We start from the raw sequence: 576,716 nt of genomic DNA, 5'->3' as shown, positions 1-576,716 counted from the left end.
AATAGGAGGTTGTTGTCCTTATGCCCGCTTTTATTACAGTAGTGTACGTTAATTTTTCATCGGGTTCCATGAATAAGTTTGGGTACTTTTCACATAGGGTGCGAAGTTTTCCTTCCTGTGAATGTAATAAATGGCTGGTTCGGATATCAAGTGTATTGACAGATTGAGCAATTTGCTGTAGAATTTTGACTTTAACAGAGTTTTTTATCAACATATAATGGTTTGCGGTGTAAATAACTGCGTCTAATGATATTAAACTATCATTACCGAGAATGCCATGAAAAGATTTCAATTGAGGCAAAATGTAAAATTTAAGGTTGATTTTAGTTCCGAAAAGGTTAAGCTGAATCTGCATAAAAAATATTTTCATTGGGCAATTGATTTAGTACTAAAGATGGTTGAATATAATTCTTGTTCGAACTGGTATCTATGAGAAATTTTAAAATATTGCCCTCTTTTGTCCTACATTCAAAGTAGGGTAAAGAGGAATGCGTTAGTTTAAAAAATGGATGTCAGAAAATGCCATTTCCTCTGCGTTAGAGTACTCTTGCGCATACTCTTCAAGAGATTGTTGTTCCTGTTCCTGAGCATTCCTTTCAAAATAATGTTCATTAACATATTGCTGTTCTTCAGCAATTTCTGTGCTATCAATTTGGTTTATTCCCTGTAATTTTGGTTGTGGTTGATGAAATTGATTCGAAATTGGAGCCTGCCTTCTAATTGGTTGTCTCGTATCCTGTGGTCTATTTGTGTAATTAATTGCTCTAGTCTGTAAGGACCTGTCCACGTCCATCGGAATTGGTGGTTTCGACTGAAAAGGTCTTGGTGGTAGAGCCGAATATTGTTGTTGGGTTGGCGTAATGTATTGCGGCCTAAACGATTGCTTTTGTGGTGGGTTAAAATTATATTGCCTTTGTGGTGGCAAGGGAAATTGTTGGTTCCCAGATCTATAATTTGATTGGAATTGAGGTTTTCTGTAGTCTTGTGGAAAGTAAGCTAACTGTGGATAAAATTTTTGTTGGGGGTTTTTCGAATTTCTCCTAGGTGGAGGTGGTGGTACCATTTCATTAGAACTATGTGCTTGATTTGTCAGAAAATTTTGATTTTCCATCTTGAGGCATAGATGAAGCGCTTGTGGAAGATGACTTGGTTCGCCAACTCCCAATAACCGAGAAAGATCACCTTTCAGTCTTCTGACAAACGTGTCTAACCCCTTGTCGCGATACGTTTTTGTCAGGAGCTGAATAGCATTCATACAGCTTATTTTGATAAGGATAAACGTAAGGTGTGAATAGACCTCTTGATATAATTGTTGTACCGTGTTGCTTCCTTGGATAGGAGTAGCCATTTGGTACTATAATGTTCCTAAATCCCTTTTATCGGCATAGTGGGTTGTTAAGCATGCCGAGAGGGCTTCCCAATTTAGAGGGGTATTATACGACTCCAACGCGGTGGCCGCGTTTCCTATAATCTTGTTACGCACCACGTTCAGGATTCCGAAATATTTAGGAATATTGTAAATATGCGTTCGACACTTTTTTTCCATGATGTAAACTATTTGGGGTCGCCTGAAAACTACCTAAGACATCTGACAACATCTGGAACCTTATCCAGATCACCTAGATTTGCTCGGTGGATATCATCGATGCCCTGATCTACGAAAATGTTTGCCCTTGGATTTATTAATGTTGGTACAACAGACGCACATTCTGCAATGCAGAGCTTGCGGACCGCCTGACTCATAGCAATTTCCATCTCTAGATTTAAAGCTTGTGCTTGTGGATTATGGCTTGGGTTGAGAGGCTGGTTGTTGTTGAGGACTGGAGGACGTATCAAGTTATTTGGATTCATGATGTTTAAAGAAACCAAAAAAACTTTTTAATAATTCAATCAGATGCAAAAAAAAAAATTATCAAATTTAAAAGAAAGTTTTTATTAGCACAGAATTTTCCTACTGGGTATTTCTAGAATTTTACTCTCACTTTTCTTAAGTTTATCAATCTTAACTCACAATAACATATAACTAAATAATAATATCTAACTAATATTTTACAACGATAAACTCACAAAACTAAACATAAACTTCATTGCTGTTAACTTTTGTGGCCGTTCTGCAGTTGAGGGTACTGTTGCTGATGTTAAATTCCTCTACCGCTTTTACGTTTGCGTGCACTGTTGTGGTTGTAGATGAAATTCAGCTACCGCTTTGTAGAAAATTTTGAAGTCTGCTGCCGCTTTTACAATTGTTGGCACTGTGCCGTTGTAGAAAATTTTAAGTCTGCTGCTGTTTAAAGCTGTTGACGTTGTGTTGCAGAAAATTTTAAGTTTGCTGCCACTGACTTTATAATTTATTTAAAATGTCTTATTTTATTACTGCTTCGTTATTACGATTTTCCGTTGGTTTTATTAATTTCGTTTAGAATGTCTTATTTTACTGCCACTTCGTTATTACGATTTCCTATAGGTTTAATCATTATCACTGTTAAATTTTTAGCATTTTTTCTTAAAGTCTTACCGGTAGGTGCTAACGCTTCTCCCCTTTTTTACTTACTGGAGACTCAGGGAGCCTTTCACACTGCGGAAAATGTTTTCCGATCCGCACAATAAGACATACGCGTAGACAATATTTTATTTGAATCACTGTTCCCGCAAGTTCCTTTTTTTCTTATTACGTTGGGCGCCAGTTAAATAAAACCATACTTAGTTATTTTTTCATAATAATTTTATTAGGTTAGGTTAGGTTGACCTGGCAGGCTGAAAGCTATCACATAGACCTATTGATCCTTAGTGTTACCAGATGGAGCTAGACCATTATGTTTATTTCTAGTAGACATCTTGTAATACGTCTGCGTCTTTTGCGAATCTAAGTAAACTTTGGAGCTCTATCCCCGAGAGGTTTTCTAACTTCTCATATTGTAAAGCTCCTAAACATTTTAATCTGGTTCTAGCTAAAGCAAGACAGGAACACAGAAGGTGTTCTAGCGTTTTCCTCGCTTCTAGTTCATTTCAAAATCTGCAGTTATCGTTGTTTGTGATTCCTATCTTGTATGCGTGCGCCGCTAGCAAATTGTGGCCTGTCAGCATACCTGCCTTTCTGCCTTCTTTTCTAGACAGAGGTAGTACGAATCGGACGTATTTATCTGCACTCTGTGTACGCATGATTTTCGGGGTTCTGCAAGATTATTCCACCTCCTATCTATCCGTATTTTCATGTCCGTAGCGATGTCTTTGTATACCGTATTTAAAGGTTTCAGTATGTCGTTTTCTTGTTCGAATTGTCTGTAAACAGCGCTTTTGGCAATCTCATCTACAATTTCGTTTCCTGCAATGCTCTTATGTCCGGGTACCCAATAGATATGCAACCGTCTGCCTGCGGCTAATCTCCCTATGGCTTCCCTGCTTTTTAGAACATTTTTAGATTAAATTTCATATGAGTTTATTGCCTTTATCGCAGCTTGGCTGTCAACGTATATATTTATTTTGGAGTTGATTGATGTCTTTGCGATTGCCATTTCTATAGCCTTTCCTACCGGAAATACTTCTGATTGAAAGATACTACAGTGGTTAGGAAACTTAAATGGCTGCCTGATGCCTAGCTCTCCGCAATATATCCCTGCCCCTACTCCGTCTACCATTTTCGAGCTATCGGTAAATATATTAAGAGTATTTGGGTTAGGTTTCATTCCTTTTTTCCACCCCTCTTCTTCTATTGTTGTTCGAAATTTCTTCTCCCAATTGCATTTCGGAGTCATATAGTCCGTTTGGACCCTATAACTAATGCCTATTGAGCTATGTCCGAATGTTTTACAGGTAAATTCCACTGCCGCGCTGAATCTTACGGCGGATTTAGCTGCTAGGCATTCCGCCGCAATATCAATCGGTGACAAGTTGAGTATTTTTTCAAGCGCTGCCGTTGCAGTAGTTCTAAATGCACCTGTTGTGCAAAGTGGATCAAGACGTTGAACACTTTCCTTAGGCTTTTTATATGTCGGTTTTCTTAGCGCAGCCCACCACACCAGAGCGCCGTATAGTAATATTGGCTCTACTATAGCTGAGTAGCCCTAATAGATTATAGCAGGATATAGACCCCATGCAACTCCCAGCATTTTTTTACATGCGTATAGTGCGTTGCTGGCCTTTTTTCCTCTCTAATATATTGTACTTCCATGATAGTTTACTATCCAAAATTAGTCCAAGGTACTTTGTGTGGTTTTTAAGAGTTAGTTCCACGTCGTTTAGCTTCGGGTGTTGCCAATAGGGGATCTTGTACCTTCTAGTAAAAAGTATCATATCCGTTTTATCGGCATTTATCCCTAGGCCTGCCTGTGTGACCCATTGGTGCACTGCTGCGAGTGTATTATTCATTATGTCACGGTGTTTAGGTATTTGCCTGTCTCTATTATGGCTATGTCATCTGCATATGCCACTAGTTTCGACGCCGTACCTTCAAATTTCTTTAGTAACTCATTAGCAGCGAGTAGCCAGAGTCTTATTAGTCTACAACCTAACAGGTTCTTTATCAATGGATAAACAGCGGGTTCTGTATTCATTGTATTTAAGCCGCTTAAAATGGCTTCTCTCGACACATTGTTGAGTGCACCACTAATATCTAGAAATACTTCTAAAGCATATTCCTTGTACTCTAGCGTTTTCTCTATAAATAACGCTAGTGAGTGTAACGCAGTCACTGTGAACCTGCCTTTAGTATATGCGTGTTGTGCCTTAGACATGCAGTCTGACATCATATTTTCTCTGATGCGTGCTTCAAGGATTTTCTCAAGCGTTTTCAGAAGAAATGAGGTCAAACTAATGGGCGTATAGTCCTTTGAGAGTATCGGGGTATTTCCCACCCGCTTTCGGTATAAATACAATTCTTTCTTCTCTCCAGATAACAGGTATATATTTAAGCCTCAGACATCTTGTGTAGTTAAATAAAAACTATACTTTATTATTTTTTTATAATAATTTTATTTTAAATGCAGATGCAACTGCTTTTAGTGAGTGGTACTTTACGACTAACTTTAGAAGTGAACTTTAAAAATATTTTAAAAGAAATTATTTAAAGAATTGAACATGTCGCTGCAACGTGATCAGCAGCTTGCCGTTAGCTGGAGGTGCGGACATGGCGTAAACAAAATACTGAGCTTATGGTGCGGAAACTATTTATTTCGCTTGAAATTTTTGTGTCGTTGACTTATATGCGCATACGAACATAAAATCACATATTTGTATTTGCATATGTCATCTCCTGTGTGCCTGAATCATTTCTCTAAGAGGATTATTAATTTGATATGCTTGGAGAATATAAATAAAGCCTAATACACATATATATGTATGTATGTCCTATGGTGATATACATATGCATATAAACATGCACTCGAGCTTGACTTGTTTACAGTAGCACAGAAAACAAACTATGTGACATATCACGCTGAAATTTGTCATGTGAGCTTATAACAGTCCTACCAAAAAACAAAAAATGTATTTTTGCCATATGTCATCCGCGGACCGTTTTATTGATAACGTCTCGTTCATATTTGAGCAGAAGGTAGTAAATATTATTGTACAATCATTCTATTGGCAACTACCTATGTACAGAACGTTATGAAAGTGAAGCAAAATATATCCCACGCTTTTAACTCTAATTTGAATTATTCTTTTTGTATCTTAATTTTTGTTATAATTCTGTTCTGAGGTAGTTGACTATGACTGATCGTTCGATTTGCTATTACTTCATTATAGGTCTCTTTGTCATTAAAATTTATTTTCTACTTTTGAGTTCGATTAGCAATAAAAGCGTGTTTTTTAGTTTTTTAAACTATATTTTATTTTCTACTTTTAGTTCGATTAGCAAAAAAGCGTGTTTTTTAGTTTTTTTTTTAAACTATTTTTTATTATGAATGAAAATTATTGTTATCATTGCAGTCAGTGAATTAATGATTCGATATATTCGTGTTATATTTAATTCCTTTCTTATCGACTGTGAGTCTAAAGCTATGCAGTTATCGGCCGTGATAAAGAAGTAATCGGGATGAAGAACTTGTTTCGTGGAGACAGCCTGAGAAACGGCTACCCCACTCCTGAAACGGAGAGGTAACAACAAAATATGCTCACATAATCAATATGTTACATACTTTTCCCCATATAGATCATTGATTGAAGGTCGACCCTTGTTTTTCTGAATGAAAATTATTGTTTTCATTTAGTCAGTGATTTATAGTCCGATTTAATTGTGTTATATTTAATTTCTTCTTTACCGACTATATGTCCAAAGAAAGGCCAGCATTGGCCTTGACACAGAATAGATACTCTCAGCACAGAAAAAGGAGACCGTGGATTATATTGACACAATCAAAACGAGATGTAAAGTTCCAGTTTGGTTTTTTTAGTTCATATTTGTTGTGAATTGTACTTTAATCGATAAAATTTTATAAATGAAATTATGGTCATGATAAATTCCTTCTTTACTTGCCAAAATTTGGTTCCGTAAAATGATTTTAAAAGTTATGTTTTGATTATTTTATTGTAATTAACAAAATTACATCTCATATGAAAATTAATTCATCTTACATATATGAACATTGAATAGAGTAAATTTGTGTGTATGAGACTTGTAGTATCTACGCATGTTTAAAGACTATACAAAGTGAGAATGCAACTACCCTGAAAGCGTTTTAGCCTTCTATTCGTACTGCAGTGCCGCGTGCCCGAGCAAGTTCGAATTCGAAAGAGTAAGTCGTAGACTCCCGAAATCAGTAAGAGTAACTCGGAGAGTGCAGGCATACGCAGACCGCGCGTTAGCTCTGTCTTTCTTACTCTTCTACAGAAGATTTACTATTTACGCTTGTGTTTACCAAACGACCAAGAGTGCATTTTTCGATTTTTACAATGTCTGATTTGATTGTTTGCGGAATGAAATTTCGAAAGGAGTTAGTGCTCAAAAATCGTCGGTTGACTTTAAAGACCTTACTGATATGATCGGAATATCAGAAGGATCTGTGAAAACCATTTTGAAAGACCATTTGGGCCTACGAAAAGTCAAATCTCGTTTGGTACCGAAAACTCACAATTTCTTGGAAAAAAGTCGTCGCGTTGATGTGTGTGAAACAATGCTTTCAGACTATCAGGACAAGCTCAAATGCATCATTACGGGAGATGAGACTTGGATTTATGCTTACGACCCTGAAACAACCGACCAAGCAAGCGAATATCGTGCTAAAGACGAGGCCAGACCGAAAAGAGCACGTCAAAGTCGTTCAAAATAAAGGTCATGATGACAGTTTTTTTCGATTTTCGTGGTGTGGTGCTCTATGAATTCCTTCCACCTGGCCAAACTGTTAATAAGGAACATTATTTGAGCGTTATGCGTCGTTTACATGAAGCAATTCGTCTAAAAAGACCAGAATTATGGGCCAACAACTCTTGGTATTTGCATCACGATAATGCACCATCTCACACTGCACTCATTCTTTGTGACCATTTCGCCAAAAATTCCACGCATATCCCAAAACTCAAGAGACCACTCCGGGGAACGCGTTTCGAGTCGATTGAGGAGATAAAAGCTGAATCGCAGAAGGTGCTGATGGCTATACCGGAAATGGACTATTTGGCATGTTTCGGGGATTGGAAAAATCGTTGGAATAAGTGTATTTCATCGGGAGGCGATTATTTTGAAGGGGATGAAATTGATTTACAAGAATAAATAAAGATTTTTCATTTTACAACCAAATTCACCCTACTTTTTGCCCACAGTAGTAAAAAAAGAAAATAATCCCGGCAATCCTAATAAGGATAATGGAAAACTTTTATCAAATTATTGCATTGTCATCGGTCCTTGATAGGTGTGCAAAATTCCAAGTCGATCAGACTTTTAGAAGACAGTGAAAATTAAGCTCCAAGATTCCGTTACATACATACATACATACAACCCGAGCTAATAAAAGTGTGTTAAAAATAGTCCCATCCCAAGCAGTAGAGCACAGAAAAGACACAATACGTGAACTAATGATTGCATTTGGAATTCCCAAATTTGTTGTAATTGACAATAGGCGATCATTAAACTTCACCTCAATTCCATCGCTAGGATCAAATGCATATCGAAGTACATATATGCTACCCCGCCTAACACTAGCATTAAAAACGGACAAGTGGAGAGATTTCACTCTACTCTTGAAAGACATAAACTCAAAATGTAGAATTACTCACAAGGAAACAAGTAAAGGCCCTTGATCACCACAATAATAACTGGAAAAAAATGAAAGATTACTCTTTAGAATAAAAAGCGTACTTGGTTCACCAACCCCCATAACAGAAAGAAAAAGCACAAAAACACAAAAACAAAAGAAAAAAATATTTAATTATACCAAAACGAAATCATCAACTGACTTTCTTCACATTCATTTACATTCGCATCTATCGAATTAAATAAATTTCATGAAATTAAACTAAACTTAATTCTATTAAATTAATTTAATTTGAAGATAACTAAAATTCAATTAATACAAATAAATTTAATCTGAAAATAATTAGTGTAATCCTTAGCTAATAGAAAAAAATCGAGTAAAATGCCATAGGCTTTTGGTTTTTAGATAATAGGGAAAATCGTAATAAGTGCCAAAGGCCAACAATAAAAATTTAAAAATTAGTTAAATAACTATAGGTCTATATTTACAACTTTTTTACATTATCTTTACCTCCAGAAGCTCAAATCATATAACCTTATAACCTTGAAGGACGGGACAGCAAAAATACACGAAGGAACAAAAAACTTTAAAATACAATCGCACAAAATATCCAAATCAACCATCCACTACATCCTTTCCTCAACCACGAGACAATCCAAATTCGCACACTCTTTCAAAACTTTTCATTAGATTTTATAGGCTCAGCATGGAAATGAATTGCTGGGAACCCAGTCCACTATGACTTAGAAATAATTAATAAAAATATTGGAAATTTATTAGAAAATAACGATAGACAAGTAATATTTAACAAATAATTTTAAAATTAGGTCTTAAATTCAATATAAATTAAAATTGATTAATGAAGAGCCGATTAATATTGAATACACCTTAACCCATATATATACATCGCAACATATCGCAACATCAAGGCGCACACCACAAATAGAAGGAGGAGCTCGGCCAAACACCCAAAAAGTGTGTACGTGCCAATTATACATATATATATATATATATATATATATATATATTTGTTCCACAAATGGAGGAACCTACAGTTTCAAGGCGACTCCGAACGGCAGATACATCCTGGGCCATATAGCGTTTGCCTTTTGAACCACCTATTTTTTTTCGAATGGTAACACAAATGACATGTCAAATGTGTTCATAATTTAATTAAAGGTTTGACATTTACGAAATGGAACGCTATACGCTTGAACAAAATTGGGAAATATGGAAAACCTATTTCCAATCCTAATCACGTCAAATCTAACTTCGATCACAAGAAATCAACCGGTTTAATGCTTCTTGACGTTGAGAAAGCTTTTGATTCGATATGGCATGATGGTCTTATTTACAAATTATTAAATTTAAAATTTCCGTTACCACTAGTAAAAATCATAAATTGCTTTTTAAAAAATCGTTACTTTTACGTGCCTCTGAATGACGAATACTCTGACATGATTGAATTACCCGCTGGAGCTCCCCAGGGATCGGTACTTGGTCCTTTACTGTACATTATTTATTGCTCTGATTTTCCCAAATTAGCCACCTGTTCATATGCCATGTACGCAGACGACATTGGCATATTTTATTCGAATGCGTTTGGTAACCAAATCGTAACCAAACTTCAAGATGCACTACAAAACATGGCAGAATACTTGTGTACTTGGAAAATAAAATTAAACATTGGTAAGACGCTAGCTATCTTTTTCACTAGAAAAAGAAGTCATTGCTTTATACCAAGTACAGGTTTGAAATTAGGTAGTTATGATATCCCGTGGGCCAATGATAAAAAAGTATCTTTTTGCGATCATGTAAAGTACATACAGGAGAAAGTAAATTTGGCGATTAAAATGTTATATCCCCTAATAAATAGACGCTCAGGCTTAAGTGATGAAAATAAGCTAATAATTTATAAGTCTATATTTCAGCCAATAATATTATATGCCTGTCCAGCCTGGAGTAATATCGCAAAGTCACATGTTAAGAAACTGCAAATCTGCCAAAATAAGGTACTCAAAATGATGCTACGACTCCCATGGCATTTCTCCACCAGAAAGCTTCATGATGAATCAAAAACTAAGATTTTGTCAGATCAAATACAAAATTTGACTAAAAGATTCAAAATTCGTTCCAGTTTTTCGGACAATCTACTAAGAACTGAACTTTCTTAATGTTCAATTAGGCCCTGGTACTTAAATGCGTACAGATTAACCCTAGCTTGTAAGATGTATAGCGAAGGTTTTTCATAGTAGTTTTTTCCTTCGAAAAAAAGAAAAAATCGTTTAAAAAACCAAACCTGTGATAAATAGACAAATATAATGATGTAGAATTAAGATTTATATCATATTCTGTAAATTGTGCGATAACATAAATATTGTAACGTTTTCTACTTAATAAACTCTTATCTAAACTATTTCCAAAGTGGTGAGTCTTCTTCTTCTTCCGCGGTTACAGTAAATGGCGAGCGTTACCGTGACATGCCCAACGAGTTTTTGTTTCCAAAAATTGAAGAGGATGACATAAACGACATTTGGTTTCAACAAGACGGTGCAACTTGTCACACTGCCAAAGTTACACTTAAAGTTTTGGCTACCGTTTTTGGATTCCGATATCAATTGGCCGCCTCGGAGCTGTGATTTAAGCCCGTTGGACTATTTTTTGTGGGGAGCCGTTAAGGACAACTGCTATGCGAACCATCCAGAGACGATTGATGCTTTTAAACACGAAATCGAAAATGCCATTCAAGAAATTGGAGCCCAAACAATAGAAAATGTGCTTAAAAATTGGGTTGATCGAATGGCATACTGTAAAGCCAGTCGTGGCAGTCATTTGAACGATATTATTTTTCATTCATAAATGGCAATGTTCAATCTTCAAAATAAAAAAAAAGTTTGAAAAAATATTGATTAGTTATTTTTTTATAGCCGATTCAAAAGCAAATTTTACGTGGCCCACCCTATATTTCTTATGAGAAGCTTTTTCATGGCAGAAATACACTCGGAGGCTTCCATTGTCTGCCGAGGGGCGACCGCTATTAGAAAAGTGTTTTTCTTCATTTTGACCTTTCACCGATATTCGAACCTACGTTCTCTCTGAATTCCGAATGGTAATCACGCACAAGCCCATTCGGCTACGGCGGCCGCATACGAGTACAGCTTAACATACATTGGGGAAAATCGAATATTGTTAATCTATACTATAAAGGTGCATGCCTGTACGTTGTCCGAGCATCACTACGAAAACACAACACCAAATGAAGTAAAAATTTTTATACATTCATATTTTCACCCACTGAAGATTATAGGCATGTCTTTATGATGGAACACGCCCCCAGGCCGCGCCACCACTCTCATTCGTCACTAATAATCGAATATTTGCTTAAATTTAATCAAAAAAATCTTAGTTTTTCCTATTTCCCACTATTTATAGCACACTCTAGACTTCATAATCCGCATAAGCTGTTCAACTATGACCCAAATGCAAAGTTCAAAAACGGTTTGAGATAGAAAATTAATAAAAATAATTTTGCTTTATAGTTTTCTGATTGGTTGTTTTGATTTTATTCAACGAGGCATAGCAACGGATGCCGGGTATTGTTATATTCTGGTTATTAATAAAAAAATATTTTCTTTGAAATTATTGTTTGTAATTCTTTCGTATACATATCCTAAATCCCTCAAAACTACTAATACGCGAGCGGGGCCGCGGGTTAAATCCTAGTTTTTTCTATTTCCCACTACTTATAGCACATTCTAGACTTCATAATCCGCATAAGCTGTTCAACTATGACCCAAATGCAAAGTTCAAAAACGGTTTGAGATAGAAAATTAATAAAAATAATTTTGCTTGATATTTTTCTGATTGGTTGTTTTGATTTTATTCAACGAGGCATAGCAACGGATGCCGGGTATTGTAATATTATGGCTATTAATAAAAAATTATTTTCTATGAAATTATTTTTTGTAATTCTTTTAAATACATATCCTAAATCCTTCAAAATCTAGAAATAAGCACAATTGAAAAAATTCTTGGAACAGAAGAAATATCTTGCAATGATATTGAAGAAGAATTAGAATTTACCGCTATTAGAATAGTCTCAAATGGCACGTCTATAATTTATATTTTCAGCTCACCTACCACTAATAAAGCAACTTGTGAAAAGAGTAAAAAAGGAATTAATTAAAAATTATATTAGAAAAATTAATAAAATTGATTATGAACAAATACTCAAATGTAAAATGAACATTTCTGAACTAAAAAATGAATGTAGAGGATATAATAAAAAAACAATTTGTAATGAAAAAGATTTTATAGAAATAAATAATACACAATAACAGGTGAATGGATTGCGCTATTGAGAGAGGATTAACGATTTTTTATGGCCGGAATCGGATGGTATTGATCTGGACAACGTTTATTTTCAACAAGACGGTGCTACGTGCCAAACAAGCAATGAAACAACCGATCTTTTACGGGAAAAGTTTCCGAACCGTGTAATCTCTCGAAGAGGTGATCACAATTGGCCACCGAGATCTTGTGATTTAACACCTTGTGACTTTTTTCTTTGAGGCCACGTGAAAGAGAAGGTCTACGCCAACAGCCCAGGGTCGATTCAAGATCTCAAAGAAGGAATTCGTGAGGCTATCGGAAATATAAGGCAGCCACTTCGCAATTCGGTTATGGAAAATTTCATGAAAAGGATATTGTCCTGTAGTCCAGGTCGTGGTGGTCATTTGCTGATGTTATTTTCCAGTATTAACGGCATACCTTCCTCTTTATAATGACATCCGATTATTTAAATAAAAAAATAGCATTTTTTTTTAATTTCAAACCCTCTTATTAGAAAACCTTAAAGTTATATTAGTAATCTTGACCTCATTAAGGATTACATCCCGGAATACTATTTTTAAACGATTATAATGGTTTAATCGAAATAGATGGGAAATCATTAGATCTGAATGGAACGTTCATAATCCTACCACAACTCCACGATCGAAGTGCAAAACAAAAATTTCAACACTACATTTCTTCCAGCTGTTTTACAACAACTAAACCTGAAGACACCATTGCAAGATATATCATCATTGCAGATGATAAAGGGCCTCCAAATATGTACTGGATTTGAAGAAGCTGGAGACGATCAACAAATTCAATGCAGATGGTTTAACCTCAACAACAGCACTCATAATATCCATAATAATACCTATCATACTACTCGTCCTCAAAATCTCTGAAATAAGGAGGCCGAGGGATTTTCAAGTGAATTGCAGTAAGCCAACGCCCTTGGTACTCCAGAACCTACGGAGATGCGAACAGGGTCGTCCGCACTTGGAGGGAGGAGCTATCCAAAATATGATGCTAAGCCAAAACTCCACACCGGCAACCCAAAAGTCGTAGCTAACGTAATACTTCACACAACCTGACCAAAATATGACGGCAACCTAAAACTTCACACGCACACCCAAAAAGTCATTGAGGAAATATCAGAGCAGCGATTTGCGTTCCCGTGGGAAGCGCCTACTCAGCAAAATACCGGTCACGTTGCAAGCACACTTGCTCAGCTTTTAGACTTAGTATTCGAATTAAACTAATCCGCATAAAAACTACATTCGGAGGCATTATATTAATTTGTGCTTTCACAATTTAACACGTGGTACTTCGTCTTTTTTAGTTTGTTTAGTTTATGTAGCAGTTTTCCACACAGAGAGAGAAAACTCGTTCCGATACAGGTAACGCATTTATTCTGAGTGCCGATTTTCATAAGTGGTACTACCTTAAATACTGTTTTTCTAAGTGCATAAGCTCTATGTAAATGAAGTACTTTTAGTATAAAAGTGTAGCATCGTCTCACGTGGTTTTGTATGTGCCTATCACCCTCAGTGCCTATGTACAGGGCCTCATATGGTATTCTATATTCCTTTACCTCCAAGGACTTTACCCACATTGGTGCTGCATATAGCAGAGTGGATGTGATGACGCTACATAGTTAGTAGCCTACCTCAGGTATTTAAGCTGACGGGAGGATTTAAATTCATGTGTGCCTATGCTGAATAAGGCTATCTCTGGTTCTGGTATTTATGCGGACCGCTTCCGTTTTCTCAGCTGCAGTGGATAAATCAACGCTATCCAGCCAGTTTGTAAAGGTTGCAATAGCAGTGTTTGCTTTTGATTCAATATCGCTCACCAGTTTGACTACAATCACCAGAGCTATGTTATCCGCGAAGTCAATGATGTGAAGCTGTACATCTGGGGGGAATGGGAGGCAAAACACTTCATCGTACATAATATTTAACATTTATATTATTCCATAGCGTGGGTCCTGATCTCCTCCTGATACTCCTTTATTCTATCTCCTGTGTCATATTCCAAAACATGATTGCTCAGATAGTTTCTGACCACATTGTAAATGTAGCCTGGGACAGCTAGCTTTCTAAGTGCGGTAGGAATTTGTCCCCAGTTGCTGAGTTAAAGACATTTTGCACATCCAAGGTAACGAGTGCATAGTATTGCTTATCGCCGCCTCTCCAACGCTTGCCTGCCATCGCGTCTGTAGCAATCTTGACTACCTTTTGTATTGTCGCTGTAGTAAACCTTCATTTGCGGAAACTACACTAGTACGGGATTAGACCCGCCTCTCATTTTGTGTTCGGTTGTATTCTATTATAAATAAGCCGTTCCAAAAGTTTGCCCATCTTTTCAAGGACCCTGGTATATCCGGTGGCTTCCCTGGCTTAGGTAGCAGTACAAGTCTTTGTCTCTTCCAGAGATTTGGGAACACACTTTGCTCAAAATACAATTGCATCACCCTAGCAAATAGTTTTTGATGTTCTAAGATGGCTGTTTTAGTGCTTTGTTCGGAATACCATCCCGGACTTAAGCTTTGCGATCTCCAATCAGTTTTGCTGCTTGCACAACTTCTTTAGCTGTTATATCTTCGATGTCATTTCTAGATGCTTTCATGTATGAATTGTTGCCTGTTTTGCGGTGAGGAAATAGGGTCCGAACTAATTTATTTAGCAAGTGTGGGTACTATACTTGCGGAGTCTTAGCAATTTTTGACATCACTACTTTGTATGTGTTACCCCATATATTTTTATCTGCCTCGTCGCAGATAAATGAGCCCATTTTACTTCGCCGGATCTCCTTTTTTGACTGCTTTCTAAGATTTTCCAGCCTGATTCTTAAAATTTTCCAGCCTCATTTCGTGCTCCGCAGTATTCCTAAGCCTTTGGCAGATCCTTTTCTCTCTGAAAGGACTTAGCTCCTCGATGGTATCATTCTACTCCGTGCTTGTTGCAGCGATTTACTAGAAGAAATAAAATTTTTTCTCGTTTTCCTAATGGTGTTTAGATTAACGAAACCAACGCAAGACTGAGTCTTGTCGAGGCCTTATGCTCCCGAGTGGAGTGAACAAGGAAAAAAAATGTATATAACTAGCGGTTGATAATTGCTGTGCGTATAGCGCTACCCACCATTTCACTCATCTTGCCTCGTTAGAGTGATATCATTGATGGACTCTTTATTATCCCTATGAAAGGTCGCTGTTTTTCCATCGTTTGGCTGCGACCAAATCAAGCGGAGCGAAACCTTCCAATAAAGCAGCGTCTCTGGCGCTCGTTATCCTACTACTGGATTCTACTGCCCACGCATTAAAGTCGCCGGCTATGGTGACCGGGTGACGGCCACTCGCAGTCTCTACAATATGGCCGAGGAACTCTGCAAATATAACAACTTTTGATGAGAGCCCAAACGAAGCCCTTCCTCGCATTTACTGGATCCTCTTTCTGAAACGGGTGGGTACCCCATGCTCATATTGCTGTTTCTTGGATTCATATCTGTCATTCAATCATTGCGCGAAGAAATCTTGGAGGGCTCTGAGATAATTGCTACGTCAACTTTCATGTCGAACAACGCCTGCCTTAGTAGTGGCAGTGGTTTATGATTAATTTTATTACCTTCATATTTCATATTTTCACCCTTCGCCCTTCGTTTTCAGTTGGAATAATATTTCACCTGTTTGAGTCCTCTTAATTTTTGTAACCATATGGATAAGGCTTGGCTCCGATTTGATTACACGCCTAATATCTGTATAAGGCCCCTCGCGTTTTTAAGCAATAATGAAGGCATCTGGTCTGATCCTAAGTCGCTGCTTTTTACCCCCTTGTCGTGCGACGCGTAACTCGACGTACTTCCACCCACCCTTCATTCTCATTGGATATGGATTTATTTGCTTTTGGCTGCCTATCATTGGTTCCTTGCTTGCAAGCGCCGTCCAAATATGACGCTTTCACACTAAGGGAAATACTACTCGTTTGCTTTCCTATTGATTGCCCGGAATTTTTAGTAGTGGAATTTCCGCTTCGTTGAGCCCTCAATCTCTTCAGATTAACTTTAGCGTTTTCTATCAAGCCCTTCCCTTACTTTTTTATCCAATGCGGATCATCGATTGATTCACATGTGTCTGCAGCACCATCATTTGTGCAAGCTCTTCTATCTTGAAACCCAGTATGCTAGGAGCGGCACCATTAGCAGAGACGAACGCTTTGCTCAACTGGAGAATTGCTAGCCATTTTCTGTTAATTATTGAACATCCAGGATGGTTGAAGCGTTCGCGAACTCCATGCTGTCAGTAGCAGATTTGACAACGCGTGGTGAAGTTATGCGTTCGGGTGACATCGGTTTCTTGGAGCAACGCGTAAACGGACTCACATTCTCCATTGCTCTCACATGCAAGGACACAAGCACGAAGGTGATTCACCTCAGCGGTTAGCTGTATAAGAGCAGAGGAGACATTAACCGTTTGATGTTTTCGTAATTCCTTTACTTCTGCACACAGTTCAATTGTTTGCGAAATCAACAACTGCTTATCCTCTTTGAGAGAGTTAATTGAAGCCATACGAGACTCTGCTAAATTAGCAAGACGGGAAAAGACGGACACTAAGCCTTCTACCAAATTAATAATTCATTAATATCTGAAGAAGTTATACTCAAAAACGAATTCCATCTGACCACCGATACATCAAACTAAGCCTAGCTGCTGTTTTAGAACAATCAGGTAAACCTATTACGTTCGATATCCTTATGAAAGAGAAGAGGACTATGCTGCAAATGGAAAAGAAATTATTGCGATAATTTGTACATTGAAAAATCTAAAGAGTTATCTCTACGGTTTTGCCAAAGGAATAATTCACACCGACAACCAACCCCTTACACTTGCTGTAAGCAATAAAAACCATAATGCAAAAATGAAAAAGTGGAAATGCATTTTAGAGGAATATATTATGAAGTCTACTATAAACCTGATAAAACTAACGTCATGGTAGACGCTCTTTCAAGACCACCTCAATCTGAAGTAAATGCCATCACAAACAAAACTTAACCAAAAGATATAATACTAAGAAAGCATCAACGAGCCCATATAAATAGCCACGAAAATAAAACTCCAATTGTAAAAAAATACTTTCCCCAGCATATACTCCATAATAGACAAAAAAGTCAAACAGTGCTCAACTGGGGAATCGTCCATATATACATTTGCTCCACAGAGAAAAGCTTTATTCTCACTTCTGTCGGCAAATATTCCAAATATGCACAAGTAAAAATAGTCCCATTCCAAGCAGTAGAGCACAGAAAAGACACAATACGTGAACTAATCATTGCATTTGGAATTCCCACATTTGTTGTAATTGACAATGGGCAATCATTGAACTTCACCTCAATTCCATCGCTAGGATCAAATGCATATCGAAGTATATGCTACCCCGCCTAACACTAGCATTAAAAACAGGCAAGTGGAGAGATTTCACTCTACTCTGTCTGAAATTATGAGATGTTTAAAATCCGACAGCAACAGTTTGACTTTCGAGGAACAACAACTCGACAAGTCATGCAAACACTAAGAAAAACCCCTGAGACATAAACTCAAAATGTAGAATTACTCACAAGGAAACAAGTAAAGGCCCTTGATTACCACAACAATAACTGGAAAAAAATGAAAGATTACTCTTTAGAATAAAAAGCGTACTTGGTTCACCAACCCCCATAACAGAAAGAAAAAGCACAAAAACCAAAATGAAAGCATCAACTGACTTTCTTCACATTCATTTACATTCGCATCTATCGAATTAAATAAATTTCATGAAATTAAACTAAACTTAATTCTATTAAATTGATTTAATTTGAATACAACTAAAATTCAATCAATACAAATAAATTTAATCTGAAAATAATTAGTGTAATCCTTAGCTAATAGAAAAAAATCGAGTAAAATGCCATAGGCTTTTGGTTTTTAGATAATAGGGAAAATCGTAATAAGTGCCAAAGGCCAACAATACAAATTTAAAAATTAGTTAAATAACTATAGGTTTATATTTACAACTTTTTACATTATCTTTACCTCCATTGCTTACGCAGAAGCTTAAATCATATATCCTTATAACCTTGAAGGACGGGACAGCAAAAATACACGAAGAAACAAAAAACTTTAAAATATAATCGCACAAAATATCCAAATCAACCATCCACTACATATTTTCCTCAACCACGAGACATTCCAAATTGGCACACTCTTTCAAAACTTTTCATTAGATTTCATAGGCTCAGCATGGAAATGAATTGCTGGGAACCCAGTCCACTATGACTTAGAAATAATTAATAAAAATATTGGAAATTTATTAGAAAACTAGCATTACCCAGTGGGCTTCGCACCACCATACATAAAATGTTTTTTTATATCGCAAGAAATTTTTCATATTAAGTTTTCTTTATAGAACTCGTAAAATGTTTAAACAGTTGAATTAGTTGATTTTTTTCATTCAACATACTTTCTAAAGATGTCACAATAGCCTTTTCTGTACTTTTTTAAAATTTGATTGTGGTGGGCACCTACATATATACAGGTAAGGTGAAAGAGCCGATAAAAACTTGTAATTAAACTTCGATTCTTTAATTTCCATTTTAATTTTTTACGCTAAATAAATTATGCTAAAATAAATAAAGTTAAAAATGATTTTCCAGTTCCTCCTGGAGCATTCAATTTTTTATTATATTTGCGTCCAAAATGACTTGCAATTCGATAAAAAATTGATGCGAAAGTTGATTGCATCGCAAAATAAAATTGTTTTCTTGAGGGCGAATCATTAATCGATACAAATAAAAATTCATCGCACTGATGGTTTTCGTTGATTTTTGACCTGCGATGCAAAAATTAATTAGCGTATGAAAATTATTTAAAAATCATATTTAAACAAAAATAAAATGTGTATGTACCAGTTGTTGGATTTATCATTTATTTGTTGATATGATAGCCATCGTCCCCTCTCCAAAACAAAATGGGGTATTGCAATGCATCATAACAGCGAAGGAGTTCTGAAATACGCTGTAATTGCTCATTTCTACGATACAAAACAATATCTCGTGTCCGAAACTGTTCACCAACCACAACAATGGCTACTTCATCAATCGTTGGTACATTGAATCGTCTGGCGTGCTCCCAATTTGTGTTTTATCGGCTTTTATTATGATTTTGTGGCCATCGGTGGGTATCAGATCGAGTGCCACTTTGAACAATTTCACCAATTCATTGTGTTGATGGAACATTGTTTGCAATTCATTCACGATTGATCTTCTCGTATTCGTCGAAATTGCACAGCGCTGATCTAATTCACGATTCTCATCACCAATAAAATATATTTGCAAAAATTGATGGTCACCATCTGAGAATGGTAGCAAAGACCCAGCTCTATGGTATATTTGACCTTGAATCCGTAAAGTTTTAGAAATATATGTAGATAACGGATCTGAATTTTTAAAAACATTTTAACTGGTTGTAGTACATAAGAATGCAATCTCTTAACCTGAAGGCGAGTTCCCAATTGGTCTATATCTGGAGTCCTTAGTTACCCAGCGAAAAGAAAAGTCCTCTTTCATTAGCATTTATCAACAACTTACAATGGATACTTATGTGGTTCAAACACATCCTAGGGTTATCCAGGTCCACGTTTTGGTCTATATCTCGAGACCCTAGTTACGGAGGGGATTAAAAATACTCTATGCTATAGCAATCATCAACAGCTCCCATTTGCTACCCATATTGTACGAACACATCCTTAAGTTATCGGGGTCCACATTTTGGCCGATATCTCGAGACCCTAGTCACGGAGCGGCATCAAAAATACTCTATACTATAGAATCATCAGCAGCTTCCATTTGCTATCCATATTGTACAAACACATCCTAGGGTTACCCGGGTTCACGTTTTGGCCCATTTCTCGAGACCCTGGTATCCGATTCTTAAAGTTTCAAAACACAAACCATCTACTGAATAGTCCAAACAAAGCCTAAAAATTTGGTTTGGATAGGTGAGCCCGTTCTTGAGTTATAAGATTGCCAAGGAAATGTAACTTCTTTTTATATATAGATAATAACGATAGACAAGTAATATTTAACAAATAATTTTAAATTTTTTTTTTTTTTTCAAACTCCATTTATTCCATACAATCTGTCATAACAATAACAATAAGTACTATTTTTACCTACAATTTACGGCGGCCGCCGTAGCCGAATGGGTTGGTGCGTGATTACCATTCCGAATTCACAGAGAGGTCGTTGGTTCGAATCTCGGTGAAAGCAAAATTAATAAAAACATTTTTCTAATAGCGGTCGCCCCTCGGCAGGCAATGGCAAACCTCCGAGTGTATTTCTGCCATGAAAAAGATCCTCATAAAAATATCTGCCGTTCGAAGTCGGCTTGAAACTGTAGGTCCCTCCGTTTGTGGAACAACATCAAGACGCACACCACAAATAGGAGGAGGAGCTCGGCCAAACACCTAACAGAAGTGTACGCGCCAATTATTTATTTTTATTATTAAATAATAATAGCTTAGAGTAAGAATTCCCAGTGGAATTCGTTACTTAATAATGAACAACATATAACATATACATATATTATACAAGTTTACATTTTTTGCATTTACGTATATTACGGTTTAAATCTTTGCATTAAATCGTTAGGCTGACATTTTTTTAATCTTGAGGAGTAGCTTACCTTGGAAAGGTTATTTGCTCGATTATTCGGATGAGTGGCAAGTCGGTTGTTGTATCTCTGGCTGAGGTTGTTTATTTCTTCGAAAACTGTCGTAACTTTTAGGTCACGGTGCAATATCTCGTTTCGTACAAACCATGGCGCATTGGCACACATGCGGAGCACCTTTGACTGAAATCTTTGCATGATTTCTAGATTTGATTTTGCTGCTGAGCCCCATAATTGAACGCCATACGTCCATATCGGTTTCAGAATAGCTTTGTAGATAAGCACCTTATTGTCTAGTGTAAGTGCTGAATTGTAGCCGATTAACCAGTGTAGTGATCGCAATTTCAGTCCAAGTTGCTTTCGCTTTAAAAATATATGCGATCGCCAAGTAAGACGTCGGTCTAATGGAATACCTAAATATTTGGCATTATCTGTTTGTGGTATTGGAACGCTGTTAAGAGATACGGCAGGACATGAGCCATTTCGAAGAGTGAATGTTATCTGCGTCGATTTGCTTTCGTTAGCTTTTATGCGCCATTTTTTCATCCAGCCGCTAACACTGCTAAGGTTTTCTTGTAGGTAATCAGAAGCAATTGAGGGAAGGGTACTCCTGGCCATGACGACAGTATCATCTGCATACGTGGATGTATATGTGTTCTTTGATAGTGGAAGATCTGCCGTGAACAAAGTGTACAAGACGGGGCCTAGAACACTTCCTTGTGGTACACCTGCTCTGATTACGTGAAGGTTAGTGGTTTCGTTGTTTACTTTAACAAGAAAATGTCTATTTTGCAAATATGATTTTATGAGCATATAACAGTTTTGCGGTAAGCCCTGCTTAAGCTTGTATAGCAGGCCTTCATGCCAGACTTTATCGAAGGCTTGCGTTATATCTAAAAATGCCGCTGTACAGAATTGCCGCCTCTCAAGTGCTTATCTAGCGAAATCATACACACAATTAACTTGCTCTATGGTGGAGTGATACTTACGAAAACCAAATTGGTGGGCTGGAATGAGATTTCTTTGCGCAATTATTGGATTTATCCTTTTTAAAAGCAGCTTTTCGAAGAGCTTGGAGACAACAGGCAATAGACTTATTGGCCTGTAATTGGATACCACGCTCGGGGTCTTCCCTGGCTTTTGTATAAGGATGATTTCAGCAACTTTCCATTGAGTTGGGAAATACTCTTGTTTTATCATCGCGTTAAATATAATGGTGAGGAATTTGTATCCACATTTGGGCAGTTCTTTTAAAACCTTACTAGTTATTAGATCGTAACCTGGCGCCATTTTGGTTTTGAGAGTTTTGGTTGCTGCGTATCTAACTTCTTTCCAGGTAAATCGTACAGTCGGAAAATCCATTTGAAACGGAGCTGAGAGAAATTCGTTAACTTCTGAGTCTGCCTCCGCACTTTGACTCGGAAATGGTTGGAAAACATTTGATAGATGTTTGGCACACTCTATTGCTTTTTGTTTATCAGTTTTTGCCCAATCTCCATTACACGTTTTTATTGCTGCGTTGTGAGGCGTTGGTTGTGAGATCTTTTTCGGTGCCTTCCAGAGTGAGTAGTCAGCAGCTTCCGTAGGTGACAAGTTGGATAAGTATTCATGCAGTTCTGAGTTTTTTGCGTCTCTTATAGTGTTTTTTAATTGTTTTGTCAGCTTATTTAGTTTTTTTTTGTCGTTCCTGTTTCTGGTGCTTTGCCATATGCGCCGAAGCTTGCGTTTTTCTGATATTAAAATTTTTACGTGATCGTTAATGTGCGCTTCAGCGTGAGTGTGCTTAATTTCCGGCATAGCGGTCCACGCAGCTCTTTGAATGCAGTTGTTGAAAATCTCAACGGCCGTGCCCAGATCAGAGTTGGATTTTAGTGGAATATTTAGGCACAGTGTATCCTCGACTACTTCTTTCAAGTATTCCCAGTTTGTCATTTTATTGTGTAGCTTTGGTGTCATTTCCTTTTTTTGAAAACAAGAGTTTATTGTTAACAGCAAAGGTGAGTGGTCTGATGAGAGATCTAGACATGTGTCTATGGAGACCTGATTTTTAGATACACCTTTGCATATGCAAAAATCTATAAGATCCGGTGTTTTATTTGGGTCACCAGGCCAGTAAGTAAAATTAAGTCTTAAATTCAATATAAATTAAAATTGATTAATGAAGAGCCGATTAATATTGAATACACCTTAACCCATATCTATATATATAAAAATTCAGCCGTTTTTCGCGTTGTGATGAACTTTACGGAGAATGGCTCAACCAATTTTAACCAAACTTTGCCACATTGAAGAGACACATGTGGAGAAGGTTTGTAACTATGTTTGGTTAAAATCTCCTTTACTTCTTCGTCAACACACAGTATACACGAGGCAGCGTTCTTTTTACGCGTGTGGTTGTTATTGTAAACGGTTGCATGGAGCGTACATTTTACTCACATATGTACAAGTTAACGCAGCAGTATTTATGCCTAAATTTTCATTCCATTACATACATTTCAATGGAATGCAAACATACATACATATACATATATTCATACAGCAGTGGCTGCACGCCTGAACGCCTGCATTCGCATAGAATAGAAACATACAAATTAGCAGGCACAGCTGTAGCTGACCGCCTGCAATACTTAATCGTAACACAATGCTGCTGTGACTACCTCAACACTTTGCTTAAATACTTCTTCTTTACACCCACACTTCGGGATAACCGAAGCAAAACCATTAGCTCAACGAACCTGAACAAGTCGTCGCTAAAAAAGTACTTAAGCAAGGCCGTTTTCTTAGAAGATTACCAAAGGTTATCAGTAATAGTGCATAGTGAAAGTAAGTGTTAAAACTAACAAGAAAGTGTTTTATTTGGTAAAGTGTTCAAATGAAGCAGTTTCCAGGCATCAACCAAAGAGATATAAAAAGTGCGTCAGAAATATTTAAGAGAAGAGATTGTTTTCACATTTTCTAACGATATTTTCACGAAAAATTTACAAAATATATATTACTTTTGCTGATCATTTCCCATTTCTGTTCTGTGTAATTTTCATTTCAACGCGTGCTCACAGTTCAATTATATTTTTAAAAGATGGCGCTAACAGTATGTTAATTTGTATTCCAGTTTAAAAACAAGAAAAGTAGAAATCAAGAGCTCAGAGTGACATAAAGAAGACCACTTTGATTCGGTAAAAGAAATGCCAAGAGGTAGAAGACATGCTAACATCGGACGTAATACACGTCACAATAGATAGTGCAAAATCACAGACAAAATGAAAGTGAGGAAAATCATGCTGATAGATTAAGTCAACAAAGAGATCGTACTAGATCACGTCCTCAAAAAAATGCGTCAGAAATATTTAAGAGAAGAGATTGTTTTCACATTTTCCAACGATATTGTCACGAAAAAATTTACAAAATATATATTAATTTTGCAAATGATTGATAACAAGTGAAACAGTGAATAAATGGTGTGAAAAATACGCACAACAGAAATCGGCAAAAATAATTAATATTTTAGAAGTTTTTACTTAAGATATTTAAGAAAAGAGATTGTTTTCACACTTTCCGTAGATATTTTAAAGAAAAATTTCAAAAATATATATTACTTTTGCTGATCATTTCCCATTTCTGTTCTGTGTAATATTCATTTCAACGCGTGCTCACAGTTCAACTATATTTTTAAAAGATGGCGCTAACAGTATGTTAATTTGTATTCCAGTTTAAAAACAAGAAAAGTAGAAATCAAGAGCTCAGAGTGACATAAAGAAGACCACTTTGATTCGGTAAAAGAAATGCCAAGAGGTAGAAGACATGCTAACATCGGACGTAATACACGTCACAATAGATAGTGCAAAATCACAGACAATATGAAAGTGAGGAAAATCATGCTGATAGATTAAGTCAACAAAGAGATCGTACTAGATCACGTTCTCAAAATCGGCCAATATATTTCAATTCTGTAAATTTGAATTGTGCAGCATTTCAATATAATCCACAACTTGATTATTCATCTCACAAATACGTTGTCATTGGAAGTATGGATAAAATTTGCGGATTTTGTCAAGCATTGAAATTCAAAACTGAAACACCAGGCATGTGTTGCGCTGCAGGAAAAGTTCGTTTACCAGACATACAATATCCGCCCGAACCATTAGCTACATTATTATCGGGGACATCACCCGATTCCAAACATTTTCTTGAAAAAATTTCCACATATAATTCATATTTTCAAATGATATCTTTTGGTGCTGGAAAAATTATAACCGATAACTTCATGCCAACGTTCAAGGTAATACATAAACTTCAACGTTCAACAACATTCGCTGACACATCTAATGAATCATTAGATTTTATGGACACAAATTATGGCTTTTTTTCAGATTCAAGGACAAGCATATAACTTAATAGGTTCATTACTACCACTACCCGATCAAGAGTCAAAATTTGTGCAAATTTATTTCATTAATGACAACGATGATGATCTTGAAGCACGGTGTGCATTTTCCAGAAATACAAACAGAGTCATTATGAGAGAGTTACAAGATTTATTACGCACACACAATGTTTTGGTGCAAAGTTTTAAAACAACAATCGAAAGATTGTCATCTGATAATCATAAAATTAAAATTGATGCAAATAAAACGCCTGCCGGCGAACATCGTGGAAGATACAATCAACCAACTTCAAGCAACGAGGTTGCAATTGTTATATCTGGAGATGAATTTCAACCAAGAGATATTGTTTTGCAAAGAAGAAATGATACACTGCAACGTGTTAATGAAACGCATCGAAAATATGATGCATTACAATATCCTCTTATGTTCTGTCGTGGTGAAGATGGTTATTCGATTGATATAAAACAAATAAATCCAGCAAATGGTCAAGAATCAAATAGAACTGTAAGCGCAATGAATTATTATGCATACAGAATCATGATAAGAGAAATCAAGAGAATCACATTTTAAAATGTCGTAAATTATTTCATCAGTATATTGTTGACATGTATGCATAGAAACATAACGATTAAATTACATTAGATTCAACCAAAGATAATTACGCTGTGACGAATACATATATTTACGAGATGCAATTAACAACGATACCAACGTTAATAACATTGGTCAAATGGTAATATTACCTTCATCGTATACAGGCAGTCCAGGGCATATGCATGAACACGCCCAAGGGCCTCCAAATATGTACTGAATTTGAAGAAGCTGGAGACGATCAACAAAATCAATGCAGATGGTTTAACCTCAACAACAGTACTCATAATATCCATAATAATACCTATCATACTACTCGTCCTCAAAATCTCTGAAATAAGGAGGCCGAGGGATTTTCAAGTGAATTGCAGTAAGCCAAACCCCTTGGTACTCCAGAACCTACGGATATGCGAACAGGGTCGTCCGCACTTGGAGGGAGGAGGTATCCAAAATATGATGCTAAGCCAAAACTCCACACCGGCAACCCAAAAGTCGTAGCTAACGTAATACTTCACACAACCTGACCAAAATATGACGGCAACCTAAGACTTCACACTCACACCCAACAAGTCATTGAGGAAATATCAGAGCAGCGATTTGCGTTCCCGTGGGAAGCGCCTACTCAGCAAAATACCGGTCACGTTGCAAGCACACGTGCTCAGCTTTTAGACTTAGTATTCGAATTAAACTAATCCGCATAAAAACTACATTCGGAGGCATTATATTAATTTGTGCTTTCACAATTTAACACGTGGTACTTCGTTTTTTTTTAGTTTGTTTAGTTTATGTAGCAGTTTTCCACACAGAGAGAGAAAACTCGTTCCGATACAGGTAACGCATTTATTCTGAGTGCCGATTTTCATAAGTGGTATTACCTTAAATACTGGTTTTCTAAGTACATAAGCTCTGTGTAAATTAAGTACTTTTAGTATAAAAGTGTAGCATCGTCTCACGTGGTTTTGTATGTGCCTTTCGGTCTCAGGGCCTCATATGGTATTCTATATTCCTTTACCTCCAAGGATTTTACCCACATTGGTACTGCATATAGCAGAGTGGATGTGATGACGCTACATAGTTAGTAGCCTACCTCAGGTATTTAAGCTGACGGGAGGATTTAAATTCATGTGTGCCTATGCTGAAGAAGGCTATCTCTGGTTCTGGTATTTATGCGGACCGCTTCCGTTTTCTCAGCTGCAGTGGATAAATCAACGCTATCCAGCCAGTTTGTAAAGGTTGCAATAGCAGTGTTTGCTTTTGATTCAATATCGCTCACCAGTTTGACTACAATCACCAGAGCTATGTTATCCGCGAAGTCAATGATGTGAAGCTGTACATCTGGGGGGAATGGGAGGCAAAACACTTCATCGTACATAATATTTAACATTTATATTATTCCATAGCGTGGGTCCTGATCTCCTCCTGATACTCCTTTATTCTATCTTCTGTGTCATATTCCAAATCATGATTGCTCAGATAGTTTCTGACCACATTGTAAATGTAGCCTGGGACAGCTAGCTTTTTGGTTGGTTGGTTGGTTAGAGTGGTGATTCATCCAGAATCCAACTAGCGCTTCCGCACCATTTTGTTGCCACATCCTCGTTACCAAATTGTTTAACAGTTATTTGCAGCAGGACTATATCCAGTCTGTGCGGTTTAGGAACCTTATTAGGTTGTTGAGTCTAAGCCAGACAGTTGTTCGAGACTCTCGAACAGCGGTTTGCCCAGGGTTTACATTCTGTCCTTCCATAGGGCAGGGCATTCACAGAGGAAATGGAAGATTGTTTCTTTTTTCTCCGGTTGTTTACAACTATGACAGTATATGTTGTGAGGGATGCCCATTTTGGCGGCTTGTTCTCCGATAGACCAGAAGCCAGTTATGACTGCCGTAAGTCTACAGGTGTCCCGTCGTTTCATGTTTATTAATGTCGACGATTGCTTAGGGTTGTAGGTGGGCTATAACGTTCTGCTGATTTTGCATTTCGTCTGGTCTCTCCATCTACAATCTGCAATTCGAAGGTATTTTAGGGAAATTGCATTCTGGACCGCACCTAGTGGAGTGAATACTGGTACTGCAAGAGTGCTATTCATGGCAGATCCCCCTCTTGCCAGTTCATCAGCTTTTTCGTTACCTTCTATGTTCCGGTGTCCCGGGACCCAAATTAAGGTTACTCTATGGTTTTCACTCAAGTTGGTGAGGCTATTCCTACTTTGCTCCACCACTTTAGAGGTTGTTATAGTTGTTGTTGTTGTTGTAGCAGTATCTTCGCCCTGTCAGTGTAGTGTAATTACCGGTCGTCTTCGTCTAGCTCATCTAACGGTAGGCCCAGGAAACTGGCAGTTTCGACGGGTTGGGTCCAGAGGGAGAGAGGTGCTAGATGAGTGGGTTTGATGGGGCATGTGAAGAGGTGGTTAGTGTCGTGCGGGGTACCTTCACATGCGGGACATATGTTTAGTATGTCGGGGTCGATTCTGGATAGGTAGGAGTTTAACCTGCTACAATATCCAGAACGTAATTGTGCCAAGATTACGCGGGACTCTCGAGGAAGCTGGAGCTCTTCGTCTGCGATAGGTGGTGGTTGGACTCCGATAACGGCATTCGGGGGTCGGGAGCTTAGAAAGGTGGTAAGGGTCTCCCGATGAATGTCGTTAATTGCCTGTCTGTATACTGTCTGATCCTGGAGTGGTCTGTCCGTTTTGTCCTGGATCTCGTCCACGTAATTGAGGAGGTGTCTCCTGATGTGCCTGGGAGGTGGCTCAGGCTCGAGCAGGTGTCTGCATGGGTGAGGCCTACGGTGACACCCAAGCAGAAACTGCTTGCCGAGCATTTTGTTATGCTCCTTAACCGGGAGCATGTGCGCCTCGTCGTGCAAGTGTTGGATAGGGGACATCAGGAGACATCCTGTCGCGGTCCTGATGGCAGTATTCTGGCAGGTCTGAAGCTTCGTCCACTGCGTATCACTGGTTCCAGGCGACCAGACAGGCGCGGCATAGTTCAGAACCGGTCGGCCTATTGCTTTGAAAGTCGACAGCAACATTTCTTTGTCTTTGCCCCAAGTGCTGCCGGCAAGCGACTTGAGGACCTTGTTGCGATTCTGTACTCTCGTTGCAATAGCGGTTGTGTGCGCCGAGAAGGAGAGCAAGCTGTCAAAGGTGACTCCCAAAATTCTGGGGTTGTTTATCGTCGGTATTGGGGTGTCGTCGACGTGTACCTGAAGTGGCAGCTTGACCTCCTTTGTCCAGGTGGTAAAAAGGGTCGCCGTGGATTTAGTGGGAGAAAGTTTTAAGTTTCTCGCAGTGAAGAAGCGAGAAAGGCGGGCGAGGTAGTCGTTTACTTTTGAGCATAGGCCATCAATGTCATTGCCCGACGCCATTATCGTGCAGTCGTCGGCATATGAGACCAGTGAGACTCCCTCTGGTGGCTGGGGGAGTTTCGAAATATAGAAATTGAAAAGCAAGGGTGAAAGGACACCACCCTGCGGTACTCCTTGCTTTATTTTTCTCTGTTTTGAGGTTTGGTCTCGAAATACTACCGACGAGTGACGACCACTCAGGTAGTTCGCGGTCCACCTCTTCAGCCCTGGCGGGAGTGTCGACTGTAAAATGTCATCTAGTAGCGTGGCGTGGCTGACTGTGTCGAAAGCCTTTTGTAGGTCCAACGCTACTAGGACAGTCCTCTCGCAGGGGCGGTTTTGGTTTAGTCCGCGGTTTACCTGGGTGTTTATGACGGTGAGTGCCGTGGTGGTACTGTGCACTCTACGGAAACCATGCTGGTGTGGGGCTGGAGTCAGGTGTTGTGTGAGGAGTGGGAGTAGAAGGGCTTCAAGTGTCTTTACTACTGGGGAAAGGAGAGTTATCGGACGATAAGACTCCCCTTGGTTGGCGGGTTTCCCAGGCTTCAGCAGTGGGACCACTCTCCCTAATTTCCACTTATCATGAATGATGAGAGTGGCCATGGACAGGTTGAAGACCTTTGTGAGATATTCTACTCCCAATGGACCCAGCTTTTTCAGCATCAGCATGTTTAGTCCATCGGGGCCAATGGCTTTTGATGGTTTCATGTGTTTGATGGCCCCCTGAATCTCGGCGCTGGTGAAAGTAAGCGGTGCACTGTTGTAGGGCAGTTTGTGCAGCCGTCTGGTGGCACAACGTTTGGATCTGTCGACCGGAGGATGCAATGTAAATTGCCGGCTAAAATAGCTCGCGCATCTCTTCGGGTCCGACGAAGTACGACCGTTGAAGGTGATATCCACCTTGTCGTTGTGCTTCGTCGGGTTCGACAGGGACCTTCAGGTGGACCAGAGCTTGTTCACACCAGAGGTGAAATTGCAGGACTTCAGATACTCTACCCATTTGGCGCGCTTTTGTCGGGTGGCCAGTTGCCGGATCTCCAAATTGAGATCCTTTATACGAGGATCCCCGGGATCGGCCTGGCGTAGGCGGTCACGCTCGTTTGCCATAACGGCTGCTTCGGCTGGGAAATTGGGACGTAATTCCCGGATCCGTCCAGCAGGAATGAAGCGAGCCGCGGCGGCTGTAATCGCCTTGCGAAATGCGCGTTCGCCTGCGCGCACATCGGTGGGAGTGGGTAGGGCTGCGAAGATGTTCTCAGTAAATTCCGCGAATCTGGTCCAATCAGCTTTGTTGAAGTTGATGTATGACCGGTGATCCGCGGAAACAAAATCGGCGGGTCTCTCGATTGAGATGATAATGGGCAAGTGGTCTGATGCAAGCGATAGCATAGGTCGCCAGGTTATGCTATTTATCAGTCCAGCGCTAGCAATTGTTATATCAGGCGAGCTGCTACAATTGCCCACTACCCTAGTGGGGGCGTCGTCGTTTACAGTGCTGAACGTCGAATCGTCTATCTGCTCTGCCAATAGCTGTCCCCTACGATCATTTGGCAGGCTTGAATGCCAAAGATCGTGATGCGCGTTAAAGTCACCTACTACCAATCGGTTTTCTCCCCTGATGAGCGCACCAATATCGGGGAGATATCCTGCCGGGCAGCAGGTGACAGGGGGTATGTAAATGTTGTAAATTTCGAGCTCGGCATCGCCTGATCGGACAGCTATACCTTGACGTTCTAAGGTGCTGTCCCTGCGGTCGATGCCTTCATCAATAAGACGATACTGCACTGAATGGTGTACTATGAACCCTAGGCCACCACCGTTGTCTCGCTCGCGGTCCTTTCGGTGCACATTGTAGCCGTCCCTGGTAATCAGGGGGGGGGGCTAGCGTGCAGTTTTGTCTCCTGGACCGCAGCTATCTTGATTCCGAACCGACTCATGAAGTCGACTATCTCGTCAATCTTGCTCGTGAGTCCGTTGCAGTTCAGTTGCAGAAGCTTAAAGCTTCGCGGGAGTGTCGTCGTAATTCGGGGGGTGAGGGATGCGTGATGTTGTCTGCGTTGGTCCTGCTGTGCGTTCCGCAAAATGGGGAGTGGCCTGATGTTGTCAGATGGCCGCGCCACGGGGGGCGGTTGCGGGTGCAGAGCTCTGCAGCAGGGGGCAACGTAGTCGCGTGTCCACTCACGGGTGGTGTGCAGGCCGGAGCACCTCCGAAAGTGACACCAGCCACTGCAAGAATTGCATTGGACAGTTGTCAGGTTCCGAGGTACTACGGTCTGGCACACGGAGCAGACTGTGCGGGGGACCAAGAGCTGCTGGTTTGTCCCCGCACTGGGGTAGGAGCAGGAGGGTTGTGGGTTGGAGAGGGAGTCGTGTTGCTCTTGGGGGCTCCTGACCGTTGAGGTGTTGTTAGTGGCGGCAGTGTGATGTGCCGGCACTGAGGGCAGTGTAGCCGTGGAGGCGGTGACCGCCTGTGAGCGGGAGCAACACGTGGCCACATACCTTGTGCACCACTCCCTGTGACTCTTAAGGCCTGAGCAGGTCTTAAGATGGCACCACCCGTTGTACTGGTTACACCTAACCGAGGTGGAGTTCGGGTGGAGCCGTTTGTGGCAAATGCAGCAGTAGAATACTTCAGGTCCGGGGTTGGGTTCGACGCCAGCCCGGAAGAGAAGTATTGGGAGCAAACTGGCTGCAATGAGTTGCTCCTGTGACGATAGATTTAGGGTGAAATACGGTACACTAGACAGGGCTAGTATACTGGGGCGGCAGCCCTTGGTCGGGAATAAAAACCCGAATCATTCCGGTAACGTAGAACCGGCTGCCATGGGAATGAGGTTATTATAGTCTCGTCCAGCGCCTGGATTGCGGCTTGGCTATCCGAAAGAATAGCGATATTGTCCTTAAAAGAGAAATCTGCGATTAGTAACCTACAGGCTTCCCCAATTTCTAATACTTCCGCTTGGAAGACACTGCTGGTATTAGGGAGACGCACAGATTTCTCAATTCCAAGTCTATGAGAATATATACCAGCTCCAACACCACAGTCCATTTTACTGCCATTTGTATAGACTATGGTATCGAAGTTGTTTAGAGAGAATCCCTTATTCCAATCTTTTCTAGATGGAAAGAGTGTGGCAAAATTCCTATTGAACGTTACCATCGGGACGATGTAGTCAGCCCTCACCGAGGTTAACTGAGTTTGTCGCAATAATAGACTAGCGTGACCATAAGTTTTTTCTTTCCAGCGACCCGCTTCATTTAACCTAAATGCACTCATGGTTGCCGTCTTCTTTATATGTAGGTCTATTGGAATAACGTGTGTCAGAGCATTGAGAGCCTCTCTAGGACATGATCTGATTGCACCGACCGTTATTGCACAGGCTGATCTTTGTATTCTGCCGAGTAATTTGGTATTGTACTCTCTCCCTAGAGCTTTCCACCAAACTACCGAACCATACGATAGAATGGGTCGTATAACCGCCTTATACAGCCATAATGTATGCCTCGGTTGAAGACCCCATCTTCTTCCAAGCATACGTTTGCAGGCATATAAAGCAATTTCTGCTTTCCTTACCCGTTCTTCGACGTTTAACTTCCAGCTAAGTTTGGAGTCCAGAATTACTCCTAAGTACTTTGCACTGGTTGATAGTGACAGAGTTTGTCCGTTGATATTTGGTAGGGTGAAAGTTGGTACCTTGTATCTGGTGGTAAAAAGCATAAGTTCTGTTTTACGCGGGTTTAAACTCAGCCCACATCCTGTGGCCCAAGAGTTAAGCTCGCCTAACGCCCTTTGGATGATCCCACTGATCGTATTTGGACACAGTCCTGACACCATTACCACCACATCATCAGCGTACGCCACCACTTTTACCCCACCTCCGTCAAGTTTTATTAAGATTTTGCTAATCACACATAGCCAAAGAAGTGGAGATAATACTCCCCCTTGTGGAGTGCCCCCGTGGACCTTCTTGATTATGTTGATATTACCCATATAAGCTTTGATGATCCTGGTTTCTAGCATGGAGATGACCCAGTTACTGATGCAGCTGTCCACCTCCAGGTCTATCAACGCCCGTTGGATCGCATCTGTGCTAACATTGTTAAAGGCGCCTTCGATATCCAAAAACGTCGCCATGGTATAATGTTTGCTCTCTAGAGAGCCCTCTATTGTTCCGATTACCTCGTGAAGCGCTGTCTCCGTAGATTTGCCTTTAAGGTATGCATGTTGTGCAGTTGATATACCAGAGCTCTCCAAAGAGCTTCTGAGGTGCGTATCCAAAAGTCTTTCAAAAGTTTTTAACAGGAAAGACGAAAGACTGATTGGCCTGAAATCCTTCGCTGATTCATGTCCTCTTCTACCTACTTTTGGTATGAAGACGACCTTGACTAGTTTCCAGCTATCTGGAATATGGCCTAAGTTTAAACACGCTTTAAAAATTTCCTCTAGCCATGGTAGGATACAGTCCAAGGTTTCCTGTAACATCTTTGGAATGATCCCATCTGGCCCCGGAGATTTAAAGGGTGAGAAAGATTTGATTGCCCATGCAACTGTTTCTTTCGTAATAATTTCATTTGCAAGATGCTGTGGATTATATTGGCTCCGCCTAATGTTTCCCCTCTCACTTTTGTAAGCGCTGCATCCCGGAAAATGCGTGTTTAGCAGAAGCTCTAGCGATTCTTCTGCTGTAGCAGTCCAAGTTCCATCAGGTTTCTTGACCCAAGAAGCTATTGAGTGGTCTTTGGAAAGAACACGGCTGAGCCTAGCAGAATCCCTGGTGGATTCGATTGACGAACAAAATTCCCTCCAGCTCTCTTTTTTGGCGGCCCTGATTGCCTTCTTGTACTGTCTCCGACTTTCTCTGTACAATTCCCAATTTCCCGTCGAGTAGCTGAGATTAAACGTTGATCTAGATTTTTCCCTTAGTTTTAAGAGCTCACTGCTCCACCAAGCATTGTGAGTTTGTTTGCTAAATTTTATGGGGCAGAACGTTTTGTAGGCCCTACTAAATGCCTTTTCCAGTGTTATGACCCTACTCTCAAGGTTTTCCGTGAGAGTGATTTGAGGGATAGGAGTCTGTCCTATCCTCTTGTTTACTACATTTTTGAACCTCTTCCAGTTGGTTCGTAAAGGATTTCGATACGGTAGGGGTGAATCTACCTTGAGATCCAAATCGTACAGGATCCAACTATGATCAGAAAAGGATCTTTTATTGGATACCCTCCAATTATCTACCCTTACTGAGCTATTTTCAGACAGTAGAGTAACATCAATCACTTCCTCCCATCCTCTGAAGTACTCCGTACTAGGAAAGGTGAAAGTGGGAGTGTTACCCCTGTTACATACCGATAAGTTAGTATTAATAATAAAATTATATAAAGACTCACCTCGGTCGTTTGTCTCGGAGCTTCCCCACAACGCATGCCCCGCGTTGGCATCGCATCCGAGCAGCAGGTTCTTGTTTCTGGCTTCACGCACAAGCCGACGAGCCTCCTCGGGTGGTGCTGGCCGATCATGTGCCATGTAGATGGAAGCCAATATGATGCCGACACCGTCAGCGGCTTCTACCTCCACAGCCGTCACATCCTGTGAACAATATGATGGGATTAAAAATATGTTCAAATGTTTCTTAGCTACAATACAAGATCTGGGGTTACCTTCAGTCCGTTTGTAGAAAAGGTTGTGGTTGTTCCCAGTAAACCCCTTCGCCTCGGTGCTCCGCACCCAGGGCTCCTGGATTAAAGCGATGTCGACGTCCGCCTCCGCCAGGAGAACGGTTAGGTTGTCCGTTGCAGTCCGCGAGTGCTGCAGGTTTATTTGGACAACCTTGAGACCCATGCTACTGGTCGCTTTACAATTTGATGGCGTCGCCAAGCTGCACTCCCGGGTGCTGCTCATTAGCGCCATCGTTTTTGGTAGATGCGGCGTCGTCAAGTTGCATGCCTGTGAGCAACTCGTTGGCGCCGTCAACCTCGTCCTGTTCATCGTCCTGATTTGCAGATCGGAATATCTTCAGTTGCGTTTTCCTGACGCCGAACCGAAGTTTATTGTCCACTTTTCCCAGTGGCTCGATGCTCTCCTCCGATATTTGGAGAAGGAAGGACACACTGTTCTTTTGCGGAGCCTCCGCTTTGATGATGCTCCAGTCATCCATCGGAACAGTGCGGTTGTGTGCCTGCAGGTATGGAATAAGTTGCTTAGCTTCGAATTCCATGTTCGGAATCCAGATGCGAGCCCTCGGCCGTCGAGGGATTTCGCTGGCCGGGATTAGTTTGAGCCTCAAACCTTCCCAGTCGCTCTGGATTTTGCCCACAACTCTTTGCAGGAAGTTAAGGGAGACTTGATCATCGCACTTGATCACCCTGTATCCGCGGACCACCTCCATTGAATCAAATCCTGGCACATGACCCTCCGGGTTTGCCATGACGTGATCGACGACAATGCGGGACAGCCGTGCCTCGATTTCGGACCACTTATCCGATGCAGGTTTACCACGGTTAGTTATTTCGTCAACCAACGCTATTTGCAGGTGATCCCGTGCCACCTCATTAAATGAGCGTTTGGTTGGTTTTGGTATTGAAGCTGTGTGAACCGACACTTTGTGCTTCTTCGTTGGTTTGTCGCTTTCGTCCTGCGAAAGATTGCGTTTCACGGCTTCTTCCTTCTGGGTGGCCTGGTACTCATCGACCACCTTTTGGCACCTTGCCTTATCGGCCGCGTCCTTTGGATGAGTTTTCCCTTCAGCCTCATTTTTTTCTTATTCTTCCGAGAATAGTCAGAGACCTCTGGTAAAGCTTATACCTGGACGGGCCTTTTTTAGCGTTTTGGCGCTTTTGCTCCTTGGCATCAGCGGATGTATATGGTTGATTTAGGGTTGATGGCGTGCTGTGGCCCACAGCTTTGCCATCAACCGTCTCTTGCCTGGAGGCCAAGAGTTCGTCCTCTGAGGAAGTACCCAACTTCTTCAGTTCGTTAGAGTCGGTCCGTGTTGTCCGTTTGTCCATCTGTTGTGTCAATGGGTGCGTCCGTATATCCGTTCGTTTTAGGTTTGTGTCCGTCCGTTTGTCCGTCTTCTTTGTAGCGTTATCCGAAATTTTTGTTTGTTTTTGTTGTTTGTTCATACTGTTTCGTACGGTCACCTGCCCTTCCAGAAGGCTGCACATGTCGCCATGTGCGGTTACCAATGAGGATTTAGGGGAAATAAACGGTCCGCCATGGCAGCGCCCCATACCATGGTAAGGTCACCGTTACAACCTGAGGCGGCCTGGTGTCAAGAGGGCTCCGTTAAAAGACAGCCTAGTTTTTTCCCCTGGCTGCCAAACCCACCCAATAGGCACGGGTCGCGTCACACCTTGGGTTGAGGGAGTTTTTTTTAACGAAGTTTACGTCTTCGACCTGTGTGGTTCGTGGGAGACCTACTCTCCTACCTTCCATATCATATCTGGGAGGCGTTTCCCTATCCACCAATTGGGGACGCGCCCTATAGGGATAACAGGTTCCCCAAGGGCTAGCTTTTTAAGTACGGTAAGAATTTGTCCCCAGTCTGCTGAGTTAAAGACATTTTGCACATCGAAGATAACGAGTGCATAGTGTTGCTTATCGCCGCCTCTCCAACGCTTGCCTGCCATCGCGTCTGTAGCAATCTTGGCTACCTTTTGTATTGTCGCTGTAGTAAACCTTCATTTGCGGAAACTACACTAGACCCGCCTCGCATTTTTTGTTCGGTTGTATTCTATTATAAATAAGCCGTTCCAAAAGTTTGCCCATCTTTTTAAGGACCCTGGTATATCCGGTGGCTTCCCTGGCTTAGGTAGCAGTACAAGCCTCTGTCTCTTCCAGAGATTTGGGAACACTCACTTTGCTCAAAATACAATTGCATCACCCTAGCAAATAGTTTTTGATGTTCTAAGATGGCTGTTTTAGTGCTATGTTCGGAATACCATCCCGGACTTAAGCTTTGCGATCTCCAATCATTTTTGCTGCTTGCACAACTTCTTTAGCTGTTATATCTTCGATGTCATTTCTAGATGCTTTCATGTATGAATTGTTGCCTGTTTTGCGGTGAGGAAATAGGGTCCGAACTAATTTATTTAGCAAGTGTGGGTACTATACTTGCGGAGTCTTAGCAATTTTTGACATCACTACTTTGTATGTGTTACCCCATATATTTTTATCTGCCTCGTCGCAGATAAATGAGCCCATTTTACTTCGCCGGATCTCCTTTTTTGACTGCTTTCTAAGATTTTCCAGCCTGATTCTTAAAATTTTCCAGCCTCATTTCGTGCTCCGCAGTATTCCTAAGCCTTTGGCAGATCCTTTTCTCTCTGAAAGGACTTAGCTCCTCGATGGTATCATTCTACTCCGTGCTTGTTGCAGCGATTTACTAGAAGAAATAAAATTTTTTCTCGTTTTCCTAATGGTGTTTAGATTAACGAAACCAACGCAAGACTGAGTCTTGTCGAGGCCTTATGCTCCCGAGTGGAGTGAACAAGGAAAAAAAATGTATATAACTAGCGGTTGATAATTGCTGTGCGTATAGCGCTACCCTCCATTTCACTCATCTTGCCTCGTTAGAGTGATATCATTGATGGACTCTTTATTATCCCTATGAAAGGTCGCTGTTTTTCCATCGTTTGGCTGCGACCAAATCAAGCGGAGCGAAACCTTCCAATAAAGCAGCGTCTCTGGCGCTCGTTATCCTACTACTGGATTCTACTGCCCACGCATTAAAGTCGCCGGCTATGGTGACCGGGTGACGGCCACTCGCAGTCTCTACAATATGGCCGAGGAACTCTGCAAATATAACAACTTTTGATGAGAGCCCAAACGAAGCCCTTCCTCGCATTTACTGGATCCTCTTTCTGAAACGGGTGGGTACCCCATGCTCATATTGCTGTTTCTTGGATTCATATCTGTCATTCAATCATTGCGCGAAGAAATCTTGGAGGGCTCTGAGATAATTGCTACGTCAACTTTCATGTCGAACAACGCCTGCCTTAGTAGTGACAGTGGTTTATGATTAATTTTATTACCTTCATATTTCATATTTTCACCCTTCGCCCTTCGTTTTCAGTTGGAATAATATTTCACCTGTTTGAGTCCTCTTAATTTTTGTAACCATATGGATAAGGCTTGGCTCCGATTTGATTACACGCCTAATATCTGTATAAGGCCCCTCGCGTTTTTAAGCAATAATGGAGGCATCTGGTCTGATCCTAAGTCGCTGCTTTTTACCCCCTTGTCGTGCGACGCGTAACTCGACGTACTTCCACCCACCCTTCATTCTCATTGGATATGGATTTATTTGCTTTTGGCTGCCTATCATTGGTTCCTTGCTTGCAAGCGCCGTCCAAATATGACGCTTTCACACTAAGGGAAATACTACTCGTTTGCTTTCCTATTGATTGCCCGGAATTTTTAGTAGTGGAATTTCCGCTTCGTTGAGCCCTCAATCTCTTCAGATTAACTTTAGCGTTTTCTATCAAGCCCTTCCCTTACTTTTTTATCCAATGCGGATCATCGATTGATTCACATGTGTCTGCAGCACCATCATTTGTGCAAGCTCTTCTATCTTGAAACCCAGTATGCTAGGAGCGGCACCATTAGCAGAGACGAACGCTTTGCTCAACTGGAGAATTGCTAGCCATTTTCTGTTAATTATTGAACATCCAGGATGGTTGAAGCGTTCGCGAACTCCATGCTGTTAGTAGCAGATTTGACAACGCGTGGTGAAGTTATGCGTTCGGGTGACATCGGTTTCTTGGAGCAACGCGTAAACGGACTCACATTCTCCATTGCTCTCACATGCAAGGACACAAGCACGAAGGTGATTCACCTCAGCGGTTAGCTGTATAAGAGCAGAGGAGACATTAACCGTTTGATGTTTTCGTAATTCCTTTACTTCTGCACACAGTTCAATTGTTTGCGAAATCAACAACTGCTTATCCTCTTTGAGAGAGTTAATTGAAGCCATACGAGACTCTGCTAAATTAGCAAGACGGGAAAAGACGGACACTAAGCCTTCTACCAAATTAATAATTCATTAATATCTGAAGAAGTTATACTCAAAAACGAATTCCATCTGACCACCGATACATCAAACTAAGCCTAGCTGCTGTTTTAGAACAATCAGGTAAACCTATTACGTTCGATATCCTTATGAAAGAGAAGAGGACTATGCTGCAAATGGAAAAGAAATTATTGCGATAATTTGTACATTGAAAAATCTAAAGAGTTATCTCTACGGTTTTGCCAAAGGAATAATTCACACCGACAACCAACCCCTTACACTTACTGTAAGCAATAAAAACCATAATGCAAAAATTAAAAAGTGGAAATGCATTTTAGAGGAATATATTATGAAGTCTACTATAAACCTGGTAAAACTAACGTCATGGTAGACGCTCTTTCAAGACCACCTCAATCTGAAGTAAGTGCCATCACAAACAAAACTTAACCAAAAGTTACAGGGTGGCTGATGAATTTTGCTACATTAAGAAACTCAAATAACTTTTTTTTTAGTGTATGGAATTCATTTATTTTTTTTTCAAGTTGAAGGTCATTAAATTTTATTAAATGTAGCTTAACTAGTTTTAAAAATAATTGAATTTAAATGCCCCCCATGCTCGTTGACACAAGTGCGGCATCTTAGTAAAAAGTTGTTCATTGCTGCTTTGAGAGTTGCGACAGGAATAGCCGCAATTGTTGCCCGAATGGATTGTTTTAGTTCATCCAAATTTGTTGGCTTTGTTTTATAAACTTCTTGTTTACATAAACCCCACAAGAAAAAGTCAGGTGCAGTAAGGTCAGGCGACCTGGGGGGCCAACGGAATTCGGAGTTTCTTGAAATCAGTTTATTGGGAAATTTTCGTCGCAACTCTGTCATAACAGTCTGGGCTATGTGAGACGTTGCCCCATCTTGTTGAAACCACACAGAGTTGAAAGGAATTCTCTTTCGGCGTAGTTCTGGATAGAAAAATTCTTTCAGCATTTTCAAATAACGGTCTCCAGTAACCGTAACGGTGTGACCATTTTCTTCAAAAAAATAAGGCCCGACAATACAGCGTGAAGAAACCGCACACCACACTGTCACGCGAAGAGGATGCAATTCCGTCTCGTGGAGTATCTGTGGGTTAGAAGTACTCCATATTCGGCAATTTTGTTTGTTCACATTGCCGTTTAAATCGAAATGGGCCTCATCAGACATGAAAAGGCAGTTTAACATGTTTTGGTCTTCTTCCACCATTTGCAGGATCTTCTGGCAAAATTCCAAGCGAATCGGCAAGTCTGCTGCATTCAGTTTGTTAACCATTTGAATTTTGTAGGGAAATAAGTCTAAATCTTTGTGCATTATTGTTTGCAAAGACTGTCGGCTGACACCAAGTTGAGCAGATAAGCTTTCTGTTGAAACCCTTATTCACCAGTCTCATTATGGTCCATCTGCTCGGGGGATCGCCGCCAAACATCCGCCTGTACTCTCTCTGTACCAAAACTACGGACTCCAGTGCGTGATAGCGGCGGACTATCCAAATTCTTGTTTGCGTGTCCCAGTTATCCATTTTAATAAATTTTAAAGATCAATCTGCAAATTAAAACAAAAATGGAACAGATAACTTAAAAAGAAAAAAAATTTATGCAATTTTTTTTTGGTAGCGGCTTTCATCAGCCACCCTGTATAATACTAAGAAAGCATCAACGAGCCCATATAAATAGCCACGAAAATAAAACTCCAATTGTAAAAAAATACTTTCCCCAGCATATACTCCAAAATAGACAAAAAAGTCAAACAGTGCTCAACTGGGGAATCGTCCATATATACATTTGCTCCACAGAGAAAAGCTTTATTCTCACTTCTGTCGGCAAATATTCCAAATATGCACAAGTAAAAATAGTCCCATCCCAAGCAGTAGAGCACAGAAAAGACACAATACGTGAACTAATCATTGCATTTGGAATTCCCACATTTGTTGTAATTGACAATGGGCAATCATTGAACTTCACCTCAATTCCATCGCTAGGATCAAATGCATATCGAAGTATATGCTACCCCGCCTAACACTAGCATTAAAAACAGGCAAGTGGAGAGATTTCACTCTACTCTGTCTGAAATTATGAGATGTTTAAAATCCGACAGCAACAGTTTGACTTTCGAGGAACAACAACTCGACAAGTCATGCAAACACTAAGAAAAACCCCTGAGACATAAACTCAAAATGTAGAATTACTCACAAGGAAACAAGTAAAGGCCCTTGATTACCACAACAATAACTGGAAAAAAATGAAAGATTACTCTTTAGAATAAAAAGCGTACTTGGTTCACCAACCCCCATAACAGAAAGAAAAAGCACAAAAACACAAAAACAAAAGAAAAAAATATTTAATTATACCAAAATGAAAGCATCAACTGACTTTCTTCACATTCATTTACATTCGCATCTATCGAATTAAATAAATTTCATGAAATTAAACTAAACTTAATTCTATTAAATTGATTTAATTTGAATACAACTAAAATTCAATCAATACAAATAAATTTAATCTGAAAATAATTAGTGTAATCCTTAGCTAATAGAAAAAAATCGAGTAAAATGCCATAGGCTTTTGGTTTTTAGATAATAGGGAAAATCGTAATAAGTGCCAAAGGCCAACAATAAAAATTTAAAAATTAGTTAAATAACTATAGGTCTATATTTACAACTTTTTTACATTATCTTTACCTCCATTGCTTACGCAGAAGCTCAAATCATATATCCTTATAACCTTGAAGGACGGGACAGCAAAAATACACGAAGAAACAAAAAACTTTAAAATACAATCGCACAAAATATCCAAATTAACCATCCACTACATCCTTTCCTCAACCACGAGACAATCCAAATTCGCACACTCTTTCAAAACTTTTCATTAGATTTCATAGGCTCAGCATGGAAATGAATTGCTGGGAACCCAGTCCACTATGACTTAGAAATAATTAATAAAAATATTGGAAATTTATTAGAAAATAACGATAGACAAGTAATATTTAACAAATAATTTTAAAATTAAGCCTTAAATTCAATATAAATTAAAATTGATTAATGAAGAGCCGATTAATATTGAATACACCTTAACCCATATGTATATATATAAAAATTCAGCGGTTTTTCGCGTTGTGATGAACTTTACGGAGAATGGCTCAACCAATTTTAACCAAACTTTGCCACATTGAAGAGACACATGTGGAGAAGGTTTGTAACTATGTTTGGTTAGAATCTCCTTTACTTCTTCGTCAACACACAGTATACACGAGGCAGCGTTCTTTTTACGCGTGTGGTTTTTATTGTAAACGGTTGCATGGAGCGTACATTTTACTCACATATGTACAAGTTAACGCAGCAGTATTTATGCCTAAATTTTCATTCCATTACATACATTTCAAGGGAATGCAAACATACATACATATACATATATTCATACAGCAGTGGCTGAACGCCTGCATTCGCATACAATAGAAACATACAAATTAGCAGGCACAGCTGTAGCTGACCGCCTGCAATACTTAATCGTAACACAATGCTGCTGTGACTAACTTAAAACTTTGCTTAAATACTTCTTCTCTACACCCACACTTCGGGATAACCGAAGCAAAACCATTAGCTCAACGAACCTGAACAGGTCGTCGCTGAAATAGTACTTAAGCAAGGCCGTTTTTTTTGGTAAAGTGTTCAAATGAAGCAGTTTCCAGGCATCAACCAAAGAGATAAAAAAATGCGTCAGAAATATTTAAGAGAGGAGATTGTTTTCACATTTTCCAACGATATTTTCACGAAAAATTTACAAAATATGTATTAATTTTGCAAATGATTGATAACAAATGAAACAGTGAATAAATGGTGTGAAAAATACGCACAACAGAAATCGGCAAAAATAATTAATATTTTAGAAGTTTTTACTTAAGATATTTAAGAAAAGAGATTGTTTTCACACTTTCCGTAGATATTTTAAAGAAAAATTTCAAAAATATATATTACTTTTGCTGATCTTTTCCCATTTCTGTTCTGTGTAATTTTCATTTCAACGCGTGCTCACAGTTCAATTATATTTTTAAAAGATGGCGCTAACAGTATGTTAATTTGTATTCCAGTTTAAAAACAAGAAAAGTAGAAATCAAGAGCTCAGAGTGACATAAAGAAGACCACTTTGATTCGGTAAAAGAAATGCCAAGAGGTAGAAGACATGCTAACATCGGACGTAATACACGTCACAATAGATAGTGCAAAATCACAGACAAAATGAAAGTGAGGAAAATCATGCTGATAGATTAAGTCAACAAGGAGATCGTACTAGGTCACGTTCTCAAAATCGGCCAATATATTTCAATTCTGTAAATTTGAATTGTGCAGCATTTCAATATAATCCACAACTTGAATATTCATCTCACAAATACGTTGTCATTGGAAGTATGGATAAAATTTACGGATTTTGTCAAGCATTGAAATTCAAAACTGAAACACCAGGCATGTGTTGCGCTGCAGGAAAAGTTCGTTTACCAGACATACAATATCCGCCCGAACCATTAGCTACATTATTATCGGGGACATCACCCGATTCCAAACATTTTCTTGAAAAAATTTCCACATATAATTCATGTTTTCAAATGACATCTTTTGGTGCTGGAAAAATTATAACCGATAACTTCATGCCAACGTTCAAGTTAATACATAAACTTCAACGTTCTACAACATTCGCTGACACATGTAATGAATCATTAGATTTTATGGACACAAATTATGGCTTTTTTCAGATTCAAGGGCAAGCATATCACTTAATAGGTTCATTACTACCACTACCCGATCAAGAGTCAAAATTTTTGCAAATTTATTTCATTAATGACAACGATGATGAACTTGAAGCACGGTGTGCATTTTCCAGAAATATAAACAGAGTCATTATGAGAGAGTTACAAGATTTATTACGCACACACAATGTTTTGGTGCAAAGTTTTAAAACAACAATCGAAAGATTGTCATCTGATAATCATAAAATTAAAATTGATGCAAATAAAACGCCTGCCGGCGAACATCGTGGAAGATACAATCAACCAACTTCAAGCAACGAGGTTGCAATTGTTATATATGGAGATGAATTTCAACCAAGAGATATTGTTTTGCAAAGAAGAAATGATACACTGCAACGTGTTAATGAAACGCATCGAAAATATGATGCATTACAATATCCTCTTATGTTCTGTCGTGGTGAAGATGGTTATTCGATTGATATAAAACAAATAAATCCAGCAAATGGTCAAGAATCAAATAAAACTGTAAGCGCAATGAATTATTATGCATACAGAATCATGATAAGAGAAATCAAGAGAATCACATTTTAAAATGTCGTAATTTATTTCATCAGTATATTGTTGACATGTATGCATAGAAACATAATGATTGAATTACATTTACGAGATGCAATTAACAATGATACCAACGATAATAACATTGGTCAAATGGTAATATTACCTTCATCGTATACAGGCAGTCCAAGGCATATGCATGAATACGCCCAAGATGCAATGTGTTATGTCAGAAATTATGGTCGACCCGACTTATTCATAACTTTCACATGCAATCCGAAATGGGATGATATTAAGAATCATTTATATACTGGGCAATCAGCTACTGATAGGCATGACATTACTGCAAGAGTGTTTAGACGAAAGCTACAGTCTCTAATGGATTTCATTGTAAAACATAAAGTTTACGTAGATGTACAATGTTTCATGTATTCTGTGGAATGGCAAAAGAAGAGGCTTGCCTCATGCGCATATTTTGATTTGGTTAAAACAAAAACTAACCACAGATAAAATTGATCATATTATATGTGCTGAAATTCCAGATATAAATGAAGATCCAGAATTGCATGCTACTGTAACCAAAAACATGATTCATGGACCGTGTGGTACGTTAAATCAAAATTCTCCATGTATGGTTGATGGTAAATGTTCAAAAAACTACCCAAGTCAATTAATTGCTGAAACAATGACTGGAAATGATGGATATTCATTGTACCGTAGAAGATCACCAGAAGATAATGGAAAAACAGTCACTGTGAAAATAAATAATCAAGATGTGGAGATCGATAACCGTTGGATAGTTCCGTATTCCAAATTATTATCGAAAACATTTAACGCACATATAAATGTTGAATATTGTAACTCCGTAAAATCCATCAAATACGTATGAAAATATATCAATAAAGGAAGTGACATGGCAGTATTTGGAGTTGTAAATCGAAATCATGAAATTACTATAGTACTAAATTATAGTAACAACGAAGCAGTTTGGAGAATATGATCATTTCCTATTCATGATCGCCATCCAGCTGTTATTCATTTGTCAGTCCATTTAGAAAATGAACAAAGTGTTTATTTCACTGAAAATACTGCTCAACAAATGTCCGAACGACCACCAGCAACAACACTAACTGCATTTTTCAACTTATGTGAAACAGATTCATTGCAAGAATATTGCTTAATTCAAATGTTCCTAAATATTATACTTGGAATGCATCATCAAGGTCCTGGGTACGAAGGCAACGAGGAATACCTGTAGATGGATATCCAGGTGTTCATTTGGGTGATGCAATCGGACGACTTTACACTGTGCATCCAAGTAAAGTGGAATGTTTCTATTTACGTTTACTCTTAGTTGATATTAAAGGCCCAAGATCATTCGAAAGTTTGAAACGAGTTAATGGTCATCTTTGTTGTACTTATCAGCAAGCATGCAAAGAATTGAATTTGCTTGAAAATGATAATCAGTGGGATGCAACTCTTATGGAACCATGTGCAACAAGTTCTCCACACCAAATAAGAACACTATTTCCCATCATTATTGCTACATGTTTCCCAGCAAGCCCAAAAGAATTGTGGAGTACTTACCAAGAATACATGACAGAAGATATCCTACATCAAGTACGTCGCATTACTGCAAATCCAAATTTGAATTATACAGATGAATTATAAAATGAGGCATTAATTAAAATCGAAGACTTTTGCCTGATGATTGCAAATAAAACTCTGAGTTAGTTAGGTATGATCGCACCAAATCGTCCGATGCATGATGCATACAATGCAGAATTAAGACGGGAAAAAGAATATGATCGAAATGATCTGAACACATTTGTAACAACCAACCTACCAACATTAAACACAGAAAAAAGCAGGCATATGACACAATTATAGACAATGTTGCAAATGAAAGAGGAGGAATATTCTTCTTAGATGCTCCAGGTGGGACTGGAAAAACGTTTTTGTTGTCGTTAATTTTGGCCACCATTCGATCACAGAATAATTTTGCATTGGCTTTGGCATCATCTGGAATAGCGGCAACTTTATTGGACGGCGGTCGCACTGCACATTCTGCATTAAAGTTACCATTAAATATGCAAGTAAATGAAGAACCAACTGGCCACATTTCTAAAAATTCTGGAATGGGAAAGGTTTTACAAACATGTAAAATTATTGTATGTGATGAATGTACGATGGCTCATATAAAATCACTGGAAGCCTTAAATAGAACACTGAAAGATTTTCGAAATAACACAAACATATTTGGTGGTGCACTAATTCTATTGGCCGGTGATTTTCGACAAACTTTGCCTGTTATTCCCAAATCAACAGCAGCTGATGAATTGAGAGCGTGCCTTAAATCTTCTAATCTGTGGAGATATGTTCAAAAACTCACATTAACTACTAATGTTCATGTGCAGTTACAGAATGATCCAACAGCTGCTGAATTTTCCGAACATTTGTTGCAAATTGGAAATGGACGAAAGCCAATTGATAAGAATACAGGCATGATCACACTTCCAACTAATTTTTGTACCGTAACAGAATCAAGAGTACAATTAGTGCAAAATGTATTCCCAAATATTGCACAAAACTATTGAAATCAAGATTGGCTAAGCGAGAGAGCTATATTAGCTGCCAAAAATGTCGATATCAATGAAATCAGTGCCAGTATTTTGACTCAAATTCCAGGTGAAGTTGTCACCTATAAATCAATTGATTCAATCACTAATCCCGACGATGTAGTGAATTATCCAATTGAATTTTTGAATTCACTTAATTTGCCTGGCTTGCCACCACATCGTTTGCAATTGAAAGTCGGCGCAGTGATCATTACGTTGCGAAATATCAATCAGCCGAAACTATGCAATGGGACAAGATTAGCAGTGAAACGGACAATGAACAATGTAATTGAAGCAACAATTTTGAAAGGCAAATTTAAAGGTGAAGATGTTTTGATTCCGCGAATTCCAATGATTTCAACAGATTTGCCTTTTGATTTTAAGCGACTTCAATTTCCCATTCACCTTGCTTTTGCTATTACAATCAGTAAGTCTCAAGGTCAAACACTTCAATTATGTGGAATTGACCTAACTTATCCATGCTTAGGACATGGGCAACTGTATGTAGGATGTTCTCGAGTAGGGAAACCATCGTTACTTTACATTTATACACCGCATGAAAATAAAACCAAACATTTTGTGTATCAGAAAGCTTTAGAATAAGTTGTTAGTTTACAATCATTAGAGTAAGTCACTAAACCAAATAAAACATTGTTATTAGAATAAGTCACAAAATAATGGCCGAGCATGAATTAAATGATGAAACAAGAAAAAAACAAAGAACACTTTTCATTTATATTTTTCTTTCACCCAGCGAGGCGGGTGAGAGTCCGCTAGTTATTATATATGAAGGAAAAAATTTATAGTAATATTTACCACATACCTTATAAAATATGTTGTATACTAATATATGTATATAAACATGCATACACACATATACTTTGGTGCAATTTTCATAGTCTAATATATGTACATATGTAGAGAATAGGACGATGATAGGAAAAGTAGGAAATGAAAGCGAGTGTTTCGAGTATAATGTGTCTTGAAAAAGTCAAATCGATTATGGTGCCTCTTAGTGTTGTTGACTTATTAACGTCTGATGCGCAAGCGAAATTGAACATATCTTTCATGAATTTGATAAATGTTTCGTATTTTTTTTGTGTAAATGTAACTTGATCAATTCCATTGCGATTCCATTTACCTCCTTCTGTGTGTCCATACAAAATATCTATCAAACAAATAAAATTAAAATTTTCTTTTGAAAAATGCAACCATTCCATTAGTATTTTCTTATGACGTTGTCACGTTTACAGACAACCTCTTTTTTTAATTATTGGTATCGTACAAGTTAGTTGTTTTCCCAACAAACTTGGTCGCACTTTAAATTTGATATTTTTAAGTAAAAGCGTAAATTTTTCTATACACCTGTACCTCGCTTTACACGGTAGATACGTTCCTGACAAAACCGTGTAAAGCGAAAAAAAAATGTTTATATGGAAAACCCGTGTAAAACGAAAAAGAGTATAAATACGATTTTTAAGACATTTATTTAACTTAAAACATATCTTTATACAGTTAACAAGATATAAGAGAACCATTTAAGTCATTAAAACCATAGAAATAAGTAAAACAAAAAATGCATTCCATTTAAAAAATATATGTACTTTATTATAAATAAAACATCTCTATTGTTAACCAAACTTATTCACTATCACTTTCAACCATAAGTTTCCTCTTTCGAAGTTGTATAATTTCCGACTCATCACTGGATAAAATAATCTCATTGGATTTTTCTTCTGCATTAACTGAGTTGGTTGTAGTCAAAGTTTGCTGAGAATTATGTTTTGGAAAAAATTCTGAAATAAGCTTTTGTTGCTTATTTTTATTTGTCATATCTTTATAGACTTCTTCATATTGTTTTAACAGATCGTTAACACCTCGTTGAAATTTAAGACCACGATCTAAATTAACGTCTCCTCCTTGAAAATGGTTTCCTAGTTTTCTTCCTAAAACAAGTCCCTCGTGAACAAATTTTGCTGTGAATACGTTGGGTTCATTGTTTTCAATGTCAGATTCAAAGTCATATTCATCACTATTTTCCTTGCAACTTATAACCATTTCAATTAAGTCGTCTGCATTTAGTTCCTGATCTTGCATTAATTCTTCAATATCTGCTTTAGTTATATCGTCAAAGCCTTCTCCACCCAATTCTTGGCCCAACTCAATTATTCGCGAATACTCTTCCTCCAAAGCCACACTGCTATTCTCACCATTAAATAAATCAGGCCATAAAGATTTCCAACAGGCATGCAGCGTTGATTTTTTAATCTCTCTCCAAAATTTCTATTTTAGTTTCTAAAGAAATAATTTTTCTCTTCATCATGGTAAATTCCCTCTTTGTTTAGTTTTTCTTAAAATATTATGACAGAATACCATGTAGTATTGCCAGATCTATATACATTATCAAAGTATTATGACAGAATAGCATATAGTATTGCCAGATTTAAAACAATGTACAAATAAATTAAATTAAAGTAAATAATAAAATTTTTTTTCGATTTTGAAAACCGTGTAAAAGCGAAAACGTGTAAAACGAGTACCGTGTAAAGCGAGGTACAGGTGTACTTAAGTGTGCTGTACCTATTATTAAAACAGATATGCATCATGTATCACTAGACTTTAAACTTGAATTTTATGATTATGCTAAAACAAAAAATTTTAATTCTAATTTTTCGTTTCGATTTAAGTTATGCGATTTTTTGAAACTGAACAATCTTTTGCTGAACATTAACTGGGATTCCTGGTTTCAACATATTGACGTTTCTAAGAGTTTCGAGATTTTTAGAACCACAGTGGTTGACGTTTGTAAAAGTGTAATTCCTCCTGTAACAAAAAACAATATAAAGCCGCAATGCTGCGTTGATTAAACTTCGAAATAAGAGAAAAAAGTTCTCCGTAAGTTCAAAAAATGTAAAAATTCAAATTTCTTTGCTCCGTATAAAGAGTATGATAAGAAATTCGTCTGTTTGGACAAATTTGGACAGAAACTACGTTCTTAGATTCGAAGAGTCCAAAAGCGTTTTGGAATTTTGTAAATTCGAAGAAATCTGTTTCCAATATTCCGTCCGCTCTTTTTTTCGATGCCAAAGTTTCTAATACTCCACCCAATGCCGCTAATCTCTTCGCTGAGTTATTTACGTCCAATTTTGCATCGGCCTCTGACAGTAAGGAAAACGTTTTCTTCGATATACAACCCCTATTGACTTCGGCAAGCTAGTATTGTCCACTGAAGATGTCTTTAAAGGCATTACTCGACTTAAACTTTCTCCAAACACTGAAGTTGATGGTTTGTCTGCGGTGTTATTCAATCAGTGTGATTCTTTACTATACCCTCTGTTGTTAATCTTTAACAAATCACTAACATCGGGTACTTTTATTGATGTCTGGAAATTGACTTTTATTTCACCCATTTTCAAGAGTGGTAATAAAAATGATATTAATAACTAAAGGCCCATTTCAAAGCTTTTCGCCACTACAAAGCTTTTTGTATGATCATCCAGGACAAATTGATTTTTGCTGTCAAGAACATGGTGCGTCCGGATGATTGTAACGCTGCCTTCCAACCAGGACACCAGATTGACACCGTTTATACCGACTTCTCTAAGGCCTTTGAGCGGGTTTCCCATATAATACTAATCAAAAAATTTTCCTGCATTGGCTTCCACTTGGCCTTCTTAAGTTGGATCTCATCTTACTTACAGAATCGCCATTGTTTGGTCGTCGTCGACAACGTTAGGTCTCTTCCTTTCGTTTGCTTGCTCTAGGGTTTCGCAAGGTAGTATTCTGGACCCGCTTCTTTTTGTTCTGTTTATCAATGATATTCACTCTTGCTTCTCGTCAGCAAGATTCCTGGTTCATGCAGACGACGAGATTTATTGACGATTACTAGGTCCCTCGACTCTGAATTGATGCAAATTGATTTAGATAATTTCAGCAACTGGTGTATCAAAAATCGTCTATCGCTCAACATAAACAAGTGCTTCCAAATTACCTTTTCCATTACTGACTCCTCTTATTACATTTCGAGAACACCCCTGTCACGTGCAAGTAAAATTAAAGACTTGGATGTAATATTTGATTCGAAGCTTACTTTTACTTGTCATATAAATTTAATTATTGTCAAATCTTACCATGCTTGTTTTTGTTAGGCATCATAGCACCGATTTCTCCGACCCTTATACGCTGAAGCTTTTGTATGCGACATTTGTCCGTTCCAAACTGGAGTATGCATCTTTCATTTGGTCTCCGTATTATTCGTGCCATGCTGCTAAAATTGAACGAATCTAGAAAGTATTCTTACATTTCGCGTTGGGTAATTTACGCTTTTCGGATCCTATCCCTACATATGAAGCGCGATGCTTATTGGTCAACTTAAAATCATTGCAAGTCAGGAGAATAGTCCTATCTTTATCTGTCATTTTCGACTTAATCCGTGGGGTTGTTGACTGTCCGATCCTTCTTGAGAGGATTTTCTTTAATAGTCCGGCCAGAGCTCTGCGAAGGTCGGAGTTCTTCTATGTTGGTCTTTTAAAATCCCTTTATGCCCAGAATGCTCCTACTTCGAGAACCTTACTTGAGTTTAATAAAATCTCTAAATTTGTTGAGATAGTTTTTTCATTTTCAAAAAGTCACCTATTAAAATCTTTGAATATTTAATATATTATAAATAGTTTAATTGTACTTTCTTTTTTTATTCCTCACTAACCTTAAAATATGTCCACTAAGCCTATAAGAATCTATTATATTCATTGGTTTAATAAATAAATTTGAAGAAGCTCCTTGTAAATTAAAACCATTGCTTAAACCAACCATTAAAACAGTTTTTTCAGGAATATTAAAATTGTAATTTAAGCATATCCTATAATTCTAACAAATTATTAATTAAACAAAAAGGAACTTTACGATTAATTTTAAAAATTGTCAAGTAATGGTTGCAAATAAAACAAAAGAAACGTTAAACCTAAAATATATGATGTATTGCCGAACAATATTACTCAAAATAAGAAAAACTTATAAAGGGTGATTTTTTAAGAGATATAGGAAAGTTTTTCAAAAAAACAGACGTAAAATTCAGAAAAATTCATGAAATTTTTATTTAAGTCGATAGTACAGTCCATATAATTTAATGTTTGAAGATTATTCGCCGCAAATGTTGACCGCGACTGCGCCTCAAATGGTCCATCCGCTTAGTCCAATTTAGATATACTCTTTCCAAAGTTTCGGCCGGTATCTCACATATAAATGCTTTATTGTTGTCTTTCCAATGCGTTAATTGAAGCAGGCTTGTCTGAATAGACATGAGTTTTAACATAGCCCCACAAAAAATAATCTAAAGGCGTTATATCGCACGATTTGGGTGGCCAATTGACAAGTCCCGAACGTGAAATAAAATGTTCACCGAACTCGCCTCTCAACAAGTCCATTGTTACGCGTGCTGTGTGGCATGTGGCACCATCTTACTGAAACCACATGTCATGCAAGTCAAGCTCATGCATTTTGGGCAAAAAAAAGTTGGATATCATTCCAAGGTAGCCCTCACCATTCACAGTTACGTTACGATTCGCAGCATCTTTGAAGAACCACGGTCCAATGATACCTCCAGCCCATAAACCGAACCAAACTGTGACCTTTTCTGGATACATTGGTAGCTCTTGCAATTCTTCTGGCTGATCTTCACTCCAAAATCGACAATTCTGCTTATTTACGTTCCCATTGATCCAAAAATGATCTTCGTCGCTGAACACAATTTTTCGACAAAAAAGTGGATCTTCGGCCAACTTATCAAAAGCCCATTTACCAAAAATTCTGCGTTGCGGTAGGTCGTTCGGCTTCAATTCTTGCACCAGCTGTATTTTGAAAGGCTTCACACCTACATCCTTTCGCAAAATTTTCCACGTTGTTGACTAACAGAGGCCCAATTGCTGCGAACAGCGACGATGTGATAGTTGATGGTCATCATTAGCACTGGCCGATACAGCTGCGATATTTTCTTCAGTTCGCACTATACGTAAGCGTGTTGGTGGTGTGATGTCCAATAATGTAAATTTGGTTCTAAATTTAGTCACAATAGCTCGAATAGCTCGATTAAACTGACCATAAAATGGAAGAAGCGTGCGATAAACTTTCTTAACAGAACACGCATTTATATAATAAAATTCAATGATTTGCAAGCGTTGTTCGTTTGTAAGACGATTCATGGTTAAATTATAGACCAAACTGAAGATGTTTGACAGTGAAACAAAACACGAAACGTGCGTCAGCCGCTTAAACCAACTGTTTAAAAAGATAATAGCTGAAAAATCTCCCTATATATGATCGGATTTACACACGGAGACATCTGAAAGGGAGACAATGGAAATTCTCTTTTCATGTCTCATTCGCGATCAAACGGGCAAAATTGTTTTCGGCAACATTTTGATAATTACTACTTTAGCAACGTTCGTCAACAGTTTCTTAAATATATCAATGAAGAATGCAAACTGGTTAAATAATAAATAATTTGTTGTTTTTTTTAATTTAAATATATTTATAAATTGTTGTACTTGAATAATAAAAATTAAATTAAAAATACTTCATACTTGTATATAAATAATTAACTTTTAAGTGACTTTTAACTTGAGAAATGCGGGTAAAAATTAGAATTCAACATAAACATGTCCCATAACTATTTTAAAATATACCTAATTACAAGCAAAAATAATCGTGCCTTTCCCAAAGAGCGTTCGGATATTTGTCATCGTTGTTATCTTCCGTTTGATTGAAAACCAACACATAACTCAGAACTTTCTGACACAAAAGAAGAAAACAAATGAAGCAACTGTCAAAAATTGCTTTAAGATTGGAAATACGAATAAGAAGAGCAAAGCGTGTCACCAGTACAGGAGGCAAATTCCCTTAACTCTTCCGCGGCCGTCCTTCACCACCGAACAAAATGTTTCCCTTCCAAATGTTTCCCTGTGTAAATGGACACTATCACAGCAACAGAACTTAAATTAGATAATTTGTTTGTAAAAACAGATAAACCAGGAGGAACATATTGAAATACTGTTAAAACAAAATAAAAAAGTTCATTTAATCAGTTTAAGCTCAGATTTGATGATTGTATTGGTTATCGCTACTATAATTATTATTTTAATTTGTATTAATAAATATAAAAGAAAATTATGTCCACCTGAACTGCAATCACCGACACAAAATACTGCAAAAGCAATGACAGAGCCTTTTCTGCAACTAAGAAATACCAGAGAACGTTAATGTATAAAGAAGTCTCAATGACAGGAAAGTATTCATTTTCGAGGGGTACTCGTCTCGCGAAGACTTTTTCACCACAGACACATTTTTCAACAAAAATTAACAGTAAGGGGCTGAATTATGTAAATTTAGCAGCAGTCGGTAAGAATTTGTTGGTGATTAGAAGCAAAGAATCTTAGGTAGCTTTTTAACATGACCTATATATTTGAATTCTCCAAATCAACCAAAATTATATACATATGTATGTTCACTTTTCTTTATATATATATATATACAGGGTTGCCCATATTCGACGGACCCGACGGATTTCGATGACTCTTTGGGCCCATTCCAATCGACGAGGCTTGTCCGCAAGCAACAATCTTTGCGTTAATTGAATCGTATACGGGAATAAATGCAAATCAATGCGGATAATTCGTTGTAAAGTGGTCCGAGCAATGCCCAACTGCTGAGAACGGTGATTTTGGGATGTCCTCCGCGACGCCTTGGTCGGTTTTGATTTGGCCTCTTTGGATTAGAAAAGTATCACCAGTCGAAAACCTTTCGTACAAACGTTTAATGGTGTTCTTAGAAGGCAAACTTTTCACATTATTTAATTTTTTATACGCACGTTGAATTTTCACAATTGACTTCTTTTGTTGAATGGAAATTTCAACAATTTGGGAGCGCTCGCGTGGCGTGTACTGTTCCATGGTAAAAATCTGCTTGGCCTGACGCTTCCAACGCGGTATGTCATTAAGCGATCTGACGTCTCTGTCAACAGATACAGGGTTGCCAGATGGGTCCGCCGAATATTGGCAATCCTGTATATAGATCCTGTATATAAAGGGTGATTTTTTAAGATATATAGGAAAATTTTTCAAAAAAACACACGTAAAATTCAGAAAAATTCATGAAATTTTTATTTAAATCGATAGTATAGTCCATATCATTTAATGTTTGAAGATTATTTTATGCAAATGTTGACCGTGACTGCGCTTCAATTGGTCCATCCGCTTAGTCCAACTTTGGCATACTCTTTCCAATGTTTCGGCCGGTATCTCACATATAAATACTTTAATATTGTCTTCCAATGCGTTAATTGAAGCAGGCTTGTAGAATAGACATGAGCTTTAACATAGCCCCACAAAAAATAATCTAAAAGCGTTGTATCGCACGATCTGGGTGGCCAATTGACAAGTCCCGAACGTGAAATAAAATGTTCACCGAACTCGCCTCTCAACAAGTCCATTGTTACGCGTGCTGTGTGGCATGTGGCACCATCTTACTGAAACCACATGTCATGCAAGTCAAGCTCATGCATTTTGGGCAAAAAAAAGTTGGATATCATTTCACGGTAGCGCTCACCATTCATAGTTACGTTACGATTCGCAGCATCTTTGAAGAAGTACGGTCCAATGATACCTCCAACCCATAAACCGCACCAAACTGTTACCGTTTCTGGATACATTGGTAGCTCTTGCGATTCTTCTGGCTGACCTACACTTCAAAATCGACAATTCTGCTTATTTACGTACCCATTGATCCAAAAATGAGTTTTGTCGCTGAACACAATTTTTCGATAAAAAAGTGGATCTTAAACTTTCTTAACAGAACACGGATTTTTATAATAAAATTCAGGGATTTGCAAGCGTTTTTCGTTTGTAAGACGATTCATGGTTAAATTATAGACCAAACTGAAGATGTTTGACAGTGAAACAAAACACGAAATGTGCGTCAGCTATTTAAACCAACTGTTTAAAGAGATAATAGCTAAAAAATCACCCGTTATATATATATATATATATATATCAATCAGTATAGGGAGGTCTCATCCGAGGCTTTTTTAAAGTTTTCATTGGGGGCGATTTTTAAGTGGCGGGTCCCAAACCCAACGCACAACCAGCTATCCTGGAATGTTTCGCCTTCTCACTTTAGCTCACTCCCGAACGGGTGTTCGGAAGCTACCCAGAGGATACGTGGGCTAATCCCGGCCGTTGTGAGCTGCTTGAACCATATGCAGAAGAATCGTCCTGGCCACTCCCAAGTGAATGGCGATCAGTAACTTTCCCCACTTGCGTGGACTTCTACACATGGAACCATCCTCCATAATCGCTCAGGCACAATTTTTTATAAGAGCGTACAATTGCTGGCGTATGCCGATGATATTGACATCATCGGCCTTAACAACCGCGCTGTTAGTTCTGCCTTCTCCAAACTGGATAAAGAGGCAAAGCGAATGGGTCTGGTGGTGAACGAGGACAAAACGAAGTACCTCCTGTCTTCAAACAAACAGTCGGCGCACTCGCGTATCGGCACCCACGTCACTGTCGACAGTTATAATTTTGAGGTTGTAAAAGACTTCGTCTATTTAGGAACCAGCATTAACACCGATAACAATGTCAGCCTTGAAATCCAACGTAGAATCTCTCTTGCCAACAAGTGCTACTTTGGACTAAGTAGGCAATTGAGTAGTAAAGTCCTCTCTCGACGAACAAAACTAACACTCTACAAGACTCTCATCATGCCCGTCCTAACGTATGGCGCAGAAGCTTGGACGATGACAACATCCGATGAAGCGACGCTTGGAGTGTTCGAGAGAAAGATTCTGCGTAAGATTTTTGGACCTTTGCACGTTGGCAACGGCGAATATCGCAGACGATGGAACGATGAGCTGTATGAGCTTTACGACGACATAGACATAGCGCAGCGAATAAAGATCCAGCGGCTACGTTGGCTGGGTCATGTCGTCCGAATGGATACAAACGCTCCGGCTTTGAAAGTATTCGATGCGGTACCAGCTGGTGGTAGCAGAGGAAGAGGGCGGCCTCCTCTGCGTTGGAAAGATCAGGTGGAGAAGGACTTGGCTTCACTTGGTGTGTCCAACTGGCGCCGGTTAGCACGAGAAAGAAACGACTGGCGCGCTTTGTTAAACTCGGCCAAAATCGCGTAAGCGGTTATAGCGCCAATTAAGAAGAAGATATATATATCAATTTATATTTATTTAAAGTGAAACTGATAGTTTGAGGGCTGACGGTGTTCTGATCGCAGTTGAATAACGCGGACACACTACTCGAGAGCTCTATAGAATTTTAGATTTAATTTTTATAGATAACTAGCGGACCCTCTGCCTGCTTCGCTACGCATATCAGAATTAGAAATGAATAATTAACACTCGACTTAAATTCACGCTATGTGTATTTATTCTTTTTTACAATATAAAATGAATGTTAATTTTAAACTTAAACTAACACAAAGCCTTTTCGTAAACTACATTTTTTGTTTTGCTCTGAGTTGTGGTATAAATAAACAGAACTGATGGCTTTCCTACGCGTGAACATGATACATATAATTGTCCGTGGGAGAAGCATGGATATTCTAAGTCAATTCCGCATAATTCCAGCGATTGTCCTTCTGCTTTGTTTATTGTCATTGCAAATGCAAGACGTATTGGAAATTGCAATCTTTTGAAGTCAAAAGCTAAATCTGGTGGAATCAGCAGAATACGCGGAATCAATACGTCTTCACCTTTGAATTTTCCTTTTAAAATTGTTGCTTTAATAAGATTATTCATGACCTTTTTGACTGCTTATCTTGTTCCGTTACACAATCGTGGCTGATTTAAATTTCTAAGCAAAATAATTGGTGCACCAACTTTCAATTGTAAGCGATGAGCCGGCAGTCCAGGTAAGTCCAAGGAATTTAAAAATTCTGTTGGATAATTTACAGCGTCATCTTGATTTATAACTGTATCAATTGATTTAAATGTTACAATCTCACCAGGCACATCATTTAAAATATTCGCATTCAATTGAACAACATCCTTATTTTTCACAGCCAGTATTGCTCTTTCAGCTAACCAATTGTGATTTTGATAATTTTGCGCAATATTTGGAAAAACACTTGAAACTAATTGTTGTTTTGTGTGTGCGAAATTACAAAAATTATCTGGCAAAGTGATTAAGCCAGTAGCAGCATCAATAGGAATTTGTCCATTTCCTATCTTCAGAAGTAAATAAACTCGCAGATTTGTTTTCAAAGTCAAAGTTTTTACGTGCCTCCATAAATGGGATGTCTTTAAACATGCTTTTAATTCATCTGCTGCTGTTGAACGGGGAATTACTCGCAAAGTTCGACGAAAATCACCAGGCAATAATATTAAAGCGCCACCAAATATTTCTTGATTATTACGTAAACCTTTCAAAGTTCTATCAATGCTTCCACTGATTTTTTATGTGCCATTGTACATTCATCCCACACAATTAATTTGCATTGTTGCAAAACTCTTCCCATTCCAGAATTTTTTGAAATGTTACATGTTGGATTTTCATTACTTTGCATATTGAATGATAATTTAAGTGCGGAATGCGCTGTACGGCCACCATCTAATAATGTAGCAGCTATTCCAGACGATGCAAGCACTAATGCTATATTGTTTGGTGATCTTACAGTCGCTAATAACAACGAAATCAAAAACGTTTTACCGGCGCATCTAAAAAAACATTCCTCCACTTTTGTTTTGTATAGCTTGCATCATAGTGTCATATGCATGTTTTTGTTCTATATTCAATTTCGGCAGATTCAAATTTATAAATGTGTTAAGATCATTTATATCGTATTGTTGTTCACGTTGTATATCTTGATTAAATACGTCATGCATTGCTCGATTAGGAGGTGGTAAACCTAATAATATTTATTTGCAACTGCTAAGCACATATCTTCAATATGAGATGGAAAACATGTTGCACAATAATTGAAAATAATGTCCGTATTTGATGCGGAGTACCTGTTGCGGATGCATCTGCAAGTGTTGCATCCCAATGATTATCATCTTCAAGTACATGCAATTCTTCACATGCTCGCCGGTAAGTTTGACAGAGGCGCCCATTAACTCTTTTCAAATTCAAAAAAGACGTTGGTCCACGAACATTAATTAATAAAAGACCCAAATAAAAACATTCAGCCTCGCTAGGATGCACTGTATAAAGTCGTCCAACGGCGTCACTTTCAAAAACACCAGGATAACCATCAACAGGTTTTCCTCTTTTACGTCTTTCCCATGTGTAATATGTTGGTACTTGTGAATTAAGCAGTGTTTTAGCAAATTGATCTCTTTCACATAATTTAAAAAAATAAATTAATGTGGTTGATGGCGGTCGCTCTACAATTGTCTGAGCATTATCAACAGTAAAATACACACGCTGTCCATTTTCCATATGAACTGCTTAATGAATAACAGCTGGACTACGGTCATGAATGGAGAAAAACAAAATTCGCCAAACTGCCTCGTTACTACTAATGTACCTGCCCATTTGGTATTGAGTTATTTCATCATTTCGGTTCTCTGCAACTCCAAAAACAGCCATGTCACTACCTTTGTTAATATACTTGCAGCAATCCCTGAGAGCGCTATTTTAGTTATACCTGCTTTTAGGCATTTATCTCGTAAACGTACGTTTGCCCATATGAAATTGTCTACCTAAATGCATAAAAAAAGTTTTAGCATAACTTTTTCGAGTATATATACATACAGGAGGATTTATTTTTTACATTTTGCTCGTCGGCTTTCGCGTTTTCTTTTCTTGGTTTTAGACTTTCACGACAAAAAAATTACGCAAACCCTTGAACAAAGTTATACTAATAGAAACCTGATCTTAATAATCGAGCTACCATCAAATTAACACATTTTATTTTTTAAAAGAACATTTATGGCGACTGTCGACCCATATTGATGGATTTCAAAAAATGTATGGATTCAACCGCTGAATAATTTCGTATATTTTAAATCCATCTAAACTTTTACATTTGCGCATTTATATATATGTATTTAACATTTAATTTAAGTAAACGTTTCAATATTCGTCAAAAACTTTGAACTTCGAAAAATACAGGCTTATGGTTATTAATGGAATCAAATATATTTAACGAATTTTTATTTTATCTAAATCATTAAACGTTCAAATGAAGCTCAAAATATTTTTCCAGTTTAAAAAAAAGCAATGTGCTTTGATGCCGTGTCACGCATGCATAAAAAGGAAAGAAAAGAGAGGACAACTATTGCGTTACGAATAATACAGTCGCATACGTCACTCGACATCAAAACTATGTTATTCATATCTGTGTATATTCTATTCAGTTGCGTGTATTCTCATTCCGTATACGTAATGTCCGTATACGGGAAACACGCAAATATTGTATTTTTCACGCTTACACAACGCACGCATACTTTTACCGATTTCTTTAAAACTTAACATAAACCATCTATGGACCAATACCAATGATCTGTGAAAGTTTGATTGAAATTGGTGAATGCGTTTAGGCGTGAATCGGCGACTAACGAACACAAAAAAACGTCTCCATTTTTATATATAAGATAAGCTAAGAATTAACCTTGCCATGAGTCTTGCCCCTTTTGCATCATGTTGCTCTGACGCAACACTTTGCGCCACAGCAGCAATATTCGCCAGTTTTTGGTTTGTCAGTTCTCTTTCTATCCTCGACAGAACAAATTTCTTGAAATTTGTTCGCCAACCCTTGACTTGTCGACTCATTCGGACGATTATTTCCACTAAACAAATCACGAATTCCGCGGTATGTTGTTGATTAGATCGACCTTTTTTATAATAAGTCTCAATAATTTGAATGCGCTGTTCTATCGTGTAAAATTGTACATCTGTATACTTGACAAATGTCAAAGATGACTGTCGCCAAAGGTATCGTGGATACTCTTTTATTAAAATATTGTATTTTTAATAAATCATTATCCATTGGAGTTTTTATAGGTGCTTGGAAAATGGTATCTATAACTCTTATTTTTGAGAGTGGTAGTAAAAATAATACAAGCAACCATAGAACAAATTCTAAACTATCTACTATTTCCGAACTGTTTCAATGCATCGTTAAAGCCAAACTGTATTTCTCGGTTAAGAATTTAATTTTCCCAAACCAATAATATTTTATGCAACAATCTCCAATTTGACAATTTTTACTGAATATTGTACATCGGCTTTTCTAGAGGATCCCAGATAGACTATGTCTATATAGACTTTTCGAAAGTTTTGAAAGTTCCAAATAAAATTTTAATTGCAAAACTCGAGTGCATAGGCCTCCATCCCATTTTCCTAAATTGGTTTAAGTCATATTTGTGTTCCGGGCGGTGCGTTGTTACTGTAGAGTATTCTTCGTCTTATACTTTGTTGCCCCCTCGGGCGTTCCTCAAGGACGTATTCTCGGGCCCATGCTCTTTCTTTTGTTCATAAACGACATTAGTACTTATTTCTCTTTACTTTTCAAATTCATACGAAATTCGATAACCTGCACTCTTGGTGCCTGAAACTGCGCCCATAGAACGTAAAAGTATAGAGAAGTCTTAATGACAGGAAGGTATGGAATTTCGAGGGGTACTCGTCTCGCGAAGACTGATCACCACAGACACATTTTTCACCAAAACTTAACAGTAAGAGGCTGAATTATGTAAATTTAGCAGCAGTCGATAAGAATTTGTTGGTGATTAGAAGCAAAGAATGTTAGGTAGCTTTTTAATATGACCTATAGGTCATTGGTATAGGCTATAGGATATACAGGTATCCCTTGTATAACGCGGTCTTATACAACGCGGTTTCGATATAACGCGATTTGGAAAAATTAGGTTTCAGTACAACGCGAAATTTAGGCATATATAATATAACGCGAAGGGGAAAATACATAATTATCAAATCTGGTAACACTAATTTGCGTACCACATATTTATAATATGTAATGTATTTTTAATGTAAACCGGGAATTACCCTTTTTTGCCTTAGATAGATAGAATAGATATTAATCTAGCACCTTATTACGAAATTGAAAAGGAGCTTAAAAAACCACCCACCAAAAACTGATAACAGATTTTGCAATTATAAAACCAGTAGAAGAACCACAAGGTCCCACAACTAGTTTCTTATCCAATAGCGAAAACTATGTTGAAGAAAATGAAGCTATTGCTCCCTCAAAACGCCCACGTGCAAAGATCTTTGAAGACAGTGAAACAGATTAATTACCATATGAAGTTTGAAGAATAACAATAAATTTTTAATAAACCTTTAATTTGTTTTAGTTTGTTTTTAAATTTTTTGTTTTGTGTTTTTAATTGTATAAGAAAGTCTGAACTTTAGTATTGAGTTGAAATATATGTGCATCTGTTATTTTGTATGTATTTTATTTAAAAAAAAACCTATTGGAACATAACCCCCAAATTTATATGAAAACTATGTTTTAGATAACGCGGAATTACATAACGCGCAATTCTTCTGGAACGTAACTATCGCGTTATACGAGGGATACCTGTACATAGGTATTTGATTTTTTTCCAAATCATCCAAAATTATAACATATGTCTGTCTGTCTGGTGTCTGTAAAACTTTGTTGAATTCCCTTCAACTGAATCAAAATCCTCTATAGAAAACGCTTCATTACCAGGCACACAGGAAGATGGCATATGCAAATGTAAATTTGTGAATTTATATACATATGCGCATATGTATATGCTGTGTGTATGTATGCTCACCAGCCACAGCTCAAAATAAAACAGTAAAACTTCTCAAGAAATCCAGCGCGCATTTATAAGCGCAGCGCACCTTCATAGGCACAGCATTGTATGTACAGTAACCTTGAAATGTTTACAGGCACCTTCAAATGCTCTGATTTCAGAGTAAGTTTCTAACTTTGCAGATATATGCATATGTTTTGTGCACTTTTTATCAATTCAAGAACTACATACGTAAAGTAATCTACTAATTAACTATTTGCCTACTATCAGTTAACATAAAATAATTGTTTCCAAATTTTCTCTTAGTATTAAAATGTTCGAATCAGACCTTTTTTTTAAGCTACTTGTTTTCTTCTGCAACTTACTGTATGCTCATGCGCGCACTTGACATACAGCAGCTGCGGCTGTCGAGCATTTTTACATATATACATATATTGATGCATACATATGTACGAAGCCGCGGGCACTCGACTTCACAAAAATTCAAGATTTATCAAATATTGGCAAATAATTCTACGCGAAATATTCCAATATTGACTATTTTCGAATTGTCGAGAAACTTGGCATATGGGCGGCTCGTTTTATGAATGAAAGTACTTGCTTTTAGAACTATGAGCTCGAATTTATCAATGAATTTTTTGATGATGAGTTTTTGTTGTACAGTACAATAGTTGAAACTGTTCGGCGCCGCCGCGACTATTCAGCGCTATGGCAACTAGAATGATGGCCGCTCAGTTAACATAAAATAATTGTTTCCAAATTTTCTCTTAGTATTAAAATGTTCGAATCAGCCCCCTTTTTTAAGCTACTTGTTTTCTTCTGCAACTTACTGTATGCTCATGCGCGCACTTGACACACAGCAGCTGCGGCTGTCGAGCATTTTTACATATATACATATATTGATGCATACATATGTACGAAGCCGCGGGCACTCGACTTCACAAAAATTCAAGATTTATCAAATATTGGCAAATAATTCTACGCGAAATATTCCAATATTGACTATTTTCGAATTGTCGAGAAACTTGGCATATGGGCGGCTCGTTTTATGAATGAAAGTACTTGCTTTTAGAACTATGAGCTCGAATTTAACAATGAATTTTTTGATGATGAGTTTGCCAAAGGAACAAAAAATGCATATTCAAATGTATGTACATAAATATGATAAGGCAATGCGTCGTGAGATAGGTCATTGTTGCTGCAGTGCGTTTGTTTTTTTTTTTTTTATCCGAAGGGGGAATCTTACATAGATACCGTCAATATAGATGGCATGCACGATTCATACTGATCGCTAAGGGTGCACCTCATTCGGGATCACGCACAGTCAGTATTACTACTAAACTGGACTTGCGAAACAGTACACCTACGTATTAAACCCTAACTCCGACTTCTGTAGCTTTAGTTTGCCCTGCGGTACCGCCGTTTAAGCATTGCATCGCAGGGCCAAGCTAGCCATTATGGCTCTTCACATATATCTCTCTCGCCGTCTACCCTTCATTATTTCTTTGTCTTCTTTCTTCACTGCGTTCCCATTCCTTTTTTCGCAGTTCCTGTAACGCATTTGCGGACCATTCTCTCATCTTGGCCCACACCAACTTCGACCGCAGCATGTGATCTTCTCTCGGGCAGGAGAAGAACACATGTTCCACGTTCTCACTACCGTTGCCGCAGAACGAGCGAGTCTTTGGAGATACTCTCTATAGCATCCATGCCCCGTCAGGAACTGTGTGAGGTAGTAATCTGTGTCACCATGTCCTCTCTCAACCCAAGCCTGTACGCTTCTGATAAGTTTATGCGTCCATCTCCCTTTTGTCGCTAGATCCCAGCGATTTTGCTAATTATGCTCCCCAGTTTTTCTTCTTTACGCTCTTCCACCGTTAATCGCCTGTTTAGGCTTTTGGCTTTGTCGTACACTCTACCCAGTTCAGAGGCCATTATATCTGGTGGCATGATACCCGATATGACACATACTGTTTCAAACGACACTGTCCTGAAAACACAGGCAACTCTAAGGGAAATAAGTCTAAAAACTATTTCCGCCTTCTTCGCGTATGTTTTCTGATTCAGGGCTTTACCCCATATGGGTGCTGCATACATGAGTGTAGACTGGGTAACTTTAGCCAGGAGCGCTCTTCTACTCTGAGTGGGACCACCTATGTTGGCCATGATTCTTGACAGTGCCGCCGTCACCATGGCTGCCTTTCCGCATGCTTTTTTAATGTGCTCCTTGAAGCTTAGTCGAGCATCGATCATTACACCCAAATATCGTAGTGCCGCTTGTGTTGTGACGTTAAACCCATCAATGTTTAGTGTGGTCGTTTCTAACTTTTTTCTACTCGTAATGAGAACTGCTTTTCTTTTTTGCCCTGCTAGCTGTAGTTTAACCGCCGTTAGCAATTGTTTGACCTTCGTTGTGGCCTCGCTGCAGATACTCTGAATCTGAGGGATTGTTTTGGCGACTTGGTTAACGCAATGTCGTCTGCGTACCCTATTATTTGCACTTCCCTCGGCATTGGGAGTTGCAGTTCCCCATCATATAGTACATTCCATAGGATCGGGCCCAGCACAGATCCCTGCGGTACTCCGCCCGTCACTGCATATCTCTTAGGGCCTTCATCTGTATTGTACAGAAGTACTCTTTCCGACAGGTAACTGTTTATAACCCGTACTAAGTATGCTGGGGGTTTTTTTTTTTCTCAAGAGCCTTTATAATATGTGGCCAGTATGCCGAGTTGAAGGCGTTCTTGACATCCAGAGTGACAACTGCACAGTATTCTTTATCACCATGCATCCACCTGTCAGCCTCAATAGCCTTGCTTGCAATGTTTGTCACCCTCCTGACGGCGTCGATGGTTGAACGACCTTTTCGAAAACCAAACTGATGTTCGGATAGTTCAGCCGGCACTTTCTCCAGATGCTGTTCCAGGCGCGTGCAGATTAGTTTCTCCAAGATTTTACCCATAGTATCTATCATGCAGAGTGGCCGATAAGAACTTGGGTCACCCGCTGGCTTATTTGGTTTCTGAAGTAGGACTAGTTGTTGCTTCTTCCATACTTTCGGAAACATGCCTTCATTTATACACTTGGTCAGGTCCTGGAGCCTTAGCATTGCCGAAACTTTTCGTCGCCAAAATCACCTCTGCTTCACTGATTGTGACACTGCTTTCTGGTGCGTGGGACTGTGTCTGGCTTGGTTGCATGTCTTGCTTTGAAAAGAGTGTACGTACAACTTTTTCTAAAAGAATGGGGCAAGTTGGTGCCTGTCCTCTGCCTCCTTTGACCTTGGCCATAACGAGTTTGTATCCATCACCCCACGGGTTTTCGTCCACATTCTGGCACAGTTCTTTAAAGCGAAAAGTCCACCTTAATCGCAAGGTGGTCACTGCCTGTAAAAATCACACACTTGCCAGCTTGCTGATCGTACTAGCGCCCTACTGGCGTAAGTGATGTCTATTATTGATGCACGACCATTTACTTCAAAGGTGTTTTTTCCCCCAGTGTTTAGCAGAACCGCATCAAGCAATGAGAATGCCTTGATCAAGGCATCTCCCGTTTTTTTGGTGTATCTGCTACCCCATTCCAAGGCCCACGCATTGAAATCACCCGCAATCACGTTTGGTGTGGTACCACGAGCGTTTTGCACAAGTTCATACAGTAGGTTTTCGAACTCTGCTAGTGTCAGTTTCGGTGGCGCGTAGCAACTGTAGAAATATATGCCACATATTTTTGCTCGGGTATAGTAATCACTGTGGGTGTGCGGTTTGTCCTGCAGGGTATTTCCTCCACAGGCCCAAATAGCAGCTTTACTTTTCCTGTCCGAGACCCACGTTCCGGCGTTTAGCTTTTTATGCTGGTCGCTGACTAGCACAACATCCACCTTATTTTCGTATACCCTTTGTTTTAAGAGCTCTTGTGCAACCTCGCAATGGTTTAGATTGATCTGCTCAATCCTCATTTTTTGGTTTTAATATACGCCGCTTGATACAGGGGACATTTTCTGCTTCCAATCTGATGGCTTATATCTTCTCTTCCATTCCTTTTACAAGCTCCACAGAAGGGCTTTTTTCGCATACTTTCGCTTGGTGACCCTTTTCTCCACATTTGAGACAGTTCTGGCTTCTGTCGTCTTCGTTTGTACACGCCCTCGCTAGGTGTCCATACTCCAGGCATCTGTAGCACCTCCTCAAGTCAGGCTTTTCTCTTATTCGGCATACCGCCCAGCCGATTTTGAGTTTTTGCTTCTCAAGCAGTCACCTTGCGTCCAGTGCTGGTAGGCTTATCACCGCTGTTTGCGTGCCTGCATACGCCGCTCTAACGCTTTTTATTGCGTCTTCACTAAATAGGTTAAGCTCGTTAACTTGCGTTCGTATTGCCTCACCTATGCCCTCTTGGGTTGTGATTTCATCCCAATCACGGATCTCCACTAACATCTCGTGGGTGAGGACCTTGATTTGCGCCTGGTCACCTAGCACCTTTGCCAATCTTCTTCTGGTATACTCCTTTATTGGCCATCTGCTCTCTTTTCAATCGGCGTTTTCGCCGAGTTCTTGCAGGGCATCATCTTTTTTAACCACCCTGAGAATGTCACTGTACGTCATTGTTCCAGCACGCGCAATGACAATCGCATCCGGCCTCGGGGGTGGTTTATTTGTCACTCTCTTCTTGGCTGGTTTGCGCTTGACACTCAGTTGCTGCCGTGCGTGTGCACATACCGTCCCCTTAGTATAACAATAGCCTATGTGCTCATAGGCTATTATTTTTTTATTGAATTTTTGGATTCTCCATTGTCGATTTTATATGTGGTCAAAATTTTGTCAAATTCTAGTTCCACAAAGTGGGTCAAAACGTTAATCAAAAAAATATAGTATAAATATGTATTAAATTATTTTCCTCAAAAATCATGTAAACGCATATACGCTATTTTTACATAAACTAAATTTTCTGTTTATGCAATAGAATAGTAATGTACACTCACATACTCTATTTTAACTTTTAGGAAAAAAATCAATTTTGTCATGACACAAACACCTAAAATGACGTATAATGATATACGTTGTTGTTCAACAAATATTTTCAATTTGTTCATTTGTATGAATCTATATTATATATATATTATATTCTCAGAACAATTAACATGTGTTTTAAAATTACAAAAAACAAAAGTAGCCTATGCAATGCTTACGTTGATTTATCATGCATGTAAATGCAATAGAAATAATTTGTGCAATTTAGGATTTCAGTTCGTTGTTGAAATTTCCTCGTTCATAATCATTTAGTCGTTCATTCGTTCCCAATCATTCATTTAATCATGGATTTGTCAAGCTCTGATGAGTATCTGCTATCTTAAATTGCAGGAAAGAATATTTAGGTATATTAATTGTCAACAGAATTTGCGACGGAATCAACAGGAGCCCTATGTGTGAAACTTGCTCCAAACTCTGTTGGATTATCTGTGGAACCAGTGGATTCAAATATATCGGAAAATGACGAAGAGGATGGAGAAGAGTTTTCAGCAGAATCGTCAGATTATTATATTCCAGAAACGGATGAAGAGGAGGATAATCTCGAGGGGAAAATTTAAAAATCTTCGGTAAAGCAATATGAAGTGCTCTGCGAAATCGCGGAAGAAAGCATTGATGAAAATGTAGAATTGACAGTAACACGAAAAAGAAAGGTGGGATATCTGTATTAGCCAAAAAAGAATCAAAGATAATTTGTTGACATGAGGGGTAAACACGGAATGCAAAGAAAAGTAGACGCGGAGATAGCAACTCTTATTAAAGAGCACATAGAGTAATTTCCAGCAGTAGAAAGCCACTATACTCGAGCAAAGTCCCAACGCCTTTATCTGAGCTCAGACCTAACAGATTAATTGCCACATTATTGCTTCATATGAATCGTTCATTGCATTTTAATTCAATAACGATTAAATATCTTCAAAGGGAACACACACAAATGGAAGCAGATTCCATGCATTCGGCTATAGAATGAGCTAAGAGAAATATTTGTGTATATTCACCAGAAGAATGGCCAACTATACTTAGACTGGCAAGACGAAAAAATCCGTACGCTGTAGAAAGGCTTAACTACAGTGATTATTGATCTCAAAACGGCGTTCTCAATATTGAACCATAACTTGAAGAAAAATGTCAACAATGAATCGGTAAATTGGCTTAAAATTAAGGTTCTCCAAGTAATAAAAAGTGAAAAGAGACAGTTGTTATACAAGGAACAGTGGAACGAAGACTTCAAAGTGATTGATATAGATAGCTCGAGAATGAAAAAGAAAGGAGTCACAAGTTTTACATTAACTCAGAAATATAAAAACGAACTACCAATTTCTGACACAAAATTGAAGGATCTCAAAGATTTATGCAAAAAAAATGTAATTCCTCCCGGATCACAGACATTTTTTTGAATTTACAAGGAGGGAATAATCGCGATTGTTTAGATGAACCAGACAGATTCGAAGAAGAGGACGAAGACGACAATAAATAAAGACCATGCTAATAATTTACGATCTTACTGTAATTAAAACATAATTTTATAGTAATAAAAATTCAAATTAAATTTACTTATTATTCTGGTGTATTTCTTGAATAAAATAGTGTATACCATACAAAATAAAATAGCGTATCAGAAACTTAATAGAAAACATTAAAAAATAAAATAGCCTATCTGATGTATTTGTAGTTTACACCTCTTTTTTGGTCACTAAAAGGATGATTATAATAATAAAAATTGGTCTGTTAACAAAATAGACCCATTTTTATACTGTCTTAAAAAAAAACGTCGAAAATAATAAATATTTACAGACATAACGAGATTTGAGTGAGAGCTACTTTCGACAAAAAGTTTGAAATTCATTTTCTCAAAACATCAAAAAATTTATAGGCTATTTTAATACTAAGGGGACGATACATTTGTAACACTATAAGAATTGAAGATGCAATTGAACTTTTGCACAAATATAACTATAATAATATATGTATATATATTAGAGGTCTGCATGAGTCCACTCACAGCATACGTAAAATTGAATGTATTCGAATGAATTCAGCTGATTGATTACGAAGCACACAATGAATTGAATGTGTATGAGTGACACACCACACTGTGTCTCATAACTAACGGCATTCAACGAAATGAGCGAGAATAAATAAGTGCGTAAAACGGAATGAAAACTTTGGCGAAGCTGAAGACATTCGCATGTATTCGAGTTGTGGCATAGATTTTGTGTGTATTCATTTCTTTAGCATCGCCCAAACGAAACACACGCAAAATGAACGGAGACAACGGAGCGAAAGCCGACACGGTATGTATTGTATTGTTGTTGTAGTTTAGTTTTTGTTTTGTTTTTACAAGTGTGTTATTTATGTGTATGCTATCTGTATTATGGTTAATAAATTGTTTTCTTTGTGATTAGACTAATAACTGTGAACTTGTGACCTGTCCATAAATGTTTCCTATGTGTTTTTTCAGATTTAATTCAGTTTTTTTTTGAAATATACATGTAGGTTTTAAAAGAAAATGATTCAGATGAAGTAAAGGAGAAACTTCAAAGTGGCATGTATACGATAATTGAAAAGAGAGGACGAAGCGAAGTTTGGCAGTTTTTTTCTAAGATAAAAAAGGAAAATGGAGAGGAGTTGGTGGACGTAGTAGCCTGTAAGATGTGTTTTACAGTTTTGAAATTTACAGGTAGTACGTCTAATTTAGTAAAACACAAGTGCTATGTAGTCAACAGCAGCAAGGCGCAGAAAACTTCGACAACTGTTGAAGTGAATTCAGAAGTGAAGCAGGAGGGCGTAGTTGTCGTAACCGAATGGGTGGTTAAGAATTGTCGTCCGTTAAAAATTATTGACGATTCGGGGCTTAAAAACTTCGCGTCGTTCCTAATTAAGGTTGGGGCAACTTTTGGACCCAACGTCGATGTAGAAAAATTGCTACCACATCCAACTACAGTGTCCCGGAACATAGGAACTCTTTACGAGTCACACTTTGGCCCAATTAAAAACGAAATACAAAAATATAAGGCGTTTGGATATGCTATCACTAGCGATATATGGACGGATAATTTTTTAAGAGCTTCGTATTTATCGTGTACTATCCACTATATAATGGATGGAGTTTTGGTGGATCGTTTAATGGCTATGAAGTCAATGAAGGAGGCGTCCTGCACAGGTATATTAAGTTAATCTACGAGTTTATAAAATAAATTCAATTAAGTTTTTTTTTATAACTAGGCTCAAATATTCGGACCAAAATAATGGAAACTTTGCAGAACTTCGGATGCGATCTCGAAGGGGACAAGCCTATTATTGTAACAGATCGAGGGTCAAACATGATAAAGGCTTTTCGTGATTTGGATAAAATTCACTGCGTGAACCATCTGCTGAACAACGCTGTGGAAAAAGCTATCGATGCTGTTCCTGACATGAGCTTCATTGTGTCCACTTGCACCAAGTTGGTGAAGTATTTCAAAAAATCAGGAATGAATTCCTCGTTGGGATTTTCCCTAAAAAGTTTTTGCCCCACTCGCTGGAATACAGTTTTCTACCTTTTAAAATCAGTAGAAATTAATTGGATCGAACTTGTAACAGTTCTAGAGGATAAAAACCAATTAGATAGAATAGAAGGCATAAATTTTAATCATTTAGGTGCAATAGTTAAGGTATTGGAACCTTTTGAAAATGTTTCGAAAAAACTGGAAGCAACTAAACGTCCAACCATACATCTAATTATTCCAAATATAAATAAGTTAAAGAAAAGTTGCCAGATCAATAACACTGACATTGAAATTATTCAGTTACTCAAATCCGCATTAAATAGCCAAATCTCAACAACAATAATACCAAACTTAACCAAATTTCATAACATAGCTCTGTACCTTTTCCCACCAACAAACAAATTGCTACAATTTTCAACTGCAGAAAAAGAGGATGTAGTCAATGATTGCAAAAATATAATGCAACATTTCTGCATAGAAAATGTTTGTAGCCCAACTCAAGCACCAATAGATAACGATGAGTTTGCTGACTTCATAGAAGTTCAAGTCGATTCAAATTACGACCAAATAGATCAAGAAATAGCATCATATTCCAATATAAGTGTTCCATATACTGTAGATTTTGATCCATTAGCTTGGTGGAATATGCACCAAAAATTTTTTCCGCTCCTTTATAAAACCAGTTGCAAAATATTCTGTATTCCAGCGAGCAGCGCGGCTTCTGAGAGGACATTTTCAGACGCAAGAAATCTCATTACCGAAAAACGATGTCTTATTGCAACTAATGCAGAAAACATTAACAAAATAAAGTTTTTGCACTCAAATATGTAAACTAAATACATGTATAAATATAGGCTTACAAACATAAATTTAATACATATATAAATATAGGCTTACATATGTAATACATATGTACATATTATTATACTATAATTAGATATAGGAAAAATAAATATAAGTATATATATATAAGTATGTAAAATACATTGACTTGCGTTTTTCTTTTATTTTTTTTTTTTTCTGTACGCTTTGTGTTCTACGCATTAATAAAAAATCTGTCTTGCATTCGAATACATTCAAAACCAACCCTCTAATTTTTACGCGTTCTCACTCATTCAATTCATTGCTTTTCGTTTGAGTTGAATGAGACATTGTACGACGCTAGCGTACTTACTCACTCAAATAAATTGCGCGTCGCATTCGAATTCACTCAACTCAATTTGCGCATTGTTCATTCGAACGTCGATTTTCTGCCATTCATGCAGATGTTTAATATATATTGTATGTACATACATATATTGATATACATATACATATATTCATCAATATACCAATATGCTCTTTGAATTCTTGTCTAAAATTAATTTCGACTCGAAAAATTTGTAAAAATTTTCATCAAATTTACTAAAACGCACACAACAACATGTGAGGTCGTTTTACAATGTATTTTGTTTAAATTTTTCTTTTAAAATTTCATACAGAAACCAAAAACTGTGCAGAGCCAATGTACAGAGAACGTTAAATATAGAGAATTCTCACGAGCTACGAATAGTGTGAGTTGTCAAAAATGAAGTGAAACCGCGAACACTATTTCACCTCGCTTAACTCGACAGCGGGGAAGTTCTTAACAGGGCTGATTACAGTGAATTATGTACAAGTACATTGGCTCTGCTCAGTTTTTGGTTTCTGTATGAAATCAAATTGACGAATGCCGACGGCATTTTGCAAGGCATTTGCTTGTGCATTTCTATGTTCGCTTGATAAACGAAAATTTATTCAATTTATATTTTCAAACAAATATAACCAAATAAAAAGACAACATTTAAAATCAAAATAACTTTAATGTTTGTTGTTTTAATTTTAAAAGACAAATTTAAACAAAATACATTATAAAACGACCTCACATTTTGTTGTGTGCGTTTTAGTGTAAATTTGATGAAAATGTTTACTAATTTTTCGAGTCGAATTTAATTTTAGACAAGAATTCAAAGAGCATATTGGTATATTGATGAATATATATGTATGTATATCAATATATGTTTATATACATATATTTTGTTAGTTATATTTGTGCAAAAGTTCAATTGCATCTTCAATTCTTATAGTGTTACAAATGTATCTGCACACCCACTGCAGCAACAATGACCTATCTCTCGACGCATTGCCTTATCATATTTATGTATGTACATTTGAATATGCATTTTTGTTCCTTTGCCAAACAAAATTTTTTTAAATTTACATATGTATATTACAGGGAATAATTCATATATGTATGCATTTTATAGATAGTACAAAACTTTGAAATTTAAAATAAATAAAAGAAAACTTCAAAGAAACGTATTTGCATACATATATGGGACAACTAAGTTCTATTGCATCTTTAATAAATATAGTGTTGCACGCATATGTATGCACTGAAGCAACATGACCTACCTCACGAGCATCATGCAATAATTAGGGTGTAAATCTTCGAATGATCGAATTCCTGCAAATGCTAAAACAACTTCTTCTGCATATGCATCGACGCATGTGCATGTGCGTATGTATATGCACACTTGATCCCTAACTATATCTATATATCAATCAATCGATCAAATCAAAAAATTCTGTATACAAAACGCTTCATTACACTTTCATTACCAGGCACACAGGAAGATGGCATATGCAAATATAAATATGTGAATTGAATTCAAGCAAAACAATGCTTATTAATATACACACATGCATGTACATACAACCACACACACAGGGCACTCACTTTATTCCTCAAAATGCGTATGTCGTTCAAAGCTAAAATTCTATGCCTAGCGACTACAAGAACAAAATGCAGTCTTAGGCGCAGGCGTAGCGGCCATCATTCTAGTTGACATAGCGCTGAATAGTCGCGGCGGCGCCGAACAGTTTCAACCATTGTACTGTGCAACAAAAACTCATCATCAAAAAATTCTTTGATAAATTCGAGCTCATAGTTCTAAGAGCAAGTACTTTCATTCATAAAACGAGCCGCCCATATGCCAATTTTCTCGACAATTCGAAAATAGTCAATATTGGAATATTTCGCGTAGAATTATTTGCCAATATTTGATAAATCTTCAATTTTTGTCAAGTCGAGTGCCCGCGGCTTCGTACATATGTATGCATCAATATATGTACGTAAACATGTGTATATGTACAATGCTGTGCCTATGAATATGCGCTGCGCCATGAGTGCGCGCTGGATTTCTTGCGAAGTTTTACCGTTTTATCTTGAGCTGTGGCTGGTGAGCACACATACACACAGCATATACATATGCGCAAATGTATATAAATTCACAAATTTACATTTGCATATGCCATCTTCCTGTGCGCCTAGTAATGAAGCGTTTTCTATAGAGGATTTTGATTCAACAAAGTTTTACAGACACCAGACAGACAGGCATTACATATTTATATAATTTTGGATGATTTGGAAAAATTCAAATATATAGGTCATATTAAAAAGCTACCTAACATTCTTTGCTTCTAATCACCAACAAATTCTTATCGACTGCTGTTAAATTTACATAACTCAGCCCCTCACTGTTAATTTTTGTTGAAAAATGTGTCTATGGTGAAATTGTCTTCGCGAGACGAGTACCCCTCGAAATTCCATACGTTCCTGTCATTGAGACTTCTCTATACATTAACGTTCTCTGCAATGTACTTGTACATAATTCGCTGTAATCAGCTGTGTTAAGCAGTTCCCCGCTGTCGAGTTGAGCGATGTGAAAAAGTGTTCGCGGTTTCACTTCATTTTTGACAATTCCACTATTCGTAGCTCGTGAGAATTCTCTTTCATTAACATTCTCTGGAAATACTACATAAAATCTTTTATATCAATTGACTTATGAATAGAAGAGTTAACTTAGGGTAAGCCAACACCACTCAAGTCACCCGTGATACGACCACCCACCATTAGTCACTTCTTGTAGTGCATGTGGGCACTATAAGAATTTAACATTTGTAGTCAATCTTTGATTCTAATCAAATAAAAGCGGATGCTGTCACCTATATAGACCCCGACTCAAAAAAATAAAACTCGCGTTATTAAATACATATTTTTACAAAACGCGAATGTTTTCTAACCAATTGTGGCAATACCCTGGGAATGAGATACTATACAAAAACATGAATTCGCCTTAGCGCGACAGATGGTGATACAAATCTAGAAATTACGTTAGTTAAGCCCATGTATATATCCAGAGGTGCATGCGCATAAGGTATATAGTATTAAGTTAACGAATAGTGAAGCGACTAAATGCTATAAATACAGCAAGGCAGTGTGTTGGCATTAATATGTGAATTTTATTTAACAATCCAGTTATCAAACTCAAAGGAATTATTGTGAGACGTTTTCATTAGGATAAAAACGTAACCAATTCGTAACAATTGGTGTGAAAAGAGCGATTGTTGAAAAATGTCCCATAAAACAATATGTTAAAAATAAAAATGACAAAACTGAGTGAACTAAAGATTCAACTCCTGGGAACAAAGAAGAGTTTCAATCACAGATAAGCAAAGATATGGAGGCAAAGGACGCCGGTGTACACGAATATGTGTTCCAGCTGGAAACTGAGGAGTCATCGACCAACAGTTCGAATACAAAGTGTTAAAACTGCGGTAAGACGTGACATATTGCATGCAATTACAGTATGCCACGCAGCCAACCGAGAGCGATCTCAGGTGGAAGAAAGCGAAAAGCTGAAACTGCCAATGACGCTCTCGATACACAGCAGCCGTTTAACTAAAATGAACTACCTCTAAGGGCCTAGAACTGGTTCCCAAATCTAAATGCTCCACAATCTCCGTCAGCGAAATTGGACGGAAAAGCAACAACTTGGGAAGAGGAACTGTAAATGGTCGAGTGCTTACTCTGAGCACAGCTGCAATGAACTCGATCATTCGGTCACACTCGGTAAACGATGATGTGGAGCCATTGGTTGGCTATAAACTTCAGACAACCACAGGAGAGAGAGCTGCGATTTCCGGAAGAGTAGTTTGCAAGATTTGTGTTTTTTTTAGTAGAGGAAGAACCAGATAAACAATACAAATAATAAAACTCAAATCAAAAATAACGCAAACAACAACAACAAAAAGGCCAGTAAAAGCTAGCCCGCTGGATAGTAACGGACAGCAGACAAGCCATTCGGACGTCCTCAAAAGCATCCGTTTGGCAGTGCTGTCCACGAACTATCCAGCGGAGACACTAGGGCAGGTAGACTTAACTGTGCTTCAGGAGGCCATAATGGATGAGGTATTCAAAGAATGGACTCATCCGCTGACCGTTTGTGGGGTTAATTTAAGGCTGGGTCTACTACTGGTAGATTGCAAAAATGAAAAGACCCCGGAGTGGTTAGCAGACGTGGCAGCCAAGCTCGCGGCATGGAAAGGTAGGCAGCTTGACACCAAATAGGGAATGATGCCCTGCACAATATTACGGTGTACTTTCAGAGCGGCGAAGACAGGCCTGCGGAATATGCAGTAGGGCTACTGAAAGCTCAGAACGGCGATTTGAAAACCGAAGCGTGGCGCATTCTGAGCAGCAGCGTAAAAGGGGCAGCGCCCAGGCTTAACCTAAACATTGACGAGACTCGTACGTAACCGCAAAAAAGATGGGCTACCGGCTGAATTACCATTTCAGCTGTGACACCATAAAATCATGGAAACAAAAGACTGTCAGGGATAAGGAAGCAAAGCCGAAACAAATGCTTACCGACGAGGGTAGCGACCCGTTAGTCAAAACGATCCCTTCGTCTACTATACCAACTATGGTAGAAGTCCCTCCTTATGGGAAACCCAGGCAAGTCACTTGGACAACAAAATCTACGTAAGTTACTGAACTAGTCCAATCTAGGCCAGTTACTGGGAAGGCCTACATCCCCACCACACAAAAAATCCTGGACGGGTTGGTCCTAGGTAAGCTTGAGCTGGACAAAAAGGGCGAGAGCGAGCTGAGGCGCTCAGACGAGGAAGAGCCAGAGCGGCAACAGCCGTCTTGGCACGACGGTCTGCCTCAGGAGATCTGGGCATAGTACTGGCTCAAGAGCCATGGGCATACAGAGGCCAGGTTAGGGGTCTTAGCAACAGCAACAATATGGTAATTTGGAATCTCTCGGAAGAGAGACCTAGAGCATGCGTGGTGTTAAATATAACCATTAATTATTTTTCCATTAAAACGTTTTTGAGCCGGGATCTGGTTACGATCCAGGCACAATTGCTGGTGGACGGGTCCCGCAAAGACACTGACATCAGCATATCTTGCGATGGATAACAGCACCGTTTCCCCAGATGAGGTGCGGAGTCTGGTAAGCTACTGTAATAGAAGAAAGCTACCACTCCTGTTAAGATGTGACGAAAATGCACACAACGAGATATAGGAGAGCACCGACTGCAACAGAAGAGGTGAGTCTCTACTTGAATTTATTATCAGCAATGATTTATATATACCAAATGTTGGGTGTGCAGGTAGACAATAGGTGTCGGGTTGGAAAGTTTTTTTCGAGCATTTAGTAAGGAAATTAAGAAAGCGAAGAGGGGTGGACTTAGAAAATTCTGCGAGTAAATCACCTCAATGGCTAAGGAGAGTATACAGCAAATTAACTATTAAAAAGACAGGTGGCAAATATACATGCAATGAATATACACTAGTTGGTGATAATGTGAGCCAGTTTGTACTAAAAGCAATGAAGATTAGTGATAATGAAATCATATCAAACATAACACCGTATAACACCTCTCCATCAAAACCAACACGCGTACAGAGCAGAAAGATCTACGGATACTGCGCTGTATCAGCTATGTACGGAGATACAAAGTGGCTTTGACTGTGAGGAAACCATTTTCTGTGCCTTTCCCGATATCGATGGAACTTTCGACAATACCTCTCACTTAGGGGTATGTCGCACACGTGTAGGGACCCATCTGCAGATGGATAGAGTCCCTGCTATAGACAAGGATAGCTGAAACCGCAACGGCGGACAGTACTATCCAGCTTTAAAGAGGTAAGGGTTGTCCGCAGTCTTATCACCCCTCCTGTGGAGCCTGGTGATCCCCTCCCGCTATCAGGGATGACGCTGTAATTAAATCGAGAGGCAGGTTCGAGCACACCTTTTGCGATATACTGTTATGATATAGACTCGTCCAAAACAGCCTCATCCCTTTAACCAGGAAACGAGCCTTACCAGGAATGAAAGATATTGATTTGGTTAGCGAAGTTAAATACCTTGGCCTTGTCCTGGATGCCAAGATTAACTGGAAAAGCAAGAAAGCAAAGGCGTTGAAATTTACGGACCCAGAATCAAACACTCTGTGCCGATGGGCAGTCTTCCCAGCATCATCCAAGCAGAGATGTATGTTATGTGCAGAGATAAACTTAGACAGAAATGTCAAGAACGAGCGAATTGCCATTCTGAGTGACAGTCAGGCGGCACTCATGGCCCTATCGTCCTGTGAGATCAAATCCTCGCTGGTCCTTGAGTATATCGAGAACCTTAATCTACTAGGAACGCTCAATTGCATCCGGCTTATTTGGGTCCCAGGACACAGGGTTTTAACCTGGAACGAAATAGCGCACGCATTGGTGAGAAGCTGCGGCCTCGCCATTAAAAGCAGCCCAGCTTTTCCTTGGTATGGAACAACCCACCAGCAAAGAGAAGCATAGGAGTGAAAAGCTAAGGAGGTTTGCTGGCATCAAACTTTGGGATTTCGCCAGGCGAAATCCTTACTGGAAAGGTACAACGAAAGAGGTTTAAAAAACTAATAACCCTCCCCAGGGATAAACTGAGAGTGCTCACAGGCATTCTCACAGGCCCCTGCAGACTGCGAAGTCATCTGCACATGATCTCGATTTTGTTTACGGATTCTTGTTTGTTCTGCGACCAATCTCAGGAGACTTCAATTCCTCTTCTCCTAGAATGCAGAGCTATAGCGCGAAGAAGGTTGACACATCTTGACCGATTGTAGCCAGAGGAAGGGCACATACACATACGCTCAATCCAACCCCAGCTCTACCCTGAGTTTAATAAGGGAACTGGGTTTCGATGAGGTACTGTGATGAGTAGAGAGCACAAAATACCATGAGGTCTAAGTACAAACCTCTTATGAAATCGATTCTAATCTAGCCAAGCTCCTCCTCCTATTTGTGACAAGCGACTTGAGGATCTTCCACAAATGGAGGGACTCCATGAATCTTTAACATATGAGGAGCTTTTTCATGACAGAAATACACTCGGAGGTTTACCATTGCCTGCCGAGGGGCGACCGATATAGAAAAAAACTCTTCTTCATTTCATGCACGAAGATTCAAACCTACGCACTCGGAATGGTAGTGAATCCCCAATATAAAAATATTCAAAATAAATAATATGTTCCAAAACGTCAACAGGATTGCAATACATAACTTTAGAAAGTATCAGTATTTTACTCATGCAATATATACATACGGTATTCCTACAGTATTGATGCGTTACTTTTACATGGCATACATACGTTTAGAAAATGCCATACTTATATACTCTTGCTCAGTGTCTGGGCGAAAACAAATCGACACGGCACCTGCTCACTGCGTCGCACAGCGCTTTCTGAGAAACAAACTCAAAAATTTTGTTATCCCAAACATAGACGTATTTGGAATTGTTGGAATGCTTCAAAAATAAAACTGTTTTCTATGAATTTGCAGTATTGTGCGTCATTTTGTGTATACGAACAAAGACATCGTTGTTCACCTCTACAACTCGTCGCCATTTCTCTTTTTTGTCCTACTTTATACTTCACTTTTGTCAAAGCTCGCAAAAATTATTCGCACAATATAGTTGAGCGAAAATGGGGTGCAAGTACGCAAAATGCAAGTTTTATTAATTACTCTGTAATGCAGTGTTTCATGTGCTATTATTGGTTTAACATATCTAAACTATATTTCAGTGTAACATTACACTTTGGAAGCCAGCCAGACTTAAATTAAAAAAAGAACTTTCCCTCTTTCAGCGTATTACTCTTATTGTTTTTTACTAATTTATATAAAATAAAAGCATCATTAATCGCAAACTTTCAATCAGTATTTATATTTGGGCTGTAAAATTTAGATTTTATGGATATACATAAGTTGAATTAAAAACTGTTTTAATTATACAGATAAAATATATATTATTGTTGTTGTTGTAGCAGCTTACATAATCCTGTCATTTAACGGTAGGTCCGGGAAACTTGCTGTTTCGATAAGTTGGGTCCAGAAGGGTGTAAGATGAGTGGGTTTCATGCGGCATGTGAAATGGTGGTTAGTGTCGTGTGTCGTGCGGGCTGCCTCTAGGAGCTGGAAATATGTTTACAATTCAATTCTGGATAGGTAGGAGTTTAACCTGCTACAGAATCTAGAACGTAATTGTGCCAAGGTTAAGCGGGTACCTCAAAGTATCTGAAGCTCTTTTCTGCTATGGGTGGTGGTTGGACTCCGATTACGGCATTGTGGGATCGGGAGTTTAAGAAGATGGTAAGCGTCTGCCGATCAATGTAGTTAAAATTCTGTATAAACACTGGCCGGTCCAGTAGTTGTCGATCTGTGTTGCCCTGGACCTCGTCGACGTAATTGAAGAGGTGTCTTCTGACGTGCCTGGGAGACGGCTCTGGTTCAAGCAGGAGTCTACGTGGGTGAAACCTGAGGCAGCACTCTAGCAGAAAGTGTTTGCTAAGCAGATTGTTGTGCTCCTTCACAAAAAGCATCTGTGCCTCGTTATGTACATAGGTATTGTAGTGGGGGCATCAGGAGGCTTCCCGTCGCTTTCCGAATAGCAGTGTTTTCAGGCGACCAGGCAGGTACAGTAATGTTGAAAACCGACCGGCTTATTGCCTTAAATGTCGATAGCAACATTTCTTTGTCTTTGCCCAAGTGCTGCCGGCAAGCGATTTGAGGACCTTGTTGCGATTTTGAACTTTTCTGGAAATAACGGTTGTATGCGCTGAGAAAGAGAAAAAACTTTCGAAGGTAACTCCCAAGATTTTGGGGTTGTTATTAGTCACAATTTGAGTGTCGTCCAGGTGCTGAAGAAAGTCGCCGTGGACTTCGTGGGGGAAAATTGTAGGTTCCTCGCAGTGAAGAAGCGATAAAGGCAGGCGAGGTAGTCGTTTACCTTGGTGCACAGACCATCAGTGTCATTGCCCGACGCCATTATCATGCAGTCGTTGGCGTAGGAGACCAGGGAGACTCCCTCTAATGGCTGTGGGAGTTTCGAGATATAGAAGTAAAAAAGCAAGATATAGTATTTAAAATATCATCTAGTAGCGTGGCATGGCTGACTGTGTCGAAAGCCGATGGAGCTGAAGCCGCAGTCGCTTCGCTTCCAACGTTTAGGCGGAACAGGTTCCAAATCTTTAACTTAACTTTTGGAAACCAGATCGGTACTTTCGTTGAAGTCAAACGAAAATGAGTGTTCTGCATCTATTTCAGCAATGTCTGATGTTGTCCTCAAAAAAATGTAAGTGTTAACACAATGGAGTGTCATATTATCATAGGTACATTTACTTACTTTATGTGTGCAACAGCTCTTTTGAAAAAGGACAGAATGTCAAGGTACACCCAGTCCTTCCTGAACGAAGCAGCACTTCCACTTGGCTTGTGTTGCAACTCCAACTCAATCGCAAAGCGGTCACATAAGGATTTCCATAGTTTGCGGCAGTCAGCCTCTTCAAATGGGAAATGTGTATACGTAAGTGGTTATATATTCAGTCATAGTACCTAGGTGCATTATGGTTTTTGATACTTCCCAGATTCTTCAACAACAGCGGACACATCGTGCCAAGCCTTGTCTGTTTTGTTCTAAATTATCTCTCTAATCTACCTAAAATTCCGAAAAGAAACACAACCAAATCGAAGTACATGAACAAAACGGGTGTTCAATTCCTAATGTCTCTTAAGTTTACAACTGCTGAGACCAACTACCACCAATTTTTTTTTCGTCTGTTTGGGTATAATGAAGCTCCATTGCAGCTAGAAGACATTGAAATCATCCTTTCGATAAACTTTGATAAGAAAACAAAAAATATTTAGTATTAACGTATATAGAACATATTAAAATTCAAAATTTAAATACCAAAGGTTAACATTCTGTCCTTCCATAGGGCAGACATTCGCAGAGGAAATGGAAGTTCGAGACGCGACAAACGACGTCTTTGCTCGTGCACACAAAAAGAATTCGACACGAAGTACATACAAGCGAATGCGTCGATTTGTCTTTGCCTAAGCACTGAGCGAGCGTACGGTAAACGTATATACATTTGTATGTACGCACTAATGTATCACATTTGATACTATGGCAAAATTTTGATTTGCCTATTTTTGGATTTTGTAGGATTTTTATATGAAATATTTTATTCTAACCACCGCATCTTCGTATATAAATATGTATGCATATCCAAATGTATGTAATGAATGGCGACAGTCGTAGCAAATGGTGATTGTTTTAGCTGCTGTGTATCAAGTGCGCGCAGAATCATACACTAATGATGTAAACAAAAGTTACCGTTAGCTTAAAACAAGTTAACGTTTTCGAAATTTCGTACTATGGACAATTTAAAATACATTTCTTTTTGTTCTCATATAGAGGATAAATACTAATTAAGATATATCTTTCCGTATGGGATTATCCAATTAACAAAAAATGTACGAAATAAGTAATATAGCCTTGACGTTAGAAATTTGCTTCGAAACCAGATTGCTGCTTTTTTTTTGCTGCAGTGTATCTATGTTTACATATACATTTTTCTGTGTGCCCGGCGCACAACTTGCTCGGTTGCGTCGTACAGTGTCTTCTTCGAGGGCGCAAATAAAATATTTTATTGTCCGAAATATAGACGTATTTGCATTGTTGCATTACTCGGCACGATGATTTGCATATCTTTATGTATTGAGTAAGTAATATTATATTACCACGGAGTTGAGAACAAACACGATTTCAAATTCGAATTAAATACAACATTACTTCGTCCATCGAACTTTTTCAAAAGCCCAGGACCAGTACTTTCGCAAAAGCACTAGGGTGAAAAAGTCTAATAATTAAATCCTATGTTCTCTACACTCGCCAGTAAACCAGTTAGTTGTAGATAGAACACATTTACCAATTATCAGTCTCTTAATACGAAGTTCTTCTGGTTCTTACTCGTATTTAAATACATTTCATAATTTTCACCATTTAGCATTTTAGTCCTTATAAATAGATATGTATTCATGTATATGTATGTATGTCTATACGTGCATACGAAATATCATCATTCTTATGGGAACGTAGAAAAACAAACGCACATACAATATTTCCCTATCCCTATTCCATACATATATATGTACGTACATAAGTATAAGTCGGCATACATATCTATGTACCGGCACGCATTCGCCACAGCAAAAATATCACCATTTGCAAAATTCGAAATATTTCTATACTGCGAAGTTAGCATTTTATATATGTACGTACATATGTATATGTGTGGGATCTATATAAATGCATATATTTTAATAAATAATGTGTCAACGACAGAGAGGAGTTAGTTGAAAAGAGACTGCGTAAGCGTACGGGCGTGTACGGACGGTGTTCGATAGCTGCGTCACGATATTCATTATTCAATTCCATATTCATGTTTATTAAATATTCTTTTGTTTACTTCAAATATATAACCACTCGGTGTACTGTTCATTACACCTCAGAAGTGGGATTTTATCTCAAAAACCTACAAAAGTAACAACGAAAGCGAAAACCGAATTCTAGGAAACGCTGTATCAACGAAGTCGGCGTTAAAAATCTACAAAAGTAACAACGAAAAACGAATTCAAGGAAACGCTGTGTCAACGAAGTCGGCGTTAAAAATCTACAAAAGTAACAACGAAAAACGAATTCAAGGAAACGCTGTGTCAACGAAGTCGGCGTTAAAAATCTACAAAAGTAACAACGAAAACGAGAAACGAATTCAAGGAAACGCTGTATCAACGAAGTCGGCGGTAAAAAGCTACAAAAGTAACAACGAAATCGAGAAACGAATTCAAGGGAACGCTGGATCAACGAAGTCGGCGTTAAAAAGCTACAAAAGTAACAACGAAATCGAGAAAGGAATTCAAGGAAACGCTGTATCAACAAAGTCGGTGTTAAAAAGTACTCGAGCATCTAAGTGAGGCAGAGAAACGGTTCACTGGCTACGAAGGAGGTAGTTGCTAAGGTTTGAGCAACAGCGCAGCAGCAGTGGAGGGGAAAAAGCAAGCAAAGAAAGAAGTTGCAAAGGGATACGCAGCAAAGTGACGGCGAAGCAAAGAACAGTCGCGAAGCATTTTTTGAATCGGACGGTTGGTTGGAGGAAGGAAAAGGAAAAAGCACGAATAATCAAGACAGTGATGAATAAAGTGAAATTGAGCTCTTTAAAAGTTGTGCAATTGAATAAATTGCTACAAAATCAAAACATTAGTGTCGTGGGGAATAGAGCGGCTAAATTAGCAAAGCTGGCTGAGATATATCCAGGTGATGAGATAGATGTGGACGAAGTTGAAGACGACGGTGAACATACAGGTGCTCGTCGTGAGATGGACGAATTACGCGGGATGATCTTGCAACTGACAAAGACGGTGAGCGATTTGGTAGCCTCACGTGAAAGGCCAGGTGCAAGTGCAAGTTCAGCACAAGAAACTGTACGTATTTCGTCAACGCCATCAAATGAAAGTGATTTCGGAAACGCAACACGAGCAACAGGAGTAGCTGTCCACAATCGAACAAGTAATTTGCGGGAAATTTATGCGTTGATGCCAGAATATGATCCATTGAAGAACAACGTAAGTAGCGAAGTTTTTGTCGAGAAAGTAGTACAGTTGCGCAGGGCATACGAATTGTCCGAGCAAGAGACATTGGTAGCAGCACAATCGAAATTGAAAGGTGTGGCAAAGGAATGGTTAGATTCGCAAACAGTTTTCCAGTCATGGTCAGATTTTGTGCAAGCGTTCCAGCTTGATTTTCCAGCTTCAGTTACGTCAGCGCAAATGCACCGCAATATGGCCCAACGGAAACGTCAACCCAAAGAGTCATTTGAAGAATACTACTACATCATGTTGAGTATTGGTAGACGGGGACGGATGGATGAAGAATCTATCAACTCATATATTATCGCAGGCTTAAATGATCCATCATTAACGCGCACGTTATTAGCGCTCAAGTTGCCAACGTGTAATGATTTATTGCGCTCATTGAAAGACATGGCTGATGCTCCAGGACCATCAAAGGCGAGCATGATGTACGAGAAAGGTAACAACGATAAAAATTCCGGATCAACGAATGAGAGAAAACTCAAATGTTACAACTGCAATCAATACGGGCACATTGCGTCAAAATGTCAGCAACCACAACGAAAGCAGAAGTGTACGAGGTGCAACAAGGTAGGGCACGATGCACAAGCATGCCACAATGGAAAACCGAATGTTGCGAAGTTAGTGGACGACTCCAAACGTGTCATCAGTACAGCAAGTAGAGATGTTACATGGAATGGCAAGCAGCTTAGAAGTTTACTAGACACAGGAAGTGACGTATCGTTAGTAGCAGCATCAAAGGTTCCAAATGACGTGCCAAGATTTCCGGCTACGAAACGACTTCAGGGATTTGGTGGAGCAGTTATAACAAGCAACGAGTTCGTCGAAGCAGAGTTAGTCATCGATGGAATCACGATATTAACCCCTTGTTATATCGTCGCAGATAAGTTTATGACACATGATATCGTAATTGGTTGGGATGTATTGTGCAAAGAAAGTTTCAGGCTAATCATCGAGTCGGGCGTCATGAAGGTTTATCAACAACGAGATCTGTCTTTTAACGTAAACGGAGATATGAGCGGGGTAGATCTTCAAGAGGTCAGATGTGTGTTGCAGAGATACGAGAGTTGTTTTACTGAAGATTTGTCCAATTTGGGACGATGCAAGACGACAGAAATGGAAATCATCATTAATACCGACCAACCAGTGATTGGAAGACAGTATCAGGTACCGCTATACCAACGTCCAACGTTATCCAAAATCGTGAATGAGTTACTTGAACGTGGCATTATCAGGCCGAGCTCGTCAGTGCATGCAGCACCGGTGATTCTAGTTAAGAAGTCCAATGGAGAGGATAGAATGTGTGTCGACTACAGGGCACTCAACGCTGTAACGGCGAAAAAGCATTTTCCGATGCCGATCGTCGAAGAACAATTATCCAAGCTAGTTGGAAGCACCGTCTTCACAACGTTAGACATGACGGCAGGATATTACCAGATTCCATTGACGGAAGGAAGTAAACATTATACGGCATTTCTAACACCAGATGGCTTATTTGAACATAACGTAATGCCGTTCGGTCTACGAAACGCACCAATGGTCTTTCAAGAAATGGTAACGAAATTGATAAGAGGTCTAAAGCATCGAAACCGAATTGTTAGCTATGTAGATGAAGTCATCATCGCAACGAAGAGTGTAGCACAAAACATCGAAGTATTAGTTGAATTTCTCCAAGCCGTAAAAGAATCAGGGCTCACATTGAGACCATCAAAGTGTAATTTTATGGCTACCAGAATCCAATTCTTGGGACACATCGTAAGCGAAGAAGGTATCCAACCAGGTGAAGAGAAAACCAAATGCATTAAAGAATTTCCTCAACCACGTACAACGACCGAAGTTAGACAATTTCTGGGTTTGACTGGATATTTCCGGAAATTCGTCGAAGGGTACAGCATCATAGCGAAGCCATTAGCAAGTTTGCTGAAAGTAAATGCAAAATACCAGTGGTCCAAAGAGCAAGAGGAATCGTTCACGAAGCTTAAAGACATCTTAATAACCCAGCCTGTTTTAGTTGTGTTTGACCCTATGAAAAACCACGAGGTGCACACTGACGCAAGCGCCATTGGAGTATCAGGAATCTTGTTACAGTCCGATAACAAAAATTGGAAGCCGGTCCAATACTATAGTCGCCAGTGTAGCGCAGCCGAGTCACAATATCCAAGTCATGAGTTGGAGGTCCTCGCGATTGTGGAATCGTTGGAAAGATTCAGGGTGTATCTTCTCGGCACAACCTTCGTGGTGCGGACTGATTGTAATGCTGTAGTGACGACCAAAAAGGTTACACCATTAAGGCCACGAATAGCCAGGTGGTGGCTACGTCTGCAGGAGTTCGACTTCTCGTGTGAGCATCGACCAGGTGCTAAAATGCAGCATGTCGATACGCTAAGTAGATTGCCAGTAGAAGGACCATCATGTCCATCAACAGTCGCGGATAAGGTATTATCCATCAGTAAAACGATGGGACCGGAGGATTGGTTATCCACCATACAACTACAAGATAAAAAAATACGACGAATATGCACACTTATCAAAGGCGAAGAGGAGACAGACGAAGATGAGCTAAAGCAGCTGAAAGAAGATTATGTCATGCGAAATTCACGGTTATTCCGAAAGGTGGAGGAGCATTACAAACTCGTTGTCCCACAGTCAGTGCGATGGCGGGTAGTGAAAGCAAGTCATGACGATGCAGGACATTTTGCACTGGAGAAAACATTAGACCGTCTTAGAAAGCACTTCTGGTTCCCACGAATGCGACGTTACGTGAAATCATATATTGCGGCGTGCGAAGAATGTTGTTTGAATAAGGTCAAGGGAGGTAAGAGGGAGAGTGAACTTCATGTTGCCGATGTACTACCGATACCATTCAGACGTTTGCACATCGACCATGTGGGACCATTTCCCAGGAGTAAATCGGGAAACGTCTACGTGTTGGTTATTGTCTGCGGATTCAGCAAATATGTGCTGCTCAAAGCTGTCAGAAATACTAAGAGCGAGCCAGTAATCAAAGCAATGGAAGAAGTAATGGCTAATTTCGGGCAACCACTGCGTGTTACATCGGATCGTGGTACAGCCTTCACGTCGAAGCTGTTCGAGAGCTTTCTCAACCAAAAGGGCATGCAGCATGTCAAAACAGCTATCAGAACTCCAAGAGCCAATGGGCAGGTTGAGCGCGCGAATAAAACTCTATTGAACGCTCTAAGATGTACAGTGGAAAATAACAAGGTATGGGATGAGTCATTGATGGCCATCCAATGGAGCATAAATTCGCAGAAGAATGAGGTAACGAAATACAGCCCAAACGAACTTGTGTTCTACTTCGACCCAAGGGATGTTAGTCACAACCGAATGATCCAAGCTATGCATGATGAAGTTGTCCATGTGTCAGACATTGAGGAGAAACGCGACATAGCAGCGTCCAATATTATGGCCGAACGTAATATATTAAATGGAAAGAGAGATACGACAAACGACATCAGAAACCGCACAAGTACGAAGTTGGCGACTTGGTGGTAATCGACAATGTGTTTACAGCGACGGGTGAATCCCACAAACTCGATCCTATGTTCAAGGGTCCATACCAGGTGACGAAGGTATTAAACTACGACCGCTATATAGTGGAAGATTTACCGGATACGATGGTCACTCAGCGCCGATATTGCAACGTGCTGTCCGCCGATAATCTCAAACCATGGTGCGCTAATAGTCCAGAATTAGACATCCATGATGACGAAGAAGACTCGTCCTGGAACGACGAGGAGTCAGGAGAGGCCGAGCTGTCAACGACAGAGAGGAGTTAGTTGAAAAGAGACTGCGTAAGCGTACGGGCGTGTACGGACGGTGTTCGATAGCTGCGTCACGATATTCATTATTCAATTCCATATTCATGTTTATTAAATATTCTTTTGTTTACTTCAAATATATAACCACTCGGTGTACTGTTCATTACAAATGTAATAACATAATTTAAAGTAACGTTTGTACTTTTTATGCAGATTTTTGGGTAAAATAAATATCAAAAGGATACAATTTGAATGAAAAATAAAAAGTGAATGTACGAATATGACGGCCCTAAGATTTGAACCTGGTGGCAAGCATTTAGGGATCTTAGAAAAGCAATCATTGAGTAAGTACTAACTCAATGAAGCAATCAAAAACGACCTCACGCATCAAATCTACAGATCGAACTCACACATCAACGACCTCTAATAATACGTTCACATATAAGTAGATGATCTACTTTTTCGTGCTTAACTCCCAATCCGTAATTAAAAAGCAAGTTTTCTCTCCCAAAATCTGAGTCCTGTGTTTTCTGTGTAATAGATCATTATTTTTACGCATGTAAACAAAAACGTCAAAGTAAAAACTAAATAAAATGGATGCCGGCAAAGAAAACAGGTTTATAGACACAATTCTAATAAAATGTTTGTTAGGTATTAACTACGCATTCATATAACAGAAAAAGAAGCGTGTGTCCATAGACGTGTGTCCTCTTATTACTTATTATATAATTTAATATCGAATTTCGAATGCGTATTGCTGTCATACTTTTTTGAAACCTCAGTAATCGTCGTTTAGGGATTTCCACCAACTGTTTATTATTAGCAGCTAATTGCACAATTAAATTAGCTATTCTCTAGCCATATTGAACGGGCAGATTAATTTTGTGGATTTACTGGTAAGTAAAGCATATGTGAAAGTACTTTCAAATATATACTGCATTTGCACCACAGCATGCCATATTTTTCAATTCCCTGCTCATTCCACATGATACCGAATTTTTTCATACTTGTGTGGCAAGGGGGTTCCAGTACTGGCATACTGTACTGCTATACCTACTCAATGCTTGATGGTACTGTACTGTATTCTAAAATATATTGTATCCAAAAATTTCTCAATGTAAAGCTGATTCATTCATAAAACGAACCCATTTCCATCATGCAGCCATCATTTGGAGAAGCGTGAATTTTTGTCATGGCGAGTGCCCGCCGCTCTGTACATATTGCTTAGTATTACCATAAATTCTGTCATTATTTTTACAAGTTCCGTGCAAAAGTTCCGTTATTTTTGCTTTTGTCCGTATGCATTACACCTCTTCTATTCGTCATTTCCCCACTCGATATCTCCATGCTCGACTAACTTGACGAAAAATTTGCATGCGAAAGCAACAACAAAGTTATCGAGTGAGATTCGCCGCTACCGGATATGGCTGCAGCTCATTATACGCACTGCCTTATCAACACATTTTATTTAATGAAGCTTCCTTCCCTGGTTGCCAGCATATGTTGCTTCATCTATTCGCCACTTGCTAACTCTTGGCGAAAAGAAGAGGCCCATTGTCTAATCATAAATTATAATACGACAATTATTATAATTATATACTCAGTTTCAGGGCAAATCTAGCGTGTTAACATCGGAGTCGGAGCTAAGGAAAATCGCATTGCAGTAATTGCATTATTTAAGTGTGGTAAAAGTGCAAGTGAGATTTACGAACTGCTGAAAAAAACTTAACATTTCGAGAATGTTTGTTTACCCCAGACGTCGGAAATGAGAGACAGATAAAGAAGTGGCCTTCCTCGCATGATCCGAACCACTGCAGCCATAAGAGCCGTTCGAGAAAGAATTCACAGAAACCCCCTTAGAAAGCAGAAAATCATGCCCAGGGATATGAATGTATCGACCAGACCCAAGTCACAACTAATTAGATGGTCAAAAGATGACCAATTGACCACGCGCTTGAAAAAAATTAGACTTGACAGATGTAAACAGCTTCACGCGGTCAACAGACATGAAAATATTACTTTCACAGATGAAAAAATTTCCATTCTTGAAGAAGTTTTGAATAATCAAAACGACAAAATCTAAGCTAAAACTTCTAAAGATGAAAGAAATGTTGTTTCAAGGGTTCAGCGTGGCCACCATCCAGTCTCCGTAATGGTTTGGTAGGGAGTGTATTCTAAAGGCGTTGCATCTATTAATTTCTGCGAAAAAGGGGTTAAACTAGGGCAAACGTCTACCATAAGGATGTCTTAGAAGGCGTGATGAAGCAGTTGAGCAGTACCTCTTCACTGGAGAGCGTTGGATCTTCCAGAAAGAAGCCGCTCCTACCCCTAAGACAAAAACCAACCAGAAGTGGCTAAAAACAACATTTTCGGGTTCATAGTCGCGGAGGCTTGGCCGTGTTGAAGCCCAGATCTGAATCTATTGGACTACAGTTTGTGGTCAGAATTAGAGAACATGGAATGTCGAAGACCTCACAAAATTTTGGAAAGTGTGAAACAATCTTTGGTTCGGGCAGATACTTCAAACTGTGCATGCTGCAGTAGCTGAGTCACTTAATCGTTTGAAGGTGTTTTTTTCAGGTTGACGCCCGTGAAGAGGAAACTCTCATGAGTACTGCTATACCAGCATACCAGTATGCACGACTTGTACCTTCACAGCTACACCTACTTATTAAATATATATCCACTATCTACCACTCTACCTGCGGAACTGTCCAAAAGGGAATTACCTTATGGGGCTGCTAGTTATTTCGTCTACGAACCACCGCGCGTCTTAGATCATTGTGGATATATTTTGCATGCGCGCAGATTTGCGTCCAGTTATCACCCGATTTTAGCATAAAATCCGCGAAATTTTCTCCGCATCTCTGCATTTCTTTCACCAAAATGTCTACGGGGACTTCTCCTGCTACAACGCAGGAAGCATCGTCCGAAATTGTACGGAAGCCGCAGATATTCCGGAAAGCGCTTAGCCGATAGACAGCTATCAGTTTTTTTTATGTAGCTATTTATGTTCAATGCATCAGCCCTGATAGGTGCAGCATATAAAAGAACCGAGTGGGCTACCCTCAAATCAATAGTATTATTATGCTTTGGCTAGGTCCGCCATTGTTTGGCAGTATTCGCGACAGACAGGACTGCACACTCGATGTCTTCTTTACAGCATATTCCAGGTGCGTTTTGAAGTTTAGACGACTGTCAATCATCACTGCTAGTATTTAATAGCGGGTTTTGAACTAATAGTTACGGTCCCAACATTCACATTTATAGTTTCTACTATCTTTCTGGTGCTTTCTGGAGGTAGTCCTACTCGGTCTTAGGCTCAGCTAATTCCAATTTCATATACCTTAGCCAAGTATTGATCCTGCTTACTGGTTCGCTAGCGATCCTCTCAATTGCTGGATTTGCTTTGCTACCATTACCACCGCGATGCCATTCACGAATCCAATGACTATAGTTCTAGGGTTCATATCCAGTCTTAGAACCCCGTCATACATTAAGTTGCATAGCAGTGGGCCTAGAATTGATCCTTGAGGAACCCTTCCGTTCACGATATATCTATCACTTCTGAACCTCAGTTTAGGGTCCGCGACTAGACGGCCCTAATTTTGCGAGGGTTTCTAGTATACGCTGCCAGCTAGCTGTGTTAAGGGGGAAGTCTACTGTGACAAGGGAAAAAACAGGCTTATTTTCCGGATTTTATTTCTAACAAAATATTGCTCGTACATAAAATCTATTTAAACTCTTATCTTTATTATATATTTAAGTTTTTGAAAAAAAAAATTTTAAGTCAAAATATTCAAAATGGCCGCTGTGGCACTTCTGCAAGCGCAGGTCCGCTTTTCTTAGGTGCCTAAACGGTGTACATGAAATCTTACGTTTCGGTGATCTAAAACAAAAAAACAAAATATTGTTATCATATACATAGTATTGACTCTCGTCTGACGTAGGATTATGTCGATAAAAAATTTTGGCGTTGAAAAAAAAATTCTTGAAATTTTTTTCTTTTTTTTTGCCTAAAATTGATGTTACTATTGTTTATAACAATTTAACAAATAACGATATCAAAAAAATCCTATGTCAGACGAGAGACACTATTACAGAGAATATATAATTAAATTTTTAAGCTGATTCATTTATCAGAACTCGAGATATCGTGTACACCGTATACAAAAACTTAGTTTCGAGAAAAATGCGTTTAAAGTTTCAGTATAGCAGGTACGCGCTTTGGAGCGCTTCGGGAAAAGGTCGAAATTTCAACGAAGAAAAATTTAGCCAGCTGTAACACATATTGTACCTTATTTAAGATGGTTCAAAGTATTTTTTAAGCTAATAAAAAAAATCGATTTTTTGAAAAATTCACAGTAGACTTCCCCCTTAAACGCGTTTCTAACGTCTAGAGTTACCATAGCGCAGTATTCCATCTCCCGCCGCGCCATCTCTTGCCTTCAATGGCTTCTGTTGCTAAATTTACCACGCAGTTGATAGTATCAACAGTTAAGCGGGATTTCCTGAAGCCAAACTGGTATGTGGATAGAATACCTTTCTCTTCAGTGAAAGATGACAACCTGTCGCAAATAATTCTCTCCAGAATTTTCCCCATTTTGTCCAGTAGACATAGACGGCAAGACTCGGGTTCGTCAGGCGTTTTGTTGCCCTTGGGTAAAAGCTCAAGTGTTTGCTTCCTCCCCCTCTTTGGGAAAGTTCCTTCGTTAAAGCAGGTTTAAAATACTGCTAGAAATACGTCTGGACGTTTGGAAATCGCTAATTTCAGGGCTTTATTTGATAAACCATCTAGACCTGGAACTTTCTTAGACTTTATTTTATTACGCCCCGCTTTCAGTTCTTGTTCGGTGACACGACGGATGTCAACTGCTTCGTGTGGTATGCAGGATGATAATATGTTTTCAGATCTTTGGGAGAAGAGAGTAGTAACATATTTACGGAACCTTACTGAGCAAGAAATTTGGGGTGTGTGTACACTTTTCGCTTTGGATAATACCACCCGGTAGGCGGTGCCCAGGGGTTGAAGCTTTTTGAAACTCTCTTGCTTGCTAGTTTTAATGGATTTTTTAGCGCTCACCTGGCTGAGATTTTGAACATTTTCAACAAAATCGGACGTCTCTCTACTGCGCTGCATCTTGCGTCTAGCGCGGAGGCATTGAGATCTTAGTGATTTGATATTTTTGTTCCACTAGTAGCAAGGATATATGTGTTGGTGCATTACTTGCCTAGGCATGGAGGCATCACAAGCTTCTATTAGTCCTTCTACTACGAGTTTCTTACTATTCTCGGCAGAACCAGCAGGGGGCTGAAGTTGCTCAATCATATATTTTATTACTTCGCTATCAAGCTTCTCGTCCTTCTACTTTGGACCTGTCAGCTTGGGTGCAATTTTAAGCCTCATTTGATATTATGTCCATTATGATAGCTTGATTATCACTGTGGGTGTAGCCCTCACTCACCCTCCATTTGATCTTTTGAACAAGGAAATCATTTGCCAGGCTAATACAGGGTGAACAATATGAAGTGTTACCTATTAAAAACACCATAACTTTTTTGTGTGAAGTTAGTTTTTATTGATTTCAACGACAAAATTGTTCAAAAATGATTACAATTTTAACATATATTCACTTTAGCTCGATATGACCACCTTTAGCTTTGACTATAGCCTTCAAACGGCCAAAAAATGAGTTGCATGCTGCACGAATGTGATCTTGTGGTATTTTGGCCATACTGGCATATTTTTTAGTCCTCACCTTGCTCTCCAAAATGGACCAGATGGAGTAGTCCATCGGATTTGCGTCTGGCGAATTCGAAAGCCATTGTGTGGACGAAATGAAGTATGGAACATGACTTTAACCATTCTTGGTTCACACGAGCTTTATGAGACGGTGCCGAGTCCTGTTGGAACGTCCATGGTCTACGACCGAAATGTTTGCGTGTCCACGGCTCTAAAGCAGCTTCTAAAACATTTTCCCGATAATAAGTCGCATTCACTTTGACACCAGGCTCGATAAAAACGATTGGAGAGCGTCCATAAGCTGCTACTGCGGCCCAAACCATTACTTGCGATGGGAAATTGCTTCGAGTGGCCATACGTAGGCTCAAATTCTCGTATGGGCGTTCGGTCAAGTTATCACGATCGTTTTGAGTGTTTTTGAACTGCCCATTTGGGACATTTTTTTCATCAGAAAACACAATGTTAGGAAATTCGCTACGTTCGTGCAAGCGCAACAACTCATTTGCTCTTTCGCACCGAACGTTTTTTTGCTGGGGTGAAGATCGTGTGCTTTTTGGAACTTGTAAGCCTTGAGCTTGAGCTCATTTTTCAATATGCGTCGAATGCTGTCTTGCGATATTTTCAGTTCTTTGGCCATTTTTCTTCCACTTCGACGTGGATTTCGTTCAAGTCGAACCTTCATTTTCCAAACCTTTTCCGGCATTGTTGCGGTTTTTTTGGTCCACCTCCATAGCGTTTTGCAATGCTACCAGTATCATTGTAGCATTTTATAGTACGATACACAAACATTTTATTCACTTTGAGGTGACTGAGCTCACGAACAATGGCTGGTTGTGATTTTCCAGCCAAATATAACGCAATCACACTATTACGTTTGAGTTCCATCACAGACAAAAAAATTCAACAAAACTGAGACGCAAATGCTTTTGATGGCTTATAAACAATATATTGAACTGTCATTAGAACAATTTTGACATTGATGTCATGAGCTCTTTTACAGATGCAAGCAGTGTGAAGTTGGTAACACTTCATATCGTTCACCCTGTATCTATGACTGACGCCATTTCCATCTTATGGTAGGTGAAAGTTTACCCGCTATTGAGAACAGTAATGTGGAGTGGAGCAGATGCTTCAAGAAGGATTTATCCTTCTTTATATGTGCGTCGGCTGCTCCAGGCGTTGAAATCATCTGCACACCTGAAGGACTGACTTATAATGGCAATATCTGCTTTAATTTCTTTAACTCTTTGTGATAATATGTCTTAGGCGGCCTCACAGTGGTTAAGATTTATCGGAACAATTCTTATTTGCTTTTATTTGTTAGAGCTCTCCTGAATGCAGGGCACCTTTTTTTTTTTTGTTTCTCCTTATTCACTCCACTCGGCTGCATAGGGCCTCGACAAGACTCAGTCTTGCGTTGGTTTCATTAATCTATTTGCTTTCTGACAGGGTAGGTGATTAGCCTGCGCTAGAAGTACTAAGTAATGGGAATGCCCACCTGTCGGTGCTTAGGAAAAACGCTTTCTTACTGTTTGATGCGCCATCTGTGTGTCAAATTTTTCTGTCATGAGGATCGCACAGATGGTTGAGGACTTCGCTAAATTTGGTGTGTCTGCGCTATTACCGCGATTGCCCGCTTCCTCTTGCTGGCGCCACTGATGCAATGTGTAACTGAGTCTTTTTCTTTATTTTTTTGCTTGCTTTAGCAGCCACAATGCAAGCAATGCGCTGACTTTTTGTGCGGGAGTAAGGATTGGAAAGATAAGGTTGTTGGGGTTGAGGAATTTTTTATTTTTTTTATAGAAACTAGGAAAGTAGGTAAGTTTGGAAAAGTGCGAGGGCTGTGCTTTACGTGGGATTCGAACCAACAACCTCTGGAATGGCAGACTAGTGCACTTACTCTAGACTACCGAGGCCGCTATAGCAGAGCACCTATAGCTTCCGGTAATATTGTTGATGTTCTCCCTTCTGTAGGTCTCGCAGAGCACCCAACACCGCATTCCTGCACTGCTTAGATCTATTGAATGCGCTAGCACAGTTGCGCAACATTTGGCCGTATTCTAGACATCTATAGCATTTTTGTAACGAAACACGTTCTCGTAAGCGACAGACGACCCATCCAATTTTGACTTGGTCAATCTCCATTAGCTTTTTAGCTTTCAGAGCTGGCAGGCTAATGGTGGTCGTTTGAGTGTCCGCATAACGGACTTAACTTGTAACAGAACTTATAGCAGAACTAAGTATTTATATATGCACCCATATACAAATAATATGTACGTAAGTATGTCTTCTAAGTGCGCAACAGTCGCAGCAAATGGCCACTGTTTTAGCTTATATGTGTTATGTGCGCGCAGAAGCATACACTAAGATGAAAAAAACGCCTTTAGACGCATTTGGTATTGTTGGAAAGCTCAAACAGAAAAATTGTTAATTTTTATCTCAGTCTTAGTTTCATCGAAAATATAAAAGCTGCGAAAAAACAACGGTTTCAGCACACTCTAGTCCACACATATTTAGCAAAATCTTTCTATTTCCCTATTTTTGTCCACTTTTATATGGAATCGTGTGTCGTTACTCCTTTTTTCACTCTGTATACGAGCAAAGCCATCTTTATAACTCGACGCGATGATTCGCCTTACCGCATACTTCTTATTTTATCATTTATTTATTACTCTGTAATGCAGTGTTTAATGTGGTATTATTGGTTTAACATATCTTAACTATATTTCAGTGTAACTTTACATTTTGGATGCCAGCCAGACTTAAATTTAAAAAAAAATTGCCCATTTCAGTGTTAAACTATTATTATTTGTTACTAATTTATATAAAATAAAAGTATCATTAATTTCAGAAATAAATAATTTTATATATATGAATTATAATATATATCTTTGCTTTAGAATTTAAATGTTTTGGATATAATATACATAAATTGAATCAAGAACCTGTTTTAAGTATATCCCTTTACTCTTGCCCCTTAAGTTTATAGCTACTGAGAACAACTAACAAATATTTATTTTTCGCCGCCGTCACAGAAAGTTTTGCGGAGTAGAAATGAAAGTGGAGAAGTATGTTTTTTACTTTGAAGTTTAATATCGTTTTTTGATTGTTTTTTAGCAAGAAATTAATTCAAATGAAATTATGTTATTGGTCCATAACATGGTCGCCATATTGCTGTACTATAATTATTGAGTGTGGCGAACACACCTTAAATATTTATTTAAAATCAACATTAATGCTATTTTTGCATGTGATCAGATATAATGTTTGTACTGGTTTTTGCGAATGGTAACATAATACCTATGTGAGTGGAGTGAATTGAGACAATTGTCCCTTTTATTCCAAAGGTTTGATAAAACGTAAACAATACTAGTACTTGTATTAGTGTTTGCGTTACTTTCTTTGGCACTTGGTTTTTCCTCTGTCGTTCGTGGAAATCTTACCACGTCATTATTTTCTATAATTTGTTCCGAAATGTAATTCAGTAATGGTAGAGTTTGGACGTTTTGTATGAAGACTACTTCTGGGATAGCAAATAGGTTGCTTTCATAGCGCAACGTCCTACCTTTTATACCCTCCTCTTGTTTTGCATAAACAAAGTTTATGGGCAACAACAACTTATTTTGAATTTGCCGGCTTCAAAACAGTTTGAGTAGAGTCGACAGGCAGCAACAGTTTCACCGTATCCGACAACTGAAACAATCGCTGATTGGGTTAGCGACCTTGCAAGGGTCTCATGCCGTCCGTTTTGCCTTCATCGCAGCGTAGCAGCCTGCCGCCTTCGTCCACCATGCGTTTGGGAATTCAGATATTGTCTAATCGTTCTTCGAATCCAAATACGTTACGCCGACCGCTCTACAGTAGCGAAACGGAAGTCAACCGCCAACAATTATCACAGCAGGATATGTCAACATCCTGCCTAAAATGTGAACAGAATCTTAGGTTAGTTACCTGTAAAGAGTTCAAAACAATTAATATCTACAACAGATGAACATTTGTGAAAGTCAACCGTCTATGCTTCAGTTGCCTTCAACGAGGGCATAATTTACTGAAATGCTGCTCGAAAAGTGTATGTGGGCTCGATGAATGCAGTCGTATGCACAATCAGCTATTCCATCAGGCAGTTAATACGTCAAACTTTGAACCGCCTTCAGTTCAGTCTGTTGCAACGTTATCTGTACAGAACAATAGTGAACGTTTATTAAATTGTGGCACTCATAAGCTGAGTACCTGCTTATTTAAGATATTGCCAGTCATTCTTGTCGGATCTCGCACACGTAGTATTCAAGTTTATGCCATGTTAGATGAAGGTTCGTCATAATTTTGCACGAGGAATGATGGGTTGGATAACATCATTTAAGCATCTCTAAGAAAACGGCAAGCGTTAGTATTAATCAACCCATTCCTGTTGACACTCCGTTGGGTTGGGTAATTTATGGGCCAACTCTAGCAAAAATCAGTCCTATACCACATTCATATACGAAAGTCATATACGACACATAATTTACATCAATTGCTGGATGAGTATTTTAGAATAGAAGAGAAATTCTGTTACTAACCACAAAAAACATATGTCAACGATGTCAGATGGGTTTATTATGGCGAGAAGATCACATCAATCTACCGCAGAGCTACGCAATTGCCAAACGTAGACCAATTAACGTCGAAAATAAAATGTTAAAAGATGAATCTCACACAATAAGTTATAAAGCACAAATTAATAAATACAGTGTGCGCCATCTTTTGTGTCGGTATGTAAACGCTGAATAACTTTGTCATTTCCTAACCGATCGACTTCAACATTCATGTTTTCGATACGTCAATTCAGTACAATTTCAACCATTGATCGCTTTACACCGAAACTACCGAGCTCGACGCTATAAAACCCGAAATGCTTAACAAGGTGATGATAAACGCGGAAAAAAGTTCGCAGTTTGTGATTGCTAATAAAGGTGGCCACTTAATTGATATTGTATTCAAAAAATAGTTTAAATAAATTGTAAATAACCGAACCAAATAAAAATACCTCACTTATACAAATCAGTTGTTTTTTTTCATACTGACATAAAAGATGGGGCACCCTGTACAAATTATTATCCGCCAAAGAAGCTCAGCAACAAGGTCCAACCACATCTTACTTGCCTCATTTTGGTGTTCTAACCGCACATAAGCCACAAAAACTTGGTATTGCATTCGACCCATCTGCTATAGTCTCAAACATTTCCTTAAACTCTTTGCTATTCAAGAGACCATTGATGACTGTAATGTTTAAGTTCCGCCAACGAGGGATTGCTGTCGCAGGTGATACACTGCTGGTCTTAGGTTAGACGCATGTTTAGTTGCATACAACTTTGCTTCATATTTATTTATTAAAAGACGATAGAAAAGAAGTTGATATGCAAAAACATTTCTTATTTAATGATACTTTAAACATAATATTCAAATGATTATACATATTTAACAAAATTGTGTTTTTCAAACATTTTCTTAAAGCTACTCAAAATAAGGCGAATTTTTCTTGGTCATTAGAATAGACGCACTTTGGCTTTTTAATGTTTATAAGAAAAGTATTTGGATTTCAACTTAAATTACTATTTGATTTATTTGAAAAAAAAAAAAAATAATTTCAGTAATGAGTACTGCCTCATTTGTTAGTAATAACTTCATAAATCCGGTCCTTTATAGAATGATACAAGGAATCTATGTAGTTCAAGGAAATCTCGCTCCAAGCACGTTTAATATCTGCAGTTAATGTTTTCTTATCTTCGTATTGTTTTCCTCCTTCGTATACCTTCCGTGTTAGCCAGCCCCAAACATTTTCAATTACGTTAAGATCTGGAGAATATGGTGGCCAGGTCATGATCTTAACGTTTTGACTCGAAATAAAAGATTTTACTACTCGAGAGTTATGAATAGGAGCATTGTCTTGTTGAAAAATCCAAGGAATTGGTCCAAAGAGATCTTTTAATTTTGGAAATACGGACTCCAACAATGTTTTGAAGCGATCGCCGTTCATCTTTTGATCGATAACAATCAAGTCAATCGTTCCATAAAACGTGATAGCACCCCACACCATTATTCCCCCTTCTCGGCTATGGTGGCGACTTAAATATAGCTCATCTTTCCGCAAATCGTGATAATAATATTGAAATCCATCAGGGTCATCTAAATTAAATCGTTTTTCATCAGTAAATACAACTGAACGCCAATCATTTAGTCTTGTATTGTATTCATGTATGTATTCTTTCGCGAATTGAAGCCGGTTTTCTTTGCGTATTGCATTCAAAGGGGGTTTTATCTTGATTTTTAGACGCTGCAGATGTTCTGCATTTCTGATCGTACGCTGAACAGTTGATAAGCTTGCTTTTACTCCGGCCAATTCCTTGATCTTAGCAGCAGATGTAGTCGAATTCGAAGCAATTCTAACAATTTGGCGTACTGCTTGTTTTGATAGTGCCTTTTTCCCCTTTGAAGTTATTTCCATATGCCTCTGGATCCTTCAAATATCTGTCAACAGTTCTGGAGCTGCGATTTATTTGTTTGGCAATGTTCCGATTGGGCAGTCCTTGCAAGTGAAGAAAGTCTACTTCTTGACGTTCCAATAAGCTCATAGCGGCAGCTTTTCCCATTTTTTTTCTTCAAATGTAGCTCGAATACACTTTATTTCTTTATTTTTGATATTTTTTCTATACGAAAATTTACACTTGTCCACGTAATACGAAGAAATTTAAGCTGCGTCTAATTCAATGACCAACCGAAAACACGTGTGATTGCCATAGAAATTTCTATAATCTCCGAATGTACAGTTTTTTTTTTTCGCAAATCAACCAGCTGTCAGCATTTTTTTTGTCGAACAAGATTCGCACTTTGATAAGAAAAGCATTTTGGACAATTAGAACAAGCATGATAATAAATAATTGATTTTGTTTAAAAAAAACGATGGTGCGTCTAACCTAAGACCAGCAGTATATGGAAGAAATGTTGTCACAAGGTGCTGACATACACTCGCCATGATTTCTGTGGAGGGATGGAAATCCATTAAAAGAGATTGAAGTGTATGCGATGACATTGATATTTGGTGCCGCATGCTCTCCATGTTGTCGTTGTTATGGACTACTTCAGTAAGTGGCCAGAAGTGTGGGCTCTACCAAACCAAGAGGCCAAAACCATTGCTGCGGTTTTTGTGACTCGGTTTAGAGTAACTATTGAGTTGCACTCAGCCCAAGGAAGGAACTTCGAATTGTAGGAAATTAGGAAAACACGTACAATACCCTTGCACCCCCAACCAAATAGAATAGTCGAAAGATTCAACCGCACTCTGGAGGAGCACTTGCGAAAGGTAGTACGAAAGTTCCAAAGAAGTTGGGACAAACACATCCAAATGTTCCTGTCCCTCATCTGGACATGAAACTACTGGCCAATCGCCTGCTAGGTCCATTTTTGGAAGCGACTTAAGGCTTACGGGTAATTTATCGATCGGATTAGGTGTCGCTCTTGAAATGAACGTAAGCAGTCATTGCGAAACACTGCAGGATGACATGGAAGAATTAACCATCATGTGAGACAGAATACCCAGCTAGAAAGTAACAAGATGAAGGACAGATTTGACCGTGCGAAGTTCACAGCACGGACTTAGCGAAGAAAGTTTGGTACTTCTCCTTCTACTTTGATACTTCTTTATAAATAAAGGGATTTCTCCAAAACTACAACGGTCCTGAGAAGGTCCATATAAGGTGATTAAAAGATTGAATGATGTGGTATATCGTAAACAGCAATGCCAAGTTGGACAGGGAAAATCCAAGTAGTAAATCTGGAAATATTGTTAATATTTAAATCGAAAGGATTGGTGTCTAATCAGACTTAAACGGAGGGCAGTGTTACAATCGCGAAGTTTCGCGAACCGACTGGCAACAATAGCATGAATCAGCCTTGATGGAGACAGCAGATAGTGAGGCATTTCACACTTTCTGGGACTACCGCTATATGAGTTAGACGAAGACGGCAGGTGACTACAAAGCTACTGCTACAACAGAACTCACCAGAAGATACGAGCTGCCAGATCTAGAAATTACGATAGTTATTCAGCACATGTATATAAGCCGAAGTGCATGCGCATGGGGGATGTAGCATGTTATACTTTTAAGCAAATAATTGATATAGAGTGATTCAGTCTTAAGCTGAACGGGTACACTTAGAAGTAAAGTGTTTGAAATAAAGTAAAGCAAGTGTTGGTTGGTTGGTTATTCATCCAGAATCCAACAAGCGCTTCCGCACCATTTTGTTGCCACATCCTCGTTACCATCTCTTTGACACTATGTTTAAGAACCTTATTAGGTTGTTGACGTCTATGCCAGACAGTTGTTCGAGACTCTCGAACAGCGGTGTGCCCAGGATTTACATTCTGTCCTTCCATAGGGCAGGGCATTCACAGAGGAAATGGAGGATTGTTTCCTTTTTATCCGGTTGTTTGCAACTGTGACAGTATGTGTTGCGGGGGATGCCCATTTTGGCTGCTTGTTCTTCGATAGACCAAAAGCCAGTTATGACTGCCGTTATTCTCCAGGCGTCTAGTCGTTTCATGTTTATCAATGTCGACGATTGCTTGAGGTTGTAGATCCAATCGTCCCAATGGAAGAGTCAAGCAGAGCCAAGAGTCGATAGCAGAAAATCGCCGAACACACAAAACATTTATCCTATTTATGCCTCTCACAAATAAACTAAAGGTGCTATTATGCTAAAACCGTTAACATATCTTTGAGACGAGTATACCAACATAAAAAGAAATAACAATCGAAAGTCGAATGTACTTAGCCCACGAAATTTGAAAATTTGCTTTATTGTTTGAACACACCCGTACAGCAGAGAACGTTAAATATAGAGAAGTCTTAATGACAGGAAAGTGTTCATTTTCGAGGGGTACTCGTCTCGCGAAGACAATTTCACCACAGACACATTTTTCAACAAAAATTAACAGTAAGGGGCTGAATTATGTAAATTTAGCAGCAGTCGATAAGAATTTGTTGGTGATTAGAAGCAAAGAATGCTAGGTAGCTTTTTAATATGACCTATATATTTGAATTTCTCCAAATCATCCAAATTATGTACATATGTTATGTCTGTCTGTCTGGTGTCTGTAAAACTTTGTTGAATTCCCTTCAACTGAATCAAAATCCTCTATAGCAAACGCTGCATTACCAGGCGCACAGGAAGATGGCATATGCAAATGTAAATTTGTGAATTTATATACATTTGCGCATATGTATATGCTGTGTGTATGTGTGCTCACCAGCCACAGCTCAAGATAAAACGGTAAAACTTCGCAAGAAATCCAGCGCGCACTCATGGCGCAGCGCATATTCATAGGCACAGCATTGTACATATACACATATTTACGTACATATATTGATGCATACATATGTACGAAGCCGCGGGCACTCGACTTGACAAAAATTGAAGATTTATCAAATATTGGCAAATAATTCTACGCGAAGTATTCCAATATTGACTATTTTCGAATTGTCGAGAAAATTGGCATATGGGCGGCTCGTTTTATGAATGAAAGTTCTTGCTCTTAGAACTATGAGCTCGAATTTATCAATGAATTTTTTGAAGATGAGTTTTTGTTGCACAGTACAATAGTTGAAACTGTTCGGCGCCGTCGCGACTGTTCAGCGCTATGGCAACTAGAATGATGGCCGCTACGCCTGCGTCTATGACTGCATTTTGTTCTTGTAGTCGCGAGGCATAGAATTTTAGCTTTGAACGACATACGCATTTTGAGGAATAAAGCGAATGTCCTGTGTGTGCGGTTGTATGTACATGCATATGTGTGTTGTTTTGCTTGAATTCAATATTTATATTTGCATATGCCATATTCCTGTGTGCCTGGTAATGAAGCGTTTTGTATACAGAATTTTTTGATTTGTTTGAAGGGATATGGGCACCAAGTGTACATACGCACATACAAATATGTACATGAGTATTCAAAAGAAATTTGTTTTAGCATTTGTGAGGCAGGAATTTGATCATTAGGTTATTTACATGAAATATAAGGCGATGCTCGTGAGATAGGTCATGTTGCTTCAGTGCACACATATGCGTGCAACATATACATATTTAATAAAGATGCAATTGAATTTAGTTGTCCCATATATGCAAATACGTTTCTTTGAAGTTTTCCTTTATTTATTTTAAAGTTTTATACTATCTAGAAAATGCATACATACAAATGTATGTATATTATTATTCCCTGTAATAAAATGTAAATTGAAAAAGATTTGGTTTGCCAAAGGGACAAATAAATGCATGTTCAAATGTAAATACATATGTCGATATACCAAAACACTTGTATGCTATGAATTAATTTCGACTCAAAAAATTAGTAAAAATTTTCATCAAATTTGTTTAGTTTTAAATTTACTAAAACGCACATACCAAAATGTGAGAGGTCGTTTTATAATGTATTTTTTTAAATTAAATCAAAATATTAAAGTTACTTTGATTTGATTTGGCGCATATAATAAATTCAATCATTTTTTCTTCATCACCTTTGTTTGAAAATACAAATTGAATAAATTTTCGTTTACCAAGGGAACATAAAAATGCACAAGCAAATGCCTTGCAAAATGCCGTCGGCATTCGTCAATTTGATTTCATACAGAAACCAAAAATTGAGCAGAGCCAATGTACTTGTACATAATTCACTGTAATCAGCCCTGTTAAGAACTTCCCCGCTGTCGAGTTAAGCGAGGTGAAATAGTGTTCGCGGTTTCACTTCATTTTTGACAATTCACACTATTCGTAGCTCGTGAGAATTCTCTATATTTAACGTTCTCTGCGTACAGCATCACCAACCATGAGGCATATCATTAAAGCAACAAAAAACGTTTCTATTAAAAATGTATAAAATTGTGATTTGAAAAAATATTTTTTTAAAGATAGTCGGAAAGTCAGAGCATTTGTGTGCTTAACGAGTACCTTAAGCAAATTCAGTAGTTCGTGCAAAGTAAGCTCTAGGAAGAGCGAGGCTTTAAATTGAATGATATAATTAAATAAAGTCTGTTGTATACATATGTTAAGTAGAACTCTAACGAAAGTGTGCTCCAACTCAGGGCTCCGATTATGCGCTCTTGAATACACTTTTAGAGTAAACAAATTAGTTGAGGACATGCATATATATATAATATTATATATGGCTATAACTTCCTGAAACCATTATATTTCTTTTTGCTGGTTCTCCGATAAGACATTGAGAACTACTATTTCACTCAAGAAATGAAGAGACATTCAGTTATTGTCGCTATATATAGTATGTGCAAATGGCATCGATTTAGAAATATATAATTTTCTTATGTCGGCCGTTCGTTCATTCACAAGGTTCGCCGAGATTAGAAAGCATCAAGCAGTGAAACAGCATCTGTTGCAAATCGTAAAATCAATGAGGGCCCTTACGAGAGAGCTTACATAATGTTTCTGAAGGTCTTATCCGTCGAGTGGTCCGTAAAGATCCCCTGTATAAATCCTACGTTATGCGCAGAAGACATTTTATGTCGGAGCAAACACCGACAGCGCCCGAGATATATAAAGTTCCTTCTATTGTCATGCATACGAAGTATCCAGCCGCCTTTATTTAGGTTTTGTGAGATGCGATGTGGGATCGTGACAAACGATTGGAGGGCTGAAAATTCCCATGACCACGTAACACCGTTCCATTTGTGGAAGAGTATCAAGACGCTCGCCACAAATAGGAGGAGGAGCACGGGCACACACCCAAAAAGGATGTACGCGCCAATTATACATATCCATATATATATACACATATATATCGCACCCTAAATACAAAAGGGTCACAACTCAAAATTTTTCACACTCGAGCTTGACTTGTTTACAGTAGCACAGAAAACAAACTATGTGACATATCACGCTGAAATTTGCCATGTAAGCTTATAACAGTCCTACCAAAAAACAAAAAATTTATTTTTGCCATATGTCATCCGCGGGCCGTTTTATTGATAACGTCTCGTTCATATTTGAGCAGAAGGAACATTTTGAGTTGTGACCCTTTTGTATTTAGGGTGCGATATATATAATACATATATCTATATATATATATATAATATATAAAAATGAATGCCATTTTTCGTTGAGACTTTATAACTCAAGAACGGGCTCACCTATCCAAACCAAATTTTTAGGCTTTGTTTGGACTATTCAGTAGATGGTTTGTGTTTTGAAATTTTAAGAATCGGATACAAGGGTCTCGATAAATAGGCCAAAACGTGAACCCGGGTAACCCTAGGATGTGTTTGTACAATATGGGTAGCAAATGGAAGCTGTTGATGATTTCTATAGTATAGAGTATTTTTCATACCGTTCCGTGACTAGGGTCTCGAGATATAATCCAAAACGTAGACCCGGGTAACCCTAGGATGTGTTTGTACAATATGGGTAGCAAATGGAAGCTGCTGATGATTCTAAAGTATAGAGTATTTTTGATGCCGCTCCGTGACTAGGGTCTCGAGATATCGGCCAAAATGTGGACCCCGATAACTTAAGGATGTATTCGTACAATATGGGTAGCAAATTGGAGCTGTTGATGATTGCTATAGTATAGAGTATTTAGGGTCTCAAGATATAGACCAAAACGTGGACCTGGATAACCCTAGGATGTGTTTGAACCACATGAGAATCCATTGTAAGTTGTTGATAAATGCTAATGAAAAGAGGACTTTTCTTTTGCTGGGTAACTAAGGACTCCAGATATAGACCAATTGGGAACTCGCCTTCAGGTTAAGAGATTGCATTCTTATGTACTACAACCAGTTAAAATGGTATATTCAATCACATAACAATATATTCTTTTTACCTGTAGGCGAGTTCCCAATTGCAAAATCAGAAACAGAGAATCGGCCGTTGGAATGTATCAAACCACTTTTTTATTGTACTTACCTTTCTATATTACTTCCACTCATTTCGATGTAAGAATAAGCACAAAGTATTTTTATTTGAGAATGGCACATTTTGTTCGTGCTTACATTTTGTGTGAAGAGATATGTGAACGTAGACAAAAATGTTAATCAGCATGTTAAAAACAAATCAAAACAAACCTCATTACTTATTTCCTTCATGGTAAACGTTTCAAAAATTTCACCACACATATGTTACATTTTTTTTTTTATTTAACTCGTACCTAACAAGTTTTATTTAACTCGTAAACACACCAAAAACCCATTTGTTTGGTCAGATTCATCCCACTTAGCCAGCGGATTATACGTTTTCCTATTAACATACATACATCAATAATAGTTTAATCATTTACTAAACAATTTGTTACCTACTTAGCTACGCTCTTTCGCTCTCAAAATTTATGAACTTTCCTCTTAACTAGCATACTTATTATTCCCACCTACAAACTTACTTGCATTATATTTATATCAACATGTAGGTATGTATGTAGCAGGCAGATCGACAAACAAAGTAGGCTTTGAAAAGACATCGAACTATATTACGGTGCATTTATTTTGCATAGAGAAATACATGAATATTTTGTATAGATAGGTATATAGAGCTTTGACTCTTAGCATTAAGAAAATTCAAATTAGGAGAATATATGACATTGGAGTGTAAACATCGCTGGAGCGTTTTCTTCAGTAGTGTCCGAAATTACCGCGGTGCAAAATTATTAGTTATTATAGTGTTTTTTTTTTTTAATAATTATTGAAGTTTGTGTGAATTTGTGAAAAGAAGAAATATAGCGCAAAGCGAATTTCCGAGCAAACAACGGTAAGTTTTGAACTGTTGAAGTGAATTACACGAATGCATGTGTTTCCTTATTTGAAAAAACATATGGTGTACCACTATTAATGTAGGCATTTTTTTAAATTGAATGTATTCTTTTTTAATTGAAAGAAAAATGCCACGACCCACACGAGGAAATATAGGTCGACGAACGCGTCATGTAAATGCTACGGCATTACAAAGGCGATCACAGACTCCAGATGAACGAGCACAAGCTAATGCATCGCAGCGTGAACGTAATGCACGAAATAGATCTGTTGCACCTGAAATTATGCGTGCTGCTTTTAATTACAACAGTCAGATTAATTACAGTATGTACGGATATATTGGAATAATGGACGCAATATGTCCACATTGTGATGCGGCTGAATTTCCAGGTGAAACGCCCGGCATGTGTTGTGCTAATGGCAAAGTGAGATTGCCACCATTAGAAACTCCACCCGAACCATTGTCTTCATTAATTTTTGGGACTTCTGAAAATTCGAAGCACTTTTTGAGTCATATTCAACAATACAATTCGGCATTTCAAATGACTTCTTTTGGTACTGCTAACATTATTAGAGATAATTTTATGCCGACGTTTAAGGTATATACTTAAACAGGATTGTCCCAATCAATCTGAATCATAAAAGTATTCTATAGTTTTAAAAATTATTATGCAAGATATACCTAAAATTGCATACATGTTGCAGATTCAGGGCCAAATTTATCATCAAGCTGGTTCGTTATTGCCATACCCCGACGCTGATTATCAATTTTTGCAAATTTATTTTATTGGTGATGAAAATCGTGAATTGGATCAACGTTGTGCAATTGCTTTGAATACAAGGCGAGAAATTATTTGTGAGCTATAAAGGTTTTTCCATCAACATAACGCATTAGTTCAATTGTTCAAAATTGCTCTCGATCGTATGCCATCTGATAATCACAAAATCGTAATAAGGGCTGATAGAACACCTTTTGGAGAGCATGAAAGGCGATTCAATGCACCGACAATTGATTAGGTTGCAATTGTAATTCGTGGTGATCAGTTTCAATCGCGTGATATTATACTTCATCGCAGAAATGAGCAATTGCAACGTGTTTCGGAACTTCATCGTAGTTACGACGCATTACAATACCCAATATTGCATTGGAAAGGTGACGATGGCTACCATATCAATATACCAATGATTGATCCACGAACAGGTAAATAATATTTTCAGTGTGTTGACATTTCATCATTTGTAGAAATTTCTTAAGTCACAAGTTAGTGCCATGAATTTTTATTCTTATCGATTGATGGTTCGTCCACAAGAACAAAATTATATCTTGTCTATCTCTCGTAAACTATATCATCAGTACATCGTTGATATGTATGCCAAAATAGAAACAGAACGTCTTAATTTTATTCGTTTCAACCAAGCAAAATTAAGATCTGAACAATATATTCATTTGCTAGATGCGATAGCGAATGATGCTAATATTAATGACATCGGATGTTTAACTATATTGCCATCTTCGTATATTGGTAGCCCACGGAATATGAACGAATATGCACAAGACGCAATGTGTTATGTACGAAAATACGGTCGACCGGATCTGTTCATTACATTTACATGTAATCCGCAGTGGGATGACATCAAAAACAATTTATTTGCACGACAGTCGGCAACCGATCGTCATGACATTACTGCGCGTGTTTTTCGGCAAAAATGTAAAGCACTTATTGATTTAATTGTGAAATTATAAGTATTTGGGGAGGTGCGTTGTCATATGTACTCCATCGAATGGCAGAAAAGGGGATTGCCGCACGCACATATACTAATTTGGCTGGTACATAAAATAACTCCGGATCAAATCGATAGCCTTATATCAGCTGAAATTCCTAACCACACTGCTGATCCTGAGTTATTTCAAGTTGTCGTTAAAAACATGATACATGGACCGTGCGGTGAACTAAATGTGAATTCACCATGTATGATTGATGAAAAGTTTTCGAAACGATACCCAAGGCAATTTACTTTAGACACAATAACGGGCAATGACGGATATCCGTTGTATCGACGTAGATCACCTAATGATAATGGCAAAACGGCAATCATTAGAATGCATAACCAGAAAGTTGAAGTTGATAATCGTTGGGTGATTCCTATTGTCCATTATTATCGAAAATATTCAAGGCTCATATAAATGTGGAATATTGTAATTCTGTCAAATCCATTAAATATATTTGCAAGTATGTAAATAAAAAGAGCGATATCGCTATTTTCGGTGATAATAGAAATGATGAAATTACTCAGTATCAAATGAGTCGCTATATTAGTAGCAATGAAGCTGTCTGGAGGATTATGTCGTTTCCAATGCACGAAAGACATCCTGCGGTTGTTCACTTGGCTGTGCATCTTGAGAATGGCCAACGTGTTTATTTTAATGTAGCAAATTTGTTGGAAAGAACAGCGCAACCCCCAGCAACTACGTTAACAGGTTTTTTCAAATTATGCAAAACTGATACATTTGCGATAACTTTGTTATATTCTGAAGTGCCTCAGTATTACACATGGAATGTGTCTTCGAAAAAATTTCAAAGACGTTAACAAGGAACAGCAGTTCATGGACATCCTGGAATTTTCCAAACAGATGCGATTGGCAGAATATATACAGTACATCCAAACAATGTTGAGTGTTTTTATTTGAGATTGTTATTAGTTAACGTGAATGGCCCAAAATCATTTCAAGAATTGAGAACAGTCAACGGTCATTTGTGTGAAAATACCGTGAAGCATGCCAACTTTTGCATTTGTTGGAGGATGATGCACATTGGGATTCAACACTTCATGATGCATCTATTTCGGCTCATCCTCAACAAATACGAATGCTGTTATATTATCAACATGTATGCCATCAAATCCACTTGAATTATGAAACAAATATAAACATAATATTGCAGAAGATATTTTAATTCGTATGCGTCATCATGCAAGAAATCCTGATTTGTTGATAACTTTGGAAATGTACAACGAAGCTTTGATAATAATTGAAGATATGTGTCTGCGGATTGTAAATAAAACATAAGTACAATTGGGTATGACCGCACCAAATCGTGGCATGCATGATCTGTTTGATCGTGAATTGCAACGTGAGCAGGAATTCAATTCTAATGATTTGCGTTTATTTGTACAATCGAATATAACCAAAATGAATATTCAGCAAAAACATGTATATGACATAATCATGCAAGCCATTTCCAATAATGCAGGTGGGTTATATTTCTTGGATGCACCTGGTGGTACAGGCAAAACGTTCGTTATATCACTGATTTTAGCCACTATTCGATCGGAATAGAAAATTGCATTGGCACTTTCATATTCGGGAATTGCTGCTACATTATAAGAAGGTGGTCGTACAGCACACTCTGCATTAAAATTGACATTGAATGTACAGGTGATTGAAACTCCAACTTGCAATATTTCAAGAAATTCTGCTATGGCAAAAGTTCTGCGATTAACGTCAATTATTTTATGGGATGAGTGTACAATGGCGAATAAAAAATTACTAGAAGCATTTAATCGAACAATGCAAGATTTACGTGGTAACCAACAGCTTTTTGGTGGTGCTTTGATATTACTGTCAGGGGATTTTCGACAAACATTGCCTGTCATTCCTCGGTCAACTCCTGCTGATGAAATAAATGCCTGTTTGAAGTCATCAGTTCTTTGGAGATATGTACAAAAATTGCCACTGAACATTAATATGCGTATTCACCTACAAAATGATCCAGCTGCCCATGAGTTTTCAAAACAATTGTTACAAATTGGTGATGGCAAAATACAAATTGACAGAACCAACGGATTGATTACTGTACCGAACAATTTTTGTACAATTATGAAATCGATAGATGAATTGATTGAATGTGTTTTCCAAATATTTTTCAGAATTACAGAAATCATGATTGGTTGAGAGAACGCGCCATTTTAGCACCGAAGAACATTCATATCAATACCATTAATTTTCAAATTCAAGCAAAACTACCAGGTGTAGTCACGACATATAAATCAATTGACAGTGCTATGAATCAAGATGAGGCAATGAATTATCCAACTGAATTTTTAAATTCATTAGAATCGGGTGGTATGCCACCGCATTGCTTGAATCTGAAAGTGGGTTGTTTGATTATATTATTGCGAAATATTAATCCACCAAAACTGTGTAATGGCACCAGATTGGCAGTGAAAAATGTATTGTCAAATTTGATTGAAGAAATCAAAAGGAGAAGTTTGTTTAATACCGCGTATCCCTATGATTCCAACTGATATGTCATTTGAATTCAAACGATTACAATATCCTGTGCGTTTATCATTTGCGATGTCCATCAACAAAGCTCAAGGGCAAACACTTAACGTTTGTGGTGTGAATTTGGAGGAATCATGTTTTTCACATGGCCAACTTTATGTTGCCTGTTCCAGAGTCGGTACCCCCAGCCGTTTGTTTATTTATGCTCAAAATGGAAAAACAAAAAATATTGTTTATCCAAATGATTTGGATTAAGTTTTAAAATAGCTAGCAAATAATTAAATATATTTTTTTTTTATAAATGAAAATTATTTTATTTTATTTTTTTTTTTATTTTATAACGATATTTATTTTTGGCCGCCATATTGGATCCGCTATTTGGAATTCTTGAAATATGACTCCAGAATCGCAATCAGCGACCCCAAAAACCTTTTTAAAACAGGTTTCAAAAAAATCGAAATAATTTTTTTATTTTTGACCGCCATATTGGATCCGCCATTTTGAATTTAAAAAATCTGACTTCAGATTCGTAATCAGCGACCCCAAAAACCCCTTAGAAATACATTTTAAACAAATCGAAATAAATTAATATTTTCGGCCGCCATATTGGATCCGCCATTTTGAATTTTGGAAATCTGCTTCCGAAATCGTAATCTGCGACCCTAAGAACATAAAGAATCAGTATTACTTTTTTTTCATTGCTCCTGGTTTTCTTAGGAGCACACAAGATTTTAAATAAACTCTAATTTTTAGTCACCTTAGACGCCATAATTTGGACGCCATATTGAATTTCTCAATGGGCCAGACGGCTTTCAATAGTGGACATTCAGACGATCATTTTGAGACCTTGGACTTCAAAATCGGTCCCATAGAATTTTGGACCGGCTAGTGTACCGGTTGACATGGAACGTCCCATATATATACATAACACGGAATTTATGCCGCCTAACTCCCCAGATATAATTTACTGGATTACTACGTCAGGGGCGCAGTTGACCGTGCAACCAATAAGCATCCTCATAACAGCATAACACCTCCTCTTAAGGCTGCAATTCACATAATACCGTTATTTGATTCGGGCATGCAATGGTTTCCGGACCCGGTTCGGGGAGGTTATTGGAGTTAATTGAAATTTCATTGAGTGATTTTATAGATATTTTTGTATTATATAATTAATTTTGTGTAAAAAAAATCGTGAAGTTTCATTAAATTTTTTGGAAATGAAGGTAATTTATTTTACTTTCAAGTTGTCCTGATATACTGTGCACACCCTGTATACGCTGAACTAAGAAACTAAAAGGTGGTAAAGGAATTTATAAAGTTCCAAGACTGTAATTTGTTTTCAAAAACTTTCAGTATTTTAGTTCAATTTCAGACAAAAACCTGATAATTTCAAAATTGTACTCTACATAAGCGTTTGACTAACATCCAATTTAATTAATTTCATTATAAAACAAGAGCCCTAAATAAAACAAGAGTACTTTTCAAAACAAATAACCGTGCTGTGGACTCTATGTAGGAAATAAACCATTTGGATTTAGCTGTGCATATACATATTTCTTGTAACTTGTAACTTTTCCGTCGCTTCATGCTGAGATTGTTTTTAAGATTTTGGAGATCCATTGGGGAAAGATATAAAAAATTATGCAATAAAATATTTTGATTACATTTCTAGTTATTTCCCGAAATGAGTTTAATTTAAAACGTCGAAAAATAGTTTATAAATTAAGGGTTAACAACAAGAGTTCTACAATATGTTATCAACATATATTACCATATATTTTAGGTATGTATGAAGTATTTTCTAATATTGTAGATATTTTTTGTATGTACATATTTTACACTGCTGGATTCATTCACTTCCATTTTTTTCAAGAGTGGTGTTCGAAGATCGAAGGACGGTTGCAGATAGACATTACTCACTTTGCACTGGTGGTAATCTTTCTTCTTTGACTACCACTTCCGAAGGCCTCTCTTGAAATGAGTTAAACTGTGACAGAACTTGTACTAATGTTGCCAATGAACTATCCGGAATGTTTGACAAATCTGTAAATAAAATATAGAAAGTAAAAGTATAGGCCAATATACGTATAAGGAAACGTTTAAAGCATGCGCGGCAAATAAGTATACAATATTAGCAGCAAATCTGTACTCTGTCGAGACGAGCCAAGGTGCTCAAGTTCGATAACAACACATATTTCTTCAAATCAGACTATTCATGATTGGGCAATAAAAATTTAATATTATTTCTTTATTTATTATTTTTGTTATTTATTTATTATTAATAATCATTATTTTTATTTATATATTATTAGTATTAACTACTATTAATATATTACTATTATTTTTATTATTCCCTTATTCCTTGCTCATTCAATGATGATTATTTTAAATTTATACTTATTAGATATGCATCATGCATCGGATACATAAAATCTTAACTGATAGAGTCTTATAGTTTCACGTTATTTAAATACAAAAGGCCGACATCTTTAAAACACCATTAGCGCTATTAACTCATAAAATGTTATGAGCAACTGTAACAATCAATGATTGTACGTATGTATGAATGCATCGTCGGGTGCCGAAGTTAACACACTGAAAAGATATATTTATTGGTTTTGGCACCACAGTGACGCTTAAAATTAATTCTGATGTTAAGCTTACACAACCTATTTATCTCGATTCCTGCTGGTCGCACTGTTAGTTCCAATTCTCATCGTTCGCCTGCTGCTGCCAATGCTGATATTTGCAGTGCTGCTGGTGCACAAAGCTTTGTTGCTAAGCTAAGGCTCTCCGTTCTCCTGCTGCCGTTAATTCCACTTACGCTGTTGTCGCTAGTGCAGTGCTGGTATTAGTGCATTGGCTTGTGACAATAACAATTCACATTTTTATCCTGCTTCGCTCTCTAATCTTACTACTACTACTCCGTTAATATTCGCCCTTATCGCGAGTTATATTTTCACCCGAAAAATTTCACTTTTTTTGGTCGCCTTATCGGCATAGTATTTTTCATGTTCCAAAAATATTTCGCCTTATTAGCAGCTCTTTATTCGGGCGAAATGAACGAGCGGGAAACAGAAATTTATTCACTTTTGTTTTGCAGGCGAACACGAAAGAATTCAAATGTAAGTATTTTTTTCTTTTAAGCAATAGACATTTTTTAAATAAATATACTCTTATTTTTAGCAGTAAATCAATAAATAAATCGCAATCTGAGAGGCTGTTGGATGAAATGCTGCAAAACCCAGATATTGCAAGAGGGTTTGTGAAAGAAAATCGCCAGAAGGTGGCCGAATTCTGGAAGCAGCTTACTTTGGCGTTAAATAGCGTAGGCCCGCCTGTTAAGACTGAGTTTGAGTGGAAAAAGGTAAAAAGTTATGTTTATAAAGCCTGATTATTTTCACAAGCTATCTATTGACTAGGTATGGACTAACCAAAAACGCTACGTATACAAGAAGGCTTCACACAACAAAATGTATGAAAGAGGAACAGGAGGCGGACCCAATAGAACACAGACTTTTTCGAGTGCAGAAAGGGCAATATACCAACTGCTAGATATTAAAGAATCTGTTGATGGCATTGAAACTTCCCAATGTTATGGTTTGCCTGCAAAAAAAAAGGGTCAATCCTAATACGGAAGACTTGTCAGAAATTGTTGTTTTGGATGAAGAAGTTCCTGGTAGTAGCGCGTGGGTTAGTGAACCTCCTGTTCCTCAGCATGAAAGCGAATATTCACCAAAGAGCTGCAAGCAGCCAAACAGTGCAACGAAGCCCAAAAAGCAAACAAGTAGTGAATTGGTCATAAAAGAGCTGGAAACACAACAAGAACTATGCACTAAAGTAGGCGAAACTTTGGAAGAGATAAAGACGCACAATAAGGAAATGCAATGCGGTACAAAAAAATATATATCTTACATTAGAACGTTTATCCGATCAAAATGAAAAAAAAACTAAATGAAATGGAAAGACATAATTTAGAATTGGAAAAGTTGCGTAAAATAAAAATCGAAAACCTAATTGCAACTAATCGAAGGACGTTAGAATTAAAGGAACTAAAAATAGAAATTTTGCGAAATCGCCAATCTAAAGACTAAAAATAATTTAAGTAAGACTGATTTTAATTATTTTAAAAATACAGTGGCGAACTAAAATATTGGCACAGCTAATTTTTCATATCTGCCAAAATATTTAATGTAATAAAAGTGTTTGCAATATCTGTACGGATGCGCTGACCTTCTGCCAGATAGTTACTGTTGACTTCGACAATTTGTTGATTATCTGCCATGGAAATCATTGAATTCTTCATTAACAGATGGGTTAGAAAAATGTAGATCACTTTTGTAATGAATGCAAATATTACTTTACAAATGCATAGTACAACTCTCTAGCGCTTAACAGACACCTCCATCGGTTTTTTAGAACACCATTTGTTCTTTCGATTATATTTCGACAACGTGTGTGTACTTCAATAAATTTGGCCTGAGCTGAATTGTTTTCTGGTGTTCTATATGGAGTAAGTAGCCACGGCTCTAGCGGGTACCCAGCGTCTCCTGAAAAGTTAGAAATTATATATGCTCTTCGTTGGTTTTAATCTGTTACCTAGTAACCAAACTATGTTGTGGGTTTGCAAATCTTCAGATTACTATCGCATACCTGAAAAGCCATTTATGTATACATATTTATTTCTTACTTTAACTTTAATTACGAATATAGTACTTACGAGCATAACGTTCAAACTGCATTTGCCTTTTCTGTTGTAAAATTGATGAATGTTTTTTGAAGGGGATATTATGTTAATGTGTGTTCCGTCAACACATCCTATAACTCCTGGCATTGCGTATTTTGTAAAAAACTCGTGTGCTATTTGGCGTTGTTCAACTAAAGTGGGCCAACTTATCCATTGTGGACAAAGTAGTAGCTCGAAAATACTCAGCACTTCTGTCAGTACTTCACTGAAAGAAGATTGAGCTAGGCCCACTTCATGGTCCTTCCCAACGCCTTTTTGATGTCCTCCTTCTGCAAAAAATCGCAAACATGCCCTCAATAGCTAGAATTCCGAATTTCTGCTTCAATGGTGGCAAGGAGTTAGTAAGGACATCTAGCAAGTACTTAAATGCCGGCTTGTTTAGCCTGTAATATTGCCGAAACCTAAAAAATAAGAAATTAAGTTAGTATTGCAAATTCCCATTAGCATTTTTTGTTATCTCACATTGAATCACTTAGCTCCAAAGGGTTGGAATTGTCCCTTAATCGCCTCCTGAGCACTTTCACGTTCAAATTTTCTTCACGCTCGCTCAATAATAACCTAAGCGCAATACTATACATATTTCTAGAAAATTTTGAGGTATATTTTTACTTTATTTTAAGGAAATATACGCTTGCTTACGAAATTAGCACAATAGAAAGTAAATAATTTGTTCGCAATCAATTCACAATAGAGTATATCAGCTGATTCGAAGTGATTCCGATAGGCGAAAAAATTTCGCCCGAACAAAAACATTTCGGGCGAAATGTTTTCCGGGCAAACTTCCCGATAAGGGCGATTACTACTTTTCGTATGCCGCGCGAGGCATACACACTACACACGTGGAGAGTCTTAAGTCTAAAAACTAAATCTAAAGCTATCACGTCTTTGAGTTCACAACTGGACTATGACATTTTTTTTATTGCGGAAACGTGACTAAAAGCTGATTTTTTTGTTGCGGGGTTATTTGATACCAGACTCTCTGTCGTCTTCCGTAAAGACAGGGATGCTACTAAAACTTCTTTGTTTTGTTCCTTTATTAATTACACCTGTCTTATGACACTAAATAATTTTTTTTTCCACTTGGATTTCATAATATTAATCATTATGAATGTTACATTTTGGTTTAGTAATTGTGCGAGTTTGTAATGTATGTATAAGAACATAATTTTAAATTTTTCTAGTTATCATCTGAATTGGTGTTGGTGGTCGTTTGAGCCACCTGGAGTTTGCGCTTTCTGTTGATGGGAGTTGTATGATTCGTTAAACTGATAATATGATTTGTGCTGCGTTTACGGAGGATTTCTGCATTGTATTGATATTAAGGTTTCGAGTGCCTGCCAAATAGCCAATGTAGTTGTCGGAATCTGGTTTGTACCTCATTTCTTTTCAACATGATATCTTACCTTTATGTCTATCAGGATTTGTGATTTGTTTATCGTCAGATTCGTATGTATTCCCTTTCTTGTTAGAGTAAACTACATAAATTGTTTTGTCACTATTGATTTGTATACCAAGCATTAAACCATTTTCAAGATTAGTCCAAAATGTGCTATAACTTGTTTGGTTTTATAAGCTGCTAATAGAATGGTATCTTCTGCGAAAGTTGCTATCATGTTGGAACTTGCAGGCATGGATATATCAACACATGCTCTAGTACACTGCCTTGAAATACCCCGGCTTCCATGAGTTGAATATTAGAGTATTTGTCTCCATATTTTACGTCAAAGTATCTGTTTGCTATATAGCTTGCCAGTATCAGATAGTAGTTCATTGGAAAATACTGTTTAAGTTTAAATAATAGTCCCTTGTGCTACACGTCGTCAAAAGCTTTCACTAAATAAAGATACACAGCAACTCAGGTATTCCTTTAATCAATTTTTGATAGTATTTTATTTGTTACTCTATGTACCTGTTTTATTGTTACAGCCTAATAACCTTTTTGGATGTTTGGCCGAGCTCCTCCACCTATTTGTGGCGTGCGTCTTGATGTTGTTTTACAAATGGAAGGACCTACAGTTTTAAGCCGACTCCGAACGGCGTATATTTTTTTATGAGGAACTTTTCATGGCGGAAATACACTCGGAGGTTTGCCATTGTCTGCCGAGGAGCGACCGGTTTTAGAAAAAACTTTTTCTTAATTTTGATGTTTGACGAATATTCGAACCAACTTACACCGAATTCCGAATGGTAGTCAAGCACCAACCCATTCCGCTACGGCGGTCGAATGTTGTTGTTACTCATTTCAATTATAGGTGTTGAAGTTATTATTGCATACACTATACTGTCATTTAAGTATATTATTACATTTCTATACATACACATATTCTGTTTCTTTTTTTACTCTTTAAGGGGTAACACCACTGTACACGCGTAAAATAAACACGATTTTTAAAGAATGTTTTTGTATAGAAGGAAAGGGAAAACAATCACTCTGATTTGGGAAGTTATTACTTATATACTAAAATACAAAACTACAAAGTTTTATCGAAAAATTTTACAAAATGGCGGCATTGGAGATATTTTTGTAATGTGGTTTCTCTTGAAGGAGCTCCGCGGCACGCAGCACAGAGGGTGCAAATTTTAATCTGGAACAAAGAAACATTTTTTTTCTTAATCTAGATAAGAATAGCTAGAGAAACACGTAGGGGATTTAAAAAATATTTATTTTTGTGGAATTCAAGCATTTGAAGGAAAAAACTCTATTTTGGACTAAAAAAACCGAACTTAAATAATTATAACAATCGTTTAAATTAATCTATCAAAAATCCCCTACGCTCTTCTCTTAAGAAGGTAAGAAGTGAAAAAACTGATTAAAAATATTTAAAATTGTTTGAGTTATGCTGCGTGCCAATTTCAGAAAACGTGTTTTGAGAAAAACGCGTTTAAAGTTTGGAAATTTGGAGAAGTCTTTAGGTAGCAGTCACTAACGCTTGGTTAAAAGCTTAAAATATTTATGAAATAAACTTCGGTAACGTATAAAACTTTTTGTTCTGTATTTTAAAAGGTTCAAAGAATTTTTTAAGCTTATAAAAAAAAAATCAATTTTTTGAAATTTCTACAGTGGTGTTACCCCTTAAGGGGACTTTAATGTTAAGGCTTTGTGCCATAATTTTACGAAAATAGTCCCAATTCGTATAATTTTTGTAAAATTTATGGGTGAAGACTCTCTGTAGTTGAAGTAGTAGCAGAAAACTTGGAATCTGCCGGAGCTCTACTTGCGAAATTATTCATGTGTACTCCAGGTAGCGCTACTTCTGGTGCGCTACTACTACTTTCTTAGCTGCTACTTGGGCAGTGTACGTTTTTGTTTTGTGTAGATGCATTTTGTACGCGGTTTTGCGATGTTAGACTGAAAATACAATATTACCGACAAATTAGGCACATCCATCTACTGCAGGTTGCAGGTATGGTTGAATGCAACTTAAAATTATATTTTTTATAGTTCCTGAGCCCTCTAACTTTTTATGTTTAAAAAAATCCATAAATATCTGATATCTATTGATATATTGGCTATTTTTTACGCGATTTATTATTGTAGGCATAATTGGCGAGTAAGAGAAAATATAAGAGACTGTAGTAGTAGTTTTGATTGTTGATGCTGATGTTTTAACTGTCGTGTTTGTTGTTGCGCTGGTATGAGCTACCACGTAAGTGGTGGGATGAGAAATGTTGATCAAATCAGTTGGAGTTCGAGATTGTTCAATCCACGAAAGAGGAGTTGTGGGTATAGAATTGACGGCGATTGCGAGATGAGGTGGTACAGCTGATAACTTATTGTGTGTTTCTCTTGCCGAAAGTGCAACATTAGAGCCGCAGTTGGCACTTGTTAGTTGCATTTGTGCTGGTGAGCGATACTTATCTTCGGGAGGAGAGCGCTCCACAGCCATTTATGCGTTCACATTTTTTTTTTTTGTGTTTTTTATTTATATTTGGAAAACAAAGTTTGAACTCACAGATAGGACAAGTTGTGTTTAGTTGCAGTGTAAACGCGCTTATATTCCTGAGTGTTTTTAGATATTGTACGATTTGTAGAATCACTATGAAATTTGCACAAAGTAAGAACTAATAAAAGCGCTCCGTTCAATCGAATTGCTTCTTTATTGGGTATGGGAATAAGTTCTCGTTCTTTCTTAGCCAAAGTTACGAATTATTTAAACAATTATATAATACATGTGATGTATGTGCCATTGGAAGCTAGAATTTTACTCCATCTTTCAGGCAGCACACAGATTCCTCTGACGAAAAATTCGAGTTCTTTTGACTTGATCCATTCATTGAGCCAGTTTGCGATGCTCTAGTAAGAATTGAACCGCTCTCCAATAAGGGCTAACTGCATTGATCGGAACAGATGGTCATCCGAAGGTGTAATATCTGGGAAATATGGCGGGTAGGGCAAGATTTCCTAATTCAGATTCTGGACCGATTTAGCAACGTGTGGCCTGGCGTTGTCATGCAGCAAAATCAGTTTGTCATGTCTGCCGTCCCAAACCGGCCGCTTTTCTTTGAGAGCTCGATTCAAACGCATTAGCTGCAGTCGGTAACGATCGCTAGTGATGGTTTCAGATGGTTTAAGGAGCTCATAATAGATGACACCCTTCTGATCCCATCAGATGCACAACATATCCTTTGAAACATGAATATTTTTTATCGTTGTCGATGAATTTGGTTCACCTGGCAGGCTCCAACATTTTCGACGCATAAGGTTATCAGCGATGGAGAAAACCTTTTCTTTTCTGTCGTTCAAGAAGCATTACACACGGGTTACGTCACATGAAACGCCAACCACAAAGGTTACGTCACATGAAACGCCAACCACAATTCCAATCAAATGGGAAACATAAGGAAAGAAATTCGAAACGAAAAATAAGAAAATAAGTTATTTAACAACATGAAAATAAGTTATTTAAGTAACCAAAAATAAATTGTAGTCAGTCGATAATTACAGTTCAATAAAGTAACTTCCAAAAGAAAACGAATTAAAACTGTTTTTTTTTTATTATCGATCGACTCGCAAGAGCAAAGACTGCGTTATTGACGCAGTCGGTAAACTTCAAAACCGAAGATTTTAAATAAATAAAAAATATATATAATATATATACATCCTAAAGACTAATTTTAAATAACATAAACAAAAAAAAAAACAAAAAAAAAACAAAAACCCGAAGTGAAATACCATTTTAAGAAAATTTGCTTTCCTCATACCCAAAATGCAAAAACAAAAACAGAACTCGAGACCATACCATATTCTCAAAGAGAACGATTTAAGTGAACAAGTAATAAATATAAATCACACATCAAATATCGTCCCCTTTCTGTGTTAACCCCGTAACTAATTTTTTTTTTAATTGAGATCTTTAGTGAAAACACTCCTTAGCACTCCTGTTACGTAAAACAAAACATATTTACAATTTTCATAATGATTATAGAATTTTTTTTTAGAGCGTTTCGATTTTTCTCGTATCTATATGTTCGAATAGTATCGTATCAAATAAGTTATAACTTTTCATAGAAGTTAAGTAACTCTAAACATTTTTATCGATTTACTGAAAATTATGATTTTGTAGATTCGAGGTTAACACAGAAAGGGGACGATATGCAACAAGCAACAAACACACAACCTACAATTGCATTAAGCATACCATCTAGCGAGCTAATAAAGGAAGCCGCCAGAATTAGAGAATGCATATAATCAACAAAATTCAAAGAGAAGCCCTCAAAAGCATTCGAACATTAGAGAACAACCTTACATAGGACCAAGTAAAAGAAGAACTCATCAAAAATTTCGGAATCAAAGATACTTACTATAAACTACATGAGAAAGCACTATATTTAAGAAATTTCAATAATGTTAGTGATTATTTTAACCAACTAAAAATATATTAGATGGTTTAAACACAAAATTTGAATTTGATATACAAAAACCAACTGAATTCTCACCAAAAGGAAACGAAAGTGCAATTCTTAGTATATTTTTAAATGGTATAGATTAGGCCGGGTCGATTTGTGGGGAGGCAAAAAAATCGCCCATTGCTCTGTGAAAATCATATTCTAGGGATCAAAATAAGAAACTTTGCCGAAAGAACCATACCTCTAAAGCGAGTTCTGATGTCCCCCAATTTGGGTCGAACCATTTCAACAATTAAGGTATCACTGGAATGCACCGCAACCCTTTTAAACAATGAAGGTATCACTGTGACACAATTGCAGATCGTAAAATTGCTTGTGTTGTTTTTTTTAAGCAACCACAAGACACAGCAGGTAGAATTGAAATTACCATTTCATTCTTATTACCTCGTCTCGTAGACCATATATAACGCAACAGTTTTTTTGAATGCATTAAGTCGTTGTGAAGAACTCAAAGTGTGAAGTGCTAATTTCAAATAAAAAAATATTTCAAAAAAAATAATAAGTGAAGTGACCATTCCAAATCAAAAAGTTTACAATGAATCCACCATTCTCTACACCGCAAGATGAAGCAACTACATCAATAACTATCGAAAACCCAATGAGTCTTATACCCAAGCATGATGTTACTGTTTTTGGTGTGTCTACTGATTTAACTGATCTTAATTTACCAACCCATCTGGATATCTTGAGATATTATTTTTACTTAAGCGAACGTGCTAAAACAGAACAAAAAAAGTTTTCCCATAAATCATTCACTATTCACGTACAAGATAAGTTGATTGGAATTTGGGAAAAACTTGGTATGGAAATAATGCTGAAAAAACGTGTATTTAATAAATTGTTTGACAAGTATCAAGAGCAAATCAAGAGAAGAAACAACACCCAACAATATACAGTAGGGTGGTCCAAAAAAAATTTGTATGCTGCCGCCCCCCAAAATAGTAAAGAATGAAAAATAAAAAGACCCGTATTTTTTTTTTTTTTAATCAGACCATATTTAATGGTGCCGCCGGGGCTTTGAAATATCCCATGTATTTTGCATGGGAAAAAAATACTTTTTCGTAGATTTCATGTAAAAACCTGGAAAATGAATATATTTTAACCGGATAACTCAGTTTCTCTTCATAATTGGTCAGGGAATAACAACCAATTATGAAATAATTAATTTTTTTTGTATTAACTATTTTTTATAGAACCTCAAAAAGCCCCCATAAAACGAAAATCTAAGAAAAAATCGAAAAACAATATTTTATATTACTTTTATGATATTTTTTTGTGAGATTGGTTGTTATTCCCTGACCAATTATGAAGAGAAACTGAGGTATCCGGTTAAAATATATTCATTTTCCAGGTTTTTACATGAAATCTACGAAAAAGTATTTTTTTCCCATGCAAAATACATGGGATATTTCAAAGCCCCGGCGGCACCATTAAATATGGTCTGATTAAAAAAAAAAAAAATACGGGTCTTTTTATTTTTCATTCTTTACCATTATGGGGGGCGGCAGCATAAAAATTTTAATATAAATTTTTTCCCATGCATTTTTGGACCACCCTAATATACAGAGTATTTAAAATCTCTAGAAACAATTTTTTACATTGGAATATGTAAATGCGATTTGAAGGCAGCTCCATGTGTATGCGGCTGGGTTCCCGAACGACTCAAAGAGTTCATGCACTATCAACATAATCAGAGAAGACTAACAATGGATGCATTTGTGATGGAAACTGAAGAGCAAGGAGCAACGTCTATGTCATCAATGCCAATATACCAAGATCCCGATGATTCAACATACGCACCGCCACCGGTTCAAGAAGATATGGATAGAAGCACAAGTTCACAATACACAGAGAGATACGATTGTTTTAACTATGCCTTGGTATGTCACAGATTTGGTGTGCCTGATAGAGTAGCATCAGCATTGGGAACCGCTCTTTTGCAAGATTTTAAAATTAAAGATAAGTTCGCAGAGAAAAAGAGAAATGCAGACAAGAAGTGCTTCGCAAACGGTTAGATGATACCAATTTGTTAGCGTTTTCATTCGATGGCAGAAAAGATAATACTTTAACGATAGATACAATTGATGAGAAGTATCATACTAGGATGGTAAAAGAACCTCATCTTGTTATTTTGAAAGAACCCAATTCTGAATTGATTGGTTACGTAAGACTGGAACATGAAACCGCTGAATACAAAACAACCAAATTAAATGGTTTTTTCAACGATAAAAATATATCACTGGATGCATTAATGGAATATGCACTGACGGTGAGCCAACAAACACTGGCCCACACGGTGGAATTATACGACGATTCGAATTGCTGTTAAAAAGACCATTGCATTGGTTCGTTTGCCTTCTACACTTCAACGAACTTCCGTTTCGGCATTTGTTTGAAGCTTTGGATAAATCAACCAGCACTGGACCAAGATCGGCAACCGGAAAACTGAGCCGTCAAATCGAAACTTGTGAAACTCTTCCGGTAAGTTATTGCTATCACTCATTTATTATAATTGTCAACCATTTTTAATTATTTTATTATTATATATTTTCAGGTGGTGGACGGCTTCCAGAAAATTTAATTGCAACATATGTCCCCTGCTCCAGAAAAAATTGAATTTCCCACCGATTCGAAGTACTTATAAGACATGGCCCATGCAATTTCTAGCGGCGGGGTTCCGGTGTATCTGGCTACTCCTACTCAAAAGTTCGACCCAAATTGGAGAACATCACAATTCGTTTTAGAGGTATAGTTCCTTCGGCAAAGTTTCTTATTTTGATCAGAGCAAGGAGCGATTTTTAAATCGACCCGCCCTAGTATAGATCCTTCATTATCAAGGATTATACATATAGGGTTTTCCAAACAGAGGTGTTATTTTGATATTAAAAAAAATGCTGTTTTTTAATATAAATGATTGGATGTTTATTTCATTATAAAGAGGAAGATATGCCATTAATAGTGGAAAATAACGTCAGACAAATGACTACCACGGCCACGCATACAGAACAATATCATTCTCATGAAATTTTCCATAACTGAATTGCAGAGTCGCTGCCCAATGTCCTCGATAGCCTCACGAATTCCATTTTTGAGGTCTTGAATCGACCCTGGGCTTTTGGCGTAGACCTTCTCTTTCACGTGGCCCCAAAGAAAAAAGTCACAAGGTGTTAAATCGCAAGATTTCAGTGGCAAATCGTGATCACCTCATCGAGAGATAACACGGTCCGGAAACTTTTCCCGTAAAAGATCAATGGTTTCGTGGTACGTAGCGCCGTCTTGTTGAAAACAAACGTTGTCCAGACCAATATCATGCAATTCCGGCCATTAAAATTGTTAATCATCTCTCGATAGCGCAATATATTCACCTGTAACGCCTATTATTGGAAAACCCCATAGTAGGAACATAAAAACCCTTAGTTGTGTGTTCTCTCGCCACGACTCTGGGTTGCCGTACTTAACGGTCTGCTGGAGGAGCTGGAGGGGAGGGGCTGTAAGGTGATTGTCTACGCGGATGACGTGGCACTTATTGTCAGAGGCAAGTTTCTAGATACTCTGATGGAACAGGGTTATTTGAATCTAGTTATAAATTGAACCGCAAATTGCGGCCTATCGATAAATCCTCTGAAGACGGAGCTCGTCTTATTTACGAGGAAATACAAAATACCAAGAGTGTTTCTCCCCTCAATATCGGGCGCTCCGTTGGTGCTCTCTGACAAGGTGAAGTACCTGGGACTCATCCTTGACAGAGGTCTTACATGGAAGCCAAACATTGAGGAGAGAATCAGAAAGACAACAGTCGCCCTGTATGGTTGCAGGGGCGCTATCGGCAAAAGATGGAGCCTAAAGTCACTTTTTGGCTTTATAACACGATTATAAAACCAATCTTGCTATACGGAGTCCTTGTCTGGTGGAACTCGCTAGAAAGGATGGTATCAGTTAAGAAGCTGGAGAGAGTACAAAGGTCTGCCCTCAATGGAATCGTGGGGCTCTCCGTACCACTCCTACTCTAGCGCTTAACGCTATGCTGAATGTGGGGCCCGTGGACATTGTAGGAAAAACTACCGCTGCACGCGCCGCAATCAGATTAAGGTGTTCGGGCCATAGGCTAGACTTAAGTTACGGACACTGTAGCATTCTTAAAAACTTTGAGTTCATTCCTATGGTGCTGGACCACTGTACACCCACGCTAGGTCCGAGCGGACCTTTTTCTACTCACATTCCCTCAAGGGATGAGTGGGTGGGGTGCAACATTCGGCGGCAAGGCATGGCAAACATGTTCACGGATGGCTCGAAGTTGGACGGAAGGGTTAGTGGGGGAGTATTCTGTAAGGAGCCTCCCATCAAACCTAAATTTAGGCTCCCGGACCACTGTAGTGTTTTCCAAGCGGAGGTATCCGCAATTAAGGAAGCGGTGGACTGGTTGCTTACTTCGGTAATTACCGTTAAGGAAGTAAATATCTACTCCGATAGCCAATCGGCAATTAGGGCTTTGGGCTCGCTGTTTGTGCGTTCGAGATTGGTCGGGGAATGTCTGGCTTCTCTCTCGATTGCATCCGAATACTTCATCATCAGGCTCATTTGGGTTCCCGGGCACAGCGGCATAGAGGGAAACTGCTGGGCTGATGAGCTGGCTAGACAGGGAACTTTGGAGACGGTTTCGTCGCGAAATGAGAGAATTGGGTTCCCCTGAGAACCTGTGGTCTGCTCCTGGAAAGATGGGCCTCGAGTCAACTCAGCGAGCGCTGGGCTAGTGCGCAAACGTGCAAGGTCGCGAGATCCTTCTGCCCACGGTTAGATCGGGGACGCTCAAGGGAACTCCTAAGGCTAACAAAGCCCCAGCTCTCAAATTTGGTGGGCATCCTTACCGGACATTGTCCGTTAGGTGTTCACGCCGTAAGACTTGGGATTGCCTCAAGTCCGTTCTGCAGAAACTGTCTGGAGAACGAGGTGGAATCATCTCAACACCTTCTTCTCAGCTGCCCTGCTCTCGTCTGGCAAAGACTTAGAAATCTGGGCTCTCACTTTTTCGCTACGCCTGCGGATATAGCCGGTGTAGATATCATAAATTTGGTGAAGTTCATTAGTAGCCGTCGTAAAAATGTATGGTCATCATCGTTTCCCAAGGCTCCTTATTCCTTCCCATCTCCTTCCTCCTCTCCCATGTATGGCACCACAACGAACAAATTCCCTAACATTTGTCCAAGTGAGCCCTTTAGCTAGGGCAGCCATTTAACCTAACCTAACATGCTCACACACTTCAACAAAACATTTTACAATGAGAAAAATGGTAAAAGGAACAACTCTTTTAATCTCAATCACGATCAACACAACCCATATCTTCAGTATAAAAACCCACATTCAGGCTCTTCCCAAAGCACGAACGATGGAACAAACCCTAGAAATAACCAAAATTATAACCAGTATAAAGACAGGGTACAACTAATAAAAACACATCAAAATTACTACCAACAATATCGTAGGGAAAATTCTACACAATCCAAACAAAGTTTTAATAGTCGGTCAAGACAAACCAATCGCTATGAAGATACACCCCAACCAATGGACGTAGACCATATTCAAACACAACTGGACTTGAATGAAAACGATGAGACTAATAACAATATCTACACGGAGGAAAATTTTCAATTGCCAAGCTATCAACCAGTTTACCGGTAGTCGAACTGACGATAGTAGATGAAAAAGTAAAATGTCTAATAGACACAGGGTCGACAACGTCACTGATCGATGAAAACAAACTACCAAAATATAAAAGACTGAATTTGAAGACACCCATACATTTTAAAACACTTAACGGACTAACCGAGATATCAAAAGAAATTATAACTGAACTACCATTGGAATTCAAAGAAAGAAACTTAATGAGCTGGAAAGTTACGAAACTTTGAAACAAACCTTTTGATGCTATAATAGGACATAATATCCTTAAATCAATGGGAGCAGTAATTAATTTTACAAATGAAGTCGTAGAAATTCAAAACACAAAAATTGAATTAATTAAGGCTTGCCTTTATGATATAAATCAAATCTGTGAAAATGTTGATCATCAACCAAATGATGAGATAATGAAAAAAAATAATGAAATGAATAAAGACGAAATATTTCAACTCGAAAAAATTATATACAAAAATACCGACCTATTCTTTAAAGGCGATAAACTTACGCACACACACGAAATTTAGCATGAAATTATTACAACAATTTGTAAACCAGTTTACGCGAAAATATATAGATATCCGCAAGTACACGGAGCAGAAATAAAGACGCAAGTCGTTCCCACCACAGTCGGTTCTACGTTACTGGAACGACCCGGATTTATATCCGGCCAAGGACTGTCACTTCAGCAGCATTCCCCATATATATGGGGAATGTTTATGCGGTTACAACAGCAACAACAACAACGCAAATAAACGAAATGTTAAAGCAGGGAATAATCAAGGAAAGCAATTCACCCTTCAATTCACCATTATGGATTTAACAAAGAAAATGGACAAGTCTGGGGAATAGAATTCGCGGATAGTAATCGATTATAAAAAGCTAAGCGAGATAACCGGGAATGATAAATTTTCAATGCCAAACATTGAAGGAATCCTCGAAAAACTCGGAAGAGCCCAATATTTCACAACGCTTGACCTCGGTAAAAGCTTCCATCAAATTCTTATTAAAGAAGAATTTAGAATAAAAACTGCATTCTCAACACCTCTAGGCCTTTATGAGTTTGTAAGAATGCCGTTTGGTTTGAAAAATGCACCGGCAACCTTCCAAAGACTCATAAACTCAGTAGTCAGGGACTATATAAACAAAATATGCGTAGTATATCTTAAAGACATTTTAATTTTTGACACAAATATCCAGGAGCATACAGAGAATGTACAGAAAATATTCAAATAACTAAAGGAGCATGATTTGAAAATACAAATAGATAAATGTAAATTTTTTGCTAAGACAACAGAATTTTTGGGCCTTAACCTGACGCAGGACGGTATTAAACCAAAAATGGAAAAAATCGTATAACAGGAAATTAATCAAAGATTATGCCAACATCGCTCATGGTATGACAAAATATTTGAGGAAAGAAGCAAAAACTTCTGACCTTAAGATATGTAGACGTTAATAAAAAATTTAAAATTGCTACAAATGCAAGCGACTTTGCATTGGCGCCATCTTAATACAGGAAGAACATTCGATAAGTTACGCCAGTAGAACATCTAATGATCACGAGAGGAAATATTCTACAACCGAACGGAAGTTATTTGCTATCGTTTGGGCTGTTAACCATTTTCGACCTTACATTTATGGTAAGCCATTTGATCTTGTAACAGATCACCAACTATTAGTGCCTCCAATGTAAACAGGACGGAAAAGACATAAACCCTAGACTACAGCGATGGATTTTAAAGTTGGGAGAATACAATATAAATGTAAAGAATGCAAAAGGAAAAGAAAACAACGCTCCAGACTTCTTAAGAAGAATCAACACAGATACGTTCGAAATAAACACTGGAGAACAAATTGATAACATGAGTACCTGTGCAACCATTCACTCCCAAGAAGAAGAACAGAATGATCCTTTTCCAATCTTTTATACAACAGTTAACAGATTTCATACACAACTAATACTGACGAAAGAAAAAACAAGGGAAATCGACATAATCAACAACAAACGAAAAAATTTACATAATCCCCGATGACATACAAAGTAATTTTATGACAGATATATTTAGACGTTTTTTGCAACACTCACCGAATATCAATACCATCTAGTCCAACAAAAACGAATAGAACTGTTTGACACACAATTGAAATTTTATAAATGCACATATCAAGACATGGCGAATGAAGAAACCCTAAAATACATAGCTAAGTTTCATAAAAATGAAACAGGGCATGCAGGTATAAATGAAAATTATACCAACTTAAAAATCATTATATATTTCAAAAACCTAAAAACAGCAATCCAAAAATTTGTTAATAATTGCAATGTTTGTAATAAAGCAAAATACGACAGAAACCCATTAAGACTAAAACCAATCTTACAGAAACGCCAAACGACATTAATCAGATCGTAGACGGCGACACATTCACCAATAGCAAACACCACTTCTTGACATTTATTGACAGATTTTCGAAACATGCGATCACACTACCATTAACGGATAGAAACAGTGTAACCCTAGTAGAAAACATCAGGATCTTCTTGTCCATAAAAGGTCAAAAGCCACAACTTTTAATATTAGACCATGAATTTAATTGCGTCAATATAAAAGAATTTCTCAAACAGGAAGAAATAGACGTCCATTTTACTAAGCTAAATAGCCATACAAGCAATTCGGATATCGAAAGATTTCACAGTTTAATCGGAGAAAAAATACGTGTTTTAGAAGCTGAAAACTCAGCTTAGAAGCTTAAAAACTACAGAACGGTATAACAAATCAATACACTCAACCATTAATGCTAGACCAATTTACGTAGTAGAACCACGAAAGTTCACGAAAAATGATAATCAAAAGAGGTGATCACAGCCGCCGCGGCTCGCTTCATACCCGCTGGACGGATCCGGGACATACGTCCCAATTTCCCAGCCGAAGCAGCTGTTCTTGCGAATGAGCGTGATCGCCTACGCCAGGCCGATCCCGGGGATCCTCGAATAAAGGATCTCAATTCGGAGACCCGCCAACTGGTAACCCGACATAAGCGCGCCAAATGGGTAGAGTATCTGAAGTCCTGCAACTTCACCTCTGGTGTGAACAAGCTCTGGTCCACCTGAAGGTCCCTGTCGAACCCGACGAAGCACAACGACAAGGTGGATATCACCTTCAACGGTCGTACTTTGTCGGATCAGAAGAGATGCGCGAGCTACTTTAGCCGGCCATTTATACTGCATCCTCCGGTCGGCAGATCCAAACGTTGTGCCACCAGACGGTTGCACAAACTGACATACAACAGGGCACCGCTTGCTTTCTCCAGCGACGAGGTTCAGGGGGCCATCAAACATATGAAACCATCTAAAGCCATTGGCCCTGACGGACGAAACATGCTGATGCTGAAAAAGCTGGGAGTAGAATTTCGCACAAAGGTCTTCAACCTGTCTATGGCCACTCTCATCATTCATGATAAGTGGAAATTAGGGAGAGTGGTCCCACTACTGAAGCCAGGGAAACCCGCCAACCAAGGGGAGTCCTATCGTCCGATAACTCTCCTTTCCCCAGTAGTGAAGACGCTTGAAGCCCTTCTACTCCCACTCCTTACAGAACGTCTGACTCCAGCCTCACACCAGCATGGTTTACGAAGAGTGCACAACACCACCACGGCACGCACCGTCATAAACACCCAGGTAAACCGCGGACTAAACCAAAACCGCCCCTGCGAGAGGACTGTCCTAGTAGCGTTGGATTTACAAAAGTCTTTCGATACAGTCAGCCACGCCACGCTACTAGATGACATTTTACAGTCGACACTCCAGCCAGGGCTGATGAGGTGGACCGCGAACTACCTGAGTGGTCGTCCCTCGTCGGTGATATTTCGAGACCAAAGGTCAAAACAGAGAAAAATAAAGCAGGAAGTACCGCAGGGTGGTGTCCTTTCACCCTTGCTTTTTAATTTCCACATTTTGAAACTCCCACAGCCACCAGAGGGAGTCTAATGGCGTCGGGCAATGACATTGATGGCCTATGCACAAAAGTAAACGACTACCTCGCCCGCCTTTCTCGCTTCTTCACTGCGAGAAACCTAAAACTTTCTCCCACTAAATCCACGGCGACCCTTTTTACCACCTGGACAAAGGAGGTCAAGCTGCAACTTCAGGTGCACCTCGATGATACCCCAATACCGACGGTAAACAACCCCAGAATATTGGGAGTCACCTTTGACAGCTTGCTCTGCTTCTCAGCGCACACAACCGCTAAGAAATGTTGCTGTCGACTTCCAGAGCAATAGGCCAACCGGTTCTTAATTATGCTGCGCCTGTCTGGTCGCCTGGAACCAGTGATACGCAGTGATAAGCTCCAGACCTGCCAAAATATTGCAATTAGGACCGCGAGAGGATGTCTCCTGATGTCCCCAATACGAGGCTCACACGCTTCCTGTGAAGAAGCATAACAAACTGCTCAGCAAGCAGTTTCTGCTAGGGTGTCACCGTAGGCCTCACCCATGCAGACACCTGCTTGAGCCTGAGCCACCTCCCAGGCACATCAGGAGGCACTTCCTCAACTACGTGGAAGAGATCCTGGACAAAACAGACAGACCACTCCAGGATCAGACAGTGTACAGACAGGCCATAAACGACATTCATCGGGAGACGCTTACCACCTTCTTAAGCTCCCGCCCCCGAATGCTGTTATCGGAGTCCAACCACCACCTATTGCAGACGAAGAGCTACAGCTTTCCCGAGAGTCCCGCGTAACCTTGGCACAATTACGTTCTGGATACTGTAGCAGGTTAAACTCCTACTTGTCCAGAATCGACCCCGACATACTAAACATATGTCCGGCATGTGAAGGCACCCCGCACAACCCTAACCACCTTTTCACATGCCCCATCAAACCCACTCATCTAACACCTCTCTCCCTCTGGACCCAACCCGTCGAAACAGCTAGTTTCCTGGGCCTACCGTTAGATGGACTAGACGAATACGACCGGTGATTACACTACACTGACAGGGCGAAGATACTGCTACAACAACAACAACAACATCAAAAGAGTATTTCAAATCAAGAAGAAGATTACGTAAAAAATTACAAAGCACTAAAACACAAAAACGTTCCCACGACAGTCGGTTCTACGTTACTGGAACGACCCGGATTTATATCCGAATCTAACAAATATACACCCAATAAACATTAAACGACCAACAAAATTTGCAAGTGCATTGCAATAATAATTATGCTGATAATGGCGTTACATACAACTAATAGTACACTGACGATACAACAAATAACCGGCAACGAAGGATTCACGCAAATAAAATTAGATGACGTCAATATATTACACATCATCGACCGAAAAGAAATAGACACTATTTTGACATCTATAGAGGACCTTATTTTTGACACCAAATTAATAGAATATACCTTCTGCTCAAATATGAACGAGACGTTATCAATAAAACGGTCCAGGAACTTTAAACAATATTTCAAAGTAAACAACATAAATTTCAAAATTTTAAAACAAATAAAAAATATCGAGAAAATAGAAGAACTAGAATACCACAAAAAATCAACACAACTTATAACTTACTAACATTTATTGCAATTCTGACAACAATAAAAACTTTAGCATGTACTTTTATTCACTTACCATATAAAAAAGAATAAAATATTTCCATTAAATATAGCTCTGAAAACTCAGAGAGTTCAAAGAAGGGAAGGGTTAGGTCACATAAAACGCCAACCACAATTCCAATCAATTGGGAAACATAAGGAAAGAAATTCGAGACGAAAAATATTGCAAGAAGTGTTGGAAAGAAATAAACAAATAAGAATAGCAATAGCAGCAATTCTTATTAGCACAATTGCAAAATATTGAAATAAGTTTAAGAAAGAAAAAAGCAGTCGCATTCGTGACACAGCTGTGATCGGTGTGTTTTTTTCAGTGCTCTGGTTCATTTAGCAAAAAAGAAAAGGCGTCATGAAATTAAAAGATACAATAGATAGTGACATTTTTTTTCGCAGAATTCGGTGTATAGCGCTGTAATAGTTCTGTCTGTGAAAACCACGTGTTTTTTTCTATTAATTCCTGGAATTTCTACCTGAAAGGTGAACGTTTAGAGTTTTCTTACCGCAAAAGTGCCTGCGGTAAGCCGCAAAAAAGGTGATGCGATGGCATCCTCAACGCCTTCGGCCTCGTGCTCAGCAGAGGATTTTGAGGAATTTTGCGCTAGCAATCTCCAAAAACCTGCTAGCGAAAAAGTGGATACAAATCTGCGAAAGACTAAAAATAAAGGTCAAAGCGAGATCTTTAAGAAAAAATGAGTGAAACATATCCTTGATCCGATCAAGCCACATGCTTCGGTTGAAAAGAGTGGATTTCAGTCAGATGGAAATGAAAGTGAGGAGATGATGAAGTTTGAGTTTGTAAAATCTTCGAAAGACTCCGTAAAAATGCAAAACTATGGAATGCTGAAACTGGTACAGTTGAAAAAAATGCAACTGCCAAAAAAATCCAGAATACAAATAAATCTGAAGTTGTGAAACGTTGTGGTGTGAAGAGGTTTAAGGAAAATACTCCTGTAAAATATATTGAAAATAATTAAAAAAAACACTATTACAAATACGATTTTACTTACGTGGGTAAAAGGATTCGCCTACATTTCCACCTCAAAGCCAAATTCGTTGGAAACAACGCAGGTAAATACACATTAACAAAATAAATTTGGAAAAGAATAAAATTTTCCGGAATTAAAAACACTCAATTCACATCGGGACAGCTGTCTGCATACAGCAGCTGATCCCGTCTAACAAACATAGAGCAGTGCTGCCATCGCCACTAGGTGGCGCTGCAAAGCAAACTGATGCCGACATTAACCCAAGCGTGGCTCAAAACAAAAAAAAATTACTAAAATTGCGAATCTAAAATTTTCTTACAAAACAAGATCTCTGAACTTGAAGCAATATGTATGCAACTTAAGCAAGAAATGCTTCAAGTTAAAGCTGAGCTAAGCTAAAAGATGAAAATCTAAATTTAAAAGGTTCACTAAGTACAGGGACATTGAAAGATAAAATTGTCGCTAATTATGAAACTGATGAGGAAGAACTTAACCGAGAAACCGACTGGATTCTAAAAAAAACAAGAAGGCCAGCTAAAAAGAGAAAAGCTGATGAATCGTTGGAAGACGCTGACCAAACAACTCCTACAGCAAAACCAACAACAGCATTGGTGATGCAAAAATCAATTGCTAAGCGTCCGCCCCCTATAATGGTAACAAATGTAAATGATTACCAAAAACTATATTCTTATATAAAAGATAACTCGGAAAATGAATTTAATATTAAATTACTAAATAATGATGTGCACAAAATAAACATGTTTGATGTAAATGACTACAGAGTAGTAACCAAAATATTATCCGATAAAAATATATCCTGGTACACATATGAAAATAAGCAATCCAGAGATATTAAAGTTGTACAATAATAAAAAAATTGCACCACTCAAATCAACTAAGCAGTTTACTAATATAAAAGATTTAGAAGCGCAAGGTTTTAAGCCAAAAAGTGCCATTATCAAACTAGGTGGAAAACCAAAAAGCCACTAGATATGTTTCTTGTCAGCTTTGAACCGGCCGATAAAATAGAAGATATATTCAAGATAAATAGAATAGATAAATAGAATAGAATAATACTGTAGTTAATGTAGAACCAGTTAAAAGTTCGACATTAATACCACAATGTAAAAACTGCCAATCGTATGGACATACTAAAAATTATTGTGGAAAACCACCAAAATGCGTAAAATGTGGAGAAAAGCACCTTACAGTTTATTGTACAAAACTGTCAACTGAAAAACCAAAATGTAGCAACTGTGGAGAAGCGCACCCCGCAAATTATAGGGGATGTGCAGTTGCCAAGGAACTGCAAAAGCTCAGAAATAAGTCTCGCAATATTTTAAATACCAAATCGAATGAAAAAGAACCTGAAAATAAAAATTTAGAAACAAAAGCACAACAGACATATGCTACTATAGTTCGATCTGATAATGCACCGCAGCCAACCGAAAACTTTGATACTAGTCAAATCTTACCAAATATTTTGTCAAAGCTATTAAATATGGAAGAAGCTATTACAAATATTGATGAACGATTAAAACAACAAGAATATAATAACGGAAGGAGTATCCAAAAGAAGAAGTAAACATATTGAATACCTTCAAAGTAATGCTATGGAACGCAAACGGTCTTTCTAAACATGAACATGAGTTACAAATTGTTTTAGACGAAAACAACATAGATGTCTGCTTAATAGCAGAAACACATTTCACAAAACAGTCGTTTATAAAATTTAAAGGTTACAAATTGTATCACACAATATACCCATCAAATTCAGCAAGAGGAGGTAGTGCCATAATCATCAAAGAAACGTTAAAGTACAGTGTAGTGGAGCGCCCGGGGGTTTCGACCTCGGATCTCTTAGGGACTGAATGAATTGCCATGTAACCATCAGGATTTTCTTTTGTATGCTCTAAATTGTAACTTCAACCAATATTATATTGTGCAATTAATTTTTTCATTGTTTAAACAAAAAAATATGAAAAATTAATATATTGGAGCATAATATTTAGTTGGAAATAATTTTTTTCAGTTCTACGTTAAATTTTACTTAAATAGATAAAGACAAACATCTTCCCAACGTTATATATTATTGGTTATATTATGGCTGGAAGTGGGATAAAAGAAGTTCTTTCTACCATTTATGCAGAAAATACGATTGATCACATAACGTCAGGACGTGCCTATGCTAGAGCAGTACGTGCTCATACCTTATTGCAGCAGGCTTTATCACAATTAATTTTTGAAGATCTTAAGGAGAATAATGCGAATTTTTTAAATGATTTTTGAAATGTTCAATTACAATGAAATTACAGAAAATCAAGGATGTCAAATGCTGAGTAGAATTTTTGAAGATAAGTTAGTTGAGCTTGAAAATAAAGATAAAACATCAAAACTATGGATTACGTATTTTCGAATGGTAACAATATTGAAAGACTTCATTGCTGCCGACCTTAAGGGGGATTGGAATTTACATCTACATAGTATTGAGCTGATGATTCCACTATTCGACGCATCAGGACATTTTCCCTATGCGAAGGCTGCACAAATTTATCTGCAAGATATGAAGGAATTACAGTGTAAAATGGATCCAGCAGAGTTCGAAAAATATACAACAGGATATTTCACATCTAGGCGATCAGATATTTTTTTTTCTGGTATTGCAAGTGATCAGACTTTAATGAAAGGAATGAGCGTCGAAGGGGGTCCTTTTAAACGAGGTGCCACTGAAAGTGTAGTTTATAAATGGATCAGAGGAGTTATTTATAGAAAAGATATTATTGAAAGCATAGAAAATTTTTGTGACCTATCTTTCAATAAAAGTCATCAACACAGTGATTCTACAGATGCTAGAATTGAAAGGGATGGTATCGATGTAAAAAGATTGGTAGACTTTTTCAAAGAACACAGTCCTTTTCCTGATACAGATGCAATTATGTCAATTGCCACTGGAATTACCGGTGATAAAAGTATAAATTGTTACAATGCTTTTGAAGAAGGTTTAAAAGTTATGAAGAAAATCGAAGGGAAAAATGTACGCGAATTGAAGTTATTAAGGAAAGATAAAATAAATAATCTATTGGTTAAAAATAATAAAATAAAAATTCATGACAATGTTATTCCCGTTGATCCATTGTTGCTGTTTCAACGTATTTGTGTGTTGAAAAAAACAGATTATGAACTAAAAACTTATATGAATTATGAACTGGCACCATATCCACTTGCTCTGTTTGAAGATGGCCAACTGCGAAAAACAAAAAAATCAACTTTCTAAGAATTATTCCCAGAAATTCAGATTAATTTGAAAAGCTTAGAAAATGTTCATTATGTTATTGATGGAGGCATGTTGTTATATCATTGCAAATGGCAATTAAATGAAACATTCAAAATGATATGCGAACATTACGTAAGCTTTTTGAGGAATAATTATAATAACGCATACGTGGTATTTGATGGATATATGAAGGACGGTATTAAATCTGCTGAAAGGAATCGTCGCGCACTAAAAAATATAAGTACAGATATTGAATTTGATGAAAATATGACTTTAAAATCGCTCAAGATAAATTTCTAATGAATAAAAAACATAAATCTCGCCTAATCGAAATGGTAAGAATAAAATTAGCTGATAACAATATTTTTACATGCCAAGCGGAAAGCGATGCAGATAAAATAAATGTTGATACAGCAATTAGTTTAGAATCTCAAAATATTGTTGTAATTTCTGAAGACATTGACGTCTTGGTTGTGTTAACGTCATTGGCGCCTACTGATCGTGAAATATATTTTTTAAAACCATCCCGAGGCAAAGTTAACCAACAAATATTTTCATTGAAAAGTTTAGAAAAATCTCTACCAGCATCTAAAGAACATGTTCTATTTTTACATGCTTTCACGGGCTGTGATACTACTTCTGCGTTTTACAATAAAGGAAAAATTAAGTTTATCAACAATTTTGAGAAGCGGAATGATTTACATGACTCAGCAGCAGTATTTAAAAATGTACATGAAGATGCAAATAATATATTTCAAGCTGGTATTACATGTATTTTGGGACTGTATGGTGCTTCGGCAAAAATTACAGATTTGAATACATTCAGGTTCAATTCTTTCATCAAAGCAACTGCCAAAGACACAAGTGTTCTTTTATCTTCGTTGCCTCCCACATCTGATGCAGCATTTGAACACTTTAAACGGGTTTACCTACAAATCCAGATGTGGTTAGGGAATGATTTAATCATCGAAAATTGGGGATGGAACTATTCCAATAATACCTATCATCCAATATCTACGAATCAATTACCTGCTCCGGAAAATTTATTAAAAATGTTATTTTGCAATTGCAAAAAAGGATGTGGAGCTGCATGCGGATGCCGAAAAAGTGGATTATACTGCAGTGTAGCATGCCTACAGTGCAACGACGACAGCTGTCTAAATGTAGCGCCTATGATTAACATCAGTGAAATTGAACGTGATATTTGAAAAAATGTAAATTTTTCAATAGACAAATTTTTTTGTTAATTAATTTTTTTCTTTTAAATAGTCATAATTTTTTTGTTTTTAATAATTACTTCGATTTTACCTTTATGCTATAATAACAGAAAACAATTTTTTATTTTTTTTGTATGCTAATTATTTAAATAAACAAATAGTTTACATAATATTTTTCTTTAACATTTAGTTATCCATAATCTATTTATTTTTTCAGTTGCTTCCACTTCTGTTACAAAAAAAATAAATTCTACAACGTTATTTGCATTATAGCACATAAGTTATTGCAATCATAAATTTTTGCTATTTAAAAATCAAATGCACAACTTTTAAATAGGTAGAGATTATTATTTATGTTATTCACAACACATTTTCGCAAAGATAATTTAATTTCATCTAGTCTCTAAGACATCCTAGGTTTTAAGGTTTTTAACGCTCCAGACGCTCCACTAGTGAAGAACCAAAATATCAAACGGAAAAAATTCAGGCAACACTAATTAAAATTTATACAAAGAAGTACAGCATAACGCTAGCAAGTCTACATAGTCCACCAAAACATGCACTTAAAAAAGAAGATTATTTTGTATTCTTCAAACATGTTGTTGTTGTTGTTGTAGCAGCATAAACATTCCCCATACTTACATACGGGGAATGCTGCTGGAGTGACAGTCCTTGGCCGGATATAAATCCGGGCCGTTTCGGTAACGTAGAGCCCACTGTCGTGGAAACGATTCTTGAAACATGTTGGAGATCGCTTTATTATAGGTGGCGACTTCAACGCAAAGCACGCGCATTGGGGATCTAGATTGACAGCAACGAAAGGAAAGGAGTTACTATGTGCAATAAACCAGTATAATTGCGAAACTTTTTCATCAGGGAGTCCAACTTACTGGCCCTCAGATCAAAACAAAGTTCCAGACTTAATAGACTTTTTCATAGTAAAAAATATCAGTTGCAACCATCTACAAGTAGAAGAAAGCGATTCACTTTAAGCGAATACTTAATATCAAAAATAAACAAACCAACACTCGTGAATCATAAAACCGGCTGGCAAAGTTTCAAGTTAATTCTAAAGGAAAATATAAATCTGAATGCTTCCATAAAATCGAGAAAGAAATTAAACGAAGAAATCGAAAAATATATCAAAATTATCCAACAAGCGGCCTGGCAATACACACCAGAAATAAAAAGAAGACTTAAAGGAAATAGTTATCCGAGGGAGATTTTAATGCTAATAAAAAATAAACGTAGATTGAGAAGAAAATGGCAACAAACCAGAGCACCACAAGACAAAGCCAAACTCAATAAACTCTCTACACAACTAAAAGAAGAAATAAAACAACTTAAAAATTACTCCATTAGAGATGCTCTAGAAAATTTAACGAGCGATAAGCGTACGGACTATTAACTTTGGAAGGCAACTAAAACCTTGAAAAGGCCTAATTTGCATTCCCCACCAATAAAAAATTATGATGGCAGCTGGGCCAAATATAACGAACAAAAAGCTGTGAGATTTGCCGAATACCTTCAAAACATTTTTCATCCTAACGAAGGAGATGAGTTAGAAAATATACCTCATCCTATTCGACAAAAAATCGATAAAATCCCCTTGACTTCCTTTAAAGAGGTAAAGGACACTATTAAAAATAAAATATATAGCAAAAAAGCTCCCGGTTATGACCTTATAACAGGGAAATACAGGGTGGCTGATGAAAGCCGCTACCAAAAAAAAATTGAATAACTTTTTTTCTTTTTAAGTTATCTGTTCCATTTTTGTTTTAATTTGCAGATTGATCTTTAAAATTTATTAAAATGGATAACTGGGACACGCAAACAAGAATTTGGATAGTCCGCCGCTATCACGCACTGGAGTCCGTAGTTTTGGTACAGAGAGAGTACAGGCGGATGTTTGGCGGCGATCCCCCGAGCAGATGGACCATAATGAGACTGGTGAATAAGGGTTTCAACAGAAAGCTTATCTGCTCAACTTGGTGTCAGCCGACAGTCTTTGCAAACAATAATGCACAAAGATTTAGACTTATTTCCCTACAAAATTCAAATGGTTAACAAACTGAATGCAGCAGACTTGCCGATTCGCTTGGAATTTTGCCAGAAGATCCTGCAAATGGTGGAAGAAGACCAAAACATGTTAAACTGCCTTTTCATGTCTGATGAGGCCCATTTCGATTTAAACGGCAATGTGAACAAACAAAATTGTCGAATATGGAGTACTTCAACCCACAGATACTCCACGAGACGGAATTGCATCCTCTTCGCGTGACAGTGTGGTGTGCGGTTTCTTCACGCTGTATTGTCGGGCCTTATTTTTTTGAAGAAAATGGTCACACCGTTACGGTTACTGGAGACCGTTATTTGAAAATGCTGAAAGAATTTTTCTATCCAGAACTACGCCGAAAGAGAATTCCTTTCAACTCTGTGTGGTTTCAACAAGATGGGGCAACGTCTCACATAGCCCAGACTGTTATGACAGAGTTGCGACGAAAATTTCCCAATAAACTGATTTCAAGAAACTCCGAATTTCGTTGGCCCCCCAGGTCGCCTGACCTTACTGCACCTGACTTTTTCTTGTGGGGTTTATGTAAACAAGAAGTTTATAAAACAAAGCCAACAAATTTGGATGAACTAAAACAATCCATTCGGGCAACAATTGCGGCTATTCCTGTCGCAACTCTCAAAGCAGCAATGAACAACTTTTTACTAAGATGCCGCACTTGTATCAACGAGCATGGGGGGCATTTAAATTCAATTATTTTTAAAACTAGTTAAGCTATATTACATTTAATAAAATTTAATGACCTTCAACTTGAAAAAAAAAAATAAATGAATTCCATACACTAAAAAAAAAGTTATTTGAGTTTCTTAATGTAGCAAAATTCATCAGCCACCCTGTATTAAAAGAATTACCCAATAATGCTATTGTCAAATTGACACATTTGATTAATGCTGCATTTCGTTTAGAATACGTACCGCAACAATGGAAAATAGCGGAAGTTATTATGCTTCCAAAACCAGGAAAGCCCCCACACGATGTGTCATCATACCGACCAATATCGTTGTTACCAATTTTATCTAAGCTTTTTGAAAAAATCTTGCTAAAAAGATTAAAACCATTGTTAGATGCAAAATGCTTTGTACCAAACCATCAATTTGGTTTTCGAAATGAGCACTCAACGATTGATCAAGTGCACCGCATTACTCATGTAATTGAAAAATCACTGGAAGAAAAACAAATCTGTTCTGCGGTATTCCTGGATGTATCCCAAGCTTTTGATAAAGTATGGCATGAGGGACTAATCCATAAACTTCAAGCAGTTCTACCAATCCAGTACTCAAACATTTTAAAATCCTACTTAACGAGCAGATACTTTAGAATAAAGCAAGCAGATGTCTATTCAAAACTGAAAGATATTAATGCAGGTGTCCCACAAGGCAGTGTACTCGGGCCAGTTTTGTATCTCTTGTATACTAACGATATACCCACATGCAGCAATACAACAACTGCAACATTTGCCGATGATACTGCAGTATTAGCAACTGATGAAAAACACTTAGAAGCGATTCAGAAGTTACAAGCATCAGTAAATGCGATTCAAAATTGGACCAAAAAATGGCGTGTCGAGTTAAACGAAACCAAGTCTGTGCATGTTGACTTCACTAATAGAAATATAAATTATAAACCAATATTTATCAATAATACGGCAATACCGCATGCAAATACGGCAAAATATCTAGGAATGACCTTAGATGCTAAGCTGAGATGGAAAGCACATGTCAAGAAAAAACACGATGAGTTAATTCTTAAATACAAGAAAATGTATTGGCTGTTAGGCCGACATTCTAAACTCTCTATTTATAACAAAATACTTTTATACAACCAAATACTGAAACCAGTGTGGTCATATGGCATACAGCTCTGGGGCTGCACCAGTGAAAGCAACAAAAACATCATTCAACGATTCCGAAATAAAGTATCGACATCGTTAGAGCGCCGTGGTACATTCGTAATTGCAATCTACATAAGGATCTTAATATAGACACCATTACAGATATCATAAAAAAATTCGAAAATAAACATAAAGAGAGACCTTCAGCAGCACATCAATGATGAAGCAGCCAAACTACTTGTAACTGATGACCTCACGAGAAGATTAGAAAGGACGAAACCGCATGATCTCTTTTCATAAAATTTTGTCTTTACTTGAGATTTTTCAATTTAATTAAATATATAATATGTAAAATGAATTGCTTATTAGTTTTGTTAACTAGATTGCAATAGTAATAAAATTAAAAAAAAATAAATAAAATAAAAAAATCTGATAGCTCCGTTTACTATCCATCCAATTTTATAGGCAAACCTTTTGTTTTGGTAGACACCTCAGAGTGTGACCTATTCAAAAATATTAAAATTAGAAATGGCATGAGTCTATATCAGCACATCTGTCACTTAAAAATACAGGATATCGATTTCATTGAAGAAGTTGGTGTCACCTTATATAAGGTGTTCTTCTTCAATCCCAGATCAGCAAACAATTTCGTCACCAATAATGGCATTCTAAAACTGAAACTAAAGCCTTTCATTCCCAGAACGGCGTTTGAAACATATGGCGTAATTCGGGGAGTTGCGCTTTACCTTTCAAATGAAGAAATCGTGAAATATTTAAAGTCTTCTAGCAAGGTAAACTTCGTACAACGTTTTCTTAAACGTGATCCGGAGGATTCAAGCAAATTTCTCCCAACCTTCTCAGTTAAGCTGGGATTTTTTGGCAACAGCCTACCTAAGGATGTCAAGCTTGAATTTACAAATTTTCAAGTAGAACATTACTTTCCATCTGTTAGACAATGCTACAACTGTGGAAGATTAGAACACACACAAAAAGGCTGTAAAAGTAGTAAACGCTGCTTGTTTTGTGGTAGTACAGAAGTTTGTATACCGCCCTGCAAAATAAGTCAATGCATTCTATGCAAAGCTAAGGACCATAAATATTCTGATAGAGAGAAGTGTCCAGTATGGAAGAAGGAAAATGAAATTAATAAACTGAAAACCGTAAAAAAGTTAACTCGTAAAGAAGTGCTCAATACTTTCTTTCCGAAAAGCAACAACCGCTTCGATGAGTTAGATGTTGAGGATACGGATTTCCCGGTACTGGTTGAGAACGACAACATGATCGACTCTAATGAAGTCATAAATCGTTCCTTGACCAAAAAGAAATATAGCTCAGTTGTCAAGAAGGGTGCAATTCCCAAACAGTCTTCTGTCAAGCCTGATAAGTTCTTGAACAAAAATACCAAGCCTCGTGTGGTTCCAGTGTTTGAAAGACAAGACTATCAAATTAATTCCCAGCTAGAAAAGGTATTATGGGAGCTAGTGAAGATAGCTAAAGGTACTTGTGTCAGACTTAATGATACTGAGACCCTTGCCCAGGTCACCAAACGGGGCAGTATGAGATTAAGTGCGGTTCGGCATAAGTAAATTCATTAGATGAAATGTCTGCAATATAATTGTCAATCCTTGAAGACAAATATAGACAATATTGATCATTATATTAATAATAATCGTGTAGATGTGGTTTGTCTTAGTAAAATATTTGAGTATGATGGAAATAAATGAAGGAAATTTATCAATTTTAATATGATTAAAAAAAACAGACCAGATGGCTATGGGGGTGTAGCCATAGCCCTGAAAAAACAAATTCAATTCAAAAGCTTAACGTTCTCTTCTAATCTTGACATAATTGTTGCAAAGACGGTTAATTTAAACACAAACTTTGTAATTTGTGCGGTCTACTTCCCTCCAAAAGGTTGTTTCAGTTTCTAAACGGTTTTAGCAATGTGTTAATTTGTGGGGATTTCAATGGCAGATCGACTGTGTGGGGTGACAGTATAAATTCACCCAGAGGTAAGAAATTGGTTGAACTTGTAAATTCATCCGATCTCTGGTGTCTGAACAATACTTGTTTTACTTTTAAAAGAGATCTAAACAGGGCCGATGGGTCGGTTTTGGATCTAACCTTCACAAATGCTCCTACCAGCTGTACTTGGAATCTTCTGCCTTTTCAGCTTGATGGTAGCAGAGCTGAATTGTAATTCAAATTCGAGAGCGGCGAGGAATTTTGTAAAATGCCTTAGAGGAGTAAATGGATATTCTGCAGATTCTAAGTGAAACTCAGACAATAATGATGTGTACCTTAAGCATTTGAAATCACAGATACCACCCAACTCTGCTGCCTGGCAGGAATTACCCAATACAACTCCTGTATCCAGGCTTGTCTTTCAGTATGATGAGGTGGTCACGGTGCTTAATGCCAAATTCGGTTGTTGTAAATGACGGCTTACCCCAAGGTAGCTGTTTATCGCCTATGCTTTTTAATGTCTGTACGGCTAAGTTACACGATATTCAGGATAACACTGTGGAACAAATTCAGGTTAGCAAAAATTAGGTCCATTCTGAGAGTGGCGGGTGAAAATAGAGGCGAAATTAGAAGACCCGTATCGCACCGTTTTTTTATGTTAGTTCGAATTTTTTTTTAATCGGCCTTCGAAGTTCGAAATCGGAGCAAAATTGTTTATATGGTTTTTTGGCTATAACTCGTCGACTAATTGATATTTTTTCAATCTGTAAAAGCCAAATTATTGCTAGAGACCTGTGCAACAATTACAATTTTTGAAAAAATTGATTTCGAAAATTTTTGTGGTACTTATGAAACAATATACTGAAAATCGGCATTTGACTGCAAACTTGCATAACATAGAGATTTTGATTTGGCTGAGGCCAATCTCCATAGTAAAGTTCGAGAGTTTAATCTTGTGGCAAATACGTTAAATCTGTCCTTCAACCTTGAGAAATGCAACCTGATGTATGTTGCACAGGGAAACCGTAAAACTCTGAACAATAATTTTGACAGTGTGATGATTAAATAGACAAAAAGTATTAAGTTCCTTGGTCGTGTCATAAGCTCATCACTGACCCTAGGAACGCATTATGATCAGATAATCAAGGACTCGGCATTCAATTTAAATTTCTTCAAGATATTGACTTCTGACAGGGCTGGGTTACACTCTCAGACTGCTATGAAGTTCTATAGAAGCTTTATAAGATCAAAAATTGAGTATTGTAAGACCACCACCGGTCATGCAAATAAGACTGTGATCAGAAAGATTACTATCTTTCAAAATTGCTTCCTTAGGAGAAGTTTAGGGGTTCCTCCGGCTACACCAGTTCCCTTGCTGTATGCTGTTGCCTATGAGTTACCATCCACTGAAAGATCTCTTTGGCTTACTGCCAAAAAAATCTTGAAATTAAAACAAACAAACTCTAGCATTTACAAAATGATTGAAAACTCTGCAGAGATTAAATCCAGTTATAACTTTGTTTTCAAAAAATTTGAAGAGATTTTTGTGAATACCAATGTAAACTTAATGACTGTAAACTGTGAAAACTTGGTGGTGATAAATGACTCCTTGTCTAGAGCTAAAAGTAAATTTTCTAATCATGAAATCAAAGCTATTTTTGCTGAAAAAATCGATGAACTCAAGCGTGATGGTGTCGATCTTCTGGCAACTGATGCGTCTGTTGAGCTTTATGCCGTTGGGTGTGGCATTTTTAATATTACAAACAACACGGAGCATTTGTTTAAAATAGAAATGCGAACCTCCTCCACTTTTGGTGAGTTGTGGGCCTTGCTTAAGGCTTTAGATATTGCGAAAGAATGTAAAGTGAGTAAGATCTGTATTTTAGTGATAGTCTGAGTTCATGTCTCCTGCTCAAGAAAGCAAGCTCCAACAACTGCTGTGTTACTCTTTTTAAACAAAAGGTAAATGAATACGGTTTTGACAGTGTTCGGGTGATTTCGTCGCCTGGACATGTTGGTATTCCAATAAATGAAAGAGCCGATGCTATTGCAAAGAAAGCTGTCTGCTACGGCTCAATATTGAGCGCAGAAAAAACTTTTTAAGAGGCACTCAGATTTATAAGAAATTTAATATTCAGGGATTGGTATGACGGCTTTCGTTCATTCTCAGAAATAAAACCAAACCTTTTGCCAAACTGCATGATTGCTTGCCGACAAAACCTTGGTTGCATAAAGCTTCCTTTGATGTCAAAATTATCAAAATGGTAAATAGAATACTAGTAGAATGTACTTATGACAGAGTATATTTGCACAAAATAGGGGCCAATAACACTGATCTTTGTATGTGCGGTGAAGTTAACTCTTACGTTCACAGAATCTTTAACTGTCCACTCCTTGATCAGATCAGAACAAATTACAGCTTTTTTGATTCATACACGGACCTCGATTCCATATTTAAAAACAATGAAGTCTTCAAGTCTTTTATTTCATTTCTTAGTGCTGCCAACCTTTCCTTTTAAATAATGTCACTCTCAAAACTTTGTTGCACCAGAGCACTTAGTTTTGCATACCGAAAATAGGTATTTTTCAATACCAAACGTTGAACACCCTGGTTTTTGTGGATGTAAAATCTCGCCAAACACATCTTAAATTCCAAAAAAAAAAAGAAAGAAAAAGAAAAAAATAAGAATGACAATAACAGGAATTCTCATTTGTACAAGTGCAACGTTTGCAATTTTACTAACATAGAAAATAAGTAAGATAATAAGAGTTCAATAAAGTAACTTCTAAAATAAAACGAATTAAATCTGGGTTTTTTTGGTAGCCACCATTTTTCCAGAATCCTATTTCACGAAATCCTTTTTCCCCGACAACCCGACAGATGTTTTCCCCGAATCTAATTTTCCGACATTTTTTTTTGGCGAAAGTACAAGTCCCGACAGTTAAAAAATAATTATCAATAGTACAAGGAATTTTATTGATATGTATATGTAAATCGTAGTATCAAAATGGAGTTCATCATAAAGCAATATTGTGTGCCAATAACGGTAGATATGAGGAAACCGTGACAGCATTTTTGTATTCTTCATATTGTAAAACAATGGACCGCAGGCGATTTTGGACTTCTATCCATTTTTTTGGTGCCGCTTTGATTCGAAATGTCAAATTACAAGTTTATAAACAAAACTGAAGATTTGTTATATTGTTACTATGACCACAATAAAGAATGATATGATATAAAAATGTCTAAACAAAGAAAAAAACATTTGTCGGGAAAAAAGTTGTCGGGAAATTAGATTCGGGAAAAATATCTGTCGGGATACAGATTGACGGGACACGAGTTGTCGGGAATCGCATTTTTTATTATCGATCGGCTCGCAAGACGTTATTCACGTCACCAAACGTCTCTCGATATCCCTCTCCTTCAATTGATGTGCCACCCAGTTACCTGCTTTCTGGACCATTCCCATCGCGTGCAAACACTCACGTCGAAATCGCCACTTTGGAAGCGTCGAAACCGGCCTTTACATGTTGTATTTGATGGAGAGTTATTACCGTAAGTATTGATCAATATACGACATGTTTCAGGTGCACTTTTCTTTATATATATATATATATACAGGGTTGCCCATATTCGACGGACCCGACGGATTTCGATGACTCTTTGAACCCATTCCAATCGACGAGGCTTGTCCGCAAGCAACAATCTTTGCTTCAATTGAATCGTATACGGGAATAAATGCAAATCAATGCGGATAATTCGTTGTAAAGTGGTCCGAGCAATGCCCAACTGCTGAGAACGGTGATTTTGGGACGTCCTCCGCGACGCCTTGGTCGGTTTTGATTTGGCCTCTTTGGATTAGAAAAACATCACCAGTCGAAAACCTTTCGTACAAACGTTTAATGGTGTTCTTAGAAGGCGCACTTTTCACATTATTTAATTTTTTATACGCACGTTGAATTTTCACAATTGACTTCTTTTGTTGAATGGAAATTTCAACAATTTGGGAGCGCTCGCGTGGCGTGTACTGTTCCATGGTAAAAATCTGCTTGGCCTGACGCTTCCAACGCGGTATGTCATTAAGCGATCTGGCGTCTCTGTCAACAGATACAGGGTTGCCAGATGGGTCCGCCGAATATTGGCAACCCTGTATATATATATATATATATATATATAAAGGGTGATTTTTTAAGATATATAGGAAAATTTTTCAAAAAAAACACACGTAAAATTCAGAAAAATTCATGAAATTTTTATTTAAATCGATAGTATAGTCCATATCATTTAATGTTTGAAGATTATTTTATGCAAATGTTGACCGCGACTGCGTTTCAATTGGTCCATCCGCTTAGTCCAACTTTGGCATACTCTTTCCAATGTTTCGGCCGGTATCTCACATATAAATGCTTTAATATTGTCTTCCAATGCGTTAATTGAAGCAGGCTTGTAGAATAGACATGAGCTTTAACATAGCCCCACAAAAAATAATCTAAAGGCGTTGTATCGCACGATCTGGGTGGCCAATTGACAAGTCCCGAACGTGAAATAAAATGTTCACCGAACCCGCCTCTCAACAAGTCCATTGTTACGCATGCTGTGTGGCATGTGGCACCGTCTTGCGGAAACCACATGTCATGCAAGTCAAGCTCTTGCATTTTGGGCAAAAAACGTTGGATATCATTTCACGGTAGCGCTCACCATTCATAGTTACGTTACGATTCGCAGCATCTTTGAAGAAGTACGGTCCAATGATACCTCCAACCCATAAACCGCACCAAACTGTGACCGTTTCTGGATACATTGGTAGCTCTTGCGATTCTTCTGGCTGACCTACACTTCAAAATCGACAATTCTGCTTATTTACGTACCCATTGATCCAAAAATGAGTTTTGTCGCTGAACACAATTTTTCGATAAAAAAGTGGATCTTAAACTTTCTTAACAGAACACGCATTTTTATAATAAAATTCAGTGATTTGCAAGCGTTTTTCGTTTGTAAGACGATTCATGGTTAAATTATAGACCAAACTGAAGATGTTTGACAGTGAAACAAAACACGAAATGCTACCAATGCTAAACCAACTGTTTAAAAAGATAATAGCTAAAAAATCACCCGTTATATATATATATATATATCAATTTATATTTATTTAAAGTGAAACTGATAGTTTGAGGGCTGACGGTGTTCTGATCGCAGTTGAATAACGCGGACACACTACTCGAGAGCTCTATAGAATTTTAGATTTAATTTTTATAGATAACTAGCGGACCCTCTGCCTGCTTCGCTACGCATATCAGAATTAGAAATGAATAATTAACACTCGATTTAAATTCACTCTATGTGTATTTATTCTTTTTTACAATATAAAATGAATGTTAATTTTAAACTTAAACTAACACAAAGCCTTTTCGTAAACTACATTTTTTGTTTTGCTCTGAGTTGTGGGATAAATAAACAGAACTGATGGCTTTCCTACGCGTGAACATGATACATATAATTGTCCGTGGGAGAAGCATGGATATTCTAAGTCAATTCCGCATAATTCCAGCGATTGTCCTTGTGCTTTGTTTATTGTCATTGCAAATGCAAGACGTATTGGAAATTGCAATCTTTTGAAGTCAAAAGCTAAATCTGGTGGAATCAGCGGAATACGCGGAATCAATACGTCTTCACCTTTGAATTTTCCTTTTAAAATTGTTGCTTTAATAAGATTATTCATGACCTTTTTGACTGCTTATCTTGTTCCGTTACACAATCGTGGCTGATTTAAATTTCTAAGCAAAATAATTGGTGCACCAACTTTCAATTGTAAGCGATGAGCCGGCAGTCCAGGTAAGTCCAAGGAATTTAAAAATTCTGTTGGATAATTTACAGCGTCATCTTGATTTATAATTGTATCAATTGATTTAAATGTTACAATCTCACTAGGCACATCATTTAAAATATTCGCATTCAATTGACCAACATCCTTATTTTTCGCAGCCAGTATTGCTCTTTCAGCTAACCAATTGTGATTTTGATAATTTTGCGCAATATTTGGAAAAACACTTGAAACTAATTGTTGTTTTGTGTGTGCGAAATTACAAAAATTATCTGGCAAAGTGATTAAGCCAGTAGTAGCATCAATAGGAATTTGTCCATTTCCTATCTTCAGAAGTTCTCTTAATAATTCGTCAGTCGATGCATAATTTTGCAAATAAACTCGCAGATTTGTTTTCAAAGTCAAAGTTTTTACGTGCCTCCATAAATGGGATGTCTTTAAACATGCTTTTAATTCATCTGCTGGTGTTGAACGGGGAATTACTCGAAAAGTTTGACGAAAATCACCAGGCAATAATATTAAACCGCGACCAAATATTTCTTGATTATTACGTAAACCTTTCAAAGTTCTATCCAATGCTTCCACTGATTTTTTATGTGCCATTGTACATTCATCCCACACAATTAATTTGCATTGTTGCAAAACTCTTCCCATTCCAGAATTTTTTGAAATGTTACATGTTGGATTTTCATTACTTTGCATATTGAATGGTAATTTAAGTGCGGAATGCGCTGTACGGCCACCATCTAATAATGTAGCAGCTATTCCAGACGATGCAAGCGCTAATGCTATATTGTTTGGTGATCTTACAGTCGCTAATAACAACGAGATCAAAAACGTTTTACCGGCGCATCTAAAAAAACATTCCTCCACTTTTGTTTTGTATAGCTTGCATCATAGTGTCATATGCATGTTTTTGTTCTATATTCAATTTCGGCAGATTCAAATTTATAAATGTGTTAAGATCATTTATATCGTATTGTTGTTCACGTTGTATATCTTCATTAACTACGTCATGCATTGCTCGATTAGGAGGTGGTAAACCTAATTGTGACAATAATTTATTTGCAACTGCTAAGCACATATCTTCAATATGAGATGGAAAACATGTTGCAACAATAATTGAAAATAATGTCCGTATTTGATGCGGTGTACCTGTTGCGGATGCATCTGCAAGTGTTGCATCCCAATGATTATCATCTTCAAGTACATGCAATTCTTCACATACTCGCCGGTAAGTTTGACAGAGGCGCCCATTAACTCTTTTCAAATTCAAAAAAGACGTTGATCCACGAACATTAATTAATAAAAGACCCAAATAAAAACATTCAGCCTCGCTAGGATGCACTGTAAAAAGTCGTGGTACGGCGTCACTTTCAAAAACACCAGGATAACCATCAACAGGTTTTCCCCTTTTACGTCTTTCCCATGAGTAATATGTTGGTACTTGTGAATTAAACAGTGTTTTAGCAAATTGATCTCTTTCACATAATTTAACAAAAGAAGTTAATGTGGTTGATGGCGGTCGCTCTACAATTGTCTGAGCATTATCAACAGTAAAATACACACGCTGTCCATTTTCCAAATGAACTGCTAAATGAATAACAGCATCATCATTTCATCATTTCGGTTCTCTGCAACTCCAAAAACAGCCATGTCACTACCTTTGTTAATATACTTGCAGCAATCCCTGAGAGCGCTATTTTAGTTATACCTGCTTTTAGGTATTTATCTCGTAAACGTACGTTTGCCCATATGAAATTGTCTACTTAAATGCATAAAAAAAGTTTTAGCATAACTTTTTCGACTATATATACATACAGGAGGATTTATTTTTTACATTTTGCTCGTCGGCTTTCGCGCTTTCTTTTGTTGGTTTTAGACTTTCACCACAAAAAAATTACGCAAACCCTTGAACAAAGTTATACTAATAGAAACCTGATCTTAATAGTCGAGGTACCATCAAATTAACACATTTTATTTTTTAAAAGAACATTTATGGCGACTGTCGACCCATATTGATGGATTTCAAAAAATGTATGGATTCAACCGCTGAATAATTTCATATATTTTAAATCCATCTAAACTTTTACATTTGCGCATTCATATATATGTATTTAACATTTAATTTAAGTAAACGTTTCAATATTTGTCAAAAACTTTGAACTTCGAAAAATACAGGCTTATGGTTATTAATGGAATCAAATATATTTAACGAATTTTTATTTTATCTAAATCATTAAACGTTCAAATGAAGCTCAAAATATTTTTCCAGTTTAAAAAAAAGCAATGTGCTTTGATGCCGTGTCACGCATGCATAAAAAGGAAAGAAAAGAGAGGACAACTATTGCGTTACGAATAATACAGTCGCATACGTCACTCGACATCAAAACAATGTTATTCATATCTGTGTATATTCTATTCAGTTGCGTGTATTCTCATTCCGTATACGTAATGTCCGTATAAGGGAAACACGCAAATATTGTATTTTTCACACTTACACAACGCACGCATACTTTTACCGATTTCTTTAAAACTTCACATAAACCACCTATGGACCAATACCAATGATCTGTGAAAGTTTGATTGAAATTGGTGCATGCGTTTAGGCGTGAAAACGAAGATGGCATAGATGTGAATTTATATACATATGCGCATATGTATATGCTGAGTGTATGTATGCTCGCCAGCCACAGCTCAAAATAAAACGGTAAAACTTCTCAAGAAATCCAGCGCGCATTCATAAGCGCAGCGCACCTTCATAGGCACAGCATTGTATGTACAGTAACCTTGAAATGTTTACAGGCACCTTCAAATGCTCTGATTTCAGAGTGAGTTTCTAACTTTGCAGATATATGCATATGTTTTGTGCACTTTTTATCAATTCAAGAACTACATACGTAAAGTAATCTACTAATTAACTATTTGCCTACTATCAGTTAACATAAAATAATTGTTTCCAAATTTTCTCTTAGTATTAAAATGTTCGAATCAGCCCCCTTTTTTAAGCTACTTGTTTTCTTCTACAACTTACTGTATGCTCATGCGCGCACTTGACACACAGCAGCTGCGGCTGTCGAGCATTTTTACATATATACATATATTGATGCATACATATGTACGAAGCCGCGGGCACTCGACTTCACAAAAATTCAAGATTTATCAAATATTGGCAAATAATTCTACGCGAAATATTCCAATATTGACTATTTTCGAATTGTCGAGAAACTTGGCATATGGGCGGCTCGTTTTATGAATGAAAGTACTTGCTTTTAGAACTATGAGCTCGAATTTATCAATGAATTTTTTGATGATGAGTTTTTGTTGTACAGTACAATAGTTGAAACTGTTCGGCGCCGCCGCGACTATTCAGCGCTATGGCAACTAGAATGATGGCCGCTACGCCTGCGTCTATGACTGCATTTTGTTCTTGTAGTCGCTAGGCATAGAATTTTAGCTTTGGACGACATACGCATTTTGAGGAATAAAGTGAGTGCCCTGTGTGTGCGGTTGTATGCACATGCATATGTGTATATTAATAAGCATTGTTTTGCTTGAATTCAATTCACATATTTATATTTGCATATGCCCTCTTCCTGTGTGCCTGGTAATGAAGCGTTTTGTATACAGAATTTTTTGATTTGATCAATTGAACGTACATAGGGATCAAGTGTGCATATACGCACATGCAAATACGTCGATGCATATGCAGAAGAAATTGTTTTAGCATTTGCAGGAATTCGATCATTCGAATATTTACTCCCTAATTATTGCATGAAATATGATTGTCATTGATTGTCCTTACATTTTGAAACATATTAAATTTTGCTCTTTAATATCGCTCTTTTACAAAATTGCTAACTGTCGAATATATTCCGTGGTGCAGTGACGAAGGCAAACGAACAAGCCCAATAAAAGTAATATATACAATATATATTGTAATACTAGCAAACCCGGCCCGCTTCGCTGGGCACACTAAAATAGAATAGATATGGTTTAGAACAGAAAAGATATGGTTTTCATATTATTTATTTCTTTATTCTTTATTCAATCGCTTTGGCATAAACAATATTTTATGTTTTTCTATTTGTTTTTGAGTAAGTACATATATAATGTTGTTGGCTTCCCAACACGTGAACAGCCAACGTATAGTTGACCATGGGTGAATACTGGTTCTTCTAAATTCATCCCGCATATTTCTAAAGTTTGCCCTTGTGATTTATTGACAGTTATTGCAAATGCTAAACGAATGGGCAGTTGCGAACGCTTGAATTCAAATGGCAATTCAGGGGGAATCATTGGAATTCTTGGTATTAGAACGTCTTCATTCTTGAATTTGCCAATTTGCCGGTTGGATAGTTAACTACTCGATCTTGGGCGATAATTGTGTCAACAGACCGGTATACAACAGTATCACCAGGTATTTTACCCAAGATATCTGCATTTATCTCGTTCACATCTTTATTCGTACCAGCTAATGTAGCTCGTTAACTTAGCCAATTGTGATTCTTGTAATTTTGTGTTATGTCGGGAAAATCCTTTTGCACCAAATCGGTCTTTGATTCTGCTATTTGACAAAAATTATCTGAAAATTTAAATAAGCCATTATTATCAATAGGAATTCGTCCATTGCCAATTTGTAACAATTGCTTTGAAAAAACTTCAGCACTTTAATCATTTTGGAGTTGAACGCGAACATTTGTGTTTAGTGTTAATTGCGTCACATATCGCCACAAATTAGATGCTTTCAAGCACGCATTCAATTCATCAGCTGGGGTTGATCGCGGAATAACGGGTAACGTTTGTCTAAAATCAGCAGTTAATAAAATCAGTGCATTTCCAAATAAACGTTGATTTTCACGCAAGTCTTTCAATGTACGATTAAGTGCCTCCAACGATTTTTTCTGCGGCATTGTACACTCATCCCAAATGATGATTTTACATTGTTGGAGTACCCTTGCCATTCCACTTCTTTTGGAAATATTGCATGTTGGTTCTTCATTAACTTGTAAGTTTAATGGTAATTTGAGCGCGGAGTGTGCGGTACGTCCTCCTTCTAATAATGTAGCTGCAATACCCGATGAAGCAATGGCTAATGCAATAAATCCGTCGTATTGTTGTTCTCGTTCCAACTCTTTATTGAAAATGTCGTGAATATTTCGATTTGGTGCAATCATACTAAATTGTGTCAACGCTTTATTAGCAATTGACAAACACAGATCCTCTACCAAGATTAGCACTTCATTGTACATATTTGATGTTCCGGGTTCATTTGAACATTCGGATTTCACATTAAATTCTCAAATTTCGTAAGAAATTATTCACTGTTCCAAAATCCACTCCAAAAATTCAGAAAGAAATATTGACACATTGTAACTCACACTGTCAATTTGACAGTTCAGTTCCGCCCAAGCGTTTAAAAAGTAAACGACATTATGGCTGGCTCAAAAGAACGCTGTACGCGTTACCGGTGTTCCGAATTACGACGGGTCCACGTTTTGGCATATATTTCGAGACCTTAGTAATCAATAGGTATGAAAATTACCCCGTATTAAAGCACTTATCAACAGCTTTCATTTGATACTCATATTGTACATACACAACCAAAGGTTACCCGGGTCCACGTTTTGACCTATATCTCGAGACCCCAGTCACGGAGCGGCATGAAAAATACTCTGTACTAAAGCATTCACCAACAGCTTCCATTTGATACCCATATTGTACATACACATTGAAAGGTTACCCGGGTCCACGTTTTGACCTATATCTCGAGACCCTATCCACCAATAGGTATCCAAACTATACGGAAACAATCTTCAATACCTACTTAACAATGTGTGTAAGTTTGGTTTAATTCGGTGCAAAGACACGGCCGGTTAGGGAACACACACAAAAAGTTGACTTTATTTTATATATAAGATAACAAAAACTCCATCACTCATGTGATCAAAAATCAATTGTAAATGTATCAAAAGTCAAAGTCTAAAAGCAGTTAATGCCATCAGCAAACTTAAATGGAGTCCAAAGAACCGCTTGATATGTTTCTTTTGACATTTGATCCATCTGATAATGTAAAACAAATTTATGAAATAAAAACTCTTCTTAATTAAATTCCTCAGTCAAAAATATGTCAATACTTTGTTGATACAAAAAAAATTCTATGGAAAACACTCAAAATGTGCAAATATTCGACCTCTTCTTTTTGATTGGCGCGATAACCGCTTACGCGACTTTGGCCGAGTTTATAGAAGCGCACCAGTCGTTTCTTTCTCGTGCTAACCGGCGCCAGTTGAAAACACCAAGTGGAAGCCACTCCATCTCTACTTGATCTTTCCAACGCAAAGGAGGCCTTCCTCTTCCTCTGCTACCACCAGTTGGTACCGGAAAGTCACCCTGTCTGAAACCTCGTTTGGTATCAAACGACTCGGCACTGCTGGTATTGAGCAACGTCATCTTGCATAGCAGTTCAAGTTTTGTGGGGATACCAAATTCAGACATCGCGGTATATAGGTAACTTATTTTCGTACTGTCGAATGCAGCTTTAAAGTCGACGAAAAGATGGTGCGTCGATTCTCCTTTCATGGGTCTTTTCTATTACTTAGCTGATTCTGAATATCTAGTCGATTGTGGACTTTCCAGGTCTAAAGCCACACTCATAAGGTCCAATCAGTTGGTCGATGGCCTTTCACACAATACGCTCGCCTGAACCGTATAGGCGATATTTAGAAGACTAATCCCGCGATAACTGGCACAGATTGCAGGATCATACTTCTTATGGATTGGGCAGAGCACACTTAAATTACAATCGGCAGGCATGTTTTAATCCGACCACATTTTGCATAGAAACTGATGCACGCACTGTCCAGGTCCTCGCCGCCATGTCGGCGCCCGCGGCTTTGTTGTTCTTTGGCCGCGTTATCGCTATTCTTACCTCTCATTGGTCGGGTAGCGGAACGATAGTTCCGTCGTCAACGATTCGGGTGTCGGGATCTTCACATTCCTTATAACATGCGCAACTGTCACTATTTACGCTATAGTACGCTCTGGATATCAGTAACCAGATCGCTGTCTTTGTTTATACAGAAAAACGCCCCCGTCGTGAAACCTTCTGTAAGCCACCAAAATTGCTGGTAAAATTTTCGAGCTTTGTGTCTATTGCCCGGCATCTCAAGCTCCTCGCACTCATGTATTTCGGCCTCTCGTTTTTTCCTTCTGATAATACATATTGCTGATAATACATAACTGCTACAACGACAACAACATGCGCCTTCCCCATTAAGGGTCCGGACATTCCAGGTGCATGCCCTCACATCATAGCCCTTAGTTCGTTTGTAGGGGTCATCATCGGTATAGGAAGTTCTCTTCCGAGGCTATGAAAACGAAACATTAACAAAAGAATTTAACAAACCTAATAGTACCACATCACATCAAGTAAGGACTCTTTAACTGAACTTAAAACAATGGTGAAACAATTGATAACACAAATGGCCACCATGATAAAGATTGTAACCATACTGGTATCGAAGATAGGTGGACTCAAAAAGTAAAATAAAAATTGCTATTTGGAACGCAATCGGGCTTAAGCGCCACAAACAAGAAGTCAAGACTTTTATTATGGATAAAGTAATTGAGATTATGCTAATATCAGAGACTCTTGAAACTCATAAAATTTTGCAAACACAATATACTCAATTAAAACATACACTACACAAATCACCCAGTAAACAAGGTTCACGGAGGAACTGCAATAATCACCAAAAAATAAATTAAATTCTACGAACTTGATGGTTAAAGAATCAACATACAAGCAACGACAGTTTCCATGAAAAGCTCAAATGGACCAATAACAATATCAGCAGTATACTGTCCGCCAAAATTTAATAATACAACAGATCAATATCCGGACTACTTAAACGTGCTAGGAAGTCGATATATCGCTGGAGGTGACTACAATGCCAAAAATTCTATTTGGGGATTAAGTTAGCAACTTCGAAAGGCTGAATATTACTAGACGCTATAAGAGAAAATAATAGATATTTCATAAGCACCGGAGAGTTGACTTACTGGCCTACAGATATAAAGAAAACAGATTTAATTAATTTATGCATTGTTAAAAATATTACCCAAACTCATCTGACCATTAAATCATGTTTCAAGCCATCGTCGGATCATTCCACACTTCAAATGACAATTCCATGTACTCCGCACGAACAAACTTTTACAGGACTATATAACAATAAAACAGACTGAAAATATTTTTGACAAAGCACATATTTGGAAGCACAATTGTCAAAAAATATTCCATTAAAAACGGAAGGCGAAATTGACTCAGCAATAGCTTTTTTCAGCGATTCCATCATCAAAGCCCTCACCCTTTCGACACCAACTATAAAAGTTCTATTCCATTATATTATATATAAAACAAAAAATCTATTCCATTATACATAAAACAAAAAATACAACAAAAAAGGAAACTCCATAAAAAATGGCCAACTACTAAACATCCCGAAGATAAGCCAAGCTGAACAAATTAACAACTGAATTAAAAGCATTTTTAAAATAACACCAATTAAAAAAGCTTGGGAAATACATACATAACTTGGAAGCCAGGGCGGCTAGCAATTATTCTCTATGGAGAGCAACTAAAAACTTAGTCAAAGCAGTTCCACATAAACCTCCCATCATAACACAACATGGAACTTGGGCAAAGACCAATAAAGAAAAGACAAACACAATAGCTGAACACTTTAAAACAAAATTCCTCAAATAACGGCAATCCCCAAAACAGCTAAACATGCATCAGCTCCATACTCCGCTTTACGGTGTATTTGGTGACCATCCAATCACCATGTGAAAATCACCGTACGACGTAGATTTCTTGTTATTCCTAAACCCCTGTGTTATGCGACACCGTGCTGATTGGACGGTTTGCAGCCGGGGGGTGTACCAGGGCCGGGCCTTCTACGCAGCAAAACCACAGTTCGCAGCCTCCAATCCGCAGTATGCGAACAAAGTTGGAGAAGAAATAGCCATCAAGAGACAGCGTTCTGCGGATAGAGAGGCCTCAGTGCCAAGGAAAAAGCAGAAGCACAAGCACGAGATGGCTAAACCGAAAAACGGAGACAATGAAAGACCTACAACGTCGAAAACAGCGGCAGCGGCCAGTAAAATTTCCAGAAACACCTTATAGGGGCACTCACTGACCATAGTGACTATATAGTTGGGGCGAATGTCGCAGAAACGGTGGAAGGTAGTGGAAATGAATCTACTGGAAACCCTATTTACGAAAATGGACGCAGAGCAAAACGCACCCATGCAAGCATTTGCGTTCCCTCAATATGGGAAGGGGAGAAGGGTGAGCTGGAGGAAGTATCCAACCGCGCGAAGGTACTGAAGCCAGATGCACAAGGTCCTTCAGATAAATCACCACAAGACAAAGAACGCCTCAGCCGAGCTCCTGCTCAACATAGAGGAAGTCGGCTACGATATGGCTTTAGTCCAGGAACCATGGATAGCATCGGGCAACATAGTCTCCGATCTAAAGTCACAGGTCACACGTTGCATTTGAGAAAGAGGTTGAATTGTTTGCAACTACCCTCGTTAAATCCTATAAAAGATCCTGCTCCAAAACTCGTAATATTCGCAAGGTGAAGCCTCCTTGGTGGAACAATGAATTAGGAGCAAACGGGCGTAGAGCAAGAATTCTATAGGTTAGCTAAAGTTGCTGACAATGAGTTCTGTTGGAAGGAGTATAAGAATCTACTAAAAGTATACAAGAATGAAATACGTAGAGCCAATAGAGAATTCTGGAAAGACTTCTGTAGTAATATGGAGGACACTAATCAAGCTAGACGTAGAAAACTACTATCCAAGAATCCGCCTATGTAAAGAAGAATACGAAAAGTTAACTGGAGTTTGGCACAGTTGTGAGGATTCTCTAGAAGACCTAGTTAACACACATTTTCCAAGTTATGCGAACACTACACATGTAGAACCTAGAAGAGATATTGTCCACGACATCCAGACGAACGTAATACCGACTACTAAGATAGAATGGGCTATACAAAGTTTCGACCCATATAAATCGCCAGGACTGGATGGAATCTTCCCAGCCATGCTCCAAAAGGTAAGCCATCTTGTAGTACTATGGTTAAGAACGATATTTAGGGGATGCTTGAGGTTCGGCTATGTTCCTGCATTGTGGAGAGAAACGGGAGTTGTGTTTATTCCAAAAGCAGGAAAAATCAACCCTCTTTACTCAAAGGAATACAGGCCCATTAGTCTGACTTAATTTCTCCTGAAAACGGTAGAGAAGATTCTAGACGCATACATTAGAGACACAGTAGAGCCAAATCGCAGCATGTTTACACTAAAGGCAGATCTACTGAAACTGCACTTCACTCACTTGCTGTACTAAACATAGAAAAGGCGTTAGAATATAAGGAGTATGCTCTAGGAGTATTTGTGGATATATCACGTGCCTTTAACAACGGGACGAAAGATGCTATTTTAAATGGTATAGAGTCACTTAATGTTGAACCCGCGGTTTATCCATGGATAAAGCAGCTACTAGCTGGCATAAGTGCCGAGTGGAACGATATGAAAGAGGAGTTGAGGTTGCACAGACTACATGACTCCGTACTTTAATAGGGAGAGAATGTTTCGTACTACAATTGAAGAGGAGGGATGGCATAAAGGCTAAGACTTTTCACATTGACAATGACGGCTTTAAAATTGTATACGGAGTGAGAGCGGGCATTTACTGTTCAAAACTAGGGATTATACAGCCAATCAAGCTGCAGGATCAGAGCAGTATTTTCCAAGCGGAAGTTTTTGCAGAGGAGAAAGCCGCGGAGCTAGCCTGCTCAAGAATAAGAAAGAACTCAATAATTAATATATATATATGTGGACAGTCAAGCAGCTTATTATATTGTATTAAGTCCAAAAATGTTCAACGGAACAGTGAGGCCATATAAAGTAGGTACCTAGTCAAGTAAGGTACCTGGTCACAAAGGCATCGTAGGAAACGCAATAGTGGAAGAGATAGCTAAAAGTGCTATCCACCTACCTTTTGAACAAGAGAAGAACATACAAAAACCGCTAAATATAATTTACAACGAAATGGACGACTACATGAAAAGGCGAGTGGAAGCTAGGTGCACTAATCTGACCACATGCCAAACAGCAAAAGTTATGTGTAGAACTAACGACAAAAAATTTACTGAATTCGCACTTACGCTCTCGTGAAAAGACTGCAGAACTATCCTAGGTATGCTGACAGATTATAATCTATTGGCGGCATATGCGAACCAGATAGGAATTGCTAACACAAGCAAATGCAGGAAATGCAGAGAGGATGTTGAGGAAATTTTAGAACACCTTCTGTGAGTTTGTCCGACATTATTAAAAACGCGCTTAAAATGCCTGGGAACTCCACTGTTTGAGGGTCTGGAGGACGTCTCAAAAGCGGATCTCCCAACTCTGCTTAGATTCGCTAAAAGCGTTGGCATCCTGCATGATGTTTACTTTCAATATTTATAGAGGTCGGTCTCCATCTGGTATCGCTAGGGACCAAAAGGTCTATGCGTGGCTTAATACCAACCAGGCTCACCTAAGCCATCAATTTGAATTTAGATGACAGCATTCAACTGTGCAACAAGTCCAAAGAGTTATAAAGAAAATATTAGATGATATGGATAATAAAAGGTTCAGCGTAGCTGTTTACCTCGATATTGCAAAAGCTTCTGACATTTGATTATAAAGTTTGAAGACGAATACTCAAGCATGATACAAATGACAGCAGTTGTACTTCAAGGTAGTATCCTGGGACCTCTATTGTTCCTGATATTCACAGCAGATATACCGATCCCCACAACAAAAAATTACATAATAACCAAATTCACGGATGACACGGTCTTAATGGCATCAGGTAAAATAGAAAAAAAGCTACTGAAAATCTTCAACAAACAATAAATTACAACAAAGATAAAACGGCACAAGTAATATAGGTATACAAATAGAAAGCCTAATAAACATAAACTAGCAATAAAAACATTGAAATAAAAATCCTTCCTAGTGCAAAGTATCTTTGTATAATTATAGATGAAGAATTAAATAGGAAACGCCATATAAAAAAAAAAGAAATTAAATCAAAATTAAGTTCTGACAACTATACTGGCTGTTAGCTAGATATCCTAAATTTAGCCTTCACAACAAAGTAGTGATATATAAATCAATAATCTCACTCATTTGGAAATATGGCATAGAAATCTGAGGCACAGCAAAAAAAAAATATCAAAATAATTCAAAGGACCCAATCTAAAATACTTCGAACAATAAGAAAAGCAGGCTGGTATATACCAAACGACGTGATCTACAGCGACCTCAATATCGACATAATAGATGACACAATTAGAAAATACAGCATAAAGCATATACAACGAGTAATAAATCATGAGTTTCACTAGACAGGGCTAGTAGACTCGTGTAACACTGGCACAACTACGTTCTGGATACTGTAGCAGGTTAAACTCCTACATATCCAGAATCGACCCTGACATACCAAACATATGTCCGGCATGTGAAGGTACCCCGCACGACACTAACCACCTCTTCACATGCCCCCTTAAACCGACTCATCTAACCCCCCTCTCCCTCTGGACACAACCTGTCGAAACAGCATGTTTCCTGGGCCTACCCCTAGATGAGCTAGACGAAGACGAACGATGATATGCCTACACTGACAGGGCTACCTATGCTGTTAACAACAACAACAACAGTAACAAATCATTAAAGTGAACAAAAGCGCAAACTACCACAATCAGAGAAAGTAGGCCTGCCCTATTCACCATTTCCCTACTCGCTATCTCTATGCTCGATTAACTTGACCAAAAGTTTGCATGCGAAAGCAACAACGAAGTTATCGACTAATGTATCTCGATGGCTATAGCTCATTAGACTGGTATACAGTACTGCCTTACCAACACATGTAATTTAAGGCAGCTCTCTTCCCGCGTTGCTGACATATGTTCATTTGTACCAGTTGACTCGTCTATTCGCCACTTGCTAACTCTTGGCGAAAAGAGAGCTAATATAAAAAATAATTAATTTTAACACTTTAGAAAATAATATAATCTAGCATAAACTGAACGCCATCTGAAGCAAAATTGAATGTTTATCTAATATTGATAATAAATAATTACTTATTGTTTAAATTTAACAGATTGTAAATTAAAATTAAATTTAAAAAAAATATTTCAAGTGGTATGGTAGCTGACGTCGAATTAGTTACGATAATTTTTAATATTTTACAAAACAGTTGAGAAACTCCACGTCAGCTAAATTTTGTTTTCAAATATTGTACTTAATAATAATCCATCCTACCGCTTTGCGCGGTTAACTTATGTCGACTGTATTTTTATTTGTACTTCCTAATAATTTAATTTAATGGTATTAACAGAAAAATCAAAATATCGGTTCCCAAAGTCCATCTATTGCAAGCACTCCCCGTGCGTCACCCCGATGGACGGAGATGATTTCTGGGAGGGTAAAGCGAAATAGACATTTTAACCAAATCTTTAGAAGTCTTAACATAGCAATGAAAGCTTTAATAATGGTGTTTTAAAAAATTAATAAAATTTAGACAAAAAATTATAATTTTTTCCCACATTTTTCTTCTGTAAGTAAATTTTATCCAAAATTTTCAAGATTGAGTAAATCCCACAATTAATAAGCTAATAAATTCGAATGTTTTGCTTCACTTATCGCTTATCAGGTAGAAGATTTTCGCTTAGAATTTCACACTTTGAGGCTTATCGATGAATTTTTGTTATATATACTATATATTTTACTTATCAGTACTCAGTTGAGTGACTTTCACTTATCAAATTGGTATATTTTACTTATCAGTACTCAGTTCAGTGACTTTCACTTATCAAATTGGTTAAACATGTAACTTTGCACCACTTTGATAATTTGTTAAATGCTCATAAGAAGTAGTTGGTCAATAGGACACAGCTGCCAATTTTTCTGATAAACTTTATCAGACGTTGAGAAATTACTTTTTAGGCGATCTACAGATTATATTCTTTAATTAATCTTAATCTTTGCAAAATTCGAAGTAGTGTAAGTGAGTGAGTCGGACATTATAACCACAATCATGATATAAACGAATGGACCCTGTTATAGAGTTAATAATACCTTTAAATGTTATGCTTTCAAGTTTGCACGAAAACACAGCTTACCGCATGCTTCAAAATACTTTTGGCCATAATCATAACACGTTTTTTCAGAAGTTTTGAAATTGTTTACTTTTTCGCTCAAAACTCCATGATGATGTAGAGAAATTAAATTAAATATTGAGATAGTCCTCAAGTCTCAACCCGGGTAAAATTTACCAGCGATGCCCATAGACATTTTAGCTTTACAATCGTAGAGTTGTAATGCCATGCGATGCAATGCTTGGTATGTGTGGGCCTTGACAGCATGAAGGCAGAAATTTATTCTATATATGTAGTTAGACATAAGGTGGCTACGACATCCTGATAGGTATGGGCTTGAGTAGGTAATTTGGGTTGATTAGAGGAGAAATCTCGTTTTAAGCACACTGTTTTAGAAAATCACTACGCAACTGCCGCATATATAGTTTAAAGCATTTACCTCACACACGTAGAGAGAGATATGTTGTTGAAATAGATATCTAAAAGATTTGTTTATAATGCAGAAAGTAAAATGTTTTCAACAATCTAATAATGTACCTAATGGTCTCGAAAATGTTATTTCCGTCTAGGAAATTGTTACCTACATTGCATATTATTTCCACTATTGGTCAACAAATGGGGCACTATTTTGTGTATATTTTGGTGTTGCTGGGCATGTTGTTCCTGGCTATTACTACTGCATGTTGTTGATGAATTGGCAGTTGCTTGATTTGAGTATTGAGCCATTTGAATAGGCTGGGGTGGTTGGGTTTGTTGTTGCTGCATAGATAGTTGTGAAAGAACTTGCTGCTGAACCGGTTGAGTTTGATTGATTCCTATTGCATATGTGGATTGTAGACTCGTAATAGGTTTTATGCCATGCAGCTGAGGCAAAAAGTTCCCCGATCCCAAACTGGAAAATGCATGTTGTGAAGTTGTAGGTTGAACATACAATACCTGATGTTGAGTTTCTCCAGCTAAAATATATGTAATTAAACAAAATCAGTAAATGGTTAATTTAGAATAACTAAATGTAATATTTGTATATTGATGTAAGGTAGAAGCACCGTTTAATGAATGTAAAATGTTATGTAATCTAAGTATTGTATAAAAGAAATGTTAAAAAGTGTGATGTCACAGCTTTGAAAAAAAAATAATAGCGGCGGTTCTACCTACAACATTCTTTAAATCACTAAATGCTTACATTGGCGCAATGTCTTTTGGAATTTTTCGTACTCAACATAGTGCTTAAGGCGTAGTTCATCTTCTTCAATCAATTGGCGTTGTCTTAGTAAAAGAAGCCGCTGATGTTGATTCGTTCTAAGCCGCAAATTTCCCAGCTGATTCACCAATGAATCTAGGTTGTGCTTAATATCCTATAGTTAAAAACCAGACCAATTCAGGCCGACCCGATAATATGAAATGACCTAACAGTTCTTACAGATTGTATTACAGTAGGTAGCAAGTGCGGATGAGTTGCAGCTAGGGAAACTGGCTCCTCAGTTGAGATGGGCATTAGTACCGAAGCATCTAAAATATGAAATAAAAATATTTGTGTACACGATATATTTATAAAAATAAGAGGCATGCATATTCTTCATTTTACAAAGTAAAAAAAAATATGCAGGCTTTCGCATCCAGCTTTGTTGTAGCCTTTGCAACACGAGTATGATTATAGTTTCTCTCCCTCACTTCATTTGCAATTGCTTCTTTTTTAATTACAATTATAATGATACGCAAAATTCAAACTTAAAGTTCCGTTATAATAAAAAATAGTTTAAAAAAGCTAAAAAGCACGCTTTTATTGCTAATCGAACTAAAAAGTAGAAAAGAAAATTTTAATGACAAAGGGACCTATAATGAAGTAATAGCAAATCGAACGATCAGTCATAGTCAACTACCTAAGAACAGAATTATAACAAAAATTAAGATACAAATAGAGTAATTCAAATTAGAGTTAAAAGCGTGGGATGCTTGATATAGTAAATATTACAATCATTCTTTTGCCAACTACCTATGTACAGAGGGTTATGAAAGTGAAGCGAAATGCATCCCACGCTTTTAACTCGAATTTGAATTATTCTATTTGTATCTTAATTTTTGTTATAATTCTGTTCTGAGGTAGTTGACTATGACTGATCGTTCGACTTGCTATTACTTCATTATAGGTCCCTTTGTCATTAAAATTTTGTTTTCTACTTTTTAGTTCGATTAGCAATAAAAGCGTGTTTTTTACTTTTTTTAAACTGTTTTTTATTTTCTACTTTTTAGTTCGATTAGCAAAAAAGCGTGTTTTTTAGTTTCGTTAAACTATTTTTTTTATTATGAATGAAAATTATTGTTATCATTGCAGTCAGTGAATAAATGATTCGATATATTCGTGTTATATTTAATTCCTTTCTTATCGACTGTGAGTCTAAAGCTATGCAGTTATCGGCCGTGATAAAGAAGTAATTGGGATGAAGAACTTATTTCGTGGAGGGAGCCTGAGAAACTGATTTACAAGAATAAATAGAAATTTTTCATTTTACAACCAAATTCACCTTACTTTTTGCCCACAGTAAAAAAAAGAAAATATTAATCCTGGCAATCCTAATAAGGATAATGGAAAACTTTTATCAAATTATTGCACTGTCATCGGTCCTTGATAGGTGTGCAAAATTTCAAGTCGATCAGATTTTAGAAGCTTTTAAGCTCAAAGATTCCGTTACATACATACATACATACATACAGCCCGACCTAATAAAAGTGTGTTAAAAAAAGATTTAAATGCTCCAGATCCGTTGACGACATCCCCTACGAGGCCCCAAAAAGCAAATACCTCTCCAAACAAGATCAAAAGATCAATGATTTGTTTATGACAAAGTCGAACTTATCCTTGGGTGAAACTGAAGCAGTTTTAAGGAAAAGTGCTGTTAATCCATCCAAAAACACGATTCGAGGACGTTTACGTGCAGAGGACCTCAAATTCCAGAGCATATTGAAAAATCTGCTGCTTCCCGATCACACATTAAAAAAATAATTGTATGGGTTAAACCAAATTTAGAATGGAATTGGGCAAATGTAATATTCACAGATGAAGCACGGGCGAATAGTTGCAAACGACAACTGGATTGATTGATTTAGATCTGATTACCTCCACAATTTGCGTAGAAATTAGCACAAGGTAAAACTCGAAGATGTGAAGCCATTATAGCTAATGATGGTGACTATAGATTTTATTGAATATTCTGCGTATAATAAATATGATAAGCCCATCCAATGCAGTTTGTTAGAATCGAATTGGTCAAATAGTTTCTATGTTATGACGATTACGCTTCTATAAGACAGGCTGTACACTGGTACTTTTTAACCCTCTATCCAGCAGACTACAAATAATCGTGAAAAAATCATGTACAATTCATATAACGTTAATTTGGTACGCTAAAAACCAATTTGACTATTTTAACTATTTTACATTACCTGTGTTTGTTCTCTCGCCAGATTACAGAAAAGGTAGACCGTCTACAGACGGTCTTTCTGGATTAAGCGTAGAAATTAAAGCAAAGTAATTTCAAATTCAGGAGGAGGAAGTTTTTATTGTTAATTTCACCGTATAATGCTAGGTAACATCTAAAATTGAATGTGGATGATTATTTCACTGTGATGAAGAAACATACCTGTTTTGAATTTTTGAAGAAATTTCTGCAATGTTTGGTCACTTTTTCACAAACGAAACGATGAAATTTTTCAACTGTAATTTTTTCGACTGATTTCAACGACGACCATTACTAAACTGACGATAAACATCAAAATGAAACAAATGAACACTATAAATGATTTGAAATTCCGTCAAAGCCGTTTCAAGGCAGCCATGCCGGCTCACACGAAAAAGAAAATTCCATATAAAACCAAGGAGGGTTTTATTATGACCGCCTGTAGACGGTCTTACTGGATAGAGGGTTAAGTTACAATTTCAAGAAGATACAACATGGTTCTTTTTCAACTGATTTCCAAATCTACATATGAAATGTTATTGAATTTTCGAAAAAAGTTTTGAAAATCACCTGAAAAATTGCTAAATGGCAGTCCCGAAGTAAAAACCGAATGTAAGTTGTTCCAAAATTTAATTTGCTATTTCTTTTTCTTCTTCCCGAACCAGTGAAACAAATTAAATGCTTTTATTTAAACGCACATGAAAGTAAATTTTCAAAACCCATACGGAAATTGAAAACGATTAAATATGACTGATACATTAAGTGATTAAATGTGTATCTGTCCTTTTTCTAGAAATGTTTACGTAGTATCTCTACAAAGTATCTCCTTTAAGAGACGAATTGTAGTTGTTTCGTTTTCAAGACAGATACTTTATGCCTTCGTTATATTGAAAATCGATGGAAAATAATAAAGTTATAACTTTCTGTACCTGTAACTTTAAAAATACAAAAGTACATTATATTTGTATACAATATAATAAAAAAAATACTAAGCGAAGTGATGGAGAAAAACTATAAGTATACTCCGGTCTTATGAGCTACAACAAAGAAGACCTGTATATTTTTCCGGTGGCATTGTTTTATTTATCTACGTTAAGAGTAAAAGTGTCAGGTATGAGCAAAATTGATCTACAAATACCAAGTTTAGAAATATCTCGACACATCACCCTTTGGCATATGTACCCTAATTAAAACGACTCATTTATTGTTACAGCAAACGGAGATCCGAAAAAATGGGGACGTTTCTTTAGCCCAATTTAAGTGGATAAATGTATGTAAACCAGAAGACATGAAAGATATGTGCTGCGCGATACCTAGCACATACTTACATTCATTTTAAAGCTTTCTTAATCCTAAGCGAAGAAGTAGTATCAGGATTTGTCACTCTATTTAGCGAAAGCGCAGAAGTAATTTTAATAAAACATTAAGCAAACAATATTCAACCAAAAATTATGACTTCTTATTATTGTACTTTTTTACTACTAATAAATAAAATAAAATAAAAATACTTTGCGAAAAATTAAATATTATTGCCAGAGCAGGAGAATTAAGAAAAATCAACCGCGGTAGACGAATAATCCGTCACCAAGACAATACGAGCTGTCACGTATCGGCACATACAAAAGAGCACTCAAAAGATCGAAATGATGATAATGATTTTTTTGTATCCAGTTCGTTTACATCTGGGTAGTTCTATTAGTTCAAGCGAATGTAGGAGGGGGAAAAATTCTTTAGCGATTTTCATTGATAGAAGGAAAGGGAATAGAAAAAAAATTGTTGATTTATATTCAGAATGTGGTTGAATTTTTCTTGCTGTTATAAAATGAAATACGCAACATTTTCGTAATATTACCGTATAATGAGGGGACCTTTTTTTCGAAAATAGAAAACATTATAATAATATTATACGTTCACATATAAGTAGATTATCTACTTTCTCATGTTTAACTCCCAATCCGTAATTAAAGAGCGTTTATACCCATACAAAAATTGTTATCCCGCAATCTGAGATTGTTAAATAATCCTAGATTATTATCATACTTTTTTACATATAACTCTATGTGTTCTGTGTAATAGATGATTATTTTTACTGATGTGAATAAAAATAAAAACTAAATAAAATGGATGCCGACAAAGAAAACAGGTTTGCAGACATAATTCTAATACAATTGTTGTTAGGTATTATAAATTACACTGTGTGACAAAAAAAAAAAAAAAATTAAATATACTTTTATGGAGACCTAGTACAACTGGTGGGTATAGAAAAACTAAAAAAAATGGTATTCGAGAAATTTCCAATACACCCCCAAAATCTCATTTTATGGCCATAAAACCGTTTTTCAGTAGGTTGAATCATTCCTAACTTCGCCAATTTCCATCCGATATCGAATTTTTTTTTAAGTTCGAAAGTACAAACACAAGCCTTTTTGACAGTGTGTTGACAATTTTCTGAAATGACAACTGACGAGACTGTAGACGGAAGTATTTGGAATTTTTTTGTTTTTTCTCTATTTTTTCAACTTTGACATAATTTTTACGATATTATCCGATATTGAGGATTTTTTTTAGTACACTACTGTTTAATTTTGCGTCGAATGAGCTATATTTGACTGTAATTGAATAAAAATTAATGGAATTGTGTGAGTTTAAAGATTTTATTTTTTTTTTACTAATTTGGTATGTAAGTATAACTTACGCTAAATGGGAATAAGGGCGCGTTTCGAAGCATGAAAATGATAACAAGTGTCATTATAAACACATAATATTTATTGGAGTATTGTGCAGTGCAGCACTGTACGGTATGGTACGGTGCGGTACGGTGCAGTACACAACGGAACTGGTTCCACACTTAATAATGCATTGGAAACGGCCCTTTGGAGTTAAGTATGGGACGGTACATTATCGTCTGAAATCGGAAATTGGCGAAGTTAGGAGTGATTGTTCACATCAACCTACTGAAAAACGGTTTTATGGCCATAAAATGAGATTTTGGGGGTGTATTGGAAATTTCTCCTATACCATGTTTCTTAGTTTTACTATACCTACAAATTGTACTATGTCTCCATAAAAGTATAATATCACTGTCGCACAGTGTTAGGCATTCATATAACAGAAAAAAGCGTGTGCCCATAAACGCTTTGTCTTCTTATTACTTATTATACAATAATAATATGTAATATCGAATTTCGCATGCGTACTGCTGCCATAATCTTTTGAAACCTCAGTAAACGCGGTTTACGGATTTCCTCCAACTGTTTATTACTAGCAAATATTGCGCAATTAAATTAATTATTCCTTCTTCTTGTCTTTTCTTCATATTTATAATTAAACAAACCAAAAACTCCAAAATATTCTACCAAAGCAATTCCTATACAGAAAAGCCTTTCAAAGTATTGACAGCTGATTGTCAATTTTGCAGGTAATCAGTCATTTGTGAACGGGTAGAATAATTTTGTGGATTTATTGCTAATTACTGCATATGTGAACGTACTTTAAACTAAAGCAGTGAACTTCGTAGGGTTAAACTCAGTCTCAAAAGCGTATTTTCTTTGTTCGCAAACATATTAACAATCATGCAACTAGTAATATATATGATCTTAATGTGACCGCTGATCTAAACAAACTTATAAAAATTCACGGGCATACTCGCAACACACCAAAATTTCATCAAAATCGGTTCACCGACTTCGGACCATTCATTCAAGTCGAGAAAAAAAAATATATCCACCAACGAAATACACATATGTGAAATTCTATCTTTCTCTCTAAAAATTTTCATTTTCGCCACCTCTTTTGGGATAACGTACGTTTGCAATAAAAAAATAAATAAATTTTGTTCGACGAGAAGAATGTTAAAGTACAAACATTTTCTAAACTTCTTAGTTACTACAGTACTTAATCGCCCACTTACCAGAATATGTAGAAGACTGTGACGCCTGAGATGTAATATGCTGTAGTGCACCTTGCTGCACAGTATTTTGAGGTTGTTGCTGCTGGGGACTTGAAGCCGCTTGCGCTTGGTTATGAATTGACTGTTGACATTGAATCTTTTTTTGAATTTGTTGCTGATTTTGAATTTGCGGGTTATTCTGAATTATCTGCTGGCTCTGAGCTTGCCCCTGGTTCTGAATATGTTGAATGTTTTGAATATGCTGCTGATCTTGAGCTTGTGTCTTTTGAAGTTGTTGTGGATTACTAACTTGATGCACTTGCGCTATACTTTGAACTTGTTGAGTTTGAGCCTGAGAATTTAACCCTGGCAGCTGAACTGTTGTATGTTGACAATTTGATACTTGAGATAGCTGAGATGGATGCGTTTGGATCTGAGCATGACTCTGAATTGCCATTTGCTGAGAAATTTGTTGTTTTTGCAAAATTATAGGTGATTGTTTTTGAGGTATGGATTGGTTAGCCAGCAACGGCTGCTGCTGTTGCTGAAGAGGTGTTTTCAGCTGTTGTAATATTTGAAAGTTTTGGTGTAGTGGGTTGAAGCTAGGAGGAATATGTAGCGGTGGTTGCAATGTTGGTGTAGGTGTTTGCTTCTGGAGAAGTAACTGCTGCAAGTATTGTTGATGTTGTAATATCTGATTAGGAATCTGTTGGTGCATATAAGGTTGCGTAGGCTGAATAAGCTGTAATTGCGTAAGATTGTGTTGTTGGAGTGATTGAGGATATAGAAGCTGTTGCCCCGAATTGGCGCTATTTACGCAACTATTAACTGCACTACTGATAGCAACATATTGTCCTGGGGTATGAGTAGCTTCGGTTGGTGTATTTACGAGACTAACTATATTTTGACCGACAGGTTGTTGAGCAATTGCTTGTAAATCGATACGTAGTTTTTGCGATTCTACACAAATTGGAGGAGTCGTTGGAACATCGGTAGTATTTCCACTGCTACCTCCGCCTCCACCCTTTTGTTCTTGTACTCTACTAACACTGAATCGCGATATTTTTCTCGCATTACGCTGGTCCTCTGGAAATTTATTAGTTGCATTTTGGGCTGAAATAACACCTCTTGCCTAACGCAGAACGCGAATTAAAAAATAATATGTTGTTGCGTCAGGAATTGACTTAAATACCTTTGAAAAATAAACACACAACCAAATGCCTTTGATTCAAATGTATTAGTCTCGGCGTAAAACCTGAGTATGCGTTTATGTAATCGTTAGGCTATATTCGCCGTTTTTAAGTGTTATTTATCACTTTTCAAATTTGGACAACTCAATAGTCCGTAATATTTATCAAAGGTATAAAATTGTTTGTTTATACGAACATTTGTAGAAGAATACGGTTATAAAAACAATGCACATAATAAAGTCTACCTCGTCCGCCAAATCGACATTTCGTAAAGCGGCTAATTTTTTCTCCAGATCAGCTAGTGAATTTTTTGTAAGGCCCCCAGTTTGGCGATGACCTGCAGCGCACTCAGGTTGCCCGGTACCGGCGCTTACACTGGATGTACTTCCACCTAAGCCGCCAACTAATTAACAGAACTGTAGAAAATAAAAAATGCTTTAGACATGTCCAATTTTACCTTCCGGGTGTATGTCAATAGGGGTGTGGGCTGAAGTGCACGAAGCAGCATCACTGCTGGTGCGTACATGGGCACCAGGAACTTGGTACGATGATTCAACTCCTTCAATTACATTTGTAGTAAGATGCTGAAACTCGGAGCCTCCACTTGTGTCAAGAGATGTACGACGCGAGTTGTAAACAGAAGAGCCACGAGCTGAATTTAAAATGCCTGTTGGTGTACTTTGACCAAAGGATTGTGCAGATGTTGTTTGCGATGGTTTGCTAACCTGTATATAAATGAGATGATTCCGAACGTTTTAGTCATACTTATTTAGTCGGCACTTTTATAACTCGAGTATGAAAATAACTTATGTGCAAAAACGAATAAAACATTTTGTTTCAACAATGAAATTGTAAATTAAATGATGCGACGTCAGCCAATAATTTTTACTCGAAACCTATAATTAGAAAATTAACTTTCTTACATTTTCAATTCCCTTTAATTTTGCATTTATTGTAAAACCTTCAAGGAGTACAAATTAATATATTGAAGCATAAAACTTAAATAGAAGCAGTAAAAAGTAATAAAATGGATTACTTAGGCACAGAAATGGAAAAATGAAAACAATAACATAAATGGTTATTCAGAACTCCAACACTTTTTACTACCTCTTCTTGATGTTGTTGCTGTGAAGGCGCTGGTGATGATATCGCTGTGATAGGTGGTTGTGCCATTGGCTGCAAATTGTTTTGTTCATTAGCGTTATTAAGTGAGGCTACAACAGACGTAGCAAAAGCATGAGCATGTGTAATATTTTCTAACTCTATTTTTAACTGTTCCAAAGTGTTACTGGTTGCATTATTTGCCGCAGGGGCTGATAATATTATCGTCTGAGTGTTGGAATTTGTGATTTGTAATGGTGCTGCCGTCGTTATTATTGCGGTATTCGCACCATTCGACAAAATATTATTATTATCCTCACACGATACCGCGCTATCACAAGAATCGGGAAGCGTGCCTACATTATATCGCTGGGCTTCTGTGGGAGGTCCTGAAGCTCTTGTTCTCAGTTCAACCTCTCCTTCAGCATTAAAGGCATTTTGATGAACTTGTGTCATTGTAGTTACTTCCAATATGCCATCTCCACATGATGAGATTACTGGATTGACAAGGAATCGCGATATTTTTCGTGTCACAGGCGCAGCGATTGTCGACCCCATCTTATCGTTTTTATCTTCAACGTCATCATCATTCTCTCCTATGTTTTTAGTCTTATCTGGTGCTTGTGAAGCTGTATTGTCTATCTCCGCGCAATGTTCAGCATTAGGTGATATTTCAGAATGTTTGTCATCTCCAAACGTTTCTAATTGAGAGATATCCGCTAATTCAACATTATCTTGAGCCTTGTGAAATGCGATTTCAGCTACAGCTTGAGGTAGAGAGCCCACCACTTCATTACAAATTTCTTGGTCATAAACATCATTAGGTGGATTTTCCATTGCAAAAGCCGATGTAGACGATGTAATTGTATTGTCGGGTGTGCAATCAGACGATAGGGATGTGTATTCAGATGCAGTGCTAGTCTTTCGAGAAGCTGATCCAGATCCAATGACATTCTCACTGCTATTGTTAGGTGTTTCTGATGTTGTAGTTGTTGTAGATGAGGACATTGAAGTTGCCGTTGCAGCAGCAGTTGAGGAGATATAAGGATTACCGTCTCCTATTATTATCTCAGCAGGATGTGTTAAGCCTTGAGATGGTTGTTGACCGATATCGTTTTCCCCGCTTGTTGAATTAAAAAGAGATGGTGGTTGAGTAGGAGTTGGTTGCACACAGATATTTTTTATAACAGAGCCGACGCCGAGGCTTGAGGAAAGTGGCTCGGCAGCCAGCAAGGTAACCTCAAACATTTTAGACAAGTCACTCGAAGTTTCATCGCGCTAAAATTATGTTATTTTAGTTATTTAGTTGAAAAACAATAGAAGTTTATGTGCTTGAACCAATCAGGACAGTTCACAAATAATAAAATAATAAATTATGAATTATAGTTACGGTTTCAGTTTATGTACAAATTCACTACATATTCATGTAAAATTAAAAGCATATAAAACAATTATAACTTGTTCTCTTCTAGACAAACTACTTTATCATAAAATATATATATCTAAAATTTTAGCCAAAGAATAGTGAAATATTTTGCAAATTTATACATTTTTATACAAACATCTTTCAAAAATAATATACTTGATTTTAAAATAAAATATTCCTGCACCGCATTACACCTAAGTTCGTAAGAAATCAATGTTTAAGAGTTATATTTTTTGAATACACCAAAAAACTACGATCAGAAATTAAAATTAGTAAAATAAAATTTTATATTGTTATTACCAATCTCAAAATAAATAAATAAATAAACAAACGGAAAAGTCAAAAAAAAACAAAAAAAAATTATTAATTATTTTGGTGAGAAGGACATCACAAAAAAGGTTGAGAAACCATTTATATTGAAGTGGTATACAGGTCGACGAGTAATCCTAAACTTGGGCTAGACTGTCACCGATCTTTCTAGGAGATGGTTAAACAGAAAATACTCATCCTTGCTGAGCTTAGGAAATAGAAACTGTAAGACAGATAAACTTGCAAAACAAGGACTGATGAAGCAGATTTTTCGTTAGAAAAGAACCCATCTTCAGGCAAACGTGAACATTATTGATCACAAGTATGGACACTCCGAAAAGCAAGGGTATACGAGATGGCATATCTAGCGTTGGAATTTGAACTATTCCATTTGCTTTGACTTTGCTGTAACTGCGAGAATTTTCAAGGTCAATAGCGAAACGAAAGTAAAAACACGGAACTGGGCTGTCGAGTAACACGACTGATGGTGTGCTGTCAAGATCTACACAGCCCGTATGCAAATGTCAACTCAAATATTCAAAGACGATTCATTAGACGAATAATAAAATCGTAGTTGGCACTAGGTTATTTACAGCATAACTACGAGATCTGTTAAAATATAAGGTGAATTTTCAAATTTCGCGGGCTATGTACATTCGACTTTCGATTATTATTTTTTTTTATGTTGGTACGTTTGTCTCGAAGATATGTTCCCGGTTTTAGCAATATAGCACGTTTGGTTTGTTTGTGAGAGGCATAAATAAGACAAGTGTTTTGCATGTTCGGCGATTTTCTGGACCGATATGGCTCTCCTGGATTCTTCCATTGGGATGATTGGCTTTGGTTTCGATATCATAACTATATACCCATGATTCGTCACCAGTTATGACCCGTTTAAGCAAATCTGGATCATCGTTCACGACATTCCAATTTCGGAGCGATGCTCATGCGATTTTGTTTTTGGTCAAAATTTAGCAGTTTTGGAACGAACTTCGCTGCTACACGCTTCATGCCCAAAATTTTCAAAAGATTGCATGGCATGCGCCAACCGATATGCCGACATCCTCAGCAACTTCTTTAATTGTGATTTGACGATTCTCCATACTTAATTCTTAACTTTCTCAACATTTTCATTGGTTGTTGATGTGCCATTTTTTCGATAGCAGAAAATCGCCGAACACGCAAAACACGCAAAACACTTGTCTTATTTATGCCTTTCACAAACCAACTAAACATGCCTTGTGAAACATGAAAATTCACCTTATTTTTTTAACAGACCTCGTATATTCAGTCTGTGCGGTTCAGGAACCATATTAGGTTGTTGACATCTAAGCCAGACAGTTGTTCGAGATTCTCGAACAGCGGTTTGCCCAGGGTTACAATTATGTCCTTCCATAGGGCAGGGCATTCACAGAGGAAATGGAAGATTGTTTCCTTTTTCTCCGGTTGTTTGCAACTGTGATAGTATGTGTTGCGGGGGATGCCCATTTTGGCTGCTTGTTCTTCGATAGACCAAAAGGCAGTTATGACTGCCGTTAGTCTCCATGCGTCCCGTCGTTTCATGTTTATCAATGTCGACGATAGCTTGAGGTTGTAGGTCCAATCGTCCCAATGATAGAGACAAGGAGAGCCACGAGACGATAGCAGAAAGTCGCCGAACACACAATGTTGACGATTGCTTAAGGTTATAGGGCCATAACGTTCTTCTAATTTTGCACGTAGTCTGGTCTCTTCATCTACAATCCGCGATTCGGAGGTATTGTAGGGAAATTGTATTCTTGACTGCACCAAATGGTGAGGCATTCTCTTTAATAAAAAAAAAAGTTCATCGAAAAATATTCATTTATTAATAAAAAAAATTCAAATGCTAGATATAGTATATCTGAAGACTTGTAAGCTTGTATTTTTTGAAGATAATGGAAGAATGAGGAAAAGGAAGAACCGATGTATCCAATAATCTGCAACTATCTCACACTGTGAGGAAACCAGGTCTCGGTATTTGAAGCACCTTGTTTATTCTTACTTACTGGACTAACACTGATAGAAAAGAGTTTCTGAATGGCTTAAGGAAGACTAAAAACTTAGCTACGGTATCCCAATAAATACAAATTTTGGCACATAAGATATCCATCCATCGCCAAAACCATTCCTGCTAAGCATGTAGCAAATTTACTAATGGTATTCATAAAACTCATATCTCAAAAGTTACATAATCTAACCGTTTTGATTTTTTTTGTTAAATTGAATTGTAATACAGAAACTTTTATACCTACTATTTTAAAATGTATTCTTATAGATTATTTTTATTTTAATTACTTCAGGAATCACATGTACGAATTAATTTGCGAATTATTATACTTTAAAAGCCACAGCTAATAACGGTTGGACGAGTATGACTTGTCAAGTCGCTAGATTATGCAATGTGGAAGTCAACATTCCAGACAGAAGGTCCGATAGTTGCAAGGATATAAAGTTAAAATATTTTCTAATTTGTAGATTTTTTTGCTTTAAGTGAAAAGAAGGTTAGCACAGCGGAGTCCCGATAATTCGAAATCGCAAAGGACCAGTAATATTTTAAAAATATGAGGTTTACGAGCAAGATTTCCATTTTCCAAATAAGAGAATTACGAGATACATATAGAGAATTTTTTAATTATTTACTACGCGAAAGTGCTTGAATTATACACTATCTATTGTAGAATTAAAATAAATGTTGAAGGAGGAAATTCCAATTCTTTGGCCATTTCGCTCCATTCTCAACAGCAGATATTATGGTTCTTTGTTTTTCTTTTTTGAACACCAAATGCTATTAAATTCGCATGTTAACCATGTCAAAAGGTAGTCCATTTTACCATTTTTCATGTTTTCAATAACAATATTTCGTCTAAATTAAGACAATACTTCGTTTCGTATTACCTCAAAACCATTCGCTGAGCGCTGGTGGTCTAAAAAGTTTTTAACAAAGCTTGACAGCTCGAATGTTACTAATTGGGAGGCTAACCAAAGGGTGCTGGGTAAAATCGCTTGGTTTTTATTAAAGCAGACTGCCAGGAAGAGTTCAGAGATGAGTACATATAGTTCAGAAGTATTTATCAACTATTGCGATGTTTATACGATATTCCAGTAATAGTCCGGGAGCCAGGGTCATTTTAACCTCATAATTTCATGCCGACTGATTTTAATACTGAAGGCAGACGCCATCCAATAGATGACGAAACCAACCGTCAGCTGGTCCAGTAGCGGTGGGTACGTGCGTGGGATGCTGCGAAACGTGTCGAAAATTTTTTTTAACAACTCATTAAATACCGGCTGAAATTTTTTTTGTGTATTGTTTACATTTAGTACAATAGAATAAAAAAGAATAGTCAGCTGCGCCGTAGAGGGGGGAAAATACGTCAGCTGACCAGGCGAACTTGTTAAATAAATTAAAACGTAAAACTATATTATGCAGATTGAAATTTGTTTACATAATTTTGGACACATATGAAAATATAATAATGATGGTCAGCTGCGTTTATAGCGGTGGAAAGACCGAGGCATTGAAAATTCCGCGCGCCGCCGAGATGTGTGAACGCAATGATACATTCTTGCTTCGGCTGACGGTCTTCCCACCGCTATAAACGCAGCTGACCATCATTATGCACAATTGTGCAACAATTGTGCTGTCAAGCCCCCTTTGACGTAGCAGCCAAAGCTACTCTCACAATTTTGCTTCCAATGGTCAAATTTTGTAATCTATCATTACTGAGCTTTTATATAATATATTTCAGCAATTGAAGTACATACATATGTACTGCTGTCCGGGAGATAGTCACACTACTGTAAGTACAGCACGCCGTCGAGGCGTTAGCATTGTGCTTTAATAAGAAACGATCATATTTTTTTTCTACTATGAAAACTTCTTGGGCAACGTTGCAGATACAACGGTAAGAACTAAAACAAAAATGCAGAAGAAACACATTTTAAATTGTGTTTGAAGTATGGGCTGAAGATGTACAGCAAAGCATAATATTTTAGTTTTATTGGTTGGGTAATTACTTATGAGTTCAATTATTTCCTCAAAGCAGTAGAATAAAATTAAATCTTTTGGATATTACAATTTAAAAATATCTAAAGATTATTATTTTTTTCACTCTTTATATGCGCATTAATGCAATTTAAATTATATACTTACAAATAGACTTATGAACAATAAGATTTTTTACAATGTTTCATATTGCGTTATTTTAATTGTAGTATAATATATTGTTACCGAATCACTAGGCAGTATGAAAAAATTGGCAATCAATTTAGAGCTAAAGTTTTGGTTTTCTTTGGAAAAAATCGACTAAAAAAACTGTGGGTTATTAACATTGAAACAGCCTATAAATACAAATCTAACCATAATAAAATCCAATCGCTTTATATTTTAATACTGTATTTATACTTTTTAATTGTTTTAGATATGTTTAATTAGAAAATTTTCCGTTGTGATCCTTAAGTTTCAATTTTTGTTTTGAAACTGAGTATCCATTATTAAGCCTTCATTCTTTGGTTTCTTTCGTGAATAAGACTTTCTTTCTAATTACACTTGGTTTTTTTTGTATATAAACACTATAGAACTAGAACACTTACTGATCTATGCCTTTGATGAGTTCTGAATGCGGGGCGCTGACGGGTTAATGACGCATGACGGACCTATTTAGTTGCCGTTTGCAAAGAGAAAATATGTATTTATATTTTACCAGATGCTAATAATATGAAAACGAATACATAAGCCTTCAAAAAAAGAAAAAAAAAACTCTCAATTAAAGAGAATTAATAGTAGTAGTAATGGTTCAGAGTTTCATGTATATTTTCTCTACAGCATAGGTCCTGAATATAATGATGTATTAAAATCGCAAATTTTTTTTTATATAAAAAAGAAATGCACAAAACCATTGTACATATTAAATGCCAAATCTACCGATTTCATTTTATAAATATATATTTTATTATACTTTCATGATGCGATTATTAGGAAATAAATACGTAATATTGTTAACGCACTTACAGAAAAGAATTTCTCTTTATAAAATGTCAAATGCGATGCGAAGTTGTAATATTTATACTTTAAAAGGTAGCTTTATTAACTATTTATATGAGGAGGAACGAAGCGAAGGGGTATTAAGTCAACAAAAAAAATAATAAGGCATTTCTGCCAGAAAATTTAAACGCATGGTATTGCTTATGATATTTTTGTTACATATTATTTAAAATAAATTTCATTTATACCAGTTACTAGAATGAGTTTTCAGATTTAGTTGTTGTTGCTAAAAATCTTCAGTTAAACGTAATCGACTTAATCTTGCCATAAACTCTGTGTATCGACAAGATCCACGTCAAGACTAATAAGAGATGATCTCCACATGAAAGCCTTCACTCAATTGACCATCTTTTGACCACGCGCTTGAAGAAAATTAGCCCCGACAGATGCAAGCAGCTTTTTCACAGATTAGAAAATGTTCACTATTGAAGAAGTTTTTAAAAAGCAAAACGACGAGATCTATGCTAAAACTTCTTCTTCCAAGGATTCAGCGTGACCACCATACAGCCTCCGTAATGGTTGGGTGGGGTCTTGTAAGAGCGTTACCTCTCTTCATTTCTGCGAAAAAGGATCGGGGCAAAAGTGTACAAGGAGAATGTCTTAGAAAGCGTGGGGAAGCAGATGAGCAGTACTCTCTTCAATGGAGAGCGTTGGATCTTCCAGCAACATTCCGCTCCAACCCATAAGCCAAAAACCACCCAAAAGTGGCTAAAAATAATATTCCTGGGTTCATAGCCGCAGAAGATTGGCCGTCTTGAAGCCCAGATCTGAATCCATTGGACTACAGTTTGTGGTCAGAATTAGAGAACATGGCCTGTCGAAGACCTCACAGAAATTTGGAGAGCCTCAAACAATTTTTGGTTCGAGCAGAGACGTTAATATCCGTGGAAACAGGTAGCTGAATGACTTAATCGTTTGAAGGCTTATGTAAAAGCGAATGGGGACTATTTCGAATGAAAATTTAATTTTTTTTAGTATGTACATGATTAAATATGACTAACTTCATTAAAAAAGTATAATATTTTCATTTCTATAAGGGACTTAACTTCAAACAAAACTTAGGGTAGGACTAAGTACAATCGGTAAAAAAAAACGCATCCCGTGTGGATCGTTCATTTGAATAATCTTTCTAGCAAAAACCGACTTGCGACTAAACAAATTCTTTAGCGGAAGTAGTAAAAAAGTAATCATGACGAATGTTGAGACACTTGTAATGTGAATAAGTTAATCTCTTCTTTTCTCTTCTCCCACCACCTATTATATCGAGAATTTATTGTCTAAGCTAAACCTAACTTCATCTGTATTTGTATTACATCTATACACCTGGAATAAATACACCATACACATTTTATACTTGCAGTATTATTTTGCATCTCACCTACAAAAAAAATAATCAAAACTTACATGATTTGCTTTGCATATCGATGGCTTAATATAGAAAAGGCGTATCTACACTTTTCGTTACTTTTCAGGAGAGGGAAAAAACTGAATAAAACCTTAATAACTTAAGATGCAAAAAACATTTCTATTGCAATTTTTATTCAAAACAGGTAACAAATTCAATTCTGGTATAATTTTGTTATTATTTTTAATTTCTTTGAAGTTATTTGAGATAGGGCTTTTTGTTATTATTTTTCTTGGAAAAAAATTTAAGTTAGGGCTTTTTGTTGTAAGTTAAAATTCGGACAAACTATTATAATAATTCATGTTTGAAGTAAAATAAATAAATAATTAAAACTAAAATACATATTTCAAGGCAGATGTTATTATACTGAAAACAAATAAGGTTTTATAAGGTAAATTATCTTAAAAATGGTGGCAATCTGCTGGAAGAAATTTTTTTAGATCTTGCAAATGGTCCCACTTTTTTTAGATATGGCTATTTTCTCTTTATAAAGACAATCGGGAGACACATTTTTTTTTGATAAAGTTCTTTTTTTGATATACCCAAATATTCCACGCCTTCCATTCTTTTTTTTTTTTATTTACATTTTGCTTCCATTCGGATTTGTTAGCAGTATTTTTCCTTTTTGGAACACCATCTGAATCAGAATTTTCTTTATATATATATATATACATATGTATGTACATATATACGAAAGCTAACAAAGGAATGTTTCTACTTCTAAGTTTTTTTAAGATTTCTTTTTTTTTTTGTTGAGTATGGTTTAATGGCAGAAGTTATTAAATATTGGGCAAGCAGTAACTATGTGTAGATGCAAACAAGCTTGATATTTCCAGGAATATATATTATGTAGGTATATGTATATACTAGGATCGCCCGTACATCGAAATTTCGACGTTAGTCGACGTTAAATAAATACGAAGAGCAAAATTTAGTCATACCTTTTTCGGTATTTATAGTCATAGAAAAAAGTTGAAACATATACAAATGGATCGATTATGTTAAAACTTTTAACATGATATATGTGAATAGATGTAGTAAAATTAAATGTGAAAAATATCCTATTTTCCCTGTATTAAGCGATCCTACATTTGTGTATTTCAAATATGATAATTTTTTTTATTCATGAATTGGAAACATTTAATTTCATGTATTACGGAAAACAAAATTTATTTTTTTTGAAAAACCATTATAAAAAACAATCATTAATTAGTCCATGACCATCATAATTTCTGAATCTAATTTATAATAGTATTGATTCACAATATAGAAGTTTCCAGTTGTTTCATCAATTTTTATATCATGATTCATTAGCATTAATACAACAACTTCCATATTTATTCCTTGATCGTATACACATAAATAAGCTCCTTTCATATCCTTGAGATCAGCATCTATTCTACCAAACGATCCCAATAACTTATGTATGAGTTCCACGTCATCGCCAATTCCCATAATACCCCTTTCTTGATCTTCTTTGTTGGTTACTATCAAAAAATAATTTAAAATATTTTTCAAATGATGCAAATTCACTTATTAATAGGGGAGGGGGCCCAGTTGTGACGCGGGTTTTGAAAAAAATTAAAATTTTTTCCTCAGTTCCGCAAATTGAAAAATGAAGAAGTTTAACATTTAACTATTAACCAAACGCAACTTTTCTCCAAAGAAAGTATGTTTATTTGAGTTACTCAAAAAATTTTGGAACAAATTTTTTCAGGATAACTTTTTTTAGGATAAAAAAAATGTGGCCCAGTTGTGACGCACCTCAAGAAATTTACTGGAAATGAGAAAATATGAAAGGAATGTCACACCAATTGTTGTGATTTAATGATTTATTTATTTTGAAGGCTTTCAATGGTAAAAATAATGAAAAATACAAAAGAAAATGTCCTTCAATGGCCATAAATGACAACGATTTTTATTCATCATCGTCATCTAAATATTCCTAGTCGTCGTCCACGTCACTTTCGCAGTGTTTGCAAGTGAAATAACTTGCCTGCATGTTGGCGCACTTCAAATGAACTGGACGCTTGCATACGTTGCAATTGATCGAGTTGGCAGTTTTTTTTTTTTTAAACAACAACAAAAATGTAGGAATTCGGCAGTTCTATATGATCGTAGTGCAAAAAAAAGGTGCGTCATAACTGGGCCACCCGCTGAGTCACAACCGGGTCACGATGCTATTTTGTGTATGACAAGCAAGTTTTTTATAGACACCACATAATCACATAAATCCATATAGAATCACAAAATATACGGCAAATACAATATTTTGATGCATTACACTCGCCTTTTCACTGTTAATTTCACAAAATTTTGGTACTTTGAAAAAAATTTTCAACACGATGTTTGGTGCGTGTATACACAATGCGACTACTAACGTTGGTGTCTGCACAAAAACTGCTGAACGTCAAACGAACATGATTGGCAGGGCTCAAACTGTCATTTTCATACCGCATGTCAAAAATATTTAGCTGCGTCACAACTGGGCCCCCTCCCCTATACCAATTTCATTAACTGTTTGTCCTTGTGGCAACTTTTTTATTTTATCAATATATGTTTCACGCAAAACATCAAGAAATCCTGTTAAACAACAAATTATTTTAAATTATATAAAAATATTTTAACTCCTAAACTATTTTTATATTACCAATTTTTGATTCAGTCTCCTCTATTTTTTTCCTTTTCATTTAGTTCAGCTTATCTATTTTAATACATTGTGCTAACCGTCTCCACATATGCTATCCATTGCTATATGTTTCAACATGAATATAAATACTAAAAAAAGGTACGAAAAAATGTTGCTCTCCGTATTAATATATAGATATATATATATATATGTTAATGGAGTAAAGACGCGGTTATATAGCCTCAACCTCACCTACACGTCGGTGCATCCTGTCGATAGCGAATGAGGCTCTGACGGCCGAGCATGGGCGGTATAACCCTACACCTTAGTTCGAAGAACTAGAGCGACCCGTGGTCTGGGGAATAGAAAACTATCCGGGGCTGTAGGAAAAATCTGCGTAGGAGACATTGGGCCGACAACCCACTCGTTGATACAAATTGTCCCGAAAGCAGAACAAAAACCGAAAAAAGAAGAAAGATTGGAAACTTGGCTCTTGGAACATCAGAACTATGCTACAAACTGGGAAAATGAATGAGAATGCAGAATTACGCTGGAGGGACGGTGGAGAAATAAAAAAAATATCACACCCTATATTAGAGCGGTAGTCAAAGGAAAGCATGAAGAAACGGCAAAGGATAGGGAAAAAGATTAAGAAAACAGTGTTCCGTTTCAAACCCACTAACGAGATCATATAAAAGTTAAGAGTAAAGGGGCTATTTACTAATATAGCTTACGCCACAACTGAAGATGCAGATGAGGAAATTAAAGATATTTTTTCTGCAAACATTTTTAAAAGTAAACAAATATGACACTGTTATCATATTAGAAGACTTTAATGCAAAAATAGGGTCTGAAATATTTATAAACAACATAGCTGGTAAGCACCCACTCCATGAAACAACATCAGAAAATGGGATACGACTTTGTAATTTTGCCAGTAATTGTCCCAACTCGGACCCCGGAGACTTCGTACGTCTGTTATACTGCTTTTCCTTCTGTTGCATATGAGGATATGATCAATTTGATTCGTTGCGTGACTTTCACGAATCCTCCAGGTACCCTTGTGTATGTCTTTGTGTGGGAAAGCGGTACTAACAATAAATGTGCTACATCAACATCTTTGTGTGGGAAAGCGGTACTGACAATAAATGTGCTACATCAACATGTGATATAAAATAAAAAAATTCTCGACTCAGCGAGTTGAGAGCCCTAAAACAAGTTCAGTGATTAGCGAGGTGGTCTGAGATCACCTCCTCGTTACCCTCGTAGACGCAAGATCCCATAGTGGTAGGGAGGTGCTGGCCAACTGGGGTGCTATTGAGGGACAACTGTCAGAAATGATCCTCGAATACCACATGGAAAACCAAGGACAGGTACCTCTTTTCGATTCGCGAGACATCTGCCGTGGCTGAAGGGTGATTAAGTGTGCCGATGAGTTCTCCAGGGGTTTTCTGGAGAAGTGCGTTGCTGGGGTCAGCAATGCCTGGGAGGGGCTCTCACTTAAGCTCATCCCAGCTTCGGAGATCCCAAGAAAACTCAGAGCCCGCATTTGGCTACCGAAGGTCAAGCTGGAGGGTCCGAAGATCCTCCACTGCGTCAAGCTTCAAAGCCCTGAGTTTCCCATGGACAACTGGTCTATGATCACGTTGGAGAAACGTCAGAAAAACAGCTCAACCGAACCGCTGCTTATTTCTGAAGAGTCCCTGAAAGTACTCGAGGAAAAGAAGCACAAACTGCTGCGATAGACGCGGTTTCCGAAGCCAAGAGTTCTATGAAATCTTCAGAGCTCGGCCACAAAACAGGCTCAGGTGAACATCCTTTAACAAAGAAATGTTAAGGGTAACTAACCTTCGCCACTCTAGTTTAGCCACCGATAACCTCTGTGTCATCCTCAGGGAAGAAGACATAGATATCTGCCTGATCCAAGAACCCAAGGTTCGGCATTCTAAGATCATGGGCCTCCGAAGCAGACACTATGAAATTTTTTATGTCCAGTCAGAAGGTAAGCCTAGGGCTTGTATCCTCGTTAGGAATACTATTAATGCCTTTCTGAATTCTCATTTCAGCTCACCAGATGTGACAGTAGTCCGTGTAGAAGCATCTAGTGGCCGCTGGTACCTTTTTGGTTTCTGCGTACATGGCCCACGAAAATGCAGTACCTCCTGAGGAAGTGGGGCGTTTGGTGGGCTCGCGTTCATTTCCTCATCGGCTACGACACCAATACGAGACGCACGATTTGGGGAAGCAGCGACATAAATGATCGAGGTGAACCTCTTTTTGATTTCATTATAAGCCGTAAACTCCTTATTTGGAACAAGGGCAACACAGAAGAAGAAATCTACTTGGCGTGTATCGCTCTTAATCACGTCCCGCCAACTGGAAGAAAACAAGGGTTGTTTTCATACTCAAGGCAGGGAGGAGGGGCTATGACTTGCCCAAGGACTTTAGCCCTATAAGTCTTACCTCATTTATCATAAAAGGTGTTTCAAAGATTGACTGATTATCATTTTCGAGAGCGAACGTTACTTTCGAAGGAACGTGATTTTAACAGCCCCCGAGTATTGCCTATCAAAGTGATAAAACCAATCTCAAAAAATTTCTAAATTGCGATATAGACGCTCACACGCTGAGTATACATCAGCTTATTCGACATTATACTTAAGTGAAAGTGCAAACAAATAATAATTTTAATTATAAACAAAGACAGAAACACCTTGAGATGCCTGTGGGGCATTCTCCACCGCAAGAGCGACAAAATTCGTCAAAACTCGTGCCAAAAACAAATTTTTGCGAACTTCGCGATAACGCAGGGAACACTTGGGTACATACAACATAACTTTTAACTCGTGCAACAACACCAAACGCACTCTCACCAAGCGAGCCCACATCATGGAGTGAACAAAGCAAACCCCCAACAAGCACGACCTCCCAAACAACAGCAAATACAGCTATAACCAATCTAGAGTCATTTTACTCAGCTACAACAACTACATCAGTGGTATTCACATTAGCGCCGATAATGACAACAAAGAGGAACACCCTGCAAACAGCAAACACAGCTATCCGAGTAATCCAACAGCAGAAAACAGAACCAACGAAGGAAATTACACAAGTAAAGCAGTCCAAACTACATAAAAGCGGCACCGCAACTCTCCAAGTAAGCAAAATCATGAAACACATAGCAAAAAAAATATAAAAGCAAAGAAACAACAACAAACCAAAGTAAGCTAAGTTCATATTGGCTCAGCCAGCAAACATCGTCAAACATGTTCGTATTACTCTCAGACGACGAACCAGACAATGACAAAACCGATAACAGTGGAACAAAAAATCCAGCCGCTGTAGAAAACTTAGGCCCCATAGTTAAAAAACGCAAGCCTCTCCCGATTTACATAAAAACGTAGAACGCATTGATAAGTTAATGCAGGCACTTAATACCATTCCAGATTGCATATATGAACTTAAAGCTTTCCATAACAATGAAGTTAAACTACAGCAACTCCATTCACACAATTATACTGGAATCATTAAATTACACAGGCCGACAAAATTTAACCAACATTCAGACCCAGAAACCAGACTATATATTTCCGAAGGTTTATGATGCACTGAATCCAAATCTGGCCTCAGAATTGCTCTATTAGTTTGAGTTTTCGAGATATCCTAACCTAAAAGTGCAAAAAACCCCATTTTTGCCCATATTTGAGGTTATGTAGCCTTGCAGATGTTTTCTTTCACCAAAATTAAAGGATGGCATCTTTAAATACAATCCTTCTTTTTTCAAATGGCGTTTTGTTTGCTCAAATATCATTTTTTTTCGCAGAGATATCGCATTTTGAAATTTTCATGTTTCGAAATTTTCCTACACCTGAAAATCGATTAAGATAACATAGACATGATATAGTCGATTACTAATTTTCTTGGGTTTGAGGGCCTGAAATATATGGATTAATAGTATGTAAATTTGGAGTTTGTGGGTAAGCCTGCTTGCGGCATGATAGGGGTGGTTTCTAGGGGTTAGGGCTGTGTGTGACTCGGTACCCAAAGGTTAGATAGTGTAGGGATGTGGTGAGTCAGCACACTTATGGTGTGAGACAAAATTTTAAGAAAAATAAGACTCAATTCAAGAAAATTAGTAATCGACTATATCATGTCTATGTTATCTTAATCGATTTTCAGGTGTAGGAAAATTTCGAAACATGAAAATTTCAAAATGCGATATCTCTGCGAAAAAAAATGATATTTGAGCAAACAAAACGCCATTTGAAAAAAGAAGGATTGTATTTAAAGATGCCATCCTTTAATTTTGGTGAAAGAAAACATCTGCAAGACTACATAACCTCAAATATGGGCAAAAATGGGGTTTTTTGCACTTTTAGGTTAGGATATCTCGAAAACTCAAACTAATAAATTAATTTTAGTTATCAATCCGAATTTTGCATGGACAGAGAAGCAGATATTAGTTTAAATTATTTCGGATACTTTTCCTTGTAGACTAGTGTTATTAAAGGAAAAAAACCCAGATTGCATATATGAACTTAAAGCTTTGAATAACAATGAAGTTAAACTACAGCCACTCGATTCATACAATTATACTGGAATCATTAAATTATTAAAGGAGAAAAAACCCAGTATTATACTTTTAAACTAAAGGAAGAGGATTCAAAGTATTCCTTAGGGGAATGCATTATTCGGCTGATAAAGACGAAATTAAGCAGGAACTACTGGAATTCAGCCATGAAATAACAAACATTCAAAATATTTTGCAAAAAGGCACCAAGAAAACACTGCTATTGTTATTATTGGAGATGAAGCAAGGTGCAAACAATAGAGATATTTATTCAATAAATAATCTACTACTCTACAAAATAAGTTTTGAACCACCTCATCAAAAGAAAAACATTCCACAATGCACAAATTGTCAAAAATACGGACACATTAAAAACTTTTACACAAAAACGCCAGTTTGTGTAAAATCCGCGGTTAATCACAAAACTATAGTGTGTTGTAGAAAACACACAACGAGCTACAGAGGATGTGCGGTGTACATAGCACTCAAAATAAAACAATACCCTGAGCAACCTAACAAAGAATTTAATACTGGTAAACAGCAAAACTCTTTAAATCGGAAAATAGATTCACAATATGTCAAACCGTCAATGATATATGCCCAAGTTATTTCTAACAATCCGCAAACAGTGTGACAAATTCTGAAGCAACTTCAAATGAAAAGAATTAAAGGAAATGATGAAGCAGGTCTTTACACAAATGTCAAATATAATGAATATTATAACATTGCTCGTTAACCAAATAGATGGACAGCACAAGTAAACTGAAAACAGAGGCTTGGAATGCAAAGGGCTCGGGCCAATACATGAAAGAACTGAAAGTGTTTATAAACAATAATTCAATAGATGTATTGCTAATTTGTGAAACACACTTCAGTAACAAAAGCTTTGCAAGAATATCTAATTATAAAATATTTGTCACAAGCCACTCTGACAACAAAGCTCATGGTGGCACAGCGATAATAATTAGGCAAGACATTAAATCAAAATCAAAAACCGCTTACGTAAATGCTGGCAAATTACAAGGCTGCCACTTGACAAAAGCAAGCTGAACTTAACATACAAAGGAAATCAAACAAGTGCTATTTGGCCATAAAAATATGAAACTTAAAAGACGTATCGAAAATTTGGACCCGGAACAACGACAAACTATTCACTATGGAAAGTTACAAACAAAATCGGAAGTAAAATTTTACACAAACCATCAGAAAATTTGATGGTAGCTGGACTATAACACTTCAAAAGAACTTTCACCAACAATACGCCTAATGTAAACCTTTCCCCGACTCACGCAAAAAAAATCCATGCAAACCAAAAAATGTTACATTAGAAGAAATAAAACAATGCATATGTAAGAAAACTGATCCTAAGAAGTCGCCAGGATACGACCTAATAACCGGAAATAGTTTAAGATAACTCCCAGAAAAGGGGCGTATCTATATAAGGAAATTGTTCAATCAAAACTTGAACTTGAAATATTTCCCAAAAGTATGGAAAATTGCTCAAATTATTGCAATACCAAAACCATGCAAAGATCCTCGAACGTGTGAAGCAGTATATCTCGACGTAAAAAGCTTTTGACACAGTATGGCACGAGGACTTCTACAAAAACTCTTAGCTTATTTACCAACAGACTACTACAAATTAATGAAAAGTTATATAACTGGAAGACAATCTTATGTAAAATTCGAAGATAAGTATTCTGATATACTAACAATGCAAGCAGGTGTACCGCAAGGTATTGGGCCGCTTCTTTACCTTCTTTATACAGCTGATATGCCTACACCGGCAACTAAGAACTCTCTAATAGCAACATTTGCAGAAAACACTGTCTTGCTAGCATCAGACAAAGATCCAAGAACGGCTGCTTATAAACTTGAGGAATTACTTGACAACACCATTCACCACCACGACACAAAGGCAATATACTTGGGTATGATTATAGACAATAAACTTAACTGAAAGTTACACATTGGACAAAAACAACGCGAAATCAAGACTAGGTTTAAACAACTTCATTGGCTTTTGGGAAAAAATTCGACGCTCTCACTTGAATATAAGATACTAATATACAAAGTAATTATAACACCAATATGGAAATATGGCTCAGAGCTTTGAGGAACTGCTAGCAGTACAAATATAAAAATTATACAACAAACGCAAAATAAGACACTTCGTATAATAACAAAAGCAGGATGGTATATACCAAATGATAATATCCATCGAGTAAAGTAAAAACAGTTCATGAAGAAATACGCAACAACAGCTTAAGACACACAAATCGATTACTAGAACATTCCAACAGGGAAATTCGGCAACTTCCATTAAAAGAGGAACTCGAGACGAGAAGACTCAAGTGCAAACGACCAACTGATCTGCAGATTTAAATGGTGTTGCACTTTTATAAATAAGAATGAATATATACGTAAATAAGGAGTTAATTTTTTTTAAGCCAATGTATGTAGATGTCTTTCCATCTAAGGAGGAATAGAATAACGGATTATCACTAAACCACTTCAACACTACAGTCTATACAGATGGTTCTAAAATGGATTGTAGTGTTGGAACTGGTATATACTCTCATAGACTTAAAATTGAAAAATCTGTGCGTCTCCACAATGGCTGCAGTGTCTTCCAGGCGGAAGTACTGGCAATTGGGGAAGCTTGTAGTCTACTAATGTTGTTGTTGTAGCAGCATAAACATTCCCCATACTTACATACGGGAAATGCTGCTGGAGTGACAGTCCTTGGCCGGATATAAATCCAGGTCGTTTCGGTAACGTAGAACCGACTGTCGTGGACACATGTAGTCTACTAATCGCAGATCCCTCTTTTAAGGGCAATATCGTTATTCTTTCGGATAGCCAAGCTGCAATCCAGGCACTGGATTCAGCTACTACAAACTCTATGGTGGTGGAACAAAGTAGGAATAGCCTTACCACCTTGAGTGTAAGCCATAAAGTTTCTTTAATCTGGCTGCCGGGACAAAGGAATATTGAAAGTAACGAAAAGCAAATGAACTGGCAAGAAAGGGATCTGCCATGAATAGCGCTCTTGCAGAATCGGTATTCACACCATTAGGTGCCGTCAAGAGTACAATTTCCCTAAAATACCTTCGAATCGCAGATTGTAGATGGAGAGACCAGACTACATGCAAAATCAGCAGAACGTTATGGCCCACCTACAACCTCAAACAATGTCAATATTGTTAAACATGAAACGACGGGATGCCTGGAGACTAACGGCAGTCATAACTGGCTTTTGGTCTGTCGGAGAACAAGCAGCCAAAAAGGGCATCCCTCACAACACATACTGTCACCAGTTGTAAACAACCAGAGAAAAAGGAGACAATCTTCCACTTCCCCTGCCCTATGGAGGGACAGGACAGAATGTTAACCCTGGGCCGACCGCTGTTCGAGAATCTCGAACAACTGTCTGGCTTAGACGTCAACAACCTAATAAGGTTCTTAAACCGCACAGACTGGATATAGTCATGCCGTAAATAACTGGTAAACAAGTTGGTAACGAGGATGTGGCAACAAAATTGTGCGGAAGCGCTAGTTGGATTCTGGAAGAATCACCACAAAAACCAACCAACCAACCATGTAGTGGTATTGGCTTCTAACTACTATTGAAACCCAAAAACAAAGAAAAATTTTAAATATTTCCAGTTGAAATAGAAACAATAACAAAGGGTTAAAAAAATATCTGAGAGCATACCGAATCCAAATTATCTCCAGTGCAAGATGCTTACCTGCAAGGGAACTCCAAGGAATCAACCTTACACGAGGTAGTAGGGACTTTGAAAATATCTCTAGAAGGCAAACTATTCACTTTGGCGGCCTTCATAGATATAGAAGGTGATTTTAATAACATCAGGGCGGAGGCAATGGTCACTGCGTTAGATAGACAAGAGGTGGAAAGACCTATCTGTCTCTGGATCTTGTCCTTGCTTGGCTGCGGGGAAGTTAAAGAGGTGACAAGAGGGGCTAAAGTGACTACCACCCCTACTTTGACTAGTTGCTATTGACGAAGTTCTGATAATGCTTAATAAGGGTTTGGTTATGGTAGTACTAGTATGGTGGCCGCCGTAGCCGAATGGGTTGGTGCGTGACTACCATTCGCAATTCACAGAGAGAACGTTGGTTCGAATCTCGGTGAAACACCAAAATTAAGAAGAATCTTTTTCTAATAGCGGTGGCCCTTCGGCAGGCAATGGCAAACCTCCGAGTGTATTTCTGCCATGAAAAAGCTCCTCATAAAAATATCTGCCCTTCGGAGTCGACTTGAAACTGCAGGTCCCTCCATTTGTGGAACAAAATCAAGACGCACGCCACAAATAGGAAGAGGAGTTCGGCCAAACACCCAAAACAGGTGTAGGCGCCAATTATATACAATATATATATATGGTAGTAGCATACGCCGATGACTTGCTCCTAATGGTATCGGGACCGTTTTCCTCAGTCATATCTAAGATTTTGGGATTTTGGCTATACTCAGTCGCACACAATGTTCTCCCGCTTTCATCGCAAGTTAGGTATCTTGGAGTGATGCTTGACTCCAAGCTCCATTGGAAGCTACACATTGAAAATCGGGTAAAGAAGGCCAGTATAGCCTTCTACTCCTGCAAATCTATGTTCGGTAAAAAATGGGGACTCAAGCCACAGGTCGTGCTCGGGATGTAAACTGGGGAGGGTGCAAAGGAGTGCATGCATTGGCATCACCGGAGCATGTAAACCTCGCCCCAGTTCTGCCCTGAATGTCGTTTTGCACTTACTTCCCATTGACTTTTCCGTCATTTCCATTGCAGCTTAAAGTGCAATCAGGTTAAATTGCCTCCGGAGGCAATCTCTCAAGGGACATGGTAGCACTTTCGGGCAGATAACACCGCATTTCTCTGAACTTCGAACAGATCTCTATATCCGCAAACTAAAGTTTGAGGGTCGTGCCAGGGCAATCTTTCGAAAAAGGCAGGATTGGATCGAGGGGAAAATCTGCACCAAAGCTTGCACCTGTTTTCACTGATGGTTCTAAGAATCGGGTTCGGGAATCGGAGCAGGGGTTTTCTTTAAATACGCCAATTTATCTATCTCCTTTAAGCTGCCGAATACTGCTAGTAGTTTTCAAGCAGAAGTCTTTGCGATCCTGCAGGCATGCAAAATGCTTAGGGAACGCGGTAGCGAGGGAGATATTAAGATTTTCTACGATAGTCAAGCCGCGATCAAGACTGGCGCAGAACGAAATTAGTAAATTCCTGGAGGGAATCAAATCTTTTGAGTGTGCAGGTAACATTTCTCTAATCTGGGTTGGGGGTTGGCGAAATGAAATTGCTGATGAGCGTGCCAGGAAGGGGACTGAATTGGCCTCAGAGACCTCCTACCTAGTCATCGACATCCCCGTGACATTTTTTGACGGGGAACTGCACTAATTATTTTTCAGGAAAACGCGGAAAGGATGGAGCTCAATTTCTTCATGCGCTATTTCGAAAACGCCTTGGTCCCAATACGAAATGCGAAGGAATCAGAAAGTCCTTTGGACTCCTCACCATTCAAATTCCAAACGGTCGCTGGACGATCGGCACACACGCGGAAAAGCTAAGGTTACCATTTAACCCCCATTGCAGAAGCTGTGGAGAACTTTCAGAGAAGAAGACTGTTGAGCACTTTCTCTGTAAATGTCCGGACTTGGCAGCTCGACGATTAAGGTCACTGGATGCTGCTTTTTTCGACAGCCTGGGGCAGAGCGCCAACTTAAGTCCAATCAATCTTCCCATTATGTTAACAGATCTGGCTGGCTGTAGATATCTGTATGTAGCACCAACTCATTCGGCTACGGCGCACAGTGATTTAAACAATAGACAAGAATCAAAAAATTAAAAGCAATATTTTAGAAAAACTAAAATGGAAATAAAATCTTCATTAAATTTCTCAAATAAAATCCCCTTAAGTTTATTTTTATTTTTTGTTTCCTTATCAGTAAAATTATGATAAAGTCTACCTAAATAAAATCCTATTTTGTTTTTTTTAGATTTGATCAACATTTATTATTGTATGGTAGTTCGTTCTGAACGTTTCGATTTTTTATAGTTTGACTCGTTTATTATGGCAAATATTCAGCAAGGTATGTAAATATTTTAATATATGTTTGGTATTTTTCTTAATTTTTTTTGTAAAGTAGTCATTATTTTTAGAAAACTCTATTTTTGGTAAAAGGTCCCAAAAGGTGCCTTTCCAAATTTGTTGTTATTTGATATTTTAAACTGTTCTGTTTTTAAAGGTATATGTCTTTTTTTGCGCAAAGTAGTACTTTATTCCGAATTTTTATTTTTTAGGTACTTTGTCAAATATAAAAAATTAAGATTTGGTGGATACATGGATTGCATTGCCCAAAACACAAAGGAAAAATAAGTTAGTTGAAAAGGTTCTAAACCTAATGAGCCTTCAGACTGTCACGAAAGCAACTAAGCGGGAATTTGAAAAATCTGTTGGCATTTTTTGTGGAAAAATAAATATTAAATGGCAAAAAAATGTTCGCAGAAAAGAACAGTTTTTAGCCAAAGAAAGCAAATGGCTGAACTCTGAAATATATATGACCTCATCACTAAAAACTATTTTAAGAAAACCAGCTCTTCCACTTCTCGTGGAAGACCTTATGTAGCTTTTGGGGAGTCAAGTAAGAAGACTAAAAAGAGGCGAATTGAAGAACTGGTCTCAAAATACACCTTGGGGGAGCTTTCTTTTGCGGTAAAAGAATTATTTAAAAAAAGTAATAGTCAGGTTGAGTTTAAGAAATTCAAAAAACATTCATTGACTTTACAGGAAACTTTAGCGCTTTATCTTCAGTTAGATCTTTCTCAGAAAAAATATAACTTACTTAGATCATTAAACATTTTGATTTACCAATAGGGCGGCAACTGGCAGAAGACGCACTTGAAGCTGGGCATAAGGAGGTACGAAATAGTCGTCTTTATCATACACGAAAAAATTCTAGAATAAACACTAATAAAGATATTATGACATATTTACTAGTAACATCAGACCCCTTTATATCTTCTCTGAGAAAGACTACCACTTCGCATTCTTTTAATTTCTCGGATATTAAAACCTATATTTTAGAGGAAAATGTAAATCAATTTGATTTAGAAAATATTTCAGATAGTGACTAACTAAATAATTTTCTTTTTCTTCCTTTCCTATGTTAAGTATATTTTTTTGTACTACTGAAAAATATATTTTTTTTATTATTTAAAGTTTATTATATAAAGTTGGTGAATGCGTTAAAAATATTCCTAGCTAATTAAAGAGGAAACATAATTTTGATTTATTGAAATGTATAGCAAAAATTATTGTTTTAAATAAATTAATATTATTAAAAGTTCAATGTTTAATATTCTAAAATTTTTCGTTTATACTTCCTGCCTCCTAACTTAGCCCAGAACTTTTTTTCATGCTACAGTTGTAACTCTATACATGAGCTACACAACTGCTTTTATTAAATTCAAATCGGTAAAGTAATACAGGAGTAGTGATTTTTGTTCGATTAGCCCATATACCTGAATCACTGTGCGGCGGCCGCCAAACAAAACCAATATTATGGAAAATTCTCAGGAACAACAACCTCCAGATGATATTTTAGACGCGATAAGCTGCATGAAAAATCACAAATCACCGGAAGAGGACAAAATTACAGCTGAACTTTTAAAAAATGAAAGCAGCATATTTAACGAAAGAATACAACACTTAACATTCACTTAAACAATCAATGGAAAATGCTATGAGCACTACATTCATCTTCATATGCTTTTCATTGACTTCGAACAAGCTTTTGACACCGTCAACCGATCAACCGAATGCCAATGCCACCGATCTTCAAGAATGCAAAATCCCAGAAAAACTTATCAGGCTAATAACACTGGATCACAAGTTTCAACTTTTTTTCTGCACCAGAGACGCCGTTATGAAATTCCTATGTAGAATCACCGTCTAATTCCGAAAATCAAAGTTATTTTTTATTCTATGGTAACGTTTTTGAGATATTTACGAATTACCGTTATTTCAAAAAAAAAAAAAATTCGGCCCACTTAATCATATATGTATATCTCGAAAACGAATTGAGGGATTCCAAAACCGTTTAAAGCTTTTAAAAGGTAATAAAATTTGCTATAAACTGTGTGTAAAACACTTTTTGCTAGGCCCTGCAGATTCAAAGATAACGAACTATCATAACGGATTTTTAAAATTTTTTTTGTAAAAATATAAAAAAATTTGTACTTTGAGAGAAAGGATCTTTAAAACTTTTTATTTTTTCGTATATTTTTTGTTTTCACTCTAAGCTCTGTTTTCTTACAAAAAAAATAAACTTTGATTCAACAAAATCGATGAACTAATACAAAAGTTACAAATATTCAAGTAAATATATCCATTTAATACTTAAGTACCCTACTGGTAATATGTGTTAGTATTCGCATGTCAGTTAGTCACAGGTAGATTTTGGAAGGGTTATTAGATACAAAAAATTGTTAGTGTCGTTATCTCAAACACAGATACATTTCAAGCAAGTTCATATGTTTAAGGCAGGTAGTGTTTTCTATGCATAACTAGGGAACCTTTTTGTATAGGTAGGCTTGCATTTTTAGCTGATTTATACTTACATAGGTATAAATAATAGTACATGTGCCTCGTTCCTTCATAATTTCTGCAAGGATGCGACGTGTGTTTTCAAATCCTTTGAAATTTGCATACCATAAGTGTTATGGAATTGAGCCTAGAAACAATGAAAAACCATGGCCACCGAATACTGTGTGTACCACATGTCGAGTCAAATTGATATTTTCGGAAATCGGAACCAAAAGGTACATCGTAAAAATTAGGAGTTTTCTCTCTTTTAATGCATATCTGACTAATTTCTTAAACTATCTATTTAGGCGACATATGAAATTTATTACACCAATGAAGGGGAGGGAACCAACTTGCCATTCAACGGACTGCTATATTTGTACTACAAAAGTATTTGGGGTTGGAAAGTCAAGAAAAGTAACCTATGGGAGCGTATCTACAGTGTCATTACCAGAACTAAATTCAACGGAAGCGACTTTGCCAGAATCAAATTTAACTTTAGTTCCGGCTCCAGTTTCATTGTCAACAGCAGTATCTGATTACGCGGCATCATGTTGTACTGGATTGCAAACGGAAAACGAAAGAAACCCTTTGTCACAAACACAACTCAATGATTGGATAAAGGATTTGGAATTGTCAAAAGAAAAGGCCGAACTACACGCCTCTCGTATGCAACAATTTAAATTTGTTTCATCCGATGTTAAAGTAACATATTATAGGACTCGTCACGAACAATTCTGCCAGTACTATACGAAGAAGGACAGTGTTAGTTATTGCAAAAACATTGCTGGTCTATTTAAACAGTTTGGTGAACCATATGATTCAAAAGAGTGGCGATTGTTCATAGACGGCAATAAATTAAGTTTAAAGGCCGTATTATTGCATATTGGCAACCAAAAGCCATCTATCCCGATCGCGCATGCAGTAAATACGAAGGAAACATATGAGACAATGCAAAAATTGCTTAAATTAATTAAATACGAAGAACATGATTGGAAAATATGTGCCGATCTAAAAGTCGTTGGAATGCTATGTGGTCTACAATCTGGATACACAAAATACAGTTGCTTTCTATGCAAATGGGATAGCCGAGCACGTCAAGACCACTACATCATAAAGGATTGGCCAGAACGAATCGCTTTTCAAGTTGTTGTGGATAACATAAAATACTCACCACTTATAAAGAAGGAAAAAATAGTTCTACCTCCGCTCCACATCAAGCTCGGCCTTATCAAAAACTTTGTCAAGGCTTTGGACAAAGAAAACGAAGCTTTTCATTATTTGAAAACAATCTTTCCACAGATTTCAGAAGCAAAAATAAAGGAAGGGATTTTTGTGGGGCCGCAAATAAGGAAAATAATGGCTAATACCCATTTCAAAGAACTATTGTCACCAGTGGAGGCAGCGGCGTGGGACTCTTTTGAAAAGGTCGTTACTTCTTTTTTAGGCAAACACAAAAGTCCTAACTTCGAGCTGATAGTGAACGATTTAATCAAAAACTATGTGGAAATGGGTAAATAAAAAACACATATAAGACCGTTTTCTCAGTTAACTTTAAAACTAAACAAAAAATTTTAAAGCAAAATTTTAAATTTATATGAGAATATATAGCCCTTAATCTGAATTTATTGCCCTGCTTCGAACAAACAAGAACGACCAAAATTTGTTCTGAATTGGAAGATTAATCCAGCCTAAGAAAATTATATGCTAATGTGTCACTTATGTATTTATCTAATTCCCTTTTTAATTTTCTTTCAGGAGTAAATATGTCTTTAAAAATTCATTTTCTGCACTCCCATTTAAATTTTTTCCCGCAAAATCTTGGCGACGAAAGTGACAAGCATGGCGAAAGGTTTCACCAGCAAATGAAAATGATTGAAAGTCGGTATCAAGGATTCTGGGATGTCGCTATGATGGGTTTCTCATAAGAGAAACCTATCCTTATATAAATAAACGTCAAAACAAGACACATAACTTTTTCAATTATAAAATAAGATCATAGAGTTAAGACAGAATCATATGTACATATGCTATTATTTGTAGGGTACTTAAGTTTTACTATATGGATATATTTACTTGAATATTTGTAACTTTTGTATTAGTTCATCGATTTTGTTGAATCAAAGTTTATTTTTTTTGTAATAAAACAGAGCTTAGAGTGAAAACAAAAAATATACGAAAAATTAAAAAGTTGTAAAGATCCTTTCTCTCAAAGTACAATTTTTTTTATATTTTTACAAAAAAAATTTAAAAAATCCGTTATGATAGTTCGTTATCTTTGAATCTGCAGGGCCTAGCAAAAAGTGTTTTACACACAGTTTATAGCAAATTTTATTACCTTTTAAAAGCTTTAAACGGTTTTGGAATCCCTCAATTCGTTTTCGAGATATATATGATTAAGTGGGCCAAATTTTTTTTTTTTTTTTGAAATAAGGTAATTCGTAAATATCTCAAAAACGTTACCATAGAATAAAAAATAACTTTGATTTTCGGAATTAGACGGTGATTCTACATAGGAATTTCATAACGGCGTCTCTGGTGCATTTTGGCTGTAAACCAGTGTAATGATCACCCTACGAAACACTGAATCCAAAATCATGATACGGAATAATAAATCTGAAGCCTTTCACATACAGAGTGGTGTAAGACAAGCGGACACACTTTCATCAATTACATGCACACGCCGATAATATTATAATCAGTAAAACCAAGAGTGCACTAGTATCAACCTTCTTCTTAAAGCAGCGACGGCAAAAATTGGACTAAAGATTAATAACGAAAAAAAATCAGGTCAGTCCATAAGTTCGGGCGTTTTTTAAAGGTGGTTTTAAAATTAATAAAAAATATGTTTAAAGTATAAATATTAAAAAATTATATATGTTCCTTCATTTTTACAATGTCTTCCCAACGTTTAGGCAAATTTTAATTCCCTGCTCAAAAAAATAGTTTGTCCTTGGAGCCAAAATACGCTTCGATATCCTTTTTATAGCTTCTTTTGAGGAGTAGTTCTTGTTACTCATGTGCGATTGAAGTCCACGGAAAAGGTGATAATCAGAAGGTGCAATATCCAGAGACTATGGTGGATGCGGCATTAGCTCCCATCCGAGCTCGTTCAGCTTGCCTAATGTTTGCCTTGCGGCATGAGGTCTTGCGTTGTCGTGGTGAAATAAAACTTTGCGTCTATTCACTAAAGCGGGTCGATTTTTGTTAAGTGCCTCATTCAGGTTTGATAGCTGATGGGAATAGTAATCAGCAGTTATCATCTTGTTTGGTTCCAGAAGTTCATAATAAACAAACAGACAGCAGAATATTCTTGAGGTGAAGGCCTTCTCTAGGGGTTGGTTCTGGTGTTTCATTTTTATCTAACTATTGGCGTTTGCGAACAGGATTATTGTAAAGGACCAATTTTTCATCACCAGTAACGATACGGTTCAAAAAACTTTCATTTTCAAGCCGTTGCAGCAGCTGAGAACACACATTCACTCTCTGCTGAAGGTTAGCGACGGAAAGTCTAGGCGGAACCCATTTTCCTAGTTTTGAAACCTTTCCTAACTGAACCAGGTGCCAGTGAACTGTTCCATGCGATGAATTTAACCTCTGAGCTATCATATCCACTGTCAAATTTGGGGGTTAAAGACTTCAGGACGGCCAGAGCGCGGGGCATCCTTTAACAACAAGTGCTTCTATCCGCGATAAAAAACACTTGTTGAATGCACAATATATCAAAGAAAATATAAATAGTTCCGTTATATTCCGTGAGTTATTTTTTGTATGCAAAAATTATGGGTAAAATACGCACGAACTTATGGACTGATCTGATACATTCTGCTCTCCAGATTGAAGAACAAACAATAGCTGTTAGCAAAAGAGATTGATATTGGTAAACACGACTTTGAAGTAGTAAGCACGTTCACTTATCTAGGCTGCAAACTGACGATAAATAATTCGATGAATCTTACCATAGAGGAACGAATTCAAGCAGCTAATAGAACATATGCATCACTTACTAAACTTTTTAAATCAAGACACCTTAACAGACCCTGCAAGCTGACACTATATAAAACTGTAATTCGACCGTTGCTGTGCTATGGAGCTGGAACATGGACATTGAGTGAAAAACATAAAAAAACTGCAAACATTTGAAAGGAAAGTTCTCAGAAAAATATTTGGTTACACAAGACGAATAGCGCATACGATGGAATGACGAACTGGGCGATCTTATGAATGGCGAAAATGTAGTACGTTATATCAAAGCCCAACCCAAAGGGAAATTCTGGAAGTGAACGCATACACAAATAAAGCAAAAGGAAGACCAAGATCGAGGTGGATAGACGAAGTGAAAGAAGACTTGTAAAAGCTTAATCTAAAGAACTCGAAGGAAATGGACGGATAGAGCAGCATGGAGCTGTACTGTTCAGCAGGCCAAAGCTCACAAGAAGCTGTAGCGCCAAACGGTAATGATGATATATATGTATGTAATCGACAGGGCCATTCCCTTACCTTTAAATTCAATAATTACTTGGAATAAACGGTCCTTAAGTAGCGAACTTCACGCTGGCAGGCTGCAGCTCTTTCAATAAAAAAAAAATGTTGTTAATATTAAATTCATCCTACTTTTCCTCCTCAAAAAAAAAAAAAAAATTATGTTGCAACATTACGAAAACTAACATTACGAACACAAATAAAAACGAAACCAAAAACAAAAATAATAAAAAGGGGCAGTGGTAAAAAGCCGGGAAAACACCATTTCGCGGGGCTCTTAGAGCCGGAAGTGTCGCTCTTTGAGGAACTCGCCCGAGAGGATGATAAACCATCCACCAGCCATGGGGTTTACCCCGAACCAGCCCTAGATGCTGGGAGATGGATTGAACACTTACCACAGATCTAGCATGAAAGATGGTAAAGCGAGGAGATCCTCGAAGAGCAATAATTGCTGCGGGCGCGTTCTACCGCCGAACATCGTCGCCGTTGCTGCCTAGCATAAGATCGAATACCTGTCGGGGTAGTGACCGATCAGAAGTGTCCCAGCAGCGAGATCGGGAGCACTCTCGAGCAAGCAGGAGCCACAAATCTCTCAGGCACTCGCAGTCCGGGTAATCATCCGATTCTAACAGGGGGAAAGATAGGCGAAGGAGGGACAGACAGAGAGAAGGGCAACAGAGAGAAGGGCAGATCCTCCTACAAGCACCCTAAGGAGGCAGCGAGCTCATACACATCCTGTTTCAGTGTGGCCCGGGAAGCGACAGGGTATTCCTCTCCCGGCATTATATCCCGGAGGATAATAACGGACAGCAAACAAACTATTCTCAAAAGGGCTCTTATTTTCTCCAAGAGTTAGAAAATGGCGAATAGATGAAGCAACTCGTACAAATGAACATATGTCGACAACGCGGGAAGAGAGCTGCCTTAAATTACAAGTGTTGGTAAGGCAGTGCGGTATACCAGTCTAATGAGCTATAGCCATACTCGCTAACGGCGAATCTTACTTGATAACTTTGTTGTTGCTTTCGCATGTAAATTTTTCGTCAAGTTAGTCGAGCATAGAGATAGCGAACGGGGAAAAGGCGAATAGAAGAGGTCTAAAGGCATGCGTTTGGCAGTGCTGCCCAAGAATTATCCTGCGGAGATTTTAAGGCAAGAAGACCTTACAGTACTTCAAGAAGCCATAATGGAGGAGGTCTTCAAAGGATTGGCTGACCCGTTGGCATTTTCGGGGCTTATTTTAGGCCGGGTCTTCTACTTGTGGACTGCTGAAAGGTCAGAACGGCGGCCTAAAAACAGAAGTGTGGCGCATTCTGAACAGCGGTATTGAAAATATTGGACTCAGGCTTTATTTAGGCATAGATAAAGACTCGCACGAAACCGTAAGAAGAATGGGCTTAATGGTGAATTACACGTGCAGCTCAAACACAATGAGAACATGGAGGCAGAAGGCTGCCGGGGACAAGGAAGTCCAGCCTGAAGCTATGATTATAGTCGAGAACAGTGACCCGTTAGCCGAAACGGTCCCTGCGCCTACCATGCTTACCATAGAAATCCCTCCTGGTAGGAACCCAGGCAAGTCACTGGGCTAAGAAATTCCAGGTAAGCTACTGACCAGCCCCTCCCAGACAAAATACTGGGACGACACAGATTAACTACACGGTGCTACAAAATAAAAAAATTGGAAGAACTCTTAAGGGGGTATTCTAGTCTAGAAATTTGAAAAAATCGAATTTTTTTTTTTCAAAATTTGATAGTTTAACTATTCAAAAATATCTCCCTAAAAGGATTTTTCAAAATTCGAATTATTTTCGAAGCTACAACTATTTTAGTGACGCGACAGCTTGACTGGTTTGAGCGGACGCCGAACTTCAAAAGTGTTTTTCTCGAAACTACTTCGTTCGATACGGTCGGCACGATATCTCAAGTTCTAATCAACCGATTTGCTTGAAATTTGTCATGAATATTCCTTAAATATATCTCTATCGTATGAAGCTCGAAAAACTGGAAATTTCAATTTTTTAATATTTGTAAAGAATTCGAGAAAGCTTAAAAATAAGAGAAAAATCGACTTGAATTTTTTGAGTAGCCACCATTTTATGGAAAAAAAATTTTTTTCCCGTTTTTTCTAGTTCATACGATAATGACATTCATACTAATTAAGGATTTGTATTTTTTTTTTTTTTTCAGATGACCACAAGGGTAGAAATCGTGACGACGGGGACACTGCCTTTTTTCCCCCCCTTCCACTTCAAGGACGCATAACTCCATGAAAATTCATTTTTTTTTTTTTTAATTTATTTTGTGTGCTCCTAATATATGAAAAAATAAATGATAAAAACATGTATCTTAAAAATATCAATAGCTTTTTTTTTATTCATCGTCAAAAAATGCTCGAAATTCGGGCCTCTAGACTAGAATACCCCCTTAAAGTGATATAGTGCACGTTTTAGGTCAAGACCAGTACAACACAAAACTGTGGTTAGAAAATTCAAAGCACCACGATTTTTTATTTCAATATGGTCTTGGGAACGGGAGTGTATGTGCGTTATGAATGTATATAATTCTAAGATTGAACGATTGGCGTTCAAAAGAAATTTTCAATAAAAAACTCTGAATTGTGCAATTTCTCAACGTTGTTATAGGTTAGGTTAGGTTAGCCTGGTTGGCAATAAGCCACGCATAGACCTTTTGGTCCCTAGCGATACCAGATGGAGACCGACCTCTATGAATACCTAAAGTAGACATCATGTCAGCGCTTTTGGCGAATCTAAGTAGGGCTGGGAGCTCCGCTTTTGAGACGTCTTCCAGACCCTCAAACAGTGGGCTCCCAGGCATCTTAGTTGGGTTTTTGATAATGCCGGACAAACGCACAGAAGGTGTTCTACAGTTTCCTTAACAACCTCTCTGCATTTGTCCGTGCTAGCAATCCCTATCTTGTACGCATGTGCAGCCAACAGATTATAACCTGTTAGCATGCTTATAATAGTTCTGCATTCCTTTCGCGAGAGTGTAAGTACGAATTGAGTCAGTTTTTTGTCATTAGTTCTACACATGATTGCTGTTTTGCATGTGGTCAGGTTAGTCCATCTAGCTTCCACTTGCCTTTCATGTGGTCGTCCATTTCGTTGTATATTGTGTTTAGCGGTTTTGGTATGTCATTCTCTTGCTCAAAGGTAGTCTAACAGCACTTTTTGCTATCTCATCTATTTTCTTCCCCATAATGCCTTTGTGACCAGGTACCCAGTAGATATGCAGCCTACTGCTTCCGGCTAGCCTTTCTATGGCCTCCCTGCTCCGTCGAACATGTTTGGACTTAATACAATATGAGCTTATTGCTGCTTGACTATCCACGAATATATTAATTGTTGAGTTCTTTCTTGTTGTTTTCAATGTGATGCAATTTTTTGGCCACTATTCTCAAACGGGCACCACAAATATATACTTATTTTTACACTCCAACAAAATGTGCTCGAAAGAAGCTATTTTTCATCTTCATGCATTGAAAACTGTAAAAGTTACGATTTTTTCTTTTAAAGCTTTTTTCCACATTTTTAAAAATCCAGCTGAACCGAGACTGCGAGAGAATACCGCATGACCGATAGTGCTTTACTGCACATTGTGACTAATTTTGAAAGACAGCAAGTTTACATAACTATGAATACATCTAACATACCAAAACTCATTATAAAACAAGCTTACCTAATACAAACTGACCAACCGATGCTTGAATGATCAAGACCTATTACAACTTAGCATAAGTGCATCTAACCTAACCTTACCCGACCTTATTTAAAAGAAGCTAATATACACACAGGGTAAGTCAGTACATTTTTTTTTTTTTTTTTTTTTTTTTTTTGACGTTATAATCTTCTACGGTCCCTGTTCAACTCGAGAATGTTCTGTTTTTATTTTATTTCTACAAAAACGTTCTTCACTTAGAAAATTTCTTATCAATTTTGATGAAATCATAAAAATAGATCCGCAATGGAAACAGGTATGAGTAAATATATTATAGTTAATTATACACGTATTTCCAGAATAATAACGGAGAACCGCATTTGCAAATATGAAAGTAGTGAACAAAACTTTCAGTTTACTGATTCGGAATGCTATAAGACTTTCTACTAATAAATAAACCTTTCATTACGAGCTATGAATTTTTAAGTGTCGGAAAACACCCAAAATCGGTTTTTTTTAAGGTAAATAAAAAATTTGAAGGTGTTAAAAATTTTTTGAACACGGTTCCGCGTCGTTCTCGGCTAGATCTACAGTGCTCATCATGTCACTTCAAAAGTTTTGATTCACTGTAGCACCGTGCTATTAGAGGGATTGGACCTCACGGAGCGCGAGCTCGATAAAAGTAGCGCAAGCGATTTGCGACTCTCGAGGCCTCAAAAACAACTGCAATACGGTAATTTGGGATCTCCCGCAAGAGAGACCTAGAGCATTTGTAGTGTTAAATAGCAAACATTAAATATTCTTGTATTAGAGTTTGTATACCGCAATCTAGTTGCGGTCCAGACAAAACTTCTGGTGGACGGGACCCACAGAGACGCCGTAGTGGCTCGGTATACTTTGCGGGATATAAAACCACTATTCCCCGCGACGAGGTACGCAGTTTGGTTAGCTACTGCAGCAGAAGAAAGCTACCACTCCTATTTGAAAGTCATGCCAATGCGCACAATGAGGCATGGAGCAGCACCAACCGGAGCAGCAGGCGCGATTTCTACTTGAGTTTATCATTAATAATGATCCATATATACTAAATGTTGGTTATACACCAACATTCGTAACGAGAAATAGACAGGAAGTTCTTGATGTGACCCTCAGTAACAAACTGGCTGAAAACTCGGTGTAAGGTTAGAAAGTTTCTTCCGAGACTTCCTTATCAGACAACAAGATCATTCAGCTTGAGCTCGGAATTGAAGTTACTCAAGAGAATCTGATAAGAAACCACAGGATCACTAATTAGAATAAGTTTAAGAGCCTGCTAGGTATTAATTTACTCAGTCTACGTAACCGTAGAGGTATGACGCTAGAAAAATTGGTAAACAGTCTCAATGATTCAATACCTGCTGCCTTTGAATGCAGCTGTCCTAGGACCAAACCAAAAGACAAAACCAGTACGTCGGGGCGGTTGAAGAAACTTTCCGCGCTTCGGAAGGCGGCGCGAAGGCAATTTAATAAAGCCAAACGCACCGGATAGTGGGATGAATACGCTACGATTTTAAGTAGCTCACCTCAACCCCATTTGGGGATATGCTCCACAAAGCTATGGATAAAGAGAGAATTGTTCTTATATTAGGTACCAAAAACACAAATGTCATATAGATACATGTGCAATGAGGTGGATAGAGCAATAGTCTTGGTTGATTGATTGGTAATTTTATGGTTTTCGCTCAAGGCTAGTCCTGCTTTGCTTCACCACTCTAGAGGTTGCTGTAGCAGAACCCAGTGCCTGGATTGAAGCTTGGCTATCCGAAAGAATAGCGATATTGCACTTAAAAGAGGGATCTGCGATTAGTAGACTACAAGCTTCCCCAATTGCCAGTACTTCCGCATGAAAGACACTGCAAGCATTAGAGAGACGCACAGATTTTTCAATTTTAAGTCTACGAGAATATATACCAGCTCCAATACCGCAATCCATTTTGGAGCCCTCTGTATAAACTGTAGTGTCGAAGTTGTTTAGTGAGAATCCCTTATGCCATGCTTTCCTAGATGGAAAGATAGTGGCGAAATTTCTACCGAATGTTACCGTCAGTACGATGTAGTCAGTCCTCTTCGAGGTATATTGGGTTTATCGCAATAATAGACTGGCATGGCCACGAGTTTTTTCCTTCCAGCGACCCGCTTCATTTAACCTAAATGCACTCATTGTTGCCATCTTCTTGATATGTAGATCTACCGGAATAACGTGCGTCAGTGCGTTCAGGTTTTCTCTAGGACATGGTCTGATTGCACCGACTGTTATTGAACAGCCTGATCTTTGTATTCTGCCAAGTAATTTGATGTTGTATTCTCTCTCTTTCGTCGCATTCGTCTTACTAGCTACACATTTTCCGAGCGCCGTAACTCAGATCCCGGATCCGTATAAGGTGTTTTCAAGGCCGACTCAATCGGACTAAAAAATTGTTTATTTAGCAATCCATAGAATTGGCCATAAGATTGAGACATTTCGGCCAACTGCAGACAGAAGAAGGCACATACGCTTTGAGGTACTGTGATGAACAGAGGACACAAATGACCACGAGGTCCCCTCCAATTTTATTGTATGCTCGGGAATTCTTAATGAATTTTCTTTTGTTAACTTGGTAAATTGCAAATGCACCGAAATATATCATACATGTGCTAGATCATATGTACCGGATTGTACTAGATGTACATATAAATGATTTAGGAAAAAAGGAAGATGACGAACTTCCTAAAAAGAGCTCTGAAAGACGGTTTATAGGACTAGCGGCAATACAAAAGGTAGTCTCAATTGATAGAGTCGCGATGGCAGGCAAACGATGGAGAGGCGATGATAAACAATAACGTACAATTGTGACGATGGATGTGAAAAATGCCTTCAACTCGGCAGACTAGGGGCATCTTCTTACCGCACTTGGAAAGTTAGCTGTCCAAGCGTACATTTACAATATTGTCAAAAGCTATATGAACAATCGAGTTTAGGATTTAGACACAACGGGAGGAATAAAGAAGTATGAGGTTACAGCTTGTATCGCTGGGCTCAGTGTTGGGCCTAATGCTATAAACTATTATGCAGGATCAAGTGTTTCGCCTCCCATTCCCCACAGATGCACATACCATTGGCTTTGCGGATGACATAGCTCTGGTAATTGTAGGCGAACTGGTGAGCGCTATTGAATCCAAAGCAAACACTGCTATTGCAACCGTAACAAACTGGCTAAATATTGTTGGTTTATCCATAGTAGAAAAGAAATCGGAAGCGGTCCTCATAAGTGCCTGTAAGAAAAGGGCGATAGCCTTTTTCAGCACACACGAATTGAAATCCCCTGTTCAGCTTAAATATCTGGGTGTTATAAATGACGATCGGCTAAGTTTTGGATCACATAAAGAATATAATGACATACAATATACAGGTATAATGCTACAAAACCTCAAAAACGCTCGATGCGCTCTCTAGAATACTCCCAAACGTGGGTGGGCCGAGAAGCAACAAACGCAGGCTACTAACTAGCGTCATCACATCCACTTTGCTATATGCAGCACCAGTACGGGTAAAAACCCTGGAAGTAAAGGGATATAGAAGACCATCCGAGACTACAGGCTTTGCGCAGTGAGGGTGATAAGCGCAAAGAAACCTACCTCAGACGAAGCTACAACAGTGATCACAGGCATGACGCCCAACGATATATTGGCAGAAGAGCGAGCAAGAGTGTACAAGCTAAAAGAACAGGGTCACACTAACATAGCAGCGATCATGAAAAGAGAGAAGGCTATGTCCTTACTAAAATAGCAGGAGCGTTGGGAAAACTCCACAAAGGGAGGGTGGACCTATACGCTAGTTCCAAATATCGAAAAATGGATAAATCGAAGCTATGGTGAAATTAACTTCCAATTCTAACAGGTCTAACACAATTCCTGACAGGTCATGGCTACCAGAAGTACCTACATCGCCTTAAGATCAGAAGCACCTTTCAGTACGCTTTAGGGTTCGCGAGTTGCCTTTATGGCTATTTTGAGTGCCCCCGATTTGCGACTAGACTAGCACACGTGATTTAGCTACACTATCAAAAGAAAATATAGTCGACATCATGCTGACTTCAAAGTATGCGTGGGATAAGATTTCGTCATCAGCGATATGCAACATGCATTAAAGCACGCAGGCGTGTACGAGATCAGCGGTATTTAAACAGACGATACTTGTCAAAGAAACGGGCTCTTAAGTAGACGTAAGATAAGTGTGATGGGAGGGGATACACAGGCTTGTTGACGAACTGGATGTGAAGAGTAACTGACGTAGAAGCTAATGATCTACCATCTCTCGACGATTTAGGAGGTTTGTTTCGGGTTAAAGTCTTCATAAAAAAAAAATTAAAAAACCAACAATAGTATAAAAATCCCGCTGCAGGGATACAATTCAACTGCAGGTACTGTGGAGGAATATCTTTGAGCGACTATACCAATTGACACGAAAACAGATAGTTACAGTTCAGGGAACCATGTTAAGCAGAGCACCATCTTCATGGTGAGATTCATATGTTCTCTGCCGGACTGACGGGTCTCATTGATGGTCAATTAACAACTTCTTACACTCTCGTCCCAATAATGTCGTTATCTAAAACTAAACAATTCTTTGGAGTTATTTACTTCGCAAATAAGTGTGAGCGATTTCAATAAAAATGAGGAGGTGCGCCAGTAAACACAATAGACAAACTGTGTCTAAGTGTTTAAACTTGTCTCTAATGAGAAAAACACAAAACAGAATGATTTGGCTGTGGAAGGTTTGTAAAGAAAAAAAACCTGGAAAAATCATTGTAAGATTGTGACATATCGAAAAACTTAAGTTAGTGGTCTTTCTTTCCTTAATGCATTAACAGTCTTTCTAAAAAAATGGAAAAAAATATTCAATTGCCATCAATAAAAAAACTGCAAGTGTACTTAAATATACTAACGTATACAAAAGATAACAACACTGCATCAAACCAAATGGGTATAAAATAACTAATAAAAAATAAATCATCGCCGCCGTCGTTGAATTTTCAAATTAAAATGTTGGATTTTTTAGTTATTTATTGTTATCTGTCGAAGAAATTTGGGAAAAAACTCCTATCTACATATGTATACGTGCGAGGATGTATGCATATATGTATACATCCATATGTATTTATATATACAGCCTTGTCCAAATCACCCCATTAATTACAGTATTTTGCGTTTTAAAAAGTGGTAACTTCACTTCACTGACTGTCCATGCGACCCTCGCAAATGAACATTTCGTCGACAACATCCGCAGCCATACAGCCACAGATCATAATGTTGAATACGATTTGCGATCATAATGTTGCCTCCCCCATGCTTAACAGTTTGTCCCACGCAATCTGGATTGTATTCCTCGGTAACCCGTCCCCTCACAAACGTAACACCAGCTGTAGGAAAGGAAAAAAAAAAAAACAGTTTTCTAAGATTTAAGTTGTTTCCTAGAAATCGGACCATTGTAAGAAGCTATGGTTGTTGATAAATGAAGTAAACTAAGCCTCCCGAGGATTTTTTACGAGTGAGAGACTCGCATATAAGTTTTAAATCTTCCCGTACATTAGACAGGCGTTTTCCTACACTTTTTGATTTTTTATGGTGGGATTTTGTCTCTGAGAATCACTTAATAGCACATTCGACTGCGAACCGCGAACATCCCACCAAATTGGAAATCTTAACCTGAGACTTCCCTTTCTCTTTTGTCGTAACAAAGATCCCTTTTTTTTAATTTCGATAAAAAGAAATTATTTATATCCGCTTTTCCACTAAAAATTATTCACACATTGACTACCAAAATGCCAAATTTTTTTTAAGTATATCTTTAAAAATGCAACTTTTTAGACTTAACGGTTTACCATGGGTTTTCCTATAATATAATTTATTGTTGTAATCAAAAGCTAAACACACTAAGTGACAAATTTCCAAAAAAGAGCTATCACTTTGTTAGCCACATTTGAAATTAGGGCTGTATAAATGAATTGCTCTTTGTGCCTAAGCAATTGCTAAATATCGCAACAATTTAAATTAGTTAAATTGGTTGTTCAATAAAATAGTACAACATTGTGATCCATGTACATAAGACAGCGCTTTCCCCCATTTTAAAAGTTTACAATTAGAGCGATCATGATGCATAACAAAATTGGTAAAAACCCGTGGTTATTAGTGAAATCGGTTGATTCGAAATTTGTGTGATTTGAAAATAATTTTGTTTTTTGGTGGTTTCAGTATTAAACTCAACTACATATAAACTATAAGTGTGAATTCAACGCGTTTTTGCTTTTCTACTTTTTATTCGATTCAATTATAACTTTTATCCAGTTTTCAGTGTGTTTGGTGAACTTTTTGAGAAGTGATTGTTAATAACATTATAAGGGTCGCAGTCAGTTTACCGCATTCACGTCTTATATTAAAAGTTTAATTTTTATATCGATTTTCGCAAAGCTTTCATTGACTAACACGTGGTATACACAGTTACACAGTTGAATTTTTGTTTTTCAAAATGTAACCAATTAGACGTACCAACTTAGGTCGCAGAACTTAATATGCTTTAATTCAAATACATATATGACCATATAAAACTGTCGCCTATTGTGAAGCGAGAAATGGAGTTCAACGAAATCTATGGAATCGATATCAACAATATGGAAATTTCGCACTCACAATCGGTTACATTTCGGAGCAATCGTTGTTATTGGATTAATGAACGATCCGTTTTCCAGTAGCCAAGGGTATTGCGTTTACTGTTAGTCAATGTTTCAATTGTCCAACATCATTTCAACATCTGCGAAATGTAATGGTGTATTGTGCGGTACATACAGAGAAGCCTGTCAACGTTTGAGATTACTAGAGATAACACTCAGTGGTATCACACTCTCGAAGATACTGCGATTTTGTCAAATTCTAAGCAAACACTCTACAAGACTCTCATCATGCCCGTCCTAACGTATGGCGCAGAAGCGTGGACGATGACAGAGTTGGAGTGTTTGAGAGAAAGATTCTGCGCAAGATTTTTGGACCTTTGCTCATTGGCAACGGCGAATACCGCAGACGATGGAACAATGAGCTGTATGAGCTTTACGACGACATAGACATAGCGCAGCGAATAAAGATCCAGCGGCTTCGTTGGCTGGGTCATGTCGTCCGAATGGATACAAACGCTCCGGCTCTGAAAGTATTCGATGCGGTACCAGCTGGTGGTAATAGAGGAAGAGGAAGGCCTCCTCTGCGTTGGAAAGATCAGGTGGAGAAGAACTTGGCTTCACTTGGTGTGTCGAATTGGCGCCGGTTAGCACGAGAAAGAAACGACTGGCGCGCTTTGTTAAACTCGGCCAAAATTGCGTAAGCGGCTATCGCGCCAATTAAGAGGAAGAAGAAGCAAATGCGAACATTGTTCTTTGTAATTTTGTCTGCATGCTTCCCATCCACACCAATTAATTACTGGAACAAGTATTAACATTATTTGGGCGTAGATACATTCTGTCAGATGCGTCTTAGAAATTCGAATATTTGCAAATGAAGGAGAATATTTATAATAAAGCATTAATTTTAATTGAAACCTGCTTCAATCAACCTGCAACCTTTCAAGGAGTTCTGAAGTATTGCAAACTGATTGTTTAGGATGAATGCAGGATGGAATGGCATCTAAAAAATCTTTGGAGACATTAGATCTCACAATGAAAGATGGACGAAACAGCGAATCCGGTTTGGCAGTGGGATAACTTCACAGGTAGGTGATTTTCGACAAACAGGTGGTGATTTTCGACACTGATTCTACGATCAACGCCAGCCGATAAATAAAAACATGCAAGCCAAATTGCAGAACGACCAATCTGAAAAAGTTTTTTGGACAATCGCTGGACATTGGTAATGGGAAAATGCTGGTGACACATTGTCTGGATAAATTGCAAGAATCATGTTTGGTTGCGCGACTATCCAAAGAAGTTTTTTAATTGGATGGAATTGCCCGGAGTGCCACCTCATATCCGACAATTAAAATAATCTGCAAAAAGTCGCAAATCATTATGTTTCAGAATAAAAACCAGCCATGTAATGGGACTCGGCTTGCGGTGAAGAAATTAATGAACAACGCTATCGAAACAAACCACAATTTTGAAATAGAAGGACAAAGGTGAAGACGTTTTGATTCCACGTATCCTTATATATAATTCCGAGTGACATGTCATTCGATTTTAAACGGTTAATATTTCAATAAATAAATAATTCACAAGGGCAGTTGTTAAGTGTTTGTGGCGTCAATCTGGAAAATTCACGTTTTTATATTTTTTAAATAAATGTTACTGTTTTTTTATTATATTTATTTATATTTTAAGATGATGAAAATGGTTACGATAGTTAAATGTAACGAGATCTTCCGCCACAAGCTTATAGCGCACTAAGGAAAGATGAGCTTCAAAAATTGAGCTTGAAGACTTGCTGGATGATTTAGTACTGACCTCTACTTGAAACCTTACGACCGACTTCACACTGCTTATCGCGAATAAATACATGTGTGTAAGGATACAAATTTGATAGCCTTGACAGAAGAGCGTAGTATTATTTCTTGTAGGAGATTTTTCAGCGAACTTTAAAACTCAGGCTGGGGGAACTTACGTTCGACCAGCATATGCGAACTGTCACTCTACTACATTCAAACATGGTCAGCATAAAAACTAACGGAAAGGTTCCACCTGAACTCAAGTCTGGTTAGATACAATCAGTCAAACGGTTGGTGGTATCATAAGACCTGTTCGGGCCTTACGACGCATAGAGAGTGGACCACACGGCTTGTGGCCATATGTTGCTCTCGCCCTCAGGCGCCTCCAACCTTTACGGTTTGTACCCAGAGTAATGTACCGATTCCTTCTCTAAACATCCCATCTGGAGCCTTCTCGATTCCGCTGCTCATCAGGGCAGCGTTACTCCCCTTCTCCTTCTAAACTGCACAGTGGTTCCTCGCTGATTACCAGTGACGGCTACAATTCTCACCACTATGATCGCGAGGGAAACTGCGGTGGTAGCTTAGCGTTTATAGTACACCATACCATGCAATATTGTCATATCGATGGAAACAACAGCTTAGAATGTGCAGGCAATTAATATTATAAATGAAAATTAAATCAACTAAATCCAATTTATAGCAAAAAAAACAAATTATTAATAAGCGTGTGATATTTTTTAAAAGGGTTAAATGGTTACTAAAAACTCTTTATCATATTGATAAAAGCACTACTTTCTTCAAAACTGCCGCTATCACTTTGGTAAAATATAATATATTCTCTGTCTCTGCCATTATGGGGCTGTGTATCCCAAATAAGGTTCACCCCAATACAGAAATAATTATTTTGTTGCAGGTGATACAAATGACCCTCAAATAAACAAGAATGAATATTTTAAATATGACCTCAATTTCAATGGCGTATCCTAACGTTAATATTTTTAGATTCAGTGAGTATTATATGTGTGAACTAACACAGAGGCTGAAAAGTCCCGGGCCTAACTCATAGATGGCACTAGTTTTATTGCATTCACCTCTTTTTCAGTTAGTACTAACCTTAAAAAGGCAACTCTTAAAATTTCATGACTGTATATTCATTAGTTTGGTTTGCTGACTTCAAACGTGGTCGTAGAGACACCGATGATGCACAACGCAGTAGGCGTCCCCATGAATAGCTAACACCAGAAAAAATCCACAAAATCGTTTTGAATAATCGAAAAGTGAAGTTGCATGAATTAGCTGACATCGTAAAGATATCTAAAGAACATGTTGGCTTTATATTGCATGAGTATTTGACTACGAGAAAGCTCTGTTCAAAGTGGGTGCCGCGTTTGCTGACTGTTGCCCAAAAACAAGAACATGTTGATGATGGCAAAACAACATGCATTGAACTTCGAATTGCTCCTACATCCACCGTATTCGACAAATTTGGCTCCCAGCGATTACTGGCTGTTCACAGACCTAAAAAATGCTCGCCGGTAAGAAATTTCGCTCGAATTAAGAGGATATCGGTGAAACTGGGGCCTATTTTGAGGCAAAAGATAAGTCGTTCTACAAAAGTGAAATTGAAATGTTTGAGCGGCACTGGAATGATTGCGTTATTCCTGATGAAAATTCATTGATGAATAAAGCTAACTTTGAACAAAAAATCACATTCTGCTGATATTCGTGAGTATCATCAAACAATGCTGTTTTGAGCTGCCGGATATTTTCCCAGGCCGCTGTCATGACCGACTTAGTTGTTAAAATTTCTACCTAATTTTTACACTTCGCGAGCTAAAATCGACCCATCAATCTCGATGGTATTAATGTCAGGTAATTGGATGGCCAATTGGCAAAAATATTCAACAACCTGGGACTAGGAAGGAACACCTGGAATACTATGCGCTCCCCTCAAAAACAATGGCGCATAGTCTTAGTCAACAAAAAACATTGAATATGTACTATTTTCAAGAAATTGAAATGATTCACTATTTTTAGGAATGCCCAAAAATATAAGGAACGGTTTGGTTCGTTCGATTTAGAAAAAGAAGACTTTTAAAATCGCTATAAGATAGTCGAAGTTATTGTTTTTTAATAAAATTAAAATAGAGTTAAATAGAGAGAACCGAGAAATAGTAGAGGTCTTCCTCAGGCAACAACTAAAGAGGTTCTTTGCACATTGCGATTTCTCGGAAAAAATATCCATCAAGGTGGCATTCCTTTTTTCCAAACAACCAACGAGTTATTCCAACTTCATTGTTTGACTGTTGTACAAGCATGGTAAAATAATTAAAGATATTTGTAGAAAAATCCGGTTTGCCGCTGCCTTAATTTTTCGTGTTTCAAGCTACAATGAATTACATGAAATGAAAAAAACAGTTTACCAAATAGCTTAGTTTCCTGTAGTTTATAGCTATTGGAGCTATCGACTACACCCACGTTCGTATAAAATGTGCTGCGAAAAGTGTTGGCTCAAATCGAGCTGCCCATTCTTTGCTGGAAAATGATAATACTCACTCAATTTTCTGACATACATATATTTATGCGCCAGCGATTCTTGATTTCCATTTTTCTATACATACATTTATCTTTTTATTTTTGATACAACAGAAACAACGTTGCAACTACAGCAAGAGTTTTTGAATGGACAGCGAAAATCGAAATTTCGATTTATAGCAATTTATTAAAATAATATTTTAGTCGCTGATATGAATTCATCAACTACGCGAAGATGTGAAATATTAGAACTAAATTCTTCAAATTCTGGAGAGCCTACACAACCGCATTTATCAATAGATACTTCTGACTGGATTTTTCAAGGAATGTGAAATAGTAGCCATTCTTCTACCCTTCCCCTTTTTTCTTTCTTGCATATTTTGAATGAACACAGTGCCCAGTATGTTTAAATCCATTTATTATAAAATAAAAATCTGACTTCGTGTAAAAGGCAATATTAATACTAAGTTTAAACATAAAACATACATTTAAGTTCCTACTCATAAGACACTTCATTAATACAATATACATAAATTAATTATGAGTGAGGGCGAAAGAACCCTAAGTTTCTGAGGATACTTGAAGACCCATAAGTAAGATAAAGCCTGTAGTCCGCCCTCTCAGTTTGATTGCGGCACGTGCAGAGACAGTTTTACCCGTGGTGTCCTTAAGTATCACATTTATATAACCTTTCCCCACTGCTCACTTTTGGGTTTGCTGCTGCTTAACTCCAATACACTTGTCAAATCCCATGCAAATATCATAACTCGAACCCATTTTTGTTTGTGTTGGGTTTCCATTCTTTTTAATATTAAATGGTGGCAATAGTGATCATTTATGTGATCTTTTCCCTTTTGTTATTGTATTCTTATCGAAGCATGGCTACAATGGTTTACAGCTTGTCAATATCGAGACAATTTGATTGACTGCCGGCGTCTAACAACAACAACTGTTTTCAGTCTACACACCTTCGGTAAATTTTATTCATCAAAACTGCTTTCAAATTGGCGACAAACAATTGCCGGTCAAATCTTTTTTCGTAGAAGCAACGTCAAACATGAACCTTAACTGGATGCTTAACAGTTTGTTGAAATGGTCAATTATCAGCATCACACTACTACGGACGTATACAACTATTCGGTGAATATTAAGATTGCCCGATTCCGTTCTGAATTTGTCTTGGTCCATGCATGTTTTTTTTTTCACTGTGTGATAATGAGCAGCGGTTTTTTCACTTTTCCTTAAAACTGCTTCAGCTTCACGCTAAGATAAGCTCGGTTTTGTCACAAATACAAACAAATCAATGATATTCTGATAACGCTTTGGAGAGGTTTTTTTTTTTGACATCGTCGCGGGAAGTCGTCAACGTTTCTAACTTCGGTTTACTGTTGCAACGTTGTAAAAACAACATACGCTTTCTAAATTTCTCACAAAATTAACACGTATTGTCGTATAAATTTGCCGGTCACGCTTCTATTCGACAAACTGTACGTAGTAACACAGCTATATCCTTTTTAGTTTACCTTTTCTTTTGGAAGGCATGCAATTCTTCAGATTGCTCTTCAGCACGCTTTTGCATTCGCGTCTTACATGTAATTTGTGTCTTTTGATGTTCTACCTTTAATATATGCAGCTGCGATTTGACGCTGTCTTTCTTTAATAACGTCGAACAAAACATAACTGCAGAGAGAAACTAAACAGTGAGAGGTGAAGTCGTCCCAGTTGTATTGTGTCAGTATCCGCCAGAATTACATTCTCTTTAAACTAATAATTAATCCCTGAATGGATTTGGAAATCACTTCTACCCAGATGGTGAATTACATCCATATTGTCCGTAGTCGAGGTAGTACTTCGCATTTCAGAAACCAGTTTTTGCGCTCCTATTTTTATCCGTGTCCACTGTTGCTTCTTGCTGTTCCATGCGGCGACGACTTATATTAGCCTAGCCGTCCATCTGCCGCGTGTTTCGTTAATCCAGCGGCATTTCCATAGACTTAGCGTTTCATCCTTTATTTCGCGAGCTACAGGTTTGCTAACTCTTTCTGCCATTCCCTCATTCTGTAAAGCCCACAACTTTTTTCTCTCAAAAGCTAGTAAGTCTATCGGTATTGAACCGCTTATTAATTGAACATCTGGCCCTGATACTGTGCGGTGGTCGGCCAAAACTCTCAGGGCTGCTGTTCTTTGAACCAAAACTAAGAGCTTGCATCGGTGATTTATCTTTAGCTCATGTGCCCACATTTCAGCTTAGCGGCTTTCTGCGTGTTTTCTTTGGGCGCAGAAGATTAGTCTTGAGTCCAATATTATGCCTAAGCACTTTAGAACCTTTTTTGTGGTTACTTGGTTAAATTTTCTAGAGCTTCTTCAAGGTTGCTGTGATGACTGCTGCGATATCGCTTGTGTATGCGATTAGAAAGGCACTATCGGGCATTTCTATATTGAATATCTCGTCATAACTAATGTTCTACAAGCCAGGATCGATTTTCGTAATACAATTGTCTTTCCACGATAAAATTTCAATAAATATTGAAAAAAATGATGTATTTAGTTTGACAGTAGTCACGAGTGATCTGTCAAAAAAACACTATTAAAAAACGTATCGCCAATCTGATCACCATTTATATATCCGGATGCCTTGTGAAGTAAAGACGTCTTTGCTTTGCTGGTACGGTTAAATCCAAATAGAACGAGACCGAAAATTATTTTGTTTTATTACCTCAAAACGGAAATACAAAGAAAAAGAGAATGAGGAGTTAAAAAAAGCGAAAATATTAATAATATAATTTAAAATAAGTTAATCTAGTTATAGTGTTCCCACAGTACTCCTCTCTTAGATACAAACATCATTGATGCTGAAAGCGATGTATTTAGGATGACGAGAACGTGTACGGTCCTTTGGAAGGTGGCGGTATTGATGGTCGAATAGAAAGACTGAAAAAAAAACGTGATCACACGTCGTAAGATTGGTGTGCACACAGGATGTTTGTCTTGTTTGCCAGGCAGTATCAACCAGGCGAATATCTCACATGGCATGTCAAACATGAGCTATCATTTTCGTTTCGCTGGCCGGAAAGATAAAGAACTCCGATGGTAAACATATGGTTGTTCCAAAAACTAATTCAGCCGGGGATGCGACAATGTCTTCAATGAGCTCTAATCGAGATAGGAGATCTCCTGCATCGTTTTGTTGACCAGGAATATGCCGAATGTGCGCAGTAGTTTGCGTGATGAGGTCTAATTAACGAGTTCGACGATCAGAGGCTTTCTCTAATGTTTCACAAGTCGAGACAGAGAAATGATCATTGTACCTTGATCCTTGTCTATACACCGAGAACCCTCGGGGGTTTGATAGACGCTGTACGTATGCCGGAATTTTGAAACTTATCTCTAAGGCGCCAATATGTCCGCCCATCTTACGTTATTGAAAGCGTTCCTTACATCTAAGATGGCAAGGACAACTATGATTCTGGATTATATACTGTCCTGTTATACTGGTCCTACGCTCTTTATGACAGTTTCGATTGCCCCTATTGTAGACTTTCCGCGTCTTAAGCCTGCGTTATCTATGGCTGCGGCCAGTCGAGACTTCATCAATCTTTCAAGGAGCTTGCCTTCTGTGTCGAGTTTGCATAATGGCCGATGTGCAGATGGAAGCTTCGGGTTGCCTGTTCCCTTGCTTATTAGCACACGCTGCTGCTTTTTCCAGATTTCTGCCGTTGTACATGTCTAGTAAGACTTGTGGTCACATTTTTGCGATCTCCTTGAGGACTTCTGCTACTCCATCCTGTTGTGGTGCGTCATTGTTTTTGAGCTTGTTCGCAGTTGACTGGAGTTAGTCACTGAAGAATATTGGAGGCTCATCTGCCCCGTCTACATGACACTGAATGCATTCTCTGAATTCGTGTCTTGGAAAGTGTTTTTTTACGATGTAGTCCATCGCGCTCAGGCTTAGTTCCGGTGTAGTCCTGGCTTCCAGTTTCTTCACCACAATCTTGTACCCAAGTTCCCAGGGGTCCCTATTTAGATCTGCGCGGAGTTCCTCCCATTTTTCTTCCTTGCTATTTACAATAGCCTTTAGCTGCCTCTTTTCATTCTTCCATACTTCTGCGTCCACAGTGGCTTGCCCGGTGGTTATGGCTCGGCTCTGGTGTATTTTCGTCTTAATGCGAAGCATTTCTGCTCTCACCACTTTTAGGGGTTGTGTCTCTGTGGGAATGTGCATCAACGGTGGCTACTAGCACTTCGCGTTTAAGCTTTGATGTATTCCACTTTCGGATCCCTCTTTTCTGAAAGGAATATATTGGTGGTCGCTGCCTGTGAAGTCGGTTCTTTACTAGTCCAGCAATGCGATCAGATATGAGCGTGATATCTGGTGTTTTTTCTTCGCAACCGGGTCTTCTAAATGTGGTTACTCCTCCTGTGCTCATGATCGTCAATCCGTGCCTGGCCGCCATATCCAGAACCCTCCTGCCTCTTTAATTCGTAGTTTCCATGCCCTACCTTAATGTCATCTAGTTTGTTTCGGAATTCTTCAATGTTATCGCTGGGCGTTAGATAGCAGCTTATTAGTGTGGATTGTTCGATGCGCGCCCACACAAAGCCATTTCCGCTCCCATTTTCTGTTGTGTTTACCACACTTCCTGGCCGGAGCCACAGTATCGCAGTAGTGCTGGGGTCCTCCAACCAGTTGCCGCTATTTTTTTGTTTGTATTGCTCACTGATTATAACAACGCCCGTGTTTCTTTTCTGCTATCAGTTGTGATACGAGCGCGTCTGCGATTTTTCTTCCATGCATGTACATTTACCTTTTGGCTCTTATACACCGCGCTTCTTCCCGATCCCGGACGAGATATGATTCGCTTCAAAACACAAACAGCATTTTGGGATTTTGGTGCACTCTTTGAGCTTATGGCTCGGTTCACAGCATCTAATGAAAGACTGTGGCCCCTTCTATCGGGCCCTTTACAATTTCATGTTGGGTGCCCTGGGCCGAAGCACGTGAAGTAATATCTGGTACTTACTGGGGTCGCATTCAGCAGTTCAACCAGCTAATTCTTACGCGTGACTTATTGAGAAGAATATTAGCTTTCTCTTGTGTTGAAGTAAGCACGAACTTGTTCTCTGGTGTTTGGTGCTGACAAGTTTACGCCTATCTCCTCCGTGGTTATAGTGAGGGTCACCACCTTCTCCCTTGTAGAAAGAGAATCTAAATCGCGTATCTCCACCGTAGTTACGCATCTCTACCGTAATAGTCGATCCGATCGAGGTTTTTAGTGCCTCACAGAAAGTGGGCTTAATCTGCTTCCCTTTATCTAGCTTGACCAGTATCGCTCCCGCTCTTGTTTTTCGAACGGCTTTTATTTTAGTTTCTGTGTCTAATTCGCCTTCTTTTTTCGCCAACCATTTCTCATTGGCCATTTATGTTTATGTACTGCGAGTGCGTGTTGGGAACTGGAGGACTTGTGGTCATTCGTTTTGCCTGGTATGTGCTAGGTGCCACAATGGTAGCTCGTATAGCTTCAGTCACACTTTTGGCGGCATTATTTTTGGTTTTTTTCTCTGCCGTCGTCCAGTTTCGTCGGTAGCTGCCAATTACATCGATCATTGCTTTCAATTCCGATACTCCATATTTTATATCCACGCTGAGGTTCTTCTGCTCTAGTAATGCAAGCTTCATTTTATTTATCACCCTTTTACATTTCGTAAGTGATTCTTCTTTGGCGGCTCTCATTTCTTGTACGAACTCCTGTTTTGGAGAACTGTGAGAGCACAACAGTGGTCCGATTTGTGTAGGAGTGGTGCACTGTGTTGGCTGTATCGTTGTTTCGATTTGGGTTTCTACTACCGTTTTTCTAGGCCTCTCTTCGGAAACCTCCTTTGTTGTTGTTGTTGTAGCAGCATAATCGTTCCCCGTGCATATAGGAATGCTGCTGAAGTGACAGTCCTTGGCCGGCTATAAATCCGGGTCGTTCCGGTTACATAGAACCGACTGTCGTGGGAACGAAGCACGTGAATCCTCCTTTGTCTCTTTTGATGGTTGTAGCGTGCTCATTACCGGAGACCGATATACTGTGCTGCTCTATTGAACATACTTCCTCATCAGGGTTTTGTTGCTGTTGTTGTTGTCGTTTACGTTCCATTTTATATTAAGCTATCCTTTTTGTATTACTCTAACTAAAGTGTGATATAACTCAGAAGTATGCTACGGGCAAAAATTTCCTCACAAAGTGTTAATTCTAAGCCAAAGTCAATGGCGAACTCTATTCCTTATATAGGGTGCATACGGTAGTTGAGGATATCCATATATGTGGCTATAATTTCCTGAAACCATTATTTGTCTTTTTCCTCTTTTTCAGATGGACATACAACTTAACGCAAGAGATGCAACCCGCTTTAAGTGCAAACCGCTGCGATTTAGAGATATGTATATAATTATTATGTAATTAAATAAATATTTAAATTTATTTATTTATTTAAATTTAAATATTTAATTTACTGTTCAACCTGTAGAATTTATTGAACAAGTGCAAGCGAGCATTGCCACAGCCGGTTCTACATTACCGGAATGGCTTGGGTTTTTCTCGGCCAGGGGCTGCCGCCCCAGTACTCTAAATCTGTCTAGTGCACCCCTCTTCTATCGTCACAGGAGCAACCTATGAACCCAGTCTGCTCCAAATACTTCTCTTCAGGACTGGTATCGCACCCAACTCTTGACCATAGATATTTTACTGCTGTGTCTGCCATAAACGTCTTCTGCCGAACTCCCCACCAGTTAGGTGTCACATGTGCAGCGGGTGGTACCATCTTATAATCTGCCCAGGCCTTAGGACACATAGGGAGTGGTCCACACGGTATGTAGCCATGTGTTGCTCCCACTATCAGGCCGCCTCTGCCTCAACGGCTACACACTCCAATGTATCAGGACTAACGTAGACAACCTCACGCGTTCCTCACACCCCGCGTTACGACAGCCCTCCCGAGGAGTTTCAAGCTTCTCCAACTTAACTGCAACTGATTCATGCGCAAGGTAGATGAGGTAGTCGACTGCGGGCCATGAGACAAAACTGCACTTTAGTAACTTATTGGTAACTTGGAATGGCTATAACGTGACAGAAAGGATCGCCAGCGAGACCGTGATGGTGGCCTAGCGTTTATAATACCTTAGAATGTCAAAGTACAGCTGTGCGGTCAGGCGATGCTGAGCTCCAAATTTTTAATGTATACATTCCCTCTGTCACCTGCTGCCCGGCATATAACCCTGAATTTTGATACGTCCATCAGAGGTGAAAACCGATTAGTAGTAAGTGACTTTAATGCGCATCACGCTCTTTGGCATTCAAGCCTACCAAACGATCGTAGGGGGATCACTTGGAAGATCAGATGGACGACTCGACATTCAGCACGGTGAACGACGACGCTCCCCATTAGGATAGTGGGCAATTGTAGCAGTTCGCTTGACAACAATTGCTAGCGCTGGTGTGATAAATAGTTTAACCTGGTGACCTTTACTATCGCTTGTCTCAGAACACTTGCCCATTATCGTTACGATTGAGAGACTTGTCGACTTTGTTTCCGCGAATCACCGGTCATACATTAACTTCAACAAAACTAATTGGGCCAGCTTCGAAGAACTAAAGAGGTCACATTCGCCGCTTTCCCCATCCCCAAGGTGCTCACAGTTGCTGAGGCTCGCTTCATTCCCGCTGGAAGGATACGGGACATACCGTCCCGATTTTCCAGATGAAGCAGCCGTTTTAGCAAACGAGCGCGATATCCTACGCCAGGCCGATCTCAGGGATCCCCGCATAAGGGATCTCAATTTGGAGATTCGGCAACTGTTCACCCAACATAAGCGGACCAAATGAGAAGAGCATTTTAAGACCTGCAACTTCAGCACTGAAGTGAGTAGGCTCTGGTCCACCGCAAGGTCCCTATCGAACCCGACGAAGCACAACGACAAGGTGGATATCACCTTCAACGGCTCTCCTAATGTCACTCTACATGAACCTTCTGGCCCCAGCATCAAATCAGCATGGCTTCCGTAAAGTGTCAGTACTACCACAGCACTCACCGCCATAAGTACCCAGATAAACCGCGGGATTAACCAAAACCGCCCTTACGAGAGGACTGTTCTAGTAGAGCTGAACCTGAAGAAAGCGTTTGACACAATCAGCCATCCCACGTTACTAAATGACATTATACAGTCGTCACTCTCGCCAGGTTTCAAGAGGTGGTCCGCGAACTATTTAAAAGGTCTGCACTCGTCAGTAATTTTTCGAGACCAAAACTGTAAACAGAGGAAGATAAAGCAAGGTGCCCCGTAGAGTGGTGTCCTCACCCTTGGTTCTCAACTTCTACATATCGAAGCTCTCCCCGCCACCAGAGGGAGTCCCCGTGATCACCTCCGCTCACGATTGTACGATAATGGCGTCGGACAATGACATTGGTGGCCTTTTCACTTTTTCATTGCGAGGAATTTACAACTTTCTCTCACTAAGTCCACGGCGACCCTCTTTACCATGTGGACAAAGGAGGTCAAACTACAGCTCAAGGTTAAAGTCGACGACACACCAATATCGACTGTAAACAACCCCAAATTTTTGGGGGCCAGTTCTGAATTATGCTGCGCCTGTCTGGTCGCCTGCAACTAGTGATTCGCAGTCGACTAAGCTTCAGACATGCCAAAACAGTGGTATTAGGACAGCGACGGGAAGGCTCCTGATGTCCCCCCTACAATATCTGCAGAATGAGTCACAGGTGTTACCGGTAAAAAAGCACAACAAACTGCTGAGCAGGGTGCTATGCAGGTATCACCTATGTAGACACCTGTTTGAACCTAATCCGCATCTTTTCAACTATTCCGACGAGATCCAGGAGAAAACTAACCGACAATTATAGGAACGGACAGTGTTTGGACATATGCTCCACGACATTCATCTGGAGACACTTATCATCTTCTTATGCTCCCAAACCCCGAATGCCGTAATCCAGCCACTACCCACAGCAGATGAAGGGCTCCAGCTACCCCGAGAGACCCGCGTATCCTTAGCACAAGAATTGATCCCGACATAGTCAACATGTGTCCAGCACGTGAAGGGACCTCTCACCATATTAACCACCTTTTCACATGCCTCATCAAGCTTCCTGGACCTACCGTTAGATAAGCTAGACGAAGAGGACCGGTAGTCTACATTGCACTGACAAGGTATAGTAAGCTGCTACAACAACAACAGAGAGCATAATACTTCTGAGGGTCTTACCCGTCGAGTTGTCCATGAAAACAACGAGAACAGCGAATTATCTGATCGAAACGACTTCTAAACAAATTTAAACACCCTGAAATGCCCCAGATGTTGATATTTTGTCTGACGAAAAAATTTTGACCGGGACCGAAAGACCAACCGCAGAAATGGCAGATGGCTATGTTGAAGTTCTACAGAGGTTCCTGTATCATGCACAAGAAGTTTCCACTATTATGGTTTTAGGTGTTGTGAGCAACAAAGAACATGCCACACCCTTCTTTGCTCAAACATTTCGAGTGAATTTTGCTCGAGGTTCTAGAGACAGCAGTGATACCCTGGATTTATAGTGTACGCGGTAACAGCTCATACTCTCTCTGCTCCTTCACACAAAGCGATGGCGACACAAGATTGGAAGGCTGAAAATTCCCATGACCACATAACACCGAACTTATGGCCATCTAACTCCCCAGAACTTAATCCGCTGGACAACTACGTATGGGGCGCGATTGAGCGTGAATCCAATAAGTATCCTCATAGCACTATTTCTTCCCTGAAGGCTGCAATTAATAATTATAGTCAATATGAATAAAGTGGATTTGTTTCGGGCATGCAATCGTTTCTGGACCCGTGTCGAAGGTGTTAACGTTGTTTAAAAAAATCGTGAAATTTCATTAAATTTTGTTCAAAATAAGAGCTAATTAGTTGCACTGAAATACCGTACTCCATTTCACCACCCTCCATGATGATTTTTAACCCTTTGGGGACAGAGCCGCTCGTCGAGCGAGCGTCGCTGAGGACGATATAAATTAAGGCTTTATTTAACACAACAAAATTTTTTCATAAAATCAAAAAATAATTAATTCTAAACAAACAAAAAGAAGCTTGGTTGTATTTATGCATACGTTTTATATTCCGGCATTTAATGACGGCAAGTAATGTCACTATCTAGATCGCTTAGCCATCGTGCGTAGGATAAAACATAAAATACATTGTGTAAAATAAGTACCCGGAATTTAAAAAAAAAACACATTTTTTCATATTATTCATCATTATTTGTTGGATCGCCTTCAAAATAGGCTCCTTTTGAGCCGATACAAATATTCCAACGAACAACCCAGTCATCCATGGCCCGCGGGTAGGCCGGCGCCGGGACGGCCTTCAGCTCCTTTAGCGAATTTTTTTTAATGTCTTCAATCGACTCAAAACGCCTTCCCCGAAGTGGCAATTTTAGTTTTGGGAAGAGAAAAAAGTCACAGGGTGCGAGATCTGGCGAATACGGTGGCTGTTCGATAGTATTTATTAAGTTTTTGGTCTTGTATTCGCGTACAATCAAGGCTCGGTGCGATGGCGCGTTGTCGTCGTACAGAATCCACGAATTGGTAATCAAAGAAAACCGTGAGCATAACCTTCACTTTTGAGCGGCTTTGGCGTGGTTTTTTTGGATACGGCTCGTTCTCGAAGCGCCATTCAGACGATTGCTGACTGGTTTGCATATCGTACTCGTAGACCCATGTCTCATCACCAGTTATTATGCGTTTCATGAACGTAGGGTCCGTATTAGCTCGGGAAACCATGTCTTCAGAGACCTCCTTCCGATGCTCTTTTTGCAAAAATCCATAGTAAAATTCGCCAAGTAAACAAAAGATCAACTCACTTTGACTGCAGAATAAAACACACTAAGTAATAGATCCCGTTCTAATAAGGCTTGTGCATTCAAGGACATGTGTACCAACATGAAAAAACCAAATTTGAAGTGTCAGGTATTCCCGGGAGAGTTTAAATTATAAATTCCGGGTACTTATTTTACACAATGTATATAAAAAACCTGCTGGTTCCTCCGGCAGTGACACTGAGAGGCTGAATCGAAGAACTGAAATTCGTTCTGACTCTACCGTCGTCTCACATCGTACGTTTATAAGACTTCATAGCTAATGACCCCTAATGTCTTTGAATGAAAAGGTGAATATTTTACTATACCTATGCGTCTCTTATCGCTCAGAACGACAGCCGTTGCGGTAACTTGGAAACAATGTGACCAATTCGACTCTAACTAACTGCATGGCATGAGCTTAAATCAATTTCAATAAAATGTATAAGCACCACCATTAGCTATAATAGCTTCACTACTATTGTTCTGTCATTTACTACTGGGGATATGCCCCCCAGAATGACTTACTAGTCATTTACTACTGTTGTAAAACGAAGTCATCTACGATTGGTTAGCATGGTGGCCTAAAACTAGGCAAAGAGCTGCAAGAACTAAATTAAGTAAATTGTTAACGGGCAATGAGACAGATGCACAGAGTGCATGATGCGTTGGCAACTATATACATATGCGCATGTTTTAGCGAGCACGATGCCGTTACGGTATCTTTTATGCTGAAGTATGTTTGCTATGATCACATTCGTTGAAATGTGTTCATTTATATAGGTTTTTAACTTCAAATTAAATTTTTTTGAAAGCAAATTAAATTTTTTTGAAAGCAAATTAAAGTTTTTTTATTTCAAATTAAATTTTTTTTATTTCAAATTAAAGATTTTTAATTTCAAATTAAAGTTATTAATGTAATATTGAATATTTACAATAAAAAATGAATACTAACAAGAATAAGATTCAAAAAAAGTTAAATAAAGCAATTTGGACAAAGCATTTGATGCAACGGTTTGTGGCCGATTTTGTCGATCGGCCAGAAAATTTCGTGCAGACAATTTTTTTTTCTTTAAAATACCTTTTCTATAGGATTTAACATTAGAGAATATGGGGATAGAAAAATTAACGTCTGATTAGTCTCACTAATCTTTTCGCGTACTTCCCGAGTTTTATGGATTCCGGTATTGTCCAGAACCAACCATGCTTCTACGATGTTACTTTCAGCAAGTTTATTAAATAATCCTTCAAGAAATGTAATAAAAACATTTGAATTTACTGTTGAGTTAGAAATTACTTGAGAATGTACGAGTATAATACCATTTAAATTCATAGCTAAAATTAATGAAACATTTCTTCCTCTTGTTGTTGGAACTATAACATGGGCTGAAGTATTTATCCTCGATCGAGCTTTATTTCTGCGAAGGTGATAGTTGAAACCCGATTCATCCATAAGAATTATTTTCTCATGTGTTTGTGGAGCATTTTGTGAAAAATTTAGTGCATAATTCTTGCGTTGTTCAATTGCTGATTTGGAGTTTAAACAGTCCAGGTTGATTGTGGCGGTTTTTAATGTTATTTTTTAAGCTTTTAATGCAATAAATACCGCTGTAGTGGTCATGTTTACATTTTTATTTTCAAAAAACATTTTTATATTTTTTAAAGTAACTGATGGATTTCCTTCAATTAATTTCTCCACATATCTTAAAATTTCATCATTTAGTTTAACATTTCTTTTTCGACAAATAATCTTACGTCCATCCTTCTTATACAGGGTGGGCCATATAGCGTTTGCTTTGCGAGCGTTACCGTGACATGCTCAACGAGTTGTTTCCAAGACTCCGAACGGCAGATATTTTTATGAGGAGCTTTGTCATGGCAGAAATACACTCGGAGGTTTGCCATTGCCTGCCGAGGGGCGACCGCTATTAGAAAAATGTTTTTCTTAATTTTGGTGTTTTCACCGAGATTCGAACCAACGTTCTCTCTGTGAATTCCGAATGGTAGTCACGCACCAACCCATTCGGCTACGGCGGCCGCCTAATATTGTAATAAACCGAATAAGCAGCCGAAATTCCGTTGGGATATTTTTTATGGGGAGCCGTTAAGGACAAATGCTATGCGAACCATCCAGAGACGATTGATGCTTTAAAACACGAAATCGAAGTTGCCATTCAAGAAATTCGATCCCAAACAATAGAAAATGTGCTTAAAAATTGGGTTGATCGAATGGCATACTGTAAAGCCAGTCGTGGCAGTCATTTGAACGATATTATTTTTCATTCATAAATGACAATGTTCAATCTTCAAAATAAAAAAAGTTTGAAAAAATATTGATTAGTTTTTTTTATAGCCGATTCAAGCAAATTTTACATGGCCCACCCTATACCTTCTAATTATAGAAGTGGCTGTGTTTTTATTAATTCCAGCTGGCTCTGCTATTGCTTTACCTTCTTCATAAAATTTTATCAAAATTTCCTTTTTGTCAATACTCGTTATAACATAATTTCCCCTGCGGTTTCTGCAACGAGGAATAGGTAAGCTCTGTCCTTTTTAGATTTATTCTGTGATTACTGCAATTGCTAAACTTTAAACAAGTGTTTAACCTTATTATCAGCAAAATAAACAGATTTGGCAGATAATATTTAATTATCATATATTTCATAAACTTTAATTTGAAATTAAAAAACTTTAATTTGAAGTTAAAAACCTATATATTTCGCTTGAAGGGTTCGGATTGATCTTTTGCGTTTTAGTAGGAGCACTGATATTTTTGTGAGAAATATATTGGGTATGGGAATAAGTTTCCGTTCTTTTTTAGCCAAAGCTACGAATAATTTAAACTATTAAATAATACATTATATTATGTGAAGTATGTGACATTGGTAGCTACAACTTTATTCCATCTTTCACGCAGCATACGGATTCCTCTGTCGAAAAATTCGAGTTCTTTTGACTTGATCCATTCATTGAGCCAGTTTGCGATGCTCTCGTAAGAAGTGAAACTTTCTTCAGAAGGGCTAACTGCATTGATCGGAACAGATGGTAATCCAAAGGTGCAATATCTGGGGATTTCGGCGGGTGGGGCAATATTTCCCAATTCAGTCTCTCTAAATATTTCTGGACCGATTTGGCAACGTGTGTCGTAGTTATGCAGCAAAATCAGTTTGTCATATCTACCGTTCCATTTCGAAAGCTTTTCTTTTAGAGCTCGATTCAAACGCATTAGCTGCAGTCGATAACGATCGCCAGTGATGGTTTCAGATGGTTAAAGTTCATAATAGATGAAATCCTTCTGATTCCATCAGATGAACAGCATATCCTTTGAAACATGAATATTTTTTATTGCTGTTGATGGACCAGGTTCACCTGGAAGGCTCCAACATCTTCGACGCTTAGGGTTATCATAATAGATCCATTTTTCATCGCCAATGTCGATGCGATGGAGAAAACATTTTCTTTTCTGCCCTTCATGAAGCATCTCGCACGTCACCAAACCTCTCTCGATATCTTGATGTGACACCCAGTTTCATGCTTTCTGGACCATTTCCATGGTGTGCAAAGGTTTACCGGCGGTTCATCTGTTAACATCCAACTCTTTAAACATATCATCAAGGGTTCGACATGCGTCTTCATCCAATAATTGCTGTAGTTGGGTATCTTCGAATTTTTTCGGTGCCCCTTCGCGATCTTTATCACTCACGTCGAAATTGCCACTTTGGAAGCGTCGAAACCATTCTTTACAAGTTGTATTTGTATTTGTTTTTTTTTTCGGGACGAACGTAGTCATTTTTAACGTCAAATAAAAAACAAAAGTGCGTGTAGCGTAGTACACATAACAGAAGTGAAACTTTCAAGCCAGACAAAGAAAGAGGGAGAGACCCGAGAAAGAATGAGAGAGAGAGAGAGAGAGAAGGAATATATATCTAAATAAATTCACAACATTTGCAGAGAATACAAATAGACAAAATTTACAAATAAATTCCCCCTCATTGCTCAACATATTGACAAGCTCAACATACGGATAAGCCACTAACAATACGACCCTAACTGCGTTAATTCCTAAACATTCTTGAAATTGAATCTGCCTTGTGAATACTTAGCAGCGACGTTGCACTACTTTCATACTATTCACAATAGAGCAAGCGGATACAACTTTGCACTAAACATCAATCTTCAGCTTTTTTTACAGACGTACAAGTTTGTTTCTTTTTCGAAATATTTGAAAGTAAATTAGTTAAAAAACTCTTAATTTACCAATTATCGAGGAAAAAAAGAAATACGGTACGCAACGACTATAGATCTGAACCTGGACGAAATAATTAAAACCAAAAAGATTGCTCGACCACCAGCAGTTAAGAAATTGTAAGTATGTCAAAATATATTTCCGTGTTCAAGTCTGAGCAATCTGAAATCTTTTGGTTGACACATTTCATTCATTGCACCAACAATTCGGAAAACCCACGTACAGGATTAACATAGCGAAAAACCTTAAATAAGCCGATATTTAAACAGAGCGTTGTGTCTGATGCCTGTAATAAAATAGTACATAATATAAACTGTCAAATATCAGACGGTCAACAGCAAATAATCAACCGAAAATGGATGGTTTTATGATGGTAAACTATATGTATATAAGGTATAGCTCTCTCTCCCCTTTTCCTCTACGTTATATATTTTCCCCTCTCGGGGAACGAAAATGTCCAAAACATTCTCGCTCGTCCATCGATGGCTAAGAAGTTTCACTTCAAAAAGGATCTTCACGCTTCAAACGAATGTCAACTACTACGATCGATACCTCACAAATACACCTTAAAATCACCAGTATATTACTAGAGCGAACACAAAAAGAGGACGGAAACTTATTCCCATACCCAACATATTAGCTTTCTTCATACTAAGTACTTCTTCTTCATATAAAGTACTTTATATTGCTTTATAAATAATAATGATACACATTTATTAAATTTCTTCAGAATATCTCATTTTTATAGAATGAAAATTGTTTAAAATACACCTTAAATTCTGTCAATACCGGTCCATTCTAATATTAACCACTTTCCCCGCCGAACAGTAAAAACGTACATTACTTAACTTTATCCAAAAGCTGTTCAGCGTTCATTTAATAGGTCTATTTATAAGTTCGTGCGGTTTTACAACAGATGGCGTAACTTGATTATTATTCCATCGATCCACATTTCCAAACATTCATTGGAGAGCTACTGTCGTAAGGCACAAACGTCAGTATAAGTTTTTTATTTGAAGCGTAAACAACAATATTTTTACCACACTTGAAAATGTCGAATTTCGTGCCAAATAATGTGTTTTTGCGGGGAATTCTTCTTCATTATTTTAATATGAAGAAAAAAGCAGCCGAAAGTCATCGTATCTTGGTGGAAGTTTATGGTGAGCATGCTCTATCTGAGCGAACGTGCCAGAAGTGGTTTGCACGCTTTAAAAGTGGTGATTTTGGCTTGGAAGACGAAGAACGCGAGGGTGCGCCGCCAAAGTTCATGGATACCGAATTGGAGGAATTGCTCGATCAAGATCCGGCTCAAACGCAAGAAGAGGTTGCAAAAACTTTGGGAGTTGATCAATCAACCATTTCCAAACGTTTAAAAGCCATGGGAATGATCCGAAAGGTAGGCCATTGGGTGCCGTATGAATTGAAGCCAAGAGACGTTGAACGCCGTTTTATGGCATGCGAACAACTGCTTCAACGGCACAAAAGAAAGGGTTTTTTGCATCGAATTGTGACTGGCGATGAAAAGTGGGTCCATTACGACAATCCAAAACGTCGGGCAACGTATGGATACCCTGGCCATGCTTCAACATCGACGTCGGCGCAGAATATTCATGGCCTGAAGGTTATGCTGTGTATCTGGTGGGACCAGCTGGGTGTTGTGTATTATGAGCTACTGAAACCGAATGAAACGATTACGGGGGATGTCTACCGACGACAATTGATGCGTTTGAGCCGAGCACTGCGAGAAAAACGGCCGCAATACGCCGATAGACACGACAAAGATATTTTGCAACATGACAATGCTCGGCCACATGTTGCACAAGTGGTCAAAACATACTTAGAAACGCTCAAATGGGATGTCCTACCCCACCCGCCGTATAGTCCAGACCTTGCGCCATCCGATTACTATCTCTTCCGATCGATGCAACATGGCCTGGCTGACCAGCACTTCCGTAATTACGATGAAGTCAAAAAATGGATCGATTCGTGGATTGCGGCAAAACCGACCGAATTTTTCACAAAGGGAATCCGTGAATTGCCAGAAAGATGGGAAAAAGTAGTAGTAAGCGATGGACAATATTTTGAATATTAAATTTGTAACCATTTTACGTCAATAAAGTTTCAAATTTCGAAAAAAAACCGCACGAACTTATTCATAGTCCTATTATCACTTGTTTTTTAAACTGCGGTCAGAAAAGACGTTTTGGTAGTCAGGAATCCAAACAAAATCTAGATATAAATTCTGTGACAAATTTTACAATGCATACGCACAGAATACATTTGCAGAAAAAAGTTCCGTTATTTTTGCTTTTGTTCGTATGCATTGTCTACTTATAAATTATACTCAGTTTTGTGGCAAATTTCGCTTGTTAACAATGGAGTGAAGAGCTAAGAGAAATCGGATTGCTGACCTTGTCATGTCGGTCTCCTTGCCGCGGGGATGAGGCTTAAGTGGTGAGTTAACCCTATGCTATGGAGATTAACTTACCACGAACTAAGAGGGCAGCTCCATATAGGAATTGGGTATCCACTCATCCGCGGAACGGTGGAATTGGTGGCCACCCTAGTACTATGTGGAGAGTACCGTACCGACAACCTGGCAGGAGGTATAAAATGCATTTCATCACAATGTGGAGGTTAAGGGGGGAAGCTGGTCTAGAGCGCAAAAAATGGGCATATTTTATGAATTTATTTTGACTCAACAAAGGAATCAATCGAAAATCTGTGAAATAGGTTTAATAATATAGCTTTCATGGTACAAATACAAAATTTTTCGTCTGAATTAATTTCAAAATGGCCGCTGTCCAGCAGTTCTCCTAAGGCGCCTTTTTTTCTAGTGGGTCCATTGCCGAAGACGTAAACTCCTTAATTTTTGTCCTGGATCAAAAAATAAAATTTTTTTAGTTTCTATATAACAACAGAAAGAGACGTACGTAGGGTTTTTTCGATATTTTGTTTTTTCGCGAAATGGTGCACGTTTGAACAAAAAGTTACAATTTTCACTATAAAGAACGACATAAAATTGTTGATTAAAAAAAAAACTATGTAATATAAATAAAAAATCCTACGTACGTCTCCGGAGAAAGGTATTTCGAATGTATTGTCAAAATTTCGTAAGAATCGGTAAAGATTTGTTCGAGTTATGTCTTCGGCCAGTTTAAAAAAAGTGATTTCGAGAAAAACGCGTTTAAAGTTGTAAGTAGCGTTCGGGGCATACCTGCGAGGCACTGCCGTCGAATGAAAAATTTGGGCATTTAGACATTTTTGCTGGCATCCCTCATTTGGTATATTATTTCTAAGACCCTAAAGCACCTTTTAAGACAAAAAAAAATTTTTAGATTTTTTCAAAATTCTAGACCAGCTTCCCCCCTTAACAAAAGATCTCTCTGCACGAGGTAACCCACTTTCGGGAAATCATCCCGTTGAGCAATCGACGGCTCGGGCATCGGATGTGCAGGCCCGAACCCCACATTCCCCTATGACCGGAACTGACACCCAGGGTTCCGGAGGAAGCGCACTACTAGTGGTAAAACATGGCACAACAAGTTGTGGAGGATGTGGAAATGCGGACAATCTCTCAGTAGACTCAGACGGATCTCTGGTACCGAGTAAGTCTTTGACAACGGTTAAACCTGGTGTGAATCAGGTAAGTACCGGTAAAAAGACTGAAGTTATTGGAGAGTCGAACGCAGGTGGTGGTCTAACCGCAAGGCAGATCAAACGAAGAAGACAGAAGGCGAGGCAAGCCGAAGCAGTAGCTAAGGCAAAGACTCAAGCTCCGTCAACGGCGACACCTGTAACGGAAACGGGAAAGCTTGGCAGAACAGAGGATTCCTCTGTAGCGCTGCGCTCTTCCGGAAACGAAACGGGGTCTGTGCCAACGACTGGGAAGAGGAGAAAGGCAAAGAAGAGGAAAGTCGAGAGACGGAATTCGGAAATGCCTGAATCCACGACCCAATCCAAGGCAGACAAACCTTTGCCTGACAAGGCAGAGGCTAAGGGACCTCAAATGTTGAATGACACTCTTCCGTCAACGTCTGGCGAATCATTCGCGAGAATGGCAGCAAAGGCAATGACGGTGGAGATACATACCGACAAACAAGATGGTCTACTGTCCAAAGGGCAACAAGACTATCTTGACAGCTATCTTTGGAAAGCTATCGGTGAGTCGAAAGACGCGTGCATCAGGCAGAAATCCGCTACCACTTCGGAGGCGGGTTCCCACCTGGTACTGGGTATAGATCTTGGGTCCCTCAAGGTTCTTAAGTCGAAGTACGGGTGCCGTCCTCACCTACATCTGGGGCGAATCCACTTCCGTGTCCAGGATAAGGTGGAGGGCAAAGCGTAAATATACTCAGTCTCATGACTGAAGTAATATTTACACAAATAAATCTGCAGCATAGCAAAGCGTCTACGGCTCTCTTGCGCCGTAGGCATGCAAAACTGCAAACAAACCCACACATAATACTTATACAAGAACCATGGGTATGTCACAAGCGTATCTGTGGTCTAGGTGCTATGTCGTGGTGGGACAAATACTTCATTGTGAAGGGAATGTGAGACCGCGAGCATGTTTTATCATGCCGAGGTTGATCGAACACACGATGTTAAAAGAGCTATGCTCCGGAGATATCGTTGCTGCAAAAATAAAGTACTTGAAGAATGGGAACAGTGTCGAAGCTATCATAGTTTCGGCCTACCTACCCTACGACTCTTTACAGCCACCTCCTTCGAGGGAGCTAAGAGAAGTGGTCAAGTATGCAGAATCCAATAATATGGAGATAATAGGGGGATGTGATGCAAATTCACAGAACATTGTGTGGGGAAGCAGCAAATGCAACCCCAGAGGTCTCAAGTTACTGGATTTTATCCTGTCATCCGATTTGGTCATTCAAAACACTGGTAACAAACCAACTTTTGTGACCAGAAGGAGACAAGAGGTGATTGATTTAACACTTACCAATAGGTGAGTTGGCAATCAAATCAACCGATGGCGAGTTTTGGAAGAGGACTCTCTTTCTGATCATCGTCTTATCGAATTCCGACTGGGAATTGACACAATATCAATACCTTCCGGTAGGAATCCTCGAAATGTGGACTGGGACAGGTATGGTGAGCTTGTAACAGAGCGATTACCAAACCTGAAAAAACTCAAATCAGCAGAAATGATTGAAGATGCTACTAAGAAACTAGAAGGTACTTTAATCAATTGCTTTGAGGAACTGTGCCCACTCAGGCAAAGCAGACAGGGGAAAGCGGTTCCTTGGTGGAACCCTGAACTGTCGAAGCTTCGTGTACGGTCCAGGAAACTTCCTAATAAGGCCTTGAAGACCAAAACAGAAGAGGACTGGGCTAATCATCGACTTACACAGAGAGAATATAAGAAAAAAGTACGGCAAGCCAAACTTGAATCCTATAGAAATTTCTGCAGTAACGTCGAAGAAATTAGGGAAACAGCGAGACTTTGTAAGGTCCTTCATTTAGACCGCTCAGTAAGGCTGGATTCCATTCGAAAACCTGATGGTTCATACACCATTTCCAAATCGGAAACGTTTAATGCTCTACTCGAAACCCATTTTCCGGGTAGTAGAACTCTCTCTGAAGTTGAGAGTGGCATGAACAATAACGGTAGCAACGGTGGAACCTCTAGGTACAGCTGGTATATTGCTAGTCGGATAGTGACAAGGGAATCGATAAGGTTTTCCTTATCTTCCTTTGAGAACTTTAAGCCCCCTGGACCTGACGGAATATATCCAGCAATGCTTAAAAAAGGAGGAGACAGGCTGATTGAGGCCCTGAAAAGGATTTTCACAGCCTGTCTTGCATTTGGTTACATACCATCCCAATGGCGACGCGTAAGAGTAGTATTTATTCCGAAACCAGGAAAAGATGACTATTCCCTAGCAAAAAGTTTTAGACCAATCAGTTTGACAAAGTCTGGAACGAGTGGTGGAGAAACATATTCGAGTGGGGGTATTGTCGAGAAGTCCACTTAGTAGAAACCAACACGCTTACCAGAGTGGAAAATCATGTGCATCAGCCTTACACGATCTTGTTAGCAAGATTGAAGCCGGGCTGGAAGCTGACGAATACACAATAGCGTGTTCGTGGACATTGAGGGGGCTTTTGATAATGCCACTTTCGGCTCGATATGTTCTTCTGCCGAACGACACGGAGTTAATCAAGCCATTATAAAATGGATATATTCCATGCTCTCTGAGAGGCTGTTAACCGCTGGTGGGAGCAGTGACGAACAAATCACAGTCAGGGCCACGCAAGGATGTCCCCAAGGGGGTGTTCTTTCTCCGCTGCTGTGGTGCTTCGTCGTAGACTCTCTATTAGTGGAGATGCAGGAACTCGGCTTTCACGTCGAAGCATATGCGGACGACGTCTGTGCACTAACATCGGATAAATCCTTAAGGAGGCTTTGCACGAAAGTGCAGAGGATTCTTGACAAAATCGATGATTGGTGCATGAGACAAGATCTTTCCGTTAATCCGAACAAAACAACCATAGTCTTGTTCACGAGAAAACGGAAATTGGATGGACTCAGTCTTCCAACACTGAAAGGTGTGACACTTGGTCTCTCCAACGAAGTTAAATATCTGGGGTCTGAAACCTGCTGTGGTCCTATGGATATACACAGCACTTATCAGACCAATCATCACTTACGCTGCTGTGGTCTGGTGGCGACGGAGCATGGTTAAGTCCACAATCCGGGAACTATACAGGCTGCAAAGAAGTGTATGTTTATGCATCACGGGTGCCATGAGTACAACCTCTGGTGATGCCCTAAATGCTATGCTTGATTTGCTCCCTCTGGATCTTAAGATACAACAGGAAGCAATAAAAGCAATGTGTAGACTCCATAAATATGGTTTCTGGCACGAAGATGGAACTTCGGGACACAGAGAAATCTTTAAGTTGTTGTCGGAGCAGTATCCACTGTTTTTGGCACCTAAAGATGACCTCGTACCCACAGTTTCATTTGGAAGGAAATTTGACGTCAGATTTCCATTGCGTGAGCAATGGAGCAATCCAGAATGCATTCAGGGAGGTTTGAAGGATATTTTCTTTACCGATGGGTCCAAGAACGAAATAGGGTCTGGAGCAGGATGGTACTTAAACGATAGTAATAAGTATAACTATGCTATGGGGGGAATGGAAACTATTTTCCAAACAGAAGTTTTTGCCATCCTAAAAGTAGCCGAATGGATAATCGAGAGGAGATGGAGCGGGAAACAGATTGGAGTCTTCAGTGACAGTCAGGCTGCATTTAAGGCCCTGGAGAACGCGAAACAAACCTCAAAGATTGTTCAAGAATGTAAGAAGAAGCTTAATTCTGTCGCAAGACAAAACAGGCTTGTACTTATATGGGTTCCGGGACACTCCGGTGTTCAAGGAAACGAAATCGCCGACGAATTGGCCAACCGTGGATCAGCGGTGCCCCCACAGGGGCCAGAGCCAATAATCGGAATCAGTCTCGCAGGAATCAAGAATTGGATCAGCGATTATGTAGGCAATCTACATAAAGAGCGATGGTCCGGTCTAGAACGCTGCAGAACTGCAAAGTATTTTGTGACAAGTCCGAACAGAAAACTGTCAAACTTACTACTAAAACTTAGAAGGAAAGATATTCGGTTGATGGTCGGCATCGTTACAGGACACAACCCATGGGGTCAGCATATGACCACCATTGGAATCATCGAGGACCCGGTACGCCTGTCATGCTTGGAGGAGGCGGATAGCACTGAGCACTTTCTCTGTGAGTGTCCTGCCTTTGCTAGAGCAAGGCTACGAGTATTGGGTTCCGATGTCATGAGAATGAGTAATATTCGTTCTCTAAAACTGGAGGATATTTACATTCTCTATTTCTGTCTCTATTCTTTCCTATCTCTTTCTCTGATACTTTTCTCCTTCCCTCCTTGACTATCTGCCCCCTTTCCAGAGCTTTAAATACAATGGGCTCTTTAGCCTGAGTGTTTCAGGAACCACCGAATCTCCTGGTGCTCCTTGGCTCGACCTTTTCAAATTCAATTCAATCGGATTGCAGTAATTGCATTACGATAAGTGTGGGAAAAGTGCAAATGGGATCTACGAATTGCTGAAAAAACTTAATATTACCGCACGACCAATCATTTTTCGCACACGTCTGAAGTGACAGACAGGAAAAGAAGTACTCGCTACGAATATGGTTATATCTCATTAAACTGGTATAACCCACAATAAAATGCTGCCAACTCTCTTTCCAGAGAGTTTCAATAGAACGTGTTCATACAGGGAAACTTTTGTTGCTTCAACTTACTGAATTCTCTTTTGATAATTCCGTCGTGTTCACACACCTTGCAATTGTTAGTTTTTAGTCTTCAGTCAAGCACAACATTGAGTAGAACAAGAACACAAAGGGTTTTGACAGAACATGAGACTCCCAAATCAACGAGTTGAAGCAACAAGAGTTGCCCTGTATGAACGCGGTCTTACTAATACTCATTCATTTCTTCCAAACAAATGTAAATTTTGGCAGCTCGTTTCCAGTGCTACTAACGTATGTTTATTTATACCAGTTGTTTCATTAATTCGCAACTTTGCTTGGCAAATTGAATAGGCCTAATATCAACCTCAATAGTTTTTGTTCTAAATTTCGATTGTGCATTCGATTGGCTTGTAGTACAATAGTATATTCTGCTCCATTGTAATAAGGAGCATATTCTCATAAGTGCTTATTCAGGGTTGGAAATAACTTTTTTTGTAGGTCATATCTAAAAGATGAGTATTTATCATACGAATAGCAGATGTAGTTACGGATTTCAAAGCCGAGTCCAGGTGTACACCGTCGTGTACACCATTAGAAATACTCATTGAAGATCCAAAAGGATGAGATAAAATATGGGATAAAACAAAGCTGTATATGACCATCTGTTCACCACAGAAACTCTTGCTCCTAAAGTTCCGTCTGTGTTGAAAAAGGAAATCAAAATGTGTTTTTACATATAATATATTGGTGAGGTATGTCGCAATGGCTGATCGGGAGAATAAAAGAAAACCGAGGGTATGTGAGTACGCGAAAGTATCTTGGCCAACATTCCGCGATATATTTATGGTTATACACATTTTGAATATGAGTCTCAGACCGATTGAAAAGCAAGTATAACCTTTTCGTATTCCATAAAACTACTTGAAAGTACCCTACCGCTCTGTGAACAAATCAAAGAAAGCAAAACAGAGATATCAAAGTGGACGGATTTGGACAAGTTTCTATCAAATAGGTTTCGATTTCTTGAAGCCGTTTCAGGTATAAGAAAGATTAAGGCCTGTAAGCGCTTAAGTTGTTAAATATACAACGTCCCTCGGAAAAGCTACTGAAAAGACTAGGCGCCTTCTAAATGTCTCGAAAAGCATTTGCAAATTATGTCTATATGACGAGCACAAGTTGCGAAACTTGACAATTTAAAACATTTAAAACTGTTAGCATATCGTTTCATTGATTATTGTTTATAAAGAAAACAAATACAAAATTACTTTTGTTTGCACACCAAGTAGCGAGCATTTATCGAAATTGGCAGCAATCGAAAACGTTGTGAAATAGCAATTATAATACACAAATATATTTTTATTACTGTAATATCACACGACTTCTGTTGTGAATACAATCATTAATGTTGTTTCATATTTACTTAGGTCCAAACAAATTTTTTATTCAAATACTCTACCCTCCTCCTTCAAATACAAGTAATCAAACTATTATTCTCCAAATTACCATGACCATTAACATGCGATACCGGCGAATAGTTTCGGGTGGCAATCTACATTAGCTACACAATTTGTGGGCGGGAGGACACGTTCTCGTATGTCTGCCAGGGCCATGACATACAGTTAGAATTTTCAAAAAATCGTTTTTTTCTTAATGTACATATATTTATGAATACACTCAGAAAATTTAATATCGTCCCGGCGACAATTTTCGAAGTTACACGCCAATTTGAAAAATCATAGGAAAGTAAAGGGCTTTTCAAACTTTAAACGTGTTTTCCTCAAAATGGTGGTTTCAAAGTCGGTGACCAACATTACTCGAAAACCTATTAGTTTCAAATTTTAGCACGAGCTTCTTAAATATTTATATTTTTTAGTAATTAATCGAAGTTTTTTTTCTCACCGATAAATATTTTTTTTTTTAACAATTTAAGGCCAAATTTTGGTAAAAAGTCCATTTTTTTTAGCAGCCGCCATTTTGTTAAAAAATTTACTTTGCTTATTACTTCGATTAATTACTAGATTTAACATTACTTTAACGAAATTTTTTTTAGTTTTTTAGTTTCGGAGAATCCAATTCAGAGATATAGTGGTCACCGCAAAACGTTTTATTTGAGAGGAGCTCCCGGAGATCAGCTGTAGATCCTTTCCAAAAAATAAATATTGGAAAATTCGCTCTTTTTTGGCCTTCTAACTCCATATAACCCCCTTAAATTTTACTCATAGTTTTACTTTTCTACCAAAGCCGTTCATAGCCAAACAAACCCAATAGAAATTGCCCAACCCTCCACTAAAATAATCATTATTGATCCTCAAATAAATTGCTTTTTTGTTACGCTCCCGCGAGACACAGAAACTGTACCATACCTTATTGTGTTTCCATGGGTGATCCAGCTCATTATCAAAAATAATTCCCATAGAAACGATCAGAATGATTTCCAGGGAAGTAAGCAGCGCTGTTATAAAACTTCTGTTTTGGTAGTAATAATAAATACAGGGTGGCTGATGAAAGCCGCTACCAAAAAAAAATTGAATAACTTTTTTTCTTTTTAAGTTATCTGTTCCATTTTTGTTTTAATTTGCAGATTGATCTTTAAAATTTATTAAAATGGATAACTGGGACACGCAAACAAGAATTTGGATAGTCCGCCGCTATCACGCACTGGAGTCCGTAGTTTTGGTATAGAGAGAGTACAGGCGGATGTTTGGCGGCGATCCCCCGAGCAGATGGACCATAATGAGACTGGTGAATAATTTTGCTGAGCAAGGAACAGTCGCAAGAAGGCCTTATCATCAAAACCCACCAGTTCGGACGGAGGAAACGATCGCTGCTGTAGCTGCAGCTATACAAAGCAATCCAAGGGTTTCAACAAGAAGCTTATCTGCTCAACTTGGTGTCAGCCGACAGTCTTTGCAAACAATAATGCACAAAGATTTAGACTTATTTCCCTACAAAATTCAAATGGTTAACAAACTGAATGCAGCAGACTTGCCGATTCGCTTGGAATTTTGCCAGAAGATCCTGCAAATGGTGGAAGAAGACCAAAACATGTTAAACTGCCTTTTCATGTCTGATGAGGCCCATTTCGATTTAAACGGCAATGTGAACAAACAAAATTGCCGAATATGGAGTACTTCTAACCCACTGATACTCCACGAGACGGAATGGCATCCTCTTCGCGTGACAGTGTGGTGTGCGGTTTCTTCACGCTGTATTGTCGGGCCTTATTTTTTTTGAAGAAAATGGTCACACCGTTACGGTTACTGGAGACCGTTATTTGAAAATGCTGAAAGAATTTTTCTATCCAGAACTACGCCGAAAGAGAATTCCTTTCAACTCTGTGTGGTTTCAACAAGATGGGGCAACGTCTCACATAGCCCAGACTGTTATGACAGAGTTGCGACGAAAATTTCCCAATAAACTGATTTCAAGAAACTCCGAATTTCGTTGGCCCCCCAGGTCGCCTGACCTTACTGCACCTGACTTTTTCTTGTGGGGTTTATGTAAACAAGAAGTGTATAAAACAAAGCCAACAAATTTGGATGAACTAAAACAATCCATTCGGGCAACAATTGCGGCTATTCCTGTCGGAACTCTCAAAGCAGCAATGAACAACTTTTTACTAAGATGCCGCACTTGTGTCAACGAGCATGGGGGGCATTTAAATTCAATTATTTTTAAAACTAGTTAAGCTACATTTAATAAAATTTAATGACCTTCAACTTGAAAAAAAAATAAATGAATTCCATACACTAAAAAAAAAGTTATTTGAGTTTCTTAATGTAGCAAAATTCATCAGCCACCCTGTATTATGTAATTAGGTATTCTTCACAAAATTTGTTGTTTGGAGCATGGCAGCATTGAAGATGAATTATTAAGAGAAAATTAAGGACTTATATATTATATAATACACATTTCATTTTTCAACAGAAAATTGGCGTTATATAGTTGTTGTTGTTGTAACAGCATAAACATTTCCCTCAAATGTTTAGAGAGTGCTGCTAGAGTGACAGTACTTGACCGGATATACATAAATCCAGATCGTTCCGGTAACGTGGGATTGACTGCCGTAAAAATGTATGCCTAATAATGTAGCATTACAATTTGTTGCAAAAAGTTTCATTTAACATAAACTTCATCTCCAAAATAAAATAATTTTTAATTTACTTCATATAACCAATTACAAGGGGCTGTGCGGCAACACTAACAACGAAAAACCAAACGAACTGAACACATGGAATGGATTACAATTTGGACTATATCTCTATCAGTTTCACATAGTTGTTGTTGCATTTGCATGCAAAATTGTTATCCGGATCTCGATCATTAACCATTGATGCCAATGCACCACTGCAAATATGTTCCACAAATCCAAGGTCGCATATTGAGGTACGTTACCAGCCATGGTGTGCACTACGGAAATTAAATTTATGGTTTCATATAGTATAACTCGACACCCAACAATTAACTATAAGAGATTACGGAAATTACTCGCTACTCCACTGTGTGAAAAAGGGCAGGCCAATGCCCCATCGTGCATTGCAACGTGAATGATGGCGCGAACGTGGATCGGAAACACAGCCTTTCAGCCCAGTCGAGCAACCAAAACTTACCGACAAAATAAAATATATAATTCAAATTATATCAGAATTTAAATAGAATAGTAAGAATAAACTTTTAATAAATATGTTTTTTTATGTGCATTAATCCCGAGATACCCTATGTGTTACTTATCTCTTCTCGCTCCTACAGCAACATGAATGCATAGTTAATAATACCTAACTAACATTTTATTAGAATTATGTCTACAAACCTGTTTTCTTTGACGGCATCCATTTTATTAAGATTTTATTTTGACGTTTTTCTTTACACGTGTAAAATGATCTGTTACACACAAAATACAGGGTTGTACGAGTATGTCAAAAGGTATGCTTATTAACTAGGACTATTTTATAATCTCAGATTTTGGTTTCAAATTTTTGTATTAGAAGTTAAGCACGAAAGAGTAAATCATCTACTTATGTGTGAACGTATTATAACAGGAAGTTAACCACAAGGTTTGTGGCCACATACTGCTTTCGCCATTAGGCGCCACCATCCTTTCTTCCCACAATGCACCGGTGCCTCAGTTAAGCACCACATTTGGAACCTATACGTTCACCAGAGCAGCATCAGTTCCCCTTTTTTCAACGCCCCCTGAATTTACTTCATAAACTGCTAGAACAAAAACAACAATGGCCTCAGGCGCCTCAAACATTATATCAAAATAAGGTACAAATATTCTTTATAGCGTTGGGTTCATATTGGCTGAAACCACATTCCTGACAGAACTTTTCTCAACGCAAGGGAGCCGGCATGTTTGGGCTACACCCTAAAGTCTATAAATAACGATCCACCCTAATATTAACCGCGCCAACCATTTTTCGCCACTGCAGTATTAGGCCCGTTAACAGCTTTTCCCGCTGTAGTAAAAAATTAAATCTTTACTCAAAGTTCGTTCGGCGGGCTAAATTTCTTTCGCACGAAAACATCATTTATCATTTGTGTGTGAGCCTGTGATCAGAAAGGACATTTTAGCCATTAGGAATCCAACTAGAACCTAGGCAATATATGCGGTATACCCATACACATATGCACGTACCTTTTCGAGCTCTCTGTACGAGAGCACAAAATAGCCATAGCAATACTCAGAGAACCCTATAAATACGGAAATGGCAACGCTTGGGTCTCCGACACAACGAGCAAATCACGGATCACGAACTTAAACACAACTCGCGGCTTTGTACGGGCTCGTGTGGAAAATATGTTTGTTTACAGCTGTTATCTTATACCCAGCTTAACTCTGGCTGAAGCCCCCGAACCACCCCTGGAGGAAAAGCCCTCTCAGAAGCGTTCGCTATGCTTGACATAGCGCTAATGAGTAGCACGAAATGGTTCCTTAGCCTGTATTACACTTGTAGTGATCATTTTGCAATACTTTGCGTCTTAAGCAAACATGAAGTCACCTAACTCTTACGATTTGAGATATCGAGTTGGAACTTTAGAGCCTGAAGTGTTCAAGATAATGATGGCGAACTTTACGCCCACTGAAAATGCTGCTCAAAAGACAAATCAAGTCATGAAGCAACTGATGCAACATGTGACGCAGCTGTGAGTAAAATAAGGCCTAATAAATAACACAGAACACACCAGCGGTCAAGAGGCACGCCCAGTTTTGAAAGGAACAGCCACATTTTCAAACAAAAAAGTAAAACGCTAAAAAATGCAATTACGAGCAACAAACGACTATATGCCATAACCGCCTGGGTCGAAGCAACAAACTGCAGCTCATACATGAAAGGCATTACATCGTGACCTCAGGATGTACTGCGCATTCCGCACAGTATAGGAGGATGCTGTATTAGTCCTCGCGGGTATGGTACCGGCTAAGCTGACCGCTTTCGAATTCGCCGAAATAAAAAACACCGCATGGATCCAGCACAGCTGACTAACCGAAAGACTGAACGGGAGCGAAGCATCTGTGCGTGGCAGAAGGAACTCCATGGGTGGACGATGGACATATCAACTGATTCCGAATATCTCCAAATGGAGAAATCGAAAATATGGACAGATAGACTTCTACCTGACCTAAGTACTTAGTTGTTGTTGTTGTAGAAGTAAGAGAAGCCCCGTCAGTGTAGAGTATATCATCGATCGTCTTCGTCAGGTTCATCTAAAGGTAGGAACAGGAAACATGCCGTTTCGACAGGCTGGGTTCAGAGGGAGAGGAGTGTTAGATGAGTGGGTTAGTGTCGTGCGGGCTACTTTCACATGCCCTACATGTGTTTGGTATGTCAGGGTCGATTCTAAATAAGTAGGAGTTTAACCTGCTACAGTATCCAGAACGTAGTTGGGCCAGTGTTACACGAGTCTCACGGGGAAGCTGGAGCTCTTCGTCTGTAATAGGTGGTGGTTGGACTCCGATTACGGCATTCACAGGACGGGAGTTCATGAAGGTGGTGACGGTCTCCTGGTGGATGTTGTTTATTGACTGTCTAAATACTGTCCGGTCCAGTAGATTTCTGTCAGTTTTGTCCTGAATTTCGTCACCGTAGTCTAAGAGGTGTCTCCTGACGTGCCTAGGAGGCGGTTCAGGCTCAAGCAGGTGTCGGCAGGGGTGAAACCTGCGGTAACATCCCAGCAGGAACTGCTTGCTCAGCAGTTTGTTGTGCTTCGCTACTGGGAGCTTTTGTGCCTCGTTATGTAGATGTTGAATAGCAGACATCAGGAGGCATCTGGTCGCTGTCCGAATGGCGGTATTTTGACATGTTTGTAGCTTTGTCCACTGCGAATCACTAGTTCCAGGCGAGCAGACAGGCGCAGCATAGTTTAGAACCGGCCGGCCAATTGCCTTAAATGTCGAAAGCAACAGTTCTTTGTCTTTGCCCCAAGTCCTGCCGGCCAGCGATTTGAGGACCTTCTTGCGATTTTGGGCTCTAGTGGCAATTGCGGTTGTGTGCGCTGAGAAGGAGAGCAAGCTGTCAAAGGTTACACCCAAGATTTTGGGGTTATTTACCGTCGGAATTGGTGCGTCGTCGACTTTTACCTTAAGGGACAGCTTGACCTCCTTTGTCCAGGTGGTAAAGAGGGTCGCCGTGGACCTGGTGGGGGAAAGTTCCAGATTTCTCGCAGGGAAAAAGCGAAAAAAGTCGGTGACGCAGTTGTCCACTTTGGAGCACAGGCCATCAATGTCATTGCCCGACGCCATTATCGTGCAGTCGTCTTCATGTCAACCACTACTAGGACAGTCCTCTCGCAGACGCGGTTTTGGTTAAGCCCGCGGTTTATCTGGGCGTTTATGACGGAGAGTGCAGTGGTGGTGCTATGCACTCGACGGAAACCATGCCGATGTGGTGCTGAGGCCAGACGTTTCGTAAAGAGTGGGAGTAGGAGGGCTTCAACTGTCTTCCCTACTGGGGAGAGTTATCGGGCGATAAGATTCCCCTTGGTTGGCGGGTCTCCCAGGTTCAGTAGTGGGACCACTCTCCCTAATTTCCACTTGTCAGGGATGATGAGAGTGGCCAAGGACAGGTTGAAGACCCTCGTGAGAAATCCTACTCCCAAAGGCCCCAGGTGCTTCAGCATCAGAGTGTTCAGTCCGTCGGGGCCAATGGCTTTAGATGATTTTGCTTCGTTGATGCCCCCCTGAACCTCACGGCTGGAGAGAGTAAGTGGCGCACTGTAGTTCGTCAGTTTGTGCAGCCTTCTGGTAGCACGACGTTTGGTTCTGTCGACCGGAGGATGCAGTGTAAAAAGTCGTCTAAAATAGCTCGCGCATCTCTTCGGGTCCGACGAAGTACAACCGTTAAAGGTGATTGCCATCTTGTCATTGTGCTTCGTCGAATTCGACAGAGACCTTACGGTGGACCAGAGCTTACTCACCCCAGTGGTGAAATTGCACGTCTTCAGATGCTCAGCCCGGTCCGGTTATGTTGGTCTACCAGTTGCGGATCTCCAAATTGAGATCCCTTATGCGGGTATTCCAGGGATCGACCTGGCGTAGGTGGTCACGCTCGTTTGCTAAACTGGCCGCTTCAGCTGGGAAATCGCGACAGATGTCCTTGAGCCTTCCAGCGGGGATGGAGCGAGCCGCAGCAGCTGTGAGCACCTTGCGGAATGCGCGTTTGCCTGTCCGCACATCAGTAGGGATGGAAAGAGCGGCGAAGAACTATGCGGTGAATTCCGCGAAGCCGGCCTAATTAGCTTTGTTAAAGTTAATATAGGATCGGTGATTCGCGGGAACGAAGTCGGCAGATCTCTCAATCGAGATGATAATGAGCAAGTGGTCTGATGCAAGCGATAGCATAGGTCGCTAGGTTATGCTATTTATCAGACCAGCGCTTGCAATTGTTATGTGAGGCGAGCTGCTGCAATTGTCCACTACCCTGGTGGGAGCGTCGTCTTTCACAGTGCTGAATGTCGAATCGCCTATCTGCTCTGCCAGTAGCTGTCCCCTACGATCATTTGGCAGGCTTGAATGCCAAAGATCGTGATGCGCATTAAAGTCACCTACGACCAATCGGTTTTCACCTCTGATGAGCGTATATGTCAGGGTGATATCCTGCCGGGCAGCGGGTGATAACCTGCCGGCAGGAGCTCGGCATCGCTTGACCGGACAGCTATACCTTGACATTCTAAAGTGCTGTCTCTGCGGTCGATGCCTTCGTCAATGAGACGATACTGCACTGTGTGATGGACTATAAACGCTAGACCACCACCATTGTCTCGCTCGCGATCATGCCTGTGCACGTTATAGCCATCCCGGGTGATTAGGGAGGACCTAGCGTGCAGCTTGGTTTCTTGGACCGCAGCTATTGGGATACTGTGTCGCTTCATAAAGTCAAGTATCTCGTCGATCTTACTCGTGAGTCCGTTGCAGTTGTATTGTAGAAGCTTAAAGCTTCTATGTAAGGCTGTCGTAACACGGGGAGTGAGGGACGCGTGTGGTTGCCTAGGTTGGACCTGCTGTGGATTCCGCTGTAGTTGTTGCGGCCTGATGGTGGTGGGCGGCTGCGCCACGATGGGCGGTTGTGGGTGCAGAGCTCTGCAGCAGGGGGCGACGTAGTCAGTTATCCACTCACGGGTGGCACGCAGGCCGGAACGTCTCCGAAAGTGACACCAGCCATTGCAAGAATTGCATTTGACTGATACCAGGTTCCGAGGTATTCTGGTCTGACACACGGAGCAGACTGTGCGCGGGACCAAGAGTTGCTGGTTTGTCCCCTCACTGGGATTGGAGTTGGAGGGAAGAGGATCGGGTGTTTTGGGGGAGTTGTGTTGCTCCAATAGGCTCCTTTTCGTTGAGGAATGGGTTGTGGAGGCGGATGGATATATAATACTTGATTGACTCAAAACAAGAGTGGACCGCAATGCTTAACGGTTGTCCCGCGGGAGGGAAACGGGGCTGGGGTGGCTTTTTAGTGGGTGAGTCGAAAGACAAGACTCACACTTTTCGGCTTTCACTGCTTTTTTCCACCTCCATAAAAAAAATACTATATACAGTATGTATACTATGTATCATATATGTACACACACCCGTACAAGAACCGTGACCGATCAAAAGATGGTCACTGTTGACTGAGATATTCGGCAGTGCTCAAAGCGAAATTTCCATCATCTTCTTAAAAATTGTTACATCTTCCTCAAAGTTTTGGATTTTGTCCACCAATTAAACATATAAGTGTACTCCACAATGAAGTCAATGTTCACGACACATGAAAAACCACAGTTAATGCAACTTGAGTCACAGTTGAGTTATGAAACTTAAGGTAAATAAACATCATATTTAAACGAAAATCGAATGATTGAATTTTTCGCTTTATTTTCTTATCATTTCGTATATAATAATCTCATATTTTTACTATTATTCGAAATCTTGCAGCGTGGTACTGCACTGCATTAATAATGGAAATGAGGCAATCATAAAGTTGTAGTTACTACTACTTGTCTACTAATGGCACGTGTTTGCTTTTAAGCTGCACAAAAAAATTATCTATTTTGTGTTTTAGAAATATTGGTTTCACTCTGTCATACACAATTTTTTAATCGAAAAAAATAGCCGTATTGTCTTTTTTGCACTTATTTATATGCAAAACAAAAATATTGAGCATTTGTTTATGTATTAGTAAAAAAAAAACAGTTTCCATAATCCAATTCTTGTGGGGATGTACACAAATTTCCAAACAAAGTGTTGACGCATCATGAGTTACATCAATGTTTGTGGCACTACCAATGAGCAAACAATAAACGAAAGTTATAATACGAACTTGCTTTTCGACGAATGAAGTACATGATTTGGTTAAAATACATACAAAATAGTCACGCCACTCGGAAATTTAAACGATCTCAAATCTCAACATGAACAGAACTAAAAAAAATCGAAACTGTACCACCGAGAAAAGAGAAACCAGTGTCAAAAGTGCAGTTTGCAAAGCCCTAGTAAACAAACCAATTCCACTTTCCCTTAGGTTCAACACAAATCCATCAAGATCAATGCTTTAGTTACCGCTCCACCATATTCGGCGAAGTATACAGTTCCAATCCAACACAATCCCTCCCTTCATTCTTAACTTGAACCGAACGAAATCATAAAAACAATTTCTCTAAATACCTATACCTTAGCTCCGCATTCTTGGCCCGAACCCTTTTGAATATGAGCCAAATCAGATTCTAAATGCAAGTTTTAGAGATATATCAGCACCTTAGCGAGCAGGTTAATAGCCTTAGAAATACTCCACCACCACGAGTCTTTTAAATTTACGATTTAACACATGACTAGTTGTGTACTTTTAATAACCATATACTTCATTATATAGTAGCAAGAAGCCGCTTGCATTGCGTTGCCTCTTCCTATCCATTTTTATACCAGGATTTAAAATGCTGTAGTAAAATTAGTAAAAGCATTAAAAATTCAGAATTGCTGTACTTCCATGTGCGATGCGCTTACAGTGAAAAAATTATGCTTGGCTTCGACTTTGTAAATAAAACAACGACAGCACCAGCCCAAGCATTGCTTTGCAGCACGAACAGTACAGTGAACACAACGAATAGCAGAAGCAAGGCTGCACCACATTTTGAAAAGAAAACAGCAGAAGCACACGACGTCTGCATCTTACACCTAACCGAGGCACAATAACGTTCTGGATACATGATTTGACATCCGACATACTTTACATATGCCCAGCATGTGAAGGCACTCCACACGACACTAACCATATGCAAAGCAAGTAGCTGCAAGTGATTTTTAACATTAAAATTAAATGAATATTTCGCCCATGGTTATGTAAACAATATAGAGGTAATGTCGAATTTAAAATATATATATATACATATATGAAAAAATTTAAACAGCTTTATTAGAATTTGTATCAATAATGGTGAACTGAATATTTTTTTAGATCGATTTCCACAGTTTGGACCCAAGAATGACAGAATATAAGATGATTTCAGTATAGCAAATAAACAAACAAAAATAAGAGAAAGAATGAACCAAAATTAGTGGACAAAGAATAACCAATCGTGCACGCAAACGGTTGCGTATTTTTTGAGCTGATGATGCTCAATTGTCAAATTCGTCAAAAATAAAGTAGCAGGTTTCGGAAGCCCCCCAACTCCAAACAATATAGTTGAATAAGCTTTGTCCTTGAGCCGTAGGCGCTGGCTGCATGTTTTTGAAATAATTGTACATTGTGACCCAGAGTATAACAAAGTTCGACATACATATACAATGTGAACGATATGAAATGTTATCAACTTCACACTGCTTGTATCTGTAAAATAGCTCATGACATCAACGTCAAAATAATGACAGTTTAATACATTGTTTATAAGCCATCAAAAGCATTTTCGCCTCAGTTTTGTTGAATTTTTTTTTTCTGTGATAATAAAATATTTGTGTATCGCACTATTAAACGTTACAATGATACTGGTAGCATTGCAAAACGGTATGGAGGTGGACCAAAAAAAGCCGCAACAACGCCAGAAATGGTTCGGAAAGTGAAGGCTCGACTTGAACGAAATCCACGTCGAAGTGGAAGAAAAATGGCCTTCGACGCATATTGAAAAATGAGCTCAAGGTCAAGACTTACAAGTTCAAAAAGCACACGATCTTTCACCGCAGCAAAAAAAAAAGTTCGGTGCGAAAGAGCAAAGGCGTTGTTGCGTGAACGTGGCGAATTTCCTAACATTGGGTTTTCTGATGGAAAAAATGTCCCAATTGAGCAGTTCATAAACACTCAAAACGATCGTGGTTACTTGACCGAACTCTCATACGAGAATTTGAGCCTACGTATGGCCAGTCGAAGCAATTTCCCATCGCAAGTAATGGTTTGGGCCACTGTAACCGCTGATGGACGCTCTCCAATCGTTTTTATGGAGCCTGGTGTCAAAGTGAATGCGACTTATTATGGGGAAAATGTTTTAGAAGCTGCTTCAGAGCCGTGGACACGCAAACATTTCGGTCGTAGACCATGGACGTTCCAACAGGACTCGGCACCGTCTCATAAAGCTCGTGTGAACCAAGAATGGTAACACTTTATATCGTTCACCCAGTATATGCGGTGCTGTATTTATTCCGCGACTGCTCTCTATCTACTGTTCTCAACTTAAACAGCTGAATAGGCAGGTAGCGCAAAAAGCTTTAGCAACTGTTTTACTACGGTCCTAGCCACGTTTCGTTACTGGTTGTTGTTTAGAGCAATAGTCACAACCAATCGTAGGAGCTATATGTAGTCCGAGTAGAGGCAAAAAGCTTGTAGTCGGCTGGAGCACTACTACCGGAATTCTTCATGTGAGCTCCGTCTACCTCCCCTGATCTCCTTCTGATGCTCTGCTGCTACTACCAGAGCTGCTATGCACGGCTATGCTATCATTCATTTTTGCTTTGTTAAATGAATTATTTATGAATTTCTGCGGTGCTACATTGAAAAAATAAACGACAAATTATATAGGGTAGGTTGTAGGTATGGTTGAAGACAACTCAAAATTATGTTTTTCTAGTTCCTGGGCACTGCAACTTCTTATGTTAAAAAATACATGTAAGAATGAATAATCCACTGATGGCCATTTTTTTTTTTTAATGATTTATTTATTTATATAAGCCCATAATTTGCAATATGGCAGTGTATCCTATTCTATACCATATCATCATCCGTACATTTATATGTACATATATATACGCAAACGAAGACATTTCCTCTTTAGAGTTTTACTTCAACTTTTTTTTTGTTTTGTTTTAATTTCGGGTATGACTTTACAATAGAAGGTATTAAATATTGAGCAAGCAGCAATAATGTGTCGACGCAAATAAGCTGCATATATCTGGGAATATGTAATTTGATTAATATATGCTTTTAACAATGGCTGTTTTTGAAATGCCTCTATAAAGAACAAGCGCTCTACTCACCGTCACTGTTATGTAATTCCATTGCATTTCTAAACATCCCGCTTGCAAGTAAGCATTGAAAAATTACACAAATCGCATTTTGTTTTACACGGTATAATGCGATTTTTAGATTACTTTGGAATTTAAATAAAAATGTGATATTCGAACAATTTGTACTAATTTTTTTCTTTTGCACATGATATAAAAACCAAAATCTAGATAAGGGTCGTTCCGATATTGCTGGGCATATTATACTGAGTTTAATTACATTGCATGATGCTCGCACCCACATCAAGTGTCAGCATATGCGCCGCCATTTCTGGAAAATCGTCATAAGATGCTTGTAATGCGATTTATAAAAACTTATAATACAATCTGATAAGAGATGAGCTCCGGCAGACAGCCTGTCATACACACAAAATTAAAATCGCTTGTTATTTTAAAATCACAAAGAGAAGCTTTAATTTTATATACATGGATTGATGATACTAATTTGAATAGTAAACAACCCTAACTACTCTGTGCAGAAACTACAAACTGTTTTCATATAATTAAGCTCTATTTTTATTATTACCAAGACTAATCCGAATGTTGTCTGCATGATGACTTAATGAAAAGCCAAGCTATGTTTTTAAGGTGAAAGAAATTTTACGGCAACGAGCATAAAAATAATCAAGTAGATAGTAATACAAATTTTAAAGCGGTTTGACCAAATAAAAGCTATCTTCATGTCGCGAAATATAAAGCAAATTATGAAATCTAAAAATTTAGTCAATTATGTAAACAAACATACGCATATTTTTAAACTGATATGACGTTCACACCGCACCACAAACTCAAGTTTAAGGTTTTGTGTTTATGAACAACTGTCTAGCGTTCACACAGGAGTGAGCAAGAACTCAAAGTTTAATTTGCCTTTGGTGTGTTTGTTTTCCATTTTCCTTATTTTCTTATATGTATATATAAATGCTTACATGTACATAATCGTATATGAGAATGTACTATCAGAACAGTTAACAGTGCAGCCAAATTTTTCAACAGTAAGGCCAAACTCTTTTTAGTAAAATCGACAAAAACAAAATTAAAGTGGTGTTTTTGGCAATTTAAAGGAACATTATTTTTAATGTAAATTCCCTGTTTATGAGTAGAGTTTACCGTTAAACTCCGAAATGGCCCATAATTACGAGTTAATGGCGGAATGTGATCATATTATAACTGTGTGATGTTAATTATTAGTATTGAAACTATTTTAAACACTAGAAATAAGAATATTTAAGCGTTACATAAGCACGCACTGTGTATAGTTCAATGTTGCTACTGCAATTAATGATATGTTAAGAGCCGCTAAGGAAACCCAAACATTGATGGTACCCCTTCACTCCGGTCCCTCATATATTATAATTTTGTAAAACAAATGAAATTTTCTTCTATGACTACACAGTTAATGCTTACACTTATTACATAAAGTGAAATGCACACATACCTTTTCAATACTACGACGATACGATGGTACTGGTATCCGATTAGGATTTAATTTAACTTGCTGTATTATATCATTAATCATTTCCACAAATGCAACGGATTGGTTTAGGGATAAAAGATCTTGAGCAATCTGTGAAAATGGTGATAGTTATTTATTTAAAAATTTGGCAAATAATGATAGTAACGGGATATATTGAATCACTCTTACCAGTTTGTTAGCAACTTCGGTGGGATTCACGTCACGTATATCGAATTTGAAAGTTATTGTTTTCGGTTTATTCTCCATATGACAGTTAATTACAGTACCATGATCTATTCCAGTAACGCTTAATTTTGGAGCACGCTCATTACCAATTCGGTTCGATCGTCTAGTCTTTTGAAACCGAGTTCCTTGCTTTTCTTCAGTAAGTAATTGAGTATTATTGTTTGCAGGTGGGTCAGTATATTGGGGACTACCCGTAGCAAGATTAAAAACAACATCATTAGGAACATGCTGCATTGGAGCAAAGGTCGGGGAAGTTTGAGCAGTCGAGGAAGACATTGGCTTTTGCTGCGCTGTAGGAGATTGTACTTGTTGAAATTGAGATAGTTGCTGAGTATGCATTTGTAGTTGCTGTTGTTGAGGGACTGTCGTTTGAGTAACAAACGGTTGAGAAATTTGTTGCTGCTCCAATTGGTTTGGAGTTTGATGCACCATCCTCTGCGGCGGTATTTTCTGTTGCTGAATTACTTGCTGCTGCTTAGTTGCTTGCTGCTGATAAGTACCCTGAGGCAGAGATAACTGTTGAGTATTATTAATTTGCTGCTGATTAAGCCTCTGCTGTTGCATAGCTTGTGATTGATGAGTTGCCTGGTGTTGAAGTGCAACTTGTTGCGGTATAAGCAAATTTTGCTGGGGTAACTGCTGGGACCTTTGTTGTTGCTGGTTAATGTGCTGCTCGATTTGAGCTGTCTGTTGCTGCATTATAGTCTGATGGTTAACTTTTTGACACGTTTGTTGGTATTGTGTAATGGGTTGAACCACTTGCTGTTGTTGGTTTGTTTGCTGTTTCTGTTGTACCAACTGTTGCTGTTTTATTAATTGTTGCGTTATATGCTGTTTCTGTACCAGGTGCTGAATATTTTGTGATTGTGGGGCAGGAACCGACCCAGAATTCGAAACCGATACTGATGGTGTAACTGCGAGTGGTATAGAAATAGTTACTTTTTGATTTATAAGGTTTTGTCCTGAGTTATTTAAGGGAAAATTAGCTTGTGCGGTTGGTGATACAACTTGTAAAGTTGCGATATCTTGTACAGGTGTTGTCTGCGAAATTTTAAAAGATTGCATTTGAGGTTGCTGAATGATATGAACCGCGGTTTGTCTAGTTCCGGAGGAACCCAATGCTTGAGTTGGCAAAATTTGTGAATTCTGTTGTTGGTAATAGCTTTGCTGCAAAACTGAGCGTTGTTCTACTGTCTGCCCCGACGTGGTTTGCGGTTGCTGGAATGCAAGTGAGGACGCATCAGCAGTAGTAGAGTTGTCAATAGAGTTTTCGTGATCAGTTTTCCTGATTCCATCCCCAAAAACAATTGAATCTCCCTCAGTCAATGCGTCGGTTTTAGACTTGAGCTGTTGATTCCATTTACAATTTTCATCTTCTTCTTCTGATTCTCCTTCTTCATCTTCGTCTTCCTCTTCTTCAACATTAGGCGGCAACATTTCTCTTTGATTTTGCAGTGCTAATTTTTCCAACCTCGATTTCTCATTTTGCAACTGTAACTGACTTTGTCGTTGCATTCTTTCCTTCATCAACGAAAAAACTTGTAATTTTAACATTCGGACAACAGCTCGCGAGTCTTCCTCAGTAATAATATTTTCTTTGGTCATGTCCTGACATAATTGGTCACAATCGTCTTTTTTTATATCATATTCGAATTGAATAGCTTCGTCTTCTTTATGTTTGGACGATCGTTTTTTAGGATCGAGAAAGCGAAGTCGAAACTCTATAATGTTATTTTCAGGATTACTTAAGAACGTCTCAGTGGCGGTTGGCTCGACCCGTATACCGATGTCTTCTTCAAAAAACTCGGAGTCAAGAAGGTCCTTACAACTTGGCCTGCACTCCTTTTTAAGCTCAATGCATTTCTCAATTATCTCACGGACTTTAGGATCTTCCACTTTTGCCAGTGCTGCAGGTTTTATACCCGAAATTACTTTCTTATAAATCTGCGCAGGACCCTTACACTCGCTGTATGGATACTCCGACACAGCCATTTCCAACATGCACATACCGAAAGCGTAAACATCTACTGACTCGTCATAGTGTTCTTCGTACATTTCAGGGGCCATGAATTCAGGGGTTCCAATCACTGATTTCGCATGAGACCGATTTTTCAAAGTTGCTAGTCCCAAGTCTCCTATTTTTACACTCCCAGTTGTGCCAGTTATAAATATATTATCACATTTTAGATCACGATGAATAATGGGCAACGGGCGGGTATGAAGAAAATGCAGCCCCTTTAGAATTTGTCTGCACCAAGACTTTAGTACTTTTGGGTTTATCTTCTTAAAACGTTTAAGATATCTGTACGAAAATATATTTCAGGTATTAGAAATAAATGTTATATGTTTATTGCTTACGATTTTAACGTTCCTGATAGCATTAATTCTGTGACTAGAACAATGTTCTTTTTTCGAGAAACTGAATTTTCCCAGTAAGTGTAAAAGCGTACTATATTTGGATGTTGCAATTTCTTTAGCATGTCTGCCTCCTCACGGAACCGCATGCGTTCGCTCTTTTTGACTTGTTTATCCTAATGAATAAGACAAAGCTTAAAAACATATTCTTTTCATTGTTGAAAAGAGTGTGTAAACTACTACGCACCATAACTTTTACATTAGTTAAGTTACTTATATATTCAAATAATCACTTTGTTATATTTCGATAACTAAATAAATGAAATGCTAAACAGATGAAGACCCATTGAAAGCGAACTAAAACTTCTGGTGTACTTTTAAATACGATTTTAGCGCGCATTTATTTATTTATTACGATGGCGAGTGATAGAATTTCGACGAACTGAAATCAACGAGTTCACGTGATTGCTTTTTAAATTTTCCACTTCAAGTTTATTTCTTTTAAATCATCTTTAGGATCGACATTGAATAACATGCATTTGAAGGGAAAGGGAAACTTGTTAATAAACATACAGTTTTGCTCAAAGGTGTATATATACATATGTAAATACAGCACGTCATAGAAGACTGTTTTTATTTTTTTTTTAATAAAGCTTGTTCATGCATACAAACGTCACGTAGAGATACAGTGACAAACTAAAACTTCAGAGCAAAACTGAAACCGTTTTCGAGTTTTAATTTGCTTGAAGTGAAAAAAGCTAAATTCGTTAAACTTCCCGGCCTGGTGAAAGCACGTGATGAATCTACAACCATCCCTGTTTCATGCTGGGTAGCGACGTGTTGTAGCTTTTTATACAAATTACGTTCTTGGTATTAATTTACGATTTTTGATAGAAAAGTGGTTTATAAAATGCAAATTACAAATATTATTAACGCCTATGACTCTCGAACACGTAGAAACCGTCGACTCAAAAAGACCAAGGAATTTTCCGGTGAAATTAAAATAGCTATTCATTGATATTTCTTTTATTATTTTATACTTAATGTACTACTTTTCTCAATCTTAGAAAAAAAATGTAGGCCGATTCTTGAATCGTGTTGAGCACGTTTTGAGAATTCTCCTTTATCACTTTACTGTTGGCCTGGTTCAAATAACCGATAAATGTATCAACGCAGACAAGGAATTATTTTCAAAATATATAACTCTGTTCAATAGGGAATTGCGGAACTTTGTCAAAAGAAGTTTTATCTAAGCTTTATGTTGATCAGATAAATTTTATTGTGTTAAAAAAAAAAAGAGGAGTAAAGATTTGTATTAGGTTTTGTTACCATAAAAATGCATAGACATCGGCATAATAGTTAAAAAAATGATTTATGTCACTCCTGGTGTATAGTAGTATAGTTATGCAATTGATGCATCATGCAATAAATATTTATACCAATAGTTCACACCATGCAACCGCTACTCCAGTTTCAGTATCCAATCCACGGTAAACAGTTTTAAACGAACCACGACCCACTTCCTTGTCGTATTTAAAAAATCGTCCGCAAGGTGACATAGCTACCGGTTCATCATCATCATCCTTATGCGTACTTTTTGTAGTTGTGACTGTTGATTGAGTATGAGTTGTAGTTTTGGATGAACTTGCAGGTATCACTTCGACTGCTGTAGATGTTGTAACGGGGACTGGTACTACATCTTCAAAGCTAGCGCGTCCCGCGCTCTTCAAAGTAGCCTTTTGAATTATACTACTCTCAGCAATATGTTCCTCAATTTTTTCTTCAACTTTGAAACCAACACGCTTTCCGGTAGCCGTTGTTACAATAGTATTTACCTTAAAGATTTGCGGCTCAGCAGGGATTATTTCACCTAAACTAGTTGGCGTAGATATTTTAACATCTGAGTTGCTAGGTCGGCTAGGAGTTCGAAACTGTTTCTCCAAATGTTCAGCTTCACGTGAAAGCATCTCAATATTATCATCATAGTCACGCGGAAATTCCGTTTCAAACTCCAGATAATTGGCATTGATATTTTTAGCAGACTGCTCGACATTTTTTCTGATGAAACGCATTGGATAAAACTTTTGAACCGCTGTACAAATTGGTGGCGTAATAAGAACGGTGTCTGAAGATGACATCAAAATACCCGACGAAGAATTTCTCTCCGACCCGTCTACATTCACTTCCAATTTTTGAGTGATTTTTGTCGATTTTTCTTTACTATCTTCATATGAAATGGTGCCTACGCGACGAATAGCGGAAGCTGATAAAGTCTCATTTGTTTTCTTTGTAACATCCATAACGACCTCTGCTAGGTTTTTAATATCAGTAGTGTAATCTGTTCCTTTGTTATATATGTTGTCAAACTCTTTACCTCTTTGGTTGAAATTAGAATAGGCAAAATTAGTAGATGGCGATTTTGTTTTTATAAGATCGATTGGCAAATGATCTGAAATACCAACAAATTGTTCAGTCCGGCCAGAGCAAGTTTTACGTGTTGAGCTTCCTATGATTGAGATAGATGCCGATGGTAACAATGGCGTAGAGCTTGGTGATGTATTAGAATTTTGTTTAGAAGTAGCACTCAAAAAAGCACCATTTAAATAACTCGATTGCACTGTTGAAGCCAGACGATTTGGACTTTGTGGAATTGAAATTTTCGATTGTCTGTCAAATTGCTTGGCTATATGAGCTTCGGTGTCAGTGCCGCCGCATCCGGTAACTGCTCTTTTGCTGCCGGTTATGTTCTTTCTGTACCCAATACTGCTTGATTTACTAGAATTACGGATTTGAATTTGTTCATTATTTGTATTTAATGAGCTGCCTAAAAAATCCTGTAGAACCCTATTTAAAATATTCTGTTTATTTTCTAAGCGCAGAATAGGTTTATGTGTTTTCCTCCAGCGATGTAAAAAGTGTGATGACGAAGTACTTGATGGTTTTATAGAAACAGTCTCTGAATTCTGTATTAGATGTTGCTGTTGGTGACCGTAACAATGGTAATGGTATGAATATTGCGCTGAATACTGATTTGTATTGTCTACATTTTCAGAGATTTCACTGCAGAATGGGTAGCCACGTTCCTTTTTTAAAGAAGCTTTCAATTGAGAATTCGCTATGTATTGTGATGTTAACAATGGCGTTTTTTTGATTGATTTTCGGATATCGACGTTCTTACTAACACTAGAACCGCTTTCAGTCGTAAAACACCTTGAAATACAAATATAAATTATATAATTACATTTCAATAAATTTTTTATATATTTCAGTACTAGCCATGTTATACATATAAGCTGGTTAATATAAATGTGTAAACTACAGGCGATGTTATACATATAAACTGGTTAATATAAATATTGTACGACCAAAAAAGTTTCGTTCTTTCTTGTTATATATTGTTACTATATTATTTACGTTTAAACAAAATAACAGCTTTGTTAGGAAATAAATACTATACACTGGCATGGTAGCACTGTGCAAATAGAGATGTCCATTTGTTCGAATCTCCTGGCATGAAACAGCCTTTCGGCAGGCAATGTGGTGTATTTCTGCCACGAAAAAGTTCTGCCGTTCGACCAATTTTAGGTGGTCCCTCCATTTGTGGAACAACATCATAACGCACGCCACAAACAGACAACAGAATAAAATAATAGAAACGTAACATGGGCGTCCGCCGTAGCCGAATGGGGTGGTGCGTGACTACCATTCGGAATTCAGAGAGAACGTAGGTTCGAATCTAGGTGAAAGACCAAGTAGAAGAAAAAGCTTTTTCTAATAGCGGTCGCCCCACGGCAGGCATTGGTAAGCCTCCGAGGGTATTTTTGCTATGAAAAAGCTCCTCATAAAAAATATCTGCCGTTCGGAGCCGGCTTTCAACTGTTGGTCGCATTTGTGGAACAACATCAAGACGCACGCCCCAAATAAGAGGAGGAGCTCGGCCAAACACCCAAAAAGGGTGTACGCGCCAATTATATATATATACCATATATAACATACTATGTATATCAAAATGAAAATTAGAACAAATATTACGCAATAAGAGGAGAAAATTATTGTAATAAAGGATTGATTTTTTAGCTTTTATATTTTTAAACGAACAGCGCTTGCAAATCATTGAATTTTATTATAAAAATGCGTGTTCTGTTAAGAAAGTTTAAGATCCACTTTTTTATCGAAAAATTGTGTTCAGCGATGAAGCTCATTTTTGGATCAATAGGTACGTAAATAAGCAGAATTGTCGATTTTCGAGTGAAGATCAGCCAGAAGAATTGCAAGAGCTACCAATGTATCCAGAAAAGGTCACATTTTGGTGCGGTTTGTGGGCTAGAGGTATCATTGGACCGTACTTCTTCAAAGATGCTGCGAATCGTAACGTAACTGTGAATGGTGAGCGCTACCATGAAATGATATCCAACTTTTTTTTGCCCAAAATGCAAGAGTTTGACTTGCATGACATGTGCTTTCAGCAAGAAGGTACCACATGCCACACAGCACGCATAACAAAGGACTTGTTGAGAGGCGAGTTCGGTGAACATTTTATTTCACGTTCGGGACGTGTCAATTGCCCACCCAGATCGTGCGATATAACGCCTTTAGATTTTTTTTGTGGGGCTATGTTAAAGCTCATGCCTATTCAGACAAGCCTGCTTCAATTAATGCATAGGAAGACAACATTAAAGCATTTATATGTGAGATTCCGGCCGAAACATTGGAAAGAGTATGCCAAAATTGGACTAAGCGGATGGACCATTTGACGCGCAGTCGCGGTCAACATTTGCATGAAATAATCTTGAAACATTACATTATATGGACTGTACTATCGATTTAAATAAAAATTTCATGCATTTTTCTGAATTTTACGTGTGTTTTTTTGAAAAACTTTCCCATAGCTCTTAAAAAATAATAATTCTAATATTACTAAAACGCAGACCGAAATTTTTATTTCTCGAAAATTGTGTATGCGGCTAAAAAGTTTTCCCCCGCGGCGTGTTCGAAGCGCTTGAAGTGAAGTAAAAATTAAAAAAAAAATTAAAATTATTTCTAAATATAAATATTTCGTTTAAGGATAGGAGCATTAACCCTTTTTTTTAATTAAAATTAATTTTTATTTACTAATTTATGATCACAAGACCCTTACATATAATATATATATATTTACTTATATTTATTTCAAGTCTTGAAGTACAAAATACTTAAAGACTAACATTAATCTAAATGTAAATCAATCTTAAAACAAACAAATATATAACTAAAGACAGTCTTCCTTATCGTGTCGGTCTCCTTGCCGCGGGGATGAGGCTTAAGTGGTGATTTAACACCATGTTTTGGAGATTAACTTACCACGAACTAAGAGGGCAGCCCCGTATAGAAATTGAGTATCCACCCATTCGTAGAACGGCGGAAATGGTGGCCACCCAAGTAGTATGCGGAAATTACCGTATCGATAACCTGGCAGGTGGTATAAAATGCATTTCATTTCTTTTATGTGGAGGCTAACCAAGGATATATCTGCACGAGGTAACTCACTTTTGGGAAATCCTCTCGTCGAGCAATCGACGGCTCGGGCATAAAACGTGCAGGCCCGAACCCCACATCCCCTTATGACCGGAACTGACACCCACGGTTCCGGAGGAAGCCCACTACTAATGGTGAAAAATGGCACATTAACTAGGTTAGGTTAGGTTAGTATGGTTGCCCAGGGAGTGAGCACACTTGGACGAAGAAGGATTCGTCCTTTGTGATACCTTTGTCAAGGAAGTGAGAAGAGGGGAAGGACCGATGAGGTGCAGGGAGAGGGCGGGGAGAGGTGGTGATGGAAAGGTTAGGAGCATGTGGATTATGAACTGCACATTAACTATGTCAATGGAGAGCCTAATGAATGTGAGCGATACACCGTCGTCGAAACGATACGAAGCAACTGAAAAATTGTGGAGGATGTGGAGATGGCGGACAATTTGTCAGTAGACTCGGATGGATCTCTGGTATCGAGTAAGTATTTGACAAATGTCAAACCTGGTGCCAATTAGGTAAGTGCCGGTAAAAAGACTGAAGTTATTGGAGATTCGAAGACAGGTGTTGGTCTATACGCATAGCAGCTCAAACGGAACAGTAGGCGCAGAAAACAGAAAGCGAAAGCCGAAGCATTAGCTAAGGTAAGTACTCAAGCTCCGTCAACTTCGACACCTGTAATGGAAACGGGAAAGCGCGGCAGAACAGAGGATAACCTCGGTAACGTTGCCCTCTTCCTGTAACGAAACGGGGTCTGTGCCAACGACTGGGAAGAGGAGAAAGGCAAAGAAGAGGAAAGTCGAGGGCCGAAAGTCGGAAATGCCTCGACCCAATCCAAGGCAGATAAGCCTTTACCTGACAAGTCAAAGGCTAAGGGACCTCAAATGTCGAATGACACTCTTCCGTCAACGTCTGGCGAATCATTCGCAGGAGTGGCAGCAAAGGCAATGACGGTAGAGATACATACCGACAAACAAGACGATCTATTGTCCAAAGGGCAACAAGACTATCTTGACAGCTATAGATGCCGTCCTCACCTACATCTAGGGCGAATCCAGTTTCGTGTCTATGATAAGGTGGAGTACTGCAGCGTAGCAAAGCGGCTACGGCTCTCCTGTGCCGAAGGCATGCAAAACTGCATACAAACCCACACATAATACTAACACAAAAACCAATGGTATGTCATAGGCGTATCTGTGGTCCAGGTGCTATATCGTGGGGACAAATACTTCATTGTGAAGGGAGTGTGATACCGCGACCATGCATTATCATGCCAAGTCAAAAGAGCTACGCTCCAGAGATATCGTTGCTGCAAAAATAAAGTACTGGAAGAGTGGCAACCGTGTCAAAGCAATCATAGTTTCGGCCTACCTACACTACGACCTTTTAGAATCCAATAATATGGAGATAATAGTGGGATGTGATGTAAATTCATAGAACATTGTATGGGAAGCAGCAAACGCAACCGCAGAGGTTTCAAGTTACTGGATTTTATCCTGCCATTTGATTTGGTCATTCAAAACACTGGTAACAAACCAACTTTTGTGACCAAAAGGAGGCAGGAGGTGATTGATTTAAGACTTACCAATAGGTCAGTTGGAAATCAAACGAACCGATGGCCAGTTCTGGAAGAGGACTCTCTTTCTGATCATCGTCTTATCGAATTCCGACTGGGAATCGATACTATATCAATACCTTTCGCTAGGAATCCTCGAAATGTGGCCTGGGACAGATAAGATGAGCTTGTAACAGAGCGATTGCGAAACCAGAAAAACTCAAATGAATAGAAATAATTGAAGATGCTACTGAGAAATTAGAAGGTACTGGACCTGACGGAATATATCCCGCAATGCTTAAGAAAGGAGGGGACAGGCTGATTGAGGCCCTGAAAAGGATCTTCACAGCCTGTCTCGCATTTGGTCATATACTATCTCAGTGGCGATGCGTAAGAGTAGTATTTATTCCTGTTAAGCCAGATTCTGGCAAACTATTATACTAGAATAATGTAACGTAAATTAGAATAGAATAAATTAAATAATATTGAATTTAAATAATGAAATTGTATTAAAGCTTAATATTAAGTTATTTTATATTGTTTATTTATAAGTAGGTATATAGTATACTTTACTGTTTCTCGCTGTCGCTATTTCTTTACCTGTTTCTATTTACTTCCGAGCATTGACTCTATTTCTACAGCTATACCTACTTTCCGTTCTTCCTATTTCTATTTACTTAACTGCAAACTCTCTCTAGCTCTCCACATACTGTTCTTCCATTTCCGCTATTTCTTGTATCTTAGTTTTAGGCATAATATAAGGACAGTACATGGAAAATAAAGTCACTTTTGGAATTGTAATCGGACGTGTGCGGTGTTCTTCCTCGAACTCGAATATCACAGGCAATTAATTTCGCGCTTCCCTTAGTAAAGTGTTTTTAAAATTAACATCATTATTATTATATTAATATACAATATCTTCACAAAAGAGTGAAGAATTTTCAATTCCGAAACCAGGAAAAGACGACTATTCCCTAGCAAAAAGTTTTAGACCAATCAGTTTGACATCGTTCGTGTTTAAAAGTCTAGAACGAGTGGAGGTGTTGTCGAGAAGTCCACTTAGTAGAAATCAACACGCTTACCAGAGTGGAAAATCATGTGAATCAGCCTTACACAATCTTGTTAGCAACACTGAAGCGGGGCTGGAAGCTGACGAGTTCACAATGGGCGTGTTCGTGGACATTGAGGGGGCTTTTGATAATGCCACTTTCTTCTGGCTTGTACTTATATGGGTTCTAGGACACTCCAGTGTTCAAGGAAACGAAATTGCCGATGAATTGGCCAACCGTGGATCAGCGGTTCCCCCACAAGAGCCAGAACCAATAATCGGAATCAGTTCCGTAGGAATCATGAATCGGATCAGCGATTATGTATGCAGTTTACATAAAGAGTTATGGTCCGGTCTAGAACGCTACAAAACTGCAAAATGTTTTGTGACAAGTCCGAACAGAAAAGTGTCGAACTTTCTTCTAAAACTTGGAAGAAAAGACGTTCGGTTGACGGTCAGCATTACAATCTATGGGGTCAACATATGACCCCCATTGGAATCATTGAGGGCCCAGTTTTCTTGTCTTGTTTAGTGGAGGATAGCACTGAACATTTTCTCTTCGAGTGTCCTGCCTTTGCTAGAGCAGGGCTACGAGTTTGGGTTCCGATGTGGTGAGAATGCTAATATATACGTTTTATAAAACTGGAGAATATTTACAGATTTGCCAAAGAATCTGGAAAATTCTCACAGGACTAACTACCTTTATCTCTGTCTCTACTCTTTCCTATCTCTTTCTCTGAAACTTTTCTCCTTCCGACCTTGACTATCTACCCTCTTACCAGAGCTTTAAATACAATGGGCTTTTTAGCCTGAGTGTTTTAGAAGCGACCAAATCTCTTGGTGCTCCTTGCCTCGACGTATTCAAATTTCAATTTTCAAAGACAGTCTTGATTGCGTGAAATCAAAATCTAAAGCATTGAAGACTAAATTAATTCAGCACAAGTTTTTGATATTGGAGCGTTGACACCATAACCACTTCTAGAAAAAGGCAATTTTGAAGAATTCCGAATGGCGAAGAGTTTTAGAAGGAATACTAAAAGCGATCCTTTCTAAATGAGAAGGTTAGTCAATAGAGCCAGTTATGATGTTAATGACAAATGAGCACGCTAAAATGGATAGTCTGCCCTCAGGTGTAGACAGACTAATTAGTTGACAACGAGAATAGTAGCAAGGTAGTGGTAGTGAAAGATGTAGAGATAGAAGAGAAAAAAACACTTTTTTACTCGCTTAAAGCGGTTAGGTTAGATTGAATTTTTGGTTAAGTAAACGCTGCATTCTCTCTCTATGTATATTTTCACTTGCGAAGCGAGCAAATGTGGCGAAGCGAACGGTTTGGCGAACCTACCTAAAATTTGCATTGTGAGTGGCGAATGAGCTTATTCGCCGGGATTATGTCGTTGCCATTTAAGAAAAATATACTAGTTCATTCTCATTTGACATTTGTGTGATTTATACTCATACACATACACTTATAATATATACCTTCTGCTCAAATATGAACGAGACGTTATCAATAAAACGGTCCGCGGATGACATATGGCAAAAATAACTTTTTTGTTTTTTGGTAGGACTGTTATAAGCATACATGGCAAATTTCAGCGTGATATGTCACATAGTTTGTTTTCTGTGCTACTGTAAACAAGTCAAGCTCGAGTGTGTTTTTCGAATTTAACGATGGAAATTCAAGTTGAACAAAGAATTTGTTTGAAATTTTGTTATTCCAACAAAATTTCGGCTTCAGACGCCTTAAAAATGTTGCAGACAACCTATGGGGACTCTGCTCTATCGTGTGCACGTGTTTTCCAGTGGTACAAATCGTTCAAAGAGGGCCGTACATCGGTTGAAAACTTGCCTCATGAACGTCGTCCAGCAACATCAGTAAACGACGAAAACATCGGAAAAGTAAAGGAAATTGTGCTTGAAAATCGCACAAATCGCAAAATCGGTTAACGCTGAATATTATTTAGACGTTTTAAAGCGTTTGCGCGAGAACATTCGTCTTAAAAGGAAGGAATTGTGGGACAACAAGTCATGGTTCTTGCATCACGATAATGCACCAGCTCACACATCACGTCTTGTTCGCGATTATTTGAACAAAAATAATGTTAGTATCGTTCCGCAAGCACCGTATTCGCCTGATATGGCTCCATGTGACTTTTTCCTGTTTCCCAAGCTCAAGTTGCCGCTCCGTGGAAAACATTTTGAGACAATTGAAGTCATAAAAGAGAATTCGAAGAACATACTCGAGCTTGACGTGTTTATAGTAGCACAGAAAACAAACTATGTGACATATCACGCTGAAATTTGCCATGTAAGCTTATAACAGTCCTACCAAAAAACAAAAAAATTATTTTTGCCATATGTCATCCGCGGACCGTTTTATTGATAACGTCTAGTTCATATTTGAGCAGAAGGTATAAGAACTTAAATTTGAATAGCGGATATTGTGGATCTTTATTTCGAGGATAGTTACAACGTAAAGTATTCGTTTTATAAGAAATTACTCCAATCTTATGGAGCTACCGACCGCAGTGTAAGTATTTAGTACAGATAATCGATTCAAAAAAGCATTCATGTTTTAAGCAAATTATATTTTTTACATTTGTACTTACATGGAATAACATGAAGTACGCCACAAATAGGAGAAGGAGCTAGGTCAAACAGCCAAAAAGGATGTAAGCGCCAATTATGTGTATATATATGACTGAATAGAAAGAAACAAGCAAGGAGCAAATATTTCTCCAGATCGGAAATACTAAATGTGATTCATTATTGGATTACGATTTATGCCCCTACTGCAAACAAACACTTTTATCTGAATAAAAAAGAGTTTTTCAGCATAAATGCTATTTTATTTTAACATTGGCAAACAGCTTGTATTGTAACTAGCTCATTAAAGTCATATTTGGAGAACATGTATCAATGTGGAGAGCGCAACTCTACTATATTTATTTGGGTATTATTTGTTATATGTTCCTACTCAGTCCTCATTTATTGACACACTTCCGCCAAGCAGAATTTGGAAGTAGAGAATCAATTTTCAACAAAAACAACGCGAAGCTAGAAACGCTGTTGAACGTACGATTGGAGTATTGAAATGCCGCTTTCGATGTCTCCTGAGTGATCGAAAAATGCGATACGATCCTGCTAAAGTAACATCAATTATAAACATATGCTGCGCTTTACATAATGTTTGTAAAAAATTTAGAATCAGTGATCCAGATGAAGCTGAAATTTTTACTGATTCCTTTGTACCATTGATACCTCAGAAGAGCGCCGTAGATGACAAATAGCTAATGCTTTGTTGTAGGATGGATTATTGAATAAATTCAAAATCACTTACCGGTAAAATTAAAAACTAACATAGGTTCGTAAAAAATATATAAAAAAATAGATTCAGTCACTTCATAAAATATTTAACCTAAAATTACTTCATTACTACTATGTTTTGTACTACTATATTTTACTACTATGCATCGTATTTCTTCTTTTATTTTCAATAATTTTAGCTTCTTTTTTTTTCTCTCGTACATTTGTTTAGCATATGTAGCCATTTCTGCGATTTATTTTTCTACATTGCCAATTGAGGGCCTGGGCTTCGGACTGTTTCTCTAACGCTTTCATTCGAATGTTTTCCCGGTCCTCAAGAGTCATTCTAGGCTGAGAATTTCATGATGACAGTGCAAAATCTATACTGTTGAATATTCTCTACCGGAGACTCTTTGGAGTAATTTTCTTTTTCCCTATCCATATTTGTTCCGAATGATGAGCCTGTAGGATTAACTGCTTCTTGCAGGTGGAGCAACTCATTGACGGTTCGTTCCAATTACGTTGAGCTTCGCTGCGCGTACGGCCACAGTTTCGTGTCGATTTGTCGAAATTTTTGGTTAAAGTTTTAGTTTGTCCAACCAAATCGGGTTTGGAGAAGCCAAAAATCAAGTCGACGCTCATTTGTTTTTACGATTCCAAGGGAATTGTCCACAAAGAGTTCGTGCCAACGGGCCAAACAGTCAATGCAATACTCTATCTTGGCGTTTTGAAGTGTTTGTTGCATCGCATTCGTCGAATTCGTCCTGACTACCGCAAAGGAGGAAGCTGGCGCTTATTGCATGATTATGAACCATCTCATCGATCCAGTCTTGTGATTAATTTTTTGACTAGAAATCGCAATTTAACTATGAATCATTTACCGTATTCGCCTGATATGGCTCCCTGTGACTTCTACCCATTAGGAAAATTGGCCATGAAAGGCAAACGTTGGAGCATGGTGATGATTTCTGGTTTCAGCATGATAATGATCCCAAGCATTCCGCATATAATGTTAAGCTCTGGTTGCTGTATAACACAAATCACCAACATCTTATATATAAAACAAAGTCAACTTTTTGTGTGTGTTCGCTAACCGGCCGTGTCTTTGCACCGAATTAAACCAAACTTAGCTGAAGTTGTTGATAAGTGCTTTAATACGGGGTAATTTTCATACCTATTGATGACTAGGGTCTCGAAATATATGCCAAAACGTGGACTCGCCGTGTCTTTGCACCGAATTAAACCAAACTTACACACATTGTTAAGTAAGTATTGAAAATGGGTTTCGTAAAGTTTGGTTGTAATTCGGAACACTGGCAACGCGTACAGCGTTCTTTTGAACCAGCCATAATGTCGTTTACTTTTTTAACGCTTGGGGCGGAACTGAACTGTCAAATTGACAGTGTGAATTACAATGTGTCAATATTTCTTTCTGATTTGAATGCCATAAGGAGAAGACGTAAGTGCAAAGTGTAAAAATTTTTTGTGAATTTTTTTGGAGTGGATTTTGGAACAGTGAATAATTTCTTACGAAATTTGAGAATTTAATGTGAAATCCGACTGTTCAAATGAAATTATGTGTTCGTGAAAAAAAAAAAATTTTTCGTTTTTTTTTTTTGAAAAATATAAATACAATAGATAATGGTTAAAAAAGCTCCAATGCTTCATAAAACATATAAATAAATTCATGGAAGTTATGTTGCCATACACCACTATACTTCCCAACGTCGCACCCTGTGATCACATTGCACTACACGTGAGTTCATTGCTCCAATTAAAGTTCACACAAGAACTTTCGTAGACGCGACACACGCGCAAGCGATCAATCGCAATATCCAATGCTTGGGAATTGCAAGGCTAGCATATTGGCCAACACGCGCAACTCAACGATTGCGAAATACCAGCAAGTGGTGGGAACTGCAACGTTGGCGAATTAGCTTAGGTTAAGAAGTTAGTTGGTAAGAATTATATTTTGTAAAGTTTAGTTAGAATCGGAACCGCAACTAATGCGGAATAAAATTATATGTGACTAATTGAAATCGTGTTTTTTATGTTATCGGTGAACAGTTGGTTCACCGCATCTTTAATTTTTTGGAAGCCCCTATCGGTCAGGGCATAAGTGGCGCCCGAGCAATCGGTGTGAAGTGACTTAAATAAAACAATAAACGATAATAACAAAATTTTTCTACATGTGCCAAAGCAACACAGTCAAAGTGTAAAGTCCAAGCAAAATTTTCCATGGCAAAGTCGAAAACGGGGTCAAAATCGAAGTCAACAACAAATCGGCATAGGCAGTTGTTGTAACATAAAGCGCTAATTGAACTAAATTTTACGTGGTTTGCCACAAACGAATTGAAACAAGAAATTTGAATAGAATTTTCGTTTTTTTTTGGATAAAAATTAAGCTTTGTTGGAATGCCAGTTGGTGCTTGTAAAATCAGTCAAACATCCTTTGTGAAGTGCAATACTTAGCTGTGTGTGTGCGTGCTTTTGTGCATATTTGCCAATTCAACAGCAAATTTCGTGTAAAAGAAATCAAGTTCGGAAAAAAAGGAAATGCTCGCCATTGTTTGGGCATTGGACAATCTCCGGAACTACCTATATGGCGCTAAGAGGATACGAATATTCACCGACCATCAACCATTGACGTTTTCCCTCAGCAACCGGAACTACAATGCAAAACTAAAGCGATGGAAGTCTAGGATCGAGGAATATAATTATGAAATAATATACAAATCAGGTAAATCAAACGTCGTGGCAGACGCTCTTTCCCGCTTAAAAACTCAGGCGAATCCCCTTACATCGATAAGCGACGACGATTCAACAGGCAACACCGTCCACAGTGCGGAGCAAGATAATTCGGATCTGATACCGTTCGTGGAAGCGCCAATAAACGCATTCAGAAACCAACTTGTATTTGGAGGTAGGTTGGAAATATTCGAGGAACCCCATCCCGGTTACTCGCGACACTAACTAGGGTCAGAGGGAATTAGCGAAGCAGAGCTTATCGACGTCCTCAAGAAAAAACTAAGACCAAACGTAATCAATGGTATCAAGATTCCAGAAGCTCAATTAGGACTACTCCAGAAGGTATATTTAGAAAATTTTATGCAATATAAGATCCGAGTAGCTCAGACAATGGTAGAAGATTTGAGGGATCCGGATAGGATTTGCGACATAATATGGGGAGAACATAAAAGGGCTCACCGCAATGCCACAGAGAATAAGAAACAACTCCTGGAGAAATACTACTTTCCCAGAATGAACAGTATAATCAAAGGATATGTCTCGTCCTGCGAAACTTGTAAGGTCAGTAAATACGATAGGCATCCGAATGCACCAGAGCTGCAAAAAACACCAATCCCATCACGTCCTTGTGAGATAATCCATTTGGACATTTTCGAAATTCAAGGGGAGAAATTCCTTAGTGTTATCGACAAATTCTCAAAATTTGCGAAACTTTTCCATTTACGCAACAAGTCCACTTTGCACCTTAAGGACAAAATAATAAAACTCCTACACTATTTCACAACACCTGATATTCTCGTGACCGACAACGAGCGCGGTTTAATTAGTCCAATATCCAGAACCTGTTAGACTCTTTAGGAATAAAATTGTATCGCACACCATCCCAAAGAAGCGAAGTGAATGGTCAGGTAGAAAGACTCCACTCTACCTTAATTGAAATAATTAGATGCCTGAAGATAGACAACCCAAAGTTAAGGACAAAAGAATTAGTTAACATAGCAGTGGATCGATACAATAATTCAATTCACTCGGTTATAAACCAAAAACCAAGTGAAATATTTTTTAATAGAGCAAAATCCTCTAACTATCAGGAGCTGTTAGAAAAAAGTAGAAAAACTAACAAATATTTGAAAGCCTTGCTGACAAAAAAGCAGCTAGACCAGATCAAACGTCACAATAAGAAAAGATCTCTTCCGGAGCGTTATGACGAAAACGATGTCATATACGTGAAGGACAAGCAGATTAAGGGAAAGCAAAAACCCGTGTATAAAAAAGAAATTGTTGCAAAGGACAATAAAGTATCAGTCACCACGCTAAGTGGCAAGAAAATACATAAAACTCACATAAAAAATGTGAAACGCAGGAATACATATCCTAGCACTTAAACAAAAAAAAAACAAAAAAAAAAAAAACATTAAAATAAAAAATAATAAAGAATTATACTGAAATAAACTAAAATAAGAAATAAAACTTGGTACTAAGGGGTAGTTAATCTAACAAGAGCGGGCTTGTAAGTGGGACAAATCGTGCCTTAACCGGATAACGCGATTCTCCATAGCTGGTTCGAGAAATGATAACACCTCTAGTCCAGAACAAAAGGAAATGGTCATTACTACAAGAGCGGGCTTGTTAGTGGGATGAATCGTGCCCTAGTAGGCTCGTAGTGCCATCGAATTTGACAAATGGCTACACTACTTCCAAACGGGATTCTGGCGATCTCTCCGTAGCTGGTTCGAGAACAGTATGGCCCTCTGTCCTAAACATTTTAAAATGCCTCCCTCGCCTAATCCGTTGGAGAAGAAAGAAAAAAAACAAAATTTAAAACGCCTCCCTCGCCTAATCCGTTGGAGAAGAAAGAAAAAAACAAAATTTAAAATGCCTCCCTCGCCTAATCCGTTGGAGAAGAAAGAAAAAAAAACAAAATTTAAAACGCCTCCCTCGCATAATCCGTTTTAGAAGAAAGAAAAAAACAAAATTTAAAATGCCTCCCTCGCCTAATCCGTTGGAGAAGAAAGAAAAAAACAAAATTTAAAATGCCTCCCTCGCCTAATCCGTTGGAGAAGAAAGAAAAAAACAAAATTTAAAATGCCTCCCTCGCCTAATCCGTTGGAGAAGAAAGAAAAAAAAAAAAAAAGAAAGAAAATTTTTGAAAAACGAAAAAATCGTTAACAACAAAAATAAAAGATGAAAAACCCCAACATATTTACCATTTTATTTTTTTCCTAATTTTTTGTTCCTTTTTATTTCTATTTATGAATATTTTTGTAATAACAATATAAAGTCAATTTAAACAAATTTTTCTTTTTAATCTTCCCTACTAATCATAATAAAAAAAATCGTTTTATCCAAAAGAAAAAAATATACAAAAAGAACATAACTTGTAAACCACTTGTAAACTTTAAACCACTAACACACTAACAAAATAATATCGCAGGAAAAGCTAAAATCCTAAACCAGGATAGTAACACTAGTTTAATGATATTCAATCTAATCCAGAGAATTCCGCTTACTAATAATACCTTCCTACTATCAACAACATTTTTCGCTTTTTACGAAATACCTTCTTAGAACCTAACAACTACTAACTTACTAACTACATTAAATTAGAATTAACATCTTGCGTTGCAGATTCCCACTGCTGGCAAATGCCATCAGCGGTCTGAACATTTTCAATTACAAGGCTCCGATCGTAACAATCCAAAATGGAAACGGGTGGATCATTGGCGGGTCATTCAAACTGGTACATGTCATCAATCTGCAACAATATGCTACAACCTTGAGGCAAATGGAAAACTTAACAAACCGAATTGAGGACCAGATATTAACACAGCACTACATCAATCAAACGCTAGAACGACTTCATGAACTAATGGGCAACACAGGTAGAGCAAGAAATACTCGATCTATTGACTGGCTAGGCTCAGCGTGGAAATGGATAGCAGGATCACCTGACGCAACGGATTGGAGCAATATCCTGCACAGTCAAAATCAGATAATTCAGAATAGCAACCATCAGTACAGGGTTAATAAGAAACTATTCACGGCTACACAGGAGGTATTGGAAAAAATCGACGAGGTCGTGGATCGCACGAATAACGTGACAAAGGAAACAGAAATCATGGAACTCAGACAAAACGCACTTCACAACATTTTTCTTCTTCGCGAGGATGTAAACGAAATGGTGCGGGGATGTCAGTTGGCAAAGAATGGAATTGTCAACACCAACCTACTGGATATGGACGAAGTTAACCAAATTCTATCAGAAATAGAAACGCTCCCATATCAGAATATAATAGAAGCAATCGAATATGGCCAACCGTCGGTACTGACTAACGGGACACTTCTCCTCTACGTCCTTTCAATGCCAAAAGTAACAACTAAAAAATATAATCTCCTGGTTACTCGCGCTGGAATCTATGGAGGTAAGCAACTAAATCTCCCTTTTGACAGGATGCTTGTCAACCAGGAAGAGACGTACGGTCTAACAAAGAATTGCCTGGTAATCAGCTCGTCCACGGTATGTAAATCAGAATCCTTGATTAAACTGGAAGAAAGCAGTTGCCTACCGCGACTCCTAAAAGGTGGAGAAGCCAACTGCGAATTCATCAGACAGAATGGGTCACAAATAGAGCTGATAAACGAGAACACCGTGTTTATATCAAACTTCCAAGGAGTAATCAAAAATACAATGCCTCTATTACGGTAAATGGCACCTACGTAATCCAATTAAATAACGAAACAGTCACCATTGGTGACCAAGTATTTTCTAGTTATGAAACTATTACCGCACAGGCCCTTCCAGCAGTACTATCAAAGGTGAAGAGCCATACAATGAAGGTCAACCTAGAATACGTCCACGACCTGACCATGGAAAACATAAGGTATCTTGGGTACGTTAATGAAAAGGTAAATTTCTCTCTCGCTTCAGAAATCCTCTCGATATGCGCAATTGTTCTTATTGCCGCCATGCTGTGGAGATGTTACAATAGAAAGCTAGACCTTTTGCCAGTTGAAATCCCGACTCATTGGTCAGATAACCCTAACAACAGCAAAATCATTAGAGGAAAGTCTGCTCCTGAAATCCATCGCCTGGACAATAGCCTGCCAGCCACACCAGTCAGTATCAACATGTCGCCAGGAAACTGTAATTACTCTCTACAACATTTTACCCCCTCGCAATTTTCGTCTTTTGATCTGCGACACGCAGATCTTTAAAGGGGGAGGAGTTATGTTGCCATACACCACTATACTTCCCAACGTCGCACCCTGTGATCACATTGCACTACACGTGAGTTCATTGCTCCAATTAAAGTTCACACAAGAACTTTCGCTGACGCGACACACGCGCAAGCGATCAATTGCAATATCCAATGCTTGGGAATTGCAAGGCCAGCATATTGGCCAACACGCGCAACCCAACGATTGCGAAATACCAGCAAGTGGTGGGAACTGCAACGTTGGCGAATTAGCTTAGGTTAAGAAGTTAGTTGGTAAGAATTATATTTTGTAAAGTTTAGTTAGAATCGGAACCGCAACTAATGCGGAATAAAATTATATGTGACTAATTCAAATCGTGTTTTTTATGTTATCGGTGAACAGTTGGTTCACCGCATCTTTAATTTTTTGGAAGCCCCTATCGGTCAGGGCATAAGTTGGATGATCAGGAAAACGACGATTGTTTCTTAGTTATTCATTTGCGTTGATTTGAAATTTTCTTGTTTCCTGATTTTCAATTTATATTTTATATTTACTCAAAAACAAATAGAAAAACAAAAAATATTGTTTATGCCAAAGCGCTTGAATAAAGAATAAAGAAATAAATAATATGAAAACCATATCTTTTCTGTTCTAAAGCATATCTATTCTATTTTAGTGTGCCCAGCGAAGCGGTCCGGGTTTGCTAGTTTCTCATAAAAGTTTAAAATGGTTTAGTTTTTAACACACTTTTATTAGCTCGGGTTGTATGTATGTATGTATGAATGAATGTAACGGAATCTTTGATCTTAATTTTCACTGGCTTCTAAAAAGCTGATCGACTTGGAATTTTGCACACCTATCAAAGACCGATAAAAATAAAATAAATAATTGGCGCGTACACTTCTGTTAGGTGCTTGGCCGAGCTCCTCCTCCTATTTGTGGTGTGCGTGTTGATGTTGTTCCACAAATGGAGGGACCTACACTTTCAAGCCGACTCCGAACGGCAGATATTTTTATGAGGAGCTTTTTCATGGCAGAAATACACTCGGAGGTTTGCCATTGCCTGCCGAGGGGCGACCGCTATTAGAAAAATGTTTTTATTAATTTTGCTTTCACCGAGATTCGAACCAACGATCTCTCTGTGAATTCCGAAAGGTAATCACGCACCAACCCATTCGGCTACGGTGGCCGCCACCCTTGACCGATGACAATGCAATAATTTGATAAAAGTTTTCCATTATCCTTATTAGGATTGCCAGGATTAATATTTTCTTTTTTTAGATCTTCTGTAGAAGAGTAAGAAAGACAGAGCTAACGCGCGGTCTGCGCATGCCTGCACTCTCCGAGTTACTCTTACTGATTTCGGGAGTCTACGACTTACTCTTTCGAATTCGAACTTGCTCGGGCACGCGGCACTGCAGTACGAATAAGAGGCTAAAACGTTTTCAGGGTAGTTGCATTCTCACTTTGTATAGTCTTTACACATGCGTAGATACTACAAGTCTCATACATGCAAATTTACTCTATTCAATGTTCATATAAGATGAATTAATTTTCATATGAGATGTAATTTTGTTAATTACAATAATAAAAATCAAAACATAACTTTTAAAATTATTTTACCGAACCAAATTTTGGCAAGTAAAGAATTTTATCATGACCATAATTTCATTTATAAAATTTTATCGATTAAAGTACAATTCACAACAAAAATTAACTAAAAAAACCAAACTGGAACTTTACATCTCGTTTTGATTGTGTCAATATAATCCACGGTCTCCTTTTTCTGTGCTGAGAGTATCTATTCTGTGTCAAGGCCAATGCTGGCCTTTCTTTGGACATATAGTCGGTAAAGAAGGAATTAAATATAACACAATTAAATCGGACTATAAATCACTGACTAAATGAAAACAATAATTTTCATTCAGAAAAACAAAGCTCGACCTTCAATCAATGATCTATATGGGAAAAAGTATGTTTTGAATAAAACGCGTGATTTCGTGTGAAAGAACAATTCGGTATTTTATTTGTAACGGCACAAGCAAGACTGATATGCAAAGCCTACTTGCATGCATAAGAGTGAGAAAAGACTTAAGGACAGAAGGTCTAAAGAGAATGAAATAAAGTTGCCATGTAACTAAAATATACAAATTATTTCAACACTCCCACTTTTTAGTTACATTTCATATTTATAATTAAAACAAAACAAACTTTCAGATATACAAAACTTGATTTCTTACATGAATCTCAAACCTAGTTGCTCCCTAAAATTAATAAATTTATCTTTTTGGAAGCGCCTTTGTTAGGCCGTCCGCCAGTTGATCAGTTGACGCAACATATTGTAGTGCAAAAACTTGCTCCTCATACTTATCGCGTATGTAGTGGTAACGCACATCAATATGTTTTGTTCTTTTGTGAAACTCCGGATTCTTTATGAGTCGAATGGCGCTTTGGTTGTCAACACAAAACATCGTGAAGTCTGGACCACCAAGACCAAACCAAAAACGCTTGAGCCACACCAGCTCTTTTACTGCACCAGAAGCAGCAATGTACTCGGCCTCTGTAGTGCATAAAGATACGCACTTCTGACGTTCTGAGCACCAACTCACTATGCTATCGCCGACCATGAATACAAAACCTGATGTTGACCTTCGCGTTTGAATATCACCTGCGTAGTCTGCATCGCTATAACCACGTAATTCAAGATCGCTGCTATTTTTATAAAATATACCCATGTTCATCGTTCCATTGAGGTACTTCAGTATACGTTTCACTGCTTTAACGTGCGCTGCCGTCGGCTTTTCAATATACCGACTCACGTTTGACACAGCAAAGGCTATATCCGGCCTTGTACCCACCGCCAGATACATAAGACTCCCGACTGCCTCTATATAGGGAAACTTTATCAGATCACCATCATTGTCAAAATCGCTCAAATTGGTGGAACTGTCAGCCGGTGTGACTGCAAAAGAAGAATCTTGCATATTAAACCTTGCAATTACCTTGTTGGCATAAGCATTTTGACCGATGAAAATTGAACCATCAGCGTCGCGGTGAATTTCAAGCCCTAAAAAGAACTTTGCCCCGAAGAATTTTACTTTAAATTCTTCCTGTAGATGCTTCATGAGCTCCGTAATGAGCTCGCTGTTTGTTGCTGCAACTAGACCTTCATCAACGTAGATTACCAAAATCAAACACCCATCTTCAGTATTACGCGAAAAAACACATGGATCGTAATTTGACATCTTGAGCCCAAAATGTTGAAGAAAATCTGTAAATGTTTTATTCCAGCAGCGTGACGCTTGCTTAAGTCCGTATAAACTTTTTGCCAGTTTGCATACACGGCCACTTCCGTCGTCATACCCTTTCGGCTGTTGCATAAAAACGTTTTCGCTTAGATCGCCATACAAAAATGCCGTCTTTACGTCAAACTGCATAAGATGCATTTTACGAACTGCTACCATAGCCAAAATGCATCGAATTGAAGTAAATCTTGCCACTGGACTAAAAGTTTCTTCGTAGTCAACGCCATACTCTTGAGTAAAACCCCGTGCAACCAAACGTGCTTTGTAGCGTTCAACTTTCCCTTCAGTATCTTGTTTGAGTTTATAAACCCACTTGTTGCCAATGATTTTCTGATTTGAAGTTTTTTCAACCAGTGTCCACGCTCCATTTTCGATCAATGAGTCAAATTCATCATCCATAGCTTGCTGCCATTTCTCGCGTTCGTTAGACCGCATAGCCTCCGCAAATGATTTAGGCTCCTGACATATCATAATAGCCGCCGTATGTTGTGCAGTAGTTCTGCTGCGTAGACGACTAGCTATACCACTTCTATCGTTGTTATTTTTGCTGCTTACATTTACCGCGTCATCGTTGTCAACAAACCCAACGTCGTTATCTTGTGTGTCTTCTTCTTGACACTTCTCAGCGTCATGCAAGTTTTCAAAGCGTTCTTCTTGCATTTTATCTGTTTGCAATTTAAACGTCACTGTTTCCGGAAGGAGTTGCACATCACATGAAATTTCAACTTTTTGATGTTTTGGGTTCCAAACTCTAATAGCTTTGTGATTGTCAACTTGCGCCGCTTTTCCTTAGGTAAATGGACGTAAACTTCTTCACCAAAACTTCGCAAATGATTAAATTTTGCAGGCTGCCCATACCATAATTCATATGCCGTTTTCTGTGCCACCGTACTGGTTTCCGTACGATTCAAAACGTATACTGCCGTATTGACTGCTTCCGCCCAAAATTTAAGCTGCATTTCTTTTGCGTAAAGCATCGTCCGTGCTAGTTCCATCACTGTTCGCATTTCTCTCTCTGCACCACCATTCTGCTGCGGCGTGTACGGTACTGTGAGTTCATGTTTAACTCCAAACTGATTAAAAATCTTAGTCAACTTATCATTGACAAACTCAAGCCCATTGTCTGTCCGCATTCGCTTGATCATTTTTTGATGCATTTTCTCAGCTTGCATCAAAAAACTTTTGATAGCACCAGGTGCTTCTGATTTTTCTTTCATGAAATACACGAAACGTAGATGTGAATAGTCATCTTTAATAAGCAGAAAATATCTAGCCCCACCGATCGATTTTTCTTGCATTGGACCGCATACATCCGCAAAACAGAGTTCTCCACAGCCTTTCGACTTCACTTCACGCGATTTAAAGCTGCCTCTATGTTGCTTGCCCAGTGTGCACCCTTCACACGTAAATTCCTCTTCAATGAATTCTACATTGGAGCTCTTAAGGAACTGCCTAACATGTGTCGAATTCTGATGACACAGTCGATTATGCCACGTACGCAAAGCTAACTTCTCACTTACCGAAATATTTGCCATGCTAATTTCCGGAACCTTGATCAGCATTTGAAACAATTTACCATGACGAACTCCCACTGCAACAGTACTTCCGTCTTTTCTAACGAATTTGCAGTTACCGCTATCCGATCGAAAATGAAAACCACGATCTAGCGCCTTTGTTTGTGAAAACAAATTATATGTAATGTCCGGCACATAAAGCACATTTGTCAAAACTTTCTGCACCCATTCTTGACCGTCATTAACTAAAACATTGATGTCACCTTTTCCTGCTGCTTTAATAGCACGCCCATCGCCAATTTTGACAATATCATTGTACTGTTCAAACGTAGTGAACCAATCTCGCCGCTTGCTCATGTGATCGGTTGCACCCGAATCAAGTACCCAGCTGTCTTGCTTACCCGTTACACTTTCTCCACACACCAGCGCTTCGACATTTTTACGTAGAGTCTCATTCTTTGCGGATTTTGCCATTTGCGGACATTCCCGTTTAAAATGTTCTTTAGAACCACATTTAAAACATGCGCCTTTTGTTGTTGTTCTGCTGCTTTTACTTTGTTGCTTCTTCGTATTTTGCCGATTCTGATGCCTGACTACAAACGCCTCTACTTTATTTTTTTCTTGAGCGCTCAAACGAATTTCTTCAGCCATTAGCCTGGCTCTTAAGGTGTTCAAATTCTGATCAGATGAACGCACCGATTCCCAAGCACTATGGAAATGATTGTATTCCGCCGGCAACGAAATTAAAATTTTTGTCATAATCATCGAGTCTGATATGGTTTCGCCCCGATCACGAAGATGCTGTACAATTTCCATTAACTTTGACAGAAAAGTCGCAATATCATCTTCTGTACCTTTTGCATAACTGTAATACTTCTGCAGCAAAAACAAAACACTCGCTGTTGATGTTTGCTCGTATACACTTTTGAGTGTATCCCACATACTCTTCGCACAAACACAGTTAAGAATCTGCATAAGCGGTTGTTTTCCTAATGCTGTACTTATTGTCCGGCGAGCTCTAGCATCAATTTTACGCCAATTCTTTTGTTCTTGCTCACCTGTCCTGGGCAATAGCTCTTCTCCGTTGACCACACCATACATGTCACCAGCTTCCAAAATTTGTACCATTTGAAACTTCCATGTCAGCCACTGTGAGCTATCTTGCAGTTTTTCAATTTTGATGTCACTTTCCGAAGACATTCTAATAAAATAATACGTTTTCTTTTTTGTTAATTATTAATATGAACCAATTATTGATATTTAGCAATTCGCGCAACCTGTGGGATCTGGGCCCATAACCTTTTGAATAAAACGCGTGATTTCGTGTGAAAGAACAATTCGGTATTTTATTTGTAACGGCACAAGCAAGACTGATATGCAAAGCCTACTTGCATGCATAAGAGTGAGAAAAGACTTAAGGACAGAAGGTCTAAAGAGAATGAAATAAAGTTGCCATGTAACTAAAATATACAAATTATTTCAACAGTATGTAACATATTGATTATGTCAGTATATTTTTTTGTTACCTCTCCGTTTCAGGAGTGGGGTAGCTATTTCTCAGGCTCCCTCCATGAAATAAGTTCTTCATCCCGATTACTTCTTTATCACGGCCGATAACTGCATAGCTTTAGACTCACAGTCGATAAGAAAGGAATTAAATATAACACGAATATATCGAATCATTAATTCACTGACTGCAAAGATAACAATAATTTTCATTCATAATAAAAAATAGTTTTAAAACAAAACTAAAAAACACGCTTTTTTTGCTAATCGAACTAAAAAGTAGGAAAAAAGTTGATCGGACATGACAGGTAACATCAGTTTAGTTCATCTGCAGTCTCTCTCAGCCTGCCAAGCTCGCTTGTGGGTTGTAGCTACCCATTTGCTCACCGCGGCTGTGATGGCCGCAGAAAGGAGTGGCAAAACGGGCTCTGGGCCAAAGAAGTTGGTCTCAGAGCCCATCTTAGTTAAGGAGTCAGAGGTCTCGTTACCCACGATACCCACGTGTCCCGGGACCCACGTTAGCGTCAGGCTATTATGTATACCCACATAGTTCAGCCTGGATTTACAGGACTCGACTACCCCTGATGTGATTGGGGGGCTGTCTAAAGCTATAAGCGCAGTTTGGCTGTCGCTGCAGACACAAACCTCTCCATCGGTTTTCCACAACAAAGTTCATCGCTTCTTGAACTACATACATCTTCGCTTGAAACACAGATGCATGCATTCCAAGAGCAAAGTGTCGTTTTGTAATGCTGGATTCCACGTAGACTCCAGAGCCGAAGCCATGCTCGGTCCTGGAGCCATCCGTGAAAATGTGAAAACAGTGTTTGCCGGGCTCATTTTCTGAGTTTGACCACAACTGAGCCTCTGGCAGCACTACACTGTATCTCTTTTCAAGTACGTCTCGTGATGGCATGGAGTCAAGGGGCATAGAGAGAATCGTTGGATCGAAGTCCACGCCTTGTCTGTTTTCCCATGCCGGACAGGGGCCGTACCAGTTCCCATTGTGTTTAAGCCTGCAGATGGTCTTCAATGCCTCAAGTGGTGGTGAACCAATAAGAGCATCTAATGCCGGTAACGCTGAAGGAGTCGGAAAAGCTTTGTTGCAACAGATGGCCACAGTGCGTTGTGGTCTCGATAAGGTCCTCCTGACTCCTACGATAGAGAGTCTACTCATCCAGACCACTGATGCATAGGTGATAATTGGTCTTATCATAGCCGTGCAGATCCATAGGACCTTGCTAGGAGAAAGACCCCACATTTTTTTAATAACACCATTGCACTGCTAGAAAACTGTCAGTGCTTTTGATGTCTTTGTTTCAACGTGTGATTTCCATAGGAGCTTACTATCGAGGATTACTCCAAGATATTTAATTTCCTTGGATAGCTGGATTGTGACTTCTTTTAGCTTAGGCAGAACGAGTCCCTCAAGCTTCCTCCTTCTGGTAAAGAGGGCAATACCTGTCTTGGTGGAATTTGCCGATAGCCCATTCGCACAGCACCAAGTGTCAATCAGATCCAGAGTTTTCTGCACTTTCCTGCAGATGTTCACAAGCGAAAGGCCTGTTACCAAACAGGCAACATCGTCCGCACATGCTTGTGCTATGGAGACCCACCAGACTCAATAAAATGCATGACTGCACATGCTATGTGAATTTATTCGTTCAATGTTATACGGAAACCCCGTCAAAGATTTGGAGCATGCATATGCAATAGCTCAAACCATCGAACATGATAACAACCATAAAAATTTACATCACGGAAATACTATTGGAAGCAAAGAAAAAGGATGTACCCAACAGAGCTATATAAATCAACGTACTAGAAGACCATTATACTATCAAAATCAACATACTACATAGAAGACCATCATACTATCAAAATCAATATCAACAACAAAACAATTTCCCAAAGCCAGAGCCAATGGACACCTCTTCAGGGAACACCAGAAATTTCAACAATGCAACCCACACCGATTTCACAGTCAACCCTGGAAAAGAATTCGTGACCAAAGTGTAAACTTTCAACAGGCACACAAAATCCAGAAAAATAACCACATAAAAATTCAACAAGAAGACGACATGAACACTACCACAGAAATAATAGTAAGTGTTATAGAAATAAGTCTATTATTAAGAACTAGCAAACCCGGCAGGCTTCGCTGGGCACACTAAAATAGAATAGATATGATTTAGAATAGAAAAGATATGGTTTCCATATTATTTATTTCTTTATTCTTTATTCAAGCGCTTCGGCATAAACAATATTTTTTGTTTTTCTGTTTGTTTTTGAGTAAATATATAATATTGTTGGCTTCCCAACACGTGAACAGCCAACGTATAGTTGACCATGGGTGAATACTGGTTCTTCTAAATTCATCCCGCATATTTTTAAAGTTTGCCCTTGTGATTTATTTATAGTTATTGCAAATGCTAAACGAATGGGAAGTTGCAAACGCTTGAACTCAAATGGCAATTCAGGTGGAGTCATTGGAGTTCTTGGTATTAAAACGTCTTCATTCTTGAATTTGCCAATTAAAATAGTTGCTTGGATAACATTATTCATCAGTCGTTTGACTATTTCATTTTGTTCTTGACGTTCTTCTGATGTCGCGTTATTCCGGGCATTTCTCATGCGCCTATTATTATTTGTCGAACGACCAATATGATTACGTGATTGTCTTGGCATTTGTACTGTAATAAACATGATTGTAATTATGGTATTCTGAGATTTTAAAACATGTTTTTTTTCAATTTTGTGGATTATATTTTCGATGCATATGTGTTTAAAAGCCCAAGTCTACATGGTCAGGATTATTTTATTTTGTTGTGATTTTCTTAAATCATCTCTTTTCTTCTGAAAATTGTTGACAATTTGCATGATAAGACTATTATTAATTTTTTCATCAAAGTTACGCATTTTCGAGCTCTTCTTTTGCATCCTTTAACAATTTCTCTTGTTTTTTCATTTTTTTTTTAACATTTTTTTCACTCATGGTGTATCGTAGCTTATCGCATATGAACCGAAAAAATAAATCCACAAAACATAATTTCATTTGAACATTCGGATTTCACATTAAATTCTCAAATTTCGTAAGAAATTATTCACTGTTCCAAAATCCACTCCAAAAAAATTCACAAAATATGTTTACACTTTGCACTTACGTCTTCTCCTTATGGCGTCCAAATCAGAAAGAAATATTGACACATTGTAACTCACACTGTCATTTTGACAGTTCAGTTCCGCCCCAAGCGTTAAAAAAGTAAACGACATTATGGCTGGTTCAAAAGAACGCTGTACGCGTTGCCGGTGTTCCGAATTACAACCAAACTTTACGAAACCCATTTTCAATACTTACTTAACAATGTGTGTAAGTTTGGTTTAATTCGGTGCAAAGACACGGCGGGTCCACGTTTTGGCATATATTTCGAGACCCTAGTCATCAAAAGATACACCAAGCTACCTGGCTGTCTCCTGATCGAAAAACGCGAAACCAGATCGATCATGTTGTGATAGATGGAAGACACGCTTCTAGTGTATTAGATGTACGTACGATCCAAGGAGCCAACATCGACTCGGATCATTACCTTGTTGCAGCCAAACTGCGCACACGCCTCTGTGCAGCAAAAAACGTACATCTACCTACGCAAAGAATGTTCGACATCGAAAAGCTGCAATCACAACAGACAGCCAGAAGATTCGCCACTCGACTCTCACCCCTGCTCTCAGAGACCACTGCCCAACAAACCGGCATGCGCGAGCAATGGAGCAACATTTCTCGTTCCCTACGTACCGCCGCCGAAGAAGAAATCGGATTCCGGCGAGCCCGAAAAAACAATTGGTACGACGAGGAATGTCATGCTGCCGCCGAAAGAAAAGATGCCGCCTATAGAGCCACGCTGCGATCGGGCGCAACGCGAGCCATGTGGGATCGCTACAGAGAGCTGAAAAAGGAAGAGAGACGTATTATCCGACAGAAGAAACGAGAGGCCGAAATACGTGAGTGCGTACAGAAGGTTTTAAGACCGGGGCGTTTTCCTGTAAGAACAAAGACGGCGATCTGGTGACTGACGTACAGAGCAATCTTAAATTATGGAGGGAACACTTCTCGAACCTGTTAAACAGTGACAGCTGCGCATGTCATAGAGAATGTGAAGATCCCGATACCCCAATCGTTGATGACGGAATTATCGTTCCGTTACCCGACCATGACGAGGTGAGAATAGCAATATCACGGCTAAAGAACAACAAAGCCGCGGGCGCCGACGGACTGCCGGCTGAGCTATTCAAACATGGCGGCGAGGAGCTGGTAAGGTGCATGCATCAGCTCCTATGCAAAATATGGTCGGATGAAAGCATGCCTGCCGATTGGAATTTAAGTGTGCTCTGCCCAATCCATAAGAAGGGCGATCCTGCAATGTGCCAATTACCGCGGGATTAGTCTTCTAAATATCGCCTATAAGGTTCTAGCGAGCGTATTGTGTGAAAGGCTGAAGCCCACCGTCAACCAACTGATTGGACCTTATCAGTGTGGCTTCAGACCTGGAAAGTCGACCATCGACCAAATATTCACAATACGCCAAATCATGGAAAAGACCCATGAAAGGAGAATCGACACACACCATCTTTTCGTCGACTTCAAAGCTGCATTCGACAGTACGGAAAGGAGTTGCCTGTATGCCGCTATGTCTGAATTTGGTATCCCCGCAAAACTAATACGGCTATGTAAGATGACGGTGCTCAACACAAGCAGCGCCGTCAGAATTGGGAAGGACCTCCCCGAGCCGTTTGATACCAAACGAGGTTTCAGACAGGGTGACTCGCTGTCGTGTAACTTCTTTAACCTGATGTTGGAGAGCATCGTACGAGCCGCAGAACTTAATCGCTCAGGCACAATATTTTATAAGAGCGTATAATTGTTGGCGTATGCCGATGATATTGATATCATCGGCCTTAACAACCGCGCTGTTAGTTCCGCCTTCTCCAAACTGGATAAAGAGGCAAAGCGAATGGGTTTGGTGGTGAACGAGGACAAAACGAAGTACCTCCTGTCTTCAAACAAACAGTCGGCGCATTCGCGTATCGGCACCCACGTCACTGTTGACAGTTATAATTTCGAGGTTGTAAAAGACTTCGTTTATTTAGGAACCAGCATTAACACCGATAACAATGTCAGCCTTGAAATCCAACGTAGAATCTCTTGCCAACAAGTGCTATTTTGGACTAAGTAGGCAACTGAGCAGTAAAGTCCACTCTCGACGAACAAAACTAACACTCTACAAGACTCTCATCATGCCCGTCCTAACGTATGGCGCAGAAGCGTGGACGATGACAACATCCGATGAAGCGACGCTTGGAGTGTTCGAGAGAAAGATTCTGCGTAAGATTTTTGGACCTTTGCACGTTGGGAACGGCGAATATCGCAGGCGATGGAACGATGAGCTGTATGAGCTTTACGGCGACATAGACATAGCGCAGCGAATAAAGATCCAGCGGCTTCGTTGGCTGGGTCATGTCGTCCGAATGGATACAAACGCTCCGGCTTTGAAAGTATTCGATGCGGTACCAGCTGGTGGTAGCAGAAGAAGAGGAAGGCCTCCTCTGCGTTGGAAAGATCAGGTGGAGAAGGACTTGGCTTCACTTGGTGTGTCCAATTGGCGCCGGTTAGCACGAGAAAGAAACGACTGGCGCGCTTTGTTAAACTCGGCCAAAATCGCGTAAGCGGTTATCGCGCCAATTAAGAAGAGAAGTCATCAATAGGTATGGAAATTACCCCGTATTAAAGCACTTATCATCAGCTTTCATTTGATACCCATATTGTACATACACAACCAAAGGTTACCCGGGTCCACGTTTTGACCTATATCTCGAGACCCCAGTCACGGAGCGGCATGAAAAATACTCTGTACTAAGGCATTCACCAATAGCTTCTATTTGATATCCATATTGTACAAACACATCCTAGGGTTACCCGGGTCCACGTTTTGGCGAAAGGCAAATATGAATTGAAACGTATGTCTTTTGGTCTAAAAAATGCCCCGTCAATCTTTCAAAGGTGGGTAGACGATATACTTCGGAAATTCATAGACAAATTCGTATACGCCTACATAGATGAGGTTTTAACTTTTTCATCTTTTCCTGAAGAATACTTGGAACATATACATATGTGTTTGAAGCTTTAAACAAAGCAACATTGAAAGTTTCGGATGAAAAGTCCAAATTTTTTATGACCGAAGTTGAATACCTAGGTCATATTATTTAACATAATAAAATAACAACAGACCCAAAAAAAAATAAAAGCTATTGAGAATTTTCCAATTCCTACCACACTCAAAGATTTGCGCGGTTTTCTGGGATTAACTGGTTATTACAGACGTTTCGTACAAAATTATGCCCGAATCACGAAACCCTTAACAGTCCAATTAAAGGGGAAAAATGCTCGTATAGGAAAAAACAAAAGTCGTAATACAAATATTAGCTTGGACAAAGCAGCCATAGAAGCTGTAAGCCTATTAAAACTTAAATTATGGGAACATGATGAATTATTTCAACCCAATTTTGACAAACCTTTTGAACTTACCACAGAAGCATCCAACATAGCTATTGGTGCAGTGTTAAGTCAAAATAAAAATCCAATTTACTTCCTATCCAAAAAAACTACAGCACGAATGAAAAAGAGCTGTAAGCTATAATCTAGGCTCTACAGAAGATCCGAAACTATATATATGGAATAGAAAATCCTACCATTTTTACAGATCATCAAACACTAACATATACTATCTCCGAAAAAAATAAATAAATTGAAACGTTGGAAAGCCCTAATAGAGGATTATGGTACAAAAATTAAACACAAACCCGGTACTGAAAATGTTGTAGCAGACGCACTATCACGACAAATTATTAATACATCTTCCATAGACACGGAACACTCAGCCGAAAGTTCCGCAAGTAATATAATAAAAACTGTTACACAGCCGCTTAATGCATATGGCATACAATTAGAACTCGTACCTACTCCAAATTTTACCGAAACACGAACAGGCACGATCTTCCCTAATAAGGTACGCCACACTATTAATTTTTCATATAACAATGACCTACGAAGTGAATTAAAAAAGATATTGGTCCCAAATCCAACCGTAGCTATACATATGAATATAGTAGATTTGTACCTATTATCTTTTTAAACAGTTTTAAACGTTTCGTGTTTTGTTTCACTGTCAAACATCTTCAGTTTGGTTTAGAATTTAATCATGAGTCGTCTTTCAAACGAACAACGCTTGCAAATCATTGATTTTTATTATAAAAATGTGTGTTCTGTTAAGAAAGTTTATCGTGCGCTTCTTCCATTTTATGGCCACTGAAGCAGCTATTCGAGCTATTGTGACTAACTTTAGAACCAAATTTACATTATTGGACATCAAACCACCAACACGCTTACGTAGAGGGTGAACTGAAGAAAATATCATCAATTATCGATTTGTCGCCGTTCGCAGCAATTGGCCTCTGTTACTCAACAACGTGGAAAATTTTGTGAAAGGATTTAGGTGTCAAGCCTTTCACAATACAGCTGGTGCAAGAATTGAAGCCGAACGAGCTACCGCAACGCAGCATTTTTGGTGAATGGGCTTCTGGAAAGTTGGCCGAAGATCCACTTTTTTAACGAAAAATTGTGTTCTGCGACGAAGCTCATTTTTGGATCAATGGGTACGTAAATAAGCAAAATTGTCGATTTTGGAGTGCAGATCAGCCAGAAGAATTGCAAGAGCTATGTATCCAGAAAAGGTCACAGTTTGGTGCAGTTTATGGGCTGGAGGTATCATTGGACCGTACTTCTTCAAAGATGCTGCGAATCATAACGTATCTGTGAATGGTGAGTGCTACCGTGAGTGTTCCATGATGAAATGTATACTAATGAAGTTTACAAATGGCAAGCGAAAAATAAAAAATATTGCGTCGTTCGCCCTCCCTATCGGAAAAAAGTTGAAGCGCACCTATTGAAAAACGCCTTACAACACAGGAAATTTTAGAAAAATATTATTGGCCAACCGTACAAAAGGAAAGCAAGCAATTCAATAATCACTGCCCTGCATATCTACTTGGACGTTATGAGAGAAACCCAACTAATGAGCGTATCCGAGATTCAGATATAGCAACACAACCAAGAGAATATATACATGCGGATATTTATTTTAATGATAACAACACGTATGTTGTGACTATAGATAAATTTTCCAAATATATGTATAGTCGCCCAAGAAATAAATTAGAGCTATAAAAGAATTAAACTACTCAATACATACTGTAACAGAATACAGGCCAAGGCAAATACATTTCGGTACAATAAATTACAGTAAAGAAGTAGTTATAGAAAAATTGCGTAAAGCATCAACCAAGGTATTTGAAAGGTTAAACACACACGCAAAACACCGAGCATTCGACGCCACCAGACGGCTGCACAAACTAACGAACAACAGTACGCCTCCTGCTTTCTCCAGCGATGAGGTTCAGCGGGCCATCAACAATATGAAATCTTCTAAAGCCATTGGCCCTGATGGACTAAACATGCTGATGTTGAAAAAGCTGGGTTCATTGAGAGTGCAATACCTCACTAGGGTCTTCAATATGTCTATGGCCACTCTTATTATTCCTGACAAGTGGAAATCAGGGAGAGTGGTCCCACTACTGAAACCTGGGAAATCCGCAAACCGAGGGGATTCTTATCGGCCAATAACTCTTCTTTCTCTAATAGTGAAGACTCTTGAAGACCTTCTACTCCCACTCTACAAGAAACACCTGGTCCCAGCCCTACATCACCATAGCCTCAAAAGAGTGCACAGTACCAGCACAGCATTCACCGTTATAAATACCCAGACCAGCCGCGGGCTTAACCAAGCCGTCCCTACGAGAGGACAGTCCTAGTAGCGTTGGACTTGAAGAAGGCTTTCGATACTGTCAGCCATACCACGCTACTAGATGACATTTCACAATCGACATTCCCGCCAGGGCTGGAGAGGTGGATAGCGAACTATCTGAGTAGTCGGCACTCGTCAGTGGTTTCTAGAGACCAAATCTCCAAACAGAAAAAGATAAAGCAAGGTGTTCAGCAGGATGGTGTCCTTTCACCCTTTCTGTTCAACTTATATATATCGAAGCTCCTCCAGCTATCCGATGGAGTCTCCCTGTTCTCATACGCTGACCACTGCACGATAATGGCGTCGGGCAATGACATTGATGGCCTGTGCGCCAAAGTGAACGTCTACCTCACTGATCTTTCTCGGCTTTTCACTGCGAGGAATCTCCAATTTTCTCCCACAAAGTCTACGGCGACCCTCTTTACCACCTATACAAAGGAGGATAAACTGCATCTCAAGATGAAAGTCGATTACACATCAATTACGACTGTTAACAATCCCCAAATATTGGGTGTAACCTTCAACAGTTTGCTCTCCTTCTCTACACACACAACCGTTATTGCGACGAAAGTCCAAAATCGGAACAAGGTCCTCAAATCGCTTGCTACTCCGGTCTCACCCATGCAGACACCTGCTTGAGCCAGAGCCGCCTCTCAGGCACGTTAGGAGACACCTCCTCGATTACACCGACGAGATCCAGGACCAAGCGAACAGACATCTATTGGACCAGACAGTATTTAGACAGACAATAAACGACACCCACCACCGAATGCCGTAATCGGAGTCCAACCACCCCCTACAGCAGATGAAGAGATCCAGCTTCCCCCCATTACATTTTGGATATTGTAGCAGGTTTAACTCCTGTGTTTATTTAAGTACTACTTGTGCGGAAATAAATTTTTTTTAAAGACGTCGATAATGCTAGCAAAATACTAATACATATACCTAAAGCGTTGGGAAGATTACATAAATTGGCTCTGAGACCCAGAATAACATTTGCCACCTTCCTCTGAATTGAAAAAGTTCACAAAATTAGGGCTAAGATAAAAATATGAGTAACTGAGAAAAGTATGCATGAGTATTATTTCAGTTTTAAGCAAAGAAACTAATTCCATCGACACCACTGGTATTAAATATTTTGGCATGAATGCACTTCATTCCTTCTTTTTTATTTTACATTATCATAAAACCGTGTTTTCATTAATCGGTCGCCGTAGCCGAATGGGTTGGTGCGTGATTACCATTCGAAATTCCCAGAGAGAACGTTGGTTCGAATCTCGGTGAAACACCAAAATTAAGAAAAACATTTTTCTAATAGCGGTCGCCCCTCGGCAGGCAATGGCAAACCTCCTAGTGTGTTTCTGCCATGAAAAAGCTCGTCATAAAAATATCTGCCGTTCGGAGTCGGCTTGAAACTGTAGGTCCCTCCATTTGTGGAACAACATCAAGACGCACACCACAAATAGGAGGAGGAGCTCGGCCAAACACCCAAAAAAGGGTGTACGCGCCAACTACATAAGGCGTTTTTCAATAGGTGCGCTTCAACTTTTTTCCGATAGGGAGGGCGAACGACGCAATATTTTTTATTTTTCGCTTGTCATTTGTAAACTTCATTTGTATACATTTCATCATGGAACGCTACACACTTGAGCAACGATTGCAAATCGTGCAAATTTTTTATGAAAATTTATAAATTTTCCAAAAAATCATCTTCAGTGATGAAGCTCACTTTTGGCTCAATGGCTTTGTCAACAAGCAAAATATGCGTTACTGGGCAGAAAGCAATCCATACGTGATTCATGAGGCACCGTTGCATCCCGAAAAAATCACTGTTTGGTGCGGTTTACATGCCGGCGGCGTAATTGGCCCATATTTTTTCGTTGACGAGAACGATCGCCACGTTACTGTGAATGGAAATCGATACCGCGACATGATAAACGATTATTTTTGGCCGCAATTGAATGGTATGGACTTAGACGACATGTGGTTTCAACAGGACGGGGCCACAAGCCACACAGCACACGCTACAATTGATTTGTTGAAAAGTAAGTTCGATGAGCGTATTATTTCCAGAAATGGACCGGTCGAATGGCCGCCGCGCTCGTGTGATTTGACGCCTCTAGACTATTTTCTTTGGGGTTATGTGAAGTCATTGGTCTACAGTAACAAGCCGGCGACGATTTGTGAGCTCAGAGCCAACATTGAACGCGAAATTGCTGGAATTTCGGCCGATTTATGCAAAAGAGTGGTCGAAAATTGGGTTCAACGATTGGACTTCGTAAAACGTGCACGCGGTGGTCATGCAAAAGAAATCGAATTTCATACTTAAATGTATATGTTCAAACTCGATAATAAAAAAAAAATTAGTTAAAAAAAGTCAAACCGTTTGTATTTTATTCAAAAAAAAAAGTTGAAGCGCTATTACTGAAAAACGCTTTATATCTATATATATAAAAGAAATTCATGTTAGTTACACTATTTATAATTCGAGAAGGGCTGAACCGATTTGGCTGAAAATTGGTGGAGAGGTAGCTTAGAACCAGGAGACGGACATAGGATACTTTTTATCCCATTCGAACGCGTTTCCGTGAAGTCACTATAAAATGTGGTATAACAAAAACGTATCTGATATGGAATAACAAAACGCAAATGACAGCTAAACGTAATTTTGTCTATGGTTAAGTAGAAAATTTCATGATATAAATTTTGTCAGAAATATATATAATCCCAGTAATTTGTATTCTCTTTGAATCATTATTATCAATGCCGTGACCAAGGCGATCGAATCTTTCCCGACAAAGCCATAATGCAAGAAGGACACGAAACATTGCGAATGAAACGACTGAAGAAGCACAATGAATTGCTCGTGAAGAGCGCCGCGTTAGTATGGCTCGACTAGGTGCTTCTCAATCACAAGAGCAAAGCGAGGCAGCCCGTGAAACGGCTCGGTTGGCAATGCGAAATCGTCGAGCGAATAACAGAGATCAACAAGTAGATCATTTTCGACACACAAGAAGAGAGTTATCAATTGCTGATTTGAATCGAGCAGCGTTTCGTAGAAATCATGCTTCGAAACATAAGCCCACCAAAACTTTGCAACGGTACGCGTTTGGTGGTAAATAAATTGATGAGCAATGTGATTTACGCGACGATACTCAAAGGAAAATTCGAAGGTGAAGAAGTTCTCATTCCGAGGATCCCGATGATCCCAACCCATCTTCCGTTTGAGCTTAAAAGACTTCAATTTCTGATCCGTCTTGCATTCGCCATGACCATTAACAAATCACAAGGCCAATCCTTGAAAGTTTGTGGTCTGAATCTATAAAATCAATGTTTCTCACATGGTCAATTATATGTGGCATGTTCACGGGTCGGAAAACCATCTGCGTTGTTTGTTCTTGCACCTGATAATAAAACAAAATCTGTCGTGTATCACAAGGTGCTTCACTGAAAAGTGCAATCTTTTAAAGCTTCATTGAAATACATGATTAATAAAAAAATTAACTTAATAAAATCAAAAATCTGCTTTTTTATTGCCTCTACGGCGGAACAAAGTTCGCCGGGTCAGCTAGTATATATATAATTTCAAGTCATGTTATTACTAAAAATCTTATTTATGCTTCGATTCAGCTTATATTCGCAGTGTATATTTTTATTACAAAATGTGGTTCTAAAACATTATCACACAGAAATTTGCTACTTCCTGTAAGCACAATTAATGCAAAGGTCTAAACAGAACTGATCATAGTTAACGTTTGTTTTACTGTCGCGCTTCTTTAAAATATTAATACGTTATTCCGCATTGTATATGTGAATTGTGAACTCAAAGTGACAGTTCTTAATTTCAGCCGTGAAGTGTTTTGAAAACAATAAATCTTTTGGCCTTGCTTCATCAATTCCCCACTTGCTAACGCTTGGCGATAAAAGCCCTTTTGTCAACAAGAATTGTAGATTGTGATGCCCCATTACACCTGCTCATATCGACTGTTTAGCAAGTTCACTTATGAATAACGTCATGCACTTTCGCGAAGACTTCAAAACAATGCTTCGTTGCACTTATACATACAGGTACATTCATTCACTTATTCATTCGTGAAGCGAACGAACCGGGTTTGTTTTCTTGTTCTTACTTGCAAACGTAAACGACACAGAAAACTTTTAAGTGTACAAATTCGAGTTCGCTTATAATACGAATGTGAGTGAATGAGTCCGAACCCTAAAAAGAGTTTATGGCAGTCGTTTTTTTTACGCACATATGTATCTACGCTTAAAACTGGTATGAAGCAATAAGAGCTCAGTTTTGTATATCTTTATGAAACAGTTGCGGATCCAATCAGTGTTCCAAGTAAACTTTTTTCAATCTGATTTAACGACCGTAATTATTGAGCGAAGGTACGTTGATATCAGGCAACACATTTTCAGAATTTTGAAAAAATTAAGATAGATATATCAATACACATTTTTCTATGAATTAAAAACTTTTCTTGCCGCTTACATTTTCTCTTTTTTTTGTGATTTGATTGACCGGAATATCAGGTTACCCTTTCGCTTCTATGGTTGTTTCTTTGATGAGTCACCCGAAAGTGACTGATGAGAACAAGAATATCGATAACTTCCTATATGATTATATAACTATGCTTAAGGTGATGATGTTAGCTAAATTAATTTAATTTATTTTTTTCTTTTTTACGGACCTCCAACCTGATTCGAGCGAAGGCGGGGCAGACACACAGGAAGTGGTCCGCCGTCTCATCCTCCTCTTCACAAGCTGGGCAGAGTACACTGTCTAATATGCCCAACCTTTCCATGTGCTTTGCCTACAAAAAGTGGCCCGTCATCAGTCCAACTAGCCGTCTGCACTCCCCTCTGCTTAATGACAGAAGGGTTTGCGACAGTCCATCGGACATAACAGGTAACATCAGTTTAGTCCATCTGCAGTCTCTCTCAGCCTGCCAAGCTCGGTGGTAGTTACCCATTTGCTAATCGTGGCTGTGATGGCCGCAGAAGGGAGTGGCAAAACGGGCTCTGGGCCAAAGAAGTTGGTCTCAGAGCCCATCTTAGCTAAGGAGTCAGAGGTCTCGTTACCCGCGATACCCACGTGCCCCGGGACCCATGTTAGCATCAGGCTATTACGTCTACCGACATAGTTCAGCCTGGATTTAGAGGACTTGACTACCCCTGATGTGGTTGGAGGGCTGCCTAAGGCCATAAGCGCAGCTTAATATATATTTAAAAATGTGGTCAATCGAGTTATCCCATACAAATTTCTTCAAAAATTGTGTTATCTCGGACGAGATTCCAGCAAGAAATCGATCATGCCACAGCCGCATCGATTACTTTTTGTGAAATTTATTCGAAAGAGATATTTTGTATCGTAGGTGTAGCTAGTGAGCATTCAATTCATATTTTGATTTCATTTGGGTTTCACTTTGAGTTTACTTAACCCTGATTTGTTTGTGCGAAAAGGTTGTGTTTGTTTATAGAAAAAAACTGTTCCGAATCAGTTTTTGTATGCTTCTTAGAGCTTCGTCAGTTTAAAATTTGTGGCTGAGAGTAATTTGTGCTATTTGTATTTTGTTTAATATTTTTCCTGATTTGTCATATGTTAGGGATGTTTGGATAATTTAAATAAAATCAGTGATACGTCTTTCCATTTTGGAAACTTTGCCTCTGCTATATTCTGTTGAATACCGGTTGTATGAGGGATCCATCTCTATACATATGAAGTGATACACAAAAAAATAAATGGTCGTCCTCGCGTCGTTCGAACCAGTGGTATAACAACTTGCCAACGCGCTTGAATAAAATTAAACTCGACAGATACAAGCAGCATTTTCGGTAGCACGCGGTCAACGGCCATTAAATAATTATTTTCACATATGAGAAAATTTTCACTGTTGAAAGAAGTTTTTAACAAACATAACAACAAACTCTATGCTAAAACTTCTAAAGGCGAAAAATATGTTGTTTCAAGGGTGGCCACCATCAAGCCTCCGTATGGTTCGGTGGGGAGTGTCTTGTAAAGCCGTTACATCTCTTTATAAAAGTATACCAGGACGATATCTTAGAAGGCGTGGTAAATCATTTGAGCAGTACTCTCTTTAATGGAGAGCGTTGGATCTTCCAGCAAGATTCCGCTCCAGCTCATAAGACAAAAACCACGGAAAAAACGGTCAGAGCACCGTCAATATCCACGGAAAACGTGCGTGCTGTTATAACTGTATGGCCTAATCGTTTGAAAGTTTGGAACAGCAAATGGTGACCATTTCGAATGCAAATTAAAAAAAAATTGTTTTAATATTGTATTTACATCTATATACATATATAAAAATTAATGTTTGTCTGTATGTCATCGATGAACTCAAAAACTACTGGACCGATTATTATAAAAATTGGTATATATATGTATTTTTCCACGGAGAAGGTTTGTAGAATATGCTCATTGATGACACTCGCCACCAGGTAGCGTTGCAGAATAGCAACTTCTGTCCCGTTCAACCGATTGTCATTAAAATTAGTATGGCCATGTATTTTTACACAGAGGAAACGAATATGACATCGAATACTGCTCGACCACAGCAAATATGCATGCTATTTGCCAGTATATTGACAACATGTTCCCATCTAATCCAAACGGTCAGCTTAGCGCCACTTATCGCCAAGATTGCCAGGAACTAAATCTTCTTCAGAATGATACACATTGGGACACAGCATATTGAAGACATATGTTTGACAATAACTAATAAGGCACTGGTGCAACTGGCAATGCCTGCTTCAAACCGACCTGCAAACAACCTGTTCGATCGTGATTTGCAACGAGAAACACACTATGATTCTGATGAACAGGGGGCATTCGTTAGAACAAATCTTCCACAGTTGATTCCAGAACAACGCATTGCGTTTGACAAAATTATGCGTGCAATCACAGAACAAAGCGGTGGACTGTTTTTCATAGATGCGTTCGGTGGTACAAGCACGACTTTTCTTCTTTCACTAATTTTGGCAACTACACGATCACAAAATAATATTGCACTGGCTATTGCACCATCTGGAATTGCGGCAACTCTTTTGGATGGTGGTCGAACAGAACAGCGCATTCAGCATTGAAACTTTCGGTGAATTCGCAAAACACTGAGGCACCAACATGCAACATCAGCAAAAACTCCGGAATGGGAAAAATACTCCAAACGTGTAAAATTATCATATGGGACGAATGTACAATGTCTCACAAGAAAGCATTGGAAGCGCTTGATCGTACACTGCAAGATTTGAGAGGAAACAGAGGGATCTTCGGTGGAGCACTCATTTTATTGTCTGGTGATTTTCGACAAACAGTGCCCATTATACCATGTTCAACACTCGCTGATGAATTTAATGCATGCCATCTGTTCTATGGCGTCATTTACAGAAATTGAATTTGAAAACTAACATGCGTGTATAACTACAACGGGATGCTTCGGCTGGAAAACAATTATTGGATATTGGAAATGGGCGAATGGAAATTGATGAATCTACAACATGTATCACCCTGCCAGCAAACTTCTGTAAGATCACAGAAAGCATCGACGAATTGTTGCAAAAAGTTTTCCCAAACATTGCACGAAACTACAAAAACCGTCAGTGGCTCAGTACGCGTGCTATATTAGCAGCCAAAAACATCGATGTCAATACCATCAACTTCACTATTCAGCATGGAATACCCAGTGAAACGACAACATATAAGTCCATCGAATATTTATGTACTGATTTTTCTTTAAAGTTATTTTTCTTAAATTGATTTTAGTTGTTGGCGTAGCAACGCCCGCCGGGTACAGATAGTTATTTAATAAAACTAACTTCATTGAAAAAAGGATTATAATTTCACATCTATAACTAACTTATCTTTTAACAGAACTTATGGCAGGACTAAGTATATATAAATAAATATACATAGTTGACGCTTACACCCTTTTTGTGGTTTGGCCGAGCCCTTCGTCCTATTTGTGGCGTACGTCTTGACGCTGTTTCACAAATGGAGGAACCTATAGTTTTAAGCCGAATCCGAACGGTAAATGGTTTTGTTTTAGGAGCTTCTTCATGGCAGAAATAAATACACTCGGAGATTTGCGATTGCCTGCCCCTGGGCGACCGCTATTGGGAAAACCTTATTCATTTGGCGTTTTATGCACGGAGATTCCACGCTACGCCTTTCCGAATGGTAGTCACCATCTCGTTCGGCTAGGGCGGCCGCGGAGGTTCTGTAGTATGGTATTTTCTGGGGATGCTCACTTTCTAACTGCTGTACTAAATTTGGTTTTCTAGTTTCTTTGAAAATAAGTTGTGTTCTTATTGCTGTTTATACATTGTCTAAGGGGTGGTATATATAAGTATATAGTTTCCTTATCAAGAAAACCAATTCCCATAGGAGGGATAAACCGTCTCTCCATGGATATAGGAACGTTGGATATGGTATTTGTTCTAATCATATCGTCCTCATACCCTATGGGAATGCCCCTCACTACACTATAAGATTCGACCGCTGTCTTGGAGCCAAAGCCTTTTAATTTTTTCGTTGAGGACAAATTTGTTTGCTGATCCAGCATTTTTAAAAACTACTTTTTATACGACTTTCCCTATATGGTAGAATAAATCAATGTCTTCAGCTCTTCGATTTTTTAGTTTACTTTACAGGGTTAGGCCATTTGTGGGTTTTTCTTTGTACATGTAAGTGCAGTTGGATGAGACTACTAAACAAAACAAGTACCACTAAAGTTAGTTGAATATTGTGGAGAACTGCACCGGAGAGTTAAGAGTGAGAGCCTACTAACTACAAGCAAGATACTTACATCTATTGAGCAGCATACTTATCATACATATGTAAATAGTTTTGACTATATCATACACAGTGAAGCGATCAACACGTTCAATAAAGCCGCAAGTTTAATATAATTAATTTGGTTATTTCTTTTATTATTTTAGTAGGTTGTTACAGTAGCGACGAGGATGGGATAATTTTCTGCATTGAGAAAAATTGAAAAAAAAGAAATAAAAGATTAACATCATTACATTTTCTTGTTCTACAGTTTTCGTTCGCACAAGGCAAGCGTAGTCTAGTGCACTCCATGCGTTCGCATACGTTTGAATGTATTTAGTTTTTTTCCATATGGTTTCGGGGAGTGAATGATAAACGAATAACGAGTTGAAAGTACAAGAGAGTATTACATTTATTTTATTTTTGCACTCACTTCATCTGCGTAAATTTGGGTAGTAGAAAACAGCGAACGATATTGTGTGTGTAGTATACATACATACAGGCATATACAAAGCGAAACGTTAAAATGAAAACGTTTGTTCCATTTGATTCGAAATTGAATGATAAATTGAGAGAAAAATATTTGACGTTTCTTGTTTTTTTAGACCATTCAATTGGCAAAAATCATATAAGAAGAACGTAGGTTAGGTTAGGTTATGGTGGTAGTCGGTCTGCACGATCAACTCACTTAGACCTTACAGGTCCGTTGTGATACCACTGTGCTACACGGGAACCTCATTTATCTTCCTTCGTGGAACCATTTCGTGGCTCTTATGAAGCGTAGTATTGATGCCAACCCCACGCCAGACAATTCTGTAAGAGAATTAAAAAAGTATTTACCTAGACAACCTGCTCTGATTTTAGCTAGGGCTGGACAATTGCAAAGGAAGTGCTCAACTGTTTCTTCCTCTTCCTCATCTCTGCAGCTTCTGCAATATTCATGGGAGAAAACTCCTAGTCTCGAGGAATGCCTGCCAAATAGCCAGTGACCGGTTAAACAAGCCACGACCTTCGAGATATTGTCTCTTGAGAGACTAAGCAGTTCCTTTGTTCTTTTCTTGTTTATTTGCGGCCATAGTAGCCTAGCTGTTAGACACCTATCTTCATTTCTCCATGACCTATTGGCCTCTTGGATAAAGTGGTTTTTTATTATTAGTTTACTCGTGGCCATGGGTATTCCAATGGTACTTTTATCACTCAGCAGTTGGAGAGCGGTACCCTTTCTGGCTAGCTCATCTGCTTTACAGTTTCCCTCAATATCTCTATGTCCCGGAACCCAAATAAGGCTGACCTTGAATACGTCACTAATATCATTTAGAGCTGCCCGGCATTCCTGTGCAACCTTCGATCTTAGTAAAGCCGCATTCATTGATTTGATGGCCGCCTGGCTATCCGAGAATATATTTATAATCGTTTTTGTTACGGCGTGCGTATTAAGGTATGTAGCCACTTCTTTTATAGCTAGTACCTCTGCCTGATAGACGCTGCAGTAGTCTGGTAGTCGAACGGATAGTTCCAGTCCTAATTCCTTCGAGAAAACTCCGTAGCCAACCTTATCGTCTAGCTTGGAGCCATCTGTATAAAAGTTTAATTATCCCCTTCTCCATGGCCTTGCTGTATGCCACTCCCTTCTTGACGGTATACTCGTCTTGAAGAGCCTTTCGAAGGTGAGTCTAGGGATAGAGTAGTCTATTTCTTGTTTATGACTATTCAGAGAGTGCAAAATGGAAGCGTGGCCAAAGCACCGGTCTTTCCATAGCGCCATACTTTTTAGTCTGAGCGCCGAGGCGGCGGCCACGTGTTTTCCTACCAGATTTAGGGCAGGTAAGTTGATTAGCACTTCCAGCGCTTTGTTTGGAGTAGTCCTTAGAGCGCCAGAGATGCATAAAAAAGCTGTTCTTTGGACCTTACTCATGATTTTAGCGTAAGTCGCCTTTTGAGCAGATGGCCACCAAACAAGTATTCCGTACATTAAGATTGGCCTTACTACCGAAGTATAGAGCCAGTGCGTAATACGGGGTGTTAGTCCCCATTTGATTCCGACCGCTTTTTTGCAAGTGTATAATGCAACGTTGGCCTTCTTTACTCTTTCCTCAATATTAGATTTCCACGTGAGTTTCCTGTCTAATATGAGCCCTAGGTACTTGACATCCTCTTTCAAAAGAATCTCCACACCCTTAAAAATTAGCGGGGAGATTATAGGGAGCCTATGTTTCTTTGTAAAGAGAATTATTTGAGTTTTTGAGGGGTTTATATCGAGTCCCCTTCTCTCAGTCCAGCTTCTAAGCGTGGCCATGTTAGAGCGCAGAATATCCATAAGGGTATTAGGATATTTGCCTTTAACGGCGATTGCTACGTCATCTGCGTAAGCTGTGACGTGGCAACCCCCTCTTTCCAGGGTCAGTAACAGGGAGTTTACTGCCAAAATCCAAAGAAGAGGGGAGAGGACTCCACCTTGCGGTGTGCCTCTGCAGACCTGTCTGCTTAGAGTAGTGCTTCCTAATTTAGCCGTTACCTTTCTTTTGATGAGTATATCTTCTATCAGGGCTACGACATGTGGTTCAACTCCAAAATCTTCTAATGAATCTACTATAGCGTTTGCATTTATATTGTTGAAGGCGCCTTCTATGTCTACGAAAGCAACCAATGCAAACTCTTTGTCTGATAAGCTTTTTTCCACCAACCCGACGAGTGAGTGTAAGGCGGTTTCTGTGGACTTCCCTTTAGTATAGGCATGTTGCGCCGAAGAGAGCCTATTTAAAGAAGAACGTAAAGAGGCTACCCATTTAATTGGAGTTATTATATATATATATACAATATATAATTGGCGCGTACACCCTTTTTGGGTGCTTGGCCGAGCTCCTCCTCCTATTTGTGGTGTGCGTCTTGTTGTTGTTCCACAAATGGAGTTATTGGAAACCATTAAATCGGAGTAAACAAGTAAAACATTAGAAAGTAACAAATAAAATCGTACTAATCTGTTGAATTTCTATTGTTTAGACCATTCTCTTCTTCTTAACACTTTGCTGACCGGCAATTTTACACAGAAACTATGCCATGTCACCGCCTATTTTTTTGTAATTAAATATGAAAGTAAAACATTCTAAATAAACTCCAATAAATTTTATTTATGAAATTATGCTTTGGATATACTTTTTATATAAATTTTAGTAATTTTTTTTGGTATGATAAACTGTATGGCAATCACCTGCGTGTAATGGTACACAACAGGTTTTGCAGATATATCTCGTTTCGCTGCGCTTTCCTTTTGAAGAGCATACTCTACACCTTCTAGTTGGATTTGTTTTTACGCCAGTGACTATTTGTTCTAAAACGTGCTCGCTTAGTTTTCCTGAAAGCCTGGAAGGTGGATCTTTGTAAGGAGCCCTTTTAGAAGTACGAGAAGAACTGCCAGGTGGTGTGCTGCATTCATTTGAATCTACAGAAATCCATTTTCTAGCTACTTCTAGTAGAAATTTTTTGTATCTTACTTTATTTTGCGACTTTTTAGAGTAAATTATGAATGCATTAAACAAAATACAATTGATTAAAAAGAATGCTGCCTTTTTGTACCACTTTATACTTTTTCGATAAATACTGCTGTTCGCCAAATACTGGTCTGCACGATCAACTCCTTTCATGTGTTTATTGTATTGTATTATGCACGAAGGTTTCACTTTATCATTTGTATAATTTTTATTCCGCTTTTCAGTTGATATCATAGACGCATCATGAATAGTTGATATCATGCGCACCAACCTTTTATCTTTCCATGTGATAAGAAGAATGGGTCCTTTCCGTACAAAAGTCATTTGCCCTCTCTGAAGATTCTTGGACTTTTCTATTAGTATCTTTGGCAAGCCACGGTTCTCTCGTATGGTGCCACATACAAGTATTTTCTTTTTTATAATATAGCAGCTGTAGAAACGTTGTTGTAGTAGTTGTCTTGATATACATGATGCCAAAAACCAAAATACGGCTGCAAGAGTGATAATATAGTTTCCTGTAGTTTTTGTCCTCCACCCGAATAAATTTGAAAGTTGCAAATGTACCCAGACTCACTTTCACAAACCATTCTCAGTAAAATACCGTATTTTGTAATCTTTGCCGGATTATATGTTTTGAAGCTGAGACGTCCTCTCCATGGTATCATTGCTTCGTCAAGTGATAATTGCTGTTTCGGTGTATACATAGATTGAATTTTTGGAATAAGGTAATCCAGTAGAGGTCTAATTTTACAAAGTCTGTCTTTACTAGGTGCATTTTGTACATTATCACTGAGATGGAAAAATGTAAGGATTTGTTCGAACCTCATCCTGCTCATAGTTTTAGGGAATATTGGTGCTTCAACCAAAGGGTCCGTTGACCAGTAATCTCTCCAATAAGCTTTTTTAGTTTGCCCCATCAATATCAATAACCCAAGAAACTTCTTCATATCGTTTGTTGTAACTTCTGTCCATGGTAAAGTTTTAACAGAATTTTTATGCAATTCTTTCGTTTGGAAGTGATATAAATTGGTTTGAGAAACAACTAAATGAAAAAAGTCGTTATCAAAAAATAAATCCGTTACTTCACTAATGCTCGGTGTGTCACCTAATTCAACGGTTACACCCGAAATGTTTGAATAATCCTCCAAAGAAGGTGTAAAGTCATTTTCATTCCAATCTTCAAATTCACTTTCACTATCGGATTCTATAGCATTTCTTTTTTGTCGTTTTGGTGGTATGATGCCAGATTCATCACTTTCGGAATCACTACAATTTATTTCGAAATCACTCGGACAATCAGATAAACTATCCGCGTATAATTCATTGAAAAGTTCTTCGCCGATACGTTCCGTCATGGTCGAAATTCTTGAAATTTTACTCAAATTGTGATAGAAATCGAAATACTAAGAAAAGCAATTTTTTTGTTATAGAGCGGACACGACTAAACCCGATACGCCAAGTGTTTGCAATATTCTATATCGCCCTGGGTGTCAAAAAGTGAAATAGATAATGCAAGTGCAATGACGAGTTAACTCGTCACCGGTCAACAACGTTTGGGCATGAAAAGACGAGTTAACTCGTCACCGGTCACCAAAGTGTTCATTGGCGCGATAACCGCTTACGCGATTTTGGCCGAGTTTAACAAAGCGCGCCAGTCGTTTCTTTCACGTGCTAGCCGGCGCCAATTGGACACACCAAGTGAAGCCAAGTCCTTCTCTACCTGATCTTTCCAACGCAGAGGAGGCCTTCCTCGTCCTCTGCTACCACCAGCTGGTACCGCATCGAATACTTTCAGAGCCGGAGCGTTTGTATCCATTCGGACGACATGACCCAGCCAACGTAGCCGCTGGATCTTTATTCGCTGCGCTATGTCTATGGCGCCGTAAAGCTCATACAAGCTCATCGTTCCATCGTCTGCGACATTCGCCGTTGCCAACGTGCAAAGCTCCAAAAATCTTACGCAGAATCTTTCTCTCGAGCATTCCAAGCGTCGCTTCATCGGATGTTGTCATCGTCCAAGCTTCTGCGCCATTCGTTGGGACGGGCATGATAGGAGTCTTGTAGAGTGTTAGTTTTGTTCGTCGAGAGAGGACTTTACTGCTCAGTTGCCTACTTAGTCCAAAATAGCACTTGTTGGCAAGAGATTCTACGTTGGATTTCAAGGCTGACATTGTTATCGGTGTTAATGCTGGTTCCTAAACAAACGAAGTATTTTACTACCTCGAAATTGTAACTGTCTACAGTGACGTGGGTGCCGATACGCGAGTGCGCCGACTGTTTGTTTGAAGACAGGAGGTACTTCGTTTTGTCCTCGTTCACCACCAAACCCATTCGCTTCGCCTCTTTAGCCAGGTTAGAGAAGGCAGAGCTAACAGCGCGGTTGTTAAGGCCGATGATATCGATATCATCGGCATACGCCAACAATTGTACGCTCTTGTAAAATATTGTGCCTGAGCGATTAAGTTCTGCGGCTCGTACGATGCTCTCCAACATCAGGTTAAAGAAGTCACACGACAGCGAGTCACCCTGTCTGAAACCTCGTTTGGTATCAAACGACTCGGAGAGGTCCTTCCCAATTCTGAAGGCGCTGCTTGTGTTGAGCAACGTCATCTTGCATAACCGTATTAGTTTTGTGGGGATACCAAATTCAGACATCGCGTACTGTCGAATGCAGCTTTGAAATCGACGAAAAGATGGTGTGTGTCGTGGGTATTTTCCAAGATTTGGCGCATTGTAAATATTTGGTCGATGGTAGACTTTTCAGGTCTAAAGCCACACTGATAAGGTCCAATCAGTTGGTTGACGGTGGGCTTCAGCCTTTCACACAATACGCTCGCTAGAACCTTATAGGCGATACTTAGGAGACTAAGTCCCGCGGTAATTGGCACAGATTGCAGGATCACCCTTCTTATGGATTGGGCAGAGAACACTTAAATTCCAGTCGGCAGGCATGCTTTCATCCGACCATATTTTGCATAGAAGCTGACGCATGCGCCTTACCAGCTCCTCGCCGCCATGTTTGAATAGCTCAGCCGGCAGTCCGTCGGCGCCCGCGGCTTTGTTGTTCTTTAGCCGTTATATTACTATTCTCACCTCGTCATGGTCGTGTAGCAGAACGACAACTCCGTCGTCAACGATTGGGGTATCGGGATCTTCACATTCTCTGTGACATGCGCAGCTGTCACTGTTTAACAGGTTCGAGAAGTGTTCCCTCCATTATTTAAGATTGTTCTGTACGTCAGTCACCAGTTCGCCGTCTTTGTTCTTACAGGAAAACGCCCCGGTCTTAAAACCTTCTGTAAGCCGCCGAACTTTCTGGTAGAATTTTCGGGCATTGTTCCTATTGGCCAGCATCTCAAGCTCCTCGCACTCACATATTTCGGCCTCTCGTTTCGTCTTTCGGATAATACGTCTCTCTTTCTTTTTTAGCTCTCTGTAGCGATCCCACATGGCTCGCGTTGCGCCCGATAGCAGCGTGGTTCTATAGGCGGCATCCTTTCTTTCAGCGGCAGCATGACATTCCTCGTCGTACCAACTGTTTTTTCGGGCTCGCCGGAATCCGATTTTTTCTTCGGCGACGGTACGTAGGGAACGATAAATGTTGCTCCATTGCTCGGGCATGCCGGTTTGTTGGGCAGTGGTCTCTGAGAGCAGGGGTGAGAGTCGAGTGGCGTATCTTCTGGCTGTCTGTTGTGATTGCAGCATTTCGATGTTGAGCATTGAGTAGGTAGATGTACGTTTTTTGCTACACAGAGGCGTGTGCGCAGTTTGGCTGCAACAAGGTAATGATCCGAGTCGATGTTGGCTCCTCGGATCGTACGTACATCTAATACACTAGAAGTATGTCTTCCACCTGTCACAACATGATCGATCTGGTTTCGCGTTTTTCGATCAGGAGACAGCCAGGTAGCTTGGTGTATCTTTTTATGCTGGAATCTGGTGCTACAGACTACCATGTTTCGAGCCCCGGCGAAGTCGATAAGCCTCTGTCCGTTACCGGATGTTTCGTTGTGCAGGCTGATTTTTCCGACTGTGAGAGCAAAAATTCCCTCCTTGTTCACCCTGGCGTTGAAGTCGCCAAGCACGATTTTTATGTCGTGGCGGTGGCAGCGCTCATAGGAACGTTCCAAGCGCTCATAGAAGGAATCTTTGGTCGCATCGTCCTTCTCTTCCGTCGGGGCGTGGGCGCAAATTAGCGAGATGTTAAAAAATCGCGCTTTGATGCGGATAATTGCGAGACGCTCGACCAGCGGAGTGAACGACAGTACTTGACGACGAAGTCTCTCTCCCACAACAAATCCGACACCGAATTTGCGCTCCTTTACATGACAGCTGTAGTAGAAGTCGCAAGGTCCTATGGTTTTCTTACCTTGCCCCGTCCATCGCATCTCTTGGATGGCAGTGATGCCAGTCTTTACTCTCACGAGGATATCAATCAGCCGGGCAGAGGCACCTTCCCCATTAAGGGACCGGACATTCCAGGTGCATGCCCTCAAATCATATTCCTTATTTCGTTTGCAGGGGTCGTCATCAGTAAAGGCAGTTCTCATCCGAGGCTTTGCAGTTCTTTTCATTGGGAGGGATTTTTAAGTGGCGGGTCCCAAACCCAGCGCACAACCAGCTATCCTGGAATGCTTCGCCTTCTCACGTTAGCTCACTCCCGAACGGGTGTTCGGAAGCTACCCAGAGGATACGTGGGCTAATCCCGGACGTTGTGAGCTGCTTGAACCATATGCAGAAGAATCGTCCTGGCCAATCCCAAGTGAATGGCGATCAGCAACTTTCCCCACTTGCGTGGACTTCTACACATGGAACCATCCTCCTTGTTTAGACCATTCAATTGGCAAAATTCTTATAAGAAGAACGTAAAGAGGCTATCCATTCAATTGGAGTTATTGGAAACCTTTAAATTCGAGTAAACAACCTTTAAATTGGAGTAAACAAGTATAACATTAGAAAGTAACAAATAAAATCGCACTAATCTGTTGAATTTCTTTCGTTTAGACCATTCAATTGGAAAATTTATTTGCATTAAATTGGACGTATTATATGTATACACAAAATCTTTAAATTGACTGAATTTCGTTGAACCATCAGTCAAGATGAGTGAAATTAAACCATTCCTCTGCAATATTGTAGTATTGACAAAGCGTTATTGAGAAGCGAGTGGGAAAAGTGACTGAGGTCGATTATTCTATATCTTCAATCAGAAGATATCAAAGATGAATTAAAGCGTAGAAATAAGCTGCTTCACTTGGAGGGCCACAACTCCAAGAAGTTATTTTTAATATTCCTGGGGCACTAGTGGAAGTAGACCCAAAACAGCAAGTCTCAAACACATTGTCCTAGTCGAAAAATTATACAATTTCTTTTCGCCCAAACGAAATTCGACATTTGAGAGGCATTTGTTTAGGAATATTTCCCCGCTAGACGGAGAAAACTTTAATAATTTTTGCTGCGTTTAGCGTATCAAGCATCTAAGTGTTATTTCGGCGAAATAAAAATTGAAATAGAAGAAATAACTTTAAAAGATAAAATTATCGATTCGTGGAGTCCGGTCGAGCTTACAAATCGTCTTTTATAAAGAGAATACAGCTTAAATGAAATCGTTGATGCTTGCCAAATACATGAGCAAATAAATAAACAATCCCAATTGATATTCCCTAAACAGGAGGGCGAGGCCTTTAACAAGGTAGCGTCAAAATCAAAAAGGGTTAGAGTTAATGGGGCTGATTGTGGTAGATGTGGTCAATTGGGGCATATGAGCGCGGATATAAACTGTCCAGCAAAAAAGGCTAAGTGTATAGTAATAAATGTGGTATGATAGGGCATTATTCACGTAAATGTAAAACTAAGAGTCTTAAGCGAAAAAGCGGTGAAGTAAAATTTGATAATTCTAACGACATCGATTTCAATCTACTAAAGTACGGTGCATTGAGAAAGCTGAGAACGACTCGTCGGATGATTCCTTGCAGCATGATTGTCTCCAAGTGGACACGTGCGAGTCAACGAACGAATTGATAAATTTTCGTATTGGGGGCCCCACTATTACTATGGTTATAGACTCAGGGTCTCGATTTAATTTGCTGAGCGAAAAAGTTTGGAATAAACTAAACACCTATAAAGCAGTCATGTGGAATATTCGCACGGAGTCAGCAAATCAGTTCAAGAGTTATGCAGCAGATACGGTTTTGAAAGTTTTATATGTATTCGAGGCGCCGATTGAGGTTGAAGAAAATACAGCAATTATAGCAACTTTCTATGTTATAAAAGATGGGAAGCAATCCCTTTTTGGGCGAGATGCAGCCATTAAGCTTAAGGTGTTGAAATTGGGACCAGATATCAGCAAAGTTGATAAAATAGAACCTTTTCCTAAAATTTTAAATACTAAAATCAAACTTTCAATTCATAATTCCATCAAGCCAGTAAAACAGCCTTTGCACCGAATTTCAGTGGCTCTAAAAGCTGGTTGCGAACAAGTTAGAAGAGGCGTTGGCCAAGGATATCATAGAACCAGTTAAGGGACCAACACAGTGGATCTCGCCGATTGTAGTGGTACTAAAAGATGATTGTAGCATGCGTCTGTGCGTTGAGGGCTGTGTTAAGGGAAAACTACCCGATACCAACTTTTGAGTCACTTATGACGAAACTAAATGACGCAGAGCTATTTTCCCGTCTTGACCTTAAATGGGCCTATCACCAATTGGAGCTGGAGGAGTCAAGCCGGGAAATAACTACATCACATCAGCGCTGCCACAGAAATCTTTCAGCGAGTTTTGAAGAACTACTTTCTACGTGCCGCAATTGTTTGAACTACTTAGATGATGTCCTCATGTATGGCAAATCAAGAGAAGATCATGACTTAGCAGTGAAAGAGGTACTTAAAACTTTGAAAGACAACAATGTGCTACTAAATGATGACAAATGTATCTGGGGTGTTAGAAGTCTTAAATTTTTGGGCCATGTATTGTCTGACGAAGGTATTTTATCAGACCCAGACAAGGTAAAAACGATATTGGAGTTTAGAGCACCGCATATAAAAGAGGAAGCAAGAAGCTTCCTTGGTCTAGTAACTTACGTCGAAAAATGCATACCGGTAATGGCTGATTTGACAGCACCACTAAGACGGTTACTAAAATTAGACTCAAAATTTACTTGGGGTTCCTTACAACAAAAAGCGTTCGGAAAATTGAAAGATATTTTATCAAATTTACCGAGCTTGTCGTATTTTAATCCCTTAAATAAAACAAGAGTTATTGCAGATGCCAGTCCTGTAGCTTTGGAAACAGTTCTCATACAATTTAATGCGAATAAAGAACCGAACATAATTTCGTTTTCCAGCAAAAGCCTTTCAGATGTGGAAAGAAGATATTCTCAGACAGAGAACGAAAGTTTGGCGCTGGTGTGGGCAGTAGATAGATTTTACTATTACCTAGTAGGCCTAGATTTGGAATTGGTCACCGACCATAAACCTCTGGAAGCTATTTTTAAGCCAACTTCGAAACCACCAGCGAGAATCGAAAGGTGGCTCCGAAGACTGCAACCGTATAAGTTTAAAGTTATCTACCGACCCGGGAAAGAAAATATTTCAGACTCGCTCATGCACGCCTAAAATTGCTCGACCTTTTGATGACACCTTAGAACAATCTATTTTCCACATAATTTTAAGCTCAACACCGGCAGCTTTGACAATTTGCGACATTTCAAAACACAGTTCCAGGGAAGAAGAGATTATTAAAGCTATAAATTATATTAAAGGTGACTTTTGGCAAATGAATACCTCGAATAGGTATTACCCATTTCGACACGAGTTATCAGCAGTGGGAGATATGATCTTGCTTGGTACTAGGTTAGTAATACCATCAAATTTGCGGGCTAGGGTCTTGGAATTGGCACATGAGGGACACCCGGATGAATCCGCAATGAAGCGTAGAGTCAGAACAAAGGTCTGGTGGCCTCTTATTGATAGAGAAGTGGAGGCATATGTTAAAAATTGCCGGGACTGCTTGCTGGTCTCGCAGCCGAACAATGCAGCTCCTATGCAGAGACATGTTTTTCCAGGTGGACCATGGAAATGTGTTGCCACAGATTTATTGGGACCCTTGCCAAATAACGAGTACTTACTTGTCGTAATCGACTATTACTCTCGCTATCAGGAAGTAAAATTTTTGAGAACAATTACTTCGAATGTAATAATTAATGCTTTGCAAATCTGTCGTTTGGGGATTCCCAAATCATTAAGAGCAGATAACGGAAGACAATTTGCTAGCAATGAATACAAGCAATTTTGCGAAGATAACAACATCACTTTAACCGCAACACCACCATATTGGCCTCAGGCAAACGGCGAGGTTGAAAACATGAATAGGTCGTTGGTTAAGCGACTTAAGATTGCCCATTCAACTAAAAGTAATTATAAAAAAGAATTCGACAAATTTATATTTATGTACTACGTCACTCCTCATGGCACTACCGGATCAGCACCAAGTAAACTAATGTTTGGCAGCGTCATTCGCGAGAAGATACCAGGTATACAAAATATACCCGATGACATCTTAGACTCAGCGGCAAGGGATCTAGATATGATCAATAAACAAAAGGGGAAAAAGAAAGGGGATACAGATCGTAGAGCGAGAACACCTGATATACGGTACACTAGCCAGGGCTAGTTAACTGGGGCGGCAGCCCTTGGTCGGGAAAAACCCGAGTCATTCCGGTAACGTAGAACCGGCTGCCACGTCGATGATACCCTAATACCGACGGTTAACAACCCCAGAATATTGGGAGTCACCTTTGACAGCTTGCTCTAGGGCAGGATCGGACAGTGTACAGACAGGCCATAAACGAAATTTATCGGGAAACCCTTACCACCTTCTTAAGCTCCCGACCCCCGAATGCCGTTATCGGAGTCCAACCACCACCAATTGCAGACGAAGAGCTCCAACTTTCCCGAGAGTCCCGCGTAACCTTGACACACTTACGTTCTGGATACTGTAGCAGGTTAAACTCCTACCCATCCAGAATCGACCCCGACATACTAAACATAGTCCGGCATGTGAAGGCACCCCGCACGAAACTAACCACCTTTTCACATACCCCATCAAACCCTCTCATTCTAACACCTCTCTCCCTCTGGACCCAACCCGTCGAAACTAGATTCCTGGGCCTGCCGTTAGATGAGCTAGACGAAGATGACCGGTGATTACACTACACTGACAGGCCAAAGGTACTGCTGCAACAACAACAAGAACACCTGATATAGTACCGGGAGACAAGATTTTACTCCGAAATGTTGTGCGTTCACATAAACTCACGAAACCCCAACGGTAGGCGAGACAACTAAGGAATCCAACATACGCTTGAAGCTTTGTAATAAAGGAGGGATGTGGAGAACTGCACCGGAGAGTTAAGAGTGAGAGCCTACTAACGACAAGCAAGATACTCACATCTATTGAGCAGCATACTTATCATACATATGTAAATAGTTTTGAGTATATCATACACAGTGAAGCGATCAACAAGTTCAATTTATTTACATTCCCATGGCAGCCGGTTCTACGTTACCGGAATGACTCGGGTTTTTCCCGACCAAGGGCTGCCGCCCCAGTATACTAGCCCTGTCTAGTGTATCGTATTCAATATCGCCGCGAGTTTAATATACTTAATTAGATTATTTCTTTTTTTATTTTAGTAGGTTGTTATAGATATAATAAGTATACAATAAGTATCATTTCGGTCTGTGTAAACACGTGTTTTCGGCTACTCAGAGTTTTTATTATAAATAATTGATAAATTGTGCAGTATAAATCCTATTGTGATTCTGCGTGCTACCTGGCGTAACTAACTCCTGTATCTATTTTTCTACACTCTGTTCCTGTAATTATGGGACCAAAACGTAGAAGTGGCATACTGTGGCAAGTGCTCTGCAATTGTCCGCGAGGGAACATCTAGTATTCAATGCACAGATTGTCGTCTCTGGTTTCATCATAAATGTACCAATCTCTCAACCGCTTAATTTAGGAATCTGGCAAACCGTATTAAGGGGTTATATACCTTGTGTTTTTCAAAAAAATCAAAATAAATTTCATTTCTTTATCGTAAAGTACAATCCCTTGAGAACATTTTCCAAAAATTTCATAGAGATCTGAGCAATAGATCGAAAGTTACAGCGTTTTAAATTGTGCGTCGTCACGTCCTGAGCGTACGGCCTCATGCGGCGCTTGAAACTTTAAACGCGATTATCTCAAAAACGTGTTTTTCCAAAAATGCTTTTGCGGTGGACGCGATTGCAAAAAAAGTATTCAACCGATTTTTATAATTTTTTTTTTAAATTGTTCGTAATTGATGTCGCCTCTTAGTGAACGATCAACTTTTTATGTATAAATTTTTATTTTGCAGATATGAATTTTTTAATGCCAATTTTAGGACTGTAGAAGTGGAGTTTTTTAAAAACATGTTCCTATTTTCACAAAAATCAAAATATTTAATATATTGATCGTTCACTAAGAAGATATAACCCTATACTAATGAAATCTTTTCGATTTTTTGATTTCAGTTGACTTGGTGGACTTGAATCGCGTCCACCGCAAGCCTCTTCCAAAAAAAGGGTCTTGGGGGAAAACGCCATAACTCCGCCATTTTTAAATATTTTTACACAAACAAAGCCTGTTTTTTTTCTTTAAACATTGTAATATCCAATAATAAAAACTTTTATACAATAAAATTATTGCTACATATCTTTAAAAAAAACCCAACTTTCGCTAATTTCACCGGACCACAAGGTATATAACCCCTTAAGAAAGGTGAAGCAGCCTGGCATTGCTATCAGTGCGAAAGTGAGGTTAGCGTTCGCACGTTCGACGATCTATTAGAGGAGGACGACAAACGGGATCCGATGGGCACACAGTATAAAAAACAGAAAACCAGGCGAAACTACACACTCTTTAGTAACCTGAGACAAGAGTGCAAAAATCTCTGCAACAAGTGTTATAATGTGTATGTTGATAGGGTAGAAGGGTCACTGAAAGGTGATACCAAAGCGTTCTGGAAATATATCACGGATAAGAAGCGAGGAAACAGTGACATTCCAGCATCCATGGTCTGGGATAATCAATCAGCATCAAGTGGCGTAGAGATCAGTAACTTATTTGCACAGTTCTTTAAAAGCATATATGCACCGGTGTCTGACGATAGCGTAACCCTAGCACACTCACACCCTTACACGCAATCGGTAAACTTAAATGACTTTGAGGTTACCTTTGATAATGTCTTCAAGCAACTGAACTCCGTAGATCCTAGTAAAGGTGCGGGACCTGATGGCCTACCGAATGCATTTCTTAAGAACTGCGCCAATGGCCTCTGTGAACCGCTGACACACATTTACCATCACTAGTGTGCTGGATAGTCATCAATCGATAATCTCTCTGGCTGGTGTACAAGGAACAAACTGGATCTCAACTTTAAAAAGTGTGCTGTGATGTGCTTCTCGAGATCGCGCACTCCCTTACCTGCAGTGTACACACTCAATGGTGATAAAATAAGGGAGGTGGATGACATCAAAGACCTCGGTGTCGCGATTGGCACAAAACTAACTTTCCACAAGCACATAGACGGAATAACTCAGAGAGCTTTTAAGATACTCGGATTTATAACTAGGAATAGTAAGGACTTCAAGAATCCCTTCTCCCTGATTTGTCTTTTCAAAACTCAAGTTCTTCCAATACTGGAGTACGGATCCATAAACTGGTCTCCATACACTGAAGCAGGCATCACTAGACTTGAAAGAGTGCAGCGTAAGCTCTGCAAGACCTTAGCCTTCCGACATTCATCATCAACCGTTTCAGCTACAGAAGATATCTACATTCGGTACAACATCAACAGTCTGCGGGCTCGCCGTCGCATAACTGATCTGGCGTTCTTCTATAAAGTGGTAAATGGTATTATTGATGCCCCGGAAGTACGCAGCTCCTTCGAGCTTGCCCCGGCTGGTCTCACTCTTAGGAATAATCGTCTACTGAAAACAGTCGCTACTTACAAAAGCTACGTCTATCACGGCCCGTGCAATAGAATAGCCATCAGCGTCAACTCACTTCATGGTGTTCTCGATTTCTATGGTGGAACCTACGATACTTTTCTGCGAAATGCCAAAAATATCATCCCATAGATTTTTCTCAAGAACCGTCTGTCCCATATTCTTTATCATTGTATTACTTACCAGCCCTCTATAAATTCTGATTCTGTAACCTCTTTTTATTTGAATGTATATTGCCGATTGGCGTTTGTTAAATAAATAAATAATATTGTCATTTTGTAAAGTTCTATTTATTTTATTATAAAACGTAACGTAAAACGTCAGCCGCCGTAGCCGAATGGGTTGGTGCGTGATTACCATTCGAAATTCACAGAGTGAACGTTGGTTCGAATCTCGGTGAAACACCAAAATTAAGAAAAACATTTTTCTAATAGCGGTCGCCCCTCGGCAGGCAATGGCAAACCTCTGAGTGTATTTCTGCCATGAAAAAGCTCCTCATAAAAATATCTGCCGTTCGGAGTCGGCTTGAAACTGTAGGTCCCTTTATTTGTGGAACAACATCAAGACACACACCACAAATAGGAGGAGGAGCTCAGCTAACACCCAAAAAGGGTGCACGCGCCAATTATATATATATACAATATATAATTTAATTTAGTATAAAATATAATTCTAGTATTTTTAACCGTAATAAAAACTCCGGGAAACAAATGCGTTTAGCAAGCTAAGCGACACGAGCAAGAGCAACACCTGTTTTGCAGCGGCCAGCCAACGCTGTCCACACTGCAAGTACAGATATGCTAGCAACAACAACCATGTAGCGGCCAGCCAACGCTGTCCACACTAAAAAGGTAGTCATTGGCAAGCACTTAAGCTGTGCTCACCGCCGATTACCAAACGGAATGTGTCCTTTTCCTAAAGCGCGCAGGCTTTTTATAGGCAAAAGCAATCTTTTTAGGAAATTCAAATTTAGAATTTGAAAAAAGACATCTAGTAGTCAATACAATTTTAGGGCATTGCCGTATATGTAAGAAAACTATACATTAAATCTTAACAAGTAGAAGCTATTGCCATATAGAAATAAATACATTAATACTTATAAAATATAAGTATGCTTAGTGTAGTAATGGCGAACAGAAGCTATACAGCGTTTTTAGATATTAATATGATGTAGATGAACTGCACTCTAGTACAGTACAAAAATTATGGTAGTTAAAAGCCAAAATACAGAGTATGGAACTCTAAGTAAATGAATTTAGCTTGGAAAATGACTTTTATTCAATTCAAAGTAAAAAATGTGTGAAAATAATAGAGAATTAAGAATCGATTTACTTTTGCTAGATATGACCACCTTTTGCCTTGACTATGACCTTGAGACGAACCAGAAACGAATCGCAAGCTTCCCGAATGTGACTTGCAGGTATTTTGGCCCACTCGCGAACAATGGCTTTTTTCGGCGCCTCGAGACTATTGAATCTTTTAGTTCGGACCTTGCTCTCCAAAATGGCGCAGAGAGAATAATCCATCGGATTCGTGTCTGGTGAATTTGAGAGCCATTGTGTAGACGTTATGAAGTGCGGAACGTTGTTTTGTAGCCATTCGTGGTTCTCTCGAGCTTTGTGAGCCGGTGCCGAGTTCTGTTGAAACGTCCATGGCTCCACCGAAATGTTTGTCTGCCCACGGCTTCAAAGCAATCTCCAAAATACTCTCCCGATAATATTTCGCATTTACCTTGCCGCCAGGCTACTGCAGCCCAAACCATTACCTGTAGCGGGTGCTGCCTCGTGGTAGCCAATCGATGCCTCAAATTCTTGTATTAACGGTTGGTCAAATAAACCCCATCATTTTGGGAGTTTACGAATTGCTCAATTTGAAAATTTTTCTCGTCTGAAAACACAAATTTCGGATATTGATCGCTTTCGATCGCAACTCTTTCGGTCTCTCAGGTCAGACTTGTTGATGCTTTGGTGTGAAATCATGCGTCTTTTGGATCTTGTAAGGCTTGACTTTGCGACAATTTTTCAGTGGATGCTAGGGTCAGATATTTTTAGTTCTTCGTCTTCAGCACTTCGTCGGGGATTTCACTCAAGCCGCTTCTTCACTTTTTGAACCATTTCATGTGACGTTGCAGTCTTTTGATGACCACCTCCATGATGTTTCGTGAATTTACCAGTATCATTGTAACGAGTAATGGTGCGATAAACAAAAACTGAATTTACTTTAAGGTGCTCGAACTCACGAACAATCGCTAGTTGTGATTTTCCAGCTGAATATAGTGTAATCACATTATTACGTTTAAAATCCATTACTAATTTTCTTTTTTCGCGTTTACTCTTGTAAACAATTCTCTGGACTGCCAGTTAGCCAACTAACAGAAAATATTGCGCTGCTGTTTCTACTGTTCTGAACTTGAATAGATGAGCAGCGGAGCAGGTAGCACAAAACGCGAGATCAATTGCTTTAATTCACTCTAAGCTACGTTTTCGTTAGTAGTAGTTGGAACCATAAAAAATATAATTCTAAATTGTGTTCAACCATATCTGCAACCTGCAGTAGATGGATATACCTAATTTGTCGGTTATATTTTCAGTGTAACATAGCCAAACCCCACACAAAATGCATCTAACAAAACAAAAACGTACGCTGCTCAAGTAGTAGCTAAGGGAGTAGTAGTAACGTAGCAGAAGTGAGTGTAGTAACGCTACCTGGAGTGCACATGAATAATTTCGCAAGTAGCGCTCCAGCCAGTTCAAAATTTTCTGCTACTACTCCCACTACAGAGAGTTCCGAAAGTTTAGTATTACAAGTACTCTGAGATACTAGCAGTAACGAAACGTAGCTGGGAGCGGAGTAAAACAATTGATTGCGCGTTTTGCACTACTTACTCCACTACTCAGAAAAACTGTTAGACCAAGTAACATTATTTAACTCTCAAAAATCGTACATTTTTTGTCACAAATAAGTCGTTACTGAGTAAGCTTTTTTGTGGTACACCATACATTGACATTTATCGACTAAAAGTAACGTTAATATTAAACGCTTGTACTCGTATATGATTTTTACGTTCAACCAAAATTTCAAGTTAATTCCAATATAAATATTCAATTTTAAAACTATGTGAAAATGACATAAACATCGCTTGAGGGTTAAATTAAAATCACCTTTGTGTTCTTGGCGGTTCTCATTTAGAGCTAGTCAACAATATTGTCTCTATGGGCTTTATACAAATCACCTCATCATGTTGGTATCCTTGACGCGGGGATGAGGCTTAAGTGGTGGTCTGACCCCCATAGCATGGGGGCCAACCCAACACGAACTAAGAGGGAAGCTTCATATGGAGATTGGCTAGCCATCCATTCGCTTTACGGCGAACCTGGTGGCCACCCAACCACCATGCGAAGATCACCGTACCGACGAAGATCTCTTTGTCATCCCCAAACCCCTTACATCCCGTTATTTCCTCTCCTAGCCCACCCCCTAATCCAGGGTGTTATGCGACACCGTGCCCATTGGATGGTTTGCAGCCAGGGGGTCCACCAGACCGGCTGTATTTCAACGGCGCCTTCCTAACACCGGGCCGCCTTAGGAAGTAACTGTGGCCTTGCCACGGTATGGGGCGCTGCCGTTGTGGACCGTTTTGAATTCCCCATTATATAAATAGACCACTGCGCTCGCCTCGTCGAGCAGGTGGTCGTACGAAAAAAATGAATACGGAAAAAAATTTAAGCAACAAAACTTCCATTGTACAGTGGTCGCAATTCCACTGCCAAACACACACAGAACGCTCTTCAGCGCGGAGGTGCCGTTGTCAACGAAGACTCGGACCACGAAAGCGTCGGGAGCACCAACACAGCTGAGGAAGAGGCTCTTCTGCGTTCTCCGGTTAGGTCCAATGGTGCTGCTTCGGATAGCAAGAACAGACCAAGGATCAAGCCTGATAAAGAGAAGCTGAAGGCCAAAGCCCGATACAAGGCTGCGGTCAAAGTTTGTGACCGATTTGGCAGCAAGTCCAACCTGACGAAGCAAGAGGAGGAACGGTTGGCTTGGGCCAGAGAGGAGATCAAAAATGGCCGGGCCTTCTACGCAGCAAAGCCAATGTTCGCAGCCTCGAACCCGAAATATGCGAACAAAATCGAAGAAGAGCTAGCCATCAGGAGGCAGCGTTCTGCGGATAGTGAGGCCTCGGGGCCATCAAAAAAGCAGAAGCACAGGCACGAGACGGCTAAACCTAAAAACGGAGACGATAGACCTACGACGTCGAAAGCAGCGGTAGCGGCCAGTGAAATTGCCAAGAGACACCTCATAGTGGCACTCACTGACCGCAGCGACCAGCAGGGGCGAATGTCGCAGGAACGGTGGAAGGTAGTGGAAATGAAGCTACTGGAAACCTTGTTTACTAAAATGGACGCGGAGCCGAACGCACCCATGCCAGCATTCGACGGAGCAGGGTGGTTCAGCGGCGTCAAAATCATAAAGTGCAAGGATGACCCCACGCTCACATGGCTAAAGGAAGCGGTAAAAACGCTTCACGGCCTGTGGGAGGGGGCATCACATCATCCAAATCAACAAGCCGGCAGAGGACCTGCTTTACGCGCGATTCGGGAGGATGGCTTGGGGAGTTGGTAGCGTGCACCTTCGCCTCAAAAAGCGCAACCCGGCAGACGACAACCACAACACGCTCGCTGCGGGGGAGGTGGAAAAGGATCTCGGCATAGAAGAGATCCTGGAAGCCTCCCTCAATATACAAGAAGTGGAGAAGGGCGACTTGGAGGTAGTATCCAACCCCGAGAAGGTACTGAGGCCAGATGCTGAAAGTCCTTCAGATAAACCTCCACAAAAGTAGGAACGCCTCAGCCGAGCTCCTGCTCAACATAGAGGGAGTCGGCTACGATGTGGCTCTAGTCCAGGAACCATGGGTAGCATCGGGCAACATAGTCTCCGGTCTAAAGTCACAAAACTACAACACATACATCCCGATTGTAAAAAATAAGGTAAGAACAGCGATAATGGTCAAAAAAAGTATATGTTCTTATATTGATAATAATCTCTCTTCAGACGATCTGACAGTGGTGGCGCTGGAGGGCTGCAAGGATGAGACGCTACTCTTTGGGTCCTGCTATATGCCACATGATGAGGAAGCACCACAGACGGAACTTCGGAAGCTGGTAGAAACAGCTGCCCGAAAGAAGCATGCTCTGGTGGTAGGAACGGACGCAAACGCACATCACACGGTCTGGGGAAGTGCAGCCATAAACGACCGAGGTGAGTCACTATTTACCTATATTCTTCAGAGTAGTCTAGAAATAGCTAATAGAGGTGAGGAACCAACATATGTGGGACCAACCTCGAAGAATGTATTCGATTTAACACTCTACACAAGCAGGCATGTTATGGGAATAGGAAGTATTGAGTAGGCCCTCATTCTCTGATCACAGATACATAAGCTTTCAGGTGATATTCCGCTCAAAAAACAAGCTTACATCCTTTAGAAATCCTAAGAATACGAACTGGGACTTGTATAGGGATATACTATCAAAAACACCAATAATACCCCTGAAATACAAGTCAAACATCGCGCTTGTTTACAACTACTCTTGTCAAAGCCTTTAAAAGATCCTGCCTTCCAACACGTAATAGACGCAAGGTGAAGCCTCCTTGGTGGAACAGGGAATTAGGAGCACAAAGGTGTAGAGTACATGAATTCCATAGGTTAGCCAAAGTGGCTGACGATGAGTTCTGTTGGAAAGAGTATAAGGATCTGCTAAAAGTATACAAGAAAGAGATACGTAAAGCCAAGAGAGAATCTTGGAAAGACTTCTGTAGCAGTATGGAAGACACTAACGATGTGGCTAGACCTAGGAAACTGTTATCCAAGAATCCGTCTATGCCAAGAACAATACGAAAAACTAACGGGGAGTGGGCTGACAGCTGTGAGGACTCTCTAGAAGACCTAGTCAGTACACACTTTCCAGGGTGTGCGGACACTGCAGATCTCGAACCTAGAGGAGATATTGTGCACGAAATCCCGACGAACATAATTACAAACAACAAAATAGAATGGGCTATACAAAGTTTCGACCCATATAAATCGCCAGGACTGGATGGAATCTTCCCAGCCATGCTCCAAAAGGCAAGCCATCTTGTGATACCATGGTTAAGAACGATATTCAGGGGATGCCTGAGGTTCAGCTACGTTCCTGTATTGTGGAGAGAAGCGAGAGTTGTGTTTATTCCAAAAGCGGGAAAAAGCAACCCTCTATACTCAAAGGAATACAGGCCCATTAGTCTGACCTCATTTCTCCTGAAAACGTTAGAGAAGATTCTAGATACATACATTAGAGACACAATTGCGCCGGACGAATTATCCAAGGCGCAGCATGCTTACACTAAAGGCAGATTCACTGGAACTGCACTTCACTCACTTATACTAAACATAGAAAAGGCGTTAGAATATAAGGAGTATGCTCTAGGAGTATTTCTAGATATATCAGGAGCCTTTAACAACGTGACAAAAGATGCTATTTTAAATAGCATAGAGTCACTTAATGTGCAACCCGCGGTTTATCTATGGATAAGGCAGCTATTAGCTAGCAGAAAGATAAAAGCGGAGTGGAACGATGCGAGCGTCACCAAATATGCACACAGAGGTACTCCGCAAGGTGGGTTACTATCACCACTATTATGGTTACTTGTAGCAAATGAAATTCTTAAGAAACTTGACGGAGGGGCACCTAAACTAGTGACATAGCTATAGTAGTTACGGGAAAGTACCTGGACACCGTCAGTAATGTGATGAACCACACTCTCAAAACGATACACCAATGGGCATCTCGCGCAGGGCTAGGGATAAACGCCGGAAAAACGGGCATGGTACTTTTTACCAGGAAGTACAAAGTTCCGGCGTGGAACCTACCGAAGCTAGGCAACAACGAACTACTTCTCAAAGACTATGCGAGGTACCTCGGAGTAAAACTGGACAGCAAATTGCTGTGGAAGCACAACGTTGAGGAGAGGGTGAAGAAGGCCAGTAATGCATTGTACGCATGTAAAAGAATGCTGGGCGTTACTTGGGGTCTATCACCCTCTCTGATGCATTGGTGCTACACAGCAGTAGTCAGACCGATATTGCTGTATGGAACCTTAGTATGGTGGACTGCGACAAAAAAACTGGCATACTTAATGCCGTTAGAAAGGATTCAACGCCTCGCTGGTCTGTGCATAACAGGAGCGATGAAGACCACTCCAACGGCGGCGCTGGAAAAGATACTCAGCATGCCACCTATTGACCTCATGGCGGAAAACCTGGCAGCGAAATCCGCGAGGAGGCTAATGGCTGCGGGGGTATTCACCTGCAGAACCTTCGGTCACAGCTCAATAGGAAAGTGGAGCTCAGGTGGCACGGACTATATGACTCCGTACTTTAATTGGGAGAGAAGGTTTCGCACTACAATTGAAGAGGAGGGATGGCACAAAGGCATGAAGCCTGGCCATAGAACTTTTCACATCTATACAGACGGCTCGAAAACTCCAGACGGAGTGGGAGCGGGTATTTACTGCTCAAAACTAGGAATAAGGCAGCCTATCAAGCTGCCAGACCACAGCAGTATTTTCCAAGCGGAAATTTTTGCTGTGGGGAAGGCCGCGAAGATAGCCTACTCTAGAACAAGTAAGAACTCAACAATTAATATATACGTGGACAGTCAAGCTGCAATAAGCTCATATTATATTAAGTCCAAAAATGTTCGACGGAGCAGGGAGGGCATAGAAAGGCTAGCCGCAAACAATAGGCTGCATATCTACTGGGTACCTGGTCACAAAGGCATTATGGGGAACGAAATAGTAGATGAGATAGCAAAATAGCTGTGAGGCTACCATTTGAACAAGAGAACGACATACCAAATCCGCTAAACACAATATACAACGAAATGGATGACCACATGAAAAGGCAAGTGGAAGCTAGGTGGACTAACTTGACCACATGCAAAACAGCAAAAGTCATGTGTAGAACAAACGACAAAAAACTGCCTCCATTCGTACTTACGCTCTCGCGAAAGGAATGCAGAACTATCATAGGTATGCTAACAGGCCACAATCTATTGGCTGCATATGCGTACAAGATAAGGATTGCTAACACGGACAAATGCAGGAAATGCAGAGAGGATGTCGAGGAGACTTTAGAACACCTTCTGTGCGCTTGTCCGGCATTATTAAAAACGCGACTAAAATGCCTGGGAGCCCCACTGTTGGAGGATCTGGAAGACGTCTCAAAAGCGGAGCTCCCAGCCCTACTTAGATTCGCCAAAAGCGCTGACATCCTACATGATGTCTACTTCAGGTATTCATAGAGGTCGGTCTCCATCTGGTATCGCTAGGGACCAAAAGGTCTATGCGCGGCTTATTGCCAACCAGGCTAACCTAACCTAACCTTTATACAAATCAAATGAGCTAAGTTAAGCGAAATAAGTTGCATATAAAAACTATCATATACAAGGATCCATTAGACGTGGAGTCGTTGACACAAACGCAGAGCTCGGGCAAGACTAAAACTTGCATTGTACTGCTTTTGAAACACCCTCACCATGAAAGCAGCCTATTTTATTAGCATCCCTGTCTTTCCGAAAGACGTTAACAAGATTTGAATCAAAGAATTGACTGTAGCACAAATTTTCAAGATATAAACACGATGGAATCTCTGAAGCTGATTTATAGAACTTCGATAACACTGTTGTAGTCGAAAAATGTACCAGTTCTACTAAATTCGAAAAGATGGTTTAAAATTCACTAGCCTACTGACGTCAAGGTTGACCCTATTAAATTTTTTCAAAGGGACGATCTTCCAGAAACTGGAAAATATAGTCACATTTGGTAGTACTAGTACATCACTAAAGCAGTTAAAGATTTATTTTCAAAATATGGGCGGCATTCGTACTAAGTCGGATACTTTTTGCACTTCTAGCGCTCATTTCGATTTGATGTCATAATTTTTGTTGAGACCTGGCTGAGCACTAATTTTTTCGATGACTTCTAGTCGAATTTTCGTAATGTATTTCGAAAATACAGAAATGTTGAAAGTACTGATTGCTTTTAGGGGTAGAGTTCTCATTGCAATGCACCGTAGGCTACAAGCTTTCCACAATTCGCTCTTAAATGAGGAGCCCATCTTGATCAACTGTGTATTTAGGTAAAGGGATCATCTCGCTGTGGGTTTTTATATTTACTTATCTTATACATCCCGCCTAACAGTAATTATGATTTTTACTAATATTTGCTTAGCGCTTAGAGGTTTTGTGGAGTTTAATTTGCCGAATGTTGCTTGGTCTACTAGCTTTTTATTTCAATTAGTTCAAAGTCGCAAGTAAAGATATAACATGGAAACATTATATTAAGATATTGATATATAATAAAAATACCATTATGTTATACATTATACCGTGCATTACTTTAAAGATAGATTGTATGCGGTGATCTTTAGATTATTATTAATTTAAAATTCTTTGATATATATTGTATGTATAATTGGCGTGTTTGGCTGAATTTTCCTCTTACTTGTGCTGCGCGTCTTGATGTTGTTCCTGAAGTGGAGGGACCTACAGTTTTAAGCCGACTCCGAACGGTAAATGTGTCTTTTTCAGAAGTTTTTTTGTGGCAGAAATATGTATTATCTATATCTATATGCATTCATAGGCAATCAAATAGGTGTGCGACTTTTTGACTAGTTTAGTTTCGTTTATTTAGTGGCTACTCATTTTTATAATAGTTCAACTCATTATAAAGTGTTTTTCAATTGGCGCGGGTCGATTTTGGCGCCCTGTGGCAGCCATTTTGTTTTGGTGACATCTGTCGAATCTTTCGTTTATTATTCAGTTGTTTATGCCAAATTATCATGGCAAGTTACACGATTGAACAGCACGTTCAAATGATAAAAAACTTTATTATCAAAATGAGTGTTCATTAACGCAAAAGTTTTTTAATTGTCGCGGGTCGATTTTGGCGCCCTGTGGAAGCCATTTTGTTTTGGTGACATCTGTCAAAACTTTTGTTTATTATTAAATTGTTTATGCCAAATCATCATGGCGAGTTACACGATTGAACAGCACGTTCAAATAATAAAACTTTATTATCAAAATGAGTGTTCATTAACGCAAATGTTGCGCGCATTGCGCCCATTTTTCGGTAGACGTGGTGGCCCTTCCAATTTCTTACGGCCCATATTGAACCATATGGACCTAGACGACATGTGGTTACAGCAGGACGGCGCTACGTGCCACACAGCAAACGCCATTTTATACCATTTCAACATCTACCCGCCCTTATTGAAAAACCCTTTACAACAAAAACCATATTTTTTTAAACTTTGTATCAAAGTTATAAAAAGTCTGCAAAATTTCAAACTTTTTAAACAGAATTTTTATAATACTTTTTGACAATTAAATTTTATTGCAATAAATTGTAAGTTGGCGGCATCAGGTGCAATTTGTCAAATAAAGCGTTTTTCAGTAAGAGCGCTTCAACTTTTTTTTTTGAATAAAACACAAACGGTTTGACTTTTTTAACTAATTTTTTTTTTATTATAGAGTTTGACCATATAATATACATTTAAGTATAAAATTCGATTTCTTTTGCATGACCACCGCGTGCACGTTTTACGAAGTCCAATCGTTGAACCCAATTTTCGACCACTCTTTTGCATAAATCGGCCGAAACTACAGCAATTTCGCGTTCAATATTAGCTCTGAGCTCACAAATCGTCGCCGGCTTGTTACTGTAGACCAATGACTTCACATAACCCCAAAGAAAATAGTCTAGAGGCGTCAAATCACACGAGCGCGGCGGCCATTCGACCGGTCCATTTCTGGAAATAATACGCTCATCGAACTTACTCTTCAACAAATCAATTGTAGCGTGTGCTGTGTGGCTTGTGGCCCCGTCCTGTTGAAACCACATGTCGTCTAAGTCCATACCATTCAATTGCGGCCAAAAATAATCGTTTATCATGTCGCGGTATCGATTTCCATTCACAGTAACGTGGCGATCGCTCTCGTCAACGAAAAAATATGGGCCAATTACGCCGCCGGCATGTAAACCGCACCAAACAGTGATTTTTTCGGGATGCAACGGCGCCTCATGAATCACGTGTGGATTGCTTTCTGCCCAGTAACGCATATTTTGCTTGTTGACAAAGCCATTGAGCCAAAAGTGAGCTTCATCACTGAAGATGATTTTTCGACTTTAAACTTTCTTAACAGAACACGCATTTTTATAATAAAATTCAATGATTTGCAAGCGTTGCTCAAGTGTGTAGCGTTCCATGATGAAATGCATACAAATGAAGTTTACAAATGACAAGCGAAAAATAAAAAATATTGCGTCGTTCGCCCTCCCTATCGGAAAAAAGTTGAAGCGCACCTACTGAAAAACGCTATATTAAACGTTCTTATAAACGCAATTATTCTGACGGCAGCAAGACTTCAGGCTGAAAAACTGCAAACTGTCGTGGGTGCCGAATTAAATCTATTTCAAATTATGCTGGCAACAACTCACAAAAGAAGCACTGCCACTGAATAGGAAATATGGCATTTTACAAAGCTTTTTATGAATCTCGTGTTGTTTAACCAAAAGAGGGAAGAATAACTTCATACCCCAAATATTCAATATTACTATGAACGAATGTACACTTACGACAGTTTTAGCTGAACCCCGTATTTAGCGATTTTCTGTATAACCAGTTTCAATAACGACAAATGCTCGCATAATTTAGCAGTAACTATTAGTATGGCATCCATAGACACTAACAGTAGACCTTTGTCAATAAAACCTTTCAAAATAAACGTAATGAAATGCTGGAACACTGATGGAGTATTCTTAAGTCCAAATAGCATCATAGAGTACACTATATTCAATAATTGCTTCATATAAAAATCCACCAAAATCTTTTGTACCACATTCTTATCTCTATATGATAATCTTCGCGGATGGGAAAATATAGGCTGGTCCGTTAATTATATTATATTGTTGTTCTAATAGCAGCGATAGCGCTTTTCGTCAATAAACAATTGATGTCGTAGTCACAAGCATTATCATCGCGAATAGCGTCGACATTCATTTATTTTCCAAACCGTTCAAATTCTCACCATCCACCCTTACCTTATAAGTCATACAACTATCACTAATTGGTAGGCAACTTAACCTATCCATGTACTCTTCAATATTTTCATCTTTGACACTAGCACCTTGAACGACACAACGACCAATTTTCGGAAGACAATCCATTTTTCTAATAACACGTCCGGAATTCGCAGAATAATACCACCGTAAAAAGTTGCGGAACCTGAATAAAGTTTTCATTTGAAGTGGTATTGCATAAGTCACAATCAGACTTATCGATTTCGTTACGATTTCACATAAACATAAACAAGTATCTTCCTAATAAAAGAGGTTTCGATAAAATATTATTAGAAACAATTAAAAGAGATAAAGTTTTACTTTAGTTATTTAGTAAAATTTTTCCATAAGTTTTGAGATTAATGAATGACACAATTTTCAAATCCTTCTTTAAGGTTCCACTTATAAAAGGCAATACTTACAGTTTGATACGGCTCAACTAGGTATAATCCACCGCAGGCGTCTGCTTCCTTGATGATAACGTTCACCCGCCTAGTTTCGGCTTGTTTGCATTATTTAATAACGTGGTATTTGCTACTATATCGGACTTACGCACTAAAGCGTAAGCTGTGTTGTCCCGCAAACCTTCAATTACAGCTCTTACTACTTCCTCTGCACGCGAATTGGCTTGAGCCGCAATTTCCTTCATTGATAGCATTGATGGATGAATTAATTAATTTCTATTATTTCGCGACATGTTTCGACCCCACACCTGATGTAATTATTTTCAAACTCTTCGATTGATTTTATTATTAAATTTGTAAATTTTTGTTTTTTAATATTTTAAATGACTTGACAATTGAACAAACAACGCGCATAAAAAAAAAAAAAAAGAATCTATTCTCAGTTATCGCTTCTTCTTCTTTATAATGGTACATTTAACGAAGTATCATATTCTTTTTCATCCTACTTCGTATTGCCTTTCTTTCGTTGGTTAGGTGATGCCAATTGGTTTATGATTATAAAAACTTAGAAAATACTTAATTCAAATACCTTTCAGCCACATTATAAACATATAAAATAAAATTATTTCTTTTTTGAAAATAAAAAAATTTACCTGAAAAAAGGCATCTCAATGTGAAAAAGAAGAAATTTAATTATGTGGTAATTAAGTACTTCTTCATGTAATAATACCACCGACTCTCTGTTCCGAACCCCGCAGCAGCTCATACGAATGTATGGTTTCACAATCAGAGTTTATCAATGTGATACAACAACGATACACCCGCGGTGGATAATGCCATTCGATTGTGAAGAATCTATATAATCTGGTGAACACGGTGGATGCCCCAACAACTTTAATTCAAGGATTGTAGCCATTGTCAAAAGGCTCGTGTCACAGATGCATTGCTCTGATGATAAAGAGTTTTTTCTTTTGCAAACTGTATTTTTTTTTACGAAATTTTTTCTTCAGCTGGTCTAAGAGGTTACAATATATTCAGAATATATTGTTGTACCAGTTCGCAAGTAATCCACAAACAAAACTTTTTTCGCATCCCCAAAAAATTGATGCTAACACCTTTTTTGCCGATTTCGGGACACTTGTTTTGGCCTTTTGTTTTGATTTAGGATCACGGTGATAGACTCAAAAATGAATTGACAGATTGAAATGAAACGTATCATACGTTCATATGAAGAGTTTACCAACATAACAACAAAAATTTTGGTTGGTCGAACCGAAGAACTTATTAAACAACCTAGTACTTTGTTTCCTCGCTCTGTGTGCCGTTTTATGTACGTGAGTGAACTATGTAAAGTAAAACATTATCCGTAATCAATATATAATATTATTATATTATATAAACTTTCCAAATGTGACTCGGATAGTAAAAACAATTCAATTTCAGATCTCGTAACTCTACATACAATTTTTGAAAATTCTCGACTTTTTGTCAAACAATTATTTATATAGTTTGTCTCACACATCTTTCCATATTAAAAGACTTGAGATTTATTTTTATAACAAAACCAACCTATTTTATTATTCAACAAAATAAAAGACCAAATATGGCAGCCGGTTCTACGTTACCGGAATGACTCGGGTTTTTCCCTACAAAGGTTTGCCGCCCCAGTAAACTAGCCCTGCCTAGTGTATCGTATCCTACCCCCAATCTATCGTCACAGGAGCAATCCCTCGCTGTATGTTTACTCCAAATACTTCTCTTCAGTGCTGGTATCGAACTCAACCCTGGACCAGAAGTATTGTATTGCTGTGTATGCCATAAACGGCTCCACCCGAACTCCACCTCGGTTAGATGCAACAAGTGCAACGGGTGGTGTAATCTTAAGATCTGTTCAGGTCTTAAGACGCACAGGGAGTGGTCCAAAAGGTATGTGGCCACGTGATGCTCCCGCCACCAGGCGGCCCTTGCCTCAACGGTTATATCGTCTAATGTGCTGGCACTTCAAACTGCCGCCACAATCCAAACCTTAACGGTCAGAAGCCTACAGGTGCAAACAGCTCCCTCATCCACTCACATCCCTCCTGCTCCAATCCCAGTGCGGGGACACACCAGCAGCTCTTGGTCTCCCGTACAGAGTGTTCCGTGTGTCAGGCCAGAGTTCCTCGGAACCTGACAACAGTTAAGTTGCTGCAGAGTTCTGCAGCCCGTCTATTGCGGAACGCACAGCAGGACTAACGGAGACAACCCCACGCTTCCTCACTCTACTCCCCAACTCAAACGGACTCATGAGCAAGATAGACGAGATATTCGACTTAATGAGCCGTCATAGAATTAAGATAGCTGCGGTCTAAGAGACAAAACTGCACGCTAGCTCCATCCTGATCCCAAGAATGGCTACAACGTACACAGAAAGGATCACAAGTGGGACAACGGTGGAGGCCTAGAGTTCATAGTCCACCATACAGTGCAGTATCATTTGTTGCATAATGTCGATTTGGCAACTCTGCAATCCAAACGCATATTTAATTCTCTCTCATTTTTCATTCTCTCCTTATTTACCTTTCGCAAGGACTTCACACAATAATTGTTAGAACTAAGACTTCACTTGAATAAATTCTGTAATCAAAGCCGGTTGTCTATATTTCGATTTTACGCTTCAGAAGTATTCGGTGGAACTTTGTAACATACGTTATAGGCCCAGACATAGCCCAGGATACTTAATATATAAGAGGATTTATTCGGGTCGGAATTAATATTAAAATAAATAAAAAAATGTTTTCGGTCGCAAATACTGAAAACTTGAGCAGTGATAATTACTCGACTTGGTCGGTGCAAGCTCGGAGCTTATTAACTACATTAGATTTGTGGAATACTATTGCGAGCAAGTGCCCGGAAGATGCTACACAAAAAGCAGCCTGGATCGTCGCGGATCAAAAGGCATTGGCAACAATAAATTTGAGTGCGCGTGCTAGCGAACTTATTAATATTAAAAACTGTAGCAAGGCGAAAGGCGCTTGGGACACTTTAAGCAATTTATATAAGGCAAATACCGCGTGCCGAAAGGTTAATCTGTTCAAACAACTCGTACGTTTTAAAATCAAGCCAATAGAAACAATTTCTGTGCAAATCGGTGAATTTCGGAATATAATCGACGATTTAAAAACTACAGGAATAGAGTTAAATGAGGATTTTTTAGCAGTATTGTTGTTGTGCGCGTTGCCGGATGAGATGGAGAGCTTCATGGTCGCAGTTGAAAGTCGAGACCAGTTACCTAACCTAGATCAGCTCGTATCGAAAATTCTCGAAGAACATAGGCGGCAGAGTGTGAAAGGCGATGTTAGCGACGAACGGCTTTTATGGGCAAAAACATCAAACGGCGAATTCTCACGAAATCAAAACAACAACAACAGCAATCGATTTAAGCAGAACAAAGGAGATGGCAGAAAATCGAATGGAATTTTTCGAGGCAACAACAAGAGCAATAACACTAATAACAGCAGCGTCGAATGTTATAGGTGTCATCAAAAAGAGCACATACGATCACAGTGTCCTCAACGCCCTCAATCGGCAACGACGACGACTCAAATGGCGGGGTCGGCATTTAGCGCATATGTGTCCAAAGAAAGATATGTTCGAACATATTGATAGCTGGAAACAAAAAATTGTACTCGCTTCGGGTGACAGCGTATACTCGGAGGGAAAAGGAACGATAGAAATGAATACGAAAACTGCAAAAATTACTCTTTTGAACGTGTTATATGTCCCTGACTTGGAGTGTAATTTTCTATCAATGAGTAAAGTATTAAAATCAGGTAATTTGGTTATGTTTTCAAAAGACGGCGCGATTGTAAGAAACAAAAACAATGAACACCTGTTTGAGGCTCGTGAAAACGATGACATTTTTATAGTAAATTTTGCGAAAAACTTAAAAGTGCAGCATTGTAAATCTGCGTGCTCGGAAAATGAGTGGAAAAAATGGCATTCGCGTTATGGACATTTAAATACAAATGACTTTAATAAATTATCTGACAAAAATATGGTCATCGGGCTAAATAATAAAATGCCAGAAAGAATAGGGTGCGTTACGTGTGCTTTGTGTAAAATTCTTTCAAAACCATACAAAAATTATGCACAAATAAAAACAAAAGAGCCACTTGAAGTAATACACAGTGATTTGTGCGGGCCATTTACTACTAAATCACTTGGCGGTTCGTTATATTTAATAACATTTATTGATGATTTCTCTCAATTCGTTTCGGTTTATTTTTTGAAATCAGAAGCTTTTGAAGCTTCAAAACGTTCGCGGCATTAGCGGAAAATATGACGGGCCGATCAAATAAAAACAGTCAGAACTGATAACGGCAAGGAATATGTGAATTCGAAATTTACGTTGTATTTTAAACAAAGAGGCATACAGCATCAAACTACGGTAAACTATTGCCCTCAACAGAATGGTGTAGCGGAAAGGGTGAACAGGACTCTCATCGAAATGGCGAGATGTTTGTTGCAGAGTTCTGGCTTACCTCAATATCTGTGGGCAGAAGCGGTGAACACGGCTGCATATCTGCGGAACAGGTCACCAACGAGAGTGTTAAAAGATACAAATCCGTTTGAGCGATGGTTTGGAAGGAAGCCTTCGGTGTTTCATCTCCGTGTGTTTGGGTGTGACGCGATTGTGCTAAACAAAAATAGGAGCAGCGAAAAATTTTATCCAAAGGGGTCGAAATGCAAACTTGTTGGCTACGAGACATCAACAAAGGGATATAGACTCTACGATCCAGCAAAACGTCAAATAATTAAAGCAAGAGACGTTACTTTCTTCGAAAAATCGTTCGATAAACTTGACAAGGAACAATCTCTGGAGGAATCTGAATCGTTCTGTGTTGCGATTCCATACCCAGATAATACGACTGACATGATTAATAGCGTTGACGTAGAGGAGCAGTTTGAAACGGCAAGCAGCGAATCGGATACGGGAAACAGAAGAGAGGACCAAGTCGGAACGGAAATAAGTGAATCAAATGCTGAATACAGAAAGGATTCGGAAATAATGAAAAGTGAGGCTGAACCTGCAAGGCGTCAAACACGAAATCGTGCAAAGCAGCAAAAATTAAATTTGTACACGGGAAATCCACAAACCGTAGAAGAGGCATTGCAATTTGAAGATGCAGAAAACTGGACGAAAGCTATGGCCGCGGAATACAATTCTTTGATCAAAAAGAAAACGTGGTCACTCGTGAGTAAGCCGGAAAACCAAAATATTATAGGATCAAGATGGGTATTTACGATTAAAAAGAAACCAGATGGATCAGTGGAAAAATTTAAAGCAAGATTGGTTGCGCGGGGTGCTCTGAAAAATATAATGTTGACTACTCAGAAACGTTTGCCCCCGTGGTGCGTTATTCGACCATTCGCTTACTGCTCGCACTGGCAGCAAAACATCAGCTCTTAGTTAACCATGTGGACATCGTATCGGCGTATCTGAATGGTAATTTGATCGAAGAAGTATATATGCGGCAATCACCTGGATATGATGACGTCGATAATCGCGATAAAGTTTGTAAACTCAAAAAAGCTCTGTATGGTCTAAAACAAGCAGGCCGAGAGCGGAACAGAAAGGCAACAGAAGTTCTCGAATTAATGGGTTTTAGCAGATGTCGTTTTGATAGCTGTGTGTACGTTAAGCGTCAAGGTGGGAACGTAGGTTTCATCGGGTTATATGTAGACGACATGATAATAGCAACATCATCGGAAAACGAGATGAAGCGGACTATCGAGCAGTTGAATGAGCATGTGGAAGCAGAAAATCGTGGCCCGATATCACTTTATCTTGGAATGGAGATTGAGCGAGACGGATTGCGAGGTGCCATTCGGATTCATCAAGCCAAGTATCCACTGGAACTACTGAAACGCTGGAACATGAACGAATGTAAATTGGGATCTACGCCATGGCCAAGTGGTACAAATCTGCAAAAATGTGAAGGCGATTGTGATGGGCTCGCAGTTCAAGAGTATCAAAGTCTAATCGGTGGGCTCATGTATCTGGCAATCATCTCACGGCCGGACATCGCACATGCAGTTTCAAGACTTTCACAGTTCAACTCGCATCCTCATCAAAATCACTTTCAAACCGCTAAACATGTATTGAGATACCTGAGGGGAACGTCGAAAGGTATAACCTCTTTTAGTCGTAATCAGGACGAATTTCTTATTTTTACAGATTCTGATTGGGGTTTTGATCCTATTGACCGAAAATCGTACTCTGGCTTCGCAATTTTTATGGCTGCAGGTATTGTGGCCTGGGAGTCTAAAAAACAGGCAATTGTCGCACTGAGTACTATGGAACCTGATAATGTGGCGGCTAACCAAGGTGTCAAAAAAATCGTATTCATGCGTAGCTTATTGCGTGAAATGGGTTTTGAAGAATATGTAGCTACTCCGACGAAAATCTTGTGTGACAATCAAGGCGCGTTGTCAATGGTCAAAAATGCGCAGGTCCAAACTAGAAGCAAGCATATTGACATCAAGTACTACTACATTCGGGACAAGTTTAACGACGGATCAATTGAAGCCGACTATGTGAGCTCAGAAGAAAATGCAGCTGATATTTTTACGAAGATTTTGTCTAAAGAGAAGCACATAAAGGCGTGCTACTTGTTAAAGTTGAAATTTGCTTGATTTTTTAATTGAATTTTTGAAGTTTGGTAATTTAAAGTTTCTTTATTGAAATAAGTGTGAATACATTTTATTGAGCTGGAATATGTCGCATAATGTCGATTTGGCAACTCTGCAATCCAAACGCATATTTAATTCTCTCTCATTTATCATTCTCTCCTTATTTACCTTTCGCAAAGACTTCACACAACAATTGTTCGAACTAAGACTTCACTTGAATAAATTCTGTAATCAAAGCCGGTTGTCTATATTTCGTTTTTACGCTTCAGAAGTATTCGGTGGAACTTTGTAACAGCATTGACCGTAGGGACAGCAACTTACAATGTCAAGGTATAGCTGTCCGGTCAGATGCCGAGCTCGAAATTTTCAAAATATATATACCCCCTGTCACCTGCTGCCCGACAGGATATCACCCTGATATAGGTGCGCCCATCCGAGGTGAAAACCGATTAAAAGTAGGAGACTTCAATGCGCACATCACGATTTTTGGCATTCAAGCCTACCGAACCATCGTACGGGACATCAATTGGCAGAGCAGATAGACGATTCGACATTCAGCACAGTTAACGACGACGCCTCCACCAATGTAGTGGGCAATTGTAGCAGCTCGCCTGACATCACAATTGCTAGCGCCGGCCTGATAAATAGCATAGCCTGGCGACCTATGCTATCCCTTGCATCAGAGCATTTGCTCATTATCATCGCGATTGAGAAACCTGCCGATTTTGTTTCCGCGGATCACCGGTCATACATTAACTTTAACAAAGCTAATTGGACCAGATTCGGGGAATTTACTGAGAACATCTTCGCCGCTCTCCCCATTCCCACCGATGTTCGTGTAGGCGCACACGCATTCCGCAATGTGATCACAGACACCGCGGCTCGCTTCATACCTGCTGGAATTATCCGGGACTTACGTCATAATTTCCCAGCTGAAGCAGCTATTCTGGCAAACGAGCGTAATCACCTAGGCTAAGCCGATCCCGGGGATCCTCACATAAAGGATCTCGAGTTGGAGATGCGGCAACTGGTAACCCAACTCAAACGGACCAAATGGGAAGAGCACTTGAAGTCCTGCAACTTCACCTCTGGTGTGAGCAAGCTCTGGTCCACCGTAAGGCCCTGTCAAACCCGACGAAGCACAACGACAAGGTGGATATCACCTTCAACGTCGTACTTCGTCGGATCCGAAAAGATGCGCGAGCTATTTTAGCCGGCGAATCACTCTGCATGCTCCGGCTGACAGATCCAAACGTAGTGCAACCAGGGGGCTGCACAAACTGACGTACAACAGTGCCCTACATCCCTTCTCGAGCGATGAGGTTCAGGGGGCCATCAACGATTTGAAACCATCTAAAACCATTGGTCCTGACGGACTAAACATGCTGATGTTGAAAAAGCTGGGTACATTGGGAGTAGAATACTTCACAAGGGCTTTCAATATGTCTATGGTCACTCTCATTATTCCTGATAAGTGAAAATTAGGGAGAGTGGTCCCACTACTGAAACCTGGAAAACCCGCCAACCAGGGGGATTCTTATCGGCCGATAACTCTCCTTTCACCAATAGTGAAGACTCTTGAAGCCCTACTACACCAACTCTTTACGAAACATCTGACCCCATCCTCACACCAGCATGGCTTCCGAAGAGTGCATAGCACCACCACGGCACTCACCGTTACTAACACTAAGATAAATCGCGGACTCAACCAAAACCGCCCCTGCTATAGACCTGCCTAGTAGTGTTGGAACTAAAAAAGGCTTTTGACACTGTCAGCCACGCCACGCTACTAGATGATATTTTACAGTCGATACTCCCGCCAGGGCTGAAGAAGTGGACCGTGAACTACCTGAGCGGTCGTTATTTCTCGATGCTATTTCGAGTCTCAAAACAGAGGAAAATAAAGCAAGGAGTTCAGCAGGGTGGTGTCCTTGCACCCTTGCTTTTTAACTTCCATATCTCGAAACTCCCCCAGCCACCAGAGGTAGTCTCCCTGGTCTCCTACGCCAACGACTGCATTATAATGGCGTCGGGCAATGACATTGATGGTCTGTGCACCAAGGTAAACGACTACCTCGCATGCCTTTCTCGCTTCTTCACTGCGAGGAACATACAATTTTACCCAACGAAGTCCACTGCGACTCTCTTCACCCCCTGGACAAAGAAGGTCAAACTGCAACTTAAGTTAAAAGAGGACGACACACCAATTCCGACTGTTAACAAAACCAAAATCTTGAGAGTTACCTTCGACAGTTTACTCTCCTTCTCAGCGCACACAACCGCTACTGCCACTAAAGATCAAAACCTATCAAAGCCACTCATCTAACACCTCTCTCTCTCTGGACCAAACCTGTCGAAACAGCAGTTTTCCTGGGCCTATCGTTAGATGAGCTAGATGAAGACGACCGGTGACTACACTACACTGACAGGGAAAAGTTACTGCTACAACAACAACAACCAAATATGGTGGGACCACCTGCAGCATCTATTATCGATTGCGATATCCTAGGCATTGTCGAAATTAGTTTTTTAAGGTCATATTCTTGTGGTAATATATATTTTCCCATTCCTCTTTGATGCATCGTATCAACGTGTTTTTGTTTGTAAGACACCTTTTTAACACTTTGTTTTTCAAATGCATACATTTTCATTTGGGTTGATATCTAGGCTTTGGGCAGAAGCACTTAGCACTTTTGAATAATTATATAGCACCCAAGACCTGTATATGTAAGACTTGTGTGTGGGATCATTATCTTGATATAATTTCAATAATAATTTGTTTGGATTCTCTCGATCAGCGAGCACAAATTTTTGCGTACTTCGTTTCAAATTGTCACGCAAAATGTCTAATATAATTTATTTTGTCATCCCTTTGCTACAAATACAACCTCATATAATACAATTGCACTTAGCTTCCCAAATTTCTTTCCGGGAATAAGTTTCTTGATTTTTAATACTGCTAGCGGCTTTCTCTAAACTCAGTTAGGTCCATCGTTATTACATATAATGATTTTTGTCTTATCACAAAAAAAAAAACTCACCCCAATATTCCACTGGCTGCGAAATGTAAGTTAGATCAAAAGAAAGTCAATTGTCAACGTTGCCTTGCGATAGTAATGACTTTTTTCTTGTACTTCTTGATGAAAATTTGAGTTTTGAGAACTCTTCGGACTGTTTCGTGACCTACTTTCACACCTTGGCGGCCTTCGAAATCTGCGGCTACACTTGGGCTTTTCGTCAATTTACTTCACTATTGACCTTTCCATCCTTAGTGTGAGCAATTTCGGCCTGCTACTGGAGTGTTTTAACTATAACCAATTTTCTTTTTCTGCGCGATATGTACACTTTCCTTACATTAATAAAAAACATTTCAGCCATTTATTGTTGGTTTGCCGTTGTGCTAATTATGTTATAATAAACACATCGTACTTATGTGTATACTATTTTCATTCGTACGGTAACCCGGAATTATTGCAAAAGCTTTTTTTATTGGTGCGATGTAATGAACAATAAGAACTAAATACTTGTAACTACCTGGCCCATTAACTACCAATGCAGCAGAAACAAAAAAAAAACATGGCATATCATTAAGTATTTAGTGTTTGTTTATGTTTCTTCGAGTATGTATCATATATACAATTTTCCAAATATGTTGCGTCCTCAACCGTTAGAATAGGTTCAAGGGGCTATAAAGTTGGGCTCAATCGGTTTAGTAGATTTAAAGTCTACAGAGAACACACTTTCAGAGAAACATTTGATTTTTATAATATAGGATGTCTATATACAAATATATACCGATTCATGCACAATAAGATATAAAATAAAATAATTTTACCAAGCGAAATAAGGTAAAAAGTTGCTTAATGATTATTAGTTGCTTTTTAAAATTTAACTGATTAAGCAGTAAACTTAATTTGTCACTCTAGCAAGACGTATTATTAAATATATATAAGTTAAATAAAATTGTTTCGTAAAATATTTGTTATCTTTCTATGCTTGGTAATAAGAATTATTAGGGCATTGCACACCTGTCAGCCCGCAAGTTTTCTTGTTGATGGTACTGCGGTTTTTGATGATCTAGATATAGCCGTCGTAGCATTACGCACACAATGATTATCTCGATTTTGTAATCGTGTCGAGGTGATATTTTTTATGATTCCACTTAATTTTACAAGCCCAATGAACGATAAGCATATAAAACATGTTTGTTTATCGAAATGGTTGCCCTTCAAAACAAATGTGTGCCAAATTTGGAAGCAAGTTCAAAGCACAGTGGAACAAGCAAGGAGAAGGTGAGCATAAAAAGAAACAAGATAAGTTAAGTAATAATTGCTCTACTGACATATGATTCCATACATTGCGTTGTCTAAAAAGTTCGGTAACAAACTAATATAGATGTCTTTAAACTCGAATATCTCGCATTTGATAAGACTAAAATGCGTTTGAGAATTTATTGGGTTGGCAACTAAGTAATTGCGGATTTCACTCATAGAAGGCTTCAGTTGAATTTTTAGGTTTGCAGACGTAGTACAAATAGTTGTCAGCTCAGCTGTCAATGAGTAAAAAAAGTTGTTTGATCGGTTTCATTTGGCGTTCGTTGAAACATGGAAAATCAAAGGAACATTTTTGTCATATTTTGTTTTTTTTTCGCAAAGGGAAAACCGCTTCGCAAGCTCATAAAAAGTTATATACTGTTTATGGTGACGAAGCCTTAAAACAACGGCAGTGGCAAAATTGGTTTGCCAAATTTTGTTCTTGTGATTTTTCACTCAAAGATAAAAAACGCTCTGGTCGTGCAGTTGAAGTTGATGACGCCCTAATCAAAGCAATAATCGATTCGGATCGACAGATTGCAGAGAAGCTTCATGTATCACATGCATGCATTGAAAATCACTTAAAACAACTTGGCTATGTTCAAAAACTCAATAAATGGGTTCCTCACGGACTGAAAGAAACGCATTTAACGCAAAGCATTAACAGCTGCGATTTGCTAAAGAAACATGGGTTTCTCACGAGCTGAAAGAAACGCATTTAACGCAACGCATTAAAAGCTGCGATTTGCTAAAGAAACCTTATGAAAATGATCAATTTTTAAAACGACTGATAACTGGCGATGAAAAATAGGTTGTTTACAACAATATCAAGCGGAAAGATCATGCAGCGGGCCTGGTGAACCAACTCAAACAACATCAAAAGCTGATATTCATCAAAAGAAGGTTTTGTTATCAGGTTAGTGGAATTACAAAGGACTTGTCTACTTTGAACTCTTACCACCCAAACGAACGATCAATTCTGATGTCTACATTGAAAAACTAACGAAATTAAACAATGCAGTTCAAGTGAAGCGGCCCGAATTGACAAATCGAAAAAGTATTGTATTCCATCATGACAAGCAAGGCCACACACATCTTTGGCCACTCGGCAAAAATTATTGGAGCTTGGTTGGGATGTTTTGCCACATCCACCATATAGTCCTGACCTTTCACCATCTGATTCCTTTTTGTTTCGATCTTTACAAAACTCCTTGAAAGGTAAAAATTTCAATAATGATTATGATGTCAAATCGTACCTCGTTCAGTTTTTTGCTAATAAAAACCAGAAGTTTTATGAACGTGGGATTATGATGCTGCTTGAAAGATGGCAAAAGGTCATTGATCAAAATGGGCAATACATTACAGAATAAAGTTATTTAGTTCCATGAAAAAATTGCCTTTGATTTTCTAAAAAAAATCCGCAATTATATAGTTAGTTGCCAACCCAATATTTCGGAAGCGGATGCTTCATCGCCAAACAAAGCGAGTTTCGAAAAAAAATGTTGGTCAAAAATACGAACGAACCGTACCTTATACTCAAAAATTTTTGAAGAATGAATCTAAGAACATCAACTCAGCATAGATACTAGAAACTCAACGCTAGCTTTAGTAATCTACTTTAGTAGCTTATTTCATTTAACTCAGAAATTGAAAGCGAATGGATGTCCACTACGATATCGCTTCTCTGTATGGGCTTTGAGCAGTGACGGCTGCTCAAAAAATCCTCTTTTCGAACGAGGCGCATTTTCATCTCGCTGGATTGTTTATTAAAGAAAACACACGCTAGTCGTAAATCGAATGGAATCACACCTACTCGGTCACGAATAATACATTGCGGAACCTCAGAAAAAAGCGGAAGAATGGTTTACTTCTTTCCTTTCCCAAAATGCCTATGTGTTGATAATGCAACTCTTCACTCATATAAAAAAATCTTCAAACATCCAGCATAAGATCATCGGCCAAATTATTTGATTTGAAGTTAAAATGTTGCTTAACTTTATTTGAATGTGTTACTAAACTTTTTAGACAACTTTAACAGAAAATATTTTATTTATAACTGTTATTCGTAAACCATGTTTCTGAACTGCTTTATGGAAAGACCAATCTACCTGATATATATATAACATAAAAATACATCTTTGACGGCAAGATTTTGCCTCTATATAAATTTTGAATTTATCAGTTATATATTAAAATTAATAGTTCTGTACTTTTTAATTCTGTTATCACTTTTTAGGCGTATGAAGAATCTAATTGCGATACAGGTGCAATTCGCCGCCACAAAAATCAATACCAAGTAGAGATTCACATGAATTTATTGTCAAGTTTATGCTGGAGAATTTACCTTTGCGACTGCGCAACAGGACAGACAGCACCATCTTTGTTGATGGTGCCTTCCTCTGGTGTATTATTCGGTGGTACGACTTCCCGATGCCGCACAAATTCGCAAAGGGTTTGGCCAATTTTGCTACTTTTTAGATACCACAAAACATAGAAATCTGGAAATAGAAATTGGAGGCGGAATATTACCACTCTCTTCGAACTACAAAATCAGTGCTACTTTTTTAAATTTTGTTTTTCGGAAAATCTGGACAATTGTGTATTATTTGATACAACATGTATATATTAAATTATGTAAAACCAAGCATTTAATAATTCTTTTTGGTAAAATGTTAAATCGTTATTCAATTTAAAATAAAATGCCATAACTTTGAAACAAGTAGCATATCAAGTTACAATACAATGTGTTAGTTATTTAATTAGAAATATCATGTTTTCATGTTTATTTATGTTAGACTTTGAAATCGAAGCTAATAACAAATGTGATACTAATACAATACTTTCGGTATCGGGTAACTTACAGCAAAGACATCCGGATACTTGATCAGTGCTCCTGGTCGCTTCGTCAGCGTAATAAAAAAAACTATTACAAGTCCGTTCCGGAAGCAGCCAATATGCATACCCTGCTCATCATAGAATACCGGATAACAGTTCGAACACATTCACCTGTCCAAAATTAAAGATCCACACTACTGTCAGACAGTCATTCATTTATTCCATTTACCACGGTATCGGCGTTTTATTCGCAATGCATCTGTTAAATTTGCCACATGCTCACGCTCATCTCTGGCCAAGGGATACAATTCGAATCAGCTCTTTTACTCTCCACTACTGGGAATCAAACGCATTAGAACAACACTCTGCCACCCTCAATCTAACGACATGGTTGGACGATGGCACCATACACTCAAGGTTACCCTCATGGTCAATCACCCTGAGCAGAACTCGCACCAAACCGCCGTCTTGCTTAGAGACACATACAAACCAGACCTGAAAGCCTCTTCTGCTGAGATTCACTTCGGAACATATTTGCTTCGACCTTATTTGTTTGCTAGAGCACCCCAACAGACACCTTGGTGTTCATTCCCAATGCTACCGCTTCAACGTACCAGGATTATCCCGGCCAAAAGGTACCGCCACAGTGAAATAGTCATGTCTACTTCACCCCTCGCCTATCGTCACTAAAGCATCCCTATGTAGCAAGGGTACTCCTAGCACCTCGTCTTAGGGCTGGTACAGAGTCTAACAGTGGACCCAAAGATTATTTCTGTTGCGCTTGAAAAGATGGCTTCACCCAAACTCCACTTTGGTTAGATATAATCAGTGCAACGGGTGGTGCGATCTTAAGACCTGCTCAGGCCTTAGGACTCACAGGCCTCCCTAGCTTTTACGGCTTCTAATTCGCATAATGCGCCGCTGTCTACGTCGAGAACCACAATCAGAACCTCCATGGCTCCTCAGAGATCACCAGATCATCACCTTCTAACATCTTTAACATCGGTCGATTTCTTTTAACCATGTTGGTCAGATAATGTTGAGCTACAAATACTTAATTCTATATTCCCCTCATCACCTGCTGCTGAGCAGGATATCACCTGAGATTATTGTGCTTATCAAGGGCAAAAATTGTTTGGCAGTTGGTAGCTTCAATGCGAAATCCGATCTTTGGCACTCAAATGATCGTAGAGGATCACCTTTGGCAAAGAAGATAGACGATTCGACATTCATCATAATAAACGCTCCCACCAAGTTAGTGGGTAGCTGGAGCAACACGTCGGAAGTAACAATTAGTAGCTGTGATTGATAGCATAGCCTGGCGACATGAATCGGAAGATCTCAGTTCTGTAGATACCAGGAAACATCATCCCCCACTTAAACATAAACCTGGTTTTCGTAAAGTGGACAGTACCACCACAGCAGTTAACGCCATGAGCACTCACATAAATCCTGTGCTTAACCATAACTGCCTCTGCAAGAGGACTATCCCAGTAATTCTGAACTTCTCAAAGTCTTTCGATACAGTTAGCCAATCCACATTACAAGATTATATTCAACAGTTGTTGTTTTTGTTGTAGTAGAAGTTCACTAATCCCTGTACATGCGGTGTAGTCACCGATCGTTTTATTCGAACTAATGTAACGGTGGGACCAGAAAACGTGCTGTTTCGACAAGTTGGGTCCAAAGGAAGAGGGATGCTAGGTGAGTGAGTAGATTTGATGGGGCATGTGAAAGGTGGTTAGTATCCGTACACAAAGAAATGAAAGCACATATTAAGAAATTCATTACAAAAAAACTAAAACATTTTAAACTTCTCTGAGAAATGTTGCGTCAGTAATTTTTCTACAATTTCTATACATTTTTTCTTAAGCACATATTTAAAAATTAAGTTTTACAAAACAAAAACCTTCACTTCAACAAAGCAGAAAACAGGGATTCTCCGCAGTATGAGTGGAACATTCATACCCAATAACGTTTTTATTTTAGTTTGTAATTGATTTTGATGTGACTAAAATTGATGTGACGTAATTTTAAAGTTTAAGTTATAGTTTTAGAATTATTCTGAAACTTAGAAATGAATGCAAATCTTTCCGCGAAATTGGGCAAATCATAGGATGAAGTCACTCTTCTGTGCAGTATGTCGTGCAAACATACAATACAATTGGTTCAATTGTGTCAAAGCCACGTTCTGGTCGACCTACCTAGCTGACCGTACGTAAAAAACGAACCATAGTGCAATCAGTGAAAAATAATCCTTAATTTACGGCTTTCCAAATATGTAAAAACATTTCAAATTCCGAATATTTCGCATTAAAGGAAGAAAACTAGTGTGGCGTAAGAGCGATACTGCGCTCGAAAAAAAAAACCTTGTACCAACTGTGAAGCATGGTGGGCGAGGTGTGATGGCCTAGGTGTGTATGGCAGCGCAAGGAGTTGACAAACTTAATTTTATAGAGTCAACAATGGATGAATTTTCTTATTTAAATATTTTAAGGACTAGCATGATGTAAAGCGATCAACAGTTGGAACTTGGTGATGATTTCTGGTTTCAAGCATTCGGCATATAGTGTTAAGCTCTGGTTGCTGTATAACACAAATCACCAATTGCGCACATCGCCCCAATTTCCAGACCTCAATCCCATTGAGCTTTTGTTGGAGCGCAGGATCCGTCAGCACAGCATAACCTGCAAGGAAATGCTTAAAAACGTAATATTAATTCAATATTGGCCTTCACGCGGAGAAGTTATCGCACAAGTTATTATAATATACTAACACCCAATTTTTTGTCCTTGATGTACTTAGGAAAAAATGTATAGTAATTGTAGAAAAATTGCTGACTAAACATTTCTCATAAAAGTTTAAACTGTTTTAATTTTTTTTACAATAAATTTTTTAATGTCATATATACTCATAAGATACTTTTTCTGTTGAGTGAATAATGGGTATGTCGGGTCAATAAGTAGGAGTTTAACCTATTACAATAGCCAGGACGTAACTGGGTTAAAGTTACGTGGATCTCGCGAGGCATCAGAGGACACCTATTGGTTATGGAAGGCCATGGAAGGCAGTTCTACGTTACCGGAATGACTCGGGTTTTTCCCGGACAAGGGATGCCGCCCCAGTAAACTAGCCCTGTCTAGTGTACCGTATCCCACCCCCAATCTATCGTCACAGGAGCAATCCCTCGCAGCATCTTTGCTCCAAATATTTCTCTTCAGGGTGGTATTGAACTCATCCCTGGACCAGAAGAATTCTACTGCTGCATATGCCACAAACGGATCCACCCGAACTCCACTTCGGTTAGGTGCAACAAGTGCAACGGGTGGTGTCATCTTAAGACCTGCACAGGTCTTAGGACACACAGGTAGTGCTCCAAAAGGTATGTGGCCACGTGATGCTCCCGCCACCAGGCGGCCCCTGCCTCAACGGCTATATCGTCTAATGTGCCGGCACTTCAAACTGCCGCCCCAAACCACACCTTAACGGTCAGGAGCCTACATGTGCAATACAGCTCCCTCATCGACCCACATCCCTCCTGCTCCAATCCCAGTGCGGGGACAAACCAGCAGCTCTTGTCTGCCCCCGCACAGTCTGTTCCGTGTGTCAGACCAGAGTTCCTCGGAGCCTGACAACAGCTAAGTGCAATTCGTGCAATGGCTGGCTGGTGCCACTTTTGGAGATGTTCTGGCCTGCGCACTACCCGTGAGTGGACAACTGCCTACGTTGCCCCCTGCTGCATAGCTCTGCACCCGCTACTGCCCCCGGAGGCGCGGCCGCCCACCCCACAATCAGGCCGCAACAACCACAGTGGATTGTGTAGCAGGTCTAACGTAGACAACCCCACGCGTCCCTCACCCCTTGAGTTACGCAAACTTTACCGAGAAGCTTCAAGCTTCTACAATTTAACTGCAACGGACTCACGAGTAAGGTCGACGAGATAGTTGACTTTATGAGCCGGTACAGTATTAAAATAGCTGCGGTCCAAGAAACCAAGCTGCACGCTAGGTCATCTCTGATCACGAGGGATGGCTATAACGTGCACAGACACGATCGCGAGCGAGACAATGGTGGTGGCCTAGCGTTTATAGTCCACCACACAGTGCAGTATCGTCTCATCGATGAAGGAATCGACCGCAGGGACAGCACCTTAGAAAGTCAAGGCATAGCTGTCCGGACAGACGATTCCGAGTTCGAAATATTTAACGTATATAATATATACCCCCTGTCACCTGCTGCCCGGCAGGATATCACCCTGATATAGGTGCGCTCATAAGAGGTGAAAACCGATTGATTGTAGGTGACTTCAATGCACATCACCATCTTTGGCATTCAAGCCTGCCAAATGATCGTAGGGGACAGCAACTGGCAGAGCAGATGGACGATTCGACATTCAGTACTGTGAACGACGACGCACTGTGAATCGCAACAAGGTCCTCAAATCGCTGGCCGGCAGCACTTGGGGCAAAGACAAAGAACTGTTGCTTTCGACATTTAAGGCAATTGGCCGGCCGGTTCTAAACTATGCAGCGCCTGTCTGGTCGCCTGGAACTAGTGATTCGCAGTGGACAAAGCTACAGACATGTCAAAATACCGCCATTCGGACAGCGACCGGGTGCCTCCTGATGTCTCCCATTCAACATCTACATAACGAGGCACAAATGCTCCCAGTAGCGGAGCACAACAAACTGCTCAGCAAGCAATGCCTGCTGGGATGTTACCGCAGGTTTCACCCCTGCAGACACCTGCTTGAGCCTGAGCCGCCTCCTAGGCACATCAGGAGACACCTCTTAGACTACGGTGACGAAATCCAGGACAAAACTGACCGCAACCTACTGGACCGGACAGTACTTAGACAGTCAATAAACGACATACACCGGGAGACCGTCACCACCTTCATGAACTCCCGTCCTGCGAATGCCGTAATCGGAGTCCAACCACCACCTATTGCAGGCGAAGAGCTCCAGCTTCCCCGTGAGACTCCTGTAACACTGGCACAACTACGTTCTGGATACTGTAGCAGGTTACACTCCTACTTATCCAGAATCGACCCTGACATACCAAACACATATCCGGCATGTGAAGGTACCCCGCACGACACTAACCACCTCTTCACATGCCCTCTCAAACCGACTCATCTAACACCCCTCTCCCTCTGGACCCAACCTATCGAAACAGCATATTTCCTGGGCCTACCCCTAGCTGCGCTAGACGAAGACGACCGGTGATATACCTCCCTATGCTGGCAAAACAACAACAACGCCCCCACCAGGATAGCGGGCAATTGTAGCAGCTCGCCTGACCTAACAATATCTAGCGCGGGTCTGATAAATAGCATAACGTGGCGACCCATGCTATCGGAATTCTCCGAGGACACCTTCGCCGCTCTTCCCATCCCCACCGATGTGCGCGTAGGCGAACGCGCAGTCCGCAAGGTGCTCACAGCTGCTCCGGCTCGCTTCATTCCAGCTGGAAGTTTTAAGGACATTCGTATCCATTTCCCAGCCGAAGCAGCCAGCTTAGCAAACGAGCGTGACCATCTACGCCAGAAGATCCCGGGGATCCGCGCATAAGGGATCTCAATTTGGAGATCCCGCAACTGGTAAATCAACATAAGCGGACCAAATGGGTTGAGCACTTGAAGACCTGTAACCTCACCTCTGGGGTGAGTAAGCTCTGGTCCACCGTTAGGCCCCTGTCAAACCGGACGAAGCACAACGACAAGGTGGCTATCACCTACAACGGTTGCACTTCGTCGGACCCGAAGAGATGCGCGAGCTACTTTAGCCGGCTTTTTATACTGCATCCTCCGGTCGACAGAACCAAACGTCGTGTTACCAGAAGGCTGCACAAACTGACGAACGACAGAGCGCCACTTACTTTCTCCGGCGATGAGGTTCAGGGGCCATCAACAAATCGAAATTATCAAAAGCCATTCGCCCCGACGGATTAAACGCGCTGATGCTGAAGCATCTGGGACCTCTGGGAGTAGGATTCCTCAAAAGGGTTTTCAATCTGTCCCTGGCCACTCTCATCATCCCTGACAAGTGGAAAGCAGGGAGAGTGGTCCCACTACTGAAACCTGGGAGATCCGCAAACCAAGGAGGATCTTATCGTCCGATAACTCTCCTTTCCCCAGTAATGAAGACACTTGAAGCCCTCCTACTCCCACTCTTCACGAAACACCTGGCCCCAGCCCCACATCAGCACGGATTCCGACGAGTGCATAGCACCACCACTGCACTCACCGCTATAAACGCCCAGATAAACCGCGGGCTTAACCAAAACCGCCCCTGCGAGAGGACTGTCCTAGTAGCGTTGGACCTGAAGAAGGCTTTCGACACAGTCAGCCATTCCACGCTACTAGATGATATTTATCAGTCGACACTCCCGCCAGGGCTGAAGAGGTGGTCCGCAAACTACCTGAGCGGTCGGCACTCGTCAGTGATTTTCCGAAATCAAACATCAAAGCAGAGGAAGTGTCCTTTGTCTCTTGCTGTTCAACTTCTACATCTCGAAGCTCCCCCAACCACCAGCGGGAGTTTCCCTGATCTCATACGCTGACGACTACACGATAATGGCGTCGGGCAATCGTCGCTTTTTTCAGTGCGCGGAACTTACAACTTTCCCCCACTAAATCCACAGCGACCCTCTTCACCACCTGGACAAAGGAGGTTAACCTGCAACTTAAGATAAAAGTCGACGACACACCAATTCCGACTGTTAACAACACCAAAATCTTGAGAGTTACCTTCGACAGTTTGCTCTCATTCTCAGCGCACACAACCGCTACTGCCACTAAAGATCAAAACCTCAAGAAGGTCCTCAAGTAGCTTGCCGGCAGCACTTGGGGCAAAGACAAGAAAATGTTGCTGTCGATATTCAAAGCAATAGCCCGACCGGTTCTAAACTATGCTGCGCCTGTCTGGTCGCCTGGAACTAGTGATTCGCAGTGGACGAAGCTTCAGACCTGCCAAAACACTGCCATTCGGACAGCGATGGGCTGTCTCATGATGTCCCCATGACAACACCTTCACAACGAGACCAATATGCTACCTGTCAAGGAGTATAACAAACTGATTAGCAAGCAATTCCTGTTAGGGTGCTACAGTAGGTTTCTCCCATGCACCCACCTGCTTGAGCCAGAGCAGCCTCCCAGGCACGTCAGGAGACACTTCCTACACCTCGCCGACAAGATCCAGGTCAAAACAAACAGAGACCTACTGGACCGGACAGTGTTTAGGCATACATTGAACGACATTCACCGGAAGACTGTTACCACCTTTATAAGCTCCCGTTCAGTGAATGCCGTAATCGGAGTCCAACCACCATTCATAGCAGATGAAGAGCTCCAGCTTCCCCGTGAGACCCGCGTAACACTGGCATAATCACGTTCTGGATATTGTAGCAGGTTAAACTCCTACTTATCCAGAATTGACCCCGACATACCAAACTTATGTCCGGCATGTAAAGGCACCCCGCACGACACTAACCACCATTTCACATGCACTTTAAAACTCACTCATCTAATACCCCTCTCCCTCTGGACCCAACCTGCCGAAACAGCATGTTTCCGGGTCTACCTTTAGATGAGCCTGACGAAGACGACCGATGATATACTCTACATTGACGGGGCTTTCCTTACTGCTACAACAACAACAATCTTCTGGACTCAGATGACTTTAATCCAATTAATAACAAGGTGCAGATGGGACAGAACAATTTAGGGATCTTAGGGCATATTTCAGAAATAGCTTTTGTACCCGTTCTATACTTGTTATAGCAAATTGGTGATACGGTCTTCAAATAAATTAAGAATACTCCTGCCTAGATCGAGCTAACGCCATTGACAGTAGACCTACTGGACCGGACGGGTCTAAGTAGTTTGAAGTGTTACGTCGAACAAAGCCCAAGATCGAATATGATTTAAGGACAATATAATTGATATGTCTTGAGAATGCGAAATTAGAGTCAAAAATTACTCCAAGGTCTTTGATCTCATCCACAGATTGTAGAATATCACGAGATTTAGAGTAAGTGACTTAAAAACAATTTTTAATATATAAAGAGATACATGAGTACGTACACCAACAAACGAGTTCATTAAGCTCAGCCTGGCACATCCTCAGGGTTTTTTGAGGCAAAAATTTGTAAGTCATTTGCATACAGGGTCCGGCACTCGAAGTGTAACTAACTTCAGACCGCTCGCGCAGCTGATGCATGGGCATCAGCTGTCTGTTAGTTGACTAAATGACAGTCCAGGGTATTGTTTGCAGAGAGTAAAGGCGAAAAAAGAAAATCAGTAATGGATTTTAAACGTAATAGTGTGATTGCATTACATTTGGCTGTAAAATCATATGCAGCGATTGTTCGTAAGCTCGAGCACCTTTAAGTAAATAAAGTTTTTGTTTATCGCACCATTACTCGTTACAATGATACTGGTAGCATCGCGACACGTCATGGAGGTGGTCATCAAAAGACTGCAACGTCATGTGAAATGGTTCAAAAAGTGAAGAAGCGTCTTGAGCGAAATTGCCAGTCACATGGCAAAAGAACTGAAAATATCTCACGGTAGCATCCGCCGCATACTGAAAAATTGTCTCAAAGTCAAGCCTTACAAGATCCTAACCCTATCGAATCGTCTATCTGTTCTGCCAATAGCTGTTCGCTATGATCATTTGGCAGGCTTGAATGCCAAAGATCGTGATGCGCATTAAAGTTACCTACTACCAATCGGTTTTCACCCCTGATGAGCGCACCTATGTCAGGGTGATATCCTGCCGGGCAGCAGGTGACAGGAGGTATGTAGATATTATAAATTTCGAGCTCGGCATCGCCTGACCGGACAGCTATACCTTGACATTCTAAGGTGCTGTCCATGCGATCGATGCCTTCAATAATAAGACGATACTGCACTGTGTGGTGGACAATGAACGCTAGACCACCAGCATTGTCTCGCTCGCGATCGTGTCTGTGCACGTTACAGCCCTCCTTTGTGACGAGGGAGAACCTAGCGTGCAGCTTGGTTTCTTGGACCGCAGCTATTGGGATACTGTGTCGGCTCATAAAATCAGCTATGGGTAGTAGCCGTTAAGGCAACAGCAGCCTGCTGGCGGGAGCAACACGTGGCCACATACCGTGTGGACCACTCTCTGTGTTTATTAATACCTGAACAGGTGGTGACATCTTAAGTCTTAAGACCCGTTGCACTTGTTGCACCTAACCAAGGTGGAGTTCGGGTGGTGCCATTTATGGCAGCAATAGAATACTTCTGCCCCAAGGTTGGATTCAATATTAGCCCTGAGAAAAGGTATTTGGAGCAAAATTGCTGCGAGGAGTTGCTCCTGTGACATAAGGGGTGGGATGATCGACTGTTCACTAGACAGGGCTAGTTTACTGGGGCGGCAGCCCTTGGTCGGGAAAAACCCGAGTCATTCCGGTAACGTAGAACCGGCTGCCATGGGAACGAGGGCAGAAGGTCGATTCTATCGCTTTATTTTGTGTTTAATTTAATTCAATGTTTAATTTAATGTCACCATTGAGTGTGCATTTCTGTTACAACTTATTAACTTTCTTATTCCGAACTTTACGAAGCTCTTACAATTTTTATCTCAAGACTTTCAAAACAAATTTTGAGTCCAATGTACTTATTATTCGGCTCTGCGTGAGTTCAATGAGATCGAATTCCATCGTTAGATTTTACAATAACTAAAAATCAATTATTTTCTTTGTTACATCATTTGATTTCCTTATATAATCGTAATTTTTTTAATTAAGTTTATTTTAGTTGTAGATTGTCTTATTTGTTACTTTATTAATATATTGTTTATATTTGCACTCGATAGCAATATTTGCAATACTCAATAAGAACATTTGAAGAAAATAAAATTTAAATAAATAAATATAATAATTGTGTATTCTATATTGAGCGCCAGATTTGGGGGGTGCCATATATTATATATTAAAATTTTAATTTAAATACTCGTTTAATATTTGTATAGTGAACATTTTTAATTAATTTTCGAATGTAAATATTATGAACGAATGTATTTTAAATACATTATTTTCTCGGTAGATGGCTGTAGTGATCGATATCTCGTGAAGTATCGATCAAACAATTTAAAATTTATGCTCCTTGTCACGGTGACATTTCATACTAAAAAAGATCTTTTGCTGTTTTTTGTTTGTTCCATTCAGTTGGGAGTTACAGGGTGTTAACAATTGAAGCCAAAAATTAGAAAATTCGGTATATTTTACAGTTTTTCTTTGATAAAGGCGAAAATGCAAACCAGGCCACTAAAACTGTGAATGGTGGCGATACTGTAATAGCTAATTCCGTGCAATTTTGTTTTCGTCGATTCCATTCAGGCAATTTTCATGTTAAAGAAAAAGTCGATAATGTAGATAAAATCACAGAAATAATCGAAGTTGACCGGCATGTCAGTAGTTGGAACATCGCCCAGGAGCTAAAGATCCAAGATGAAGCAGTGTTAAACCTTTTGCGCAAAAATATTGGATTTCTTTTCCCCCAAACTAATTTATAGTCTATATATTTTTATAACAAATTTTCGCTTACAATGCTTTTTTCCTTTCCTTCAGAAAGGTAATGCCCTAAGTCAACTGATTTGCGTTCTGTTGTTTTTTTTTTAGGTTGCCACATATGTAATTAAAATTCCTACAAAATTTTATCGCCGTTGCTCGACATTTGTAAATGGTGCGAAAATCTTAGAAGTGTTGCAAACACGGGACCGTGTTAATATCGCCAAAGGCATGATTTCCAAAACTGAATCCAATCGAACATTCATCAAACGCATCATTACTGGAGATGAGACGTTTATGAGTACAACACGCAATCGAAGCATCAGGCGAGTGAGTGGAGAGTTCCGATTGATTCAAGACCAATGAAAAGACCAAAACTGCTTCAAACACTTGTCCTCAGGGCTCCAATTAAGCTAGCCCTGGACCCGAAGTACACCTCTACTACGTTTACCAAAGACGGAGGAGCCGTCCACATCATTCCCTCTACAATATCTAAAGTGTATATATTGAGTTTATATTTAAATTCAATAACGTCAATATGATTTTTAACAAACAGTTAAGTCAGTTTCACGTAAAATTACTATGGACAGCGTAGCCGATGTTGGATTGATGAGGGGTTTTTCTTTTTAAGTGCCGCCGAAGGCCGCCTGCACAGAAAGGAGTTTTACGCAAAAATATTACAATTTGTCCGCACGAGAAAAAGCAAAGTAACCTGCCTCTTCGGAAAACGGTAGATCTTATTTTTATTTTCGTGCTTTTTATTTGCCGTTGTGATTTTCAAAATTCTGAGAAGTTTTTGTCGTATTTAAGCTATAATATTTATTTTACAAAATGAGTCAGATGGAAGCAGGTTATTAAATTCTTAAACATATAAATTTTTATATATTATATTAATATTATTTTTAGATGGTTATGTACCTTCCACAAACAGTGGAAGCAAGATTATATAATACGAAGATTAAGAACAACGCAGCAGTGTGTAAAGTTTTTAGAGTGTATAGAACAGGCATGCCGCTGTTCTTGATAGGCAACAGCTCACTGGGCACATTTCGATGCAGGAAATCTTCATCCAGAAACAAATAGGGAGTGTCTCGAGCAAAAGGTACGAGGTTCGAGGATGCGAGGTCTTCGCTGCCACATATCTTCCAAATTAGGTATGATCACACCTGGACAAATGCCAAGACGAGGGAGAATTTCGTCGAGAGCTCCTGCTTGTCTACAGAAACAATAACTGATTGGAACAGCTAATGCAATGAGGCAGTTGTCTTATATCAAATTGACAAGCAGGAGTTCAAAGGCACAATAGGAGGTCCGGGGAAAATTGTGCAAATCGACACCTCGACATCGACCACCCCACAAGATTTCGGAGAGAAATTAAATCTCAAAAAAAGTTGAGTTTCTTAATATTCACAGAATCTATCTTTCCCAACTCTTCTATTCCCGATATTTGGAATAAAATTGACATATTATGCAATCGGACCCCATACCAACCTGTCGTTGCAATTAAAACTAACAGTTACATTTCTTCCCACCCATCCATAATTTCCAACCCATTTGGTACAGTGTGGTCTAATTACTCATCCATAAACCTTTTCCGACCCATGGTAGCAGAATAAATTATATTATACTTTGAACCAGACGTACCATTCTAGGGTGACACATCCAAAAGCAGTACTCAGTAGATAAACCAATCAACAACGGTCGAACTATTATCTTGCATCGGAAAATTTAAAGGAAAAACCCCTGTTTTCGACAGAATTTCTTACAAGACGATCAATAGAATGTCTACAGTCGGAAAATCCCAACTGATCTGGTATCATCCCACAAAATCGAAAAACTGCCACCATAATTCTCATTCCCAAATTACAACAGAATTCTCTCTCAACCGGTGACTACCGCCCTATATATATTTGCCAGAAAAAGTATCCATACACAAAGAAATGAAATCATAATATATATTAAGAAATTCATTGAAAAAAAAATTATTTTAAACTTTTATGAGATATGTTTAGTCAGTATTTTTTTCTACAATTTCTATACATTTTTTCTTAAGTATATCTTTAAAAATTAAATTTTACGAACAAAACCTTCACTTCAACGAAGCAGAAAATAGGGATTCCTGCAGCATGCAGTGGAGCATTCTTAACCAATAACGGTTTTATTTTAGTTTGTAATTGATTTTTCTGTGACCAAATTACTTTGGAGTAATTTTAAAGTTTTTGTGTACAAGAAATAGCGACGGCCCTCAAAACTAAGGAAATTAGTATTGGCCAGAGAAAAATTATTCTGAAACTTAGAAAATAAAGGCAAATCTTTCCGCGAAATTGGGCAAATCATAGGAAGAAGTCACTCTTCTGTGCCGTGTGTCGTGCAAACATACAATACAATTGGTTCAATTGTGTCAAAACCACGTTCTGGTCGATCTAGCAAGCTGACCGTACGTGAAAAACGAACCATATTGCAATCAGTGAAAAATACTCCTTGCACTACGGCTTCGCAAATATGTAAAAACATTTCAAATTCCTTTGGTGTTTGCAAACGAATATGTTAACAAGCCTTCAGAATTTTTGGAACGTGTTCTATTTTCGGATGAAAGCATATATTGCATATTTGGCACTAAAGGAAGAAAACTAGTGTGCCGTAAGAGCGGTACTGCGCTCGACAAAGAAAATCTTGTACCAACTGTGAAGCATGGCGGGCGAGGTGTGATGGTCTGGAGTATTGGTATCATACGTGCAATTTCCACAATTTTACATTAGCTATAAATAATATAGAAATTATGAATGTTCAAAATATGAAGATTTTAGGTATTATATTTTCTTATAATTACTGATGGACTTGCCAATTTCTAATCTAAAAAAAAGCATTAGCTGCCAGAATAAACATTATTACATATCTTGCAAGTAAAAAATGTCATGTACACATCTTATTGTATATATTTAACCAAAACACTCAAGCTAAGCTATATCGACTTCGGGCTTTTCCTCTTTGAGAACTCACCAAAATCTGCTTTAAACAACTTCAGGCCGGTATATTACCAAGCAATGCGACGAGTATTTTTGGTCGTTGCGACGACAGTCGGTTTTACGCAACCGGAACGACCCGGATTTATATCCGGCCAAGGACTGTCGCTCCAGCAGCATTCACCGTATATGGGGAATGTTTATGCTGCCAAAACAAAAGTAGTTTTTCACTTCGCACAACTTCAATAAAAAGCCGTTTAGCAGAGGCTAGCCTACCAACAATTGATAAAAGAATATATCAGATCCAAGCGAGACTCATCCATAAACTCTTTGTCCATCTAACTCCATCATCGACAAGGACATCTCAAATATTAACCAATCCAAAAGCAAAAAAAAAGTTCCTTCTGCTATGCATCAAATAGTTGGAATCGTCAACAACTTGGAGTTATGTAATCCGGTGGAAAACTACCAAGCAAAAAACCCACAATGGGAGATAACGAAATTATCGTGCGACCTCAGTTTATCCGAATTAGCAAATAAACTATATCATCCGAAGTATTCCTTTCTAAGTTCCAAGATCGCTAGACTTTCTATGAAACTGGCAATTGGACTTTGTGGTGATGGCTCAACAACTGGTAATGTACCAGCCAGCTTCGCAGAAGTTGACACATACGCGACACTATATGGGTGGTTACTTTACCGGACTGTGCATCTGGCTTTGAAAAACGATTGAAAAGCTCTAATATGCACGGTCAACAATTTTTGCGTTTTATTCAACAATCCAGTGATCGAACTTAGACAGTTGTTGTAAGAAATTTATTTGAATTTTATAGTAAGAAAATTCATAACAGCATTAACAAAAAACTCTTCTATATAGTTGTTCTCTTCAATCACTAAATGCACAAATACACGAAAACTAATACACTTAGGGGTTATTATTATTATTATTATTTAGTGACTGGTATGAATACCAGTACTAAAATTATGTTTGAGCATTGGCTGCAGAGGCCATCAGCTCTGTGTCGTCTGTGGGTGTCTGGATTATTTGTTATATTGTCATTTCGATAGTTTTAATGAATTTGCTTATTTTTTCGATGTTTGAGTGACTGGGAATGGCGAGGATGTCGCTTATTTGTTCTGAGTTTAGTATTTATTTTCTTGCGTTGGCGTGATTTGGACATTTGTTGAGGATGTGGTCCAATGTTTGGTTTGTGTTGCAGGTTGTACAGATAGGGTGATTTTCTTTTTTTAAGATATGTACATGGGTCTGTGTTGTGTGGCCTAGGCGAAGGCGGGAAAAAATTCGGGTTTTAAATCCGTGTATATTTGTTGGGTAGAGTGGAGGGTTTCCATTCTTATTAATATTGGAATAGTGTTCATGCTTGTAGTTTTTTAATGACTGCCGCTGTTTCTGTATTATGCATGTATTTATATGTCGTTTTATATCGAGTCTTTCTGTTTTTGGGCTGATTATAAATGGGGCATTGCAAGCGAATTTCGCTGCATTGTCGGCATATGTGTTTCCCTCGATACCTGTGTGTCCTGGGACCCACAGTAGTTTTAGTAATTTACTGTTTTTTATTAGCAAATCCCTTATTTGATTAACAGTTTCCCATTTGTTGCAAGTGGGATTACTAGCCGCTTGGATAACTGACAAACTGTCGGAGCATATTATGGTTTTCGTCTTTTTCTGGATAGATAACGCCATAGCTTCGTGTATTGCCGCTGCTTCTGCCGAGAATATAGAAGAGTAAGGGAACATGGCTTTTAAACTTAAAAATATGCCATCTTCGGATGTTACGCTGAATGCAACATTGTCTTCCGTTCTATATCCGTCAGTAAAGCCGATTGACCAGCCGTTATTTTTATGGGTATTGACCTTTTCGAGAAAAAGCTGCTTAAATATTGAATTGGTGGTGTTGTCTTTTTTATGTGTATGAAGTGTGATATCACATGTGTGAGTGCTTAATTTCCAAGGAGGATTATAATAGGAGAGTGTTTGCGGTTTTGTTTCTAAGTTACATCCGCGGGAAACATTAATGATTTTGAGTAGAGCAGGCGTAACGTTGTAACTTCTTTTGGGTGGTAGCAGTTTTTTTACGTCATCTTTTATAATTGATGTATTTAAGAAAAGTGTTTTTGGGATAAGTTTAGAGTTGATTTCTTGGATTCGTTCTTCAAGTGTAGGCAAGCCAGATTCAATATGGAGGATTCTTATTGGGGTGGTGCGGAAGGCAAATAGGCTGCTTCTGATAGCTTTGATCTATATTGGTTTTATGATATTAAGTGTAGTTTTGGATGCGGAGCCATATAAGAAAAGACCGTAGTCAATTTTGCTTATGATTATTGCTTTAGTGATGTGTATAAGTGTGTTTATGTGAACATACCCTTTGTGTGATAGGTGGGATAGTAAATTGATTCTGGGCTGCAGGTCTTTCTTTAGTTTTAGGAGATGTTTCTTCCAAGAGTAGTTTTTTGTGATTATGAGTCCTAATATATGGAGTTCTTGGACGTTTTCGATTGGTTGTTGGTTTAGTTTTATTGAGTGGGTGCCCCTGAAGTTATGGTCCAGTCCTCAATTTCTTTTTAAACATCTTCAAGGATTTGATTGGATTCGGAAACATCCTTCGCTTTGCATAGTAGGAAAACGTCGTCGGCGTAAACACAGTGGTCTACAAGTTTATGTTTTAGAATTATGTTGCTGATTTCGTTAAATGCGATCGAAAAAAGTAAGACCGAGAGTGGTGACCCTTGGGGGATACCGTTCGTTAATGGATGTAGATTGGAGTGAATGCCATTTACCTTGACTCGGATTTTTCGGTTTATAAGAAAAGATTTGACGAATTTAAAAATTTTTGGTCCAACCTTCCATTGTCGAAGTTTCTCTAAAATAACATGTGCTCCTATCCTATCGAAAGCTTTTTCAAAGTCTATTGACAATATAGAGATGTGATTGTGCGTTGATAAGGACTTTGCCACATGGTAGTCGATGTGCAACAGGGCATCCGTACATCCTCGTCCTGGTCGTCGGGGTTAAACTTCACTTTCTCTTTATGCAAGTTAAAGGTTATCTTCTTTAACTCTTTCTGTTCGATATTTCAGCAGGTTGTTTATTTTTTGTTACCTACTTTTTATGTTATATTTAACACATCTTTCAGCGCTCTCACGAGAAAAAGAGTTTCGCATCTAGTCATGTATGACTTGCGTGACGCGTGAAAAATTAACTAAAAAATGCTACTCGTTTGTACTATTCCTTACCATAGCTATAATGTGTTTGGACTACTGACAATTTTTGTGCGACTTTTTATTACCAGTTTCCGCCTCTGGAGCTTTTTATAAAAAAAAATGTTTCATAAATTCATTTGCCTGTATATCTTTGATAAAATATTATTTTATGGTGAACATTTGGACTAACAATTCACGCGATTTTTTTGTAAATATTTTCGCCTGCAACGCTTCCTTCATTAAATAAATTTGTAATATATTACTTTCCTTGTATATCTCTGACAAAATGTTATTTTATATTAAATGTTATAATATTAACTAATTTACCCTCTAGTTCTAGTCGATGCTCCTGTACAATTCAATTTTATATGTTTATAAATGGTAAAGCTGAGAATTAGTCGAAACTATATTAATAAAAAAAGTTTGTGTTGTATCAAAAAGCCATTACGACAGGAGATTGGGTAGAATACAACGAAATACAGAAAGAATTCAAGAAAATCGTTAAAGTTAAAAAAATTCAGTATATGGAATACAAGGTTGAAACAAATATATATGATAGTCGTTTAATGTGGAAGTATTTAAAAAATGTTATTAATAAAACAGATAACAAAGAAAACATTAAAAAGGTGCTTATCAACGGGAAAATATACAGAAATTATAGCGAGATGGCTAATAAATTAAACGAATTCCCCGGGCCGGAAATTTCCCATGACAGCCGGTTCTACGTTACCGGTATGACTCGGGTTTTTCCCAAACAAGAGCTGCCACCCCAGTAAACTAGCCCTGTCTGGTGAACAGCATATCTCCCAACCTCTTACGTCAAAATTGAATCCAAGGCTGGAATTGAATCCAACCCTGGGCCAGAAGTATTCTATTGCTGCGTCTACCTCGGTTAGGTGCAGTAAGTGCAACGGGTGGAGCCACCTTAAGACCTGTTCAGGCCTTAAGACTCATAGGGAGTTGTCCACACGGTATGTGGCCACGTGTTGCTCCCGCCAGTAGGCGTAAGATGCCTCCACGGCTACTACTCCCCCTGATAGGCCGGCACTTTCTGTGGGCGACGCACATGGAAAGGTTGGGCATTTCAGACAGTGTACTTTGCCCAGCTTGTGTAGAGGAGGATGGGACTGTGGACCACTTCCTGTGCGTCTGCCCTGCCTTCGCTTGAATCTGGTTCGAGGTCTTTGGCAACTGATGTGTTAAGAAGCGACCATCTTGGCCCCTTGGCACCACAAGGTCTACTCAGATTTCTTCGGAGATCGGTTAGATTTAAAGAAAATTAAAAGGGAATCCAATTGTAGTACACTGGACTTAATTCATGTCTGAGTGCTGCACTTGCTAGTTGTCCCGACAAAAAAAAACCAAAATTTTGGGTGTAACCTTCGACAGTTTGCTCTCTTTCTCAGCGCACACAACCGCAATTGCCACTAAAGTACAAGATCGCAACAAGGTCCTCAAATCGCTTGCCGGCAGGTCCAGGGGCCAAGACAAAGAACTGTTGTTATCGACATTTAAGGCATTTGGTCGGCCGGTTCTGAACTATGCTGCGCCTGTCTGGTCACCTGGAACTAGTGACGCGCGGTGGATAAAGCTACAGACATGCCAAAATACTGCCATTCGGGCAGCGACAGGTTGCCTCCTGAGATCCCCTGTTCAACACCGTCACAACGAACCGTCCCAAATGCTCCCTGTAATGGAGCACAACAAACTGCTCAGCAAGTAGTTCCTGCTAAGATGTTACCTCAGGTTTCACCCCTGCAGACACCTGCTTGAGCCTGAGCCGCCTCCCAGGCACGTCAGGAGACACCTCTTAAACTACGCCGACGAAATACAGGACAAAACTGACAGACATTTACTGGCCCAGACAATGTTTAGACAGTCAATAAAGGACATTCATTCCGGCATGTGCAGGCACCCCGCATGACACTAACCACCTTTTCACATGCCCTCTAAAACCGTCTCATCTAACACCCCTCTCTCTCTGGACCCAACCCGTCGAAACAGCATGTTTCCTGGGCCTACCTTTAGAAGAGGTAGACGAAGACCGGTGATATGCCCTACACTGACGGGGCTTCTATTACTGTTAAACAAACAAACAAACAAGAAAATGGTTAAAGTTAAAAAAATTCAGTATATGGAACACAAGGTAGAAACAAATATACAGGGTTTGATTGAAAAGTTATGAGCCTTATTTTTTTTTAAGCAGTTTTATTAAACCTTTCGGCTTATACTACTAAAATTCTTCAAAATAGAACCCTTGAGCGTCAATACACCGCTGGAAGCGGTCCTTCCACTGCAGGAAACATTTTTTAAACTCATCCGCAGGAATCGTGTTCAATTCGGCTGTCACAGTTTTTTGGATCGTCTCGATGGAGTCAAAACGCCTCCCCTTCAGCTTTCTTTTCAGGCGCGAGAACAAGAAGAAGTCCGGAGGGGACAGGTAGACTAGCACGACAGTCAATGTTCAAAAATTCACGAACCCGGTTCACATCTTCGTCTGTTTGCGTCGTCGAAGGCCTTCCAGATCGCTGTTCGCCTTCGACGTCCTCCCGGCCTTTCTTGAACGACTTGTGCCACCGGTTTACCTGGGCACTGGACAGAGATTGGTCCCCGTAAGCCTCCTTAAGTAGCCCCTGGTTTCGGTACTCGTTTTGTTTAGCTTTATGCAAAATTTGATCGAGTAACGTTGCTCCAACGATCGCTGCATTTTCGCCACTGCAAAACCCTAACACACTTTTAAAACAGCTTTCACGCGCAGAGCAATGTTGACTGCACCGCTGTTGCCAGCAAACTGGGACCGGTTTCTAGTGGAAGGAGAAGGTCCAACGATCATTTTCCCCCACCAGCCGATTCGGTTGATCGCTTGGCAGACGCTCCGCGCGGGAAGGCTCATTACTTTTCAATCAAACCCTGTATATGATAGTCGTTTAATGTGGAAATATTTAAAAAAAAAGTTGTTAATAAAACAGATAACAAAGAACACATTAAAAAGGTGCTTATCAACGGGAAAATATACAGAAATTATAGCGAGATGGCTAATAAATTAAACGAATTTTTTGTGGACAGTATTATCGGCAATAGTTATATAGAAAATGTTCATTATGAATTCATAAGGCAGGAAACTACCCCAAACTACGTTTAATTTGAAGAAATAAGCAGAGATGATATCGTTCATATAGTTAGGAAGTCAAAGAGAAAATTGGGTGGAAACAACTTATTATGAGAAGGGGTAATTAAGGGTTCAGTGGAATATATGGGCCACTTTTACGCCATACTAGTATAAAGTAGTCTTCGGTCAACAACAGTACCTATGAAATGGAAAACTTCCACCATAGTACCAGTGAAGAAGGTGAAAAATACTAATTAAGCTGAGGAACATAGACCTATAAACACCCTTCTAATAGTTTTAGACTATCACTGTTTAGAACAGAAGTTGATAAGAAAAATATATTCTACTAGCTGTACCCGGCGGGCGTTGCTACACCAACAACTAAAATAAATTTAAGAAAAATCAGTACATATATATTAAGTTTTCCGAATTTTCCGGCATGTGCACAATTATGCACATTAGGTCCCAAGTGTTGTCAACAAAGTAAATTAAAAATATTATAAGGCTTTAAACATTATGTGCATAATTCTGCACTTGAGGTCCGAAGGGGTTAAGAAAAATCAGTACACAAATATTCAATTCATTCTAAACCATTTTATTGATTTTGTTTATTTCGAAAAAATCGGTTGAACGGGGCAGAAGTTGCTACTCTGCGGCCCCACCTCGTGGCGAGTGGCAGCACTGAGCATATTCTACAAACCTTCTCCGTGGAAAAATACATATATAGCTATACCAATTTTTATAATAACCGGTCCAGTAGTTTTTGAGTTCATCGAGGGCATACAGACAAACATTCATATTTATATATAAAGAAGAACAAGATAAAGGATTAAAATGTTTTAACGAGCTACCAATTAAAAAAAAAAAATTCTGTTAACATGAGGACTCTCAAGAGGCCGCTATTTCATCACCGTAAAACGTTGCCGAAAGATAGAAACTAGACCCTTCCTTTCCAAGCAGTGGGAATATGGGCTGGGATTCGCAATAATGTATTGTATATTGGGCAATTTTTATTAATGAAACTTGGTGGAGATGTTAGGGAGGTGTTAAGGAACAATCTTTATAATTCTAAATTATTCGGGAAATAATAATTTCGTAATTATTTGCCTTCAACGTGCCCTCGGGAGCTTCACTATAGTTTGGCACATTACACTATATATTTTTTACCACTTCACTAAAATTCACTAAATATACACTCCCACGCGTGTTTTTACATATTCTTATCTTTATACTCGAATTATTTTCATTAAAATTGAATGCAAATGCATTTGTCCATACAATCACGTTCTACGCAAAAATACTGTGGATTGCATTGACGGAGTTGGACTGATGAGGGTTATTTTTTTTTGAAAGAAAACGAGTGTTTTAATAAAGACAACTACGACCACCCTATTTGTTTTGCAGACATGATAATCGAATTTTTGTGGAGAAAATCTGTTTATAAGAGGCATGAGGACCCGTTTGTAAAACTGATCGAAGCAATACAATGCACTTATAAATCGTAATTTTTGCTTTTTAATAACTTTATTATTTTATGTGATACACTTAATATCATTGTTTTTAAGTTTCGATGAGTTGTATGTTTTTATTTTCAAAAATATTTCTCAATTTTAAATTACAGCAAAAAATACTGCAATTTTACAATCAACCCTTCACTGAACATCTGAACATACAACACCAACTTTTCGCTAAATTACACAACTTTAACATTAAATTACTTAAAAACTATAAGCCTGCGGAGGGTGCGGTTTTCAGTTTTCAAATGGGGATACACCCCTCTATCGCCTTTATACTAAATATTTCCCGAAATATGCATTACATTAACTATGTTAAACTATAAATTACGCTGTAAAAACTTGATAATTGTGAACTATAATTTGTTTTATTGTAGACATATCGCGTCCTAAATACAAAAGGGTCACAACTCAAAATGAGCAGAAGCTCAAATATGAACGAGACGTTATCAATAAAACGGTCCGCTGATGACATATGGCAAAAATAATTTTTGTGTTTTTTGGTAGGACTGTTATAAGCCTACATGGCAAATTTCAGCGTGATATGTCACATAGTTTGTTTTCTGTGCTACTGTAAACAAGTCAAGCTCGAGTGTGGAAAATTTTGAGTTGTGCCCCTTTTGTATTTAGGGTGCGATATGTATATCTATGCAGGAATATTATTATTGAACTATTTAGCATACAAGCATATAATTGTATAAATTAAGACTTAAGACCGTAAAAACTCAAAAAATTCTAAACTAAAGCAAAAACTACTGCAGACTTACAAACAACCTTCCACTGAAGGTCTCTGCATGAGAACTTCGTTCTTATTTCAGCTGTCAGGCAACACCAACTTTTCGCTAAATTACACAACTTTAACAATATATTACTGAAATATTATATGCCTCCGGAGGGTGCGGTGACTCGGCTATGCAATAATCTAACATGGACATTTTTAATGGTGGAGATGTTAGGGAGTAGTTCAGGAACAACCTTTATAACACGCAATTTTTCCGGAAATAATGGTTGGGTAATTATTTGCCTTCAAAGTTCCCTCGGAAACTTCACAATAGTTTGGAACATTATAATATATATTTTTCTACACTTCACTTAAATTCATTAAATATACACTCCCACGTGTGTTTGTAGTTTTTTTATACTTGTATTCGAATTATTTCAATGAAAATTAAATGTTAATGCATTTGTCCATATAATCACTTTCCAATTTTAAACACGAATAAGAAGATTGGAATGTTCTCAATATAGTGTTGCCGGATGCCTGCAAATGAAAACAAATATACGAACAAAAATGAAGTTGTTGTTTTTGTAGCAGCATAAACATTCCCCATATTTTCTTTTCGGTAACGTACACCGACTGTCGTGGAAACGAACAAAACTTAAGTATTTCAGTTTAGTGTTAATGATGGGGATGAGGGTTATTGTGCCTCCTTACTACACACACGCATATGACGTATTAATTTTGGGTTCAATGTTTTTAACGCGGAAAGGAGTTCTATGCAAAAAATACTGTGGATGGCGTTGCCGGAGTTGGACTGATGAGGGTTATTTTTTTGAATCGCGGCCGAAGGCCGCCCATGCCAAAAAAGTTCTAAGTAAAAACTGTACAAATTTGCAAAAACCCTTCTTGTCGATGCTCCTGTACAATTCAATTTTATATGTTTATAAGGAGCATTCCATGGTTCGTACGGGACAGATCGTACGAATTTTTACAGTTTACAACCTTACTTATGATAAGCCATAACTTTTTAAAACGAGTTATTTAGTGCACTAATACTGTGTTGTAGTTTTCTAAGCGAAACCTATAAACGTGCTTTAAAATATTCGCATATCTTTGCAAAATCCAAAAAAAAATTATATATATATATACCACTACTCTGAGTTATAGTGAATTAAGTGAAATTTCAGCGAAACTAATAATATTAACAAGAGAACGAAAATGACATTTGATTGTGATTGTATTAGAGTTTATTAACACAACAAAAACATTTAAAACATATTTAGTTTAAATGACTTATAGTGTAAAAATGAAAATGTTCGTACGGGACAAATTGTGTTCGTACGGGACGCGTACGAAATTCAGCTCTTAAATTTTGATTTTAACGTTCTCTAAAGGGAAAATTTGATGCTGTTGTTATCTTGAGCATGGCTTTTACATGTAACTTCGCGCCCATTTGCTAATATTTCGTGAAATTTGGATATTCCGGGTATAGGCTTGGACGATTCCCAGGGACGAACATCCCGAATTTCGTCAGCTATTTCGGATGCAGAAATATAAAAAATGGATGTTGAAGGAATTAATGTGGCAGGAACTTTTGCGAAATCATTCGCGTTTTGGATTACAGTAATGCTTCCTTGGCTAGGGGCTTTTTGATTAACAAGTCTTTTTATATTGCCACCGACTCCGTCTACAACTCCCTTACCATGGGAAGTGGCAAAATACTTCCATTCAAATTGTTTGCTATATCTTTCAGAGAGATATACCAAATAACGAGACCATATAACGATTTTTGAATTCAGGAGAAGGACCATCACTCCATATAACTTCTTTAATTCTTTCGCCATGATCTGCTGCAAAAATTTTATCATACAAATATGTCTCGAAGGCGAATATACTGTCTTTATCTTTTTGCTTTGTACCAGAGCATATCACAAAAGTTTTACATTGTGCCATGAAAAATGAAGCAGCGGTAAAAAGAGTAACACTTTCCCTGCTCCATAGAGCTGACTGCACCTCGTTTTGATATGCGCAAGAATAAGACATAGCTAAATCAATTTGAAGTATTCTTGCATGTTCATTGTTTTTATCGCTTTGGAATGCTTGTGATTGTACTCTTTTTATATTTATGTGATACATGACATATGGTAAGTCGGATATAAGGTTTTCGTGTAACTCTCCGCAACTGATTTCTTCTGTCTTCAGTTTTACTCGTTGATCGTCTCTTTTTTTCCATTGCTTCTAAATTATATTTTTTCCACCATAAGGTATTACTATTTTACTTCCATTTTACATGTATCGCACACATTTCTCCAACAGCTTGAATCACAGAGAATGTTGCTCCAGTAGGAGCTATTGTAGCTTATTTTCAAACACTTCTATTTTAGAATAAAATTCTCGTGAATCATACATTTGCACTGTTCTGATGGCGTGTCTTTTAATAACAAAACATTTTTCGGTCGTAGTGCACAAAATCTAGAAAACTCTATTTTTATGTTCGGAAACTCTTCCTTAAATATACAATATAAAAAGCCTCTTTTAAAAATAAGGTGAGGTAGTGCTTTTGTAATGTAAGTTTTTTACCGTTAGTCCAACAGACCATTGTGTCGTTCATGCCCGGGCATGTATAAACAATGTCTGGACGAAAGTAAACATCTTTCACCATTTTGGTGGTTTCGTCATCGTTAATTGGTTCATTTATAGATTTATTCCTAACGTTATCAATACTAAGTCCAAGTTTTTTTGCCACACCCGCTACAACAGCCTTTTTTTTAGTGGGTGAACTGGGTAGACTTCGCATTCATTTCTGTACAGCCTTAGCATACGTTTGCTTACATTTGTATGGAAAACATTCAGATTCGCAATCACCAACAGCCTCCCTGTCTTGGGTTTGGATCAACTTTTTGGCTCTTTGGACTCTCTTTTTTCTTCTTCTTCTATATTTCTTCCTGGGTCATGGCTTCAGTTTTTCTTTTCCTCCACTGTTTCACTCTTTCTTTTTCGTTGTTTTTGAAATCTGGACCTTTTTTTCGTTTCTCGTATCTCCATTTTTTATAACGTGACACGCTATGGTTGTTATTATTTTCACTAATTTTCTCCATTTTTTAGTTAAAAGAAAAACTTATATGCCGTGTTCGTACGGGACAAAATTTAATGACTGAATATTGAACTTATTTGCGATGCAAACTGAAATCAATGCGTTACAAGTAAAAAGAGCACCAATAGTTTGCTTTAAATGTAAAGTAATCGAAACAAATAAGTTACTCGGATGAGCACAAAAATAACTGTACAGTGTTATGTGCGTTCGTACGGGACATCATCGAACCATTTTTGTAAAAGAGCATATCTGCGTTGTTTTTTTTAATATTACGTTTCAAAACGTAAAAGTTTGTTCTTTTAACACCAATTATCAGTTTCACGCTATATGTCACACATAATGAGAACTAAGCGCTTAAACTTGACCAAATTTCGATAGAAGAAAATACAATTTTTATGAGTTGTTTTTGTTGTAAAAAAAGATACTTCAAATTGAGGTCAAGAAAAAGGTCAATGTTTATAATGAAGATTGATATATTTTAAATACATTAACACTAATATAATCATCCGGAAATGCAATTTGTTCGGCGGTCGAAATATACCATTTTCCATGGAATGCTCCATAAATGGTACGGCTGAGAATTAGTCGAAACTAATAAAAAAAGTGTGTGTTGTATCAAAAAGCCATTACGACAGGAGATTGGGTAGAATACAACGAAATACAGAAAGAATACAAGAAAATGGTTAAAGTTAAAAAAATTCAGTATATGGAATACAAGGTTGAAACAAATATATTGTATATGATAGTCGTTTAATGTGGAAGTATTTAAAAAATGTTGTTAATAAAACAGATAACAAAGAAAACATTAAAAAGGTGCTTATTAACGGGAAAATATACAGAAATTATAGCGAGATGGCTAATAAATTAAAGTAAACTAGCCCTGTCTGGTGAACAGCATATCACCCAACCTCTTACGTCACAATTGAATCTAACGCTGGAATTGAATCCAACCCGGAGCCAGAAGTATTCTATTGCTGCGTCTACCTCGGTTAGGTGCAGCAAGTGCAATGGGTGGAGCCACTTTAAGACCTGTACAGGCCTTAAGACTCGTAGGGAGTGGTCCACACGGTATGTGGCCACGTGTTGCTCCCGCCAGTAGGCGTCTGATGCCTCCACGGCTACTACTCCCCTTGATAGGCCGGCACCACCAACCGCCACCACAACCCATATCTCCACGGTAAGGAGCCTATCGGAGCAACACATCTCCCCCGACTTAGCCCATTCCCTTCCTTCCTGCTCCAACCCCAGCGCGGGGACAAATCCGCAGCTCTTGGTCCCCCGCACAGTCTGTTCCGTGTGTCAGACCGGAATACCTCGGAATCTGGTATCAGTCAAATGCAATTCTTGCAATGGCTGGTACCATTTTCGGAGATGTTCTGGCCTGCGCACTACCCGTGGGTGGACAACTGACTACGCTGCCCCCTGCTGCAGAGCTCTGCACCCACAACCGCCCCCCGTGTCGTGACCACCCACCATCATCAGGCCGCAACAACTAGCTTCAAGCTTCTTTAATTTAACTGCAACGGACTCACGAGTAAGATCGACGAGATAGTTAACTTCATGAGCCGACACAGTATAAAAATAGCTGCGGTCCAGGAAACCAAGCTGCACGCTAGGTCCTCTCTGATCACGAGGGATGGCTATAACGTGCACAGACACGATCGAGAGCGAGACAATGGTGGTGGTCTAGCGTTGATAGTCCACCACACAGTGCAGTATCGTCTCATTGACGAAAGCATCGACCGCAGGGACAGCACATTTGAATGTCAAGGTATAGCTGTCCGGTTAAGCGATCCCGAGCTCGAAACTTATAATGTCTACAGCTGCTGCGGCTCGCTTCATTCCTGCTGGAAGGTTTAAGGACTTTCGTCCTCATTTCCCAGCCGAAGCAGCCAGCTTGGCAAACGAGCGTGACCATCTACGCCAGGTCGATCCCGGGGATCCACGCATAAGGGATCTCAATTTGGAGATCCGGAAATGGTAGATCAACACAAATGGACTAAATGGGTTGAGCACTTGAAGACCTGTAATCTCACCTCTGCGGTGAGTAAGCTCTGGTCAACCGTTAGGTCCCTGTCGAACCCGACAAAGCACAACGACAAGGGGGCTATCACCTTCATCGGTTGTACTTCGTCGGACCCGAAGAGATGCGCGAGCTGCTTTAGCCGACTTTTTATACTGCATCCTCCGGCCGACAGAACCAAGCGTCGTGCTACCAGAAGGCTGCACAAACTGACGAACGACAGTTCGCCACTTGCTTTCTCCGGTGATGAGGTTCAGGGGGCCATCAATAAATCCAAAACATCAAAAGCCATTGGCCCTGACGGCACAACCACTATAAACGTCCAGATAAACTGCGGGCTTAACCAAAACCGCCCCTGGGATAGGAATGTCCTAGTAGCGTTGGACCTGAAGAAGGCTTTCGACACAGTCAGCCATTCCACGCTACTAGATGATATTTATCAGGGCACTCCCGCCAGGGCTGAAGGGGTGGTCCGCAAACTACCTGAGCGGTCGTCACTCGTCAGTGATTTTTCGAGATCAAACATCAAAGCAGAGGAAGATTAAGCAAGGTGTACCTCGGGGTGGTGTCCTTTTTCCCTGGCTGTTCAACTTCTACATCTCGAAGCTCCCCCAACCACCAGAGGGAGTCTCCCTGGTCTCATACGCTGACGACTTTACGATAATAGCGTCGAACAATGACATCGATGGCCTGTGTTCCAAAGTGAACAACTATCTCACCGACCTTTCTCGCTTTTTCCCTGCGAGGAATCTCCAACTTTCCCCCACTAAGTCAACGGCGACCCTCTTTAACACCTGGACAAAGGAGGTCAAACTGTCGCTTAAGGTAATAGTCGACGACACACCAATTCCGACGTTAAACAACCCCAAAATTGTGTATGCGGCTCAAGAAGCGATGAACTTTGTGTGTCTGTGAACTATGTCGGTAGACATAATAGCCTGATGCTAACATGGGTCTCGGGTCCGTTTTGCCACTCCCTTCTGCGGCCATCACAGCCACGGTTAGCAAATGGGTAACTACCACCCACAAGCGAGCTTGGCAGGCTGAGAGAGGCTGCAGATAGACTAAACTGATGTTACCTGTCATGTCCGATCGACTGTCGCAAACCCTTCTGTCATTAAGCAGAGGGGAGTGCAGATGGCTGGTTAAACTCATGACGGGCCACTTTCTGTGGGCGACGCACATGGAAAGGTTGGGCATTTCAGACAGTGTACTTTGCCCAGCTTGTTTAGAGGAGGATGAGACTGTGGACCACTTCCTGTGCGTCTGCCCTGTCTGAGTGCTGCACTTGCTAGTTGTCCCGACAAAAAAAACCAAAATTTTGGGTGTAACCTTCGACAGTTTGCTCTCCTTCTCAGCGCACACAACCGCAATTGCCACTAAAGTACAAGATCGCAACAAGGTCCTCAAATCGCTTGCCGGCAGGTCCAGGGGCCAAGACAAAGAACTGTTGTTATCGACATTTAAGGCATTTGGTCGGCCGGTTCTGAACTATGCTGCGCCTGTCTGGTCACCTGGAACTAGTGACGCGCGGTGGATAAAGCTACAGACATGCCAAAATACTGCCATTCGGGCAGCGACAGGTTGCCTCCTGAGATCCCCTGTTCAACACCGTCACAACGAACCGTCCCAAATGCTCCCTGTAATGGAGCACAACAAACTGCTCAGCAAGCAGTTCCTGCTAAGATGTTACCTCAGGTTTCACCCCTGCAGACACCTGCTTGAGCCTGAGCCGCCTCCCAGGCACGTCAGGAGACACCTCTTAAACTACGCCGACGAAATACAGGACAAAACTGACAGACATTTACTGGCCCAGACAATGTTTAGACAGTCAATAAACGACATTCATTCCGGCATGTGCAGGCACCCCGCACGACACTAACCACCTTTTCACATGCCCTCTAAAACCGTCTCATCTAACACCCCTCTCTCTCTGGACCCAACCCGTCGAAACAGCATGTTTCCTGGGCCTACCTTTAGATGAGCTAGACGAAGACCGGTGATATGCCCTACACTGACGGGGCTTCTATTACTGTTAAACAAACAAACAAACAAGAAAATGGTTAAAGTTAAAAAAATTCAGTATATGGAACACAAGGTAGAAACAAATATACAGGGTTTGATTGAAAAGTTATGAGCCTTATTTTTTTTAAGCAGTTTTATTAAACCTTTCGGCTTATACTACTAAAATTCTTCAAAATAGAACCCTTGAGCGTCAATACACCGCTGGAAGCGGTCCTTCCACTGCAGGAAACATTTTTTAAACTCATCCACAGGAATCGTGTTCAATTCGGCTGTCACAGTTTTTTGGATCGTCTCGATGGAGTCAAAACGCCTCCCCTTCAGCTTTCTTTTCAGGCGCGAGAACAAGAAGAAGTCCGGAGGGGACAGGTAGACTAGCACGACAGTCAATGTTCAAAAATTCACGAACCCGGTTCACATCTTCGTCTGTTTGCGTCGTCGAAGGCCTTCCAGATCGCTGTTCGCCTTCGACGTCCTCCCGGCCTTTCTTGAACGACTTGTGCCACCGGTTTACCTGGGCACTGGACAGAGATTGGTCCCCGTAAGCCTCCTTAAGTAGCCCCTGGTTTCGGTACTCGTTTTGTTTAGCTTTACGCAAAATTTGATCGAGTAACGTTGCTCCAACGATCGCTGCATTTTCGCCACTGCAAAACCCTAACACACTTTTAAAACAGCTTTCACGCGCGGAGCAATGTTGACTGCACCGCTGTTGCCAGCAAACTGGGACCGGTTTCTAGTGGAAGGAGAAGGTCCAACGATCATTTTCCCCCACCAGCCGATTCGGTTGATCGCTTGGCAGACGCTCCGCGCGGGAAGGCTCATTACTTTTCAATCAAACCCTGTATATGATAGTCGTTTAATGTGGAAATATTTAAAAAAAAGTTGTTAATAAAACAGATAACAAAGAACACATTAAAAAGGTGCTTATCAACGGGAAAATATACAGAAATTATAGCGAGATGGCTAATAAATTAAACGAATTTTTTGTGGACAGTATTATCGGCAATAGTTATATAGAAAATGTTCATTATGAATTCATAAGGCAGGAAACTACCCCAAACTACGTTTAATTTGAAGAAATAAGCAGAGATGATATCGTTCATATAGTTAGGAAGTCAAAGAGAAAATTGGGTGGAAACAACTTATTATGAGAAGGGGTAATTAAGGGTTCAGTGGAATATATGGGCCACTTTTACGCCATACTAGTATAAAGTAGTCTTCGGTCAACAACAGTACCTATGAAATGGAAAACTTCCACCATAGTACCAGTGAAGAAGGTGAAAAATACTAATTAAGCTGAGGAACATAGACCTATAAACACCCTTCTAATAGTTTTAGACTATCACTGTTTAGAACAGAAGTTGATAAGAAAAATATATTCTACTAGCTGTACCCGGCGGGCGTGGCTACACCAACAACTAAAATAAATTTAAGAAAAATCAGTACATATATATTAAGTTTTCCGAATTTTCCGGCATGTGCACAATTATGCACATTAGGTCCCAAGTGTTGTCAACAAAGTAAATTAAAAATATTATAAGGCTTTAAACATTATGTGCATAATTCTGCACTTGAGGTCCGAAGGGGTTAAGAAAAATCAGTACACAAATATTCAATTCATTCTAAACCATTTTATTGATTTTGTTTATTTCGAAAAAATCGGTTGAACGGGGCAGAAGTTGCTACTCTGCAGCCCCACCTCGTGGCGAGTGGCAGCACTGAGCATATTCTACAAACCTTCTCCGTGGAAAAATACATATATAGCTATACCAATTTTTATAATAATCGGTCCAGTAGTTTTTGAGTTCATCGAGGGCATACAGACAAACATTCATATTTATATATAAAGATGAACAAGATAAAGGATTAAAATGTTTTAACGAGCTACCAATTAAAAAAAAAAAATTCTGTTAACATGAGGACTCTCAAGAGGCCGCTATTTCATCACCGTAAAACGTTGCCGAAAGATAGAAACTAGACCCTTCCTTTCCAAGCAGTGGGAATATGGGCTGGGATTCGCAATAATGTATTGTATATTGGGCAATTTTTATTAATGAAACTTGGTGGAGATGTTAGGGAGGTGTTAAGGAACAATCTTTATAATTCTAAATTATTCGGGAAATAATAATTTCGTAATTATTTGCCTTCAACGTGCCCTCGGGAGCTTCACTATAGTTTGGCACATTACACTATATATTTTTTACCACTTCACTAAAATTCACTAAATATACACTCCCATGCGCGTTTTTACATATTCTTATCTTTATACTCGAATTATTTTCTTTAAAATTGAATGCAAATGCATTTGTCCATACAATCACGATCTACGCAAAAATACTGTGGATTGCATTGACGGAGTTGGACTGATGAGGGTTATTTTTTTGAAAGAAAACGAGTGTTTTAATAAAGACAACTACGACCACCCTATTTGTTTTGCAGACATGATAATCGAATTTTTGTGGAGAAAATCTGTTTATAAGAGGCATGAGGACCCGTTTGTAAAACTGATCGAAGCAATACAATGCACTTATAAATCGTAATTTTTGCTTTTTAATAACTTTATTATTTTATGTGATACACTTAATATCATTGTTTTTAAGTTTCGATGAGTTGTATGTTTTTATTTTCAAAAATATTTCTCAATTTTAAATTACAGCAAAAAATACTGCAATTTTACAATCAACCCTTCACTGAACATCTGAACATACGAACTTCGGCAACACCAACTTTTCGCTAAATTACACAACTTTAACATTAAATTACTTAAAAACTATAAGCCTGCGGAGGGTGCGGTTTTCAGTTTTCAAATGGGGATACACCCCTCTATCGCCCCCCCCTTTTAACCTTTTTTTTTCAAAGCAATAGACATTATACTAAATATTTCCCGAAATATGCATTACATTAACTATGTTAAACTATAAATTACGCTGTAAAAACTTGATAATTGTGAATTATAATTTGTTTTATTGTAGACATATGTATATCTATGCAGGAATATTATTATTGAACTATTTAGCATACAAGCATATAATTGTATAAATTAAGACTTAAGACCGTAAAAACTCAAAAAATTCTAAACTAAAGCAAAAACTACTGCAGACTTACAAACAACCTTCCACTGAAGGTCTCTGCATGAGAACTTCGTTCTTATTTCAGCTGTCAGGCAACACCAACTTTTCGCTAAATTACACAACTTTAACAATATATTACTGAAATATTATATGCCTCCGGAGGGTGCGGTGACTCGGCTATGCAATAATCTAACATGGACATTTTTAATGGTGGAGATGTTAGGGAGTAGTTCAGGAACAACCTTTATAACACGCAATTTTTCCGGAAATAATGGTTGGGTAATTATTTGCCTTCAAAGTTCCCTCGGAAACTTCACAATAGTTTGGAACATTATAATATATATTTTTCTACACTTCACTTAAATTCATTAAATATACACTCCCACGTGTGTTTGTAGTTTTTTTATACTTGTATTCGAATTATTTCAATGAAAATTAAATGTTAATGCATTTGTCCATATAATCACTTTCCAATTTTAAACACGAATAAGAAGATTGGAATGTTCTCAATATAGTGTTGCCGGATGCCTGCAAATGAAAACAAATATACGAACAAAAATGAAGTTGTTGTTTTTGTAGCAGCATAAACATTCCCCATATTTTCTTTTCGGTAACGTACACCGACTGTCGTGGAAACGAACAAAACTTAAGTATTTCAGTTTAGTGTTAATGATGGGGATGAGGGTTATTGTGCCTCCTTACTACACACACGCATATGACGTATTAATTTTGGGTTCAATGTTTTTAACGCGGAAAGGAGTTCTATGCAAAAAATACTGTGGATGGCGTTGCCGGAGTTGGACTGATGAGGGTTATTTTTTTGAATCGCGGCCGAAGGCCGCCCATGCCAAAAAAGTTCTAAGTAAAAATTGTACAAATTTGCAAAAACCCTTCTTGTCGATGCTCCTGTACAATTCAATTTTATATGTTTATAAGGAGCATTCCATGGTTCGTACGGGACAGATCGTACGAATTTTTACAGTTTACAACCTTACTTATGATAAGCCATAACTTTTTAAAACGAGTTATTTAGTGCACTAATACTGTGTTGTAGTTTTCTAAGCGAAACCTATAAACGTGCTTTAAAATATTCGCATATCTTTGCAAAATCCAAAAAAAAATTATATATATATATACCACTACTCTGAGTTATAGTGAATTAAGTGAAATTTCAGCGAAACTAATAATATTAACAAGAGAACGAAAATGACATTTGATTGTGATTGTATTAGAGTTTATTAACACAACAAAAACATTTAAAACATATTTAGTTTAAATGACTTATAGTGTAAAAATGAAAATGTTCGTACGGGACAAATTGTGTTCGTACGGGACGCGTACGAAATTCAGCTCTTAAATTTTGATTTTAACGTTCTCTAAAGGGAAAATTTGATGCTGTTGTTATCTTGAGCATGGCTTTTACATGTAACTTCGCGCCCATTTGCTAATATTTCGTGAAATTTGGATATTCCGGGTATAGGCTTGGACGATTCCCAGGGACGAACATCCCGAATTTCGTCAGCTATTTCGGATGCAGAAATATAAAAAATGGATGTTGAAGGAATTAATGTGGCAGGAACTTTTGCGAAATCATTCGCGTTTTGGATTACAGTAATGCTTCCTTGGCTAGGGGCTTTTTGATTAACAAGTCTTTTTATATTGCCACCGACTCCGTCTACAACTCCCTTACCATGGGAAGTGGCAAAATACTTCCATTCAAATTGTTTGCTATATCTTTCAGAGAGATATACCAATAACGAGACCATATAACGATTTTTGAATTCAGAAGAAGGACCATCACTCCATATAACTTCTTTAATTCTTTCGCCATGATCTGCTGCAAAAATTTTATCATACAAATATGTCTCGAAGGCGAATATACTGTCTTTATCTTTTTGCTTTGTACCAGAGCATATCACAAAAGTTTTACATTGTGCCATGAAAAATGAAGCAGCGGTAAAAAGAGTAACACTTTCCCTGCTCCATAGAGCTGACTGCACCTCGTTTTGATATGCGCAAGAATAAGACATAGCTAAATCAATTTGAAGTATTCTTGCATGTTCATTGTTTTTATCGCTTTGGAATGCTTGTGATTGTACTCTTTTTATATTTATGTGATACATGACATATGGTAAGTCGGATATAAGGTTTTCGTGTAACTCTCCGCAACTGATTTCTTCTGTCTTCAGTTTTACTCGTTGATCGTCTCTTTTTTTCCATTGCTTCTAAATTATATTTTTTCCACCATAAGGTATTACTATTTTACTTCCATTTTACATGTATCGCACACATTTCTCCAACAGCTTGAATCACAGAGAATGTTGCTCCAGTAGGAGCTATTGTAGCTTATTTTCAAACACTTCTATTTTAGAATAAAATTCTCGTGAATCATACATTTGCACTGTTCTGATGGCGTGTCTTTTAATAACAAAACATTTTTCGGTCGTAGTGCACAAAATCTAGAAAACTCTATTTTTATGTTCGGAAACTCTTCCTTAAATATACAATATAAAAAGCCTCTTTTAAAAATAAGGTGAGGTAGTGCTTTTGTAATGTAAGTTTTTTACCGTTAGTCCAACAGACCATTGTGTCGTTCATGCCCGGGCATGTATAAACAATGTCTGGACGAAAGTAAACATCTTTCACCATTTTGGTGGTTTCGTCATCGTTAATTGGTTCATTTATAGATTTATTCCTAACGTTATCAATACTAAGTCCAAGTTTTTTTGCCACACCCGCTACAACAGCCTTTTTTTTAGTGGGTGAACTGGGTAGACTTCGCATTCATTTCTGTACAGCCTTAGCATACGTTTGCTTACATTTGTATGGAAAACATTCAGATTCGCAATCACCAACAGCCTCCCTGTCTTGGGTTTGGATCAACTTTTTGGCTCTTTGGACTCTCTTTTTTCTTCTTCTTCTATATTTCTTCCTGGGTCATGGCTTCAGTTTTTCTTTTCCTCCACTGTTTCACTCTTTCTTTTTCGTTGTTTTTGAAATCTGGACCTTTTTTTCGTTTCTCGTATCTCCATTTTTTATAACGTGACACGCTATGGTTGTTATTATTTTCACTAATTTTCTCCATTTTTTAGTTAAAAGAAAAACTTATATGCCGTGTTCGTACGGGACAAAATTTAATGACTGAATATTGAACTTATTTGCGATGCAAACTGAAATCAATGCGTTACAAGTAAAAAGAGCACCAATAGTTTGCTTTAAATGTAAAGTAATCGAAACAAATAAGTTACTCGGATGAGCACAAAAATAACTGTACAGTGTTAAGTGCGTTCGTACGGGACATCATCGAACCATTTTTGTAAAAGAGCATATCTGCGTTGTTTTTTTTAATATTACGTTTCAAAACGTAAAAGTTTGTTCTTTTAACACCAATTATCAGTTTCACGCTATATGTCACATATAATGAGAACTAAGCGCTTAAACTTGACCAAATTTCGATAGAAGAAAATACAATTTTTATGAGTTGTTTTTGTTGTAAAAAAAGATACTTCAAACTGAGGTCAAGAAAAAGGTCGATGTTTATAATGAAGATTGATATATTTTAAATACATTAACACTAATATAATCATCCGGAAATGCAATTTGTTCGGCGGTCGAAATATACCATTTTCCATGGAATGCTCCATAAATGGTACGGCTGAGAATTAGTCGAAACTAATAAAAAAAGTGTGTGTTGTATCAAAAAGCCATTACGACAGGAGATTGGGTAGAATACAACGAAATACAGAAAGAATACAAGAAAATGGTTAAAGTTAAAAAAATTCAGTATATGGAATACAAGGTTGAAACAAATATATTGTATATGATAGTCGTTTAATGTGGAAGTATTTAAAAAATGTTGTTAATAAAACAGATAACAAAGAAAACATTAAAAAGGTGCTTATTAACGGGAAAATATACAGAAATTATAGCGAGATGGCTAATAAATTAAAGTAAACTAGCCCTGTCTGGTGAACAGCATATCACCCAACCTCTTACGTCACAATTGAATCTAACGCTGGAATTGAATCCAACCCGGAGCCAGAAGTATTCTATTGCTGCGTCTACCTCGGTTAGGTGCAGCAAGTGCAATGGGTGGAGCCACTTTAAGACCTGTACAGGCCTTAAGACTCGTAGGGAGTGGTCCACACGGTATGTGGCCACGTGTTGCTCCCGCCAGTAGGCGTCTGATGCCTCCACGGCTACTACTCCCCTTGATAGGCCGGCACCACCAACCGCCACCACAACCCATATCTCCACGGTAAGGAGCCTATCGGAGCAACACATCTCCCCCGACTTAGCCCATTCCCTTCCTTCCTGCTCCAACCCCAGCGCGGGGACAAATCCGCAGCTCTTGGTCCCCCGCACAGTCTGTTCCGTGTGTCAGACCGGAATACCTCGGAATCTGGTATCAGTCAAATGCAATTCTTGCAATGGCTGGTACCATTTTCGGAGATGTTCTGGCCTGCGCACTACCCGTGGGTGGACAACTGACTACGCTGCCCCCTGCTGCAGAGCTCTGCACCCACAACCGCCCCCCGTGTCGTGACCACCCACCATCATCAGGCCGCAACAACTAGCTTCAAGCTTCTTTAATTTAACTGCAACGGACTCACGAGTAAGATCGACGAGATAGTTAACTTCATGAGCCGACACAGTATAAAAATAGCTGCGGTCCAGGAAACCAAGCTGCACGCTAGGTCCTCTCTGATCACGAGGGATGGCTATAACGTGCACAGACACGATCGAGAGCGAGACAATGGTGGTGGTCTAGCGTTGATAGTCCACCACACAGTGCAGTATCGTCTCATTGACGAAAGCATCGACCGCAGGGACAGCACATTTGAATGTCAAGGTATAGCTGTCCGGTTAAGCGATCCCGAGCTCGAAACTTATAATGTCTACAGCTGCTGCGGCTCGCTTCATTCCTGCTGGAAGGTTTAAGGACTTTCGTCCTCATTTCCCAGCCGAAGCAGCCAGCTTGGCAAACGAGCGTGACCATCTACGCCAGGTCGATCCCGGGGATCCACGCATAAGGGATCTCAATTTGGAGATCCGGAAATGGTAGATCAACACAAATGGACTAAATGGGTTGAGCACTTGAAGACCTGTAATCTCACCTCTGCGGTGAGTAAGCTCTGGTCAACCGTTAGGTCCCTGTCGAACCCGACAAAGCACAACGACAAGGGGGCTATCACCTTCATCGGTTGTACTTCGTCGGACCCGAAGAGATGCGCGAGCTGCTTTAGCCGACTTTTTATACTGCATCCTCCGGCCGACAGAACCAAGCGTCGTGCTACCAGAAGGCTGCACAAACTGACGAACGACAGTTCGCCACTTGCTTTCTCCGGTGATGAGGTTCAGGGGGCCATCAATAAATCCAAAACATCAAAAGCCATTGGCCCTGACGGCACAACCACTATAAACGTCCAGATAAACCGCGGGCTTAACCAAAACCGCCCCTGGGATAGGAATGTCCTAGTAGCGTTGGACCTGAAGAAGGCTTTCGACACAGTCAGCCATTCCACGCTACTAGATGATATTTATCAGGGCACTCCCGCCAGGGCTGAAGGGGTGGTCCGCAAACTACCTGAGCGGTCGTCACTCGTCAGTGATTTTTCGAGATCAAACATCAAAGCAGAGGAAGATTAAGCAAGGTGTACCTCGGGGTGGTGTCCTTTTTCCCTTGCTGTTCAACTTCTACATCTCGAAGCTCCCCCAACCACCAGAGGGAGTCTCCCTGGTCTCATACGCTGACGACTTTACGATAATAGCGTCGAGCAATGACATCGATGGCCTGTGTTCCAAAGTGAACAACTATCTCACCGACCTTTCTCGCTTTTTCCCTGCGAGGAATCTCCAACTTTCCCCCACTAAGTCAACGGCGACCCTCTTTAACACCTGGACAAAGGAGGTCAAACTGTCGCTTAAGGTAATAGTCGACGACACACCAATTCCGACGTTAAACAACCCCAAAATTGTGTATGCGGCTCAAGAAGCGATGAACTTTGTGTGTCTGTGAACTATGTCGGAAGACATAATAGCCTGATGCTAACATGGGTCTCGGGTCCGTTTTGCCACTCCCTTCTGCGGCCATCACAGCCACGGTTAGCAAATGGGTAACTACCACCCACAAGCGAGCTTGGCAGGCTGAGAGAGGCTGCAGATAGACTAAACTGATGTTACCTGTCATGTCCGATCGACTGTCGCAAACCCTTCTGTCATTAAGCAGAGGGGAGTGCAGATGGCTGGTTAAACTCATGACGGGCCACTTTCTGTGGGCGACGCACATGGAAAGGTTGGGCATTTCAGACAGTGTACTTTGCCCAGCTTGTTTAGAGGAGGATGAGACTGTGGACCACTTCCTGTGCGTCTGCCCTGTCTGAGTGCTGCACTTGCTAGTTGTCCCGACAAAAAAAACCAAAATTTTGGGTGTAACCTTCGACAGTTTGCTCTCCTTCTCAGCGCACACAACCGCAATTGCCACTAAAGTCCAAGATCGCAACAAGGTCCTCAAATCGCTTGCCGGCAGGTCCAGGGGCCAAGACAAAGAACTGTTGTTATCGACATTTAAGGCATTTGGTCGGCCGGTTCTGAACTATGCTGCGCCTGTCTGGTCACCTGGAACTAGTGACGCGCGGTGGATAAAGCTACAGACATGCCAAAATACTGCCATTCGGACAGCGACAGGTTGCCTCCTGAGATCCCCTGTTCAACACCGTCACAACGAACCGTCCCAAATGCTCCCTGTAATGGAGCACAACAAACTGCTCAGCAAGCAGTTCCTGCTAAGATGTTACCTCAGGTTTCACCCCTGCAGACACCTGCTTGAGCCTGAGCCGCCTCCCAGGCACGTCAGGAGACACCTCTTAAACTACGCCGACGAAATACAGGACAAAACTGACAGACATTTACTGGCCCAGACAATGTTTAGACAGTCAATAAACGACATTCATTCCGGCATGTGCAGGCACCCCGCACGACACTAACCACCTTTTCACATGCCCTCTAAAACCGTCTCATCTAACACCCCTCTCTCTCTGGACCCAACCCGTCGAAACAGCATGTTTCCTGGGCCTACCTTTAGATGAGCTAGACGAAGACCGGTGATATGCCCTACACTGACGGGGCTTCTATTACTGTTAAACAAACAAACAAACAAGAAAATGGTTAAAGTTAAAAAAATTCAGTATATGGAACACAAGGTAGAAACAAATATACAGGGTTTGATTGAAAAGTTATGAGCCTTATTTTTTTAAGCAGTTTTATTAAACCTTTCGGCTTATACTACTAAAATTCTTCAAAATAGAACCCTTGAGCGTCAATACACCGCTGGAAGCGGTCCTTCCACTGCAGGAAACATTTTTTAAACTCATCCACAGGAATCGTGTTCAATTCGGCTGTCACAGTTTTTTGGATCGTCTCGATGGAGTCAAAACGCCTCCCCTTCAGCTTTCTTTTCAGGCGCGAGAACAAGAAGAAGTCCGGAGGGGACAGGTAGACTAGCACGACAGTCAATGTTCAAAAATTCACGAACCCGGTTCACATCTTCGTCTGTTTGCGTCGTCGAAGGCCTTCCAGATCGCTGTTCGCCTTCGACGTCCTCCCGGCCTTTCTTGAACGACTTGTGCCACCGGTTTACCTGGGCACTGGACAGAGATTGGTCCCCGTAAGCCTCCTTAAGTAGCCCCTGGTTTCGGTACTCGTTTTGTTTAGCTTTACGCAAAATTTGATCGAGTAACGTTGCTCCAACGATCGCTGCATTTTCGCCACTGCAAAACCCTAACACACTTTTAAAACAGCTTTCACGCGCGGAGCAATGTTGACTGCACCGCTGTTGCCAGCAAACTGGGACCGGTTTCTAGTGGAAGGAGAAGGTCCAACGATCATTTTCCCCCACCAGCCGATTCGGTTGATCGCTTGGCAGACGCTCCGCGCGGGAAGGCTCATTACTTTTCAATCAAACCCTGTATATGATAGTCGTTTAATGTGGAAATATTTAAAAAAAAGTTGTTAATAAAACAGATAACAAAGAACACATTAAAAAGGTGCTTATCAACGGGAAAATATACAGAAATTATAGCGAGATGGCTAATAAATTAAACGAATTTTTTGTGGACAGTATTATCGGCAATAGTTATATAGAAAATGTTCATTATGAATTCATAAGGCAGGAAACTACCCCAAACTACGTTTAATTTGAAGAAATAAGCAGAGATGATATCGTTCATATAGTTAGGAAGTCAAAGAGAAAATTGGGTGGAAACAACTTATTATGAGAAGGGGTAATTAAGGGTTCAGTGGAATATATGGGCCACTTTTACGCCATACTAGTATAAAGTAGTCTTCGGTCAACAACAGTACCTATGAAATGGAAAACTTCCACCATAGTACCAGTGAAGAAGGTGAAAAATACTAATTAAGCTGAGGAACATAGACCTATAAACACCCTTCTAATAGTTTTAGACTATCACTGTTTAGAACAGAAGTTGATAAGAAAAATATATTCTACTAGCTGCACCCGGCGGGCGTTGCTACACCAACAACTAAAATAAATTTAAGAAAAATCAGTACATATATATTAAGTTTTCCGAATTTTCCGGCATGTGCACAATTATGCACATTAGGTCCCAAGTGTTGTCAACAAAGTAAATTAAAAATATTATAAGGCTTTAAACATTATGTGCATAATTCTGCACTTGAGGTCCGAAGGGGTTAAGAAAAATCAGTACACAAATATTCAATTCATTCTAAACCATTTTATTGATTTTGTTTATTTCGAAAAAATCGGTTGAACGGGGCAGAAGTTGCTACTCTGCAGCCCCACCTCGTGGCGAGTGGCAGCACTGAGCATATTCTACAAACCTTCTCCGTGGAAAAATACATATATAGCTATACCAATTTTTATAATAATCGGTCCAGTAGTTTTTGAGTTCATCGAGGGCATACAGACAAACATTCATATTTATATATAAAGATGAACAAGATAAAGGATTAAAATGTTTTAACGAGCTACCAATTAAAAAAAAAAAATTCTGTTAACATGAGGACTCTCAAGAGGCCGCTATTTCATCACCGTAAAACGTTGCCGAAAGATAGAAACTAGACCCTTCCTTTCCAAGCAGTGGGAATATGGGCTGGGATTCGCAATAATGTATTGTATATTGGGCAATTTTTATTAATGAAACTTGGTGGAGATGTTAGGGAGGTGTTAAGGAACAATCTTTATAATTCTAAATTATTCGGGAAATAATAATTTCGTAATTATTTGCCTTCAACGTGCCCTCGGGAGCTTCACTATAGTTTGGCACATTACACTATATATTTTTTACCACTTCACTAAAATTCACTAAATATACACTCCCACGCGCGTTTTTACATATTCTTATCTTTATACTCGAATTATTTTCTTTAAAATTGAATGCAAATGCATTTGTCCATACAATCACGTTCTACGCAAAAATACTGTGGATTGCATTGACGGAGTTGGACTGATGAGGGTTATTTTTTTGAAAGAAAACGAGTGTTTTAATAAAGACAACTACGACCACCTTATTTGTTTTGCAGACATGATAATCGAATTTTTGTGGAGAAAATCTGTTTATAAGAGGCATGAGGACCCGTTTGTAAAACTGATCGAAGCAATACAATGCACTTATAAATCGTAATTTTTGCTTTTTAATAACTTTATTATTTTATGTGATACACTTAATATCATTGTTTTTAAGTTTCGATGAGTTGTATGTTTTTATTTTCAAAAATATTTCTCAATTTTAAATTACAGCAAAAAATACTGCAATTTTACAATCAACCCTTCACTGAACATCTGAACATACGAACTTCGGCAACACCAACTTTTCGCTGAATTACACAACTTTAACATTAAATTACTTAAAAACTATAAGCCTGCGGAGGGTGCGGTTTTCAGTTTTCAAATGGGGATACACCCCTCTATCGCCCCCCCCTTTTAACCTTTTTTTTTCAAAGCAATAGACATTATACTAAATATTTCCCGAAATATGCATTACATTAACTATGTTAAACTATAAATTACGCTGTAAAAACTTGATAATTGTGAACTATAATTTGTTTTATTGTAGACATATGTATATCTATGCAGGAATATTATTATTGAACTATTTAGCATACAAGCATATAATTGTATAAATTAAGACTTAAGACCGTAAAAACTCAAAAAATTCTAAACTAAAGCAAAAACTACTGCAGATTTACAAACAACCTTCCACTGAAGGTCTCTGCATGAGAACTTCGTTCTTATTTCAGCTGTCAGGCAACACCAACTTTTCGCTAAATTACACAACTTTAACAATATATTACTGAAATATTATATGCCTCCGAAGGGTGCGGTGACTCGGCTATGCTATAATCTAACATGGACATTTTTAATGGTGGAGATGTTAGGGAGTAGTTCAGGAACAACCTTTATAACACGCAATTTTTCCGGAAATAATGGTTTGGTAATTATTTGCCTTCAATGCCAAAAAAGTTCTAAGTAAAAATTGTACAAATTTGCAAAAACCCTTCTTGTCGATGCTCCTGTACAATTCAATTTTATATGTTTATAAGGAGCATTCCATGGTTCGTACGGGACAGATCGTACGAATTTTTACAGTTTACAACCTTACTTATAGATAAGCCATAACTTTTTAAAACGAGTTATTTAGTGCACTAATACTGTGTTGTAGTTTTCTAAGCGAAACCTATAAACGTGCTTTAAAATATTCGCATATCTTTGCAAAATCCAAAAAAAAAAAAATTATAATATATGTTCGTACGGGACAGCTCCAGTCTACCACTACTCTGAGTTATAGTGAATTAAGTGAAATTTGAGCGAAACTAATATTAACAAGAAAACGAAAATGACATTTGATTGTGATTGTATTAGAGTTTATTAACACAACAAAAACATTTAAAACATATTTAGTTTAAATGACTTATAGTGTAAAAATGAAACTGTTCGTACGGGACGCGTACGAAATTCAGCTCTTAAATTTCGCTTTTAACGTTCTCTAAAGGGAAAATTTGATGCTGTTGTTATCTTGAGCATGGCTTTTACATGTAACTTCGCGCCCATTTGCTAATATTTCGTGAAATTTGGATATTCCGGGTATAGGCTTGGACGATTCCCAGGGACGAACATCCCGAATTTCGTCAGCTATTTCGGATGCAGAAATATAAAAAATGGATGTTGAAGGAATTAATGTGGCAGGAACTTTTGCGAAATCATTCGCGTTTTGGATTACAGTAATGCTTCCTTGGCTAGGGGCTTTTTGATTAACAAGTCTTTTTATATTGCCACCGACTCCGTCTACAACTCCCTTACCATGGCAAGTGGCAAAATACTTCCATTCGAATTGTTTGCTATATCTTTCAGAGAGATATACCAATAACGAGACCATATAACGATTTTTGAATTCAGAAGAAGGACCATCACTCCATATAACTTCTTTAATTCTTTCGCCATGATCTGCTGCAAAAATTTTATCATACAAATATGTCTCGAAGGCGAATATACTGTCTTTATCTTTTTGCTTTGTACCAGAGCATATCACAAAAGTTTTACATTGTGCCATGAAAAATGAAGCAGCGGTAAAAAGAGTAACACTTTCCCTGCTCCATAGAGCTGACTGCACCTCGTTTTGATATGCGCAAGAAGTATTCTTGCATGTTCATTGTTTTTATCGCTTTAGAATGCTTGTGATTGTACTCTTTTTATATTTATGTGATACATGACATATGGTAAGTCGGATATAAGGTTTTCGTGTAACTCTCCGCAACTGATTTCTTCTGTCTTCAGTTTTACTCGTTGATCGTCTCTTTTTTTCCATTGCTTCTAAATTATATTTTTTCCACCATAAGGTATTACTATTTCACTTCCATTTTTACATGTATCGCACACATTTCTCCAACAGCTTGAATCACAGAGAATGTTGCTCCAGTAGGAGCTATTGTAGCTTATTTTCAAACACTTCTATTTTAGAATAAAATTCTCGTGAATCATACATTTGCACTGTTCTGATGGCGTGTCTTTTAATAACAAAACATTTTTCGGTCGTAGTGCACAAAATCTAGAAAACTCTATTTTTATGTTCGGAAACTCTTCCTTAAATATACAATATAAAAAGCCTCTTTTAAAAATAAGGTGAGGTAGTGCTTTTGTAATGTAAGTTTTTTACCGTTAGTCCAACAGACCATTGTGTCGTTCATGCCCGGGCATGTATAAACAATGTCTGGACGAAAGTAAACATCTTTCACCATTTTGGTGGTTTCGTCATCGTTAATTGGTTCATTTATAGATTTATTCCTAACGTTATCAATACTAAGTCCAAGTTTTTTTGCCACACCCGCTACAACAGCCTTTTTTTTAGTGGGTGAACTGGGTAGACTTCGCATTCATTTCTGTACAGCCTTAGCATACGTTTGCTTACATTTGTATGGAAAACATTCAGATTCGCAATCACCAACAGCCTCCCTGTCTTGGGTTTGGATCAACTTTTTGGCTCTTTGGACTCTCTTTTTTCTTCTTCTTCTATATTTCTTCCTGGGTCATGGCTTCAGTTTTTCTTTTCCTCCACTGTTTCACTCTTTCTTTTTCGTTGTTTTTGAAATCTGGACCTTTTTTTCGTTTCTCGTATCTCCATTTTTTATAACGTGACACGCTATGGTTGTTATTATTTTCACTAATTTTCTCCATTTTTTAGTTAAAAGAAAAACTTATATGCCGTGTTCGTACGGGACAAAATTTAATGACTGAATATTGAACTTATTTGCGATGCAAACTGAAATCAATGCGTTACAAGTAAAAAGAGCACCAATAGTTTGCTTTAAATGTAAAGTAATCGAAACAAATAAGTTACTCGGATGAGCACAAAAATAACTGTACAGTGTTATGTGCGTTCGTACGGGACATCATCGAACCATTTTTGTAAAAGAGCATATCTGCGTTGTTTTTTTTAATATTACGTTTCAAAACGTAAAAGTTTGTTCTTTTAACACCAATTATCAGTTTCACGCTATATGTCACACATAATGAGAACTAAGCGCTTAAACTTGACCAAATTTCGATAGAAGAAAATACAATTTTTATGAGTTGTTTTTGTTGTAAAAAAAGATACTTCAAATTGAGGTCAAGAAAAAGGTCGATGTTTATAATGAAGATTGATATATTTTAAATACATTAACACTAATATAATCATCCGGAAATGCAATTTGTTCGGCGGTCGAAATAAACCATTTTCCATGGAATGCTCCATAAATGGTACGGCTGAGAATTAGTCGAAACTAATAAAAAAAGTGTGTGTTGTATCAAAAAGCCATTACGACAGGAGATTGGGTAGAATACAACGAAATACAGAAAGAATACAAGAAAATGGTTAAAGTTAAAAAAATTCAGTATATGGAATACAAGGTTGAAACAAATATATTGTATATGATAGTCGTTTAATGTGGAAGTATTTAAAAAATGTTGTTAATAAAACAGATAACAAAGAAAACATTAAAAAGGTGCTTATTAACGGGAAAATATACAGAAATTATAGCGAGATGGCTAATAAATTAAAGTAAACTAGCCCTGTCTGGTGAACAGCATATCACCCAACCTCTTACGTCACAATTGAATCTAACGCTGGAATTGAATCCAACCCGGAGCCAGAAGTATTCTATTGATGCCTCCACGGCTACTACTCCCCTTGATAGGCCGGCACCACCAACCGCCACCACAACCCATACCTCCACGGTAAGGAGCCTATCGGAGCAACACATCTCCCCCGACTTAGCCCATTCCCTTCCTTCCTGCTCCAACCCCAGCGCGGCGACAAATCCGCAGCTCTTGGTCCCCCGCACAGTCTGTTCCGTGTGTCAGACCGGAATACCTCGGAATCTGGTATCAGTCAAATGCAATTCTTGCAATGGCTGGTGCCATTTTCGGAGATGTTCTGGCCTGCGCACTACCCGTGGGTGGACAACTGACTACGCTGCCCCCTGCTGCAGAGCTCTGCACCCACAACCGCCCCCCGTGTCGTGACCACCCACCATCATCAGGCCGCAACAACTAGCTTCAAGCTTCTTTAATTTAACTGCAACGGACTCACGAGTAAGATCGACGAGATAGTTGACTTCATGAGCCGACACAGTATAAGAATAGCTGCGGTCCAGGAAACCAAGCTGCACGCTAGGTCCTCTCTGATCACGAGGGATGGCTATAACGTGCACAGACACGATCGAGAGCGAGACAATGGTGGTGGTCTAGCGTTGATAGTCCACCACACAGTGCAGTATCGTCTCATTGACGAAAGCATCGACCGCAGGGACAGCACCTTTGAATGTCAAGGTATAGCTGTCCGGTTAAGCGATCCCGAGCTCGAAACTTATAATGTCTACAGCTGCTGCGGCTCGCTTCATTCCTGCTGGAAGGTTTAAGGACTTTTGTCCTCATTTCCCAGCCGAAGCAGCCAGCTTGGCAAACGAGCGTGACCATCTACGCCAGGTCGATCCCGGGGATCCGCGCATAAGGGATCTCAATTTGGAGATCCGGAAATGGTAGATCAACACAAATGGACTAAATGGGTTGAGCACTTGAAGACCTGTAATCTCACCTCTGCGGTGAGTAAGCTCTGGTCAACCGTTAGGTCCCTGTCGAACCCGACAAAGCACAACGACAAGGGGGCTATCACCTTCATCGGTTGTACTTCGTCGGACCCGAAGAGATGCGCGAGCTGCTTTAGCCGACTTTTTATACTGCATCCTCCGGCCGACAGAACCAAGCGTCGTGCTACCAGAAGGCTGCACAAACTGACGAACGACAGTTCGCCACTTGCTTTCTCCGGTGATGAGGTTCAGGGGGCTATCAATAAATCCAAAACATCAAAAGCCATTGGCCCTGACGGCACAACCACTATAAACGTCCAGATAAACTGCGGGCTTAACCAAAACCGCCCCTGGGATAGGAATGTCCTAGTAGCGTTGGACCTGAAGAAGGCTTTCGACACAGTCAGCCATTCCACGCTACTAGATGATATTTATCAGGGCACTCCCGCCAGGGCTGAAGGGGTGGTCCGCAAACTACCTGAGCGGTCGTCACTCGTCAGTGATTTTTCGAGATCAAACATCAAAGCAGAGGAAGATTAAGCAAGGTGTACCTCGGGGTGGTGTCCTTTTTTCCTTGCTGTTCAACTTCTACATCTCGAAGCTCCCCCAACCACCAGAGGGAGTCTCCCTGGTCTCATACGCTGAAGACTTTACGATAATAGCGTCGAGCAATGACATCGATGGCCTGTGTTCCAAAGTGAACAACTATCAAACTGTCGCTTAAGGTAATAGTCGACGACACACCAATTCCGACGTTAAACAACCCCAAAATTGTGTATGCGGCTCAAGAAGCGATGAACTTTGTGTGTCTGTGAACTATGTCGGTAGACATAATAGCCTGATGCTAACATGGGTCTCGGGTCCGTTTTGCCACTCCTTTCTGCGGCCATCACAGCCACGGTTAGCAAATGGGTAACTACCACCCACAAGCGAGCTTGGCAGGCTGAGAGAGGCTGCAGATAGACTAAACTGATGTTACCTGTCATGTCATGTAAGCAGAGGGGAGTGCAGATGGCTGGTTGAACTGATGACGGGCCACTTTCTGTGGGCGACGCACATGGAAAGGTTGGGCATTTCAGACAGTGTACTTTGCCCAGCTTGTTTAGAGGAGGATGAGACTGTGGACCACTTCCTGTGCGTCTGCCCTGCCTTCGCTTGAATCTGGTTCGAGGTCTTTGGCAACTGATGTGTTAAAAAGCGACCATCTTGGCCCCTTGGCACCACAAGGTCTACTCAGATTTCTTCGGAGATCGGTTAAATTTAAAGAAAATTAAAAGGGAATCCAATTGTAGTGCACTGGACGTAATTCATGTCTGAGTGCTGCACTTGCTAGTTGTCCCGACAAAAAAAAACCAAAATTTTGGGTGTAACCTTCGACAGTTTGCTCTCCTTCTCAGCGCACACAACCGCAATTGCCACTAAAGTCTGGTCACCTGGAACTAGTGACGCGCGGTGGATAAAGCTACAGACATGCCAAAATACTGCCATTCGGGCAGCGACAGGTTGCCTCCTGATATCCCCTGTTCAACACCGTCACAACGAACCGTCCCAAATGCTCCCTGTAATGGAGCACAACAAACTGCTCAGGAAGCAGTTCCTGCTAAGATGTTACCTCAGGTTTCACCCCTGCAGACACCTGCTTGAGCCTGAGCCGCCTCCCAGGCACGTCAGGAGACGCCTCTTAAACTACGCCGACGAAATACAGGACAAAACTGGCAGACATTTACTGGCCCAGACAGTGTTTAGACAGTCAATAAACGACATTCATTCCGGCATGTGCAGGCACCCCGCACGACACTAACCACCTTTTCACATGCCCTCTAAAACCGTCTCATCTAACACCCCTCTCCCTCTGGACCCAACCCGTCGAAACAGCATGTTTCCTGGGCCTACCTTTAGATGAGCTAGACGAAGACCGGTGATATGCCCTACACTGACGGGGCTTCTGTTACTGTTAAACAAACAAACAAACAAGAAAATGGTTAAAGTTAAAAAAATTCAGTATATGGAACACAAGGTAGAAACAAATATACAGGGTTTGATTGAAAAGTTATGAGCCTTATTTTTTTTTAAGCAGTTTTATTAAACCTTTCGGCTTATACTACTAAAATTCTTCAAAATAGAACCCTTGAGCGTCAATACACCGCTGGAAGCGGTCCTTCCACTGCAGGAAACATTTTTTAAACTCATCCGCAGGAATCGTGTTCAATTCGGCTGTCACAGTTTTTTGGATCGTCTCGATGGAGTCAAAACGCCTCCCCTTCAGCTTTCTTTTCAGGCGCGAGAACAAGAAGAAGTCCGGAGGGGACAGGTAGACTAGCACGACAGTCAATGTTCAAAAATTCACGAACCCGGTTCACATCTTCGTCTGTTTGCGTCGTCGAAGGCCTTCCAGATCGCTGTTCGCCTTCGACGTCCTCCCGGCCTTTCTTGAACGACTTGTGCCACCGGTTTACCTGGGCACTGGACAGAGATTGGTCCCCGTAAGCCTCCTTAAGTAGCCCCTGGTTTCGGTACTCGTTTTGTTTAGCTTTACGCAAAATTTGATCGAGTAACGTTGCTCCAACGATCGCTGCATTTTCGCCACTGCAAAACCCTAACACACTTTTAAAACAGCTTTCACGCGCGGAGCAATGTTGACTGCACCGCTGTTGCCAGCAAACTGGGACCGGTTTCTAGTGGAAGGAGAAGGTCCAACGATCATTTTCCCCCACCAGCCGATTCGGTTGATCGCTTGGCAGACGCTCCGCGCGGGAAGGCTCATTACTTTTCAATCAAACCCTGTATATGATAGTCGTTTAATGTGGAAATATTTAAAAAAAAGTTGTTAATAAAACAGATAACAAAGAACACATTAAAAAGGTGCTTATCAACGGGAAAATATACAGAAATTATAGCGAGATGGCTAATAAATTAAACGAATTTTTTGTGGACAGTATTATCGGCAATAGTTATATAGAAAATGTTCATTATGAATTCATAAGGCAGGAAACTACCCCAAACTACGTTTAATTTGAAGAAATAAGCAGAGATGATATCGTTCATATAGTTAGGAAGTCAAAGAGAAAATTGGGTGGAAACAACTTATTATGAGAAGGGGTAATTAAGGGTTCAGTGGAATATATGGGCCACTTTTACGCCATACTAGTATAAAGTAGTCTTCGGTCAACAACAGTACCTATGAAATGGAAAACTTCCACCATAGTACCAGTGAAGAAGGTGAAAAATACTAATTAAGCTGAGGAACATAGACCTATAAACACCCTTCTAATAGTTTTAGACTATCACTGTTTAGAACAGAAGTTGATAAGAAAAATATATTCTACTAGCTGTACCCGGCGGGCGTTGCTACACCAACAACTAAAATAAATTTAAGAAAAATCAGTACATATATATTAAGTTTTCCGAATTTTCCGGCATGTGCACAATTATGCACATTAGGTCCCAAGTGTTGTCAACAAAGTAAATTAAAAATATTATAAGGCTTTAAACATTATGTGCATAATTCTGCACTTGAGGTCCGAAGGGGTTAAGAAAAATCAGTACACAAATATTCAATTCATTCTAAACCATTTTATTGATTTTGTTTATTTCGAAAAAATCGGTTGAACGGGGCAGAAGTTGCTACTCTGCAGCCCCACCTCGTGGCGAGTGGCAGCACTGAGCATATTCTACAAACCTTCTCCGTGGAAAAATACATATATAGCTATACCAATTTTTATAATAATCGGTCCAGTAGTTTTTGAGTTCATCGAGGGCATACAGACAAACATTCATATTTATATATAAAGATGAACAAGATAAAGGATTAAAATGTTTTAACGAGCTACCAATTAAAAAAAAAAAATTCTGTTAACATGAGGACTCTCAAGAGGCCGCTATTTCATCACCGTAAAACGTTGCCGAAAGATAGAAACTAGACCCTTCCTTTCCAAGCAGTGGGAATATGGGCTGGGATTCGCAATAATGTATTGTATATTGGGCAATTTTTATTAATGAAACTTGGTGGAGATGTTAGGGAGGTGTTAAGGAACAATCTTTATAATTCTAAATTATTCGGGAAATAATAATTTCGTAATTATTTGCCTTCAACGTGCCCTCGGGAGCTTCACTATAGTTTGGCACATTACACTATATATTTTTTACCACTTCACTAAAATTCACTAAATATACACTCCCACGCGCGTTTTTACATATTCTTATCTTTATACTCGAATTATTTTCTTTAAAATTGAATGCAAATGCATTTGTCCATACAATCACGTTCTACGCAAAAATACTGTGGATTGCATTGACGGAGTTGGACTGATGAGGGTTATTTTTTTTAAAGAAAACGAGTGTTTTAATAAAGACAACTACGACCACCCTATTTGTTTTGCAGACATGATAATCGAATTTTTGTGGAGAAAATCTATTTATAAGAGGCATGAGGACCCGTTTGTAAAACTGATCGAAGCAATACAATGCACTTATAAATCGTAATTTTTGCTTTTTAATAACTTTATTATTTTATGTGATACACTTAATATCATTGTTTTTAAGTTTCGATGAGTTGTATGTTTTTATTTTCAAAAATATTTCTCAATTTTAAATTACAGCAAAAAATACTGCAATTTTACAATCAACCCTTCACTGAACATCTGAACATACGAACTTCGGCAACACCAACTTTTCGCTAAATTACACAACTTTAACATTAAATTACTTAAAAACTATAAGCCTGCGGAGGGTGCGGTTTTCAGTTTTCAAATGGGGATACACCCCTCTATCGCCCCCCCCTTTTAACCTTTTTTTTTCAAAGCAATAGACATTATACTAAATATTTCCCGAAATATGCATTACATTAACTATGTTAAACTATAAATTACGCTGTAAAAACTTGATAATTGTGAACTATAATTTGTTTTATTGTAGACATATGTATATCTATGCAGGAATATTATTATTGAACTATTTAGCATACAAGCATATAATTGTATAAATTAAGACTTAAGACCGTAAAAACTCAAAAAATTCTAAACTAAAGCAAAAACTACTGCAGATTTACAAACAACCTTCCACTGAAGGTCTCTGCATGAGAACTTCGTTCTTATTTCAGCTGTCAGGCAACACCAACTTTTCGCTAAATTACACAACTTTAACAATATATTACTGAAATATTATATGCCTCCGAAGGGTGCGGTGACTCGGCTATGCTATAATCTAACATGGACATTTTTAATGGTGGAGATGTTAGGGAGTAGTTCAGGAACAACCTTTATAACACGCAATTTTTCCGGAAATAATGGTTTGGTAATTATTTGCCTTCAATGCCAAAAAAGTTCTAAGTAAAAATTGTACAAATTTGCAAAAACCCTTCTTGTCGATGCTCCTGTACAATTCAATTTTATATGTTTATAAGGAGCATTCCATGGTTCGTACGGGACAGATCGTACGAATTTTTACAGTTTACAACCTTACTTATAGATAAGCCATAACTTTTTAAAACGAGTTATTTAGTGCACTAATACTGTGTTGTAGTTTTCTAAGCGAAACCTATAAACGTGCTTTAAAATATTCGCATATCTTTGCAAAATCCAAAAAAAAAAAAATTATATGTTCGTACGGGACAGCTCCAGTTTACCACTACTCTGAGTTATAGTGAATTAAGTGAAATTTGAGCGAAACTAATATTAACAAGAAAACGAAAATGACATTTGATTGTGATTGTATTAGAGTTTATTAACACAACAAAAACATTTAAAACATATTTAGTTTAAATGACTTATAGTGTAAAAATGAAACTGTTCGTACGGGACGCGTACGAAATTCAGCTCTTAAATTTCGCTTTTAACGTTCTCTAAAGGGAAAATTTGATGCTGTTGTTATCTTGAGCATGGCTTTTACATGTAACTTCGCGCCCATTTGCTAATATTTCGTGAAATTTGGATATTCCGGGTATAGGCTTGGACGATTCCCAGGGACGAACATCCCGAATTTCGTCAGCTATTTCGGATGCAGAAATATAAAAAATGGATGTTGAAGGAATTAATGTGGCAGGAACTTTTGCGAAATCATTCGCGTTTTGGATTACAGTAATGCTTCCTTGGCTAGGGGCTTTTTGATTAACAAGTCTTTTTATATTGCCACCGACTCCGTCTACAACTCCCTTACCATGGCAAGTGGCAAAATACTTCCATTCGAATTGTTTGCTATATCTTTCAGAGAGATATACCAATAACGAGACCATATAACGATTTTTGAATTCAGAAGAAGGACCATCACTCCATATAACTTCTTTAATTCTTTCGCCATGATCTGCTGCAAAAATTTTATCATACAAATATGTCTCGAAGGCGAATATACTGTCTTTATCTTTTTGCTTTGTACCAGAGCATATCACAAAAGTTTTACATTGTGCCATGAAAAATGAAGCAGCGGTAAAAAGAGTAACACTTTCCCTGCTCCATAGAGCTGACTGCACCTCGTTTTGATATGCGCAAGAAGTATTCTTGCATGTTCATTGTTTTTATCGCTTTGGAATGCTTGTGATTGTACTCTTTTTATATTTATGTGATACATGACATATGGTAAGTCGGATATAAGGTTTTCGTGTAACTCTCCGCAACTGATTTCTTCTGTCTTCAGTTTTACTCGTTGATCGTCTCTTTTTTTCCATTGCTTCTAAATTATATTTTTTCCACCATAAGGTATTACTATTTTACTTCCATTTTTACATGTATCGCACACATTTCTCCAACAGCTTGAATCACAGAGAATGTTGCTCCAGTAGGAGCTATTGTAGCTTATTTTCAAACACTTCTATTTTAGAATAAAATTCTCGTGAATCATACATTTGCACTGTTCTGATGGCGTGTCTTTTAATAACAAAACATTTTTCGGTCGTAGTGCACAAAATCTAGAAAACTCTATTTTTATGTTCGGAAACTCTTCCTTAAATATACAATATAAAAAGCCTCTTTTAAAAATAAGGTGAGGTAGTGCTTTTGTAATGTAAGTTTTTTACCGTTAGTCCAACAGACCATTGTGTCGTTCATGCCCGGGCATGTGTAAACAATGTCTGGACGAAAGTAAACATCTTTCACCATTTTGGTGGTTTCGTCATCGTTAATTGGTTCATTTATAGATTTATTCCTAACGTTATCAATACTAAGTCCAAGTTTTTTTGCCACACCCGCTACAACAGCCTTTTTTTTAGTGGGTGAACTGGGTAGACTTCGCATTCATTTCTGTACAGCCTTAGCATACGTTTGCTTACATTTGTATGGAAAACATTCAGATTCGCAATCACCAACAGCCTCCCTGTCTTGGGTTTGGATCAACTTTTTGGCTCTTTGGACTCTCTTTTTTCTTCTTCTTCTATATTTCTTCCTGGGTCATGGCTTCAGTTTTTCTTTTCCTCCACTGTTTCACTCTTTCTTTTTCGTTGTTTTTGAAATCTGGACCTTTTTTTCGTTTCTCGTATCTCCATTTTTTATAACGTGACACGCTATGGTTGTTATTATTTTCACTAATTTTCTCCATTTTTTAGTTAAAAGAAAAACTTATATGCCGTGTTCGTACGGGACAAAATTTAATGACTGAATATTGAACTTATTTGCGATGCAAACTGAAATCAATGCGTTACAAGTAAAAAGAGCACCAATAGTTTGCTTTAAATGTAAAGTAATCGAAACAAATAAGTTACTCGGATGAGCACAAAAATAACTGTACAGTGTTATGTGCGTTCGTACGGGACATCATCGAACCATTTTTGTAAAAGAGCATATCTGCGTTGTTTTTTTTAATATTACGTTTCAAAACGTAAAAGTTTGTTCTTTTAACACCAATTATCAGTTTCACGCTATATGTCACACATAATGAGAACTAAGCGCTTAAACTTGACCAAATTTCGATAGAAGAAAATACAATTTTTATGAGTTGTTTTTGTTGTAAAAAAAGATACTTCAAATTGAGGTCAAGAAAAAGGTCGATGTTTATAATGAAGATTGATATATTTTAAATACATTAACACTAATATAATCATCCGGAAATGCAATTTGTTCGGCGGTCGAAATATACCATTTTCCATGGAATGCTCCATAAATGGTACGGCTGAGAATTAGTCGAAACTAATAAAAAAAGTGTGTGTTGTATCAAAAAGCCATTACGACAGGAGATTGGGTAGAATACAACGAAATACAGAAAGAATACAAGAAAATGGTTAAAGTTAAAAAAATTCAGTATATGGAATACAAGGTTGAAACAAATATATTGTATATGATAGTCGTTTAATGTGGAAGTATTTAAAAAATGTTGTTAATAAAACAGATAACAAAGAAAACATTAAAAAGGTGCTTATTAACGGGAAAATATACAGAAATTATAGCGAGATGGCTAATAAATTAAAGTAAACTAGCCCTGTCTGGTGAACAGCATATCACCCAACCTCTTACGTCACAATTGAATCTAACGCTGGAATTGAATCCAACCCGGAGCCAGAAGTATTCTATTGATGCCTCCACGGCTACTACTCCCCTTGATAGGCCGGCACCACCAACCGCCACCACAACCCATACCTCCACGGTAAGGAGCCTATCGGAGCAACACATCTCCCCCGACTTAGCCCATTCCCTTCCTTCCTGCTCCAACCCCAGCGCGGGGACAAATCCGCAGCTCTTGGTCCCCCGCACAGTCTGTTCCGTGTGTCAGACCGGAATACCTCGGAATCTGGTATCAGTCAAATGCAATTCTTGCAATGGCTGGTGCCATTTTCGGAGATGTTCTGGCCTGCGCACTACCCGTGGGTGGACAACTGACTACGCTGCCCCCTGCTGCAGAGCTCTGCACCCACAACCGCCCCCCGTGTCGTGACCACCCACCATCATCAGGCCGCAACAACTAGCTTCAAGCTTCTTTAATTTAACTGCAACGGACTCACGAGTAAGATCGACGAGATAGTTGACTTCATGAGCCGACACAGTATAAGAATAGCTGCGGTCCAGGAAACCAAGCTGCACGCTAGGTCCTCTCTGATCACGAGGGATGGCTATAACGTGCACAGACACGATCGAGAGCGAGACAATGGTGGTGGTCTAGCGTTGATAGTCCACCACACAGTGCAGTATCGTCTCATTGACGAAAGCATCGACCGCAGGGACAGCACCTTTGAATGTCAAGGTATAGCTGTCCGGTTAAGCGATCCCGAGCTCGAAACTTATAATGTCTACAGCTGCTGCGGCTCGCTTCATTCCTGCTGGAAGGTTTAAGGACTTTCGTCCTCATTTCCCAGCCGAAGCAGCCAGCTTGGCAAACGAGCGTGACCATCTACGCCAGGTCGATCCCGGGGATCCGCGCATAAGGGATCTCAATTTGGAGATCCGGAAATGGTAGATCAACACAAATGGACTAAATGGGTTGAGCACTTGAAGACCTGTAATCTCACCTCTGCGGTGAGTAAGCTCTGGTCAACCGTTAGGTCCCTGTCGAACCCGACAAAGCACAACGACAAGGGGGCTATCACCTTCATCGGTTGTACTTCGTCGGACCCGAAGAGATGCGCGAGCTGCTTTAGCCGACTTTTTATACTGCATCCTCCGGCCGACAGAACCAAGCGTCGTGCTACCAGAAGGCTGCACAAACTGACGAACGACAGTTCGCCACTTGCTTTCTCCGGTGATGAGGTTCAGGGGGCTATCAATAAATCCAAAACATCAAAAGCCATTGGCCCTGACGGCACAACCACTATAAACGTCCAGATAAACTGCGGGCTTAACCAAAACCGCCCCTGGGATAGGAATGTCCTAGTAGCGTTGGACCTGAAGAAGGCTTTCGACACAGTCAGCCATTCCACGCTACTAGATGATATTTATCAGGGCACTCCCGCCAGGGCTGAAGGGGTGGTCCGCAAACTACCTGAGCGGTCGTCACTCGTCAGTGATTTTTCGAGATCAAACATCAAAGCAGAGGAAGATTAAGCAAGGTGTACCTCGGGGTGGTGTCCTTTTTTCCTTGCTGTTCAACTTCTACATCTCGAAGCTCCCCCAACCACCAGAGGGAGTCTCCCTGGTCTCATACGCTGAAGACTTTACGATAATAGCGTCGAGCAATGACATCGATGGCCTGTGTTCCAAAGTGAACAACTATCAAACTGTCGCTTAAGGTAATAGTCGACGACACACCAATTCCGACGTTAAACAACCCCAAAATTGTGTATGCGGCTCAAGAAGCGATGAACTTTGTGTGTCTGTGAACTATGTCGGTAGACATAATAGCCTGATGCTAACATGGGTCTCGGGTCCGTTTTGCCACTCCTTTCTGCGGCCATCACAGCCACGGTTAGCAAATGGGTAACTACCACCCACAAGCGAGCTTGGCAGGCTGAGAGAGGCTGCAGATAGACTAAACTGATGTTACCTGTCATGTCATGTAAGCAGAGGGGAGTGCAGATGGCTGGTTGAACTGATGACGGGCCACTTTCTGTGGGCGACGCACATGGAAAGGTTGGGCATTTCAGACAGTGTACTTTGCCCAGCTTGTTTAGAGGAGGATGAGACTGTGGACCACTTCCTGTGCGTCTGCCCTGCCTTCGCTTGAATCTGGTTCGAGGTCTTTGGCAACTGATGTGTTAAAAAGCGACCATCTTGGCCCCTTGGCACCACAAGGTCTACTCAGATTTCTTCGGAGATCGGTTAAATTTAAAGAAAATTAAAAGGGAATCCAATTGTAGTGCACTGGACGTAATTCATGTCTGAGTGCTGCACTTGCTAGTTGTCCCGACAAAAAAAAACCAAAATTTTGGGTGTAACCTTCGACAGTTTGCTCTCCTTCTCAGCGCACACAACCGCAATTGCCACTAAAGTCCAAGATCGCAACAAGGTCCTCAAATCGCTTGCCGGCAGGTCCAGGGGCCAAGACAAAGAACTGTTGTTATCGACATTTAAGGCAATTGGTCGGCCGGTTCTGAACTATGCTGCGCCTGTCTGGTCACCTGGAACTAGTGACGCGCGGTGGATAAAGCTACAGACATGCCAAAATACTGCCATTCGGGCAGCGACAGGTTGCCTCCTGATATCCCCTGTTCAACACCGTCACAACGAACCGTCCCAAATGCTCCCTGTAATGGAGCACAACAAACTGCTCAGGAAGCAGTTCCTGCTAAGATGTTACCTCAGGTTTCACCCCTGCAGACACCTGCTTGAGCCTGAGCCGCCTCCCAGGCACGTCAGGAGACGCCTCTTAAACTACGCCGACGAAATACAGGACAAAACTGGCAGACATTTACTGGCCCAGACAGTGTTTAGACAGTCAATAAACGACATTCATTCCGGCATGTGCAGGCACCCCGCACGACACTAACCACCTTTTCACATGCCCTCTAAAACCGTCTCATCTAACACCCCTCTCCCTCTGGACCCAACCCGTCGAAACAGCATGTTTCCTGGGCCTACCTTTAGATGAGCTAGACGAAGACCGGTGATATGCCCTACACTGACGGGGCTTCTGTTACTGTTAAACAAACAAACAAACAAGAAAATGGTTAAAGTTAAAAAAATTCAGTATATGGAACACAAGGTAGAAACAAATATACAGGGTTTGATTGAAAAGTTATGAGCCTTATTTTTTTTTAAGCAGTTTTATTAAACCTTTCGGCTTATACTACTAATAGGACTATCAATAAGTTCGTGCGGTTTTACAACAGATGGCGTAACTTGATTATTATTCCATCGATCCACATTTCCAAACATTCATTGGAGAGCTACTGTCGTAAGGCACAAACGTCAGTATAAGTTTTTTATTTGAAGCGTAAACAACAATATTTTTACCACACTTGAAAATGTCGAATTTCGTGCCAAATAATGTGTTTTTGCGGGGAATTCTTCTTCATTATTTTAATATGAAGAAAAAAGCAGCCGAAAGTCATCGTATCTTGGTGGAAGTTTATGGTGAGCATGCTCTATCTGAGCGAACGTGCCAGAAGTGGTTTGCACGCTTTAAAAGTGGTGATTTTGGCTTGGAAGACGAAGAACGCGAGGGTGCGCCGCCAAAGTTCATGGATACCGAATTGGAGGAATTGCTCGATCAAGATCCGGCTCAAACGCAAGAAGAGGTTGCAAAAACTTTGGGAGTTGATCAATCAACCATTTCCAAACGTTTAAAAGCCATGGGAATGATCCGAAAGGTAGGCCATTGGGTGCCGTATGAATTGAAGCCAAGAGACGTTGAACGCCGTTTTATGGCATGCGAACAACTGCTTCAACGGCACAAAAGAAAGGGTTTTTTGCATCGAATTGTGACTGGCGATGAAAAGTGGGTCCATTACGACAATCCAAAACGTCGGGCAACGTATGGATACCCTGGCCATGCTTCAACATCGACGTCGGCGCAGAATATTCATGGCCTGAAGGTTATGCTGTGTATCTGGTGGGACCAGCTGGGTGTTGTGTATTATGAGCTACTGAAACCGAATGAAACGATTACGGGGGATGTCTACCGACGACAATTGATGCGTTTGAGCCGAGCACTGCGAGAAAAACGGCCGCAATACGCCGATAGACACGACAAAGTTATTTTGCAACATGACAATGCTCGGCCACATGTTGCACAAGTGGTCAAAACATACTTAGAAACGCTCAAATGGGATGTCCTACCCCACCCGCCGTATAGTCCAGACCTTGCGCCATCCGATTACTATCTCTTCCGATCGATGCAACATGGCCTGGCTGACCAGCACTTCCGTAATTACGATGAAGTCAAAAAATGGATCGATTCGTGGATTGCGGCAAAACCGACCGAATTTTTCACAAAGGGAATCCGTGAATTGCCAGAAAGATGGGAAAAAGTAGTAGTAAGCGATGGACAATATTTTGAATATTAAATTTGTAACCATTTTACGTCAATAAAGTTTCAAATTTCGAAAAAAAACCGCACGAACTTATTGATAGTCCTATTAAAATTCTTCAAAATAGAACCCTTGAGCGTCAATACACCGCTGGAAGCGGTCCTTCCACTGCAGGAAACATTTTTTAAACTCATCCGCAGGAATCGTGTTCAATTCGGCTGTCACAGTTTTTTGGATCGTCTCGATGGAGTCAAAACGCCTCCCCTTCAGCTTTCTTTTCAGGCGCGAGAACAAGAAGAAGTCCGGAGGGGACAGGTAGACTAGCACGACAGTCAATGTTCAAAAATTCACGAACCCGGTTCACATCTTCGTCTGTTTGCGTCGTCGAAGGCCTTCCAGATCGCTGTTCGCCTTCGACGTCCTCCCGGCCTTTCTTGAACGACTTGTGCCACCGGTTTACCTGGGCACTGGACAGAGATTGGTCCCCGTAAGCCTCCTTAAGTAGCCCCTAGTTTCGGTACTCGTTTTGTTTAGCTTTACGCAAAATTTGATCGAGTAACGTTGCTCCAACGATCGCTGCATTTTCGCCACTGCAAAACCCTAACACACTTTTAAAACAGCTTTCACGCGCGGAGCAATGTTGACTGCACCGCTGTTGCCAGCAAACTGGGACCGGTTTCTAGTGGAAGGAGAAGGTCCAACGATCATTTCCCCCCACCAGCCGATTCGGTTGATCGCTTGGCAGACGCTCCGCGCGGGAAGGCTCATTACTTTTCAATCAAACCCTGTATATGATAGTCGTTTAATGTGGAAATATTAAAAAAAAAGTTGTTAATAAAACAGATAACAAAGAACACATTAAAAAGGTGCTTATCAACGGGAAAATATACAGAAATTATAGCGAGATGGCTAATAAATTAAACGAATTTTTTGTGGACAGTATTATCGGCAATAGTTATATAGAAAATGTTCATTATGAATTCATAAGGCAGGAAACTACCCCAAACTACGTTTAATTTGAAGAAATAAGCAGAGATGATATCGTTCATATAGTTAGGAAGTCAAAGAGAAAATTGGGTGGAAACAACTTATTATGAGAAGGGGTAATTAAGGGTTCAGTGGAATATATGGGCCACTTTTACGCCATACTAGTATAAAGTAGTCTTCGGTCAACAACAGTACCTATGAAATGGAAAACTTCCACCATAGTACCAGTGAAGAAGGTGAAAAATACTAATTAAGCTGAGGAACATAGACCTATAAACACCCTTCTAATAGTTTTAGACTATCACTGTTTAGAACAGAAGTTGATAAGAAAAATATATTCTACTAGCTGTACCCGGCGGGCGTTGCTACACCAACTAAAATAAATTTAAGAAAAATCAGTACATATATATTAAGTTTTCCGAATTTTCCGGCATGTGCACAATTATGCACATTAGGTCCCAAGTGTTGTCAACAAAGTAAATTAAAAATATTATAAGGCTTTAAACATTATGTGCATAATTCTGCACTTGAGGTCCGAAGGGGTTAAGAAAAATCAGTACACAAATATTCAATTCATTCTAAACCATTTTATTGATTTTGTTTATTTCGAAAAAATCGGTTGAACGGGGCAGAAGTTGCTACTCTGCAGCCCCACCTCGTGGCGAGTGGCAGCACTGAGCATATTCTACAAACCTTCTCCGTGGAAAAATACATATATAGCTATACCAATTTTTATAATAATCGGTCCAGTAGTTTTTGAGTTCATCGAGGGCATACAGACAAACATTCATATTTATATATAAAGATGAACAAGATAAAGGATTAAAATGTTTTAACGAGCTACCAATTAAAAAAAAAAATTCTGTTAACATGAGGACTCTCAAGAGGCCGCTATTTCATCACCGTAAAACGTTGCCGAAAGATAGAAACTAGACCCTTCCTTTCCAAGCAGTGGGAATATGGGCTGGGATTCGCAATAATGTATATTGGGCAATTTTTATTAATGAAACTTAGTGGAGATGTTAGGGAGGTGTTAAGGAACAATCTTTATAATTCTAAATTATTCGGGAAATAATAATTTCGTAATTATTTGCCTTCAACGTGCCCTCGGGAGCTTCACTATAGTTTGACACATTACACTATATATTTTTTACCACTTCACTAAAATTCACTAAATATACACTCCCACGCGCGTTTTTACATATTCTTATCTTTATACTCGAATTATTTTCTTTAAAATTGAATGCAAATGCATTTGTCCATACAATCACGTTCTACGCAAAAATACTGTGGATTGCATTGACGGAGTTGGACTGATGAGGGTTATTTTTTTGAAAGAAAACGAGTGTTTTAATAAAGACAACTACGACCACCCTATTTGTTTTGCAGACATGATAATCGAATTTTTGTCGAGAAAATCTGTTTATAAGAGGCATGAGGACCCGTTTGTAAAACTGATCGAAGCAATACAATGCACTTATAAATCGTAATTTTTGCTTTTTAATAACTTTATTATTTTATGTGATACACTTAATATCATTGTTTTTAAGTTTCGATGAGTTGTATGTTTTTATTTTCAAAAATATTTCTCAATTTTAAATTACAGCAAAAAATACTGCAATTTTACAATCAACCCTTCACTGAACATCTGAACATACGAACTTCGGCAACACCAACTTTTCGCTAAATTACACAACTTTAACATTAAATTACTTAAAAACTATAAGCCTGCGGAGGGTGCGGTTTTCAGTTTTCAAATGGGGATACACCCCTCTATCGCCCCCCCCTTTTAACCTTTTTTTTCAAAGCAATAGACATTATACTAAATATTTCCCGAAATATGCATTACATTAACTATGTTAAACTATAAATTACGCTGTAAAAACTTGATAATTGTGAACTATAATTTGTTTTATTGTAGACATATGTATATCTATGCAGGAATATTATTATTGAACTATTTAGCATACAAGCATATAATTGTATAAATTAAGACTTAAGACCGTAAAAACTCAAAAAATTCTAAACTAAAGCAAAAACTACTGCAGATTTACAAACAACCTTCCACTGAAGGTCTCTGCATGAGAACTTCGTTCTTATTTCAGCTGTCAGGCAACACCAACTTTTCGCTAAATTACACAACTTTAACAATATATTACTGAAATATTATATGCCTCCGAAGGGTGCGGTGACTCGGCTATGCTATAATCTAACATGGACATTTTTAATGGTGGAGATGTTAGGGAGTAGTTCAGGAACAACCTTTATAACACGCAATTTTTCCGGAAATAATGGTTTGGTAATTATTTGCCTTCAAAGTTCCCTCGGAAACTTCACAATAGTTTGGAACATTATAATATATATTTTTCTACACTTCACTTAAATTCATTAAATATACACTCCCACGTGTGTTTGTAGTTATTTTTATACTTGTATTCGAATTATTTCAATGAAAATTAAATGTTAATGCATTTGTCCATATAATCACTTTCCAATTTTAAACACGAATAAGAAGATTGGAATGTTCTCAATATAGTGTGGCCGGATGCCTGCAAATGAAAACAAATATACGAACAAAAATGAAGTTGTTGTTTTTGTAGCAGCATAAACATTCCCCATATTTTCTTTTCGGTAACGTACACCGACTGTCGTGGAAACGAACAAAACTTAAGTATTTCAGTTTAGTGTTAATGATGGGGATGGGGGTTATTGTGCCTCCTTACTACACACACGCATATGACGTATTAATTTTGGGTTCAATGTTTTTAACGCGGAAAGGAGTTCTATGCAAAAAATACTGTGGATGGCGTTGCCGGAGTTGGACTGATGAGGGTTATTTTTTTGAATCGCGGCCGAAGGCCGCCCATGCCAAAAAAGTTCTAAGTAAAAATTGTACAAATTTGCAAAAACCCTTCTTGTCGATGCTCCTGTACAATTCAATTTTATATGTTTATAAGGAGCATTCCATGGTTCGTACGGGACAGATCGTACGAATTTTTACAGTTTACAACCTTACTTATAGATAAGCCATAACTTTTTAAAACGAGTTATTTAGTGCACTAATACTGTGTTGTAGTTTTCTAAGCGAAACCTATAAACGTGCTTTAAAATATTCGCATATCTTTGCAAAATCCAAAAAAAAAATTATATGTTCGTACGGGACAGCTCCAGTCTACCACTACTCTGAGTTATAGTGAATTAAGTGAAATTTGAGCGAAACTAATATTAACAAGAAAACGAAAATGACATTTGATTGTGATTGTATTAGAGTTTATTAACACAACAAAAACATTTAAAACATATTTAGTTTAAATGACTTATAGTGTAAAAATGAAACTGTTCGTACGGGACGCGTACGAAATTCAGCTCTTAAATTTCGATTTTAACGTTCTCTAAAGGGAAAATTTGATGCTGTTGTTATCTTGAGCATGGCTTTTACATGTAACTTCGCGCCCATTTGCTAATATTTCGTGAAATTTGGATATTCCGGGTATAGGCTTGGACGATTCCCAGGGACGAACATCCCGAATTTCGTCAGCTATTTCGGATGCAGAAATATAAAAAATGGATGTTGAAGGAATTAATGTGGCAGGAACTTTTGCGAAATCATTCGCGTTTTGGATTACAGTAATGCTTCCTTGGCTAGGGGCTTTTTGATTAACAAGTCTTTTTATATTGCCACCGACTCCGTCTACAACTCCCTTACCATGGCAAGTGGCAAAATACTTCCATTCGAATTGTTTGCTATATCTTTCAGAGAGATATACCAATAACGAGACCATATAACGATTTTTGAATTCAGAAGAAGGACCATCACTCCATATAACTTCTTTAATTCTTTCGCCATGATCTGCTGCAAAAATTTTATCATGCAAATATGTCTCGAAGGCGAATATACTGTCTTTATCTTTTTGCTTTGTACCAGAGCATATCACAAAAGTTTTACATTGTGCCATGAAAAATGAAGCAGCGGTAAAAAGAGTAACACTTTCCCTGCTCCATAGAGCTGACTGCACCTCGTTTTGATATGCGCAAGAAGTATTCTTGCATGTTCATTGTTTTTATCGCTTTGGAATGCTTGTGATTGTACTCTTTTTATATTTATGTGATACATGACATATGGTAAGTCGGATATAAGGTTTTCGTGTAACTCTCCGCAACTGATTTCTTCTGTCTTCAGTTTTACTCGTTGATCGTCTCTTTTTTTCCATTGCTTCTAAATTATATTTTTTCCACCATAAGGTATTACTATTTTACTTCCATTTTTACATGTATCGCACACATTTCTCCAACAGCTTGAATCACAGAGAATGTTGCTCCAGTAGGAGCTATTGTAGCTTATTTTCAAACACTTCTATTTTAGAATAAAATTCTCGTGAATCATACATTTGCACTGTTCTGATGGCGTGTCTTTTAATAACAAAACATTTTTCGGTCGTAGTGCACAAAATCTAGAAAACTCTATTTTTATGTTCGGAAACTCTTCCTTAAATATACAATATAAAAAGCCTCTTTTAAAAATAAGGTGAGGTAGTGCTTTTGTAATGTAAGTTTTTTACCGTTAGTCCAACAGACCATTGTGTCGTTCATGCCCGGGCATGTATAAACAATGTCTGGACGAAAGTAAACATCTTTCACCATTTTGATGGTTTCGTCATCGTTAATTGGTTCATTTATAGATTTATTCCTAACGTTATCAATACTAAGTCCAAGTTTTTTTGCCACACCCGCTACAACAGCCTTTTTTTTAGTGGGTGAACTGGGTAGACTTCGCATTCATTTCTGTACAGCCTTAGCATACGTTTGCTTACATTTGTATGGAAAACATTCAGATTCGCAATCACCAACAGCCTCCCTGTCTTGGGTTTGGATCAACTTTTTGGCTCTTTGGACTCTCTTTTTTCTTCTTCTTCTATATTTCTTCCTGGGTCATGGCTTCAGTTTTTCTTTTCCTCCACTGTTTCACTCTTTCTTTTTCGTTGTTTTTGAAATCTGGACCTTTTTTTCGTTTCTCGTATCTCCATTTTTTTATTACGTGACACGCTATGGTTGTTATTATTTTCACTAATTTTCTCCATTTTTTAGTTAAAAGAAAAACTTATATGCCGTGTTCGTACGGGACAAAATTTAATGACTGAATATTGAACTTATTTGCGATGCAAACTGAAATCAATGCGTTACAAGTAAAAAGAGCACCAATAGTTTGCTTTAAATGTAAAGTAATCGAAACAAATAAGTTACTCGGATGAGCACAAAAATAACTGTACAGTGTTATGTGCGTTCGTACGGGACATCATCGAACCATTTTTGTAAAAGAGCATATCTGCGTTGTTTTTTTTAATATTACGTTTCAAAACGTAAAAGTTTGTTCTTTTAACACCAATTATCAGTTTCACGCTATATGTCACACATAATGAGAACTAAGCGCTTAAACTTGACCAAATTTCGATAGAAGAAAATACAATTTTTATGAGTTGTTTTTGTTGTAAAAAAAGATACTTCAAACTGAGGTCAAGAAAAAGGTCGATGTTTATAATGAAGATTGATATATTTTAAATACATTAACACTAATATAATCATCCGGAAATGCAATTTGTTCGGCGGTCGAAATATACCATTTTCCATGGAATGCTCCATAAATGGTACGGCTGAGAATTAGTCGAAACTAATAAAAAAAGTGTGTGTTGTATCAAAAAGCCATTACGACAGGAGATTGGGTAGAATACAACGAAATACAGAAAGAATACAAGAAAATGGTTAAAGTTAAAAAAATTCAGTATATGGAATACAAGGTTGAAACAAATATATTGTATATGATAGTCTTTTAATGTGGAAGTATTTAAAAAATGTTGTTAATAAAACAGATAACAAAGAAAACATTAAAAAGGTGCTTATTAACGGGAAAATATACAGAAATTATAGCGAGATGGCTAATAAATTAAAGTAAACTAGCCCTGTCTGGTGAACAGCATATCACCCAACCTCTTACGTCACAATTGAATCTAACGCTGGAATTGAATCCAACCCGGAGCCAGAAGTATTCTATTGCTGCGTCTACCTCGGTTAGGTGCAGCAAGTGCAATGGGTGGAGCCACTTTAAGACCTGTACAGGCCTTAAGACTCGTAGGGAGTGGTCCACACGGTATGTGGCCACGTGTTGCTCCCGCCAGTAGGCGTCTGATGCCTCCACGGCTACTACTCCCCTTGATAGGCCGGCACCACCAACCGCCACCACAACCCATATCTCCACGGTAAGGAGCCTATCGGAGCAACACATCTCCCCCGACTTAGCCCATTCCCTTCCTTCCTGCTCCAACCCCAGCGCGGGGACAAATCCGCAGCTCTTGGTCCCCCGCACAGTCTGTTCCGTGTGTCAGACCGGAATACCTCGGAATCTGGTATCAGTCAAATGCAATTCTTGCAATGGCTGGTACCATTTTCGGAGATGTTCTGGCCTGCGCACTACCCGTGGGTGGACAACTGACTACGCTGCCCCCTGCTGCAGAGCTCTGCACCCACAACCGCCCCCCGTGTCGTGACCACCCACCATCATCAGGCCGCAACAACTAGCTTCAAGCTTCTTTAATTTAACTGCAACGGACTCACGAGTAAGATCGACGAGATAGTTGACTTCATGAGCCGACACAGTATAAAAATAGCTGCGGTCCAGGAAACCAAGTTGCACGCTAGGTCCTCTCTGATCACGAGGGATGGCTATAACGTGCACAGACACGATCGAGAGCGAGACAATGGTGGTGGTCTAGCGTTGATAGTCCACCACACAGTGCAGTATCGTCTCATTGACGAAAGCATCGACCGCAGGGACAGCACATTTGAATGTCAAGGTATAGCTGTCCGGTTAAGCGATCCCGAGCTCGAAACTTATAATGTCTACAGCTGCTGCGGCTCGCTTCATTCCTGCTGGAAGGTTTAAGGACTTTCGTCCTCATTTCCCAGCCGAAGCAGCCAGCTTGGCAAACGAGCGTGACCATCTACGCCAGGTTGATCCCGGGGATCCGCGCATAAGGGATCTCAATTTGGAGATCCGGAAATGGTAGATCAACACAAATGGACTAAATGGGTTGAGCACTTGAAGACCTGTAATCTCACCTCTGCGGTGAGTAAGCTCTGGTCAACCGTTAGGTCCCTGTCGAACCCGACAAAGCACAACGACAAGGGGGCTATCACCTTCATCGGTTGTACTTCGTCGGACCCGAAGAGATGCGCGAGCTGCTTTAGCCGACTTTTTATACTGCATCCTCCGGCCGACAGAACCAAGCGTCGTGCTACCAGAAGGCTGCACAAACTGACGAACGACAGTTCGCCACTTGCTTTCTCCGGTGATGAGGTTCAGGGGGCTATCAATAAATCCAAAACATCAAAAGCCATTGGCCCTGACGGCACAACCACTATAAACGTCCAGATAAACTGCGGGCTTAACCAAAACCGCCCCTGGGATAGGAATGTCCTAGTAGCGTTGGACCTGAAGAAGGCTTTCGACACAGTCAGCCATTCCACGCTACTAGATGATATTTATCAGGGCACTCCCGCCAGGGCTGAAGGGGTGGTCCGCAAACTACCTGAGCGGTCGTCACTCGTCAGTGATTTTTCGAGATCAAACATCAAAGCAGAGGAAGATTAAGCAAGGTGTACCTCGGGGTGGTGTCCTTTTTCCCTTGCTGTTCAACTTCTACATCTCGAAGCTCCCCCAACCACCAGAGGGAGTCTCCCTGGTCTCATACGCTGACGACTTTACGATAATAGCGTCGAGCAATGACATCGATGGCCTGTGTTCCAAAGTGAACAACTATCTCACCGACCTTTCTCGCTTTTTCCCTGCGAGGAATCTCCAACTTTCCCCCACTAAGTCAACGACGACCCTCTTTAACACCTGGACAAAGGAGGTCAAACTGTCGCTTAAGGTAATAGTCGACGACACACCAATTCCGACGTTAAACAACCCCAAAATTGTGTATGCGGCTCAAGAAGCGATGAACATTGTGTGTCTGTGAACTATGTCGGTAGACATAATAGCCTGATGCTAACATGGGTCTCGGGTCCGTTTTGCCACTCCCTTCTGCGGCCATCACAGCCACGGTTAGCAAATGGGTAACTACCACCCACAAGCGAGCTTGGCAGGCTGAGAGAGGCTGCAGATAGACTAAACTGATGTTACCTGTCATGTCCGATCGACTGTCGCAAACCCTTCTGTCATTAAGCAGAGGGGAGTGCAGATGGCTGGTTGAACTGATGACGGGCCACTTTCTGTGGGCGACGCACATGGAAAGGTTGGGCATTTCAGACAGTGTACTTTGCCCAGCTTGTTTAGAGGAGGATGAGACTGTGGACCACTTCCTGTGCGTCTGCCCTATCTGAGTGCTGCACTTGCTAGTTGTCCCGACAAAAAAAACCAAAATTTTGGGTGTAACCTTCGACAGTTTGCTCTCCTTCTCAGCGCACACAACCGCAATTGCCACTAAAGTCCAAGATCGCAACAAGGTCCTCAAATCGCTTGCCGGCAGGTCCAGGGGCCAAGACAAAGAACTGTTGTTATCGACATTTAAGGCATTTGGTCGGCCGGTTCTGAACTATGCTGCGCCTGTCTGGTCACCTGGAACTAGTGACGCGCGGTGGATAAAGCTACAGACATGCCAAAATACTGCCATTCGGGCAGCGACAGGTTGCCTCCTGAGATCCCCTGTTCAACACCGTCACAACGAACCGTCCCAAATGCTCCCTGTAATGGAGCACAACAAACTGCTCAGCAAGCAGTTCCTGCTAAGATGTTACCTCAGGTTTCACCCCTGCAGACACCTGCTTGAGCCTGAGCCGCCTCCCAGGCACGTCAGGAGACACCTCTTAAACTACGCCGACGAAATACAGGACAAAACTGACAGACATTTACTGGCCCAGACAATGTTTAGACAGTCAATAAACGACATTCATTCCGGCATGTGCAGGCACCCCGCACGACACTAACCACCTTTTCACATGCCCTCTAAAACCGTCTCATCTAACACCCCTCTCTCTCTGGACCCAACCCGTCGAAACAGCATGTTTCCTGGGCCTACCTTTAGATGAGCTAGACGAAGACCGGTGATATGCCCTACACTGACGGGGCTTCTATTACTGTTAAACAAACAAACAAACAAGAAAATGGTTAAAGTTACAAAAATTCAGTATATGGAACACAAGGTAGAAACAAATATACAGGGTTTGATTGAAAAGTTATGAGCCTTATTTTTTTAAGCAGTTTTATTAAACCTTTCGGCTTATACTACTAAAATTCTTCAAAATAGAACCCTTGAGCGTCAATACACCGCTGGAAGCGGTCCTTCCACTGCAGGAAACATTTTTTAAACTCATCCACAGGAATCGTGTTCAATTCGGCTGTCACAGTTTTTTGGATCGTCTCGATGGAGTCAAAACGCCTCCCCTTCAGCTTTCTTTTCAGGCGCGAGAACAAGAAGAAGTCCGGAGGGGACAGGTAGACTAGCACGACAGTCAATGTTCAAAAATTCACGAACCCGGTTCACATCTTCGTCTGTTTGCGTCGTCGAAGGCCTTCCAGATCGCTGTTCGCCTTCGACGTCCTCTCGACCTTTCTTGAACGACTTGTGCCACCGGTTTAATGGGGCACTGGACAGAGATTGGTCCCCGTAAGCCTCCTTAAGTAGCCCCTGGTTTCGGTACTCGTTTTGTTTAGCTTTACGCAAAATTTGATCGAGTAACGTTGCTCCAACGATCGCTGCATTTTCGGCACTGCAAAACCCTAACACACTTTTAAAACAGCTTTCACGCGCAGAGCAATGTTGACTGCACAGCTGTTGCCAGCAAACTGGGACCGGTTTCTAGTGGAAGGAGAAGGTCCAACGATCATTTTCCCCCACCAGCCGATTCGGTTGATCGCTTGGCAGACGCTCCGCGCGGGAAGGCTCATTACTTTTCAATCAAACCCTGTATATGATAGTCGTTTCATGTGGAAATATTTAAAAAATGTTGTTAACAGAACAGATAACAAAGAACACATTAAAAATTATAGCGAGATGGCTAATATATTAAACGAATTTTTTGTGGACAGTATTATCGGCAATAGTTATATAGAAAATGTTCATTATGAATTCATAAGGCAGGAAACTACCCCAAACTACAAAATCAATAAAATGGTTTAGAATGAATTGAATATTTGTGTACTGATTCTTTTTTAAAGTTATTTTTCTTAACCCCTTCGGACCTCAAGTGCACAATTATGCACATTAGGTCCCAAGTGTTGTCAACAAAGTAAATTAAAAATATTATAAGGCTTTAAACATTATGTGCATAATTCTGCACTTGAGGTCCGAAGGGATTAAGAAAAATCAGTACACAAATATTCAATTCATTCTAAACCATTTTATTGATTTTGTTTATTTCGAAAAAATCGGTTGAACGGGGCAGAAGTTGCTACTTTGCAGCGCCCCCTGGTGGCGTGTGGCAGCACTGAGCATATTCTACAAACCTTCTCCGTGGAAAATACATATATAGCTATACCAATTTTTACAATAATCGGTCCAGTAGTTTTTGAGTTTACATTCATATTTATATATAAAGAAGAAGAAGATAAAGGATTAAAATGTTTTAACGAGCTACCAATTAAAAAAAAAAAAACAAATTCCGTTAACATGAGCATTTTCAAGAGGTCGCTATTTAATCACCCCGCTTTAACCCAGCTATGTGTTCAGGTGCAAATGACTTTTTTGCGTGAAGTCTGATATAAAATAAGTTCTATTTACTCTTCTTAAATTTATATAAACTTTTCCAGGCGAAGTAAAAAAACTGACATATATTTGCTTCAACCGTATATTTGTGAGTGCACAGGTAATACGTAAATATATGAATGATATAGGTAATTTCTCATATTAGCATAACCTTTCTGCAAAAAATTAAGGAAACGATCACCAATCACGCCGGCAATGATACAATGAATTTTTCACCATAACTGACTTCAGATTAACGTTTATATAATAAGCGTATATGTTACATTTAAAAATTTTTTTGAAACTTTTTTTTTTTAATTTTAACTTTAATTTTGATTTTACTGTTAATCCTTTTATGTAAACTATTCTTAAGGTCAATCATTGTAAAAATAACCTATGGTTGTATGCTTTGACTTTAGTAATAAATAAATAAATATATAAATAAATAATTTTTAATACATATAAAAATTAAGCCGAAAAAAAGTGTGCATTTGTCCGGGGTAATCTCAGCAACGCGTGTAAGGAAAACAATGAAAGTTTCACACATTGTTGGTGTTGCTTTGGCAAAGGTTTCTGGGAAGTGTGGTTGAAATCCGATATTGCGTGTGTGTGCGGTGCGTCGGTTAAGTGAGTGTGTTTTTGCTATTTGCCGCACGTATTTTTTGTACCGCACATAGCATTCATTAGAATTGAATACATTTTGGTCGTGTGTGTCTGGTTTATTATGAATTATGATATTTGCGGTGAAGGTTAGTATAATATGCTTATTGATTCTACTCGCCACCAGGAGGCGCTGCCGAAGGCTTAAAAGGGGGCCCGGGTAACCCTAGGATGTGTTTTTACATTGTGGGTATCAAATCAAAGCTACTGATGAGTGCTTTAATACAGAGTATTTTTTATATCTCTGAATGACCAGGGTCTCGAGATATAGCCGAAAAGGTGGATTAAGGTACCCTTGGATGTGTTTGTACAATATGGGTATCAAAAGGAAGCTGTTGAAAGGAAACGATGTTGTTGTTGTTGTTGTTTTAACAGCATAGGTAGCCCTGTCAGTGTAGGTTTATCATCGGTCGTTTTCGTCTAGCTCATCTAAGGGTAGGCCCAGGAAACATGCTGTTTCGACAGGTTGGGTCCAGAGGGAGAGAGGGGTTAGATGAGTCGGTTTGAGGGGGCATGTGAAGAGGTGGTTACTGTCGTGCGGGGTATCTTCACATGCCGGACATGTGTTTGGTATGTCGGGGTCAATTCTGGATAAGTAGGAGTTTAACCTGCTACAATATCCAGAACGTGATTGTGCCAATGTTACACGAGTCTCACGGGGAAGCTGGAGCTTTTCATCTGCGATAGGTGGTGGTTGGACTCCGATTACGGCATTCACAGGTCGGGAGTTCATGAAGGTGGTAACGGTCTCCCGGTGAATGTCGTTTATTGACTGTCTAAATACTGCCCGGCCCAGTAGGTTTCGGTCAGTTTTGTCCTGGAGTTCGTCAGCGTAGTCTAGGAGGTGTCTCCTGACGTGCCTGGGAGGCGGCTCAGGCTCAAGCAGGTGTCTGCAGGGGTGAAACCTGCGGTAACATCCCAGCAGGAACTGCTTGCTGAGCAGTTTGTTGTGCTCCGCTACTGGGAGCATTTGTGCCTCGTTGTGAAGATGTTGGATGGGTGACATCAGGAGGCACCCGGCCGCTGTCCGATTGGCGGTATTTTGACAAGTCTGTAGCTTTGTCCACTGCGAATCACTAGTTCCAGGTGACCAGACAGGCGCAGCATAGTTTAGAGCCGGCCGACCAATTGCCTTAAATGTCGAAAGCAACAGTTCATTGTCTTTGCCCCAAGTGCTGCCGGCCAGCGATTTGAGGACCTTGTTACGATTTTGGACTTTTGTGGCAATTGCGGTATGCGCAGAGAAGGAGAGCAAGCTATCAAAGGTTACATCCAAAATTTTGGGGTTATTTACAGTCAGAATTGGTGTGTCGTCGACTTTTACCTTAAGGGACAGCTTAACCTCCTTTGTCCAGGTGGTGAAAAGGGTCGCTGTGGACTTGGTGGGGGAAAGTTGGAGATTCCTCGCAGTGAAAAAGCGAGAAAGGTCGGTGAGGTAGTTGTTCACTTTGGAACACAGGCCATCGATGTCATTGCCCGACGCCATTATCGTGCAATCGTCAGCGTATGAGATCAGGGAAACTCCCGCTGGTGGTTGGGGGAGCTTCGAGATGTAGAAGTTAAAAAGCAAGGGGTGAAAGGACACCACCCTGCGGTACTCCTTGCTTAATCTTCCTCTGCTTTGACATTTGATCTCGAAAAATCACTGACGAGTGCCGACCGCTCAGGTAGTTCGCGGACCACCTCTTCAGCCCTGGCGGGAGTGTCGACTGATAAATATCATCTAGTAGCGTGGAATGGCTGACTGTATCGAAAGCCTTCTTTAGGTCCAACGCTACTAGGACAGTCCTCTCGCAGGGGCGGTTTTGGTTAAGCCCGCGATTTATCTGGGCGTTTATGGCGGTGAGTGCCGTGGTGGTGCTGTGCACTCGTCGGAATCCGTGCTGATGTGGGGCTGGGGCTAGGTGGGTCGTGAAGAGTGGGAGTAGGAGGGCTTCAAGTGTCTTCACTACTGGGAAAAGTTATCGGCCGATAAGACTCCCCTTGGTTGGCGGGTTTCCCAGGTTTCAATAGTGGGACCACTCTCCCTGCTTTCCACTTGTCAGGGATGATGAGAGTGGCCAGAGACAAATTGAAGACCCTTGTGAGGTATCCTACTCCCAGGGGTCCCAGATGCTTCAGCATCAGCGCGTTTAATCCGTCAGGGCCAATGGCTTTCGATGATTTCGACTTGTTAATGGCCCCCTGAACCTCATCACCGGAGAAAGTAAGTGGCGCACTGTCGTTCGTCAGTTTGTGCAGCCTTCTGGTAGCACGACGTTTGGTTCTGTCGCCCGGAGGATGCAGTGTAAACAGCCGGCTAAAATAGCTCGCGCATCTCTTCGGGTCCGACGAAGTACAACCGTTGAAGGTGATAGCCACCTTGTCGTTGTGTTTCGTCGGGTTCGACAGGGACCTAACGGTGGACCAGAGCTTACTCACTCCGGAGGTGAGGTTACAAGTCTTCAGGTGCTCAACCCATTTAGTCCGCTTATGTTGATTTACCAGTTGCCGGATCTCCAAATTGAGATCCCTTATGCGGGGATCCCCGGGATCGGCCTGGCGTAGGTGGTCACGCTCGTTTGCTAAACTGGCTGCTTCTACTGGGAAGTGAGGACGGATGTCCTTATAACATCCAGCTGGGATGAAGCGAGCCGCAGCAGCTGTGAGCACCTTGCGGAATGCGCGTTCGCCGACGCGCACATCAGTGGGGATGAGAAGAGCGGCGAAGGTGTCCTCGGTGAATTCCGTGAAGCCGGGAATTGCATTGGACTGATACCAGATTCCGAGGTATTACGGTCTGACACACGGAACAGACTGTACGGGGGACCAGGAGCTGCTGGTTTGTCCCCGCACTGGGGTTGGAGCAGGAAGGGATAGGAGGGGTTAAAGGGGAGTTGTGTTGCTCCGATAGGCTCCTCACCGTGGAGGTGTGGGTTGTGGTGGCGGTTGGAAGTGCCGGCCTATCAGGGGGTGTGGTAGCCGTGGAGGCATCAGAGACCTGTTGGCGGGAGCAACACGTGGCCACATACCGTGTGGACCACTCCCTGTGCGACTTAAGGCCTGAGCAGGTCTTAAGGTGGCTCCACCCGTTGCACTTATTGCACCTAACCGAGGTGGAGTTCGGGTGGAGCCGTTGATGGCAGACGCAGCAGTAGAATACCTCTGGCCCAGGGTTGGATTCGACTCCAGCCCTGAGGAGAAGTATTTGGAGCAGGTTAGCTGCGAGAGTTTGCTCCTGTGACGTAAGGGGTGGGGTGATATACGATACACTAGACAGGGCTAGTGTACTGGGGCGGCAGCCCTTGATCGGGAAAAACCCGAGTCATGCCATGGGAATGGCTTGATCAATTTTTCCTCTTATTTTATAAAGTTATAATTACCATAATTTTTAAATTAGGTCCACCCACTTAGGTATTATTAGTAAACCTTTCGTAGTAGTAATTCTATGGTGTTTTATATTGTTTATTTTTCAAATGTCTGGCAGCGATTCTTCTTGAAATAACCAAAATATGAGAATTGTTGGACAATTTTACAAACTTTGAAATCAAATAACTTAAAAACTATAACTTTTCTAAGGGTGCGTTTCTCTTCTTTAGAATTTTGGAGAACTCCTTTAATATTTAAGTGAAAACGCATATATACAATTCTGTCACTTTTTTGGAGGCGACTTTTAACTGTATTACTGAATTAACTTTTAAAGCCATGACTGATAACATTTCGTATATGTTACGCTACATTTTTATTATGGCACGTTTTTCTATTTTGTATTTAAAGAAGATATATACGCATTTAGTTATTACATTATTTACAGCCTTGTATACGTAGTATTTTTAGTTAAAGAGAAAAGACTTTAATTGTATCCCAAAAAATCGTTTTCATATAGCACTATTTACTAGTTATTTCTGGTAGTCTAGTGGATGTTTTTCCCTGGCATCGGGCCATTTAATTTTAGGCACGAGCATATTATCATTAAGCTTTGAGAGGATTGGTGCAACATAAGATTTGCCAAGTCCTCGCATACTCTTTGAAAATGTCATGGTAAGTAAAATATTTAAGAGCATAGTTTCTTCGGTATACCTTTTCAAAAAATATCCAAATTTCGTTGACAGCAATCCGCTATGGACTTAAGTAGACTCGCCTTCGAATTTAGTGTTACTAGACGTATAAATCCCAAACAATTGCAATTAAAATAAGATGTTGTAAGTATACACTCTGTTATTATACAGGTTCAGCCACCCATTTATTAGTAAATAACTAAATATCAAAGCTTGTTTTATTCGAAAACTACCTTCACGTTCTAAAATATATGAAAAATTACTGAATGCAGAAAATCTAGTCTGCGATGGGAATGAGGAGCTGATATCGAGATATATAATATATCGATAAAATAATTAAGGTGCTATGAACGCGTTATTAGATACCACGACATATTGCGAGCGCCAGTTGTACCAAAAACAAAAAGTCTCCTGTGTTTAGTTTTTGCTTTTTTGGCACAAGTGTCAAAATAATTATTTCTTAGGCGAACTGGATTGTAAATATTAAATAAATGCATACAAAGCTTTCGAGTGTCGCGTTAAATTGTTCGAAGTTCATTTGTGTTATTATTACCAAAAATAATTAACAACTAACTTGCTATGTACTCCTCAGCAAGAAGTTGCAGCATTCGTCATAACGAAGTATTCAATTTTGTTATTGAATGAAAATGGAGAGCAAGTAAAACGATAATTGCGGGGACATACAGTGGCTTACAGCTTATTTCATGCAGGCGAACTACTAAGACTTCGAATGCTGTATTTTGAAAGCTAAAACTTTTTTGAAAAAAATTAAATATGAAATAATTTATACGCAATTGAAATACCTTTCATATTTTTTTAAAGCTTTAAATAAAAAATATAAAAAACAAAAACGCAGAACAGTTCAAAGTTGTATGTCACAGCTTATTTCACGCAGTATTAATTTTTTCTTAAATTTAAGTTAAACGAATGACTTAAAAATTATTCAGTACTTTGTGTGGTGTACTTTGGCTTCATTAACAGCTTTTAACCTTTTTGGCATTGACTCCACTCATTCAAAATTAAGGTTTTTATCTGATCTCTATTGGTTATATGATGTGTGCGGATTTTTGTTTCCAGTAATGATCATAAATTCTCGATGACGTTCATGTCGGGTGATAGAGCCGGTGGTTGCATTAAATGTGGACAGTTCCCTATGAGCCATGTCTGCACGATTGTCGCCTTATGTTTAGGGTCATTGTCCTGGTAGAAACGGAAATCCTGAGGTATTCCAGGCTTCGCAGCACTTTGGGGTAGATTATCTTTTAGAAGATTGAGGTACATTCAAATTTCGATTTTTTTGTGGCGATATGTTGGTACTTATATCTCTCACTTTTGCCGACGAGTTCGGCTATTTTGAATGTTCAGTTAATTGTTGACAGCTGCTTTGCTTGCACATGTTTCGGCTCGTCTTCGATTTTTACTTATTCAAAAAGATGGATCAAGAACCTGTATCAAATTTTGTGTGAAAAACGAAACAAAATGCGCGGATGCATTCCGAATGTTGACTGTGCCAATCGGAGAAGGCACTTTGGACCAAAGCAACGTTTATCGGTGGTACAAAATGTTCTCAGAAGGCCGAGAAGATGTGAACGACGAAAAGCGTGCCGGGCGCCCGAGCACTTCAACAACAGACGAAAAATTTGATGAAGTGAAGAAAATGGTATTGGCCAATTGTCGAATCACCATTAGAGAAAATGCTGAGAACCTAGACATATCGAGTTGTTCGTGCCATTCGATGTTTTTCAATGATTTGGGCATGATACGGGTCGCCGCAAAACTCTTACCAAAACTGCTCAATTTCGACCAAAAGCAGTATCGCATGAACATTGCTAATGAGATGTTGGCCTCTGTCCGCGACGACCCAAACTTGCTCCAGAGGGTCATAACTGGTGACGAATCGTGGGTTTATGGTTATGACTTGAAACCCAAAGCTCAATCATCTCAATGGAAGCTGCCGCTCGAACCAGACCGAAAAAGCGCGCCAAGTTCGGTCGAATGTAAAAGCTTTGCTCACCGTTTTCTTTGATTGCAGGGGCGTTGTGCGTCATGAGTTCTTGCCACAGAATAAAATGGGCAATAAGGAGTATTACATCCCAGCTATGCGCAATTTGCGCGAAGCAATCCACCAGAAACGCCCGGATTTATCGAAGGACAAAAATTGGCTTTTGCATCACGATAACGCCTCTGCTCACCCATCGTTGCTTGTGCGCAACTTTTTGGCCAAAAACAACACACTAATGACCCTGTGACTTTTTCTTGTTCCCGAATCTGAAGAGGCCCATAAAAGGACAACAGTACGCTACGATTGACGGGGTAAAGACGGTATCGAAGGAGGAGCTGAACAAAAGAAAAAAATGATTTTTGAAGTGATTCGAAGGTTGGAAAAATCGTTGGCACAAGTGCATAATATCTCATGGGGATTACTTGAAGAGGACCAAATAGATATTAATGAATAAATAAATATTTTGTGAAAAAAACACAAAATTCACGATACTTTTTGAACACACCTCGTACATGCACATACCATTACACTGCCACCACCATGTTTCACAGTCGGTTTTATGTTGCTTTTCTGGAGCTCTGTATTAGGTTTCAGCCAGACGTAAGACATTCCATCTGAGCCGAATAGGTTGAATTTGGGCTCGTCAGAAAATATTACCTTTAATTTCGAGCTGTCTGGCGAAGGCAACTCGGCTCAATTGTTTTTTTATTTATGAATGGCTTCTTTCGTGCTACTCGACCATTAAAGTCCTTTTCACGTAGTACCCGTCGCAGTGTTTCGACGCAACATGATATGTCCACTTCCTGCTGAATTTCGTTTAGCCGTTTTGGAGCCGATAGCATTGGGGTTTCCTTTATTTTATATCGTTCGTCAAAAATTTTATTTGGGGCACATCGACCTTTATTTTGCATCCGGTTTTTATGAACGAAGCGTTCAATGATACTTTGTACTGTAGCACTACTCAAACAAACTATTTCCGGAATATTTCGCTGCAACTTTCCGCTTTGAAAATGCTTGATGACCAGTTCTCGCTGTTCAATCGTAGTACGTCGGCCCATATTTTATATATTTTTATATTGTCCACTTGGCGAGCACAAACATACTAAAAGTTGCATAGAACAATAACTGTGCGCTAGTTACATAAACTAGAAATTCGAAATACCGTTAACCAAGCGACTAGCCGCCGCCACAATATAAACAAGTGCTTGCATGAAATAAGCTGTGAGCAAAGATACCGCATTGTGGTTCCATTTCATCCCGTCATGTGAGTGGGACTATATTTCCACAAATTCTGCTCTACTTATAATATTATGTTAGCAAATCATTTAACTAAATATTTACATAAAATTTTTTTTTTTAAATTGCGACAATTTTTCATTCTGCAATAATTTAAATTCATAAACTGAAATTGCATGAAATAAGCTGTGAGCCACTGAGGTATAAAAGTACATTTTGAATTTTATTAATATCTTGCAGACACAAATTAAACATGTGAACCATCATCATCAACATTTGTCGGTCTGCGTAGTGGTGATGTGCATGTAAATGGAAGTAAGCAAGAGAAAACTGATCTCTGCTTTCATTTAGTTTTAATTTTTTAACCTATGTACATGCAGCGCCTGCTATGAGGATTTCATAAGTACAAATTGGAAAGGTGCCGAAAAGTTAGTGAATAAATCGATGCTATAAAAATTCCCGAAAAATGCTATTTATGTAAATTAAAGATTAAGAATTAAATAGATTTTGTTTTCTATATTTAAATTCAAGCTGTGAAATATGTTATAACGTTATCAAATTTCGTCAAGCCCATACTATGTATATGAAAATGAAAACACGAAATAAAATGGTATTCTTTAAATAGAAAAGAAACAAATAATTTTTTCTGAACAGTCTAGAAAAAGGATATAATTAAAATGTCGATTTTGCAAATTTTATTTAAGCTTACAAATTTTATTTAAGTTTACAAACTACATACGTTTTGTTCATTTCAGTTACTATACTTAGCTTGTAGACATATATATCCCTCGGGGGAGCCTGTAATCCCTAGAGGGCACGTACCCAGGTGGTGGATAGGGGAACACCTCCCAGATATGGTGGGTAGGAGAGCAAGTATCTCCGGCGATGACGTAAACTGGTATTAGGTGGTCACCGTGCATGGCGACATGTACAGCTCCCTTGGCGGGCAGGTGACCGTACGTACCAGATGAAATGAAAAAAAAACTCGGATGACGGAAAAAGTCATAAAGCAAACGGACAAAATGCGGGAAAACATACGGACGCATTGACAGCACGGACTGATATACATACCAACGAACAAGCGGACAAAGCCACAGGAAAAGCAAACAGACAGACACAAAAAAGAGATAGACGCACTTAACAAACAGTCGGACAAATGGGCAAGATGTACGAGCAAGGACGAACTGAGGATGACTGGGTCACCCTTAAAAGATGACCTTTGGCCTCCAGCCAAGAAACAGATGACGGCAAAGCTGTGGGCCACAGCACGCCAACAACTATAAATAAACCAACAACAATCGCTAAAGCTATGGAGAAAAAGCGTGGAAACAAAGGTCCCTCGAGGTATGAGCTCTACCAGAGGTTTCTCACTATCCTTTGCAAGATTCGAAAAAAACGAGACCGAAGGTAAAGTTCATCCCAAAGATGAGACCGACAAGGCAAGATGTCAAAAGGTGGTTGACGAATATTTAGCATTCCCAGCCGCCAATAAAACAGATGCCAAAAAACGAAACCGCTCGAATGACGAAGCTTGGAAGGTAACGAAGAATCACAAGATCTCGAATCACGGTCCGGCTATCTCCAAACCTATGTAGTGAGGTGGCACGGGACCATCTTCAAATGGCATGGTAGATGAAACCACCAAATGCGGAATACCAGTAATTGACAAGTGGTCAAAGATTGAGGCGCGGTTGTTAGGCATAGGCATTGACCATATCATGGCGAACGCGGAGGGGCAAATACAAGGTTTCGACTCGGTGTAGGTGTAGGCCGAGGGCTCGCATCTGGGTGTCAACATGGAGTTTGAAGCCAATCAATTAAACTCCTTTCTCCAGGCTCATAATCACTCGGTGCCGATGACCGACTGGTCGATAATGAAAGGGGAAGCTCCGCAAAAGCACATCATGTATTTTCTCCTTCTAGGTTAGGTTAGGTTAGGTTGAAGCGGTTGTCCATTGTGGACACACTCAGGCTCGTAGCCCATTGTGATGCCGCATGGGGAAACTAGCCCTTATCCCTCCTGAAACCACAGTGTACTATTCAAAAATTTTGCTAGATCCTTAATTTCGACAGAGCCGAGATCTTCTAATTCATTAAAGAAATGTTTGCCCAAATTGGCGAGTCTACGTCTGGATAGAGCAGGACAATGGCACAGAAGGTGTGGAATCGTCTCTTCCTCTTCCTCGTCTAGACAACTTCTGCAGAAGTCATGTGTTTGCACACCCATTCTCTGGGCGTGCCTACCAATTAGGCAGTGCCCCGTTATGACTGAAGTCAGTATGTTGAGACTATGTTTGTCTCTCCTTAGTAGAAGTTCTGTGCGTTTAGCATTGAGAGTCGGCCACATCTGTCGGGCTATTTTGCAAGTGGCTTCGTTTCGCCATCTTTCATTCGCTATTCTTACAATTTCCTCGTGGATATGTAGTCTACATGTTTGCAAGGGTATACCTATATCAGTGTCTATGTGCTCATCAGTCAGTTTGGTGCCGATTTTCGCAAGTTCACCAGCTCTGCAGTTCCCCTCTATGTCGCGATGGTCAGGAACCCATGCTATCGTTAGGTGAAATGACTCAGCCATCTCGTTAAGAGATGTGCGGCATTTCATGGCTACCTTAGAGGTTGTCGACTGTTTAGTGAGGGATTTTATCGCCGCCTGGCTATCAGTGAAAATGTAGATATCATCACCAGATATCGCATCACACTGTACCAGTGTCACGGCTTTCATTATTGCCATCAGTTCAGCCTGAAAGACACTACAGTAGTTGGGGAGCCGAAAACTGAAGGAAATCCCCAGATGCTCGGAATACACACCCCCGCCCACCCTGCCATCGAGCTTTGAGCCATCTGTGTATACATGGATGGACTCGCCCTGTCTTACCACGTCACGCTCCCACTCTTCCCTCGTGGGTAGGAGGGTCACGAACGTTGTAGTGGCAAGTATAGGCGGAATTGTGTAGTCCACCTGTCTGGGAAGTCCCAACGTGCCATCCAGGATTTTGCCGTGGCCATAAATTGTGTTTGACCACTTACTTAAAGTGCTCAGCCTTATTGCTGCACTGCGCGCCATGTACTTTGCCTGCAGGTCTACCGGAAGGAAGTTTAGTATCACATTTAGTGCTTTCGACGGTGTGGTTGACATTGCACCGGTGATAAGAACAGATGCAAGTCTTTGGACCCTGTCAACCCTTTTGATGTTCATGCCCTTCTCCAGGGCATTCCACCATATTGCAATACCGTAGTAGAGAATTGGCCTAATTACTGCTGTGTACAGCCAGTGTATCATACTGGGCTTCAAACCCCATTTTTTCCCAACGAGCCTTCCACAGGAGTATAGCGCCGTCGTAGCTTTGCGTACTCTGTCTGCGACTGTGAGTCCCCAATTTAGCTTCCTATCTAGTACAAGTCCTAGGTATTTAGCGTTTTCTGTTACTTTAAGGGGTTTTCCCCCCAAAAGAATTTGTTGAAGAGCAGGTGTTTTGTGTTTCCTGCTAAACAGTATCAGTTCCGTTTTTCCCGGATTTACTTCTAGTCCTCGACTCTTGCACCATAGTGATAGTCTGTTGAGAGCTCTTTGTTGAAGATCACACATAGTTGGAAGGTGTTTGCCAGAGATTGCTATTACAATGTCATCTGCGTATAAGATTACCTTACCTCCCATTTTTTCTAGCTCCTGAAGGAGATTATTGACGGTCAGGTTCCATAGAAGTGGAGAGATTACCCCACCCTGCGGTGTGCCCCTGATCGGAAATTTCTTGATAAATGTTTCACCCAAATCTGCGCGAATCGTCCGCCCGACTAGCATTCGCTCTATGAGCGAGACGAGCGCTCTGTTTACTCCCATTTCCGTTAGCGATTTGGTAATTGCTTCCGGGTGTATGTTATTGAAAGCACCCTCGATGTCTAGAAAGACAGCAAGGGTGTTTTCCTTATAGTGAAGTGATTTCTCAATCTTGTCGACCAGCGAGTGAAGCGCCGTCTCTACTGATTTGCCTTTGCTGTATGCATGTTGGGAAGGTGATAGCTTGTTGCCAATCTTCCCCTTGATGTGCCCATCTAGCAATCGCTCTAAAGTTTTTAACAGGAAGGATGATAGGCTGATCGGCCTGTAGTCCTTCGGTCTCGTATGTGTGGTTTTTCCTGCTTTGGGAATGAAGACCACTTTTACTTCCGCCCATTTCTTGGGGATATAACTAAGTCGTACTACTGCTTCAAAAATTGAGACGAGTCTAGGTGCAATCATACTAATTGTGTGTTGCAGGTCGGCGGGGATGATTCCATCTGGTCCCGGCGATTTATAAGGTTTGAAACTGCCAATGGCAGATTTTATGTTGTCCTCCGTAATAAAATCTATTGGAGGACCCCCATTGAGAACTGTAGGATGAGTTCTACCATCTTCATTGCATAGACAACCTGGGAAGTGTGTCTGCAATAGTAATTCTAGTGTTTCTTCACTATTAGTTGTCCAATTGCCGTCCTCTTTGATGAGGTAACTAGGGTTGCTGTGGCTCATTGATATAACTTTCCTGAGTCTACTTGTCTCAGAGGTACTATCTATCTTTTGACAGAAATCTCTCCAAGACGCCGTTTTAGCTGCCCTAATGGCATACTTAAATCTGCGTTGACAGTCTTTGTATCCATCCCACGAGTTAGTTCTTCTCGCTTCGTTATACTTGGTTCTGCATTCTCTTCTTAGGTCTGCTATGTCTGTGGACCACCATAGAGGTTTCGGTTTGCCTCTTTTCGTCCTCGGAGGGCAGGCTGCTTTCGCAGCCTGTTGAAATGCTGAAGTCAGTTCATCAACAGTAGAGTCGAGTTGTAGCTCGGAGTTAATTTGGTATGTCATGCCCGTAAGGTTGTTGGCTACAATGTTTTCGAACATACCCCAGTTTGTGCGTTTGCGGTTCACGACCGGTTTACACAGTTTAATTGGTAATTCAATGCTATACGTTAAGTACCTGTGGTCTGAGAAGGAGTTGTCTTTAGACACTCTCCAGTCTCTTATAATTTGTGACCCCCGTTCATTGACACACGTAATGTCCAGAACTTCCCTTCTAGTAGCTGTTACGAAGGTAGGGGAGTCGCCTATATTGCTAATATGAAGATAGTTACACATGATGAATTCAAAAATGTACTCACCGCGTTCGTTAGTGTCTGTACTACCCCAGACATGATGGTGAGCATTTGCATCTGCGCCCAGGATTAGTGGTATGCCACGTCTCGCGGCTTTCTCTGTTGCACCTCTTAGGAGTGGAGATGGTGGTGGTTGTACCGCGTCATGTGCCATATAGGACGAGGCAAGCCATATTGTCCTTCCGCAGGACTCCACTGATATTACTGCTTTGTCCGCATCGCTAAATTGCATCAATAAGAATACATTAATATGTTTTTTCACTAGTATACACGACCTGGGTTTACCTTTGTCGGTGACATAGACCAGTTTAAAATCTTTGTTACTCAACCCGCAAACCCGATCTTTTATGACCCATGGTTCTTGGATGAGAGCGATTTCCTCTTCTCTTTCAGCGAGACGGAGGATGAGTGCGGCTGAGGCCGCCTTACTGTGGTGGAGGTTGATCTGTACAACCCCCACCATCGTTGGTGTGCGTTGTTAGATGACAGCCAACCACGGTTTGGTCAGCGATCTCCTCGTCAGAGGAAGTGGGAATATATTCCTCGTCCTCCAGAGCGTCTGAGAGATCGGAATATTCCCCCATATCCTCTAGGGTAACCCTTCGGAAGAGTTCGCCTACCATACCGGAATTGGATGCCACCTCGTCGTCCGTTAGGTTGTCTAACGCAACCGTCGTCTCCTCCGCGGATGACGTCAAGTTAACTGCGGAGCTGCCTTTACTGTCTAGACATGGAGTGTCAGTGATTGGAAGCCGTAGTTCACCTTCCATTTCAGGTTAGCGAGTGGATCCAGTGATTCCTCATTTAGGATGATCACCGCTAGTCTCCTCTTGCCATCCACTTCGCCAATCTTTGCTACTTTCCAATCGCTGGTAGGTAGCTCGGGGTTGCCTAGTTTGAGCAGTTCCAACACTTCCTCTGGGTCGGTGTGGAACTGTGGTATCCAGGCTCTTGATCTTGGCCGATTGGGGATGTCTTCACGGAGGACCACGTCGAGGCGGGCCCCTGGCCAAGGCTCCCCTATGCGTTTTATTGCCAGAGTGTACAGATCGACCGATCGTTGATCAGCGCACCTGGTTAATTTGACGCGTGATTGGAACCAACCCGCGTCTGAGCAGCTGGGTGGGGGTCCTGGATTTTCTTGCAGGATGTCCCTGTAGACTTTCCACAGACTCCTGCTTATCAGATCCCAGTTTGCTTGCGTGATCGCACCGTCTTGGGAACTGCGATCAATCACCGCCCTTATATGACTTTCTTTCGCTACTTCCGCAAAAGATTTTTTGAGAACATTGGTTGTTTGAGTGGCGGACACCTTGGATCTTTTGGCTTCTGCCGATGTCCCCTCACTCGACCTTTTGCGCTTACCTTGCGCAGAGTCCATTTTAGCCTTCTCCCGGTGTTCGGCTATGAAGGCTTCAGCCCACGCTTTGGAGTCTGACTGCTCCTCCGTCAGATCCTCTAGTTTAGTGTCCTTCAGTCTCTCCAGGATCCTGAAGGCTGAACGCTTGGTACGGTAGTACCTTTCTGAACCACTAATTTGCTTCCGGGGGTGGGTACTACCCGGGGCAGTGATTGTGTCAGAAGGGCGAGCTCCAGAAACCATTGGCTGAGCCATGTGGTCTGGTGCCACCGACGTTGATTTGGGTGTCGCTCCTTCTGGAGTTCCCGTGTCGCCTGGAGTGACGGAGACAGCAAGCTCGGCTTGTCTTGGGACAGGGCCGTCCTTGCTTCCCGAAGGTTTTGTTGCGAGGGGGGGTCTACTCCTGGCCCCAGATGTAGATGGGATGTCATCACCAACTTGTCTTGAGACAGGGTTGGGATGGCTACCAGTAATAGGCCTCGCTGCCGTGGAGGCGATCCCTGAAGGGACGGAGTGAGAGCCAGGCCCTGGCTTAGCCACAGGCTTGGCACCGCTCGTATGCGTGGTCTTTCCTGACGAAAGACCTGACCTTCCTGTAGGGTTGGGTCTCGTTTTGTGTGTGCCTCTATCCGAGGCTACGGTTTTTTTGTACATTTTTCATATTCATTATCGTCCGCGCTGCTCGACGTGGCAAGCGTGGCGGACTAAGCTTTTTAGGGGGGGAAAGGGGAAACGTCGACCATGGCAGTCCCCTCTGCCATGGCAAGGTCATTCTACCTCCTGAGGTGACCCGGTATCAGGAGGGCGCCGTTAGAATACAGCCGGATACCCCTGGCTGCAAACCATCCAGTGTGCACGGTAACGCATAACACCCTGGATTAGGGGGGAGTAGGGAAAGGATAAGATGGGATACCAGGGTTAGGGACGATGGGGGAACGTCGGTGCGGTGATCTCCTCATAGGGATTGGCTAGCCATTCAGTGCCGAACTGGCAATCCAATCCCCATATGGAGCTTCCCTCTTAGTTCGTGGTGAGTTAGCCTTCATGATATGAGGGTTAAATCACCACTTAAGCCTCATCCCCGCGGCAAGGAGACCAACATGATGAGGTTTCTCCTTCTAATTTCAGAAGAAAGTCTGGGACCACTGGAGAAAGTGGAAAACAAACTTCGGTTCGGCATTCGGAAGGCTCATCTGAAGCGATTCCGTTCTGCGAGCCCGGAAGAGGGCTCGATGGTGCCAACGAACTGCTGACTGGCATGCAGCTGGCTAACTCCGAGTCCGAAAGAGGAAACCAGTAAACATGGGCTTAAAGGTTGTCCAAACTAAACTGCAGCACTCACAGACTGCAAAGGAAAACCTAACCGTTGGCGGAGGAGGACGTGGACATCGTCTTAATTCAGGAACCCTGGGTGCGGAGCACCGCGGGGAAGGGGTTCACTGGAAAAAAACTACAAAATCTGCTATAAACGGATAGAAGGTAATCCCAGAACCTGTATTGTAGCTAAAAAGCACTTAAACATATTTTTAATTTCATTATATAGTTCACAGGATGTGACGGCTGTTGAGGAGGAAGCCACTGACCGAGTCAGAATAACATTTGCCTCTATATACATGGCACATGATAGACCAGCACCGAAACAAACGACCGAGGTGAGTACGGAGTACTTCTGGGGATGGGAGGAAGTGGTCGATGTTACTCTATTTTTCGCGACAGGAAATTGGGAATTGTATAGAGAGACTCTGAGACAGTACAAGAAGGCAATTAGGGCCGCCAAGAAAGAGAGCTGGAAGGAATTTTGTTCGTCAATCGAATCCACCAGGGATTCTCCCAGGCTTAGCCGTGTTCTTTCCAAAGATTATTCATGGCTTCTTGGGTCAAGGAACCTGATGGTACGTGGACTGTTACGACAGAAGAATTGCTAGAACGTCTGCTAAGTACGCATTTTCCAGTGTGCTGCACCCACGAAAGTGGGAAGGGAAATATCAGGCTGAACCAACAAAACCCTCAGCATCTTGCAAAGGAAATAATTCCCAAGGAGAAAGTTGCATGGGCAATCAAATCTTTTTCACCTCTCCGGGGGCCAGATGGGATCATTCTAGAGATGTAACAGAGAACCTTGGACTGTATCTTTCCATGGCTAGGGGACATTTTCAAAGAGTGTTTAAACTTAGGTCATATTCCAGATAGTTGGAAACTAATCAAGGTCGTCTTCATTCCGAAAATAGGTAGGAGGGGACAGCGAAGAACTATAGGCCTATCAGTCTTTCGCCTTTCCTGTTAAAAAACGTTTGGATATATATCTTAGAAGCTCTTTGGAGAGCTCAGGTATATCAACTGCACAACATGCGTACCTGAAAGGCAAATCTACGGAGACAGCGCTTCACGAAGTAATCCGAACAATAGAGAGCTCTATGGAGAACAAAAATTATACCATGGCGGCATTCGTGGATGTAGAACGCTCATTTAACAATCTTACTACAGTTGCCATTCAACGGGCGTTGATAGACTTAGAGGTGGGCAATTGCATTAGTAATTGGGTCATCTCTATGCTAATATGGGTAATATCAACATAACCAAGAAGGTTCACAGGGGCACTCCACAAGGGGGAGTATTATCTCCACTTCTCTCATTGTGTGTTATTAGCTCTTATCTTATCTTAACAAAACTTAATAGAGGTGGGGTAAAAGCGGTGGTGCTAATGGCGTCAGGATTGTGTCCTAATACGATCAGTGAGATCATCCAAAGGGCGTTAGGCGAGCTTAACTCTTGGGCCACAGTCTGTGGCCTAAGTTTAAGCCCGCGTAAAACAGAACTTGTGCTTTTCACCACCAGATGTAAGGTACCAACTTTTACCTTACCAAATATTAACGGACAAACTCTTTCATTTTCACCCTGTGCAAAGTACTTAGGGGTAATTCTGGACTCCAAACATAGCTGGAAAATAAACGCCGAAGAACGGGTAAGGAAGGCAAAAATTGATTTATATATATTGTACGATTCCATGAAAGTATCAAGCAATTTCCTTTTGCCAACCACGATTATGGGCACACAAGATAACACGTATGGGAAATATATATAAAGACATAAGAGCGCAAAGCAATTTGTTTTTGCCAAGCGTACACAAGGTAACTACGGTCAGGAACAACGTTCCATTTCAGGGCGGTTTAACAACTGCAAATAAAGACGTTCTCCTAACGCAGGGTAACACTTAAGAGCCAATTCCGCACACAATGCGGTGGCATGCAAGGTCGACTACATATGCGTGCCTGTATATGTACAAATTATGATTTACAGGCAAGAGCAAGACGGTAGTGGTTGTGACGGCTTCCGCGGCAGTTCCACGAACAACGGTCAAGGAGTAGGGGGGCGGCAACTAAATTACGGTTTGTCAACTAGGCAGATACAAGCAAGGCAGGCTTTACCAAAAGAATTGCCACAATTTAGTGGCAAGCCTCGACTCCAGCGCGCTCTTAAACGTAACGCGCTTGACTATGTGCGGAGCCAACTTTTGATTCCAGCACTAGTACCTGATGTTATTTCCACACTACGTACAATATTCGGCAGACCCGAGCACGTAATAAATAGTTGGTTGGGAAGGGTCCGTTCGTTGTCAGACGTAAATGTCAACAAACTGGAAACATTTATAACATTTTCCCTTGAAGTGAAGAATCTGGTAGCAACAATCGCTGCTTAAGGACTTATGTCACATTTAAATAACCCCATGATTTTAAAAGATTTAATTCAAAAGCTCCCCGCGTAAATGCGTTTAGATTGGGCTATGTTGTTAGGTTGTTATCAAAATATAAATTTATAAGATTTTGGCGAATGGTTATCTTTCCGAGCAAACGCTGCTAGTTCAGTTATATCGTTACCCGTAGGTGGTTATCAACAAGAAGAAAGGCGATAGACACATCGCGTTGGCTTCCACGAGGAAAAGGGTGAGTCGTAAGCAAGACATGGTAGGGATACATGTACAACAAATATCAAATGTTTTGTATCGGATCTTGCCCATCACGATTCACTCTCAACATGCAACTGCTGACATTTACGCACTTTTGGATGATGGGTCAGGTCCTACTATAATTGAGCACGATATACTTAAGAGGTTGCAACTGAAGGGCGAACAAAGCGAGCATCGTTTACGTTGGACCGATGGCTCTATTCGAGTCGAAGAAAATTCTACCCGCGTCAGTTGGCAAGTTTCAGGCCACACGAAAAATAAAACGTATACATTGCGAGACGTGTGCACAGTTACCAAGCTCGACTTGACTCCGCAAACTTTAATAATGCCGGAGTTAACAAATAAATATAAACATCTCAAAGGTTTACCAGTAGAATCGTTCAAAGACGTAGTACCCCAAATGATAATCCGCTTAAACAAAAAGCATGTGGCGATGCCCATGAAGTTCAGAGAGGGCAAGATTGACGAGCCAGCTGCAACGCAAACACGGCTAGGATGGACAATTTATGGAGTCTTAAAAAGAAGTAATGAAAAGCACGCGATGATTTACAGCTACACATATGTGAGTGTGATGATGGCATAGCGCTTCAGAAACTTTTAATTGAGAATATGCGGCATGAAAGCTCAGATGAGCAACTACTCGTAGTAACATGCAATGTAAAATACAATCTCGATAAAGATCAGCTTGCTAAAAATGTCAAACGTACCGGAGACCACTTTACGGCGAAGCTACTATGGCGATCAAATGATATATATTATCATTACCAGATAATTATGAAACGGTAAATCGGAGACTTGAGTCTTTCGAGAAGAAGCTCAATAGAGATCCTTTACTCAAAGAAAATTTAACCGCGCACATACATAGTATAGAGGAAAAGCAATACATTCGAAAGCTTGATGAATGTGAAGTTGACACGAATTATAACCGAAAGTGGTACTTACTGGTGTGCACAGTTACCAAGCTCGACTTGCCTCCGCAACCTTTAATAATGCCGGAGCTAACAAATAAATATAAACATCTCAAAGGTTTACCAGTAGAATCGTTCAAAGACGTAGTACCCCAAATGATAATCCGCTTAAACAACAAGCATGTGGCGATGCCCATGAAGTTCAGGGAGGGCAAGATTGACGAGCCAGCTGCAACGCAAACACGGCTAGGATGGACAATTTATGGAGTCTTAAAAAGAAGTAATGAAAAAGCACGCGATGATTTACAGCTACACATATGTGAGTGTGATGATGGCATAGCGCTTCAGAAACTTTTAATTGAGAATATGCGGCATGAAAGCTCAGATGAGCAACTACTCGTAGTAACATGCAATGTAAAATACAATCTCGATAAAGATCAGCTTGCTAAAAATGTCAAACAAACCGGAGACCACTTTACGGCGAAGTTACAATACTATGGCGATCAAATGATATATCATTACCAGATAATTATGAAACGGTAAATCGAAGACTTGAGTCTTTCGAGAAGAAGCTCAATAGAGATCCTTTACTCAAAGAAAATTTAACCGCGCACATACATAGTATAGAGGAAAAGCAATACATTCGAAAGCTTGATGAATGTGAAGTTGACACGAATTATAACTGAAAGTGGTACTTATCTATATTTACGGTAAAAAATCCTAACAAACCAAATAAAACAAGACTGGTTTCTGATGCTACCGTGACATACAAAAGATACTCACTTATTGGGTGTTTAGAGAAAGGCCCTGATTTAATGTAACCGCTCACTAATGTTTTGTACAACTTTAGAATTGGTAAAATTGGTATTTGTGCCGATATCTGCGAGATGTTTCACAGGATCAGCATAGATGACAATTGTCAGCATTCACAAAGGTTTCTTTGGCGCGATTGCGATGATTCGAAAAAACCGGGTGTCTATGTTTAAAGAGTAATGTCGTTCGGAGCAAGTTGCTCCCCATCGAAAGCACAATACATAAGAAACAAAAATGCTGAAGAGTTTAGAAAAAAGTTTCTAAGAGCAGCAAAGTCTATAATTGAGAGACATTACGTGGATGATATGTTGGACTGTGCTGATACTCCAGAGGAAGCTATCCAACTAGCCAACGATGTGTGGGAACTTTCACATCAGAGGGTGGATTTCCAACTACGAGCAACTGGTTCAAGCGTTGCAGGATCCAAACATCCTTAACGATTTTTGCAAGGGTTTTTTTCGTTTTACACAGTTCTCATAAAGATTCTCTTACAAGATATATGGCGAAGTGGTATTAGCTGGGATGACATTATACCAGAACAATTTGCAACCCCATACAATGGCTCTCAAATCTGAAATATGTTAGTGAGGTGTAAATCCCAATATGCTATTTTAGTAAATTTAAAAGAGAGGATTGCAATGTTGAACTGACCCACGCAAGTACAAACAATTCGTCATGAGTGGCAGAAATACAAGAAAAAACTGGCATATCCAAATGGCATATTGTACCCACTAAGCAAATGATGCTGCTACCAAATGGGGAAATACTAAAGACTTTGCTCCGACCAAGCGCGTGGTTCACAGTACCTCATTTTTTACATCTACCGAGGGAAAGATGGCCGATTTGCGACAAGGCTGAGATAAAATGTAATCTAGTCGTGGAGGAGGACAATCAATATATGCAATGTTCAATACAAGTGGACGTGGAGTCAATTGTTGATGTCGCACGGTTTTCTAAGTGGGAACGCCTTCAGAGGCGTTCGCAAGGTCGCACGTCCGCCAAGCCAGTCAATCTAACCACTAACGAGCTCCTCTGGAGTCGCCACTTCCTCTACCGTTTTGCTCAAACCGACGCCTACCGAAACGAGATCGGTTGTTTACAAATAGACCCTCGATGCGTGTTGCTCAAATCCAGCGTCTTGAGAGGGTTATCACCTTTTATCGACGACGACCAAATTGTTAGAATGCGCAGTCGTGTGGAAAACGCACCAATAGAAGATGTATCGAAGAACCCAATTATTCTACCAAAGGCGCCCAAGATTACACAGCTTATAATTGATTGGTATCATCGGAAATAACATCATGTCCTTAATGACACGGTCATCAACGAGTTGTTCCAAGAATTTTAAATTCCAAGTCAAGCCCTTCGCTCAGTATGCCAAAACTGTGTTACCTGTAAGATGCGAAATACAAACCCAGCCCCTCCAGAAATGGGACCACTACCTAAAGGTCGTCTGGTGCCATTTACAGGACCATTCTCTTACGTCGGTATAGATTTTTTTGGCCCATTCTTCGTGACTATAGGAAGACGAACGGAGAAGAGATACGGCGTACTATTCACTTGTATGACTTGCCGCGCTATACACATTGAGGTGGCACACTCACTCAGTATGAATTTCGGCGTAATGACGATAAGAAACTTCATTTTTAGCAGAGGTTAGCCCATAGAAATATTCAGCTATAATGACACTAATATTGTTGCGGCTGAGAAGGAACTATTCAAGGCCTACAAAGACATAGATTTTAATGCTCTGCAGGCAAAAATAACAACCGCAACATGTAAGTGGACATTTATTCAACCAGCTAGTCCTCATATGGGTGGCGCCTGGGAGCGCATGATACGCTCAGTAAAGAACGTACTATACAGAATCGTTACACCAGACATAAAACTAACGGATGAGAAACTTCATAACCTACTTTTAGAAGTGAAAAGCATTGTCAACGGTCGGCCTCTTACATATTTGTCCCTGGAGACAGCCGACCAAGAAGCTCTTACTCCAAAGCACTTTTTACCCGGAAGCTCATCGGGGGTCAAGCCACCGGGTAAATTCGACACAACACTTGGCCGACATGTTTTGGAAAAGATGGGGGGCCGAGGTAATACAAACACTTACCAGAAGGACCAAGTGGTTTGAGCATGCAAGATCTATCGAGAAAGGTGACATCGTTATAATTATTGATTCCAATCTTCCACCTCACATTTGGCGAAAGGGTATCGTAACTAACATCTATTCTGGACAGGATGGGCAGGTGAGAAGTGCAACCGTCCGAACATCGGCAGGCGAGTATGATCGGCCAGCAGCGAAGTTATCTATATTGGAATCGGAGGGTGAGAATGAACACGATCAAACTCGATAAGTCAATCGAAAATGCAACAGTGTGACGTGTATCAAATGTCATCACTAATATTTATTATTCAAATTTCTTTGTTACGACAGACAAGAAGTCTCATATATATCGAAATAAACCAAGTTTTTTAAAGCGTTTCGTTTGCTTAATACAGCATAAAATAATTCAGTTTTATTGGTATAGAGCAGCAGTAGCCTGTAAGCTACTAATCGCAGATTTCTCTTTTAAGGGCAATATCGCTATTCTTTCGGCTAGCCTAGATGCAATATAGGCACTGTCTTCGGCTACAACAACCTCTAAAGTGGTGGAACACAGTAGGAATAGCCTTGCCATCTTGAGTGAAATTCATAAAGTTACCTTAATCTGGGTCCCGAGACATTGAAGGTAACGAAAAAGCAGATGAACTGGCAAGAGGGGGATCTGCCATGAAAGCCGCTCTTGCAGAATCGGCATTCACACCATTAGGTGCAGTCAAGAATATAATTGCCCTAAAATACCTCCGATGGTATACCTAGCTTCGAAGTGGGCAGCACAACAACAACCAACTAAGCTCCAACCTAGCGGAGATTAAGGATGCAATTAAGAAGCTGAAGCTCAACAAAGCGGCGGGCGAGGATGGCATACAGCCTGAACTAATAACAGCCGACCCGCAAATATCAGCGGAAATTCTTCATCCCCACATCACCCCCATCTGGAGCAATGAGAAGCTGCCTCCATCCTGGACAAAAGGTATCATAGTGAAGCTGCCCAAGAAAAGCGACCTGCGAGACTGCGGCAACTGGCGAGGAATAACCCTACTTCACACCATCTACAAAATTGTAGCCGTAATCACACCAAGCAGGCTCAAAGATATCGAACGCTCCTTAAGAGACGAGCAAGCTGGTTTTCGCTACGCACTATCGGACTGGAGGTCCACATCGCTAAGACCAAGGCCATGAGAAATTATTTGACGGATGCCCGGTGGAATTCGTTGAAAGCTTCTGCATGACGGCAGATGGTGGAGCAAATAAAGATGTCAACTGCAGGGTAAACAAAGCAAGGGCGGCATTCGGGCGAAGTCGTACGGTATGAGGGAGTTCGCAAATCTCCAGGCGCACTAAACTACGAATATTCAGCTCATGTGTAAAGGCAGTATTGTTGTACGGAAGCGAAACATGGCTTGTCTCTAACACCATCACACAGAGGCTACAATCGTTCATCAACAAATGCCTCCGCATCATCTGCAGAATATTATGGCCAAACACCATCAGTAACGATGCACTGTGGAGATTGATGAACGAGAAACCCATTCTTATTCAAATCAAACACAGAAAGTGGCGATGGATAGGTCACACACTGAGAAAACCACCAGATAGCATCACGAGGATGGCACTTGAGTGGAACCCGCAAGGGAGCAGAGGTTGCGGTTGACCAAAAACCACTTGGAGAAGGTCGATGTTGCGCGAACTAGCAGATGCCGACATCTCATGGGATGGTGCAAAAAAAACCTATGCTCCCGAGAGGAGTGTACAAGTAAAAACAAAAACCAAAAAAGCCTCAGATGGAAATACCAGATGAAATGCAATATTAGCACAACGCAATGGCCCACCCGCAATCTCAAGCAATAGTCGACATTGATAAAGATGAAACGACGGGACGCCTGGAGACTAACGGCAGTCATATCTGTCTTGTGGTCTATCGGAGAACAAGCAGCCAAAATGGCATCACTCACAGCACATACTGTTACAGTTGCAAACAACCGGAGAAAGAGGAAACAATCATTTCCTCTGTGAATCCCCAGCCATCCCTGGGCCAACCGCTGTTCGAGAGTCTCGAACAACTGTCTGGCTTAGACGTTAACAATCTTGTAAGTAACTTAAACAAATTGGTGACGAGAATGTGGGAACAAAACGGTGCGGAAGCGCTAGTTGGATTCTGGAAAAATCACCATTCAACCATTTAACTAACACTAAATAGATACGTGGCTATGAATAGAACACGTGCTAATTTGCTAATTGACAAAGTAAGAGTGGATTTGTTTGCAAATACATACATATATGTATTTATAAACTTATTTTAAACGAATAACAATTTGGATATAGTTTTCCAATAACAGGTGTTATTGGTGAATGAATTGCGCTATCGAGAGATGATTAACGATTTTTTAATGCAGGAATTGGATGGTATTGATCTAGACTACGTTTATTTTCAACAAGACGGCGCTATGTGCCACACATGCAACGAAACCATTGGTATTTTACGGGAAAAGTTTCCGGACCGTGTTATCTCTCGAAGAGGTGTTCACAATTGGCCCCCGAAATCTTGTAATGTAACACCTTGTGAATTTTTTCTTTGTTGCCACGTGAAAGAGAAGGTCTATGCCAACAGCCCAGGGTCGATTCAAGGGCAGCGACTTTGTAATTCGGTTATGGAAAATTTCATGAAAAGGATATTGTCCTGTGAGGGTGGTCGTGGTGGTCATTAGCCACATGTTATTTTCCCCTATTATCGGCATACCTTCATTTTTTTAATGAAATAAACCTCCGACCATTTATATTAAAAAATAGCATTTTTTTTGAATATCAAAACAACACCCCTGTTTGGAAAACCCGTACAGTAACCAAATTACTGCAGTGAAGATCAGTCAGCGCCTGACATGTGTTTATTTCGTCTGTGCATGCCACATGCATACTGTTCGTAGTATCAAAATGAAGCGTATGCAATATTTTACAGGATTTTTGTTCACCGGTCTGGGAAAAACTCGCTCCTAAGTATGTATTTATCCAGCAGATTTCTTACCCAAGACAAAATTGAAGAGTGCGTTAAGGATTTTGAGAAAATTGGATTTCCACAATGTTTGGGTGCTGTCGGTAAGTGTGTATATTTTAATTAATGCTCAAAGATCTCATATAAGTTTAATTAACATATTTAAATAAGACCTTCAGGCACTGATGCTGTAGACTATTATAACTACAAGGGTTGGTACTCAATCGTTTTACTAGCCTTCGTTGACTGCAGGTGAACTGTTTATATTGTATACAAGTTCAATGCAAATACTCACCTTAATTTTTCATAGGTATAGGTTTATGTACATATATAAATGTTGGGGCACCCGGCCGCTGCAATGACTCTCAAATTTTCAAGCAGTCGTTATTAAAGAAAATTCTTCAAAGCCCTCTTCTCAGCGAGAATACGAAACCAATGGTAAAATGTTCCAGTCGTTGTGCTGAAAGACTCAGCATTTCACTTCACAGAGTTTTTAGTGAAGCCTTACCCTTACCATTCAACGGCCAGATGCAACGAAAAGATTTTTAATTACCAACTTTCCAAGTCTAGGAGAGTAGTAGAGAATGCTTTTGGTGACTTGAAATCAAGTTTTAGGGAGAGAATTGGTATATACCTTGATAATGACATCAAAAATTCAACGTCGATACAATTTTCGAATTCGCAAATCAACGAGAGCAACTAGAACCGACGTACTATACTCAAGACCACAACTTCAGCGCAGAACACATTAGAGAATCAATCGCTTCGTTTTTATCTTCCTTTTAAATTTCATTCATTTTAATTTTTCTTTTTAAATTCATTTTTTTATTATTAAATTAATTAAACCTACTTAAAGTACTAACAATTTATCTGTAAACTTAAAATAAAAATAATTAATTTATCACATATACCTACATATATATATATTTTTATTGATGCGGAACTAAGTGCTCGCTGTTTTTTTTTTGATGAAAATACAACTTTATTCTGAAAATCCATTTCCAAACGATTGCATGCATTGGGAATGATTCAGAAACAGGGGCTTGGGTCTATTATGAGTTAAAACCAAGGGATGTCGAACGTCGTCTTTTCGCCTGTGTACAACTGCTCCAGCGGTAAAAAAGGAAGGTGTATCAGTATTAGAAACTAATTGTATTACAATTTAATGCATAAGAATTTAAAATTGATACAATTTGAACTTAACACTTAAAATGTATTAAATTCAAAGTAAATTACATTATTAATGAAGGGTACGATTTGAAGAAAAAGATATAGTAATATAAGCGAAGTGTAGTAGAGAAAAAGGACGCGGATTAAATAGTACAAAGTATTTAAAGTACAATATTTCTTTAGTAGCTCTGAGCATAAAGGTAGTTTATTCTATAAGCGCACCGTATAGACGAAAAACTGACGTTCAGATATTACAAAATTGAATTTCAAGTGCCAAGGCTGTTGTAATCGGGACGATTGAATAATTTAAAGACGATTTTTAAGATGCGGATGCTCTTCAGGGACTATGATTTTGTGAAGCATTATAAGGCACTTTGGCTTGAACATATTTTTATCTTTGTTTTTGAATCCATTTATGTATTTATTGCAATCTGTTTTTTTACATTCAGCATTACTTGAACTCAAAACGTTGTTGTTGTAGCAGCTGAATTGGTTGCTGCACATTTCCCTTCGAGTTAGTTGGGCAATTTGTAAATTTGTGATTGAGTTAAGGGTGGAAGTAAAACATGGGTTTGAAAGAACTCTAGGGCACTGCATCTGCTCCTTCTCTTGTCCATTTTAAGAAATAATTAGAAAATCGTGGCTTGTTAACTGCTGGGTTACAAGTACGGCTGCGGGAGACCATTGAGGTAGAGGTCGTCTATGTAGACGAAGATGTGTTCCAGACAGTAGCGGAGGAGTCAACGAAAAAAATGAAAGAGAAGGCAGAACCTACAGGACCTTCACCAGGTATAGACATGGGAGTGATTATGGTTGCATTATCGCAAATTTCATCCGAAATGTCATCGCACATGGAACTGAAAATGTCTCAAATGTCTTCGGTAATGTCATCGCGGTTTTTGCAAACGGAGTCGCAAGTATCACAAATCTCAGCACAGATGTCATATATAAACAGAGAAGGCTCATATAGCATCCCCTGCAATTGCAGTATACCACGAACACAACCGAAGACGAACCTAGGAGGAAGAAAGCAACTCGCTGAAACTTATAATGGCGCAGCCGATATACAGCAGGTGCTAAACTAAATCGATCCTCTAAGGGACAAGAACTGGTCCCCGAAACTGAATGTCCCGCAGTCTCTGTTTCGCAAACTGTAAATGGACGATCCCAGGTGCTTACTCCGGGTACAGGTGCGACGAACTCGATAATCCGGTCAGGTTTGGTAAATGTTAATGAGGAACCCCTGGTTAGCTATAGGCTCCAGGCAGCTACAGGAGAGAGCTACGATTTCCAGAAAAGTAGCTTGCAAAGGCGTTATGGGAGATTTGTGAGTAGTTCACACATTCTTACTGGCTGAAATCACTAATGAAGTAATAATTGGCGTAGATTTCGTGGATTTGGGTAAAAGAGTTCTGTCGTGTCAGAATATGGAGACACCGCTGAGCACCGGATATGAGCCAGGTATACAATCCAGAAAAGTAACTTTAAGTCACCGTTAACGGATTCTCCGAAAATCTGAAGCTGTCATATGGGCTTATGTGGAAGGAGGCTGTGCCTGTGGGAGAGGCGAAGCGTGGGTCATAGAAGCTGCTAAGGCGACGGCAAACATAATCGTGGGCAGGACACTAGTGAAGACGGAAAAAGACAAGAGGATTCCAGGGAGGTCCCAAATAATTTCAAGTCACCCGTTATTTTGGATAAAGGAGCTTTAATTGGTTAATTTAGGGCTGTAGAAGCTATAGTAAACTGCGATACACCACAACACGAACGGGAAGAATTAAAGGAAGTAGGAAGAAAAATCTTCGAATTCATAACGACTTGGTTGCAGCAAATGGAGCTCACCGGCTGTGCTGGTTTAAAAGAAAGATTGAAGCACCCGATTTTGTGTGGATTAAAGAAAGCTGAATGAAGTCAAAAGGACAGGTACCCATTACCACGAATGGATGACACTTTCGACACTTAATCCGGAGTGGAATGATTTTCCATGCTTGATTTAAAAAGAGGTCACTGGCGGGTGATAATTGAAGATTGCGATGGTGAGAAGACAGCCTTCAGCATAGGAGATGGGTTGTGGCAGTTTTCTGTGCCTTTCGGAATATGTAATGCCTGATTGATCATGTGCTGAGGGGACTCGATTGGAAAACGTGTTTGGTCTATCTGAATGAAAGAATTGTTGGTACCATCTGAAAAATTTGGAAGAAGTCCTTCTGCGCCTTACCTCCACGGGATTACGGTTCAATTCGAAGAAGTGTGCCTTGTTCAAGACAGAAGTCCCGTATCGTCGGTCGCTGCAGAAAAGTTCGTTGTGGATACAGATGCTAGCGCATACGGAATAGGTGGAGAACAGTCACAAACCATCAGTGGGCAAAAAAAAGTGATCACATACTTTAGCAGAGTCCTCGGAAAGCCGGACGTGAATTACTGCGAGAACTGTTAGCAGTGGTTGAGTGCGTAAAACATTTTCACAAATACTTGCATGGTCACCGATTCCAGTTAAAAACCGACCCCGCAGCACTGAGATGGTTACTTTAGTTAAAGCATCCGGAAGGACAAATTTCACAGTGGATCGAAAGACTGCAGAATTACTACCTCGCGATCGGGCATCGAAAAGGGGAACAACATGGAAATGCTGATGCACTATTTTAGCGACCATGTGCAACAGAGTGTAAACATTGTTCCAAAGTCGAGAGATCTGAATCTATCCAGAGGATACTTGGGCAAAGCCTGGAAGTTGTGAGCTACTTGGACGGTATGCAGAAGAATGGTCCTGACCATGACCAAATGAATGGCGATCAGGTACTTTCCTCGCTTGTGTGGACTTCGACACACGGAACCATCCTCCTTTGATTTAAGAGTCCTTATTAAAACCAGGTATTTTTGTAATAATTCATATTTTGCGTCGTTCGCTCAGTTTGTGCTGATATATAATTTCACATTGATATAATTAAATTTGATGTATGTATTTTATTACTTTTCAAGAGTGATCAAAAATACATCCGTTGACATCGACATCAAAATCCCAAAATCGGTCCTCGGAGTACGTTCCAAACCTGTCGTCATCGGGTTGGCGGTGGCAAAACAACTATGGGACCTCTAAGGGGCTACTACAGTTTACGGGCTTTGCATAACGGCTTCGAGTGGGTACCCACTTATAAATAAACATGAGTACAAACCCAACAAACACGAAAAACTTGAGGTGGTAGCGGGAAATCGAAGTCTTAAAACCATCTTTCGTATAACATGAGGGGCGAAATCGCCTCCTCGCAGGTTTTCACGGGGTCCAGCCCCGACGGCTGAAGTTCCTAGTGGTAGCAAACTGTCGGAGTCAACTTGAAAGGCAGTATACAAGGGAAACCCTGAGGAGAAGTCGGAGCCGACTTCCAGCAAAAACTTGGGGTTACAAGTGGGAGCCCGCTTATGGTAAGTAGCGGACTGTAGGCGGAACCGTTTGCGGTTTCTAATTAAGCGGTACTGGAAGAAGTAGCCAGTACCAATAAAGAGACCTTCCTTAGTTTTTCGGTGGCTTCGGGGACCCCCTGTTAAGCTTAAACGGCAGGCAGGGAAAAGCAAACGATCCTTCTCTGATCTTCGTCTGGCTACTAAAATCCAGGTGCACTATGGCGGCCAAAATGTCTCTCAGCTATCTGAGAAGCATTCTCAGGCGCTTGAGTGCGCCAGGAAGGTTGTTGGTGTGGTGGAGGAAGGTAGAGGAAAGGGAGTGGATGCGAGCTCGCCAAAACCAAATTGGGGGGTTAAGAGGCAACGCTCCCAGGAGGAGCATGTTTTCCTCGAAAAGAAACTTAGTACTGATGGCGGCCCGCCAAAATCATTTAGCGAAATCGCTAAACAGGCAGGCTCCACCAGTCTTGGAATCACAGACAGCGGCAGGGAGGACAGAACCATTTCCCGATGCTGTAAGTGTGCCGGATGGCACTACAGCCCTTTCAAAAGAATTATTTGCGACCTTGGTGGGAGAGGTATGGAAGGGAGCTAAGCTGAAGGTGGTGGGCAAAAAGAATCTACCTATGCGTCCGCAATCCCGGGGCTCCCTTCTCAACCCTCTACTTTAGAGGAAATGGAGGAAATCCTCCCTTACTGCAACCCGAAACTTTCCACGCACAACTAAGAGGTGGTAGAGGTGGAGAGGACTGAGGGATCGCAATTGCTAATTCTCTCTTGGTCCTTTCGCTGAAACAAAAGGGGTCATCACCTATTGTTTCGAAAAGGTAGTCCTTAAGGTCTACCAAAGCGATGCCGGAGAGAATACCTCTGCACATCCGGAGGTGCTGGGATAAGAAGGTCCCACAGTTGAGGAATCTCTTGTGGACATGGAGATAGAATCCGTCACATCGGAGGGTGGCAGGGCTGGTGACGTTCACTCACCACTAGGGTTCCTCATAAGCATCGGATCATTCTTCGACAGAGTGGAGGAGGATAGGCTTCTTGCCTCGGAGAGTGGGGACACCGACCTTGGCGTGTGGGAGGGGATTATCGAAGATGATTATTCTTCAGATAAATATTTAGCACTCTAAGGTGGTGTCCGCCAATCGTTTGCTACACCTTGAACAAGGTGGAGCTGATATATGTAGTTATGATCCAGGCTGGTGTTTCTGGATTCATGAAGAAAAGATATGAACTGATGGCGCATAGCGGGTTAAGTAAACCAAGAACTTATATGCTCATCAGGAAGGAACTTACAGGGTCCCGGTGGTCTGGAGTTCAAAGTATTAGGGTATTTTCAGAAACTTTTCCTTACAATAAAAAATGAAAAACGATAATTAAATTTTGTAGGTCTTTTATTTAACTTCTTTTACATACAAAAAGGAAAAAAGTTTTTGGTTCAGTTTTAATAATTTTCCTGCCGAAAAATTGGACCCGGTTTTGTCCATTTTGCCCCTTCTATTTATCTGAAACACAAAAACCAAAAAAATTATTAATCAGTATGACTGTTGCTATGTTCCGTACTAGAAAAAAAAATTTTTAAATGAAGCGGTTTTGAATTTGACACTCTAAAAATCGGGGTTTTTCAGTTTTTTAATCAAAGAAATACGAGATAATTGAAATAATAATACGATGTATGACGATAGCCATTGATGTTGTAAACAACATATTAAAATATCAGACGATTCGTTTGAATAGTTTTTTTTTACAATACCAGACCAAAAAAGGTCGTTTCGAGATAAATGAGCTTAAAGTTTGAGGTACAGGAGCACGCGAACCGCTCTCTACCTAGTTAATGGGTTGTAGAAGCTATAATATTGGGAATTTCCGTATGAAAATTTCACAGAATATTCTCAAGATACTATACTTTCGAAATATCGAAAAAACAAAAAGTCGACTTTTTGAGATTTCTAGACAACCGGGTCCCCATAATGCATTTATTTTGCCTAATTTCATCAATGAGGACGTTGTGACTGTGAGCCTGCAGGGCCCTGCCGGAAATCTGGGGCTGATGTCGGCCTATATGGCTCATGAGGACAAGGTGGAGCCACCTCTTATGATGCTGAGGGAAAACCGGCATACCTGTTGTCAACATAATGCAATGATTTTCTTTTAAACGAAGACTTGTTTATTTGGAGCAGTGCTAATGACCCCACTTTTATTACTGCAATCAGGGAAGAAGTGGTGGATCTTACTCTGGCCTCCTCCTCATTGTCACACCGAAATTCCGATTGAAGGATGCTTAGCACTCCTTCTCGGATCAAAGATATATTCAATTCTTTCTCACTGAGACCCGTCCAAAAAGATCTTCCTTTGGAAGCGCGGAATCACTGAAACTACTTTTCGTCATTCATTTTACGACGAATCCAGTATCTAGTAATACCAGCCTGGGAAGGACACCATAAGCGCCGTTTGGCTTGGCCATAGCTCCAACTGCAGAAGGTGTCATGCCGTTGGTGGAGCGAGCTGCATACCCAGGGGCTATATACCGTGATTTTTGAGTGTTCTGAGAGTTGTGTTCATATCCAAGAGCTCACATGCCTCCCCTTAGGATTTCAGGCCAATCAGTCTCTCATCTTTCTTTCTGAAAACCCTTGAGAGGCTGATTGACCTGTACATAAGAAGTGAAATTCCACAGGGGCGGCATATCTAACGTGGCTCTATAATACCACGATAAAGTCAATTTTGTTATATGGAGTCATTGTTTGGTGGAACTCAATAGAGAGTATGACATCGGTAAATAAGCTTGGGCTCGAAGTTGGACCGTAGTGTTGGAGGAGGAGTATTTTGCAAAGAGCTCCACATCAAACTCAAATTCAGGTCACCGGATCACTGCAGTGTGTTCCAAGCATAGGTAGCCGCAATCAGAGAAGCAGCTGACTGGCTACTTGCTTGCGTAATAATTGTTAAGAAGGCAAATATTTACTCCGATAACCTAGCGGCGTTTAGGCTCCTGGGTTCTATTATGCTGCACTCGAAACTGATCAGGGAATGCCTGGTTTCACTTTCGATTGCATCAGAACTCTTCAACATAAGGAATATCTTTGTACCTGGTCATAGTGACATTGCAGGGAACTGCGAAGCGTTCGAGCCGGTCAGACAAGGGACCTGTGAGGTAGTGTGCCCGCGAAAGGAGAGCATCGGGATCCCCTTGACAACCTGAATGATACTCGAAAGCCAAACTGCATGGTACTCAAAGCTCCCTTTTCCTCTAATATAGGAAGTCTTGGTAGTAATAGTAATCATTTGTATGTCAGTGAGTGCGGACGTGTTTGTTTTTGTTTTTTGCTCCACGGTTATCGTGCTTACTAAGCTGTGATTGTATAACTTAACAATTAATATGATAATTAGAACTATGAGACAGTTACTAGTTTTTGTAATAAAAAGCTATTTAATAAAATTACCAAATGCCCTATTTATGTTGGCTAAAGGTTGATCGCAACCAAGCTAAAATTCAATGTGCCCGGTGCAGGGAACTTTTTTGTTAAAGTTGCGCGGGCATTCCGGCTGCTGATGTGGAGTTCCTAATCAGCTCTAATCAAAAATTATTTTGCATATTTGTGCTGCTATCCGTCGGAGGTCTATCTACTCTCCTCTTATGCCATCATCGCAAGATAATAGCGTAATATTTACCGATATGTCGTCAACAAATGCGCCTGCACATGATGTTGTTTCCTCTGCCCTTGAGAAACTGAGTGCCGAGGTGAAAGACCTGTGTGTTTGCGTTCTTGCTTGTGAATGTCAAGCAAAATTGCGAAACCTAACCAAAAATGCGAAAATCAAATCAAAGAGGCGAGAGCCCCTAATACCAATGCATGCTTGTTCGACGACTGTAAACTCGCCTACACAACCTGCTGTTAATGTTGTCGTTAACTATTCTTAATCCCTTGATATAATTGCATCGGATCTCTCATATGCTGCTGCCCTGACAGAATCGACTGAACAGTGTAATACGAATGCTACTATGCAAGATGGGTCAACTGCGCATAGTAAACTAGCCATCTTATGCAGATGAAGTCGGTGCTGACACTGTTATTGCTGCTACTGTATGCGCAAATGGATTATTTCTTGTGAAATGAATAAATAGAAATATATACGTTTGCATTCATGAATGTGAAATTTTAAGGATCAAATTAAGTAAATTGTATTGATATTAAGTGTATTTCAAAATTATTTCAAAATATTCGAATAAAAAATTAACTTTGTAAACCATTCATTTACATCAAGGTTAGAATTCAACAAGATTTTGTACTTTTCAAATTATTATGAATATTTGTTACCGGGAATGTCCGAAATTGGAGAATGTCGACTTTCACCGGTGAATGTCAACGGTTACCAAATACGTCGGTGAAAGATCGAATATTTCATTACATTGTTGTACATTCGGACCCTCTCCGGTGTGTGTCGACAATGACAGATACGCTCTGGTGGAGGCCCAAAACAAAAGAGTCAAAAAACAAGTGACTGGCTCTCTCCGGCTAAATCATTTGTTCTGCTCGGAGTCAATCAGTTGTGTCAGTCTTATGCAAGCTTTGATAACGTGAGCACCGCTTTCTTAATTTTTTCCGATACTTTAATTTATACTAAGTGGATACTGCAGTAAGTCGTGATTTTTTTCTTAAAAAATTAAATGCATTAATTGCGGGTAAAAGAAAAGACTATTGTTTTTATTTTTCTCAAGACAAGCATTCTAAAATAGTTTCTGAAGTGGTTTCTGTTAAAATTAAATGCGAGACACCTTTGGATTACAGACGATTAAAACGTTTTGATGTTTTAAAAATTAATGATGAAGAGATGTACCATTAAAACCAGGGGAAACGAACATACAGTATTATGCTACCAATGAAGAATTGTGCAGTATACTATATGGGCCACGGGGGAAGAATACGTATGCTTAAAGAGATGCAAATTAAATACAAATATATTACATATCAAGTTGTAATGTTGTATTTAAATTTATGCAAACAGTGTCAAATGAAACACAGTGCTCCTAAGAAAGGTATTGTAGTGAAGTTCTAGGGTTAGTTTGAATTAAGCTCAAGATGTCAAGTTGATCTGATAGATCTGCAGTCAGAGATGGCGAATATAAGTTCATACTGGGGTGTCAATATTATTTAACTAAGTTTATCCAGCTACGACCTTTGAGAACTAAAAGAGCTGCTCTACTTCATCACGTTCTTTCAATATTTTTAACATTTGGTGCACCTGTAATATTGCAATCAGATAATGGCAGAGAATTTAGTAATCAAGTGATATCCGAAATATGGACTATGTGGAAAGATGTTAGGTAGGTAAGGTAGGTAGGTAAGATGGCAAGAGTACACCAGGTACACTACAAGTAGCACTTACGTGCCGTTTTGATACCATAATGTGGACCACTACCTGTGATAGGATTTAGGGAGAAGATAAACCGTCTACAGCCATCCAGTGCTGTTGATGTAGCGGAGGAGGGAAAAGGGATCTAGGCTGGAGAATTTCATCAAGTCATCCCCAAAGGGGACGCTGAGGAATCTCAAGCGCCTTGCCGCCAGAGCCGGACATTTGCAGAGAAAGTGTTCCACAGTCTCTTTCTCTGCTGGATCCCCACAGCTTCTGCAATGGGGGTTGTACGGAATTCCAAGCTTCTCCGCATGAGTGCCGATCACCCAGTGATCCGTGATCACCGCAATGAGTTTGGAAATTGAATGGCGGTGGGTTCCCATCACCTTAAGCGTTCTGTTTATATCGTATTTAGGCCACAGTGCTTTTGAAATGGCACACGATGAAACAGACCTCCATCTGTCTTGCGCTTTCTTTAGAAAGAAGTTGTGTAGTTTCCCTTTAACGACGGCCAAGGGGATACCGATTTCTGAGAAGGGGGCAGCTGGATCCGGTTCTGCCGCCCCCTTCCTGGCAAGCTCATCGGCAATTTCATTTCCCTCTATATTCCTGTGCCCAGGAACCCAGATGAGGGAAATGTTTCCTGCACGTCCGAGACGTTTAAGTTCCTCCTTGCAGGAGTTCATGAGAAGAGAGCTACAATATGGCGACGACAGTGCCTTGATTGCAGCTTGACTATCGGAAAAAATATTAATGTCTCCCTCCCAACAGCGATCCCGACGCATTTTGCATGCCTGTAGGATCGCGAATACCTCTGCTTGAAAGACGCTGCTTGTCTCCGGCAGTTAAAAGGAGACCGAGATGCTGGCTGATTGAGAGTAGACCCCCGCTCCCACTCCAGACTCCATTTTGGATCCGTCAGTGAAAACAGAGGCATCTATATCCGCACCAACTCTCCCCTCTTTCCAGTCTTGCCTGCTCGGAAAGATAGCCCTAGCACAACCCTCAAAGCACAGTTTGCGGATGGAGAGGTCGGTGCGAATATCAGAGAAGGAAGGGGAAAGATGTTAAAATAGTTCATGAAAAGCCTCGTCATAGTCAAACACAAGGCTCCATTGAAAGGGCCAATCGGGATATACAGAATATGCTAACTGCATGGATGAACGATAATGATGCAAATAAATGGTCAGATGGTTTACTATATTGTTTGTTCAATTTGCCAAGAACACTACATACCCCGAGGAATACGCCAAAGTCCTTATGAAGCCATGTTCGGCGTTAAAGCAAAAAGAGACATAGCATCGTCTGTCAAACAAATCGCAAATATTGAAACTGAAGAAAACTTGAAGAATTTTCCAATACTTCTGAAACCGAAGAACAGCTTGAAGAAACTGTTAATGCATTGGAATAGAAGGCTCTGACTTCTATAAACTGGCAAATAAAAATGGTACCCTGAAGCAGCTTTACACACGTAATCAGTTCGCAATTTGTAAAGAAAAGTTACTTTCCATAGATGAAATTCCTAGGTAGGTAGGTAGGTGAAACGGTTGAAGAGCCGGTCTGGCACTCCTCAAGTGTGCTACTTAGCGCCGTTTTGATACCATTGTGAAACCTCCAACAGGCAGGAATCTACGGACAGCCAGAACTCTTGATATAATGGAAAAGATTGATCGTATTTAGGTTGGCGCACTGCCCCAGGCTGTCGAAGAAACGAGCACCCAGTGATCTTAATCGTGTAGCTACCAAACCCGGACATTTACAGAGAAAGTGCTCAACAGTCTCCTTCTCTGAAAGTTCCCCACAGCTTCTGAAATAGGGGTTAAATGGTAACCCTAGATTTTCCGCGTGTGTGCCGATCGTCCAGTGACCGGTAAACACAGCTACGAGTTTGAATATTGAATGGCGAGGAGTCTAAAGGACTTTCTGGGTCCTCCGTGCATTATACTGGAACCAAAGGGTTTTCGAAATAGCACATGAAGAAATGGAGCTCCATCTTTTCTGCGTTTTCCTGAGAACCCAGATTAGAGAAACCTTACCTGCACCAGGAGTTTACTAGTTTCGTTCTGCACCATAGCGCCATCTGAGCCTTGATCGCGGCTTGACTATCGTAGAAAATGTTAATATTTCTCTTGCTCCCGCGTTCCCTAAGCATTTTGCAGGCCTGCAGGATCGCAAAGACATCTGCTTGAAAATACCAGCAGTATTTGGCAGTTTAGGATGGTTCCATGTGTAGAAGTCCACGCAAGTGGGGAAAGATACTGATCGCCATTCACTTGGGAGTGGCCAGTACGATTCTTCTGCATATGGTTCAAGCTACTCCCAACTCCCGAGATTAGCCCAAGTATCTTCTGGGTAGCTTCCGAACGCCCGTTCGGGAGTGAGCTAACGGAGAAGGCGAGATATTCCAGGATAGCTGGTTGTGCGCTGGGCTTGGACCCGCCTCTTAAAACACGACGTCTACTATAGCTGCAATGTAAAGGAGCGCAAAATCGGTGTCGGATTTGTTGTGGGAGAGAGACTTCGTCGCCAAGTACTGTCATTCACTCCGGTGGACGAGCGTCACTAATCTGCGTTAAAGCGCGATTTTTTAACATCTCGCTCACTTCTCGAACTTGTTAAATAGTGACAGCTGCGCATGTCACAGAGAATGTGAAGATCCCGATACCCCAATCGTTGATGACGGAATTGTCGTTCCGCTACCCGACCATGACCAGGTGAGAATAGCGATAACGCGGCTAAGGCACAACACAGCCGCGGGCGCCGACGGACTGCCGGTTGAGCTATTCAAACATGGCGGCGAGGAGCTGGTAAAGTGCATGCATCAGCTTCTATGCAAAATATGGTCGGATGAAAGCATGCCTGCCGATTGGAATTTAAGTGTGCTCTGCCCGACCCATAAGATGTTCGATCCTGCAATCTGTGCCAATTACCGCGGGATTAGTCTTCTAAATATCACCTATAAGGTTGTAGCGAGCGTATTGTGTGAAAAGCTGAAGCCCACCATCAACCAACTGATTGAACCTTATCAGTGTGGCTTTAGACCTGGAAAGTCTACCATCGTCCAAATATACAAAAAACGCCAAATCTTAGAAAAGATCCATGAAAGGAGAATCGACACACACCATCTTTTCATCGACTTCGGACATCTCCGAGTCGTTTGATACCAAATGAGGTTTCAGACATGGTGACTCGCTATCGAGTGACTTCTTTAACCTGTTGTTCGAGAGAATCGTACGAGCCGCAGAACTTAATCGCTCAGGCACAATTTTTTATAAGAGCGTACAATTGTTGGCGTATGCCGATGATATTGACATCATCGGCCTTAGCACCCGCGCTGTTAGTTCGGCCTTCTCCAAACTGTATAAAGAAACAAAGGGAATAGGTCTGGTAGTGAACGAGGACAAAACGAAGTACCTCTTGTCATCAAACAAACAGTCGGCACACTCGGCTTACGCACCCTCGTCACTGTTGACAGTTATGATTTCGAGGTTGAAAAAGACTTGGTATACTTAGGAACCAGCATTAACAACGATAACAATCCGCCTTGAAATACAACGTTTAATCTCTCTTGCCAACAAGTGCTACGTAGGACTAAGTAGTCAATTTAGTAGTAAAGTCCTCTCTCGACGAACAAAACTAACACTTTATACGGTTCTCACCATGCCCGTCCAAACGTATGGCGCAGAAGCGTGGACGATGACAACATCCGATGAAGCGTCGCTTGGAGTGTTTGAGAGAAAGATTCTGCGTCAGTTTTTTGGACCTTTGCACGTTGGCAATGGCGAATATCGCAGGCGATGGAACGATGAGCTGTATGAGCTTTACGACGACATAGACATAGCGCGGCGAATAAAGATCCAGCGGCTACGTTGGCTGGGTCATGTCGTCCGAATGGATACAAACGCTCTGGCTCTGAAAGTATTCCATGCGGTACCAACTGGTGGTAGTAGAGGAAGAGGAATGCCTCCTCTACGTTGGAAAGATCAGGTGTAGAAGGACTTGACTTCACTTGGTGTGCCCAATTGGCATCGGTTAGCACGAGAAAGAAACGAATGGTGCACTTTGTTAAACTCCGATTCCATCTTGAAACCGTCAGTGAAGACAGTCATGCAATCTTCGGTGCAGATTTTCCCCTCGATCCAATCCTGCTCATTTGGAAAGATTGCCCTAGCGGGACCCTCAAACTCTAGTTTGCGGATAGAGAGATCTGTTTGAAGTTCGGAAAAGTACGGTGTTACCTGCTTGAAAAGGCTACCATGTCCGTTGACAGATTGCTTCCAGAGGCCAATCTCCTTTAACCTGATTGTACTTTGAGCTGCAATGGGAATAACGGAAGAGTCGATGGGAAGTAAGTATAAAACGACCTTCCGGGCAGCACTGGGGCAAGTTTTACATGCTCCGGCGATGCCAATGGATGCAGTCCTTTGCACCCTCCCCAGCTTAGTGATATTATAGCCAAAGAGCTTCCAACCAAATTAGGCATCCATAGGTTAAAATTGGAAAAACCGCTTCGTTGTACATTCACAGCACGACCTGAGGCTTGAGTCCCCATTTTTTACCGAACATAGCTTTGCAGGAGTAGAAGGCTATACTGGCCTTCTTTACCTGATGTTCAATGTGTAGTTTCCAATGGAGTTTGGAGTCAAGTATCACTCCAAGACACCTAACTTTCGATGAAAGCGGGATAACGTGGTTATTTAATTTGTGAAGTGGAAAGGCCGGAGGTTTATATTTTCTGGTAAATATCACCGGCTCCGTTTTGTCAAAGTTAACTCGGAGACCGCAAGTGGTAGCTCATCGACCGAATACAGAGGGAAACGCTCCCGATACCATCAAGACTAAGTCATCGGCGTATGCTACTATCTTAACCCCACCCTTATTTAGCATTATCAGAACTTCATAAATAGCAACTACCCGTGTGAACGAATCTAGGGACTTAAGTCTCTCTTGCGACCGCATTAACAGATCCAGAGAAGGATATGTACGTGGGTCTTTCTACCTCTAGTCTATCTAATGTAGTGACAATTGACTCCGCCCTGATGTTATCAAAAGCACCTTCTAAAATCTATGAAGGTCGCCAAAGTGAATTTTTAGCTTTCCAGAGATTTTTCTACTGACCTCGTGTAAGGCTGACTCCGTTCTCTTTCAGGTAAGCATGTTGCGCTCGATACAATTTGGATTCGATGTGCTCTCGGATATGATAATCAATCAACCTTTGAAACACTTTAGGATAAATGAAGTAAGACTTATAGACCTAAATTCCTTGGCCGAGGCGGGACCCCTTCTCCCTGCCTTGTGTATGAAAACAACCCTCGTTTTCTTCCAGTTTGCGGGACGTGATTAAGAGCGATACACGCTAAGTAGATTTCTTGTAGGACAGGAACTTCCGACGTACTTGTTTTCTCAAGCATCACAGGCAAGATATCGTCAGAACCAGGAGCTTTAAAAGGAGAAAAACTTTTTATTGCCCACGTGATTCTATAAACTGACAAGAAAGATTCCAGGGATACATCGAGTAGACCTGCCTCTCGACTCGTATCGACAATGTTACGTGGGGTAATAGAATTTTCCGGAAAGTTATTATTTACCAGGATAGTCAAAAATACTTCTGTGGATTCAGCCCACTCCCCGGCCTACCTTTTTACAAGAGCTCTGCAGGATTGTCCTCTCGAAAGGACCTTGCTTAGCCTGGCAGAATCCTTCACGGATTCAATGGACTCGCAGCACTCCTTCCAGGAGTTGCGTTTCGCTTATATAATGGCTTTTTTGTATTCATTCAAAATTACACCGTAATTTTTAAAGTTTCAGTTTGGTTGCATTAGTTAAAAACCCTTCTAACCTTCTTTTTCAAGTCAGTCAGCGTCTTGCTCCACCAGGCAGGAAAGTCTTTCTTCTGGGCAAGCCACTTTGAAGGCCGTCTGATACGTCCAACTGCTTGTCCAGTTGATCAGTGGATGAGTAGGAAAAAGCTCCAAATTCCTAGCATATGCAAGGAAACTTATTTAACTGCATGCGTTGGCATATACATACACATATATGTATGCACATATGAATACATATGTTGGGGCAATGTATGTACATAGATGTTTCTATACTGAGCAAAACAATGCATATTCGTATAGACATATATATGTCCATATAACAGCACACACTCACTTTATGCTTCTACATGTGTATGTTTCCAAAACTAGAATTCTAAGCCTAACAGTTGTAGCGGCCATGATTATTTACTCGCGACGGCGCAGTTTTAAGTGTTCATGGGACCAACAGTTTATCCAGCCCTCTTTAACTTGTTCACCTCCGCTTCCGTTAGGCTTAAAACTGCTGTCTGTGTTCAATCGCGCGCCCTTCGCATGTTCACTATCTCTGTCTCTATCTTCACTATCACCGATATCGAATTGATCGCAGATCTAACCCTCCTTGGTCTAGCCTCTCTTGGCTTGGTGTTTTTAGTCACCGTCCTCCATTTAGCTGCATCCACCTCCTGAATTCCCTTTTGAGAGGCCGACGGCGTTCCGGTGTCCTACTGTACGCCTGTTCCATTTGTCTCTGGGTTCCTCCGCTTAGATTTTGGCGACAATACAGCAGCACCTAGTTTTCTCTTGGGGTCTGGATTGTGCTTTAATCATGGGTATGTTTGCGAACTGCTGCTTTTTCTTATGACGTCTTTGGCTCGTTTATCTCCTTGTTCAATGGCTGCCAGCTCGTATAATGCCTTGAAGCTCTCTGTTGCATTCCTCATAGGCTCATGTATTGATCGCATTTGCCATTCTCCAGCACTTCAACTAGCTTCGTATTTTCTCGCCAAGCCCGTAGAATGCCGTTCGCTTGCTATCCACGGTATCACCATTCGTCCCCTCAATCTCATTTTCCCGCTGCGCGGCAACCATATCGGCTGTTGCTGGTCCTGCCGCTTTTTTCTCCGTTATAGTTACCGCTTGCTGTTGTTGTTGTTTTTGTATTTAGGTTTTTTTGCATCTCCATTTTAAAGAGCGTCCCCACTCAGCTCATTATATCTAGCCATAGTGTAGTTGCTTTGTAACCCCATGACTATCTATACTATTGTATGTAGGGAGGCCCCGCAAGGGTTGACACATGACGTAAGAGTGCATGTGTTCAGAGCCGGGTCGGCACTAACCAGTAAATATTCAACTTCACTTACACGACCAACTAAATGGTGACGGTTAGATAGCGTTACTTGAGGCCTGCCAAAGTTTTAACGAGACGGAGGCTATCGTGAGCTACTTGATCACTCATAATTAACTAGGCTGAGCTGTGGACTTTAGTCACTTCCTACGACAGGCAACCCTTACCGCGCGCAAATTCTAGCCCCCTGACCCGCTGGGGTTGGCTGTGTGGCATACTGCAATCGCGTTCCATATTCCCGGCCTACCGCAGTTGAAATACTTTAAATCCGAATTTTCGCGTCGTTTCAATTGAGAAAAGGACCCCCAATTACTCTCCTAATGATTTCCTTCATAGAGGTAGTCTCTTCCACCTCAACTCGATGGACTTTATGCACTGGCTTCCTTAAGAGAGCTGCTGTTTCTTCTGCAAAAGACGCTGTCTCAGCAAACGTCTTTTTCGGTGTGAAGTATGCTGCCCGTTTCGTGTTCCGATCTCGTTACTCCTTATGAATGCTTGACACTTCATCTTTTCCACGAAATTCACAGTTTCCTTTGCATATGCCAAATGCACTAAGCGCTTGATCTCTGTAAGGTCTCATTTGTTCTCTGGCAGCGATTCGTCAGTTTGATCAGGAAGATTTGCCGTCTGTGGTCATTCCCGTAACATCTCCCTATTGCCACCATGAGACTCTCGTAGTTACCCCGATCGGCCTCTGGCACATCCTGCTGTATTTCGGCGAAACCCTTGAGCTAGACAAACAACACAGCAACTTTGTATGCCGTAATTCAATGATTTGGTGTTGCTGTTGAGCATATTTGCAAATCTCTCATTATATGTGTGTCCAGCACTCTCCTCCGTGCGAGCGTATGCGTTCTCACAGTGTAACTGATATTTCAATAAATAATCAACCGCTTGCGGTCCGATCATGTGTTCCGCTCTCGCGCGAGTAATGATAACACAATGTTTATCATTTATTTTATGTAACTTTATTTAGATATATATAAGAGATATACAACTTAGTAATGATAACACAATATTTATCAATTATTTTCTGTAACTTTATTTATATATATGTAAGAGATATACAACTTGCCGTTTACGAAGTCAAACTTAGAGTGAAAGTATGATAATGAGGAATATAGGTATGTTAGAAGTTAAGAGAGAGTTTTTGATTTGAATTTGAGTTGAATTTGAAAGTTCAATATTACCGTATTAAAAATTAATTATTATATTGAAATAAGTGGAATATATGAAAGTGAAACTACATATAAGGTATATAACAGTAGTAAAGGGTGATTTTTTAGCTATTATCTTTTAGTTTATCAGTTTTTTTAAACAGCTCAGCTTTATCAGTTGGTTTAAACAGCTGACGCACGTTTCGTGTTTTGTTTCACTGTCAAACATTTTCAGTTTGGTCTATAATTTATCCATGAATCGTCTTACAAACGAACAACGCTTGCAAATCATTGAATTTTATTATAAAAATGCGTGTTCTGTTGAGAAAGTTTAAGATCCACTTTTTTATCGAAAAATTGTGTTCAGCGGCGAAGCTCATTTTTGATATGGGTACGTAAATAAGCAGAATTGTCGATTTTCGAGTGAAGATCAGCCAGAAGAATTGCAAGAGCTACCAATGTATCCAGAAAAGCTCACATTTTGGTGCGGTTTATGGGCTGGAGGTATCATTGTACCGTACTTCTTCAAAGATGCTACGAATCGTAACGCAACTGTGAATGGTGAGCGCTACCGTGAAATGAAGTCCAATTTTTTTTTGTCCAAAATGCAAGAGCTTGACTTGCATGACATGTGGTTTCAGCAAGACGGTGCCACATGCCACACAGCACTCACAATAATGGATTTGTTGAGAGGCGAGTTCGGTGAACATTTTATTTCACGTTCGGGACCTGTCAATTGGCCACCCAGATTGTGCGATATAACGCCTTTAGATTATTTTTTGTGGGGCTATGATAAAGCTCATGTCTATTCAGACAAGCCTGCTTCAATTAAAGCATTGGAAGACAACATTAAAGCATTCATGTTATATGTGAGATTCCGGCCGAAACATTGGAAAGAGTATGCCAAAATTGGACTAAGCGGATGGACCATTTGACGCGCAGTCGCGGTCAACATTTGCATGAAATAATCTTAAAACATTAAATTATATGGACTGTACTGACGATTTAAATAAAAATTTCATACATTTTTTTTGAATTTTACGTGTGTTTTTTTTTAACTTTCCTTTAGCTCTTAAAAAATCACCCTATATAATATATAAGTGGTTTTAAAATAGGGTTAATTCTATTTTTACTAACTCAGTTGTCGAGTTTTATTTCCTTATGTAATAATAAAATAACAATAGTTTATAATTAAATAATTAAATTTAAACTAAAAACTGTTACATTTAAACCTTAATTTCAACATTTTTATTATATTTTAATTTTCTTTTGATATTTGAGCTATAAATGTTTTCGAGCTTGGAGCTTTTGTACTTAGGTTGCTCTTAATGTCGCAGAGCTTTGTAATCTATATATATAAATGTGAAAATCTGTCCCTATGTTCGCTTATAACTCGAGAATGGCTGAACGGATTTATCTTATCTTGGTCTTGAATTATTCGTGGAGGTCTAGGGAAGGTTTAAAAGGTGAGAAAAATTCGAATAATTGCCGGGAAAATGGTCAAAACGTGGACCCGGGTAACCTTCGGATGTGTATATACAATATGGGTATCAAATGAAAGCTGTTGGTGAATGCTTTAGTTCAGAGTATTTTTCATGCCGCTCCGTGACTAGGGTCTCGAGATAGAGACCAAAACGTGGACCCTAGAATGTGTTTGTACAATATGGGTATCAAATGGAAGCTGTTGGTGAATGCTTTAGTTCAGAGTATTTTTCATGCGGCTCCGTGACTAGGGTCCCGAGATAGAGACCAACACGTGGACCCTAGAATGTGTTTGTACAATATGGATATCAATTGGAAGCTGTTGGTGAATGCTTTAGTACAGAGTATTTCTCATGCCGCTCCGTGACTGGGGTCTCGAGATATAGGTCAAAACGTGGACCCGGGTAACCTTCGGATGTGTATATACAATATGGGTATCAAATGGAACCTGTTGTTGAATGCTTTAGTTCAGAGTATTTTTCATGCCGCTCCGTGACTAGGGTCCCGAGATAGAGACCAACACGTGGACCCTAGAATGTGTTTGTACAATATGGATATCAATTGAAAGCTGTTGGTGAATGTTTTAGTACAGAGTATTTCTCATGCCGCTCCGTGACTGGGGTCTCGAGATATAGGTCAAAACGTGGGCCCGGGTAACCTTTGGTTGTGGATGTGCAATATGGGCATCAATTGAAAGCTGTCGATAAGTGCTTTAATGTGGGGTAATTTTCATACCTGTTGATGACTAGGGTCTCGAAATATATGCCAAAACGTGGACCCGCCGTGTCTTTAAACCGAATTAAACCAAACTTACACACATTGTTAAGTAGGTATTGAAGATGGTTTCCGTATAGTTTGAATACCTATTGGTAGATAGGGTCTCGAGATATAGGTCAAAACGTGGACCCGGGTAACCTTCGGACGTATATGTACAATATGGGTAGCAAATGGAAGCTGTTGATGATTTCTATAGTATAGAGTATTTTTCATACCGTTCCGTGACTAGGGCCTCGAGATAGAGACCAAAACGTGGAGCCTAGAATGTGTTTGTACAATATGGATATCAAATGGAAGCTGTTAGTGAATGCTTTAGTTCACAGTATTTTTCATGCCGCTCCGTGACTAGGGCCTCGAGATAGAGACCAAAACGTGGAGCCTAGAATGTTTGTACAATATGGATATCAAATTGAAGTTGTTGGTGAATGCTTTAGTTCAGAGTATTTTCCATGCCGCTCCGTGACTAGGGCCTCGAGATAGAGACCAACACGTGGACCCTAGAATGTGTTTGTACAATATGGATATCAATTGGAAGCTGTTGGTGAATGCTTTAGTTCAGAGTATTTTTCATGCCGCTCCGTGACTAGGGCCTCGAGATAGAGACCAACACGTGGACCCTAGAATGTGTTTGTACAATATGGATATCATTTGGAAGCTGTTGGTGAATGCTTTAGTTCAGAGTATTTTTCATGCCGCTTCGTGACTAGGGCCTCGAGATAGAGACCAACACTTGGACCCTAGAATGTGTTTGTACAATATGGATATCAATTGGAAGCTGTTGGTGAATGCTTTAGTTCAGAGTATTTTTCATGCCGCTCCGTGACTAGGGCCTCGAGATAGAGACCAACACTTGGACCCTAGAATGTGTTTGTACAATATGGATATCATTTGGAAGCTGTTGGTGAATGCTTTAGTACAGAGTATTTTTCATGCCGCTCCGTGACTAGGGTCTCGAGAGATAGGTCAAAACGTGGACCCGGGTAACCTTCGGATGTGTATGTACAATATGGGTATCAAATGGAAGCTGTTGGTGAAAGCTTTAGTTCAGAGTATTTTTCATGCCGCTCCGTGACTAGGGCCTCGAGATAGAGACCAACACGTGGACCCTAGAATGTGTTTGTACAATATGGATATCAATTGGAAGCTGTTGGTGAATGCTTTAGTTCAGAGTATTTTTCATGCCGCTCCGTGACTAGGGCCTCGAGATAGAGACCAACACTTGGACCCTAGAATGTGTTTGTACAATATGGATATCATTTGGAAGCTGTTGGTGAATGCTTTAGTACAGAGTATTTTTCATGCCGCTCCGTGACTAGGGCCTCGAGATAGAGACCAACACTTGGACCCTAGAATGTGTTTGTACAATATGGATATCATTTGGAAGCTGTTGGTGAATGCTTTAGTACAGAGTATTTTTCATGCCGCTCCGTGACTAGGGTCCCGAGATAGAGACCAACACGTGGACCCTAGAATGTGTTTGTACAATATGGATATCAATTGAAAGCTGTTGGTGAATGTTTTAGTACAGAGTATTTTTCATGCCGCTCCGTGACTAGGGTCTCGAGAGATAGGTCAAAACGTGGACCCGGGTAATCTTCGGATGTGTATATACAATATGGGTATCAAATGGAAGCTGTTGGTGAATGCTTTAGTTCAGAGTATTTTTCATGCCGCTCCGTGACTAGGGCCTCGAGATAGAGACCAACACGTGGACCCTAGAATGTGTTTGTACAATATGGATATCAATTCGAAGCTGTTGGTGAATGCTTTAGTACAGAGTATTTTTCATGCCGCTCCGTGACTAGGGTCTCGAGAGATAGGTCAAAACGTGGACCCGGGTAATCTTCGGATGTGTATATACAATATGGGTATCAAATGGAAGCTGTTGGTGAAAGCTTTAGTACAGAGTAGTTTCCATGCCGCTCCGTGACTAGGGCCTCGAGATAGAGACCAACACGTGGACCCTAGAATGTGTTTGTACAATATGGATATCAATTGGAAGCTGTTGGTGAATGCTTTAGTTCAGAGTATTTTTCATGCCGCTCCGTGACTAGGGCCTCGAGATAGAGACCAACACGTGGACCTTAGAATGTGTTTGTACAATATGGATATCAATTGGAAGCTGTTGGTGAATGCTTTAGTGCAGTGTATTTTTCATGCCGCTCCGTGACTAGGGCCTCGAGATAGAGACCAACACTTGGACCCTAGAATGTGTTTGTACAATATGGATATCAATTGAAAGCTGTTGGTGAATGCTTTAGTACAGAGTATTTCTCATGCCGCTCCGTGACTGGGGTCTCGAGATATAGGTCAAAACGTGGGCCCGGGTAACCTTTGGTTGTGGATGTGCAATATGGGCATCAAATGAAAGCTGTCGATAAGTGCTTTAATGTGGGGTAATTTTCATAACTATTGATGACTAGGGTCTCGAAATATATGCCAAAACGTGGACCCGCCGTGTCTTTTAACCGAATTAAACCAAACTTACACACATTGTTAAGTAGGTATTGAAGATGGTTTCCGTATAGTTTGAATACCTATTGGTAGATAGGGTCTCGAGATATAGGTCAAAACGTGGACCCGGGTAACCTTCGGACGTATATGTACAATATGGGTGGCAAATGGAAGCTGTTGATGATTTCTATAGTATAGAGTATTCTTCATACCGTTCCGTGACTAGGGCCTCGAGATAGAGACCAAAACGTGGAGCCAAGAATGTGTTTGTACAATATGGATATCAAATGGAAGCTGTTAGTGAATGCTTTAGTTCACAGTATTTTTCATGCCGCTCCGTGACTAGGGCCTCGAGATAGAGACCAAAACGTGGAGCCTAGAATGTGTTTGTACAATATGGATATCAAATGGAAGCTGTTAGTGAATGCTTTAGTTCACAGTATTTTTCATGCCGCTCCGTGACTAGGGCCTCGAGATAGAGACCAAAACGTGGAGCCTAGAATGTTTGTACAATATGGATATCAAATTGAAGTTGTTGGTGAATGCTTTAGTTCAGAGTATTTTCCATGCCGCTCCGTGACTAGGGCCTCGAGATAGAGACCAACACGTGGACCCTAGAATGTGTTTGTACAATATGGATATCATTTGGAAGCTGTTGGTGAATGCTTTAGTTCAGAGTATTTTTCATGCCGCTTCGTGACTAGGGCCTCGAGATAGAGACCAACACTTGGACCCTAGAATGTGTTTGTACAATATGGATATCAATTGGAAGCTGTTGGTGAATGCTTTAGTTCAGAGTATTTTTCATGCCGCTCCGTGACTAGGGCCTCGAGATAGAGACCAACACTTGGACCCTAGAATGTGTTTGTACAATATGGATATCATTTGGAAGCTGTTGGTGAATGCTTTAGTACAGAGTATTTTTCATGCCGCTCCGTGACTAGGGTCTCGAGAGATAGGTCAAAACGTGGACCCGGGTAACCTTCGGATGTGTATGTACAATATGGGTATCAAATGGAAGCTGTTGGTGAAAGCTTTAGTACAGAGTAGTTTTCATGCCGCTCCGTGTGTAGGGCCTCGAGATAGAGACCAACACGTGGACCCGGGTAACCTTCGGATGTGTATGTACATTATGGGTATCAAATGGAAGCTGTTGGTGAAGGCTTTAGTACAGAGTAGTTTCCATGCCGCTCCGTGACTAGGGCCTCGAGATAGAGACCAACACGTGGACCCTAGAATGTGTTTGTACAATATGGATATCAATTGGAAGCTGTTGGTGAATGCTTTAGTTCAGAGTATTTTTCATGCCGCTCCGTGACTAGGGCCTCGAGATAGAGACCAACACGTGGACCTTAGAATGTGTTTGTACAATATGGATATCAAATTGAAGCTGTTGGTGAATGCTTTAGTTCAGAGTATTTTCCATGCCGCTCCGTGACTAGGGCCTCGAGATAGAGACCAACACGTGGACCCTAGAATGTGTTTGTACAATATGGATATCATTTGGAAGCTGTTGGTGAATGCTTTAGTTCAGAGTATTTTCCATGCCGCTCCGTGACTAGGGCCTCGAGATAGAGACCAACACGTGGACCCTAGAATGTGTTTGTACAATATGGATATCATTTGGAAGCTGTTGGTGAATGCTTTAGTTCAGAGTATTTTTCATGCCGCTCCGTGACTAGGGCCTCGAGATAGAGACCAACACTTGGACCCTAGAATGTGTTTGTACAATATGGATATCAATTGGAAGCTGTTAGTGAATGCTTTAGTTCACAGTATTTTTCATGCCGCTCCGTGACTAGGGCCTCGAGATAGAGACCAAAACGTGGAGCCTAGAATGTGTTTGTACAATATGGATATCAAATTGAAGCTGTTGGTGAATGCTTTAATTCAGAGTATTTTCCATGCCGCTCCGTGACTAGGGCCTCGAGATAGAGACCAACACGTGGACCCTAGAATGTGTTTGTACAATATGGATATCAATTGGAAGCTGTTGGTGAATGCTTTAGTACAGAGTATTTCTCATGCCGCTCCGTGACTGGGGTCTCGAGATATATGTCAAAACGTGGACCCGGGTAACCTTCGGATGTGTATGTACAATATGGGTATCAAATGGAAGCTGTTGGTGAAAGCTTTAGTACAGAGTAGTTTTCATGCCGCTCCGTGTCTAGGGCCTCGAGATAGAGACCAACACGTGGACTCAGGTAACCTTCGGATGTGTATGTTCAATATGGGTATCAAATGGAAGCTGTTGGTGAATGCTTTAGTTCAGAGTATTTTTCATGCCGCTCCGTGACTAGGGTCTCGAGATAGAGACCAAAACGTGGTATTGAATAAATAAATAAATAGTATGAGAATAAAGAAATAAATAATATGAAAACCATATCTTTTCTGTTCTAAACCATATCTATTCTATTTTAGTGTGCCCAGCGAAGTGGGCCGGGTTTGCTAGTTCTTAATATAACCATCAGTTTTTTGTTCAACATAATTTTCCCTACATGTATTTATTTTATTAATGAACTTTTGTTTCGTTGCTAGTATGCATTCATATATTTTTCCTTTGTCACAATTTCCAAATTCAATGTTTATTGGCTTTTCTTTTGTTACAGAGTGGTAAGTATTATTATAGTACTCTATAGCTTTACTTATTTTATCTTTTATACTTAATGTCTTCTCCTCACTAGTAAGTACTCTTATTTTTTCGGAAATTGTATTGGGCAAACGCTCAATATCAGCATTGCCAGTGGGGATATTGGCTTTTGTAAGATGAAGGATAATCTTTTCAGTTTTAAAGTATTCCTTTATATTTACACTTTTGAATTCATTGTCACAAATGAGCTTCTGAAAATGCCCTTTTTGGGATTTGTAAAGCCTTATTTTTTCAATGACGGTTTGGCTGCTTTCTTCTTCGTAATTGGCGCGATAACCGCTTACGCGATTTTGGCCGAGCTTAACAAAGCGCGCCAGCCGTTTCTTTCTCGTGCTAACCGGCGCCAGTTGGACACACCAAGTGAAGACAAGTCCTTCTCCACCTGATCTTTCCAACGCAGAGGAGGCATTCCTTTTCCTCTGCTACCACCAGCTGGTACCGCATCGAATACTTTCAGAGCCGGAGCGTTTGTATCCTTTCGGACGACATGACCCAGCCAACGAAGCCGCTGGATTTTTATTCGCTGCGCTATGTCTATGTCGCCGTAAAGCTCATACAGCTCATCGTTCCATCGCCTGCGATATTCGCCGTTGCCAACGTGCAAAGGTCCAAAAACCTTACGCAGAATCTTTCTCTCGAACACTCCAAGCGTCGCTTCATCGGATGTTGTCATCGTCCAAGCTTCTGCGCCATACGTTAGGACGGGCATGATGAGAGTCTTGTAGAGTGTTAGTTTTGTTCGTCGAGAGAGGACTTTACTGCTCAGTTGCCTACTTAGTCCAAAGTAGCACTTGTTGGCAAGAGAGATTCTACGTTGGATTTCAAGGCTGACATTGTTATCGGTGTTAATGCTGGTTCCTAAATAGACGAAGTCTTTTACAACCTCGAAATTATAACTGTCTACAGTGACGTGGGTGCCGATACGCGAGTGCGCCGACTGTTTGTTTGAAGACAGGAGGTACTTCGTTTTGTCCTCGTTCACCACCAAACCCATTCGCTTTGCCTCTTTATCCAGTTTGGAGAAGGCAGAACTAACAGCGCGGTTGTTAAGGCCGATGATATCAATATCATCGGCATACGCCAACAATTGTACGCTCTTATAAAATATTGTGCCTGAGCGATTAAGTTCTGCGGCTCGTACGATGCTCTCCAACATCAGGTTAAAGAAGTCACACGACAGCGAGTCACCCTGTCTGAAACCTCGTTTGGTATCAAACGGCTCGGAGAGGTCCTTCCCAATTCTGACGGCGCTGCTGGTGCTAAGCAACGTCATCTTACATAGCCGTATTAGTTTTGCGGGGATACCAAATTCAGACATCGCGGCATACAGGTAACTCCTTTCCGTACTGTCGAATGCAGCTTTGAAGTCGACGAAAAGATGGTGTGTGTCGATTCTCCTTTCATGGGTCTTTTCCAAGATTTGACGTATTGTGAATATTTGGTCGATGGTAGACTTTCCAGGTCTGAAGCCACACTGATAGAGTCCAATCAGTTGGTTGACGGTGGGCTTCAGCCTTTCACACAATACGCTCGCTAGAACTTTATAGGCGATATTTAGAAGACTAATCCCGCGGTAATTGGCACAAATTGCAGAATCGCCCTTCTTATGGATTGGGCAGAGCACACTTAAATTCCAATCGGCAGGCATGCTTTCATCCGACCATATTTTGCATAGGAGCTGATGCATGCACCTTACCAGCTCCTCGCCGCCGTGTTTGAATAGCTCAGCCGGCAGTCCGTCGGCGCCCGCGGCTTTGTTGTTCTTTAGCCGCGTTATCGCTATTCTCACCTCGTCATGGTCGGGTAACGGAACTACAATTCCGTCGTCATCGATTGGGGTATCGGGATCTTCACATTCTCTATGACATGCGCAGCTGTCACTGTTTAACAGGTTCGAGAAGTGCTCCCTCCATAATTTAAGATTGCTCTGTACGTCAGTCACCAGATCGCCGTCTTTGTTCTTACAGGAAAACGCCCCGGTCTTAAAACCTTCTGTAAGCCGCCGAACTTTCTGGTAGAATTTTCGGGCGTTGTTCCTTTCGGCTAGCATCTCAAGCTCCTCGCACTCACGTATTTCGGCCTCTCGTTTCTTGTCTCGGATAATACGTCCCTCTTCCTTTTTCAGCTCTCTGTAGCGATCCCACATGGCTCGCGTTGCGCCCGATCGCAGCGTGGCTCTATAGGCGGCATCCGGTCTTTCTGCGGCAGCATGACATTCCTCGTCGTACCAATTGTTTTTTCGGGCTCGCCGGAATCCGATTTCTTCTTCGGCGGCGGTACGTAGAGAACGAGAAATGTTGCTCCATTGCTCGTGCATGCCGGTTTGTTGGGCAGTACTCTCTGAGAGCAGGGGTGAGAGTCGAGTGGCGAATCTTCTGGCTGTCTGTTGTGATTGCAGCTTTTCGATGTCGAACATTCTTTGCGTAGGTAGATGTACGTTTTTTGCTGCACAGAGGCGTGTGCGCAGTTTGGCTGCAACAAGGTAATGATCCGAGTCGATGTTGGCTCCTCGGATCGTACGTACATCTAATACACTAGAAGCGTGTCTTCCATCTATCACAACATGATCGATCTGGTTTCGTGTTTTTCGATCAGGAGACAGCCAGGTAGCTTGGTGTATCTTTTTATGCTGGAATCTGGTGCTGCAGACTATCATGTTTCGGGCCCCGGCGAAGTCGATCAGCCTCTGTCCGTTACCGGATGTTTCGTTGTGCAGGCTGAATTTTCCGACTGTGTGACCAAAAATTCCCTCCTTGCCCACCCTGGCGTTGAAGTCGCCAAGCACGATTTTTATGTCGTGGCGGGGGCAGCGCTCATAGGAACGTTCCAGGCGCTCATAGAAGGAGTCTTTGGTCGCATCGTCCTTCTCTTCCGTCGGGGCGTGGGCGCAAATCAGCGATATGTTGAAAAAACGGGCTTTGATGCGGATTGTTGCGAGACGCTCGTCCACCGGAGTGAACGACAGTACTTGGCGACGAAGTCTCTCTCCCACAACAAATCCGACACCGAATTTGCGCTCCTTTACATAGCAGCTGTAGTAGACGTCGCAAGGTCCTATGTTTTTCTTACCTTGCCCCGTCCATCGCATCTCTTGGATGGCAGTGATGTCAGCCTTTACTCTCACGAGGACATCAACCAGCCGGGCAGAGGCACCTTCCCCATTAAGGGACCGGACATTCCAGGTGCATGCCCTCAAATCGTATTCCTTATTTCGTTTGCAGGGGTCGTCATCAGTGTTGGAAGTTCTCATCCGAGGCTTTGTTGCTGTTTTCATTGGGGGGGCTTTTTAAGTGGCGGGTCCCAAACCCAGCGCACAACCAGCTATGCTGGGATGCTTCGCCTTCTCACTTTAGCTCACTCCCGAACGGGTGTTCGGAAGCTAACCAGAGGATACGTGGGCTAATGCCGGACGTTGTGAGCTGCTTGGACCATATGTAGAAGAATCGTCCTGGCCACTCCCAAGTGAATGGCGATCAGTAACTTTCCCCACTTGCGTGGACTTCTACACATGGCTGCTTTAGTCTTCTAAATAATAAGCAGCAGAAAATTTGGAAAACCGATCAATGAACGTCAAGAAGTTTGATTTCGAATTCGTGTAGGCATCCATATGTACATATTATTTACTTTATATCTGAAGGAGTTTCAGATAAATGGAATTTAGCTTTAACTGGGTTACGATCAAACTTTGATTTCTTGCATGTAGAACAGATATTTATATATTTATGTATTAAAAGCTTCAAATTGGGAAAAGAAATAAATTTCTTTAAACCTAGATAATTTTCATTAATGCCTGTATGCCCAGTTTCATATTTATGATAATTATGAATATGTTCATATGCTTCTTCTTCTGTATCTATATCCTGTGCATGGTATGAGCAGCGTACAAATTTAATGTTTTTAAATCCTGTAAATAATTCTATTATTTTGTTCTGTAAAACGCTGTACTTTTTGTCATCTAGCTCGGTATATATGCCTATTTTCCCGCTAACTATATATTGTTTCAAAATTGATTCAAAATTATTTTCTAAGTCAAACAAACTTACATAAATCGTTTTGTTTTTGTGTTTTATTTCCAAATCTTTTCGCTTATTTTTTACCAAAAGAATCTGAGTTTTGAATCTATTCACCACAGTTTCTAGAATGAGAATGTGGTCATGTAAATCTTCCATTTGTGAGTGGATGGTATCCAAATCGTCAGTTTTATTTTTATAAAGGGCACTTGTAGAAGTATTGAACATATTGATTTTATTAGTGTCTGCATTAATTCTTCTAAGAAAACCCGCCACAAGATTTTCTTTGCCCTTAATATAGTTGACGTTTATATTAAATTCGCTTAGCTTGATCAGCTAACGATGCAGCCTTGGACTAATTTTTCCTTGCGATTTAACGAACAACCATTTCAAAGGCTGGTGGTCGGACAAAATTTCAAATTTTGTACCGTACAAATATGACCTAAAATAGCTTGTAGCCCAAACTATAGCAAGTAGTTCTCGTTCTGTTGCCGAATAATTCCTTTCGTGTTCATTAAGAGTTCTACTTGCATAGCATACTGGATGACGACTCTGTTGCAAAACGGCTCCAAGAGCCTCCAAATTAGCGTCAGTTACTAACTGAAATTCTTGATTAAAATCTGGGTACTTAAGTACCGGTGACTCTGTTATAATTTTTTTAGTTACTCGAATGAATTTATGTAATTCGGTAGCGGCCATGATTAACAGTTGTAGCGGTCATGATTATTTACTCCCGACGGTGCAGTTGTAAGTGTTCATGAGTCCAACAGTTTATCCAGCCCTCTTTAACTTGTTCACCTCCGCTTCCGTTAGGCTTAAAACTGCTGTCTGTGTTCAATCGCGCGCCTTTCGTATGTTCACAATCTCTATGGTTGATTCACCGATATCTTCTTTGGTAGAAATCTCATCAATATCTCGTACCGCCACTCGCTCCCCTAGTGTAATGCCTTTTATTGAGGTGAACTCCTTGGTTTATTCACCTGCATTTGAGAGCTGGATGAGTATTTCACCCTTTTGCGTTCGCTTTAGTTTTGAGACTACTTTGTCAAGTTCTCCGAGCTTGGGGTCGGATTTCACCGACTTTAATATTTCCGCATAGGAGGTTTCACCCTTCGCTTCTATTACTATCGGGCCAGGTCTAACCCTCCTTGGTCTAGCCTCTCTTGGCTTGGTGTTTTTAGTCACCGTCCTCCATTTAGCTGCATCCACCTCCTGAATTCCCTTTTGAGGGGCCGACGGCGTTCCGGTGTCCTACTGTACGCCCGTTCCATTCGTCTCTGGGTTCCTCCGCTTAGATTTTGGAGTCAATACAGCAGCATCTAGTTTTCTCTTGGGGTCTGGATTGTGCTTTAATCATGGGAATGTTTGCAAACCGCTGCTTTTTCTTATGACGTCTTTGGCTTGTTTATCTCCTTGTTCAATGGCTGCCAGCTCGTATAATGCCTTGAAGCTCTCTGTTGCATTCCTCATAGGCTCATGTATTGATCGCCTTTACCATTCTCCAGCATTTGAACTAGCTTCGCATTTTCTCGCCAAGCCCGTAGAATGCCGTTCGCTTGCTATCCACGGTATCACCATTTGTCTCCTCAATCTCATTTTCCCGCTGCGCGGCAACCAGAACAGGGGGATCACAGTGTTTTTGGTTTCCGTCAATCCGACTTCATATCGGCTGTTGCTGGTCCTGCCGCTTTTTTCTCCGCTATAGTTACCGCTTGCTGTTGTTGTTGTTTTTGTATTATTTTTTTTTGCATCTCCATTTTAAAGAGCGTCCCCACTCAGCTCATTATATCTAGTCATTGTGTAGTTGCTTTATAACCCCATGGCTATCTATACTATGTAGGGAGCCCTGCAAGGGTTGACACATGACGTAAGAGTGCATGTGTTCAGAGCCGGGTCGGCACTAACCAGTAAATATTCAACTTCACTTACACGACCAACTAAATGGTGACGGCTAGTTAGCGTTACTTGAGGCCTGCCAAAGTTTTAACGAGACGGAGGCTATCGTGAGCTACTTGATCACTCATAACTAACTAGGCTGAGCTGTGGACTTTAGTCACCTCCTACGACAGGCATCCCTTACCGCGCGCAAATTCTAGCCCCCTGACCCGCTGGGGTTGGCTGTGTGGCATACTGCAATCGCGTTCAATATTCCCGGCCTACCGCAGTTGAAATACTTTAAATCCGAATTTTCGCGTCGTTTCAATTGAGAAAAGGACCCCCTTATTACTCTCCTAATGATTTCCTTCATAGAGGTAGTCTCTTCCACCTCAACTCGATGGACTTTATGCACTGGCTTCCTTAAGAGAGCTGCTGTTTCGTCTGCAAAAGACGCTGTCTCAGCAAACGTCTTTTTCGGTGTGAAGTATGCTGCCCGTTTCGTGTTCCGATCTCGTTACTCCTTATGAATGCTTGACACTTCATCTTTTCAACGAAATTCACAGTGTCCTTCGCATATGCCAAATGCACTAAGCGCTTGATCTCTGTCACGTATTCCTGTAAGGTCTCATTTGTTCTCTGGCAGCGATTCGTCAGTTTGATCAGGAAGATTTGCCGTCTGTGGTCATTCCCGTAACATCTCCCTATTGCCACCATGAGACTCTCGTAGTTATCCCGATCGGCCTCTGGCACATCCTGCTGTATTTCGGCGAAGCCCTTGAGCTAGACAAACAACACATCAACTTTGTATGCCGTAATTCAATGATTTGGTGTTGCTGTTAAGCATATTTGCAAATCTCTCATTATATGTGTGTCCAGCACTCTCCTCCGTGCGTGCGTAGGCGTTCTCACAGTGTAACTGATATTTCAATAAATAATCAACCGCTTGCGGTCCGATCATGTGTTCCGCTCTCGCGCGGGTAATGATAACACAATGTTTATCATTTATTTTATGTAACTTTATTTAGATATATATAAGAGATATACAACTTAGTAATGATAACACAATATTTATCAATTATTTTCTGTAACTTTATTTATATATATGTAAGAGATATACAACTTGTCGTTTACGAAGTCAAACTTAGAGTGAAAGTATGATAATGAGGAATATAGGTATGTTAGAAGTTAAGAGAGAGTTTTTCTTAAAGGTAATTTGAAAGTTCAATATTACCGTATTAAAAATTAATTATTATATTGAAATAAGTGGAATATATGAAAGTGAAACTACATATAAGGTATATAACAGTAGTAAAGGGTGATTTTTTAGCTATTATCTTTTAGTTTATCAGTTTGTTTAAACATCTCAGCTTTATCAGTTGGTTTAAACAGCTGACGCACGTTTCGTGTTTTGTTTCACTGTCAAACATTTTCAGTTTGGTCTATAATTTATCCATGAATCGTCTTACAAACGAACAACGCTTGCAAATCATTGAAGTTTATTATAAAAATGCGTGTTCTGTTGAGAAAGTTTAAGATCCACTTTTTTATCGAAAAATTGTGTTCAGCGGCGAAGCTCATTTTTGATATGGGTACGTAAATAAGCAGAATTGTCGATTTTCGAGTGAAGATCAGCCAGAAGAATTGCAAGAGCTACCAATGTATCCAGAAAAGCTCACATTTTGGTGCGGTTTATGGGCTGGAGGTATCATTGTACCGTACTTCTTCAAAGATGCTACGAATCGTAACGCAACTGTGAATGGTGAGCGCTACCGTGAAATGAAGTCCAATTTTTTTTTGTCCAAAATGCAAGAGCTTGACTTGCATGACATGTGGTTTCAGCAAGACGGTGCCACATGCCACACAGCACTCACAATAATGGATTTGTTGAGAGGCGAGTTCGGTGAACATTTTATTTCACATTCGGGACCTGTCAATTGGCCACCCAGATCGTGCGATATAACGCCTTTAGATTATTTTTTGTGGGGCTATGATAAAGCTCATGTCTATTCAGACAAGCCTGCTTCAATTAAAGCATTGGAAGACAACATTAAAGCATTCATGTTATATGTGAGATTCCGGCCGAAACATTGGAAAGAGTATGCCAAAATTGGACTAAGCGGATGGACCATTTGACGCGCAGTGGCGGTCAACATTTGCATGAAATAATCTTAAAACATTAAATTATATGGACTGTACTAACGATTTAAATAAAAATTTCATGCATTTTTTTGAATTTTACGTGTGTTTTTTTTAACTTTCCTTTAGCTCTTGAAAAATCACCCTATATAATATGTAAGTGGTTTTAAAATAGGGTTAATTCTATTTTTACTAACTCAGTTGTCGAGTTTTATTTCCTTATGTAATAATAAAATAACAATAGTTTATAATTAAATAATTAAATTTAAATTAAAAACTGTTACATTTAAACCTTAATTTAAACATTTTTATTATATTTTAATATTCTTTTGATATTTGAGCTATAAATGTTTTCGAGCTTGGAGCTTTTGTACTTAGGTTGCTCTTAATGTCGCAGAGCTTTGTAATTCTTAATATAACCATCAGTTTTTTGTTCAACATAATTTTCCCTACATTTATTTATTTTATTAATGAACTTTTGTTTCGTTGCTAGTATGCATTCATATATTTTTCCTTTGTCACAATTTCCAAATTCAATGTTTATTGGCTTTTCTTTTGTTACAGAGTGGTAAGTATTATTATAGTACTCTATAGCTTTACTTATTTTATCTTTTATACTTAATGTCTTCTCCTCACTAGTAAGTACTCTTATTTTTTCGGAAATTGTATTGGGCAAACGCTCAATATCAGCATTGCCAGTGGGGATATTGGCTTTTGTAAGATGAAGGATAATATTTTCAGTTTTCAAGTATTCCTTTATATTTACACTTTTGAATTCATTGTCACAAATGAGCTTCTGAAAATGCCCTTTTTGGGATTTGTAAAGCCTTATTTTTTCAATGACGGTTTGGCTGCTTCTGTCTACTAAATAATAAGCAGCTGAAAATTTGGAAATCGATCAATGAACGTCAAGAAGTTTGATTTCGAATTCGTGTAGGCATCCATATGTACATATTATTTACTTTATATCTGAAGGAGTTTCAGATAAATAGAATTTAGCTTTAACTGGGTTACGATCAAACTTTGATTTCTTGCATGTAGAACAGATATTTATATATTTATGTATTAAAAGCATCAAATTGGGAAAAGAAATAAATTTCTTTAAACCTAGATAATTTTCATTAATGCCTGTATGCCCAGTTTCATATTTATGATAATTATGAATATGTTCATATGCTTCTTCTTCTGTATATATATCCTGTGCATGGTATGAGCAGCGTACAAATTATATGTTTTTAAATCCTGTAAATAATTCTATTATTTTGTTCTGTAAAACGCTGTACTTTTTGTCATCTAGCTCGGTATATATGCCTATTTTTCCGCTAACTATATATTGTTTCAAAATTGATTCTAAATTATTTTCTAAGTCAAACAAACTTACATAAATCTTTTTGTTTTTGTGTTTTATTTCCAAATCTTTTGGCTTATTTTTTACCAAAAGAATCTGAGTTTTGAATCTATTCACCACAGTTTCTAGAATGAGAATGTGGTCATGTAAATCTTCCATTTGTGAGTGGATGGTATCCAAATCGTCAGTTTTATTTTTATAAAGGGCACTTGTAGAAGTATTGAACATATTGATTTTATTAGTGTCTGAATTAATTCTTCTAAGAAAACCCGCCACAAGATTTTCTTTGCCCTTAATATAGTTGACGTTTATATTAAATTCGCTTAGCTTGATCAGCTAACGATGCAGTCTTGTACTAATTTTTCCTTGCGATTTAACGAACAACCATTTCAAAGGCTGGTGGTCGGACAAAATTTCAAATTTTGTACCGTACAAATATGACCTAAAATAGCTTGTAGCATGTGCGGATTCTTCATCAGTGCGGACGTGTTTTTTTCTTACGCTCCAATATCTACGAAATATCTGTGTTTAAAGAAATAATCAAAATACCAAAACCAGCGAAATAGACGCTTTAACCAAAATATTGCAGATCGCAATACAGTTTGTATCAACAAAAACAATCAAACTAAAAGAATAAGTAAAACAAAAAACAAATAATAATAAAAACAAAAAAATAAGTAAAGCCCTTAAGTATCCTGTTATGCCAGTAGAGCGAACACCACCTGCACCGAGTTATGCTCGTGGTGGCAACAAACTCCCACCGGATAAAAATAACCTCAGTGCGCTCTCTCAAACGTGTTTACTCAGTGCGCGAGTTATGTGGAATGGCCCCGCTCCCACACATAAAATTATGAAAAAGAAAACAACCATATTTTAATAGAAATTTATGATTGTAAAATGAGTATAAAGTTATGAAAAAGAAAACAATCATATTCCAATAGAAATTTATGATTGTAAAATGAACCTTAGGAATGCCACTCAGCACTTTAGAGTTAGAAATATAAATATACATATGTATGTATATGCTTAAGTGTAATCCGTTCATTGCATATACGAATGACGTGAAGTCATACATATATGCAGATGAACAAACATACTGGTGTCAACACTCAAGTATGCAAAACATACTTGAGTGAAATAAGAGAACACAGTAAAACAATTGCAACTATGCTGCAAGTCTAAACAAAAAGTAGATTATTTGGATGGTGCTGAGTAGCATCACGAACACACATATTTACGATCTAAATATGTATGTTCTGAGGCTATAATTAAGACCTAAAAATTTAAGTAAAGGCAGTTGTGGCCGAACAGCGAGGGCGACTAGCAGTAGTCGCTGTCACTCCTTTATTAATTTAAAATAAATAAAAATTTTGAAAAACATCAAGTAAAAAAAAAAATTGTTATTAATCAATAAAGGAGAGGAACTCCAAAAGGAATAGCCGCAACTCAAGGTTTCCTAAATAAGAAACCATAACTCGCGCAGTGAAAAAATATCAAATGAGAGGAAAAATGACTCCTCTCTTACCGCCTTAATAGGCAGTAAACAATCGAAAAACGCCGCATCACCTGTGAATCCGGCAGACGCGCTCCCTTGGACTGCTTAATGCACTACCCCAATCACTCCACTACCACCAACTGCTTCTCTCTCCAACAACAATAAGTATACTTATACTCTTCCAACTTCACACTCTGATGAGACATCCACTAAAAAGTCTACAACAACAATAACAACACAAAGACAATACATAACTACCGCAGTATCAACAGCCACAACAACAACCGTGTATACTACCACAACAGCGATCGCCTCCACAATTGCATCACTAACAACAAACACGCAAGTACTATATGCAAATAACTTAAATTATACCAACTGTAAAGAGCAGCTTAGTCAAAAAAGAAATCGCGAAACTCAATCACCAAACAAACAAACAGAAGAGCTTAAGAGCAGCAAAAAACATAAACCCAAAGCACAAAATACAACACAGACAACACTAAAAGAGTACTGGCTGGGCAATCCAGCCTCTTCAAACAAGTTTGCTCTCCTAGCGGACGACGATATATTAGAAGAACAAAGCGACAGTGGGACAGTTCCGAATACCAGCCAACAAACTCCACGCATGCAAAAACCTCCACCTATATACGTTCAGAATGTCGATCCCAAATATATTTTACGAAATGAAAGTACTTAGCAAAAACGAAATAAAATTACAAGCAAAAGAGTCTTTACACTATAAAAAAATGATAGAACTACTTAAGCAAAAACAAACAAAATACTACACGTTTAGACCAAAAGATGAACGAGGATTTAAAGTAATACTTCGTAATATGCACTATTCAACTGACACCGAAGAAATTAAACAAGAGCTGGCTGAATTAGGTCACGAAATAACAAACATTCATAACATACAAATAACCAACTCAGAACGCAAAAAACAAGCACATAATGAGACAATCGAAACAAACGCAAATACAACACGAGTGGTGCCAGGCATAACATACGCCCAGGCAACAACAATCAACACAATACCAAAAGAACAGAATCAAACAAAAAATAACATCGAACATGTTCCAAAAAATAACGACGATATGATCGAACTAAAAGAAATGATGAGACAATTAATAACCCAAATGACAAGTATGATGAACATATTAACACTGCTCGTTACCAAACTCGATGAACGAAAGGAATAAAATTAATTTAGCTATATGGAATGCGAATGGACTTGCTCGCCACGTTCTGGAACTTAAATCATTCTTAATAAATAAATCAATCGATATAATGATGATCTCTGAAACTCATGCCACTGACAAAACTTTTGTTAACATACCGAACTATAATATACATTACACAAATGAACCCGACAACAAAGCGCACGGTGGGACAGCAATTATTATCAAAAGAAGTATTAAATACAATGAACTGGAGGTATGCAGAGAAAAAAACATCTAAGCCACCATAATAGCAATAGAAGACACAAAAGGGCAAATAGCAATATCTGCAGTCTACTGTCCCCCCAAATATAACAACACAAAAGAACAATACCTGCATTATCTAAAATCGCTAGGGAATCGATACTTAGCCGGAGGAGACTACAATGCTAAAAACATACTTTGGGGGTCAAGGTTAACAAATAAAAAAGGGAGGCAATTAATTGAAGCCATTAGGAAAAACAATAGTCGGTTTATTAGCACAGGCGAGCCAACCTACTGGCCAACAGATACGAAAAAACAACCGGACTTAATTGACTTTTGCATAATTAAAAATATGCCATATGAAAATCTGACAATAAAATCATGTTTAGAGCTATCTTCAGACCATTCACCATTAATTATGACCTTACTTGGACCTATTGAAATAAAACAATCTCTGGGCCTATATAATTCTAGCACGAATTGGACTAATGCTTGCCAAATATTAGAGCAAAAACTCAAAATAAATATATCACTGAAAACTCAAGATGAAATTGACGCCGCTATTGTATATTTCAATGATAGCGTAATACAAGCAGTTGCTTCCTCTACACCCACATCGAAAATGACAAATAAAGAAAATATCCCAACTTACATTAAAGAGAAAATCGGCGAAAAAAGAAAACTCCGCAAAACATGGCAAACGACCAGACATCCAGCAGATAAAACCAAACTTAATAAAGCGACAAATGAGCTAAAAGCATTACTTACAAAACACAAGGAGAGTAAACTTCGAAATTATATGGCAAACCTGGGAACAGCAGCATCTACAAATTACTCCTTATGGAAAGCAACAAAACACATTAATGGCGCTGTAATACATAAACCTCCCATCAAAACAGAAGCCGGCACATGGGCAAAAACAAGCAAAGAAAAAGCCGACACCCTAGCCAGACACTTCTTAGACACATTTACAAGCGAAATGGATAATCAAAACATTAACATTAAATCTGATAACATAATAAACGTTCCGCAAATCAAAACAAGAAAGACCACCATAAGCGAAATTAAAAATCAAATAAGACAGCTAAGCGATAAAAAAGCTCCAGGATATGATTTAATAAATGGAAAAATCTTAAACAAGTTACCTGAAACAGCATTGCAATTCATAAGAAATATATTCAATTGCATGTTAGAGACTAAATACTTCTCACGACTATGGAAAATTGCTCAAATTACCGCCATACCCAAACCCGGAAAAGATGCCACCAAAACAGCCTCATATCGACCCATCAGCCTATTGCCAATTCTTTCAAAAGTGGTTGAAAAAATATTGTTCGACCGACTAGAACCAATTTTGACAGCAAAAAAAGTGAAACCAAGCCATCAATTCGGATTTAGACGGCAACACTCAACAGTCCAACAAATCCACAGGGTTACTAACAAAATACTTAACGATATGAATGACAAAAAATATTGTGTAGCTGTATACCTAGACATTGCAAAAGCCTTTGATAAAGTTTGGCATAAAGGACTTTTGCATAAGCTCAAACGAATCTTTCCACAAAACTACTTTGAACTTTTGAAGAGCTACATAACTGATCGAAAATTTTATATAAGATATGAAGACGAATATTCCGATATTCTACCAATGACAGCTGGAGTACCGCAAGGCAGTGTATTAGGTCCTCTCTTATATCTAATATACACCGCAGATGTGCCAACTCCGACAACAGATAATACAATGATAGCAACGTCGCGGATGATACTGTATTAATGGCATCAAACAATGACGAAAAACTGGCGACCTTTACACTTCAAAAATTAATAAACAATACAGTAAATTGGTTTGACGAATGGGGTATAGAAGTTAATAAAGACAAAACTATACAAGTTATATATACAAACAAAAAGACATCAAAATATAATCTAACCTTAAAAAACAACAAAATAAAAATCTGCCCAGCAGCAAAATATCTTGGAATAACTATTGACGAAAAACTATTTGGGAGGTTGAATTAGTTTTAAAGGTGACACACAGATGGCGCTATTTATCACTTTATCGCGTTGGCAATACTGAATATATATTCATGACAAAGCCTCATCCCTAGGCTTTGTTTATCAGTATCTGCCATTTCGCTGAAGTATAAACAACGCAGTGTTTTCGTGCTCCGAGTATGTCAACTTTCGTGCCGTCGAAACGCAATTTGCGGGAAGCTTTGCTTTTCTGCTTAAATTTGAAAAAAAAATACAGCCCAAGCCCGTGAATTGCTGCAGGAGGCCTACCCAGACCATACTTCGTCGATTTCAACATGTGAGTACTGGTTTCGACAATTCAAAAGTGGTGATTTTCACACCGAAGACAAGGAACGTCTTGGCCAGCCCAAAAAGTTCGAGGACGCGGAATTGGGGGAATTGGTAAACGAGGACTCGTGCCAAACCCAAGAAGAGCTTGCTGAATCATTGGGCGTTGATAAATCAACCGTTTGCAAGCGTCTAAAAGCGATGGGAATGATCCAAAAGCAAGGACATTGGGTCCCGTACGAGTTGAAGCTGCGCGACGTCGAACGGCGACTTTTTACGTGCGAATTGCTGATCGAGCGACAAAATCGGAAGGGTTTTTTGCATCGGGTGGTGACTGGCGACGAAAAATGGATCCACTACGATAACCCAAAACGCAAAAAATCATGGGGTTTGCCCGGCCACGCATCAACGTCGACGGCCAAGCAGAATATTCACGGCAAGAAAATCATGCTCTGCATTTGGTGGGATCAGGTCGGCGTCGTATATTTTGAGCTGCTCCAACCGGGCGAAACAATCACGGGGGATCGTTACCGACTGCAATTGATGCGTTTTAGCCGGGCATTGAAAGAAAAACGGCCGAAAACGGTAAAAAGGCACGACAAGGTTATTTTGCAACATGACAACGCTCGGCCGCATGTTGCTCAACCTGTCAAAAAATACCTTGGAACGCTTGGCTGGGAAGTGTTACCCCACCCGCCGTATAGTTCAGACATAGCTCCCTCCGATTATCATTTGTTATGGCATATGAGTCTCGATTTGGCGGACCAGCGGTTCTCCTCGTACGAGGCTACCAAAATATGGGTTGAGTCATGGATAGCCAAGCAGCGGCCAGAATTTTGGAGAAACGGCATCCGGAAATTGCCCGAAAGATGGGCGAAAGTTGTAGCTACCGATGGCCAATACTTCGAATAAAATATTTTGTACCGTTTCTTCACAATAAAGCCCCAAATCTTCGAAAAAAACCTTTAAAACTAATTCAACCTCCCATAACATGGAAGCAGCATATCATTAACAAAAGAAATCAAATCAAGAATAAGTACCGGCAATTAAGTTGGCTAATAGGACGAGCATCAAAACTATCACTGTATAATAAGGTGACTATATACAAAATAATTATTACTCCTATCTGGAAATACGGAATAGAAATATGGGGAACGGCTAAAAACACAAATATTCAGCTCATACAGCGAACACAATCCAAAATATTACGAAATATAACAAATGCTGGTTGGTTTATTCCCAATGAAGCCATACATCGTGACTTAAACGTAGATACTATCCAAGAAACAATCACAAAATGTAGCACTAAGCATATACAGCGACTGTCAGTCCATCAAAACGAAGAAATGCGTAAAATAGCACCGGCAGAAAATATCAAACGAAGATTAAAGCGACTCACACCGACTGATCTAGCTAAAAGATTTACAGTGTAATCACAAAAAACAATAATAATAATAACAGATTCTTCTTACATTGGTAAAAGAACATAATAGACCCTAATTGTACAAAAATTACATATTGTTAATATATAACAGACTGCAATAAATAAAGGGGAGATATCAAAAAAAAAAAAAAAAAAAAAAAAAAGAGTTCTACTTGCATAGCATACTGGATGACGACTCTGTTGCAAAACGGCTCCAAGAGCCTCCAAATTAGCGTCAGTTACTAACTGAAATTCTTGATTAAAATCTGGGTACTTAAGTACCGGTGACTCTGTTATATATTTTTTAGTTACTCGAATGAATTTATGTAATTCGGTAGCGGCCATGATTAACAGTTGTAGCGGTCATGATTATTTACTCCCGACGGTGCAGTTTTAAGTGTTCATGAGTCCAACAGTTTATCCAGCCCTCTTTAACTTGTTCACCTCCGCTTCCGTTAGGCTTAAAACTGCTGTCTGTGTTCAATCGCGCGCCTTTCGTATGTTCACTATCTCTATGGTTGATTCACCGATATCTTCTTTGGTAGAAATCTCATCAATATCTCGTACCGCCACTCGCTCCCCTAGTGTAATGCCTTTTATTGAGGTGAACTCCTTGGTTTATTCACCTGCATTTGAGAGCTGGATGAGTATTTCACCCTTTTGCGTTCGCTTTATTTTTGAGACTACTTTGTCAAGTTCTCCGAGTTTGGGGTCGGATTTCACCGACTTTAATATTTCCGCATAGGAGGTTTCACCCTTCGCTTCTATTACTATCGGGCCAGGTCTAACTCTCCTTGGTCTAGCCTTTCTTGGCTTGGTGTTTTTAGTCACCGTCCTCCATTTAGCTGCATCCACCTGCTGAATTCCCTTTTGAGGGGCCGACGGCGTTCCGGTGTCCTACTGTACGCCTGTTCCATTCGTCTCTGGGTTCCTCCGCTTAGATTTTGGCGTCAATACAGCAGCATCTAGTTTTCTCTTGGGGTCTGGATTGTGCTTTAATCATGGGAATGTTTGCAAACCGCTGCTTTTTCTTATGACGTCTTTGGCTTGTTTATCTCCTTGTTCAATGGCTGCCAGCCCGTATAATGCCTTGAAGCTCTCTGTTGCATTCCTCATAGGCTCATGTATTGATCGCCTTTACCATTCTCCAGCATTTGAACTAGCTTCGCATTTTCTCGCCAAGCCCGTAGAATGCCGTTCGCTTGCTATCCACGGTATCACCATTCGTCTCCTCAATCTTATTTTTCCGCTGCGCGGCAACCAGAACAGGGGGATCACAGTGTTTTTGGTTTCCGTCAATCCGACTTCATATCGGCTGTTGCTGGTCCTGCCGCTTTTTTCTCCGCTATAGTTACCGCTTGCTGTTGTTGTTGTTTTTGTATTATTTTTTTTTGCATCTCCATTTAAAAGAGCGTCCCCACTCAGCTCATTATATCTAGTCATTGTGTAGTTGCTTTATAACCCCATGGCTATCTATACTATGTAGGGAGCCCTGCAAGGGTTGACACATGACGTAAGAGTGCATGTGTTCAGAGCCGGGTCGGCACTAACCAGTAAATATTCAACTTCACTTACACGACCAACTAAATGGTGACGGCTAGTTAGCGTTACTTGAGGCCTGCCAAAGTTTTAACGAGACGGAGGCTATCGTGAGCTACTTGATCACTCATAACTAACTAGGCTGAGCTGTGGACTTTAGTCACCTCCTACGACAGGCATCCCTTACCGCGCGCAAATTCTAGCCCCCTGACCCGCTGGGGTTGGCTGTGTGGCATACTGCAATCGCGTTCAATATTCCCGGCCTACCGCAATTGAAAGGACCCCCTTATTACTCTCCTAATGATTTCCTTCATAGAGGTAGTCTCTTCCACCTCAACTCGATGGACTTTATGCACTGGCTTCCTTAAGAGAGCTGCTGTTTCTTCTGCAAAAGACGCTGTCTCAGCAAACGTCTGTTTCGGTGTGAAGTATGCTGCCCGTTTCGTGTTCCGATCCCGTTACTCCTTATGAATGCTTGACACTTCATCTTTTCCACGAAATTCACAGTTTCCTTTGCATATGCCAAATGCGCTAAGCGCTTGATCTCTGTCACGTATTCCTGTAAGGTCTCATTTGTTCTCTGGCAGCGATTCGTCAGTTTGATCAGGAAGATTTGCCGTCTGTGGTCATTCCCGTAACATCTCCCTATTGCCACCATGAGACTCTCGTAGTTACCCCGATCGGCCTCTGGCACATCCTGCTGTATTTCGGCGAAACCCTTAAGCTAGACAAACAACACAGCAACTTTGTATGCCGTAATTCAATGATTTGGTGTTGCTGTTGAGCATATTTGCAAATCTCTCATTATATGTGTGCCCAGCACTCTCCTCCGTGCGAGCTTATGCGTTCTCACAGTGTAACTGATATTTCAATAAATAATCAACCGCTTTTAGTCCGATCATGTGTTCCGCTCTCGCGCGAGTAATGATAACACAATGTTTATCATTTATTTTATGTAACTTTATTTAGATATATATACGAGATATACAACTTAGTAATGATAACACAATATTTATCAATTATTTTCTGTAACTTTATTTATATATATGTAAGAGATATACAACTTGCCGTTTACGAAGTCAAACTTAGAGTGAAAGTATGATAATGAGGAATATAGGTATGTTAGAAGTTAAGAGAGAGTTTTTCTTAAAGGTAATTTGAAAGTTCAATATTACCGTATTAAAAATGAATTATTATATTGAAACAAGGGCAATATATGAAAGTGAAGCTACATATAAGGTATATAACAGTAGTAAAGGGTGATTTTTAGCTATTATCTTTTAGTTTATCAGTTTTTTTAAACAGCTCAGCTTTATCAGTTGGTTTAAACAGCTGACGCACGTTTCGTGTTTTGTTTCACTGTCAAACATCTTCAGTTTGGTCTATAATTTATCCATGAATCGTCTTACAAACGAACAACGCTTGCAAACCATTGAATTTTATTATAAAAATGCGTGTTCTGTTGAGAAAGTTTAAGATCCACTTTTTTATCGAAAAATTGTGTTCAGCGGCGAAGCTCATTTTTGATATGAGTACGTAAATAAGCAGAATTGTCGATTTTCGAGTGAAGATCAGCCAGAAGAATTGCAAGAGCTACCAATGTATCCAGAAAAGGTCACATTTTGGTGCGGTTTATGGGCTGGAGGTATCATTGTACCGTACTTCTTCAAAGATGCTACGAATCGTAACGTAACTGTGAATGGTGAGCGCTACCGTGAAATGATGTCCAACTTTTTTTTGCCCAAAATGCAAGAGCTTGACTTGCATGACATGTGGTTTCAGCAAGACGGTGCCACATGCCGCACAGCACTCACAACAATGGATTTATTGAGAGGCGAGTTCGGTGAACATTTTATTTCACGTTCGGGACTTGTCAATTGGCCACCCAGATCGTGCGATATAACGCCTTTAGATTATTTTTTGTGGGGCTATGATAAAGCTCATGTCTATTCAGACAAGCCTGCTTCAATTAAAGCATTGGAAGACAGCATTAAAGCATTTATATTATATGTGAGATTCCGGCCGAAACATTGGAAAGAGTATGCCAAAATTGGACTAAGCGGATGGACCATTTGACGCGCAGTCGCGGTCAACATTTGCATGAAATAATCTTAATACATTAAATTATATGGACTGTACTAACGATTTAAATAAAAATTTCATGCATTTTTTTGAATTTTACGTGTGTTTTTTTTAACTTTCCTTTAGCTCTTAAAAAATCACCCTATATAATATATAAGTGGTTTTAAAATAGGGCTAATTCTATTTTTACTAACTCAGTTGTCGAGTTTTATTTCCTTATGTAATAATAAAATAACAATAGTTTATAATTAAATAATTAAATTCAAACTAAAAACTGTTACATTTAAACCTTAATTTCAACATTTTTATTATATTTTAATTTTCTTTTGATATTTGAGCTATAAATGTTTTCGAGCTTGGAGCTTTTGTACTTAGGTTGCTCTCAATGTCGCAGAGCTTTGTAATTCTTAATATAACCATCAGTTCTTTGTTTAACATAATTTTCCCTACATTTATTTATTTTATTAATGAACTTTTGTTTCGTTGCTAGTATGCATTCATATATTTTTCCTTTGTCACAATTTCCAAATTCAATGTTTATTGGCTTTTTCTTTTGTTACATAGTGGTAAGTATTATTATAGAACTCTATAGCTTTACTTATTTTATCTTTTATACTTAATGTCTTCTCCTCACTAGTAAGTACTCTTATTTTTTCGGAAATTGTATTGGGCAAACGCTCAATATCAGCATTGCCAGTGGGGATATTGGCTTTTGTAAGATGAAGGATAATATATTCAGTTTTCAAGTATTCCTTTATATTTACACTTTTGAATTCATTGTCACAAATGAGCTTCTGAAAATGCCCTTTTTGGGATTTGTAAAGCCTTATTTTTTCAATGACGGTTTGGCTGCTTCTGTCTTCTAAATAATAAGCAGCAGAAAATTTGGAAAACCGATCAATGAACGTCAAGAAGTTTGATTTCAAATTCGTGTAGGCATCCATATGTACATATTATTTACTTTATATCTGAAGGAGTTTCAGATAAATGGAATTTAGCTTTAACTGGGTTACGATCAAACTTTGATTTCTTGCATGTAGAACAGATATTTTTATATTTATGCATTAAAAGCTTCAAATTGGGAAAAGAAATAAATTTCTTTAAACCTAGATAATTTTCATTAATGCCTGTATGCCCAGTTTCATATTTATGATAATTATGAATATGTTCATATGCTTCTTCTTCTGTATCTATATCCTGTGCATGGTATGAGCAGCGTACAAATTTAATGTTTTTAAATCCTGCAAATAATTCTATTATTTTGTTCTGTAAAACGCTGTACTTTTTGTCATCTAGCTCGGTATATATGCCTATTTTTCCACTAACTATATATTGTTTCAAAATTGATTCTAAATTATTTTCTAAGTCAAACAAACTTACATAAATCGTTTTGTTTTTGTGTTTTATTTCCAAATCTTTTGGCTTATTTTTTACCAAAAGAATCTGAGTTTTGAATCTATTCACCACAGTTTCTAGAATGAGAATGTGGTCATGTAAATCTTCCATTTGTGAGTGGATGGTATCCAAATCGTCAGTTTTATTTTTATAAAGGGCACTTGTAGAAGTATTGAACATATTGATTTTATTAGTGTCTGAATTAATTCTTCTAAGAAAACCCGCCACAAGATTTTCTTTGCCCTTAATATAGTTGACGTTTATATTAAATTCGCTTAGCTTGATCAGCTAACGATGCAGTCTTGTACTAATTTTTCCTTGCGATTTAACGAACAACCATTTCAAAGGCTGGTGGTCGGACAAAATTTCAAATTTTGTACCGTACAAATATGACCTAAAATAGCTTGTAGCCCAAACTATAGCAAGTAGTTCTCGTTCTGTTGCCGAATAATTCCTTTCGTGTTCATTAAGAGTTCTACTTGCATAGCATACTGGATGACGACTCTGTTGCAAAACGGCTCCAAGAGCCTCCAAATTAGCGTCAGTTACTAACTGAAATTCTTGATTAAAATCTGGGTACTTAAGTACCGGTGACTCTGTTATAATTTTTTTAGTTACTCGAATGAATTTATGTAATTCGGTAGCGGCCATGATTAACAGTTGTAGCGGTCATGATTATTTACTCCCGACGGTGCAGTTTTAAGTGTTTATGAGTCCAACAGTTTATCCAGCTTTAACTTGTTCACCTCCGCTTCCGTTAGGCTTAAAACTGCTGTCTGTGTTCAATCGCGCGCCTTTCGTATGTTCACTATCTCTATGTTTGATTCACCGATATCTTCTTTGGTAGAAATCTCATCAATATCTCGTACCGCCACTCGCTCCCCTAGTGTAATGCCTTTTATTGAGGTGAACTCCTTGGTTTATTCACCTGCATTTGAGAGCTGGATGAGTATTTCACCCTTTTGCGTTCGCTTTATTTTTGAGACTACTTTGTCAAGTTCTCCGAGTTTGGGGTCGGATTTCACCGACTTTAATATTTCCGCATAGGAGGTTTCACCCTTCGCATCTATTACTATCGGGCCAGGTCTAACTCTCCTTGGTCTAGCCTTTCTTGGCTTGGTGTTTTTAGTCACCGTCCTCCATTTAGCTGCATCCACCTCCTGAATTCCCTTTTGAGGGGCCGACGGCGTTCCGGTGTCCTACTGTACGCCTGTTCCATTCCATTTCACCGACTTGAATATTTCCGCATAGGAGGTTTCACCCTTCGCTTCTATTACTATCGGGCCAGGTCTAACCCTCCTTGGTCTAGCCTCTCTTGGCTTGGTGTTTTTAGTCACCGTCCTCCATTTAGCTGCATCCACCTCCTGAATTCCCTTTTGAGGGGCCGACGGCGTTCCGGTGTCCTACTGTACGCCTGTTCCATTCGTCTCTGGGTTCCTCCGCTTAGATTTTGGCGTCAATACAGCAGCATCTAGTTTTCTCTTGGGGTCTGGATTGTGCTTTAATCATGGGAATGTTTGCAAACCGCTGCTTTTTCTTTTGACGTCTTTGGCTTGTTTATCTCCTTGTTCAATGGCTGCCAGCTCGTATAATGCCTTGAATCTCTCTGTTGCATTCCTCATAGGCTCATGTATTGATCGCCTTTACCATTCTCCAGCATTTGAACTAGCTTCGCATTTTCCCGCCAAGCCCGTAGAATGCCGTTCGCTTGCTATCCACGGTATCACCATTCGTCTCCTCAATCTCATTTTCCCGCTGCGCGCCAACCAGAACAGGGGGATCACAGTGTTTTTGGTTTCCGTTAATCCGACTTCATATCGGCTGTTGCTGGTCCTGCCGCTTTTTTCTCCGCTATAGTTACCGCTTGCTGTTGTTGTTGTTTTTGTATATTATTATTTTTTTTTGCATCTCCATTTTAAAGAGCGTCCCCACTCAGCTCATTATATCTAGTCATTGTGTAGTTGCTTTATAACCCCATGGCTATCTATACTATGTAGGGAGCCCTGCAAGGGTTGACACATGACGTAAGAGTGCATGTGTTCAGAGCCCTGTCGGCACTAACCAGTAAATATTCAACTTCACTTACACGACCAACTAAATGGTGACGGCTAGTTAGCGTTACTTGAGGCCTGCCAAAGTTTTAACGAGACGGAGGCTATCGTGAGCTACTTGATCACTCATAACTAACTAGGCTGAGCTGTGGACTTTAGTCACCTCCTACGACAGGCATCCCTTACCGCGCGCAAATTCTAGCCCCCTGACCCACTGGGGTTGGCTGTGTGGCATACTGCAATCGCGTTCAATATTCCCGGCCTACCGCAGTTGAAAGGACCCCCTTATTACTCTCCTAATGATTTCCTTCATAGAGGTAGTCTCTTCCACCTCAACTCGATGGACTTTATGCACTGGCTTCCTTAAGAGAGCTGCTGTTTCTTCTGCAAAAGACGCTGTCTCAGCAAACGTCTTTTTCGGTGTGAAGTATGCTGCCCGTTTCGTGTTCCGATCCCGTTACTCCTTATGAATGCTTGACACTTCATCTTTTCAACGAAATTCACAGTTTCCTTCGCATATGCCAAATGCGCTAAGCGCTTGATCTCTGTCACGTATTCCTGTAAGGTCTCATTTGTTCTCTGGCAGCGATTCGTCAGTTTGATCAGGAAGATTTGCCGTCTGTGGTCATTCCCGTAACATCTCCCTATTGCCACCATGAGACTCTCGTAGTTACCCCGATCGGCCTCTGGCACATCCTGCTGTATTTCGGCGAAACCCTTAAGCTAGACAAACAACACAGCAACTTTGTATGCCGTAATTCAATGATTTGGTGTTGCTGTTGAGCATATTTGCAAATCTCTCATTATATGTGTGCCCAGCACTCTCCTCCGTGCGAGCGTATGCGTTCTCACAGTGTAACTGATATTTCAATAAATATTCAACCGCTTGTAGTCCGATCATGTGTTCCGCTCTCGCGCGAGTAATGATAACACAATGTTTATCATTTATTTTATGTAACTTTATTTAGATATATATACGAGATATACAACTTAGTAATGATAACACAATATTTATCAATTATTTTCTGTAACTTTATTTATATGTATGTAAGAGAGATACAACTTGCCGTTTACGAAGTCAAACTTAGAGTGAAAGTATGATAATGAGGAATATAGGTATGTTAGAAGTTAAGAGAGAGTTTTTCTTAAAGGTAATTTGAAAGTTCAATATTACCGTATTAAACATTAATTATTATATTGAAATAAGTGGAATATATGAAAGTGAAACTACATATAAGGTATATAACAGTAGTAAAGGGCGATTTTTTAGCTATTATCTTTTAGTTTATCAGTTTGTTTAAACAGCTCAGCTTTATCAGTTGGTTTAAACAGCTGACGCACGTTTCGTGTTTTGTTTCACTGTCAAACATCTTCAGTTTGGTCTATAATTTATCCATGAATCGTCTTACAAACGAACAACGCTTGCAAATCATTGAATTTTATTATAAAAATGCGTGTTCTGTTGAGAAAGTTTAAGATCCACTTTTTTATCGAAAAATTGTGTTCAGCGGCGAAGCTCATTTTTGGATATGGGTACGTAAATAAGCAGAATTGTCGATTTTCGAGTGAAGATCATCCAGAAGAATTGCAAGAGCTACCAATGTATCCAGAAAAGGTCACATTTTGGTGCGGTTTATGGGCTGGAGGTATCATTGTACCGTACTTCTTCAAAGATGCTACGAATCGTAACGTAACTGTGAATGGTGAGCGCTACCGTGAAATGATGTCCAACTTTTTTTTGCCCAAAATGCAAGAGCTTGACTTGCATGACATGTGGTTTCAGCAAAACGGTGCTACATGCCACACAGCACCCACAACAATGGATTTGTTGAGAGGCGAGTTCGGTGAACATTTCATTTCACGTTCGGGACTTGTCAATTGGCCACCCTGATCGTGCGATATAACGCCTTTAGATTATTTTTTGTGGGGCTATGATAAAGCTCATGTCTATTCAGACAAGCCTGCTACAATTAAAGCATTGGAAGACAACATTAAAGCATTTATATGTGAGATTCCGGCCGAAACATTGGAAAGAGTATGCCAAAATTGGACTAAGCGGATGGACCATTTGACGCGCAGTCGCGGTCAACATTTGCATGAAATAATCTTAAAACATTAAATTATATGAACTGTACTAACGATTTAAATAAAAATTTTATGCATTTTTTTGAATTTTACGTATTTTTTTTTAACTTTCCTTTAGCTCTTAAAAAATCACCCTATATAATATATAAGTGGTTTTAAAATAGGGTTAATTCTATTTTTACTAACTCAGTTGTCGAGTTTTATTTCCTTATGTAATAATAAAATAACAATAGTTTATAATTAAATAATTAATTTAAACTAAAAACTGTTACATTTAAACCTTAATTTCAACATTTTTATTATATTTAAATTTTCTTTTGATATTTGAGCTATAAATGTTTTCGAGCTTGGAGCTTTTGTAATAGGTCTATTTATAAGTTCGTGCGGTTTTACAACAGATGGCGTAACTTGATTATTATTCCATCGATCCACATTTCCAAACATTCATTGGAGAGCTACTGTCGTAAGGCACAAACGTCAGTATAAGTTTTTTATTTGAAGCGTAAACAACAATATTTTTACCACACTTGAAAATGTCGAATTTCGTGCCAAATAATGTGTTTTTGCGGGGAATTCTTCTTCATTATTTTAATATGAAGAAAAAAGCAGCCGAAAGTCATCGTATCTTGGTGGAAGTTTATGGTGAGCATGCTCTATCTGAGCGAACGTGCCAGAAGTGGTTTGCACGCTTTAAAAGTGGTGATTTTGGCTTGGAAGACGAAGAACGCGAGGGTGCGCCGCCAAAGTTCATGGATACCGAATTGGAGGAATTGCTCGATCAAGATCCGGCTCAAACGCAAGAAGAGGTTGCAAAAACTTTGGGAGTTGATCAATCAACCATTTCCAAACGTTTAAAAGCCATGGGAATGATCCGAAAGGTAGGCCATTGGGTGCCGTATGAATTGAAGCCAAGAGACGTTGAACGCCGTTTTATGGCATGCGAACAACTGCTTCAACGGCACAAAAGAAAGGGTTTTTTGCATCGAATTGTGACTGGCGATGAAAAGTGGGTCCATTACGACAATCCAAAACGTCGGGCAACGTATGGATACCCTGGCCATGCTTCAACATCGACGTCGGCGCAGAATATTCATGGCCTGAAGGTTATGCTGTGTATCTGGTGGGACCAGCTGGGTGTTGTGTATTATGAGCTACTGAAACCGAATGAAACGATTACGGGGGATGTCTACCGACGACAATTGATGCGTTTGAGCCGAGCACTGCGAGAAAAACGGCCGCAATACGCCGATAGACACGACAAAGTTATTTTGCAACATGACAATCCTCGGCCACATGTTGCACAAGTGGTCAAAACATACTTAGAAACGCTCAAATGGGATGTCCTACCCCACCCGCTGTATAGTCCAGACCTTGCGCCATCCGATTACTATCTCTTCCGATCGATGCAACATGGCCTGGCTGACCAGCACTTCCGTAATTACGATGAAGTCAAAAAATGGATCGATTCGTGGATTGCGGCAAAACCGACCGAATTTTTCACAAAGGGAATCCGTGAATTGCCAGAAAGATGGGAAAAAGTAGTAGTAAGCGATGGACAATATTTTGAATATTAAATTTGTAACCATTTTACGTCAATAAAGTTTCAAATTTCGAAAAAAAACCGCACGAACTTATTCATAGTCCTATTACTTAGGTTGCTCTTAATGTCGCAGAGCTTTGTAATTCTTAATATAACCATCTGTTCTTTGTTCAACATAATTTTCCCTACATTTATTTATTTTATTAATGAACTTTTGTTTCGTTGCTAGTATGCATTCATATATTTTTTCTTTGTCACAATTTCCAAATTCAATGTTTATTGGCTTTTCTTTTGTTACAGAGTGGTAAGTATTATTATAGTAATCTATAGCTTTACTTATTTTATCTTTTATACTTAATGTCTTCTCCTCACTAGTAAGTACTCTTATTTTTTCGGAAATTGTATTGGGCAAACGCTCAATATCAGCATTGCCAGTGGGGATATTGGCTTTTGTAAGATGAAGGATAATATTTTCAGTTTTAAAGTATTCCTTTATATTTACACTTTTGAATTCATTGTCACAAATGAGCTTCTGAAAATGCCCTTTTTGGGATTTGTAAAGCCTTATTTTTTCAATGATGGTTTGGCTGCTTTTGTCTTCTAAATAATAAGCAGCAGAAAATTTGGAAAACCGATCAATGAACGTCAAGAAGTTTGATTTCGAATTCGTGTAGGCATCCATATGTACATATTATTTACTTTATATCTGAAGGAGTTTCAGATAAATGGAATTTAGCTTTAACTGGGTTACGATCAAACTTTGATTTCTTGCATGTAGAACAGATATTTATATATTTATGTATTAAAAGCTTCAAATTGGGAAAAGAAATAAATTTCTTTAAACCTAGATAATTTTCATTAATGCCTGTATGCCCAGTTTCATATTTATGATAATTATGAATATGTTCATATGCTTCTTCTTCTGTATATATATCCTGTGCATGGTATGAGCAGCGTACAAATTATATGTTTTTAAATCCTGTAAATAATTCTATTATTTTGTTCTGTAAAACGCTGTACTTTTTGTCATCTAGCTCGGTATATATGCCTATTTTTCCACTAACTATATATTGTTTCAAAATTGATTCTAAATTATTTTCTAAGTCAAACAAACTTACATAAATCGTTTTGTTTTTGTGTTTTATTTCCAAATCTTTTGGCTTATTTTTTACCAAAAGAATCTGAGTTTTGAATCTATTCACCACAGTTTCTAGAATGAGAATGTGGTCATGTAAATCTTCCATTTGTGAGTGGATGGTATCCAAATCGTCAGTTTTATTTTTATAAAGGGCACTTGTAGAAGTATTGAACATATTGATTTTATTAGTGTCTGAATTAATTCTTCTAAGAAAACCCGCCACAAGATTTTCTTTGCCCTTAATATAGTTGACGTTTATATTAAATTCGCTTAGCTTGATCAGCTAACGATGCAGTCTTGTACTAATTTTTCCTTGCGATTTAACGAACAACCATTTCAAAGGCTGGTGGTCGGACAAAATTTCAAATTTTGTACCGTACAAATATGACCTAAAATAGCTTGTAGCCCAAACTATAGCAAGTAGTTCTCGTTCTGTTGCCGAATAATTCCTTTCGTGTTCATTAAGAGTTCTACTTGCATAGCATACTGGATGACGACTCTGTTGCAAAACGGCTCCAAGAGCCTCCAAATTAGCGTCAGTTACTAACTGAAATTCTTGATTAAAATCTGGGTACTTAAGTACCGGTGACTCTGTTATAATTTTTTTAGTTACTCGAATGAATTTATGTAATTCGGTAGCGGCCATGATTAACAGTTGTAGCGGTCATGATTATTTACTCCCGACGGTGCAGTTTTAAGTGTTTATGAGTCCAACAGTTTATCCAGCTTTAACTTGTTCACCTCCGCTTCCGTTAGGCTTAAAACTGCTGTCTGTGTTCAATCGCGCGCCTTTCGTATGTTCACTATCTCTATGTTTGATTCACCGATATCTTCTTTGGTAGAAATCTCATCAATATCTCGTACCGCCACTCGCTCCCCTAGTGTAATGCCTTTTATTGAGGTGAACTCCTTGGTTTATTCACCTGCATTTGAGAGCTGGATGAGTATTTCACCCTTTTGCGTTCGCTTTATTTTTGAGACTACTTTGTCAAGTTCTCCGAGTTTGGGGTCGGATTTCACCGACTTTAATATTTCCGCATAGGAGGTTTCACCCTTCGCATCTATTACTATCGGGCCAGGTCTAACTCTCCTTGGTCTAGCCTTTCTTGGCTTGGTGTTTTTAGTCACCGTCCTCCATTTAGCTGCATCCACCTCCTGAATTCCCTTTTGAGGGGCCGACGGCGTTCCGGTGTCCTACTGTACGCCTGTTCCATTCCATTTCACCGACTTGAATATTTCCGCATAGGAGGTTTCACCCTTCGCTTCTATTACTATCGGGCCAGGTCTAACCCTCCTTGGTCTAGCCTCTCTTGGCTTGGTGTTTTTAGTCACCGTCCTCCATTTAGCTGCATCCACCTCCTGAATTCCCTTTTGAGGGGCCGACGGCGTTCCGGTGTCCTACTGTACGCCTGTTCCATTCGTCTCTGGGTTCCTCCGCTTAGATTTTGGCGTCAATACAGCAGCATCTAGTTTTCTCTTGGGGTCTGGATTGTGCTTTAATCATGGGAATGTTTGCAAACCGCTGCTTTTTCTTTTGACGTCTTTGGCTTGTTTATCTCCTTGTTCAATGGCTGCCAGCTCGTATAATGCCTTGAATCTCTCTGTTGCATTCCTCATAGGCTCATGTATTGATCGCCTTTACCATTCTCCAGCATTTGAACTAGCTTCGCATTTTCCCGCCAAGCCCGTAGAATGCCGTTCGCTTGCTATCCACGGTATCACCATTCGTCTCCTCAATCTCATTTTCCCGCTGCGCGCCAACCAGAACAGGGGGATCACAGTGTTTTTGGTTTCCGTTAATCCGACTTCATATCGGCTGTTGCTGGTCCTGCCGCTTTTTTCTCCGCTATAGTTACCGCTTGCTGTTGTTGTTGTTTTTGTATATTATTATTTTTTTTTGCATCTCCATTTTAAAGAGCGTCCCCACTCAGCTCATTATATCTAGTCATTGTGTAGTTGCTTTATAACCCCATGGCTATCTATACTATGTAGGGAGCCCTGCAAGGGTTGACACATGACGTAAGAGTGCATGTGTTCAGAGCCCTGTCGGCACTAACCAGTAAATATTCAACTTCACTTACACGACCAACTAAATGGTGACGGCTAGTTAGCGTTACTTGAGGCCTGCCAAAGTTTTAACGAGACGGAGGCTATCGTGAGCTACTTGATCACTCATAACTAACTAGGCTGAGCTGTGGACTTTAGTCACCTCCTACGACAGGCATCCCTTACCGCGCGCAAATTCTAGCCCCCTGACCCACTGGGGTTGGCTGTGTGGCATACTGCAATCGCGTTCAATATTCCCGGCCTACCGCAGTTGAAAGGACCCCCTTATTACTCTCCTAATGATTTCCTTCATAGAGGTAGTCTCTTCCACCTCAACTCGATGGACTTTATGCACTGGCTTCCTTAAGAGAGCTGCTGTTTCTTCTGCAAAAGACGCTGTCTCAGCAAACGTCTTTTTCGGTGTGAAGTATGCTGCCCGTTTCGTGTTCCGATCCCGTTACTCCTTATGAATGCTTGACACTTCATCTTTTCAACGAAATTCACAGTTTCCTTCGCATATGCCAAATGCGCTAAGCGCTTGATCTCTGTCACGTATTCCTGTAAGGTCTCATTTGTTCTCTGGCAGCGATTCGTCAGTTTGATCAGGAAGATTTGCCGTCTGTGGTCATTCCCGTAACATCTCCCTATTGCCACCATGAGACTCTCGTAGTTACCCCGATCGGCCTCTGGCACATCCTGCTGTATTTCGGCGAAACCCTTAAGCTAGACAAACAACACAGCAACTTTGTATGCCGTAATTCAATGATTTGGTGTTGCTGTTGAGCATATTTGCAAATCTCTCATTATATGTGTGCCCAGCACTCTCCTCCGTGCGAGCGTATGCGTTCTCACAGTGTAACTGATATTTCAATAAATATTCAACCGCTTGTAGTCCGATCATGTGTTCCGCTCTCGCGCGAGTAATGATAACACAATGTTTATCATTTATTTTATGTAACTTTATTTAGATATATATACGAGATATACAACTTAGTAATGATAACACAATATTTATCAATTATTTTCTGTAACTTTATTTATATGTATGTAAGAGAGATACAACTTGCCGTTTACGAAGTCAAACTTAGAGTGAAAGTATGATAATGAGGAATATAGGTATGTTAGAAGTTAAGAGAGAGTTTTTCTTAAAGGTAATTTGAAAGTTCAATATTACCGTATTAAACATTAATTATTATATTGAAATAAGTGGAATATATGAAAGTGAAACTACATATAAGGTATATAACAGTAGTAAAGGGCGATTTTTTAGCTATTATCTTTTAGTTTATCAGTTTGTTTAAACAGCTCAGCTTTATCAGTTGGTTTAAACAGCTGACGCACGTTTCGTGTTTTGTTTCACTGTCAAACATCTTCAGTTTGGTCTATAATTTATCCATGAATCGTCTTACAAACGAACAACGCTTGCAAATCATTGAATTTTATTATAAAAATGCGTGTTCTGTTGAGAAAGTTTAAGATCCACTTTTTTATCGAAAAATTGTGTTCAGCGGCGAAGCTCATTTTTGGATATGGGTACGTAAATAAGCAGAATTGTCGATTTTCGAGTGAAGATCATCCAGAAGAATTGCAAGAGCTACCAATGTATCCAGAAAAGGTCACATTTTGGTGCGGTTTATGGGCTGGAGGTATCATTGTACCGTACTTCTTCAAAGATGCTACGAATCGTAACGTAACTGTGAATGGTGAGCGCTACCGTGAAATGATGTCCAACTTTTTTTTGCCCAAAATGCAAGAGCTTGACTTGCATGACATGTGGTTTCAGCAAAACGGTGCTACATGCCACACAGCACCCACAACAATGGATTTGTTGAGAGGCGAGTTCGGTGAACATTTCATTTCACGTTCGGGACTTGTCAATTGGCCACCCTGATCGTGCGATATAACGCCTTTAGATTATTTTTTGTGGGGCTATGATAAAGCTCATGTCTATTCAGACAAGCCTGCTACAATTAAAGCATTGGAAGACAACATTAAAGCATTTATATGTGAGATTCCGGCCGAAACATTGGAAAGAGTATGCCAAAATTGGACTAAGCGGATGGACCATTTGACGCGCAGTCGCGGTCAACATTTGCATGAAATAATCTTAAAACATTAAATTATATGAACTGTACTAACGATTTAAATAAAAATTTTATGCATTTTTTTGAATTTTACGTATTTTTTTTTAACTTTCCTTTAGCTCTTAAAAAATCACCCTATATAATATATAAGTGGTTTTAAAATAGGGTTAATTCTATTTTTACTAACTCAGTTGTCGAGTTTTATTTCCTTATGTAATAATAAAATAACAATAGTTTATAATTAAATAATTAATTTAAACTAAAAACTGTTACATTTAAACCTTAATTTCAACATTTTTATTATATTTAAATTTTCTTTTGATATTTGAGCTATAAATGTTTTCGAGCTTGGAGCTTTTGTAATATACTTAGGTTGCTCTTAATGTCGCAGAGCTTTGTAATTCTTAATATAACCATCAGTTCTTTGTTCAACATAATTTTCCCTACATTTATTTATTTTATTAATGAACTTTTGTTTCGTTGCTAGTATGCATTCATATATTTTTTCTTTGTCACAATTTCCAAATTCAATGTTTATTGGCTTTTCTTTTGTTACAGAGTGGTAAGTATTATTATAGTAATCTATAGCTTTACTTATTTTATCTTTTATACTTAATGTCTTCTCCTCACTAGTACAATAAGTACTCTTATTTTTTCGGAAATTGTATTGGGCAAACGCTCAATATCAGCATTGCCAGTGGGGATATTGGCTTTTGTAAGATGAAGGATAATATTTTCAGTTTTCAAGTATTCCTTATATTTACACTTTTGAATTCATTGTCACAAATGAGCTTCTGAAAATGCCCTTTTTGGGATTTGTAAAGCCTTATTTTTTCAATGACGGTTTGGCTGCTTCTGTCTTCTAAATAATAAGCAGCAGAAAATTTGGAAAACCGATCAATGAACGTCAAGAAGTTTGATTTCGAATTCGTGTAGGCATCCATATGTACATATTATTTACTTTATATCTGAAGGAGTTTCAGATAAATGGAATTTAGCTTTAACTGGGTTACGATCAAACTTTGATTTCTTGCATGTAGAACAGATATTTTTATATTTATGCATTAAAAGCTTGAAATTCTGAAAAGAAATAAATTTCTTTAAACCTAGATAATTTTCATTAATGCCTGTATGCCCAGTTTCATATTTATGATAATTATGAATATGTTCATATGCTTCTTCTTCTGTATCTATATCCTTTGCATGGTATGAGCAGCGAACAAATTTAATGTTTTTAAATCCTGTAAATAGTTCTATTATTTTGTTCTGTAAAACGCTGTACTTTTTGTCATCTAGCTCGGTATATATGCCTATATATTGTTTCAAAATTGATTCTAAATTATTTTCTAAGTCAAACAAACTTACATAAATCTTTTTGTTTTTGTGTTTTATTTCCAAATCTTTTGGCTTATTTTTTACCAAAAGAATCTGAGTTTTGAATCTATTCACCACAGTTTCTAGAGTGAGAATGTGGTCATGTAAATCTTCCATTTGTGAGTGGATGGTATCCAAATCGTCAGTTTTATTTTTATAAAGGGCACTTGTAGAAGTATTGAACATATTGATTTTATTAGTGTCTGGATTAATTCTACTAAGAAAGTCCACCACAAGATTTTCTTTGCCCTTAATATAGTTGACGTTTATATTAAATTCGCTTAGCTTGATCAACTAACGATGCAGCCTTGGACTAATTTTTCCATGCGATTTAACGAACAACCATTTCAAAGGCTGGTGGTCGGACAAAATTTCAAATTTTGTACCGTACAAATATGGCCTAAAATAGCTTGTAGCCCAAACTATAGCAAGTAGTTCTCGTTCTGTTGCCGAATAATTCCTTTCGTGTTCATTAAGAGTTCTACTTGCATAGCATACTGGATGACGACTCTGTTGCAAAACGGCTCCAAGAGCCTCCAAATTAGCGTCAGTTACTAACTGAAATTCTTGATTAAAATCTGGGTACTTAAGTACCGGTGACTCTGTTATAATTTTTTTAGTTACTCGAATGAATTTATGTAATTCGGTAGCGGCCATGATTAACAGTTGTAGCGGTCATGATTATTTACTCCCGACGGTGCAGTTTTAAGTGTTCATGAGTCCAACAGTTTATCCAGCTTTAACTTGTTCACCTCCGCTTCCGTTAGGCTTAAAACTGCTGTCTGTGTTCAATCGCGCGCCTTTCGTATGTTCACTATCTCTATGGTTGATTCACCGATATCTTCTTTGGTAGAAATCTCATCAATATCTCGTACCGCCACTCGCTCCCCTAGTGTAATGCCTTTTATTGAGGTGAACTCCTTGGTTTATTCACCTGCATTTGAGAGCTGGATGAGTATTTCACCCTTTTGCGTTCGCTTTATTTTTGAGACTACTTTGTCAAGTTCTCCGAGTTTGGGGTCGGATTTCACCGACTTTAATATTTCCGCATTTAAGATATTACAATATTTTAAATAGCTTATAAGTTTAAAATTGTTCTCTGTAGAATTGTTTAAAAGTAGATCAATAGATTCTGTGTTGTTTAGTGATTTTCTGTGGTTTGTAAAATGTGTACAGTCGTCTTGGATGTGTTTGATGTTTGCAGCTGAGGTATTGCAGTATTTGCAGATATTTACGTCTTTTTTATTAGATATTTTTGTTATTTCCCTTCTAGTTACAGAAGGTGGCCAAATTATTATATTCAAACACAATTTTCTTCGGTTTTTTAGCGTCCATTTTTTTCTTAATATTTCGAACGCTGGACTGCGAAACATTTAGTAACTCAGCTATTTGACGCTGGGTATATTCACAATGTTCCAACATTGGGGAAATTTTTGCTTTTTTAGTTGGTGTGAGGTCAGCACACTTCCCCATCTCTACAAGGCAAAATTTTCAATTTATTTCTATAAAAACCCAATTAATAAATAAGAAAATTAGAAATCATCAAAAAAATATGAGTGTATAACACAATAATAACCCATTATTTTTTCTCAAAAACCACACCCGCAAAAAAAAGCTTGCACTTTGAAAATTTGAACAGACACTGTCACTAACGTCTGTCAAATATGAAACAATAGAAAAAACAAAAAACATAAGTAATTCCAGTTCACGTACAGTGTTATCAGATGTGTACGTAACGGCCCCTATTATGAGTTAGATTCGATCCTCGATATTCGCTGGTTGTCGAAGATCGAAAATCGAATGTCAATTTGGTATTATGAGCGGTGCAACCCTATCGAAATTTTCGTTGTTTACCGAATTTAGAGTCGAATGCAGTTTTGCTTTCGATTGTGTAGCGTATTGTGGGAAAATTAGTTAAAATGTAAGTTGTTTGCGATTATTTATTGTTTTATAGTAACCAAATAATAAACATATGTATATTAATTTTGTTAATTTTATGCAGGTCGAAAGTCGTGAGTACCAAACAGCAATTAGAAAGGCTGATTGCATTAAGGGAAGAGAATCCACAATTCGCAAAAGGGATTTACACAAAAGTTCAAGCAGAAAAAAAGGGAAGGAGTTTACAACGGAGCTGAATTGATTGGGAACACCAGTTAGAACGGCAGCAAAATGGATTAAGGTTAATAATGGTTTTTTTGTGACGTTTGCAGAAATACATTTTAATTTTCCTTTGGCAGGTATGGGCTGCTGAATGACGAATATTTGAATAAGGAAAATTTATAACAACAACAAACATCTAAATCGGTTTTTTAAGACTCCAATTTTTCTCTCAATGCTACTTCTCGCTTTAGCATGTTGTTTGTTGTATGTCCTTTGTGGAATTTGTGACTCCTCGCCACACTGAAACTCAATATACCTGTGGTCCGAGTACGAATCTTCGGCAAGGACTCTCCAGTTCTTGGTCAATCAAGGTATATTGATCAGGTACATTGAGTTTCAGTGTGGCGAGGAGGCACAAATGCCATTGCCCTCTAGAAACCCAAGAAAAACAGACTGGCAGAAGTTTAGGGAGGCGTTGCGGGACCTTGACGTTGCGCCACCAAGACTTCGAAAAGAACAGGCCATTGAGGCGGCTGTTGAGAAACTCAACGCTGCCCTAACCGAATGTTTTGAGTCAGCCTGTCCAATTCGACCTCTCCCTAGCCCGACTCCCGTTCCTTGGTGGAATCGAGAGCTCCAGATGTTGAGGCGTGAGTCGAGAAAACTTCTAAACCGGGCCCTCAAGACTAGCCTTGCAGAGGACTGGGAGCGATACCGTGATGTTCAGAAGAACTACAAGAGCAGTGGTCGCCAACCCGTCGATCGCGAGCTACCGGTAGCTCGCAAAGGCAATTCTGGTAGCTCGCGCTGCTCACGTTGCAAAAAATCCAAAAGTCTGAAAATCATACCAGTATTAGCAAATTTCAGAAATTTTCATAATAAATAGATAAACAGCGGCAACCCTGCGGTAAGCGATTTCGCGCCGACAAACACGACGCGAAGTCGCGTCTCGGTTCTAGGATCGGCTGGAACCGATTAGTTTAATACTGAACGGCATTATCAACGTTCTGCGTGCAGCGGTTGGGTTGGAGTTCGAAACATTATGGCAAGCAGTAGTAAGAAGGCGAAGACATACCATTTCCATTCGGAATGGGAAGAACAATACTTCTTCACAGAAGTTAAAGGCAAAAGTGTTTTTTTGTTATGTAATACATCTGTGTCCGTTCCTAAAAAAGGAAATATTGAGAGGCATCATAAAACTGTGTACATTCGAATTTTGAGAAGGCATTCCCGTTAAATTCTGCCACCAGTAGTGCGATTCACTAACTCTTATCGATTCGACAATTGTTATTTTTCTCTTCAGTATTTGTCGATTGCACTGTCGATTGTGCTATTCACTAACTTATGTTAACTAACACTGAACAGCTGTTTTCTTCTATTTATTCAAACTGATAGAGAGTGGCATCTTTGTCAAATTAAATGTCAGAATGAGCGAATAACATGAAGAAGAGAAACAAAAAAACATAGACGCCAAACTGTTAAATGCAATTGTGAGTGTTTTTTAACAATAATATATGTACAAAGTAAGTACAATAAAATAACTGTTTATTTCAATTTATTGTTTTATTAATAATTTTTGTATATTGCTTTAGGATGACATCGACAGCTACCAAAAGAAGCCGTGCCACATCCGAGCAGCTAAATCGCCTGCTTGACTACCTAATGGAAGTCCCGGGTCTAGCAGGATCTAGGTTCCACAGCCTCCATGGTAAGTACGAGTGCGACAAAAAGTGGAGCGAGCTAGCAGCAAAATTAAATAGTCTGGGTGGAGCAGTGAAGACGGTGAATCAATGGCAAACGGTAAGAAAATATTGTGTTATTACTTAAAAGTAGAGAGATGTTAATCATTCCCCTAAAAAGGTATGGCGGGACTTAAAAAGCCGCACCAGCATTAAAGCACGGAATCGGCGAAGGCAACAAGCTTTAACTGGGAACAGGCCAATCTGCGAGGAGCCCCTAACGGAATTCGAGAGGCGGGTGTCTGCTCTTATAGGGGAGGAGTATATGAAGGGCCACGATTCAACCCCTGAAAATATTCCACTGGAGGAGGTAAATTGCATGAAGTGTATGTTTTAAAGTGTAACTTACTGGTGTGTAAATTTTTTGGTAATCCAAATGGGTGTCGAAGTGGAAGATGAAAGGGTGATTTCGGAAGCCCCGTCGCCTTTACGGACGCCACTGGCAGAGAATTTCACGCTGAGGTCAGGTAATTCCCATATCTCAGACAGGAGAACACCACGGGCGAGCTTGAAAAGAAAGCGCATGGAAGAAGACGGTAATGCTCGGAAGAAATTTTTGGAAATAGCAGAAAAACAGGCAGATGCACTAAAGGTAATTTCTTTTGAACTTAATGTAAAATAATTTTATTATGTTTTTCCATTGGTGATTGTTTTTTAATAGATGCTAGCCCAGTCGAGTATAGAAACAGTAGAAGTCGCGAAACAACAAGCAGATGCTTTAAAGGTAATTTATTTTCAACACATAAAAGTGGCATTTTATTAATCGTTCTTGCTATTTTTTAATAGATCTTAGCCGAAAGCAGCTCTGCAATTGCTCAGGCTAATAAAATGATGGCGGAGGCAATAGCCGTATTGGGGAATGGATTAAGCGCTACCGCAGAAGCATTCAACAATCTAACGAATGCAATATATCGTATGTAGATTAGAAACCAATTCCGCAGTTCCTTTTTATGTGCACATATACCAAATGTTTATTTTAGTACCTGAAGTTACTTTTTATTTGAATTTTATAAGTAAACAAGCTGTGGTAATGTTAAGTAACATTAATTAAATGAATTAGAATGTATTGTTTTCGTTTTTACAAATAGACTGACCTTTGAATTTATAAACCATGTGTACATACGCTTATGCATACCTATATACATATGTAAATAGATTTATGTGCCTGTAACCTAAAACTGTATGTAAACTGAAGTTAAAGACTGAATTGTTTTTATTGAATCTGCATGTAATTTTGTTCAATAAAAGGTTTTAACAATAAATATGAAAATGTTTTAACTTTTTATACCCGAGTGTTCACATAGATATGTATGCGGAATGATTATGAGTGAAAATAGCATTTAAGTAAAAAAATTAGCAATCAGTCGGTCTTGGATGCGCTTTGCTGTTGAGGATGGTGCATCTTGGTTTACAAAAATGTCGTTTGTTCTGGGCTCTGTGAATTCATTTTCGGTCTGGTATATTCCTTCTCTTAAACGAATATTATGTAAAACTGAGCACGCGTTAACTACTTGTCCAGTAAATCCTGGATCGTACAAGAGTGTCCTTTGTTGAGACAAGCACCGCCACGTTGCCTTAAGAACACCAAAAAGTCTCTCAACTGGGTTACGAGCCTTGCACAATGCCTCATTGTACAAGAATTTCGGAGTACCTTCCGGTTGGTTTGTTAGAGGAGTCATCAGCCAAGGCTCCAAAGGGTACCCGGAATCACCTGCAGAGAATTTTTGATTTTTAATTCCCTTATTTTTATTTAAATATATTTATTAATAGATTAAAAAGCCTACCAATCAAAAACAAGTTATGGTTTCCAATTTCAAAATTCCGTTGCATAACCATTCGCACCGCAGAGGAACTCCAAATGTATGAATCGTGCCGTGCTCCCGGAAATTTGGCATTTACGTTTAAAATTTTAAGGGTAGGATCACATATCTGTAAAACATTAAAAGGGAATCTTGATTCTTGAATACTTTACAAATTATGTTGTTACCATTTGGACATTAAGCGAATGGTAGCCGTGGTGGTTGACATACGCTTCTTCATGACGTTTCGGGGCCAAAATTGACACGTGCGTACAATCGATAGCTCCAATGGTACCTCCCACAAACGGGGAGGTTGCTGAAGCAAAAATTTCTTTTGCCGCTTGCCGCTCCACTTGGGTCATGGGAAATCTCACCTTTGCGCAAAACATGGAGCTGTTGATTGCAGCTGTTACCCGATGAATGCTACGGCTAACGGACGACTGGCTCATAGATATTCCCCATTGCTCACCTACGGGTCGTTGATAACACCCGGTTGCAAAAAATCGTAGTGCAGCTAGAACCTAGTTGTATAAAGGCAGAATTTAGAACTGAATTAGCTTGAATGTTACCAAATTTACCTGTTTTTCAGTCGAAATCGCTGTTATTCTGGAACCTCTAAGATGACTGTCAAGCTGCGAAACTACTTCCTCAGTCAAGTCTGGAGTTAAACGGAATAACTTCTGGAACTCCCCTGCATCCAAATCGAAAGGATTGTCCACATGCCGGAGCAAACTTCGATCAACTATTTGAGGGCTCACTTCCTCCTCTCCACGCGATAAATCGTAAGCCAAATACTCAAACGCCATACTCACGCTTTTTAAATAAGTTTTTTTTCATCTAATTTCACAGTTTTGATTAAAATCACTAATTCTTCTTTATCGTTTGATTTAACAACACCAAAATTATTGTCGTTTAGTTCGCGATAATCGACAGGTTAACCAAACAGCTGATTTTGTCTTGTCGATTTTCGTAATGAAATGGGTTACTGAATAGCAAAATCGTAAAAATTGTGGTTAAGGAAAGATAACAAAGCGAATATCGATAAAATGTGTTAGTGAATCGCACCACAGAAAAGAAAAACTGAAACATTTAAAAATCCAGTTAATTGGACAACAGTCAATATTTTTGAAAACAATCGACAAAAATAAGGCTGCAACTGAAGCATCTTATCGTTTTTCCCAGATAATTGCACAAAAGAAAAAACCTTATGAATACGGGGAAATCATAAAACAAGCATTTTTGGAAGCTGCAGATTCTTTATTCGCCAACTTTAGAAATAAAGACGAAATAGTGTCTGCTATAAAATCTATGGAACTTTCTGCTAATACAGTGATGAAGCGAATAGAAGTAATGAGCAATGATATTTTTTTACAGTTAAGAAGTGACTTAGATAACTGTATTTATTTTTCACTGCAACTGGATGAATCAACAGATGTAGTTGACACCTCACAGATGGCCATATTTGTCAGGATGGCTTTTAGTGATTTTACAATTAAAGAAGATCTTTTGAAGTTTATTCCACTCATAGGACATACTACTGGGCTAGAGTTGTTTTCTCATTTAAAAAATCTCATCTCTTCTGAGAAAATTCCAATATCAAAAATGGTAGGCCTGACAACTGACGGTGCTCCAGCTATGGTGGGTTGTGATAAGGGGCTCGTGGCGCTATGTCATAAGGATGAAAGTTTTCCACTGTATTATACATCAGCAAGCATTATGTGGAAATTTTCTAAACTTGAACAACGTTATGAAACTGGTGGTGAAAATTGTGAACAAGATTAGAGCTCAAGCGTTACAAAGAATATTATTTAAAACCTTGGCTGATGAAATTGACTGTCAATACGGAGAGCTACTTCTTCACTCTGAAGTGCGATGGTTAAGCAGAGGACGAGTGCTCAAACGTTTCAATGATGTCCTGCCTGCTATACTCCAATTTTTCAAAGAACGCGATGAACCGATTCCTGAACTGGAAAATTCGACTTGACAGAGAAATTAAATGAGCTTAACTTGCAGCTTCAAGGCAGGGATAAAGAATTAGCGGAAATGATTTCTGATATAAATGCATTTATTACAAAACTTGAATTTTGGGAACAAAACCTAAAAAACCGCGATACTAAGCATTTTCCTATTTTTTCCGAAAAGATATCCAAAAATCTATTAGAGCCCTATGACAGTAAATATCATATGGAAATAGTTTCTAACTTGAAGGAAAACTTCAAAAATCGTTTCAAGGATTTCAGCAAAATTGCTTTAGTGACGCAATTTGTTGTTTCACTCTTCATGGACAATGATATACAACAGTTTGCAACTTGTGTTATGAACAACTTTGGCGAAGACATTGCTGTGACAGAAATGGAACTGATTGCTTTTCAAAGTGACTTCACTTTAAAATCTTTAGGTTCAAATACAAAATGTATATGGACTTTAGTAAGTAAAGATAAGTATTCAGTTTTATGTCGTGTTGCGTTGAAAGTGAAAGCGTTATTCAGTTCAACTTATTTGTGCGAATTTTTTTTTTTTCAATATGAAATTTATTAAAAATAAATACCGCAATCGGCTTACAGATATAGGTGTCCTACTGTACGCCTGTTCCATTCCATTTCACCGACTTGAATATTTCCGCATAGGAGTTTTCACCCTTCGCTTCTATTACTATCGGGCCAGGTCTAACCCTCCTTGGTCTAGCCTCTCTTGGCTTGGTGTTTTTAGTCACCGTCCTCCATTTAGCTGCATCCACCTGCTGAATTCCCTTTTGAGGGGCCGACGGCGTTCCGGTGTCCTACTGAACGCCTGTTCCATTCGTCTCTGGGTTCCTACGCTTAGATTTTGGAGTCAATACAGCAGCATCTAGTTTTCTCTTGGGGTCTGGATTGTGCTTTAATCATGGGAATGTTTGCAAACCGCTGCTTTTTCTTATGACGTCTTTGGCTTGTTTATCTCCTTGTTCAATGGCTGCCAGCTCGTATAATGCCTTGAATCTCTCTGTTGCATTCCTCATAGGCCCATGTATTGATCGCCTTTACCATTCTCCAGCATTTGAACTAGCTTCGCATTTTCTCGCCAAGCCCGTAGAATGCCGTTCGCTTGCTATCCACGGTATCACCATTCGTCTCCTCAATCTCATTTTCCCGCTGCGCGGCAACCAGAACAGGGGGATCACAGTGCTTTTGGTTTCCGTCAATCCGACTTCATATCGGCTGTTGCTGGTCCTGCCGCTTTTTTCTCCGCTATAGTTACCGCTTGCTGTTGTTGTTGTTTTTGTATTATTTTTTTTTGCATCTCCATTTCAAAGAGCGTCCCCACTCAGCTCATTATATCTAGCCATTGTGTAGTTGCTTTATAACCCCATGGCTATCCATACTATGTAGGGAGCCCTGCAAGGGTTGACACATGACGTAAGAGTGCATGTGTTCAGAGCCGGGTCGGTACTAACCAGTAAATATTCAACTTCACCTACACGACCAACTAAATGGTGACGGCTAGTTAGCGTTACTTGAGGCCTGCCAAAGTTTTAACGAGACGGAGGCTATCGTGAGCTACTTGATCACTCATAACTAACTAGGCTGAGCTGTGGACTTTAGTCACCTCCTACGACAGGCATCCCTTACCGCGCGCAAATTCTAGCCCCCTGACCCGCTGGGGTTGGCTGTGTGGCATACTGCAATCGCGTTCAATATTCCCGGCCTACCGCAGTTGAAATACTTTAAATCCGAATTTTCGCGTCGTTTCAATTGAGAAAAGGACCCCCTTATTACTCTCCTAATGATTACCTTCATAGAGGTAGTCTCTTCCACCTCAACTCGATGGACTTTATGCACTGGCTTCCTTAAGAGAGCTGCTGTTTCTTCTGCAAAAGACGCTTGTCTCAGCAAACGTCTTTTTCGGTGTGAAGTATGCTGCCCGTTTCGTGTTCCGACCTCGTTACTCCTTATGAATGCTTGACACTTCATCTTTTCCACGAAATTCACAGTGTCCTTTGCATATGCCAAATGCACTAAGCGCTTGATCTCTGTCACGTATTCCTGTAAGGTCTCATTTGTTCTCTGGCAGCGATTCGTCAGTTTGATCAGGAAGATTTGCCGTCTGTGGTCATTCCCGTAACATCTCCCTATTGCCACCATGAGACTCTCGTAGTTACCCCGATCGGCCTCTGGCACATCCTGCTGTATTTCGGCGAAACCCTTAAGCTAGCCAAACAACACAGCAACTTTGTATGCCGTAATTCAATAATTTGGTGTTGCTGTTGAGCATATTTGCAAATCTCTCATTATATGTGTGTCCAGCACTCTCCTCCGTGCGAGCGTAGGCGTTCTCACAGTGTAACTGATATTTCAATAAATAATCAATCGCTTGCGGTCCGATCATGTGTTCCGCTCTCGCGCGAGTAATGATAACACAATGTTTATCATTTATTTTATGTAACTTTATTTAGATATATATAAGAGATATACAACTTAGTAATGATAACACAATATTTATCAATTATTTTCTGTAACTTTATTTATATATATGTAAGAGATATACAACTTGTCGTTTACGAAGTCAAACTTAGAGTGAAAGTATGATAATGAGGAATATAGGTATGTTAGAAGTTAAGAGAGAGTTTTTCTTAAAGGTAATTTGAAAGTTCAATATTACCGTATTAAAAATGAATTATTATATTGAAATAAGTGGAATATATGGAAGTGAAACTACGTATAAGGTATATAACAGTAGTAAAGGGTGATTTTTTAGCTATTATCTTTTAGTTTATCAGTTTGTTTAAACAGCTCAGCTTTATCAGTTGGTTTAAACAGCTAACGCACGTTTCGTGTTTTGTTTCACTGTCAAACATCTTCAGTTTGGTCTATAATTTATCCATGAATCGTCTTACAAACGAACAACGCTTGCAAATCATTGAATTTTATTATAAAAATGCGTGTTCTGTTGAGAAAGTTTAAGATCCACTTTTTTATCGAAAAATTGTGTTCAGCGGCGAAGCTCATTTTTGGATATGGGTACGTAAATAAGCAGAATTGTCGATTTTCGAGTGAAGATCAGCCAGAAGAATTGCAAGAGCTACCAATGTATCCAGAAAAGGTCACATTTTGGTGCGGTTTATGGGCTGGAGGTATCATTGTACCGTACTTCTTCAAAGATGCTACGAATCGTAACGTAACTGTGAATGGTGAGCGCTACCGTGAAATGATGTCCAACTTTTTTTTGCCCAAAATGCAGGAGCTTGACTTGCATGACACGTGGTTTCAGCAAGACGGTGCCACATGCCACATAGCACTCACAACAATGGATTTGTTGAGAGGCGAGTTCGGTGAACATTTTATTTCACGTTCGGGACCTGTCAATTGGCCACCCAGATCGTGCGATATAACGCCTTTAGATTATTTTTTGTGGGGCTATGATAAAGCTCATGTCTATTCAGACAAGCCTGCTTCAATTAAAGCATTGGAAGACAACATTAAAGCATTTATATGTGAGATTCCGGCCGAAACATTGGAAAGAGTATGCCAAAATTGGACTAAGCGGATGGACCATTTGACGCGCAGTCGCGGTCAACATTTGCATGAAATAATCTTAAAACATTAAATTATATGGACTGTACTAACGATTTAAATAAAAATTTTATGCATTTTTTTGAATTTTACGTATTTTTTTTTAACTTTCCTTTAGCTCTTAAAAAATCACCCTATATAATATATAAGTGGTTTTAAAATAGGGTTAATTCTATTTTTACTAACTCAGTTGTCGAGTTTTATTTCCTTATGTAATAATAAAATAACAATAGTTTATAATTAAATAATTAATTTAAACTAAAAACTGTTACATTTAAACCTTAATTTCAACATTTTTATTATATTTTAATTTTCTTTTGATATTTGAGCTATAAATGTTTTCGAGCTTGGAGCTTTTGTACTTAGGTTGCTCTTAATGTCGCAGAGTTTTGTAATTCTTAATATAACCATCAGTTCTTGGTTCAACATAATTTTCCCTACATGTATTTATTTTATTAATGAACTTTTGTTTCGTTGCTAGTATGCATTCATATATTTTTTCTTTGTCACAATTTCCAAATTCAATGTTTATTGGCTTTTCTTTTGTTACAGAGTGGTAAGTATTATTATAGTAATCTATAGCTTTACTTATTTTATCTTTTATACTTAATGTCTTCTCCTCACTAGTAAGTACTCTTATTTTTTCGGAAATTGTATTGGGCAAACGCTCAATATCAGCATTGCCAGTGGGGATATTGGCTTTTGTAAGATGAAGGATAATATTTTCAGTTTTAAAGTATTCCTTTATATTTACACTTTTGAATTCATTGTCACAAATGAGCTTCTGAAAATGCCCTTTTTGGGATTTGTAAAGCCTTATTTTTTCAATGATGGTTTGGCTGCTTTTGTCTTCTAAATAATAAGCAGCAGAAAATTTGGAAAACCGATCAATGAACGTCAAGAAGTTTGATTTCGAATTCGTGTAGGCATCCATATGTACATATTATTTACTTTATATCTGAAGGAGTTTCAGATAAATGGAATTTAGCTTTAACTGGGTTACGATCAAACTTTGATTTCTTGCATGTAGAACAGATATTTATATATTTATGTATTAAAAGCTTCAAATTGGGAAAAGAAATAAATTTCTTTAAACCTAGATAATTTTCATTAATGCCTGTATGCCCAGTTTCATATTTATGATAATTATGAATATGTTCATATGCTTCTTCTTCTGTATCTATATCCTGTGCATGGTATGAGCAGCGTACAAATTTAATGTTTTTAAATCCTGTAAATAATTCTATTATTTTGTTCTGTAAAACGCTGTACTTTTTGTCATCTAGCTCGGTATATATGCCTATTTTTCCACTAACTATATATTGTTTCAAAATTGATTCTAAATTATTTTCTAAGTCAAACAAACTTACATAAATCTTTTTGTTTTTGTGTTTTATTTCCAAATCTTTTGGCTTATTTTTTACCAAAAGAATCTGAGTTTTGAATCTATTCACCACAGTTTCTAGAATGAGAATGTGGTCATGTAAATCTTCCATTTGTGAGTGGATGGTATCCAAATCGTCAGTTTTATTTTTATAAAGGGCATTTGTAGAAGTATTGAACATATTGATTTTATTAGTGTCTGCATTAATTCTTCTAAGAAAACCCGCCACAAGATTTTCTTTGCCCTTAATATAGTTGACGTTTATATTAAATTCGCTTAGCTTGATCAGCTAACGATGCAGCCTTGGACTTATCTTTCCTTGCGATTTAACGAACAACCATTTCAAAGGCTGGTGGTCGGACAAAATTTCAAATTTTGTACCGTACAAATATGGCCTAAAATAGCTTGTAGCCCAAACTATAGCAAGTAGTTCTCGTTCTGTTGCCGAATAATTCCTTTCGTGTTCATTAAGAGTTCTACTTGCATAGCATACTGGATGACGACTCTGTTGCAAAACGGCTCCAAGAGCCTCCAAATTAGCGTCAGTTACTAACTGAAATTCTTGATTAAAATCTGGGTACTTAAGTACCGGTGACTCTGTTATAATTTTTTTAGTTACTCGAATGAATTTATGTAATTCGGTAGCGGCCATGATTAACAGTTGTAGCGGTCATGATTATTTACTCCCGACGGTGCAGTTTTAAGTGTTCATGAGTCCAACAGTTTATCCAGCCCTCTTTAACTTGTTCACCTCCGCTTCCATTAGGCTTAAAACTGCTGTCTGTGTTCAATCGCGCGCCTTTCGTATGTTCACTATCTCTATGGTTGATTCACCGATATCTTCTTTGGTAGAAATCTCATCAATATCTCGTACCGCCACTCGCTCCCCTAGTGTAATGCCTTTTATTGAGGTGAACTCCTTGGTTTATTCACCTGCATTTGAGAGCTGGATGAGTATTTCACCCTTTTGCGTTCGCTTTATTTTTGAGACTACTTTGTCAAGTTCTCCGAGTTTGGGGTCGGATTTCACCGACTTGAATATTTCCGCATAGGAGGTTTCACCCTTCGCTTCTATTACTATCGGGCCAGGTCTAACCCTCCTTGGTCTAGCCTCTCTTGGCTTGGTGTTTTTAGTCACCGTCCTCCATTTAGCTGCATCCACCTCCTGAATTCCCTTTTGAGGGGCCGACGGCGTTCCGGTGTGCTACTGTACGCCTGTTCCATTCGTCTCTGGGTTCCTCCGCTTAGATTTTGGAGTCAATACAGCAGCATCTAGTTTTCTCTTTGGGGTCTGGATTGTGCTTTAATCATGGGAATGTTTGCAAACCGCTGCTTTTTCTTATGACGTCTTTGGCTTGTTTATCTCCTTGTTCAATGGCTGCCAGCTCGTATAATGCCTTGAAGCTCTCTGTTGCATTCCTCATAGGCTCATGTATTGATCGCCTTTACCATTCTCCAGCATTTGAACTAGCTTCGCATTTTCTCGCCAAGCCCGTAGAATGCCGTTCGCTTGCTATCCACGGTATCACCATTCGTCTCCTCAATCTCATTTTCCCGCTGCGCGGCAACCAGAACAGGGGATCACATTGTTTTTGGTTTCCGTCAATCCGACTTCATATCGGCTGTTGCTGGTCCTGTCGCTTTTTTCTCCGCTATAGTTACCGCTTGCTGTTGTTGTTGTTTTGTATTTAGGTTTTTTTGCATCTCCATTTTAAAGAGCGCCCCCACTCAGCTCATTATATCTAGCCATTGTGTAGTTGCTTTATAACCCCATGGCTATCTATACTATGTAGGGAGCCCTGCAAGGGTTGACACATGACGTAAGAGCGCGTGTGTTCAGAGCCGGGTCGGCACTAACCAGTAAATATTCAACTTCACTTACACGACCAACTAAATGGTGACGGCTAGTTAGCGTTACTTGAGGCCTGCCAAAGTTTTAACGAGACGGAGGCTATCGTGAGCTACTTGATCACTCATAACTAACTAGGCTGAGCTGTGGACTTTAGTCACCTCCTACGACAGGCATCCCTTACCGCGCGCAAATTCTAGCCCCCTGACCCGCTGGGGTTGGCTGTGTGGCATACTGCAATCGCGCTCAATATTCCCGGCCTACCGCAGTTGAAATACTTTAAATCCGAATTTTCGCGCCGTTTCAATTGAGAAAAGGACCCCCTTATTACTCTCCTAATGATTTCCTTCATAGAGGTAGTCTCTTCCACCTCAACTCGATGGACTTTATGCACTGGCTTCCTTAAGAGAGCTGCTGTTTCTTCTGCAAAAGACGCTGTCTCAGCAAACGTCTTTTTCGGTGTGAAGTATGCTGCCCGTTTCGTGTTCCGATCTCGTTACGCCTTATGAATGCTTGACACTTCATCTTTTCCACGAAATTCACAGTTTCCTTTGCATATGCCAAATGCGCTAAACGCTTGATCTCTGTCACGTATTCCTGAAAGGTCTCATTTGTTCTCTGGCAGCGATTCGTCAGTTTGATCAGGAAGATTTGCCGTCTGTGGTCATTCCCGTAACATCTCCCTATTGCCACCATGAGACTCTCGTAGTTACCCCGATCGGCCTCTGGCACATCCTGCTGTATTTCGGCGAAACCAAGGTGGATTTATTAAGGTGACAGCATTCACCCAGCTGAATTTTTCGCCGTAGGTATGGCTTACGTCAAAATTATATGCTTTGTTTGTATGTATTGGTATGTTTACATTCGTATGTTTACATTTGACTTCTCATTTTGAAGTGATGCGTGCACCAAACGCAACAACAAATACATGTAGGGTTTTACTTATATGTGTTTGCTGTCACCTGTAATAAATACGCCTTGGGCGAAACCCTTGAGCTAGACAAACAACACAGCAACTTTGTATGCCGTAATTCAATGATTTGGTGTTGCTGTTGAGCATATTTGCAAATCTCTCATTATATGTGTGTCCAGCACTCTCCTCCGTGCGAGCGTAGGCGTTCTCACAGTGTAAGTGATCTTTCAATAAATAATCAACCGCTTGCGGTCCGATCATGTGTTCCGCTCTCGCGCGAGTAATGATAACACAATGTTTATCATTTATTTTATGTAACTTTATTTAGATATATATAAGAGATATACAACTTAGTAATGATAACGCAATATTTATCAATTATTTTCTGTAACTTTATTTATATATATGTAAGAGATATACAACTTGCCGTTTACGAAGTCAAACTTAGAGTGAAAGTATGATAATGAGGAATATATGTTAGAAGTTAAGAGAGAGTTTTTCCTAAAGGTTATTTGAAAGTTCAATATTACCGTATTAAAAATTAATTATTATATTGAAACAAGGGAAATATATGAAAGTGAAGCTACATATAAGGTATATAACAGTAGTAAAGGGTGATTTTTAGCTATTATCTTAGTTTATCAGTTTTTTTAAACAGCTCAGCTTTATCAGTTGGTTTAAACAGCTAACGCACGTTTCGTGTTTTGTTTCACTGTCAAACATCTTCAGTTTGGTCTATAATTTATCCATGAATCGTCTTACAAACGAACAACGCTTGCAAACCATTGAATTTTATTATAAAAATGCGTGTTCTGTTGAGAAAGTTTAATATCCACTTTTTTATCGAAAAATTGTGTTCAGCGGCGAAGCTCATTTTTGGATATGGGTACGTAAATAAGCAGAATTGTCGATTTTCGAGTGAAGATCAGCCAGAAGAATTGCAAGAGCTACCAATGTATCCAGAAAAGGTCACATTTTGGTGCGGTTTATGGGCTCGAGGTATCATTGTACCGTACTTCTTCAAAGATGCTACGAATCGTAACGCAACTGTGAATGGTGAGCGCTACCGTGAAATGATGTCCAACTTTTTTTTGCCCAAAATGCAGGAGCTTGACTTGCATGACATGTGGTTTCAGCAAGACGGTGCCACATGCCACACAGCACTCACAACAATGGATTTGTTGAGAGGCGAGTTCGGTGAACATTTTATTTCACGTTCGGGGCCTGTCAATTGGCCACCCAGATCGTGCGATATAACGCCTTTAGATTATTTTTTGTGGGGCTATGATAAAGCTGATGTCTATTCCACAAGCCTGCTTCAATTAACGCATTGGAAGACAATATTAAAGCATTTATATGTGAGATACCGGCCGAAACATTGGAAAGAGTATGCCAAAATTGGACTGAGCGGATGGACCATTTGACGCGCAGTCGCGGTCAACATTTGCATGAAATAATCTTAAAACATTAAATTATATGGACTGTACTAACGATTTAAATAAAAATCTCATGCATTTTTTTTAATTTTACGTGTGTTTTTTTTAATTTTCCTTTAGCTCTTAAAAAATCACCCTATATAATATATAAGTGGTTTTAAAATAGGGTTAATTCTATTTTTACTAATTCAGTTGTCGAGTTTTATTTCCTTATGTAATAATAAAATAACAATAGTTTATAATTAAATAATTAAATTTAAACTAAAAACTGTTACATTTAAACCTTAATTTCAACAATTTTATAATATAATATTTTAATTTTCTTTTGATATTTGAGCTATAAATGTTTTCGAGCTTGGAGCTTTTGTACTTAGGTTGCTCTTAATGTCGCAGAGCTTTGTAATTCTTAATATAACCATCAGTTCTTTGTTCAACATAATTTTTCCTACATTTATTTATTTTATTAATGAACTTTTGTTTCGTTGCTAGTATGCATTCATATATTTTTCCTTTGTCACAATTTCCAAAATCAATGTTTATTGGCTTTTCTTTTGTTACAGAGTGGTAAGTATTATTATAGTACTCTATAGCTTTACTTATTTTATCTTTTATACTTAATGTCTTCGCCTTACTAGTAAATACTCTTATTTTTTCGGAAATTGTATTGGGCAAACGCTCAATATCAGCATTGCCAGTGGGGATATTGACTTTTGTAAGATGAAGGATAATATTTTCAGTTTTCAAGTATTTCTTTATATTTACACTTTTGAATTCATTGTCACAAATGAGCTTCTGAAAATGCCCTTTTTGGGATTTGTAAAGCCTTATTTTTGACGTGATAACGTCTTATAATTCGATTTAACAGGCTGCACGCACGAAAAAATGTGTCGTTACCTTGCTCATATGTCGCTGCCTTGCTCATTAGTGTTACCTTGCTCATATGTCGTTACCTTGCTCATTGCATTGAATGAACTGCAAGCGAAAGCGCGGAACGAACGACAAAGCAAACAAAGCAAACGAACGGCAACGTTCGACATCTTGCTCTCTCCTACTTAAGTGAGCGTATATATGTATGTATATGCGCATATGTACATATATAAATTCACGTATTTGTATTTGCATATGCCTTCTTATTGATTATTATTAATTTGATTCACTTGAAGAATTTAAAATAAAACCAAGTTTGTTAATAATACCTGTTGTTTTAATGTTATTATTATTATATATGAAGGAAAAAATTTATGGTAATATTTACCATATACCTTATAAGATATGTTGTATACTAATATATGTATATAAACATGCATATACATATACAATTTCGCGCAATTTTCAAAAAGAACAAATCTATATGTAAAGATGCATACAAGTCATATGGACATATCAAATATACGAATCTATGTATTCCGTACGCAAGCAAATGTAAGCTAATGTGCTTGAACTGCAAGCGAGAGCGCGGAACGAACGACAAAGAGCACAATCAGCCCCCGCGTTCGGCAACGTTCGACATCTGGCTCTGTCCTACTTGAGTGAGCATATATATGCGCATTTGTATATAAATTCACATACTTGTATTTGCATATGCCTTCGTGCTGTGTGCATGGTAATGAACCATTTCTTTGTTGAGAATAGGACGATGATAGAAAAAGTAGGAAATGAAAGGGAGTGTTTCGAGTGTAAAGTGTCTTGAAAAAGGCAAATCGATGATGGTGCCTCTTAGTGTTGTTGACTTATTAACGTCTGATGCACAATCGAAATTGAAGATATCTTTCATGAATTTGATAAATGTTTCGTAATTTTTCACGTTTTTGTAAATGTAACTTGACCTATGCCATTGCAATTCCATTTACCTCCTCCTCTATATCCATACAAAATATCTATCAGACAAATAAAATTAAAATTTTGTTTTGAAAATTGCAACCATTACATTAGTATTTTCTTATGACGTTGTCACGTTAAACTATCGTCAGCAAACCGACTTTACAGACAACCTCTTTTTTTCAATGACGGTTTGGCTGCTTCTGTCTTCTAAATAATAAGCAGCAGAAAATTTGGAAAACCGATCAATGAACGTCAAGAAGTTTGATTTCGAATTCGTGTAGGCATCCATATGTACATATTATTTACTTTATATCTGAAGGAGTTTCAGATAAATGGAATTTAGCTTTAACTGGGTTACGATCAAACTTTGATTTATTGCATGTAGAACAGATATTTATATATTTATGTATTAAAAGCTTCAAATTGGGAAAATAAATACATTTCCTTAAACCTAGATAATTTTCATTAATGCCTGTATGCCCAGTTTCATATTTATGATAATTATGAATATGTTCATATGCTTCTTCTTCTGTATCTATATCCTTTGCATGGTATGAGCAGCGAACAAATTTAATGTTTTTAAATCCTGTAAATAGTTCTATTATTTTGTTCTGTAAAACGCTGTACTTTTTGTCATCTAGCTCGGTATATATGCCTATATATTGTTTCAAAATTGATTCTAAATTATTTTCTAAGTCAAACAAACTTACATAAATCTTTTTGTTTTTGTGTTTTATTTCCAAATCTTTTGGCTTATTTTTTACCAAAAGAATCTGAGTTTTGAATCTATTCACCACAGTTTCTAGAGTGAGAATGTGGTCATGTAAATCTTCCATTTGTGAGTGGATGGTATCCAAATCGTCAGTTTTATTTTTATAAAGGGCACTTGTAGAAGTATTGAACATATTGATTTTATTAGTGTCTGGATTAATTCTACTAAGAAAGTCCACCACAAGATTTTCTTTGCCCTTAATATAGTTGACGTTTATATTAAATTCGCTTAGCTTGATCAGCCAACGATGCAGTCTTGGACTAATTTTTCCTTGCGATTTAACGAACAACCATTTCAAAGGCTGGTGGTCGGACAAAATTTCAAATTTTGTACCGTACAAATATGGCCTAAAATAACTTGTAACTCCTTTCGTGTTCATTAAGAGTTCTACTTGCATAGCATACTGGATGACGACTCTGTTGCAAAACGGCTAAAAGAGCCTCCAAATTAGCGTCAGTTATATTACTAACTGAAATTCTTGATTAAAATCTGGGTACTTAAGTACCGGTGACTCTGTTATAGTTTTTTTAGTTACTCGAATGAATTTATGTAATTCGGTAGCGGCCATGATTAACAGTTGTAGCGGTCATGATTATTTACTCCCGACGGTGCAGTTTTAAGTGTTCATGGGTCCAACAGTTTATCCAGCTCTCTTTAACTTGTTCACCTCCGCTTCCGTTAGGCTTAACACTGCTGTCTGTGTTCAATCGAGCTAGACAAACAACACAGCAACTTTGTATGCTGTAATTCAATGATTTGGCGTTGCTGTTGAGCATATTTGCAAATCTCTCATTATATGTGTGTCCAGCACTCTCCTCCGTGCGAGCGTATGCGTTCTCACAGTGTAAGTGATCTTTCAATAAATAATCAACCGCTTGCGGTCCGATCATGTGTTCCGCTCTCGCGCGAGTAATGATAACACAATGTTTATCATTTATTTTATGTAACTTTATTTAGATATATATAAGAGATATAAAATATTTATTTTCACTTCTGGCGTGTTACATATCCAACTTAATTCTGATTCTTACAATAAAAATAAACCCTACTTATACTACCGAAGCCACGCTATCGACGCCCGCTGCACTGCAGAAGCTCGCTGCGCTGCCCTACTGCTTGCGTTAGGTAAGAACTAACACAAGACCACGAATTGCTGACTCAGGCCACGCGCAAGTTTTTCAAGTGACTTTTGTGGCTGTTTGTAAGATGATCCTGTTTGTAAGAGGAACGATCGCGCTGACTTAGGCCACGCGCAACACTTTGGTGAGAGTTTAGTGGCTAAGCATTTTGTGTTAACTCCTCCCCTCCTAAGTGCGGGACGTCGCCGGACCTTCCAATTGGTGTTCGCGCTAAATTTTCTACCACTCTTGCTATTGCCGCTTGCCCCCTTTGCTTCTTAATGACGGTTGCGAGTAGAATTATGCCGACGGTAGTAACAAATATTATTAGGATCATTGACGTGGCTGTTAACCCTGTTTTGTAGCCGATAGCAAAATTGTTCATCAATTGTCGATTTTCTATTTCACGGTGTCGCAAGTATGGTATGCTCATAATATCGTTATTGCCCGTTATGTTTATCTGAGTGGCCCAAGGAATTTCCGCCGCCCTTATTTGAAGGGTATTTCGATTCAGGAACAATGTCCCGTTTACACTCGCCTTATCCAAGAACGTCACTAAATAAGTGCCTCTCGTTAGCAAAATAGTTTCTTTATCAGAGGTCACTATTGCGCTATGGTCGTTTATAACAATCAGCCCATCATCGATTTCCTGAATAGGATCTAGCTGCCCGTATGTTGTCCTGCATTTTGCTATTGTGCTGGTGATTAATTGTTGAGCACATGTCATAACGGTCGATTTTCTACAAAATTTCATTACAGATCCGGCGCAGCCATCTAAAGAGAATATATCTTTTCCACATACCGCTACGGCGTTTTCTGGTAAGGATAGCATTTTGTTGTTCTGTGTTACCGGTAGTATAATTTTTTTCTTACAAATAATGTTAGGTCTAGGATACTTAACTAAGAAATGAAATAGATTATTATCATGAAAAACTTTAAACTTAGAAACTAACAGCAAATCAGTTACAGTTAAATTTTTGAGGGACTCGTTTTTAAGAATTGAATCTATTTCGACGTTGTCTAAAATAATTGGATTTAATAATCCTAATTGTGCTAAAGAAATTGAAAGAATTATATTTTCCAGGTCATTTATAATAGCCCTATTTCTGGCAAGAAGAATTTCGTACAGATGTCCGGTGTCTATTTGTTTTAGCTTCTCTACATTCAAAATTTTATTTACTGTATTTGTTAGATCTGCAACTTGCTTTTTTTAATTGTGAGTTTATACTTAATTGTCGATTGTTGTTATCCCCAAGTTTGTCAAGATCCAATATGACTTTTTGAAAATCGTCAAAGTCCGGCGCTCCCGCTATAACCTTAATAGCAGTTCCTAAAATGTTTAAACTACGTGGGAATCTTGTTGGTCTAATTACCGTTCGAAGAAGTTCATCGATTCGTTCTAAGTCCGCCGTCATTAATTTTGTCATATGACTGCGTGGATATAGTTTCAACGCAGAGCGGGTGTCAAGCACCAATTCCGCGTAAGCAGTGAGATTTGTCGTATGTCTGATATATCCGTAAGAGTCCCATAAGACTACGTCACCATCTGCAATCGGTAAGAATGCTGCATGAGAGTAGTCTTCAATTTTGCCGTTCGCTGTTGCCATAAAAATTGTAAGTATAAGAAGTCTACGGAAGAAGAGGAAAAAAGGTATAGAACTACAATGAATTACTTAGGTAGACTAATTTATATTATCGAATATTATCCTTATGGACAATTCTCCCGTTAACTCTGATTGAGGATCCCAAATCCTCTTGAACAACGCCCTCCACATACAAGGGCGTGAGTTTGTTTCCCATACGTTTATTTGATTTGATATGAACCTTCTCTCCTACTGAAAAGGTCCTTGAAGATCTATTTTTGTTATGGATTCTCAAAGCTGCCTCTTGCGCTTTTTCGACCCTATTTTTGGTTTCTCGCATTTCTGCTACTCGTGAATGGAAGACATCCAGAGGTTTCTGCCCTGTCACCGAGTGGATACTTCTGTTATATTCGACTGTGGCTAGCAAGATTAAATCTGTTGTATCTTCAATTCCTTTTTCTAATTTCAAACATCTAGCTATTTCTCCTATAGTACTATGAAATCTCTCAACCTGTCCATTTGAAATACTATGGAGCGGAGGAGCATTTACTATTTCGATATTGAAAAAGTCTCTAAGACAAGATCTAATAGTATTTGAATTAAGCGACTTTTCGTTATCGCAAAAAATAGTTTTGGCACCTGCGAAAAGGTTGACTAGTTGTAATATACGTGGTTCATGTCAACTATAGTTCGTGACGGAATGTACTGCACATCCGCAAACTTTGATAGTTTGTCGACGCATGTAAGAAAATAGGTAGCATTGGTAGAAAAAATGTCAATATGAAGTATTTCGCCGGGAAAACTCGGTATTGGTGTTTCTCCTATGGGATGTTTTACTGGGTGCCAATCGTCTTTAGCTTTTACGCAAATTCTGCAATTTGAGCCTATTTCCTTAGCCTTTTTCTCCATTCTTGGGAAAAAATAATCATTCAATATCTGCTTCACATTTTCCTGTGAAGCGCGGTGAGCTCTGTCATGCTCTTGTGTAATTATCTCCATTTGCTCGTTAGGATCGAATATATCAGTTACGAACTGTGATGTGTGACGAAATGTGGAATGAGGAAACATTTTCACTAGTTGGGCCAGAATCTGAGCCAACAAAGGCAGCTCACAATAGAGGCCATTAACCACATCCGTCTTTACCGCCTTTAATAACATTTTAAACAAAGTTTCGTTGTCAGGAAACATAAGATGATGCCGTAATTTGTTTCCGAAAATGATAAATGTCCTCTTGGCCGGGTGATTTCCAGATTCTAAAATTAATTGATTTCTATACACATTTACTGGTTTTGACACGGTTTCTATTGTATAGGTAAATGACTCCTCGCTGTGGATAGTGGCGGCATCTGATTCAGGATCTGGATCTAGGCAGTTTATGAATTGTCGTGACAGAGCATCTGCCACCAAATTATCTTTTCCTGGTTTGTAGTGCAGTTTTGCATTATAACCCTCTATAAAGGCTTTCCATCTCTTTATTTTCGGGTTCGGGTTGCGATCCGACACTGCGAAGGTTAGGGGTTGATGATCCGTGTAAATGTTTATTTCTTTAGCTCCATATAAATAATGCGTAAAGCTTTTTAATGCCCATACAATGGCCAAAAGTTCTCGCTCATTTGTGGCAAAATGCTCTTCCTTTTTATCGAGCGTCCTCGAAATCATTGTGATCGGTCTCCCCCCTTGAGAAAGCACAGCCGCAAGAGCATGTGAAGAAGCATCTGTAGTTAGGTCAAAAGCTTTCCTAAAGTCAGGATAGGCCAGCATTACATCTTCAGATGTAAGTATACTTTTTAGCTTATTAAATGCATTAGTTTGGTTTTGATCAAATGAGATCTTAATTTTTTTTGATTGTGAGGCCGATACCTTACCAAATTCTCCTCTGAGGATACTTGTTAACGGGTTGGCAATTTTCGCATAGTCGCGAACAAAACATCTGTAGTAGCCGGTCATTCCTAAAAAGGAACGAAGGCCTCTTAATGTTGTTGGGGGTGGAAAGCTTTGAATGGCTTCAATTTCCTGTTTTTATTCCCCCATTTGATATAATAAAACCAAGGTACTCGAGTTCGGTCTTAAAAAATTTCGATTTTTTGACAGAAACCCTCATGTTTGCTTCCAGTAAGCTCCTTAAAACAGCTTCTACATGTGCCAAATGGTCTTCTGTGACATGTGAGAAAATTATCACGTCGTCGATGTAAACGAAGCAATATTTACCAATATGTTCCCTAAGGACATCATCAATAGCTCTTTGGAAGATTCCTGGAGCATTTTTTAGGCCAAAGGGAAGACGGCAAAACTCATATTTACGTACGTCTGTTCACATTTAAAGGAAGAATGCAAGTGACGCTAATAATGCTGCTAATCATTACATCTTCCCCTTTTTATTTCTAAAATCTAATGATTGGTAACGATCAATTGGTTTTGCACGGCGTTCGCTCCTGCGTAAGGAATCAGATATCGCTAATTGATTGGCACCACTTATAATTACATCTTCATGTTTTTCGATTTCTTTGTTTTTATAAAAATCATCCTGAATACAACTTTCAGAATCATGCTGAGATCTCACATTTTCATTTAAATTTACAAATTTTTTTGAAGTTTTCTTTTTTCGTATTTGGTTTACATGAATATAACGAATATGATTATTTACTCTTATTAAGTACCTTAAGTTAGATATCTTTTTTTCAATGACAGCAGGTATCCATTTAACAAATTCTTTGAAATGGTTTAAATAATATACTATTTCCCCTACTTTATAATCATGATTTGCTCTTTTTACTTTGGATTGTGTATTATTCTTATTTGATTTACAATTTCTTTTGTTAGTGTTCTTAAGCTTAAGTTTTTTTTCACTTTTCAACAAATCTAATACAATTCTAGGCGTGTATGCGAACAACATTCCTGAAGGTAACTGACCGGTTGCTGTAGTTGGTGTATTACGATAGTAAAGCAAGAACTTTTTTACTTTTTGTTCCATGGATAGTGCGTTGCCGACCATTTTTCCCAATCCATTCTTCCCAAAACTTTTTTCCCAATGCTTACTTTTCCCAAAGGCAAATGTTCCCAAATTTTTTCATCCAAACTGTTTTTCCCAAGACTTTTTTCCCAAAAATCATTTTTCCGAAAACTTTTGTTCTACGCAAAAATACGGTGGATTGCGTAGCCGGAGCTGGACTGATGAGGGTTATTTTTTTGAAGCGCGGCCGAAGGCCGCCCACGCGAAAAGGAGTTCTACGCAAAAATACGGTGGATTGCGTAGCCGGAGCTGGACTGATGAGAGTTACTTTTTTGAAGCGCGGCCGAAGGCCGCCCACGCTAAAAGGAGTTCTACGCAAAAATACGGTGGATTGCGTAGCCGGAGTTGGACTGATGAGGGTTATTTTTTTGAAGCGTGGCCGAAGGCCCCCCACGCGAAAAGGAGTTCTACGCAAAAATACGGTGGATTGCGTAGCCGGAGCTGGACTGATGAGGGTTATTTTTTTGAAGCGCGGCCAAAGGCCGCCCACGCGAAAAGGAGTTCTACGCAAAAATACGGTGGATTGCGTAGCCGGAGCTGGACTGATGAGGGTTATTTTTTTGAAGCGCGGCCGAAGACCGCCCACGCGAAAAGGAGTTCTACGCAAAAATACGGTGGATTGCGTAGCCGGAGTTGGACTGATGAGGGTTATTTTTTTGAAGCGCGGCCGAAGGCCGCCCACGCGAAAAGGAGTTCTACGCAAAAAAAAAAAAACAAGTTTGGGAAAAATAGGATTTTAATTGAATTGGGAAAATTGTTTTTGGGAAAATGACTTTTGGGAAAAATGGATTGGGAAAAGTGTACGGTAACCGGATAGTGAACTTTCTTTACTCAAGCAATATTTTTTGAAAACTGTTTTTATCGTACGAACACAGCGTTCCGCTAATCCGTTTGACTCTGGATGATACGGTGGACTCTTACACACATTAATACCATTGTTTCTACAAAACTGAATGAATTCTCTACTTTGAAATGGTGGACCATTATCACTAACTATATTTTTAGGATAACCAAAGTATTCAAATACACTGACTAATTGATCTATGACGCGTGATGCTATGGTAGTACTCATCATTTTTATTTCACAAAATTTCGTAAATGAGTCTACTATTAAGAAAAATTTTTTTCCTGCGAAATCAAAAAAGTCAATATGGATTCTCTCAAATGGAAATTCAGATTTTTTCCAAAGTGTTTTGGTTTTGAGTTTATTTGGAGTTCTAGTTTGTTGACATACTTGGCAATTGCTAACATATTTCTCGATGTCTTTATCGCAATTATTCCACCAAACATAAGATCTTGCTACCATTTTCATACGAATAATGCCCATGTGACTCTCATGAAGCATTTTCAACATACGATTTCGCAAACATTCTGGAATTATTACTCTTGAAAAGTAGAACAGACAATTGTCTTCAACTGACAATCTGGATCTATTAGCAAAATATTTTTTATATTTGTCTTCAACTTTAATTGGCCATTTGTTTTTAACGGAATAACAAATTTTTGACAAAATTGGATCAACCTTTGTTTCATTGGCTATTTCTTTTAAATTTAAAGGTAATTCATTGGAAACATTTACAAAATTAATTGAAATATTTTTTATTTCCGTTTTTTCATTTTCCAATGGTAAACGAGACAATGCATTTACATGAGACATTTGCTTAGCACTTTTATGTTTAATTTCATATTGATACATAGACAATTCAACCGACCATCGCTGCAAACGTGCCACTGCCACCGCACTATTCAACTGAAAATTTCTTTAATTACTGAGTTATCTGTAAAAATAGTGCATGGCTGCGCAAACATATACTTATGAAACTTTCGTACAGCAAAAATAATTGCTAATCCTTCACGGTGAACTTGTGAATAATTTTGCTCTGCCGGTGACAGTGTGGATGAAGCAAACATGACCGGCTTCTCAATACCATTTACGATATGTGAGAGAACTGCACCCACGCCGTAAGAACTTGCGTCAGTTGATACAACAATAGGTTTCTTAGGGTCATAAAGTTCTAATAAATTATTTTCAACAATGAACTGTTTACTTTTTTCAAAAACCCTTTGACATTCTTCACTCCAGTGAAAAGGAGTTTCTTTTTGCAGCAGTCGATATAAGACATTTAGTTCAGCGGACATGTTTGGAACGAATTTCCTATAATAATTTATAAAACCCAAGTACGACTGTAGTTGTTGCAAATTTGTTGGTGCTGGGGCACTTACAATGGCCTTGACTCTATTTGGATTCGGTTTGACCCCACCATCTGTTAAGTAATGACCCAAATATTCAACAGATGTTTTTAAGAAACGACATTTTTCAATATTAATTTTAACATTGAATTTTGACAGACGATCGCAGACTCTGTAAACATTTTCAATGGCATGTTGTTGATTTAAGCCTCCAATAATTACATCGTCCTGAAAGGCTCTAACGAATTGCAAACCATTTAAAATTTGGTCCATAACAGATTGAAATATAGACGAAGCGCAGTTTACTCCAAAGGTTAATCGCTTGTAAGCAAACAAACCATTTTGGGTATTAACAACCAGAATTTTTTTAGAGTAATTGGATAATTTCAATTGTTGGTATGCACCTTTTAAGTCTATAACAGAAAAATACTTGCAGTTTGCGAATTCCGCGAATATATCTTCTACCAAAGGTAAAGGATAATGAGCAAATTCGAGACATTTATTTAGCGATGCTTTTCCATCGAGACAAATCCTTATTTCCCCGTTCGGTTTCACAACAATTTCAACGGGACTTGCCCATTGGCTATATTGAACAGGTTCAAAAATTTCTTCTTTACACAAACGCTCAAGTTCTTGACCGACCTTTTCACGCAAATTAAAATGGAACAGTATACGCGGCATGAAAAACTGGTGTCTTATTTTCTTGTAAAACTAAATCCACCTCAAAGTTTCTAATAACCTCATTCATTTTTTCATCGACTATATTCGGATATCTGCTTTTAATATTATCAAATATATCATTATGTTCGATCAAGCTAATTATATTGGTTTCAAACCTCTTACGCCAACCACTAAATAATTTATCCAACCATGGTCTGCCCATTAGTGGCTTGAACCTTTTTCCAATATTGACGACTGACATTTTTAGACTGACAACAACATTCCGATGGCACACTTCAGCAATGAATGATCCACATTCTAATATTTTCTGACCTGAAAAAGTTATTAAATTATTATTTGATTTGACCAATTCGACATTTTTAAATTTTTCATCAAACTCATCCTTTGAAATAATTGAAGTGCAAGCTCCACTATCCACTTCCATTTCGATAATGATTTTGTTGACATTGACAGTAACGTAGCAAGCTTCACTGGCACCGTGGATGTTGTTGATGAGTTTGATCGACTCAGATGTACAGACTGATGAAGTGTGACCTTTACGTTTGCATTTAAAACATTCCCAGTCGACCGCGGGACACTTCTTCTCGTCGTGCTTTCTTCCACATCGTTTACATTTGTTGAACTTTTGTACTGAAATTTCATCAGATGGCTTTTTAGACTTCTGTGGTATTTTTTGATTTTTATGCTTCCAATCAGACTTCTTTTGTGACGAATGTTTCTCTCTGTTTCCGTTACTTTCATTTTTTAGACTATTTACTGTATTCGAACGCATTTCGATTTGACCTTGTTTGGTTAACTCTAACTGCAGTGCAATTTCACATGCTTTGTCAAAATTTGAGGTTAGGTCATCCATTAATTTCTGTTGAATTCGTTCACTTCTAAGACCTCTTATTAGCTGATCTAATAATTCCTCATTTAGGTGCTTTTGTTGTAAATAAGCGACATCTTTAGCATGTTCATTTGTAATAAAATCACCAAGCTCACATTCGTGCGATAATAATTTTAACCTCACAATATAATCAGAAATTGTCTTCTTCTTCTTGCATGGCATTAAAAAGCTTGTACCTCTCCGAACGCTTATTCCTTTTCGGTTGATAATATTCGCTTAGGATTTTCATCAATTCCCCGTATGTTTTCTGACTCGGTAATTGAGGTTTTGTTAGCTTTTTGTACAGCTCATAAACTTCGGCTCCGCACATGGTGATGAATAGAGGTGCTTTAAGTTCATCGGAAACTTTGTTACATATAAAAAATTGATCCATTCTGTCCTTGTATCCAGGGAAATCGCCACCGGGAACAAATGGTTCTATAAATCCAATAAAACTATTTGACATTGTGATTTTATCACTTTTATTTCTATTTATTATTGCGGGCGGGACACTTGTATTGTTGTTTTCGCTAATCAACAGCGGACTTGCTTCTTTTGCTTCACCTTCACTATTTTTCTTTTCTTCTAGTGATAATTCTAAATTTTCCTTTTTAGGTGCCTAATACTCATCACAATTTATTCAATAAAGGCAAATTTAACTTTTCTTTGCACGTTGGTTCTTTTTACTCGTCGCCATAAAATGTATTAAAAGAAACACGTCTGTTCACATTTAAAGGAAGAAAGTGACGTTTGCTGCTAATAATGCTGCTAATCATACATTACACATAACAGACCGAAAAAGCTGTTTTCTCACGGTCTCGTTCTGCGAGTTTAATCTGATGAAACCCGGACTTAAGATCCAAGGTCGTAAATAGTTGAGCTTTGCCTAAATTTGCTAATATTACCCCTACGTTTGGAATTGGGAACGAATCGTCTATTGTTTTTTCGTCTATTTTCCTAAAGTCAATAACCATTCTTTTTTTCTTTATTCCGTTCTCATTAAAACCCTTTTTGTCTACCACCCAAATGGGATTATTGTAAGGCGATCGCGAAGGTCGTATAATGCCATTTCGGAAGAGATCTTTTATTTCTGCTGTCACACCCAATGGGTATGGGTAAAATTTCGCATAGGACGGTTCGTTATCTCTAGTGCGGATGATTGCCACCACGTTAGTGTTATATGGCAGTTTTTCATTTGGATCGGCAAAAACCGCCGAAACTTGTTTAATCATAGTATTAAAATTTTTCTGTATGCCGAGTGGCACAGACTCAGTTTGAAGTCGAAGATGGCTAACATCCTCGCCTTTCAGAAAATGAATTATTTCCCTACCAGTGTCAAATTCAATAATATGCTTTTTTAAGTTTATATTTGCATGAACCTTATTTAACAAATCAAGCCCAACTATACCATCGAACATGGTTAGATCTGGCAAAATAAAAAATTCTGATACCACTCCAAATAAGTGCATCTTGCATTTGTTTGTTATATTGGTAAATCCATGAATGGATTTTACTACAATAGAAATTCCTTGTCGACAGTCTTGATCCCTTTTAGGCCCTCTAGAGGCCTGATGTAGTTTTTGGAAGCACCTGTGTCGATAAGAAGTTTTATCTCCTGCCTGCCTAATGTTTTACAAATCCAGGGCAGGAGGGACCTTCCCCTAAAAAATTTAACTCTTCTTCAAAGTCTTCAATGTCTCCAACAGTTGCGCTGGCGATTTCCTTATACGATTCGTCATCGTTGCTTTGATCCAAATTGTTTACCCTTTGGATTTTGGGTCCTGTTCTACGATCTGATAAAGCTTGCCGTTTTTGAAATTGGCCATTTCTATTACCGGTATAGTTAGTTGGTTGCCTTAGACTGGATGAGGAAGGATCTACCTTGGGTTCGGTTTTGTTCAATTACATTTCCCTGACGGAACCTATTACCAGGTTGGTTCTCGTGCCTGAAAAAGTGAGGGTTTTTTTGTTTGTCTAAATTTTCCCTATTATATGCGGTTTGATTGCCGTCCTAATAGTTTCTTTGGTTGCCGTATGTTTTCTTTACTACGTCAGTTGACCTATTTGCGAAACTTGCTGCGAAAATGTAACGTTCGTGATTTGCATCAACTTCCTGGGCGAGTGCCAAAGCAGACGGCAAATCACTAGGTTTTGATGCGAACAGAATATCACATAATGGTTTTTTCAGCCCGGAAATAAAAACTCTAAGGGCGTTTGCGCGATATTTTTCATTAATTGCATCTGCAATATTTGCCTCGTGCGACATTTTTGTTTTGTTGGCGAGGGAGGATAACTTTTTCTCTACTTCATCATAAAATTCAATAACGCTAGAAGAGCCCTGTCTTAAAGTGGATAGTTGTTGTAGTAGTAGTACAGATTGTTGTTGTAAATTGATTTACCACCGAAATAATCCTGGCTTCCTTGTTGTTTAATATTGATGCAGATTGTATTTATAAATTGTTTTACCACCGAAATAATCCTGGTCTCCTTGTTGTTTAACATTGATGCATATTGTTGTTGTAAATTATTTTACCACCGAAATACTCCTGGCTTCCTTGTTGTTTAACATTGATGCAGATTGTTGTTGTAAATTGTTTTACCACTGAAATAATTCACTTGTTTCCATAATTCACTCGTGCCCCACGTTGGGCGCCAAATATTTATTTTCACTTCTGGCGTGTTACATATCCAACTTAATTCTGATTCTTACAATAAAAATAAAAAATAGTTTAAAAAACTAAAAAACACGCTTTTATTGCTAATCGAACTAAAAAGTAGAAAATAAATTTTAATGACAAAGGGACCTATAATGAAGTAATAGCAAATCGAACGATCAGTCATAGTCAACTACCTCAGAACAGAATTATAACAAAAATTAAGATACAAATAGAGTAAAGCGTGGGATGCATTTTGCTTCACTTTCATAACCTTCTGTAAATAGGTAGTTGCCAATAGAATGATTGAAATATTTACTATATCAAGCATCCCACGCTTTTAACTCTAATTTGCAGTCAGTGAATAAATGATTTGATATATTCGTGTTATATTTAATTCCTTTCTTATCGACTGTGAGTCTAAAGCTATGCAGTTATTGGCCGTGATAAAGAAGTAATCGGGATTAAGAACTTATTTTGTGGAGGGAGCCTGAGAAACTGATTTACAAGAATAAATAAAGATTTTTCATTTTACAACCAAATTCACCTTACTTTTTGCGCACAGTAAAAAAAAGAAAATATTAATCCTGGCAATCCTAATAAGGATAATGGAAAACTTTTATCAAATTATTGCATTGTCATCGGTCCTTGATAGGTGTGCAAAATTTCAAGCCGATCAGATTTTTAGAAGTCAGTGAAAATTAAGCTCAAAGATTCCGTTACATACATACATACAACCCGTCCTAATAAAAGTGTGTTAATAACCCCTACTTGTACTACCGAGCCACGCTACCGACGCCCGCTGCACTGCAAAAGCTCGCTGCGCTGCACTACTGCTTGCGTTAGGTAAGAACTAACACAAGACTACGAATTGCTGACTCAGGCCACGCGCAAGTTTTTCGTGTGAATTTTGTGGCTGTTTGTAAGATGATCCTGTTTGTAAGACGAACCATCGCGCTGACTAAGGCCACGCGCAACACTTTGGTGAGAGTTTAGTGGCTAAGCATTTTGTGTTAACTTATACAACTTGCCGTTTACGAAGTCAAACTTAGAGTGAAAGTATGATAATGAGGAATATATGTTAGAAGTTAAGGGAGAGTTTTTCTTAAAGGTTATTTGAAAGTTGAATGTTGACAAAGTTTAAGATCCACTTTTTTATCGAAAAATTGTGTTCAGCAGCGAAGCTCATTTTTGGATCAATGGGTACGTAAATAAGCAGAATTGGCGATTTTCGAGTGAAGATCAGCCAGAAGAATTGCAAGAGCTACCAATGTATCCAGAAAAGGTCACATTTTGGTGCGGTTTATGGGCTGGAGGTATCATTGTACCGTACTTCTTCAAAGATGCTACGAATCGTAACGTAACTGTGAATGGTGAGCGCTACCGTGAAATGATGTCCAACTTTTTTTTGCCCAAAATGCAAGAGCTTGACTTGCATGACATGTGGTTTCAGCAAGACGGTGCCACATGGCACACAGCACCCACAACAATGGACTTGTTGAGAGGCGAGTTCGGTGAACATTTTACTCACGTTCGGGACTTGTCAATTGGCCACCCAGATCGTGCGATATAACGCCTTTAGATTATTTTTTGTGGGGCTATGTTACAGCTCATGTCTATTCAGACAAGCCTGCTTCAATTAACGCATTGGAAGACAACATTAAAGCATTTATATGTGAGATTCCGGCCGAAACATTAGAAAGAGTATGCCAAAATTGGACTAAGCGGATGGACCATTTGACGCGCAGTCGCGGTCAACATTTGCATGAAATAATCTTCAAACATTAAATTATATGGACTGTACTAACGATTTGAATAAAAATTTTATGCATTTTCTTGAATTTTACGTGTGTTTTCTTTAACTTTCCTTTACCTCTTGAAAAATCACCCTATATAATATATAAGTGGTTTTAAAATAGGGTTAATTCTATTCCTTATGTAATAATAAATTAGCAATAGTTTATAATTAAATAATTAAATTTAAACTAAAAACAGTTACACAAAAACAGAACCTTATTTTCAACATTTTTATCATATATTAATTTTCTTTTGATATTTGAGCTATAAATGTTTTCGAGCTTGGAGCTTTTGTACTTAGGTTGCTCTTAATGTCGCAGAGCTTTGTAATTCTTAATATAACCATCAGTTTTTTGTTCAACATAATTTTCCCTACATTTATTTATTTTATTAATATACTTTTGTTTCGTTGCTAGTATGCATTCATATATTTTTCCTTTGTCACAATTTCCGAATTGAATGTTTATTGGCTTTTCTTTTGTTACAGAGTGGTAAGTATTATTATAGTACTCTATAGCTTTACTTATTTTATCTTTTATACTTAACTAGCGAAAACCCGCCCGTTCCGCTGGTCGTCTTTAAAAAAATCTAGATTAATTAATTAAATTAAGCCGAAAAATACTGTGTGTTTTTTATAAAAATTTTCGCCCATGAATAGTAATGAAAGAAGTTTTGAATAGTAGTAGCAATTAAAAAACCTTTGATGTGAGCTACTTTATTACTTTTTTATTGTAATGCTCTTTGGTATACAATATTCTTCGTCTTTTCAAGCGTTGTTGAATAAATGAACAATACCGATGGCTTACCAACTCTTGAGCATGAAACATAAAGTTGGCCATGAGAAAAACATGGGTATTATAAATCAATACCACAAATTGATAAAGTTTGGCCTTGTGACTTATTAATAGTAATCGCGAATGCAAGGCGAACAGAAAATTGAAGACGTTTGAATTCAAACGGCATAGCCGATGGTATCATTGGTATTCCCGATATTAAAACGTCTTCACCAGAGTATTTTCCATTCAAAATTGTTGCTTCAATGACGTTATTAATCAATCTCTTAACTGTTAATCGTGTGCCATTACATAGTTGTGGTTGATTTATATTTCTCAACATAATAATCGGTGCTCCTATTTTCAAGTTTAGCATGTGTGGCGGTAATCCAGGTAAATCAAAGGAATTCAAAAATTCAGTGGGATAATTTACAATATCATCTTGATTTGTAACAGTGTCAACGGATCGATATGTTTGTTCTGGGCTTGGTATATTAGCCAAAATAGTCGCACTCATTTCATTCATATCTATATTTTTGCCAGCCATGATGGCTCGTTCACTAAGCCGATCATGATTTTAGTAATTTTGAGGCAAATTTGGGAAAATATTTTGAATTAACTGTTCTTTCGTTTGACTTATTTGACAAAAGTTTGGTTGTAAAGTTATTAAGCCAGTTAAATTATCGACAGGAACTTTGCCATTTCCAATATCCAATAATTACTGTGAAAATTCAGCAGCTGATGGATCATTTTGCATTAGAACACGTACATTTGTAGGTAGTTTGAGTGTTTGAACATGTCTCCACAAATATGATGATTTCAAACATGCAGCCAATTCATCTGCTACAGTTGCTCGAGGAATAACAGGCAGTGTTTGTCTAAAATCACCTGCCAGCAGCACTAAGGCACGACCAAACATTTCATTTTTACTACGTAAATCTGGTAATGTCCTATCAAGCGCTTCCAGTGACTTTTTATGTGCCATCGTGCACTCATCCCATATAATTACGTGTGCGAAAAAGCGGAGAAGGAGAAGAGAACTGTTCTATTCCCCCCCGCTTTAACCCAGCTATGTGTTCAGGTGCAAATAACTTTTTTGCGTGAAGTGTGATATAAAATAAGTTCTATTTACTCTTCTTAAATTTATATAAATTTTTCCAGGCGAAGTAAAAAAACTGACATATATTTGCTTCAACCGTACATTTGTGAGTACACAGGTAATACGTAAATATATGAATGATATACGTAATATCTCGTATTAGCATAACCTTTCTGCAAAAAATTAAGGAAACGATCACCAATCACGCCAGCAATGATACAATGAATTTTTCACTATAACTGACTTCAGATTAACGTTTACATAATAAGCGTATAGGTATGTAACATTTTAAAATTTAAAAAAAATTTTTTTTTTTAATTTTTCATAATAAGTGGTCCTCTTCCTCTTCCTGTAGCTATTCCTTTTTCTCTTCCATCTCCAGCTCCATCTCCTTTCTTTATCCCGGAAACGGGCAGTAAAAATTACTTCACTTAAAAGCTTTCATCAACAGCTTCCATCTGATACCCATATTGCACAAACACATCAAGGGTACCTTGGTCCACCTTTTCGGCTATATCTCGAGACCCTGGTCACTCAGACATCTAAAAAATACTCTGTATTAAAGCACTCATCAGTAGCTTTGATTTGATACCCACAATGTAAAAACACATCCTAGGGTTACCTGGGTCCTCGTTTTGGCCTTCGGCAGCGCCACCTGGTGGCAAGTGGAATCAATAAGCATATTATACTAACCTTCACCGTGGAAAAATATATATATATACCAAATTTCATAATAATCGGCCCAGACACACACGACCCAAATGTATTCAATTCTAATGAATGCTATGTGCGGTACAAAAAATACGTGCGGCAAATAGCAAAAACACACTCACTTAACCGACGCACCGCACACACAAGCGTCATCAGATTGCAACCAAACTTCACAGAAACCTTTGCCAAAGAAACACCAACAATGTGTGAAACCTTCATTGTTTTCCTTACACGCGTTGCTGAGATTACCCCGGAGAAATGCACACTTTTTTTCGGCTTAATTGTTATATAAGTTAAGCAAGTCATATTACTTATAAAATAAAACAACACTTTGTTTGAATTAAATAGGTACTTTATTAACTTTATTATTTAAGTTGACTTTGCAACTCCTGCAACGTAACAAGAACTGACTTCGACAGGCAATGATACCGCCTTTTATACCCTCGCGATCAGTGGTAATCACCTGTAAGTGTTGTTGCGCGAAAAAGGTCGCTTGGACTCTACCGCTAGCAACACAATTGTGTTGTTGCATGCGCATGACAAGTGGTACCGCTGGCCTGCCTACCAAGCATGTCAACCATGCGTTGCTATGCAATCGGTGGTTCACTAAAGCAGGCAAGCACCGTTGTGTTTTGGGCTACCTACCCAACACGACGCTGCTAGGGCAGGCGCAATGCATTGATCGAGCTGTTGTCATGCAGTTGATCTGCATGCTAGGCTCACGCATGTTGTGTTGCAATGCAGTCGGTGGTTAGTTGGGCCAGACAACAATTGTTGTGTTTTGGTCTGCCTGCCTAACATCCTGTTGCCAAGCCAAGCGGAAGCAGTGATCACTGTTTGTTGTTATGCAGCGGGTTGTTTTGTGAGGCCAGGCGAGAGTCTTTCTATTTGCGCTGCCTGCCCGGCATGCTGTTGCTAAGGTAAGCGCAGGTAGTGATCATCATGTTTGTTGGTGTTGGGCTGCATCGACTGAGCTTAGATGTCAGCACTGGGGTGACAGAAAAAGCGGTAGGGTATGTGAGGTTTTGCAACGAAATGCTGTTGCTTTCGTAGGTTTCGGTATCATGCCTTAACTCCTCCCCTTCTTAAGTTCGGAGCGTCCCTGATCCGACAAAATAATAAATACATATGTATGTTAGGCTAAATCTAAAGCTTACAACTATTTCTTAGGCTATTTTTGTAAGTAAAGTAATGCCTTTTTCGGCCTTTTGGAAAATTACAATTTTAATTTCAATTAGAAAAAGTCTTTCATTTTTGGTTGATATTTGTGGAATTTATATGATAACAAATTGAGTTTAACATTGAAACTTTTTTAACTAAATAACATATACTCCATGTCTTGAAAAAAAATAAAAAGTTGTGGCTTTATAATTAGCTTTTTCTTCTAAACAATTCAAAATTCTAATTAACTTCTCAAAAAGATTATTTGATAGTTCTGCGTTCCATTTGCTTATTCGCGTTGTTCTTATGCTAATTTTTTTGCTTTACACTAAATAGAAAAAATTACTTTTGAGAAAAAAGCATACATGAAAATGTTACAATTTTAGTTTTTTGGTTTTTTTTATTACTAAATAATTTACTTTCGAACAACAATGTTTTACTATAATTAGCTTTTTTTTTTTAAGCAATTCAAAATTTGATCTTTAATTACACCGGCACACAAAAAAAAAAAAGTGGGGAGTACTTTTGACTAGACCCATATATCCCTATGTATTTTGACGCGCTGAATCCGAATTCGGTGTCCGTTTTGCCCGTACACCCCCAAGATTTTAAGTAAATAGCGAAAAACCGTGAAACCCCATGAAAAATCGCTGAAAATCGCATTTATAGACGTTTGTCAATTTTAAAAACTTTTCTTATGAGTGTATTATACCTGATTTCAGTGTATTTTGACGCAATGAATCCGAATCCGGGGTTTGTTTTGCCCGTACACCCCCAAAATTTTGATTAAATAGGCTAAAACCGTGAAAAACCGTGAGAAATCGCTGAAAATCGCCTTTTTATACGTTGGTAAATGTTAAAAAGTTTTCTTACGAGTGTATTATACCTGATTTCAGTGTGTTTTGACGCACTGAATCCGAATCCGGTGTTTGTTTTGCCTGTACACCCCCAAAGATTTGATTAAATAGCGAAAAACCGCGAAAACTCGTGAAAAATTGCTGAAAATCGCATTTGTATGAAATTGAAGTTTTGGTGGCAGCCGTAAAACCACTGGTCTTCGTCATGCAAAAATAGCAATCTTCTCGAGACGCTGGTGTAGACCACATCATGGGTTTCGAAAATAGTAAATGCTTCCGTTCATTGGATTTTTCCCACTTCCATAGCATTGTGTTGCAACGACCACAAACTTTGTTAGGCATACACCCTTCGCCTTGTTTCGTAATATTTATACCAAAGCATTTGCTGTAAACAGATTTCAACTTTTCAGTTAAAGGTTTGCGATATTTTGCAAGTTCAAATTCGCCACAGATGTAACAGAATGAATCTCGATCTTTGTTACAAGTATGTATCTGATTTCTTGTAGCATTATACTCTAGAGAAGCCAAGTTACCCACTAATGTAGAGCTGCGGTCGCTGGATGACGACGACTGCGGGCCCGCTTTCTCACCCTGACCAGTCGCCGATACTGGGGTATCCCTCCCCTGCATCGTAAAGCACTTGCTTGTACTTGCCATGACGGCACGATAGCCGTTAACCCAGGGCTCCGCCAGATTGCTCTGTTGCCCACCGTCACCTCGTGGAGGTGCCCTGGTCGCAAGTACAAGCAAAAGAATAGATTCATATGCCAAGGTTTCTTCAGTAGTAAAACTATCCATGAACTAGCCTATTTAATCAAAATTTTGGGGGTGTACGGGCAAAACAAACACCGGATTCGGATTCAGTGCGTCAAAACACACTGAAATCAGGTATAATACACTCGTAAGAAAACTTTTTAACATTTACCAACGTATAAAAAGGCGATTTTCAGCGATTTCTCACGGTTTTTCACGGTTTTCACGGTTTTAGCCTATTTAATCAAAATTTTGGGGGTGTACGGGTAAAACAAACCCCGGATTCGGATTCAGTGCGTCAAAATACACTGAAATCAGGTATAATACACTCATAAGAAAAGTTTTTAAAATTGACAAACGTCTATAAATGCGATTTTCAGCGATTTTTCATGGGGTTTCACGGTTTTTCGCTATTTACTTAAAATTTTGGGGGTGTACGGGCAAAACGGACACCGAATTCGGATTCAGCGCGTCAAAATACATAGGGATATATGGGTCTAGTCAAAAGTACTCCCCACTTTTTTTTTTTTGTGTGCCGGTGTTATAGTACCCAAAGTTTACACATTCGTGGTGCTTTTATAGTTATTTTTGGTTTTATAAAATAAAATGACGTTTGAGAAAGAAAAGCATATGTGAAAATGTTTAAATTTTCGTGTTTAGGGTTGTTTTTTTACAAAATTATTTTTTTGACAAAAATATTTTATCATAATTACTATAATTACCACATTTTTGGGTCAGGTAGATGATCGTGACAAAATTTGTTTAAAGAGTTTATGTATTTCGTATGCATATGTACGATTTTTTCTTATTGAACATCTTTATTTTATTTACGAATTTTAACAATAAGAAAAGTCTTTGCTTTCCGAAAAGAGTAGAATTTACAGAAAAAATTTTTTATTTAATAATAAAAATAACTGCTTTTGCGAAGTATTTGAAAAAAACTTTCACACCTAATAAGAGTAACTACGACTTAAACTCCTGTGGTACATATGAAAACCGTTCTGAAATTCCACAAATTACATTAAATGAGCTCAGAAAGGAAATCAAGCAACTTAAAGATAAAAAAGCTCCAGGCTTCGACCTTATAACTGCAGAAGTTTTAAAACAATTGCCAAATAAAGCCCTAAAACGATTGGCTTATCTTTTCAATACAGCTATTAAACTAAAATATTTTCCTGGACTGTGGAAAGTTGCGGAAGTTATAATGATTCCAAAACCAGGAAAAGATCCTCACGACGTGTCTTCATACCGTCCGATTTCTCTGTTATCACAAATATCCAAGTTGTTTGAAAAACTAATATTCCTCAGGTTGAAACCCATTATTGAATTAAAAGATCTAATACCTTCTCACCAATTTGGTTTCCGAAGTAAACACTCCACGTTGGAACAAGTCCATAGAATAATATCAGAAATCGAAAAAGCATTAGAGGAAAAGAAGGTATGTTCAGCAGTTTTCCTCGACGTCGCACAGGCGTTCGATAAAGTATGGCATGAAGGCTTGATTTACAAATTAAAGACTTGCCTCCCATACCAATATTGTAGTCTGCTGGAGTCATATATTACTTCAAGATATTTAAGAATTAAACAGGGAAAGGAATATTCTGAACTGGTTGAAATAAAAGCCGGCGTACCACAAGGTAGCATCCTGGGTCCAATCCTGTATATTCTTTATACCCGAGATTTACCACTAATGGCAAATTGTTTAACTGCCACCTTCGCTGACGACACTGCAATTTTATGTGTTGAAAAGACAGAAGAAAAAGCTGCAAGGAACCTTCAAACTGCAATCGACTCTATGGTATCATGGACGAGAAAATGGGGAATCAAACTTAATAACAGTAAATCCATTCACGTGAATTTTACAAATAAAATTACAAAATACCAACCAATAATGATTTCTAATGAAAAAGTCCCATTCGCTAATACTGCAAAATACCTAGGTATTACCCTAGATGCGAAGTTGCGATGGAAAGAGCATATAAAAATAAAACGAAATGAGCTTAACATCAGGCTATACAAAATGAACTGGCTAATTGGATGGAAATCGCATTTATCCATATATAACAAATTATTGCTCTATAAACAAACATTAAAACCATTATGGGCCTATGGTGCACAGCTTTGGGGTTGCGCCAGTGAAGAAAATATCAATGTAATACAACGCTTTCAAAACAAAGTGCTGAGAATCATCGTTAAAGCACCCTGGTACGTCAGAAATGCTGATATTCATCGGGACCTTAAAGTTAACACTGTAACTGAAGAAATTAAGAAAATAGCAGAAGCGCACCAAATTCGACTTCAAGGGCATGTAAACGAAGAAGCTAGGAGCATCCTTAGTAACCCGTGCCCAGTTCGAAGATTAAAGAGGAAAAAACCACATGAACTTGCTGGCTATTAACAGAAAATAAGAAATATTGTTTGTAATTTCTTTTTATCAATTATAATTTATTTTCGAATCAAACTGCTCGTTAGTTTCTGAACTAGTTGTAGTGTAATTAAACATTGTAATTTACTTATTATGTTTGAAAAAAAAAAAAAAAAAAAAAAAATTTAATAATTAATCTTGGACAATAAGACTAAATAGTTTAATATTTTAACAACTTTATGTTTTGAAAAATTATGATGAGGAAATTATAATTACCGTATACATATATACGTTTCTTTTTTGTAATTATTTCCTTCGTATTTTTTTTTATTTTAACATTGATGTGATGAAATTTTCTGATTTTTGGAATTAAGTAATTTAGACAAAAATTAAAAAAAAAAACTGATATTACATTTTAATGGTAAAATTATAACAAAATATGCTTCAATCGAAAATGATTTTATCTTAAGCTAGTTTTGGTGCGAACAGTAGAAGTCGTTGATATTTTTCAGGATTTTTCCTTTAGTAAACAGTTTAACGGAAGTTATCTTAAATTATCTTTATGGACTTTTCTACCATTTATCAAGAAAGTTGTACCTAAATCTTTTTGTACGACATTTTCAACGTACACCTTATTTAATTTATTTCCTAAACGCTTATTACGACGAACATATACTTTTTCGCCTTCCTGATAGGTTTTTTGACTATTATTAGATTTTTTAACAATACTATCTTGTGCAGCAGTAAGTGCTGCTTTTACTGATTCAAGGTGATCTTTAGTAAAATGATTAATAATATCTAAAGGTTTTGCATTTACAGTAGAATGTATGGAGTTATTATATTTATATGTGGCAAGTAAAATTAGTTCTTGGGTATCTGTAATATTTTGTTCGGCTTTTATGCATCTAGCGATTTTGTAAGCGTTGAATGCGCTCTTTGATTTGGCCATTACTGTTACTGTGTAAGGCTGGTATGAAAAATTGCTCAATATTAAAATGATATTTTAACATATTAGATATTGTGTTAGACTGAAGGGATTTTTCACTGTCCGACACAATTGTTTTAGTTTTTTTGAACTTATTTAGAACTATTAATAAAGCCGTTTTGATATCATTCGTTGATCTGGATTCAATTGGAATGGTAATGGTAAATTTGGAAAATTTATCTATGCAGGTAAAAAAGTGAAATTTCTCTACAGAGAATATATCCACATGGAGGATCTGACCGGGATATTCTGGAATTGGTGTTTGCCCTATATTGGTTTTTGATGGGTGTCTATTATATTTATTTTCCAAGCATGTTTTACAATTTTTAGCTATTGTTGTTAAAGTTTTCTTAATATCTGGGAAAAAATATTCGGATATCAACTGCTTATAGTTCTCTAGGATTGAACGATGGGCTCTGTTATGCTCCATAGTAGCAGCTTCAATTTGATCTTCTCTTTTTATTAGGTCTATTACCAATTTTTCCGTATGGATAAATCTTACTCCTGGGAAGTTGGACAAGAGAAGAGACTGAACTCTAGCTAAGGTTTCGAGGTCGCAACAGATTCCATTAACTACATTTGGGTTGACTTTTTCCCGGATAGTTTGTAAAAGATACTCCGCAGTTTTAAAATGTACGGTATGCCTAAGTAGTTTTTGAAATAAAATTTTGGTAGATTTGCTGGTAAATTCGGATGGTAATAGAACTAATTGAGCTTTAAATTGGTTTACAGGATTTTTAATGGTTTTAATTGTATTAGAAAGGGAAATTATACTATGAGCAGTATCATCTGAGTCATCAAGGTTGTGAATATATTGTCGAGAAAGTGCGTCAGCTACTTTGTTTTCTTTGCCGGGTTTATAGAAATATTTCAGTGCGAAAGAATTTATGAGTGCAGTCCATCTTTTAATTTTGGAATTTGGATTTTTATCTGACATAGCGAATGTAAGCGGCTGATGATCAGTGAAAATATGTATATTTTTAATACCGTGTAGGTTATGTCTTAACTTTTGGAATGCCCAAACTATCGCTAAGAGTTCGCGTTCGTTTGTAGCATAATTCTCTTCAGCCTTAGACAACGTGCGAGATATCATGGTTATGGGTTTGTCGTTTTGGGAAAGTACGGCTCCTAGGGTTCGGATGAGGCGTCCGTTATTATCTCAAATGGCTTAGAGTAGTCTGGATGTTGAAGAAGGACACCTTCCGAAGCCAGAATTGATTTTAATTTATTGAAGGCCTTGACTGCTGCATCATCAAGGGAAATATTCACTTTTTTGGACTGACGACTGCTAACGTGGCCATTGTCGCCTCTTAAATATTTCGTGAGAGGTTTTGAAATATGCGCATAGTCTTTAATAAACCTACGGTAATAACCGGAAAGACCCAAAAAGGACCGCAAAGATCTTAACGACTTTGGTTGTTGGTAACTAAGGATAGCTTCTACTTTGCTAGGACACGTTTGGATTCCTTTATGAGAGACTGTGAAACCTAAAAACTCGACCTCACTTTTAAAAAATTTAGATTTTTCTAACGATACCCGCTTTCCTGCTTGCTCAATTTTTTTCAATATAGAGTCAACGTGCTTAAAATGTGACTTTTCATCAGGTGAAAAAATGATGATATCATCAACGTAAACGTGACATATTTTCCCGATGTCGTCGCGCAATATATCATCGATTGCTCTTTGAAATATGCTCGGTGCATTTTTCAAACCAAAGGGCAAACGACAAAACTCATATTTGCCGTTGTTTACGCTGAATGCAGTTTTGCACCTATCTTTCTCTAGAAGACAAATTTAGTGAAACCCGGACTTAAGGTCTAGAGTTGTGAATAGTTCGGACTTGCCTAGATTTGAAAGTATCACTGTGGTATCGGGAATGGGATATTTGTCGGAAGTAGTATGCTCGTTTAGCTTCCGGAAATCGATAACCATTCTTAAATTTGGATTTCCGTCGTCATCTAAACCTTTCTTTGAGACTACATGGACAGGTGAGTTGTAGGGTGAATAGGACTTTCTTATTATGCCGTCTTTAAGCAGAGATTCTAATAAATTGGCCTATCAGTTAATGTGTCTATTGTTGCTATAACATTTGTATTATATGGAGAGCTCTATCGGGATTTGCAAATGCATTAAAATTACGTTGCTTTAATTCTTCGATACTACAGGGTACTTCAGTTGGTTTAGTTTCGACCGTGTTAACTTGTTGGCACTGAAAAAAGTTAAGCTTCTCCTTTCCGTTTTTGTGGAAAATGAGACTAACCTTAGTGCCAATTTTTGCCTTGATATCTTTCAACAAATCATACCCAATGATTCCATCGAAAGTATCTAGTTGTGGAAGTATAAAAAAAGTAGCAGTAGATCCTAAGATATTTACTTTGCATTTCTCAGAAATTTTATTCACACCATTTATGGATCTTAATTGAAAGGGATATTTTATTTGAATTATACCTTTCAACAAACTATGTATTTTAATGTAATTTTTTGATGTTCCTGTATCTACTAAAATTTTAAGAACTTGCCCATTTGGTAAGGTTAGGGTAATAAAGGGCAAGTTTGACCTTAGCCTAAAAAATTGACCTCATCTGGTAACTCGGTGTCTCCCATTTCGGAGTACGGTGGTTCGTTTAAAAAGGTGTCCTCATATTCGTCCATTTCGGTAGTGTTGAGTATTAGTTTAAAATACTTTAATGTTTTTTCAACTCATATTATTCGATATAATTTTCTGTGAACATAAGTAGGTTTTGTGAAATAATTGTGTATATATAGGGAATGTTTGTAATAAAATTGTGAGTAAAAATTGTAACTTCAAAGCTGAAACATCAGAATTTCATTTTGCTCTGGAAAATAGGACTTTTGGCCGCCTTCCCGCAATATTATCAAGGATTCTCCAAGCAACTTTCCCGCAATATTATCAAGGATTCTCCAAGCAACTTTCCCGCAATATTGTTAAGGATTCTCCAAGCAACTCTCCCGCAATATTATTAAGGATTCTCCAAGCAACATTCCCGCAACATATTTAGGACTCTTCACGCAACATTCCCGCATCATTTTTGTCATAAGTCAATTCCGCAACATTTTGGTCCTTCGAGCCGGATAAGTCAATCCCGCGAACATTTAAAGTTTAGCCAATGGATTTTGGCTAAGGTGCATACAGGTACTACATACATATCTCAATTAATTAGCATTTTTTGGGTTCTTCTACCAATCGATTTCGGCTAATTAAATGAAAGTGTCTTATCGCGATTAATTAGTGTTAAATAACAATTAACTATAAGTAACCAGTGAACAAGGTAAAAAAAGGGGCTCTAGTGCGTTGATTTGTGCGTGATAGCAGTGCGAATATCGTCCTTCAAATCTACAAGGACAAGAAAAATGTCGAGCTCGGTAAAAACACGCGACTCTGCGCTTAACGCCATTAAGCGGCTAAGAGTGTGGACGATGCCTTTACGATGGATGCAGAAAGCATAAAAAGTTATATGCAACTGCTCAGTGAACAGTGGACTCGCTTTAATAGCGCTCAAGATGCGGTCGAAATTTCGTGTGGAAGTGAAAATGTAGATATTGAAAAAGTGTGCGAATTCAAGCTGAGACGTGGTACTCTACGGCTTTAGCAAATTTCAATCGCGTACAGAAGTGTCGTGCCGAAGCGCAACCCGCGTTCGTGTCAACGCCTGTGTCTGCAGCAATACGGCTGCCAAAGATGGAGCTGCTTAAATTTTCTGGGGACTCCACTGAGTGGATCGGTTTTTTTGACGCATTTTCTGCCTTGGTCGACTGTAATGCCGCATTGTCAAATGGTCAAAAACTTCACTATCTTCGTAATTGTTTAGGGGTGACGCGTTAAAAATCATAAGTGGGTTTAAAATATGTGATGTTAATTATGAAGAAGCTTGGGACCTACTAAAATCGCGTTATAAGGTCATGCGCGTTATAGTTGAAGGGCATTTTAGAGCTATGGCCAACGTAAAGAGGGCAGCTAGTGATACCGCCGACGCAATTAAGGGAGTGATCGACGCTTTCCAGCAACATACACGCGAGCTTAAGGCTTTGGGACGCCCAGTGGAATTTTGGGACGATTGGCTAGTGTACGAACTAGTCAATAAATTAGACTTCGAGACACGAAAGCAATGGGAGCTATCACTCGTCACTGATGAGCCTCCAACATTCGAACAGCTGGCCACGTTTTTAGAAGTTAGATGTCGTTCTCTATCAATGCTATCATCGTCAACGGTATTATTGTCAGCTAAGGGTAAAACCGCGTCGGTGTGTAAGTCTACGAATGTGTTTCACGCAGTGCTAGATCAGAACAGCACGGGCTGTACATTTTGTAACGGGCCACACAAAATATACAGTTGTGAAAAATTTCGGGACCTTGACGCAAACGGTAAATCGAAATTTGTGAGAGAATCCCGCGTGTGCATGAACTGCTTAAGTTCAGGCCATTATAAGGCAAAGTGTAACAGCACATCTGCATGCAGGATTTGCCATCAACGCCATCACACGCTGTTGCATAATGCTGCCGATACAACTAACGCTACAACCGTTGCTCATTTCGTCAACAGCGCCTCTCTTAGGCCTTTCTCCCCCGCCGCAGACGTCATGCATCAAACGAACGTAACCGTTTCATCCGCTAACGGTCCTTCCACAGACACCGCTGCTGCCTGTACGTCTTCACATTTGAATGCCAATCCCAACCAGCTTTGTCCAAGAGAGAGAACTGTGCTGTTGGCGACCGCCTTAGTCAAGGTACGCGATTGCTCTGGTCATTGGCAACCCGCTCGCTTGTTGTTTGATTCTGGTTCGCATTCTTCCATCGTAACCGAGTCATGTGTACAACGCTTGGGATTACCGCGAAGAGGGTCCGCAATATTATTTAATTTCTGGAATTGGTTCCTCCCAAGGGGTACGCTCTAAAGGTGAAGTATTACTTTCATTATCATCTCATTTTTCAGATATATGCTTTACTGTTGACGCATTGATTCTGCCTAAAATCACAAGCGATTTGCCAACACAGCCCTTGAAGGTTTCGGCGTGGCCCCACATACAAGATCAATTTTTAGCCGATCAGCACTTCATGAAACCCGGGCGTATCGATATCTTGGTCGGAATGGACGTCATGGGACAGCTCCTCTGCACGGAGATTCGTAAGGGTCCACCCGGTACGCCCATGGCTCAACGAACGGTTTTCGGTTGAACGTTGTTTGGAAATGTCGATGGGTCCGAATCCACTTCGCTCGGCTCGGTTCGAAGTCTACTAAGCATCGAAAAAAGACTTGCGCGACCTACGCCAACGCTACAATGAGTTCATGCAAGAACTCATCCACATGAAGCACATGGAACTTGCACCACCGCCAACGGATCAATCGTTCTATATGCCGCATCACCCCGTTATAAAAGAGTCAAGTGTCACGACTAAATTGAGAGTCGTGCTCAATGCGTCCGCCAAAACCACCACCGGGAATTCGTTGAACGATGCATTATTTGTTGGTCCCCAATTGCAACCTGATTTATATTCAATTTTAACACGTTTCAGAACGCATCGCTACGCAGTAATCGCGGACATCGCGAAAATGAACCGCCAAATATGCATGTCCACGAAAAACCTCGATCTACAGCGCATTGTCTGGCGTCGTGACCCGACGTTACCCATAAAGGATTATCGCATGTTGCGCGTTACTTATGGCGTTGCCGCTGCGTCCTACTTAGCCGTTAAATCGCTGAAACAAACCGCAAAATATTCGTCGCACATTTGTGAGAAGGCTGCTGCCGTCATCCATAAGGACTTTTACATGGATGATCTCCTCACTGGTGCGTCTTCTAAAGGAAGGGGGCTTCGAACTTCGAAAATGGGCGTCTAATTGTGCGGAACTTTCTGAAAATGTTTCGAATGCATCGGAAAATATATCACACTACCTAGTCGATAGTAAAGATGTCCATGCCTTGGGCCTGATTTGGAATACAGAGGAGGACTACTTCACGTTCTCAGTTAATCTGAATCAACCACCCACTATTTTGACGAAGAGAGCATTCTTGTCTGATGCTAGCACGCTTTTCGACCCACTGGGTCTGCTCGCTCCAGCGACCATAAGATCAAGGATGTGGTTTCAGGAGATCTGGCGTATGAGTGTCGGTTGGGATGACGTTATTCCAGACTGCATCGCAGCTCCGTGGCGACAACATCGCTCGGAATTGCTACTGCTATCAAGTTTAAAGATAAGTCGCTGGTTTGGCTCAGGAGCAGGTGGGTCGTTCACTGAGCTACACATTACAACGACGGCAGTATTACTGTCGTGCTGATCTCGTCAAAGACTAGGGTAGCACCACTCAAAACAACAACCCTGCCGCGCTTAGAATTGTGTGCTGCACATCTTGCTGCTAAATTGGCGCGAAGCGTGTTACATAGCTGGGGTGATCTCCGCTATCCGATCTATGCTTGGACTGACTCAACTATTACATTGGCATGGCTTCAGGCGCATCCTAGTAAGTGGTAACTTTCGTTGCCAATCGCGTTGGTGACATCCAAGAAGTTTTACCGCCTGAATGTTGGAACCATATCCGCTCTGAACTGAATCCAGCAGATTACGCTTCTAGAGGTGTAACTCCGTCTGAACTACTGCATCAAAAACTATGGTGGTCTGGTCCTGAATTCTTAAAAGGTCCTGACCATTTCTGGAAGCTATCACCTTCGCAACACACAACTCAGTTGGGCGTTCGTAGCAAGGTCGTCGCCAATGCTACGAGTTCAGATGACCACTGGCCTGTATTGATGAGATATTCATCGTATTCCAAGCTGCGCCGCATCATTGCTTACGTGTTAAGGTTTTTCGTCAACGCTCGAGTTAAGACACGAATCAACGCTGCTAAACGGGTCGGTCCTCCCTGCTGTCAAGAGGTATCCGAAGCTGAACTGCGCTTGACAAGTATACACAATTCCTGTATTTTTCTAATGAAATTTCTCTTTGTAGCAGAAGAAAGCCGATTCCGTTTCGGAGTAGTATTTTGACATTGCAGCCATATCTCGATGAGAAAAACGTCTTGCGAGTAGGAGGTAGGGTCAAGAACGCTGAAGTAGCTGCTGACGTAAGACATCCGATTATCCTGCCAAAAAACTGCCACTTGCGAAACTGATCATTCACGATATTCACGAATTCACACTACACGCTGGACCTCGCATCATGCAAACCATCCTGCAACGTCGATATTGGGTTATTGGCGCCCGCAGCCTAATTCGTAGCACATATCGCAAATGCGTAAAGTGCACCTGTCTCAACCGCAATCTCGCCGCACAATCAATGGGGGATTTACCTGCGATCCGAACCACCTACGCACGCTGTTTCATCCACGCTGCTGTCGATTTTGCTGGACCATACTCTTACAAGTTCACTCATGGGAGAGGAGCGAAGGCCCCCAAGGGTTATATTTGCGTTTTTATTTGCATGTGCACCGGGGCGATGCATTTAGAGTTTGTCGGAGAGCTGTCAACATCGAGCTTCCTCAATGCCTTTAAAAGATTTGTAAGCCGCAGAGGTTTTTGCAAGGTCATTTCTTCTAACAATGGGACGAATTTCGTCGGGGCCGAGAAGGAGCTTCGAATTGCGTTTGAAAGGTGTATGGCTGATACCAAACTCCATTCGTTTTTTGTAGACTCTAACATCGAATGGCGTTTCAATCCACCGTCCGCGCCTCATATGGGGGGGTACTGGGAGATTGACATAAAAAGAGTCAAATACCATCTGAAACGTGTTATGAGCGAAATTCTTCTGTCCTACGAAGAGTTCAACACGCTGCTGACAGAAGTAGAAGCCTGCGTCAACTCCCGCCCACTCTGTGACAATTCAGCAGCCGTTGGTGATATAGAGGTACTTACGCCTGGTCACTTCATTGTCGGTGAACCGCTTAAATCTATCCCAGAGCCTGAGGGTCAAGGGCTCCGTGGAAATCTGCGTCAGTGGTGGCAAGCGATCTCTGCCATGAGACAGCATTTCTGGCGCCGTTGGAGAGACGAATATCTCGTCAGCTTGCAACCTCGTACCAAGTGGCTTCGCCCTTCACGCAACATCGAAGAAGGTGATGTAGTTGCAGTCTTCAACGAGCCTACCCCTCCGATGAAGTGGACGCTGGCACGTGTTATTAAATGCCACCCTGGCGCCGATGGACGCGTGAGAGTGGTTACGCTGAAAACACCGCATGGCGAATTAGTTCGGCCCATAGTAAAGCTCTGCCCTTTACCAACGAAAGGAGACTTGTTTCACGAAGAAACTGCTAATTCATCATAAATGTTATCAAGCTTTTCATATTTTTCTTTGCTATAATTTGTAAATTTCTATATTGAACTTACTGAGATAGTTCAAGGGCGGCGGTATGTTGAGTATTAGTTTAAAATACTTTAATGTTTTTTCAACTCATATTATTCGATATAATTTTCTGTGAACATAAGTAGGTTTTGTGAAATAATTGTGTATATATAGGGAATGTTTGTAATAAAATTGTGAGTAAAAATTGTAACTTCAAAGCTGAAACATCAGAATTTCATTTTGCTCTGGAAAATAGGACTTTTGGCCGCCTTCCCGCAATATTATCAAGGATTCTCCAAGCAACTTTCCCGCAATATTATCAAGGATTCTCCAAGCAACTTTCCCGCAATATTGTTAAGGATTCTCCAAGCAACTCTCCCGCAATATTATTAAGGATTCTCCAAGCAACTTTCCCGCAACATATTTAGGACTCTTCACGCCACATTCTCGCATCATTTTTGTCATAAGTCAATTCCGCAACATTTTGGTCCTTCGAGCCGGATCAGTCAATTCCGCAACAGGTAGAATATGGCTCGTTTCCCATAGCGTTGATACGCTGGAGTTTTTGAATGGGCGCTTGGGGGGTGAAGTGTACGTTGCTTCTTGGGGGAATGCACACAGAGGCGTATGGCAGTTGTGCCAGTAGCCTAAAGACCGACCATTGTGGCAGAATGCCACTCCTGCACGAGATGCCCCTGCTTTTAACCAAAAATGGCGGATCTAGAGAGGCATAACTCGAAAAAACCCGTAATCCTAGGTGTAATTCGAACCGTGCCTATATGATGAATGGCACTACGTAAGTGTGTCTTATAACGGTGACCTCCAGATATCGGGCGCCCTCTGGTTGTAATTAGCCTTACCGCGACACCGGGGCACTGTCGTGGCTCGACCTTCCCTTCCCCTTCACTCGTGGGACCACATGGCAGAGTTAAACAATTCATTAAAAAAGGCAGGAGTGCCCAATATAAACCAGGTCGATAACGACCTTTCGGTAAATAGTGCCGAACTACCTACAACATCGCAGGCAGCTAAGGGCAAACAATGCCCTCCAACTGTCAGCGAAATCACGGATATGGAAGTTGACGACGTGGCCTTGGGGCCAGACGGCAAAGCTACCATATCACCAGAGGAAGAGGAGAAACTATTATCTTCTCCCACTTGTGACACAGGAAGGAAGGACGAAGACAAGGTGCGGCTTTGCGGTGCCGCCAGAAAACGCCTGAAGTACTTCCTGAGAAAAGGTCACAGCATCAACGAGGCAAGAGAGTTGGCTCAAAAACCAGCTGATCTGAAGCGACAACGCTCCAGCAGCACCACGCCAAAGCAAAGCTCCCCTAAGCGTGCTAATTTACAGGGGAGCTCTAGCGTTGGAAAAAAGGCAGTAGAGACTACCGAAACGGAAGGGCCAAAGGCAGCAGTGCCTAATCCAGAAGTCAAGGTAGACTCAACAAAAATGTCTTACAAAGACGCGGCGTGCAGCACGAAGTTGGGAATAATTCCTCATGATTATCCAACTACGGTATGGTCGACGGAGAGACTAACGGCCATACAACATGCTATCCTGGAGGCGATAAGGAAAAAGCAGACTGGGGCTGCAAAGCCCAAATTTAATAGCTGCACCTTTCGCCCAGGATATATAGTTATATCATGTGGCTGCGATGAAACGGCTAGTTGGCTAAAGGAAGTAGTTCCTAAGCTGAAGCCGTGGAAAGATGCACAGCTGAAGATTGTGCAGGAAGCGGACATACCGCGCCCACAAATCTTCGTTGGTCACTTTCCAGAATTGGACAGCACCACAACTGAGGATATTATTAGCCTCCTCGACGGCCAAAACGAGGGCCTCAACACAAATGACTGGCGGGTGCTCAACAGAGTGCGCAAGGGTACTGTGGTAGAAATTACCATTGCTATCGACCCTATCTCCGCAGAAGTCATAAAGACTTCCAACAACTGGCTGAACTACGGGTTCGGTAAAACCCAACTTCGGCCAAAATCTAAAGGCCCGATTGATCCGCCTAAGGTTATCGAAAAGGACTCTGAACCCTCGGCGAAACAAAGCTCTGAGGAAGCGGGAACTTTGACTCCAACGGCTTCAATAGCCCAGGAGGAAAAGGCCAGCTGCTCCAGACAAGAGGCAGGAAAGCCAACAACATCCGGCACATGGCGCCATAACGTGGCCGAGGGTATTCGCATGCGACCCCCGCTGCAGGCTGATAAAAAAGCGCACAGCCACAGCCACAAAAAGGATCGAAGAGGGGATCAGATGTCCGCTGAGGAAGCAGTCCTGCTGAAAAGCAACCGAGGCAAAAAAAAGGCAGCCATTGCCAAACGAAGGTTCACTAGATGACCTGGCCTAAGCGTAAATCTTACAACACCAGAAGGCAACTCGGATGCCTTCAAATAAATCTCCATCACGCAAAAGCAGCCTCGGACGTGCTTACGAAGAGATTTAACCAAGAACTCTTGGATGTAGCTTTCATTCAAGAACCATGGGTACGTAAAGGAGTCGTTCTGGGACTCCAGAGCGTAAACGGTAAGTTGATATATGCTGCCAACAAAGACCGTCCCAGAGCGGCGTTGATAATAAATAATCAACTAACCTTTATCCCAATATCGCAGTTCATTACAGAAGACCTGGTGGCGATTTGGGTAAAAGTGCCAACGAGCAAAGGTGAGCATGAGGTAGTACTTGCCTCCGCCTACCTTCCAGGAGGTGAGGTCACTGCTCCAATAAGGGAGGTTATAGCCCTGGTGGAATATTGCCAGCAAAAACGTCTCCGGTGGATCCTCTGCTGTGATGCAAATGCGCACCACACAGCGTGGGGAAGCACAAACATCAATCCAAGAGGTGAGTACCTTATTGAATTTCTACTTAGGTATAATATATCAATCCTAAACCGAGGCAACGAACCTACATTCATTAATGCAATCAGAGGTGAAGTCCTTGACATCACTCTCTCTAGCCATAATGTTTTGTCCGAAATCTCAAATTGGCATGTGTCAGAGGAAACATCTATGTCGGATCACAGACATATTAGATTCGATATAGGTGCAACCAAACCACAAATGACAATTTACAGAAACCCCAGAAAAACTAACTGGACTACTTTCACTTCCATTTAGAACAAAGTGTTAACTGCTCTAAGCGTCACATTCAGCTTATATCTGAGCTTGAGTTCGAATCGAACGAACTACATTCAAACCTAATATCTGCGTTTCAGGAAAGTTGCCCAGTAAAAGTGAAAAAGCCACAAAGAAATGTTCCTTGGTGGAATAGTACACCTTCCAACCTCCGTAAAGAAACAAGAACCCTATGGAATAGAGCTAAAGCAATGGGGGACTGGTCCTCCTACTCAACAGCCCTAACCAACTACAATAAAGAATTGAGGAAATCTAAAAGGGCTACTTGGAGGAATCACTGTGAAAAGATTTGTAGTCTTCCGGATGCTATTCGAATCCAAAAAGCCCTACTAAAAGATCACTCAAACGGCATTAGTACCCTGAAAAAGCCAGACGGAAGCTACACAAGGAATCCAGAGGAAACCAGTCAACTTCTGCTGGACACTCACTTCCCTGGATCACTTGTGCTAGACGAGATCTCTGTACCGGCAGAAACTACTACATCTGCGGGTGCTGAGAACTTAAAACTAGCAAACAAGCTATTCCATGAAAAGCGGGTACAATGGGCGATATCAACATTCAGCCCATACAAATCTCCTGGTCCTGATGGGATATTCCCCTGTCTCTTACAGCAGGGTGCACACCATATTATCCCTAATTTGACCAGACTATACAAAGCAAGCTTACTGCTAGGATATTTGCCTACAAAATGGGCTGAGGTTAAGGTCGTATTTATTCCAAAGGTAGGGAAAAAACCCGAACAATTGCCTAAATCATACAGACCAATTAGTCTCAGCTCATTTTTCCTCAAAACAATGGAAAAGATAGTTGATCAGTATATTAGGGAATACAATCTAGCTAAATTCCCACTGCATCGACTTCAATTTGCCTATCAACAGGGAAAATTCACTGAGACTGCAATACACAGCCTGGTAACAGTTATTGAAAAGGCTATTGAGTCCTAACAGATAGCTCTATGTGCATTTATTGACATATCAGGAGCTTTTGATAACACCTCCTATGAGGCAATCTATAATGCCCTATATCTAAAGGAGGTACCTGAACCCATCACTAGATGGATAATATTCATGCTGAAATCTAGGACGATCAGCACCGAACTAGGAGGAACAATCAAATCTATTAAAGCCACAAGAGGTTGCCCTCAAGGTGGCGTACTCTCACCTCTTCTGTGGACTCTAGTCATAGATGAACTTCTCTACAAACTGAATAACCTAGGATTTCACACTCAGGGTTACGCTGATGACCTAGTAGTTTATGTATTAGGCTGGCATGAGGAAACCATTTCGGATCGCATGCAGCAAGCCCTTACAATAATAAACAAATGGTGCACGAAAAAAGGGCTCTCCATCAACCCATCCAAAACAACTCTTGTACCGTTTACTAGGAGAAGGAACATAAATCTCAAATGTCCGACCCTTAATAGAACAACACTTGAACTCTCGACAGAAGCGAACTATCTTGGCGTTAGTCTTGACAAAACGCTTACGTGGAACTCCCATATTGAGAGAGTTACTTCAAAAGCCACAAGGGCATTCTTTGCCTGTACAAGGCTTTTTGGCAAGACATGGGGACTAAGCCCTAGAATGACCTTCTGGACATTCACCACAGTTGTAAAACCCATAGTCACCTATGCATCTTTAGCATGGTGGCCCAAGGTCAAGCAAAGAAAGGCGGCAAACGAATTAAGCAAACTGCATCGCCTGGTATGTGTTGGCATTACAGGGGCTATGAAAACGTGTCCCACGGATGCATTGGGTGTGCTCCTGAACATACCACCGCTTCCAATTCTAATTGAAAGGGAAGCTCGCTCGAGTGCCTTAAGACTAAAAGGTATATCTGAACTTAAAAGTGGGAATATGAAAGGACATTTAAAGATCTTAGAAGACTTCCTACACAGTCCCATTCTTCATAGGGATGATATACTATCACCCAAACCAATACTCTTCAGGAACTTCCAAGTTATAATCAATGAACGAACAGACTGGAGAACTAACTCTATCACTTTCAAACCTGGCTCCCAGCTATGGTTTACTGATGGGTCCAAATTGGAAAATGGTAGAACAGGGGCAGGAATCAATGGGCCCAAATTCAAAAAATCGATTCCAATGGGATCCTACCCAACTATATTCCAGACAGAAATACATGCCATCGAAATATGTGTGAGAGACTGCCTTAGGAGGAAAATGAGAGGTACTCACATCTACATACTTTCAGATAGCCAAGCGGCTCTAAAAGCCCTTCTATCAACAACTATCACCTCTAAATTGGTAAATGATTGCCTAAACCTTCTAAATACGTTAGGAAACCTCAACACAGTAACACTATGTTGGATTCCGGGACATGAAGGACATGTGGGAAATGAAATGGCTGATGACCTTGCAAAACAAGGGGCAAATATGCAACTTACTGGTCCTGAGCCTTTCTGTGGACTAACAAAAGGCCACATAAATGAATTCCTTAGGAAATGGGAAGAAAGAAAACTTGCCGCACACTGGCTAAACTGTGCCGGTCAGCGTCAAGCTAAACTATTCCTAAGTCCCAACAAAGGAATATCTGACAAACTTCTCTCACTAAACAGAGTAGATCTGCGTCTTTTAACTGGATACCTTACAGGTCACTGCAGCCTGAGGTACCATCTAAATAACATTGGTCTATCCGAGACCAATGTCTGCCGCTTTTGCGAAATGGACATAGAAAGCTCAGAACATGTGCTTTGTGAATGTCCTGCGTTGGGCAGACAAAGACTTCACCACCTTGGTGGTATCATAGTATCTCCATGCAATCTTTGGAACAACAAACCCAAAACTGTGCTAAAATTTCTAAAAAGCCTAAAACTCTAGGGTTACAAAATAGGCCTTTCACAATAGATCAACTCTGGTCGCAGTGCGTAATGGCCTTCTAATAATAATAATAATGGGCGCTTGAGTGGAGGCTCAGTAGTTTTTAAGGATATTTTATTTTTTCACTTCCTTGTATAAGGATAACTAGACAAGTAATTGTTTTCAAAAACACGTATTAGCTTTTTTTATAATAGTTTTTACAATTTAGTCACAATTTTTTTTTGTGTTCTTCTTTTTTTTTTTTTTTTTTTTTTTTTTTTTTTTTGAAGGGATACTAGTTTTTTTCTTTTATTTCTAGCACTTCAATTCAGTTTTATTCAAGCACTAATCAATTTTTAATTTTTATTTTTCCATAGTTTTTATTATCCTTTTTTTCCTTACACATTTATAAAAAGTTTTGTTTTTTTTAGATAATGTTTTTAACCAGCCACTATCCTTTCTTTAACAGGATATTTATTTTTTCACAGGACACTGGATTCTACGTTAGTTGGGCGCCAGTTAAGCAAGTCATATTGCTTATAAAATAAAACAACACTTTGTTTGAATTAAATAGGTACTTTATTAACTTTATTATTTAAGTTGACTTTGCAACTCCTGTAACGTAACAAGAACTGACTTCAACAGGCAATGATACCGCCTTTTATACCCTCGCGATCAGTGGTAATCACCTGTAAGTGTTGTTGCGCGAAAAAGGTCGCTTGGACTCTACCGCTAGCAACACAATTGTGTTGTTGCATGCGCATGACAAGTGGTACCGCTGGCCTGCCTACCAAGCATGTCAACCATGCGTTGCTATGTAATCGGTGGTTCACTAACGCAGGCAAGCACCGTTGTGTTTTGGGCTACCTACCCAACACGACGCTGCTAGGGCAGGCGCAATGCATTGATCGAGCTGTTGTCATGCAGTTGATCTGCATGCTAGGCGCACGCATGTTGTGTTGCTATGCAGTCGGTGGTTAGTTGGGCCAGACAACAATTGTTGTGTTTTGGTCTGCCTGCCTAACATCCTGTTGCCAAGCCAAGCGGAAGCAGTGATCACTGTTTGTTGTTATGCAGCGGGTTGTTTTGTGAGGCCAGACGAGAGTCTTTCTATTTGCGCTGCCTGCCCGGCATGCTGTTGCTAAGGTAAGCGCAGGTAGTGATCATCATGTTTGTTGGTGTTGGGCTGCATCGACTGAGCTTAGATGTCAGCACTGGGGTGACAGAAAAAGCGGTAGGATATGTGAGGTTTTGCAACGAAATGCTGTTGCTTTCGTAGGTTTCGGTATCATGCCTTAACTCCTCCCCTTCTTAAGTTCGGAGCGTCCCTGATCCGACAAAATAATAAATACCTATGTATGTTAGGCTAAATCTAAAGCTTACAACTATTTCTTAGGCTATTTTTGTAAGTAAAGTAATGCCTTTTTCGGCCTTTTGGAAAATTACAATTTTAATTTCAATTAGAAAAAGTCTTTCATTTTTGGTTGATATTTTTGGAATTTTTATGATAACAAAATGAGTTTAACATTATAACTTTTTTAACTAAATAACATATACTCCATGTCTTGAAAAAAAATAAAAAGTTGTGGCTTTATAATTAGCTTTTTCTTCTAAACAATTCAAAATTCTAATTAACTTCTCAAAAAGATTATTTGATAGTTCTGCGTTCCATTTGCTTATTCGCGTTGTTCTTATGCTAATTTTTTTGCTTTACACTAAATAGAAAAAATTACTTTTGAGAAAAAAGCATACATGAAAATGTTACAATTTTAGTTTTTTGGTTTTTTTTATTACTAAATAATTTACTTTCGAACAACAATGTTTTACTATAATTAGCTTGTTTTTTTTAAGCAATTCAAAATTTGATCTTTAATTATAGTACCTAAAGTTTACACATTCGTGGTGCTTTTATAGTTATTTTTGGTTTTATAAAATAAAATGACGTTTGAGAAAAAAAAGCATATGTGAAAATGTTTAAATTTTCGTGTTTAGGGTTTTTTTTTTACAAAATAATTTTTTTGGACAAAAATATTTTATCATAATTACTATAATTACCACATTTTTGGGTCAGGTAGATGATCGTAACAAAATTTGTTTAAAGAGTTTATGTATTTCGTATGCATATGTACGATTTTTTCTTATTGAACATCTTTATTTTATTTACGAATTTTAACAATAAGAAAAGTCTTTGCTTTCCGAAAAGAGTAGAATTTACAGAAAAAATTTTTTATTTAATAATTAATCTTGGACAATAAGACTAAATAGTTTTATATTTTAACAACTTTATGTTTTGAAAAATTATGATGAGGAAATTATAATTACCGTATACATATGTACGTTTCTTTTTTGTAATTATTTCCTTCGTATTTTTTTTAATTTTAACATTGATGTGATGAAATGTTTTGATTTTTGGAATTAAGTAATTTAGACAAAAATTAAAAAAAAAAAACTGATATTACATTTTAATGGTAAAATTATAACAAAATATGCTTCAATCGAAAATGATTTTATCTTAAGCTAGTTTTGGTGCGAACAGTAGAAGCCGTTGATATTTTTCAGGATTTTTCCTTTAGTAAACAGTTTAACGGAAGTTATCTTAAATTATCCTTATGGACTTTTCTACCATTTATCAAGAAAGTTGTACCTAAATCTTTTTGTACGACATTTTCAACGTACACCTTATTTAATTTATTTCCTAAACGCTTATTACGACGAACATATACTTTTTCGCCTTCCTGATAGGTTTTTTGACTATTATTAGATTTTTTAACAATACTATCTTGTGCAGCAGTAAGTGCTGCTTTTACTGATTCAAGGTGATCTTTAGTAAAATGATTAATAATATCTAAAGGTTTTGCATTTACAGTAGAATGTATGGAGTTATTATATTTATATGTGGCAAGTAAAATTAGTTCTTGGGTATCTGTAATATTTTGTTCGGCTTTTATGCATCTAGCGATTTTGTAAGCGTTGAATGCGCTCTTTCGATTTGGCCATTACTGTTACTGTGTAAGGCTGGTATGAAAAATTGCTCAATATTAAAATGATATTTTAACTTATTAGATATTGTGTTAGACTGAAGGGATTTTTCATTGTCCGACACAATTGTTTTAGTTTTTTTGAACTTATTTAGAACTATTAATAAATCCGTTTTGATATCATTCGTTGATCTGGATTCAATTGGAATGGTAATGGTAAATTTGGAAAATTTATCTATGCAGGTAAAAAAGTGAAATTTCTCTACAGAGAATATATCCACATGGAGGATCTGACCGGGATATTCTGGAATTGGTGTTTGCCCTATATTGGTTTTTGATGGGTGTTTATTATACAATATTTATTTTCCAAGCATGTTTTACAATTTTTAGCTATTGTTGTTAAAGTTTTCTTAATATCTGGGAAAAAATATTCGGATATCAACTGCTTATAGTTCTCTAGGATTGAACGATGGGCTCTGTTATGCTCCATAGTAGCAGCTTCAATTTGATTTTCTCTTTTTATTAGGTCTATTACCAATTTTTCCGTATGGATAAATCTTACTCCTGGGAAGTTGGACAAGAGAAGAGACTGAACTCTAGCTAAGGTTTCGAGGTCGCAACAGATTCCATTAACTACATTTGGGTTGACTTTTTCCTGGATAGTTTGTAAAAGATACTCCGCAGTTTTAAAATGTACGGTATGCCTAAATAGTTTTTGAAATAAAATTTTGGTAGATTTGCTGGTAAATTCGGATGGTAATAGAACTAATTGAGCTTTAAATTGGTTTACAGGATTTTTAATGGTTTTAATTGTATTAGAAAGGGAAATTATACTATGAGCAGTATCATCTGAGTCATCAAGGTTGTGAATATATTGTCGAGAAAGTGCGTCAGCTACTTTGTTTTCTTTGCCGGGTTTATAGAAATATTTCGGTGCGAAAGAATTTATGAATGCAGTCCATCTTTTAATTTTGGAATTTGGATTTTTATCTGACATAGCGAATGTAAGCGGCTGATGATCAGTGAAAATATGTATATTTTTAATACCGTATAGGTTATGTCTTAACTTTTGGAATGCCCAAACTATCGCTTAGAGTTCGCGTTCGTTTGTAGCATAATTCTCTTCAGCCTTAGACAACGTGCGAGATATCATGGTTATGGGTTTGTCGTTTTGGGAAAGTACGGCTCCTAGGGTTCGGATGAGGCGTCCGATGTTATCTCAAATGGCTTAGAGTAGTCTGGATGTTGAAGAAGGACATCTTCCGAAGCCAGAATTGATTTTAATTTATTGAAGGCCTTGACTGCTGCATCATCAAGGGAAATATTTACTCTTTTGGACTGACGACTGCTAACGTGGCCATTGTCGCCTCTTAAATATTTCGTGAGAGGTTTTGAAATATGCACATAGTCTTTAATAAACCTACGGTAATAACCGGAAAGACCCAAAAAGGACCGCAAAGATCTTAACGACTTTGGTTGTTGGTAACTAAGGATAGCTTCTACTTTAGGTTAGGTTAGGTTATGGTGGTAGTCGGTCTGCACGACCAACTCACTTAGACCTTACAGGTCCGTTGTGATACCACTGTGCTACACGGGAACCTCATTTATCTTCCTTCGTGGAACCATTTCGTGGCTCTTATGAAGCGTAGTATTGATGCCAACCCCACGCCAGACAGTTCTGTAAGAGAATTAAAAAAGTATTTACCTAGACAACCTGCTCTGATTTTAGCTAGGGCTGGACAATTGCAAAGGAAGTGCTCAACTGTTTCTTCCTCTTCCTCATCTCTGCAACTTCTGCAATATTCATGGGAGAAAACTCCTAGTCTCGAGGAATGCCTGCCAAATAGCCAGTGACCGGTTAAACAAAGCACGACCTTCGAGATATTGTCTCTTGAGAGACTAAGCAGTTCCTTTGTTCTTTTCTTGTTTATTTGCGGCCATAGTAGCCTAGCTGTTAGACACGTATCTTCATTTCTCCATGACCTATTGGCCTCTTGGATAAAGTGGTTTTTTATTATTAGTTTACTCGTGGCCATGGGTATTCCAATGGTACTTTTATCACTCAGCAGTTGCAGAGCGGTACCCTTTCTGGCTAGCTCATCTGCTTTACAGTTTCCCTCAATATCTCTATGTCTCCGAACCCAAATAAGGCTGACCTTGAATACGTCACTAATATCATTTAGAGCTGCCCGGCATTCCAGTGCAACCTTCGATCTTAGTAAAGCCGCATTCATTGATTTGATGGCCGCCTGGCTATCCGAGAATATATTTATAATCGTTTTTGTTACGGCGTGCGCATTTAGGTATGTAGCCACTTCTTTTATAGCTAGTACCTCTGCCTGATAGACGCTGCAGTAGTCTGGTAGTCGAACGGATAGTTCCAGTCCTAATTCCTTCGAGAAAACTCCGTAGCCAACCTTATCGTCTAGCTTGGAGCCATCTGTATAAAAGTTTAATTCTCCCCTTCTCCATGGCCTTGTTGTATGCCACTCCCTTCTTGACGGTATACTCGTCTTGAAGAGCCTTTCGAAGGTGAGTCTAGGGATAGAGTAGTCTATTTCTTGTTTATGACTATTCAGAGAGGGCAAAATGGAAGCGTGGCCAAAGCACCGGTTTTTCCATAGCGCCATACTTTTTAGTCTGAGCGCCGAGGCGGCGGCCACGTGTTTTCCTACCAGATTTAGGGCAGGTAATTTGATTAGCACTTCCAGCGCTTTGTTTGGAGTAGTCCTTAAAGCGCCAGAGATGCATAAAAAAGCTGTTCTTTGGACCTTACTCATGATTTTAGCGTAAATCGCCTTTTGAGCAGATGGCCACCATACAAGTATTCCGTACATTAAGATTGGCCTAACTACCGAAGTAAAGAGCCAGTGCGTGATACGGGGTGTTAGTCCCCATTTGATACCGACCGCTTTTTTGCAAGTGTATAATGCAACGTTGGCCTTCTTTACTCTTTCCTCAATATTAGATTTCCACGTGAGTTTCCTGTCTAAAATGAGTCCTAGGTACTTGACATTCTCTTTCAAAGGAATCTCCACACCCTTAAAAATTAGCGGGGAGATTATAGGGAGCCTATGTTTCTTTGTAAAGAGAATTATTTCAGTTTTTGAGGGGTTTATATCGAGTCCCCTGCTCTCAGTCCTGCTTCTAAGCGTGGCCATGTTAGAGCGCAGAATATCCATAAGGGTATTAGGATATTTGCCTTTAACGGCGATTGCTACGTCATCTGCGTAAGCTGTGACGTGGCAACCCCCTCTTTCCAGGGTCAGTAACAGGGAGTTTACTGCCAAAATCCAAAGAAGAGGGGAGAGGACTCCACCTTGCGGTGTGCCTCTGCAGACCTGTCTGCTTAGAGTAGTGCTTCCTAATGTAGCCGTTACCTTTCTTTTGATGAGTATATCTTCTATCAGGGCTACGACATGTGGTTCAACTCCAAAATCTTCTAATGAATCTACTATAGCGTTTGCATTTATATTGTTGAAGGCGCCTTCTATGTCTGCGAAGGCAACCAATGCAAACTCTTTGTCTGATAAGCTTTTTTCCACCAACCCGACGAGTGAGTGTAAGGCGGTTTCTGTGGACTTCCCTTTAGTATAAGCATGTTGCGTCGAAGAGAGCCTATTTAAAGGCACGACACCCCGTATGTATTCATCTATTATTCTCTCGAGGATCTTGAGAAGAAAAGACGTTAGACTAATGGGTCTGAAGTCTTTAGGGTTAGTGTGTGAGGACCTACCAGCCTTGGGTATGAAGGAGACTTTTGCCTCCCTCCATCCTAGCGGAATGTAGCCCATGTTAAGACAACTTCTAATGACAATTTTGATAAACGGTAGTACAATGCCCCGTGATTGCTGCAGTTCAGCGGGGTAGATACCGTCCATTCCTGGCGATTTATAAGGACCAAAAGTATTAATAGCCCATTCGATTTTTGAGTGTGTAACTAAGAGATTTCCTAGGTCGGATTGCCTTTCATTATTGGCGGAATGGTTTTGTTCCACCGGCGTGTTTCCTGGAAAGTGTGTGTCTAGGAGAAGACCTAACGATTCCTCACTTGACGTGGTCCATGTATTCCCTTGACCTTGTAGGTAGCCTAAGTTGCATGGCGTCTTTGAGAGAATTTTTCTTAATCTGGCCGCTTCTGAAGTCTCTTCAATTTCTTTGCAATAATTTTGCCATGATTCACGCTGCGCAGTTCTAACTGCTTTTTTGTAGTTTTTCAATTCAGCCTTATAGGCTTGCCAGTCCTCTGACCTTCTCGTGGCCTTGGCCAGATTAAATAGTTTTCTATGGGATTCTCGTAGTGAGGTTAGCTGCTTGGACCACCAATGTGGTTTAGATTTCCCTCTGGGTCGGACAACCGGACAGCTGGCTGCTAACGAGCTATTCATTGCTTTAGTTACCTGATTAACCAGTTTATCCAACTCCCCACAAGTAGTGGGGTTTTTTGGGGCTTTCTTTGGCAGTAGAGCTCTTAATTTTTTCTTGTAAACTCCCCAGTCAGTTTTCCGTATATTCCTGAACTGACTAACTTGGGGAGACCTAGTGTCGATTTCGAATTCAATATACCGATGGTCTGAGAACGAATTTTCGTTTGAAACTCGCCATCTTTTAATGTGATTAGAGAACCTGTCGGAAGCCAGGGTGATGTCCAAAACTTCCTCTCTGTTCATAGTAACAAAAGTCGGCTCTGAGCCTAAATTCAAAACACTAATTTTATTTTCTAAGATAAAGTCCAGTAGTGACTCACCTCTAGAGTTAGTGTCGCTGCTCCCCCACAGGATGTTGTGAGCATTTGCGTCGCAGGAGACAACCAAATGTTTGTTCTTCCGGGCTGCCTCTTGCACCAGAGTACGGACTTCGTCCGGCGGAGCATCTCTGTCATAGGCCATATAGGCGGAGGCTAGCCAAAAACCGGTTTTCCCGAGCTCGATGCTTGCCGCCACCATGTCGCCGCTACTAAGCTGTGGGAGCAAGAAGATATTTATATTATTTTTAGCGAGGATGCAGCTACGAGTCTTACCTCTGTGTTGTACGGCAATCAGTTTAAATCCCTTCACTCCGAGGCCGCAGATTTTATTGCCGTATATCCACGGCTCTTGAATGAGGGCTATGTTGAGTCCACCGGCAGCCAAGCGGACGGAAAGATGCGCGGACGCAAGTTTGGAGTGGTGGAGATTAATTTGGATCAGCTTCATGAGAATCTGTCCGTTTCATCTCCACCATCGTGACCTCGACGTCCTCCTCCGAGATCTCCCCAAACTCAATGTCAGCGAGGAGATCATCTTCGTTAAAAAGCGGCCCCAAACCGGTCAGCCTCGCCGAGTCGGTTGAGCATTGGCTGTTGGCCAACCCTTCTGCAGTATCGCTCCGCAATCTGGCTTTGTCACTCTCCTCATCTGAGTTCAAAGCTGGCTCGTCGCTGCGATAGATTCGAATGGTTGCGTCAACAAACCCGAACCTCACGACATTGTTTTTCTGCGCCAGTGGGCCGAGCGATTCTCCATTGAGGATGAGCATCACCTGTCGCCTACCTTCTACTGGCTCCTCTATTCTACCTACCTTCCAATTATGTGTTGGCAGGTCTCTGTAGCAGGACTTGAAAATTTCTTCAATTTTGTTTGGCTCTGCCGGCTTGGCCGGAATCCAAACTCGAGCTCGAGGCCTGCTTGGAATTTCATCCTTGCTGACCGCATCGAGTTTGGCACCCGGCCAAACCTCTCCTATCTTGTTTACGGCCAACCTGTAGAGCGTGGCTGACCTAGTGTCTTCGCAGGCGATGAGTTTAGCTCTACCTTGATACCAGGTTGCGTCATGACAAAGGGGAGGGGGTCCGGGGTGTTCCTTTAGGATCTGGAGGTACACTTCGGTGATAGCCTCCTCAATCCACCTCCATTTTTCCTTAGGAATCACTCCTTCCTCCTCTCCTTTGTCGATAACGGCCAGTATCTCACCGCCGCCTTTTACCACCTCACTAAGGGTTGGATTTGGCCGCCTGCCTTCTGTCTTTAGGCGGCCTTTTCCATTGTCTGCTCTGCAGACCGTTGTCTTTTGGGAGTAGCACCCGCCGGTTTTCCCAAGTCGGATATTACTCCCTTTGCCCACTCTAGCGATTTAGCCTGGTCTTCGGTTAGCTGGTCTGTTGCTACCTCTCCTAGTCTTAATAAGACCCTGCTGGCCGCCTTCTTTTCATAATAGTTTTGTTTGGAGGGACGGACATGTTTAGCCGACAATAGGCTAGATAGAACCGGAGGTCGCCAGGTATCCGGAGCACTCCGTTCAAGACTGGGCTATTTTTGGTCTGGGTCCCCAGCACGGCTGAACCTCGGCACGGGTCGTATAACACCTTGTTCCGACCCAGGGCAGAGCTTGGTCATCGTTCAAAAAGCAGCCGGAACGAAGGGAATGAAGTGCATTCGTTCAATACTGGAATGTATTCAAGTGACAACACTATCATCCATTGGTAAGGTCTGGTTAGTGATTCGACTAAGCCTCCGCACCACGGCAAGGTGTCTGCCATCGCGAAGGAAGCTTCTACTTTGCTAGGACATGCTTGGATTCCTGTATGAGAGACTGTGAAACCTAAAAACTCGACCTCACTTTTAAAAAATTTAGATTTTTCTAACGATACCCGCATTCCTGCTTGCTCAATTTTTTTCAATATAGAGTCAACGTGCTTAAAATGTGACTTTTCATCAGGTGAAAAAATGATGATATCCTCAACGTAAACGTGACATATTTTCCCGATGTCGTCGCGCAATATATCATCGATTGCTCTTTGAAATATGCTCGGTGCATTTTTCAAACCAAAGGGCAAACGACAAAACTCATATTTGCCGTTGTTTACGCTGAATGCAGTTTTGCACCTATCTTTCTCTAGAAGACAAATTTGGTGAAACACGGACTTAAGGTCTAGAGTTGTGAATAGTTTGGACTTGCCTAAATTTGAAAGTATCACTGTGGTATCGGGAATGGGATATTTGTCGGAAGTAGTATGCTCGTTTAGCTTCCGGAAATCGATAACCATTCTTAAATTTGGATTTCCGTCGTCATCTAAACCTTTCTTTGAGACTACATGGACAGGTGAGTTGTAGGGTAAATAGGACTCTCTTATTATGCCGTCTTTAAGCAGAGATTCTATTTCATTATTAACAAAATTTCCTACTGATATTGGGTATGGGTAGCTTCTTGAGTAAATTGGCCTATCAGATAATGTGTCTATTGTTGCTATAACATTTGTATTATATGGGAGAGCTCTATCGGGATTTGCAAATGCATTAAAATTACGTTGCTTTAATTCTTCGATACTACAGGGTACTTCAATTGGTTTAGTTTGGACCGCATTAACTTGTTGGCACTGAAAAAAGTTAAGCTTCTCCTTTCCGTTTTTGTGGAAAATGAGACTAACCTTAGTGTCAATTTTTGCCTCGATATCTTTCAACAAATCATACCCAATGATTCCATCGAAAGTATCTAGTTGTGGAAGTATAAAAAAAGTAGCAGTAGATCCTAAAATATTTACTTTGCATTTCTCAGAAATTTTATTCACACCATTTATGGATCTTAATTGAAAGGGATATTTTATTTGAGTTATACCTTTCAAAAAACTATGATGTTCCTGTATCTACTAAAATTTTAAGAACTTGCCCATTTGGTAAGGTTAGGGTAATAAAGGGCAAGTTTGACCTTAGCCTAAAAAATTGACCTCATCTGGTAACTCGGTGTCTCCCATTTCGGAGTACGGTGGTTCGTTTAAAAAGGTGTCCTCATATTCGTCCATTTCGGTAGAATATGGCTCGTTTCCCATAGCGTTGATACGCTGGAGTTTTTGAATGGGCGCTTGAGTGGAGGTTCACTAGTTTTTAAGGATATTTTATTTTTTCACTTCCTTTTATAAGGATAACTAAACAAGTAATTGTTTTCAAAAACACGTATTAGCTTTTTTTATAATAGTTTTTACAATTTAGTCACAATTTTTTTCTGTTTTTTTTTTCTTGTTTTGTTTTTGTTTTTTTTTTTTTTTTGAAGGGATATTAGTTTTTTTCTTTTATTTCTAGCACTTCAATTCAGTTTTATTCAAGCACTAATCAATTTTTTATTTTTATTTTTCCATAGTTTTTATTATCCTTTTTTTCCTTACACATTTATAAAAGGTTTTGTTTTTTTTTTTAGATTATGTTTTTAACCAGTCACTATCTTTTCTTTAACAGGATATTTATTTTTTCACAGGACACTGGATTCTACGTTAGTTGGGCGCCAGTTAAGCAAGTCATATTGCTTATAAAATAAAACAACACTTTGTTTGAATTAAATAGGTACTTTATTAACTTTATTATTTAAGTTGACTTTGCAACTCCTGCAACGTAACAAGAACTGACTTAGACAGGCAATGATACCGCCTTTTATACCCTCGCGATCAGTGGTAATCACCTGTAAGTGTTGTTGCGCGAAAAAGGTCGCTTGGACTGTACCGCTAGCAACACAATTGTGTTGTTGCATGCGCATGACAAGTGGTACCGCTGGCCTGCCTACCAAGCATGTCAACCATGCGTTGCTATGCAATCGGTGGTTCACTAAAGCAGGCAAGCACCGTTGTGTTTTGGGCTACCTACCCAACACGACGCTGCTAGGGCAGGCGCAATGCATTGATCGAGCTGTTGTCATGCAGTTGATCTGCATGCTAGGCTCACGCATGTTGTGTTGCTATGCAGTCGGTGGTTAGTTGGGCCAGACAACAATTGTTGTGTTTTGGTCTGCCTGCCTAACATTCTGTTGCCAAGCCAAGCGGAAGCAGTGATCACTGTTTGTTGTTATGCAGCGGGTTGTTTTGTGAGGCCAGGCGAGAGTCTTTCTATTTGCGCTGCCTGCCCGGCATGCTGTTGCTAAGGTAAGCGCAGGTAGTGATCATTTGAGAAAAAAAAGCATATGTGAAAATGTTTAAATTTTCGTGTTTAGGGTTTTTTTTTTACAAAATAATTTTTTGGACAAAAATATTTTATCATAATTACTATAATTACCACATTTTTGGGTCAGGTAGATGATCGTGACAAAATTTGTTTAAAGAGTTTATGTATTTCGTATGCATATGTACGATTTTTTCTTATTGAACATCTTTATTTTATTTACGAATTTTAACAATAAGAAAAGTCTTTGCTTTCCGAAAAGAGTAGAATATACAGAAAGAAATGTTTATTTAATAATTAATCTTGGACAATAAGACTAAATAGTTTTATATTTTAACAACTTTATGTTTTGAAAAATTATGATGAGGAAATTATAATTACCGTATACATATGTACGTTTCTTTTTTGTAATTATTTCCTTCGTATTTTTTTTTATTTTAACATTTATGTGATGAAATTTTCTGATTTTCGGAATGTAAGTAATTTAGACAAAAATTAAAAAAAAAAACTGATATTACATTTTAATGGTAAAATTATATTGTAACAAAATATGCTTCAATCGAAAATGATTTTATCTTAAGCTAGTTTTGGTGCGAACAGTAGAAGTCGTTGATATTTTTCAGGATTTTTCCTTTAGTAAACAGATTAACGGAAGTTATCTTAAATTATCTTTATGGACTTTTCTACCATTTATCAAGACAGTTGTACCTAAATCTTTTTGTACGACATTTTCAACGTACACCTTATTTAATTTATTTCCTAAACGCTTATTACGACGAACATATACTTTTTCGCCTTCCTGATAGGTTTTTTGACTATTATTAGATTTTTTAACAATACTATCTTGTGCAGCAGTAAGTGCTGCTTTTAATGATTCAAGGTGATCTTTAGTAAAATGATTAATAATATCTAAAGGTTTTGCATTTACAGTAGAATGTATGGAGTTATTATATTTATATGTGGCAAGTAAAATTAGTTCTTGGGTATCTGTAATATTTTGTTCGGCTTTTATGCATCTAGCGATTTTGTAAGCGTTGAATGCGCTCTTTGATTTGGCCATTACTGTTACTGTGTAAGGCTGGTATGAAAAATTGCTCAATATTAAAATGATATTTTAACATATTAGATATTGTGTTAGACTGAAGGGATTTTTCATTGTCCGACACAATTGTTTTAGTTTTTTTGAACTTATTTAGAACTATTAATAAAGCCGTTTTGATATCATTCGTTGATCTGGATTCAATTGGAATGGTAATGGTAAATTTGGAAAATTTATCTATGCAGGTAAAAAAGTGAAATTTCTCTACAGAGAATATATCCACATGGAGGATCTGACCGGGATATTCTGGAATTGGTGTTTGCCCTATATTGGTTTTTGATGGGTGTTTATTATACAATATTTATTTTCCAAGTATGTTTTACAATTTTTAGCTATTGTTGTTTAAGTTTTCTTAATATCTGGGAAAAAATATTCGGATATCAACTGCTTATAGTTCTCTAGGATTGAACGATGGGCTCTGTTATGCTCCATAGTAGCAGCTTCAATTTGATCTTCTCTTTTTATTAGGTCTATTACCAATTTTTCCGTATGGATAAATCTTACTCCTGGGAAGTTGGACAAGAGAAGAGACTGAACTCTAGCTAAGGTTTCGAGGTCGCAACAGATTCCATTAACTACATTTGGGTTGACTTTTTCCCGGATAGTTTGTAAAAGATACTCCGCAGTTTTAAAATGTACGGTATGCATAAGTAGTTTTTGAAATAAAATTTTGGTAGATTTGCTGGTAAATTCGGATGGTAATAGAACTAATTGAGCTTTAAATTGGTTTACAGGATTTTTAATGGTTTTAATTGTATTAGAAAGGGAAATTATACTATGAGCAGTATCATCTGAGTCATCAAGGTTGTGAATATATTGTCGAGAAAGTGCGTCAGCTACTTTGTTTTCTTTGCCGGGTTTATAGAAATATTTCGGTGCGAAAGAATTTATGAATGCAGTCCATCTTTTAATTTTGGAATTTGGATTTTTATCTGACATAGCGAATGTAAGCGGCTGATGATCAGTGAAAATATGTATATTTTTAATACCGTATAGGTTATGTCTTAACTTTTGGAATGCCCAAACTATCGCTAAGAGTTCGCGTTCGTTTGTAGCATAATTCTCTTCAGCCTTAGACAACGTGCGAGATATCATGGTTATGGGTTTGCTGTTTTGGGAAAGTACGGCTCCTAGGGTTCGGATGAGGCGTCCGTTATTATCTCAAATGGCTTAGAGTAGTCTGGATGTTGAAGAAGGACACCTTCCGAAGCCAGAATTGATTTTAATTTATTGAAGGCCTTGACTGCTGCATCATCAAGGGAAATATTCACTTTTTTGGACTGACGACTGCTAACGTGGCCATTGTCGCCTCTTAAATATTTCGTGAGAGGTTTTGAAATATGCACATAGTCTTTAATAAACCTACAGTAATAACCGGAAAGACCCAAAAAGGACCGCAAAGATCTTAACGACTTTGGTTGTTGGTAACTAAGGATAGCTTCTACTTTGCTAGGACACGTTTGGATTCCTTTATGAGAGACTGTGAAACCTAAAAACTCGACCTCACTTTTAAAAAATTTAGATTTTTCTAACGATACCCGCTTTCCTGCTTGCTCATTTTTTTTCAATATAGAGTCAACGTGCTTAAAATGTGACTTTTCATCAGGTGAAAAAATGATGATATCATCAACGTAAACGTGACATATTTTCCCGATGTCGTCGCGCAATATATCATCGATTGCTCTTTGAAATATGCTCGGTGCATTTTTCAAACCAAAGGGCAAACGACAAAACTCATATTTGCCGTTGTTTACGCTGAATGCAGTTTTGCACCTATCTTTCTCTAGAAGACAAATTTGGTGAAACCCGGACTTAAGGTCTAGAGTTGTGAATAGTTTGGACTTGCCTAAATTTGAAAGTATCACTGTGGTATCGGGAATGGGATATTTGTCGGAAGTAGTATGCTCGTTTAGCTTCCGGAAATCGATAACCATTCTTAAATTTGGATTTCCGTCGTCATCTAAACCTTTCTTTGAGACTACATGGACAGGTGAGTTGTGGACCGCGTTAACTTGTTGGCACTGAAAAAAGTTAAGCTTCTCCTTTCCGTTTTTGGGGAAAATGAGACTAACCTTAGTGTCAATTTTTGCCTCGATATCTTTCAACAAATCATACCCAATGATTCCATCGAAAGTATCTAGTTGTGGAAGTATAAAAAAAGTAGCAGTAGATCCTAAAATATTTACTTTGCATTTCTCAGAAATTTTATTCACACCATTTATGGATCTTAATTGAAAGGGATATTTTATTTGAGTTATACCTTTCAAAAAACTATGATGTTCCTGTATCTACTAAAATTTTAAGAACTTGCCCATTTGGTAAGGTTAGGGTAATAAAGGGCAAGTTTGACCTTAGCCTAAAAAATTGACCTCATCTGGTAACTCGGTGTCTCCCATTTCGGAGTACGGTGGTTCGTTTAAAAAGGTGTCCTCATATTCGTCCATTTCGGTAGAATATGGCTCGTTTCCCATAGCGTTGATACGCTGGAGTTTTTGAATGGGCGCTTGAGTGGAGGTTCACTAGTTTTTAAGGATATTTTATTTTTTCACTTCCTTTTATAAGGATAACTAAACAAGTAATTGTTTTCAAAAACACGTATTAGCTTTTTTTATAATAGTTTTTACAATTTAGTCACAATTTTTTTCTGTTTTTTTTTTCTTGTTTTGTTTTTGTTTTTTTTTTTTTTTGAAGGGATATTAGTTTTTTTCTTTTATTTCTAGCACTTCAATTCAGTTTTATTCAAGCACTAATCAATTTTTTATTTTTATTTTTCCATAGTTTTTATTATCCTTTTTTTCCTTACACATTTATAAAAGGTTTTGTTTTTTTTTTTAGATTATGTTTTTAACCAGTCACTATCTTTTCTTTAACAGGATATTTATTTTTTCACAGGACACTGGATTCTACGTTAGTTGGGCGCCAGTTAAGCAAGTCATATTGCTTATAAAATAAAACAACACTTTGTTTGAATTAAATAGGTACTTTATTAACTTTATTATTTAAGTTGACTTTGCAACTCCTGCAACGTAACAAGAACTGACTTAGACAGGCAATGATACCGCCTTTTATACCCTCGCGATCAGTGGTAATCACCTGTAAGTGTTGTTGCGCGAAAAAGGTCGCTTGGACTGTACCGCTAGCAACACAATTGTGTTGTTGCATGCGCATGACAAGTGGTACTGCTGGCCTGCCTACCAAGCATGTCAACCATGCGTTGCTATGCAATCGGTGGTTCACTAAAGCAGGCAAGCACCGTTGTGTTTTGGGCTACCTACCCAACACGACGCTGCTAGGGCAGGCGCAATGCATTGATCGAGCTGTTGTCATGCAGTTGATCTGCATGCTAGGCTCACGCATGTTGTGTTGCTATGCAGTCGGTGGTTAGTTGGGCCAGACAACAATTGTTGTGTTTTGGTCTGCCTGCCTAACATTCTGTTGCCAAGCCAAGCGGAAGCAGTGATCACTGTTTGTTGTTATGCAGCGGGTTGTTTTGTGAGGCCAGGCGAGAGTCTTTCTATTTGCGCTGCCTGCCCGGCATGCTGTTGCTAAGGTAAGCGCAGGTAGTGATCATTTGAGAAAAAAAAGCATATGTGAAAATGTTTAAATTTTCGTGTTTAGGGTTTTTTTTTTACAAAATAATTTTTTTGACAAAAATATTTTATCATAATTACTATAATTACCACATTTTTGGGTCAGGTAGATGATCGTGACAAAATTTGTTTAAAGAGTTTATGTATTTCGTATGCATATGTACGATTTTTTCTTATTGAACATCTTTATTTTATTTACGAATTTTAACAATAAGAAAAGTCTTTGCTTTCCGAAAAGAGTAGAATATACAGAAAGAAATGTTTATTTAATAATTAATCTTGGACAATAAGACTAAATAGTTTTATATTTTAACAACTTTATGTTTTGAAAAATTATGATGAGGAAATTATAATTACCGTATACATATGTACGTTTCTTTTTTGTAATTATTTCCTTCGTATTTTTTTTTATTTTAACATTTATGTGATGAAATTTTCTGATTTTCGGAATGTAAGTAATTTAGACAAAAATTAAAAAAAAAACTGATATTACATTTTAATGGTAAAATTATATTATATATTAACAAAATATGCTTCAATCGAAAATGATTTTATCTTAAGCTAGTTTTGGTGCGAACAGTAGAAGTCGTTGATATTTTTCAGGATTTTTCCTTTAGTAAACAGATTAACGGAAGTTATCTTAAATTATCTTTATGGACTTTTCTACCATTTATCAAGACAGTTGTACCTAAATCTTTTTGTACGACATTTTCAACGTACACCTTATTTAATTTATTTCCTAAACGCTTATTACGACGAACATATACTTTTTCGCCTTCCTGATAGGTTTTTTGACTATTATTAGATTTTTTAACAATACTATCTTGTGCAGCAGTAAGTGCTGCTTTTAATGATTCAAGGTGATCTTTAGTAAAATGATTAATAATATCTAAAGGTTTTGCATTTACAGTAGAATGTATGGAGTTATTATATTTATATGTGGCAAGTAAAATTAGTTCTTGGGTATCTGTAATATTTTGTTCGGCTTTTATGCATCTAGCGATTTTGTAAGCGTTGAATGCGCTCTTTGATTTGGCCATTACTGTTACTGTGTAAGGCTGGTATGAAAAATTGCTCAATATTAAAATGATATTTTAACATATTAGATATTGTGTTAGACTGAAGGGATTTTTCATTGTCCGACACAATTGTTTTAGTTTTTTTGAACTTATTTAGAACTATTAATAAAGCCGTTTTGATATCATTCGTTGATCTGGATTCAATTGGAATGGTAATGGTAAATTTGGAAAATTTATCTATGCAGGTAAAAAAGTGAAATTTCTCTACAGAGAATATATCCACATGGAGGATCTGACCGGGATATTCTGGAATTGGTGTTTGCCCTATATTGGTTTTTGATGGGTGTCTATTATACAATATTTATTTTCCAAGCATGTTTTACAATTTTTAGCTATTGTTGTTTAAGTTTTCTTAATATCTGGGAAAAAATATTCGGATATCAACTGCTTATAGTTCTCTAGGATTGAACGATGGGCTCTGTTATGCTCCATAGTAGCAGCTTCAATTTGATCTTCTCTTTTTATTAGGTCTATTACCAATTTTTCCGTATGGATAAATCTTACTCCTGGGAAGTTGGACAAGAGAAGAGACTGAACTCTAGCTAAGGTTTCGAGGTCGCAACAGATTCCATTAACTACATTTGGGTTGACTTTTTCCCGGATAGTTTGTAAAAGATACTCCGCAGTTTTAAAATGTACGGTATGCATAAGTAGTTTTTGAAATAAAATTTTGGTAGATTTGCTGGTAAATTCGGATGGTAATAGAACTAATTGAGCTTTAAATTGGTTTACAGGATTTTTAATGGTTTTAATTGTATTAGAAAGGGAAATTATACTATGAGCAGTATCATCTGAGTCATCAAGGTTGTGAATATATTGTCGAGAAAGTGCGTCAGCTACTTTGTTTTCTTTGCCGGGTTTATAGAAATATTTCGGTGCGAAAGAATTTATGAATGCAGTCCATCTTTTAATTTTGGAATTTGGATTTTTATCTGACATAGCGAATGTAAGCGGCTGATGATCAGTGAAAATATGTATATTTTTAATACCGTATAGGTTATGTCTTAACTTTTGGAATGCCCAAACTATCGCTAAGAGTTCGCGTTCGTTTGTAGCATAATTCTCTTCAGCCTTAGACAACGTGCGAGATATCATGGTTATGGGTTTGCCGTTTTGGGAAAGTACGGCTCCTAGGGTTCGGATGAGGTGTCCGTTATTATCTCAAATGGCTTAGAGTAGTCTGGATGTTAAAGAAGGACACCTTCCGAAGCCAGAATTGATTTTAATTTATTGAAGGCCTTGACTGCTGCATCATCAAGGGAAATATTCACTTTTTTGGACTGACGACTGCTAACGTGGCCATTGTCGCCTCTTAAATATTTCGTGAGAGGTTTTGAAATATGCACATAGTCTTTAATAAACCTACAGTAATAACCGGAAAGACCCAAAAAGGACCGCAAAGATCTTAACGACTTTGGTTGTTGGTAACTAAGGATAGCTTCTACTTTGCTAGGACACGTTTGGATTCCTTTATGAGAGACTGTGAAACCTAAAAACTCGACCTCACTTTTAAAAAATTTAGATTTTTCTAACGATACCCGCTTTCCTGCTTGCTCATTTTTTTTCAATATAGAGTCAACGTGCTTAAAATGTGACTTTTCATCAGGTGAAAAAATGATGATATCATCAACGTAAACGTGACATATTTTCCCGATGTCGTCGCGCAATATATCATCGATTGCTCTTTGAAATATGCTCGGTGCATTTTTCAAACCAAAGGGCAAACGACAAAACTCATATTTGCCGTTGTTTACGCTGAATGCAGTTTTGCACCTATCTTTCTCTAGAAGACAAATTTGGTGAAACCCGGACTTAAGGTCTAGAGTTGTGAATAGTTTGGACTTGCCTAAATTTGAAAGTATCACTGTGGTATCGGGAATGGGATATTTGTCGGAAGTAGTATGCTCGTTTAGCTTCCGGAAATCGATAACCATTCTTAAATTTGGATTTCCGTCGTCATCTAAACCTTTCTTTGAGACTACATGGACAGGTGAGTTGTGGACCGCGTTAACTTGTTGGCACTGAAAAAAGTTAAGCTTCTCCTTTCCGTTTTTGGGGAAAATGAGACTAACCTTAGTGTCAATTTTTGCCTCGATATCTTTCAACAAATCATACCCAATGATTCCATCGAAAGTATCTAGTTGTGGAAGTATAAAAAAAGTAGCAGTAGATCCTAAAATATTTACTTTGCGTTTCTCAGAAATT

At 39.1% G+C, this 576,716-nt stretch overlaps 4 protein-coding genes and 1 long non-coding RNA gene across 18 annotated transcripts; 2 read left to right on the top strand and 3 right to left on the bottom strand.

Annotated features, from left to right (window-relative positions):
* Positions 1-50,898: 50,898 nt before the first annotated feature.
* Positions 50,899-52,135, bottom strand: LOC128869644 (uncharacterized). Its single transcript, XR_008455357.1, has 4 exons — positions 51,617-52,135; positions 51,478-51,520; positions 51,186-51,386; positions 50,899-51,118 (listed from the first exon to the last, which is right to left on the bottom strand). It is a non-coding gene; the product is annotated as an uncharacterized LOC128869644 (long non-coding RNA).
* Positions 52,136-111,778: 59,643 nt separating this feature from the next.
* Positions 111,779-421,493, bottom strand: LOC128869205 (serine/threonine-protein kinase WNK1). 13 transcript variants are annotated; one of them, XR_008455232.1, is made up of 19 exons: positions 421,219-421,493; positions 344,581-344,734; positions 341,952-342,149; positions 262,207-263,977; positions 260,771-260,943; positions 258,356-260,714; positions 258,149-258,277; positions 182,510-182,572; positions 176,167-177,438; positions 175,517-175,784; positions 175,305-175,462; positions 173,891-175,001; positions 167,946-168,034; positions 167,709-167,880; positions 167,110-167,481; positions 118,399-121,285; positions 117,910-118,337; positions 117,789-117,842; positions 117,306-117,739 (listed from the first exon to the last, which is right to left on the bottom strand). XR_008455232.1 is itself a non-coding variant. In XM_054111726.1 (17 exons), exons 3-17 carry the CDS (start codon positions 342,020-342,022, stop codon positions 115,102-115,104), a joined length of 8,073 nt encoding a protein of 2,690 aa, XP_053967701.1. In that variant the 5' UTR covers positions 342,023-342,149; positions 344,581-344,734; positions 421,219-421,493; the 3' UTR covers positions 111,784-115,101. The 13 variants fall into 13 exon arrangements, 8 of the variants coding, with proteins under 8 accessions (XP_053967706.1, XP_053967701.1, XP_053967699.1 ...); XR_008455234.1 differs by having other exon boundaries at positions 117,910-119,270; positions 119,340-121,285; XR_008455233.1 differs by having other exon boundaries at positions 117,910-119,769; positions 119,846-121,285.
* An 82,554-nt stretch (positions 421,494-504,047) lies between these two features.
* Positions 504,048-504,820, top strand: LOC128869824 (uncharacterized). Its single transcript, XM_054112426.1, has 3 exons — positions 504,048-504,267; positions 504,337-504,544; positions 504,605-504,820. Exons 2-3 carry the CDS (start codon positions 504,338-504,340, stop codon positions 504,818-504,820), a joined length of 423 nt encoding a protein of 140 aa, XP_053968401.1. The 5' UTR covers positions 504,048-504,267; position 504,337.
* Positions 504,821-504,859: 39 nt separating this feature from the next.
* On the top strand, positions 504,860-505,404 carry LOC128869823 (uncharacterized). The gene is made up of 3 exons (XM_054112425.1): positions 504,860-505,075; positions 505,145-505,207; positions 505,270-505,404. The coding sequence occupies exons 1-3, from the start codon at positions 504,860-504,862 to the stop codon at positions 505,402-505,404; spliced, it is 414 nt and encodes a 137-aa protein (XP_053968400.1).
* A 250-nt stretch (positions 505,405-505,654) lies between these two features.
* Positions 505,655-507,331, bottom strand: LOC128869477 (putative nuclease HARBI1). 2 transcript variants are annotated; one of them, XM_054112028.1, is made up of 3 exons: positions 506,471-507,331; positions 506,268-506,412; positions 505,655-506,194 (listed from the first exon to the last, which is right to left on the bottom strand). In XM_054112028.1, exons 1-3 carry the CDS (start codon positions 506,729-506,731, stop codon positions 505,824-505,826), a joined length of 777 nt encoding a protein of 258 aa, XP_053968003.1. In that variant the 5' UTR covers positions 506,732-507,331; the 3' UTR covers positions 505,655-505,823. The 2 variants fall into 2 exon arrangements, with proteins under 2 accessions (XP_053968003.1, XP_053968004.1); XM_054112029.1 differs by having other exon boundaries at positions 506,657-507,331.
* Positions 507,332-576,716: the final 69,385 nt, after the last annotated feature.

The sequence above is a fragment of the Anastrepha ludens genome, chromosome X (genome assembly GCF_028408465.1).
Source record: "Anastrepha ludens isolate Willacy chromosome X, idAnaLude1.1, whole genome shotgun sequence".
Lineage (NCBI taxonomy): Eukaryota > Metazoa > Arthropoda > Insecta > Diptera > Tephritidae > Anastrepha > Anastrepha ludens.
Note: the sequence above shows the minus strand (reverse complement) of the source record. Positions and strands in the feature narration are given on the sequence as shown.

Bases quoted from the DNA above. Each gene is read 5' to 3' on its own strand.
- LOC128869205 (XM_054111724.1), bottom strand. From the start codon at position 342,022: ATGCTACGACGGCTATATCTAGATCATCAAAAACCGCAGTACCATCAA. The intron at 175,785-176,166 runs GTAGTAAAAAGT...ATTTATATACAG, and splicing joins AGCAACAACATCAAGAAGAG to GTTAGCAAACCATCGCAAAC. The intron at 175,463-175,516 runs GTAAAATTGGAC...TCTGTTAATTAG, and splicing joins TATTGACATACACCCGGAAG to TTGGCGGCTTAGGTGGAAGT.
- LOC128869824 (XM_054112426.1), top strand. From the start codon at position 504,338: ATGACATCGACAGCTACCAAAAGAAGCCGTGCCACATCCGAGCAGCTA. The intron at 504,545-504,604 runs GTAAGAAAATAT...TCCCCTAAAAAG, and splicing joins CGGTGAATCAATGGCAAACG to GTATGGCGGGACTTAAAAAG.
- LOC128869823 (XM_054112425.1), top strand. From the start codon at position 504,860: ATGGGTGTCGAAGTGGAAGATGAAAGGGTGATTTCGGAAGCCCCGTCG. The intron at 505,076-505,144 runs GTAATTTCTTTT...GTTTTTTAATAG, and splicing joins AACAGGCAGATGCACTAAAG to ATGCTAGCCCAGTCGAGTAT. The intron at 505,208-505,269 runs GTAATTTATTTT...ATTTTTTAATAG, and splicing joins AACAAGCAGATGCTTTAAAG to ATCTTAGCCGAAAGCAGCTC.
- LOC128869477 (XM_054112028.1), bottom strand. From the start codon at position 506,731: ATGAGCCAGTCGTCCGTTAGCCGTAGCATTCATCGGGTAACAGCTGCA. The intron at 506,413-506,470 runs GTAACAACATAA...AATGTTTTACAG, and splicing joins ATTCGCTTAATGTCCAAATG to ATATGTGATCCTACCCTTAA. The intron at 506,195-506,267 runs GTAGGCTTTTTA...AATTCTCTGCAG, and splicing joins CCATAACTTGTTTTTGATTG to GTGATTCCGGGTACCCTTTG.